This window comes from Hemiscyllium ocellatum, chromosome 25 (genome assembly GCF_020745735.1).
Source record: "Hemiscyllium ocellatum isolate sHemOce1 chromosome 25, sHemOce1.pat.X.cur, whole genome shotgun sequence".
NCBI classification, from domain to species: domain Eukaryota; kingdom Metazoa; phylum Chordata; class Chondrichthyes; order Orectolobiformes; family Hemiscylliidae; genus Hemiscyllium; species Hemiscyllium ocellatum.
The window spans coordinates 34,390,295-34,894,524 of record NC_083425.1 but is presented as its reverse complement, the minus strand read 5'-3'; the positions used below and the strand labels follow the sequence as shown (position 1 = coordinate 34,894,524).

At 40.8% G+C, this 504,230-nt stretch overlaps 1 protein-coding gene across 1 annotated transcript; it reads right to left on the bottom strand.

Moving 5' to 3' along the window:
* Positions 1–34,828: 34,828 nt before the first annotated feature.
* On the bottom strand, positions 34,829–473,326 carry usp43a (ubiquitin specific peptidase 43a). The gene is made up of 16 exons (XM_060844205.1): positions 472,409–473,326; positions 465,452–465,589; positions 357,484–357,584; positions 261,806–261,898; positions 194,131–194,266; positions 185,898–186,045; positions 107,698–107,845; positions 80,960–81,071; positions 69,860–69,963; positions 53,939–54,016; positions 52,109–52,238; positions 50,655–50,774; positions 49,214–49,442; positions 39,994–40,152; positions 38,718–38,876; positions 34,829–36,258 (listed from the first exon to the last, which is right to left on the bottom strand). The coding sequence occupies exons 1-16, from the start codon at positions 473,048–473,050 to the stop codon at positions 35,006–35,008; spliced, it is 3,750 nt and encodes a 1,249-aa protein (XP_060700188.1). The 5' UTR covers positions 473,051–473,326; the 3' UTR covers positions 34,829–35,005.
* Between the last annotated feature and the right edge of the window lie 30,904 nt (positions 473,327–504,230).

Genomic DNA, 504,230 nt, shown 5'->3' with positions numbered 1-504,230 from the left:
TGTGCTTGAAAAAATTTCATTACATTTTGAATGTACCTCAACATTATATTCAAAACAAGTTCACAACGAGTTTTTGCTAAACCAAGGCTTAAAAAAGGCACCTTTAGGAACTTCCAAATCTGGTGGCAACAAAGATGGTCCAACAAAAGGGTCCTCACCCAGGCTCACATACCTAGCATCAAGATGCTAATCACTCATAATCAAAACCACTGGCCAGGAGATTTCTGTGACCTCCACTAGGTACCTGAAACAACTTCTCCAATTAGAGCTTGGTGTAGCAGGAGGCTCCCAGAAGGACAGTAGCAATGCTGTAAAATCTTCCCTCAAGAGGTAAACCATCCCTACAGAATTATAAGAGTGCCTGTCTTGTGACTGACCAAAATAGAGGAGACTGATTTGGACAGGTAGTGGATATATCGAGAGATTTCAATGGGGATCTGCAGAGATGGTGTTGACTCATTGGAGAAAGTGCACAAACCTCCACACAAGGCAGTCACCCGACACTTTGAACACGAGCTAACCTGTACCGGTTGCAGATTGTGCATTGCATTTATCAGCCACCTCAGAGGCCATCGAACTGAAGTAGAAGCAAGACATTCTTGATCCTGAGGATCTGTTTGAAAAGAGGCTTATTAAGCTCTAAAAAAGGATACTCTAAGTAGGAATTTTGTTGTAGTACTTTGTAAGTTAATTCTAATAAATGGCACAAAGAATCCACAACAATGTGTCTTCCTGGGTTATGTTGCACATCTTACTCCACAAATTATAAATCAGTTAATGTATCCAACTGTTCGATAGTAAATTATCTCCTTTATCTATAATAATGATAATAATATACTCAAAACACAATTACTAACTCACACTACTGGAAATATGATTGTGCACAAACTATATGTGAATACAAAAATCTTCCAAGTACTGTCTAACAGCAGTGTTGACACATAGAAAAGAAAACTCAGAGAGAGTGTGGAGGGGAAACTGAGTGCAAGGTCAACATGCATCAGCAACTGCAGGGAATCAGCTTGAGTTCAGAGTGAAGCTGAAGGCAATCAATCAGTGGCTCATTGGTTAGCGCTGTTGCCTCACAGCGCCAGGGACCCAGGTTCAATTTCAGCCTTGGGCAACTGTCTGTGTGGAGTTTGTACATTCTCCCTGTGTCCGCGTGGGTTTCCTCCCACAGTCCAAAGATTAGGTGAATTGGCCATGCTAAATTGCCCATAGTGTTAGGTGTATTAGTCAGGGGTAAATGTAGGGTAGAGGGGTGGGTTGCTGTTCAGAGGGTTGGTGTGGATTTGTTGCGCCAAATGGCTTGCTTCCACACAATAGGTAATCTTAAAATAAAGATCAGTGTTACAGACCAACACACTTTCAGAGGTTACATCATTTGATAACTTTGAGGGGAGCGAAAATTAATCTGAGAGATTCCAACAATAGAATTTAAGGCTGCAAGAGATTATTATTAGTGGGTCCCTGACAGTAGGCCAAACTGGAAAGCGTAAAGGACAGGGATGTAAACATCAGGGCAAGGGTTTAAACAAAAATAAAATATGGGCACAAGGGGTTTCATGAGTAGCTTGGAAGCTTTGTTGTTAAAATCAAAGGCAAGCCTTACAGTTGTTTATGGTAGGTGTTAGAGAGTATTTGAGTAAAGGGAGGCATGGCAGGTCACCTCAGTCCTGTCAAATGAACATTCTGTTACATGTGGGAACTCCAGGATGCTTCTCATATCCAAGACACCAGTCATTGAGGAAGAGTCATCAGCTGGAGGAGCTCCATCTCTGGGTTTCAGAGCTTCCGAAACATCTGGCCATCCTGGCAGTATATCCACAAGGATGAGAGCTACATGGATATTCGTTTCATTAGGTGGACACACCCACAGGGTGAGAGTGTGTAGGCTGGGTGGGAATGCATGACTGCCAAAGATAAAGAGGACTTTATCTTTATTCAGTTTTAAACGAAGGTGATGGTCTCCTTGGACATGTGGTTAAACCCAAGTGAAGCTGAAAGGTCAACCTGTATAGAAACTATTGAAGAGTTATAGCACAGGAAGTGACCATTCAGCCTATCATGTCTATGCCATTTGAATAAACTAGCTGTCAATTATCATGGCTCTTACCAGCACTTGGTCTGTCACTTTGCATGTAACAGCACTGCAGGTACAGATCCAAGTTCCTTTTAAATGAGTTGAGAGTTCCTGTCCTAATTACTGATCTGGGCACTCTCTGGATTAAAAAAAACTGCACAGAGAGGGGAGGGAAAAGACAAGAGTTAGAAAAAATAATACAGATAGAGGTTTCAATAGAGGCACAGGCAGGAATGTATCTGGCCACAGATATGAATCCAATATGGCATTTTCTCTCCTTAGTGCTAAAGTCAAGGAAAACACTTCTAGGGAGGGAAGTACAAACAACCAGAGGTAATGGCCCATGTTGGCACCAACGATGCAGATAGGAAGCAAAATAAAATGCTGCTGGCAAACCTTTGATGAGAGCTAGCAAAGATAGTGATCTTCATGGCAATCATCTCCAGGTTACTGCCAGCACCATGCCCTTGTGAACAAAGCAGATAGTTTGGAGACATATGCAGGAGGGAGAGCTTTACATTTTGAGTGCAATGGAACGAATGTTGGTGGAGGGTGCACCTACAGATGCTGACAGGTTACACCTCAGTAGAACTGGTATTAAAATCTTTGTGGGAGGTTTGGTAGTACTGTTCGCTGAATGTTCAAATCAGGAGAATGGGAAGCTGGTGGTAAATTCAGAAGACAGAGAAACAAAGCTAAACCTGGAAGACAGAAAACAAATGTATGCTTAAATACATATGTAAATGCAAGGAGTCTAGTGAACAAGGTGGATTAGTTGAGTAACAGACAGACACTTGGATTAAATATTTATTCCTGAAACATGGATTATTAAAGAGTAGGATTGGATGATCAACATTCTTGGATACAGATATGTCAGCAGAACTAAAGGGGGTGATTAAAAAAACTGAGGGTCACAATACTTGCTAAAACAAAATTACAGTCATGAGGTTGAGCATATACTAGGAAAATCATGATATGAGGCCATTTAAATTGACTGGAGAGTAGTAAAAGGGCAGTCATGTTGCTCACAGTTTAATACAGGTGTCCAATGATCAAAAGGAGTTAGAACAATAAATAGGCGAATGAATTTTGAGAAGATTCGTAGCTCAGTTTGAGGTATTATTGTGAACAGGGATATAGAGCGAACAGCCAAATACTGATTTGAAGTTCCCCATTAGCTGTTCGCTTTATATTCCTGTTCACAATAATACCCTTACTGGCATAAAATTCACTAAAGAGGAGGAAAACAGCAACAAACTGCCATGCCTAGATGTCCCAGTGCAGTGAACAGTCAATGGGGAACTTCAAACCAGCGTCTACAAAAAAACAACACATACTGACCAAACACAGAGTAACCTCGATTATCCGAATATCAATTATCTGAATATTGGATTGTCTGAAGGAGATCTTGAGGCCCCAATCGAAATATTACATCAAAGATGTGTTTCCAACAATGATCTCATCTTTTGTTTGCACTGATTAAGCAGACACCATCTCCAAATGACTGACTGCTCACCCTCTCTCTCTCTCCCCACACTTTTCCTGGAGTTACATAGTGGGGTGTGTGTCTGTGTGTGTGTGTGTGTGTGTGTTTGTCTATGTGTGTCTGTGTCTTGTTGGCTGGGTGTCCTGGAGATACGGCGGATGTGGATGGGGTGTGGGGAAGGACTGGTTTTGGATGGAAGTGGGGGGAGGGGGGGAGGGGAGCCGGCAGGGGGGAACGGTGTTGGACAGGGGTGGGGGTAGGGGTGGGCGCCAGGGGGCTGTGTTGGATGTGGGTGGAGAGGCGGGTGGAGGGGCGCTATGTTCGTCAGGGTTGGAGGGGGCGGGGGCTTGTGTGCAATGTGCTGCTGCCTCGTCTCCTGAACGGAGAGCAGACTTTAAAAACTCCAAGCTCCAGAGGAAAGGCATTTAATTGATTAACCGAATAATCAATTATCCAAACGAAATAGTGTCTGCCTATCTCGTTTGGATAATTGAGGTTCCTCTGCACTGAACTATAGTAGTAATCATCCTAACACCCCAAATGAAGCTGCATTAGAACATTATTTCAATGAGCCACCACACACTGCTGTACAGAGTAACTACGCAGAGCAGAGGTGAATCATCTATACAGTGTATTCAAGAAGAACGAGTACCCAATAAGCACAGTTGCTGATTTCTCACACAAACACAAGCAAGCAGACAAAACAGGTCCAGATACCCTAGCCACTCTCCCCTACATCAAAGACATCTTGGAAATGACTGCCAGACTACTCAGACCTCTTGGCATCATGGTAGCCCACAAAGCCCACCAACACACTAAAACAGCAGCTAATGAACTTGAAGGACACTATACAGACAACAAGCAAAATTAATTTACAAACCACCTTGCAAGAACTGTAACAAACACTACATTAGACAAATAGGCAGAAAACTAGCTACCAGGAAACATGAATATCAACTAGCCACAAAAAGACATGACCTACTCTCACTAGTATGAGAAAGGACACCATTTTGACTGAGACAATGCATCCATCCTAGGACAAGCCAAACAGAGACGTGCACGAGAATTCCTAGAAGCATGGCATTCCAACCGGAACTCTATCAACAAACACATTGACTTGGATCCCATTTACCACCCCCTGAGAAAAAGAACAGAAAATGACATCACCACATGGAATGACATCACCAATCTAAGGAAACTTAAACACATAAATAGAAAGTGGGCCATGCCATCAGTACTTTACCCGGAGGTTCACTGATGATGTTACTTGGTATGGTGACAAAACGTCTGAAAATGAACCTTCCAGCTCAGCGAGCAAACCTACATCCAGTAAGTAGGCCAATTTCTGAGAAGTCCAAAATCATTGGGGCAATAATAGTTGGGAATTTCAATATCAAAGCAAGGTTAAAGGCCACTGAATTCTTTCAGGAGAATGTTTTTAGAATGTACATAACAGGTTCCACAAGAGAAAAGACAAGTTTGGATTTAGATTTTGTGGCTGAAGTTGGACAGGTAGAGAGGCTATCAGTGGGAAAGCTTTTTGGTGGCATTTATCATAATCCACTTACATTTAATGTTGGTAAGGAAATCCAGAGTAAGAGTTTTCAACTGGGGAAACATCACTCTTACAAAGATATACTAAGATATGATTTTGCCAAAGTGGACTAGAGTCATAGAGACTTGACAGCATGTAAACAGGTCCTTCAGCCCATCATATCCAGACTAGTCATCAAATATCTATCTATTCTAATCCCATTTTTCATCACTTGGCTCAAAGTCTTGTGTGCTATGCCAGTTTACATGCTCATTCTAATAGATTTTAAATGTCTTTCAGGCAGTGAATTCTGGTATCCACAACCTTCTGGATAATTATTTCTGCTCTTTAAAATTGCGCTCCTAGTTATTGACCACTCTATGAAAGGGAAAGGCTTCTCTCTGACTATGCTGCCTATGTCCCTCAGAACTTGGTACACCTTAATCAGATCCCACTCTCAGCCTTCTCTACTCTAAGGAAAATGATGCTAGCCCATCTTGACTAAAAACAAAAATTCCAGATGCTGGAAATCTGAAACAAAAACAGAATTAGCTGCAGAAACTCAGTATGTTTGGTTGCATCTGCACAGAGAACGTTGTCAAGAAGGGTCACTGGAACAAAATGTTGACTCTGCTTTCTCTTCACAAATACTGCCTGTTCTGCTGAGTTTCCAGCTATTTCTGTTTTGTCCCAGCCTATCTAGTCTGTCTTTGTAGTTATATAGATCCTACTCAGGCATCATCTTGGTGAATCTCTTTTGCTCCCTGTCTGCTGCAATTACATCTTTCCTATAGTGTGGTGACCAGAACAGTACACAGTACACCAACAATAGCCTAACTAAAGTTATATACAGGTCCATCATGATGTCTTTGCTCTTGTATTCAATGTCTTGACAAATAAAGACAGGGAGAATGAGGGGAGATCAAATAAGGTATTTGAGATGATAAAAGGTATGGCTAAAATAGACGTGGAGCTGATGCTTCCTCTTGTGGGGCATTCTAGGTTGGGAGGTCATAGTCTTAGGGTAAGGAGTAGGAAATTGAAAACAGAGTTGAGGAGAAACTATTTCTCTGAAAGGGTTGTGAATCTATGAAATTCACTAACCCAAAGTGTGGTGGATGCTGGGACAGTGAGTAAAATTTAAGAAGTTAGACAGATTTTTAATTGGCGATGGGTTGAAAGGATAAGGAGAGAAGGCAGGAAAATGTGCATGAGGGGCATATCAGCCATGATTAAATAGCAGAGCAGACTCAATGGGCAGAATGGCCTAACTCTGCTCCTATATCTTGTCTTATGAATACCATGTACATTTTTACCCACCTTATCTGTGTGTCCTGCTACCTTCAAAGATCTGTGGACAGGTTAACATAGGTCTCTCTGATCCTTTGAACTACCTAGGGTCCTACCATTCAACTTGTACTTCCTTGCATTGTTAATCCTCCCAAAATACATGACCACACACATTTTTCAGGGTTAAATCCCATTTCCAGGTTAAATTCCCTGGTTCTGATCAGAACATTTAGAAACTAGAAACAGCCAGGTTCAACAACTGAATAAGTAGATGTCCTTGTTATTGCAGACCTTCGATCTCAGAGACGATTAACAGAAACAGAAGGGAGAAGAGAGAAAACAGCAGATACAAGCAGCAGGGATGAGATTGTTGTGTGCTAGCCATCAGGCAGAATACTGATGGCAACTGATCCTCTGGTCAAAGAGAGGGAACAGCAGAGATTTTTTAACTCAAAGATTTATCTCAGTGTTGCTCGGAGAAGGGATTGTTGGGGTGAACTGTGTTGCTGTCGCATTGGTAAATGGAGGAAAACAATTTTTAACAGAAACAAGATGTCATGACTCAGCAAATTGGGAGAATTGAATCTGTTGGAATTTGGGAATTACCTCAAACTATTTCCTGAAAAGGTTACAATTCCATGGAAAGTGTGCAGTAAAGTGTGGATCAACGTTAAGACACCGATGACGGTAATCCATTCTGGAAATTATTAGTTGCCCACTGTGTAATGCTTGGTAAATAATGTTTTTAGTTTGCTTTTTAAAGTAGAACTCTTAAAAACTTGGAAACTTGTCCTGCAATTGTTTTAAGCCAGTTACTAGAAATTCAAATATCTTTCTATAAGCCTGGTTTCTGTGCGGATCATAACAAAAGACAAAGCTGATAACCAACATAAGAAAAAGGCCTATTAGGACATCCAAAGGAAAGTGTGTGGAGAAGGAAAAAAAAAGCATGGTTCCTAATGAATGCTATCCCTGTCTTTGTAAAGAATGGGGACAGTAAAGATATTGTAGTTAAGGAGAAATATTGGACAATATTGAATGGCATAAACTGGTGAGGGACTAAAAGATATTTGTTTTTATACACTCAGATGACCTGGACGTCACTGTCTGAAGTAATAATGTAATGCCCATCCCTCGTTCTCTTGAGAAAATTATCTGCCTTCTTAACCTGCTGCAGTCCACATGATATAAGTACACCTCAATACTGTCAGGGAAGTAGTTCCTGGATTTTGTCCCAGCGACACTGAAATGTTATATATCTACTGATTTCTTTTAACAGTGTTATGTTTCCAAGTCATTATTGAAAGTGGCTTGGAGGTGAAATTGTATTTCCATATATCTGCTGCCAAAAATTGTGGTGCTGGAAAAGCACAGCCATTCAGGCAGCACGCGAGGAGCAGGAGAATCAACATTTCGAGCATAAGCTCTTCATCAGGAAAGTATCTAGATGGAAGTAGTCTTGGGTTTGCTTTCTACGGAATGTTGGTGAATTCCTGCCATGCACCTTATAGATGAAACACACTGCTGCTACTGAACATCCGTGACCAGGGAGTGGATGCCTGTGGATGTGGTGCCAATCAAGGGAACTGCTTTGTCCTGGATGGTGTCAAGCTTCTTGAGTGTTGGTGGGGCTGCTCACATCCACACAAATGAGGACTTTTGCATCACATTCCTGATTTGTGGTCTGGCTTTGCGAGTCACGAGACAATTACATGCTGCAAGGTTTCTAGCCCCAGCCCACTGTATTAATATGACTAGTCCAGTTGAGTTTCTGGTCAATGCCAACTCCCAGGATGTTGATAGTGGGGGGATTCAGTGATAGGTACACCATTGAATGTCAAAAAGTGATGGTTAGATTCTTTTTTATTGGAATTGGTCATTGCATGGTACTTGTGTGGCCAGTGTTATTGGTCTCTTGTCAGTCCAAAGCTGAACATCATCCATTTGTTTCTGTATTTGAACATGGACTGCTTCAGTATCTAAGGACTTATAAATGGTCCTGAATATTGATGATTGCACAATGAGCATTTCACTTTTGACGTCATGATGATGTCATTGCTGAAGAAGCTGAAGATGGTTGAGCCTAGGACATTACCTGAGGAACTTCGGCAGAGGTATACTGGAGCTGAACTGATTGACACAAACAATCACAACCATCTTTCTTCATGTTACGTGGTGTGGGGTGGGCGAGGAGGGGGCGGAGTTCCTCACTTTTTCTCCTTTCTTTATGCTGCATATGACTCTAAACATCAGAGATGATTTCCGTTGATTCCAGTTTTGTTAGGGCTCCTTAGTACCACACTCAACCAAATATGGTCTTGTTGTCAATGGCAATCACTCTCTTTTCTTCTGTCGGACCACCTGAATAGGATTTGCTGTATTCAGTGCCTTCAGCAAATTCTCGATATCAGAAGGAGTAAATTGACTTGGCATCTGAGGTACCGGGGACCTCTGGAGGAGGACAAGATGGATCATCCATTCAGCACTTCTGGCTGAAAATTCTTGCAAATGCTTCAGCCTTATCCCTTACACTGATGTGCTACATTCCTCAACATTAAGTATGGGTCCTCCTTCTCCAAGTTGTTTAATTGCCCACTACCATGCATGGATAGGATAGGATAACAGGGCTTATATCTGAACTGTTGGTTGTGGAATCCCTTAGCTTCACATATTATTTGCCACTTCTACTGTTTGGCACACATATAGTCCTGTGGTATAACATTTTTTCAAAGCATTCATTTCACCAGATCTATATGGAATGTATCCCAGCCATTTAGGATAAGCAAAGGAGGCTCTGATCATTTTACAATCTTGTTTGCATAATATACTAAAGAACTAATTTGCCTTGCCTAAGCAAGCATAATTACAGGCCAGTCAGACTAACGTTAGTGATGGACAAATTATTGGAAAAGTACAGAGGGGTAATATTAGTCACCATTTACCAAGAACAATCAAAATAATTGGTTCAGGGAAAGCTGGGTCTAACTTGGTTTAATTTTTTTTAAGAGTTAACAAGGTGTGTCAATGAGAATGAGCATTTGATGCAATTTGTGCGGACCAAGGTCCGAGATCGTCAGACTGGCCTGAAAAGTAAAAGCTCATGGGATCCAAGAGAAAGTGGTAAGTTAGACCCAAAAAATTTCAAACTACTAAAGAAATGTACAATAGATGATTTTGTGACTGGAAGTTTATTTCCTATGGAATTCTGTGGAGCTCAACTCTACATAGTTTGTTTTTTGGGGTTTGAGTCAATGATTTAGAGTTAAATGTAGGTGGCACTTTTAAACCACTTGCAGATTGGCCAAAAGTGACAGTCAGAGAGAAAGCTGGAGACTGTACCCGGTTTTGAGTGGTTTGTCAGGTAGTCAGAAACAAGTAATGGGAGATAATCTGAGAAAGTAAGACATCATGCATTTTGATTGGGCAAAATATGCAAGGAAGTATTTCGGAGGGCAGGCCCATAGATCCTTGAGGAAGCAGGAGAGGTAGATAAGATGCCGAAGAAGGCATATGGAATACTTCCCTTTTTTAGCCAAGGTATTGAATTGAAGTGTCAGGTGTGGGCAAAGATGGCTGTAGACGAGCTACAGGTGCAAGGTTTTCTCACAATTGTACAAGGCAATGGTGAGACCAAATCTGGGGTGCTGTGTATAATTTGGGTCTCCAAATTTAAGAAAGGATATAATTGTATTAGAAGCAATGCAAAAAAGGTTCACTCAACCAATTCCTGGAATGATGGGCTGCATTTCCTTTATGTTTACCTGCTGTTGCACACATCTTGGACTTCAGTACATGGCAATGACTTCAGGAACTGGAAGTTAATACAATCACACTCCAATCCACAATTATAGGTCTAGTATTATCTGCCTTTGCTAATTTGTTTGTGGTTTAGGTAATAACCCAGAGATTATTAAAGATGATCTCCTACTTTTCAATTTAGCCCCTAACTGCTCCGACACCTTCAGCATAGTTTTTTCCTTAATCCTAACTTTGCTATTGAGTTCTACGTGGACAATGGCCATTGCATCGATTGTCTCCCATCGCAAATTTCTCTCCAGTGCAGAGATAATGTCCCAACCCTAACACTGGTTTCTGGATTAGTGGTGCTGGAAAAGCACAGCAGTTCAGACAGCATCCGAGGAGCAGTAAAATCGACGTTCAGGCAAAAGCCCTTCATCAGGAATACAGGCAAAATGCCTGAAGGGTGGAGAGATAAATGAGAGGAGGGTGGGGATGGGGAGATAGTAGCACAGAGTACAATAGGTGAGTGGGGGAGAAGATGAAGGTGATAGGTCAGGGAGGAGGGTGGAGTGGATAGCTGGAAAAGAAGATAGGCAGGTAGGATGAGTCATGGGGACAGTGCTGAGCTGGAAGTTTGGAACTGGGGTGAGGTGGGGAAAGGGGGCATTAGGAAACTGTTGAAGTCCACATTGATGCCCTGGGGTTGAAGTGTTCCGAGGTGAAAGATGAGGTGTTCTTCCTCCATGTGTCGGGTGGTGATGGAGCGGCGGTGAAGGAGGCCCAGGACCTCCATGTCCTCGGTGGAGTGGGAGGGGGAATTCAAATGTTGGGCCACAGGTGGTGTGGTTGATTGGTGCGGGTGTCCCGGAGATGTTCCCTAAAGCGCTCTGCTAGGAGGCGTCCAGTCTCCCAATGTAGAGGAGACCGCATCGAGAGCAAAGGATACAATAAATGATATTGGTGGATGTGCAGGTAAAACCTTGATGGCTATGGAAGGATCCTTTAGGGCCTTGGATGGAGGTGAGGGAGGAGGTGTGGGCGCAGGTTTTGCAATTCCTGCGGTTGCAGGGGGAGGTGCCAGGATGGGAGGATGGGTTGTAGGGAGGCGTGGACCTGACCAGGTAGTCACGGAAGGAACGGTCTTTGCGGAAGGCGGAAAGGGGTGGGGAGGGAAATATATCCCTGGTGGTGGGATCCGTTTGGAGGTGGCGGAAATGTCAGTGGATGATTTGGTTTATGCGAAGGTTTGTAGGGTGGAAGGTGAGCACCAGGGGCATTCTGTCGTTGTTACAGTTGGAGGAGTGGGGTCTGAGGGCAGAGGTGCGGGATGTGGGCGAGATGCATTGAAGGGCATCTTTAACCATGTGGGAAGGAGGCCATCTGGTATGTTCTGTGGTGGAACTGGTCCTCCTGGGAGCAGATACGGCGGAGGAATTGGGAATACGGGATGGCATTTTTGCAGGAGGTAGGGTGGGAAGAGGTGTAATCCAGGTAGCTGTGGGAGTCGGTGAGTTTGTAAAAAATGTCGGTGTCAAGTCAGTCGTCATTTACCAACCCTAACATTGGTCAAGCAACACAGACCACTGGACACTGCTCTTTGCTACAGAGAACAGTGACTGCACTATCCACTACATTCCTATTAAATCCTCCAGCATCTGTGGCTGCCTTTACCATGGGGCCAAGGTCAATTTGCTCAGCACTGAAGGATGGGCCAAATGGCCTCATTCTGTACAATTCTGTAATCTTAACTAAATGCATTTTTATCAAATATATAATGGATATCATTTTTTACTGTGTTTGAGATAAGCTTATTCCTACTATGATTCATACAATTTATTGTTAGCTACATAGGCGGCACGGTGACACAGCAGTTAGCACTGCTGCCTCACAGCGCCAGAGATCCGGGTTCAATTCCCGCCTCAGGCGATTGACAGTGTGGAGTTTGCATGTTCTCCCCGTGAATGCGTGGGTTTCCTCTGGGTTCTCCGCTTTCCTCCCACAGTCCAAAAATGTGCAGGTTAGTTGAATTGGCCATGTTAAATTGCCCATAGTGTTAGGTAAAGGGGTAAATTTAGGGGCATGGGTGGGTTGGGTTGAGCTTCGGCAGGTCAGTGTGGACTTGTTGGGCCAAAAGGCCTGTTTGCACACTGTAAGTAATCTTATCAGTATCTGGCATTGGCTACAAATGGTAGGTATCAATTGGCAAATGAATGGCTGCTGAAAAGCACAAGTACCAGTCTCACGTTTTGAGCTGCCAAATTGTTTAGCACAAGTGTAATGTTTCATAATACCCAGAAATTGACAATTTTACCACATGGGTTCAACCTTACTGTGCTGCTACCACTGTGGCAAACTATTTACATATTTATCTACTCAGGATAATAATAAAAATACTCATGAAAAAGGGAGTCACACTAATTAAATTTCTCTCAATCACTCCATTTCATATTAATTGTAAAGTTATGCTTTAGATTAATAATATTAAAGTGTGTTATGCTTCCTTTAGCCTTCATTTCTGACCACAAGCCTTCACTGTTCTGAAGCAAAACTGGCAACTTATCTGATTGTAGGAAGCCATGATATCCCCATTTCACAATTACACTGTTGTTAATAAATATTCATTGTTTATTTACTTTCTTAGGATGAACTGCAGCTCTTTACATGTTCATCTTATATGACATCCAAAGGAAAACTTGTCACAAAATTGTCTCTATGCCTTGGACCCTAGTACCTCCAAATTGGTCGAGATGTCAAATTAGCACCATATTGGTCGATATGCAGTGTACTATCAAAGTTATTTCTCTCTGTTTCAGAGGCGTTTTTGATTTTGAAGTTGTGAGAAACAAAATAACCATTCATGAAATCCACTTTCTGAATTGTTTTTCATTTCTGAAACTACTTATAAAGGAGAAAGAAATGTTCAGTATGTGTAGAAATGTATAACGATTGATGAGAAAAACGATTGCTAGTTTTTAAAGCACTTTCAGAACCCAGATATTTTCTGTGGCAGTGTATCCTGGAATAACCAATAAATGGAAGAGAACTTTCTTTCACAAAGTCTTTTGCTCAGAAATTAATACACACATGTTTCACCCATTCATGTGTATCATATAATTTGAATTAATATGAATATTTGTAAGCAGTTATTTTGGGAAAATGCACATTCCTGACCCTTTAGCATCTGGAAGGACTGGGTAGGCTGGGGAGAAGTCAGTTCCCTGAATGAAGCAGGTTGGTAGAAACAGGAATAGTGAGAATTGATGTCAAAAAAAAACAGGAAACCGCGTGAAACCAGATAAGTCTTTGTAACTGATCAATGCATTTCTGAAACTGCTGCTAACCATTTGAAAACTGCAATAAACACTTTTACCACATGAAATATGCTGAGGTTAAAAACTAATGTACAGAGTTCATTGGACTGTTTGTGTCAATACACAACTGGAAGCTTTTATGGATGCTGCAGAACGTTTATATGAAATCAGCTTATATTTAGTATAATTTGTTTATTCGTATTTTTTTTAATTTTTGAGTGCAAACAAATTCAATGAAATATTTCAGTCCACGTGACACTCACTGATCATGCAATCTTTCGAGGTACGGAAGCAGCAGGCTGAGAAAGTATTGTTTGCAATATATTGAACTGCTGTTGCTTGGCAGAAGAGAGGAGATGGGTGTTCAGTGCTCCAGCTCTTCAGAGTGATGCTCTTTTTTAAAATTGAAAAAGGAAATGTTAGGTTCCTGAACTCAATATCACCAGAGGAAACTGCTTTGTTCTAGGTGATGTTGTGTTTCTTGAGTGTTGTTGGAGCTGCACTCATCCAGGTAATTGGAGGGTGCTCCATCATTCTGCTGACTTGTGCCTTGTAGATGCTGGGAGTCAGAAGGAATATTACTCGCTTCTGAATTTTCACCCTCTACCCTGCTCTTGCAGCCACTGAATTGATATGACTGTTCTGTTTATATGTTCAATTCTGAAAAAGACTTGAAACATTAACTCTGTTTCTCTCTCCACGGATGCTGCCAGAGTTGTTGAGTTTCTCCAACATTTTCTGTTTTTATTTGTATGGCTGGCCCGGTTCAATATCTCATCCTTCATTAAATGATTAACTTCAGTTCTTTTGACTGAAAAAATCCTGGATCTTCAAACCAAGATACATAGCGCCTTGTGAATAGTTCCCTGTCATGTTACTTGTTGTTTATCCTTTCAGGACAGCAAAACCTTAATACAAAAGCAGTTGAGAATTGGGAGCTCAAAAACTAATTGAAACGTTTGAGATTGATATAAATGGAATTAATTGCGGAATTTTAATCAGTATGTTTGCCAATTAATCACTTGAATTACGTAATGCAAATATAGTGTAAGAAACGGGATCATCTGACCCAAGGGGCAGCACTGCATTTGCTGGAGGTCTGAAATAAAAATAGAAAGCGCAGGAGAAACTCAGCAGGTCTGGCAGATGTTGTAATATTTACCCTTTTACATAGTCTCTCTCACACCAACATATCTGTACTAGGCCTGCTGCAGTATTCCTGTAAAGCTCAACACACAGTCTGGAGGAACAGCACTTCATTTTTCACCGAAATACATCTTAGCCTTCAGGACTGAACATTAAGTGTACTGGCTTTGGAGCATGAGCACTGCCTTCCATTTTGGTTACAACCCCTTCTTCCCCTCCCCCAGTCACTTTTGTTAAGCAAAGCTGACCTATTTTCTACTGTTCGAACCTAACATTAACCCCATTACTTTGCATATATATAAAACTTTGCTACTACCTGAAGTTAACATATTTAAATCTACCATCACCATGACAGATCAGCACAGTTCAAGGAATATATAGCTGTTTAATCAAAAACTATTGGAATCATTACACTGGATAGCAGGAGAGATACTGTGCGGCTTCTGGCACAGAGGCATGAAAGTCCTGCCTCAGGACTCGAGTACCATTGTAACATAGCTAGAGAGGTTGATTGCAAGTTCTTCTGATACACCAAAGGCAACTGGTAAGAGTGGGAATGTTGCCAGGCAGGAGGCTGCAACAACATCCCTTTCTTAAAAGATTTCGAGTGTGGGTCCTCACTGTAAACAAGTTCATCATCCTTCGAAAAGACCATGACGTCGTTATGGCAAACCTTGGCTTGGGCAGGTATGAGAGACTTGCAAAGGAGAAACGTAATGAATGATTAATGAAGTGTAGGTTGTGGGAAACCTGAGCACCCTCTGATTTTCACATGAGCAGAGTTGTCAAATTAGCCTCAGATTCTATTGCTGGGAGTAGTCTGTTTCTATGGTTTTTACAAATTGTCGATGAAGTACAAACTGAAAAGCTGATTGGTGGGTGCTGGCCACATTAGGTGGCTCTATTTTAGTGAACAATATGTGGCATAATGGCAGTGTCTCTACCACATGGCCAGAAGGTCCAGGTTCAAGTCTCACTTATCACAGAGGTTGTTCATAACATGTCCCAGCATGTTGTTATAAAAATGAAACTTAGATTTTGCAAGAATTTGATCCTGAATTACTGAAGTAGCAACAAGCAAGTAAGGTTATAGCCATGGGCACACATATGGGCCCCAGCTATGCCTGTCTCTTTGTTGGCTAAGTAGAACAGTTGATCTTCCGTAATTACACTGGCACCACTCCCCATATGTTCCTCTGCTACATTGATGACTGCATTGGCGCAACCTCGTGCTCCCACGAGGAGGTTGAGCAATTCATCAACTTCACCAACACATTCCACCCTGACCTTAAATTTACCTGGACCATTTCTGACACCTCCCTCCCCTTCCTGGACCTCTCCATCTCCATTAATGATGACGACTTGACACTGACATTTTTTACAAACCCACCAACTCCCACAGCTACCTGGATTACACCTCTTCCCACCCTACCTCTTGCAAAAATGTCATCCCATATTCCCAATTCCTCTCTCTCCGCCATATCTGCTCCCAGGAGGACCAGTTCCACCACAGAACACACCAGATGGCCTCTTTCTTTAGAGACCGCAATTTCCCTTCCCACGTGGTTAAAAATGCCCTCCAATGCATCTCGTCCACATCCCGCACCTCCGCCCTCAGACCCCACCCCTCTAACCATAACAAGGACAGAACACCCCTGGTGCTCACTTTCCACCCTACAAACTTACGCATAAACCAAATCATTCACTGACATTTCCGCCACCTCCAAAAAGACCCCACCACCAGGGATATATTTCCCTCCCCACCCGTTTCCGCCTTCCGCAAAGACCGTTCCCTCCGTGACTACCTGGTCAGGTCCACGCCCCCCTACAACTCACCCTCCCATCCTGGCACTTTCCCCTGCCACCGCAGGAACTGTAAAACCTGCGCCCACACCTCCTCCCTCACCTCTATCCAAGGTCCTAGAGGAGCCTTCCACATCCATCAAAATTTTACCTGCACATCCACTAATATCATTTATTGTATCCGTTGCTCCCGATGCGGTCTGCTCTACATTGGGGAGACTGGGCGCCTCCTAGCAGAGCGCTTTAGGGAACATCTCCGGGACACCTGCACCAATCAACCACACCGCCCCGTGGCCCAACATTTCCATTCCCCCTCCCATTCTGCCGAGGACATAGAGGTCCTGGGCTTCCTTCACCCCTGCTCCCTCACCACCAGACGCCTGTAGGAAGAACGCCTCATCTTCCGCCTCGGAACACTTCAACCCCAGGACATCAATGTGGACTTCAACAGTTTCCTCATTTCCCCTTCCCCCACCTCATCCTAGTTCCAAACTTCCAGCTCAGCACATTCCCCATGACTTGTCCAGACTTGTCCTATCTGCCTATTTCCTTTTCCACCTATCCACTCCACCCCCTCCTCCCTGACCTACCACCTTCATCCCCTCCCCCACTCACCCATTGTACTCTATGCTACTTTCTCCCCACCCACACCCTCCTCTAGTTTATCTCTGCACGCTTCAGGCTCACTGCCTTTATTCCTGATGAAGGGCTTTTGCCCGAAACGTCGATTTCGCTGCTCCTTGAATGCTGCCTGAACTGCTGTGCTCTTCCAGCACCACTAATCCAGAAGTAAGGTTATATGTTGCTTTATAGCTTATTGCATTTCCAAAATGGCAGGATATGAATCAGGAAAATTACAAACAGTAATGAAATATTTCACTGAAATACTGTGATAATATTTGGATTTTAACCAGTTAACATTTATAGCAATTTTGATCATTTGTCAACATGAACTATTAGCACAAGTGTGCCATCTAGTGGGTCATCACAATATTTATTAGATTACATGAAATTTAATGCTACCAAAGTAAACAGAATTAACAATAGTGGCTTGCAAAATTTTCAAGCTGGATTTTTCTTTAAACATGATATGTGGAATCTGTCTGTGTTAACAATAAAATGTGCTCCTAACTGTAATGTTACTTATACAGTGACAATAAAATGTTTATCATACAAGACCACACAAGTATATGCTAACTGAATTTTGCTGCACAGGACAATCATATCACTGTCAGGCTTGGTGGGATGCTTCTTTCTTGTACTCAGAACTTGCTTGAAATCATTATAGCAATTTAAGTAAACGAAGTAGCAAGGAAAGAAAAAACAGAATTTAAGAAACTCATCATACAAAGAATTGTTGATGTAAATGTTAAAGAAGGAAACAGATCAAAATGGAAACATCTTTTCAAAGTGATCTAAAACAATATGCATCCACCCTGACCGAGAAAGACAAACTTTCGATTAATATTGATAGGCACGAGGACCATGAACTACATTCCTTACTTGCTGAATACTCGCCTCCAATAGATTCCCAGGTCTTTTAGGGATTCTTGGCCCTAACTCTCAAAGTAAGTATTGCCTCAGGTCTGTTCAGTTTAAGGGATTAAGATGGCTCCATCATTTTCCCAAATATCCCATAGGTTGAAGGTGGAAGATGTCTAAATATGCATGTTTTCTGCTAGAATATTTACAATTAAGCACAAAATTAGCCGAGTACATAAAAGGGAATTAAATTATCTGCCATGCTTAGTGTATTGTTATAGTATATTTTCTTAAAGTTCAGATGGGATACTGTAAGGTAATAATACATTGGTCAACTCACTGAAGTAGTGAACATGAAAGTTCACTATCGTGTGGAACTATCACAATCTGATTCTATAAATTGAAGACCTACATCTTGTATTAGATGCTGAAGGCAAGAGGGAGTGTTCTAATGCAGAGACTCAATCCCCTCAATAAACAAAGGGCAGAAACTAGCAGCTCCATCCAAGAGCATAGATCAATAACATTGAAAATGTACAACATCAGAAATAGGAGACCATTTGGTCCTTCAAACCCACTCTGCCATTCAGTAAGATTACAGTTGACCTTTTTGTATTTTGAGTTCCATATTCCTATTTAATCTGGTAGCCATTTGTGTCTTGCCTTAAAAATATATAATGACCTCATCTCCACCACATTCTGAGGCAGACAGCTCAAGTTGCACAACAGGGAAAAACAACTGTTCTCATCTCTGTCCTAAAACGAAGAGCTTAGTTTTAAAACAGTGCACTGAGTTCTGGATCGACCTGCACATCCACCTTATCAAGACCATTCTGGACCTTAAATGCTTCAGTCAAGTCACTCCTTTGACTTCTCAACTCCACTGGAAATAAGCCGAGTCTGGGAAGCTAGGAGAGCATTTGAAGATGCTCCACTGCATGAAAAATAGCAAGATGAAGTATGGATAGACAAAACCTGCCAGATGTGTAACAAACATTTCTGCTAAACTAATTTATCACCAGTTTTATCCAACCACTCCAACACCCTCAATATGATAGGTCCTTGAATACTGTTGTAGAACAGGGGGACTTACAGGTTCGGGTGCATAATTCTTTGACGTTCACATTACATATAGACAGGATGATTAAAAAGGCATTTTGCACATTTGCCTTCATTGCTCAGTCCTTTGAGTATAGAAGCTGGGAGGTCACGTTGAAGGTGGACAGGACATTGGTGAGGTCTCTTCTGGAATACTGTGACCAGTTTTGGTCACCCAGTTAGAGGAAGGATATTATTAAGCTGGAGAGGATTCAGAAGAGATTTACCAGGATGTTGCTGGATTTGGAAGGTTTAAGTTATAAAGAAAGGCTAGATAGACTGGGACTTTTTTCACTGGAGTGTAGGAAGTTGACTTTATAGAGGTTTATAAAATCATGAAGGGTACAGATAGAGCTAATGGTGGGTGTCTTTTCCTTATGATGAGGGATTTCAAGACTAGGGGGCATATTTTTAGAGTGAGAGAAGAGAGAATTGAGGGCAAATATTTTACATGAGGGACAAATATTTACACAGATGTGGTTCACATGTGGAATGAACTTCCAGAGGAAGTGGTAGATGCATGCACATTTATAACGTTTAGAAAACATTTGGATAAGTAGATGAATAGGAAAGATTTGGAGGGATATGGGCCAGGAGCAGGCAGGTGGGGCTAGTTTGGTTTGGATTCTGTTCGGTTAGACTGAAGGGTCTGTTTCCATGCTATGATTCTATTCAAAAGTGAAGGCAATTTATATCTAGATTAGCACACATGCTACTGGAATCACTCAATACATTATATCTGCTCATTCAACATATCTTGATCTGCTTTTACCAGAGAACACCAAGTGTTCAGGGGCCAGGGCATCAATAATATAACCTGCATCTTGTTTGATAAAGTCATCAGAGGATAAGAGCGAGCTCCTGGATTGAGCAGTTATTTCAACTGATATAAAGATATTCTGCGGTGCCTCAAAACATATGCCTCAGTTGTTGACACACAACATGTCTGAATGTGTAGCAGGACCCAAGGGAAAAACAAGTTAACCATAACCCTAACCACAGAACTGAGTCATCACAACATAAAGCAAGCATCAGCTCAGACAAATAGCTCCTGAAGCTTGGACGTTGATTATACAAAAAAGGAAGTGTTTCATGAGTTTCGTGTCAATGGTGTAAAATGAGTCGAGAGGTTGCAGAAATCAAGCGAGCTGTTACTGAATACAAGCCTCCTCAATTCACAAGCAAGACGTAATTTCTGTCATACCAACCCACCCTCTCCCACTCCTCTCTGAGGAAAAACAGAGGAAGAAGGATCACAATTTGTGGGCGGCACGGTGGCACAGTGGTTAGCACTGCTGTCTCACAGCGCCTGAGACCCGGGTTCAATTCTCCCCGTGTCTGCGTGGGTTTCCTCCGGGTGCTTTGGTTTCCTCCCACAGTCCAAAGGTGTGCAGGCTAGGTGAATTGGCCATGCTAAAATTGCCCATAGTGTTAGGTAAATGGGTAAATGTAGGGGAATGGGTCTGGGTGGGTTGCGCTTCGGAGGGTCGGTGTGGACTTGTTGGGCCGAAGGGCCTGTTTCCACACTGTAAGTAATCTTAAAAAGAAAGGAGGAAACATTGGCCAGAAATCTTGATTTAGCTAAAACCCTTGGTTGGAAACTGCAACTGTATATAACCTGCCTTTGGCTGGAATAAGGTGTATGTTCCAGGAGCATCCAGAACAACTGGGGAATCCTAGAACTGGGAATCATTTCCGTCCTGATTCTATCAGCCCATTTTACCTGTGACCAGTTGTGATTCATCAGGAATAGTTAATCTGTGTAGTGGGGACTGATAGGCTAAAATGGCAATTCTCCTGTGTTGTTTTAGATGCTGTACATTATTTTTGACACTGTGTTGTGCTGACTATCAATGGATCGTTCCAGATCAAGGTGCCTGGCAGGTTTTCAGTGATGGAACATCTGTTTTTAAGTTGCTACAATCCAAATTTCGCTGTTTGGAAATGAACAATTCCTAAAGTGAAAGTCCTTTCACTGTGCACGCTTATTGTTTGTTCCACTTCTTTCTTTTGATACACAAAAACCAAGATACATAGATGATGCCTGCACACATCGAAATGTATGCGAATTCAGAACCAGGCAGGAATATGGCTGAAACAATGGCTCTAACATCAGTGCTCACTTTGTATAAAACATCGGCATCACCCGATGCCATTTCCAACCCTGAAGCCTCTCAGCCCATTTTTTACATGGCCTCTAGCCTATTGACAAAGCAACAAGCCAGCAATCTACTCAACTGTTGGACAGCAGTGATTGTTACTGAAGCTTGTGAATATGGACAAATCAGTTCAAGACTAAATAAATGTAAAGAAGTTGGAAGTTAACCAGATTGCATCAGAGAGAGAGCCCAGAGAGACAGCCAATTGAGACAGTCCAGAGAGAGAGAGCCCAATGAGAGAGCCTAGAGAAAGAGCCCAGTGAGAGTGCTTAGAGACAGAGTCCAGTGAGACAGCCTAGAGAGAGAGCCGAGAGAGAGAGCCTAGAGAGAGAGTCCAGTGAGAGAGCCTAGAGAGAGAGCTCGGTGGCAGCTGGGGAATTGAGCCAACAGTAGCCTGGGAAGCAAGCTGGAGATAGACTGGGAGCAGACAGGGCAGAGCCCAGGACATGAGGCTAGTGGAAGTCTTGAGATTGAATCGGGGGAGGCAGGGAATAGAGCCTGACCACCCAGGGACATAGGCTGGAGAGATCTTGGGACAACAGAGAGGGAGGATAGGAAGGAAAGCAGAAGGCCAGGCAAGCAATGGCCATCCAAAAGCTCAACATATCCTATGCTTGCTTTGAACAGGAAGTGGTCAGTGAAACAATGTCACCTATCCTAACAGCCTCGGATATACATGTTCCCTTAGTCACCACTGCAGACATCAGGCTGGCTGTCTTGAGAGTGAACCCACAGAAAATGACTACCATGCACTCAGCTGTGGGAGTATTTGCTGACATCTTTAATTTCTCCTTACAATGATCTGAAGTTCCCACCTGCTTCAAGAAGATCTCCATCATCCTGGCGCCAAAGAGAAATCATGAAGCATGCCTCAATGACTATTGTCTAGCTCTGACATTGGTAATTGTGAACTGCTTTGAGAGTTTAGTCATAGCTCACATCAACTCCTGCCTCCTAATTGCCTTGATCCTTTGCAATGTACCTATCAGAGCAACAGGTACATAGCAGATGCCATCTCCCTGGTCCTACCCTCATCCCTGGAACATCTGGATAACAAGGATACTTATGTCAGGCTGCTGCTTGTTGTCTTCAGTTCTGCCTTCAAACCCATAATTCCAGACAAATTAATCTCTAAACTCTGAGACCTAGAGCTTGGCTCCCCCTTCTGCAACTGGATCATTGACATCCTGACCCATAGACTGCAATCAGCAGGAATAGGTAACAACACCACCACCGCCATAATCCTCAAAACAGTGTCCTGCGAGGCTGTGTACCCAGCCCTTTACTATATTCTTTGTACACACCCGACTGTGTGGCAAAATTCCATCCCAACTCTATTTACAAGTTTGTAGTTGACACCAACATTGTGGGTTGGATCTCAAACAATGACAAAACAGGATACAGGAAAGAGATTGAATGCTTGGAGGCACAGTGTAAAGACAAGAGTCTCTCCTTCAACATCAGCAAAATGAAGAAGCTGGTCATTGACCTCAGCAAGCAGTGCGAGGGCATGAAAGCACAACAACCACAACAGGTTTAGGAAATTTGGCATGTTCACAAGGACACTTACCCATTTTTATAAATGCACTATAGAAAGCATCCTTTCTCAATGCATCACAGTGTGCTATGGTAACTGCTCTTCCCAAGACCATAAGAAACTAAAGAGAGTTGTGAACACAGCCCAATCCATTACACAAACCAGCCTTCCATCCATTATCTCCATCTGTACTTCCGTCTGCCTCAGGAAAGCAACCAACATAATCAAAGACACCTCGCATCCTGATTATTCTCTCTTCCACCCTTTTCTGTCAGGCAGAAGGTATAAAAATTTGAATACTATGAACAGATTCAAGAATAGCTTCTACCCTGCTGTTATCAGACCTCTGAATGGACCTCTCAAATGTTGATACTGAGATCGGTCTCTGCACGTTCTCTGTGGCTGTAAAACTATATTGTGTTCTCTGTACTGCTACCCTGATGTGCTTTGTATGGTATGATCCGCCTGTAAAGCATGCAAAACAACACTTTTCACTGTATCTCAGTACATGTGACAACAATAAATCAATCAATCAAGTTCGGCTAGTGTCTTCCAAGGTGAAGACTAATGCAAAGTATCTATTCAATTCCTCTGCCATTTCTTTGTTCCCCATTACTACTTCTCCTACCTCATTTTCCAATGGTCCAATGTCCACATTTACATCTTTCTAACCTTTTATACATCCTAAAATAAAACTTGTGCAGTCCCAGTAGTTTAACCTCATACTTCATCTTCCCTCTTCCATTATGATTTGTTTTTTAGTTATCCTCTGTTGGTTTTAAAGGCTTCCCAATCCTCTGGTTTCCCACTAATCTTCAACACGTTGTATGTTTTTTAAACTTTTATGCTGGTCTTGACTTCCTTTGTCAGTCACGGTTGCCTCATCCTCCCTTTAATATGTTTCTTCTTCCTTGAGATGAATTTCTGCTGTGCCTTCCAAATTACTCCCAGAAATTCCTGTTATTACTGCTCCACCATCTTCGCTGTTAGGCTCCCCTTCCAATCAACTTTGGCCAGCTCCTCCCTCATGTCTTTGTAGTTACCTTTCCTCCATTGTAATACCATTACATTGGATTCCAGCTTCTCCCTCTCAAACTGTAGGGTGAATTCTATCATATTATGGTCACTGCCCCTTGGGGTTCCTTCACCTTAAGCTCCCAATTAAATCTACCTCATTACACATCACCAAATCCAGAATTTTCCTAGTGGGAGTTGAAAAATGAGGTGCTGGAAAAGCACAGCAGATCAGACAGCATCTGAATAGGAGGAGAATTGATGTTCTTAGTGGGGTCTATCACAAGCTATTGGGAAAAAAAATCCCATTGACATTCCATGAACTGCTTTTTTTGGGATCCAGCAGCAACTTATTTTCTCAGTGCACCAAAATATCTTTTCTATCTCCAGATTTATTTTCTGTCCCACATCATGATTACTGTTAGGTGACCTGTACATGACTCCACCAGGGAGTTTTCTGGTTCCTCAACTCTACCCATACAGATTCTACACCCTCTGAATCTGTCACTTCTTGCTATTAGTTTAATTTTATTTCTTCCAAATAAAAGAACTCTTCACCCTCTGCCTGTACTTTGTTAGGACGTGTATCCTTGGATATTTAGTTCCCAGTCCTGATCCCCTTGAAACCACATCTCTATGATGCCTACAACATTGTACCTGCCGGTTTCAATCTATGTACAGCTGATTTACCTTGTCTCATATACTGTGTGTATTTTAAGTACAACACCCTCTGTCCTGTGTTGACTGCTGCCCTTCTCATTCATTGTCTCCTCATCCTGCTGTGCCTGAGGTTAGATTACTGAGCCTTTCCACACTCTCCATTGTATTATTTGTTCTGGAAATATTAATAACCTCTGCTGAGCCCTCACCTCCCTTTAATTTCTATAATTAGCCATGCACTGAACCAACTCCCCAGTCCCTCCTATTATTTAGTTTAAAACCCTATCCACAGCCCTAGTTATGTGATTCACGAGGACTCTGGTCCCAGTGTGATTCAGGCAGGGCCTATGCCATAGAACAGCTCCCCCTTCCCAGTACTACTACCAGTAGGCCATGAATCTGAACCCACTTCTCCCACACCAATCTTTAAGTCATGTATTTACCTTTTTAATCATGTCGACCCTGTACCAGTTAGCACGTGGTTTAGGTAGTAATCCAGAAATCATTACCCTTTTGTTTCTGCTTTTTAATTTAGCCCTTAGCTGCTCATATTCCCTCAGTAGAACTTATTTCCACCTATAACATTGGTATATACATGGACCACAACAACTGGAACTTTCCCTCCCCTCTTCAAGTTCCTCTGCAGCCTGGATGAGATATCCTGAACTCAGGGACTAGGCCGACAAGGTAGCCTTCCAGACTCTCGATCCTGGCCACAGAGAACAGTGTCTTTTCCCTTGACTGTATTATCCCCAATTACAACTACATTTCTTTTTCCTCCTGCCTCTTGACTGGATCTGTGTACCATAGCAAGATCTCACTCTTTCTTCTGAACTGGGCCCCTTATTCTGGGCTTCAGTTGATCCTCTCATCATAGGAATCTGCCTGATTCCAGGGATCAATTTAATGAACCTTCACTCCATTGCAAACGTATCCTTTCATAAATGTGGAGACCATAACTTGCACACACATTGCTCGAATGTGATCACACCAAAACTCTGTAGAAATGGAACACAACATCTTTATTCCTGTAGTCCAATTCATTTACAAGAAAGTCCAACATGCCATTTGCCTTCCTAATTGTCTGTTATATCATCATGATGACTTTCTACATTCCTTGATTGTGCACACCCAATTTTCTTTTATCATCAATACTTAAATTTTCATACCTTTTAAAAACTGTTTGGTATCACTGTAGGAATAGGTGAAGAATTCTGCTTATCTTGTCTGCAAGAATATCAGGGAGATCTTAATGCACTGATCAACAACTGGCGAGTGAAGTACAACAGAATTTTCTTTTTGAAATACCTAACCTGGCCATAATAGTGATATGTTCCTTGGTTCACCCACGGCTTGTGTCTCTTGCACAGGGACAGGCTCAGCCTCTTCGAGCTGACGAGATGAGGAGCATCATGAGGCCAATCAAACTCTTCCAAAAGCTGAAACACTTTTTTTAGTCACTGGGGGGACATGGACATTGCTGGATGGCCAGCATTTATCACTTGTATCTAGTTGCCCTTGAGAAGTGGTGCTGTGTTGTCTTCTTGAACTGCTCCAGCCCATCTGTTCTGAGTTGACCCACAATGCCATTAGAGAGAGAATTCCAGGATTTTGACCTGGTGACATTGAAGGAATGGTGATATGTTTCTAAGTCAGGTTGTTGAGTGGCTTGGAGGGGAACATACAGGTGGTGGTGTTCCAATATATCTGCTGCCCATCTCCTTCTAGATGGAAGCGGTCGTTGGTTTGAAAGATGCTCGAAGGATCTTTAGTGAATTTCTGCAGTGCATCTTATAGATATCTGCTGCTACAGAGTGTCAGTGATGGAGGGAGTGGCTATTTGTGAATGTAATGCTAATCAAGCGGCTTGCTTTGTCCTTGATGGTGTCAAGCTTCATGAGTGTTGTTGGAGCTGTACTCATCCAGGTAAATGGGGAGTATTCCATCACATTCCTGACTTGTGCCTTGTAGGCAGAAAATCATCCTATCTTCTTGGTATGAAGCACCAGTTGTTGGAAAAGCTGTGATAAATCTTGACAAAATGTCATTAAATCTTGGAATGAAAATTCATATTTCTGAAGGGACTGAGGTGATTATTCACAAAATAGAACACAGCCACCATCTTGGTCTGAAGTGTCTTTTCTCATTTGTAGGAGACTTAGTTATAATCAAACCTGCCAAATCAATAAGGACCTGTTTTGATTCTTCAAGATGCAAATAAATTCATTAAGAACTTAACTGACGTAGGTAAATGTTGCAACTGAATGATTTCCAAGTAGAAGTAATTTCCTCCAAAACCCTGGATTTGGATGTCAATGGTTGAAGACATACAATGTCAAGGCATTCTAAGGTGTTAGACAACACAGTAACAGTTGTTCCTAAGCTGAGTAGAAAGTTTGGCATCATAAATCTTGAATTTTAAGGTTAATGATGAAGACTTCAGCCCCAGATCATCAATATCTGTTGAAAGATCTTTTATTTCCATTTGAACAAAAAAGCAGGTCCTTTCCATGTGTTCATCTGCTTCTGTTTGTTGGATTCTCATCATTAGGGATTGATCTATTTGATTTACCTTTAAGAAATTATGTCGAACTGCAGAAATACCAAAAATGACCATTTATTTCAAAGGGCAAGAATAGAAGGCCCCCTGGTGGACGTCTCATTGCCTATACTGTCAGTTCTGATTTAATACCATAGTTCTGTTCCTGTGCGATCCCTGTTATAATAGAATCACCTTTAAGCAGCACCATTTAAACCAATGGGACTGGATTCGTATTATAGCCAATACAGGTAAGGAAAAATCATGTTCTACAAATAATGGTCTAAATTATTAAACTGTATTATAGACAAATCGCTTTGAACTAACAAGCGTTAAAGCTGATCTGACTATATTGCCACTTTGGATGACAATATCAGCATTTCATAATAATGCTTCCTTCCATTTCATCAACTGTGACAGCTTCTTGTTGGCTCAGGCACTGATTGGCTCAATCTGAGCTTCAGGATTGTCCAAATCACATACTCGTTTCATGCTACTCGGTTTGAGCAGTCCCATACACAGGGCTACGTGCTCTAATGTTAGGTATCCCTCAACTATAAAAATATCAGTTTTTGTCATCAAGGTCCTTACTTCTGGTATGTCTTCAACATAGAGTTTTTAGGAAGCCTTCTCAGGAATTTTCCCTCGTGGTTTTTCACTTAAAACACCGTCTACTCTGGACTGGTGTGTCCGCTGGTCTACTGTGCTTTAGTATGGATTCATTTACACAGATAAGCTCAGACTTGCTCCCCAGCATCACCAGTACTTCCTGCAATTCCCCTGCCCCTGGTCTCCAGCCTTAGCTGCCACTCTTCTCTGTGCTGTTCCAATTTCAGGCTGCTTCCCTCCCAAATTTCCTAATGACAGGAGCCCTATTCCAGCAAATGAGAGAGAGACAGAGAGAGTGTGGGGGTGGGGGGGGGGGGGGGGGGGGGGGGGGGGTTGGAGGAGGAGGTGGAGAGAGAGAGAGAGAGAGAGAGAGAAAGAGAGCGCATTAGCCAGTGACTGGAGGTGCAGCTCCTCACAGACCATGTCAGTTCCATTTATTATTAGATTACTTACAGTGTGGAAACAGGCCTTTCGGCCCACCAAGCCCAAGCCGACCCGCCACCCACCCAGACCCATTCCCTTACATTTACCCCTTAACCTAACACTACAGGCAATTTAGCATGGCCAATTCACCTAACCTGCACATTTTTGGACTGTGGGAGGAAACCGGAGCACCCAGAGGAAACCCACGCAGACACGGGGAGAATGTGCAAACTCCACACAGTCAGTCACCTGAGGCGGAAATTGAACCCAGGTCTCTGGCGCAATTTTTCTCCGACTGGTCACCATTGCTCCTGAATCTGACTGCAGCTCTTGTAAGTTAAGAGCCCTGATTTGACAGAACTGAGTCAGGTTAAAGAAAACATTGTTCAATAAGAGAACATGTTCAGTTCGGTGGAGGAGAGGAGGAGTGAATGAAAACTTTTTGGTTCCCCATTGAAGGAAGAGGTGAGCAGCACTTATACCATTCTGGGGTTCGGGAAGAGAGGGGACGTGATTGGAGATGTAGAGAGATTGGAGAATGCCCATAATGTAAAGGAGGCAGTTATGATCAGACAGTGAAAATGATTGAAATTACTCATTCTCTAATGCTCATTATGATGTTTCTCAATACGATGACAATCAAAATTGAATATTCAGACAGAACAGGCTCAAGGATCATTGTGACTATTAAATCTCAGACTAGCAGATATGCTATGTACACAGGAGCATAGTGTCTGATCATTTGAAAATTCAGTTTGAGGTAAGTCAATGTGAACATACTAAAGTTCTGTTGGATAACAAGACCAAATTTGTTTCTAGTGGATATAGACTTTGAAATTAGAATTTACTTTGTGGTTATCTTCATTGTATCTGAAGCCTATACCTAAATGTAATAGGTCATATCTGATCTGATGTCAGGGTATGCAGCCATCGGGCAGAATCACGCATGTTGTAGTTTTAAACATTGCTGTCTTGATGGATGTGTGAGCAGTTAATGATACAGTAAAGACAAATAGGCTTCTGGCACAATGGGACCAATAGTGTTTTTAAAAAAAAATCATTCATACCATGTTGGTGCCCAGCAAGCAATTAAGAATGAATTATATTTCTGAGAGTCTGGAATCATAAGTAAGCCAGACCAGTTTGGTGAACTGAGATTGACAGTGATTATGTGGCTGCCACTAGGCTAGCTTTTAACTCTAGATCTTTTTTTCATTGAATTCAAATTTGTCCATCTGCTATGGATGGGATTTAAACTCACTTCCTCAGAGCCTTAGCCTGTGTTCCTGGATTATGTGTCAAGTGACATTAGCCCAACACCACTTCCTCTTTGTTTCTTGTTAACAGAGAGATGTAAGGGTTGAGAAATGAAGGAATGAGCTCTAGACATGTTAAATAAATGAGAAAAATATGTGGAAGTAATTTAGTCTGTACTTGCTCCTGAAAGTACTTGTGCTGCAACTAAAATTATTCCAAACTTTTAATCCAAATATAGCACTGAATACTCTCAGGTTAAGAAGAGAGCAGGTTGGTTGCTGTGCTGGATTCTTTCATTGATAGGTCTGTAATATAATGACCTTCCTGTGCTGTGGATTGCTTAATTTCAACTGAAAATCAAACTGTGACTGTCAGAACCAATCTTCATCAAATTGACTCCCAACAACATGACCACCACCATATCTTATTCGTATTTGATTATAAAACATCCAAAATTCACTAAAATTCAAGTGCCAATACAAGAAGGATATTTATAGTCGCATATAACAGTGACATCATTTCCTTTTTCTACATACGTTCCTTCCAGTTTATCTCAAACAGATGGCACAGTCTGCATGAACAGGGAGGGAAAGAGATAGAGGGGAACAGTTTGGCAACGTTTAGCTTCAGCTCCTACAGACTGGCTGTGAAATAATGAGACATACTAAGCAAGAGATTTCAAATGTGAGATCACTGCTACAAAACCAGCAACTCTTTGGTGTCGTGAATAGAGTACTCTGCCAAACATAACAACACCTTTTTCAACTTTTTCCATTCAGTTTCATTATAACTCTGAAGAACAACACTGACTCTCTTGGTTTAAACACTTGTTGGAAGCCATTTGGTGAAACATTTATTTATCTTTTATTATATTCAGCAGAATCAGTAATCTTTTTCCAGCATAGGTAGATCGAAAACATTACATTGGTCTCTTGAGGCATCTTAAATAATAACTTGCTACTATCCCAGTAACACAGTTAAGGTGAACCATTTAGATAGAGGAGAGAGCACAACAAGATTTTAGATTTAGGACGCGGTCTTTCAAGAAGCTGTGAATCAAGGTGAATGAAGCAGATCAGGATTAATGCATCAGGCAATGTCATGGATGCATGTGGAGATGCAGACTGGAACATAATCTGAAGGCTGAGGTTATATCTTGTACATTTATTGCAACAGCATTATAATATAAAAGTAGAGATGTTGCTGCAATTGTACAAGATACCAGTGAGACTGAATCTGAAGTATTGCGTACAATTTTGACTCTTTGCCTTGAGAAAGAATGTAGTTGAAGCAATTCAGAGGAACTTCATTGATTGATTCCAGGGTTTAAGGGTTTGTCTTATGAATCGAGGTTAGGCGTATACTCTCTGGAGTTTAGAAGAATGACAGGAGATCTAAATTGAGATATAAAAGAAACTAAAGGGGATTGACAGAGTAGAGCATGTTTCTTCATGCAGGGAAATCTAGAATGAGAGGTCATAGTTTTAGGATGAGGAGTAGCAGATTTAAAACAGAGATAAGGAAATATTACTTCTCTCAAAGGGTCATGAATCTGTGGAGTTTCCTACCCCAGCACGTGGGGGTGGATGTCACGATGCTGAGTAAACTTAAGGAGGAGATAGATAGATTTTAAATTTAAAATGGGCTAAAGGCTTATGGAGAGCAAGCAGGAGTCTCGAGTTGAGGCTAAGTTGACTCCGCCATAATTGTATGAAATTCACTGCCTCAGTAGGTTCTGGAGGCCAGGTCATTGAGTATATTTAAGACGGAGATAGGTTCTTGGTTGTAAAGGGAATCAAGGGTTACGGGGAGAACTTGGTAAAATGGGGCTGAGAAACTTATCAACCATGATTGAATGGCAGAGCAGACTCAATGGGCTAAATGGTCTAATTTCTGTTCCTATGTCTTATCATCTTATGGCTTGAGAAGCTGAATTGCTTTCTCTTGCATTCTTATATTCTAATGATAGATACATAGAGAACGTGCAAGCCATAGCCAGAGGTCAGATTCAGTCTGGGTATATAGAGGAAGGGTGAGGACTGGTGAAGTGTTGTCTAACAATAGTGTTGACATAGTGGATAAGGTCTAGTGGTTTCAGCTCTGGACTTTAAGGCTATGAGGAGAGTAGCCAGTCTTCGAGGAGGGCGGAGGTGACAGCTGGATGTCAAAAACAGCAAAGACCAATGGGAAGGAGGCACATTTTTAACATGAGAGGAGAGAGATTTAAAAAAGACGTGAGGTGTAAATTTTTTACACAGAGGAATGAACTTCCTGAGGAAGTGGTGGATGTGGGTACAATTACAACAATTAAAAGGCATTTGGATAGGTACATGATTAGTAAAGGTTTGGAGGGATATGAGAAGGAGCAGGCTGGTGGGACGAACATAGTTTGGGATTATGTTTGGCATGGCCTGGTTGCACTGAAGGGTTTGTTTCTGTGCTGTATCACTCTATGAGAAGGTATCACTCCAGAACAATGAGGTGGGATTTATGATCCCCATGTTTTCTGTTGGACCGATTAGGTTACATGGAACAAAAATTTCAGTATTGATGAAATACATTTGGGAATAACTGGAGACATTTGATTTATTCCATCATTTCATTGACATCTCTAAACTTTAAAAGCATTTTAACTGGACAGGAAGGTAAGCAATGACTCCATATTGAAGATCAGCTGTGATTTTTTTAAAATAAGAGTTCAGCTCATGGTAACATTCTGGTATTATTCCACAAACCTGTCAAATACAATTTCACAGCTTACCAGACTAGGATTTGACACAGCACTTCTGGTTTTGTAAACCAGTGTTACAATCACTAGACTATCGCATCTAGTTATAGTCGGTCTAACCTATGTTGAACAGGGTGCTGTTAAATCCAGAGAGTGTGTTGCAAAGCAATACATTCATAGTGCTGTAAGAGGAGCCAGGTAACTGTACTGTATGAGCTGCTTATCATGATGAAGACTGCTGTCACCGTCCTCCAGGTCTCTGAAACACAGGGCACACTTTTTCTCGTGGGGCAGAGAAAAAACATTTCTGGTCTAACCAGAAAAGTTCTCTTGTAGTTAACAAGATGTGGTTAGTTGCATGTTAGGGAATGGTTACAGACTACATTCCTATGACCAACATTGTTACCGAGACCTTGAGCAGGGCTAGGCGAGAGATATTTCTTCTTTGAGATCCTTAGTTGTTCTGCCTACAGTTTCACAGGATATCATGGTTGAGGGTGATGCTTATGGCAATCTTCAGTATTAACCTGTTCAATCCCATCACCAGCAATGACCCCTACCATGCTGCATCTGTCTGAATGGGAGAAGATGCAGAAAGTGTAAAAACTCAAAAATACCTTCCAAGATTATTTGCTGTTTTTCCATCAAATGTATCCTTGGACTGAGATTCAAGCAGTATGAACAGATGGTTGAAGTTATTTTCCACATTTGTCAAAAATTCAAAAAAGCCTTTTGGGAGTTATTGACATTAAGTATCTACAATCATATATGCAGCTTACATCAGATGTCTCTCTGATTAGATTTGATGAGAACCCATGTATTTAAAGTCAATCACCACCAATCGGGGAATTAAGATTTATCTTTAGCCTTTGCTTCACCGGAAACATTTTCCACATATCAACTCACCTTTAAAACTGAACCTCACAAAATGACTGCATAATGCTGTCAGCATCTGCAAATGGGCAAATCACCGACACAGGAAATTAGCTTGCAGCTGTAATTTTCTATTTATTAATTGAATTGGTTGGAACTTCCTGGTCTTGTGTGCCTTTTAAATACATCAATAATTAATGTTTGAGTACAATATTCAATTCGGTGGATCAGTATAATGGCAGGAAGAGTTCCAGTGTTGATGTTCTGTTTGATAATAAGTAAAATTAAAAAGTTCTAACTAATTCAGCGTACTAGATCAACTGGTTAAATGTTTCATAGATTTTGGCATTGGTATAATGCACTAAAACACTTCCTTCTGTCTTTTTATTATTTTATGTTCACTTTAACTTTATTTCTAATTAGTTTACCTTATTCAATTTTTTTCTAATAATTCGACTTTAGGTGATTTGCTGTATGTTCTATACCTTCCTTGTTCAATTATCTGTCCTGGAGGTGAAAACGGTGCTGGATATATTGGTTTCAAATGCATTTTCTTGCTCATTATTCCAGGCTTGTTAAGATTAACAGGGCTGTATCATGGACTTGAACCATTCAACATTGATCATGCTTTTACATGTCAAATCACAAAGAGCTGCTGAAGGATGCATTGTTGCTATTCATGTCACTGGCACTCTTCAATGACAAAACGTAATATAATTTTCAAAGCCAAAGAGTGTCTCCTACCATTGATGACTGGGTTCAGCAGCAAAATCTAAATGGGGCAGAAGTGGGTACTGCTAATGCTGGAGATTAGAGTCAAGATTAGAATGGTGCTGGAAAAGCACAGCACATTAGGCAGCATCCAAGGAGCAGGATTCATGATGAAGGGCTTTTGGTTGAAACAAAACGTTGATTTTACTTGCTCCTCGGATGCTGCCTGACCTGCTGTGCGTTCCAGCACCACTCTACTCTTGAGCAAAATCTAAGCAGCATTTACATCCCTTTCGAGTTAACATTGGGAATTCTGAAATCCCTGATGATTCAAATATCCCATATGGAACCAAGGAGGCAGCAGACTGAATCACCAGCTACTGAATCACCATGTAATCACTTTATTAAAGTTTAGAAAATCTGTCCTTCTTAAACTGCAAAGATCATGTCACGATGGCAGGTTATGAATTATGTGGCCCCAACTTAAACTGGAAAAAGAAATCAGGAGATAGTCTTGCTTCATGGAACTGTTGCTCATTTAGTTAGCCATGAGCTTCACCGTGGGCGGCATGGTGGCACAGTGGTTAGCACTGCCGCCTCACAGCGCCTGAGATCTGGGTTCAATTCCCGACTCAGGCGACTGACTGTGTGGAGTCTGCACGTTCTCCCCATGTCTGCGTGGGTTTCCTCCGGGTGCTCTGGTTTCCTCCCACAGTCCAAAGATGTGCGGGTCAGGTGAATTGGCCATGCTAAATTGCCCGTTGTGTTAGGTAAGGGGTAAATGTAGGGGTATGGGTGGGTTGCGGGTCGGTGTGGACTTGTTGGGCCGAAGGGCCTGTTTCCACGCTGTAAGTAATCTAATCTAATCGATTTTAGATCTAATCTAAAAAAAATGGGAAACTGGAGAGAACAAAAAAAAGCTGTCCTGAGCACTTAAGCTGGTTGGCTTCAATTTCTGAACAAAAATGCATTCTGGTATGGAATATATCCAAAAGTGTTTTTAATCATTATGAAAGTTTGTGCCATGTTTCCTTACATAAATGATCATTCAGTACAGAACAAATGTTGACAGCTGACATTTGATTTTAAGCAGCCATAAAACTGTACAATGTCTCCTGTAACTATGAACATTTTTGGTTACACCATTAAAACATGAAGACATTACAAATTCAAATTTTTGTTTTACAAAAGTATCTTTTATAACAAAGCAGTGATTAAAATTCAGTAATATGAGATGGATATAGATTTTTGAATATTTTAGGAGTTCACTCACTTTAAAATCTTATTGCATACCAATTAAAATGAGCCAATTATTTTTAAAAGAAAAAATTATGAGCTCACAAAGATAGCAAATCTATATATCTGATGTTTGTCCTTAGATATCTGTAAAATTTCAAACATTATTTACAAATATTGGCTATTCATTGAAGAATGCAAAACAGTTAACAGAAAAAATAGTGCACCTAATTATAAAACTACAATTACTTCATTGTGTCCAATCCATCTACAGTTGTAATACCTTTAAAAACTTGATTCAGGCACAGGTTTTTTCCTTCCAAGAGAGGAAGTGCTGTATTTCATCCTCTGCAATGTACCATATTTTTCTACATTTATGCTTCGAGCCTGTTGAGAGTTTGGTCCAGTCTTCTGAAGTGAACTTGATCTCTTCAAAGTCAATTCCTCCTTGATCATTATGTTGGATGAACTCTGTGATCGTCTAATCTCTTCCCCTGATATATTAATCCTGCCATTATTTAATTCCTGCCTGTTTTTGGCACAGCTTTTGGTTCTGTTCACTCCAAGTTGTTCCCTGCTCTCACTTAAAGACTCCTCTTTGTGCTTACCATTCAAAGCCCCATTGGAGAGAGATATACTTGACGGCATATTGACATTTTTAGCAGCCCAAGATTTCTCCAATTCACTTTGCCTTTTAGAGTCCTTCTTCAAAAAATTTGTCCTCAGAAATGCAAACTTTCTTTCATTGACTTTTGTTTCTTCTGCTTTGCTACCTTTATCTGCTTCTCGAAGATTTGGTGATGACATTGGTTCAAGATCACTGCTCCTCAAGGAGAGTGACTTTTCAAGCTTTTTGCTACCATGGTGTCCTTTCTTTCTCTTCAAAGTGTCACTTAGAGCCAAGCTGCTCATTGAGCCAATACTCAGTCCACCAGTATTAGTACATGTTCTGTCATCTCTTTGATGTATGGGTTCTTCTGCTTTTATGAGTACAACTTCTGATTTGTCCGTTGCTGTTTTAGATGATTTTCTCTGAAAAGTACCTCCGCTTCCTCTTTGCTTTCCATTTTTCTTCAATGTATTTGACTTTTCGTCTACAGAATTCTCTTTATGATGGGTAGTACGGAGACTGTTTAAAGAATCATACATTCTCTCAACACTTGCATCCCCAATCCTGTTTCCCGTAAAAGCCATGCTTTGGTTTCCAGTTGAACCTTTCCCTGTCTGTTTTTTACAGTCAGCATGGCAATCTGAATTTGACTGCTTTGATTTATCTGTTGGTGGCAGAGAGTCAGGGTCTGTGCTGCCTGTCATTATTGGTACAATGGACTCTTTTGTGCACTTGGGTCTACGACCAGACTCCAAATATTCAACCAGTGCACCAGGGATTGATTGTGGTCTGTCTTTAGCACCCAGCGACCAACGTAATGCTGCATTTTTTCCAGCTGTCTCTTTAGGTACAGATGAAGCAGATGACCCTTTCATACTAATACTTCGTCCTTGAATACCACGCACAAATGGTCGTATTTCAAAGCCACCTAGGAAAATGAACAGAAATTCAGTTACAGAATATTATGCAGCATTTTTAATAACATTCTTTCTTCAATTGAGTGCCATTAAAATCTAATAGGTTAATCTACTATTTATCTACTAATACAAAATGGTATGGAGCCATGGTCCACAAGGTCTATAGGCATCTCTCTTCATTCGAGACAGAGACAATTGATTGTGCACAGCTCATGAGAAGCAGCTCTGCAAGTATGGGGTAAGGTGAGAATGCAGAACTCCATGAACAAGCACTTCTGATATAGAGATCGAACCCATGCTGTTGGCATTGTTCTGCATCATCTAGTCAATGAATTGTTATGTTTGATCAAAACTGAATTTTTGATTTGCATTTTTGAAGCAAACAAAGCTTTGAAAAGATTTAATAGGCACAACCTTGCTTAGTTTCAGTATGCATTGCAGTTTAACTGTTTCAAATTTAGCCCATCAAAAATGTTTCCAACTACTTGAGCCAACCAACTTAAATTCTGGGTTTGGATCCCACCACGTCAGATGGTGTATGTTGAATTTAAAAAATCTGGAATTAAAGGTCTAATGATAACCATGACTCCTTTGTCAAGTGTTGGAAAAATCCATCTGGTTCACTAATATCCTTTAGGGAAAGATATGCTGTCTTTATCTGATCTGGCCTACATGTGTCTCCAGACCCACAGCAATGTGGTTGCCTCTTAACTGACCTCTGGGATGGGTAATAAATACTGGCCTAGCCAGTGACACCCACAAGCTGTGAATGAATAAAAAAACCCAAGCACACCTCCTATGGCTAAGTGAAAATCACAGTCTCAAGGAGGAAAACAGTGACCTCTGAGGCACTGATCTCCAATAACATTGGTTCAGGAATTCACGTCTTTAAAACCGCCATATTACTGAGTTATTAACTCAGTTATTAACTCAGTTACAGCAAATGGCAATGGCAAATCTTCCCCCAGATTCTGTTAACATATAGGGGAAAGGAAATGCAGAAAACCTTATTTGTATTATCCTAGATCACATAATGTTTGCACTTCTTTTTTGTGTTTTCCCATTTTTATCTCGCATAGCTATTGTCAAACCTCTGACCATATGCTTCAGTCATTTGTACTTTAAACAGAATGAGCAGTCGCATCAACTTAGATATCCACAGGGTTAAAAAGTATGCCATGCACTGACTTACAGGAGGTGGAGGATTGTTGGAGGTGGTGACAGGTGCTGGAGGTACTGCTGTCCTTATTAGTAGGCTGAAGGAGATAATTTGTCTTCCAAGGACGAGGAAGTTCCACCTCAGAGGTCTGCCAGCTCTAGAGAAGTTAACAGCTGTCTAGCATTTCAGGATAAAAGTGTGTGGCATTGGATCAGTACCTGATGGACCTGTGTTTAGGGGTCTTGCTGGGTATCAAGTGAAGAAGGTGGAGGCTGGGGTTTGCAAGGATAATGTGAAGGGGCCTTTTGGGTGAATTAAAACCTTGGGGAACCATCAATAGCTCTGTTAAGGAAGGGCCAGTAGGACAATGGCCTGCACAGTGAAACCTGCTGGCTGGGTCACTGGATCAAGCCTGCTGCTGGTTAAATCCTGGCAGCAGTGGAGTGAAGTCTTTAAGTGAAAACTAATTGCCCATTTAAGGGTCTTAACTGGCCCAATGTCAGGCAAGCCACTGACCCAGATACCCCTGCCTGTGGTGTCACTGCAATGGAGGCATGCACAGACAGGTAAGCACAGAGTATGCTGCTGTTGAACGAAATAAGCCCCCCTCCCCCTACCTTTACAATGGCCAGTGAGGGAGGGAAAAATCTAACCACTGGGTCATAATCAACCTTCAATGGCAACTTGGTGCCCTTGTTATATGAAACGATTAAATAATCTAGCAATAGGACTTTTGCTCAATTCGTTTGGTCAAAACTGTATTGGGATTTGCATCTTTTGAGGTGATCAGAACTTTGAAGAAATTCCACAAGCACAATCTCACTTTACACAGTTTGAGGCAAAATTGCAGTTTAATTTTGCATTTAGTGCATCAAAAGTTCTCAGTGATAGAAAAGAGGCGGTGTTGCCATAAGTGTCATTTGAAAGCAGATTTAAATGTTCATAATAAAAATTCACTGTGTGTTATAATTCAGACCCAATGCAATGACGGTTCTTGTGGTACAAGCTCTGAACCAGGAGGGTTAGCTTCAAGTCTTACTTGATCTGGAGATATGTATTAACAGGCTGATTAGAAAACATCGAGACACAATGCAGTATTGTAAAGCTTTGCTAGGGACTAAACAAAACAGATCAGCAAATAAACAGGTGTGGAAACCAGACATTCAGCAGCTGTGTTCCTCCCTGTACACAGTGGCTTTCAGATCATTTCAAATTAACCAGAACCTATTTCTCATGGTGTTAATCAGGTCTAAATACATAAACTCTTAAGAAACTAGTTATGCTCAAAAGTTTTTTTAAAATAACCTGTACCATTTTTATCCTTTATTGGATTATCTGGGAAGACGGGAGAGTCAGGAGACGAAGGGAGGGATGTACAGTTAGTGGATGCACGGGATACCAAGCTCCCTCGTTTACTATCTCCGGTGAGCCGGTTAAGCCAATGATCAGAGACAGACGAGCTTGTGGATCCTGCAACAAAAAAAAACAAAGAAACCCATAAAATGCACACTTTATTGGATTATAATCGACTGTTACAGTCTTACAGTATTTCACATCTGCTGCCATACAAGATCACTGAGGGGATCACAAAAGCCAGTGCTCATGTTGTCTGAACTGAACAATTAACTCAGTTGCAGGCCATCATCAGGTACCAAGTGCATTTTTATTAGTGTTTTCTTTCCTTAAACTCCATGGGACACTTTTGTTGAAATTTATTTTTTAAAAAATTAGTTGTTGCGGCTGTGAGAAATTAAACTTTTTATATGTATCATCAAACTTTTCACTTGGTTTTCTGACATGACCTCCCGGTTCCAGTAGTACCAACTTGGATAAAGGCCAAGGCTGAAGTCCCATTCAGTTTCTATTTGCATGACTGATTTTTTTAAAAAATGTTAAATCTACCAGAATATTATTCATGTTACATTCAAAGGTGTACTGAACAAGCCACTCTCATCAGGTAACACATCATCAGAAAGCTGCAACAAACTCTACAGCCCCAGGGAGGAGGGAGAAGTGGGCAAGAGGTTAAAGGATTCAGTCAGATCAGAGGCCCAAACATCCATAGGGTCTTAATGGCAGACGCCTGTTTAAATAAAATGTTGCAGGTCTTCACACAACAGCTGGCCAAATTGACACAATTTCTAGCAGGCAGGAGCAGGAACATGAGGCAGGAAGCCACATCAGGGGAGTTAGTGGGGATTGTTGCTGGCATTTTGTGGGGTTTCAGAGCCAGGGCCTTTAACTGTCCTTCTCTGCTTCCCTCCTGGTACCCATGACTACGTGTGGATTAAAAATTCAACTTAGCTTTGAATATATTCAATGACCCCGTCTCTATTGCTTTTTGAATGACTCTCAGAGAAGAAAATGTCTTCCTCAACTGTGTCTTATATTGGACATCCCTTGTTTTGAAACCACACTCCCTAGATTTCAATTCTGCTTTAAGAGGAAGCATCCTATCAGCATCTACCCTGTCAAGTCTGCTCAACCTTTGTACGGTCACCTTATTGAAATATGTAGGACCTATAAGGCTGACAAGTGAATCACACACTATTATGGCAACGAACTGCAGCTGCTACGTTCCACATACCTGCCACGGAACTGTTGGCTGACCAAGGGGGAATGGTGTTCCTTTTTTGGTAAAAGAGTATGTAGGCGCCACGAGTACAAACCTCTTCTTCTGGAATCAGCTCTGCATTACTGTCATCATAATCATACCACTGCCCATCCACCGAGTTTCTGCAGTACGCTGATAAAACAAAAAGTAAAATCAATCAACCAGAATAAAAGAGCTGCAGTTTTCAGCACTTCTCCATTAACTTCCACAAGTACACTATAGACTCATTGATACAACCCATTCATTCAAAACTAGTTGACTTCTATGAGCCATATCTTGAAAGTAAAGGCATTTACGTCTGAGACCCTGTTACGTTGATAGAAGAATGACACAGGTTGGGCTTAAGGACATAAATATTTAGCATATTTCATAAAATAACATTAAATCTTTTGTAGCAGCTATGCAAATATATCTTTTAGAATGCATTTGGAGTGCTTGCTATTTCCTAATGTATGAAACAAAATAATGTCCTCTTGGGAGGAGGGGTACCACTCTTAAGGTCACCTGAACCCATCCTGTTTTCTGAGTCAATTCCAAACTTGTGGGATTGATTCCAGCTTGGACCTTTTGTTTTAAAACTACAGTCATGGGATGTAGGTGTCACAACCCATCCATATTTGCCCTCTGGAAGGAGGTGGAAAGCCACCAATAAGTGACTGACTAGGCTATTTCAGAGCTCAGTTGAGAGTCAAGCCCATTGATGTAGTTTCAAAGTCCAATCCAGCTAAGGTAGAAAATATAGTACTTCATGGACATTAGTGAATCATTTGAACTTTTATAACAATACAGTAAAAATAGCTCTGTCACTTTTTAAAATCATGGCAGGTCTGATGGTGGCCTCAACTGTCCTGTCTACTCACTATATTCTTCCACATCCTTGATAGTCAAGAATTTAAGCAGACAGAATGAATCTTTACCCTAGGTACAGTACTCAGCCTTAAACCTATTCAATGGTCCGGCCTCCACCATTCTCTAGAGAATAGAATTCCACAGATTAAACATCTTATAAGAGAAAAGCATTCTTGTAACCTCATTGTAATGGATAGAAGACCCTTATTTTTAAACTGTGTATCCTCTAGTCTCTTCTAGTCTCTAGTCTCTTTCACCAAGGGGTATTGTTCTGGCAGCAATCTCTCTGTTATGGCCCATCAATATGTTTTAATAAGATCAACTCTCAGTCTTCGTAACGTGCAAAGGGTAAAGATTTATTCTGTCTGCTTGCTATTTGTGAGTCTGCCCTTCATTCCAGGAACTGATTGAGTGAAATTTCTCTGAACTGATTCTAATGTAATTACACTCTTTCTTAAATAAGGAGACCAAAAATGTATACAGATGTGGTCACATCATGATTTGCTCCTGAGCTGAAAGGCTTTTCTTAAGAAAGGGTGAATATGAGTGGCCTTAATCCGTTGGAAGTTACAAGGATGAGATTTTGTCTGATTGAAATAAACAAGATCCCGAAGAGACTGGGTAGGGCAGATATCAGAAGGACTGTTTCTTTTGTGGGAAAAACTAAAATTACAGGACACAGTTCAAGAAGAGGCCTCCTTTTTTCGAGAGAGGAGGAGAATGTTTCTTCTTTCAGCATATTGTCACTCCATGAAATTCTCTTTTCTTGAAGAGAGTGAAAGCTGGGTGTTAAATTTATTCAAGGTTGATTAGGTAGATTTTTGATAGACAGGGAGGCAAGGATGACACGGTGCAGACAGAAGTGGAAAGTGTGCTGAAACCACACACTGATCAGCTGATATTTTACTGAACAGTGGAACAGCCTTGAAAGGCCAACTGACCTGCTCCTTATTCTATTTTCATCAATATCCTGTCCAACTGTATCAACTTTTTTTTTACTGTATTTCCCTTGCAAATAATAAAATTCCATTTGCTTTCCTAATCAGGTGCTGCAGCTGCAAACTAATTTCTTGTGCTTCAGTACCAGAGAATCTAGAACTATCCTGCTCTGGACCACAGAGTTCAGTATTTTGTCTCCATTTAGACAAAACACTGCTTACCTGTTCTTCTGTCAAAGTGGGCAAGTTTACATTTAGCTACATTTTACTCCATCTGCCTCTTCTGGCCCACTCACTTGATGTATTTATATCTCTTTGATCTATTTATATCTCTTTGCATCTCCTTATGTCCCCTTCACAAAGTACTCTCCTATCTCTCTTGTGTCAATAGCAAATTTACAAACTGAATAGCCATGCCTTCATCCGGTCATTAATCCAGATTATAATTAACTGATTTTTTTTCACCCCACTGGTTATATCTTAGAGTCACGGAATCATCCAGCACAAACACAGAGCCTTCCATCCAACTCGTCCACACTGACCATGTTTCCCAGACTAAACTAGTCCCAACTGCCTGTGTTTGGCCCATATCCATCTAAGCTTTTCCTGTTCATGCACCTGTCCAAATATCTTTTAAATTTTGTAATTATAGCTGCAACTACCGCTTCCTCTGGCAGTTCATTCCACATCCGAACCACCCTCTGTGTGAGAAAAGGTGCCCCCAGTCTCTTTAAATCTTTCTCCTCTCACCTTAAAAATACACCCTCTAATTTTGAACTCCTCTACTCTAGGGAAAAGAACTTTGCTCCTCTTCTTATCTATGCCCTCATGATTTTATAAACATCTATAAAGGTTACCGTTCAACCTTCTGCCTCCAGCCTATTCAGCCTCTCCTTATAGCTCAAACCCACCTGTCCTGGTAACTTCCTTGTAAATCTTTTCTGAAGTCCTTCCAATTTAATAATATCCTTCCTATAGCAGGGCAACCAGTATTGTACACCGTACCCTAAAAGTAGTATCATTAACATCGTACAACCCCAATATATGTCCCAACTCCTTTACTCAAAGATCTGAGCAATGAAGGCAAGCGTGCTAAATGCTGTCTTCATCACCTTGTCTCCCTGTGATGCAACTTTCAACGAACCACGCATCTGAACTTCTCAATCTCTTGACTGCACTACTCAGGGTCTTAATATTGACTGTATAAGTCCTGCTCTTGTTTGTTTTACTAAAGTATAATACATTCTAAATTCGACACTCTGCCACTCATTAGCTCATTGGCCCAATTGATCAAGATCCCTTTGTAGTCTTAAATGACCTTCTTCACTGTCCACTGTACCACCAATTTTGGTTGCCAATTCAAAACGAACCATTTATGCTTACACTGTTAGATAATCAATCATTCCTACTAAGGCCTCTCTAATAATAGATTTCAGCATGTTACTTATGACAGCTGAACTGCCTGTAATTTCCTGCTTTTGTCCCTCTCCTTTCTAAAATACACAATTTACTTTGGCTATTTTCCAAGCTGATAGGACCATTCCAGAATCTAATCTCAGTAATTTTAGAAATTTGTAACCAACCCTTTATCTATTTCAGCAGCCACTTCTTTTAAGATCTGAGCATGGAGTTCATCTTGACTCGGGAACTTGTCAGCCGTTATTTCTAATAATTTTCTCAGTGCCTATTCTCTGATGATTGTAATTTTGTAAGTTCCTCCCTTCCTTTCACCTCTTGATCTACAATTATTTCTGGGATGTACTGCTCACCTTTTTTTACGTTATTCTGTAACAGGATGAGGACATCGCTGGCTAGGCAGCATTTATTGCCTACCCCTAATTGCCCAGAGGGCAGTTGAGAGTCAACCACACTGTTGTGGGTCTGGAGTCACATGTAGGCCAGACCAGGTAAGGATGGCAGACTTCCTTCCTTAAAGGACGTTAGTGAACCAGTTGGGTTTTTACAACAATTGGCAGTGGATTTACATTAGTCATTAGATTCTTAATTCCAGATATTTATTGAATTCAAATTCCACCATCTGCTATGGTGGGTTTTGAAGCCAGGACCCCAGAACATTGCCTAGGTCCCTGGATTAACAGTCCAGTGATAATACTGGTAGGCCTCGTCTCCCCTGATTGGCACTCTACCACCTCATTCACTTATTTGTCCCCACCCTAACCACTTGCCTGGCATCCTACCTGGTCAGCCATATGCAAACCTATTCCATCACCCATCTACTCCATATCCATTTAGACACTAACTTCGCTAAGTAGTTGACAGAAGTGGTTTGGACATCTAAACATGGAGGTACATCCCTAACAGCAGTCTAGATGTACCTACTGCAGCAGTTCAAGGAGGCAGTTCATCATCACCTTCTCAAGGGCAAGTAGTAATGGTCAATAAATGTTGGTACTGCCAGCAATACCCACATTCTGCCAAAATGGCCCTGGAAATACAGACTGGTTATACATTCTCTTTCTGCTGAGGACATTGAGTCCAGGCATAGTACAAGTGCAGGTGTGGTTTCATATCCAAAATGTGAAGATTCTCATATTGGTAAATTCAGTCAGTGCGGGAATTGAACCCATACATTGCTCTGCATTATAAACAACCCATCCAACTAATTGAACCCACAAGGAAAGAAGTTATTATTAATTGTGTTATTTGTTTCTCCTGTGTATGAGTCAAAAATCACATCACCACTGTACCCAACTAATGATTGTTCCCTGATTGTTAACTGCTACAAAATGCAGTTAAAACAATCCAGTTGAGAGCTAATGAAAACAAGCAAATACAATGCCGCAATGTGTTATGCAGATTTAAAAAAACATTTATGAAGAGGTGTGGTTCATTGGGGTGTAGGTTGAGTAGGGCAACAAGTAAACAACAGGATCTGGTAATTTCCTGTTTCTATTATAACCCTAACAATAGTTCAACATGATTTTGCGAAGTTTTAATATTTTACGAAAAGTTCAAGCACCTTCAATTTTGTGCTTTGATTGATTTTCATTTAATATTTCAATTTGGTTGTGATCATGTTTAGGGTGCTTAAGTAACAGATTATGCTACCATATACTATACACTCAAATCATCTGACTTAGCTGAAGTAAAAAGGGATCCAGACATCATCTTGTAAAAAAACCCATACTTAAATGGAAAATCGGATATATAACAATGCTGCTTTTCAGCCTTGTATGTGTATTGTGAATTCCTCATGTTCAATTTTCTCTATATTTATCATATTTTGGACAAAATGATTCTGTGCTGTGACTTGATGAACACAACACGTCAATAACTGGATTTCTGATTCACCCATCGCATACCACCTTAAATGGGATTCTCCAGGTGCAAGAGGGGGCAAGCGTTATTACCTGACACTGATGCTAGTTCAGAGTCCAGAGATACAAGGTCAGTGCCTATCACACATCACTGTACAGACTAATTCCCTAATTCACGTCCAGTGACATTTCTACAACGTCATTAATGTACAATCACAACTGTTCTCATTCTCCTGTGAACAACTGGTAAAAGGAAAAGGAGCGGAACTAATTGAAACTGCCTGTCGTTTCACTGTTTTGAGCTAAATAAATCAGAGAAATCAAACAACCACTTTGAAAAAAAAATCTACTTTACATGGAAAGCAAAATAGTACAAACGTTTATTTTAATAACTTCACATGAATCATAGAATCCCTATAGTGTGGAAGCAGACCATTCGGCCCATCAAGTTCATAACGTCCCCTCTGAAGAACATCGCACCTAGACCTATCTGCCTACAAACCTGTATTTCCAATGTCTAATCCAACTTGCCTACACATCCCTGGATACTATGGACCTAACCTGTGCATCTTTGGACTGTGTGGGGGAAATTGGAGTACACAGAGGAAACCCGTGCAGGCACAGGGAGAATATGCAAACCCCACACAGATAGTTGCCCAAGAGTGGAATCAAACCCAGGCCTCTGGTGCAGTAAGGCAGCAGTGTTAATCACTGAGCCACAATGCTACCAAGCAAAGTTAAAACAGGGGAGGACAAACAGATTATAGAACCAGAAATGCAAACTTCAATAAGTAATATGTGCAACATTTTTGTATTAATTGAGGACATTTTAACATATAATAAATCTAAATAATCTGAAAACAAAAAAGCATTTTCTTAGAAGGAGGGGGTAACTCTGTCAAATTTTGTGAAACAACAGGTCAATTTATTGATCACTCCATTCAAAAGAAAGAGGTCCTAACATAAAATGATCAGTTGGAAACCATAATGATGAAATTTGATCTGTAATGGAGCAGATATTAAAAACATTTTGTGAAGATTTATCTTGTAAAGGGGTAGCCTTTAGCTGAAATATTATACCTCCTTCAGTATTTAAGGCACTATTTTTAACGGATGAATAGAATAAGTAAAGATATGTTTCATGTGTATGCTGATAAATTACATTGTTGCAAGCTCATTTTGCGACTTTGCTTTCCTTACAATTTAGTCAGCAATTCCCATTAAAATTTCCTATAACCTATTTTTCTAATCAACCGTTCAGAGATGTTAATACAAATCATGCTGCAGGTGGGTCTTGAACCCAGCCTCACGGTCTAGGGGCATGGATGCTACCACTACACCACAGGAGACCTTTTTACAGACTTGGGATCTTTTCGTTGTGATCAGCCCAACACTATCAGCAACAATATACTGTAAACGGAAGAGCCTTGGGAAGAGTGGATGAGCAGAGAGATCTGGGAGTTCAGGTCCATTGTACCCTGAAGGTGGCAGCACAGGTGAATAGAGTAGTCAAGAAGGCATATGGTTTGCTTGCCTTCATCGGACGGGGTATTGAGTATTAGAGCTGGCAGGTCAAGTTAAAATTGTACAAGACATTGGTTCGGCCGCATTTAGAATACCGTGTACAGTTCTGGTTGCCACATTACCAAAAGGATGTGGATGCTTTGGAGAGGGTGCAGAGAAGGTTTATGAGGATGTTGCCTGGTATGGAAGGTGCTAGCTATGAAGACAGGTTGAGTAGGTTAGGATTGCTTTCATTAGAAAAAAGGAGATTGAGGGGGGACCTGAGTGAGGTCTACAAAATCATGAAGGGTATAGACAGGGTAGTTTGAGATAAGCTTTTTCCCAGTGTGAGGGATTCAATAACAAGAGGTTATGTGTTCAAAGTGAGAGGTGAAAAATTTAAGGGGGATAGACAATGCAAGTACTTTACACAGAGGGTGGTAGGTGCCTGGAACGCGTTTCCAGCAGAGTAGTAGAGGCAGGCACAGTAGATTCATTTAAAGTGCATCTGGACAGATGCATGAGTAGGTGGGGAATAGAGGGTTACAGATGCTTAGGAATTGGGTGATAGGTTTAGACAGTGGATTTGGATCGGCTCAGGCTTGGAGGGCCAAAGGGTCTGTTCCTGGGTTGTAAATTTTCTTTGTTCTTTATCAATATCAAACCAACAAAACATACAAAAAATATTATTTTGTATTAACATGACCTGTATTCCATCAGCTAAAAGACAAAAACCATTTTACTGTTGCATTTTACTGTTTTAGTTACACTCATAAAAATATTTTACCGAACATTTCATTTGTGTTTAGAGTACAATATATTGTGGAAAAGTAATAGAAATTGTAAACAGTACATTCACACAATAATAAATAAATTGCTTGTTCAAAGTACTTCACAGTGTAAACATATTTTAATCAGTGGACCAGAAAATGTAAATAAAACTTTGAAGCTTGAACTAATTTATTAGTTACTTTTTTGTACACAGTTTGGCAATAATAAAAAAATGAGGGAAAAGAACTGGGTTAGACCTTGAAAAATCCAATAAGATTTAGGTCCCTTCTCATTGGTTCCATTTCATAAGACAGCTCGACACTGTTCTGTCAATAATATCAAGTTGCAGAATGTACCCTCTTAAAAAAAAAGAACACCACACTGGTCACAAACCCCTTTTTCAATCCTAATGGATTTCTGGATTACTGCCCAGAACTTTTCATATCATTCCCAGATGTTCAGGTTCCCACACTGCTCACAATCCCCTTCCACTGAGAGCCAGTACTCTCCAATTCCAGAGTTATCCTAGTGACGCTGAAGCTACTCTTTCGAATATCTGCAATCCCTTGATCCATCTGATGAAGGGCTGTGGCCCGAAACGTCGAATTTCCTGTTCCTTGGATGCTGCCTGACCTGCTGTGCTTTAACCAACAACACATTTTCACCATCTGTGAATCAACCCCTGTGCTCCTTGTATCTCCCTCCAGTGTGGTGGGAACTTGAGAATCATGGCCTTCCTACTGGATTATGTGATCCCATTCCATTTACTGGTAGCTCCCAGGCTCTTTCTGCAGTGTTCTACAGTTCGAGGACTGCTTCAAATACAGATTAACGAGTGCTTCGGTTAATCCTTCTCAGCCTAATGCTGCTTTCTCACAAACTTTCTGACAAATCATGAGCAATATTATTCGGGGAGTTGACAGCGTGTAATTAATTGCTGGCTATTCTGCAGAAACTATGGTCCATGGATTGAAAATGCATTTACTATCAAATTGTGAATTGATGCAGTACAGTTACTTAATTAATTATTAATTACTTTATCGACTCACTGTTGCCAATCTGTGCAGACATTATAAGGAAATTGTATTTTGGGATCAGAGTTTTACTGCTGCAATTATTGCTCCAATACACCGGTAATTACAGTCAAACTCAATGGCTATTTTAATAGAAATTATAGCATGACCAATTAAATGTAACACAATCAGTTGTGGTTTCAAGTATTATCAGTGTCGACATGATAATAAAACATTGGGGGACACCAGAAGTGCAAACAATTCTAAGAAATCAAATGTCTATATAGTGAAGACTTCTTGTAATGACTGCTCACTATAAAACTAGTGATTATACTTAAGATGTGTTCTTTTTGTTTAGAATGCATATTGAGGACAGTTATAATGTGGGCTATTCTGAATGATATAAATGTTAATTGCAAAATAATGAGCTTTTCTGCAAATTCGAATGAAGTGTGGCACAGGACAAAGTTATATAGAAGGTGGAATGTACCCATTGTTGTTGGGCATTATCAATGGGTCTTCTGTAGAGATGTTGCAGTGAATTAAATGATATTCTGACTTGCAAGTATAGAAGTGAATGCAGAAGCTTAGTCCTCTCCAGGTCACAAAATGTTACTGCTGATTAACTGAGGCTAAGGCAATTCAGAATTGACAAGTCAGGAGAGCTGAACATTGAAATACACTTGCATATTTCAGAAACTAGCCGAGTACACAAGATTTTGAGATTGTTCTGAATTACTAACATGATATGGAAAGATAAACAATCAGATTACATGCTTTACAGGTGTGTAAATGGAATAATATTGACTGTCATAAGTGTACAGAGGGGTTGCTGGCCTACCTGTATAGTGACCTCCTTGCATGCTCCCGTGGTGATTGCACACGGCATACAAATCATACAAGTAGTTTTCATGATTACTTCCTGAAGGAAAACGTGGTCTCCGCCATGGTGACCAGTGGGATAAAAAATTCTTGGTGTTCTGAGTTCTTTTTGCTACATGAGGTGTCATATCGAGGCCACTTAGTGGGAATTTTACCAGAGTAGAGAGCTTAGTTCTTCTCTCTCCCATCTGAAAATTTAATTGTCACACATTAACTTTCAATGGCTTCTGTAATGTGCTAAAATCCCTAAAAATGAAAAATTAGGTATTAGCATAATTTTGTATGCAGGTTACTGATTTTCATCATCCTTTCAGTGCTTACAATTCACAGAGTGAAAGGAAAAGAGTCTATTCACATGAGGCTGACCAATTAAATCTCTTGCAAAGTGAACAGAATTACAAGTGTCGGCAACTCTACAAACAATAATTGCATTACTAGCTCCTCAACCCTTTAAATGTCAGTACAGGGTGTGTAATTAATTGTACTTTCTCTGTGTGTGTGAAATGCTTATGACACCAAAGAAAAACACCTCTGACCAATTCCATCAAGAGTATTAACAATGACCTGTTTAACATTCATTCACAGATGTGGACACTGCTGGCTAGGGAAACATTAATTCCCTCTCTCTCGTTGCCCTTGTGAATGCCTTCTTGGATCTCATTCAGTCCACATGGTATAGGTACACCCACGGCCCTGTTAGGAAACACGTTCTCTCCTAATCCAAAAAAATAAGTACTTACAGAGAATTCAAGTCGATACCTTGATGTTTGATCTTTACTTCAGTTCTGTAAAACCGTAATACATAGCAGCAGAGCAGGCCAGTCTTCCATCAAGTTTACTTCGCAATTTAATAAGACGATTGCTGGACTATGATCCTCAACTTCACTTTCCTACCTTTTTCCCATATATCTCAATTCCCCAACTGATTAGTTGTCATTAAATTTAAACCCATTAAATGTCCAATGCAAAGACAAAATTGTTATTATAAACAAAACTGTTTGAAGTGTGACTGTGTGTAAATGTTTGTAACTAGTTTAAATGAAATGAATGGTAGTTTTGCTAAAACAACAAAAGAACTTCATAATACTGTAAGATACATCGCTACAATCACAAAACAAAGTTTTAACTCAATACAGGGAAATGTAATTGATAGGACAAGGCCCTAGCTATGCACTGAAGTAGGCTGAATTAGGAATATTGTTGCAGTATTTTTTGATGTATTGTTTATAGCTCACTATTCCTAAAAATGAAACTGTATGAAATAGCCTATCTATAAATATAACCACACAATAACAAACACTTTATGCAGTTGCCAAAGAGAGTCAGTTTATACCAAACTATTCTCAAAGGAGCAAAAATTGTTAAATAAATTAATTATGCAGAATTTCATGCTGAAATACCTGTCGGAATCGCTTTAGATGAATTATAAGAATGTCAGGCAGCGTCCATAGATTAAGCTTGACCATCCCCTGCTGAAGATTTTTACAATGAGGGCATCGCCATGCATCATCTGGGGCTAACTGTAGAGAAACAAATGTATCACATTGACCTTCAAAGTTCTTGTCAGGCTGAAGGTATAACTTTCAACTGAAAATAAAATTTCATGTTAATTTAGATCCCTATTCACACTAATTGAGTGCACAGACATAATGTTGTCTGGCACCACAAGTTTATAATCAATAATTTATTATCAACAATTTGCTACTTATCAAATGCGTACAATATGAACATACAAACACATGAGCATGTGAACAAGCAACAAGCGTAGGTCATTTGCTCCTTTGAGCTTGCTCTGTCATTCAGTAAGATCATGGCTGATCTGAATTTAATCTCAACTTTACACTCCTCCATATCCCTGACAATTTTTAATCTGCTTGGTAATCAAGAATCTATTGACCTCTGCCATATTTATAGCTTCTGCACCCATTGCCCTTTGAGGAAGGGAATTCCAAAGTCTAACAACCCTTCAAGAAAAAAAGATGTGTCCTCACCTCAGTTTTAAATAGGTGCCTCTTGTTTTTCAACTCTGACCCCCACCTATAGATTCTCCCACAAGAGGAAATATCCTTTCAAAATCAACCTGTTCAAGTTTCCTCAGGATCTTTGATGGCTCAGTTAAGCCACCTTTAACTCTTCTGAACTCTAAAGGATATAGGCTTGGCTTGACTTGCCTTTCACCATGAGACAATTCACTCATTCCAACTGCCTCCAATACATTAACATGCTTCCATAAGTATGATGATCAGTACAGTACACAGTGCTCTAGATATAGTCTCATAAATGCCCTGTATAACTGAGGCATTAGCTCCACACTCTTGCATTCAATTTCCCTCACAATAAAGAAAGTCTGATTATTTGCTGGCCCTGCATACTTCTGAGATTTATGTGCGAGGAGATGCAGAGAGATCTGCATCTCAGAGTTCTGCAACCTCTCACCATTTCAATAAATGGCTTCTTTTTTATTCCTTCTGTCGAAGTGGACCATTTCCCATCTTCCCAAATTGTACTCTATTTGTCAGGTCTTAACCTATCCACATCTCTTTGTAAGCTCTGATGTCCTTTTCACAACTCACTTTTCTATCTATCTTTGTATCATCAGCAAACATAGCTACTATACCTTCAATCCCTTCATCCAATTATTTAATATAAACTGGAGAGAGGAGAGGACCCAGCAACGATACCTGTGGCACAGCACTTATGATACAGCTCCTGTGAAACGCCTCGAGCTACTTACTCTGTTAAATGTGCTAATTGCCACTACTGATCATTTTAAAAGATGCAGCTGAATTCTGTCTCTCACCAGTAATGGATGTACTGCCCTGTATTTGTTGGACAGTACAACTGTCCTCTTTACCTGTTCCTCCTTGGTGTATAGTTCAAAGCACTCGGCCAATGTACAGCTGTGTGCCTGCTGATGTGCCTGTTGTTGAATGCGAACACTCTCTCCATCCTGGACAACTTCTTCCTGAATATTTCCAAACAAGCTGTAAAGCAAAGACATACACTATTGCAGTTACACATTTTATTGAAGCCTTATTGATCTGGCAAATGGTGCATCAGAATACACTGCTTTGGAAAACCATTACAATTCAGCCACTTAATCCTAAACAATACTGGTAATTGTTGACGTAATCAACATCATTATCTTCCTGGTCAGTTTATGTCATATTAACCAACTTCTCTGTGAAATATTTAAAATAGAATTACATGGTTACCATCTCTCTTCTGAGCTTGTATTTGTGGTCATAATCGACAACTTAAACCTTTATAATTTTGAGAACTCCAAAATGGGCTCCTGACCTGCATTATCTGAGGTGAGAATGTACTGGCCGAGTTTGACTTCCATTTCAGGTGAGATGCCCAATCTCTATGTGAGCATATTGCTTATGCACTTTTGTAATCGTAGATCAATAGAAGTTGATTTGATTTGACAAAGTGCCTCTCAACTTATTCACTGATTAGATTAGATTCCCCAAAGCAATTTAGCAGGGCCAATTCACCTGACCTGCACATCTTTGGTGCTGTGGGAGGAAAGCGGAGCACCCAGAGGAAATCCACACAATGTGCAAACTCCACGCAGACAGTCACGCGAGGAGGGGATTGAACCTGGGACCTTGGTGCTATGCGGCAGCAGTTCTAACCACTGAGCCACCATGCTGCCCATGTTTTTTTACTGTCTTTACACTTATGTTTTTATCTGATGTGGGATATTACAGGTAATGAATTGAATCAATGCCATTTCACATTGTCCCACGGATGAAGAAATAATGTGGAAAATGTGAACTTGCCCCATGTTAGGCAAGAAGCAGTTCAGAGAAGCTTTACTAATCTAATGCCTGAAATGGATAGGTTGTCTTGTAAAGAAAGATTAGGCTTATATCCATGGTAATAAACATTCCTGAGAAGTGCAGACAGGATGGACGTTTCTCTTCAGAGTTTAAAACTAAAGTCACTGTTTAAAAATAAGATGTTGCTGTTTAAGACAGAATTTACAAGGACTGTTGCCTCACAAAGGTTTGAAAGTATTTGTATCTCCATTTCTCAAAAGGCAATGAAAATACAATCTTGACTATTCTTAAGATAAAGTTAGATACATTATTGATAAGCAAGGATGTGAAAGGTTTTTGGGAGTTGGTGAGAATGTGAAATAATCAGATCAGCCATGACCTTAATAGGGCTTGAGGGCTGAACGGCCTAATTCTGCTCCTAATTCACATATTTGCTTGTTCATCTTAGTCTTTCATTGATCTGACTACAAACTGGGTATGAGGCTGAGAGATCTGGTCCAGAATACAAGAGAGTTTCATCTTACCCTGTTGAGTCTTGTAACAGAGCAATCTGCATGGTGGGAGATGAGGCTTTTTGAAGAGTTTGCTGACATTTGAGGTAAGTGGATAGCTGTGTGAGAGACCTGAGTATAGTTGAGGCTACTAGTTTGGAACTCTGTAATTCTGAATTCTATTATGTGTAAGGAACTTGACCATCATACTTGAATCTTCAATGCCAGTTTGTTCACTGATGTTTCCATTCTCTCATATTTTCTCACTTATAAGATCCATCAGAAAACTCACTTTCGACATAAGCCACAACGCTCATTTTACATTTGAACATAATTCCACAACATATTCTTACTAATGAAAGCCGAAAACTGATTCAGTTCAGGTTCCTACATATATTGACTCACCTATCTTTTGTCTTTTGATCCCATTCCAGGACAAGTTTTATATGTGGGGGCCCACCTAGGCCACAGGAACGCAATGCCCTAAAAATAACAACTGCATGTTAGAACAATTCAACTCAACTTTTATACATGGCACTTACATTGAGGATGAACTTTCTTCACACACCTACTTAATTCAAACTTAGGAGGGAGCAGCAAATGAAAGTTGTCACATCATCAGTGCTGAAAAGTAATCTGTCAAAAGGTATTGTCCTCTGTGATTACATTGAAAGAGTGATACTTGTTTAACATTTGAGATAGCAGCCTTACTTTGGACATCTACTGAATCCTGATTGAGACTTACTAAGGCTGCCTCCCCGCAAGACAGTAACTGTCTATTCAATTGACATTGTTTGAGTGCTGGCTTGCTTTAGAACCTTGTAAACCTACTCATTACTGGTCCTGTCTAAATGATACAGTCCAAGAAACAAAAATTGATTTAATCTAAAAAAATTATGGATTTTAATTATGTGCACATTATAGTGCTGTTACATTCCTGCAGCACTGCTGTGACATCGTCTTGCACCAACTTAATGAAGTAAAACTGTCAATCCAATTTTTGTACTTTATCTGATTCTGGAATGAGGGTGGGAGAATGTTTGCTCCAAATTCGGTGCTGACACAACAATAATATTAAGCAGCTTTACTTCACCAATATAAACTGCAATTAAAAATGAACAGTGCTCTTAATGTGAAAGAAACATCCCTGAGCACTGCAGAGGCAGAATTACTAGAGATTGAGGATTAGGTGAAGGATTGGACTAGTGACCAAAAGAAAAATCAGGAACAGATTTTGAGGTCTCCGAAGGCAGGATGAGAAGTGCGGGACTAAGACATTAATGTAGAGTGTTGTAGATGTTATCTACTCAGGCAATCTCTTAGGAACGCCAGTGATTTGATTCCAATCCATTTTGATGGGCTCTGAGATCATTGATAAGTCCAATGCAGACTTTGCCATTTGTGGGCAGCTGGTATTGAAGGTTTGGGCAAAAAAAGCATTTGAGGTTTGTGTGGTCTCTCTAATGCATAATTCATTTTTAAAAAGTAACCTCATTTTTTTCTAGGAATCATTTTCTTTATTGCTTTGGTATTTCCTGCAAATGAATGAATGGCTTATGAAAGTTGGCACTGTTGGTGAGGGTACGTAACAGTGTTTTTAGAACTATTGTGTACAACTACGAGAATGTGTTAAACAAAAAAAAAAGGATATTATAGAAGTATATAAGATCATGAGAGGCATAGATAGGGTGAATGCACTCAGTCTTTTTCCCAAGGTTGGGGAGTCAAGGACTAGAGGGCATCAGTTTAAGGTTAGAAGGGAAAGAATAACTGGGAACCTGATGGAGCAACTATTTTACACAGAGGGTAGTACGCCTATGGAATGAGCTGCCAGCAGAAGTGGTTGAGGCTGATACACGAACAACATTTAACAGGCGTTTGGATCAAAATTGGGATAGGAAAGGTTTAGAAGGATATGGGCCAAGTGCAGGGAAAAGGCATTAGTGTTGTTGGACATTTTGGTCGGAATGGACCAATTTGGGCCAAAGGGCCTTTCTTCGTGCTGAAGCACTCTATAACTCTGGATGTTGGAACTCAGAAACAAAAACATAAATTGCTGAGGCAACTAAGCAGGTCTGGCACTATCAGTGGAGAAAAAGACTCTTCTGTGTTTTGAAGAAGGGTCGCTGGACTTGAAATGTCAACTTTGCTTAAAACAGATGCTGACAGACCTGCTGAGTTGTCCCAGCAATTTCAACTTGTGTTTAAGAGAATGTGTTATTTGCTTACATAACAAAATGTTAAAACCCGGGGTTTTGGCTTTAAAGGGCAGACATTTCCTTAGCCTACAGGACAATGATTACACAGAAACACAGAACCTTGCAGCAGAAGTAGGCCATTCAGTCCCTTTCAATGGCCAATCCTGTATCTAAGTACCATATTCCAACTTTCGTCCTATACAGGTATCCCCCGTTTTTCAAATGTTCGCTTTATGCCACTTCACTTTTATAAAAGCCTTACACAAGTACCTGTTTTCGTGATTCCAAAGCGGACTTTTGTTTTTCCCATATAAACCATATATAAATGGTGTCTTTGCTTTACACCATTTTTGGCTTACGAAAGGTTTCCTGGGAATGCTCTACTTTCGGATAGCGGGGGACACTTGAACCCCCAACTTCCCATCTTTTTTGCACCAGCTTGACTCAAAACATTCTGATGGCTCACCACCTTCTGAAGGACTATTAGGTTTCGGTAGTGAATTCTGACCTTGCCAGAGAGATACCATACCCCACGAACAAATAAAAATACAATAAGACATGGCAGTGATAAGTATTACAGCAGAACTAAGAGCAGATCGTGTTGGTGGGAAAATAGGAGTGACATTTGAAGCTCAGCATTAAGGTTACGCAACAATAACGAACAAGCAAACACAAACCCGGGTAGTCAAAGCAAGAATGTGACTACTGATTGCCTACACATTTGGAATTCAAACAGAATTTAATGTGCAAATGCTTTTTACAACCTGTTTAATTCAATGTTTATTAAAATCATAAAATCCCTACAGTTTGGAAGCAGGCCATTCAGCCCATCAAGTCCACGCTGAATCTCCGAACAGCGTCTCATCCATCCCTCCCCACCCCCACCCTATTCAATTCCTGTGACACTGCATTTCCCATGGCTAACCCACCTAGCCTGCACACACTGGGCAATTTAGCATGGCCAATGTGTCTAACCTGCACATATTTGGATTGTGGGAGGAAACCGGTGCACCCAGGGAAAACCCACGCAGACATGGGGCGAATGTGCAAACTCCACACAGACAGTCGCCCGAGGATGGAATCAAACCCAGGTCCCTGGCACTCTGAGGCAGCAGTGCTAACCACTGAGCCACCGTGCTGCCCGCCTTAGACACAGGTGCATTCATTATCCTGGGAACATTCACAGGATGACAGTCAGAAACTCAATGACCTTCTGTGTGGTGAGGTAGCCAAAGCTAGATGACCAGTAAACCCTCCCAAGCTCTGCTTCGATGATGCTTGTGAGATGTGACATGAAGGCCCTAAACATAGTGTATTGCACTTGGCAATTACGAATGGATACACAGGAAAGTGGCAACATTTCCTGGGGCCCGCCATGCATCACCATGTTGACCAGTGGCTATAGCATTTTGGCAAAGGATGCCAACACCAAAAACAGCGACCGATATTGATACTTGGTAACTCTGTGTGCAACACTTTTGACAGAAGCTGTCTCTCAAGAATTGGATCTTTTCAGCTATCAGGAAAGGTGTGTCGCATTATGCCTCACCAGTTTAGTGCAGAACAACAACTTCTGGGGAGTGCTTACAGCTGCAATTGTACAGGAAGTGGTGGAAAGTAGGTTGTTCAAGATTTGTTTAAAAAACATCTAACCTTAGAAGTAACTATGGCATGGGTAAGGATGAATTAAACTGGTTTGAATTTCACTGCGCCCTTCCTGGAAGCCATTTCAACCATCTTAAATGGTTCTTTGGAAACTTTGAATTCTACATGTAAACAATATGCTCTTTGAAAGTAATAATGACTACATGGTTGCCTTCAGCAGATAAAAGTCTGATCAACATCTATAGTCAGAACTGAGTACATTATAAATATACTGTGTATTTTGATGCACTGTAAATTGAAATTTCAAGCTGAGATGTAACATATACATGGAGAATTAAGACACTTCAAAGTCAAAGTGTCTAAAATGAACATTAAATACTTTGAACAATGACTTCATAAAGGATGAAAATAAATACCTGCACTAATCTCAACCACTATCATTTAGAGGGTGGTGGGGAGAACAATAAGGAAATCTAAATGGCCAAGTTGAATTTTACTGAGTTTCATCGATTCAGGGTAACTACATTTGTGTTTACATTTAATTAAGTTGTTAAGTCTAAGACAACTTAGACTTTACATGCTGTGTTACAGCAGTGAGATCAATCATAATGACATCACCAGAGTGGCTGTGTCCAGCCAGCAGCATAAGGTTGGCAATATAAAAGTGCTTCAGGGAAGGCTGACAAATCTACTCTGCTATCTGTCCCTCTGTTAAATTGAGTGTACAGCTCTTTCCGTTTGTGAATTTTTAGTTCATAGATTGTTATCTTTTCAGATGACTGTGATTTTTGGTTTGCTCCCTGACTGATTTCTCAAATGTCTGCCATTTGATAATAACTCTGGGGAGTCGTTAATTCATGCAGCAAACGATTTAAACTCTCCACCTCAAGCATTATTAAAAATGGACAGTAAATAAAATACAAGTTGGAAATAAATCAGATAATCCTCAAAATCAGACACAGCGATTGTGATACATGAACGCAGGGACACTGTTGAAAATCCAGGCACGAGTCTGTTTTTTCTGATTATTGATTTGCTCTCTACATCAGCAGAAGAGCCAATATTGGCTCACCATCACCTTCTCAAGGGCAATTAATGATGGGTAACAAAGCCTGGCCCAGTCAGCAACACCCACACCCCATGACCAAATAAATGACAAAATATGTAGTGACTTCCCATCATGATTTAAAGCTAGACTGCACACCTAAATGGGAGGTGCATTCTGGTTATAACTGGTGCTGAGAATCATGCCAGAAGTGAATATGTCCTGGGAAACTGCAAGGAATGGTACAACATGAGACAGAGCAGGTTTTCAGTCTGTGTGCTGGAGGTGCTGATGGAGGAAAACAAGAGAAATGCACCGTTGCAAGCATTACACTCAAGTCAAGTTGGCAAACACTGTCAACTATTCAACCAAGATATGCGCATCAACCAAACACAATGTACCACAATGACACATTCCTGTGCCCTTGCTGAACAGACACAGGTAGGAGCTATCTGTAAGGGGCAGTTGTATCTGCATGTTTGAACACTCCTAGTATGAGACTGAAATCAGTGACAATATTCACATCTCCAATATGGTTCTATACAACTGCAAGCTAATTTGTTAAATACAAGAGAGGCTTATCCAATTTTGATAATGTTCTCATCTAATGCTTAAATATACACATTATTAAAACTCACTGGAACCTGATTAGGATCAGGAATAGAAGCCAAACCTCCCTTTCTAATTTTAGAAACTTGCATCTATCTCATCAAAGATTAGCTGACTCTCTGGAAAACAACCTGTGATCTTCCTGATCTATACAGTTAGTGATTCTCTCAATAAAATTGTTGAACTGTCAATGAGTTACAAATTTAATTAGTCATGCTTAGAATAATTGTATCCATGATTGACAGACGTGCTTTATACCAAGCGTCTTAAGCTGGGACTGTGGTATGCACTTCTGTCTTTCCATTGTGTAAATATTTAACATAAGGTATAAGGTCCCAAAATGTATCACATGCAATCAATTGGCTAAATAAAATTTAAAGATTATTAGAAATCTATAAATCCTCCAATAACTTATAAATCCTTCTCTGATTGTACAAGAGTGCGTCAAGATTTTTATTGATTATTGATTGACACTTTACACTGCCCTTTGCCATATGTAATACTCTGTGCAATTCTGTGCGTAGATTAATTTTGTTTTGTTTCTTAAATTTGTTGTTAAGATGGTTACATAACTGGCTTTCTGCCAATAGGTGGAGCTGAAGCAACTTATAAAGAAACTTAGTGGTTCAAAACTCAGTATGATATGTCACATTAAAACTCATTGAGCATGGAGAGTGACTACAAAATACCTGCCACAAATTGAGGTTCTACCTAACATCATCCATCTCAGCATACAGCTCATTCACACAAATCAAAGTTGCCATTTTTATTATGATAGAAATTTAGGAATGATCCATTATATGTCATAGGATGCATTAAGTCTGATTGGATAGAGAGGTGATCCTAAATGTTGTTTATTTTAAACGGCCATATATAATACACATTATAAAAGGGGCAAGAATAGATTTAAAACATGACAATACCTATGTTATTAAAATGGTGCCAAATGAAAATTCTTCAATTTATAAGGCACACAAACTCCAGACCTCCTAAACAGATACTGTACTTATAAAATTCATTCATTATAGTAATACAATAAACACAGTGTGTAATTTGCAGACATCAAGGCCCATAAACAGCCATGTGATAACGATGAGATCATTTACTCTGCTGATGTTGGTCGAGTGACACATCTTGACTGGGATCCCCTGACTTTTCTATATATACTGCCTGGGGATATTTTACGTCCACCTGAGAAAAAAGCTTGAACCAGCATTAATGAATCATCTGAAAGACGGCACATCTGACAGTAAAGCACTCCCTCTTCTTCACTAGACTGCCAGCCCAGATTTGTTGCTCAAATCTCTGAAAATATATAATAATCAAATAATAAACCATAATATTTAATTACAATAAAATTAGTTTGAGGAAGCATGGTTAATTGAAGGCTCTTTGTGAATACAAGTAGTTCTTATTATTCCTATAAACTGCACCATGGCAGTTTTTCTAGCTTTTAAAACTATGTAACCTACAGTAGTTGCCATATTATAGTCAAAGTCATTTTACCACAGGACTGCACATTCTGGCTATTAACATCTATTAACTGCTTAAACTAATTTGTAATTTTGTTTGATGCTTTGTTCCTCAGAAACTGAGATTTCTGCTTCATAGGATAATGGTTTTGAAAGGGTAAATGCTGAAAATTGCAACAAACTCCTCTCAATCTGATGATGCCACAACGAATGGCATGGGGAAAAACAGAATAGTTCTGGATTTCAAAGGACACAGACCATTGAGATCTCCTCCAATCTCAGTAACAATGTCCAATTTACTAATGTAACTTGTACCTAATTGCTTTCATGCAAGAAAATAGCATTTTCTCATCAGCCTATCGGTAGCTTTTCGCTCCTACTTCAAATCAAGTTGATGCTGCAGACCGATTCAGAGGAGGGGGCTAGCGGCAGCTATTTACCCAAACACATCTCAACAGTGGTTGATATTGCATGCTCAAGTGACCATTTTTAACATCCCAAAATTAGGTTTTAAACAAAATGAAGAATGAATTGTTTCACAATAAGTCATTATCCGTTTCTTTTAATAGTTTAATGGCCATATTCTCCCAAAAACTAGGGATTGCATTTAGTAAATTAGCTCAGTGCAATAACTCACAGTGGAAATGATGACATTTTCCTTTACCTAACATTTGGATTGTAAAACTTCCTCATGGGAAATGCAAATAATTTCCTGATATATTAGTACCCTTTATTATTACCTTTTGTTAGCCTTTTTTACTTTGTGCTCTATTAACTTGAAAAAGTTATTTTAAATGCAGGATGGGAAAGACAGCTAGGAAGATCAGATAGCTAGAGAGAGAAGGAGACAGAAGCAAACAGACAGGGCTGAGAGACAGAGAGAGATCTAATAAAGAGAGTGGAACAAATTTTAATACTCACTGACAGATGAATAATTTGGAGTCAAAGGTCATCCATATTTACAACCAGGGGAAAAAAGTCTTACATTTTTAAAAAAAGTCAGTTGAATTTTAAAACAAATTATTTTTATCTATTAGCTGGCAAAGATCAATAGTAATTAAATATCCCTTAAATAGTATTTTTTAACATCTGAGGCAAAGGAGCAAAGCAAAGCATAAATGAAACAAATAATGTGCAAGGCAGACAGATGGGTTTTCATTGTAATCGATTCCTTTTAAAACAGGTAAATTTTGACAGAAAGTGGAATCTCTGAGAATAGCAGATCTGAATGAAAAGAGAAGAACGATGGTTGGAACACCATCAACTGAGGGTAAGCAGGAATAGAAATAGGTCATTCATTCTCTTTAACCTGTTCCACAATTGAATTAGAGTGTTGCTTATCTGTATCTTAATTCCCTTTACCGGTCTTGGTTCCATTCCTTAATACCTTTGTATAATAAAAAGGCCATCAATCTTAGTTTTGACATTCTGAATTGGCTGAGCTTCAACAGTTTTTTGGGGAGACAGCTCCAAATTTCCTTTAGACCTGAGAGGTCATATGATGTCGGAGCAGAAGTCAGCCATTGCACATCAAGCCTGCTCCACCATTGAATAAAATCATGGCTGATCCAATAACTGCCAATTCCACATACTCAATTCTTCCCCATATCCCTTACTGATTAAACATAGGGCTATTTCAGTATTGAATATGCTTAACAATGGAGCCTGTTCAGCCCTCTATGGTAAACAATGCCAGGGACTCACGACCCTATGAGAGAAGAAACTCCCCCTCATCCGTGTTTTAAATAGGCCATATCTTTCTGAGATTATGCTGCCTGGTGTTAGATACTTACACAAACGCAAAACAACCCCTTTGCATCTGCCCTATCTGAACTCCTAACAATCCAACCTGTTTCAAAAAGGTTGCCCTTCATTCAAGTAAGTCCAGTGTTGGGCTCCCAACACTGATCCTTGTGGCACTGCACTCGTTATATTTACCATTCTGAAAATGAACACCTTGAGACCAAAAGAAATAGTAACAGAAGGAAGGTGTTTGACCTCTCAAGTCTGCTCCACCATTCAATAGGCTCACAGATGATCTGATGTCCACTTTCCTGTCCTTTCCCCTACTGATCAAGAGGAGAAAGTTGTCCCAGAGGTGTTCTCTGAAGCGTTCCGCAAGTAGACGGCCTTGTCCCAGAGGTGTTCTCTGAAGCGTTCCGCTTGACCAACCAACCCAACCACCCCGTGGCTCAACACTTTAACTCCCCCTCCCACTCCATCAAGGACATGCAGGTCCTTGGACTCCTCCATCGCCAGAACATAACAACACGACGGTTGGAGGAAGAGCGCCTCATCTTCCGCCTGGGAACCCTCCAACTACAAGGGATGAACTCAGATTTCTCCAGTTTCCTCATTTCCCCTCCCCCCACCTTGTCTCAGTCAATTCCCTCAAACTCAGCACCGCCCTCCTAACCTGCAATCTTCTTTCTGACCTCTCCGCCCCCACCCCACTCCAGCCTATCACCCTCACCTTGACCTCCTTCCACCTATCACATCTCCATCACCCCTCCCCCAAGTCCCTCCTCCCTACCTTTTATCTTAGCCTGCTGGATACACTTTCCTCATTCCTGATGAAGGGCTTATGCCAAAAATGTCGAATTTCCTGTTCCTTGGATGCTGCCTGACCTGCTGCGCTTTTCCAGCAACACATTCTCACCTATTGATCAAGAGTCTATCTATTACAGCTTTAAATATACACAAGGACTCTGCCTCCACAGCTCTCTGTGGCAAAGAGTTCCAAAGACTCTGAGAGGGAAAATTTCTCCTCATCTCAGTCTTAAATTGGGGCTCCTTAATTCTGAGACTATGCACTCTGGTGCTAGTCTCTTCTATAAGGAGAAACATCCTTTTACCTGTCAAGCCTCTTAAGAATCCAATGTCTCAATGACATCACCCCTCATTCTTCCAAATTCCAACGAGTCCCAGCCTTAATCATTGTTCGCAAAACAATACTCCCATACCAAGAATGATCCTAGTAAACCTTCTCTGAACTGCCTCCAACAAAATAATATTTTCCCTTAAATAAGGGGATCAAAATGGAGGGTGGCATAGTGGCTCAGTGGTCAGCACTGCTGCCTCACTGACAGAGAACCGGGTTTGATTCCACCCTCGGACAACTGTCAATGTGGTGTTTGCACATTCTCTCTAAGTCTGCATGGATTTCATTCAGTTGCTCTGGTTCCTTCCATAATCCAAAGATTTGCAGGTTAAGTGGATTGGCCATAGTAAGTTACCCATAATGCCCAGGGATGTGTAGGTTAGGTGGATTAGTCATGGGAAATGCAGGGTTACAGGGATTCAGTGAGGGTGTGGGCCTGGACGGGATTTCTTTGCAAATCAGTGTAAACTCGATGGACCAAATGGCCTGCTTCCACATTGTATGGATTCTACGATTCTATAAAACTGCTGACAGCACTCCAGATGTGGTCTCACCAGCACCTTGTCCAGTTGCAGTAAGTTGTATCTATTCTTATAGTTTATCCAAGTTTTCATTGTGTATTAGTTAATCAATCCTCTAATCCATACTAATATACCAGACCCCAACACCATGGGGTCTTATTGAGTAACCTAAAATGCAGTATATTATCAAATATCTTATGAAAATCCAAATATATTTCATCCACTGAGTCATAGAGTGACACAGAATGGAAGCAGACCCTTTGGTCCAACCGGTCCAAGCTAGCCATTATCCGAAACAAAACGAGTACCATTTACCTACGCTTGGCCCATATCCCTCCAAACATTTCTTAGTCTTGTACTTATCCAAATGTATTTTCAACATTGTAACTGTACCTGCATCCGTCACTTCCTCTAAAGTTCATTCCACACATGTACCACTTTGTGTAAAACAATTGCCCCATGTCTTTTTTTAAAATCTTTCTCCTCTCACCTTAAAAATATGCCCCCTGGTCTTGAAATCCCCTACCCTGTACTTCTCATGGTTTTATAAATCTTGATAAGGTCATCCCTCAACCTCCTATGTTCCAGTGAAAAAAGTCTCAGCCTATCCAGCCTCTTCTTATAACTCAAACACTCCATTCCTGGCAACATCCTGGTAAATTTCTTCTGACCAGCTTAATAATATCCTTCCTAAAACAGGGCAACCAGAACTGCCCACAGTACTCCAGAAGACGTCTCACTAATGTCCTGTACATAGGATCCCCTTTATCTATCTGATTTGTTACCTCCGTAAAGAATTCTAATAAATCTGTCAAGCCCGATTTCCCCTCATGTCTCTGCTTGACTCTATCTTGTATTTTGAAATTCTCTGCTATTACATCCTTCACAATAGGCTATACCACTTTCCCAATAAATGGCGTTAAGCCAACTGGTCTAATGTTACCCTTTTTTAATCTCCTTATTTGAATAAGGGTACTTCATTGGCTGTTTTCCAATCCTTTGAGACTTTTACAGGATCAAAAGACATTGGAAGGTTAGTACCAATGTCTCCACAATCTCTATAGCTATTTCTTTTAATAAATTAGGATGAAATCCATCAGTTCCAGGGGACTTTTGATCTTTAGCCCTATTAGTTTCTCTTGTACTATTTTTGTCTAATAATAGTTATTGTTTTTATTTCCTCTCCACCTTTTGCAGCTTGAGTATTTAATAATTTTGGGATGCTATTAGTGTCTTCTACTGTGAAGACTGATGCAAAGCATTTATCAAACCCTCTGTCACTTGCTGCTTCCACATGAATATTTCTCTTGTCTCATTCTCTGAAGAGCCTTCATTCACTTTGGCCTTTCTCTTCCATTTTCTATATTTAAAGAGGCTCTTGCTTGTCTCTGCATTACCTTTTAGTTTACCTTCAAAGTTTATTTTCTCCATTTTTTTAGTGATCTTTTGTTGGTTTTTAAAACTTTCTCAATCCTCTGGCTTATCACTAATCTTTGCCAAGTTATATGCTTTACCTTTCAATTTGATGCCTTTGTGTCAAGAAATGCTTCATGATATTATCCCAGAACATTGCTTGATTTTTGAAAGTTATGCCCCCTTTTGGATTCATCCACCAGAGAAAATAGATTTGCTCTATCTCCTCCCATCAAATCCTCTAAATACCGTAAAAACATTAATTAGAGCTTCATTTATTCTTTTCTACTCAAAGGCTGTTTGACCTCTCTTTATAATTTAACTCTTTACTGCTGGCACAAATCAATGCTATCGACCCTGTTCACGGTCATTATAGCCTACACTGGTAAGGACAATGGGTAGAATATATAACAAACAAGAGATTTGCCATCATCTCATTTATGCTTCCTTCGATATTGATGCATTTTGACTTACCAATTAAACCAAATGAGCTCCACAGGTTTTGCAGCCTGAAGCAGAAACAATAAATCCAACAGCAGTCCACAAAGCCCAGGAAAAGTAGGTCCCTCGTGGACCAATCATGATTGGGTCATTGAAAACTTCAAGCACAGCAAGCTACAGAAATATGCGTCAACAGGTGCATTCTAGTAATACAAAATTACTATCAAATATGAAGTTCATATGCGTGGGCAATGAGTTGTATAATCCATTTTCTGATCCAAGTCAACTAGATTACAATGAATTATGCTTTTGCATTCTAAAAAATTTGTTTTCAAAGGAGCAGCACTTCGAAAGCTAGTGCTTCCAATTAAACCTGTTGGACTATAACCTGGTGTTGTGTGATTTTTAACTCTGCTTTCAAAAAGTATTTGCTTCACATTAGGGATTATTGGAAAAAACATTGTTTCCAAACATGGCTGTATGATTATTGAAAACAAAAATTACAATGGTACATCAGTATGGGGTTATGGAGTATCTGAAGGGCTGTTCATTTAACTTGCACAAAAGCAGAAATTCTTGTCCTGTTCTAATTTCAATGAAATATTAGTTGTAAGGAAAAAGCATTAAACATCAGGATACAGAAAGCTGGAAGCTTTCTTCATGGCAAAATGGTTAAGAAAATAATTTTCATTCTCTGGTCCTCTCATTCAGGAACTAGAGACTGACTACAGATAAACTGACAAATCAATTTTCCAGACTTCTACTGTAAGTTACATTTAAATAATAATTGAAAATGCAGCATTTGCAAGTTTGCCAATGCAGTATGGGTATCACAATTAGTGCAACAGAAAATTATTTGAAACGTATTATTGGACATTGTGCAAGGCTCCAAACTCTTGACTATAGGTGGACAATGTGACTGGGTCAAATTACCTCAAGCCGATGCTCTCAGTGAAATACATATTGAGTGCTGAAGATAAACTTCAAGCATGTGTGCAGTGAGTTGAAATAAGGAATGAATTAGTTGTCAGATTTGATAAAGCATGATGATTATGACAGCAATGACAAGACAACACCTTGCTCAACTGAAGCTTATGTTCAGCTTTATTGAAATGTCTTGCAATTTTCTCTATCCTGCAGAGAACATTATTAGATCCGCTGGCAGTAGAAATAGGGGCATGGAGTCCGGTTGTTCAAGACTTGGAAAACTGAAAGCTAGTGGTAAAACAGACTGGGAACCAACACACGAGAACCTTACATTAGTTCTGAATGTGACAATAGCTTTCGATACTTATGAAAGCCAGGTAACACCGACATGACGAGACCAGGTGATAGAAGGAGCTGAATGGTGCTCTAAATACAGCAAGAGAAATTGGAAACAAGTCAGTGATTGAATCAAAGGTTAATTAGATTTTTAATGATAAAATACCTTAATGGAGGTCCTGGCACCACTATAAACAATAAGCTTTTAAGCTAATGCTATTTTACTATATATTAGATTAGATTATTAGATTAGATTAGACTTACAGTATGGAAACAGGCCCTTCGGCCCAACAAGTCCACACCGACCCGCCGAAGCGCAACCCACCCATACCCCTACATTTACCCCTTACCTAACACTACGGGCAATTTAGCATGGCCAATTCACCTGACCCGCACATCTTTGGACTGTGGGAGGAAACCGGAGCATAGTCCATTTAGACATGTTTTCTTTGCTGCAGTGTTTGAAGTTATCCTATAGGGTCTTGCCAATGCAGCCAGTGTTGATGTGGCAAATTCAACTGTGATTTTTTTCTTTCGAAACATTATCCAGAGATCAACAGTAAAATTACCAAATCGTTAGAATTTCCCATTTTCACCAAGACTGAAATCAGCCACATGATGGGGTCTAGGATAGGCCAGGGGTATGATTTAGAGGACAAAAGCCACTTCCAAAACAGATATCACAACAAATTACTTTAACTGCTCTCCCAATCCAAGGAATATTTTGTTTTAATCTAGCATTTCTCCAGCATGGTTTAGACTTGCTGATTTCCACAATAATTTGGATTTCCCCATGCTGCCCATCATGAATTTATTCTTAAAGCACAGGCAAGTTTTATATCTTCATATATAATTCCAATTTTTGAAATAAATATTTAGTACAAACTCTAGATGAAATATAACCCCACTGAGAATAGTAAACAGAAAAAAAAACAGACTTCTTGAGCTGGATTTTAGACTATAAGACACAAGAGCAGAATTAGGTCATTTGGTCCATTGAGTCTACTCCACCATTTGATCATAGCTGAATGTTTCTCAACCACATTCCTATGCCTTCTCCCTGTAACCTTTGAATCTCTTATCAACCATGAACCTACCTCTGCCTTAAAGACACTCAATGACCTGGCCTCCATAGCCTTCTGTAGCAATGACTTCCATTTTCATTTCCCAAGGGAGATGCTTTCCAAAATGCTTAGGTTTGCTGTAATAATAATGATCCCGGTCTTCCTGGCTCCACACTACTTTTGTGCAGCCATTTTTAAGAGGCACACTCCTAGACACAAACTGATTCTCCAACAATAGGAAATCTTCATAAATCTGAATATATATGTACACGAGGCATGTACCTGGTGGGGTAGAGTGCTTCTTCCAAGCTCCAGTCAGTACAAACCTCTTCACTAACTTGGCTCCTTGGTAAACATATAGTTTCTTTGTGCAAATGCTGACAGTGTGAAGGGTGAGGATTGACAAGGCCACAAGCCTGCTCAACAAGCAAGGTAGCCATACTGACTGATACCAGCAAAACTGACCAGGGTAGCCAATCAGGGCTGAAGTCAAAAGGGGATCAACTCAAAAAACCACACACTTGTCCCATGCATGTCGCTGGTGAAAAGCTAAACATTTGCACCTTATTGCTTGCGTAAGAGACAGCAATACTGTGGTGGGAGTTGCATTTCATTGGTAGCTGCAACCAAGTGACAGACACTGATTTGCACATGAGACACCCAATGGACATGTATGGCACCCTACCTTGTCTGTAGTGTCAATTTACAATGCTAATGCTCAGTCATGGCAGCATTAAACATTGAATTGACAGTTGTAAGCCAATCAGTAATGTAACCTTCAATAATTTGATTTTTCCTGTCTGGCAAGTTCCAATTTCTGTATAACACTGCTAACAATGCAATCCATGCTATGAGTCTTTTCTTATGTTACTGAGGCAGTTTTATATTGTCATACTGACACAACAAATGGTGAAAATGGACTCCAAAGATGTATAGAACAGTATCCTTTGCTCCCTAATAAGGCAAAGAACTTACATTGCTTAACTCTAAACAATAAAGATCACAAAGTTCCATATTTAATTCGTGGTCGTGTTGGATTCATTTCACTGAAACTCATGTGCTAATTTGGGCAAATACAACTGGATTCAAAACGGGAATTCAGATTCCTGACTAGCATCCAAAATATGCTCATGGTAATGTAGGTTGATAACAATGGTGAGGGATTAGAATAGCTTTCTGACATGAAAATGGATTGCTGGAAGAAAGTATCAAAGGACTGTCTTCAACACAGGAAAGGATAAAGCCAACACTGATGCCATACAGGTATTTAAATTCCCCCAGCACCACTGTGACTCAACAGTGAAGGTAACAGAATTCTGGGGCCAAACAGATCCATTCATTTAACTGTTAATCCTTATTGAGGGGATTTACCAGAATCCCAAAGATAAATGAAAGTAGCTTATATGAAATGAATGATATGTATTATCATAATATTTCAGATATTTGTAGTCCAAATTCAAAAGTGCGAGAAATAATATAATCCTACATTGCAAAATCTTTGAACAAACTAAACTGCCTCTGCTGCATTTGACCTAGATTGTATTAATTAAAATGCAATGTTATAATTCTCTGTCATAGTGCAGTATGTGATGCTGCATAATGATATGTATAATGAATCTGGTAAATTTTATGAAAGAAATGAGGCAGCAAATGTAACAAAAAATTAAAACGAAGAACACATGAGGCAGATTTAGAGTTAAAGAACAACCTCAAGCTACATAAACCTATTTCAAGGAATGTTTCTTTGGGAAATTGGACATTAACTTGGTTTGACAGAAGCAGTGTGAAGAAGTGTGACAAACATCAATTCTCACCTGTCGATTGCTGGCTGGCAGAGTGGTCTAATGTCTTGAGGAGAGAGGTAACAGTTGGTTGTCAGTCCTCCAACCACACGGATTCGGAACAGATGCCCAAAATTCTGCGTCAAAAAAGATTTAGACAGTGACTCCCCTTAATCATGTCCATCTTGACTTCTTAACTACTTCACATGTCAGAAAACATGTTGAAATATTTGTGAAATATTAGCCCACATGTGCAGTTGTAATGACAGCCAAACTGACAATGTTTCCTGCCATTACCCTGTAACATTGTCAGTGGCTTCTGTTGTCTGCACGTGTACAATTAAATTCAAATCCAGAAGTCATTATCAGTGATTCACTGCTCCTGCACTGCGTGTGAAGTGCACAGAAATTACAAACTTTAGAGTTCATAATGTTCCCTTTCTACTTCATTAAAAGTTGAAAACTCTCAAAAATATTGTGCACTGATGTTGAGATATAACTGCAGTTTTAGAGGTGTACCAAGTTATAACTACTTCCGAACAATATATCTTGAAACCCAGGTTCAATTCCACACTCGGGTGACTGTCTGGAGTTTTCACTTTCTCCCCATGTCTGCGTGGAATTCCACAGGGTGCTCCAGTTTCCTACTTTAGTCCAGAGATGTGCAGGTTAGGTGGATTGGCCATATTAACTTGCCCTTAGGGATCAGGCTTGTGCAGGCAAGATTGGTTAGTCATGGGAAATGCAGGGTTACAGGGATAAGGTGCAATGTGTGGGATCTTCCACGGAGGATTGATGCAGACCCGATGGGCTGAATGATCTCTATCTGCACTGTAGAGATTCTACAAAATGTAATTTTGTAGTTCTGTAATGCCAAAAGTTTCCATTAAGAATAAAAATACCTTAGTGTACAGTATGTAGCATAACTTTTAGCTTAATTTTTCTCAAATTTCAGCTTCTAATGTGTACATCCCAACCTTTATTTTGCCTTTTTGTGAAATTAAAACTTGTAGAATAATCGGTAAATTGTACTTCCTGCTTTGCTGTCTATGTCTTGTCACTGGTGTGTAAACTGGCAAAGATCTGGGGTGAAGTTATACGTGGACAACATCAGCAGAAGTGCAATTCTACAACAACATCCAAGAAATATATTGGAATATATATACTGCTACAAGATTTACCAAGACAGTGACCATCATCACATCACTGTCAATGTTTAAAATACCTCCAGAATCACATATGTCTGTGGCAAAACCTGCTATAAAAAAGAACAGTTCCACCTCGATGATGGGTGGACTGTACTGTACCAATTTATGTAATTTGGGAACTGTTTCTCTAGAGGCTGGGATTGCTTCTTAATTTGATGAAAACTTCAATGTTAAATTAAGTGTACAACTGCAGAATCTTTTCCTGTTGTACATTCTGGATTGCACTACTAAAACTTTGACATATAATGCTAAAGCAATGATATGATTCCTGAGGTTTGGCTGGACTTTTTAACAAGTAATTATAAGTTACTTAACCTAGACGGCCGTGCAACGATGAAACACTTTGCGTAAAGGATCAGAGATGTTTATACTAACAGAATGTTGAGCTCTCTTTCTTCAATGAACTCGTGAGACAGATAGGGGATGGTTAAAAAGAAATTGATCCCTGTTCAGTAATGCTTGCCAGAAAAATATGTGGATATGTGGTAAGAACAGGATCAAGTCACGTTGTGATCATGCTGATGGCAATTCTTCAAGTTAATACATGAAGAAAGGTCAGCTGGAAAAGTTGCCAATGTAATCCAGCCTCACATTGAGCCAACATTCTTAGGAAAGAATATTAGAAAAGATAAATGTAAGATGCAAAAGGAATGGGAGATAGCTCTCAAACATCGCTTTTCAAAATGCCAAGGAAATTTCAAACCCAATAGCAGCAAAAATGTGCAAGATAATCTTTGACAGATTTTGACTTTTCTTCACAGACTGCAAGTTCCATAGTGCATTCCATTACCTGCCACTCAAATCATCCTCATATAAAACCTGTCAAAATGATTTCACTCATTGAGCACGGTGATATTTTATTTGTTCATAGCAATATCAATTCTAGTTGTAGGTATCAATCTAAATTCTTTCTAACTTCAATCTTCCTCTGATTAATTATATAGTCAGAGATTGTGCAATCTAAAGAAATGAACTGGCAGTTATGTTATCAGCAATGTTCGATTGCTTTTACTATCAGTTCCTCTAAATCCTATATTGTCTGTCAACTTCTGGAAGTAATGAAATGTCTCCAGATTTTAATTAACCTTTGTTTGAATATTTCTGCAGTAAAGGAATGGAATACCTGAGGAGAATATGTTGGATATTTTATATCTTTCATGATCAGAACCAATGTTCCCAATAAGGTGGATTCCTACACGGCCTGGAAGGTTCCACAAAGCATTGTTTCGATATAAGTAAAATGCAGCTGCATAATAAAAGTTTATTAAAAACCTGCTAAAAAACGACAATATGCAATGCACACAACAAGAACACTTTTCAGAGAATACAGATCAAAATGTGAGCAGTCCTACTCAGACCAGATTCTCCATCACCTTTTTGAAAAGGCTTATGACAGTATTAGCGTAGGTTCCCGCTCTTGTCCTGAATTGGAAAATTTCATCAACCTTGATTCAAATTTCACTCTACATGTATTCACATGGTCACCTCCAAGTCTTCCCTTTATATAAGAACAGAAGAAAATGGAGAAACACAGTCTGGCAGCATCTGGGAAGAAGAACAAAGTGAATGTTTTGAGTCTGATATGACCCCAGGTTCTGAAGAGAAGTCATACTGGACATCAAAACATTCACTCTGTTTCTCTCACCACAGATGCTGCCAGACCTGCTGAGTTTCCAAAGTACTTTCTGTTTTTATTCCAGATTTCCAGGAACCACAGTATTTTGCTTTGATTTCGGTCACCCCTTCCTTTCCCGAGTTCTCGGGACCTAGTTGGGGGGCATTGGCTATCAAACAAATTTCACTATAAACCCACAAAACTCTCAGTTGTCTGCTTAATATTCTGCTGTCTGTAAGTACACTATTCATTCTTTTAAGTTTCAACTTGGATGATAGAATGTCTGCACAGGTGTTTGCAATATGCATTTCTTTAACCTTAATTGCCCCCACACCACCCATGAGGTTGCCAGGATCTTGACTGTGTACATTTTACTTCATATACTTCTGTTCCCAAACCTTCCCCTCCCTCCCAGTGGAACCACAGGCTTCTCCTTGTCCTCACCTTCCACTGAACCAGTCCCTGTATTCAATGATCAATCCTCCAGTATTTCCACAACCTCCAAGGGTATCTTCTCCCTTTTCAAAATTCTGAAGGGACCACTACTTTCATAATATCCTGGTCCACTCATCATTCACCCCAACACCACTCCTTTCCATGGAAGTGCTAGGGTTGCAACAATTGTCTTTTAAGCTCCTCTTTTCTGATCTTTCAAGGCCTTAAAGTCTTCTCCCACACAAAGCAGTGACTTATTTTAATACTACTGTATCCAGCTGCTGATGACACCGTCTCCTCTACTTCGGGTTTGTAGACTGGTAGTTGGAGGTTGTAGAATGAGTGACTACATTGTGGAATACCTCCACTTAGTTTGTAAACACAAACTCAGCTTTCAGTCACTTGTCATTTTAATTCACCCCTTGCTTGGACTCTGTTCCAATGAAGCTTATCACAAGGTCAAGGAATAGCAGCTTGCCTCTCAGCTCAGCACTTTATAGGCCCCAGACTCAGCACTGCGTTCAACAATTTTAGATTAAAACTACTCCCACTAATTAATTTCTTTTTTTTTGAAAATCAGTCTACCTTTCCTCTCTTGCTTACCTCATTTCCCTTTTGCTTTTCAATGGAACCTATTCAGGGTCATACCATTTCTCATACCTACGAGAGATACATCTTTTGTTTCTTTACTGGTCCCATTACCATTAACTTTGGACTTGCACCATGATATCTTTTGCTATCTAGTGTTGTCAGTTCTCCAAACTTTCTCTTTTTTTCTCTTCTTTCCCACCCTCCCTCCTTTTGTTTGTTCAAAATCTATTACGTTTCTAACGTTCCCAGTTCTGATGAGAAAGGTCACAGAGCTAAAATATTAACTCCATTTTCTTTCTCTCTGCTGATGCTGCCCAAACCTGCAGAGTATTTCCAGCATTCTCTGCTTCATTTCTCATTTGGGTATTGAGTCATGTGCTGCAAATTGCCAGAATATCATCTTTGCTTCAGATACGCTGTCCTTTATTAAACACAAGGCTACCTTTTTGTACTAGAGTAGTTCTGTGATGACATGTTGATCAGGAACTAGCAGTATGATTTCCTCATGAAATGGAAATAAAGGGAATGATTTGCAGTCAGCAGTAAAGCAAGGACACTTGATGTTTAGTATGAAGTTAAGGCTCCTGAAGAGATCTTGAGAATGTCACCTTTCGTGCTGTGCAGTGACACAGGAACAGATGCAGCATTCACACGTGGGGAATATAGATGTCACCAGGTTGTCGATTATTGTTCAGGATTGCCAACCCCACTCCCTGTCCCCAGCTACAACACGTGAAATAACTACAGTAAAATGCCATATTAACAGCACTCCACAGATGGAACATTTCTTTTCCTTAGGTCTAGTTCTGTAATGCATCAAATGTTGTTATGGAGATTACCCTTGGAAAACGTCTTGCCCCTGATTGGAGAAGGTGTACCTTGTTAAGTTAAAAATCACACAACACCAAGTTGTAGTCCAACAGGTTTATTTGGAAGCAGTAGCTTTCGGAGCGCTCCTTGTTCATCAGGTAGTTGTGGAGCAGGATCGTAAGACACGGAATCTATAGCAAAGGATTTTGAAAAAAATATCATTCATGGGATGAGGATATTATGGGCATTTATTGCCCATCCCTAACGGCCCCAGAGGGCAGTTAAGAGTCAACCACATTGCTCTAGGAATGAAGTCAGGCCAGACCAGGTAAGGATATCCTTCCCTGAAGAACATTAGTGAACCAGGAGGGTTTTTCCAAATATCAACAATGGATTCATGGCCATCGTTAGACTCTTAATTCTAGATTTTTTTTATTCCACCATCTGCTATGGCAGGATTTGAACCTAGGTCCCCCAGAACATGACCTGGGTCTGTAGATTAACAGTCCAGCAATAATACCACTCAGCCATCGCCTCCACTATTACAGGATCATGCAACTATAATGAAATATTGAACAGACCTAGATTGTTAGGTTTCGGTTCATTATAAACTGGTTCATATTCATGAACCAAACCTGTAACCCATTCTAAAAGATGAAAGACTTGACACCAATCTAGGTCTGTTCAATATATAATTTCAGTTCCATGACACTGTAATCCTTTGCTATAATTTCTGTGCCTTATGGTCCTCCTCCACAACTACCTGATGAAGGAGCAGCACTTTGAAAGCTACTGCTTCCAAATAAACCTGTTATACTACAACTGGATGTGTGATTTTTAACTTTGGTCCACCCTACTCCAGCATTGGCTCCTCCACACCATGGCTACCTTATTAAGGTTTTCGAACAGCAATGTGGAAGCCAAAAAGTTGAAATTCTTGTTTATTTTGTGGTTTACTGGGAGAGTTGGGGCATCCATGACATTAGCTTGTGTAGGAGTCTTGAGGGCCACACCATAACTTCAGGACTTTTACATTTATTCGCACATTCCCAATATTGTGATAATGCAGTCAGCTTCAGCGGAGTCATGATGATCATACTCACGGTTCACTATCAACACAGTTATCTCCTCAGACCCACAAGGAAAAATCCACGTCAAACACAGCCCTACAGGTTTTGCTGCTAACTCTTGATGTGTGTGCATTATTGGAAATAACATCTTATTTCCCATCCTTTGCTGGCCTTCACGAGGTGTTGGTGAACTTGGCTGGACTGGACTGCTGTTCCCAAATTAGCATGGAGGTGGGTGTTTCATTTAACAATTCTGATTTGCAATGCTGCTGTCTCACACCCCCAGGGACCAGGGTTCGATTCAAGCCTTGGGCAACTGTGTGGAGTTCGCACATTCTCCTCACATCTGCATGGGTTTCTCCGGATGCTCCTGTTTCCTCCCAAAATCCAAAGATGTGCAGGTTGGGTGGATTGGCCATACTAAATTGGCCCCTAGTGTCCAGAGATGTGCAGGACAGGTGACTGAGCTCTGGGAGATATGGGGATAGCTTGGCAGGTGGTGGGTCTGGTAGGAATGCTCTTTGGAGAGTCAGTGCCAATGTGCTGAATGGCCTCTGTCTGCACTATAGGAATTATATAATATTTTGCTCATTTAACATACAGTACAGGCCTCCTTCTGTGCCAATACACTAATTTGCAATGGAGAACAAGTGCTTCATATAAGACTAACAGAATTGCTTGTGCTGTCAGGAATGCTGTAAGGAAGTTCAATAATTGACATATGTGGCAGAAAAAAAATCCTGCAGCAAACAATTCTTAAGCCGTAAGTCACTTTAGCGAAGCAAGGTTCGAAAACATTGCTTCTTTAGTAAGCACAGTAGACACGTTCAAACTCACTGGCATTAATAAGCTTATTTGCAAGCAAAATTCTGATTTCTCTCCTGCAACATGTAACCGCACAAATTGTCACTGCAAGCAGCAGTCTTCTGCTCTTGGTCTGCTCCCTGAAGTGTTTATAACATACTCACACTTCCTAAATGGTTTTATTGTCAAAAATAATTCATTTCACTTTTGCTGCCACTTGCAAGATAGCATTTTCCCCGTGAAGGTGGTTGCCACTAGTATAAAGGTGTATATTTAGAAACATAGAAAATAGGGGCATGTAGGACATTTGACCCTTCAAGACTGCTCCACTATTCAACATGATCATGGCTGATTATCCAATTCAGTATCCTATTCCTGCTTTCTCCCCATACCCTGTGATCCCTTCTTTCAGTAGGCAGAGCGTACTGTGTACTTTGTTAGAAACATCATGTACATTTTCAACTGCACATCTTTAGAACAGTGAATATATTCATTTTAAATCTATTGAGGTTCCCCTAACCATTACAATAGTTTGTACTTGGAAGGCATATTAACAGCTTGAAGAAAAAAATTAAAATTTAAGAATAGGATACGTAGGTCCATAGGAATGGTAAAAGATAGAACAGATGAAAATATATAGAGAAAAAAAGAACAGAGGAAATATGTAGGGAATATGTGTAAAGAATCTGCAAAAATTGTTAAGAAGAGTGAAATTTTGCATAAATACGTCAATAACAGAATTGTTTATTATAAGGACCTCTGAGGAAAGGATAATCACATAGTCAAGGGTCAACAGAAATGATGGAAATATTTGACAAGTACTTACTTCCATGTTTACAAATGAGAAAGATACATGGAAGCAGAAAACAGATGTTATTTGAATAAACTCATGATTTCTTATAAATAGTAAACCTTTCTGATGATTACCTTTAAGTTAAGCTCCATTAAAGAAACATCCAAGTAGTTGAAAAGAAATGGCAGGGTTCCTGGAAATGTACCTTGTATTTCAAGTATCAAGTGAGAACAGCCTGGAATGTTGAGTTCCCACACATACCAACGTTTTAGCCAGATGTGGAATCTTCCAGGCCTGATTGAAATGGACATTGACAAATCCATTAGGAACATGTGGTGAGATCCGGAGATTCTCACTGTCAAGAAAAACAGCCTAATTCTCCAACCACATTTTGAAATCACTAATCTCACTAATGAGCAGAGGGAGGCATGCTTGCACTATTCGCATGCACTGGTATGCCGTTACAACTGAATCTTGACTCATTGATGCACAGTTTCCCAATCTCCCAACCACTGGATAGAAATAGGATGGTGACAATTCCTGATCTGGAGGTCAGTGAGCAGGTACCTGGCAACTCCTGCTCACTACATTCTTCTCTGATCGTCACTCTTGGGCACCAGTCACCAGGGCACGTTCCACTGCCCACGAGTGTCCACACTCCATTCCATTAACACTGGCATCAGACATGTACGAGTCTCACTACACCATCATGGAACATCTCAAATCCATTTACAATACTAATCTGTGCTTCAGTGCTTTGGACTGCACCAGCATTCATCATTGGAACACCACTACCAGAACACTTTGTGTAGAGACAGGTACCCATCTCATGCATTCAACCAGGGGTCTAGCTCAGTGCTTTCTTGGTACTTACTCACTTTGTGACTAATTGGATGTTCACAGCATCTCTGCCGTGCCTTGTATTTTTGTTCTTTGCCATCTCAGCAAGAGTTTAAAGGCTCACAGTCCGCCTGCCTTGCCTGCCTTGCCTTGAAGCGCTGAAGCAAAGCCAAGCAGCTTTTAATGGTTGTCCATCAGGAGAGTGCACATGTCACTGTAGGCCACAGTGCAATGTAAATTTCACATTATCCCACACACAGCTTGCTTGTTTGGCACCATATTCACAAATATCCACTCACTCCATCACTGATGCTCAGTAGCAGCCGTCTATAGAATTCATCAAGGTTCCTTAGTCAACACCTTCCATACCTACCACCACTTCCATCTAGAAGGACAAGAGTAGCAGATGCATGGGAACACCACCTCCTGTAAGTTTCTCTCCAAGTCATTCACCATCCTGACTTGAAAACATATCGCCATTCCTTTACTGTCACTGCATTAAAATCCTGGAATTCCTTCCCGAACAGCATTATGGATCTACCTGCACCAAATGATTGCAGCAGTTCAAGAAGACAGCCAATTAACACTTTCCCAAGGATAACTGGGGATGCATAATAAATGCCAGTGACATCCACATCCCATGGAGGAGTTAAAATAAAAAATCTTTAATCAGGGCCAGACAATAGGCTTCCAAAGGTAAGGGTCTGATGTCTGAATCAATTTGAGGGGTGATCTTGCAACACAATCAAACAGAGTCTGCCATAATATCCTAGTACATGATGGTCATGACAACTGGAGTAGCCAAAGAGGGGGTGTGATTCCCTCTGAAGAAGTAGGAGAGCAGCAGCAGTCTTCCTAGGAGGAGGTTGAGGACATTGAACAAGAAGAACATGACCTTCTGCACAGTTGAGTACTGAAGCATCAGACACAACAAGCCAGACAGGACTTACATTGACACTTGTTTCCAACAGACAGGAGCTGGGTGTAGCAATCACTGCAGTAAATCTGTTGGTACTCAAAACGCACATGACCCCTGTTTATTACCAGAAGTAAATACAGCTTTATATTTTATTTGTCTTTCCTGTTGCTGAGTAAAAGTGAGCATTTTCAACTCTTTGAAGGCTTTCCAGTATCTGAGTGTCCTACAATGAATAGTGAGTGTTAAGCTACACTGGGCATTGGGAAAAGAGTTGACAGGGTTCTGGGATGGGATGTTGAAAGGGATGGGTAACCTGTTTAGCTTGGTCTTCAATTGCAGTATGTATGTGCAATGAAGAACCAGCCGTGTCTTGGCAAAGAATAAATAAACACTCTACTTTCAAGCCAAGTGCTACCAACAGCACTACACTGTCCAAGTAAAAATGTGATTAAGAGTTGGACAGTCTATGGATGTACTGATGCACAAAAACATTACTATTTGCAGCAGCATAAGCACAAAGATTATGGTATTCTTTCCACACAGTCGCTGGAATAAAACATTTATATCAGTGATAATGAAGCAATGACCAAGTATGCTCTTGTATCCCGAGAGATTCTCACAGATATTGATTGCTTTTCTCTTTGGCAGACTGGGATGAATCCAAATTATCTTCAAAAATCCAAAGTGGGTTGAACTGCCTTTACTTCAGACAACAGCAGAGCACTCATCCCATCCTAATGCAAGTTGTAATAAATATGCTTATAGAACATTCAAATCTGAATATTTTAAACCATGTTCATTCTAAAATGGTAAGCACTAATTTGACAAGTAATCTCTGGGAAATCTCAATGTCTTTTCTTGGTATCAATAATATTACTGTCATTAGACTTATCACGCGATGCAAAATAAAACCATTGCTAGGTACGATGTCCTTTCTTGGACATATAACATGGCTGTCCATATCCATTTGTGGAACTACTGGTTGAAGTGAGGTACAAGTCGACAGTACTATTAAGCAGTTAAAACAATATAGAGTGGGAAGGATAACCTTGAATTCTTTCTGAGTGTCATCTAAACCCAAAGAGTGTGCAACAGCCCTTGTCTACTTATATCTGTTATTTTACACAGAAAATGCTCAGTGTGACTTAAAGGTTGATTCAAATCTAAGCCAGGAAATAACTTGAGGCATAATTTAATGAGCTAGGTTTGTAAGTAGTGCAGATCTAATTCACTGGTGGTTTCTTTTTCCATAATCAGAATTTGTGTTTCATTTTTGTTCATTTCACATGTTGATGAACTCTAAGTTTTTTTTAATTTATCAAAACAAGGCAATATCTTTTTGCAGGGACTTCCAATCACACGGCATGGCTACCCCCACACTCTCTCTCTGAGGTACAAAAGTGCTGATGTGGTCATGTAGGGTTTGAGAAGTGACATGCATTTGCCCATGTGTACACTACAAAATACTGAGTGTTATTAAATACCAATGTACACTTTAATTATAGAAATTCTAACACCATATGTCAGAGATGGATGCTGGAGCAAGGTAACAATTAAGAAAGAACAACAGTAGACAACATTAGGCTGAGGAAGATGAATCACACATCACTGTATGCACATCTGTATTGTATAATGTCAACAGAGAGCTTGTTTCAGAAATAATGTGCCTCATGGAAATAACTGACAACTCAATCCAGGTTTGGTGTGTGTGAAGCTATTTTTATGCCTTCTAAAATGAACTAACTAGAAGTTACTTAGAAGTGTTGTGGAGTTTAGTAAATATGGGAAGGTCACCAAAAGAGTGTTCAGATCTTTATATGAGATGGACATTGTAGCAAATATAATTGATGACATGAATTATATAACATTATGTAAAGGGGCTGTACAGCTACAATATCAAGGAAATTACAATGTTTCTGTTATATTACTTGAATGAAATACCACCAGTTTAGTCTGGACTTCTGTCACATCTTTCATTTTTCTTCAATTTTACTGATAAACCATTTCAGAATCTCAAAGTTAGCCAATTTCCTTTATATTCTACTGACCTGTGAGTGGGTCTCATTTCTCATCAGACAGCACATTTTGTTTAGGATGCAAAGCTGCAGCTGATCCCAGGTCAACGATCGATCTTCCCTTACCAAAAATGGTGGACCAAACCTAAGAAGATCAACATAACACCATTTAGTTAAAATGCTGGCTGACCAATAACTATTGATTGGGCTTATAGTTCCATCAAGCTAAAAATGATTTTCGACTCGATTAAAACAGGAATATTTCTGCAATGGGTTTTAAGAGAGATTTTTATTCCCACAGTAAAACACAATTAAATTAGTTATTGGTGAATTTGTCCATGGGTGCTAATCCACACGCCAGTAAGTTCTTCAGTTAGATTAAGTTAAATAGAATGCATTTTCAATTGAATACCACAACATAAATGACTGAACTATTTTTACAGTTTGTAAGTTTTGAGGAAGCATTGTTAATTGAAGGAAGCATTAAAATTCTATACAAATCACTGGAAGTCAATCAATAATTTCAATAGTGTGACTTTATCACAACTGAGCAAGTTTTACTTATAAAGGGAAATACCTTCAGGTAATTTTATGCTTCGCTACACATCTTTAAATCACAAATTGGAGTTTTGGATCTCAACAAGGCATTCAAATAAACAACGCTATAGGATTGAATTTAATAAATTTCTGGTCTTTCATTTCTGGATAGTCATAGAGTCCCTTTAAAAGGTAAAGTACTTCCCAAAAGAGATCAAGACACAAAGCAGTAATGGAAGAGTAAGGAGGGGTGTAAACATTTGAGCATAAAATTGATTTCATCAAGGTTTTAAAAGACAGAGTAAATAGATGAGAACTGGAAACATTTAAACTGAGGACCTTAAGCTATATTCTTGATGATGTAGGGAACAAGTGTAAAAGGTAAAGCATGGAAAAAATAAATAGAACACTGGAAATAAAATGGACCTGGAGTAAACAAAAACATGGTTGTGCCTGTGCTGGGGTAAAGCTAGATGTCACAGAGGTGGAAGTATGCATTCTCGGTGTTGAATCAGGTATGAGGCTTTACACTCAACTCAGGAATGAATAGAAGACTAGGTTGTGAACTACCTGGGTCAACAAAGCAAGAGGTTGCAGAAGGGACAGAACAAGGGGCAAAAAGGTCTAAATTTGAATAACTTAAATCTTGATCATGTTTTATTGGAATAAACTTTGGCACATTCACAATTTGATGTCAAGCAAGCAACTTGAAAACACAGAACTGGATATCTGTATAGTAGAGCTGGGTGTTTTCAGTTTATCAACAAAAGACAGAATCCACACTTTAGTGCATTGGTTAATTTAAAATATTATTTACTTATAGTTAGTGCTAAAACCTTCCTTGATTCTGGGGTGAATTACCACATCATGATAAGATCACTTCGTGGAAACAGTGATGAATATCATAAGCACTGTATCAAACATTGTGACATTAGTGACAGTGATGGTGCTTGGAAAGTTATTAATTCATAACACCACAGCTGGAAAGACACATATTCAAAGCAACGTGCAATCCAACTAGCATCTGTCTATTCATACAAATGTTAACATTAGTGCAGTTTCAAAGCAGTCCGAAATGTTAAAGGCTTTCACTCAGAACAGTTAATTTCCCAATGCCATAACTACACGTGACTACTTCTTTTATATACTCCGGTTAACCAGACTGAGTCCCAACTTCGAAGCCACAATGTCCCTCCAACAGACAGACTTCATACAGGCAGCAACTGCCCTGAGCATATCCTTACATTGATCTCACACATTGAAGTCACTTTTCAGAAAGGCTGAAAGACATGAAATTACCTTTGTTGCTGAAACTCTTCAAGGCCATTTTCTACAATACCCTACAATAAATTAATTTTGAGATAAACAGTCAACTGCTCCATGAACACCTTGGAGGTCAAACCAACCACCTACATATTATAAACAATGGGCTCCCACAGGATCAGCCCTAAAATGGCTCTCTTCAACATGTAAACATGCGATCATGCTCCCTCAAAGTCATGACTTGTCACATATGCTAACGATTTGGCCCAGGCTTTTGCGGCTAAAGAACTTTTTGTAATATCTTGACAATGTCATGACATTGAGAAAAGCTCATTTAAGATCTAGGTTCTTTGGAAACCAACTTCAGAATATGAGGACTTTAAACATACACTGTCAAGACAGCTGTTTTAAGCCTTCCATCTGAAGGGAAGAGCTTCAAAGTCCAGCTCTCTAGCTAACACCCACCCATAATCCAATACCAAAATACCTTGGCATCACTCTTGACTACATGTTGACCATACCACCAGAACACCGGAGCCAAAATTAGGATTGAGTGAATCTCAAAAGGAGGTTGATGGGTACCATCTTGAGTAGCACAGGCAACATGCATGCAAGTCGACCCAGCAGTAGAGTACTATGGCTCAGGAGCCACTGCATAAACATGGGAGATATTCACGTCCAGGAGATCATGAGGGTTATTTCTACGATGCTGATGCCAGCACAATTCAAGTGGCTTCCTTTACTTGCACATGTTGAATCTCCTAATGTCCACAGGCAAAGCACCCTCCTCAAAGATACTACTGCCTAACAACAACTGAAGCACTCAGTCATTGACATCTCAAAAAGACCCACATGCAATTATCTGAAATCACATGATCCCCAATGCAACACACTTCACACCCTAAAAACTGACAACAGCCCAGCTCTCGATGGTGTAGCTGACTGCAGACATCACCAAATGCACCCTAATAACTGACCTGAGAGGTGAAACTCATGGTTTCAAACTTTCATGGAAAATCTGGACAAACATTGGATGATGCCATAAACATATGGGCAATTGTTCTACAAGTAGAACAGGAAGAACTGCTCAAATACTGACTATGGTCATTCAAGAAACTGATCTTTTTCTCTGAATAAATCTGGTGGGATCACAACCATTTATACTGTCAGCTGAAATGAAATGTTAATCTTAACACCAAACCATAACTGTTTCCCCAACCATACAATTAAGAATGTAGCAGCATTTCTTAGAGCACTTGACAGGAATATCATGAAATAAAATTTGATATTAAGCCATACAGGTAGATAGTAGGACACTCATTCAAATCATTCTCTCCAACACACAAGAGTCTAACTATTTCTACTGATGTTCAACATATTACCATCACTAAACTCTCCATTATCAACCTCCTGGAAGTTACTATGCAACAGAAACTTAACTGGAACAGTCACATGTGGCGATGAGAGTAGGTCAGAAGCTGGAAATTATATGGTAACTCACCTCCAGCTTCCCCTCACCACATGTAGCATTTACATTAAAAAAAATCAGAACATGATGGATTACATCATATTTGTCAAGAAGAGGGTAGCTACAACAGACAAAATCATACCATTCAGGACCATGCAACCAGCTTCGACCACAGCCCATCCACCACCTTCATCACAGTTATAGCTTCCCTCCGTTATTGGCTCACAGCGTATAACAGTAACTTGCCAATGTTCTTTGCTATTATCTCCGAAAAACATAACTTCTACTAGCTAGAGTAACAAGGGCAGCAAATTCATGGGAACATCATCTGGTTCCTGTCTAAGTCATAAGCCACACTGACTGGAACTATATTGGTAGTCCTTCATTGGGTCAAAAGCTGGAACTTCATTCCTAACTTTACTGTACATGTACCTACACTGCATCGGCTGCAGCAGTTCAAGAAGGTAGCTCACCATCATCTTAACTTCAGCAAATAAATGCCAGTAATGCTCAAGAAAGAATGCAAACAGCTTCAGTCACAAGCAACATGGAAATCAAAACTGGTCAGCAATGCCATTCGAACTATGACAGATGCTGCAATCTAAACTGACACACTGTGATGGGTTTCATTAATTCCAAATTACAAACATAGAGAAAAAAACGCCAACTTGAAGAACTGGTTGCACGTTAATATGAACATTTCACCTTTCCTGGTAATTCACAGCCAAACAATAACTGTCATGATAGAATCAAACATATACCATGAGCAAACTTCCTACTCTTTTTGTTTGTTTGATGCCTGTCTTAACACCAGTGTTTTGTACATGCACAAAGAACAAAAACATAAATGGGTAATCCTGCAGAGGTGGAAATGGAAGTTTTATGGATGGATATGTGGATTAGAACTTCATTGCTGATTCAGGTATGATACCAAGGTTGTGAACAGTCTTATGCATTTTGATTTAGTTGTCAGCGAGAAGGCTAGAGTCAGCAGGAGGGAGTTCTGGAGGAGCTACTGAGACACTGGCTCGTTATGATCTCCAAGGAGACCAGTAATGTTTTTAGCTGATATTTTAGATTATGAAACTCAGTTATTTATTAAAAGAATGGAAGCCACAAGATCCACTTTTTAGACATAAGAATTTCAGAACACAAAAATCAAAGAACATGATAATAATTACATAATGAACTATAACTAGGTAATAATAACACTGTACATTAAACAGTCAATAATAAGATAGTAAAAATAGTTTGAATTGAAATATTGAAACCAGATGAAATATCCTAATTTCACTTTCCTTTTATGCTCATTAGACATCCAGTCCAAAACTCTCAAGTCTGATACTGACTAAAAATTGGGAGATTAACCCAATGGTCTGAAGAGTGCATGAAAAATTTGGCTGATATTTCTTCAACCTTCCATTTGCTTCTGGCAAGATAGTCTACTCCAATCCTTCCTAACATCCTAAGGTCATACATTTCCCATTGAACATTGCTATCTCTGGCATCTTAGACATGAATGTTCTGAGTCAGAATTCTCCTGGTTTAATTATTCCTTAACAGTGGAGTTTGTATCTAAAATGCTCTCTCCTGAGCTTGGCTATGCCGGAAATTCAACTCACTGTCAGTCAAATCCTTCAGCTAACAACTGTTTTAATTATTTTAGCTAATACAATGAATTTTAACTGAATCCTGCTGGAAGATGTTTCGAGATTAGAGTGGTGCTGGGAAAGCAGAGCAGGTCAGGCAGCATCCGAGGAGCAGGAAAATTGACGTTTCGGGCAAAAGCCCTTCATCAGGAAATGTTGATTTTCCTGCACCTCGGATGCTGCCTGACCTGCTGTGCTTTTCCAGCACTACTCTAATTTAGACTCTGATTTCCAGAATCTGCAGTCCTCACTTTTGCCTGGAAGATGTTTCTGTCAGTCCAGGTGGTTATAAACTTTAAAAGGTACAAAATTTTAAAACGGAGGAACACTCTCAGAACTTACATATCTTTATCATTAATTTGTTAGCCTCTTTCTTTTCTTATTGTTTTTCTCTCAGGCAACTTGGCCTCATCATCCTTTCTATTTTTTAAAACAGAAATCAGATCCCGAATCTTAAAGGGACCATCGCCCCACCTAAATTAGTCAGCCAATTTGCACACAGCAAAGTCCTATAAGCATAAATAAAATAAATAAGAAGATAATCTATGTGCAGTTATGTCAATTCCAAGAGAAATGTTGGCCAGAGCACAGATAGAACTTTCCTATGCATCCTAAAATACTGCTCAGTGACCTTTAACATGCATTTGAGTAGGCATTAGCTGTCTCAGCTTAAAATTTAATATTTATCAAAAAAAGTCAGAAATTATGGAGCACTGACAATAGACAATAGACAATAGGTGCAGGAGTAGGCCATTCTGCCCTTCGAGCCTGCACCACCATTCATTATGATCATGGCTGATCATCCTTAATCAGTATCCTGTTCCTGCCTTATCTCCATAATCCTTGATTCTACTATCTTTGAGAGCGCTATCCAACTCTTTCTTAAACGAATCCAGAGACTGGGCCTCCACTGCCTTCTGGGGCAGAGCATTCCACACAGCCACCACTCTCTGGGTGAAGAAGTTTCTCCTCATCTCTGTCCTAAATGGCCTATCCCTTATTTTTAAGCTGTGTCCACTGGTTCGGGACTCACCCATCAGCGGAAACATGTTTCCTGCCTCCAGAGTGTCCAATCCTTTAATAATCTTATACGTCTCAATCAGATCCCCTCTCAGTCTTCTAAACTCAAGGGTATACAAGCCCAGTCGCTCCAATCTTTCAACATAAGATGGTCCTGCTATTCCAGGAATTGACCTCGTGAACCTATGCTGCACTCCCTCAATCACCAGAATGTCTTTTCTCAAATTTGGAGACCAGAACTGCACTCAATATTCCAGGTGCGGTCTCACCAGGGCCCTGTACAGCTGCAGAAGAACCTCTTTGCTTCTATACTCAATCCCTCTTGTTATGAAGGCCAGTATGCTATTAGCTTTCTTCATTACCTGCAGTACCTGCATGCTTGCCTTCACTGACTGGTGTACAAGAACACCCAGATTTCTTTGTACTGCTCCTTTACCTAACTTGACTCCATTTAGGTAGTAATCTGCCTTCCTGTTCTTGCCACCAAAGTAGATAACCATACATTTATCCACATTAAACTGCATCTGCCATGCATCTGTCCACTCACCTAACCTGTCCAGGTCACCCTGTAATCTCCTAACATCCTCCTCACATTTCACCCTGCCACCCAGCTTTGTATCATCAGCAAATTTGCTAATGTTACTATTAATACCATCTTCTATATCATTAGTATATATTGTAAAAAGCTGCGGTCCCAGCACTGATCCCTGCGGTACCCCACTGGTCACCGCCTGCACATTTCCTCCATCCAACAAAAGCATACAGGCCATCAAAGGCTTCAGTTTTCCCAATCCTCAATCATGGATTAAAGTTCAACCAAGTAGTCCCACCTGCCTGCTCCTGGCCCGCATCCTTCTAAACCTTTCCTATTTATGTACTTACCCAAACACCTTTTAAATGTTGTAATTATACCTACACCCATCACTTCCTCAGGAAGTTCATTCCACAGATGAACCACCCTCTGTGTAAAAATATTGCCCCTCATGTCTTTTTAAAGAATCTCTCTCCTCTCACCTTAAAAATGTGCACCCTAGTCATGAAATCCCTCATCCTAGGGAAAGGTACTATTAACTCTATCTACACCCCTCATTATTTACAACAATAAATCAAACTCAAACTCAAAGTGTTGCTGAGCAGTTCTATAACTCATGAAGACAAATTGCAACAAAAACTCAAAAGAACATAAAACTTTGAAATGAGTATGAGGTCTTCCAGTTGCTTAACTGAATCCATTCAGACTGGCACTTCATCTTTTAGAGGTACTCTTCGAATATTCATTATGCTCTTCTTTTTCTTATTAAAAGGATTGTTTAGAAGAAATTAATCCTGAAGTTCTGAAATGATTTTGTACAGTAAGGTAAATTTAGATTCTGAGGAAAGGTTAAGTATATGCAGCTGGCCAAAGCACTTAATGATTTCTACATTGTCATTTTTTTTATATTTTATTTTTTCACAGGCAGCATTTAGTGCCTATCCTTGGTTGCCCTTGAAAGGAGTGATTTGTTAGATGCCATTTCAGAGTCAACCACATTGCTGTGGTTCTGAAGTCACATGTAAGAATGGAAGATTTTCACCCCTAAACAACATTAGTGAACCAGATGGGTTTTAATAATAATTGATGATAGTTTTCAAGATTATCATAACTGAGGCTAACTGTTCCAGCTTTATTAATTGAATTTAAGTTCCACAAATTGTCATGCGGGGGTTGAACCCTTGTGCTCACAGCTTTAGTCCTAGGTCTTTGGATTACTAATCTCATGACATTATCAGGCATCACTATCTTCCCAAGCTGAATGATATGTGTACTCAAATTGTGCTGAAATGTAATGAATTGTTTATTAGCTGTGTTACTGAAATTGTAAGTAAGAGTTGACGACATGCACACAGCAATAACATCCTGCTTCCCAAAGCAGAAGCTGGCATTTAAAACAATGACATTGCCCCAATGCTCTCATCATTTTCAAATTTGACACACCACGCATTGGCTGTTTAAACAAATCTTATCTCTTAGATGCCGTTGGAAAAAGCACAAGAAAATGTACACTCACAAACTGCAATTCTGATTCTTGAAGGCTGCAGTGAGTTACCAATTTTATGAACTATTTATTGGGTATCCAACACCCCTGTTGCTTTTGGTTTGATATATTGATACTGTCAAAAAACTCTTAATTGACTTCATGCCAACTTCCCACATTTAATGTTTTCAATTTATAGTTTAATGCTGATTTCATTAAAGTTGGTACTCAAAAATGTATTAAACAGAGGGTGACTGATCATAAAGAAGAACTGTTAGCCAAAGTTCTTCCACATCCTGTGAGCTAAATTTAAAGCTCATCGAATTGAAGGCAGCTGACCTGATTAGAAGTTAGACTGAGCAGCAGAAGACAGACAGCAAGGATAATTGGCAGGAATTCTCGTTGGCAGGATGTTACTGGTGACCTGTGTCGGTACCTCAACGATGCAATGTACTTATTAACAATGTACATGACAGGATAGAAAGTTGTGTATCCAAGTTTACTGGTGAAACAAAGGTAGGCCGCATAGAAGGCAGTACAAAAGAAGGATAAGATTACAGTGAGATACTGATAGATCAAACAAATGATAAAAATCTGTATCAAGATGATTCAATATCTGCAAGTGAGATGGCACTCACTTTGGATTGAAACAAGATAGAACAGAGTCATTTCTAACTGATGGAAGGCTAGAAGTACAGAGCTGCAAAGTTACTTAGCAGTCCGTGTGTATACAATATTAAAACTTTATGGACAGTACAAAACAAAATCAAAATGGCTAATAGAATGCTGGCTTTTTCATCTGGAGGTGGTGAAAAGTCATGCTGCAGCTATACAGATGATTAGTTAGGTCAGACCTGGAGCACATTGTTCTAGGCACACCTTAGGAATGATATATTGGTTCTGGAGAGAGTGCAGCATGGATTTACAATAATGGCTCTAAGGACATAAACTCCAAGGTGCAAGTGATGAAGAAAAAATTCACATACTGGTGTTGTATTCTCTGGAATTTAGAAGATGATAGATAGATGATGTAAAAAAGCGAACTAAGTCTGGGATGAAATAAATTATTTTTGAAAGTTGGTGAATGCATGATTGGGAGATATGGCTTACAAAATTATAGTTAGGTTTTATAGTGATGAGGTTAGCAAGCACTTTAACACACTCTGGGTGGCAAATGTTTGGAGTTCTGTTCCAGCAACAGCAATTGATAATGGGTAAGTTTTATTTCAAAATCACTAAGTCCTAATGCAAATTAGCTAGACACAAGAAACAACTACATGTTGTACAAAAAAAAACAATTGCACATGTGTACTGATTTTGCACCATGGTCTTTTGTCACAGTTTCTCCTACTGGTGCTATTTACTGATGTACAGCCATGCTAGTACTGGTTTGTATCTGTATGTAGTTACATTATCAGACACCAGTAAATGCTGAACACTCTCTCTGGCAAAGTCCTTGTGCTGTTCCAAGCCATCACCCATTCTCTCCCCACACAAAGTCGCATACTACTCCAATCTCCAGCCATGTGAACTATGGTCTTTTGGGTTCCAACATGCTTCCCCATCTTTTGCTGGTTACACTGACACAATGAGTAACTCATACACACCACAGAGTAGTTACTACACCGAAAGAGACTGTTCAGTCTATTGTAACTGCACCAGCCAAAAGAAAAATAAACAAACTGCCCATTCTAATCTTAGCTTCCAGCACTCAGTTTATATCCTTTCAGTTTATAGCACTCCAGGTGCAGATTGGGGACCTTTTAAACTAGCTGAGCATCTCTGTCTCCACTCCCAAACTAGGTAGTGAACTTCAGACACCTCTACCCTCCAGATGAAAATCATTTTCGTTATGTCCAGTGTAATCATTTGACCAAATGCTTTAACTCTGTGACCTCTCTTACTGATGTCTCCATGAGGGAAGCAGGCCCCTTATAATTTTGAACACCTCAATTAGGTAATCCACCCATTATGTCAGGGTGCTGAACACATGCTCATGAATCCTGAGTGGTGAGTCTCTATTCCTGAGTTGGAAGCACTGATTTGACAGAATTTCTGACTTTACAATCCTGATTTGGGAGAAAGTATCCCAGATGATCTGATTTCTGTTCTGTGGAAGGAGAGTTGGAAGAAATCATAGTCCTTCCTTTTGGGGCTATAAATCCCCAATTTCCTGAAATGGAAATTGCAGAGTCATTCCAACACATGCCTACCCCTCCCCACACCCACCATCCACCACCCTTTACTCATAAACCCTCCATACAAACTCACACAATAACCAGCAAATGCACACCACAGTAGCTGTGCTAAGATGGAATAAAATAAAGATTTAAGTATCTCTTTCACATCATTTAATAAAAGCCCTCAAATTGATAAAAACACATTCAATGTACTTAACATTAATCCCATATAATAACAAACATTTGTGCCCACAAAGACAGCTATCCCTGTTACAACCCCTCTACACCGTCAATCAAACTATGAACTTACTGGACTCTAACTGCGAAAAATTACAGCCACCAAGCATTAATCATATAATGATTATGTCAACAAACATCTATTGAAATTACAACCTGTGTTAGTTTTCAGCTGCAGGCTGGCTTTATTTTCTTAAATTTCAAAGATAGTTTGACAGTTCTAAAGACCTGATCCAATTTTTACACACAACCATAAGCTCCTCTTGCTGAAAGTGGTATTGTACCTCTCCCAAATTTGGGCATACACTATCTGCCCAAAGAACTCTAGTAGAGTTAGACATTCTCTGTTAAATTTCAAGTTTCCAACACCTGAGTGGCCAAAATGGCTTCTGCTTGAAGGAAGCTGCACTTTTAAATGTGTTCTGCCTCCATGAATTTCAGCTTGTGTGTGAAATACCTTCAATTCCTGTTACCACCTCTGACAAAAACATAGGTGCTGGCTTTGGGTGGACTTCCAAATTCTGCTACTAGAGGTTTCTCATTTCATGAAAAATCAATCTTGAATCTTTCACATCAATGAACTAACATTGTATCTCATGACAGCATGGTGGTTTTGATACATTTCACACCACATTTAATTTCTATAGAATTCTATGTAGTGACATGGATAAAATAGACACGTGAACATGCTTACAGTTTGGGAAATTCAGTAGCTCACATGCTAAGTTCCTTTCTTTAATCCTTCCCTTATAAGCCTGCAGATATAATAGTCAGTATGCATACTCAGGGCTGTGATTTCTGTTTTAGTGTTTATTATGCTGGACAGACATAGTGTGCATGACACTATCAGCATCATTAGAGAGTGGCCTCTCACAGAGTCAAACAGCAGAGAAACAAATCCTTCAGTCCAACTAGTCCATGCCAACCAAAATCCCAAACTAAACTAGTCGCACCTGCCAATGCTTAGCCCATATCCCTCCAAACCTTTCTTATTCATGTACTTATCCAAATGCCTTTTAAATGTTAAACTGTACTCATCCACCACTACACTCCAGTGAAAAACGTCCCAGCCTATCAGATTCTCCTTATAACTCAAACCCTCCATTTCCAGCAACATTCTGGTAAGTCTCTTCTGAACTCCCTCCAGCTTATTAATATCTTCCAATAACTCAGTAACCAGAACTGGACACTGTATGCCAGAAGAGGCCTCACCAACATTCTGTACAAACTCAACAAAATGTCCCAACTTCGATGCTCAAAGATCTGGCCAATGAAGACAAACATGCTAAATGCCTTCTTAACTGCCCTGTCTACATGTGAATGCAAACGTCAAATAATTATATATCTGAACCACGAGGTCTCTCTGTTCTATGACTCTACCTAGGGCCTTACTGTTCACTGCCTCTCTTGCTCACAAAACCTCATGCTCACCAATCTTGCAGCTCAACACCTCTCCCACTTGTCAACTTTCTCCTATTTGCTGACCCTTCTATTCATTAAGCCACCTGTTCATTAACCCTAACAATTCCTGACGCTCTCTCTCTCTCACCTTCTCCTTCCAACTCACCCCTTCCTTCCCCAACCTTACCACTCATTGATCTTCTCGGTCCCTTCCTCCTTTGTGTCACTCCCCTTAGTGGGCGGCATGGTGGTACAGTGGTTAGCACTGCTGCCTCACAGCAGTGCCTGAGACCCGGGTTCAATTCCCGACTCAGGCGACTGACTGTGTGGAGTTTGCACGTTCTCCCCGTGTCTGCGTGGGTTTCCTCCGGGTGCTCCGGTTTCCTCCCACAGTCCAAAGATGTGCAGGTCAGGTGAATTGGCCATGCTAAATTGCCCGTGGTGTTAGGTAAGGGGTATATGTAGGGCTATGGGTGGGTTGCGCTTTGGCGGGTCGGTGTGGACTTGTTGGGCCAAAGGGCCTGTTTCCACACCGTAAGTAATCTAATCAAAGCGCTTTGCTTCTGAGAGAGAAGGGGCATGTGAGGGGGTCCATGAAGGAGAAGGTGAGGAGGGAGAGTTGTCAAGGGTTGCAGTCAATAAGGGGAAAGGCAAGTAGAAATTTTAATTTTGATATCATTTAATTACATACATAGCAATTTAGGAATGTAAAAGTATTTCAGTTTTGAGTATAATATTTTAACTTTAACCAGCAAAGTCCTACAAAACCTAACTGCTGCAATGGGAAAATCTGATTCCCTCCATGCTGAGTCATTTAAATCTGATTTCTTTTTAGGAACATAACCATAACATTAATCAAGGAATTACTGCTATGTTCAGCATTATTATCAGAGTTAGGACTGAGGAATCATAGAATCCCTACAATGTGGAAGCAGGCTTTTCAAGCATTGAGACCACATAGACCCTCCGAAGAGCAGAGGTAAAAACAATGACTGCAGATGCTGGAAACCAGATTCTGGATTAGTGGTGCTGGAAGAGCACAGCAGTTCAGGCAGCATCCAACAAGCAGCGAAATTGACGTTTCGGGCAAAAGCCCTTCCCAACCGCCATGTTATCACTATAATCCTGCATTTCCCATGGCCAAACCACCTAATCTACACACCTTTGGACTACAGGAGGGAACTGAAGCACCTGCAGGGAACCTATGTAGACATGGGAAGAATGTGTAAACTCCACAGAGCCAGTCACCCGAGGCTGGGATTAAACCTGGGTCTCTAGTGTTGTAAGACAGCATTGCTAACCACTGAGCTACTGTGCCACCCCACATTAAAAGTTAAAAGAAATAACTATTTGCATTTTAATATGCTTTGTTGAACTACAGAAGTCATCCTTTAAAATTGGAAGAACACGTGAGCTGTATTAAGGCACTAACTCTACCTCAAATAACTTGGGCTTATAAAAAATCGAGTCCAGGGCTTGATTTTATTTTAAGAACCCTCATAGCTATTCTATGGATGCTGAGAAAAATCTAACATTAAGAGAGTTAATAAATAAATAGCGTTTTTCATTTTGTATTAGTGGAGGGAGACACAATATTTTTTTTAATCTGCAATTTAACATAATCTGCTGTACTGATTCCTGCTATTGTTCAACTGTTATTATTAACAAAATGTTGTTACTGGTTTAAGCTACTGGGTTAATGGGTATTCTTCTGAAGTCAAGGGAAAGAACAAAGGGTTTGTGTCAACACAGAGTTAATTCCAAAAACAAGTTTTATTGTTTGATATTTGGCAATAGTACAGCATCAGACATTGTGCTCAGAGGACGCATTAATGAAAATGCTTTTTGCTGCTGAGTGCAAGACAAATATTTAGATGAAGCTAAACATTATAACGCAAAGCTCTGCACACAAATGGTAGTACAGTTTCTTGGCAAGAAAATCTGCTTTCTTAAAATGTCAGTCAATTTATTATCTTATGCAAACGTTTTGCACAGATTCTCAACAGGAGGAATTGCTCCCCCAACCCTTGCATTGACATGCACTATAATAATTGCCTTAATCATTGCTAAATTTTTTGATTTACATGTGCAAAAAAATTACATTTTCAAAAGATGCAATACCAATTGTTCATTAAGATGCTCAAAATGATGAAGATTTAATTCCCCAAGTATTTTAATTTTTCAAAATAAAGGTTGGAGCAATTATTAATTCATCCACTGATCTGAAAACCAGAGATTTTTCCCTAGTGGTATAGTTTTATTATTATTAAGCAGGAGGTTGGGGGGAAACAGATAATGCAATAAAAATAGCCATATCCTACTGCTAATGACCATCTTTGTGTGACAGCTCTGAAAGTATCATTTAGCAAATGAATAACAAAAAAAGTCTCATTGCAAACGTACTGCAATGTAACACAGTTACATTGAGCAACCTCGCAGCATTCCTTGTATGCTTCCAGTCTTGAATAAACATGTGTAGCTGACAGTTAGATTAAAGCAATTTGGTATATCTCAGGAGAATGTTCCACAGCTACGATAGTGTGAAATGTTGTCTAATTATGCAAACTCTAAACTTTGGGAGCCAGTATCATGCTCTGATTGACTGTGCTGGAACAACAGTTGTTACATGCCTTCCAGTAAGAAAAGCATCTGTTGTATAAAGGTCTTATAATTTATTATTGTACTTTATATACAATTACAATTGTATTGCTATTATAGCTTGGGTCTTGGGAACTTAGCACCTTGTATATTATGAGGTGAAATGTGCGACAGTAGATGTCCCAAGACTATAAATTGCAATAGGAAACCAATAGCTAAGTTTATATTGCTTTATAATTCTTCGCAGTCTACGAACAGGAAATTGTTGCACATTGACAAGAACAAGGCATGACATGCATGAAGAACACATTCAACTCCCCAAATACATCCACTTTAAGTTGGTGGAAACATTGTCATTACAATTTAAAGTAGTTGGCACTTCTAACCATAGTTTCAGGATTTTTCCAAATATTATTCCATTTACAATTAGTCTTCCAATTTGCACCTATTTATTAGCATATTTAATGTTATCAGAGGCAGGATGAGTTGATTCAAGCACACTTCAGACATCTCAAACATAATGATAATGCTTTGTAGTCGTGGCATCAGCAAACAGAGAGTAACATTTGCAATCCCAGTGTGAAGGAAAGCACTCAAAAACAAGCACAAGTTGTAACTCACAAGTACTGTCAGCACTGTTCATTCCCTGGCCTCTCTCAAATTAGCTGATGTCAGCCAGAAAGACAGAATGAAGAATACAAAAAAGTGACATTTCCCTTGGGGCGTGCAGGATGAATTCATTTAGGATTCCTGATCACAACTGCTATCCGATAATCCTCCTTGGGAAGCGTTCTCTGCGTGAACAGCAGAAGATAGCTCTTATGTCTGACACTCCACACAGAGAACATTCGGCCTTGCATAGGAAAAGGTTTTTCAGTGAGACATTTAAGAAACAGGGAACTTGCTAGTTCTACGGGAGCGACAGGCAAACATGAGTAATTCTTTGAAGAGGAGGAATATGAAAAGAGGACACTTACTCTAGTGTCCACTAAATAAATGCTGGCCTTAAAAATTAGTCGAAGCAGAAAATAATGTCATCAGTTATTTTTCTTTGGCATACTTCCGTAGATTAGACCAACAATGATGTATGAATATCATTCCCAAAGACAGGTGATACACTATGAACTAAACCATTGGGTGATAAAGTATTCCGGTTCCTGTGCAAACAACAAGCAATACAAATTCAACAGGCCAAGTGCAGATCTGACAACACAACAAATTATCCCAGTGACTATTTCTTATGCTAAAATATTATTCCAAAATTTTTAAAAAATTATACTATGCTAAGGTACTCAGGTTACTTTGTTTGTTTCACACGGTATGCTATGAATAAAAGCTATAACCTCCATTCCTGATCAATCACAGTTTGTCACAATTCCCAGCACTGATCATCTTGGTTTAGTGGCAAAACAAACATTGAGCAGCTCACCAAATAAAGGGAAAGAAATGAAGTCACTAGTATTGACATTAAGCTCCACTGGGATGTTGCTAAAAGAACACAAGAAACAGGTACAGGACTAAGGTCTGTCTCTGTGCTGTATAACTCTATGTCTGTATAATGACATGGGCCCTTGAAGCACAATCATGGCTAATCCTCACTTTCCCACTCACTCTCCATACACCACAATTTCCCGAGATCAAAACTCTGCTTGTTTCACTCTTAAATATACTCAACAATGGACCATCCATAACTTTTGGGTTAGAGAGTTCCAAAGATTTATAAATCTTCACATGTAGAAATTTCTCATTTCAATCCTAAATAGGTGACAACTTATTCTGAGACTGTTCCTCCAGATTGCCCAACCAAATGAAATAATTTCTTAGTGCCTGTTCAGTCAAGCCCCTGCAGAATCCTAAATGCTTCAGTGAGATCACCTCTCATTATCCCAACCCTCAGGAAGTATAGGCCCAATTTATTCAGCCTGGCTTGATGGGATAACATTCTTATCCCAGTAACTAAGTGATCTTTGTTGCACTGTTGCTTAAAAAAATGTTGGAAATATGAAGCCTAAACTACACTAAATACTAGTGTACCTAGTACTCAGTACTTCAGGTGCAGTGTTATCATAATCTTCCATAATAGCGGCAAAACTTTTATTCTTGTACTCTAATCCCTTTGAAATAGATGTCGACATGCCACTTATCTTCTTAATTGTTTGCTGAACGTGTATTTCAAGGACGTGGATATACCAATAAGCTCAACTGGCTAGACAGCTAGCATATGGATGAGCTGGATAACAGAATGTGATTTGATCCCCATTCAGGAATATGTGTACATGGAGCTTACATCTTTAACTGTAGCCCTCTACCTGGCATCCTCCATGGTAATACCTTACCAAACAATATGCAGTATGAATTGTTGTTCATTAAAATGTGATATTTTCATCTTGCATGTCTCTTTATACCAAATGTCATTTCATGGGACCTCTACATTTTCAAATTCATGGAATCATCAAATCCCTACAGTGTGAAAACAGGCCATTGGCCTAACAAGTCCACACCCACCCTTCGAAGAGTAACCCATACAGACCCATTCCCCTACCCCACATTTCCCCTGACTAATGTACATAACCTACACATCCCTGGACACTATGGGTAATTGTTTTTTAGCATGGACAATTTCACCTAACCTGCACACCTTTGGACTGTGGGAGGAAACCAGAGTACCCGGAGGAAACCCATGCAGGCACGGGGAGAATGTGCAAACTCCACACAGACAGTCGCCCTAGCACTGTGGGTCAGCAGTGTTAACTACTGAGTCACTGAGCCACCCCAAATTGCCCAACTGCAATAAAAACAGACAAGTCCCTTGGTGTATTATATAGAATGATAAGATAACACAAGATAAAGTAAGATAAAATAAGACACAGGAGCAGAATTAGGTCATTCAGTCCCATACAGTATGTTCAATCATGGCTAAAATGTTTCTCAACCCCTTTATCCTGCTTTCTCTCTGTAATCCCTTCCTGATCAAGAGCTTGTTTTAGATTAGATCAGATTACTTACAGTGTGGAAACAGGCCCTTCGGCCCAACAAGTCCACACCGACCCACTGAAGCGCAACCCACCCATACCCCTTACCTAACACTATGGGCAATTTAGCATGGCCAATTCACCTGACCCGCACATCTTTGGACTGTGGGAGGAAACCGGAGCACCCGGAGGAAACCCACGCAGACACGGGGAGAACGTGCAAACTCCACACAGTCAGTCGCCTGAGGCGGGAATTGAACCCAAGTCCCTGGCGCTGTGAGGCAGCAGTGCTAACCACTGTGCCACCGTGCCGCTGATCTATCGCTGTCTTAAATACATTCAATAACTTGACCTCCATTGTGCCACAATGCGTTCCACAGATTCATCAACCTCTGGCTGAAGAAATTGCTCCTCATCTCTGTTCTAAGGGTTGTCCTTTCACTGAGGCTGTGCCTTCGGTCTTAGTATCTCTTACTAGCGGAAACATCTTCTCCACATTCACTGTATCCAGACCTCACAGTGTTCTGTAAGTTTCAATGAGATCTCTCCTCAATCCTTCTAAACTCAATCAAGTACAAACCCAATGTCCTCAGTCGCTTCTCATATGACACGCACTTCATTCCTGCATCATTCTTGTAAAACCCCTGTGGACCCTCTCCAGCACCAGCGCATCCTAAGATATAGGGCCCAATATTGCTCACAATATTCCAAATGTGGTCTGACCAAAGCCTTAAGCAGCTTCAGCAGTACATCTCTGCTCTTTTTTTCTCGCCCTCTTGAAATGAATGCCAACTGAACCTCATGTTAACTTTAAGAAAACCTGAACCAGGGCACCCAAGTGCCCTTGTCCTTCAAATTTCCAAAGTCATCCCTATTTAGAAATAGACTATGCCACTATCTTCTTACCAAAGTGCATAACCTCACATATTCCCATTTGTGTTCCATTTCCACTTATTTGCATACTCTCCTGGCCTGTCCAAATCCTTCTAGAGCCTCTCCGCTTCCTCAACACTAACTGCCCCTCCACCTATCTTTGCATTGTCTGCAAACTTAGCAAAAAGCCTCAGTTCCTTTGTTCAGATTGTTAATGAACAGTTGTGGTCTCAGCACTGACCCCTGTGGAACTCCACTAGTTACCAACTGCCATCCTGGAGAAGGCCCCTGTATCTTCACTCTCTGCCTTCTGCTAGTCAGCCAATCTTCTACCCATGCCAGTACCTTGCTCTAACACCATAGGTTCATCTTATTTAGCAGTCTCCTCTGTGGCAACTTTCAAAGGCCTTTTGGAAATCCAAATGGATCATGTCCACTGGCTCTCCTTTGTCAAACTTGCTCATTACTTCATCAAAGAATTCTGACAGATTTGTAAGGCATGACCTCTCCTTGATGAACTGTGCTGACTTCATCCTATTTGACCATGTACAATCTCACCCTTAATAATGGACTCTAAAATTGTAACAACAGCCGAGGTCAGGCTAATCGGCCTATAATTTCCTGCATCTGCAGGCCTCCCTCCATCCTTGACCTGGAGTGTTACATTAACCATTTTCCAGTCCTCTGGGACTCTCTTTGACTCTAATTATTCATGGAAAATCACCATCAATGGCTTCACAATTTCCTCAGCGATCTCCTTTAGATGGTATTACAAGTTTATCAAACTTATAATAAAATCAGTACCATCAGTGCCAGTGGCATACACATTTTTATCAATCTGCTTCCAAATATGAAATTAAAGAAAGGAAGCATGTAACTGGACAATGGCTCAAATGGGTAGGCTCAATGAACACCTGATATTGGACATCAGTCTTCATTAAAAGGAAACTAAAAAAAAATGTAGGTGCATACTGGTGTCCACAAAGCATTTCCTTGAACTTGCAGTGGATTTCCAGGTACATTCTGGGCTGGGACATGATTGAGTTAAAGGGGAAATGACAGGGAAGGACAGATCTCAAGGTGGGAGCAATCCATCAGCAGAAGGCCCGGTGGAGATGACAATGGCCTTTGCAACCGCAACAGACCAAGAAACAGAAGATGTCTGAATGAAACTTCCAGAGTTCAGCTGGTGCACAGCCTATATTTCTGCCAATTCTTCTTAAAATCATTTGTAAAAACGCAAATCTGGGAAATGTACTCTATATTATGCCAAAAACAGCAATATTAAATCTGCTCAAGTGAAATGCTAAGTCACCTATATTAGTAAATTACAATTGCTCAACATTGCTCACATATCCTCCTAAGCTGTGCTTATGATGAAATTAAGGTATTTAAGGTTCTGCATACTTCGTAAATAAAACTCCAGATTCTTTTTTCTAAAAGGTATAAAATTTAATGGCCAAAATTGAGAAAGAAAAGAGAATGAGAGCGAACAATCACTTGGTTCTGTCATCAATCTGAAATGAGATTAAAAAAAAACAAAATTTATTCATTGGCATTAAAATAAAAATTGCTATAAACTTCCTTTGTTATAATAAAATGTCATTTCTGACATTTGTTTTCATCTCAACTTTCAAAGCTAATGCATATAAAATGACCTAGCATTATCTTAAGAGACTTTCTGTGCCTCGGTTCCTAATGCAACAAACTACTTTTGCTTCCCTGCAGCAAAACATTTGTCATAGACTTCCTCAAACGACCACAGAAAGCAGCCTCTCAGTTCCGCCAACATAATGTTACTCAACAAGCAATGGTAAATCACACATTCACTGGGGGAATGACAATAATGAGGTGATAAAGTTCCCTTCACATACACTGGTATACATGGAATCGTAAAATGGTTACAGCACAGAAAGCAGCCAATAGGCCCATCGTTTTCGTGCCAGCTCTCTGCAAGACCAATTCACCTAGACTCACTTCCTTGCTTTCTCCCTGTAGGTCAGCTACTTTTCCCCATATCATTTTGAATGCTTCGATTTAATCTGTCTCCAGCACACCCTCATATATTCCAGCTATTTTGTGTGAAAAGGAGAACTTTCAAGGTCATAATATTATTAAATGCAACATTCCACTCAGACACATATCACACCAGACCAAACACCAGTTTTCAATGTAACCTCTCCTTCAGTGAAAGGTAAAATATTAAAATCCTTCAAGAAAACGGGTTCAAATTCTTGTGGCTGAAGTGTAGCTCTTCTAATAGCTGGCGTTTAATTTAAAATATCTCTTGTGAGCACTTGCATGTGAAAGCAGAATCTATATATGGCCAGACAAATGAAAGAGGAAAGAATTTCAACTCACAATTTGTTATATTCTAAACACCAATGATTTTTCACGGTTACGACTGGACTACACCCCTGGAAAGGCTATAATATGATGTGATTTATTTAGGGACAAGATGATAGATCAGCTGACGACAATATTTCTAACAGGAAATGCCCAGGGTAACAGCACAATACAATTACAAAATACATCACTGTGGACTGAACAGCACAGGGGAATGGCAAGGTCTTGACTGAATGCAGAGTTCAAATATCTATTTCATTTGTTTCAAAATGGTACAATTAGCTGGAAGAACTGCTTAAAGCAGATATTGAGCAACATCTTAAGCACACGGCAGACTCACTTCCCCAGGACTATCAGGCAAATGTCATTTCTCGCCTGTCATGACCAGTAATTAAGGATGTACAGCCACATCTAATGACATGCCACATTTTTCATGAAGCTTGCACAGTGACTATATTGAAATTGGCATGGTATAAATCAGGCAGGGTGCCATTTTATGCAGTTGCACATGAAAACAGTGATTTTTTAAATTTCTGTTTTTTTTAAGAAATAGCTTTGCTCACTTTAGACAGAAATCCCACCAATGTCACTGGATTATTGTCCAGCTAACAGCCAGCTCAGTTACTTTGATCTGATGCTGTCATTGTATCAATGCAGTATCACATCATTAAATGGGTTAAGGATCAATGACAGGCATTTAAGGAAATAGTTCATGATGCACAACAAACATATATTCCATTGAAGGAGGAGAATTCCAGGAATGGGATAAACTAATTATGGTTAATCAAGGAAGTTAGGGATAGTATCCAACTACAAGAAAATAGGAAGGGTCCAATATGGCAAAGATTAGTGGTAAACCAGAAAGCAAAATAAAACCAAAACAATTTAAGAGGGAAAAATAAACTGCGAGGGGTAACTAACAAGTAATACAACAATGCACAGTAAGAGCTTCTTTAAACTTGCAAAAAGTAAAGATGAGGCCAATATGAACATGGGTCCCTTATGCAGTGAGACTGGAGAGATAACAATGGGGAACCAAGAAATGGCAAAGGAGATGAATAAATACTTTCTGCCTGTCTTCGTGATAATATCATTCCAAGATTACTCAACAATCAAGGAATCAGGAAATGATTGGAAATAAACCCAATAACTGTCACCAGAGAAAAAGATATAGGGAAAATAATTGGGCTAAAGGTTGATGGTCCCCTGGCTCTAATGACTTATGACCTAGGATTTTAAAATAAGTAGCTCCAGAGAAAGTGGATGCACCGTAGTAATCTTCCAAGAATCTTTAGATTCAGGTGAAGTGTCAGTGGGTTGGAAAACTGCCAGTTATTAAAAAAAACTGAGAGAAGAAAGGCCAGTTAATTTAGTGACATCCATTGGGAAATTCCAACATTTATTATAAAGGATCTAGTAGCAGAGCATTTAGAAATACAGAATATGAACAAGCAAAGTCAGGATGGCTTTATGAAGGGGAAGTCAGGCTTGATATATTTATTACCGATTTTTAAGGAGGAAACATCCAGGATAATCAAAAGATTTAATACATTTGGTTTTCTAAAAGACATTCACTAAGGTACTGCACATTGGCTACTTAATAAGATAGTAACCCATGGGCAGTATATTAGCATGGTCAGAGAATTGGATAACGAATGGAACCTAATGCTTTGGGTAAAAGATGGTATTCTCAGGGTAGCAACCTGTAACTAGTGAAGTGTCCCATAGATCAGTGCCAGGACCATAATTATTTTCAATATATTATGGGTAGGAATATGGGTAAGGGCAAGATCACCACTCACATTGAGAAGACCCTCCATTGTGTTGTGTGCCACTAACACTATGCTAAATGGGACAGAATTCAAACAGATCTAGCAACTCAAGACTAAGCACCCATGAAGTGGAGTGGGCCATTAATAGCAGCAGAATTGTACTTCAACACAATCTGTATTGGGCCGACATATCCCCCACTCAACTGTTCCCATCAAACTCAGGATTCAGGCCTGTTTCAATGGAGAGTGCAGGAGGGCATGCCAGGAGCACATGAGGCATACCTAAAAATGAGATATCAGCTGATGAAGCTTTCATACAGGATGACTTACATGCCAAACAACATAAGCAGCAAGTGATAGAGTTAACTGAACCCACAACCAATGAATTAGATTTAAGCTCTGTAGTCGATGGAGGAGTCCAAGAACCTGCATGTCCTCGGTGGAGTGGGAGGCACCACCAGGGATATATTTCCCTCCCCTCCCCTATCAGCGTTCCGAAAAGACCACTCCCTCCGTGACTCCCTCGTCAGGTCCGCACCCTCCACCTACCCAACCTCCACTCCCAGCACCTTTCCCTGCAACTGCAAGAAATGCAAAACTTGCGCCCACACCTTCCCCCTTACTTCTCTCCAAGATCCCAAGGGATCCTTCCATATCCACCACAAATTCATCTGCACCTCCACACACATCATTTACTGCATCCACTGCACCCGAGGTGGCCTCCTCTATATTGGGGAGACAGGCCGCCTACATGCGGAACACTTCAGAGAACATCCTCTGGGATACCCGGACCAACCAACCCAACCACCCCGTGGCTCAACACTTCAACTCCCCCTCCCACTCCACCAAGGACTTGCAGGTCCTTGGACTCCTCCATCACCAGACCATAGCAACACGACGGCTGGAGGAAGAGCACCTCATCTTCCGCCTGGGAACCCTCCAACCACAAGGGATGAACTCAGATTTCTCCAGTTTTCTCATTTCCCCTCCCACCACCTTGTCTCAGTCCCAACCCTCAAACTCAGCACCACCTTCCTAAACTGCAATCTTCTTCCTGACCTCTCCGCCCCCACCCCACTCCGGCCTATCACCCCCACCTTTACCACCTTCCACCTATCGCATTTCCAACACCCCTCCCCCAAGTCCCTCCTCCATACCTTTTATCTTAGCCTGCTTAGCACACCTTCCTCATTCCTGAAGAAAGGCTCATGCCCGAAACGTCGATTCTCCTGCTCCTTGGATGCTGCCTGACCTGCTGCGCTTTTCCAGCAACACATTTTCAGCCCCATCAGTCTACTCTTGATTATCAGTAAAGTGATGGAAACTGTCACTAACAGTGCTATCAAGCAGCACCTACTCAGCAATAACCTGTTCAATGATGCCCAGTCTAGGTTCCGCCAAACCCACTCAACTCCTGATCCCATGATAGCCTTGGTTCAAACATGGATGGAAGAGCTGAATTCCTGAGGTGAGGTGAGAGCTGACAGCCCTTAACATCAAGGTTGCATTCAGCTTAGAGTGGCAACAAGGAGCCTGAGCAAAACTGGAATCAATGAATATCAAGGCAAACTCTCTGCTGGTTGGAGTCATTGCTGGCACATAGGAAAATGGTTGTGGTTGTTGGAGGTCAATCACCTCAGTTCCAGGACATCGCTACAGGAGCTCCTCAGGGTAGTGTCCTAGGCCAAAACATCTTCAGCTGCTTCATCCATGACTTTCCTTCCATCATAAGGTCAGAAGTGGGATGTTTGCCAATGATTCCACAATGTTCAGCACCATTTTTGACTCCTCAGATGCTGAAGCAGTCTATGTTCAGATATGATAAGACCTGGACAATACCCGAACAATACTCAGGCTTGGGCTCACAAGTGACAAGTAACTTCCATGCTACACAAATTCCAGGCAATGACCATCTCCAAAAGAGATAATCTAACCACTGTCCATTGATATTCAATTGTGTGACCATCACTGAATCACCCACTATCAACATCTTCTGGTCACTATTGGTCAGAAACTCAATTGGACATGCTACAGTAGCCTCAAGATGAGGCCAAAGTCAAGGTATCCTGTAGCAAGAAAATCACTTTCTGACTTCCTATAGCCTGTCCACCAACTACAAGGCATATGTCAGGAATGTGATGGGATTCTCCACACGTGCCTGGACGGGTGCAGCTCCAACAAGGCTCAAGAAGCTTGACACCAGCCTGGACAAAGCAGTCTACAAACATCCGCACCCTCCATTACTAATGCTCAGTAGCAGCAGTGTGTACTATCTACAAGATGCACTGCAGGAATTCACTGAAGATCCTTAGACAGCACCTTCCAAACCTACGACCACTTCCATCTCGAAGGGCAAGAGTAGCATGGGAACATCACCTCCTGCAAGTTCCCCTTTAAGCCATTCACCATCCTTATTGGAAGTATACTGCCATTCGGTCAAAATCCTGCAATGCCTTGTGGCATTGTGGGTCAGCCTACAGCACATGGACTGTGTTGGTCCAAGAAGGCAGTTCAGCACCTCCTTCTCAAGGGCAACTATGATAGAAGTGAATCATAGCCAAGTTAATGGATAAACCAAATGGCAAGTGGTAAGGATGGCACAAAGAATGTACAAAGGTATATAGATGGGTTAAGTGAATGGGCAAAGACTTGATGGATGGAATTTGATGTGGGAACGTGTGAGGATATGCATTTTGGCAGGAAGAATTGAAAAGCTGAATATTATTTAAATAGGGAAAGACTGCAAAAAACTGCAGAGTGGAGGGATTTGGGGGTCCTTACGGGTCAATCATTAAAAAGCTAGCATCCAAGTTCAGTGGATAAAAGGGAACACAGATGCATTGCTGGCCTTCATTTCAAACAGAATGGAGTATAAAAGCAGGGGAGTCTTGCTGAAATGGGACCACACCAGGAATACTGCAAACTGTTTTTATCCCCTTAGCTAAGTAAAGATATACTGGTATAGAAGACAGTCCACAGAAGGCCTTCTAGGCTGATTCCAGATAGGGAGTGATTTTCTTATGAAGAGTTTAAATAGTTTGGGTTTGTAGTTTAAAAGGGTAGGAGACCTTACTGAAATGAATAACATTACTGGGGGGTATAACAGGTTAGATGCAAAGAGGATTTTTCCCTCTGTGTAAACATCATGGGTAACAATGTCAGAATAAAGGGGTAATCCAAAAGGATGCAGAGGAATTACATCTCTCAGAGGGTAGTCAATCTTTGAAATTCTTTAGCTCAGAGAGATTTTGAGACTGGGCCATTAGGTGTAACCAAGGCTGGGAGAGACAGGTTTTTCATCAATAAGAGAATCAAAGCTTACAGGGAAAAGGCAATAAGGTGGAGTTGAGGATTATCAGATAGCGTTTGAATGGCACAGCAAACTCGACGGCCCAAATGGTCTACTTCTCTTCCTGCATCTTATTTTCTAACAAAGATGTATCTTTATCACATTAGCATAAATATTTACTTAATTTTCCTCATTTTTCAAATGTGAAAAGCAAAACAATCCAAGGATTTTTATAATTATCTGGCATATTAAATATGTGAGTGTTTTGACTCTGATTTTCTCTTCATTATCAGCACTCAAATGAAACCTGTTGGCAATGCACTTGCATTTTTCTAATGAGTGACCTACTGAATGCAAAACGCAGCCAGTGGTGCCAGACCTGAGATTCCAGCCTCAGGGCCCGCAGCTTCTTTGGAATTTGTGACCTATACATTTGCACCAGCCAACTGTCCTACGCCAGATGCTTTGAACACAGGGTTAAAAATGGATGGAACTAATGAAAAATCATCAGTGCCTACTGACCGGATAGCACTGTGTGTAGGTGTAACTGTGTGCACATTCATCAAAGATGAAAGAGCATCTCACCTCCATCTCTGTCAGTAGATGGTTGTGAAGACAAAATATTGCATTGATTGTGCTGCCTGTAGTAGTGAAGCTGCATTTAATCACCTCATTATCTCTCCTTAATTTCCCCACATCTTCAGGAATGCTTTTCTATTAAAACAATTCTAAACTCAACTTTTCTCAGTTCATATCAAAAATAGTAATCTCGGATGACAGTGTTTTGTTGATTTCTTTGTCTAAAGATTGATGTGACTATAAGAACCCTATTTTCTTTGAAGATTTCTGAAACTTCACCAATGGAGATTAAGTCTGTTTACTCTGAACTTCATGAAGATTGACAGCCAGCTCAATGAACAGATAAAACTTGCAAATCGCTTGCAGTGTAGTATGTAGTATTCCAAGGAATCATTCAGAACTCAGATGATGCATAGGTTTGGCTGCTGAGAAGGTGAAATGCCTGTTGTTGTTAGTATTAGCAAAACTGTAGATAAAAACATTAAAATTATTAAACTCCACTTTGTAATTATGAACTCTTTTTGTCTGAAACTAGCAAGGGCAATAATTTAATTCCCAAAGTCATATGGTACCTGACAGCTTGCTGCCCTGTTCCTGCTGAGTTACAGATGAGAAGAAGGACTTTGCCAGTTGCACCATGTTGTATGAACTCGACTGGAGTTGCTTCAAAGCCTTCAGAAGCTGCCTTGTAAGAAGGTGTAGTCATACTCTGGTAACGCCCTGTTTTGCAACAAGACAAACAGTTCAAATTATTAGTGTCAAGGTCAGATTTTGCTTTACTTACCAAAACCTGAAAATGAAATAACATTGCCAAGATCAATTTTAGCAGCATCAACTTTGCTTTGTCTGCTTTAAAATATTACACACTTTCGAAAAGAATCTAGTCTTTTTTTGATCACAACAAAATATGGAGAAGGAAGTTAGTCCATATTAATCGATCAGCAAGAAAGTTGTAACAGTGTTAAAATTGAATAGGTTCTTCTTGTTATTTTGTGCAAAGTGTAATCCATATATTAACAAAATTCCCGATATCAACCTTATAACATACATTGTTACCAGTTTGAACCTCTATGCTCTTCATCATCTCCCACATTTTAAATTAGAATATCCAAAATTGAACTTTCCTCCACCAGTTACGATCATTATGTGATTTTACTATTTACATTTTCCAACTTGATTGATGGGGGTGGGGGAAGGAGTTGGATACAAAATGGTGTCTATTTCCAAAAGTTGGTGAAGGGAAAACCATAGAGATCATAGTCTAAGATCAAATTAATTGGCATTTGGCAAAACAATGGCAAACAAATGATTTGTCAGAAATTCAGTAAGTTTGACTGACTAGATTTGAAAATGGAAAGGTCTAACAAGGGTAGTGTGGTTGACGTATAGGTGGACTTTCAAAAGGTGTTTGACAAGGAACCTCGTGAATAGATTCATTCTCAAAATTGAAGCCCATGACATGAAATGGTCAGTGCAGCATGAATACCAAACTTATTATTGGGCAGAAAGCAGAATATAGGGTGAATGGTTTCTCATCAGGTCTGCGGAAGCAATACAGTGATGTCCCTCTGGGTTCTCAGTTTCAGGATGAAAGGTCTTTTGAAATATATGAATAATATGGATGTGGGATCAAAGGGCATATTTTGAAAGTCCATACACTAAATCTGTAAATGTGGTAAACAATGAAGAGAACAGTTATCGAGTTCAGGAAGACAACAGGCTGGTGAAACACAATGATGGGGGTAATTTAAAGCACATAAATATAACACAATACATTTTGGCAGAAGAATGAGAAAGACATTATTATCTAAATGAAACAATGGGAAAGTAACTGCAAAAACAGACACAAAAACAAATTGCTAGAGAAACTCAGCAGATCAGGCAGCATCTGTAGACAGAAAGTAGAATTGATGTTATGGGTCCAGTGACCTTTTTGCTTCAGATTTGTCAGCTGCAGTTCTTCGGATTTTTTTGCAAGAACAGACAGACCTGGGGTATACGTACACAAATGTTTGAGGATAGCAAGACAATTTGAGAAGGCTGTTAGAACAGCAGGTAGAATCCTCGTCAGTTATTCATACAAAAAGTTACGAAATAAAATAATCGATTACATCTCAGTTGGGTGTTCATTTCTGGGTGCCATATGTTTGCAAGGATTCCAAAGCTTTGGAGAAGATGAAAAATGGTACAAGGGATGATGGGCTTTGGATATATGGGAAGCCTGGACTGGTGGCTTAATCTAAAGCATAGGAGGAAAAGTGGCGGTTTGACAGAGGAGTTGAAAATCACCAATGGTTTTGAGTATAAATAAGAATCTTATGAAGAGGCAAATAAGGATTACAGCCTCAAAGAGTTAGTGAAAAAAGGACTGAAAACATGAGTTTTTTGTGATCTGGAATGTGCTGGCTGAAAGGGTGGTGGAAATAGATTCAATAACAACATTCAATGGAGTATTTGATAAATACTGGAGTAGGATAGTAGAATCAATTGGATACCTTGACTAAAAGGTTATCTCAGTCTTTTCCTGCTCTAAAAGATTCTTTATTTCTACACCTATTGTACAAGTCTGTCCATTTTTTCTTCCATCTTATCCACTTGGCACTTCTGACTGATTGCAACATTCTGTTGCACTGGTGTGCTGGGTTCATTGTGGGATTGCCTCGTCCTGCTTCAGCTGTTTGGCAAGTAAGCAGTCCTGTCTTGATGTTTCATCAGGTTAATATCTCATCTTCTAGGTGCATCTCCTGCATACTTCATTGAACCAGGGCTGATCTCCTGCTTGAGTGGGGCAATATACCTGTCTAGATCACAGATTGTGGTTGATTACAATTCTGCAGCTTTTGATGAGCTACAGTTTTGAGTTGCTAGATATTTTCAAAGTCTATCCCACTTCACTTGGTGCCAAATAACACAATAGAGGGTATCCTTAATGTGAAGATGGAACTTTGTCTCCACAATGACTATGTTCTGGCAACTTTCACTGATTGTGTCTTGTACAATGCATCAATGATGTCTAGATTGGTGAGGACAAAGTCAAATAGGTTTTTCCCTGTTGTTGGTTCCCTCTCTAGCTGCCACAGTCCCAGCCTAGCAGCTATATCCTTCAGAACATGGCTAGCGTGGTCAGTAATGCTATTGAGCCTCTCCTGGTGATGGACACTGAAATCTCTACACTGAGAACATTCTGTGCCTTTGCTTCTTTCAAATGATGTTAAACATGGAGGATGACTGATTCATTATCGAGGATGGGACAGTGGATAATAATCAGCAAGAGGGTTCCTCGTTTGGAGTCAAAGTTCAATAATGCCATGGCAACTCCCATCAGTGAGTCTGTGCTGCCCTTGCAGGCTGGTATTAGTGGTGTCTGGCACCTCTTCATAAGGTATAGTTTGACGGGCATGTTTATATAAAACTATTGCTCGCTAAGTTCTCTCAATTTTGACAAAAGATCCTAGATGTTTGTAAGGAGGACTTTGTAAAGTTGACAGGACTGGGTTTAACCATTGTCTTTTGCAGCACCTTGATTGATACTGTGTTGTCTGTCCAGTTTCATTCCTTATCCACAATAGCCTCAATGAAAGAGGAAGGCTGTCTTCATGACTTTGTGCCATGAACTTAATGCCGAAGGAGATTTGACTGAGATGAGATCCCCCATGACTGCAGAGTGTGCCACAGGAAACTATTAAACTCCATTCAATGAAAGCAAGCACCTACAACATTTGTACTTTACAATAATGCTCGAGAACTTGTAGACATTATAATTGAAATTAGATGTGATTCATAGCACAATCCAATGCTGGCTGCCTGCCAAATAAAGAATTTAACTAAATGTTTGTTGTTAAATGGCTTAAGGTAGAATTTATTTTATCAAGTGCTGTTACTGTATATGTTTTAAAAGTGATCTCAAGTCTTCTGATTCTTTACTGAATTAACTTTCATCAAGTAGTAAGAAGGTACTACCCTGAAATCCAGATCCAGGCTACTGGGGGCTGTGTGCCACTCAAACCTCATACTTTGAATGGCCCGATTTCCTTATTGATCATACCATGTAACTGGCACCATTCAGTCAGAAAACAAATAGAATTGTTAATTGGTTAGAGCAAAGAATAACAAGAAGGGAGACCCGGGTTCAATTCCCGCCTCAGGCGACGGACTGTGTGGAGTTTGCACATTCTCCCTGTGTGTGCCTGGGTTTCCTCCAGGTGCTCTGTTTTCCTCCCACAGTCCAAAGATGTGCAGTTTAGGTGAATTGGCCATGCTAAATTGCCCATTGTGTTCAGAGGTGTGTAGGGGTAAATGTAGAGTAATAGGGTAGGGGAATGGGTCTGAGGGGTTACTCTCTGGAGGGTTGGTGTGGATCAAATGGTCTATTTCTACACTGTAGGGATTCTATGACAGAGCTAATTCCCTTTACGAAAGCCATAACCGAACCTACCTCCATGACCCTTTCTCCCAACTATTGCACCATAAGTTTATTACACCAAATTGCTGGACTAACAAATAAAGAGCAGCCACATTCCTTTCTTATTAATCAATACCAAGAGCTCTGAATTAACATTAAAAAAGCAGATATTTTTGAATAAGTGGTTTTAAACTTGTACAGGAATTTGATTTTCTTCCTGCACTCATGATAACAAAAAGTTCTTTGTTGGTCAGATGTCCTGGAACTAGGAATGGGGGCCAGAGGTCAGGTCATTGTTGCTTCCTGACCCCTGTCCCTATCACCATTGATCTGGAAAGTGCACAACTGAAAGTCTCAATATCCAGTCATTTAATTCTCTTTCCTTGAGCAAAGTGTGGATGCTTTGTGACACATCCAAAAGTTTTGAGAAGATGTTCATGCTCAAGGTTCATGCCATAGAATCTGTTCCATAAGCTTGGTCCAGTCAGGTCAGTACCAGAAACCTGGTAATCCTTCATCCAGGAAGGGAAAGCAATTCAACAAGTTTCTTATTACCAACTGTTTGTAAGCAGGAACTGTGGATGACAGTAACATGTTGGATGAGGACAACGTAGATGTGAATACCCCATAATAGAACAGTTTTGGTGGACTCACTCAGTGATTCTGGCTAGTGCAAAATGTGCAACAGAAAACAGCCCTCCCGGTTTTATACTTGTTTCCATTGATAATTCACCACCACATGTTTTTAACTGTTGCATAAAGTTAAAACTATTAGTTCAACAAAATAATAATTGGGAAAGGAAAGCCTCAGACAGTTGTCTACAATAGTGACATACAAATAAGGAGAGGTTGTAAACATTGAAGAATATTGATGGGTATGGTTCGCAGCAGGCAGTATATTTATAAATTACCTACCAGACTAATGTGACACTTACTTTAAATCAGTCAGTACACTATATTGTGAAAAGATTAAAAATAAAAGATGACATCTCATTATTGAGAAACAAATTAAATAAATGGCTAAGAAGAGAAATTTCTCAAATTTATTAGTAGCAGTTTTGCATAGAATGCAAAATACTAATTTCACAATTGTAAATTAGAATGCTAAGTATCAGCTGTATTTATCTTTTACAATATATCATTGAACTTTTATCATATTTAGATAGAATGAAAAATGTGATTACTTTCCAATCACGAAGCCATCACATCACATTCTGAATATAGTTACCCACTGTTCAGCGCACTGCGCTCTGCTAAATTGTAATACCAAAAGTAGTTGTGTCCTGATCTTCCTCTCTATTGTGCAGACTTGTCTACGCATGCACTAAGTATGTGATCATAAATTATTTTATTTCAGCCAACATTCAGCAATTGAAGGTTATGAAGATCGATTTAACCTGTAAGTAATTTGAGCTTTCAGTTATGCAAGATATTAACTTCATCTTTCAAGGAGTAATAGGATGTACTTTGCATAACAACAACTCATATTTATATAGCACCTTTGATCTAATAAAATATCCCAAGGCATTTCATAGCTGCATTATAAAAGGCAACAGATGGAAACATCATACTGTCACATCACATATTTCAGTTTAAAATTATGAATTAAACTTATTACAGGAAATAGGTTTGCAAGAAATAAAAGTAATGCAAGAGAGAAATACTGAGCTTCGACATCCACTTTATTTCCTATTTGTAATAACAAAGCATTTGCAACCTTGGACTCCTTTTTACTGAGTCTTAGAACTGACTGCTTTGATGGTCTTATTACACTGGCGCACATCTTACAGAAATGCAATTATACTACATCAACTAGACATTCAGAGTTGCTGCCTCAGGATGCACTCCACTTTCTTTGAAATGGTTGTTTGAAAGAAGTCCTCCAGTACTTTCCAGCAGAATCATCGAATGGTTAAAGCAAAGCAAGAGGCTATTCAGCTCTGGCCATACCAACTCCACACCGAACTGATTATACTCCCATTCCTTTCTGTAGCCATGCAAATTTTGTCTCTTCTGGCAATAAGTCAATACTTTTTTTGAAACAGGCTTCAGTCCACTTCCACCATACCCTCAGGCAAAGTATGTCAAGTTCTAATCTCTAATCTTCTCTTGCTGTTGGTTCTTGATCGATTCAACTTGTCCAATACTTCTGGATCATTCCACCAATGGAAACAATTTCCTCAACCACACTGTCCTCTACCCACACTATCCTTTGGCTACATGATATTGAGCATCTCTATCAAACCTCATCTCATCTCTGCCAACTCTTCTCTAAGGAAACAAGTCCAAGCTTCCAAAATTTATTCATGTTACTGCAACCCCTCACCCCGAAACCATTCTCATAATATTTTTTCTGCATCCTTTCTAATGTATTCACATCTTTCCTAATTTAGAACATAGAACATAGAAAAATACAGCGCAGTACAGGCCCTCAGCCCTCGATGTTGCGCCAATCCAAGCCCACCTAACCTACACTGGCCCACTATCCTCCATATGCCTATCCAATGCCCATAAAGAGGGAGAGTCCACCACTGTTACTGGTAGGGCATTCCATGAACTCACGACTCACTGAGTAAAGAATCTACCCCTAACATCTGTCCTATACCTACCACCCCTTAATTTAAAGCTATGCCCCCTCGTAATATCTGACTCCATTTGTGATGTCCTGAATTGGAAATAATATTTCAATTAAGGCCAAGAAGTTTTTTGCTTTTGTATTCAATGCCTCTACCTACGAAGCCTTGATCCCATCTGTCATTTTAACCACTTACTCACTGCTACACTGTGAATTTCAATAAGCTTTGCAATTTACTCCCAAGTTCACTCTGACCCTGCACCCCTTTTAGAATTGCATGTTTTACTTTATATTGCCTCTCCTTTTTCTTCTGACTAATTGTATCACTTTTCTGTAGTCATTTAAGCTAAAACAAAATAATTATCTAAATGGAAGAAAAAAGATGCAGTTCTGAAGAAGGATCACTGGATGCAAAGTCTGCTTTATCTCCACAGATGTTTCCAGATCTGCTCAAGTTCTCCAGCAATTACTGGGTGTTTTGTTTTTCTCATATTGGTTTTGCTCTGTAGATTTTTCACCTGTCCTCCAAACTTTCTACATTAAGTCTGGTTCTTGCTTGTATTGTCAATCTGACCTCTGTCATATGTACCCCACTCCTGCTCCATCTTATTCATTGTCTCTTTCAACTACGAGTTTTGGCTTTTTCATCTTACATCTTGCCTTTGTGAGTATTGTTACTCTGGATTGTTTCTTGTACATTTTCATAAACAACATGAATCTTATTCTACTATGGTTATTATTCCCTAAATATTCCCCTCATTCCAGCAATGTCATGATTCCTTTCCAGGTCTGGAATATATTGTTCAGAAAAGCCCTCTGTCGGCATTTTAGGAACATTACTTCCTCTCTGTCCTTTACACTATTACTATCCTTGTCTATATCTGGATAATCAAAGCTTCATATTTTAAGTACTTGGTCATTATTAAATTATCTTGTGACTTCCTTGAAAATTTCTTCCTTTGCATCTATCTCACTGATTAGTCATGCATAGATTGCAGCCAGTACAGCAATGATTACCCCACTATCAGCATGAACCAAATAACCTTTGTCCCCAACTCTGCAGGACATCTTTTTCTTTTTAAATCAATACTGCCGCCCCTTCACTTTTCTTTCCTTTCCTGAACACTCCTCTCTCAGGAATGTTTCGTACCCTACCTGCCCTTTGTTGAGCAAGGACTCCGATATGATCACATTATCACATTCCCTGATATCTGGATCTGCAGCAAGCAGACGCAACTACTTGTGTTCTACACCAACAAGTTCCCACCAACCACACCACCCCCCTCCCTCCCAATCAAGCTACTTAAGAGTCATAGAGGCACACAGCATGGAAACAGACCCTTTGGTCCAACCAGTCCAAGCTGAATAAAATCCCAAGCTAAAATACTTCCCCCGACTGTGCTTCGTCCATATCCCTCGAAACATTTCCCATTCACGTGCTTATCTAAATATCTTTTAATCATTGTAACCATAGCCGCATCTATCACTTCCACTGGAACTTCATTCCACACATGAACCATTTTCTGTGTAAAATAATTGCCCCACATGTCTTTTTAAAAATCTTTCTCCTTCCCCCAGTCTTGAAATCCCCCACCCAAGGGAAAAGATACATGTCAATCACCTTATCTATACCCCTCATGATTTTATAAATGTCTATAAGGCCACCTCTCAACCTCCTAAATTCTCTTGGAAAAGATCTTAGCCTTTTTGGATTCTCCTCATAACTCCAACCCTCAACCCTTCTAAACCCTCTCCAGCTTAATAATATCCTTCCTACAACAGCGTGACCAGAACTGCCCGCAGTACTCCAGAACAGGTCTCAGTAACATCCTATACAACCTCAACATAATGTCCCTTCTCCTCTGTTCAAAGGTCTGAGTAATGGAGGCATGCTTGCTAAATGCCTTCTTAACCAAGCTTATCTATATGTGATGCAAACATCAAAGAATTATGAAGCTGAACCCCTAGCCCTCTCTGTTCTACAACATTGTTTAATTATATATGTCTTGTCTTTGTTTGTTTTATCAAAATGTAATAATCTTACATTTATCAAATTAAAACTCCATTTACCACTCTTCAGCCCTGACCCAACTGATCAAGATTTCTTTGTAACCATTGATAACCGTCCTCCCCGCGCACTATACTACTAATCTTGCCACCATCACTTCTCTGACCAGATCAGACCTCCTTCAGACTATCCACCAGAACCAATCCAATTAGTGGCTGACTGCCTGACTACATCACCCACCTCCTCAACTTTAACTCTTTTTCTGGACTGACCATATCCCAACTAGACCTAACTATTCCCCCATACAACTGTCCTTCCTTTGTATCCACTCACCTTCCTAGCTACCTTAACCATTCAGTCACTCACCCACACTCCCGTTTACTCCATCAAACACTAGACCTTTACTTACTAGACTATGCAGCTAGTATCATAATCAGGAGCATGTCCTCTCTTGTCCCACCTCTCCTCAACTCTGATGAAATTCCCTGGAGTGATGATGTGCTGCACATTCATTTGACAGTGGGATTAGAAGAGTACACAGTGTTATTGTACATTGTGGCAATGTACACAACATTGGAGATGCTCTAAAGATTTAGGCCAGTATTTCTATCATTTAATTTATGGAAACAGTCCCACCATCATCTAGCCAGGATCACGAAACCAGTCTGATGAAAAGTTTTCTGAAATTTCTAATATGTTGTTAAAGGTTCCCTAAGGTTGTTTCAACCAACAAGTTCAATTTCTTCTCAAACTAAGTTTTTCCACATTAAAGCTTTACATTGTGAATGTACTTAACAGATGACTGTGAACTGATTTGGTTTTATCTATAGGTAACACATAGGTTTACTGACAAACGTCAGAAAGACACATCCCCTTGAAATAACAATCATTTCTCAGCCAGAAGGAAATATTGCTTAAAGCTCCATCTCCAAATAAAGGCAACATACAATGCTTCAGGGACAATTTACAGAATGCAGTTTGGAACACACACCACTGTCTAACTATAAATGTATTTGGTTGAAACAAATTACCAAAACATTAAATGAATTGTTGAATGGAGCCAATGTTTATAACACAGAGCTCAGCGAAAGCTCTGTCATGTCTGTCTTTTCTTAAACTGAGTACTCACTCTTTGGTGAGTATTGATGATCATCCAGATCGATGTGAAGCTGATCAGGTGAGTGTTCCCACTGTCCCAGCCAATACTTACCCCATCAGCAAACAACACCGAAAGCATATTATTCGGTCAGGTCATTTGTTTCTGTTTGTAGAGCCTTGCTCCACACAAACTGACAAGCGCAGTTCCCTATTTCCTGGAAGCCAATGGAAAAGGCAAGGTTGGACATGAAATGAGTTGCTGATTTTGATAAATTCCACACTAATGGTATTGAAAAGTGTTGCAGACAAGCATAGAAGATAGGAATGCTACACACAAGATATAGAGAGAGCATGTGTGAGATGAGAAAAGGCAGTTGCATAGAAACCATGAGAAAGTGGGAATTAAACAAGAGGCAATCACATAAAAACAAACATTTTTATTTATTTTTTGCATGAGTGAAGGCACCTATGATCAAATTATATTACTGAAGAATTGTGCATTAAGTGACAGACCTGATGCTTATATTGGCTTTCTGTGCTACTTAAGTCAGTCAACTCTATCACTACCATTAAACAGTACAGAAATATTTTCACAAAACTTAATCACTGAATTAAAAATGTTTACCTAACGAATTGTTCAGACTTTCTGTAACATATTTTAAAATGTTGGATCGCATTTTTAATAAGTCGAGAGTATGGGTGCTGGAAAAGCACAGCAGGTCAGGCAGTATCTACGGAGCAGGAGAGTCGAGGTTTCAGGCATAAGCCCTTCATCGGGATTCCTGATGAAGGGCTTATGTCCGAAACCTCGATTTTCCTGCTCCTCAGATGCTGCCTCACCTGCTGTGCTTTTCCAGCACCACACTCTTGACTCTGATCTCTAGCATCTGCAGTCCTTACATTCTCCTCACAATTTTATAACCATGACCTGGACAGGATAAGTATACAGTTAAATGTACAATATGAAATTACAGTGCATCATCATTCCTTGCTTGCAACCAGGGGTTTTCACAATGGATGTGGACATCTACAAGGCAGCAACATGAATTCAGGTAGAGTAGTGTTGGGATGAACCCAGTGAGATGTGCTCTATCAAAAGGTATTTTGGCGACTAAAGCATCTTGTGATCATGAAAGGCACAATTTCAGTGCAAGTAATCTCTTACTAATTGATAGACTTAAAATCAAATTAAAACAAACTAACAGTTTTGTTTGCTGCATTAATTTGCAACAAGTGGCTTGCCATCAATCATGTGAACTCCCGTGGGTGTGTTGCACTGAAAAGAAAATTGCAAAGTGCAGATGAGCTTCAAATAAGACAACATGTTATAGAATTTCAGGAAGTAAATATCTAATGCCATTGTTGGCAGTTATTTGTGGTCTCCAGCTGACTCTCAACCATGCCTTGCTGGTAAGGTTGCTTCAAGAACAATTTTGGTGTTTTTTTCTTGCTGCTATGTTGGCAAGCTCAGAAAGTAAATGGCTCCAAAACTGGATTAAAACTGGGAAATGATTCTTCTGAAAGTGCAATTGGGAAAAAAAAATTGAAAAATGGAGAAATCAGATGACTCTGTGATGTGAGCATATTCCCTGACTTTTACATTCCTGTCTGATGACATTCCTAATGTTGTTAAAATTAATTTGCCATTCCAAGAGAAATCAAATTGATGATCTACAACTCCAGTTGAGAAAATTCCTACGCAAGCTTATTTTCATTCAAGGAATCAAACTGAAAGAGATCAATATAGATAATGAAGTCAGCAACTGTTCATTAAACAAAATGCAAGGTAACTCACTGATTAATGGACTAAAAGATGAATGGTATGAGACTTCAAACCTGCTGAGAAGGTTATGCAGTGCAGCTTGCTGGAAGGTCCCTTGCAAAAGGTCCCTTTAAAGGACAAAACCTCATCAAACTTAACCAACCTACAACATGAAAATGAGCAAGTATTTATGGACAAGCTCTTAGCAATTGTTGACCAACTTACTTCCATGATAGAGCAGCTGAAATGGCACAGGGAGGATGAAATCACTTCACAAAGTCACTAGATAAAAATAATTCAGCAACTGACATTACAGCACAGGTAAGAATTTCAGAAATGAACACATTGTCGTATTTATTTTTGAAATGGCTTGCCATGGAATCTAACAATACTGATATGGGACATCTGCTTAACAATGTGACTCAGGCAAAATCAAAAAGACTGAAATTGTTGCAAATCAATTATTTTGTTGAATATTGGTTAGAATAAGATAAGGAAGTATTCCATCTTAGAGGAAATGAAAAATACAAGTGATATATAAACTAAGTTGGAATTATAACAGGGAAGGTCTTATATAAAACATGGCTTTCAGATTGCAAAGCATCAGCCCAACAAGACGGAATTTATATCTGGGACAACAGAGTCAAAAAGAAATCACCAGTGGAAATGGGACACTATAACCTCATTGTAAAAACAGAAATTCCAGTTCTTCACCCAGGAGTTTACATTCTGCTGATTTCACAGCTGCCTGGGGCAGGTAGGAATTTCCATCAAAGAAAAACATTTCAGAGAAGGGTGGCAGAAGAAGAGAGCAAGTTAATGTTCAGCTCAGCAGTGAAAATTGGGGATTGGGTCTAGGTTCTCACAATTTCAACATCGATACACAGGTGGCAGAGACTTAAAAAATATCATTATGGATTGTTCAGTGAGGTAATTGCCAACACTACTTCTACTGACCCAGGTTTCCTGCTTGGGCAGTAAAATGCATGCATAGTGGCCTGGGTGCTTGCCAAACTCATACTCATTACTTAGCCTTCACTTGATCAGAAATACTGAATAATGGTCAGAAGAAGTTGTTATTGGTGACACACTTATGATGGAGGAACTGGCTGGGGCACTGTTGGCTCCAATTGTCAGACAGTAAGATGTAAGGAAAATAAGTAAAAATAATAAGAGGGATGAATCCAAACTTACAGCAAGAACACTTGAAAAAAGACAACACTCAAAAACTCAAGTCACTGCAAACAAAAGGGCCATTGGTAATATTTAATTTGCAGAAACTGACTGAACTTTGCTTCCTAATAATCCAAAGAATCTTGAAAAATCTAACACAGACAGACTGAGTGTCTTTATCAATATACTCAGCAAGAGACAGATAACAAAGCTGGCATTCCATGCATCAGGCATATGTCTCTAGTTAATTGTTTTGTCTCAAACTGTAAATAATACCAACTAATAAAATCATATGAATATTTCTCTATATTCACTGGAAATGGTCATCCAAAGGAATTTTTGTTAGAGCAAAAACCTGGATCATCTGTATATTCCCCATTGAAACAAATACATTTGTTAAAGAACTATTCATGCACCAGTGTATAACACTGTTACATTACGGAAGATTTGGGAGGGATTTGAGGTAATAATATCACAGCTGTGATTTGTGTGATAGCTTGAGGAAGCACACATTGAGCAGTAACAAGTTGTTGGCAGCAATAAAGAGAGTGGCAGCACTGCACAGCATGAAACATTTCAGGAAATAAGTTTAATTAAGGAGGTTGGATGACTGAAAATGACACAAAAGTAGCAACGACCACAGAGAAGCAGTCATTTTCTTCACGGTTTAGCAGCTCGGAAGGTATAAAACAGTGGGCAGGATTTTCCTGTTTTGTGTTTACATGTAAGGGGTGAGGTTGTGAGCTGGCCACGAATACACTGTTCCCAATGCAGAGATAACTGATCACTCGTCCACCAGCTCAATGAAACCTCATCACTGGCCTCGAGATAAAAGCTGCCATTGAATCAGAGGCTGGTAACTGCTGGGTCCCAAATTGTGGTGGAGTCAAGGTCACTTTCAGAGAGTACATGTTTGCCCCAATGTCCCAAGGCTGTCCCAGGTTGAAGAAATTCACAACTGCCCACCAAGTGAACAGGCAGATGGCTTCCTAGCCAACAAACTAGCGTCTCTCTCACCCACTGAGATAATCTGGAATTTGTGCAGAGTTTGAAGGATGGGCAATGGTTGATGGCGGACTATCAGATTTTACTATCTTTAACCTTCTGAAAGTGACTGTAACTTAAGGGTGTCAGACTTGGGCAGATTAGCAAGCAAATCCCAAAGTTGTGGTCCGTCACTCTGGGCTCAGACAAATCCTCCCCCTTACTCCCCAAATCAAAACCTGAATTCAACACATGCCCATCACCCCTGCCAGCTCTCAACAATCCTTTCCCTATCCCAAAACCCACTATTCCCCTCAATCCCAACACTCATCCTCACACACTTCCAACCCCAACATTCACTCTTCCACAGCACCTTCCAGCAATCACTGCCAGCAGCGAAAAAATCAACTCTCTCATTCCCATACGACTGTTTGAAACACTTTATAAAGCTTTACTTTACTCAACCTGTTGCAACCAAATCTGTACTGGTGACGTGATTAACAGAATTCAATGAACAACAGAACAAAAGTCAAAACAAAAGTTGGAAAAAAAATCATTTTATGCAATCATGGAGTGTCATAAACTGATTAACTGTTAATTTTAAATGCTTTTTAATCAAAAGTTTTAGAATGTAGATATACCAATCTTTAGTTAGCTCCATGTAAAAAAAATTATACCACTGCTTTATCTTGTCTGATATCCCTGTGGTGAAGGGTCAGGAGAAAATGTTGCAGTTTGTTGCAATATCACTGCACATTAAGAGAGGTGAAAGAATGTAATTGCTCAGCCAGATTTAGCTTGAGATCAGTGGCCATTGCTTCACCATTGACTGCAAACTCCAGGTAAATGCATTGAGTTGTTTTGAGATAGACACCAACAACTCATGCACCAAAACTGCTGTACTGAAGGACAAATTGCTATGTTTTGGGAGTTCAAACTCTTTTCCTCTGAGCAGCATCGGAGACCATGAATGAAACCACAAAAGAAAATCAAGAGTGAATTCCGTTCTGTCTCTGTAAAACCTCAGTATCTTTAACATGAACACGATGGCAGATTGTTATGTACTTCCAAAGCCAGTGCCTTAGAATTCAAGTTGAAAGTGACATTTTTATCAATTTGAAATCTATCTTAATAGTGCCAAAGGGAACGTTCTCTGGAGAGGTCAACACTATACTTGTAAATGAAGTAAGATTCTGCTTCCAAGTGTTCAACTGCTTACTCAATCTTGTCTTTGCAACAGATTCAGGCAGTGCGAATGGTGCCCCCAACTCCAGAAAGGCTCAGATGCATTCAATTAAAATTTTATCAAAGTTTACATAGGTGGTGGGCAGTAAAGGTGATTCATTAACTCACCTTGTTGTCTCTCATGTTTAAATTTTCCATTTTTAGATTTGTAGTGAACAGCTTTCAACTGCAAAGTACAAGGTTGTTAACAGTAGAGGAAAGACTTAGGCTCCAACTGCACCAGACAATGAGGACTGACTAGGTCCTCCCAGAGACTGATACATATATCACATAGATATCTCAGAAGACAGAACGATACAAAAGCTTTGTATTAAACTTTTCAGGCCTACTGCTTTATATAGAAAAGTCCAGTTATCCAGATGTCCAGCTGCAGGCCCCTGCTGTTTAGTTTATACATGAATGTTCATTTGTCGCTAACACTGCTGAAATCTGCAGAAAATTTTCAATATAAAAGCAATGACATGGAAATTCCAGATAGAAAGTGGCAATGTTCATCAAGAAGCACATCTCAGCTTTCAGTTAGACAGAAATGTCAAACAAAATATTGGTTCTATCCAACTGAATCCCCCTCTCTACTTAGTTCATGACGTTAGAAAGGAATGGTTTTGAACTTTATCTTTAATAAAAAATAGGTACAATTACTGTTACTAGTACACACATAATGTCATCTTGCCTAAAATCCATTTTTCCTTAAAAACGTGAGAGAAGCCCCTTTCAGGATAATGTTAATTCTTCAGCATTCCACCCCACCATGACCATGTCTATTTGCTACTTTACCTGCCTATGCTGCTAAAGGCACTGAGAAATGGTAATCCGTGTCTTAGCAGTGCAGCCAGAACACAGAAGAACAGAATCGTTTTCAGAACATAGTTTGTAGCATTTTGGGAATTAGACAGCTGCTTGAAAGAAAACTACTTCAACATACATGGAATAAGAAAGAAAGTGTGATTGGATTAGGTAGCCTGATCCTGTGCTGCAGTATTCTGCGATTCTTTTAGTTGAACATGAGGGCGGTTAGGGAAATGGACTACATGTACTGAGCTCTCGGCCTCTAAAACGGGGAGTAGTACTGCATTCTCCATTCAATTATATTAAACATCTACTGGTTTACTGAGATGGATGCACATTAAGGAACATATTAAAATGTGGAACAGAACAAACTGCAGAAAAAGGAGTAATTGGGAGTTTTATCTATTCTAGGGGAAAATGATTGGAATGGTTATCCAAAATGTTAAAAGACAGGTATCCACACAGCATAACGATTACCAAAAAAACCGAGAAGAACTAAGGATGCTGTAAATTAGAAACAAAAACAGAAAAGCTCAGCAGGTGTGGCAGCATCTGTGGAGAAAAATCAAAGTTAATGTTTTGGTTTGAGTAACCCTTCCTCAGAACCCTATTGAAATTTGGTGCTGAGTATTTATCAATATAGATAGTAATAACTCTGCAATTATTTAATTGGTGATTTATTTCATATGGTTCCATGTGAATTCTGATATAGAAGAACGTGAGGGAGAACTCAGCAGCACTGATGACAAGAACTTTAACAAAATAATGCAAGGATAGTTAAAACTTACATTTCAAAGTAAACTGATGAGAATAGGTGAAGTGCAAAATACAGAGAATGAAATGCACAGGATTATGGAAGAATTAACACTTTAAACGTAAATAAAAAAGGTAAAACTTAGAGAGATTGATTTTCATATTCAGAATTAAATGATATCAATATCACTGGAACAGGAATGTATTAATGGCTTCAACTTCATGGATCCGCCAATTTGCATTCTTATTGACACATTTGTGTTGCTGAATGGAGTGGAAAATTAGCTTTGACAATATCCTGGCTACAGCACTGAAGACCTGTACAGCAAATTTAACCATGATCCTAACAAAACTGCTTCAATGCAGTGAATTGGCCATGCTAAATTGCCCGTAGTGTTAGGTAAAGGGGTAAATGTAGGGGAATGGGCGGGTCGGTGTGGATTTGTTGGGCCGAAGGGCCTATTTCCACACTGTAAGTAACCTAATCTAATCTAATCTTATCTAAATGACACTAGTATCTACCTGACAATGTGAAAAGCTGAATAAAAACTGAAAGGGCTTTAATGCTGTGAATCAGAGATAAAAATAGAAATTGCTGGAAAAGCTCAGCAGGTCAATGGAGAGAAATCAGAATGAATATTTCAGGTCAAGTGACCCTTCCTCAGAACCTTTTACATCGCAGAAATACCTATGACCCTGGGTGGATTCAAAGCACGAAAGGATGAAACTTGAGTTATAATCCATGTGGGGTGAGTCTGAGTCAGAGGCAGTCACTGAGGAATGCGGAAATGAGCTTTTGCAAATACCTGGTCAAACGTCAGAAGTGACAGTGAAATTAATGTTGGTGGATAAGAAAGAAAGATTGGAACTGAAATCCTATCGGAGAGTGGAGGAGAATGTCTTTAAGGTGGGCATGCCTGGAAGAGATATGGCAGTGAGTTAAACACTAAATAAAAACCAAAAGAACTGCAGATGCTGTATATGAAAAATAAAAATTGCTGGAAAAGCTCAGCAGGTCTGGCAGTACCTTGGACAGAAAACAGAGTTAATGTTTTGGGTTGCATGACCCTTCCTCAGAACATTTTGCATTTTGAAAACCGTGCTGGTATGCAGAGGATAAATGGGCAATTACAACTCTAGCTGCCTATTCCAAATTTTCAAGGTGACGGTAATCATCTACAGGGCAACCGATATTCACCAATAACTTGTCCACCAGTGCACAGTTTGGTTCCACCAGAAGCACTCAGCACCAACACTCATCACAGCTTTGATGTAAATAAGGGAGAAGAACTGGATATCAGCGAAGAGGTAGTTAGATTGGATGTCAAGGATAGCACCAAAAATTAAACTGAGGTCAGGGGGAAAATCTTCCAATTGCTGGCGTTGTACCTGGCATACACAAGTGCAATTGCCATTATCAGAAATTCAACAATTGCAGAATCTTTCTATGAAGGATAGGCAGGTTAGTATCTTAGCTCAACCATTTTTATCCATTGCACTGATGACTTTCTTACTAAAATAAGATCAGGGATTTTACTGCTTATTGACAATTTTACAGCAGTCAGCTCCGTTCACAAGCTCTGCAATAATAATGGAGCACATACCAGACAAAAACAAGACTTGTGCAGCATCCAGGTCTGGAATGACAAATAGTAGGTAATATCTGCACCAGGTACTGACCAGCTCTGACCGGGTAAAACCCCAACTGTGTCCTCCCTGCCCTTGACTGGCATCACTGGTACATGCAACAACTTAAGGTCATCACTGACTGGGAGCTTAAATAGATCAGTCATTTCAACATAATGTTCAGACAAACACAGCAGAGGATTGACATCAAATGTCACAAAGGCAACTTAGAATCTAAGTGCCAGGAGGGAAAAAAAAAGTGAAGCAAAGTAGTGCATTGTGAGCTACATATTTTCTTGTTTAATGCTCTGCTCAGTAATGAATAACTGAAGATCCCCATAATTGTTACGGGATTGATTGCAAAGTGGTATAAACCTAGTTGAATACTGCTATGTTTATGTATTGTGCTTCAGTACGCTGAAGTGAAAGTCAGTATGATCTTGTGCTTTTTGATGATGATCACACCCTCACACAAGTCCTTGTCTCCTGGAAAGGCACTAGGCAGACATAGTGGTGAAAACATTGGTATGTGTCTGTGCAGTAAACATCAGAGCGAGGGAATATAAGACCAGTTGAGCAATTCATACTGAATGCCAGCACACTCTGCAAAGCAACATAATGGCAATGATGGAAGAAATCCTTAGCCTAAGACCATAATATACACTCTAACGAATATTGATGTTGCTTAACCCCATATCTCCAGACCTAGATATCATAAAGTCCACAGGCACTTCTCTGCAACAACAATTTATATATCTCTATAGCACCTGTAGTATAGTAAGATGTTCCAAGGAACCAAGGTGACATTAGGATGCTGCACAACTCAAATTAAATTTCACATTTTAGCTTATTTCATATAATTTCTAACTGTACTCATTTCAACAAAAAAAAACTACAGGCTTTATGAGATTGATGTATTAGAGGTGTTTTCGTTGTTAACAATGAAACACAACTCACAGATATTTATAAAATAAAAGTCAAGTCGCCACAGTCTTACCAGTGGCACAGTGGTTAGCACTGCTGCCTTACAAGTGCCAGAGACCCAGGTTCAATTCCTGACTCAGGCTACTGACTGTGTGGAGTTTGCACATTCTCCCTGTGTCTGCGTGGGTTTCCTCCGGGTGCTCCGGTTTCCTCCCACAGTCCAAAGATGTGTAGGCCAGGTGAATTGGCCATGCTAAATTGCCCGTAGTGTTAGGTAAAGGGGTAAATGTAGGGGAATGGGTGGGTTGCACTTCGGTGGGTCGGTATGGACTTGTTGGGCCGAAGGGCCTGTTTCCACACTGTAAGTAATCTAATCATAGGGCTGCTCTCTCATTAGGGAGAGACAACTGGTGATGGTTGAACCTGAAGGTCACCACATCTCAGGCAAGGGGAGACGCTGAGAAGGAGGGTCCTTCATGCTAACCTCAGTAAGTGTAGGAAATTAATGCATGCTATTGGCATCACTGTGCATTGCAAACCAGCCAACTGAACTAACCAACTCCTATTTGATAAAATTTTTTGTACTCAAGACTTTCAATATAAAGTGACATCTGCCCTTTCCCCACATCTTAACAGTAACAGACAGCCATAAATCAACCAAGTGTGGATTATGTGATAAGCAGGCTACCTTTCATAATCTCACTGATGTCTTATTCCATGCTGGAAGAAAACATCTTGATTTATTTGCAGATAGAATCAACAGGGTACCATCAGATCTCACGCACAACCTCCACTCTTTACAGACTAGATGTGAGGACTTCATTGCACAACATTTCCCAGAATATTGCTAAATTTATCATAAATGTATCTTTGATTGATGAGCCGTAAAAGGGGAACAGCCTTTAATTAAATAAGAGAGGAGAGTATTTTACTTATCTATACATCGCCTATGGCAGCATTCAACTAAACAGTCAACATTCTCGTGACTTAGTTCTGAAGAAGCGTCACATTTGACTCAAAACATTTAATTCTGTTTCTCTCTCCTTTGATGCTGCCAGACCTATTGAGTTCCTACAGCATTTTGTGTTTTTATTTAATATAGTTGTGATTGACTTAGTATACAGGCCAGGAGGTCCAAGGCTCAATCCTGCCTGCATTCAGCTAGAAATTTCAGCAAGACAGTAGCATGTTGTGGCAACTGACCTTATTTGGCTATGGTCAAGAATAAGAAAATAATCAAGTTGACTTCATACCTAGCAATAAATGTGTGTACATTGGCCAAGAACAGAGTGGGCAATGAGGATTCCTGAAGTCAAATTGCATGAAGGGCAATCACAAGAAGCAAGGCTATTTTCCCAATTTTAAAGATTGTGCAGGATTCTTCACCCTAGTAGAGAGTCAACATCCAGCATGGAGGGGAGGGAATTGTCAGGAAGAACAGTACAACCTTTCATTATACTCAATCAATTCATCAGTTGATTTTTGTCAATCATTAACATGTTTCCTATTTTCCGCAACATTATTTTAAAATAATGGATATGCTTTCCACTCCATCCTACAGCTTATGGAACTCAAGTTTGGAACTAACTAATCCCAATTGATCCCTTGATCCCTCCAATTCATCCCAAAATACTTCCCTACATCATAACAATGTCTATAAAAGGACTTAATTGGCTGTAAAGTATTTTGGGACACCTAAGACTCATGAAAACCACTACATAAATGCAGTTCCTTCTTGCTTTTCAATGGGCTGTTGCCCCCAAGTCCAGATTTTCCAAAATAATTACAAAAAACACAAAAAGAAAATCCAGAATTCTTCTAGCTCCTTAAGGAATAATGAAAGGCTAGAGAATAAAAATAATTACTATCAATTACAAAAAAACATTTAAATGACAGTCCAAAAACTCAACATGTTCAGCAAAACAGCTTTTGTACAAAATTTGAACTCAGAATGCCTGCTGGCAGCATCAGATCTAACTCCAATCTCAATCACCATCCTAAAAATCACCATTTGAAAAGTTGAAGTAGTTTATAACACCGATAGAACCAATTGCACCACTGATATTGATTCAACAGAAATCAAATAGGGTGGGCAAGATTTACTTTAGAATTTAAGTCCGAACTGAAACATGATAATTCAATTTATCTAGTCACAAATCACGATTTGATGGATCATGACAGAATTAATTCTCACAAAATGGAAGGACCATTGCCAAATTGGAATGGAGAATGACAGGTACCATGAATGACCATCGCTGTGTTTCTGGTCTTATGTGTTTGAGTGAAAGGACAAGCATAACAGTTGTAATATGAAAGGACAAAATAATAACATAACTAATGAATAATATGAGATGTCTACCAATAACTCATGATGCTCACTTTTTTTTTACCAACAGCCTATTGCATCTGACTTGATGCTCACACTGGATGGCACATAGTCCTTAAAAGATATTCAAAAATTTTCCAGATGAAACTGGACAAACAGACATCCATGCCCGGTTCTTCAAGTCAGAACCCATCCAACACTTCTTCCTGCTGGAAACAGATCCTCATCTAGTCAGTGATACCTTATAAACAAGTATTGCAAAAGTTATTGAAAAATAAACTTAAAATAGTCAAGGTGCAAGAACCATTTCAAACTCTTAGGAGATACAAGGTAACATCACTCACTGAGAAAATGTAAACATTTATTTGCATTTTGTGACTGTACTACCTTGGAAGTTGAAGGTCTCTGAATTGGGACAGTGGGTACTCCGGGCAGAAAGACAGAAACTGGACAGTGAAGACTCAGGTCTGTTAGAGAGACTGCCAATAGGGATGAGAAACAGGGATGCTGGCAACTTCAGGAACTGTCATTTTCTGTAGGGTCAGGAACAGCTGACTGCAACTGATATAACAACAACTTCATTTTAATGGTGCTTTCTTTCTGCCATCTCTCCGAGGATAAGGGCAACATACATATGGGAACACCATCAACTGCAAGTTCCTCTTCAATTTACACATCATCCTGATTTGGAAATACATTGATGAGCCACCTTCTCAAAAGCAATTTGGTAAAGCAACAAATGCAAGTCTTGCTAATGACGCCTAAATCCTTGGATTAATGTTAAGATTAGATTACATTACTTACAGTGTGGAAACAGGACCTTTGGCCCAACAAGTTTACACTGACCAGCAACCCACCCAGAACCATTCCCCTACATTTATCGCTTCACCTAACAGTACAGGCAATTTAGCATGGCCAATTCACCTAGCCTGCACATTGTTGGAGGAAACCGGAGCACCCGGAAAAAACCCACACAGACGCAGGGAGAATGTGCAAACTCCATATAGAGAGTCGCCTGAGGTGGGAATTGAACCCAGGTCTCTGGCGCTGTGAGACAGCAGTGCTAACCACTGTGCCACCATGCCACCCTTTTTTTTTGTTTTTTTTAACAGGGTTGTCTCTACTCCCCTTCTTGAACAGGGGAACCACATTTGCAGTCTTCTGGCACTAGTTAATTGAACCCAATAGAATAGGGTTTTAACTGCGATTCTTGAAAGGACAGGACAGGTTCTGTGTCTACAATACAGAGTAAAGAATAGTGCAAGTCCAGAGAAGGTACATAATAAGGGCAAAACAAATTGACTTTTCATTCAATTATAAATGCTTATGATTCTAAAATGATGTGTCTTACAATTGTGTACTCCACAATCATCTGATGAAGGAGCAGCGCTCCGGAAGCTAGTGCTCCCAATTAATCATGTTGGACTATAACCTGGTGTTGTATGATTTTTAACCATGATTCTGAAAGGCCGCTTGAAGGATGGATGGTTTGACCATAGATTAGTCAAAGTGTTTCTGAGTTTCCTGTGAAAAAGGCAACTTAATGATAGCCAGGAGAGGGCATCCTTTAACAAGCCACAGGACAAAGTTAAGATTGGAAAGTTTAACCCATCTAACAACATGTGAACAATAAAAATGCAGAATTTCTGGACGTACAGGAAGCTAAAAATAATATACATCTAAGCATTACTTTTAAGTTAAGTTTAAGAACAAAGCCCAAATTCAGAGAAAGGTGTGATCTAAACCTGGTTTCTATATGCTTTGATAATGGCAGTACAGATGTAGCTGAAAAAGATTCAGTAACTCAAGATCATATACAAAACAGGAGGACACTTGTAGACATTAAGTGGCTGGAAAATCAAAAGACCTTCATTCAAAGAGGAGTTCTGAAGCAATTACAAAAAATATTTAATAAAAACTAAACAGAAAAAACTTAAACTGGTGAACAGGAATGGAAAAATCAATAGTGGGATTTGCTGAAAATAATCTGAATAGCATCACATCGAATCACTTTAAGTCAATGGTTTAAACATTCTCAAAGCAAGAAACCCATACATGTTATAAATAACTTATGAGCAATAGAAAGCCTCATTGAAAATTCCAATCCATAGCAATTTTCAAAATCCAACTTCTGGGTTATGTTCCAATTCCAGGAGCTTAGGTCCAAAACATATATTAACCATTTCCTATAATATTAACCATTCCTATAATATTAACTATTTCCTATAATATTAACATTTCTATAATAATGACTATTTCCTATAATATTGACCATTCCTATAATATTGATCTCTGTAATGTTTATTTACACTTTAGCAATATGCTTAAGTACATGTTAACTCAAATATTAACTCTGATGTGCTTAAATCTTAACACATCAATCTATGTCCTGGTATATATAAAGGAAATGGTCCTACTTTATGAAGGACAACTTCAAAATCACAAATCACAGAGCAGAAATCATTTGCATCTTCCTAAATTAGTTAAGTTTGAATAAATAGTCTTCCTGTGCAAGAAAAACGCACTGTTACAGAATTTATTGGAGTAAGTTTATATATCATGTAAATGTCATGTATTGTGCTATTCTTCTTTCAAACACATTTAATAAAACATATGAATCTATGGGAGACGGTGAGCCAGACAGACAATTAATAGGAGGATTTAGCTGGCATTATGTAATGCTAAATGGAATTTAGTGATCATGCTGGTTGGCTCATTCATTGGTTGGACAGCTGAAGTCATTTCAGGAAGCACTGATTTGCTTAGGTCCAAAACAGGCAGCAACTGTCTGGTCAGCATCAGGAGGGTTCGTGGGGGAATTGCAAGGGAATCAATGAAGATCCCCCCGCTGAGGGAGTAGCATTCTTGCCTCCACAGGGTTTCTGAAAGAAAGACGACCCGCACCAGGCCCACAAGCATGCCCACAAGAGTGTACCAGATGCCTTGCCTGGTCTCAATTTCAAGGCTGCAGGAGTGCAGAGTGGGTGAAAGTCCAATATTTCACAATGTGCAGGCTATGGCAAGAAGGGGGAAGGGGTTTTCTCTATGGCCTCATTACGACATCAGAAACCCCCACCCCTCCCCCAACAACAATGTCTCTCCCCACACAGGTGCATCATACCTTCACCTCTCCAAGATCCCACGTCTACTTTCATATCTCCCCTACTTCCCATGAAACCATCAGTACTGACCTGGGACTTTGAATCTGAGGACTGTTTGCAGACCACTGTTGTTACTAATGCTGCTCAGCTTACAGTGCTCAGGTATAAAAGTCCATCTCTAGCCAATTCAGTTTCCTGGAGCAGTAAAGAGCTATAGGGTAGTGGGTATTGTGGGATAAGAAGAAATAAGAGGAGTAGGCCATTCAGCCCCTCCAGCCTACTCTACCATTCTAGACTATGGCTGATCTTCAACTTCAACATCGTATTCCTGTATTGCATCCATGTGCTTGATACCGCAGTATCAAGAAATCTATCAAGCTCTGCTTTGATCATTCTCAATGACTGAATTCCCTCTCCCTCTGTGGTAGGGGAGACAAAAGATGCCCCACTTCACCTTCATCTCAGTCCTAAAGGGCACATCTGAGATTGTGGTTGCTGGTTCTAGCTCCTGTACCCCGCAAATTCCTTTGATTGGGAAATCTCATGATCTGTAAACTCCTGCCTGCGTGAATTTAATTGACATAAGTTTATCTCCATAATATCCTGTTATAAACTGACTCAGGGCATAATCAACATACACATCCAATAGAGATTATATGGAATATGTATGCAAGGTGTTGAACATGAACACAATTTTCTTTTGAACAGTAGGTCAGTATACTGAATCACATGACATGAATCGAAGGCAATTTGCTCCACAGAAAACTTTAAAAACTGAACCACTGCAACTCATGTGGTGTCGGTATACCCACAGTAATTTCAGAATTTTGACCCAATAGCAATGAAAGTGCAGGCAGCAATGTAAATCCACATTTTAAATTGTGATGCAAGAATGCCTTACATATAAAGGAACTGAGTTCTGCACTGTACATTTATTTTAATATATGTGCAAGTGCTGGCATAGATATGACAATGAGGTGTTATCCCTGAGAAGATAAAAGATAGCATAAACATGGAAGACTGTAACTTGTAGGTTCCCCTCCATCCATCCTGACCTGGATCTACATTGCTGCCTGCACCTTCATTGTTACGGAGTCAAAATTCTGAAATTTTGCCCCACTGTTGTGGGTATACCAACATCACATGGGCTGCAGTGGTTCAAGAAGGCAGCTCACCATCACCTTTTCAAAGTAAATTAGAGATTTTCAATAAATGTACACCTTGCCAGCAAAACTCCAGTCCCATAAATTATGAAACAAAAAGAAAGCTTTGCAGCAAACAGCGCACCTGTCATACAACAGATATTCCCCTCCAAAAATCACATCTTGTGACAGATGCAGAACGATCTTAAAATAAAGAAAGTCTATTTATTTTCCTACAACCTGAAGCTTATTGTTCAAACCTCCAAATTCCCTGACTCAAACAAACAACTTAACCCCGTGTAAACCTGTTAACAATGTGATTTTGTGCCTTTAAAGGTGCACAGTTGCAATGAAGTTAATTTTCTCTCATATCCAGACAGAAAGGTTATGTAGCCAAAATCTGGCATTCTATACCATTTTACTCTCAGAAAAGACCTAGACATAAAGAATGTTAAAAGTTATTTTTAAGCATAATTCACCTGCACTTGGGGTTCATTTCCCAAGTTAATTGTGGTTTGTTAGTCAGCCAAACAATGGACATATTATTCAGAAGAACACTACACCTGGGCATTGGAAACTCTTTGTGACAGTTCTGTTATGAGCAAGGCTTTTAAAAAGCAGGACAGAGATACCAAATCATGTTGTGTAACAGACAGCAATAAAGGAACCAAACTGCTATCCTGTGGTAGGGACAAGAAATAGAGAGATTAGGTTAGGATAGATAGATTGCCATGCTAAGTTGCCCATAATGTCCAGAGTTGTGCAGGCTAGGTCAATAACCCTGGCAAATGCAGGGTTACGGGGATAGGGCAAAGGGGTGGGTCTGGGTGGGATGCTCTTCAGAGGGTTGGTACAGACTTGATGAGTGAATAACCTGCTTTGCACTGTAGGGATGCTGTGAGTTCTTTGATTCAACATTGCTGCTTTCAATTAAGTTTGAGATCTCGTCAGAATGTGTGTTCTTGACTGTTCTAATAGTACGTGAAAAGAGATTGAGATTGAGGTCTGTAAGAGTCACTTGATACATTGTTAAAATATGCTTCACAATCAGGCATTGTGCTCTTGAGGAGACGCAGCTGCGTCTTAGCTGCGAAATAATTCATTATGGATTACACTGTTTACCAAGCCTGTCCTTATAATAGTGCAAAAGGTGGATTTCAATTTGAACCAAACTTCATTCCAGTGATTTTTTTTTAACCAATCTCAGGAACATGATGAGGGTACATGCCGCTGACCCAGAACACAAGGCAAAAACTTAGTGTTCACTGTTGTGTTTGTAAATATTAGTGCCAGTCCACATCCTTAGGAAGTGATGGTAAAAATAATAAAAGGGTTGCTTGCTCGCAGTGAATCACAAACAGAAGTGGTATTCTCCCAGTTGACTACTCCTTGCCGTATTTGCCACCTCCACCAATATGGTACTAGTAATGGTTGTTTGAGGTACATTGCCACTAATTCTCCTTTGGCGTTGCATTGGTCTTATCCTCTGTCTTCAAAATTAGGCACTATTCTGAGAATAAAAGGATGGTTCAACACATGTTAGTTGTAAGTACAACTACATTTGGTCATGTGTAATTACCAGGACCTTATGGAGCTGATACAGATACTTCTGATCCTGATGAAAGCCACATTACAATTCTTTGTCTCTATTCAAAGACTATGTGAGACATCGGAAGAATGGGTGATCGTTCAGAACCTTATCCAGTAGCAGATATCTGAAGCAAATTGTAACAAATCTCTCGCAAATGACTTCTCAATAATGTGAAACTGATAATGCAGAAGCTAATTTAAGCTGGTGAGGAAAACAAAAAAGAGCAGGCAATGGTGTGCTAAGCTGTAGCTGCAGCCCCAGTGCATGACAGCATTATTGGTTGAATATCAAAGATCATTTCCAACCTGCAGGCAATCACTTTAATATTAACAGAAATGCTTAGCTCTGGCTTCTTTATCACTATCTCATTAGTGAACGTTACTGGTAGTGAAAACATCATTGGAAAGTATTGCTGCTGGATATTACATGTAAGATGTACTCTCCTAAAGATGCTATTTTTCAAACAATGTTTGGGTCTTGTGACCATTTTCATCTCTTCTAAATGTTAGCAAAATATCCTTTGGCTTTTAGAGAATGAAGAATGCTGCTAATGTTTAATCTCCTGATAACCTGCAAAAAAAAAATGGAAATTCAAAGGGAGGAAATACTTATCATACAGAAATGCTGGAATGCTTGTATCCAAGTTGATCCTTTCTTCCCACTTTAATATTTCAAACTTAATTGGCAGAATTTTAATAATTTTAAAATATGCCTGAATCTGGCAAGAACTGCTTCAATCTAATTATTATTTATAAGCAAAACAAAGCCTGGTTTTCATCCCTAATTTCATTTCTCTTTCTTTGTAACTTTTAATGTACCTTCAAACATATGATCTGCCTCTCTTCCATGATGGTTTCCCTTTAAACGCTCACTTCGAAACCAAAATGATCACATGTTGTTTTACTGAATACCAACAGAAATAATGATGCGCTTTATTTTAAATTGTTTAGATTACTTAGTGTGGAAACAGGCCCTTTGGCCCAACAAGTCCACACCGACCCACCGAAGCGCAACCCACCCAGACCCATTCCCCTAGATTTACCCCTTCACCTAACACTACGGGCAATTTAGCATGGCCAATTTACCTAACCTGCACATTTTTGGATTGTGGGAGGAAACCGGAGCACCTGAAGGAAACCCACGCAGACACGGGGAGAATGTGCAAACTCCACACGTGTGTCATATTGACTACAAGACTGTTTTAGATCATGTCAGTTTAACTCTGTACTACCTGGATCTTCTGACAGGGCATGAGCATTGCAAGCACCTGTGAAACTCTAGGAGAGGTATGTAGCAGATTTCTGTTGGCCTAACGTTTTTGAAAGAAACAAAATTCTCCCTCAGTTGAAGTAGATTGACCTGGAAGATTTTAGGCTTGATATTCAATGTATGCTGAGTTATCTGGCCTCAGCGGAGGCAGAAGCGAGTCGGCAAAATCCTTTCGTTCAAAGGTTAAGGAGGACAATCATTCATGATTCCTACCTCAAAGCATCTTCCCACCGATGAAGGAATGTGTATCTATTTACCAAATATGGTCGGGTTCAAGTTCAGCAGCATCCTCCTCAGTATTTGAATAGCCTGAAGCCATCCATCAGGTTTAAGGAGAAGAGGAATCAGCCCCTTTTCAAAGTGATCATGATCTTCAGGAGGAGGAGGAGTTATAGTCATTGTGTCATAGAGATGTACAGCATAGAAACAGAGCCTTCGGTCCAATCCGTCCATGCTGACCAGATATCCCAACACAATCTAGTTCCACCTGCCAGCACCTGGCCCATATCCCTCCAAACCCTTCCTATTCATATACCCATCCAAATGCCTTTTAAATGTTGCAATTGCACTAGCCTCCACCACTTTCTCCGGCAGCTCATTCCATACACGTACCACCCTCTGCGTGAAACAATTGCCTCTTAGGTCTCTTTTATATCTTTCCCTTCTCACCCTAAACCTATGCCCTCTTGTTCTGGACTCCCCTACTACAGGAAAAAGACTGTCTATTTATCCTATTCATGCCTCTCATGATTTTATAGACCTCTATAAGGTCATCCCTTAACCTCTGACGCTCCAGGGAAAATAGCCCCAGCCTGTTCAGCCTCTCCCTATAGCTTACATCCTCCAACTCTAGCAACATCCATGTAAATCTTTTCTGAAGCCAGGAGAGAGGATGGGTGAAAAGTTGTGAAACACAGTTTAAAAGGCCAAAGTGTTAAAAATACCAGAAGCAATTATGAAACAATCTTGAAGTGTGAATGAATACAAAAGCTCTTTGTTTCATTTTATGAGAGAGGATTAGGCAATTGTAATCAGGAAATCAGCATCGGAACGGTGAGTGGATAATGTGCTGGTAAAAAGTAGGCTGCTTTTTGAACTGTGAAATAGATTAAATTAGCAGCACAATGAAATCCTGAATATCTTCCAGATCAGCAACAGTACTTGGCTTTTGGTCATCACTGAGTTACTTTAAAAATTTGTATTTAATTAACACTCCAACAATGGGAAAAAGAAATCTACAATTATTCTTCAAGATCTTGGATAGCATTGCCAGGAAGCTCTGATAGTCATAGAAATGTACAGGGAACTTATTGAGCATAAAAATGTAATATAGCATTGAATGATAATGGATTGCCTTTTATGCAATTGCCCAATTGATTGCACTTTTTAGAAAGGCAGAGGCTGCAACAAAATCTGTGTAGACTACCAACTACCTCAGTAAAAGGATGTATTGACGCTGGAGCAGGCTCAGAGGAGGTTCACAAGAATAATCCCAGGAATGAAAAGCTTAACATATGGGGAACATTTGAGGAGTCTGGGACTATACTCAATGGAGTTTTGAAGGATGAATGGGGATATTGAGAATACTGAATAGCCTGGACAGAGTGGATATTGGGAAGATATTTCCATTGGCAGGAGAGACGAGGGCCTGAGGGCACAGCCTTAGAGTAAAGGGAAGATTCTTTAGAATGGAGATAAGGAGAAACCTCTTTAGCTAGAGAATGGGGAATCTGTGGAATTCACGGCCACAGAAGGATGTGGAGACCAGGTCACTGAGTATATTTAAGATTGGGAGATGCCGGTGTTGGACTGGGGTGTACAAAGTTAAAAATCACGCAACACCAGGTTATAGTCCAACAGGTTTAATGGGAAGCACACTAACTTTCGGAGCGACGCTCCTTCATCAGGTGACTATCACCTGATGAAGGAGCGTCGCTCCGAAAGCTAGTGTGCTTCCAATTAAACCTGTTGGACTATAACCTGGTGTTGTGTGATTTTTAACTGAGTATATTTAAGATTGAGATAGATACGTTCTTGATTGCCAAGGGGATCAAAGGCTATGGGGAGAAAGTGGGAGAATGGGGTTGAAAAACCTATTAACTATAACTGAATGACAGAGCAGACTCGAAGAGCTGAATGGCCTAATTTCTGCTCCTATGGTCTAATGGCATTGCAAATATACCATTCATGTCACAAGTGAGCTTTTGACCATCGTCAGTGACAGCACTGTGAGAGAAGCCACACCAACAATCACCTCATGGATGTCTGAACCATTTGTTTGGCCATATAAAATTTGTTTGAGTACTTAATTGCCTTTCTGCAAATACCAGAAGTGAGACATTCCCATTCGTCTTTTATTTCCTTCCTGACTGACATGCATCATAAAGCCTGGGGCTCATGGTAAACTGTGCCTTGGCCTCACTTCCTGAAAGGGAGTGAGCTCCAGATTCGAACTGGGTGGCCTGGCAGAGCTGTGGAAAACCCAGCTGATTCCAAAATTAAATCATTCCTTAGATAAGCTTGGGAGAGTAGGGGCCAGCATAAAGGAAGTGAGCTTAGAGCAATACGCAGATCCAGGAAATGCTTCACTTCAGTGCATCCGGATTCTGGAATGGGTGCATAAAATGACAGACAAGAAATGAGCGTGCGTACTTAAAATACCTAACATAATTTCAGATGGTAACTGTAGACTATTGGAAGTCAATCACTTTTACTTTTACGTATGCTGCACTGGCAGGAGAGTTAGCAGGTTGGAGAATTGGAACTCCATTCGTTTTTAGACTTGAAGAACCATGAATTTTCAAATTCCTCCACAATCAGCCTTAAACTGATTGCAATCAAAATACCAATGAAGCTCTCACATGATTGAAACAATTTATCTTTAAGTAAGTCCCGTGAGTAAATACCATTATCTTGTCTTTGCGGAGCTATCAAAACACAGTGCTCTCCTTTAATGGCCAATTAACTGTGTGAATATAATCAACACTTGTTTTAAGAGGTAACACCCAACTGTGTTCCACCAGTTTCTACTGCTGCTAGTTGCACTGCAAAGTAGGAATGGGGTGATAATTTCTATGATTATACTAGTATCTGTAAATACCTGATCTTTTCCAATCAGAGTCAGGCCTGGCTAGTATTTGGCTGGGATACTGTCGGGGAATGACAAGTGCAGTTGGCTCTTTCTGCTACCGGTGCTCACAGACTGACACCTTGACTTCTGCTCGTCAATCATTCACACCATTTCAAGAGCCTTCATATCTCCTGTGTGATTAAAGCTCCAGTGAACTAAACACAGGAAGGCAGTTTGCCAAGTTTACATTGTGCCGAAGACCCCAGCAGACCCAGAGAATGCAGCATTCAAAACACACAGCGCTTTGCCACAATGGGAACAATTTATTAAGGGAAGGTAAAAATACCTTAGGTTCGACATTATTATTTTATGACTGGAACAACTATGTTGCAGACACTGCACAATTTAGTGACATACAATGAGGCAAGAAAACACCTGATCAATCAGCGTTTGGTTCCCCACTCCCCCCACCCCAACCACCACCACTCAGTTTATTAATAAAGAGTCTGAAAAATGTTAAGCTATATTTTCAAAGGCTTGCTGAGTATTTTCAGTGATATACAAGATTTTCTGAACAGGGAATTTAAATAGGGCTGTTTAAATTCTTCCTGGCATACAAATAAACCCATGTCATTGTGATCTTCCAGCCCTATCAGGGGTATAGACCTTTCGCTCAGTTACCTCTTTTTCTGACAGAGAGGTGAGAAGAGAAGTGAAATTATCTCATAAAGCAGCACAGGGCCACCAGCAGCGAAATTAATAGTTTGGTGGTACTGAATATTTGTGACTTCCCACAGCTCAAGCTCAGAAAACCTGAAATTTGGCTCTGTACTGCATGTAAATGTTGACAGCTAGAATAATAATTCACACTCCCAGATCAAACAGTTACTTCTCTTCCTCTGCTGGGTCTGTGGGGAGGGAGGATCCATTTTATTATAACAGTTGCCATATAAAATGAGCAAACTCCATTGGAAGTCTAGTAACCTCATCAGCCAGCACAGTGAATTTGCAGTAACAGAATCTAGAAACAAAATTCAGCACACAAAATCAAAATGCCAGAAACCGATGACCTGAACGCATGTTACATCTCTACATGCCCTGTAGCTGTCCATTTGAGATCTAAAATCCACATACACAACTCAATCACAACCTTTAAAATCCAAAACAATAACAATCAATATCACCTCCAGTTCTAGTGCAAATCGATACTGCGTTGTTCTTCGCATAAGAAATTCTGGCAGTATTAGATTCTTAATCACTTGCAAATGATCCTTTGGTAATACTGGCTGTTGTACTGGAGGTTAGTCTCTGAAGGATAAATGTTGAGGAACAGACAAAATGACATGGATGCATGGGAGATGTGGGTGGGAGATCAACTCTGGATCTCGAATGCAATAGTCCTACCATCAATGTCGTCTTCATAAGCTCAGTAACAATGTCCATCATTCTAATGGAAGTTGTACCTGATTGCTATCATGCAATAAATAATGCTTAAGACAAGTTAGAATACCAAATACTTGTCTATAACCACACTAGACAATTTAGAATTCAGAAAGGATCAATGATGTCAACCAATCTCCCTGATGGATGTTATACTATAGAACATAGAATAGTACAGCACAGTACAGGCCCTTCAGCCCTCAAAGTTGTGCTGACCTTTTATCCTACTCTAAGATCAGACTAGCCCACATACCCTTCATTGTACTATCTTCCATGTACCTATCCAAGATTCGCTTAGATGTCTCTAATGTATCTGAATCTACTACCACTGCTGGCAGTACAGTCCACACACCCACCACAGAACTTACCTCTGACATCTCCCTATACCTTCCACCAATCACCTTAAAATTATGACCCCCATGATAGCCATTTCCGCCATGGGAAAAAGTCTCTGGCTGTCCTCAATCTATGCCTCTCAACATCTTGTACACCTCTATCAAGTCACCTCTCATCCTTCTTCACTCCAATGAGAAAAGCCCTGGCTCCCTCAATGTTTCTTCCTAAGACATATTCTCCAGTCCAGGTAGCATCATGTTAAATCTCCTCTGCACCCTCTCTAAAACTTCCACATTCTTCGTGTAATCAGGCAACCAGAACTGAACACAATATTCCAAGTGTGGTCTTAACAGGGCTCTATAGAGCTGCAGCATAACCTTGCGGCTCTTAAACTCAATCCCTGCTCATGAAAGCCAACACACCATTCACCTTCTTAATAACCCTATCAACTTAGTTGGCAACTTTGAGGGATCTATGAACATGGACCCCAAGACCTTCTGTTCTTCCACATGGCCAAGAATCCTGCCCTTAACCCTGTATTCTGCATTCAAATACAACCTTCCAAAGTGAATCACTTCAGACTTTCCAGGTTGAATTCCATCTGCCACTTATCAGCCCAGTTCTGCATCCTGTCAATGTCCTGTTGCAATATACAACAGCCCTTCACACTATCTACAACTCCACCAACCATCATGCCATCAGTGAGCTTGCTAATCCACCTTCCACTTCCTCATCCAAGTTATTTATAAAAATCACAAAGAGCAGAGCTCCCAGAACAGATCCCTGTGGAACACCATGGTCACCAAGCTCTAGGCTGATTACTTCCCATCTACCACCACCTTCTGTCTTCTATGGACCAGCCAATTCTGTCTCCAGACAGTCAGATTTCCCTGTATCCCATCCCTCCTTACTTTCTGAATGAGCCTACCATGAGGAACCTTATCAAAAGTCTTGATAAAATCCATGTACACCAAATCCACTGCTCTACTTTCATCAATGTGTTTTGTCACATCCTCAAAGAATTCAATAAGGCATTTGAGGCATGACCTGTCCCTCACAAAGCCATGCTGAATATCTCTAATCAAACTATAGTTTTCCAAGTAATTATAAATCCTGTCTCTCAGAAGCCTCTTCAATATTGTATCTACCACAGATGCAAGACTGACTGGTCTGAAATTCCCAGGATTATTCCTATTCCCTTTATTGAACAAGAGAATAACATTTGCCACCCTCCAACCATCTGGCACTACTCCAGTGGACAATGAGGATGCAAAGATCATTGCCAAAGACACAGCAATCTCTTCCCTTGCTTCTTATAGTAACCTAGCGTGTATCCCATATGGCCCAGGGGATTTATCTATCCTTATGCTTTTCAAAATTTTCAGCCTATCCTCTTTCTTAACATGAACCTTTTCTAGCATATCAGCCAGTTTCACACTGTCCTCAGGTACATCAAAGTCCCTCTCAGTGAATACTGAAGCAAAGTGTTCATTAAGGACCTCCCCTACCCCTTCTGACTCCAGGGGCAAGTTCCCTCCACTATTCCTGATTGGCCCTACCCTCATTCTGGCCATCCTCTTGTTCCTCACATAAGTTAGGATGCCTTAAGGCTTTCCTTAACTCTACCCACTAAAGCTTTTCCATGCCCCCTTCTCGCTCTCCAAAGTCCATTCTTCTGTTCCTTCCTGGCTACCTTGTAACCCTCTAAAGCCCTGTCTTATCCTTGCCTCCTCAACCTTAAGTAAGCTTCCTTCTTCTTTGACTAGATGTTCCACATAACTTGTGACCCACGGTTCCTTCAACTTATCATCCCTTTCTTCCTAGTGGGACACACCTGTCCACCACTGTCCGCAAGTGCTCCCTAAATAACCTTCACATTACTATCATGCCTTTCCCTGAAAACATTTGTTCCCAATTTAGGCACCCCAGATTCTGTCTAATTGCATTGTAATTCCCCCTCCCCCCATTTAATACTTTCTCCTACCGTCCCTCTCCATGAGTATTGTAAAGGTCAGGGTGTTGTGATCATTACCACCGAAATGCTCTCCCACAGAGAGATCTGACACCTGGCAGGTTCACTGCCAAGCACCAACTCCAATATGACCTCCCCTCTAGTCAGTCTATCTACATTTCAGTCAGGAATCCTTCCTGGACACAGCTGACAAAAACTGCTCCATCCAAACTATTTGAACTAAGGTGGTTCCAATCAATATTAAGGAAGTTAAAGTCACCCATGACAACAACCCTGTTACTTCTACACATTTCCAAATTTTGTTCCCAATCTGCTCCTCTGTTTCTCTGTTGCTATGGGGGGGGGGGGTCTGTATAAAACCCCCAATAAAGTGACCACTCCTTTCCTGTTTCTGACTTTCACCCATACTGGGAGAAAGTGAGGACTGCAGATGCTGGAGACCAGAGTTGAAAAATGTGGTGCTGGAAAAACACAGCAGGCCAGGCAGCATCCGAGGAGCAGGAGAATCGACGTTTCGAGTATAAGCCCTTCTTCAGGCTTATGTCCGAAATGTCGATTCTCCTGCTCCTTGGATGCTGCCTGGCCTGGTGTGTTTTTCCAGCACCACATTTTTCAATTCCACCCATACTGACTCTGTAGACAAACCCTCCTCGATGGCCTCCCTTTTTGCAGCTGTGATACTGTCCCTGATTAGCAAAGCCATTCCCCACCTCTTTTGCCTCATCCCCATTCCTTTTGAAACATCTAAACCCTGGAACATTCAAAACCATTCCTACCCCTATGATATCCAAGTCTTCATAATGGCCACAATATCATAGCACCAAGTACTAATCCAAGCTCTCTGTTCATCACCCTTATTCCTGATACTTCTTGCAGTGAAATAGACAAACTTCAACTCATTACAGTGACTGCACCTTTGCCCTATCAAGTGCCTATCCTTCCTCACAGACTCTGCCTGCTCTATCTGGCTGTTCACTACCTACACTATCATCTAATCCGTAGCTCCAGTTCCCACCCTCCTGCCAATCTCGTTTAAACCCTTCCGAAGAGCTCTAACAAATCTCCAGCCCAGGATGTTGGTGCCCTTCCAGTTCAGGTGCAACCCGTCCTTCTTGCACAGGTCCCACCTTCTCCAGAAAGTATCCTAATGATCCACATATCTGAAGCCCTCCCTTCTACTACAGTCCTGCAGTCGCCTGTTCATCCGCACTCATTCTCTATTCCTAGCCTCACTAGCTTTTGACACCAGTAGCAATCCTGATATCACTACTCTACTTGTCCTGCCTTCCAGCTTCCAACATAATAACTCTCTATATTCTCTTTTCAGGTCCTCATCCCTTTCTACATTAAGGATCCCTCAATAGCTCAGGCAGTAAAATTGATAGCATGTGACAGCAGTGTATGTCTGTGCATTTGCACAGGAAACTTCAGCTTGTGGCACATTCAACCAAAGAGAAACTGCTCAAGGCAATACAAGGTAGTAATTAAAGAAGACCCTGAGAAAAAATTCTGAGGTAAAAGACAAGTAGCAGAATTGATATTCAACATCTCAGGCAGTATTTTCACAGCAAGGCGACTTCAGGTGATTTGCTGACGTACACACATGTATCATAGTTACATTAGGAACTTGCAGCCAGATTAAAAAAACGCATGTCAGGGTGGCTTTCTTCATAAACTTGAATTGATGCCAGGCCTGTTGAGAGTATTGGCAAATGTGCAAAATATTACATTCTTTGCCTTAAACAAAAATTGAGATACACTTAAGATTTTTATTAAATCATTTACACCCAGCTCATCCTTAATTGATTTATGTCCCAGTTGCTGTATCCTGATACAAATAGTGTTTAATATAGCTAGAACATCACCCTCAGGAAACTCTGTCCTTTAGTAACAAGAGCATGACAAAACGATAAACTGTATACTGCTGCCATCAAAACAATAGAGTTGGGGGTGTAACGCCCCAGGATTTATTTCGTCCTTCGCGCATGAGGATCATGTTAAATTATTAATAAGACTAAGTCATGGAGAAAAACTCATGGTCAAGGTAACTTATTTTATAATTTTAATAGATTCTTCAAAACACCAATCGATCCCAGATTGAACTAGGACCAAAGCAGGAACAAATACAACGTTTGTGAGAGGGTGTAGAATCACTCAGAAGTCAAACCTTCACAAATACACTTTTAATAACATGCCTTTATGTGAGGATATAACTAAATTTACTACTTTTTATCAATGGACTATATTCTGAATTAGGTGAAAATGAGGATTGTAGATGCTAGAGATTAGAATGGAGAGTGAGGTGCTGGAAAAGCACAGCAGGTCAGGTAGCATCTGAGGAGCAGGAGAGTCGATGTTTCGGACAAAAGCCCTTTATCAGAAATATCAGGTGACATCTCAGCTCAGACAATGCATTTAATGCACCTTTTAAAATATAAAACCTTGTTATCTCAAGAATGTGACTTAAAATAAGTTCTGGGATTTACATATTAATGAACCTGCAACCCATTTCAATATATCATTTCAGTTGCACAGCACTAAAGTCTTTTGCTATAAATTCTGTGCCTTACAGCCCTGCTACACAGCTACCTGATGAAGGAGCAGCGCTCTGAAAGTTAGAGCTTCCGAATAAACCTATTGGACCATAACCTGGTGTTGTGTGGTTTTTTACTTTGTCTACCCCAATTCAACACTGGCTCCTCCATATTAAAAAAAATTGGCATATTACAACAGTATGGCTAGTTTGACTGGAAGAACAGAGTATTTTTGCAGTAAAGGAAAGTCTGCTATTTCCATATAAGACCTACGGCCCATCTCGATGACCTTTATAATTTAAATGGGTATTTGACTGGGCATGAAACAAGAATGGTACAGCACTACTAATTGTGAAATTAGTTGTGTATTTAGGCCATTTCTAACTAAGTACAGACATCATCTAAACTCATGACACGTACCTGTGAGATTGATTTGAATCTTTGTTGACAAGGTGATTAGATTATGTTAAAACATTGCATGACAGAGTTCACTCATTGTTAAATTTTGGCTTCATTTAATTCACAGGAAAATGTGCAAATTATCATTACTGCGCATGGGATCTGGAGAAATCACCTCCTTGTGAAAAAAATACAATATCAAATTATCCCACTGCAGTTATCAATTAAGTGGATACAGGCACTGCCCTTTCATCAGAAATGCAAATAAAACTCTGACTTACTTGATGTGTTCTGTATGACTTTATTGGCAAACTTATTTTTTCCACTTAGCTTTATTAGTTCATGGGATGTGGATGTTATTGCCTCGGCCAGTACTTATTACCATTTGTTTAACCATCCCTAACTGCCCTTCAGAAAGCATTGGTGAGCTTGCTTTTTGAATCACTGTAGTACACCCATAGCCCCATTAGGTAGGTATGGACATCCACAATTTTGGTAATGTTGAAGGAACGGCAATATGGTGCACCACTTGGAGCAGAACTTGGAGCTGGTGCAAAGGGCAGTGTTTGCATTGTTGTCAAATTGAATAGCAGCCTTTGAACTTCTGTCATTCAGGATACATCAGCTGCTCATTTCCCATAGCAACCGTGGGAACCCTAGTTACCAAGATAAAGCAGCAGAACAGTTATCACACACGTGCTCAGAGTCTCCAACAAACTGTTAACTCTGTCCCCAGATAAATTCACAAGAAGCAGATACTCTATGCACGACTAAACTCAGCAGTCTGTGTAAAACAATGAATAAAAACTGAAAAAAAACTATGGATGCTGTAAAACAGAAACAAAAGCAGACGTTATGAACTTACAAGTTGCTGGAAAAGCGCAGCATATCTGGCAGCACTTGAGAAGAGAAATCAGAGTTAACGGTTCAGGTTTGGTGACCCTTCCTCAGGAGTGAATGTGTGCGTGTAAAATGATGAGTCTGGATACTCTAATTATTTAAACATCCTTTCTTACACACTTCACAACTATATGTGTAGACACCAATTCTGAACCAGATTTCATATTACAAGAGAAAATATAAATTTATTTTCAAGTTGTAATTAGAAAGTAAATCTGATCTAATCAGGCCTTTTTTTAAAAATTCCCCCCGTAATAAGTCTTTTATTAAACCATTGGCAAAGAATTCTGAATCAATATCTGAATGTGATTAAAATGCGATTGCTCTTCTCTTTTTACATGAACCAATTTATGACACTGTCATTGGAATAGATTAAGCTGGGAGCATGGTGGAGATTTGATTTGTTCCATCAATAGCTATCCACAAGGCCCAGGGGGTGAAACACAAACCTGGTGATACAGCTGACAGGACAGTTATATTTGATATTTAAAATAGGTTTTGATGAGGTTTAAAAAAAAATTAATTCTAGTCAGAGATTTACGCTTTGATCTGTCTCAGTGAAAGTACCTTTTAGTGTTTGGGTCATCTACTGATTTGTGGCTAAAGAGTGGCTCCTGGGCCCTCAGTGTTCTGCAATGGGGAAATAGCCTATTGTGTGTCTGATTTCACATTTCTTCCATATGCGAGAGAAAAAGGTGCTAACCACTTAAATAATCCTTCCCCAGGGTAACTGAATGGAAAAGGACAAAATAGAGGATTATACCCACACCTCAACATCCACTGAGGTGCTCTCAAAATACAGTACAGTTGTACCAACTGTGCAGAAGAATTTTGAATTTTCATTAACAGCTTCAAATGTTCAAACAAGGGTATCATAACTACTGTCCTCATCTATATTCCTTCTGTGATCTTGTAAATGCATCATCACATTTATTGAACATTTTACTGCAAAAAACGTATGTTAGCAATTCTCAGTCTGTTGTGGCACTTTTCATCAAAGTGGTTAGATTTGAGTGCAGAGAATAAAATGCCTGCAGTGAACCACTGCAGTGAAAACTCTCGTAACTGTACTGTGCTAAAAAGGTTTTAGTTAAAAGGGTTCACTACATCTGAAAAAATTTAAATGACTTATACAAGTTTAAATGTCATTTCAGGTATGACGTGCTAAGAGACCTTCATTGCTCCTTTTAGTTGTTTGACTGTTTGAAACAAAGTACAAGCAAGCACTTGACTTCAGTTCTTTCTCTTTAGTAGCAAGGTGTCTACACCTGCATGTTCACAGTGCATGCTTATTTCAAGAGAAGCAACTGAAGAGTTCAGTCAAAGATTAAGTTCTGGTTTATTCTCTGGCATCACCCCCACAATCTGCTACCCCGATATCCCTATCCTGCGATTGGTCTCCCTTAAGACTACATACTCTGCCACACTGCCAGTTGATGGATGCTCTATTCTGATCATAAGGCCTGTGTCTGGCATCCTGCAGTTCATTCACTAAAACTAGGTGAATCAAACTTAAGAATCAAGCCCAGCACCCTTATAGCAAGATTAGACTATCTGCACATTAAATAAAGAACTGGGGCAAGAATACAAGATAGTCAATGCAGAAAATTAACTGTTTTTCTAACAGCAAAGTACTGTTGATACTGGAAGTCTGAAATTAAAACAAAAAATTCCAGAATGATCTCTTTATGTTGATGGTCTCAATTGGTTCTGATAAATATTGGAACAACCAAAAGCCGTTTTTTCACGGGATGCAACCACAGTTCAGCGGCAACTGAGAGTTGACATCATTATAATGCCAGTAACTGAATTAATGTGGGTACATCTGTGTGGGGAAGGAATGTGATTTAGTATAGAATCACAGAAACTGCAGAACAAAAGAAGGCCATTAGCCCATTGTGCCTGTGCCAGAACTAGCTGCACATCGGAGATATTTTTCTTTCTGTCTCAAGTTACAAAGAAAGAGAAAAAAAATAGAAAGGGTGAGACATTATGCTGCCTTTACACTGCTGATTTCTAATTAGATAATCTCTGTCCCGATTAACACTCTGAAAAATAATTTTGATTCATATGACAACTGGAAACATAATACTGCGTTGTTTTAAACTAAAAAATGCAACACTGTGGCAAAATAGATGCTGCTAAACATTGAATATTTTAAATACAATGGTAGCTCTATCCTGGAATCTCAAAACTAATGCTTTGATTAACCCAATCACATTTTTAAAGATAAAAGCAGGAGCATAGCTGTCAGGAGAAATGTGGTGACTTGAGAATATCGGGACTTACAGAAAGTATATAGCACTAGCCTGGAGATGAATAAAATATTGACATTCACCTGCACAACCTATCTAATAACCAACTTATTTTGGATGCTGAATGTTTAAAATTATATTTGTGAGTGCAACAAAGAGAATAATATGACCAAGAAAGAAAAAAGATCCACTGCATTAGAGCAGCAGCAATTTGCAAACTTGCCTTCGCAAGTTCATACTTCCTATTCTGTAGATTGTGAAGAGACCTACAAGTGAAAGCTAGGGGACAACCCAATGAGAGAAAAACTGTAGAGGTTAGAGTCCTCATTAACTGCATGGTGGTATAGTGGTTAGCACTGCTACCTCACAGCACCAGAGACCTGGGTTCAATTCCTGCCTCAGGCAAGTGTCTGTGTGGAGTTTGTACATTCTCCCTGTCTGTGTAAGTTTCCTCCCACAGTCCAAAAATGTGCAGAGTAGGTGAATTGGCCATGCTAAATCGTTCATAGCGTTAGGGGAATGGGTTGCTGTGGACTTGTTGGGCTGAAGGGCCTCTTTCCACACTTTAAGTAATCTAATCTAAAACTTGCCTTACATATTTGATAAGGTAGATGAAGAAAAGCTATTTCCAGTAACTGCTGGTACAGGGGTGAGGGAATCTCAGAGTCCATGTTTTAGGCAAGACATGCAGGGGGTTGTAATGAAGAACATTTCTTTTAATACCATAAGTAGTAATGATTTAGAACTTGCTGCCTTTGAGGATGGTCAAAGTTAAAAATCACACAACACCAGGTTATAGACCAACAGGCTTATTTGGAAGTACTAGCTTTTGGAGTGTGTCCCTTCATCAGGTAGCTGTGGAGCAGGATCATAAGACACAGAATTTATAGCAAAATATCTCAGTATCATGCAATCAAACAATATATTGAACAAACCTACATTGCTGTTAAGTCTTTCATCTTTTAGAATGGGTTGTAGGTTTTGGTTCACTTAATATGTAAATCCAAGAAATTCTTTCCAGTCACATTCTCGAGATAATTTAATATTTTATAAAAGAAAGGTGACATCTCAGTTCAGACAATGCACTAAAGGTGTGAGGTGAGAGTCTGTCTGTATCCCAATCTTGAGTCAGGCTGGTTCTATTTCTTAAAATGTTACATGGATTGACTGCCTGAAGATTAGTGTGTTTTTTGAACAAAAAGCATACAATCTGCAGTCAGTCAATAAAAACAGTCAATCCATGCAACATTTTATAAATTCCAACTTTGGAAATAGAACCAGTCTGGCTCAAGATTGGGTTACAGACAGATTCTAACCTCACACCTTTAATGTATTGTCTGCGCTGAGATGTCACCTTTTTTTTAATAAAACCTTAAGTTATCTTGGAAATATGACTGGAAAGATGTTCTGGGATTTACAAACTAATGAATTGAAATCTGCAGCCCATTCTAAAAGACGAAAGACTTAACAGCAATCTAGATTTATTCAATATTTTGTTTCAGTTGCATGACACTGAGATTTTTTGCTATAAATTCGGTGTCTTATGATCTTGCTCCACAGCTACCTGATGAAGGATCAGTGCTCCAAAAGCTAGTACTTCCACATAAACCTGTTGGTCTTTAAGTTGGTGTTGTGTGATTGTTAACTTTGTCCATCCCAGTTCAACACCGGCACCTCCATATCATTTGAGGATGGTGGAAGCAAGGACAATCAGTGATTTCAGAAGAAAACTGATTGGGGAAATAACTTGCAGAGTTAAAGGGATAATACAGGGAAATGGGATGACTAGGATTGCTCAGCAGAGAGTCAGCAAGGATTTGATGGGCCAAATGACTTCCTGCTGTGCTGTCTTTACTCTGCCATTCCATAACTGAAGACTGAAAGTAGGTTGCTCCTGATTGTAATTTCAAAATATCCAAGCCCTCTGGACATGAAACAAGAGACAGAAGAAAAGGCCAGAAAATGCCCATTGTGTTAGTAAAAGAATCATTTTCAAGGACAAACTCCTGTAAAGAAAAATTTATGATAATCAAAGGAATAGCAAAGGAAGATAAAGCTAAATAATCATGACTATTTTGCCAATTATACAACCATTTGATTTGGGGGGAAAATAGCCTAAGTGTTAATTTGTCTTTACTTTTTTTCTTTGTTTATTCTGCCCCAGGATTTGGGTGTTGTTAGCCATGCCAGTATTTATATTCACCAACCCTAACAATCCTCAAGAAAGTGGTGGTGTGTTGCCTTCTTGAACCACCGCAGTCCATATAATATAGGTCTGCCCACAGTGCTGTTAGAGCGCGAGTTCCAGGATATTGGTCCAATGACTGTGAAGGCACAGCAATCTAGCAATATAGTTTCAAGTCAAAATGATGTATTACTTGGAGGAGAAAGTTTAGCTCGTAGTGGTTCCATGTATCTAGTGCCCTTATCATTTTAGATGGTCAAGGTCAGGCTTTAGAAATTGCTGTGAAGGGAACCATAGTGGGTTGTTGCAGTACATCTTGTGGATTGTACACATTGGGGCTACTATACATTGATGGTGGATGGAATAAACTTTCAATATGGGTGTCAATCAAAAAGGTTACTTTGAATGGTGTCAAGCTTCTCAAGTGTTGTAGGAGTTAATCTCATTCCAAAGAAGTGGAGAGTACTCTATCACACTTGTAGCTTGTGTCTTCTTCTTAATGAACAAGCTTCAGGGAATGTCTTACTTGCTGCAGGATTCCTAGTGTCTAACTTGCTGTTGTAATATTTGCATATATTGTACATATGTATTACAGTATTTACATGTCCAGGTTAGTTTCTACTTGATAGTCGCCCCATGATGTTGATAGTGGGGTATTCAGTGACAGTTATGCCATTGAATGTCAAGGTGAGAAGATTACTTATTGAAGATGATCATTTTCTGGCACTTTAATGGCACAAATATTTCCTGCCAACTCTCAATCCAAGCTTTCTTGGAATCCAGGCTTCAAGTGTTTTGCATGACATGGACTGATCTGAGGAGCTGCAAATGATGCTGAATATTTTGAAATCATTGGTGAACATCACAATTTCTGATGGTATTCTGGAAAGAAGGTGTTAAAACAGCTGAAGTGGTTGTACCTGCAGTGATGTCTTGTGGCTGTGACTGAGAGGACTGACTTCCAACAACCACAGAGTCATAGAGATGTACCGCATGGAAACTGACCCTTCGGCCCAACTTGTCCATGCCAACCAGATTTCCCAACCCAATCTAGTCCCGCCAGCCAACACCCAGCCCAAAACCCTCCAAATCCTTCCTATTCATATACCCATTCAGATGCCTTTTAAATGTAATTGTACCAGCCTCCACCATTTCTTCTGGTAGCCCATTCCATACATGTACCACCCTCTGTATAAAAAAGTTGTCCCTTAGATCTCTTTTATATCTTTCCCCTCTCACCTTAAACCTATGCCCTCTAGTTCTAGACCCCCCCCATCCCAGGGAAAAGACTGTCTATTTATCCCCTCCATGCCCTCATGATTTTCTTGCTTTGTTCTAGATAAAAACCATCCAGTGGAAATATTTCATCTAATTCTCATTGACTTTAGATTTTCTAAGGTTTCTTAATACTGGGGAAGGTATAGGTGTTGTTTTACTCAGGATTGACCTGATACCATGAATTTCAGGAAGTCCACTGGTAGTGTTGAGGGTTTCCAGGGCAATTCAATCCTGACCATATACCACGATGTTTCCACCTCTGCTGAGTACATCCTTTCATGTGGAATAGGACATACATATGGATGGTGATGATGCAGTCTGGGACATTGTACACTCTGCTGAATATCATTCAGTGATCATGAGTTGTACCAATCTATGGGAAAGCTCTTCCTATTGAAGCCCAAACAGGGTCCATAAAACTGGGTATATCTTTGTCCTTTCTGACACCAAGGTCGCTGTTGGTTGGTCCATTTTTTAACTTTGTAGCTGTTTGAGATGTTTGAATAGTTTGCTCAGTCATTTCAGAGGGTATTTAAGAGTTAATGACAATATGTGGGTCTAGAGTCACATGTAATCCAGACCAGGAAAAGACAGGAAGTTCCTTCCCTAAAATGAGACAGATGGTTTTTGATCACTTTTACTGAGACAATCTACTAATCAGAGTTCTAAATTTATTGTTAGTCCAATGTCATTACTCCTACATCAGTGCTGGCTGTGCAGGAACACCAGGAGAAAGTGAGGACTGCAGATGCTGGAGATCAGAGCAGAAAATGTGTTGCTGGAAAAGCGCAGTAGGTCAGGCAGCATCCAAGGAGCAGGAGAGTCGACATTTCGGGCATGAGCCCTTCTTCGGGAGGGCATGAGCCCTCCTTCTTCCTGAAGAAGGGCTCATGCCCGAAACTTCGACTCTCCTGCTCCTTGGATGCTGCCTGACCTACTGCGCTTTTCCAGCAACACATTTTCAGCTCTGATCTCCAGCATCTGCAGTCCTCACTTTCTCCTGGTATTCCTGCACAGCCAGCACTGTGCTGCCTGACCTGCTGCACTTTTCCAGCAATACATTTTCAGCTCTGTACAGGAATACCAGTTCACTACACTGTGTAAGCTGTTGCTTCCAGTGAAGAGGATGGGAGCAGCAACTTTAAAGAGTAGGAAACGGCAAAATTTGTTTGAGTATGGTAGAGGAAAACCACTTCTTGGTCAAACTAGCAGAGTATCTTAAAACTAACAAAATATAGTTGATTGCATGTTAGTCATGAGTTACCAGCTACATTGTTAAAATACACACTGTTATAGAGATGTTAGTAATCACTTTTGTGGGATCCTAAGCGGCTCTGCCCACAAGTACATCTCACATTACAGTTGTGGGACTTGTCGCATCCTTAGCATTAATCCTTTTAAACTCTTTGAGGCTGGATCTGTAAGCTTTGCATGGTCAGGAAGGAGAGAGCTTATCCAGAGTAAGACATGGCTCGAGTGAATAAATAGTTCAGAGACTTCAGAGGCAGCATGGGAATACAGTGCAGAGGGAGGAGGTGTTTCTTGCTTGATTTTTGCCTCACAGTTTGTACGGTTAAACCAGACAAACTGAAGCCTAGGATTGGGGGCCCAGCACAAAAGAGCAACATCACAGGAAAACTAAGTTTATTGCCTGCTAATTTGATGATTATTACAAGTAACTTTCAGACTTAAGATGAACAGGAGAAATATTTACAGACAACAAACTAAAGAAACCAGCGGGAAATTTAAAAACAAATTAAGAACTAATTAAATAAAATAAAGACGCAAGGCCAAATGATGCATTGTACCTCCATGATGTGGGAGCTGGTGGACCCCATTGTGATTAATCGTGACCAATATCGTGTGTTGGTTGCATGAGGAACTCCAACTTAGAGGTGATGAGCTGACAACGCATCAGGGAGGGAGAGAGTTACCTGGATGCAGTGTTTCAGGAGGCAGTCACACCCCTCAGATTAACTATGTCAAGTTTAGTCAGTGGTAGGGACAGGAGGGCCTGACTATGAGTGAGGCAGGTAGAGGAATCCAGGAGGGAGTGCTGGAGGAGCCTGAGCCTTTGGGTTTGTCTGACAAGTTTGAGATTCTTGATCCCGATATGGTTGAGAACAGAGGCCGCAGGGAAGATGAGCAGATTGACCACAGCACTGTGATATAGGGAGCATTTCAAACAGGGGGAGAAAAGATAAATATCGTCCTAATCAAGGATAGTATAGTCAGGGGAATATACACAGGGTCTATGTTCTGTGTCCAGGATTGGGAGTGCTGAGGGCTGTATTGCCTGCCGAGTGTCTGGGTTCAGCGTATCTCATCTAAGGAGGAACTAGGAGTGGGAAAGGAACATCCAGTTGTCGTGGTCCATGTAGCTACCAATGATATCAGTTGAAATAGGAAAGAGGCTCTGCTGTGGGAATGAGTGTGGCTAGGGGCTAAAGTAAAAGCCAGACCCAAAAAGGTAATATTCTCCAGATTACCACTTGAGCCACAAGCAAATTGGCACAAGGTCAACAAGATTAAATAGGGAAATACATGGCTCAAAGATTGGTTTTGGGAGAAATGGGTTTGAATTCATGGGACATTGGCACCAGTACTGGGGAAGGCAGGAGCTGAAGTGGGGTTTGGGTCCTAGCAAATCGTAAAACCAGGCTTGGGGATAGGGCTTGAAACTAAACAGTGGTTGGGGGGATGGGGTTCAGTCTTATCCCATATCTACTTAAAATTTAGAGAATTATGATCACTGTTTCCACTGAAACCTTGATCACCTAACCAGGCTCATTCCCCAGTAAAAGGTCTAAATATGGCCCCTTCTGTAGTTGGACTACCTATCTATTATTTCAAAAAACCCTCCAGGAAACACCTAACAAATTCTGTCCCATATAAGCCCTTGACACTAAAAGAGTCCGAATGAATAATGGAGAAATTAAAAGCATCCACTTCTGCAACCCAGTTGCTTTTCCATCCTTCCATGATCTACTTACATATCCATTCCTCTAATTCCCACTGCCCACTGGGATGCCACATAGTATAATGCCATCATGGCAATTATAACCTTTCTTTTCCTAAGTTCCACTCATATTGCCTCGATAGATGAGCCCTCTGAGACGTATTCGCTTAGTATAGCTGTAATATTCTCCTTAATTAATTCTCCTTTTACATCCTTCTCTCTCTCACCTGAAGCATCTAAACCCTGGAACACTGAGCTGTCAGTCCTGCCCTTTTCTCAGGAGAAAGTGAGTACTGCAGATGCTGGAGGTCAGAATTGAGAGTGTGGAAAAGCTCAGCAACGTTGAACTTAGACCCGATTCCCCACCCCTGATAAAAATAACCGGAAATGACATCACAGGAAATGACATCACCAACCCAAAGAATCCCAAGCATATAAATAGAAAGCAGGAATCATCAGCAATGCTTTGTCCGGAGGCTCACGGAAGTCGTCACTTAGTATGGTGACGAAATGTCTGAAAATGAACCTTGCAGCTCAGCGAGCTAACCTACATCCAGACGCACAGCAGGTCAGGCAGCCTCTGAAGAGCAGGACAATCGATGTTTCGAGCATAAGCCCTTCATCAGGAATGAGGCTTGTGGCCCAAGGGGAGCTGAGAGATAAATGGGAGAAGGGTGAAGGTAACTGGGAATGCAATAGCCAAGGCAGCCACATATTAAGTTAATGAGCACATATGTTATTACCCCATCCTCACAAACACCAGTGCATTGGCACTATTTGGAATTCAGAATAGCGGCACAGTAGCTTGGTGGTTAGCACTGTTGCCGCACAGCGCCAGTGACCCGGGTTTGATTCCCAGCTTGGGCGACTGTGTGGAGTTTGCATGTTCTCCTTGTTGTTTTGTGTGAGTTTCCTCCCACAATCCAAAGATGTGCAGGTCAGATGAATTGGTCATGCTAAATGGCCCACAGTGTTAGGTGCATTAGTCAGGGGTAAATATAGGGTGAGGAATGGGTCTGGGTGGATTACTCTTTGGGGGGGTCAATGTGGACTGAGAGTCATAGAGTCAAAAAGATGTACAGCATGGAAAAGATCCTTAGGTCCAACCCGTCCATGCCGACCAGATATCCCAACCCAATCTAGTCCCACCTGCCAGCAACCGGCCCACATCCTTCCAAACCCTTCCTATTTATATACCCATCCAAATGCCTCTTAAATGTTGCAATTGTACCAGCCTCCACCACATCCTCTGGCAGCTCATTCCATACACGTGCTACCCTCTGCATGAAAATGTTGCCCCTTAGGTCTCTTTTATATCTTTCCCCCTCACCCTCTAGTTCTGGACTCCCTGATCCCAGGGAAAAGACTTTGTCTATCTATCCTATCCATGCCCCTCATAATTTTATAAACCTGTATAAGGTCACCCCTCAGCCTCCGATGCTCCAGGGAAAACAGCCCCAGCCTGTTCAGCCTCTCCCTGTAGCTCAGATCGTCCAACCCTGACAACATCTTTGTAAATCTTTTCTGAACCCTTTCAAGTTTCACAACATCTTTCCAATAGGAAGGAGAGCAGAATTGCATGCAACATTCCAACAGTGGCCTAATCAATGTCCTGTATAGCGGCAACATGACCTCCCAACTCCTGTACTCAATACTCTGACCAATAAAGGAAAGCATACCAAACGCCTTCTTCACTATCCTATCTACCTGCGACTCCACTTTCAAGGAGCCATGAACCTGCACTCCAAGGTCTCTTTGTTCAGCAACACTCCCAAGGACCTTACCATTAAATGTAAAAGTCCTGCTAGGATTTGCTTTCCCAAAATGCAGCACCTTGCATTTATCTGAAATAAACTCCATCTGCCACTTCGCAGCCCATTGGCCCATCTGGTCAAGATCCTGTTGTAACCTGAGGTAACCCTCTTCGCTGTCCACTACACCTCCAATTTTGGTGTTATCTGCAAACTTACTAACTGTACCTCTTATGCTCACATCCAAATCATTTATGTAAATGACAAAAAGTAGAGGACCCAACACCGATCCTAGTGGCACTCCACTGGTCACAGGCCTCCAGTCTGAAAAACAAACCTCCACCACCACCCTCTGTCTTCTACCTTTGAGCCAGTTCTGTATCCAAATGGTTATTTCTCCCTGTATTCCATGAGATCTAACCTTGCTAATCAGTCTCCCATGGGGAACCTTGTCGAATGCCTTACTGAAGTCCATATAGATCACATCTACTGCTCTGCCCTCATCAATCTTCTTTGATACTTCTTCAAAAAACTCAGTCAGGTTTGTGAGACATGGTTTCCCACGCACAAAGTCATGTTGACTATCCCTAATCAGTCCTTGCCTTTCCAAATACATGTACATCCTGTCCCTCAGGATTCCCTCCAACAACTTGCCCACCACCGAGGTCAGTCTCACCAGTCTATAGTTCCTTGGCTTGTTGCCAAATGGCCTGTTTCCATACTGTAGTAAATCTAATTTAAAATGTGTGATGCTGCTGGCTTATACTGGTTTCAACTGGCACAAATGTGAGGGTGCACCCTAAAGTGAGTTTTGGTTACAGAAACAGAAATTTAGAAGGAATTGTATCACTGATTTGTAAGAACTGAAGTAGCTTTTGTCTTCTGTCTACAAACATGGCTATGGAAATGGATCACAATTCCAGGATCAGTTATGAAGACAGACTAGATAGGCTGGAGTTGTTTTCCTTGGAACAGAGGAGGTGGGGGTGGTTTGGGAGGAGGAGGGGGAAAATCTGATTGAAGTATACAAAATTATGGGAGACACAGACACAGTAAATTGTGAGATTCCTTTCCCCATGACAGATATCTCCAAGGCTAGAACGTGTAAGTTTAAATTGAGGAGTAAATGGTTTACAGTAGATCGGACATATGTTTTTATCATCCAAAGGGTCATAGAAATATGGAACACTTTTGCAAGGTTTGTGAAGGTTTGTAGCTCAGGTTGAGGTTTAGGGTGTAGGTTTGCTCGCTGAGCTATAGGTTTGATATCCAGATGTTTCATTCCCTGGCTCAGTAACATCATCAGTGGCGACCTCCAAGTGAAGCGAAGCTGTTGTCTCCTGCTTTCTATTTATATGTTTGACCTGGATGGGGTTCCTGGGGTTTGTGGTTCTCCCTGTTTGTCCTATGTAGCGTTGGTGGCAGTCCTCAGAATCCTAGTAGCACACAAACCCACCAACACTCTCAAACAAAAACTAACAAACTTAAAAGACCCTGTACAACCCATGGACAAAACCAACGTCATCTACAACATGCAAGGACTGCCACAAACACAAACACACAGGACAAACAGGAAGAAGGTTAGCCACCAGGATACACGAACACCAGCTAGCCACAAAAAGACACGACCCCCTCTCCCTCATAACCCTACACACGGATGAAAAAAAACCACCAATTCGACTGGGACAACACGTCTATCCTGGGACAGGCTAAGCAAAGACATGCCAGAGAATTCCTAGAGGCCTGGCACTCCAACCACAACTCCATAAACAAACACATAGATCTAGATACCATCTATCAACCCCTCAGAAAATGAACAGGAAATGACATCACCACAAACCCCAGGAACCACATCCAGGACGAACATATAAATAGAAAGCAGGAGACAACAGCTTCGCTTCACTTGGAGGTCGCCACTGATGATGTTACCTAGCCAGGTAATGAAATGTCTGGATATCAGACCTACAGCTCAGCAAGCAAACCTACACACTAAATATGGAACATGTTGCTTGAGAGGGTGGTGGAGGCAGGTATTTAAGAAGTGTCTGGATGAGGATTTAAAACATTAGGGCATAGTTGGCTATGGACCAAGTGCAAGTAAACAGGATTAATATCATTTGGCATTTGCTGGTTAGCAGAGACAAGGTGAGCTGAAGGGCCTGGTTCTATGCTGTATGACTCTTTGCTCCAGTTTCTAATCAAATATCGAACCTGTCTACAAATACAAAACTATGTTTATACTCTAAAATACAATGATTTTTAATTGTCAAGCCATCTTCTTTATTAAGAAAGGAACTGCCGACTAGTTAATGACTATCCACTATTCAATTATTACAGTCTGTGAATAATTGTTACCATTTGAAAATCATATTCAAATCATATTGATCATAGACTGTAAATGAATAAAATCCACAGATAGGATTTGACCCTGTCTGTGCAAATCTGCACAACTTTCCTTTGATATTGCAAGGTGTATTAACTGAAATAATCCAAAACTACACTTGCACTCTGATAAAGCTGTTAATATAAAATGCATGTACGAATGGTCTGCCCATTATCCCCAAGAGTGCATTGACGTGCAGCTAGTCCTGGATCTCAGCTAATCTTTTAATCCTTTCAAAGGCTGTTCCTGCCCATCTCTGTGATGAAGCCACTTATTCTCATTTCCCTCACCTGCTTTCAGTTCAATTTCTAACTCCTCTGCTTTTATAAATTCACTTCAGTGTTTTCATCCCATCAAGTGCAAAGCCTGCATTGGAATTTTACATATCATGTAACTTGACATCATACCATCATTCTAAATCAGCAATGGAAATGAAGTCCAGATATTTCCTCTGAATAACTCAGAGGAGAAAAATCACTGCCTTCCACACCAAGGTGATTCCTGATCAAGGTGATTTGAATCAGACAGTTGCCAAGGAAAACAACAGTGCATGAACTGTTACCAATCCGGTATCATCAAGTACATTAATTGGAGACTGAGGGAGATTTAGTTTGGATCAATTAAACTTCAACTGAATACAAATCAGCCAGTGAAAACAAAACATTACAGAGATGTGTAGAAGCAATTCAGACTACAGACTTGTGAATGTTATTCGGGTAGAATATATATCCATCTGTTCATCTGTAACATGAGAAGGTCAAGCCATCAACTGGAGTCTATAATCCTTTTTAAATTTAAATTGGGCATCAGGTTTGATTGTAAACCTGACGTTCGTGCACCTGCTGGGTTTTGAAAACTGCTTTTTTTAACCAGTCTGAAAGGTCTTTAAGTATGAACATGGGCAATCTCATCTCCTCTGTTCCCTACAAAAGCCAAATCCCACACTAGTGCAGCAATCTGTGTGTCACTAACTCAGGCTACTGCATGTAAGGGACGTAAAAGTAGCAGCTGGGTAATGAAAAGGGCACTGGCCCAGATTTTGTGAGAGCAATGAGAGCAAAATTGTGTTTGATCTTATTACTCCTAAAACTTCTGGATCTCTCACTTGTTCAACTGAATATGGAAATCTAGAAGTTATTGCCAATTACTGTGTCTGCTACCCCATAGGGCACACAGGGTGTTCAGACTCTGATAAAAACTCAGATTTTAATGAATATTAATCTCATTGTCGAACCCATTGAAGGGATCTTGTGGTGCAATGTTAGTGCTCTTACCTATGAGCCAGGGGCCTGGGTTCAAGTGCCACCTACCCTATTTAACACATGGATTAACCAGTTGACTAGAAAGATCTAAATCCCCTTGAAACAATTGTGCTAGTTAAATGAATTGCTTTAAGGACTTATTGTTGACACCACTTCTGGCTGGCCCTGAAAAACTAATCTTTTATTTATGGAATATCAAATATTTCCATAATGATAGAATATCTCAGATATTTTAAAACTCTACTTTAAGCTTATGATTTGCTGCTTCTACTTCAAGAAATTCAGCTTTATGTCATGTCCCAATCATTTATGTCACTCCGTGTCCTTCATGTCCAATCAAATCTTTCAAATGAAAGATCAATCGAACTGAGGATGCTGGAAATCAGAAACAAAAACAGGAAAAAATCTCAGCAGCTCCTGCAACATTTGTGGACAGAAAGCAGAGTTAACCTTTTGGATCCAGTGGCCCTTGTTCAGAACTGATGGCAGCCAGGAAAATGATGGTATTTAATAGAAGATGGAGTGAGGGGAAAGTAAACAATAGGTGGAAATGGAGCCCAAAGAGACAGAAACACAGATGGACAGACAAAGTAGTGGGTAACGGTCAGTCTAGGAAAATGAACAGCCGTTACTGGGGACTATTGGTAGCTGACAATGGGTTGTGTGTGATAGCAGCCCATGTGATGACAAGGCCTGATGTATGGACAACGGGATAAGGACATGCGAGAAGGTGTTCAAGCCCGAAGATTGTTGAACTCAATATTGAGTCTAGAAGTTTGCAGAGTTCCCAAGTGGAAACTGAGGTGCTGTCCTTCCAGCTTGCACTGAGCTTTGTTGGAGCACTGCAGAAAGCCTGAGACAGAGATGCTGACCAGAGAACATGATGGTGCATTAAAGTGCCAGGCAATTGAAAGGGACCTTTTTGAGGACAGAATGTCAGTGTTTTGCAAAGCAGTCATCCAGTCTGTGCTTTGTTTCCTCAAAGTAGAGGAAATCACATTGTGAGCAGCGAATACAGTAGATTACATTGAGTGAAGTGCAGTTAAAGTGCTGTTTCACCTGGAAGGTGTATTTGGGATCTTGGAAAGTGATGAAGTTTTTCAAACAATGTATTTACTTCCTGGTTTGATGACTCTGAGAATGCTCCAATATGATTGGTTCTTACCCTCTTTAATGATTAGAGATTCCCTTTTATTGGTGCCAACTTCTAACAGATGTTGGGAAAGGGCAGGGGGAAATGCACTTCATAGAGAGTGCTAGATCCTTGTGGAAACTTGCTTTCAAGGTCACTGATAAGTGGTGTTGTTTTGCTGCTGGCTGTGATATTTGGCCATTATTTTATATAATGAAGATCACTATGCACATGCAACCCCAGTACATTCTTTTTTTTTAGCTCATTCAATCACAAAATATCAATAAAAGCTCAATATAAGGGATGCAAACAATCCATATAAATTAGTTGCAGGACAGACCAACCCTTTCTATCTGGCAAAATTCAAGAACTATATTTGCATTCATAGTTAAGTATTAGCACATTGCATTAACATTGTATTTTTAAAATGGTGGTTTCCATGATGTAACGGCTAGCACATTGGACTCTGAATCCAGCAATGTGAATTCAAACCTCAATGGAATCTTATAAAGATCTTTTGACGTATGATCTTAAAGTATCCCTAATCTCTAGGCCAGATCAAGTTCGACCTGCCACAACTGGCAGGGTGTTATATCCAAATTGAAGTTGAAAAAAATACTTAAGAGCTTTCCCGATCTTTGAATGATTATTTGCTGTAAGTTCACAAGACACATAACACTTCAATGAATGTTTCGCTTTTGTAATTCAACACAACAACAACATGGAGGCACCAAAGTGACTATGAAAAGCTAAAAAAGTGGAAACTGAAATAGCAGAAAGCCAAGAAGATGGGAAGGAACCTATCTGCATAGTATTATTAATTCTGTACCTCATATAATTAAATAACACTGGAAAATTCAATCAATCAATCTCCAAAAATTGGGGCAGTAATCTGTTGAGCTGCTGAATGTTGTCACGATGTTATTCCTCAAAAATAGCCACATCCTTTTCTTATCTTCCAATGGTGGATTATGAAAGCTAAAAACAATAGCACAAAAACTCACCATGCCAGATTTTCAGAGCTAGAATGACATCTATTGACATTTTGAAATAGCAGAAAGAATCTGGATGTGGAAGTGCTGCCCCTATTTTGGCCAGTCCTATTTCGGGGATAGAGAAAAGGAAGCAAAATGAAAATCACACAGGCATGGCTGATGTTGAGGTTAGGGATAGATCTTTGATTACTCTAGGTCAAGTCGGCAGGAGGGAGGAAATGTGAGTATTCTAAAAGGCATTAAGGCGGAGAAGTCCCCGGGTCCAGATGGAATCTACCCAGGTTACTAAGGGAGGCGAGAGAGGAAATAGCTGGGACTTTAAGCGATATCTTTGCAGCATCCTTGAAAATGGGAGAGGTCCCAGAGGACTGGAGAATTGCTAATGTTGTCCCCTCGTTTAGGAAGGGTAGCAGGGACAATCCATGTAATTACAGGTCTGTGAGCCTGATGTCAGTGATAGCGAAGCTACTGGAGAAGATACTAAGGGATAGGATATATATCATTTGGAAGAAAATGGGCTATCGGTGATAGGCAGTATGGTTTTATGCAGGGAAGGTCATTCTTTACAAACCAAATAGGATTCTTTGAAGAGATGACAAAATTAATCCATGAGGGAAGGGATGTAGATGTCATATACATGGACTTTAGTAAGATGTATGATAACGTTTCCCATGGTAGGCTGATGAAGATGGTGAAGTCGCATGTGGTCCAAAGTGTACTAGCTAGATGGATAGAGAACTGGTTGACAGGAGACAGAGAGTACTAGTGGAAGGGAGCTTCTCAAAATTGAGACCTGTGAACAGTGGTGTCCCGCAGGGATTCATGCTGGGACCACTGTTGTTTGTGATATACATAAATGATTTGGAGGAAGATGTAGGTTGCTTCATTAGCAAGTTTGTAGCTGACACTAAAGTTGATGGAGTAGCAGATAGTGAAGGGGCCTGTCAGAGAATACAGCAGAATATCGATAGATTGGAGAGTTGGGCAGAGAATGGCAGATGGAGTTCAATCCAGACAAATGCAAGTGATGCATTTTGGAAGATATAATTCCAGAGCAAACTATACAGTAAATGGAAAGGTCCTGGGGAAAATTGATGTACAGAGAGATCTGGGTATTTATGTCCATTGTTCCCTGAAGGTGGCAACACAGGTCAGCAGAGTGGTCAAGAAGGCATACGGCATGCTGTCCATCATTGGATGGGGTATTGAGTACAAGAGTTGGCAGGTCATGTTACAGTTGTACAAGACTTTGGTTCAGCCACATTTGGAATACTGCGTACAGTTCAGGTTGCCACATTACCAAAAGAATATGGATGCTCTGGAGAAGGTGCAGAGGAGGTTCACTAGGATGTTGCTTGGTATGGAGGGTGCTAGCTATGAGGAGAGGTTGAGTAGATTAGGATCATTTTCATTGGAAAGAAAGCAGTTGAGAGGGGACCTGATTGAGGCCTACAAAACCATGAAAGATATCGACAGGGTGGATAGCAAGAAACTTTTTCCCTGAGTGGAGGACTCAATTACTCGAGGTAATGAGTTCAAAGTGAGTGGGGAAAAGTTTAGGGGAGATATACTAGGAAAGTTAGTCACAATGAGGGTGGTGGGTGCCTGGAATGTGTTGCCAGTGAGGTGGTAGGAGTAGTAATGATAGTATCATCTAAGATGTATCTAGACAGATACATAAATGGGCAGGGAGCAAAGGGATACAGATCCTTAGATAGAGGATATGGATTGGCGCAGGCTTGGAGGGCATGTTCTTTGAGAGAAAATGCAACTCTGCAGAGGCACGTGATCTTCATGTTCACTCTGAAGTGACTCATTTTGGCTTTTGGAAACTCTTAAACCTCAGCAAGGAAGTCATGAATTAATGAGTAGAGCAAAGTTCCTTGAAGTATGGTTACACCTGGGTGAAAATCACACGTTTTGAGGCTTTTTTTTACTGTGACAGATCTGTAAATCAGAAGTTTCCCAAAATTGATTAATTGCCTTGTTGGCTGAGGTCCGGTCCTCCATAACTACTCAACGTCCTTAATGGAATGAAACCGAAAATCTGTGAAGATTTTCAGACAACTACCGAATTCAATTTGGCTCCTACCATAATTTGGTAAACATGGACATTCAACATCCTTGAATAAACAGTTATTTGGCTGCTTTGAACCAAGCAGGTGGACAGTGCAAGTTTCTTGTCAGTTCAAGTGTAACCAAATCACACAGGCACAAGTATTAAACCTTAATTTGTGGGAAAATGACTTTAAATACATCAGATACAATCATTAATGACCAGAGTTGACACCTGAAATAAAAAATGAGGCAATTCTCATTACCATCATTTTCATTAAGTATAACTTAATAGGAATTAATTAAATGCAAATTAACATAAATTCAGCAAACATACTCTAATCTAAATGAAGTCTGACCTATTCCTTCTCCATCCACTCCAGAATGATGATAACTGGAGTTTGATAGCAGCTGGTTCAGTTTAATGCATGCATAACTAAAAGGTGAAAACTGAACAAATCAACACTGCAGGATTATAGGGATTTAGTTCCCAATAAATTTCCATGAAAAGTGCTGCCTGTGGATTGCCAGTAAAGGGCGATCTTAACTCCAGTGAGAATAGGCTGGTTTACAGTTAAAACCGGCTGTGACTTCTTCTGTGATGGTGTGCATCAACCTTACAGTCTTCTCCATCAGTTCTTTGAAGTAGCAATCCCTTCACAGCCGCGGCAGGACTCTTTTGTCAAATAAACAGATCTTGTCCAATATTATCATTAAAAGTTACTGTGATTAGCCTGCCAGGTGCAGGCAATGAGAAGTGAATCATGGACAAGCACCAAATGGTTTTTTTCAAAAACAGCCCTGACCAGGAGATTGTCAAGAATAGTTTAGACCTTCACGTCTCAATTTCCTTTCAAATCCCAACTTCGAAGATCCTCCAGAGAGCAATGTGGAGTTAAAACCACCCGAACTTCATGACGCCATGACTGGATGAGGACAGAGGGGTGCACTCACTTTTCTCTCTAACTCATAACTCTGCCCAGCTGATGCCCATTCTCAAAAGAAAAAGGGCATTGCAGAATAAAACAGACATTGAAGTCCTTTGCAATACAAGAAATTGAGAGATTAAGATACGACTTTTATACTATTTGCCTGCAGTGGTTTCATGCAAGGCTCCCATTGCAATTATGGAGAATGTGATTTCAATAGCATCCTTAGAACCATAGGGCTGCTCCCTCATTAAAGAGACAGATGACTGGTGCTGGTTTAATCCAAAAGTCACCAGACCTCAGATAAGGAGAGAGGTTGAGAAAGTGGGACCTTTACAGTAACCCCAACCACTATGGGAACTGAACCTATACCACTGGCAATATGCATCACAAACTTGATGCGAAATATGTGTTTCATATCTCTCCCATCTCCTGTGGGAGAGATATGAAACACATAGATGATCTTGCTCATTTTTAATAGGCCATATTCTCTCCCTAGTTGCTCTTTTGCCCTTAATGTACCTGAAAAATCTCTTTGGATTCTCCTTAACCTTATCTGCCAAGGCTGTCTCATATTCCTGATTTCTCTCAAGAATGCCCTTATTTCCCTTCTACTCTTCAAGAGATTCACTTGATCCCAGTTGTTTTTACCGGACATATGTTTCCTTCTTTCTTTTAAAGAAAGAGTTTCAGATTGAGTATAGGAGTTGTGAGATCATGTTGCAACTATACAGGACATTGGTTAGGTCACTTTTGGAATACTGTGTTCACCTATGGTCTCCCTGCTACAGGAAAAATGTTAGGAAACTTGAAAAGGTTCAGAAAAGATTTGTCAGGATGTTGCCAGGGTTGGAAGGTTTGAGCTATTGGAACAGGCTGAATAGGCTAGGGCTGTTTTCCCTGAAGTGTAGGAGGTTGAGAGGTGACCTTATAGAGGTTTATAAAATCACGAAGGGTATAGATAGGGTAAATAGCCAATGTCTTTTTCCTGCAGTAGGGGAGTCCAAAACTAGAGACAATGGTTTAAGGTGAGAGGGGAAAGGTTTAACAAGGGACCTAAGAGGCAACTTTTTCACAAGCATATCGAACAAACTATCAGAGGAAGTGGTGGAGGCTGGTACAATTACAACATTTAAAAGGATGGATAGATGAATAGAAATGGTTTGGAGGGATATCAGCCAAATGCTGGCAAATAGGACTAGATTAATTTAGGGTATCTAGTTGGTGTGGACAAGTTGGACCAAAGGGACTGTTTCTGTGCTGTACATCTCAATGACTCCATACTGAAACCAGGCAGCAACAAACCTCGAGACTGTTACTAAACAAAACATGGAAAATGATAGATAGTATCTCGGTCGCCAGCCAGAGGCAGCAGGAAGCCTTGGTGAGAGGAAGGCAGGTGGTGGGAACAGTCTGCATAATCAGTCTCCAAGAGAAACACTGATCATTTCCTTCAACATGGAAGGAGTTGAAGCCAAAGAAGAAAAATAACTAATTGTTCCAAATCTACAACTGTGTACTGGAGGCAGGTTATGAATATTGATGCCCTGGAGCTGTATGAAATAGTGCTGCTCCAAACAGAGGCCTGGGGCCTATAGTTTATGGTGACAGGTATCTTCTTTAAGCTATTATGAAATGGGTTTCCACTACTCCAGAAGGTTAAAGAAGAGATCTGAATAAATACTTGGAGAAAAAAATTGTACGTTGGCAACTGGAACTAACTGTATTGTTATTTTTTTAAACAACAGAATACTTCAACTGACCACTACATAAGAACATATGAACTAGGAGCAGGAGTAGGCCATCTGGTCATTCAAGCCTGCTCCACCATTCAATAAGATCATGGCTGGTCTTTTCATGGCCTCAGCTCCACTTACCAACCCTCTCTCCATAGCCCTTAATTCCTTTACTGTTCAAAAATTATTTGTCTTAGCTTTGAAAACATTTACTGAAGAAGCCTCAGCTACTGCACTGGGCATGGAATTCCACAGATTCACAACCCTCTGGGTGAAGAAGTTCCTTCTGAATTCAGTCCTAAATCTGCTCCCCCTAATTTTCAGGCTAAGCCTTCTTGTCCTAGTTTCACCCACCAGTGGAAACATTCTCTCCACTTCTATCCTATCTATTCACTTCATAATATTATTTGCTTCTAGAAGACCCCTCTCATTCTTCTAAATTCCAATGAATATAATCCCAGTCTACTCAGTCTCTACTCATACACAAAGCCCCTCAACTCCAGAATCAATCTAGTGAACTTCTTTGCAAGGTTTGTAGCTCAGGTTGAGGATTAGGGTGTAGGTTTGCTCGCTGAGCTGTAGGTTTGAGATCCAGACGTTTCATTACCTGGCTAGGTAACATCATCAGTGGTGACCTCGCAAGTGAAGCGAAGCTGTTGTCTCCTGCTTTCTATTTATATCTTTTTTTTAGTGAACCTCCTTTGCACCCTCTCTAGTGCCAGTACATTCTTTCTCAAGTAAGGAGACTAAAAACTGCATGTAGTACTCCAGGTGTGGCCTCACCAGCCCCTATTTCGCTGTAACATAACCGCCCTGCTTTTAAACTCAATCCCTTTAGCATTTTCCTTAATTATCCGTTGCACTTGCAAACCAAACTTTTGTGATTCATGCACAAGGACACCCAGCTCCCCCTGCATCGCAACGTGTTGCAAATGTTTTAACCATTCAAGTAATAGTCCTTTTTACTGTTACTCCTACCAAAATGGATGACTTCACATATATTAACATTGTGAACCATCTGCAGACCGTTGCCTACTCAAACTATCTATGTTCCTTTGCAAAGTTTCACAGTCTTCTGCAGACTTTGGTCTGCCACTCATCTTAGTGTCGTCTGCCAAATTTGACACACTACACATGATCCCCAACTGCAAATCATCTATATAAATTCTGAATAATTGCAGTCCCAACACTGATTCCTGAGGCACACAACTAGTCACTGATTGCCAGCCAGAATAGCACTCATTTATTCCCACTCTTTGCTTCCTGTTAGTTAACCAACCCTCTGTCTATGCTGATACATTGACCGTTACATCTTGCATCTTTACCCTATTCAGCAGCCTTTGGGTGTGACACCTTGTTGAATGCCTTTTGGAAATCTAGATACACCACATCCAATGGGTCCCCATTGTCCACTGTGCTCATGATTTCTTCACAGAATTCTAGTGGATTAATTAAGCATGCCTTGCCCTTCATGATCTCATGCTGCTTCTGTCCAACGGGCCAATTTTTAACTAGATGCCTTGCTGTTTCTTCCTTGATAATAGATGCAACAATTTTCCCCACTACAAAAGTTAAGCTAACTGGTCTATAATCCCCCAACTTTTGTCTACCTCCTCTTTTCAACAATAGCTTAAACAAAAACATTTGCTGTTTTCCAATCTGCTGGAAACAATGTAACAGCAACAGTGTGGGTTTAATTCCCATCACTGGCTAAGGTTACTATGAAGAACTTTCCTTCTCAACCTCTCCCCTCGCCTGAGGTATGGTGGCCCTCAGGTTAAACCACCAACAGCGATCTCTCTCTCTCATGACAGAGCAGCCCTACAGTTTGGTAAGATGATGGTGATTTGGTTACTACTCTGACAACTCTATGAGGTATATTGCAAAAACTAATTTACACCCAAATTACCTGTACAACAAATTTAAAATAATTAGCTGTCAAGGGCAGTCGGGTACCCTGTGGACATAAAGGATGCAAAGTAAATGCAAGTACCTTATTTCTTTTGTGTGTTGTAATATGCTTACATATTATTCATAAGATCAACGTGCCTTTGTTATCTGAATCAATATATTGCCTTAGATAAGACGAATACACCATGGCGGAGAAAGTGAGGTCTGCAGATGCTGGAGATCAGAGCTGAAAATGTGTTGCTGGAAAAGCGCAGCAGGCCAGGCAGCATCCAAGGAACAGGAAATTTGACGTTTCAGGCATAAGGGCATTCCTGATGAAGGGCTTATGCCCAAAATGTCGAATTTCCTGTTCCTTGGATGCTGCCTGGCCTGCTGCGCTTTTCCAGCAACACATTTTCAGAATACACCATGGTGTAAAACTAATCATTTTGGACGTCCTAGCTTTTACCTGTGCAAAAGCTGCTCTCAAACCTAGAACTTCAGCAGCCTGAAAAACTGCTGTTGGGATTTCTTGCAAAAATACTGTCACAATCTCCTCTGCTCTGACCCATACTGGACCTCTGCCAAATTTCTCCATTTCTTTTTAAAACCTGCCTTTACAGTGGGTGTTATGAACAGAACACAGACTGGAAAATCAACATAAGCACAATGTCTTGCCAAAAACCTTCCAACAGATATTTTCACACCTTTCCACAGGCTTATCTAGAATTTTATGAATGTTATTTCAAACAAAGTATAATTACACATTATTTCAAATTATTGGCAAACATTTCCTTCAGCTACTATGTGTTTGTCAGATCAGAAGACATTTCCAAGTTTTCCTCTGAACACTATCTCCTAATAAAGTTTTAGCATGTTCTTTTAATATTTTTGTATGATTTCTCTGCAATGACTGAACCCAGGAGATGTTCCTGGAATATCTGCAATGTTGCCAGCACATGGTAAGAAGAAATTTTCTTTGATGCCCCCTCCTTCATAATATAGTACCATCCATCAGCTCTGAGGCAGAGAGGAATTTCACCGTTTTGTACACTAAGACAAAGTAGACTTAAGTAGGCATCATGTGTAAGTTTTTTGAAGCCAAACACACATTTCAATATGTTGCTGATTAAAGGATTCTAAGGATATTTACTCCGTGCCTTTGCCACTGACAGATAGCAGCGCACAGCGAGTAAGAAGCTGGCACAAGTACAGAAATAGATTAAAGATAGAAATGCCTCTCTACTATTGAACAGCACTTTCACTTGGAAAAACATCCCCAAAAAGGCTATTTGATTTTCTTTGTCTTTCTTTTTCCTGAGCAAAGACTTGTTTTTAGCACAGTATTCATGCTGTACATCTCTATAACTCTATCCTAGCAGAACACAATGAAAACAGAATTTTATGGTTCAAATCTGTTTTCATGTTCAGCTTCCTTATTTGTTTGAAACTGTTCAGTGTCTTTACAAGATACTATTTACAGACAGATTAATACTCAGAAAGCATTTTGAACCCACTTAGGGATTGAGTCAATGTTCATGGTTGATCACTTAGACCAAACTTGAATCACAACATAAATCCCAATTCCTATGGCCCAATGAGTTTACAAAATAATTTAATGAGTTAAATATCACAATTTGAAAAATAGATGTTGTACACAGAAGGCATGAAAACATGAAATAATTCAAGATGGGCTATAAGTTGCAATCCGGAATCAAAATGTATGTATCTGTGAGCTTTATTTGGTCAGAATATGCAGCCAACAAATTTATCTTTTTGAAAGGACTGCTGTGTTGCTTCAATGTAAATTCTCATATTGTGCATTTGGTGTCAGTAATGACCTTGCCTGTCAGTGATGCTGCTTTTGAAATGGTTGCAGACCCTGCTGGGTAGATAGTGTTACTGCTTTGTCACCCCCACTGTGACAATATGTCAAGTTTGTACATTAAAATGTGGTATAGTAATTTAAGAGGGCAAAGCCAGTGTGTTTGATTCTTTAAGCTATGCAGGTTATTTTCACACATATTTGAGTTCTCTCTGCTCACGCCACAAATCTGAGGGCAGAATAGGTCAAGTGCACTAAAAGTCAACAGTTAGATTCTTGAAAACAGATAATTAATGGAGCAATAGCAATATACGTATTCTCATGGCCATTCCTAAATGAACAATTAGAAGACAAAGATTAAAAAGACTGAAGAAATTGTTGGTCCTGGTTTCCATCTGATAAAAAGGATATGACAGCTTTCAAGTCAGTACAGTAAAAATGATTACGCTTGATACCTGAACTGGGAGGCTACCTTTATAAAAAAAGATGAACAATCAGGCTGTGACATTTGCTCTTGAAAATAGAAAATATCGTTGAAGAGTTACCATATGGGGGTCTCTAAAATCATGTATGGGCTTGACAGGGAAAAATGTAGTGAAGAGGTTTCCATTTCAGAGAGATTTCAAAACCCAGGTCGATATAGATATGGGGTTCTCAAGAAGTCTTTTCGATTCATAACATTAAATCTGTCTTTCTCCCCATAGATGCTGACAAACTCTGCCATGTGTTTGCAGCACAACCTGTTTTTATGTCATAAATATGATAATAGGAATTCAGTTCAAAATACTTTATTCAGAGAGTTAGGAGGTGGAATCCACCACCATTTGGAACAGAAATATAACATTGGTATGTTTCTGGGAGAAAATAAAATGCCAATAGGCTAAGCAGAATAAGGGTGAGTGGAGGCTTGCATTTAGTGAAAACACAGGTATAGACCCATTTAGATTTTTAAAATTATGAAACTGCTAAGGAAAATCCAATTTCTTATTTAAATAAAGTGGACATTCCGCTGCAAGTTAGACCAGGGAAACCCAGTGGATGTGGTCTATGTAGACTTTCAAAAGGCCTTTGATAAGGTGCCACACGGGAGGTTGCTGAGAAAGGTGAGGGCCCATGGTGTTCGAGGTGAGCTGCTGGGATGGATTGAGGATTGGCTGTCTAACAGAAGGCAGAGAGTTGGGATAAAAGGTTCTTTTTTGGAATGGCAGCCGGTGATGAGCGGTGTCCCGCAGGGTTCAGTTTTGGGGCCACAGCTATTCGCATTATATATTAATGATTTGGATGGGGGGACTGGGGGCATTCTAGCGAAGTTTGCAGATGATACGAAGTTAGGTGGACAGGCAGGTAGTACTGAGGAAGTGGGGAGGCTACAGAAGGATCTAGACAGTTTGGGAGAGTGGTCCAGGAAATGGCTGATGGAATTCAACGTGAGCAAATGCGAGGTCTTGCACTTTGGCAAAAAGAATAAAAGCATAGACTACTTTCTAAATGGTGAGAAAATTCGTAAAGCCAAAGTACAAAGGGATCTGGGAGTGCTAGTCGAGGATTCGCAAAAGGTAAACATGCAGGTTGAGTCCGTGATTGAGAAAGCGAATGCAATGTTGTCACTTATCTCAAGAGGGTTGGAATATAAAAGCAGAGATGTGCTACTGAGACTTTATAAAGCTCTGGTTAGGCCCCATTTGGAGTACTGTGTCCAGTTTTGGTCCCCACACCTCAGGAAGGACATACTGGCACTGGAACGTGTCCAGCGGAGATTCACACGGATGATCCCTGGAATGGTTGGTCTAACATATGAGGAACGGCTGAGGATCCTGGGATTGTATTCATTGGAGTTTAGAAGATTAAGGGGAGACTTAATAGAGACGTACAAGATGATACATGGATTGGAAAGGGTGGACGCTAGGAAATTGTTTCCATTAGGCGAGGAGACTAGGACCCGTGGACACAGCCTTAGAATTAGAGGGGGTCAATTCAGAACAGAAATTCGGAAACATTTCTTCAGCCAGAGGGTGGTGGGCCTGTGGAATTCATTGCCACGGAGTGCAGTGGAGGCTGGGACGCTAAATGTCTTCAAGGCAGAGATTGATAGATTCTTGTTGTCTCGAGGAATTAAGGGCTACGGGGAGAACGTTGGTAAGTGGAGTTGAAATGCCCATCAGCCATGATTGAATGGCGGAGTGGACTCGATGGGCCGAATGGCCTTACTTCCACTCCTAGGTCTTATGGTCTTATGGCAAGTGTGGAGGCCTTCATTGTTTTTCCTTTAGTTTGAGTACTTGTTTTTTTTTGACTTGTGAGTTGATATGAAGAGTTGAACTTTGAAGAGCAACTTGGCTTAAAGGACACAACACCGGGTTATAATCCAACAGGTTTACTTGGAAGTACTAGTTTTCGGAGCACTGCTCCTTTATCAGGTAGTTACCTGTTTAAAGGAGACAAGAACAAAGACAGATGTTTGCTGTTGGGAACTGGCCTGGAAAATAACACAACTAACTAACTGCTCAAATGATACTGTATACAAATTGGCAATGAGCTGTTGCTATGCTCTGGACTAGGATTTAGTTGGATATTGAATTAGGCAGAGATGGGTGAGTGGTACTAAGTAGCTAACCACACAGAATGTTGATTGAAAAAGGTTTTAGCATGAGGAGGAATGACTTTTTGAAAATTTCTGGAGACTGCTGTTGTGTCTTACTCTCTCTATTTGTCTATCCAGTTGCCAAATCATTGAATGTTTTGTGATAAGATTCCCAGTCTATAATAAGCAAATATATTTCTAGGCATCTGCTGAAACTGTTTGTATTAACTTCAGTGACTTTAGAATTCAAGCAGATATACCATTCTACATGCCTGTGAACAGCCCATTGTCCAAAGATTTCATGAAGGCTTGGTATCGAATGTCATGATTCAATGTCATTGGAAACTAGTTATTGATTTGGCATATTGTAATTATTTTGTTTTCATTTTAATTTATCCCTTTGCTATGCATGTGTGAGTGAATGGTAGTCAAAGAAGATTGGGCTTTAGATTGTAAATATTGATTAGATTACCTTAGTTATCTTTGTTCTGCTTAAGTTACATTATTAACAATAAATTGTTAGTTGTAGTTTAAGTTATAAGCTATGGTGTCCAAGATCTGTGGTTCATGAAGTTCAGTTAGGAACAATTAAGCAATTTTGAGGATCAATGAATGTCTTAATTTCCCTGTGTTGAGAATTTAGTGATAGGAGGTTGATTTGGCTTGGCTTGCTATTCTTGTATCATCACATAAGACCTTAACTCACTGTCATGTTATACAATCTCAATACAATGTTAAGGTTCTACCATCTTTGCAATTTAGATTTCTTTCTCAAATCCTCCAAGAAAGTTAATCACAGAAAACAAATTACAAGAACTCTTCCCTTATAAATTAAATTTTATCTTTGTACAAGCACAGTACGGTGGCTGAGTGGTCAGCACTGCTATGTTACCGCTCCAATGACCCAGGTTCAATTCCACCCTTGGACCACTGTTGGTGTGGAGTCTGCACATTCTCCCAGTGTCTGTGTGGGTTTCCTCTGGGCGCTCTGGTTTCCTTCCACAGTCCAAATATGCGCAGGTTAGGTGGATTGGCCGTGCTAAATTGCCCCATAGTGTCCAGGCTAGGTGGGATATGGAGGGTTACAGGGATTGGGTGGATTCTCTTTGTAGGGTCAGTGCGGACTCGATGGGCCAAATGGCCTGCTTCCACACTGTAGGGAATCCATGATCTATATCACTGTGAAATAGCAAAATGGAAGGAGCGCAATATATTGATGATGTAAACCTGTCCATTCTGAAACGTGCACAACAATATAATGACAAATCGAATCGTTCAGGCTAAAACTTGTTAAATACGTTTTGTACGATTTCTAGTCACACTACAAGAAACAAACATAATCAGCAATAAGCTGCTAGATTCACAATGAACTTTGAACTGCCTCAAACATTATAAAGTATCATAAACATTTACAGCCTTTTCATCATCTTTTTAAATGAGTCTTTGATGCAAGAAGCACATTGAATTGCTCCACAGGAATTGTGCTTCACCAAAGTCATGTGGAAACAAAGCGATGAAAAATGCAGAAAGCCAGTAACCAGAAAATCAGCAGGTTTCTATTACATCGTAGATCACAAAGACATCTCACACTGAGCATGTAACTGAAAACAAAAAAGGGAGCAACTTGAAAACCGTTAATGCGAGTTAGTGGAATTTAGGTTAGGGAAGTAAGATATCTGATCTCTCATGGTCAGTGATGGATCAGAGATCCAACTCAGGGCAGTTTTATCATGGACACATGTTCCCTATTCAGAGAAAAATATGCTTGCATTGCTACATGGTTCATAGTCAGTATATACTTGTTCCTTTTCATCATCTTGCTGAATGGAACAGTGTATTACTTCTATTGTCTAGAAATATTGCATTCTACCCTTGAAACTTGAGCAAGACATGATCTGAATTTCAGTTGGTGATGCCAAAAAGGCCCAGTGACCAGCTTCTCAGAGTATGGCAGCTCAGGCACTACCTCATTATAATACTTTAAAAACTTTGCATCACATGTTTGGATAACTAACTTTTGAACAAATTTGTGTATCTGAACAAACATTACTGGTTAGGTACAATTATAAACAAGAAGCACTAGACAGAGAGAGTGTGCAAATCAAGTCTTCAAATGAAGCGTTTGTATTCTCTAGAAACTACATACTTCACAGGTCTATCAAACAAAGCTGTCCATCAAAGAGGGGATATTTCAAAACCCTTTCATTTTCTGAGTTACCAAACTAGAACTCCAATCATTAATTTAGTTCAGGAAAGGATTAAAAGAATTAGATTCATAGTATTGGAGCACAGTGCCAGTATTTGAAAAATCAAAATGTCAAATTGAAACAGACAAAATAACATTTCTTATCTCCTGAGAGGTATACTCAAAATTATTTGCTTTTAAAAAGCAATACCAGCAAATTTTCTTCACTGAGTTGCTGAGTATACAGTGAAGCCTGCTTCAGATCAATTACAATTTGTCAGAGGTATTCATTTTAAATTGGGTTGCTCTCAGTCTATTTGATAATACAATGGAAGCTATTAGGGTTCTCCAATGTCAATTTTGCCATTGGAAAGCTAACTTGATCAGATACCATCCAATAATTTTAATTTAAAACAATATAACGATAGTCTGTAAATGTTTTGTCTACGTGATCCAATTATTTTTTTGGTTCACACTCAATCAAAACACATGTAAAATGACAGTGGGAGTTGACTCTCTGCCTCGTGAGCTGGCCTGGCTATTCAGTATGATCATGGACACTCTCCTATCTCAATGCCACTTTCCAACCTTTCTCTTTATGCCCTGGCACTGAGAGATGGAAAGTAAGAACATTTCAGCCTAAAATATATTTACATGAGAGCATGTGAAGCTCTAAGTCCACTAGGGTATAAAATTCCACAGTGAAAACATTTCACCTCATCTCAGTTTTTAATAATTGAACTCTTGTGCTAAGACTGTGCCCGCATCACCAAGATCCCTCAGTGAGGGGCTATAAGCTTCCAATCACAGCAGTAATTGGTATTATAATGTCTTATAGGCACGATGTTAAGTTTCCTTTAAGAACATGTTCATCATTATACAATCATAGTATATAATCTCAGGGATACTCCATCTTAACCCTGAGCACTTGATGCATGTCTGCAAGTGTAATGTTTACATATAACAGCTAATTGAATGGAGCATCTGTTGGATTTTTCAAAACCATGATGTTTCTTATGTGAAATAATGTAAGTATTGCCACATTAGGTAAAATACCATGCTGAAGACGAACCCATATCACGGTGGCAATTGTATTATTATAATCCCAGCTGATGGACAAGTCATATCTCAGAGTGACATCCGACTTGACAGACACAAGTTATATTTCGGTCATTTGTTTACTTAGTTGGTCAATTACTGAACATATTTATATGAGGTTGGCAATGTAGTTTCAACAAAAGAACATACATTCATAGTCGAAGAAAATAAAACAAAGCAAGATACACAAATAAATATTATATATATAAACTTGGAAAGAATTTATCACAAACAGCAACAGAATTAGCAGTTTACCCAGCAATATGCTCTATGACACAACCCAGTGAAGTATCAGTCATATTTTCACACTTTAATTTCTTAAACAACTGCCGACATTGTAAATATTTTCTTTTCGCAACTTTCCGTAAATTCACCAGATGTCAGAGATATGCAATCACAGTTAACTCACTGACTTTGCTCACTGAACTCGAAAGAAACATTCCGAAGCTTTTAACAGTTACTTTGTATACTTTTAGTCTACAATACAGTACATCTGTAGGTATGGATTTTTTTTTTCTGAATTGAATCTGCTTCTGACCCTGCCACCTTTGTTTCTGGGTCATATAAGCTCAACTTAATAAGCATTGCAGTAATGATCTCATTAGGTAGTTTGTTTAGTCATTTAGCTTAAGCCACATGGTTTCTTAAAAATGCTGTTTTCAACCATTGCTAAAGAAAACCATCACTCTTAAAAAACTGAAATCTAAAACAAACCATTTTCCTTTCGAACTTAAGTTCCCAAACTTCATCACAGCATCACTTTAAATGGTATTTCTTTACCTTCTCCCTATAGCATTGTGAGCACACAATACAGTGGGTCGACAAAATTGATGTTAGATCTCAGTTCCGTCTTTGTAGAACCTAATAACTGAGCCGAAGAACTTTCCAGTGCACTCAGGCAATCTTTATTTTATTTTTCAGGGACAAATTTTGCTTCAAAAATACTTCTTTACAAAACTTGGTTATTAATACTGCTGAAAATGTATCTGTCGCTAAAATATTTTTCACCATTCTTCACCTGAGAGTAATCTGATCTTGAGTTACCGAAAAATACCTTTTTAAAAAAGCATACAGTATAATTTGCAAGCTGTATTACAATATTCATTTTATTTACCTTTGAAATTTACTATGAAAGTAAAAGCTTTCAAAACATGTCTAGTATAGTCTTGCGCTTTAAACAAATCAGTGTAATTTTTGAACCCTTCTTAAAGGCCTGAAAACAAAGATAATTGATGGAATTTGAATTCCTTATTGCGAACACTTAGCTAAGAACATAAGCCTTCAGAAAATCAGGCTGATAAAATAAAAGTGATTAGAATTTTAAATATCAGCTCTCAAAATATGTTCTTTTATATTTAAATTCTGAACTCCTGGTGTGCTGTTTTGTCCCACAATGGAGTTTTGCTAGTACTTCACAGCCACATATTTTTTTCTTTGAACTATGCCTCTGAGTGAAATAAACAAGAGTATTTCAAGTTTGAAAGTAGTACATAGATTCATCGATCATCTACAAAGGCTTTATTGATTTGGCACAACAGTTACTCTATTCACTCTCTTCCATCAACCTGTAATTCTACAAAATTCTAAGGGTAGGACTTTCTAAAAGTGCTCAATACACAGTTACCATTTTTATCAGAAACGACATCAAATGAGATTTGCATATTGTCTAGAACTTAGAGGATCACTGAATAGTTACAGCATAGAAGTGGTTTAATGTCTAGACTGAATGTAATACGTCTGTTGAGGCTACACTATTACATTTAATATGCTACCTGTCTGCCAATTCCACCAATCTGTTTTTGTCCATTTGAAGTTTTATATTATTATGCTCACAGCGCACAATACTTTCAACACAAGAACACAAGAAGTGAGGGGACAGTAGGTCATCCAGCCCTTTGGGCCTGTTCCACTATCCAGTAGGTCATGGCTGATCTAATGCTGCCATTGATCCACTTTTCCACTTGTACTCCATAACCCTTGAGTCCTTTGTGGATCTGTTTTACCCAGCCTTGAATATTTTAATGAACCACATACCATAGAGTCATAGACATGTACAACATGGAAACAGATCCTTGGGTCCAACCCGTCCATGCCAACCAGATATCCAAACTCAATCTAGTCCCACCTGCCAGCACCTGGTCCATATCCCTCCAAACTCTTCCTATTCATATACCCATCCAAATGCCTCTTAAATGTTCCAATTGTACCAGCCTCCACCACATCCTCTGGCAGCTCATTCCATACACACACCACCCTCTGCGAGAAAAATCTTTCCCCTCTCACCCTAAACCTATGCCCTCTAGTTCTGGACTCCCAATCCCAGGGAAAAGATTTTGTCCATTTATCCTATCCATGCCCCTCATAATTTTGTAAACCTCTATAAGGTCACCCCTCAGCCTCTGTTGCTCCAGGGAAAACAGCCCCAGCCTGTTCAGCCTCTCCCCGTAGCTCAGATCCTCCAACCCTGGCAACATCCTTGTAAATCTTTTCTGAACCCTTTCAAGTTTCACAACATCTTTCCAATAGGAAGGAGACCAGAATTGCACACAATATTCCAACAGTGGCCTAACCAATGTCCTGTACAGCCGCAACATGACCTCCCAACTCCTGCATTCAATACTCTGTCCAATAAAGGAAAGCATATCAAACGCCTTCTTCACTATCCTATCTATCTGCAACTCCACATTTAAGGAGCTATGAACCTGCACTCCAAGGTCTCTTTGTTCAGCAGGACCTTACCATTAAGTGTATAAGTCCTGTTTAGATTTGCTTTCCCAAAATGCAGCACTTCACATTTATCTAAATTAAACTCCATCTGCCTCTTCTCAGCCCATTGGCCCATCTGGTCAAGATCCTGTTGTAATCTGAGGCAGCCTTCTTCACTGTCCACTACATCTCTAATTTTGGTGTCATCTGCAAACTTGCTAACTGTACTTCTTATGCTCACATCCAAATTATTTATGTAAATGACAAAAAGTAGAGGGCCCAGCACCGATCCTTGTGGCACTCCACTGGTCACAGGCCTCCACTCTGAAAAACAACCCTCCGCCACCACCCTCTGTCTTCTACCTTTGAGCCAGTTCTGTATCTAAATGGCTTGTTCTCCCTGTATTCTGAGAAATCTAACCTTGCTAATCAGTCTCCCATGGGGACCCCTGTCGAACGCCTTACTGAAGTCCATATAGATCAGATCTATCACTCTGCCCTCATCAATCCTCTTTGTTACTTCTTCAAATATCTCAAATCAAGTTTGTGAGACATGATTTTCCACACACAAAGCCGTGTTGACTATTGCTAACCACTCCTTGCCTTTCCAAATACATGTACATCCTGTCCCTCAGGATTTCCTCCAACAACTTGCCCATCACTGAGGTCAGGCTCACCGGTCTATAGTTCCCTGGCTTGTCTTTACTGCCCTTCTTAAACAGTGGCACCACGTTAGCCAACCTCCAGTCTTCCGGCACCTCACCTGTGTCCATCGATGATTCAAACATCTCAGCAAGAGGCCCAGCAATCACTTCTCTAGCTTCCCACAGAGTACAAGGGTACACCTGATTGTATCCTGGGGATTTATCCACCTTTATGCGTTTCAAGACATCCAGCACTTCCTCCTCTGTAATATGGACATTTTGCAAGATGTCACCATCTATTTCACTACTTTCTATATCTTCCATATCCTTTTCCACTGCTCACTGGGAGATGAAAGTCATAATATGAAGTGAAGAAAGTCTTAAATGAGATATCCCACATTTTGAAACTGTGGCCTTCTGGTTCTAGGTTCTGGTTCTAGAAACATGTATTCAACATCTACTCTCTCAAACTACTCCAATTGTTACAGGTTTCTATTAGATCACATATCTTTCTTCTGATCCAATCTGTACAGGCAAAACATGCTTAACCTTTCCTCACAAGACATCTCCATAATCCAAGCAAACAACCCAATGTATCTCCTCCGAACTGTTTGCAGTGCAGTAATGATCCTCCAGGCTAAGGTAATCAAGGATGGACATGGCATTCTCGGTGTGATTCACTAATGTCCTGTGCAGCTGTAGCAAGTATTCCATACTGTTACACTCCATTCTCTTGCAGTCAAGGCCAACCATTTCATTTGCGTTCTTAATTACTTACAGTGATGGCATGGGACATTTTATGCTTTATGTACTGAGATACTCAGCTCCCTCTGTACTGCAGATTTTTGAATTCTCTATCCATTCACCTATTTGGCTTTTCTATTCTTTGTCAGTGAACAAGCTCATATTTTTCCATATTATTGTCCAATCAATTAACAGTTGTATCCTCCACCTCACATCTGCCATAAGCACCCTTTCTTCTTCATCTTAATTTTCATGTTTTCTGTCTTTCAGAAGCTCCGCATTTTTTAAATGATCTTTCCCATTGTGAAAATGTACTTTGACAGATACTAAACTCTCCTTTAAACGTAACCCATTTTTAAGCTTCAACCTTTCTGCTAAACTCTGATTTGAATTCACGAGGATCAGAACGAGCCTTATCCCATCCTTGCTCACTTGCTTCTGCATGGCACTGGTGAAGTAAGCAATGCTTGGGCTCATGTCCCTGCAGCTTGTTCACTCAGTTTGTTTTTGCTTTCTTTCCTTCTTTTCTCTTTCTCTTACTGACCTTTGAGGGAGAGGAAAGTGGCTTTGTTAGGGTTTGGAGCCTGGTGGCAGCCGATGAGCCCAGAGAAGGACTCTGGCGGATAGCGGCAAGGCGGCTAGTAAGACCAGACTGGGACACAGCAGCGGTGTCGAGGAGGTGGCTAGTAGAGAGACAAGCACTGGCATCAGCTGCTAGCCCAGCAGAGGGGGACGCCAGCAAGGTAGGCCCCCAGCAGCAAAAGCTTGAGGAACGGTGACTTTGTCATTAGTTGGGGTGGTGGCAGTAGAAGGGTTATGGACTCTCTTCAAACTATACCACTTTAAAAATTATTCCTGTACTATACAAATTGGCGCCAGAAAGCTTTTCACTGTATTTTACTGTAAAATACGCATGACAATAAAATAATCTTTCATCAAAATTACCATCATTCATTTATCGTCCATGATGGCCCCAGCAGTAAGATTTGTGAGAAAGTTTATTCCAGTCTCACGTGTTCTGTACCACTGCATCATTCCTTTTTCAAATTAGGATTCACTCAAGATTAACCCGACGTATTCTGAATCAAGGTGCTTTGGCCAAATGAGCTTAAACAAATTATGTTGCTAATTCATCAATGAGAATATTATTGCAGGCAAAGGTAGGCCTTTCTCATGTCTGAAACATTTAAGATCAGAAAAAGAGCAGTTCATTCAGCGTGTTCAGAATGCTCTACTTACGATCTGTATCTCAATGGCACTTCATATTTTGCCCACGTTCCATGATGATTTACGTAGTTAAACATTAAACAGGTTGAAATATAAATTTAAACACAAGAACACATATCAATAAGAAACATTTCCAAATTCTTCTATTGAGAAAACAATCTCAGTTTCAAATGAATCCTTGATATTGGCCTTACTGGATCCCAATCTTCAACAACAAATCTGAACCGAAGGAAATATGCCCTTGAAAAATTACTTGAGTCTAAAAGTCATGGTTGGATATCAATGGATGAACATATAACGTGTTATTTTGAGATTCTCAAGCCAGGTATTTTGTTGAAGACATTAAGCCATCACAAATAAAAACACACATGTAAAATCAGTAGGCAGTAGAATATCATATGAGCACAATGCAGGAGGTTTTCAGACATTCCATTTGTTGAGAACAGAAGAGTAGAACTCCAAAAACAGACCAACAACTGCCCCACTCTTGCAGATGGAATAAATGTCCCTATCTTCTCCAGAGTTTCCCACAGGGTGCCTAATGATATCCATATACTTTTATTTTTAATTCATTCATAGGAGGTGGGAGTTGCAGGCTGAGAGAGCATTTATTGCCCATCTTTAGTTGCTTTTGAGAAAGTGGAGGTGAGCTGCTTTCTTGAACCACTGCAGTCCATTTGCCCACATGCAGATCCCAATTAGTTTTCTATCCATTCCGGGCAGCACCAGCAGTTCTGTGCATACATTGTTCAGTATTGGCTGAGTGGGAAACTTGTGGATCCTGGAGGAAACAGTGTCCCTGTACCATCCATAAAAACAGAGCAGTTACCTCAGGGAACCAAAGCAGGAGAAAGTGCTTCAATGTTTGCTTCAGCTCTGACAGAACTGGGAAACAATGAGATGTCTACCTTATTTTTGACAACCTCAAGTTTTTTTTTCCCACGCCTGTGTGAGGAATGTAGAATCAACATTATCAGTTTGCTTCTTGATAAAAAGAGACATGAAGTCTTGGACTCACCAGGACTCCAACAGTGCTAGATCAAAAGCATCATGTCTGCTTTTAGCAATGTCTGAATTCTGTACTGCCAATTCATTATTTATCTAAATGCTTCATGATTTTAAAGAAAGAAAATTCTAATAGCTGAAGGGCTAATAAGAGGAGTTGTGATGTAGTGGTTATGTCACTGGACTAGACATCCAGAACCCAGGATAATAGGATCATGGTTTCAAATCACAACATGGCTGATGGTGAAATGTGAAATTACAAGCTCGGCTAATGGTGACCAAGTAATCACTGTTGTAAATACCCACATTGTTCACTTAATGTCATTCAGGGAAGAAAACAGGTCACCCTACTTGTGACGCCAGGCCCACAGCAATATGTTGACATTTGACTACTCTCTGAGCAATTACGATAGGCAGTAAATGCTGGCGCAGCCAGTGATGCTCACCTCCCATGAGCAAAGACAGAAAAGCAGCTCATTTAAAATGATTCATTCATTCCAGGAGCGAAAAGAGTAAGAACATTTTTATGCAACGTGCACTTAACACTTCAAAGGGTGGTGGATACAGATTCAATAATAACTTTCAAGAGGGAAATCGACAAGTACTGAAGGAGGAATAAATTGAATGGATATAGGAAAACTGCATGAGAGTGAAACAAACTCTTCAAAGATTGCTCTTTCATGGGTTGAATGGCCTTCTTCCGTACTGAACAATTCTTCGAAAAAGTTGAAGTTCCTTTTTTGCCAGGAAACTAGAAACAACTTTTAATGAAAAGCAGGAGAGCATAAGAATGAGAGCAAGAGAAGATCATCTGGTCTGCTGGGCCTGGTCTGCCACTAAATAGGAATTTGAACAATTGTGAACTTCCAACTCCACTTTCCTGCTGGCTCTTCTTATCCCCCATTTCTCTGACAGAGCAATATACTGTCTGTCCCAGCTTTAAATGTTTTCACCAAAGGAGTTTCCACAACCATCTTGGCTGTTAATTCCAAAGATTCAGAACATTCTAAATGATTTCATTCCTGCCCTTTCAAGTCCTAAATGACCAGCCCTTTATCCTGGGGCTGTGCCCTCTTGTTTTAGATTCCCCGACCAAATCACATGGCTCCCAATTGCTACCCGAAAGTCTATTTATATCATTACCCAGAAGACCATTCCAGACTTCATCCTTCTGACTGCATGACCCTAAATACTCACCAATAAACACTGAATGAAGTGGAATCTCAAATGCAAATAACATGCCATTAATGAACTTTGAATGTAGACACCGTTGCAATGTGGAACATTGTTTTACCCAACTGATGAAGAATTGGAAACGTTTAAACAGAGTGACTGGTAAATTGCAGAACCAGCAGGCATCAATGCTGCAAGTGCACACACTGAATTACAAATAAAGCCTTGAAGTTAATGCCAGTTCTTTTCAGTATGCAGCACAGAGATATGAATGCAAAACACAACAAATTGACAAAAGTGGTAATTTAACATGCAAATACTAATGAGAAATCCCACAATTTTCTCACACATCCCAGGGTTGAGGGAGGCTTTATTCGGAAATTTGGCTGAATCACATCTGGGTTAAGCTACAACTAAACACATTTATTAATAAAATGGCCTAAAAGAGAACATGAAGACCTGAAAATATTACAACTGGTATTTGTACCAAGGAGGTCAACATAGCAATGTACCACATAGAATGGGTCTCTTCAGTGGATTCACTTAAACCAATCATGTGCATTATCCACTTAATGCCCATTTGCAACAAGCATTTGGGTGCAAAGATCAATGGCTTATTGAGGCTAAGAGTATATAAAGTGCCAGCTCTGGACCTGGGCTTTATAGGTAAAAACAATGACTGCAGATGCTAGAAACCAGATTTTGGATTAGTGGTGCTGGAAGACCCCACAGTTCAGGCAGCATCTGGATGCTGCCTGAACTGCTGTGCTCTTCCAGCACCACTAATCCAAATCCTGGGCTTTATAGTCAACTGTTCTGAACACTTGATGCCAATTCATGCTGATGCCAGTGCAGTCACTGGCAACACAGCACAGTAGTAATAGAAAATAGCAATCTTGCACTGAGTAAAGATCAACTTGACCCAAACTACTGTGTGCATGCAGATTATGAAACAGCACGGGACTGATACGCCACTTAAAACATGCATTCCTTCTAACTTTCTTACCCAGAAGACAATGGTGGTCATGTATATGGAAATTTGTGGAAGTGGGAAAAGTTTTATTGGTGTGTCATATTTCAAGTGCAAGTTTGGCCAAACAGAATGGAGCATGTTAAACATTCAAGAGGCGGATTTTTGATTAACCACAGCACTGCCAAATTTTGTTTTCACTCTGATGAGCAAAACAGGTAAAAAGGTCAACCTAAATAAACTGTTGGTTAAATCCTTAGTCATTTTTTTATTTCATAATGTGTGTGAGAGAATATGCCCTATTTTTACCATGACATACTAAACATAAATAAAATAGAACCTAGAAGAGCATCCTGTGTTCAGTAAATCTGATTACAGCACACACCTGACTGTCGAGTTGTACCACCACAGTTGCCTCGAACAAATGGAGCCTGAAACGCATAAACACAGTCACCTTCACCAATTACATTCAAGTCTTCCTCATCAGAGAAGGAACGTTCAAATCCATTTGTGTAAAGCTCCGTCAAAATGATCTAGAAAGATAATAAAGATAATTCAATATGGTTTGAGGAGCATGTTTTAAAGCAGTAAATGTCTTCCTTGAATTTGTTGGGGAAAGGTAGCATCATTTATAATGCACTAGTTTCTGAACATTTGGCGTCAATGATTATGTTCTGATTGGTCACCTCGAGTGCGAGAGTGGCAAGTTAATAAAGAAATGGCAAATGCAATGAATAAGTAGTTTTCTTCTGTCTTCACAATAGAGGATATGAGAATAATTACAGTTCTGCCTATAATTTAAGAGGTTAAAAAGAAGAGGAGGCATTTGGTGAAATTATAATCACTAAGAAAGCAGTACTGAGCTAACTAATGAAGTTACAGGCTGATAAATCTCTGGGTCCTGACAGACCTACTCCGAGGGTTTAAGATGCATCCGTGTTAATTTCACTACATTTGTTAGATTCTAGAAAGATTCCATTGAACTGAAAAGTTACAAATATTACCTCTCTATTCAAGGAGGGAGGGAGACAGCATACCAGAAACTATAGGCTAGTTAGCATGACACCTGTTATGGCCCTAGAATTGACCATTGAGATTATTGAGATTAGAACTGGACACTTGGAAAAACTCAAGGTAATTGGGAGGAATCAGCATGGTTTTTTTTAAAGGAAAATCACGTTTAAATAATATTTTTTGGAATTCTTTGAAGCAGCAACGTACTCTGTGAATAAATGCTGAAGTACTAGGCAGCCCACAAGCCATTTGTCAGGGTTCCACAAAAAGGTTAATTTGCAAAGTGAAAGCTCAAGGTACACATGGTAACTTGCCAGCATGGATAGATGATTAGCTGGCTGGCTGGCAGGAAACAGAGAGGATATATAAATGAATATTTTTCAGATTGGCAGAATGTGGAAAGTAGGAACCCATTTGGGTCTGTGCCGATTCCTTAACCTTTTACAAATTATATCAATAACCTAGGACAGCATGGTAGCTCAGTGATTAGCATTGTTGCTTTACCATGCCAGGCACCTCAGCTCGATTCCACCCTTGGACAACCGCCTGTGTGGAATTTGCACTTTCTCCCTGTGCCTCTGTGGGTTTCCTTCCACAGCCCAAAGACCATAAATCATAGGAGCAGAAATGTGGCTACACATCCCATAGAGTCTGCTCTGCCATTCAATCACAGCTGATAAGGTTCTTGTCCCCATTCTCCCGCTTTCTCCTTGAAACCCTTGATACTCAAGAACCTATTTATCTCAGTCTTAAATACGCTCAATGATTTGGCCTCCAAAGCCTTCTGTGGCAATGAATTCCATAGACTCACCACTCTCTGGCTGAAGAAGTTTCTCCTTACATCTGTTCTAAAATGTCTTCCCTTTACTTGATAGCTATACCCTCAGGTCCTAGCCTCTCCTACCAATAGAAACATCTTTGCGACATCCACTCTGTCCAGGCCATTCAATATTCTGTAAGTTTCAATTAGATCCCCTCTCAGCCTTCTAAACTCCATTATGTATAGACCCAGAGATCTCAAACGTTCCTCATGTGCTAACCTTTTCATTCCTGGGACTATTCTCGTGAAGCTCCTCTGAACATACTCCAGGACCAGTATATCCTCTCTGAGATACAGAACCAAAGATTGTGCTCAATACTCCAAATGTGAGCCTCAGAAGTACATCCCTGCTTTTATAGTCAAGTCCTCTCAAAATAAATGCCATTATTGCATTTGTCTTCCTAACTAATGACTCAACCTGCAAGTTTAGATTAGATTAGATTCCCTACAGTGTGGAAACAGGCCCATCGGCCCATCAAATCCACACCGACCCTCCAAAGAGCACCCCATCCAGACCCATTCCCCTACATTTACCCCTGACTAATGCACCTAACACTACGGGCAATTTAGAATGGCCAATTCACCTAACCTGCACATCTTTGGACTGTGGGAGGAAACCAGAGCACCCTGAGGAAACCCACGCAGATACAGGGAGAATGTGCAAACTCCACATCGACAGGGCCTGGTGCTATGAGGCAGCAGTGCTAACCACTGAGCCACCGTACTGCCCCTCAAGAGAATCCTGGACCAGAATGCACAAGTCTCTTTGCACTTCAGACTTCTGAATTTTCTGCCCATTTAGAAAATAGTCCATGCCTCTATTCTTCCTCCCAAGGTGCATGACCTCACACCTTCCCCATATTGTACTCCATCTGCCACTTCTTTGTCCACTCTCCTAACCTGTCCAAATACTTCTGCAGCCACCTCACCTCCTCAATGCTACCTGTCCCTCTAACTATCTGTTTATTAACTGTAAACTTAGCCAGAGTGCCCTCAGTTCCCTCATTTAGATCGTCAATGTATAAAATGAAAAGTTGTGGTCCCAACATTGAACCTTGCAGAACACTACTGGTCACCGGCTGCTGTCCTGAGAAAAGTCCTTTTATCCCCACTCTGCTTCCTGCCAGACAGCCAAGCTTCTATCCATGCTAGCACCTTGCTTCTAACACCATGGGCCCTTATCTTACTCAGTAGTCTCCTGTGCAGCACCTTGTCAAAGACCTTCTTGAAGTCCAGGTAGATAACATCCATTGGCTCTTCTTGGTCAAACCTGCTCATTACTTCCTCAAAGAATTCTAGCAGATTTGTCAGGCATGCCCTCCCCTTGATGAAACCAAGCTGACTTTACACTTCCAAGTCAGAAATCCCATCCTTCACAATGGATTCCAGGAACTTACCTACAACTAAAATTAGACTAATTGATCTGTAATTTTCTGTCTTTTGACTCACTCCCTTTTAAAAAAGGGGTGTCACATTATTGATTTTTAAGTCCTCTGGGACTCTGCTTGACTCTAGCAAATTCCTAAAGATCACTAATGCCTCCACTATCTCTTCTACTATCTCCCTTAGCACTCTGGGGTGTAGTCCATCTGGTCCAGGTGATTTATCCACCTTCAGGCCATTTAGTTTTTCCAACACCTTCTCCTTGGTGATGGGCACCATAGTCCACTTCTGCCTCTCTTTTGCCCTTTATATATCTAAAGAAACTCTTACAGCTTCCTTTATATTACTGGCTAGCTTATCCTCATATTTAATCCTCTCCCTCTTTATCTCTATCTTTGTTGTCCTTTGTTGTTCTTTGTAAGTTGCCCAATCCTCTGCTTTCCCACTGTCCTTCGCCACATTATATGCGTTCTCTTTTGCTTTCATGCTGTCCCTGACTTCCCTAGTCAGCCATGGTTCGCTCAATATCCCTGTACCATTGTCTTTTTCCTGAGGATGAATCTCTGCTGTGTCTCCTGAATTACTCCCAGAAACTCCTGCCATTGCTGTTCCACTGTCTTTCCTGCTAGGCTCCTCTGCCAGTCAATTCTACTCAGCTCCTTCCTCATGCCTCTCCAGTTGCTTTTATTCAGCTGTAATACCGTTACCTCTGATTCTATCTTCTCCCTCTCAAACGGCAGAGGGTTCCTTCACCTTAAGCTCCCTTATCAAGTTTGCCTCATTGCACAACGCTAAATCCAGTAGTGCCTGTTCCCTAGTGGACTCCACCATAAGCTCCTCCAAAAAGCCATCTCTTGACATTCCACAAACTCCTTTCCTTGCAACTCACTACCAATCTGATTTTCCCAGTCCACCCACATATTGAAATCCCCCACGATCACCATAACCTTTTGACTTTCCTACATATCTTTTCTATCTCATGGTGCCCAGCTCCTGACTACTGTTTGGAGGTCTGTACATAACTCCAACTGTGTTTCTTTTACCTTTGCAGTCACTCAATTCTACCCACATACAAATATGTGCAGATTAGGTAGATTGATCATGCTAAATTGCCCATAGTGTCTAAGGGTGTGCAGGCTTAAACATGGGAAATGCAGGGCTTCATGGATAGGGTGGGGGAGATGGGCGTCAGGATCAGATGCGGTTCGGAAGGTCGTTATGGACTTGATGGATTCTATATCTTAGTTGAAAAGTGTGGTGCTGGAAAAGAACAGCAGGTCTGGCAGAATCTGAGGAGCAGGAGAGTCAATGTTTCAGGCATAAGTCCTTCTTCAAGAATGGGGTGGGTGGGGCTGAGAGATAAATAGGAGGGTGGGGGTGGGGCTGAGGGGGTGAAGGCAGCTGGGAAGGTGGTAGGTAGATATAGGTTGCGATTGATGGTGATAGGTAGGAAGGGAGAGTGGAACAGATGGGTGGGAAGCAAGATGGACAGGTAGCACAGTTCAAGAAGATGGTGCCAAGTTGGAGTGTTGGATCTGGGATGAGGTGGGGGGAGGGAAGATGAGAACGCTGGTGAAATCGACATTGATGCTGTGTGGTTGGAGGGTCCCAAGGCAGTAAGTTCAAATATGAGGCACATGATTGCTAACTTTGGAAACAACACAAAAATAAATAGGAAACTATGTTATGAAGATGTCATAATAAGGATGCAGACCCAAGTAGATAGTTTAAGCGAGTTTGCAAAAATCTGACAAGTGGAGTATAATCTGGGAAAAAGTAAAATTGCTCACTTTGGAGGAACGAACAAATAAAGAGTATTGTATAAAGAGTGAATGACTAAAGAATTCTGAGGTGCAGAGAAATCTAGATCTCTAGTTTATGAGTCATGAAAAGTTAGTATGTGGGTACAAGTGATTTAAAAAAGCCAACGGAATGTTATCCATTATTATGAGAATACAGTAATTCAATATAAAAGTAGGGATGTAGTATTTCAATCATTAGAGTCTGAGCATTGGCGAGACCACATCCCAAATACTGTATATAGTTTTGATTTCCTTACTGAAGGAAGAAATATAAATGCATTGGAGCTGGTTGAGAGGAGTTTTATTGATGCAGAGAAAGAGATTATTTTCTGAGGAAAGAATGGACAGACTGGGTGAGATTTCACTCGAGGTTTGAAGAATGAGGGGTTCCTTGATGGAAGTGTGCAAGCTTCTTAATTGTCTTGATAAGGTAGACAGGGAAGGGATCAACTCTTCTCTTCTCAAGAACAAATGAAACACTTTGGTATTCCAAGAACTAAGAGCTCAAACCACATATTCTCATTAAATAAATCCAAATCTGTGCCAACCTTCTCTTTGGCAGAGAGTGGAGGAATTTAAGTTAAGCCTTAGATTGATTGCCTTCATTAGTCAGAACATTGAGTACAGGAGTTAGGATGAGGTGTTACAACTGTACAGGACACTGGTAGGGCCACATTTAGAGTACTGCATACATTTGTGGTCACCCTGCTAGAGGAAGAATTATTTAACTGGAAAGGGTGCAAAAAAGATTGGCAAGGATGTTACTGAGATTGGAGTGTTTGAGTTATAAGGAAAGGTTAGAATGTTTCTCCCCTGGAACATACAAGGCTGAGGGGTGACCTTACAGGGGTTTATAAAATCATGAGGGGCAAGGCAAGGATAAGGTGAATAGCCAAAGTCTTTTCACCAGGGTAAATGAGTCCAAAACTAGAGGGCATAGGTTTAAGGTGAAGGGTAGGGAAAAGATTTAAAAGGGACCTGACGGGTATTAGAGTGATTTGGGCCAAATGCAGGCAAATGGAAGTAGTTCAGTTAAGGAAACATGGTAGGCATGGACGAGGTAGGCCGAAGGGCCTATTACCATGCTGCATACCTCTATGACTCTATGCTTACTCTTGTCGATGAGTCCAGAACTGGGACTACTTTAAAATTACAGGTCACCCTTTTAGGACAGACACAAAGGTTCTGCAACTTTGGAACTCTCTGCCAACGTCTCTCTGAGCTCCTTACGTGCACAGTCACTCCAATGCTCTGCACAGCATGCTGGTGACAGTATGGACTCCCGGTTCTGGAGTCACTGCCTCTCACGGGCCTTGAAGGCCCATGCAGCTGCTAAGAAAATCAGAGGGAATGCTGCTGTCTGACTCAGAAAACAGTGAAGGTGGGAATTACTGAATACTTTTCAGGTAGGGGTTCAAGGCTGAAGATTCTTGTTTGGCAAAAGAATCAAATGTTAATAATGGATAGACGTGAATGTGGAATTTGGAGCACACACGATCTTATAGCAGAACAGGTTTCAAGGGCTGAGTGGCCAACTTCTGTTCATATTTCATATGTACATATGTATGTAGGGGCCCTTCAGCAGATATTAATATCATTTGACATTACCATAGTTGTATTCCTTCTCATTCATGAGCAGAGATTATGTCCAATGTTAATTCCCCCATATTCCATAAATACTTCTCTAATATGGCAATCAGGACCAATAGGAGATGTATGGTTTTTGAACCGCAGAATATGAAGAGTTAAGTGCTTTTTTTAAACAATGATTATCAAACCATGACACCTTGCTTTCAGTCATTCATTCTGATTATCTGTATCACTGCAACAGAAAACTCAGTTGCACAAAACAGAACAGCAAATCTGATACACAACTCTTCATCCTTCCCACTCAGACTGATAAACAATGAGATCTAGCCAGTAATTTATCTACTTCTCTATTCCATTCTTTCATATCTCAGATATTCTTCCTTTCTCTTTCAATGACACCCATTTATACTTCAAGAAATTTTCCCATAGCCCTTGTTACCAGTTGTCCCTCAGTAAAACATCGCTGTTCAGGGAATTTTATTGGGTTATTATTGGAATGCTCTTAAAAAATTTGGCTATCCTGATATCAAACTGCTGTGTCACATATAGATTTAAAAAAACAGCATAACAATGTAATGGAAGCAGAGAAAACTCTTCAAATGCTGTAAAAACAACAGGACATCATAAAAGATGGCAGCATTGTGGAAAGGGAGTATTAGCAGCACCATTTAAGATGCCCCTGTTTTATAACATTCCACATTGTTAGCTGTGCCTTAAACTGCCTGGGATTTCAAGTCTGGAATTTCCTTCTAATCTTTTATGTCTCTCTCTCATCCTCTACAATACTCTTTAAAATTTATTTCTTCGATCAAGCTTTTGGACACTTTTCTTAAAATCTCCTTATGCAGCCCTCAGACAATTCTCTTTTGTGATCAGCATTCCAGAGTTTTGCCTTGAATACCTTATACTGTTAATGCTGCTGTATAAATGCAAGTCGTGGCAAAAACTCAAAAACTAGCAACAAACATGCTTTCTTTGCATTTTTTGTTAATTCCCCACTAGTAAAATGTTGCAAGAAATCAGCAATTTTGTTATTAACATCACCCCCTACTCATCAACAGTCTGCCTGAACCACGAAGGTTCAGGTTCAGTTCCAGCAGGCCCAGTTTTAGACCTTAATACAAACATTGATGTGAAAATGGAATATCGGAGGAAAGTAAGTCCTACTGGCATCACGTTGCCATTTGAACCTCAGCAAACTGGAAATCAATGAGGACAGAAATTCAGAAGTGACAGAATACTTTTTACTTGTCTGGGTGAGGGCAGCTGCAACAACAGGCAAGAGGCTTTTCACCACCTAAGACAATGCAGTTCACTTGATCCATACCTCACCCACACCAGGCTAAATGTTCACACTCTGCACCAGCATTATACCAAGTCTGCAGTGCATACTGCAGGTTGCACCACAGCAACTTGCTGAACTTTCTTTGGCACAATCTCCTTAACCCATAATCTCCAACGTCCAGCAGTCAGCCATCAACGCGAGAAGTTATCACTGCTGGAGTTCCTTAGCTCCAAGCTTCTTCTTGATTGCTAGGACGTCCATCATTTGCAGCCAAGTGGAGTAGTAATTTACTCCCAAGCCATTCAATAGCAATCCAGCAATACTTTTTTTCCTATTGATATTTTGTCCTTCATTGTAAGGGTTTCCAGCTCCTCTGTTCATCAATTTTTCACAATGACATGGCTGAACCAGGAGCAGTGAAGTGTAACTGGGCTTTGTTCCCACAGCTCAGTGACAACAGTGCAGCTGAATGTGCCACCCCGATTCCAACTTTTTTCTTTCAATACGGCAAGACAATTGCAATAACATCACAGCTATAATCTGAGATGATCTGTAGTTGGCTTATGTGTGAAAGTAAGATTTAATTATCTGATGTAGTAATTGAGATTCTGCTTGTGAAATTCTATTCACGGAGGTATATTAAAATAGATTAATGCAGCATAATAAAAGGATTAACATAATTAAGGCAATAATTCACTACATCATGCTCAGATTTTATTTGTACCTGATCTGGTGTTATGTTCCCTTCATCGGCCACCATTTTTCGAAGTATAGCAACATTTCCAAGAAGTGGGACTGCCAGGCCTATTCTCAAGTACTTTTGATGCTTAGACTGGAAAACCAAGGTTACACTCAAGGCCCTAGAAATAAACAGAAATAATACATGAGGTAAACTAATTGTCAGCATAAACCAGAGTAAAGTAGTGTTTAATTGGGAGTTGTAAGATGAATTTGATGGGTTTGGCTTTCACTTCACCCAGTAGTATCACATTACATGCAAGAGATTGATGAGACAAAAGTTTTAATTCAGTCCCTTTCAGACTGAATATTTTGCAATTTCTCAATACCTGACAGCCCTTTGTTTTTCTTTGATCAGCATTAATGGAATCTTAAATTCTCTCAAGTTAAAAGATAATCCTACTGTTTATCAACATTCCCCAGCCCTTTCCGATCAACAGCCATTCTCCAAACTTTTTTCCCCTCCTATGTTGCTCACAGCATTAGCGAGGAGATCAACTGCAATGCAGAATGTTTCTCAAACTGAGGTTCAAAGTTTTGTAAAAATAGCAGCACCATGTCAATTTACATCAGATGTCTAGTAACTGTCACCATCTATAATTGCAGAACACAGAAGTTCTACACTGTCTTAACAAGAAAAACTAATGCAAAGCACATAAAAATATTTTAAACTGAGCCATTAACACAAGAATACCACGTGGAAGATATGAAAATGTAAGTGCAAATAATATTGCCAGCAAGACATTCTGACAAGTCCACTGTTTGAGGAGAAAACAGAGTTGACCATCAGAGGTCAGAGATAGCTAGAATGTATTCATGTGTAACACAAAATAGTCAAGAAAAGAGAATGCACTTCTTGAAAAGCGGAAGTATTATATCAAAGAACGCACCATTGAATCACTCAAAACATCTACATACGACAAGTAGGCTTGAAGGAGAGGCATTCCAGGATATAGGCACATGAACACAAAAGCCATCGCTTCAGGTTGACAAGAATGTGAAGAAAATTGTGGGAAGCCCACATAAAACAATTAATAATACCATAGTTATGCGAGTAGGCAGTTCTGAGTTCTATACCACAGGAATTATATTGAGGTGATAAAGGGGTTACATCATAGCTTTTCCACAAAATACGAGTGGTGCTTTGAAAATTGGATATTTAGAAGAGTAGATTGTTGGCTTATATACATTATCGTTCAAAATTAGGAAAAATAATGAGACACAGAAGATAGAATCATTAGCTGCAGTCTGTTGCCAGTATTTGAAGAATGAAAGCCTCAGATTCCAAGATTAAAGACAAAAAAAAGGTTTAGAACTGAGAAGAGAAGAAACATCTTTATTCAGAGAGAATTGTAAAAATGTGGAGTTCACTTCTAGGGCAATTGTTGAGGCAGAAGTTATGTCAACATTCTCTGTAAAATTAGATAATGAGCTTTATGGGATTGAAGGGATATAGGAACAGAATGGATGGCATCAACTGTTCACTCACATGCAAGATAAGCACCAACGGCTGAATTTTATCAGGGTTTTAGAGAGTTGTCTCTTGTAATTCTCCACAGTTCACCTCATTATGGATGTACCAGGGTTCTATGGTGCCTCTCTCATCCTATCCTGCATTCACTAATGGTGGAAGTACTCACAACTGCCGAGTCTGTCCAGAGTTTCTACCGTCAGCATGTGGTTAATATCACTGCCAGCCTCGGACAGCCCTTCACAATACAACTAATGACAGGGAGATGAAAAAGAACTGCTTCTGAATGCAAATGCATGGCACAAACAGATTCTCATTGGAAATATAAAATCTCACAATGTTAATCTATTGCTACTTTACACCCTGCTACCCTCCCCCCACCCCCTCACCATCTGATCAACTATGATTGTAACTATGAAGCTATAGGTGCTACCTTCCTTAGACCCATACTATGTCCAAACTGATGCAAGGAAAATAACCTCATGCCTATTAGAGCATAACATCTTCTCATTGCTCAGGATTGGCCATGTTCCATCCTCTTAAGACAATGCCAACTGATGAATAACCAGTCCTCTGACTGCACTTTGTGAAGCTCTCGACTGTATTACCAGTAATCCTCTAACAGTGTGCACTGGACCATGGGGCTGACAGTGGCTCACTCCTCAGACTGTAATGATATGGAACCATTAGTCTGACCACCCTAGCTGTCCAACGAACCATGAACATGTCAGCATGGAAAAAGGTCATTTGGCCCAACAAGTCCACACCGACCCTTTAAAGAGTAACTCACCCAGACCCATTCCCCTACCCTGTTACTCTACATTTTCCCTGACAAATGCACCTAACCTACATATCCCTGAATACTAAAGGCAATTTACCATGGCTAATTCCCTTAACGTGCACATCTTTGGACTGTGGGCGGAAACTCACGCAGACACGAAGAGAATGTGAAAGCACCACACAAATAGTCGCCCAAGGCTAGAATCAAACCTGGGTCTCTTGTGCTGTGAGGCAGCAGTGCTAACCAGTGAGCCACCATGCTAAAAGGCAAGGCACGATGGAAATAAAGAGAGTTCTGAATGAGGGGGCAAAGCAGATGTATTGTAAGCATTCAAGTAGGTGAAAAGTCAATGAGCACTCAGGGAGCAAGCTAAGAACCCTGGGATGCAACCTTGTCCAAACTATGAGATGGGAGTCCGTCCTTGCCCACAAAGTGACAATGCAACATGCTGGTGCTCTCAAAAGTATCGATGTAGAATGCTAAGAGTTGAAGAGGTGCCACAATGCTGTGGTGAGGCTGGTCACTGTCCAATGCCAACCTCTGTGGAGGAAGGGTGCAGGTGATTGAGTGCCTCCTGCAATGTTGTGCAATGCTCGTCAAGCTGGAGGCACAAAGGAGTAACAGCAAGCTGGAGATCTTAGGGAGTCACTCTGCCGTTCATGTCAGCAATTACTGCCATCTAGTTTCTCTCCACTGCTCGGAAGAGTAGCAAACTGCATATAAATGAAGCAAGAACAGGTAATGCTGAGATGCAAATTGGCCCCCCACTGTTCCTTCATGATATTTTCATGTGGCCATTCAAAACTAGGTTGTAAACTCAAATGTTTTGTCTCAACGTCGAGAATATAATTTTCCCAATCTCACCATATTTTCCCATTGCCCATATTGTTCATGGGGACTAAGAAAATTCCACCCCAAATAACTAAAAGACTTGTTTCCAGGAGACCTTTTCATTTAACTATCACCGATTGATAACCAGGGTATTTAATGTAGGGTTACTGAAAGCTGCAAGTAAACATTGCTGTTGTTATACATTATGCATTTTTGATTTGAAGGCAAAGGAAACCTTTTTTTGTCAGAGAACAACAAATCAAGCCTCTGCTTATATCCTCACCAGTAGTTAGCTACATACTATTTCACACTCTGTTGTCAAGCTTGATGTTAAATGATTTAGAAACCTGCAATGAAAATAAAACTTCCAGCAACATTTGATGTTTCCTGTTCGATGGGGTGGTGCACGGGCAGAGCTTCTTCTCCTCCCAAGATCAGCATTAAGTCCATACCAGCCTGGACTGAGGTCGCCACTTGGGTCACTGCAGTCTCAGCCTTATGGAGGAATGCTCAACACTGTAGCAGCAAGGTCAGTGACTTGCTCCATTCCATAACGCCATAAGGTATTGGCAAGGAATTAGGCCATTTGATCCATCTAATTTGCCCTACCATTCGATCACGGTTGATATGTTTCCCAGTCTGATTCTGCAGCCTGCTCCCTGTACCCCTTGACCCACTAACCAACAAACTATCTCGGTCTGTCCTAAATACATTCCACCAGTGTAAGCGTCACCATCTTCTCTCTGATACCTACATTCACTATATATCCACCCACACCAAGGCGTGTTCCATCTCTTTCATTAACGCCAGCAACATCTCCCCTCACTTGCTCTCACTCACCTCAAACCCTGGGCACTGAGGGAACTGGATCAATTCCATAAACAGGATCCCAAGCTTGGCTCTTAAATACAAATAGACTTCTGAGTGTGCACCTACATTTACAATGAAGTGTCAGCTGTGCAACCCAAGTGACCTGAGAAATTATTCTTCCCACCAGTTGCACAGTAAATGGCAACTCCCAACTGGCAATGCTGCTTTTGATGTCCAGCTAGACTTTAATAATGGTGGCAACACTGCTAGGAGGCCTTGCCAATGGTAGGTACTTCTGCTTCTGATGAGAGGGCAGATGGAATGAGTGCAGCATTCTAGAGGCAAGATGCATCGTTAATGAGGGGAGTTTCAGGGAAAACTTGCTCAAGCTCACAGAGAGAAGCACTTCATGAAACACAACAAAACTGACACTTGGTCAATTTCAGATAAAATTCAGCCTGAGTCGACAGAGTATTTGGTCCATAACCATATTGGTTACTTACTTCTGCAATTGAAGTGCTGTAACTTTATAACCACACTATGAGAATTTCTGCTTCCACCAACATTTCAGGCAATGTGTCCTAGACCCCCACCACCCCTGATTAAAAATAAATTCACATTTTGATTATCCTGTTCCTTTAAATCTAAGCTGGTAAATTGGTGATGCCATGATTATAAAACGCCTCATTTAACTTGAATTGAATCTGGGTCCTGCAGTTCAGAGTTTAAGACACACACAAGATTTAACTGTACTACTAATGGCTGCATCATTAAAAAAAAATTCATCAGTCAGACATTAAGGTAATTCAAGTTTACAAACAGGATTGAGTAATGAACCAATTGATTGGATTCTTCTATTGCCAATCATAAGACTGTTTCCCATGTCCACAAGAGCAATCAAAGACTGAGTACTCAGAGATTTAAAGTAATTGACTAATATGGGACCCCATGTTTGAGAGACAGATGGGTTTAAATGATAGATGGGATCAATATGTTCATCCATAACTTAATTGTAAATTCCTCATTAATCATGTTGGGCAACTGAAGATGCCAAATAGATTTTCCTAATTAAATATTTTCTGCCAAATTTACTGCAATGTTTCTGACCTCATATCCTTCCTGTTAAATTTTCATGGACTGTACACAATTAAAATAATGTTTTGTCCAGCTAAATTGTGCTGGTAAACGAGGTGGAAATGTGTCGTGCTCCATTTTCTTGAGCTAGTCTCCATACTGTGTCAGTAGCATGTGACTCAAACAAGAAACCCAAAGCTGACCTGCAACCAGGCTGTTGCTTTCCAAATGTGTGAGCTGCTGATGGAGGTGCCCCAAGCACCTGTTGGGATGCACCCTTTTGAGAAGCACAAATATCTGGAATATGCTTTCTTCAGGAAACCAACGTCAAAACTCTCAAACTGGACTGGAATGGGAAACATGGACAAAGGAGTTGGAAAATAGAGAATGGGGGGTGGACTAAAGCTGGGGAAACAAGTGCACACTCCTACCTCTCCTGGCTCCACTGAAAGATTTTCATCAAAATCTGCATTAGAAAATAAACTGGTTTCAGTTGGTGAACACAGGAACAAAGGTAGAAACGGAGCAGATCAGAAACCTTCCCTGCTCCTTGGTGTCCAATATGTTTGGGTCCTAAATTAAGTGTGAGTGCTCACATTTCGAGAAGAACTAAGGCCTTCCATGGGTGGCTACCAGCAATGCAGAAAAATCAGACAAATTAATTTCAAGTCTGAAATGCTTCACACAGCCGTCATGCATAAGGTAAATTGGAGTCTTGTTGTACCTGTTCCACTCTCAGAAAATAGACAAAAGATCCAATTCCTGTCCATATCTGTCTGCCTTTAACTTCAGTACATGAAGAAGCAATTGGTTTTATACAATACATTGAGAACTCTGAACATAAGACTGTGAGCAGAAGAGTTCGTATTGAAAATTCAATTTCCCAAATATAAAAACAACGGGGAGGGGGAAAATCAAAGGGGGAAGAAGAACATTTTATTTTAATTTTTACACATTAACAATCAATGGAGGTCAGAGAATTTAAGACACAGCATTAAATGCTGTCCTTAAATTGTTCAATCAGCAAAAGTCTGAAAACAATGGATTAAATAAAGAAAAGGTGAACTCAGTATAAACCACTTAAAAAATTGTTTAGCATTTTGTAAGTGCTGCTGCTGCTGTATAATCTCCAAGTGCAATGCCTCACTAAAAGATCATAATGTGTGGAAGACATGGGAAACATTCACCTGGATCAAGAATTCAATAAGAGAGAGAAACAGGACTGGTACACTGGAATTCGACAAGAAGGTAATATATATCTATTTACTTCTCTTCCAGCAATATCTGCAAACAAGAAAAAGCTCATCCATTCTGTCTGTCCAAGCAACAAGTGGAACAGATGAGAATCTGAATTGCATCTAAACACCACATTCAGCAACACAAGTCAAGTAACACCGAGCCAAATGAAACCACTTTAATTGCAAACGCAGTAGATTGCACTGTCGAATCAATCCATCTCACCCATTTGTTTTCCTAAAACTGCGGAAAACTGAGAAAAATGGTTTGTTTTATCGTCCAGCACAACGTCTGAAGTTTGTCCGAGTACAGAACGGGGTCAATGATGGACTCCAGCCTGAAACATGATCTATCCTTAATTGTTCGTCATGAAAAAGGGGAATGCAATAGAAAATGATGCAAGCGTAACCTCTTATACCCTACAATACAACTATCAATTTGTACGTGTACATGGAAAACTCCTTAAGGACATACTCTTACAGGGCCATGAACAACATGGATTATGGAGAGGTTTGTGATGGAATCATGTGACGAGTTTGTCGAGGACTATTTCCACAGCAGGAGCAACTCGCTGCATCTTTTATGCATTTGCCGAGCAGTGGATGAGTTTCTCACTGTGAGTTGTCTTTTAAAAGGGGATTACAGCTTGTTAAATACCACAACACGCCTCATCATATCCACTTCCTTATTTTGCCAAGCACTTGAGACATTGAGAATTCTCGACACAGGGGCAGATTGTGTTTGCTGCCTCTTCCAAAGGATTCTATGTCAGACACCAGGTCCCAACGTTTTGGGGCATGCTCTGTGGGTGCCAGCCATGCTCTCCCCATAACCACAGGCATGGACCCAGTACCAGCCTCCAAGAACCCTCATAGCACATCTCCAATCCATTCACTGTACAATTCGACACATCAAAAATAAAGCTCAGGCTGAATCAGCAACGATCATTATCATGCTGCAGCAAGAACACTGAGCAGTTAGGGGCACACACTCAGCTCATGACTGGACAAGGCTGCAGCTTCAGGCTATTTGCTTGCTCTCCTAGCACACACTGCTCTGAGCCAACCTGGATGCCCACAGCATCCCTGCCTTGCCTTGCCTTTTTGCACTTTGCCCTCAGCCCCAAGTACGAGGCTCTCAGGACTGCAGAATTACTTTGCCAGTTCGCACAGACACAAAGCCAAGATCTTGTCAGCATTCCTCAGTGAATGAAGGGAAATTGCTTTCACTCAGTAAGCCAAGGGCAGCCTCCAGTATCAGACCAGGGTTTAAACCCCATCAGATAACCATGCAAGGTAGTCAGAGTCAGGATGCTGGCTACACAAGGGTCAAGAGCTGAATGTGCAGCAGCTCAACAACTGTCACAATTCTTTCTGCCCTACTGAGTCTAGCTTTGTCCCAGAATGAGAGAGGTGCTAGCCCCTCCTTGTTTGTAAGGAGGACTTTGCAGGGTCGATAGAGCTATTTCTGCCATTGTCTTTTCCTGTGCCTAGGTGAATGCCAGATGATCCGTCCAGTTTCATTTCTTTGAGACTTTGTAGCAATTGGTGCAACTAAATGGCTGGCTAAGCCATATCAGAGGGCAACTGAGAGTCAACCACAATGATGTTGATCTGGAGTTACATGTAGGCCAGACCAGGTGAAGATAGCAGATTTCCTTCTCTGAAGAACATTAATGAACCAGATGGGTTTTTCCAGTAATTATCAATGATTTCATGGTCATCAGCAGATTCTTAATACTAGATTTTTTTATTGAATTCAAATTTCACCATCTGCTGTGGCAGGATTTGAACTTGGGTGTCCAGAACATTATCCGGATCTCTGGATTAATAGCCTAGCAATAATACCACTGGGCCATCGCCTTCCCGAGTGGAGCACCAAACCTCCCTCATCTTCCATGTCCAGGGCAAATGTCATGAAATGTACAGACCTACTCCAGATTGACAATGCCTGTAGTTTAAAGATGGCGCTGGTGCAGTGATGCCAGTTATTTCCAGGATATCCTGGTCATGGCAAGCTAAGATGAGGCTTGAATCAGACCAGAGGAATCCCACAGAGCCTGGGTAGATAGTAATGAGGTGAGTTTTAAAAGGACACGGCCAGAAAGCCTCATGGTGAGTAGGTTTCCAAAAAACTCAATGCAACTGGCACATATCCAGCTCTAAGTCTCCACGCCTCAACTTTTTAAATTTCTTACTTTCATTTTTGATACAGAAGTAGCAAGGTCTGTTATGTCAGGAGGAGAAATCCCTTTGTCGAATCCCCTCATACAAAACTAGTGTGAAAAACTGATAAAGTATTGCAAGAACAGTTTCCAATGCTAGGTGAAGTTAGCATTAGAGTGGAATACCAGGAACCATTGTATTACTTGCTATTGGGAGGTGAGTACAATGTGCCCAGGTTTGAAGAGATTGGTTTAAGTAAATGAGATGAAACTGGGCTTATTTCGTTACAATAGTGACGAAGAGAGTGCGTATGAAATTGAGGAAGTGTGAAGAGAGCAAGGAAGATCAAATGATAAAAAGGCCAATATCAAGATAAAGGACAGCGAACTATCAACATTTTTAAAAACTAGATCAATACCTTTATGTACACCTTGATGAACAAGTAAAAAGTATTATACAGAACACAAAAATAGGGACAATTAAGAAGCCACATCCATTTTGTGCCACGCCCAATTTGATAGTTCACTGTTCAGATTTGGAGTTTGTCAGCAAAAGGTAAATAAAGGTTGATTGAGGATAGTACCTACCCATTGGCCATCAGTGAGGACTTCTTTGCTAAAATAGCCAAAGAAAATGTGTTCAATAAGATGGATGTATCAAATCATAATTGGTTATCAAAAGTAGATAAAGATATTGAAGAATTGAGGAAAAGTTGACAAGTGTCTTTCAGGTTGAGAAATGATCCAACATCCCTTTCATTTCATTGTCAAATACAAAACCCCATGGTGACAAATATATGGTTATTGTTTGAAGTAGAAGGGAAGTGTACTGATATTGACAGCAGATAGATAAATGTTGGGCCTATGCTAAGTGCCAGAACTATGGAGAGTTTGGAATGGGAAATACAATTTAAGAGTTTTGAGAAGTGTTGGTGTCAGGTACTGATGCACAGTTCGTGTCTGAAGAGTTCAAAGTATTTCTGAGAAAGAATGAAGTTAAATACACACTAATACTCATCCTAATCCTGTGACGCAACAGCAAATGGTGCTGCAGATAAAACTGAACAGATTGTGAAGAGGTCTTTGCAGACATATTTGCTGATAACAAGATGGGCAGTAATTTACATGTTTCCAACGAACTAGTGTCTACTACATTTTACTTTAATTTTAGCAAAAAGAGCAATGCCTATACTGAAATGTTAATTCTGCTTTCTCTCCACAGATACTGTCAGCCCTTCTGATTTTTTACAACAATTTCTGTTTTTGTTGCCCAGATTTGTAGTCTGTGAGGCTTAAATGGGAAGGTACAGGATGGTATCAGAGATTTTAGGTAGACTAATTTCCTCAGGTTGTAGTACCAGTACATCACAACTGGTAGTTTGTATGAGGAATGAACTGCCTAGGGAAGTGGTAGGTGCAGGTAGTTACAACATTTAAAAGATGTTGGAAAGGTACATGAATAACAAACTTTTGGAGGGATATGGGCCAAATGCAGGCAAGTGGGACTAGTTTAGTTTGGGAAACCTGGTCAACATGGACGAGTTGGACTGAAGGGTCTGCTTCTGTACTGTTTGACTCTATGACTCTATGACATTGTGGGCGGTACAGAAATCTTTCCTTGAACTGAGCAGGCTAGTTGGGAAACATCGACTTTACAAAGCAATTTGACTTAATGTGATAACCCATCACTGATTACATTCTCACACCTTATTAATATATCTCCACTAACCACAGACTATATCTTAGGTCTTCACCCTGAGAAAAGTCCATCTGAATATTCACTATTAAAAAAGTGTATTATTTGTTTGAAAATACAAAATGCAATAATTCAACTTGCATAATCTTTGAATATTGTGCTATTCTAAAAGAAGAGAACCACTGAAAGTATAACATGACATATAATGGTTGGCGCCTAGTGGCACATTACTGTCTCCTTTAAAGTTATTTGCTCCAAAGTGCTCTCTTCATTTGCCACTGTGAATGAATAGGGAGAGAAAGTAAAATCAGAATAGGCTTTAAAGTGTAGATAATGATATTCCCATGGTCCTGCCGCCCTTCCTCGAGGTAATGGAGCCTATGGATTAGCTGTCTTTTAAATTTATCCTAATCCATTCCGGCTTCCATCCCAAAATGCTGAGAACATTTTCTCCGAATAACTTTGTTTATCTCTCTATTCAGCTGTCTGCCCAATCAAAATATTTTAGCCATTTGCCTCTGAGGGTTATAAAAGAAAGCTTGCAATTTACAAAGCACATTATCATATCTTTCAGAGGAACATCCCAAAGCATTTAATGTGGAATGAGTTTCTTTGAAATGTATTAACGTCTGCAATGTAGGTGCTCACAAACTTTCTTCAGTGATTTTCTGGTTGTGACTTTCTTTGAAAATGTTTCTACCTTTCCTCTCATTGATCTTTCCCACTTGCCCTGAAGTGCAGCATTCTTCTTCAAAGCAGTCTGCAATAGCTCAATAGCTAAGTTTTTTTCTTTTCTGTGTAACTAGCTTCAAACCCATTTCGAATGAATGGCTACAAACCGAACTTTGGGATTCGATCCATGTAACTCACAAAACAAAGTTCCCACTTGAGTGAAGAAAATGCCTTATGACTGCATACGGGAAGTATAGCTTAAAAAGAACTGACCAAGGTTTCTAGATGCAGAAACCTATGGGCCGATTTTACGGAGTCACAGAGACTCTGGGAACTTTAAAAATTGGCAGATGTTACACCCCCATTTCCAACAATTGCAATTTTCACCAGTAGAGCAGGAATGAGGGTGAGACATGTGGGAAACCTGAACTCTTCAGAACTATTTTAACTCAGTGATGAGTTTGAACCAATCCAATTTTCACTTAAGTAGGGGTATTTACTCCAGCCTGTCACTACTGTAAGGGTTGCACATTTTCAGAGAGTTCATAAATGCTCTTGAAAGGGGAATAAAGACTGTATAACCACTAAATTTCACAAATCTTCTCAAAACTTGCTGACCACTAATGTGTTAAATTATTTAATTGGCAAGCCCTTTAGAAACTGAAAACGAAAACTGCTTTACGCAGTAAAACTGTTTCTGTGAAAGTTGAAAAGACTGAGTAAAACTGTTCCAGACCTAACCCTAGAACATAGAACATAGAACAATACAACGCAGAACAGGCTCTTCGGCTCTCAATGTTGCGCCAACCTGTGAACTATTCTCAGCTCATCCCCATACACTATCCCAAAATCATCCATGTGCTTACCTAAGGATTGTCTAAATCTCCCTAATGTGTCTGAGCTGACTACATTAGCAGGGAGAGCATTCCACGCCCTTACCACTCTGCGTAAAGAACCTGCCTCTGACATCTATCTTAAATCTATCACCCCTCAATTTGTAGCTATGCCCTCTCATACAAGCTGACACTATCATCCTAGGAAAAAGTCTTTCACTGTCTACTCTATCCAATCCTCTGATCATCTTGTATGTCTCTATCAAATCTCTCCTTAGCCTTCTTCTTTCCAATGAGAACAGATTTAAGTCTCTCAGCCATTCCTCATAAGATCTTCTCTCCAGACCAGGCAACATCCTGGTAAATCTCCTCTGCACCATTTCCAATGTTTCCACATCCTTCTTGTAATGGGGCAACCAGAACTGTACACAATATTCTGAGTGTGGCCGCACCAGCGTTTTGTATAGTTGCAGCATGATATCGCGGTTCCGGAACTCAACCCTTCTACCAATGAAACCTAACACACCGTATGCCTTCTTAACAGCACTATTAACCTGGATGGCAACTTTCAAGGATCCAAGATCCCTCTGCACATCCACACTATCAAGAGTCTTTCCATTGACCCAGTACTCTGCCTTCCTGTTATTCTTCCCAAAGTGCATCACCTCACATTTGGCTGCATGGAACTCCATTTTCCACCTCTCAGCCCAATTCTGCAGTTTATCCAAGTCCCCCTACAATCTGTAACATTCTTCCAATCTGTCCACTACTCCACCGACTTTAGTGTCATCTGCAAATTTACTAATCCATCCACCTATGCCTGCGTCTAAGTCATTTATCAAAATGACAAACAGCCATGGTCCCAAAACAGACCATCGTAGCACACCACTAGTAACTGGAATCCAGACTGAATATTTTCCATCAACCACCACTCGCTGGTTTCTTTCAGAAAGCCAGTTTCTAATCCACTCCAAGTGTTCCAGTGTTTTCAACAGCTGTATGCACGGTCAATTTGACCAAAACTTTTTCTACTGTGGTAGATTTGGTAGGAAAGAATATGCCAAATACCAGCACTTAAAGTATAAGTGTGGGCTAGGGTTGCAAGGATTATGGATAATTAGGAATTAGTAAAAGACTAATTGCCCTGAAAGATTGTAGTGAAGATCTTAAAGTTCTGAAGGACAGATGGACAATGGCTGTGATCAAGAGTCAGGCTGTTGGTAGCAGAGTGTGAATTTTTAGATTAGACTTACAGTGTGGAAACAGGCCCTTCGTCCCAACAAGTCCACACCGACCCGCCGAAGCGCAACCCACCCATACCCCTACATTTACCCCTTACCTAACACTACGGGCAATTTAGCTTGGCCAATTCACCTGACCCGCACATCTTTGGACTGTGGGAGGAAACCGGAGCACCCGGAGAAAACCCACGCAGACACGGGGAGAACGTGCAAACTCCACACAGTCAGTCGCCTGAGTCGGGAATTGAACCCGGGTCTACAGGCGCTGTGAGGCAGCAGTGCTAACCACTGTGCCACCGTGCTGCCCACAATTTGTAGATTAAGAAGTATGCGTCAGAATGTTTTGGACTGTAAAAGAGGTGAAACTCAAAGCATCAGTAAAGGAGACTTTGCTGAGGTTGAAGTGCAGTTGAAGCAAGTGAGGAGACAAATGGTATTTCCCAGGGCCAAGAAAGTCATCTTCATGGTTGGTGGAATGTGAAAATTTAAAAAAAAAGAAACTTCATATGGAAGTCGGAAATTAGCACTTTATAAATATTGAATGTATAAATTTTGAACATTTTTGCACACAAATAATTGTTAGAGATTCCACGAAGTGAATTCAGATGCATCTTATTTCTGTTCCAAAGGTTATGACTGAGAACACACGACTTGAAAACGCAGCAGAATCAATTTCCAAAAGAACTTTCAAATCACATTTGGATGTTTTTGAAGTGAAATAATTTGCATGGCTCAGACAAATAAGCTGAGGCATGAGACAAAATTGAACAGCTTTCACAGAATCAGGAGAGGCACAAAAGGCTGAATGGTTCCCTACTGTGTTGTAAGATTCAGTGATTCTATCTGATCACACCGCAAGTTCTGCTGAAGCTTTTGGCGTTTTGAACACCTCATGAATGCAACACTATAATAATCACAAGGCAAAGTTCATCGTAAAGCTGCTGTCCAGCTCCCACTGTTTTCAATCAGGCAACACAGTTGTATTTCTGATAGAGTAGCCATTGTAGTACAGCCTTGCTATTTTCTCCAGATGTTCAGGTTTTGGCTTAATTTGGGTTGTTAGTGTAGAACAATGAAGCGAATTGTGAATAAGCACAATATACAACTTAGATGTTGAGAAACTACACGCGAGAATGTCGATCAGATTCAAAGCCAATATACAGACATGTACCAAAATTAGAAGATTCAAATTCAAATCCAAGGCGTAACAATAATGAATGGAGCTGTTCAGTGTAAACTTTGAATCATTGTATTAAATAGGAATGCAGACAGCAGATCAATGGGTGGACTACATGTCTCATTTGAAGCTATTCAGCAGATTTCATTCTCCCAGGCTCTGGGCAGATATATCATTCAAGTCAGTCAATGGCTGGGTATTTTCAACACAGTGCTTGCAGTTATAGCTTTCAGCTTGACAACTTCAGGGTTCCTGATGGAACCTGCAATGAGCCAATCTGTTTGATCATGTTACAAGCTATATCGAAAGATTCAAATTCTGCAGTCTCAGAAGAGCTGTATTGATGGTATGTGGGGGGTGGGGGTTAAGGACATTGGGATGAAGACAGTTTCAGGTGTAAGGAGCTGATCTTTCTAAATCTATCAGGTTGCAACACCTGGAACACGCCTCACTATAACAGCCTCAGCTGTGCACTATCAGAAATGTTTCATGTCCTAGCTTCCTTGGTGCCAAGACAGGTAATATGTTCATCATTATTACAAACACCACATTTTTGGGGATTTGCAGTATCATCAAATGCTTACTTCAGACAAATTCTGCATGCTTTGCAGATGAAGCAGCAGCAAGTTTCTCTGATTTAATACAACAAAATAGGCACATCTCCTAATGATGGCTGGATCAAAGTGAAGGCTGAAATCCATAAGGGCTGCATTTGTCAACCTGATGTTGAGGCTTTACTGTTTGGTAATATTGAAAAAAGCAGCATCTTTAATTTGACCTCTGCTTAAATCGACATTCAAGTAGAAGAGACAATGTTGCCATTTCAGTTAAACATTCAATAATTCAGTCTTTAATTAACAACAGCCTGCTAAACATTTCAAAGTAAAAATCTATTGCCTCGCGCTTTATCAGGCTTTGACCACTGTTACTATTTTCATTACATAGATCACTACTTTCCTTATACTGTGTTACTTCATTTTTGCTCTGAATGTGACGGCAACAGATGCAAAGAAACAAATTGAGACAGAAGAGAGGAAAATTGATTTCTAAGCAGGCAGCCATGAGGTGGGGTGCTGGTGCTGCACAACCTCAAAAAACTCTCACCACACCAGATTATAATCCAACAGGTTTTTTTTGAAAACTGGTGGATTATAACCTAGTGTTGTGTGACTTTTAACTCTAAACAGGTAGAAGGAGCTGTGTTCATCAAAAAACTTGTATGTCAATTTAAGCAGAGTCAGATTAAAGAAAATGCTTCCTTTGCTACTGCCACACATTAAAGCTTCAAGACCAAGTTGAGAAATATAACTTTTCAATATTTCAATGATCACTTCCATCCAACCATCATGAGGAAATTTAACTTATTTCTGCCGTATTCAATTGGAGAAACTTACAATGCAGAAGGAAATTATTTGGCCCATCGTGTTTGTTTGCTCTTCAAAATTGCAGTCATCCTCAGTCCCACACTCCGCTTATCTATAAATCTTGAACTATCTCATCCTTAACTGGCTCCTCAACTCCCTTTTAATATTAATTGCAGAATCAATTTCTCCAACCTTTTTGGGTAGAACATTCCAGGTTCCAACAAACCTGAAAGAAATAATTCTTCTTTCTCCTCTAGATCTTATCCCAATTATTTTAAGTTCTGAACTCTGGTTGTTGCCTCACTCCCATGAGGTAAAAGGTATTTTTCTCCTCTATCCACAGAATAAAAATCTCTCATCATCGTGAAAATCTCCACAAGTTTACATTTCAACTTTCACTGCTCACAGGGAATGGTCCTAATATTTTCAACCCTTCTTTATAAAAAAGCACCATCTCAATTTGAGGGGACATAACCCGGTATAAGCTCTCCTCATAATTTGAGGCAAGGTATCATTCTGTTAAATCCATTCTGAACCCCCTTCCAAGGCCAGCAAGTCTTTAATAAGGTGTGATGCCCAGAACTGAACATAGTTTTACAGGGATGGTCAAACTTGATTGAGTTGCAGTAGGATGTTGACCAGCACTCCTGACATGGGCTGATACATTAAGAATAGCTATTTGCTCAAGGAACTGGAAAGCAAATTGTCCAACAAAAAAAACAATGCCCTATGAAGCAGAAAATCAGGCATGAGTAAAAAAGGTGAGAAAATGACGTAAATGAAAACATTTGCCCAGAATGCAGACACGGACCAGATGCTTTTCTCCTACCCATCAATTTTACAGCTGGGAAATTTTTGTCTCAGTTTCTGATGGGTTCAATTGAAGACTTGAACAATAGAAAATGTGTTCCAGCCTAATTCTGTCATTCCATGCACACACACAAATCTTGAGGAACTGCAGCCCACAATACAGATTAGATTGCTCGCTGACACCCTTTATTACAAGCGCAGCCGGTCAGGCAGCATCCAAGGAGCAGGTGAGTCCATGTTTCGGGCATGAGCCCTTCTTCAGGAGGGCTCACGCCCGAAACACCAATTCTCCTGCTCCTTGGATGCTGCCTGACCTGCTGTGCTTTTCCAGCAACACATTTTCAGCTCTGATCTCCAGCATCTGCAGTCCTCACTTTACCCTTTATTACAAAGCAAGGTTTAACCAAAGAGTCTGTAGAGGAATGGGACTGGTTGCGCTTCAGCGGGTCGGTGTGGACTTGTTGGGCCGAAGGGCCTGTTTCCACACTGTAAGTAATCTAATCGTCTAATCTAAACATGCATGGATGCACTGATATGAAAACTCGTATATACAGACACTGACAAAACCTAAAAACTGAAAGGGCATGATGTTATGTACTTTTTAAAAGAACTCTCTGAACCTCCAACAAGAGAGAAAAGTCAATTGGTGTGAACTTCTACATCTTGCACTGCTACATCTGGAATCCTGCAAGGAGCATGCTGCCTCCTGGTGAAATCATCCAAAACACCAACAACTCCGAGCTTCTGCTCATTTCCACACAGATTTATGAGCAAACAGCTTACTCTAGTTTATTATCAAGATATGGAATATAAGAACAGGGAGGCTATAGTAAAACTGATTACAGATTTGGTCACAAAATGCTAAAATGCTGGATACTGGCCCAGATTTTCCAACAATCCGATACCCTGTTGTGAAGTGTGGATATGGGCAACCTGCAGAATTTCCATTGTCGCAGATTCTGAAGGAAATATCCAGAAGATTGAAGAATCTGCTGAACCTTTCTAAACTAACCATTTAAATCAGAGAATTCCGAGACTTTCATTATGTAAATAGTTATTCAGGAAAATTTAAGCTATTAAAAACCCAGGCTAACTCTTGGGTAATGACTCAGCTGACACCCAATTGACCTCACTCAACTGCAATGGATCCTGCCACTGACCCCTTCCATTATCCCAGACCTGGACCTGACACCCTCAGGAGCTGAGTGCAATACCAGCCTCACCCCACAGCATGTCTGAGTCCTCCTCTGCTGATGCCCAAGGGCCCAAAAACAACTCTGCTCCAATGTCAGACCACACGTTCCCTCTTTCTCATCAGCTCTCTCCCCCAATCCTGATACCTCCTGGCTGTGCTGACCTAGACTAAACATTCCATTACCTATGTAGCCACCTTGCCACCCTGCACCCTATCCATGTGGCACCCTACTGCCTAGCAAGCTACTCAGTTGTATCCATGGCTACAAAGTCGCAACAAAGAAATGGAACTCGATAGACCACCAAGTAACAAAATAGGCACCAAAAATGACAATGGCAGAAACAGCCCTGTTGACATTGTAAAGTCATGCTCACTAACATTTGGGGTCCAGTCCTAAAACTGGGACAGCTGTCTCGAACATAAGTCAGTCATGGGATCATTCCTGACACACCATATCCTAGACATCATCGTCATCGTCACCATCACCATCACATCCCATCAGCAGGACATGCCAAGCACAGTGGTATATGGCCCTGGAAGTCCTCAGCATTGACTCTGGACCCCATGAAATCTGAAGGCTTCACATTAAACCTGGGTAAGAAAGCCTCTTGCTGATTACCACATACCATTCGCCCTCGGCTGATGAATCAGTACTCCTCCATGTTGAAAAACACTTGGAAGAGGCACTTTGGATGGCAAGAGTGAAAAACCCACTCTGGGTGAAGGAATACAATGTCCACCACTAAAAATGGCTTGGCAGCTGAATTATTGATCAAGCTGGTCGGGTTCTAAAGAGACAGAGCTGCTAGACTAGGTCTGCAGGTTGTGAGGGAACCAACAATAGATGGAAAAACTTGACCTCATTTTTACCAATCTGCTAGCTGCAGATGCACGTCTATTAAAGGATCAGTAAGACTGACTATCATACAGTCCTTGTGGAGACCAAGTCTCACCCTCACATTGTGAATACCCTCCACTGTATGATGTGGCCCTATCACCATGATAAATGGGACAGACTTGATATAGATCTGGGCATTCATGAGGCGCTATGGGCCATCAGCAGCAGAATTGTACTCCAACACAATCAGAAACCTCATGGCCCAACGTGTCCCATACTCAACCATTACCATCAAGCGAGGGGATCAACCCTGCTTCAATAGAGAGTGCAGGAGGGCTTGCCAGTAGCTGCACCAAGCATACCTAAAAATGAGGCATCAAACTTATGAAGGTACCAAACAGGATGATTTATGTGCTAAACAGCATAAGCAGCAAGAGATAGATAGAGTTAAGCAATCCCACAATCAATGGATCAGATCTAAGCTCTGCAGTCTTGTTACATCCAGTGGTGAATTATCCAGTCATGGACAATTAACAACTTACTGGAGGAGGCGGCTTCACAAATATATCTATCCTCAATAATGAAAGAGCCCAACTCATCAGTGCAAAAGATAAGGCTGAAGGATTCTTCAGCCAGAAGTGTCAAATGGATGCTCCATCTTAGCTTCCTCCAGTGGTCCCAGAATTACAGATACCAGTCTTCAGCCAATTTGATTCACTTCACATGATATCAAACAATGGTTGGAGGTACTGGATATTGCAAAGGCTATGGGCCCTGACAACAGTCTGGCAACAGTACTATAGAGTTGTGCTCCAGAACCTGCCGCTCCTCTAGCCAAGCTCTTCCGGTACTGTTACAACACTGGCATTTACCGACAATGTGGAAAATTGCCCAGATATGTCCTCTACTCAAAAAGCAAGACAAATCCAACCTGGCCAATCACCATTCCATCAGTATGCTCTCAATCATCAGGAAAATGATGGAAGGGTCATCAACAGTGCTATCAAATAGCAACTGCTCAGCAATAATCTGCTCAGTGACACCCAGTTTGGGTTCTGCCAGGGCCAGTCAGCTCCTGACCTCATTACAGCCACAGTTCAAACATAGACAAAAGAGCTGAATTCCAGAGTGAAGTGAAAGTGACAGTCCTTGACATCAATGCCTCATTCGACCAAGTGTGGCATCAAGGAGCCTGAACAAAACTGGAATCAATGGGGTAATCTCTATATTGGAGAGAATCATATCTGGCACACAGGAAGATGTTGTGGCTATTGGAGGTCAGTCATCTCAGCTCTAGGATATCACTGCACGAGTTCCTCAGGATAGTGTCCTTGGCCCAACCATCTTCAGCTACTTCATGAATGACCTTCCTTCCATCATAAGGTCAGAAGTCGGGATGTTCGCTGATGACTGCACAATGTTCAGCACCATTCATGACTCCTCAGATACTGAAGTAGTCCATGTTCAAATGCAACTAGATTTGGACAAGATTTTGGGCTGACAAGTGATATTTGCACCACACAAATGTCAGGCAATGACAATCTCCAGTAAGAGACAATTTAACGACCAGCCTTTGATATTCAATGGTGTTACCATCACTGAATATCCTGTGGGTTACCATTGACAAGTAACTCAATTGGGCTCACCATATAAACACAATTGCTCTGAGGGCAGGTCAGAGGTTAGGAATATTGCGGCAAGTAACACACCACTTAACTCTCCAAAGCCTGTCCACCATCTAAAAGACATGAGCCAGGAGTGAGATGGAATACTCCCCACTTGCCTGGATCAGTGCATCTCTAATAATACTCAAAAAGCATGACACCAACCAGGACAAAGCAGCCTATTTAATTAGTATCACATCCACAGCATCCACTCCCTCTACCACCAACACTCAGTAGCAGCAGTGTGTACGATCTACAAGATGCACTGCAAATATTTACCAAAGGTCCTCAGACAGTACCTTCCAAACCCACAACCATTTCCATCTAGAGTGTTAAAGACAGCAGATAAAAAGAAAATCACTATCTACAAGTAACTCCCCCCCCCCCCCCCCCCCAAAGCCGCTCACCATCCTGACTTGAAATTATATTGCTGTTCCTTCAATGTCGTTGGGTTAAAATCCTGGAATTCCCTCCATAATGACATTGTGGGTCAACCATGGCATGCGTACTATAGCAGATGAAGAAGGTAGCTCACCACCATCTTCTCAAGGGTAAATAGGAGTGAGCAATAAATACTAACTAGTCAGTGGTGCACAGGTTGCATGAATGAATGAAAAAAAACCCTGCTCAGACACCTATGTTCACATTAATCTATCAGTGGAAACCTATAACTATAAGGACCAAGCAGTGAATTGAAACCTCACTGAGATCTGAACAACAACTTGCTTTTATATAGTGGATTTCAGGTAATAAACAAAAATGCCCAAAGGTAGTTCACAGGCACATTATCAAATAAAACTTGATACTAGGTCACAAAATAAGATGTGGCTTGTTCAAGGGGATTGCTTGTAAGGCATTGCTTAAAGGAGGAACAAAAGGTAAATAGCAGTGAACTTGAGAGTTTGGAGCTTCAGCAGCTGAACACTCAGCTGCAAACAGTTGAACTAAACTCAATCATATAGAAGAAACCAGAAGTAGAAAAGTATAGACTTCCCAGAGCATTGTAGGTCCAGGTGACTTTAAAGATATCGGAAAGGGAGAGGTCCTGGAGGGATACTCACACTAGGTACAAATAGTTCAGTCTAAATGAAATGGAATTCAGTCAATTGCTTTGCCTTGAGTACATTCTTAGTAACAAACAATCTTTGGAAATAACTGACTGGCCTGTTTCTTTAGCTACAGCAATTACTTGAATGAATTTTCAGTTTAAATTCATTTAATTCAGTAATTAGGAGGCCCCTCTGGCTATGTTCCAGTCAACACTCAATTACAATCGACAATGCTGCTTGATTGTGGCAATACATTGGTAGAGTTTACCTTTGGGCTTACGTGAATTGCATGGGGGCACTTCATATTATTAAAGGCGCCAAAGAAATGCAAGTTTTGCTTTGCAAATGGGTTTGTGCAGAAATTCCTCCCCTGCAAAACCGGTATAGTGCATTTTGAGAACTTTCTCACAATTGTGCGCCAAGCAGAGACACCAAACTTATAGCAAGTTCTTCAAATACATGACTGTTTCTCATTTTACCTTCCCTCTGTCTCTTGTAATCCTTCCAAACTGAGTCAACTATGAATCAGCTAGAAAATCACATGCAACTCGAACCAAGTTTTCAGTGTGCTTACTTCAACAAACTATTTGGTTTCTCCTTAAATTTTACACCAAAAGCCATTTCCTTCATTTATGGAGTGATCGAGGCATAAAGTTGTACAGCCCAGAAACAGACACTTCAGTCCAACTCGACCATGATCCGAAACTAATCTTGTCCCATTTGCCAACATTTAGTCCATATCCTTCTCAACTGTTCCTATTCTTGTACCCAAAAAGATACCTTTTAAATGTTGTAATTATACCAGCCTCCCCCACTTCCTCTGGTAGCTCATTCCATACATGCACTACCCTCTACGTGAAAATGTTGCCTCTTATGTCCCTTTTATATCTTTTCCCTCGCACCTTAAGCCTCTGCCCTCTTGTTTTGGACTTTGCTAACCTGGGGAAAAGACCTTGTATATTTACCCTATCCATGCCTCATAATCTTATAAACCTCAGCCTCCAATGCACCAGGGAAAATAGCCCCAACCTCTTCAGCCTCTTACTTTAGCTGAAATCCACCAACCCTCGACAACATTTTTGTTAATCTTTTCTGAATCCTTTCAAGTTTAACAACATCTTTCCTATAGCAGGGAGACCAGAAATGAATGCAGTATTCCAAAAGTGGCCTAACCAATGCTTTCAAATTCCAAATTCAACAGTAATCCGTTGGTTAACACCACACCGACATCCAAAAGTGTAACAACCAAGATCGATCCGAGATGAAACTGACTGGATAATTTCTCATAATGGCTTTTTCCAGCTGAAATATTTATATTAAATTGCACTGAATATTCTTGTGCTTGAGTGCCAGGAAGACAAACAAGATCTTACAACTGCCATGCTTGAAAAGACAATGAAAGAAAGCTGCCCAACTTCCATGGAAATATAGATTTTTTTTCCCCTCCAACTGTGAAATTGAAACTTTAATTGGCTTGCTTAAACTTTTCCTAAAAAGATAATCCATTTGGAATCACATCTTGCAACTCCTTTGTCCATAACCAAAATGAACAAAGGACACTGTTTCTTTCCGAATGTTGTGACAAATGTTCCGGCTGCTGCCAACGAAAACGAAAAGGAGGGAGAGGGGGTGAGGGGAGGTGTGAAGAGATTGAGAATTGTTGGACTTGCTTCTACTGGGCAGCTGCAGCACCCAGGAAAACAAGGAAAGCCGAAGGAAGTCAGGGCATGCAGTCAAGGGAAGAGGGGGAATGTTCAGAGGAGATGTGAGGTGCAAGTTTTTTTACACAAAGAATGAAAGTGACCTGGAACGAGCTGCCAAGGGTAGTGGCAGAGGCAGATAATAGTGGGGCTTTTAGATAAGCACATGAATTAGCAAGGAATGGAGGGATATGGACCATAAGCAGGCAAAAGGGAATAGTTTAACTTGGTGTCACGTTTGACACAATTCATTGGGCTGAAGGACCTGTTCCTGCACTGTACTGTCCTATGTTCTAGATTCTGGTGGCCATCCTTTAATTGGCAGATCTTTGCTCTCCCGGGAATCAAAGGTCCTGAGGAGCAGACACAAAAGTTCAAGCTTTTGTCAGCAATGACCACAGTGAATGCAGGAATAGTCTTGTGGTCTTGTCCTGCTCCTAGTTCTTACATTTGCTCCTCAACATGGGACATTGCACCAGGAGGCTCCACTTCCTACCAATGCCTTCACATAGTCCAAGAAAGCCTTTTCTTCATCAACTTTTCTCCCTCCAGCTTTGGAGACTGGCAAACAATTAACATAAAGCCCACTGGTTGCCACCGTCATCTCAACTCACAGACCTGTTACAGTGCATAAGGAGACCTTTCGGCCCATCATGCCTGCACCAGTTCATTGCCTGCTGCCAGTCTCCAGGCCTTTCCCCATACCCCTAAACACCATTATTATCACAATGCCCTCTTGGGTTTTTGGACGCTAATGATGATTTTCCCCTACCTCACTTCCTTAAGCAATCTATTGTATCCCATTCTCCTAGATTTTTCCATTTCTGTTACATCTGTACTGATGATATCAGCTTCCCCATGAGCACATTCAACATGTCTTCCTTTCAGCTCAATTCAGCATTCCTCTCCAGTGTGGTTGACAGGGCCCTCAACCATGTCTGTTCCATTTCTCACATGTCTGCTCTCACCCTATGACCTGTCTCCTTACAGCATAATTGCATTTCCCTTGACCTCGTCTTCCACTTTTCACACCCTTCAACCTCCACACTCAAAATTACTGCCCATCACTTCCATCTAAACCATGTTACCCCCAACAAACACATCTTCCACCGCACTCCCATTTCAGCTTTCCAAATACCCCTCCTTTCCAATGTCCCTCTCTGACAAAACCTTAGTGCCTTCTTCAATCACCTCCACACAAACTCAGAAAACATGCCAATTGTCCTTTCACATCTTCCCTTTGCACTGTCCAAGGTCCCAAACACTCTTTCAAGGTGAAACAATGACTTACTTGTACTTCTTCAATTTAGTATTCTGTATTAATTGCACAAAATGCAGTCTCCTTTATCAGGGAAACCATATGCAAACTGGGTGGCTGCTTTGTGAATACCTTCATTGAATCTGTGAGAGTGACCTTGAGCTTCCTTTAGCCTGCCATTTGAATCCTTCAAACCATCAGACTGTCTTCTGCTCCCTCCACTGTTCCAATAAACTTCAACATAAACTCACACACCATCACTGCATCTTTCAATAAGCATGTCACAGCTTTCTTGCCTCAATGTCAAGTTCTCCAACTTCAGATTATAACCAGTGTTCCCATTTTTCTTTTCTAAATAGCAGATCTTGGTAATGGTTCTTTGCTCACTATTCACACCTCCTATCTTTTGATTTCCACCAGTCTCATAACCTTCGTTATTTAATGTCCTTTCACCATTCATAAACCTTCATTTTCATCATCTCTATCTGCATCCCATACCACCCCCACATTCTTTGAGTCTTCATACTTGTTTGGAACCTGATACATTGATTCCTTTTTTCAGTTCTGATTGAGGTGGTATGGGTAAGGTGCCAGGTAAGTGGGTTAGTAACTGGGTTGGGTGCCAGTTGGTGTGGGGATAGGATGCAAGGTGGCATGGGAGAACGTAAGTGTTTAGGGTATGTCAGGGTAGGCTAAAGAATTAGGGGCTGGTGTGGGTGCTGGTTGGGAACATAGGTATCAGGTCTTGTGGGGGGGGATATTGCTCCAGCTCTGGGTGGAGGCGATCAGGTTGAGGGTTGGGCTTCAGCTCAAGTCCAGCCTGATGGGCAGAGAGAAATGGACAGTTGGATCCAATGGCAGGAGTTGTGTGTGGGCACTGTGGTAGAGGATCAGGGTGGTATCAGGTCACAGGGTGGTGATCTCAGGTCCTGGGAGGGGCAGGCAGGTGGGGGTATTGACTATCAGGGTCTGAGGACACACAGGGTCGGGGAGTTATGAATGAGGTAAGTATGGGATCAGTTGAATAATTCACTCTGTATTTAATAGCTAAACTTTTCCTGAGTAACCAATTTACTAAATTTCATTGGATGTGTCCAAACTCTTCAATATTTATGAAGTCTCCCTGAAGGTTCTAGGAGTAGAGGAATTGCCCAACAGAAAATTCAATTTTCTGGGAGATACCTTTGGTGTGTGTGCTCCAGTGAGGATTCTACAGGCTCTCCATGAGCAATCCCTATCTACACTGGAACAGTGACTGTCTGGCCAGTAGAAAATCTGTCCCTTGGGTTTTTTTTTCTCTCACTCTCTCCAGGTCCTGCCCGACTTGCTGAGTACTTTTTATTGAGATGTTACTTTTCATGTTTAGTTTTACACTCCAATCCATAATTAGAGCTGCTTTAAATCCATTAGCTGAGGGCCAATGCATAATCCAGTTGGCCATCCTGCAAAGTCCCAGTTCAAATCCTGGGTTGTGTTAAGTTCGCTGAAGTGAGACGCATGACTGTTGGGTCCAAATGCAGAGAAAGCAAGGCAGCCAGGTGTTTTGCTCAGGATTTAGTGACCAAATCTAGAACCTACAAGTTTCGACTTGGTTCTCAGCTGCCAAAACCTTTAGCAACTAAAGTGAGCCTAGGATCTATACAATTATAGCAAGAAGCAGCATGAAACCACTCAGGCGAAGTAGAAAGAGAGAAAATTGTCTGGGGAAAGACAAACATTCATGGTACAGGATATTGATCATGACTGGATATTTTCTGAACATTCTTTCAATTTGAAAAGGGGAGGATTGAAAGTAGTTTCAAGACAACTGATTTTCTTTCAAATCCCTTCGAAAATTCAATACCTTTGTATTAAATCTCGCTGCCTTTCTTTTAAGAAAAACACATCAGATGATTCGTCTTTATATCAAACTCACCCACTGTCAATTGAGAGGATGCTGATTTAGCAAAGGATTTATTTCTAATACTGATACGTTTTCATCAGGGAATAGAACTCATAGGGAATGGGAAGGGGAAGGGGCAAAACACTTGACAAACATCTCCACTGGACAACATGAGGATAATTTCAGCTGGGTCCTGAAAGTTCTGACAGGCTTTGCTGGAAAATTATGTCTGGTACCCATTAAAGGAGATAAAACATCTCAGTCTGTTCAGAATAATTTAATGAGACATGCACCGTTGTATTATAGGAGAATTTCAAGATTAATGAATATGGATTGGTAGATACAAGGTGATAATTTAAATAATCAGCAAACCTTCAGCAGTTTTGTTGCCCTGGTTTATAGCCAGGACGAGTAAATGGTTTCTCCTGAATGTAGCAGATATCTGATCAGTAGCGTTCAGGATTAATGGCCTGAAAATTGGATCTCATCCAAGTAGAAAATGCAAAAGCTAAGGAACATTCAAAAGCTCAGAAGGGGGCACTCAATGGTTCTATACAATTACAACATTTAAAAGGCATCTGATGGGTACATGAATAGGAAAGGCTAAGAGGGATATGAGCCAAATGCTGGAAAATGGGACTAGATTAATTTAGGATATCTGGTCTGCATGGAAGGGTTGGACTGCAGGGTCTGTTTCCGTGGTGTACACTCAATGACTCTGTGAGGTCATGTGCCCATTGTATGTCTATGCAGGGGTAGAATCATAAGGCAGTACATACACTTCATGAGACCAGTGAAAGGATCAGGCAAATGTATCCATCATCCTCTTTGGGTTATTAGCACTGGGCACCAATTGTGACCTGAAAAGGAACCTACATCATCTCTCTGAAAAATATAAAAACCTGCCATATTTATTTACAATTCCATCCCAATTTATAGCCAAGTTTCCATTAATACCATTAAATCTATATCCTCCCATCACTTAATTTCTTCTTACTCCCTCAGTTTCTTTCCCACACTCTACAAACAAAACAGTACATCATTATTGGTTTGTTTATTTTTCACGTTACTCTTGTTTTGTCCAGAGTGACACCATTCATTCCCTGATTGTAGCATTTTCCCTGCTTGTAGCATAATGCATTAAACCAATTTCTAGTCGAAAAACAGTTGTCTTTGATCAACAGTTCAGGGTTTTGCTTCATTACATTTTTGTAATTTATGATATAAAGAAGTCAAGTTAAATTTATATTGCAATGAAAAGCAAAATACTGCAGATTGGTCTGAAGTGAGGACAGAAAATTCTGGAAACCCTGAGTTTGGCAGTCTACATCCATAGAGTGTAAAACAGTTTTTTGTCAATAAAAATTCACTTATAAAAAGTAAAATGTTGACTGTTGCACATCTGGCAATGCCGAGTCTGACAATCAGTATTTTAAAGAAACAGATTTTCATTTATACAGTGCCTCAAAGCAGTTTACAGCCAATTCAATACTTTCAAAGTGCAGCTGCCATTGTAGGAAATGCAGTAGCCAATTTGTGCAAAGCAACTTCCCACAATCAACACTGGGATCATGAACCAGATCTTCTGTTGTTGTGATATTGATTGAAACTGGTCAGAAAAAGAGAGATCCTATAAAGTGGCCAAGAGCAGTGGGAAATCAGAAGATTGAGAAGGCTACAAAAACAAACAGAGGATAACAAAGAGAGAAATAAGGAAGGAGTAGATCAAATATGAAGGTAGGCTAGCCAGTAATATTAGAAATGATAGTAAAAGTTTCTTTCAATACATAAGAAACAAACGACAGGCAAAAGTAGACATTGGGCCACTTCAAACTGATGCTGGAAGCCTAGTGATGGGAGATAAGGAAATGGCAGGAGAACTTAACAAGTACTTTGCATCAGTCTTCACAGTGGAAGACATGAGTAATATCCCAACAATTAAAGGGAGTCAGGGGGCTGAGTTGTGTATGGTTGCCATTACAAAAGAGAAAGTGCTAGAAAAGCTAAAAGGTCTTAAAATTGATAAATCTCCTGGCCCTGATGGGATACACCCTTGAGTTCTGAGAGAGGTGGCTGAGGAAATAGCGGAGGCATTGGTTGAAATCTTTCAAAAGTCACTGGAGTCAGGGAAAGTCCCAGATGATTGGAAGATCGCTGTTGTAACCCCCTTGTTCAAGAAAGGATCAAGACAAAAGATGGAAAGTTATAGGCCAATTAGCCTAACCTCGGTTGTTGGTAAAATTTTAGAATCCATCATTAAGGATGAGGTTTCTAAATTCTTGGAAGAGCAGAGTCTGATTAGAACAAGTCAACATGGATTTAGTAAGGGGAGGTCGTGTCTGGCAAACCTGTTGGAATTCTTTGAAGAGGTGACAAGTAGGTTAGACCAGGGAAACCCAGTGGATGTTGTCTATCTAGACATCCAAAAGGCCTTTGATAAGGTGCCACACGGGAGGCTGCTGAGCAAGGTGAGGGCCCATGGTGTTCGAGGTGAGCTACTGGTACGGATTGAGGATTGGCTGTCTGACAGAAGGCAGAGAGTTGGGATAAAAGGTTCTTTTTCAGAATGGCAGCCGGTGACAAGCGGTGTCCTGCAGGGTTCAGTGTTGGGGCCGCAGCTGTTCACATTATATATTAATGATCTGGATGAAAGAACTGGGGGCATTCTAGCGAAGTTTGCTGATGATACGAAGTTAGGTGGACAGGCAGGTAGTACTGAGGCTGCAGAAGGACCTAGACAGTTTGGGAGAGTGGTCCAGGAAATGGCTGATGGAATTCAAGGTGAGAAAATGCGAGGTATTGCACTTTGGCAAAAAGAGTAAAAGCATAGACTACTTTCTAAATGGTGAGAAAATTCGTAAAGCCAAAGTACAAAGGGATCTGGGAGTAATAGTCGAGGATTCTCTAAAGGTAAACATGCGCGTTGAGTCCGTGATTAAGAAAGCGAATGCAATGTTGTCACTTACCTCAAGAGGGTTGGAATATAAAAGCACCGTTGTGCTACTGAGACTTTATAAAGCTCTGGTTAGGCCCCATTTGGAGTATTGTGTCCAGTTTTGGTCCCCACACCTCAGGAAGGACATACTGGCACAGGAACGTGTCCAGCGGAGATTCACACGGATGATCCCTGGAATGGTTGGTCTAACATATGAGGAACGGCTGAGGATCCTGGGATTGTACTCATTGGAGTTTAGAAGATTGAGGGGAGACTTAATAGCAACTGACAAGATAATACATGGCTTGGAAAGGGTGGACGCTAGGAAATTGTTTCCGTTAGGCGAGGAGACTAGGACCCGTGGACACAGCCGTGGAATTAGAGGGGGTCAATTCAGAACAGAAATGCGGAGACATTTCTTCAGCCAGAGAGTGGTGGGCCTGTGGAATTCATTGCCACAGAGTGCAGTGGAGGCCGGGACGCTAAATGTCTTCAAGGCAGAAATTGATAGATTCTTGATGTCCCGAGGAATTAAGGGCTACGGGGAGAATGCTGGTAAATGGAGTTGAAATGCCCATCAGCCATGATTGAATGGCGGAGTGGATTCGATGGGCCAAATGGCCTTACTTCCACTCCTATGTCTTATGGTCTTAAATATTGAGGATAAATCGCTTGCATGTTTTGTTTCCAAGACAATGCCACAGCTCCCTCAAAATCCGATTATATTTACTTTCAACTTTTTCCCAATTTATAGCCAAGTTTCTTTTTGAGTCATCGAGTCATACAGCATGGAAACAGACCCTTCAGTCCAATGAGTCAGTCCCAACCAGACATCCCAATCTAATCTAATCCCATTTGCCAGCATTAGCCCATATCCCTCCAAACCCTTCCTATTCATATACCCATCCAGATGCTTTTTAAATACTCATTGTAACCTACTCCACCACTTCCTCTGACAGCTCATTCCAGCCACACAGCACCCTCTGAATGAAAATGTTACCCCTCAAGTCCTTTTTAAATCTTTCTCCTCTTACCTTAAATCTATGCCCTCTTGATTTGGACTCCCCCACTCTAGGAAAAACATCTTGGCTATTCATCCTATCCATGGCCCTCATGATTTTATAAACCTCTATTAGGTTACCCCTCAGCCACTGACGCTCCAGGAAAAATAGCCCCAGCCTATTAGGCCTCTCCCTATAACTCAAACCCTCCATCCTTGTAAATCTCTTCTGCACCCTCTCAAGTTTAATAACATACTTCTTGTAGAAGGTTGACCCAGAATTGTACACAATATTTTAAAAGTAGCCTCACCAATGTCCATTAAACCTGTATCATCCCATCATATAATTTCTTCAAATTCCCTCAGTTTCTTTGGCACACTCTACAAACATCACATTACATCCCTGCTGATAGGTCAAAAATGGGCTCGACTTTAAGCTTCACCTGAAAGAAGGGATCATGTTTTGAACATGATCATTCAGCAGAACAGTCCCAGGCAGGCATAAGGAGACCCTTATGTCGGACAAAACCTACCTCAATGACACATTCCAGCTACAACCTTCAACAATTTGATAATTGCAATAAATGAAGCTCTGTTCAACAATATGCTCTCATAAAATTGCAAAGCAACTGCAAAGCTTCACATTTCACCTGGTAAGTCTGTAATGTTTTGGAGATTTCTACAATTCAGTCAATAAAATCCAAATTCATAATTGAATTAGAAATTATTAGCCCTTTGAAGAGGTGCTTAAGAATTCTTCACAGAAAATAATACACAGAAGACTGGTGTTGCCAAAAAGCAAGTAAGTAATGGAGTCTGACTGTCAGGAACCAATAAATACTATGGGATTATATTAAAGGCAGACTATTCCCACATCTTTTAACTCAATGATTCCCCAGTATCTTTTCTTTCACATAACCGCATACAAAAATGAGAACATTTGTACAGGCCACAAAATAACTAAGCTGATGCAACAGCCTCCACAATAGTTAAAGAGAAAAAAAAAATTGCATTATAAATGAATCATTGGTGTAGTTAAACTTTTCCTTGTTTGTGCAGAGCATATAGTTCATTATTTTTACTTAGTAATGAAAGAAGGTGAACCTAACTTTCTTCTATTCAGCACACCAAATATCCTGCACATAAGCAAAAACATGAAGTTGAAGAATAGGGACAGTTTTCTTTGGAATAATGAATGATGAAAACATGGCTAAAACTTTATGGTCCTGTTGATAGATGTGCAGGCAGGGTGTGGGACAGGTGGATGGTTTCATGGCAGGCATGCTTTTGCCTTGATACCCACTCTAAACTCCAATTGAGGCCCTTAACTAGCCAACGACTGGCAGCACAGGGACCATTTCTTACCTGGCCTTAACGTTAAAGTTGGCAGGAGGAATTCAGGGGAAGACAGGCCTCAGGCAGGGAGGGAGGGACCCTTCCCCCCAAGCGCCCTCCTTGAGTATACAGACTCCCACTCCCCTTTCTTTACTCTATCTGTTTTGAAACCTCTGCTCCCCACCATCCTGTGAGAAACAACACACTTACCTGGTCCTAGATTTCAATACTTTGAATCTGCCAACAACTTGCAGTACCAGTTCTGGCCATTGGTGCTAGTGGAACCACTGAGACTAAACAGCTGCCACCAATCATGCTGGCTTTTCTTGGAGCACTTGCTTCCTATTGTGCCACTGTGATTGTTGAACACCTCATTGTGTATGTCTTTTTTCAATCAATCCACTCAGAGAAAGTGTTACACAATCTGGGGCAGGTGGGACTTGACCCTTGGTCTCCTGGCCCAGAGGTGGGTCAGAACTACTGAGCTAAGGCAGCTTCTTTCATGTTATCAGGCACACTCATGAGTGTGTGTATGGGTGTAGATATTTTCTGACCAACTTGTTCTGACGGGTTATTGCACGCCTCTGGAGCAGGTAAAATTTGAACCTGGTTCTCTTGGGTCAGAGGTAGAGACACTGCCACTGTACCACAAGAGCCCCTCATCTCATTGTAGAAAACTAACCATCCAAACAAATCTTGTCTATAGACACAAATAAATCGATGAACAACTCAGATGTTAATCACAACTAAATATGATAGCTGTGTTATTCGTCGTATTGGTTTTAAGTTAACAAAAAAAGGAACAAAGTGATCGCTGAGAACTTATTAATGTATGGAAAAGCAGTTTTGAATGTTTCTATAATCCTGTTTTAATGGAAAGAAAGACAATAATCTGTATCAGAGCATTACACAAAGAACAATAAAAATGAATAATAATGTTGTGATTGAAATACAGGGTAGGGATTCAGAGGGACAAAAGAGAAATTTGAGGGTGTGGGGTTTGGGGTCTGGGGGTGGGGGCAGAGGTAGGGTTGTAGGGAATGTTCTTGATATTGGTTTTGACCTCATTAAAGCTGCTTGATTCAATGGAAGTCACTTCAACTGTTGTTCAGTCTGAAGGGCATTAGATTTATAACCTACCAGTCAATCCTCATCATAGAAAAATGCACAATTCTGACACAATTGCAGTGAGTGTCTATACTGGAAATAAACTTGGTAAGCAGTTACTATCATTTTCCCATTAAAAACTATGTTCTAAATTAATTGACCTCTTACTGTATTAGACCAATATATACCTCAGCTATGGTTTCTTCATTTCACATTTAATTTACAACACTGCAAAACTGTTTCTGTGCACTGTTTCTATCTGTGCTCCCAAAATATAGAAGCACAGTCTAAAATTATACATCCCATTCATTAAATACCAACATTGCTCTGGTTCCCTTGATGCATTTATTTCAGACTTTAAGTACTGCATTCATAATGTGGATAAGTTGACATACATAAATTCATTAACAATGAATTTAGTAAGTAAATACTTCTGTGAAAAGTGAAATAGCTGATAAAGCTGCAAACATAGCAAAATAAATCATTCCCACAAGTTGAATGAGTGACAGAGACTCAAATTTGGACACTTATATACAGCGATATATTCTGTCCTTCAAGCTGTTTCACCTTTTAATTAAAATGTCACCTTGACTCTCTGTTTTGAAAAATATTAATTGACCCACTGTCCAGAGTCCTTCTGTAGCAAAGAAATCCAGATTTTTATTAAGCTTCATTAAAAAAATCATTTATTTTGCTCTAAAATGGCTGAGCTTTAATTTGAAGATAATATACCTCTTTCTCTGAGTTCCAAATACCAAAGGAAATCTTCTTTCCCTGTACCCATCATATCACTTTGTCATCTTAAAAATATCAATAACTTCACTTTTCAAACTTTTAAATACAAGGAAAGATAAAAGCAAACTTTGGCAACCCATCCTCTGAACAAAATCCTTCAAGCCTGGTATCACTCTGATGCATTTCCAGTATTTTATGTATGGTGTAAGGCTCCAAAAGGGTTAATGCAGAGGACAGTACAAAGCAAAACCCACTCTGATTTGTCATATGCACTTGGATAGGAGAATAGCTCTGTATCTCTAAGGAGGTAGACCTATTAAGGTTTCTGTGACTGTCTCAATAATGATGGACGTAATTGACAGCTGCTTGCGATTATGCAATAACCTAAATCTTGTTTGAAATCACACCCTGCTCTTGACTGGACAAAAATAAAGTGCTGGATAAACTCAGCAGATCTGACAGTATGCGAACATTGTGTAGAAGGGTCACTGGACCAGGACCATTAACTCCTGCTTTCTCTCTACAGATGCTGCAAAGACCTGCTGAGTTTTCCCAGCAATTTCCATTTTTGTTGCAGTCCTAATAGGTGTGGGGGTTGATAAAGGAATTGGAAGGTGGTGTTCAGGTTCCAAAAGTCCTGAATTGAAAAATTATTGAATCCTGAAGATTGCAGGGTCTCCAAGCAGAAAATGGGATGCAACATTACTGTGCAAGCAATGCAATGAGGTCATTGACATCAGCAACTCCGTGAGTAACCTTGAAACCCCTGGCAGACAAAGGGAAAACTTTTAAAAACACGGCACAGTTATGGGCTGAGAAAGCTAAAACTATTCAAAGTACTTACCTGTCAGAGCGAGGATTGACATCATAGCAGGAGGTTATCATTAGCAGAAGGAAATCAGGGCAACAGAAGTAATTTAAAAAGGAGGTTGCAATACAGGAAATATCATGAAATGTCATTTGAATGAGATTAAGGGAATTTAGAAACCTAAGTACATTTTAATGGAATAAGACAGTAAGGATATCATCAGGGCCACAGAGGGAACTGGTGATCCATTATTTTAACTGTTGTAAATGCGGGAGGACGTCATTAAGGTTGCCAACAATGGGATTTAGAATCATAGAGTCACAGAGATGTACAGCACGGAAACAGACCCAACACATCCATGCCAACCAGATATTCTAACCTAATCTAGTCCTATTTGTCAGCACTTGGCTCACATCCCTCTAAACCCTTCCTATTCATATACCTATCCAGATGCCTTTTAAATGATGTAATTATACCAGCCTCCAGCCTCCACCACTTCCTCTGGCAGCTCACTGGAAAAATCCATAACATGACAGCCATTATTATTAACAACACCATAGGAAGTGTGAACTGTCCAGGGAAGTCTGTTAACAGATCAATTCTTCTTTTGGTGATGGGAAGAGCAGGATTTATCCAGTAAAGCTACTAAAATCAAGGTCAGGGATAATTTGTTAGGCCACTAAAGACAAAAATAATCCACTTTACTCACAGGAAGGCTGTAGAAAGCAGGAATCCTCCATTCTCCAAGAGAAGCGTTGCTCCCAAAGTGGTTAGAAGGTACAGGAAGAGGTATTTAATTAGCTATTGAGTAGGTTAGTCATGGCACGGATCAATTGGGATAACCATGCACTTCCTCTATTGTACTATGAAAAATGCCAATCTATTCAACAACTGACTTGGAACCCCAATATGAGCACTCAACAGCTCCTGCCTAAAAATGGAATCAGGTGGGAAAATTGGTCCCTTCAGTGATGAAATGGATGCCCAACCCTGGTCAGGGGATGTCTCCCTGGTTAGAAACTATTTCTAAAATGCTGTGATATTCACGAGTAACAATAGTTGAATTTCTCTCAAGCAGAATCCTTATTACCCAAATAGTCAAGGTGGCAGAAATTCCACAACACAACTGAGAGCACACAGCTTTAACTTCAGGCTGTGCCATCTGGATTTCCACAAATGATGATAAAGTGTCATCCTTTGCTACTTCTTTAAACCACAATCCATTTGGATTAGTTCAGCAATTCATTCTAGCAAACTTAAATTGTACAGGTGCGAACACATTTCCAAAATGCCTGTAGGCGATAGCTCATTTTATTTAAATGGAATAAGCAGTGAACAAAACGAATTATAAGAACACTTTATACTTGAATGATGACCTCTATGATTGAGTGGGAAGTGTCTGAGGAAATTGGAAACCTTTGCATAGATCAAGTGTACGCTGTTATGATTCTGATTTCAAAAACAAAAGCGACTCTTGTTTGAAAAAAAGCCATTGAACTCAATGTGCAGTATTGTGTTCAGAAAGGATTAAGTAGCAATTCTTGTTCTATCCAACTGAAATTTCTTGAGAAAGCAAAGCTTGAACCTGCTCTGCCTGAGACAAGTAGCAGCACTCTTATTTTCATCAAAGTATGGATCAAAGTACCTCATTTTTCAAAATTGCTTTCTTTAATGACCAATGAAGTTAGCTTGAAAGAACCAGCTTGCTCTTCTGCTCATTAACAGATCCATTGTGCATGTGTGCTGGGAGCTAGAAAATCACATCTCTCACAATTACTTGAAAAACAGCATCATCAGTGTACACAGTCACCAATTACTTTGATGCATGTACATTTATATATATCAAAGACAGTGGTTCACTCACAGCTGGTGTAGACTATGTAATGGCCACAGCTTTTCCATTTGCTTTTGACTAAGCTGTGACAAATCATCTAATAGTGCAGTACTCTTAAAAGATTTTACATTTCCATTGATCCCATTCATTTTGGAGTCACAGAGGTTTACAGCACAGAATAAAACTGTTCAGTTCATCAATCTGCAAAGATCAAAAACAACCACCTAACTATTCTCATCCTGTTTTCCAGCATTTGCTCACAATGTTGTATGTCTTGGTGTAATCTAAATAATTCTTCAATGTTATGAGGGTTCCTATCTTTGCCACCCTTACAGTCAGTGAGTTCCAGATTCCAGTTCCTTTTTGTTTTGGCTCATGTTGTGCCTTACTCTGTGGGCTAGCAGCTCTCAGCATGATTTCCCAACACTCCAGGGAAGGCCCACCCACCTGAAAGCACACTGGCAGACATCAGATTCTGGTAGTTGGCATAACTACTAGGAGTTTCTAACAAACAGAACTATGTATGATTCCTAACAGCTAAATATACATCTCTGGAGAGCATGACAAACATGTTCAATTACCTTTTCAGTCCAAAAACACTGAAATGCATTGGAAAGTTGGGAAAATTAAAACCATCAGCAGTGAAACCTCTGAGCTCTTCATGTGGAATGTTACTGACTCATACAAGTAACAAAACCTTAGGGAGCATTAACTAATCTCATCAGGTGATTTATTAGTTTATTTAGAAATATCAGAATGAAGTACTATCCCTAAGAGTCTACTTACTTCTGGTTCAATTTGGAGATTAAAAAATCTTGTGTGGACAATACTGCCAGGGAACTCACTGTCTTTCTTGCTGCAGACACAAACAGGTGCAATGGTTGCATTCTTGTGCAACCCTATGTTATAGAAACATTACAACTTAGAAAGAGTGCTTAAAGTGTTAGTGATATAATCGCATTACAGCCAACACACGTGTTAAAGATTTACACTTTAGAAACAGTTTCCCCAATTCATCAATTATGTTACAGCGAATTCACATTAGCGAAATGTGTGTTATAGGCAAATGACCTGGATATTTCAGAGTCTACGAACTGATGGAGAAGGGTGCCCACATCCATCTCTATTTTAATCCAGCTCTAATTATGCTTCTATCTAGTTACCCAGAGGTAGGGAAACAGGATTATTTAGAATGCAGTAAGGATATAATATCAGGAGTACATTCAGGAGATCTGCATGATAGCAGAGACAGCGTCATCAAGGATAAGCCATATTAATAAACAGCTAGTTATAGGTTATAGAATCTTCAAAATTCACAATGTTTTCAGATGAAGCGATATGAGAAAACTCTGCAATTTACAGGTTCCTGATAAAACCCCAAGTCTTACTGGTGCACAATAAATCAGCAATTTTCCTGATACAGGAATACTGGGTTCTGATCCTTGGCTGCACTAAGGCCATGATTCTCTTTTGTAATGCTACCAAACTCTGAAGGGATTGTAGCATGTAAATACGGAAGTAGATAACTCTACCAGCACCTCAGTATCCTGGCTGAAGTTGCTCTCCTATCCCCGCACTTGCTGACATGCCCAACTACTACTATTACTTTGACTGTTTCATGCAAAGTGAGGCAGGTTGTAGGGACGAGGAGCTTTGGAGTTCGATTGAAACATAGAAACTAGGAGCAGGAGTAGGCTATTCAGTCCTTGAATTCTTTTCCACCATTCAATATGTTATGGCTGTTCCTCTACCTCAATGCCAAATTTCTGCTTTGTCCCTGCAATAAAGTGACACCTTTAATATCTAAACATGTATCCATTTCTGTCTTGAACATATTCAATGACTTGGCCTCCACAGCCCTCTGCAGCAAATATTTCCACAGATTTGCTACCCTCTAAGCGAAGATATTTTTCCTCATCTTAGTCCTAAATGCCTCCCTACATGCTGAGACTGCAACCCTTTATACTAGACTCCCAGATCGGGAAAACATTGTCCTTGTAAGAATTCTGTCCAACACTGTTAGAATTTTATACATTTCCTTGAAAGAAGTCAAAGTTATACTCTCTTTAAGAGCATCAAATTAAACTCTTCAGTCCCTAATAAATCTTGTCCACAGAACACATTCGTGCTTCATGGAATTCTCTTACCAGCTATCACAACAAAGCACACTCTCTCACCTAGCATGCATTCATAACATGTACCCATTAGAGTCTGACAATGCAACACATATAGATAATGAACTGACAGAACAGATAACTCAACTTTGGTCTGCAGAATTGATGGCCCAAATTCCATTCAGACACACCACTGAGGATATATTCTGCTACATTCTCACAAGTGACCAAAATAATTTAGCACTAAATTAATGATTAAGCATCTCATATGCTCCAAGCATTAACAAATACACAGTGCCAAGCTATCTACTCCCAAAAGAATCAGATGCAAACCTTGAGACCTGAATACCTGACATGTAGGTGGAATCCCTACTTAGAGATTTAAGATTTTTCTTTGTACTCCCAAAGTATTGAGGCATTTTTGCTGTGAGTTGTCCATCTGCCTATTCATGTAAACATTAAAAATAAAGCACACTGGCATAATATTCCTGAGATGTAATGTATATACAGGCTGATTCAAAGTTGTGTTAAATTGACCTAGGCAGTGCTTGAATTCAGTAGCCAAATAATAAAACACAATGGCAATATCATCTATCATTTAAATCCATCAGAGATCACATATATTTCCCAAAGCATATAGAGAACTGCAAAATATCAAAAATCAGAAGAGCAAAGTCAGATAGATTTATTTTCTGACAAAGAAGATTGGTCACGTCATATTTTCCAAATTCTCCAAAAATTCTCATGCCCCAGATTTCTTTCATTTCAGCTCTTATTTTTTATTCTAACTACTGTATTCTAAAATGGCGCTGGAGAACGGTGACTCTGCACACTCTTCACTGTACACTCCTGTACTTGGGTGCACCTGACAATAAAATCTGATCTAATTTGTATTTCATTTTAAGTCCTTGGTTGTGCAATGTCAGGCTTTGAAAGCCTTGGACTATAAAGTGACTGGGATTGAGAGTTGATAATAATTCAGTTTGGGGGAAATGGGCTCTGGGACTTTTTGAACAATTAGACAGAATATCTTCTAAAATATTTAACAGAACTAAGAAGTAATCTGGAGAGAAGGAGACTCATTGATATCGAATATTTTTCCCGTACAATCAGGAAGAAAAAGCAAGACTGGACTTTAGAGATTGGATTGAGCGTGAACAGAAAGGAAGAGATATTTGAACTTTATTTGTTTTAGAACACCTAAAACAAGTCACAACCTGATGAAATGAGACTGTGCACTTATTGTTTGTTTTCTGAGCATCTGAATAAGCAAGATTGATTGCCAGTCATTACCAATTAGCATGTTGTTAAAAGAATACTTACACCTTCAATTACAATACAATTTACTGCAGCAAGTTCAGTGAGGAATTAACATAACAATACAATAACTTAATGGAAACCATTCAGAGATTAAAAGTCAGATATAGTTTTTTTGTGAAACTAATGATGGAACAGAACAAATCAACCAGTAACTTGTAATAATTTACTAGTTACAGGTTCTCTCTTTTTCACCACAAATACATATTGATTTGCACATTAACAACGGTGTGATGTAATTCACAAATCCTGGGCCACCACTTCTTTTCCTTTTTAGATTAACTGTACATGACAATTAGGGTCGTTAAAGGCATTAACATTGCAATTAGGTGAGAACTACCACAAATACCAAAATAAAAGTAGCTTTATCAGTTACCAAAGGTTTGTACAGCTAACTCTTCAAAAATATTAGCAAAACATTGAACCTGATTAAATTCAAACCTAGATTTGTTTTATTCAGTTCACATAATTTTAGGAACATATCTACTGGAAAGGGTGTACAATAAAAGAGAAATCAAAGGTATGAGGAGAAAGGTGACAAATAGTTAGAGAAACAATGGGGAACCATTACATTAGCAAGAAACAGAAAACAAAATAATAAAGCAGTGCTGGGTCCACTGCTATTCATCATTTATACAAATAAATTGGATGTGAACACAGTAGGTATAGTTCGTAAGTTTGCAGATGACACCACATTGGGTGTAGTGGACAGTGAAGAAGGTTACCTCAGAGTACAACAGGATCTTGATCAGATGGACCAATGGGCCAAGGAGTGGTAGATGGAGTTTAGATTAGATTACTTACAGTGTGGAAACAGGCCCTTCGGCCCAACAAGTCCACACCGACCCGCCGAAGCGCAACCCACCCATACCCCCACATATACCCCTTAACTAACACTACGGGCAATTTAGCATGGCCAATTCACCTGACCCGCACATCTTTGGAATGTGGGAGGAAACCGGAGCACCCGGAGGAAACCCACGCAGACACGGGGAGAATGTGCAAACTCCACACAGTCAGTCGCCTGAGTCGGGAATTGAACCCGGGTCTCGGGCGCTGTGAGGCAGCAGTGCTAACCACTGTGCCAGCGTGCCGCCCAGTTTAATTTGGATAGAAATGAGGTGCTGCATTTTGGAAAGTCAAATCAGAACAGGAATTACACACTTAATGGTAAGGTTCTGGGGAGTGTTGGTGAACAAGAGGACCTTGGAATGCAGGTTCATAGTTCCTTGAAAGTGGAGTCACACGTAGATAGGATAGTAAAGAAGGTGTTTTGTATGCTTTCATTTATTGGGCAGAGCATTGAGTACAGGAGTTGGGAGGCCATGTTGCAGCTGAACAAGACATTGGTTCGGCCACATTTGGAATAGTGTCTGCAATTCTAGTCTCACTCCTATCAGAATGTTGTGAAACTTAAAAGGATTCAGAAAAGATTTACAAGGATGTTCTGAGAGTTGGAGGATTTGAGCTATAGGGAGAGGTTGAATAGGCTGGAGCTGTTTTCCCTGGAGTGTTGGAAGCTGAGAAGGACCCTGTAGAGATTTATAAAATTATGAGGGGTGGATAAGGTAAATTGACAAGGTCATTTCCCTCGGGTGGGGTAGTCCAGAACTAGTAGGCAAAGGTTTAGGGTGAGAGGGGAAAAATTTAAAAAGGACCGGAGGGGCAACTTTTTCACACAGAAAGTGGTGCGTGTATGGAATGAGCTGCCAAAGGAAGTGGTGGAGGCTGATACGATTACAACATTTAAAAGGCATTGGTATAGTTATATGAATAGGAAGGGTTTGGAGGGATATGGGCCTAGTGCTGGCAAATAGGACTAGATTAGGTTAGGATATCTGGTCAGTATGGATAAGTTGGATTGAAGAGTCTGTTTCTGCTGTGTACGTCTCTATCGACAAGGTTCCCCAAGGGAAACTGGTTAGCAAAGTTAGATCTCATGGAATACAGGGAGAAATAGCCATTTGGATACAGAATTGGCTCAAAGGTAGAAGACAGAGGATGGTGGTGGAGGAGGGTTGTTTTTCAGACTGGAGGCCTGTGACCAGTGGAGTGCCACAAGGATCGGTGCTGGGTCCTCTACTTTTCATCATTTAAACAAATTATTTGGATGTGGGTACAAGAGGTATAGTTAGTAAGTTTGCGGATGACACCAAAATTGGAAATGTAGTGGACAGTGAAGAAAATTACCTCAGATTACAACAGGATCTTGATCAGATGGGTCAATGGGCTGAGAAGTGGCAGATGGAGTTTAATTCAGATAAATGCAAGGTGCTGCATTTTGGGAAAGCAAATCTTAGCAGGCCTCATATACTTAATGGTAAGGTCCTGGGGAGTATCGTTGAACAAAGAGACCTTAGAGTGCAGGTTCATAGCTCCTTGAAAATGGAGTCGCAAGTAGATAGGATAGTGAAGAAGGCATTTGGTATGCTTTCCTTTATCGGTCAGAGTATTGAGTACAGGCATTGGGAGATCATGTTGCAGTTGTACAGGATATTGTTTAGGTCACTGTTGGAATATTGTGTGCAGTTCTGGTCTCCTTCTAATGGAAAGATGTTGTGAAACTTGAAAGGGTTGAGAAAAGATTTACAAGGATGTTGCCAGGGTTGGAGGATTTGATCTATAGGGAAAGGTTGAATAGACTTGGGGATGTTTTCCCTGGAGCATCAGAGGCTGAGGGGTGACCTTATAGAGGTTTACAAAATTATGAGTGGCATGGATAGGGTAAAAAGACAAAGTCCTTTCCCTGGGGTCGGGGAGAATCCAGAACTAGAGGGCATAGGTTTAGGGTGAGAGGGGAAAGATATAAAAGAGACCTAAAGGACAACTTTTTCATTTAGAGGGCGTATATGTATGGAATGAGCTGCCACAGGAAGTGGTGGAGGCTGGTGCAATCGCAACATTTAAGAGGCATTTGGATGAGTATATGAATAGGAAGGGTTTGGAGGGATATGGGCTAGGTGCTGGCAGGTGTGGGAAAGGACATCTGGTTGGCATTGACGGGTTGGACCGAAGGATCTGTTTCCATGCTGTACATCTCTATGACTCTATAACTATATTTTTTCTTCTACATGTACATATATTTAGGAACTTTCAACAATTTATTCACAGTATGAGGGACACCAGTGACAATTACCTATTGCTTTTTGTCCTTGAGAAGCTGGGGGTGAGCTGACTTATTGAACCACTGCATTTCTGGTGTTTAGTGACCAGCGATAGTGAAGGAATGATGAGATAGTTCCAAGTCAGGATGGTATGTGGTTTGGAGAAGAACTTGCAGGTGATGATGTTCCCATTTATTTACTGCTCTTGTCTTTATAAGTGGTAAAGCCTGAAAGTTCAGAAGGTGCTGTCTAAGGATCCTTACTATGTTGTTGCAGTGCTCCTTGTAGATGTAGGCTGCCACTATGGTGAAGGGACTGAATGTTGAAGGTGTGAGATGGAATTCCAATCAATCAGTTTGCTTTGTAATGGATTGTGTTGAGCTTCTGAGTGTTGTTGGAACTGCATGCATCAAGGATAGTCAATAAGTTGGCTGGTAGGTGTAAGGGAAAGGAGTGGTGGATATATTTAGACATTCAGTTGGCGTAGATGTATGGGAAGCATGGAGGATGGCTAGACATGGATTTGTATGGGTGGAGCACAGAGAGTTTGTGGGGTGAAAAGGAATGAAAATGGAATGAAGCATGAGGCCTGAAATAATGTTTTTCATCTCTATCAAACTGGAGGTACTTCATCCCTTTGGTTTTGGTCCCAGGACATCTTCAATGTTGGCATCGCACACTTTGGAATATTGTGAAATTTGAATTCCATTTAAATCCAAAAGGACAATTGGGCCACCTCTTGCGAGATTGGGACAACTGATGGTGAGTTTAACTGGAGGGTCACCATGCCTCAAGCAAAGGGAGTTATTGAGAAAGCACAACCTTCATTATTAAAAATCACACAACACCAGGTTATAGTCTAACAGGTTTATTTGGAAGCACTAGCTTTCTGAGCGCTGCTCCTTCATTCTCCACAACCACCCGAAAGCTAGTGCTTCCAAATAAACCTGTTGGACAATGACCTGGAGTTATGTGATTTTTCACTTTGTACACCCCAGTACAACACTGGCGTCTCCAAATCATAACCTTCATTATAACCTCAGCAACTATAGGAATTGAACCTCTGCTTTTGGCATCAGTCCACATCACAAACCTGCCATCCAGCCAACCCGAAGTAAGCAAAATTAACATCTCATTCCTCATGCGCTTTAGGGAAGGAAGTCTTTAGGGAAGTGATCTGGTCTAACATCCACATCATGGTGCTTTACTTTTAAGTAAGCCCTGCCTAGAATGGCTGATGAAGGAACAATGCTCCGAAAGCTAGTGCTTCCAATTAAACCTGTTGGACTATAACCTGGTGTTGTGTGATTTTTAACTGCCTAGAGAAGCAATCAGTCCCTGGGAAGAAATGCCAGTTTTGCCAGTAAGGCCTACATCCCATATAAGAACATAGGACAAAAAGTAGGAACATTCCAACTTTATGTTTTGACCAAACTGCCCTCCTAGAGAGAAGATCTCAAAAGCAGAAAGCAGACCCTGAGAAAAGTCAAGGCAATCCAGTCTGTCATGTATTTTTTAAAATGAAGCATCAACCCCATAGTTGGAAATTAGAGTTGGGAGGATTTGATTTTGTTCAGATTAGAGTGGTGCTGGAAAAGCACAGCAGGTCAGGCAGCATCCGAGGAGCAGGAAAATCGACATTTCAGGCAAAAGCCCTTAATCAGGAATGTCCCGAATGACCACTTCTGCCCTGTATTTGATTTTGTGTCCAGTACTCTACCCTATAGTGCAGCATGTCAAGGCACAATAACCTTTCAACTCTTACCATTCAATTGAAACATCAACCAGTCCAGCAACCCAAATTTAAACTGTTTGCTCTAAATTTGCATTACATATTTCAACTCATCATTTACAGTTGTAGTGGTTCAAAAATCTAATTTCTGAAGCTTTCTTGGAGCATTCCTTTGAACCAATTATACCCACTCTGACTTTTAAAATTTCCTGACAAGAAATTTAAGATGCATCACAAGATTCAGATGCATTTAGACTAAAAATATATATCATTTTGTGCTCAATCAGCATGGCTTTTCTTCTATTCACTCATATTCTGAGACTCAAACCATTTCCGAGTGCAAAATCTGTCAAGAGTGAGTGCAATTAAATGTACAAGTTTGACATTTTCGGCTTCATTTTGACTCTATCAATCTAAATATTGCCAAAAAAAGAGCTTAGTCTTGCATAAAAATGCATTGTTATTTGATGCAACATTTGACATATACATATCGGAACGACATAAGACATGGAGCAGTTAAACAGATCAAACACAGAACATTACTGCAGTGCATCTGCACATCGATTTTCCTCCTAGATTTCAGGAACGTTTCTCTGTCAGTAAATTGCCAGAGGAATGTTCCTTTCTATTGAAAGTCTACCTGACAGAAAGCCATTAAAGTGACCTTTACAACAAGGAAAACAACTTATAAATGGTAGATTTTTGCTTCATTTGTCCCATTTGAAGGGGAGCATTTTTGAAAGGGAAATGGCTTTCAATCTAAAAAGCTTTAACTCTATATTTTATAGCTTCCACAATGTGGTTCTTCATCTCCATCAGTTGCCATAAAATCTATTTTTCAAATGATTGACAATCTTTTCTGTGAATGGATGTGTAGTACTGGCAAGGCTAAATCCCATTTGAGTAACTTGCTTGGAGTTACCAATGGAGTTGGCACCTGTTTGCTCAGATCTCACATGTTGGAAATCCTACTGAGGATATAAAATGTAGGCCCCAACACATAACCAGGAACAATATGGGACTCCATTGTCTCCTGCATATAGACTGCAGGTTTTATCAGAATATAGTTTTTCAGCAACACCAAATGTCCCATCTTCTGAAAGGCAGAGTGATTAATCATTTTTCTACATTTCAGATGAGAAAAATGGTGGGGAATGGCAATTTAAGAAGAATTCTTACCCTGTAGTAGCAATATTCAACACTTATGACGCAAGGGGTCAGACAGAACTCCCATAACCAATGAATGAACTACTCCTAACCACACTGCTTTCATGACAAGCAGAACTGTAAGATGCTAGTTCCAATACAGTAATTAAATGCTCTCATGACCATGTCTGTATTTTTTTGTTAAAAATCACACAACACCAGGTTATATTCCAACAGGTTTATTTGGAAGTACAAGCTTTCAGAGTGCTGCTCCTTCATCAGGTAGCTAGTGGGGCATGATCATAGGACACAGAAGTTATAGTAAAAGATCAAACTGTTATACAGTAGATGTGAAGTATTGAACAAACCTTGACTGCTGTTAAGCCTTTAATCACTTAAAATGGGGATTACCATTATACGTGGGGACACTACCCATCAAATGCGCAGCATGTTCTCAAGTGATTCGGCTAATATTGTCTATCTCATATGCTGCTGACAAGGATGCTCTGAGGCATGATATATTGGCAAGACCAAGCAGACACTACAACAACAGATGAATGGACACCACGCAATAATTGTCAGATAGGGATGTTCCCTCCCAGAGGGACGACATGTCAGCAGTCAAGGACATTCAGCCTCGGATCTTTGGGTGACCATCCTCCATGGCTGAATTTGGGATATGCAACAATGCAGAGTCGCTGAGCAGAGGCTGATAGCTAAGTTTGCTATCCATGACGATGACCTTGGTTTCATGTCACACTACAGGTGACCCCACTACACTATACACTCAGAAGCGCACATACACACATGCTCTTAAAAATGATCACTGTCCCTCTCTCAAATACATGCCCTCTGTTGTTGTGGTTCTGTTCGCAGAGCTGGGAATTTGTGTTGGAATGAAGTTCAACCGGAAACGGCAGATACAAATGCGGAGGAAACATCACAGAAGCGCTTCACAGGAGGTTCCCAAGCACTGAGGATATCACCTAGACAGGGGGTGAAACGTCTGCAACACAAATTCCCAGCTCGGCGAACAGAACCACAACAACAACGAGCACCCGAGCTACAAATGTTCTCTCAAACTTTGAACATGCTTTCTCTCAAATGCACACACACACACACACACACACTCTCTCTCTCTCTCTCTCACAAGTTTATAAGGTGAATTTGCATTTGCAGATACATTCTATTTTGTTCAAAAAGCTCACAATCTGTCAGCATGTCCCTGTGACATTTTATAAATTCCCACTTTCAAAATAGAACCGGTCTGACTCAAGGTTGAAATACAAACAGACTTTAACCTCACACCTTTAATGCATCATCTGAGCTGAAATGTCTTTTCTTTTTTTTTCTGGACCTTTTCTTTTATAAAACCTAAGTTATCTTGAGAAAGTGACTGAAAGAAGTTCTGGGTTTTACATATTAATCACACAAAACCTGCAATTGCATTCTGAGTGATTAAAGACTTAACAGCAATCTACGTTTGTTCAATACTACACATCATTTGTATGATACTTTGATCTTTTACTATAAATTCTGTGTCCTATGATCCTGTCCCACTAGCTACCTGAAGGAGTTGCGCTCCAAAAGCGTATTCTGCTGTATCAAAACCTGGTTTTTTGATTAGATTGCCTACAGTGTGGAAACAGGCCCTTTGGCCCAACCAGTCCTCACCAACCCTCCGAAGAGTAACCCACCCAGACCCATTTCCCCCTGGTTAAAGCACCTAGCACTATGGGCAATTTAGCTTAGCCAATTCACCTGACCTGCACATCTTTGGGCTGTGGGAGGAAACCGGAGGAAACCCACGCGGATACGGGGAGAACGTGCAAACTCCAGACAGACAGTTGTCCGAGGCTGGAACTGAACCTGGGACCCTGATGCTGTGAGGCAGCAGTCTGTCCAAACAGTCCAACACTGAATCCCCTACATCATGTCTTTTCTTGAAAATAGTTCTGAATTATTTCAAACATTAAAGAATTTGATCTTAATAGGAATTCCCAAAGGTGAAGTTTAATTTGGAGCTTGTTTCTTGGACAAGTAGAACTGTGGAGTAAATTCCCATCAATCAGCACCTGCAGAGGGCATTCACCAAGTTTAATCTTGGACTTCATTCCAACGGCGCCAGTTGGTACCCTGTCCAATTGGAGCAGAAGGAGGATGCAAAGATGCTACCTATGAACCAGATAAGAGGCAGGGAGGATGTCACAGGACAGTTGGGCATAGAAAGTAGTGATGCAGGGTATGGGGTGGTTGAAGGTAGTGGTGTTTAATGGGAAATCTACAACTATCCTTCTAGAGCCTGTTCCTTACTGACAAAGAAAACCAGAATATCCAGACACTAAAGTTGAATGTCAGGACGAACCACAAACATCAGATCTTTCCTTCACAAAAGGTGTATTTACATTACAAGATCAGCATTTTAAAAAAGTTGACTTTCTTTGCATCAGACCTAAAGGTAATAGCACAAATAAAATCTGTATCTGCTGGGACATGACATGACACCAGAGCACAGTGAAGTGGAACTCCCTGGAGAAATTAGTCCCATTTGACTACAATTCACAGTCAGTTCTATCCTTCTTCCAACAATTCCACTCATTACTTTCAATATGAGCATGGCAAAGCTGCTTCACTCTGCACATTATGGTGAAAATGTACTGGACAATTCCTCACTTTAACAAGAAAACCCTCACTCACTGAAAGTGAAATTCTGCAATAGACTCTTAAGAGTTATCAGATATAAGTACCTAATAAATAGGAAAACCTTACAAATACTTCAACACTGACTATTAATAGCTGAAAATGTGTTGCTGGAAAAGCACAGCAGGTCAGGCAGCATCCAAGGAGCAGGAGAATCGACATTTCGGGCATGAGCCCTTCTAACTGACTATTAATACCCTACACATATTGAAAATGTAACTGCTGTACCTGCCCCAAACAAAAATCAAACCCCAAAAAAACTTGTGATTTCTGCTTTCTTAATCTTGGTTAACTGGTGCTGTCTATGGCCTGATCTGGTGTGATCTAGTGCCCATCTGATCCAGTCTGCTGCTACAGCATCCTTTCCACTTGGTTTTACAGTCTCTATAATCTCTTCCACTTTACGCTTTCTGAAGTTTCTATCTCTTCTGCCTGGCTGGTAACATTGGAAGTTCGCTAATGATGGCCCAAGGAATGTATTGCCCTTTTCATGTCCTCTTAACATCAGCTCCTCTGGAACTTATGTCAGTCTGATGGGTGTGCTTTGTTCCATTCCTTGAGCTGTCACAGGCTGAACTTCTTGAAAAATTTGTAAAGAGTACGCATTAAACAGGTGAGAGACAGCCACAACAGGATAGGTGAGAAAAGGTTACTCCCTCAATGGTCAAAATCCATTAACATGAGACATTGGTTTGCTTCGATTTTTTTATCTTATAGTCCTGACTCGAAGGAGAAAAACCTGTGTTTCTTACCACAGATAAAAAGTAACTTACTGGTTCAGTGGTTTAGACTGGACAACTGCAGTCAGCAGTACAGACCATACACTGCATTATCTTAGCAGTTTCACACTGAACTGTTATTTAAGTGTAGTTATGCTGAGGTATTTGTTGAAAATACCTCGGGGGTTATGTTTGTTCAAGAGACCAAGTTTGCTCATATTTAATTTATACTTTGCAATAAGTAGTCAGGGTTTTTGACTGCCCCAGTATTGTTTGTTGTCAAAATGAAGGAATTTGCTCTACCAACGCCATTTGCAAAACTTTTGAGAATCATTATTTGATACATACAACCTTCCCAAACCCCAGTTTCTCTGCATAATTCATACACTTACATTCCAATATCAACTTTGAGGCGTATTAGACAGAGCAACCATTACTCCAGGATTGTTGTACCTAGAATTTTCTGGCTTGTCATGGCCTCTTCAGAAACTCTGACAACACAGATCTCCACAACAAGCAGTTACTATGAGGGCTAAGCAACTTTGATGTCTTTATTGCCAAGACAACGCAGAATGTCTTTCCACAAAAACACAATTAGGAGTAAAACATCAGATACACAAGGAAAGGAAAAAGAAATAATGGATGAATAAAAGGTCAGCAGATCCATATTAGATTAGAGTGTGCAGGGCTAGGTTCTTCCAAGGAACCTTAAAAAAAACTACAATTGCACCATTTGGTCATGTTATAATAACTGTTTGTGTTTCTGACGAGAGTTGCCAACCACATTTGTTAGTGTCTTAAAGCAGACACCTTCGATATATTTATTTTAAATTAATGAAATAACAAATCTCTTGATGGTTGGGTTGAGCTGAGTAATGCATTAGCTAAATTGAGCAAATGGGAAAGGTGCCCAGTTTAAATTCTCAGTCGGTGCTGACAGGCCATATTCCACTGGAACGACATTAACACGACTACAATTAGCTTTGTATCTTCACATCTCTGGACAATGCTACTTCTCCTGTCTGCTGTTCCACAATTTTCTTTGGTAAATATGTACTTGAGGATGTCAGGTGGAAACAAGATTGGGCTCTGCTCCGATACTCACTATTGTTGAGTATATACTTGCTGCAGGAGAGACCAATGTTAAGCACCAAGCTTATACCAGAGGCTAGTGTCAGTAAACTGGTTGGGGTCATCCTTTAGGGTATGCTGTGCTTATTGGCAGCATTCAAGGTTAGAACCTTCTCCTCCTGGCTTCTCAAACTCTACTCCCCATCAGTCACCTCCACAATTGCAGTCTGTTGCACTCCCATGGCAACTCCTTGGAGTCATACAGCACAGAAACAGACCCTTCATTCCAACCAATCCATGCTGACCAAGTTCCCCAAACCCAGACTAGTCCTATCTGCATGCATTTGACCCATATCCCTCTAATCCTTTCCTATTTAAGTACCTGTTCAAATGTCTTTTAAATGTTGTAACTGTGACTGCCTCTATCACGACCTCTGGCAGTTCATTCCACATAGGAATCACCCTCTGTGTGAAAAAGTTACCCCAGAAGTCCCTTGTAAATCTTCCCCTACCCTGGGGAAAAGACCTTTCCCTTAGCCATGCCTCTCATAGTTTTATAAATCTCTACAAGGTCACCCCTCAACTTCCAAAGGTTAGTGAAAATAAGTCCTGGCCGAGCTAGCCTCTTCCTACAACATAAGGTCTCTATTTCAGTATATCTTTTCTGAACCCTCACGAATTTAAAATATCCTTCTCTAGCAGGACGACCAGAATAGTACTCTAAATGTGGCCCCACTATCCTGTACAAACTGCAACGTGACATCCCAACTCTTCTCCTCAATGGTCTGTGCAATGAAGGCAAACATGCTAAATGTCGTCTTCATTACCTTGTCCACCTGTGACGCAACTTTCAAAGAACTATGTACCTGATCCCCTAGGTCTCTCTGTTAAAAACAGTATCCAGGGCTCTATTTCTAAGTGTATAAGGTTTGCCCTTGTTCATCTTACCAAAATGTGAAACCGCGCGTTTGTCTAAAATGAACACCACCTGCCACTCCTTAGCCTATTGGGCCAATCGATCAAGATCCCTTTATAATCTTAAGACACCCTTCATCACTCTCCATTATATCACCAATTTTGGTGGCATCAGCAAATTTACTGACCATGCTTCTTAAATTCCCATCCAAATTGTTTATATAAATGACAAACAACAGAGGACCCAGCACTGCTCCCTGTGGAACATTAGTGGTTACAGGCCTTCAGTCTGAACAACAGCCCTCCACCACCATATGGTATTTTAAATGTCTACTGTCCTCGGGCGCACCCCTGCATATTTTTGATTAGTGTCTTCTCTAATCTGAGTGCCTTTGGAACATGGCACATTATTATAGGGAGGGATTTCAATTGTCTTTTGGATCAGAAAGTGGGCAGAATGCCTCGTGGGCTCCTAACTATTTCTCTGCAGGCCAAGCAGGTGCCTAACTTACGTGAAGAGTTGGGGCTGGTGGATATTTGGAGATATCTTCACCCTACCGGCACAGTCTTCACCTTTTTTTCAAACCCACATAAATGTCACATGAGGACTGCTCTCTTTCTGGATCCCTTGGCCCTTCTGAATTCGATTATGGGTTGTAAATTTGGGAATATAGCTAGCTCTGATCACGCAGCGGTATATTTGGAGGTTAAGGCCAAGAGTGAAGGGCTAGGTTTGCAACACTGATGTCTGGATCCTTTTCTCTTTAAGAATTCCAAATTTGTGGGAATACTTTTTGAAAGAGTTACAGGAATTCTTGACTAGGCACGACTAGTAGTCCATCTATACTATGGGGGACAGCTAAGGCCTTTGCTAGGGGATTAGCTATTTCCTACTTGGCTACCTGGAAATGACAAAAGGAGGAACAGCAGTGTCTACTTGAGGTGTGGTTGAAAGCCATAGAGACGGCACATTGTGTGTGGCCATCGGGGACTAAGCTACAGCGTATCACGGCTCCCCGGGCTGCCTTGAAGTCAGTACTTACACAAACCATAAAGAAATAGCTTGCTTTTGCTAGATAAAGGCTGCTCAAGTATGGGAATAGGCCAGGAAAGTATTTAGCATGCCTGACTAGGAAAAAGTGTGCTCCCCAATCCATTACTGCAATCAGGGTCCTTACATACAATGCTAAAGGGATTAGTCAAGCTTTTCGGAGTTTTTACTCTGAATTGTATCAGACTGAAAGTTGCAAGGACAGGAGGGTTAAAAAAAAGAGACCTTTTTAAGAACCTGGACTACCCAGGGTAACGTTGGAGCAGGCCTCTCTCCTCAATGCCCCCTTGACAGTTCAGGAAATCCAGGAGGCAGCTGAGCAACTTCAGAGTGGGAAAGCGCCTGGCCCTGATGGTCTTTCGGATGAGTTTTAGAAGGGGTTTATAGGGATTCTGTCAGGGCCGATGTTGGAGATGTACAATCACTACCATATGTATGAATGCCTACCACCATCTTTAAGAGAAGCTAATATTTTCTTAATTCTTAAGAAGGGGAAGGTTCCTGAGGATTGTGCCTCATACAGGCCCATCTCTCTATTAAATTCAGGTTTCAAGATTCTGTCTAAGATCTTGGCGTTGAGATTGGAAAAGGACCATATTGTTAAAAAGGACCAGACAGGTTTTATAAGGGGCCGTAGGTCATTTAATAATATTAGAAGATTGCAGAATATGGTCCAAGCTTGTCAGCAACGATCGACTCAGGGGTTGGTATTTCCTTAGATGCAGAGAAGCATTTGACTGGGTGGAATGGCCATATCTTTTTTATGTCTTAGAGCAGTTTGGATTGGGTGGAGTCTTTGCTAGGTGGGTGGAGGTTTTATATCACCACCCTCTGGGCGCGGTCATCACCAACGGGGTGAAGTCTGAGAATTCTAGGATTGGTTGTTTACGTTGTTTACGTTGTTGTTTACATTGATGGTAGAGCCGCTGGCAGAAGCCATTTGTTAGAACGTCCACATAACTACTCCGGAAGTGGGATCGAGGGCACAGTAGATTACATTGTATGCAGATGATGTCTTTCTGTTTTTATCAAACCTGATGACCTCTGTACCCCATTTGTATCAATTCATTTGGGGTTATTTCAGGATATAAGATCAACTTTGCAAAATCGGAGGCTATGCCTTTGGGGAACCTCAAGGAAGTGCCAGAGGTTGAAGGTGGCCCTAGGTTCCCTTTTAAGTGGTCATGGGCAGGGTTCGAGGCCTTTTTATTACCCCCAGATTTGATTGGTTATTTCAGACTAACTTTGCTCACTTGTTCGACAATATTAGGCGGGATGTCCAGGGATGGGAGGCTCTTTCAATTTCATGGCTGGGCAGAATATCTCTCATTAAGATGAAGATTCTTCCTTGTTTGCTTTATTCCAAGCGTATGCTCCCTTTAATGTTTCCCAGGTCAACGCTGCGGAAGCTTATGGGGTGGTTTGTTTCCTTTGTCTGGCATCATGGGTGGCCATTCATCAAACTTGCTAAATTACAGTTGCCTCGAGGATGGGGAGGAGTTTATTTCCCAGACATCAGGAGGTATCAACTGAGTTCCCTGCGGCCCTTTGTCTGCAATTGAAAAGGTAACAATCCGGGCTCAATATGGCTGAATATCGAGGTCTCCCAGGCAAAGTGCCCTCTCAGTAACCTGTTGTTCATGGATAAGGTGAGGATAGTTATGGATCACTGCCAAACCCTACTGTCATTAGTACGGTTAAATCATAGAGGACAATGTGTCAGAGTCAGGGTTGCTTAGCCAAGACTTCGCTACTTACGCCTATAGTTGGCATGCCAGGGTTCTGACCAGGGGGTGATGGACTCAGGGTTCAAATAATGGCCTGCAAGAGGAGTTTCTAGTTTGGGAGACTTGTTTGAGGGGGAGGTTATAATGTCTTTTGAGCAACTGAGCCGCAAATACTGGTTGTCCAGCAGTGATCTCTTCTGTTTCTTCAGGTGAGGGATTTCATCCAGAAGAAGACTACACTTCTCACTAAGCCCTATAAGCCCGATACAGAGAGGTTGTTGCTATGTTTCACAAGCACCTTTTTGGGTTAGTGCCCTCTATCGCCTGCTGGGTGGCAGGGCCTGGCAGGATATTAATGGTTATGTGAGGTCTGGGAGCAAGAGATCTGAGTGGAACTCTCTTCTGAAACATGGAAGAACATTTGGGAGAATACTCGAAAGATCTCAATCTGTAATAGGACATGCACTACGCAGTTAAAAGTTCTGCACAGGGCTCTGGCACCAAACCGTCTGGTGAAGTTTAATAAAAGGGGTATCTTCAATGTGCCCCAAATGTAAAATAAGTGTAGGTACTCTTACCCATTGCTTCTGGACATGCCACAGGCTCCGTGTTTATTGGAGCACTGTGCTGGGAGAGATAGGGAGGGTATTGAGGACTGAAGTCAAAGTATACCCGATATCTCTCCTCTTAAGTCTACCGAATTTACCATCTTTAGACAGGCATGGGAAGAAATTATTTAATATTCTTGCACACTGTGCACAGAAGAATATTCTGATGAATTGGATGTCTGAGAACCCGCCGGGCTTGCTGGGATGGCAGAAATAAATTATGGAGCACATTCCCGTGGGCTTTTTTATTTACAAACTTCATTTTTATTAGACAATAAAGAGCCCTATTTGAGTTACTTGGACATAGATTTGTCGGCTATCTTAATTAGGGCATTTGTTTAACCAGGATGGTTAAGTTTGTTGAGGCCTGGGCCCTGGAGGGGGACTCCTGAGTTAACACGGGTATATATACAACCCTCCTGTTCCTTTGTTTGGGAGCTTTGCGCAGAGCATAGCTATTTTAAATAAATGAAAAGTAAAAGATTAGCAAGGACAGATGCTGCTCCATTACGGCTGGAGACAGGACAGTTTATAATGGCGATTAGGGAAATATTGGAAAAATGAAACAATTACTTGGTGTCTGTCTTCCCAGAGAAAGTTATAGAAGATATCTCAGAAATGCTAGAGAGCTGAGGAACTTTTGAAAATGAGGAATTTGAAGAAATTAGTACTATTAAGAAGGTAGCTCTCCAAAAACCTCACTTGATTGAAGCTGATAACGGCCTTGAATCAGCTGCATCTAGAGTGTTGAAAGAGAGAGTGTGGATGCTTTGTGTTTATCCTGCAAAGTTTTATTGATTCTGGAAAGATTTCTGATGACTGGAAAGTGGCAAATGTGTTTTTTGTATTTTCTTTTGCTTTACTTTCTTTTTCTTTGATCTATTAGTCATCTACTTATTTATTTGTGTTGTTTTGCACAGTGTTAGGTTTTGTTTTGCATTATAGGGTAGGTTAGTAGTTAGTAGACAGTCGTATTGTAATTTGTGTTTTTTTTTCTCTTTCTTATATTGGTATTTGATATTGGTTGTACTTTAGTAACTTTATATTTTTGTAAAGTCAAATTTTTTTTTGCTAATAAATATATTTACAAAAAACAAAGAATGCCACCTCATCTCTTCTATTCTTCAGGAGATTCACTTGATCCCAGTTACTTATACCCAACATATGTTGCCTTCTTTTTCTTGCCTTGAGCCTCAATATCTTTATTCATCCATTATTCCCTACTTCTACCATCCTTGCCCTTCAGTCTAACAGGAACATAGTGCTTCTGAACCCTCATTATCTCACTTTTGAAAGCCTCCCACTTGCCAGAAGTCCTGTTACTTGCGAACAGTCTGCTCCAATCTCTTTCATTATTAGACAACCAAAAGTGTCTAATCCTCCAGTCTCACCAAGGCTCTATGTAACTGTAGCAAGACATCTTCACTTCTGTACTCAAATTCCTGGAAATGACAGCTAACATATCATTTTTGTTCCTAATTGCTTGCTGTACCTGTATGCTAGCTTTTAGTGACTCGAGAACAAGGACAGGGCCTGATCCACTAGGACAGTATCATTTCCAATCATTCAGCAATTTAGAATACTCTGTCATTCTGTTATTTTCTGTCATATTGATATCTGACCCATTCATTTGGTCTGTCCTTGGAGACTCCTTGCATTCTCCCCGCAACCTAAATTCCCATTTAGTTTTATGGCATCACAGAATTTAGGTATATTACAACTGGTCCCTAAATCCAAAACATTTATCTAGTTTATGGCCACAGAACTGATCCTTGCAGTATCCCACTGGTCACAGCTTGCCATCCTGCTCTCTGTTTTCTACTGGTAACCAATATCCAGAACAATATATTCCCCCACATCCTGTCTGCTCTGACTAACTTCCTGTGTGGGAATTTATCAAAAGCTTTCCAAAAATCCAAATACACCACACCCACTGGTTCTCCTTCATCTATGTTACAAGTAACATTCTCAAAGAAAATCTGCAAATTTGTCAAAACATCATAAATTGATCTAAATTCTGCTTAATCTCACCATTACTTCCCAGTATCTAGCTATCACACTCTTTATAACACTTTCAAATCAGGAATATGGAAAATAGCAGCTGTAAAATACTAGTCTGTGTGTTCCTTTTTCTCTCTCTGCCTTCCTTCTTAAATTTTCAATTACATTTGCCACTTTCCAGTCATCAGAAATCTTTCCAGAATCAATAAAACTTTGCAGGATAAACATAAAGCATCCACACTCTCTCTTTCAACACTCTAGATGCAGCTAATTCAGGGCCGTTATCAGCTTCAGTCAAGTTAGGTTTTTGGAGAGCTACCTTCTTATTAGTACTAATTTCTTGAAATTCCTCATTTTCAAAAGTCTCTCAGCTCCCTAGCATTTCTGAGATATCTTCTATAACTTTCTCTGGGAAGACAGACACCAAGTAATTGTTTCATTTTTCCAATATTTCCCTAATCGCCATTATAAACTGTCCTGTCTCCAGCTGTAATGGAGCAGCATCTGTCCTTGTTAATCTTTTACTTTTCATTTATTTAAAATAGCTGTTTGAGACTACTGTTATGTTGTCAAAAGCTTGTATCCCGATTCTCTTTTCTCTTTCTCTATCAGTTTATTGGCAATCCATTGCGTGAACCTAAATTGTTCCCAGTCCTCAGACTTACTACTTTTTCTGTCAACTTTTTCAATGCAATCATTGGTTTGTCGATAAAAAGTTGGGTGAATGCAATGGTATAACTGTGCAATGGGAATAGGAAAGGCGCAAGGCAGGAGGATTACTCCTTAGATGAATATTAACAACACTAACTAATTGGGGCAAATATTCTGTTTCATTATTGCAATACCAAGGTAATTTAATGCAAAATTACTGTACAATTACTGCAACAATGTGTACTCCTGCACATGCTCGCTACAAATTACATCACTTGTTTTAACAATTTGAAACCACTGTATGATGCTTCTTTGTAAAACTAAATTTCCACATGGAAAACTTTAAAAGTATGGAGAACTTATCCATTAATTGTTTAAATGTTGCCAGTTTCTTTGGGCTGGACTTTACTCTTGCTGCCTGGTCTGGGATGGGCATGTCTCCTCCTAGCTGGTTTGCTCCTGCTCAATTGTTTGGGTATGGCCCTTTAATTTGTATGAGGCACAATTTCAGTCCCCAGGAAAGAGCTGCCAGTAGTGCTGGTCACTCCTGCTGTTACTGTAGTAGGCCATGGAGATGATGCACAATGACAGACCTGGAACACTCTAGGGCCAGGCTGATGGGGCCCAGTGAAGAAGAATGGAGTTCATGTGAACAAGTCTTGGCAATGGGGGTTGCGGTACACATGGGGAAGCAAAATTGTGTGCAAGAGCCTCCAGTTGGCATCAGGGACCTGGCAAAAGGCATATGTGGTAGAGTTGCTCAATGAAGGGCATCATTTGGGCTAAAGGTGGTTGAGCACCTCACATCTCATGGTGGGTCAGTGGTTAGCACTGCAGCCTCACAGCACAGGTTCGATTCCTGTCTGAGTGGAGTTTGCATGTTCACCCTGTGTCTTTGTGGGTTTCCTCCCACAATCCAAAGATGTGCAGGTCAGGTGAATTGACCATGCTAAATTGCCCGTAGTGTTAGATGCATTAGTTACAGGGAAATGGGTCATAGTGGGTTACTCTTTGGAGGGTCAGTGTGGACTTGTTGGGCCAAAGGGCCTGTTTCCACACTGTAGGGAATCTAACTTAATCTCCCCAATCACTTAAAATCATAGCAAAGGTGGCCCTGAACATGCTAGCAACTGGCACACACTCCAATCTAGAGCCCATTTGCCTGTTTTCCATTCTGCAGGTTTCCTGTAAATTCTGGTTCAACTGGTTATGTCTTGAAAACAACAAGACAATTCTCAAATTATCTTCATTTTTCATAGAAAGCTGCAGTATCTTCAAAAGCTCAACAAGTTTAGGACAGACTTCTTTATAAAAATTTTTGCATTGTAATGCCAATCGCAATTTTGAATTATAAACAAACTGAGACTTGCAAAATCCACTTAAAACAGATAAAATTACACTCGAGGAATTGCAAATCAAAGCAGAACAACCACTAATCAGTGCAGAAACCTTCGCAGCTGCACTGCCAATCAAGCACGGCAGATCTTCTAAAATCTGACAATGTAACTGCTGGCCAAGTAAATCATAAATATATGGAGTTTCTGTAATTACATTCTAAAACAAAACTGAGCCAACTGGTTTCTGTGAAGCTGAAAATTTAACTGTGAGCATGTGCTCTCTCTGCACCAGTGGATTGTTTCAGTGTTTGTGGTTTTAAATTCCACTTCACAGTGAGGGAGACAAAGGAACTAGGCCAGAAAATTAACAGCAGCCATTTTACACAATCAGTCATCCATAGCCTAACATTTCAAGTTAAGTACTGAGATGTTTAATAAGCAGATTCATTACTGTCTGCAGGTGATACTGTGTAAGCGTGGGAAAAATACTTTTTTGGGGGCTTTGTGGCCAGTGGTATGCAAGTCAACATGCTCTGAACATCAATTCTTTTTTTATAAACTGGAATTACAGGTATTCAGAACAAGGAACATCCTTGTTTTAAATACCAGGAGATAAGGAAGCTAAAAACAAATTGTGCAAGTTTTACATAAGATTACTCGGTGCAAATATCCGAGTTTGGCTTATTTGTAAAGAGAAAACATTTGGCCTCAGAGGTTATGAACAAACCATACTATTTAAAGAACAATTGACCCTGGGTTTGCTTACATTGCCAACAGACAGATTAATCTTTATCAGTACCGGACTGACAATGAAAGACTCTGACTCAGTGAGGCAAACAAGAACTCGTGTGGCAGGCCGGTCATAAAAACCAGAAGAGAGTTTCTACCTGAAAGGGGTCCCTGCTAAGTGTCTTCACACCATAAAGTAAAACTGTTTCAGTCACCAACTATCAAAATGGATATTTCCATTAAAAGAATGTTCACAGCCTTGACATGTTAAAATTTAACCAGCCAGGACATTCCAGTGTGAAAAACAATGTGGTAAATCAAATGAAGGGGTTCTGTAGACAGGACTGAATGATGGACTGCCAGCATATCTCCTGATAACATTGCTTTTGCATTCCAAACAGTTGAAGCACATCTATCGTGGAGAGCACAAATTGGATAGCTTTCATCTCATCAGCGTTCCACTGTGGTTGTGGAATTATCTTTTCCTCTTCTACACTGTTTCATTGCTCTCTTCATTCCATTCTTGACCTTTGCAAAGAGGGGAGGTAGCATTCCAATGTACCTAGGTGAGCTGCAACCATCATTAATTTGCCTTTCCTCACTTTCTAAACCATTGGGTTACATTCCGGCCTTTAGAGGCCAGGCTGATAGAGATTCAGCAATGCTCTTCCACACCCTGCCCCATGAAAAATGGAACAGCTTACTACACATTTCTCAAATGTTAACAAGATGTCCTGGAATATCACTTATTCATTCATTAGTACCGATGTGCGATGGATACCATCGCAAGCAATGCACCCCATAAAGGAGCATGCAAGTAGACAGCCTGAGAGATAATGTTTATAAAATTTAAAGAGTGATCTGAGCAAAACAGAATATGACAATTTTTGTGGCAGCATTGGGGGGCAAGTTCTGTGTGGCTGATCTTGATGCCAGGGTTAACTTCTGCCATCTTTCATGTTCTTTACAAACACCATGGTGAGTTTCTCACTCGGCAGCAGTAAGCTGCTGATTGGTGGAGAATATATCTCGTTAAAAGCCCCATAGATGGCTGAACTTACCTCATTAATATTCAGCTTTCTATCTGACCCAATGTACCGAACAAATTAGCTGTCACGAAAACTTCACAATGGAACCAGAATGGGTACCTGGAGACTTCAGCTCATTGCTTGCTCTAACATGTTGGACACTGGGTACAAACAGGAATGCTCCATGGCACAGATCAAATACATCCCACATCCACAGACATCCAATTTGTGCCAGTTTTTAAGAATCCTCATGGTACATCACCGAACTACTACAGGAGCCAGAGAGTCATACAGCACAGAAACAGACCCTTCACCCAATTTGTCCATGCCAACCAGTTTCCTACACTGAACTAGTCCCATTTGCTTGTATTTGGCCCATATCCCTGGAAACATTTCCTTTACGCACTTTGGGGCACTGTACCTCAGTAATATGTTCCTTAACTGGGAAAAAAACCCCACAATATTTAAATTGCAAAGTTCTCCAAAAACGTATATTCAATATGCTTTCTATATTTTAAGCTATTCAATCCCATCACACATGTAGAATTATAGCGAGGTTTATCCGTTGTGAAACTGACAGCATGTTGAGTGAAGAAAAGGATGATGACAATTTGCTTTCAATCTGTTTCACATGAGACCTGACATTTGTTGTGAAGGGTTGAGGGAAGGCAGTGGTGCTCAGCAAATCGAAAATAAATGGGAAAGTAGCCAAAGTCACAATCACTCAGGTATATCTTGATATTACTCAAAAAGGAATTGTAGGCTGCATGGCCATGGTGACAGAACACTGCAACTGGTGGCATGATAAAAAAAAGAACTGAAGCCCCAATTTAAACATCTCTGCCCAACTGTTAGAAAACAATGCTGATGAAATATTTGTTGCTCCCCTTTCTGTGCAGTCAAAATATCAGCAGAAAATACAATATGAATCTTTAATTAACATGCTAATATAATACTGTTTGAGAAATTCAATTAACTTACATTATCATTTATTTCAACAAGGCCAGCTACAACCAATTTTGCAAAACAGAAGGCAGTTTGGGCCAAGCACTTCCCCTATTTGAATTATTTGCAATGATTACTCGTAATGAAAATTTACATCACAGCACACACAAAATCTTCATTCTAACTACAAGCCCAATTTGCATACACAATTCCATTGTATTTGTGCAATTTCCTGCAGGAAGGTTTAAACTTTTATCAATTCTTTTTTCTAATTATATTGACCCCTGAAAACCCATATTTTAATTCAGTCCAGACTGCCACTATAATCTTCTAAAAACCCTATTCTTTGCATTAAAACAAAGCCCACAGAACGTGTTTGAGAGGTCAAGATTCGTCACTTTTTCCTATTTTCCCAGTGATTGCATTCATTTCATTATCGTAGTTAATTACTTCACATTTAGAACTAATTATTGTCAGTCACAGACGCAAATTAATTTTGCCCTTTTGCGCAGCTCTCAAGAAAGGCCAGTTCTCCCACAAGCTGGTTGCATCTTATTCTATACTCAATTCAAGTTGAGCTCTTTCTTCTCCCAGTCTCTGTTAGACTGTTTTTGAATGAGCTCAATTTTTCTGCAGAACGTTTGGAATGAGTTGGAGACAGAATATTCTGACAGTTACAATTTAAAGCAAAGAAAAATTATTATTGACCTTCAGTACTGTCCTTTATATTTATTTCTTGTAAATTATATCCCACATACAGAGAATCAATGCATTAAAAATTGGTGAATCATAGGATTCTGTGAATGCTTTGCTTGCTGCAGCCTCACTGGAGTGACAATACTTTGCTCTGTTCCAGAGCTGAGTAATAGCTGGAGCTTGACATTCCTCTCCACTCCACAGTTAGCTTCATCTAAAAGTTTTCGACTGAAACAGTACAACAAATGAATTATTTTGGAACCAATAAAGTGTATTTACTCCAAGTCAAAGAAATGCATTCAGGAAGTAAGGCAGATACTACAGGAGGAATATTTTAAGTAAGGCAAAGGGAAGACCAGAGGGCATATTGATTATGAGCAATTTAACCAATTTTCTCATTCATTTATACTGCACATACAATGGAAATGGACACATTCATATGGGGGTGATGGTAGTGCTGTGATAATGTCACTGGACTGGTCAACTGCAGGAATCTGACTAACGTTCATGCATTCAAATCCCACCATAGCATCTGGTGGAGGTTAAAATCAAATAACAGTTTAGATTACTTACAGTGTGGAAACAGGCCCTTCGGCCCAACAAGTCCACACCGACCCGCCGAAGCGCAACCCACCCATACCCCTACATTTACCCCTTACCTAACACTACGGGCAATTTAGCATGGCCAATTCACCTGACCCGCACATCTTTGGACTGTGGGAGGAAACTGGAGCACCCAGAGGAAACCCACGCAGACACGGGGAGAACGTGCAAACTCCACACAGTCAGTCGCCTGAGTCGGGAATTGAACCCGGGTCTCAGGCGCTGTGAGGCAGCAGTGCTAACCACTGTGCCACCATGCCACCCACAAGTTCTTGACTTGAAAACTAGTTTTGGTAACAATGAAACAACCAGGAATCAATTGTCATGAGAACTTCTTATTGTCTTTTAGGAAAGAATATCTGACTTGGCCTGACACACGTGATTCTGGCCCACTACAACGTGGCTGTGTCCTTAGTGTCCTCTAAAACAGTCTGTGCTTAGACGGTCAACAAGTGTTGGACTTTCCAGCAATAGCCACATCACAGATAAGAATAAAAAATTGAATTGACTAATTTAGTGGCTTGATCTGGAATCCAGCAGGGAAATCAAATGTATCAAACTGCCTTAATCTGAATAGCATAAACATTCAGATTAAAAATTGTTTCCTTCCTTTTTGAGGCATTGTGCATAATATAGCATTCAGCCGAGTGCCCTTGTATCGCTGACTGGTTGCTCATTTAGCCAGGAACCTTGTTGCATTTGAGGCTAGCATATGTGGCAACTAGCCTCCTGTCCTTGAAGACAGTCTGGCCTCTTACAGCTCAGCTGCAATCATTACAGAAAGCTGCTCCTGAAGGCCTGAAGTCAGACACGCTGCTAGTGGAAGCTAAAAATGTAAAACACCAGAGAGAGAGTTCCTCAGATACTAAACTCCTAAAGGACCACCCTCCAAAGTAGGTCACCAGAGAGCTCAATTCCCAGATTGGAGCCCTGAAAACCTAGCAGGAATGCTATAGAAGCTTAATGGCTCAAGATGAGTGAATGTACCTTCAAAAGAAATCTCATAACCACCATACCATTAAGTTCTCATACTCCTGAATTGCACATTACTATCAACAATTTCTGGCAGTCAAGATTCAGACATAATATTCTCCATCACATATCCAGCAATGATGCAAGATTCATACCCATCATTGATCTTCAACCTTTCAACAATGACAGGTACATCAACAAAACATTTAATCACTCACATTCTTTCCTCTCTCTGGTAGGACAAGGATTTATCCATTTCAAACACAATAAACCCCTTAACTGTTCCCCTCTCAGCAAATTAATTTCTTCTATTACTTCACATCCCTTGTCCCTGACTGCAGTGTCTGTACATTCCCTCTCTTTGATGAAGCCAACACAAAATATGAATTAGTAATTAGAGAGACGTATTCCACTTCCACACAGGTCCCTTAGCACCATTCTTCCTTATGTTATTGCTCTTTATGCACAGCTATCCATCATTTAGCTAAATGGAAACCATTCCCCCACTTAGAAACTGCATAAATGAAGTGTTGATTACATTCCTCACTTGCAAGTTTTACATTAAAAACCTATTAGTTGACTTGAAACTTACTGGCCCCAAAGTGGAAAAGGACATGGAAGTTATAGAATGTAGGGAAATAGATGGTGACATCTTGAAAAATCTCCATATTACAGAGGAGGAAGTGCTGGATGTCTTGACATGCACAAAAGTGGATAAATCCCCAGGACCTGATCAGGTGTACCCTAGAACTCTGTGGGAAGATAGGGAAGTGATTGCTGGGCCTCTTGCTGAGATATCTGTATCATTCATAGTCATAGGTAAGGTGTCGGAAGACTGGAGGTTGGTTAACATGGTGTCACTGTTTAAGAAAGGTGGGAAGGACAAGCAAGGGAACTGTAAACCAGTGAGCCTGACGTTGGCTGTGGGCAAGTTGTTGGAGGGAATCCTGAAAGGCAGAAAGTAAGGTAATTGGAAAGGCAAGATCTGATTATGGGTGGTCAATATGGCTTTGTGCATGGGAAATCATGTCTCACAAACTTGATTAAGTTTTATGAAGATGTAACAAAGAGGATTGATGAGGGCAGAATGGTGGATGTGATCTAAATGAATTTCAGTAAGGCATTTGACAAGGTTTCCCATGGGAGACTGATTAGAAAGGTTAGATCTTATGGAATACAGGGAGAACTAGCTATTTGGATACAGAACTGGCTCAAAGGTAGAAGACAGAGGGTGGTGGTGAAGGGTTGTTTTTCAGACTGGAGGCCTGTGACCAGTGGAGTGCCACAAGGATCGGTGCTGGGTCCACTACTTTTCATCAGTTATATAAATGATTTGGATGTGAGCAAAAGAGGTATAGTTAATTGCAAATAACACCAAAATTGGAAGTGTAGTGGACAGTGAAGAAGGTTATCTTAGATTAAATCTTGACCAGATGGGCCAATGGGTTGATAAGTGGCAGGTGGAGTTTAATTTAGATAAATGTGAGGTGCTGCATTTTGGGAAAGCAAATCCTAGCAGGACTTATACACTTAATGGTCAGGTTCTAGGGAGTGTTCCTGAACAAAAAGACCTTGGAGTGCAGGTTCATAACTCCTTGAAAGTGGAGCTGCAGGTAGATAGGATAGGGAAGAAGGCATTTTATATGCTTTCAAAGGAAAGAGAATTGAGTACAGGAGATGGGAAGTCATATTGCGGCTGTACAGGACACTGGTTTGGCCACTGTTGGAATATTGCGTGCAAGTTTGGTCTCCTTCCTATCTGAAAGATGTTGTGAAATGTGAAAGGGTTCAGAAAAGATTTGCAAGGATGTTGCCAGTGTTGGAGGATTTGAGTTATAGGGAGAGGTTGACTAGGCTGCTTTCTCTGGAGCGTCAGAGACTGAGGGGTGACCTTATAGAGGTTTACAAAATCATGAGCTGCATGAATTGGATAAATAGACGAAGTCTTTTCCCTGAGGTGGGGGAGTCTAGAACTAGAGTGCATAGATTTAGGATGAAAGGGGAAAGATATAAAAGAGATGTAAGGGGTAACATGTTCACACAGAGGGTGGTACGTGTACGGAATGAGCTGCCAGAGTAAGTGGTGGAGGCTGGTACAATTACAACATTTAAGAGGCATTTGGATGGGTATATGAATAGGAAGGATTTGGAGGGATATGAGCCGGGTATTGGCAGATAGGACTAGATTGGGTTGGGATATCTGGTCGGCATAGATGAATTGGACGGAAGGGTCTATTTCCATGCTGTCCATCTCTACGACTCTAAAATCCTCTAACTAACACTTACTCTTAAGTTATAACTTTATAACTTTCTTCATAACTTTCTACCTTTTACTGCTAAGATTCCATGTGCCACCTCCTCTGAGCCCTGCTCACCACTTCCCTTGAACTCTCTGCTTAACACTAGCCAACCCTCTCCCAAACCTTCGCTGACAGAGTCAGAGGAAATAGGCTGACAGAAGAGGGAAAAGCAGTGAAAGAAGTGGTTGGGATGGGAGAGAACTGAGCAGAGATTCAAGAAAGGCACTGCAGCAGCAGTCTGTTGTTTTAATTAAGGCTCAAATGCACAAGAACTGTACCAAAAGACTATTGATGGCAGCACTCATCAAGAAACACCCCCAAATTACAAACTGTGCAGAAAGGAAAATGCACTATTGGAATGTTTTTCGATTGAGTGATAATTGTTTTTTTTAAAACAAATGTTGGTGTTACTTGCTTATACTTTCCAAATATCCTTTATAACTTTGTCCCACTCTGTTCCACACTCCTTTGGGGATTCTGCAGTTTTGAGTTCTCACATCTGAGAGGAGCAGATAGCAATGTGGCTGACTGGGTGGTTTGCCTATTGATGACACCCTGTTACCATAGCAACGGTCCCTGTCATCCCCAGCCAGCTCGATGGCCTTTTCCTCAAATTGGGTAAGGAGCCTGATAGTCAGCTCTGCTTGTTTATTGGTTTTGGCCCTCTTTGCTCAGTTGTGAGCCAATGTTTCCTGAAATGTAACAAAGAGAAGGACTGATTTTGATGGAAATAGGTGCAGGGACAGTTTGTGAGCATGCATTACCATGCAAAGTTGTGAGAGGTCCCCAGTGAGTAAGAAGCGCATTGGGCGAGAAGGGTTAGCAGTTTGAGAGGGTGAGGTGGGTGGGAGCCTTTGAGTGCACATTACACTTGCAATGCTGAGGCCTGTCGGCTTTGAGACTGTGCAGCAGGGTGAGTGATAGCTCTGTGAGCGTGAAATGGCAGAGAGAACATCATGCCACCCACTCTGGCAGAGTGTAGGAGATCACTGATGGATTTCTCTGCCCTGCTTTCCAGTCCTTCGGTGTTTGCCCATCACTCCGACCCTATGCTAGGATCTCAACCCAAGCTGGAAGGGTCGGATAAGAAGACCTTTGCTGGGTGACCTCATCTTGCAGCATGAAGAGGGCTGATTTAGGGATCCAGGGAGATGGTTCAGGCTCTCAGGAGGCATCGTTGCATTTCTGGTGGTAGTCACCCCAGGCTGAGGGTAAGTTCCTGGCTTGCAGCATCTGAAGTTGTGCTTAGCTGGCCTTTAAACATGACACCACAAACTAAAACTCCAGAAGATCCTGCCAGTGCCAAGAAATTCCAGCTCACCCACCACCCGATTCACCGATGTGTGCACAGTATCTGGATTGCATAGACAATGATCAGCTCAATGCCATCCAAAGCCACAGTCTAATGTCAAACTGGGGATAATCTCAGCCAACGTCTCCCTTTTCTGACTTCTTCAATATTGTCTGATAGTTTTGTGCTTCTTAAACCTGAACTAGGAACCCAACAAAACAAAAGACATCAAGAATTGACTGAATCTATGTTTTATTCAAGCAGCGCTCTCGGCAAGTAACCACTCTAATATGAATGAAGCAGCATTACTGCTTTTGAACCTAATCATAAAGAGCTATTTTTCAGTTTGATCTCTCGAGGCGAAAAGTCCACCAGCAGAAAATATAAATGCTACCATTTTCAGGAAAGGTCAGTATTTTTTTCCAAAGACACATCAGCTAAGCCCACCAGTATATGTTAGCAGTCCAGCTTTCTGAACAAAGGCTGATACCGGTCTATGTCAGTGGCCAGGACTCTTGACTATGGATCAGAAAATTTGAAGTTTAGAATAATTGAAAACCGTTGTGGGGCATGAGCGTAATATCTAAGTTCGCGGTACTGAGGGAGCCTCCATATGACTGGGGCATGTGCCATATTGTGTGATGAAACCACAACAAACAGATTTAATCACAGTTAGAAACCCCATCTGCATTATGCTAAAAAGAAACTAAAAGGAGACTGCCCGCTCCCCCCCCACCCCACCCCGACTATTCCTGTGGAAAGTCCCTATGGCATTTTTATTGAAGAGCAGGAAGTTCTTCCAATGTCCTGTACAACATTCCTCAAATAATACCATCAAAACAGATTCATTAGCCATTCATATCAATTCTACAGTAGGCTGTTGCTGTGTATAAGTGACTTGGTGAGTAAATGAAGCACCATGAGACATTCAAGGGATGTGAATGACATTATATTTGCAAATGGTTTCCTTTCTAGCTATCAAGGAAAATCTAGCAGCAGAGATAAAATTGTAAATCATAGCCTGCAAATAACTGCACATAAATAATAGTGTGTAATTGCAATGTTTGTTAGCTGGTCCATACTATGTGATGATCCTGCACAATAAATGAGGTAGAAGTTGCACAGTATTAGTAGTCCCATTGCATTAGAAGCACTCCTAGTAATAGCAATTGCAACCTTTTGCATAGCAAACAGAAGTGTTAATAACTTGCCAACAATAATCAACATGGAATGCTTACACAGATTGCTAATAAATGAATGACAGGTCAATATGAACAATATAATAGGCGAATACTGAATATTAAATATACAGAATTATATAGGCTTTGCAAATCTGCATCACTTGTTACACAACTACTCATCAGAATGAAGAAACTGTTTTTCAACAATGTCCAGTAATCATACCTGGTCTGGCGGAGGGGGATTGGCAAGGAGATACAAAGGAAGGGATCAAATGTGTTGCTTTGCTTAAGGCAGTGAGGACAAGTTAAAGATGACCTGATGAAGAGAAACACAGATAGTTAATTAAGACTCAAATGCTCAAGTTGTGTACAACACAAAAAACATAGACAATACAAACCACATATCACTCCCAACAAATATACTCGCAGAATGATAAAAGGATAATCAACTATAAAGATGAACAAATCTAACACTAATGCCTAATTTTCTGCAGTAGCAACAATGTCATCACTTGGTCAGACCATTTCTAGTGATACTTCAAACAAAATCAACAGAAGCAACTGTGTTTCCTGGGAGTCACTTACAAAATTCATATCAAACTCGCAAATGTCAAACTATTGGATTTCCTCTCACTCTCAGTTTGTTTTCCAGCAGCCTTATTTGAATAATTGCCCCCTAGTTCCTCCCCTTCGTCACAGTCATTCTCCAAGTATGGCCCATCTTCAACTTTGCTCAAGAACAAGAAGACTTGGACACAAATGACACCAGAGTTTAGTCATTCATTACAAGGTCTGGTCAAATCACATCAAACACTGTCCGGTTTCATCCCTCACAGCAAAAACTGTCAATGGGTTAGGATCTTCCTGAAGTGCCAAGATAATACCCCACCTACTTTTCTTCAGGATTATGCTCACAAACACCTTTATCTGGTAATTTGATAGGATTTACTTAACTGTATTCGCAAAATGGAGGTGTTTTCAAGACAGGAAAATATTAGTGTGAATTAAACCATGAACTGTGGGAAAACCTTGGTGCTCAAAAGCCCAAAAAAACAGGGAAATAAATGAGTGACTTGGTACCTGTGCCTCATTTTTTAGAAGTGAATATATAGTATTGATTGGAAACAGCAGTGGGAGGGGAAAGAATAGAAGGTGTAGGGAGTGGGATTGAAAGGACAGTTCTTTCAAATGGCCAGAGCTGAAATAGAATCTGATACAAAGAAGAAATTGGGATCAGCAATATAACTATATGAGATGATTGAAAGCAAATGGATAAACTATCTTTACACGGTTAAAGATCACACAACACCAGGTTATAGTCCAACAGGTTTATTTGGAAGTACTAACCTTAGGAAGTACTAGCTAGCTACCTGATGAAGGAGCAGTGCTCCAAGAGCGTGTACTTCCAAATAAACTTGTTGGACTATAACCTGGTGCTGCTTGATATTTAGCTTTGTCCACCTCAGTCCAACACCAACACTTCCACATTATATCTTCACATAGATTGTTCAGATTAAGCTTGCTTGACAATTCAGAATATGCAACATTTAGGTTCTCTTGTTGGTGACTTGAGTAGAAGACTTAGGCCTTTTTTGTTTATTATGTGTAGAAACAATTGCTAAAATCAGTAACAGCATCCCCTGCATTTGGTCTAATATTCCTACTCTATGGCTCTGCCAATTTTTGGTTCTCCTTTCTGAAATGCTTTGGCATTTATGAAAGGCTTCACATGAATGTAAACTACCTTTAGGTGAATTGTCGAAATGTTTCAATCTGCTACATATAAGCACATAAAGATGTTCGTTGATGACTAGTATTCTGTCCTCCCATTAGGGAAGATTGTCAGCTACTAGGCAACACACCCTAATTCCATCGAATCACAGAATCAGTGCAGAAAGAGGTCATTTGGCCCATCAAGTCCTCACCAACCCTCCAAAGACCATCCCACCCAGACCCAGACCCTCACTCTACCCCATACCCCTGCATTTACCATAGCTAACCCATCTAGGTAAAAAAAATGACTGCTGATGCTGGAAACCAGAGTCTAGATTAGAGTGGTGCTGAAAAAGCACAGTCGTTCAGGCAGCGTCCGAGGAGCAGTAAAATCGACATTTCGGGGCAAAAGTCCTTCATCAGGAATTCCCGATGAAGGGCTTTTGCCCCGAAATGTCGATTTTACTGCTCCCCATAGCTAACCCATCTAGCCTGCACATCCCTGGATACTACAGGGTAATTTAGAATGGCAAATCCACATAACCCTTCTTACTGTTGTTCACATTTTTACTCATTTGATTATGGTTTTTCGTTTCATTTTGTTTGCAGCAACCTAAAAGTTTCTGTGATTCCGAATGAGCCCCTGAATTTCCAGGAATTCTAAACTTAGCAATTGGCTGATTTTTCATCCTAACTAGTATTCCACAGGTTGGCAGGTCTGGATCTGACACTTTGGAGACTAGTTGACCTTATAACCTTTAGCTGTAAGGGACGCAGTGACATTATAATTTACATTAAGAGTTGTTACAACTAATGACACATGTCTCTTAGGAGGTAATTCTGGATTGAGTTGTTCAGGAATTATGATTCATATGAAGTAGTTTATATAATCTTTAATGGCACAATGTTGTTTTGTTGTAATATTCTGAAAAGCCACTGCAGAAAATAGGAAGTAATTACAGTCCCCATACAGAAGCATTTCTCTTCAGAATATGAAATCCATTGTTACAACAGGCAATAATAAAACATACTATCACAGCTTCCATAACACAGTCAAACAGAGCTTCAATGACAGAGTCATTGTGAGCATACATCATTGTTGAAAATAAAAACAACTGGCAAATTCACTTTAGTCAGAGCTACATTATTTAGTTTTAAAATGAGGAAATAATGGGGGTGTAATGTGTAAAGAGGAACAATCTTAATGAGCCAAACAGCTGGTGCTTGTTCAGCATTACAGCATAAAAAGGGGAGGCAGAAAGCAGGAAGCTATAGGTCAGTCAGCTTAACATCTATCGTCGAGAAAATTTTAGAAGCTATTATTTAAGATGCGAGAAGGTAGATATTTCAGTAACTTGGGTAAGTTTGAGGTAATCAAGTAAAAGGGAAATCATATTTTACTAATTTATTGGCGTTTCTTCAAGAAATAACACGTGCTGTAGATAAAGGTGAATCAGTAGATGTGTTGTACTTAGATTTCCAGAGAGTACTTGCTAAGGTGCCACATTAAAGGTTACTGCAGAAAATAAAAGCTCATGGTGTCAGAGATAATATATTAGGTTTGACAGAAGATTGGCCTACTAGCACAAGCAAAGAGTAGGTATAAGAGGGTTCTTATTAGACTGGCTAGATATCACAAACAATGTGCCAGAGGGATCAGTGCTATGGGCCAAAAGAATGACAGCTAAATTTACTGATGACAACATAGGTAGGAAAGTGGGTTGTGAAGAGGACAATAAGGAGCTTACAAAGGGATATAAATAGGTTATGTGAGTGAGCAAAAATCTGGCAAATGGAGTATAATGAGGGAAAGTGTGAAACTGTCCATTGTGGCAGAAAGAATAAAAAAGCATATTACCTAAATGGTGAGAGGGTGCAGAGCTCTGAGATGCAGAGACACTTGGGTATCCCTGTACATGAATCACAAAAGATTAATGTGCAAGGAGAATGAAATGCAAGAGTACAGAAGTGATGCTCAAGTTATACAAACTACCTTTGGAGTTGTGTGCAGCACTGATCACCATATTTACAGAAGGATGTTAATATGTTGGAAGCATTACAGAGAATGTTTACTATATTAATACCTAGAATGAGTGGACTGTCTTCAGAGGAGAGGCTGGACAGGCTAGGCCTGTGCTCTGTGGAGTTTAAAAGAGTCAGAGTTGGCTTAACTGAAAGATTGAGGGGCATGGATATGATGGACAGAAAGCAACTGTTTCCCTATGGTTGAAGGTTCAAAAGCAGTGGGGCATAATTTTAAGGTGGAAGACAGGAAATTTATGGAGGATTTGAGGAAAACTGTTTTCACCCCAAGGATGTTGGCAAGCTGGAATAAACAGTATGAAAACATAATTGAGGTGGGAAACTTAACAACCTTTAAAACGTACTTGATGAACACTTGAAATGCCACAACACTTGTGGCTATGGGGCAAGGGTTGAAAAGTGAGACTAATGAAGACTTAGAATAGTTTTGTCGGTGTCAAAAGGGCCTCTTCTGTCTTGTATGATTCTATGATATAAGATCCTGAGGGGACTTGACTGGGTAAATGTAGAAAGGATACTGCCTCGTGTTGGAGAAAATAGAATGAAGGGTCATGGTTTAAAAATAAGTGGTTGCAGACTGAAGATAGTGATGAGGAAACACTTTTCTTTCACAAAATTAAGTCTTTGGAATTTCCTTCTTCAAAAGATAGTGAATGGAAAATGTTTAAATATTTTTAAGGCAAAATAGATAGATCCTTGGTTCATAAGGTAATGAACAGTTATTGGATTGTGCAGGAATGTAGAGTTGAGGTTTAAATCAGATCAGCCATGACCTTTAGAATTTTTTTTTAGAATCCATTCGGTGTGAGAACTGGCCATTCAGCCCAACAAGTCCGTACCAACCCAGACCCATCCACCTTCCTTATCGTCCTGCAATTCCATGGCTAACTCACCTAACATACACCTTCCTGAACACAATGGGTAATTTAGCATAGTCAATCCAACTAACTTGCACATGTTTAGACTATGGGAGGAAACAAGAGCACCTGGCAGAAACGGGGAGAATGTACAAACTCCATACAGACAGTCTCCCAATGTTCAAATCAAACCTGGGCCCCCGGTACTGTGAGACAGCAATGCTAACCATTGAGCCACTGTGCTTATTGAGTAGTGAAGCAAGCTCAAAGGATCAAGTAGCCTATTTTCAATCCTTGTGTGTATATTCATCTTGTGTCATAAGCATTTTGATATGCTGCACCAGTAATCCATTTAAAAGTTAAAGTACTTCAGGATATCATGCAACAACTGACTTGTGCTAACTTTATCATCAGTGGGTTTAGATCTGCAGGTCACCTGCACATGATGACAATGCAATTGAAAGGAAACAAAGACTTGTGTTGATGCAGATATTTTCAAGGTAACTGAAAGGTGCTGCTATGAATCACGCCAGACCCCCTCAAAGCATTTGAAGGAAGTAGCCCAGACCCTAACTTTGCTAGTAGTTTTAAGCAGATGCAACTGGTCAAACTGCTTAGTATTAAACAAAACAGAACTTATTTACAAGATTACCGAATGAAACACAAACAAAAGAGAACAGAATAGAATAACTTAACCTATCCAAAAATACACCAGGTTACCACAACTTAATGATCCTGTTCCAAATACTTGCAACAATCTCCACAAACACCCCTTGGCATGAAAGGTAAAATCAAACAAAGGGTCTTACAGAAGACAGAGAGAGAGAGAGAGATGACAAAGAGGTTCAAATGGACCATCTTCTTCACTGGAGCTGTTTCTTGGACCAACAGCCTCAAAACTGACTGCCTGCTTTCAGTGATCAGCCAGACTGCAAAAACCAAACCAAACCGGATTAAAGCTGAGTCAAGATAACTGGCCACTTCCCTTCCATTGTGCAAGTGTTTTTTTAAAACGTGAAAGCCTTTTTCCTGAGGCAGTATCTCTTAGCAATAGTCAAACTGGCCCTAAAATCCTTCAAACCTAGACTATTCAGAATCGTTGCCTTTACTGCCTCTCTGAAAAAAAACAGGACAGTATAACCTTGTTAAAGGAGTAGCATCATTACAATATAATGTAAGAATACATACCACTGACCAACAAAGACCTGAAGGATCATGTTTTTGTTCACTTCTGAGCAAACAGGTAAAGTTTTTATCATCACTCACAAAATTTGATGGCATGATTTCTTTTGTGAAACAATCTGAATTGCAAGCGAAGAATTAAAAATGACATTAGCCTGGGTCTGAAGGTTGTGTAATATGTTTTTATGTTAAATTCAAATTACTTAAATTGCAAGGTTAGAAACTGTTCCATTATGAGACATTGCGTAGATATACATTTGGAAAGGGTTTGAACAGCAGAAATTCATTAGAGAGCACATAATAACAGAAAATTGCATTGCAGAAAGCAATTTCACTGCAATAAGCTTTAATTTCTGTTTTTGAAATCACCACTACAAAAACATAATTAATTACAAACATTCAATTTAAAATCTATTTTAAGGTTACTCAGCACAAATTCAACTGATATTTTAAACTGCAAAGATGTTTAGTCGAAAAATATTAATGACTTCATACTCAAATGAGAATAATTCAGGTACATCTAAACATATTATTTGTTGATGTCAGATTGTGATATCTGTCAAGTAATGTATCCCTTTGTATAATTACAAAGTTCATGAAGTTGCAAGTCCTGACTGCACAGCTGCAGATGTCCCACTCACAATTACTGATGTTGGATCGGTTCACTGACCAAGTCTTCTCAACCTTTATTCACACAACTTCCAATCGTGCTTTTAGCTGCTGGAGGACCTATATTAGGAAAAATTGTGCTCAATATAATTTCCAAAGAAGTGTCAGATGCCAATTCAGGGCTCTGGGCTAATAGCTTATATATGTCCAGTCAGAATGGCTCTGCTGAAGATCACGGCAGATATAAATTGGATTATTGTTTCACTGTTGACCTTCTCCCATTAAATAATTCTGAGTCAGTCATGTACAAAACAACTGCTTTAGGTTCACATAGCAATAAAAGGATGGCACTGAGAACACACTAATCATAAGCTCTGTAGCACCTGTCCTGTCTGATTGTCTTGAACTGTTTTTACATAAAGTGAGCCCTATTGACTGACAATGAGAAGTTTCCTGCAGTCAACAGCACCCTAACTGCACCATTCTACTGGTCTTTTACACTTTCTAGAACTGTTGTTTCTGGAGGCCTACTGTTGGTATTTCCGTTATTTTAACCCAGTTTCAGTAAACTGCCAATGGAAACCTGCAATCTGCCATGAATTTGGATATTTTGCATGATGTGGCAATGCTCTCCTGTGACAAAGAAATGGGCCATTGATATTTTGGTATTGAAGAATCTAATAGAGATTTATTACAGCTAACTATTACATACAAACACATTTCTCTGCCACATAAGTGTCTGGACTATTATTAAGCTAATATGTTATCAGAGAAAAGCATGACTCCAGTAGACTGTCATGCTTCAAGTGTTCCAAGGTAAAATAGAGTATCAGACCATGACACACTATGATACAGTGGTGATATCATGAGCATGTCTCTTAAGAATCAGAGCCGGAACATAACAACCTTCTTTCTCCAAAGATAAAACTTTTCCCCAACAGATATACATGGCTGTACATGGGCAGATGTTGCCAACTCGGATGATTATACAAACAGGTCAAATGGTTTTTCAAGACTAACAGTTCAGACTTCAATATAATTCTTTCAGATTTGACATCTTATTCTGGTGATCATTTACTCGTGCATTTTGTTTGACATTGTCTTGTTGATTTCTGTCAAGCAATATCATTGCACAATCATCATTTGAGTAATCTTTTCTCACTCTCTCGGTGCATGCCTGTTGTACTGCATATTGGCACCTGCTCACTTCTGTTCTCTCGCAATGTAGCACTAGGATCAGCATTCCCTCTCATTTTCTTCCCTGAGGTCACAGCAATGATTTCTGGAGCAACGATCAGCATGGTGATGTAAATTGCCACATGCGGACCCTTGGAGCAGTTGTATTTCTAACTCTCACTCTAACAGAATTAATAGTTATATTCATTCTTGCCGTGCTTTTTTATTGTGTATCCCTTTTGTTCTCCATCTTGGAAGAAGAATATACTCCAACTTGGAACATATAAACAATAGGTTACTGAGTAATACTGACTACTTATCTTCTGAGCACAAGCTTGGCATGGTAATCCTTTCTTGTTGGTATTGCACATTAATGCAGCAACTCAATCCAAAGATTTTGCTTTGTTGCTCAACAGTTAATGATTGCTCAAGTCGTACTCAGTACCACACATTCTGCTTGACTTGTTGAGCCTGAATAGTGGGGTGACAATAGGATACGGGTCACACCTCACTCAGTATACATCTTGAAATGGATTTCCACAGTGGTCCACTGTCTGATCCAGAGTGTCAAACAAATTGAATATAGCACTCACCATGTCGATGACAGATGCCCTTATGAAATAAAAGCAAAACACATTCTTAAAGCAAGTGGCAAAACCTGGTCAAACACCTAAACTAATCCAGATTCAGACTGCATTCTGTTCAGTCCATGCCCTGGCACACTTGCATTCCCAAAAAAGACAAGTTTTCTGCAGAGATGATTTCTTTTTAAAAAATGCTCTAGGCCAAGGGTCTGGAAGCAAAGGATAAAGCTGGATGTTTTCTCACATCTGCTGAATGCTCTATGTACTGGCCAGGGAGGTTCTATCCATCCCTTGGGTGATAATAGTAATGGACTGTATCCATGGACCAATCTAGTGAACCTTTACTAAACGGCCGTCAATGTTTATATCCTTCCTTATGTACAAAGGCCAACCTACAGGTGTGGTCTCACCAAAGCATTATACAATTGTAGGCAGCCTACTTTTTTCTTGATTTCAAATTATACTTGTAATCAAGGTCAAGAGGCCAGTTGTCTTCCAAACTGTTTGCTGTACCTGCAATGTTGGGTTTAGTTGAGCTACACATGTTAAGCTATAAATCTTCTCAGAACTCATTGGGGTTTTTGTGTTTTTTGTAAATATTGTTGCTGATTTGTAAATGCACACTAGGTACATCAAACTCTAGCAGCACAGGGACGTTCTACCTCTACAAAACGATTTTTACTTTCACATGCCTTTGTGTGAAACTCTCAGATCAATTCACACGTTTGCAAACATTTTGATTCCTTGGAAGCTCAGGGTGACCTTACTGAGGTTTATAAAATCAGGAGTATAGATAAAGTGAATAGCAAAGTTTTTCCCCCCTAGAGTTAAAAATTAGATGGCATATTTTTAAGATGAGAGAAGAAAGATTTAAAAGGGACCGGAGGAGCAACATTTTCACCCAGAAGATGGTATGTATGTCGAATAAACCGCTAGAAAAAGTGGTAGGTACAGGTACAGTTACATTTAAGAGACACTTGGACAGGTACATGAATAGGAAAGGTTTAGAGGGACATGGGCCAAATGCAGGCAAGTGGGGCTGGTTTAGTTTGGGAAATTTGGTCATGTGGATGAGTTGGACCGAAGGATCTGTTTCCATGGTGTATAAATTTAAGACTCTTTTAAAAAAAATGCTTTAAGTGCACACACACTTATATTGTGAGCCCAAATATTTCTTAGTGCATTCTCAATAGTAAGTAATGAATATTAATAAATTCTTGAAGTAACAGTTAATATAGAAGTGTGGGGTGCCTTTATATTGTATTATTTCTGGATGACTCCCTTGTTTTAAAGTATGTGCTGCACCTTTAGAAACGTTGCTCAATAGACTGGTTTTTGTTTATTTTTATTTTCTGTAATCTTGGTTAGTCTCTCTTGCCCATGTCTACTGTTCCTAATCTATCTTCCCCAAGGAATTCATTGCCTACTTCATTTTTCTGAAAGTGATTCTGACAGTATTGATCAACACATTTCTCCACAGAATGACAACACAATAAGCTGAAGAGGACACTAAATTAATACCATCAAGTTTGAGGAAGGTTTATCATTGGCAATGGAGGGATCCCCAGGAAACAATGATACAGTCACTCTGAGGACCGAAAATGCTTCTTAGATAATTGAATAATGTCAGACCTTGAAGATTTAAGCTACAAACTTTATAAGAATCCAAAATGATAATCAGCTACTTCTCCCACATTTATTAGATCATTCTGGCAAGAAGTAGACTCTGCTGTTGAAAGCCAATTAACTCGGTAAACCACAATATTATCAGTATTCAAAAGATACTCAACAGACAGTAGTACAATCAGCATTGCATGGACACACCTTACAAATAAGAACTTAGAAGTATTAAATAAATCAGCCTTATGTAAAAACACTGTCCAAATATTGCTTCTGATCAATTTGCCTGGCTGCCTTGCTGTTCATATTACCCAATGCACACCGAAACCAACTTCTTTATTTACAATCGTGAAACAGCATTGACAAGGATCAGAGACATCTTAGGCGGAGTCAATCAGTACCTCTGACAAATAATGCAATGAGCTGAAAATGTGTTGCTAGGTCAGGCAGCAGCCAAGGAGCAGGAGAGTTGACATTTCGGGCATGAGCCCTTCTTCAAGAATGAGAAAAGTTCTGGTCGTGAGGCCAGTTCTTTCCTCATTCCTGAAGAAGGGCTCATGCCTGAAACGTCGACACTCCTGCTCCTTGGATGCTGCCTGAGCTGCTGCGCTTTTCCAGCAACACGTTTTCAGCTCTGATCTCCAGCATCTGCAGTCCTCACTTTCTCCTAAATAATGCAATGAGGCAAGAGGGTGCAAGCTAAAATGACTGGAGAGAGAAAAAAAATTAAGCTGATTTTTTTTTGACACTCATACTGATCCATTTAAAAATACTTCTGCAAATTCACTGCCGCTGAGCTTCCCACAGAGCCTGATAGGAAGCCAACATGAAGGGAACTGAAAGTAAAGGAAACACTTTGTATCAAGTACTTCTATCAGGTGTCGACATTGTTCTACTGCCACAGACAATAAATTGTGTTGTTCAGCCTATACCTCCACATAAGTATTATGGCCAATCATTCTCCTGGAACTGATGGCTGCGCTGCCCACCCCTTGGCACACAATCTTGAGAAGGCTGTTCATACAGATGTTGCCCGCATACACTACACATTTCTGAATATGTCCTGCCATGATGCCACTGTGGCTTTCCTGATCATGTGACCATTAAATGGCAAACTTGTGCCTTGCAAGGCAACAGGTCACTCATTAAAGCTGAAGCATTTAGCTGTAGGAGGAGCTCAGCAGTAACATTCCTAAAAGGCACTGACAATTCAACTTGCAGGCAAATTCTTCAATGCCCTTGACAGTGATGGAAGACTGTCTGGATGTAAGCCATAATAGCCAGCACCTCAAGTCCCATACCCATTAGTATTTGAGGGTATGTTCCAATCCCTCTGCAGCAGAAACTATTTTCAACACACCTTCCAGTCAGCTGGGAATCAAATTGTCCATCTGTGATTCACTTGCCCCCAGAGACTCACTAAGCGCTGATCCCTACCCTGTCAGTATTGAAAGCAGTGTCAATGTCTGAGCTGGAGATTGCGAATGGCAGATCACAGGACCTCTTACTTGGTATTATCCTGCTATTCACTCTTCTCCTGGGGATACTGTGACTGAGCAGGTGGTAACTCTTGAGGATACGGAGGTAGAAAGTCAGAAGGCGAAGGGTGGGGTTTGAGAGTGGATGTCAGAAGGAATGCACGAGGTCCGTGGCAATTCCATCAGTAGATTCCTCACAATCTGGAAAGCAGGCTGAGTATGCCAGGAGTCAAGAAGAGGCACTCGGCAGGGACAAACCCTCACCCTCCCTATTCTCAAGGACCCCAGATACCACAGGCTGTCTCGCAACTGGCCTCACAATCAGAACTATCACCTTCTCTATCAGAATCAGGAGATGGAGGCCTCCTTGCCATACCCAGTCTCTGCTCTGCCCTCCCTACAAATGCCATTACATCCTCCAAGAGATGAAATGATGTCAATAATTAGGTAGCGCTACTTTCGGGTGCTATGCTTTCCAAGGTTGAATAGCTGGAGTCATGCAAGGGCAGAAAGAGGTGGATGTGAGGATGGCAGTATTGAAAGGTGTAAGAGCATAAGGCAGATTATCCCAATGTTATGGGAGAGTTGTTTAATGCCAGACACAAGTACTGAATGAGTGAGGATGGTGTGATGAGAAACCGCAGGTTGGTGGAAGTGTGGATTGGGAGTGCATGTGATAATCAGTGACCTTGGTCACGCATGTGACATCATTAAACTATTGAAGAACTGCTGCCTGGGTACAGGCAATGAAAACTGACCATTCTGGTATCTCCTCCCAATCCCTCCCAAAGGCTATCCTCGAGGGTATCCTGTCAAATCTACAATGGCATCTCTTTTCAGCACTAACGCCACCAGTGCTGCATTGGTAATCCCTCTTGACTGGAGCTTCAAGTTCCTTATTTAGAATTACAGCAATATTATTCAGCAGCAGCCTCCAAAACTCAGCACAGCTTCCCTTGAGAACTGCTTTTAAGAAAGTTCTCTGATCTCTGTCTTACTGCCACTGGCATATGTTTTTCAACTCTTTATTTGAAACAAAGTCAGCCAGCAATATGGCCAAAACTTGACCCTTTATGATAGTCAGGAAATTGGGTGGTAGCACAGTGCTAAGCGTCTGGGTGAACAAACTTCTAATAAAGCATAAATGTCTGTGACCCAAAAAATCTGTTTAAATTCCTGGCATTGTAGCTATCTGTTGGCTTGTACCACTGACACCTGTGGCATTTTCACCTGTGTTCCAAAAGTGGTATTCCTCCTTGACTGATTCTCCCTCAGCAAGACCATCATTAACTCAGTTGAGTAATCAATCCTTAAAGTCAAATCTCAGTACTTGCAGTACAGGCTGGCACCAGAACAAATCAAGGACTCCTTCATGGGAGCGTTCAGCACAGAAACAGACTGACCCATTTGGTCTGCAGAGATATTTATCCATCAAGCTCGCAACAGTGCCCAGGTTATGGACTAGTCTTATCCTGCCATGCCTTTATTCATTCAGCAAACAATACAACCTACTCCTGAAATGTCAAAAGGGCTCAGGTTTCAGTCTCCAATTCACTGCTCTGCGTTCAAAAAAATTCTTGCACTCTTGGAATATAAAATACTTGTGTCAGAGTTGATGTTTTTATGCCCTGTCCATAGAACATTTGGTGATTTCGTGAACCTTTGCCTGTCACCTCTTGCTTAGCACAGTTACAACACAACCCAGATTTAGATTCCCATATCTGCAGGTCATTTTTCTTTCTGCATAACTTGACCAGCTCGACCTAGGTATCCAGATGCCAAGGTAAACAGTGAATCATCCTTCTCTCCCTTTCTAATGCAATCAATAGTCACCAGCTTTTCCTCAGTGGTAAGACTGTTTTTTTTCTGGGAAAGATGTAATGCAAATGTAGTTTAATAACAGTAGAATGAATGCCCCTATCATGTTAGTTTATTTAAATTTAATGTTACTGATCAATAGCTGACATACACTCCATAGAATAGCAAAAGAATGTGTGAATCCCCAACATGCTTAAAGCACATCAATTGCAGCCCTCTATTTTTTCACTGAGATTGATCAATAAAGCACTGCATGACAGACACTGCAGAGAACAGCAGATTTACCCAGTCATTGAAATGCTCGATTTAATCTTAATGCAGTTTAATCATTAATCAATTGCAGTCTTCATTCATTCACTGGATTTCATTAATTGAAATTGAAATTTGGGCATGTGGCAGCTAGATTGTCAGCCGATTTTATTTCCCCTATACAGTTTAATACCAATCCTTTTTACTGCCACTAAATTAGCTCCCAGGCTGTGTCCTGGGATTCTCATGGTGTTTAATTATTGTTTGCAGCTCAGTCTGCCTCTTCATTTATGTTCCATTCATTAACATATCTTCCACTCAAACAGGTTTAATAAGGTGCAAATTGCTTTGTTGAGCCCTTCAACTGCTCAACTCCCAAGGAAAATCTTGCTGACCATTTTAAAGTTCAAAGGTAGTGGAAATTTGGGAACAATGCTACAAATAATGTTGCACTCTGGATAGCACTGTGACTGCTGTATTGCAGGAGAAATTGAGAAATTGTATGGGAATCACACTTATACATGCAAGTACAAATGCTGAAGAAATTCAGCAGGTCTGATCACGTCTGTGGACAGAAAGCATAGTTAACATTTTGAGTACAGCGACCCTTCTTCAGAGTTTCTCCAGTAATTCCAGTTTTTGGTTTAGATTTCCGGTGTTTGCAGGTTTTTTTTGTTTTATTTATTACAGTCCAAATGTCACTGAAATCGCAAAAGATAATTTGGGGGTCCGAAAACAAAAAATGCTGGAAATCACAGCAGGTCAGGCAGCATCCATGGACAGAAAGCAAGCTAACATTTCAAATCTAGATGATATTTCATTGTTGAGCTCAATGATGAAGAGTCATCTAGACTCAAAACATTGGCTTGCTCTTTCTCCATGGATGCTGCTTGATCTGATTTGATTTCTGGCATTTTTTGTTTTCAGTACAGATTCTGGCATCTGCAGTAATTTGCCCCTTCAGTTTAGGGATCTGTGGACTACCTTATGCTGGTATTTACATCAATCAGCTCACCCAATTTTTCCCATTGAGGAAATTCTGTTTGACACAAAACACACTTATGAATATCAAGAAATATGCATTATGGAAAGACAATTTAGATATGCGTTTCCTGTTTCTCACGTGACAGTTTTAACCTTTCACTGCAATACCTGGCACTGACTGAACAGGAATTCAGTTGTCACAATGTACTCTAGCATATGTACAGTTTCTCATTGACACAGCTGTTATGTGTCTGCACCCAAACACCCTTCTCAGCAGCAACAGAAAACAAGCAAACAGGAGGGGCAAGAGTGGCAAGTGGGAAAGTACAGTTTGTGAGAATGACAATTGTGCTGTATGTTCTTTGTCCTCTCTGATCAGAGGAGGCAGTGACACTACATACTCTGCAACCAAACGCACAGGGAGTGTGCTCTCTACATTATCGGCAAATAGAGTCATAGAGATGTACAGCATGGAAACAGACCCTTCAGTCCAACTCGTCCATGCCAACCAGATATCCCAACCCAAACTAGTCCCACCTGCCAGCACCTGGCCCATATGCTTCCAAATCCTTCCTATTCATATACCCATCCAAATGCCTCTTAAATTTTCCAGTCTCCACCACATCCCCTGGCAGCTCATTCCATACACGTACCACCCTCTGTGTGAAAAGGTTGCCTCTTAGGTCTCTTTTACATCTTTCCCCTCTCACCCTAAACCTATGCCCTCTAGTTCTTGACTCCCCAACCCCAGGGAAAAGACTTTGTCTATTTATCCTACACATGCCCCTCATAATTTTGTAAACCTCTATAAGGTCACCCCTCAGCCTCCAACACTCCAGGGAAAACAGCCTGGATTCCCACCTTTATCCAACAGAAAATGGGTGATTTCAATGTCAAACAGACATAGAGAAATACAAAAATGGAAAATAAATTAGATTTAAGAGAGATATCAAAGGGAAAGTAAAAATAAAAGTATATTTGAAATGAAACATTTTTTAAAATTTCAAAACCTGAAGGCAGGAGTCTCTTCATTTGTTTTATTTTCAATGTCAATGAAGTTGATTGAAAGTAATTACTGTTAAGTAATTAATAATTATCACATTGTTAAAGAGGCATTAAATTTGAAATGGCAAGACCTAACTTTCTGTGGTGAATGTAGTTTGCATCAACTGCATACACATAGAAATTTCATGTCATTCAATGCATTTCAATTGACAGGCAGAGAGTGCAATTCTATTTTCATGAAGCTGACAACATAACAGAGACAACAACTTCTCAATATGCAAATTTAACTGTGCATCCAGTATTTGTTTGACATTATTATTGTTACAAAGTCAAAAGATTGCATGCTCACTTTAAGACAGAAAGTGGTTTCTGAATTTTAAAATAAACTTAAAGCACGGCCACAACTGTCAGAATACAGAACAGGTAAGCGACAGGTTGTTCCAAAATAAGTAGACATAGCCACTGGTTGTTTAATGAATACCTGAGTTTTGGTTGCTGTTAGGACAACAAATCAAATTTAACCAATTAATTTAAAACATGCCCAGGATACTAAAACCCAGTTGAGTTTGAATTTACTGTATTGACAACATTAGACCAATGAGAGGGAATAATGTTGGGGATATAAAAACGCAGGCATTTTGAAAACTGGTCAGAACGACTGCAGTAGAGCCAAAGAGCAAATGCTATTTGAAGAAATAAACATTGTGCTCTCAAAGAAATTTCAGAAGGCACTGTCTATCAAAAGGTACCCTTCCTGTAAAAGCAGTAAAATGTAGGAAGATGATCCAGGTAGAAGACAGCAGAATCACATGACTGGAAGGAAGACCAGAAGGAAAACAGCATAAGAGGCTGTCTGGACGTTGAGAAATTAAGTTAGTGTAATGTTTAATAATTGTGTTATTGGAACAGCATATTAATAGAATTGTGCTCAGCTAAGGGGTAGTGGGTAGGGGAAAGCGTGTTCAGTTTGTTAATAGTTTTGGTTAGTGTTCCCTGCTAGGATTAAATAAATAAGTTGTTACATTTTATTTATACAGGGAAACTCAGGGGACTTCTTTCATTCACACATTTTTAACAGATTAAGGGGTGAGGCAAGCTTTTCTAGGTGTTTGTTTTTAATTAGCAAAGGGATTTGTCCTCTGTGTTGTAACACTATACTGCCCATGTATAAATAATAGTTACACCATCAGTTGGAACTTGCCATGAGCAGCAAAGAAAGGGCACTTACTGCTGACCTCAGAGCTAAGGACCTCCATAGAAGAGACTTCCTTCATGCTAATGTAAATTTGGTGCTAAGTCCAGGCAAACAGCAGCAGAGATATTAGCAAGTACGGTAAGTCTTAAATCACAGTGAGGATCATTTCTGGGACCATTCTTGTGAACCTCCTCAGAACCTGCTTCAGTGCCAATACATCCTTCCTGAGGTATGGGGCCTGAAACTGCATCAAATGTGGTCTGACCAGAGCCTCACAGAACCCCAGAAGTACATCCCTGCTTTTATATTCAAGTACTCTCAAAATAAATGCCATCATTGCATTTGCCTTCCTAACCATTGACTCAACTTGCAAGTTTACCTTGACAGAATCCTGGCCTAGAACTCCCAAGTCTTTTTGCACTTCAAACTTCCTAATTTTCTCCCCATTTAGAAAGTAGTCCATCCCTCCATTCCTCCTACCAAGGTACATGATCTCACACTTTCCCATTTCATATTCCATCTGCCACTTCTTTGCCCACTCACCTAACCTGTCCAAATCCATCTGCAGCCTCTCTGCCTCCTCAATGCTACCTGTGCCTCTAACTATCTTGGCACTGTCTGCAAACTTAGCCAGAGTGCCCTCAGTTCCTTCAGTGTTGTGGTCCCAGTACCGAGCCTTGCAGAACACCATTGGTCTCCAGCTGCCATCCTGAGAAGGCCACTTTTATCCCCATTCTCTGCTTCCTGCCAGACAGCCAAGCTTCTATCCATGCTAGCATCTCGCCTCTAACACAATTGACCCTTATCTTACTCAACAGCCTCTTGTGCGACATCTCATCAAAGGAGTTCTTGATGTCCAGGTAGATAACATCCATTGGCTTTCCTTGGTCTAACCTGCTCATTACTTCCTCAAAGAATTCTAGCAGATTTAAGAGGCATGACCTCCCTTTGATGAAACCATGCTGACTTTGCCTTATTTTACTATACACTTCAAAGCATTCAAAGACATCATCCTTCACAATGAATTCCAGGATTTCACTCAAAACCGAGGTTAGGCTAATTGGTCTATAATTTTCTGTGTTTTGCTTTACTCCCTTTTTAAACAGAGGTGTCATGTTTGCGATATACCTGTACTCTGGGACCCTGCTTGACACTAGCGATTCCTAAAAGCTCACCACTAATGCCTCCAATATCTCTTCAGCTATCTCCCTTAGAACTCTGGGGTATAGTCCATCTGGTCCAGGTGATTTATCCAACTTCAGGCCATTCAGTTTTTCTAGCACCTTCTCCTTGATGATGGCCACCATACTCAGCCCTGCCACTCACTCTCTTGAATTTTTGGGAAATTCCTCATGTCTTCCACTGTGAAGACCGATGTGAAGTAATCATTCAGTTCCTCAATAATTTCCTTGTTCCCTGCTACTATCTCTCCAGCATAATTTTCCAGCTGCCCAATATCCCCTTGTGCCTCTCTTTTGCCCATTATATATCTAAAGAAACTCTTACAGCCTTCCATTATATTACTGACCAGTTTATCCTCATATTTAATCTTCTCCCTCCTTATTGCTATTTTTGTTGCCCTTGCTGTTCTTTGTAAGTTTCCCAATCCCCTGGTTTCCTACTGCCCTTCACCACATTATATGCTTTTTCCTTTGCTTTTATGCTATCCCTGACTTCTCTGGACAGCCATGGTTGTTTCATCCTCCCTGTACCATTGTCTTTTTCATCGGGATAATTCTCTGCTGTGTCTCCTGAGTTACTTCCAGAAACTCCTGCCATTGCTGTTCCACTGTCTTTCCTTCTAGCCTCCTTTGCCAGTCAAATCTACCCAGCTCCTCCCTCATGCCTCTATAGTTGCCTTTATTCAGCCATAATACCGTTACCTCCGACTCTATTTTCTCTCTCTCAAATTGCAGAGTAAATTCAATCATATTATGATCACTGCCTCCTGAGATTCCCTTCACCTTAAGTCCCCTTATCAAGTCTGCCTCATTGCACAACATTAAATAGAGTATTGCCTGTTCCCTAGTGGATTCCACAACAAGCTGCTCCAAAAAGCCATCTCTTGACATTTCACAAATTCCTTTTCTTGCAATCCACGATCAATCTGATTTTCCCAGTCCACCCACATATTGAAATCCCCCACGATCACTGCAACTTTACCTGACCAGATGGAATTTGCACTGTGGTCAGCTGTGGGGAGGATTCATCTTAGAGCACAGGCACATTTGAAATAGAAATTTAAGATGAAATTTTGTCAGAGATCTGGCATTCCAGTAATATAAAGTCAGCATTTTAAGGCCAGGGCACTGTTGAAAAGGCGGAAAAATGGAAACTTTTATCGATTTACTGACTTCTTCAGGATTGCACTCAGGGCTTCCCAAAAGCACACCCAGTGCAGACACAGAGAATAACTGACAGAATTTTCACATTATTCTGACACGTATAGCTCCTAAATTTGTAGGCAATTTCACTGAAGTAATGATTGTGAGCACTAAAGTTTCATCAAGTTGACCACTACGAGATCTGCAGCTGTTTCATACAACGTGGAATGCACAGACTTTTCTTGAAACCTACATTATTAATGGTACATCTATGTCATCTAGACCCTTAAGTGGGACCGAAGAGGAGTTATAAAGCAAGTATCTCAGCACATCCCGTATGGCCCTCCACACCATTTATCTGCCTTTGATGTTTTATAGTCCCTCATCGATGACCACACCAATCCCCATTGTTGGATTTTTGCTGTTAAGACTCACAAAGTGGTACAGGTTGTTTAACAGATTGACATCCTTATGTTCAATTAGACAGCAAAAGATTGCAGAAATTTACAAGGGTTTTACTGTAAGTCTATACTGAAGTATAAACACCCTGCTTTCTCCTTTTAGGCACTCTTTCCCTATCCAGAAACCAACACTACAGTGGAGAAAGACCCAGCTCTTTTCTTCTATATTTTAGATACCCACTTCCAATTTTCATAATCATGGAGATGTATAGCACAGAAACAGACTTCAGTTCAACTCCTCCATGCCGATATTTTAATTTAATCTAGTCCCATTATCCCTCCAAACCCTTTCCATTCATACAACAATTCAAATGACTTTTAAATGTTTTAATTGTACTAACCTCCACCACTTCCTTTGGCAGCTCATTTCATACACGCACCACCCTTTGTGTGAAAAAGTTGTCCCTTTTATCCCTTTTATATTTTTCCCCTCTCACCCTAAACCTATGCCCTCACGTTCTGGACTCACCCACTCCAAGAGAAAAAAACTTGTCTATTTATCCTATCCATGCCCATCATGATTTTATAAACCTCTATGAGGTCACCCTCTAGCTCTCAAGGGAAATCAGCCCCAGTCTATTCAGCCTCCAACCCTGGCAACATCCTCATAAATCTTTTCTGAACCCTTTCAGGTTCTACCACATCCTTCCTATAGGAGGAGACCAGAATTGCACACAATATTTCAAAGTGGCCTAACCAATATCCTGTACAGCCACAACATAATCTCCTAATTCCTATACTCAATGCTCTGACCGATAAAGTAAAGCATACTATACACCTTCTTCACTAACCTATCTACCTGAGACTTCACCTTCAAGAAACTATGAACGTGCCCTCCAAGGTCTTTTTGTTCAGCAAATCCTCAGAATCAAGTGTATGAGTCCTGCCCTGATTTGCTTTTCCAAAATGCAGAACCTTGTTTTTCTACATTAAACTCCATCTGGCACTCCTCAGCTCATTGGCCCATCTCATGATCCTGTTGTACTTTGAGGTATCTTTCTTCACTGTCCACTACACCTCCAATTTTGGTATCATTTGCAAACTTACTAACTATACCTCCTATGTCCACATCCAATTCATTTATATAAATGACAAAAAGTAGAGGGCCCAGCACCGATCCTTGTGGCACATCACTGGTCACAGGTTTCCAGTCTGAAAAACAACCCTCCACCACCTGTCTTCCACCTTCAAGCCAGTTCTATATCCAGATGGCTAGTTCTCCCTGTATTCCATGATATCTAACCTTGCTAACCAATCTATCATAAGGAACCTTATGAAAAGCCTTACTGAAGTACATCTAGATCATATCCGTCACTCTGCCCTCATCAATCCTCTTCGTCAGTTCTTCAAAAATCTTAATTACCAAATTATAAACAATACCCACTGGGAAACTGCTACAAGAACAAACAAACAAAGTGGAGAAAACAGGGAGGAACAAAATGGTGAGGGAGGGAGACATACTTCAGACTAGGCTAGGCAGTACTCACTTCTCTCTGCTTTGACAGCATAAGTGCATACGGTGTGTACTATCTCCCAGGATATTTGGGCACATTGTAGCTGCAGGAGAGAGGCAGGCAGTCAGGAATTACAGCTCCCTCCATTGCCCGCTATGCAACACGAGACAACCAGCTCTTTTTTTGATTCACTGTCAATGTAAGTCACCCATGAAACAAACAATTCACAATACTGCCCAAGACAGGCAGGGCAACAATAAACAAAAGTGAGGGAAGGGTAGGGATCAAATTAGATTAGAGTTGGAGGAGGAAATAGTGCAAAGCAGTCCCTCTCTCTGAACAATGTGGGTGGACACTGTGTGCTCCCTTAGCGTATCTGGGCAGGCAGTTGGAATCATAAAATCTCTATATGGTGTGGAAACAGGCCATTCAGCCCATATTGATCCTTCAAAGGATATCCCACCCAGACCCACACTACCCCCCTAACTGTGGCTAATCCATCTATCTGCGCATCCCTGGACAATTTATTACAGCCAATCCACTTAACCTGCACAACCTTGGACTGTAGGAGGTAACTCAGGCAGACACAGGGAGAATGAGTAAACTCCACACAGATAGTCACCCAAGGCCAGGTTTGAACCCAGGTCCCTGAAACTGTGAGGAAGGACTGTTAACCACTCTGCCACTGTGACACCCATTGGGAACTATGACCCCTCACTGCCTGGACGTGCTGATGTAAACTTTAGCCAAGCTCAGCAGCAAAGCTACAAGGAGGTGCTCCGAACTGTTGGTTCCTGTCCAGGTCAGGAGCCCAAACGGGGTAATACAAGATGGAGGATTGGAAAAATTTCTGGCTGTAACAGCTGCTTCTTTTTTTGAGGTATTTTAGGTGCTGAAGGTGATTCCCTCGAATTCCAGGAGGAGTAATTACTGTTTTATATGCTGTTGCATTGTTTTGGAATTTTGAAAAAAAACACAAAACAACAGCCAGTTTAAAAAGGAGAGGAATATACAAAGGAAGCATATGGTGAAGTCAGAGCAGGGGAGAGAGAGAGAGAGAGAGAGAGAGAGAAAAAAAATTGACAGGGCAGTGAACCTGCACAGTTACTGCCTTTGCTGTTTGAGATAGAAGGGTTTGGAGGGTCAGATGCTGGCAGGTGGGACTAGATTGAGTTGGGATACCTGGTCGGATACATGGATGAGTTGGATTGAAGGGTCTTCTTCTGTACATCTCTATGACTCTATGAGTAATGTGGGGCTGGGGTGCAAGCAAAAGAATGACGAAAGGTTTCTGAGATAATTAGACAGCAGGTGCAATCCCCCACAACCAACATGCGCACAGTCCATGGACACCACATCACTGCAAGATAAACAACTGGTAATCAGCTCATTTTTTGAAAAATAAATTCAACCTGCACAGGCATGTCTAGAGTAGATAGGATTTGAACCCAGGTATAGAGGTAGGGACACTACCACTGCACCACAAAGGCCACCTGGTCAGAGTGGCTTTAACTGGAGTCAATAATAATTGAGGAGAAGACTGTGCATTGATCTAAATCAGATCCAGTACAAAGGGAGATGGATGTGGTTGTTAGGAGTCAGTTATTGCTGCTCTGGGATATCTCTGCAACAGGTGCTCAGGGGAGGCCTTTTTGAAAACAGATCTGTTCAGCGAGGTCATTATATACCACTGGAGCAGGTAAGACCTGAATGCAGGTTTTCTGGTTCACAGATTGGGGTATACGCCATGCCACAAGATCCCTATGAAAAATTAATTTTGAGTTTGTATTAACATTTCTGAACAGTAAATTCAAAGTCCACTGAGCATCATCTGCTCTCAACCAACTTTGAAACTGTTCTGGTTGACCATTAAAGGGGTCTGCCCATCTAACACTGATACAAGAGACATAGGACAGCTGTACTTATGAGTTGATATATAGTTTTTCTCTTAATTGTTTAAACAATTAATGGACATCATGGTGGCTCAGTTAGCACTGCCACCACACAATGCCAGTGTCCTGAGTTCAATTCTCATCTTGGGTGACTGTGGGGAGTTGACACGTGTTCTCCCTGTCTGTGTGAGTTTCCTCCAGGTATTCTGGTTTCCCCCTACATGCAGAGGGTGGTGAATGTATGGAATGAGCTGCCAGAGAAAGTGGTGGAGGCTGGTGCATTTACAGCATCTGGATAGGTATATGAATAGGAAGGGTTTGGGGGATATGGGCCAGGTGCTGGCAGGTAGGACTAGATTGGTTGGGATATCTGGTCGGCATGGATGAGCTGGACCGAAGGGTCTGTACATCTCTATGGCTCTAATTCAAAGAAGTGCAGTTAAAGTGGCTTGGCCATAAAAACATAACTCGGAGGAGTAGGCCATCTGGCCCTTTGAGCCTTCTCTGCCATTCAATTTGATCTTAGGTGATCTTTTCATGGCCTCAGCTCCACTTATCTGCCTCTCTCCATAACCCTTAATTCCTTTACTATTCAAAAAAGTATCTATCTTAGCTTTAAAAACATTTATTGAGGAAGACTCATCTACTTCACTGGGTAGGGAATTCCATTGATTCACAACCCTCTGGATGAAGAAATTCGTACTCATTTCAGTCTTAAATGAGTCCAACTCATCCATGCCGACCAGATATCCCAACCAATCTAGTCCTACCTGCCAGCACCTGGCCCATATCCCCCCAAACCCTTCCTATTCATATACCCATCCAGATGCTGATTCCATGGACTGACTGGCATCTACCTGCACTGTAGACATCTATGATTCATAACCACTCTAAATGTACAGAATAGGTTCAGCAACCTCACATAATCTCTACATTAAAATCCATAACATTGGCTTTAACAACATTGACTGATTCCACTAAGACAATGTGAGGACTGCAGATGCTGGAGATCAAAAAGTGTTGCGGTGGAAGAGCAGAGAAGGTTGGGCAGCATCCGAGGAACATTCCCGATGAAGGCCTTATGCGCGAAATGTTGACTCTCCTGCTCCTCAGATGCTACCTGACCTGCTGCGCTTTTCCAACGCCACATTTTTCGACTCTGATTCCACTAAGTAAAAGTGAGGATTCCTTTCGACAAGAGTCGTACTTTGACTTTAAAAAAAATTTTACAACTTAAATTTGCCGTGCAATTGATGTATTTGCAGAATCACAGAAACAATGACCACATTATTGCCAATTCCTCATTATCTTTAGGTATAATGTAAATCCAAAGATTGGGAAATAGTGGAGACCGTTTAGCAGTGACATCAGTATATTCTGCGGACTAAGTTAGTCCAACAGAACTCATCATTTTTAAATGGAAATCAGGCATCAAAATCACATAAACACAATTCAATGTATAAATCCAGTGACTGTAATATGCCTTCTTGGTATTAGATTGATCAGTGAACAGCATGGAATTGTTATACAAAGCTCATGGATACAGAGAAAACCTGCCAGAGAAAAATTAGTGTGTTTTCATGAGAATTTCCAATCTAAATAGCCTTTTCCAAGTGCAGCAAGTATCACCTATTGCCAAACAATCTCTCGAGCACTGAAAATTAATTTTGAAGTATGGAATCATATTTCTTTAAATCTTAATTAGTGATGAGTGTTTTAATCTATTAAGTAAGAATTTATTTCCTGAACAGAATTTCTGCACCTAACCTGATATTGACTTCTCAATTTCAATGGAAATTCTGTTATGTTCTGAAACTTACCTTTTTTAGAGTCACCAACTATTTTTCAATCCAATTACTTCAGGAGGTAAACAGTGTTTGCCCTGTGCATTGAGGTGTCAAACGCCTTAGTGCCACATTTCCCCAACAGTTGGTTGACAAAACCATCCAATGAAAAAGTCCATTAAAAAGCCTATGGCTAAATGCAAATTGAACTAATATTGGTCCCATTCATTCACAACAAACCCCAAAACCAAGCCCACTTGCTGTCAAAATTCAACCTTGCCATTATTCAGCTGAAAACGAGCCTGCATGTATCTGGCCTGTCTATTAAAGGACCAAAGGTCTTATTGCTGTAAATTATGATATCCTGAGTTCAAGCTGAGGTTAATTGCTATCAAACACATTGAGGATGCTACGAGGGGATTTTGTATTATTTGCAAAGTTCTCTGAAATCAGCAGGAAATCAGTATTCATTTCTAACACATATATATACACGTAATTGAGTGCCACAGATGTACCTATTGTAACAAGTTTAACAATGCACGCATTTTTCTTATTTTAAACCAAAAGGCATTGAAAGCAGAATTTTATTCATAACATTGTTTTACAATTTAATGTACATTTTGTGCTCAGTTAGTTTTTTTTTGTCAAAGATACTACCATTTCAAAGCCTGAAATATGTAGCATCAACAAGTCTATTCTTCATATCAGTTAAATATAAAAGGGCGCCCGCATAAAACAGAATTAAGGAAACATTCTTTTTTCTTGGAGTCTTTCAATCTCCTTCCTCACAAAGTGCTGGATGCAGAAACTTTAAATATATTTAAGGCAGAGGAAGATAGATTCCTGATTACCCAGAGGATGAAAAATCATCAGGGATATGCGGGAATGTAGAGCTGAGGCTAAAATCAGATCAACTATCATCTCACTGAGTGCTGGAGCAGACTCAAAGGGGCGAGAGGCCTGCTGTTGTTTCTTGTTTGAAAAATGTTCAGAGGCTGTCCGAGGTTAAGAGGCTGTCCGAGGTAAACCCACCATCTTCAAATTGCAATAATGTAATTCATGTTCGGACTATTTCTTATCAGCAGTATGTTGGCTGTCTTTTAAATTATAATTTACAGACAGAAAAGCTGATTTTAGTGCCACTTTCATACCTCTTCATCAAAGACCACAGCAGATGATGTGAAAGTAGCACCAAATATGTAGATAATTGGGATGCCTTCTGGGGAAGGTGGGACCTGTAGAAGAAGGATGGGTTGCATCTGAACTAGAAGGGGACCAATGTTCTGGGTGGAAGGTTTGCTCAAGTAGTTCACGAGAGCTTAAACTAGTATGGCTGGGGGGGTGGGAACCTGAGCTGTACACTGGAGGTCAGAGTTGATGCAGATGAGGCAATAGCAAGAGGTAGACCAGCTAGTGGGAAAGATTTTCCTGGGAAGGAACCAAGGGATCAGTTAAAGTGTGTTTGCTTTAATGCAAGGAGTATCAGGAATAAAAGTGATGAACTTAGAGCATGGATCAGCACCTGGTGCTATGATGTTGTGGCCATAACAGAGACATGGGTTTCTCAGGGGCAGGAATGGTTGCTGGATGTTCCAGGGTTTAGAGCATTTAAAAAGAATAGAGAGGGGGGAAAAAGAGGAGGGGGGTATAGCACTACTAATCGGAGAGGGTATCACAGCTACAGAAGGTTCCATTGTCAAGGAAGATCTGCCTACCGAGTCAGTATGGGTGGAAATTAGGAACAGCAAGGGAGCAGTCACTCCATTAGGGGTTTACTACAGGCCCCCCAATAGCAACAACAAGACTGAAGAAAGCATCGGTCGGCAGATTTAGGAAAAGTGTGGACGTAGTAGGGTTGTTGTAGTGGGTGACTTTAACTTTCCCAGTATTGATTGGAACCTCCTTCGAGCAAAAGATTTGAATGGAGCTGTTTTTGTAAGGCGTGTTCAGGAGGGTTTCCTAACTCAGTACTTTGACAGGCCGACGAGAGGAGAGGCCATTCTAGACTTGGCGCTCGGAAACGAGCCGGGGCAGGTATCAGATCTTGTGGTGTGAGAGCATTTTGGTGATAGTGACCACAACTGCCTCACATTCTACATAGCTATGGAGAAGGAGAGGGTTAGGCAAAATGGGAGGATATTTAATTGGGCAAGAGGAAACTATGATGTGAGTAGACATGAGTTAGGAAGCATGGACTGGGAGCAATTGTTCCATGATAAAGGCACTATAGACATGTGGAGACTGTTCAAGGAACAGTTGTTGCGAGTGATGAATAAATATGTCCCTCTGAGACAGGCAAGAAGTGGTAAGATAAAGGAACCTTGGATGACGAGAGTGGTGGACCTTCTCGTCAAAAGGAAGAAACTAGCTTACATAAGGTGGAGGAAACTAGGGTCAAGCTCAGTACTAGAGGATTACAGGCAGGCGAGGAAGGAGCTCAAAAATGGTCTGAGGAGAGCCAGGAGGGGGCACAAGAAAGGCTTGGCAGAACGGATTAGGAAGAACACAAAGGCATTTTACACTTATGTGAGGAATAAGAGAATGGTCAAAGAAAGAGTAGGGCCGATCAGGGATAGCATAGGGAACTTGTGTGTGGAGTCTGAGGTGGTAGGGGAAGCCCTAAATGAGTTTTTTGCTTCTGCCTTTACAAAAGAAATGAACTTTGTAGTGAATGAAACCTTTGAAAAGCAGGTGTGCATGCTGGAATGGATAGAGATAGAGGAAGCTGATGTGCTGAAAATTTTGTCAAACATTAAGATTGACAAGTCGTCAGGCCCGGACCAGATTTGTCCTCGGCTGCTTTGGGAAACGAGAAATGCAATTGCTTCGCCACTTGCGAAGATCTTTGCATCCTCGCTCTCCACTGGAGTTGTACCTGAGGACTGGAGAGAGGCAAATGTAATTCCTCTCTTCAAGAAAGGAAATAGGGAAATCCCCGGCAATTACAGACCAGTAAGTCTCATGTCTGTCGTCTACAAGGTGTTAGAAAGGATACTGAGGGATAGGATTTATGACCATCTGGAAGAGCATGGTTTGATTAAATGCAGTCAACACGGCTTTGTGAGGGGCAGGTCGTGCCTCACAAACTTTATCGAGTGCTTTGAGGATGTGACTAGAAAGGTTGTTGAGGGTCGAGCTGTGGATGTAGTTTATATGGACTTCAGCAAGGCATTTGATAAGGTTCCTCATGGTAGGCTCATTCAGAAGGTCAGGAGGAATGGGATACAAGGGAACTTAGCTGTCTGGATACAAAATTGGCTGGCCAACCGAAGACAGCGAGTGGTAGTAGAAGGAAAATATTCTGCCTGGAAGTCTGTTGTGAGTGCTGTTCCTCAGGGCTCTCTCCTTGGACCTCTACTGTTGTAATTTTTATTAATGACTTGGATGAGGGGATTGAAGGATAGGTCAGCAAGTTTGCAGACAACACAAAGGTTGGATGTGTCGTTGACAGTATAGAGGGCTGTTGTAGGCTACAGCAGGACATTGACAGGATGCAGAGATGGGCTGAGAGGTGGCAGATGGATAAATGCTTTGTGATGCATTTTGGAAGGTCGACTTTGAAAGCTGAGTACAGGATTAAGGATAGGATTCTTGGCAGTGTGGAGGAACAAAGGGATCTTGGTGTGCAGATACATAGATCCCTTAAAGTGGCTACCCAAGTGAACACGGTTGTTAAGAAAGCAACAACCGTTGGTTGTTGGTGTTTTGGCTTTCATTAACAGGGGGATTGAGTTTAAGAGTCGTGAGATCTTGTTGCAGCTCTATAACACTTTGGTTAGACCACTCTTGGAATACTGAGTCCAGTTCTGGTCGCCCTATTATAGGAAAGATGTGAATGCTTTGGAGAGGGTTCAGAGGAGGTTTACCAGGATGCTGCCTTGACTTATGTTATGAAGAGAGGTTGACTGAGCTCGGACTTTTTGCATTGGAAAAAAGGAGGAGGAGAGGGACCTAATTGAGGTATACAAGATAATGAGAGGCATAGATAGAATTGATAGCCAGAGACTATTTCCCAGGGCAGAAATGGCTAACACGAGGGGTCATAGTTTTAAGCTGGTTGGAGGAAGGTATAGAGGGGATATCAGAGGTGGGTTCTTTACACAGAGAATTGTGAGAGCATGGAATGCGTTGCCAGCAGCAGTTGTGGAGGCAAGGTCATTGGGGACATTTAAGAGACCGCTGGACATGCATATGGTCTCAGAAATTTGAGGGTGCATACATGAGGATCAGTGGTCGGTACAACATCTGGGATGAAGGGCCTGTTCTGTGCTGTACTGTTCTATGTTCTATGTTCTAAATCAACTTTTCTCTCTGTAAATTATAATGCAATTCATATGAGTTGGACCTTGACACGATATTCTTTTATCATAGCTGGTCTATTTGAAGATCTTGAAAGAATACATACACTTACTCCTTAATGAAAACAATTATATTTGAATTAGGGAAGCAAAAGGTCTGTCAAGGTACACAGGCAAATAAACAAGTTACATTAGGGTTCTCCTTTACTTTATATTGAATATGAACTCATTTTAAAACAATAAGTACAACAGCAATTTAACAGAAAACATTCTATTTTTGTCAGAGAAAAACAGATTTGTTATAATTCACTAAATCTGTTATGGGTTTATAATATACCAGCATAATAAATACAGTGCCCTGGCTTCAGCACATCCCTAACCCTATTACAGTTACTATACAATAAATAGGTATTCAGACAAAATACCAAATTGGGACTAAAGCTTGTCAATTGTGTGGGTTTTTCGACATTATTTCCAATTGATAGCTTTTACCTAAAAAAAATTATTACCACATCTTCACTTCATCATTCAAATATATTTTTAAAGTCTTTTAAAAAGTCTTATGATAGTAAATACCGAATCTTCCACACTTCAAAAAAAAAGAAATCTGAAAGGCAAATCAAACCTCAGGCTTTATCCATTGTTACTCGACGTGTAACATTGTGCATTCTCAGTGCATGTTATAAATGAAAAAGTAAACATAAACCAATTCAGCTGTCTTGATGTTTTCAAAAATAGATTAATTCTCCATCAAGTCTACAGTTTCTCATGTCTAAAATTCCAGATTAAACAGCAATATAGTATTATAATCAATAACCTTGGTTAAGAGACAAAAGTATTGGCCTGGCTTGACCTTTTCAGATCACTGCCCAATCACCTCAGTCCACTGAAAGCACTTTGTCCACTGAAAGCACCTCAACAGGGTAGCACAGTGTTAATCAAGACCCACTCCCAGTATATCCATAAAAGGTATAGATTTTATGAAAGTATGCAAAATTCTCCAATTTACCTGCCTTTTCAGAAAGTAAGGATCAGGATTTTGTACTTAACAAGATTTAACTAATTTATTACAAATAGATAGGTTTTTAGTTACAGATGAACAACTATAAACGGTTGACATCTAACTCTACCAAACAAAACTCCACGCCTATAAACACCCTCACTCTCACACACCCTCACCCAAAACTTGACAGATTGAATATATGTGGGAAAATATAGATTATGCACATTGACAGGAAGAATAGAAGAGCTGGATGTTATTTGAATGGGGAAAGCTTGCAGGAAGCTACAACTAAGATGGACCTGGGAGTCCCCTTAAATGAATCTCAAAAAGCTAACATCCACGTTCTGGCAGTGATGAGAGAGAATGGAGTACAAAAAAAGAGAGGTCTTGCTAAAACTACATAAGACACTGGTCAGATCACATCTGGAATACAATGAATTTTTGGTCTACTTACTTAAGGAATGATATACTGACATTGGAGGCTCTCCAGAAAAGGTTCAATTGATAGCTTCTTGGCATGGAGGGAGTTCATGAAGAGGCATTGAGTAGGTTGGACGTGTACTCAGAGTCTTGGTCATCTCGTCATACAGCACAGAAACAGACCCTTTGGTTTAACTCATCCACCCCAACCAGACATCTCAATCTGACCTAGTCCCATTTGCCAGCATTTGGTCCAAATCCCTCTAAACTCTTCCTATTCATATACCCATCCAGATGCCTGTTAAATGCTGTAATTGTACCCACTTCAACCAGTTCCTCTGGCAGTTCATTCCATACACGCACAATCTTCTGCATTAAAAAGTTACCCCATAGCTCCTTTTTAAATCTTTCCCTTCTCATCTTAAACCTATACCCTCTAGGTTTGGACTCCCCTACCCTAAGAAAAAAGACTTTGGCTATTCATCCTACCCATGCCCACCATGATTTTATTAATCTCTGTAGGGTGACCCCTCAGCCTCTGATGCTCCAGGGAAAAATAGCCCCCAGCCTATTCAGCCTCTCCCTGTAACTCAAACCCTCCAGTTTCAGCAACATCCTTGTAAATCTTTTCTGCACCCTCTCAAGCTTAACAACCTTCTTCCTACAGAAGGACGAACAGACTTGTATGCAATATTCCAAAGTGGCCTCACCAGTATCTGGTACAAACACAACCTGACATCCCAACTCCTACACACAATGTTCTGATCAATAAAGACAGGTGCGTCAAATTTGTTTTTCACCACCCTATATTCCTGTGATTCCATTTTCAAGGAATTATGCACCTGCACCCCTAGGTCTCTTTTGTTCCGCAAAACTTCCCATGACTCTGATATGAACTGTATTGGAGTTTAGAAGAACGAGAAAGGGGATCATTGAAACAGAAGATTCTTAGGGTGCTTCACAGGGTAGATAGGGAGACATTGTTTCCCCTTTTGGGAAAGTCTCACAATAGGTGACATTATCTCAAAGTGAGGGGGCACCCAGTTAAGACTGAGATGAGGAGGATCATTTTTCCTCAGAAGATAGTGAATCTATGGTAGTCTTTACTGCAGAAGGTTGTTGAGGCTAAGAAGACACTATATTCAATGCTGTGTAGACAAATTTTTAATTGGTGAGGAATTAAGGGTAATGGTGAAAAGGCAGGGAAGTGGAGTTGTGGTTTATCAAATCATACACTGAGTAATGGAGCAGACTCCATGAAACTGAATGGTTTACTTCTCCTCCTGAATCTTATGGTTTATGGTCATCACTCCACGGACCAATCAGCTACATGTTGCTGGCCAAATCTTATTTTGTCCACATCCTGGTGTCAGTTAGCTTGCAACTAAACTGAGCCCAGAGGGACAACAAACACTAGTGTGGACAGTGCTTACAGGAAGTGCTGATTACTTGTTCTTAAAAAGTGCTGCAAACCCATCCATTATCATTGCTTTTTAAAACAGTCCTTTGCCTATTTCTGTCAAAATTACATAGAGATAAAAAAAAGGTGTTTACTTGTGCATCCATTGTGTGAACTTTGAAAATTAGTAAAGAGCCAGAAATAATGTTAGGAAACACTTTTTTAAAAATGAGGTTTGTGGCCAGAATCCATAATGCATTGCTCAACGGAGTCATGGAGACGCTGAATTGGTAGCTCTCGAAGGTGAACAGACTAAACACTTGAAAAGTAAGTTGCAGGAAGATTGAGAAGAAGTCTGGGATGGAGACTAATTAGGTTCCTCTTCAAAGTAAATGGTACAGGTTCAGAAGGCCAAATGGTCTTCCCTTCAACACTATAGTTCTATGATAGAGTCAAAGTGGAACCATCACAAGCTCCTGGTTAAACAGCCTACCAACACGCATCGGTAAGGTATATACAGGTATATGAAACAAGGTGTTGGAGACTGGCATCTTAACAACCATACCTTATTAAAAGGCCCAAATCTATAGCAGAGAACAAAGCAAGGAAATTAATTTGTAGGGAAATAATGCTGCAACTGACAATATATTCCCGAGAAGCTACAAATGTAATGTGTGCAGCAAGTAAAGCCTCCCCTTGACAAAGACGTGTAGATAACAGAGCTGTAACATTGAGGGATTATCTCATTTTTCATCCAGGTCAAAAAGGTTTAGTAAATCTGCCAAAACAGAAGTGTTAAAGTAAACGTCTAAAAATAAATCTCTGTGTGGAGGGGTTTATTTAATCACAACTTCTTCTAAAGTGGATACCAGGGGAAAGCATAGTTTATCTGCAGCCATTTGTCATTGTGGTGTTTTATACATTAACCAAAGGACAATTTTATTTTGGAATTTGTTGATGGCTGTGGGTCCACAGATATTTTTGATGTGTATGTATTAAAATTTTCATCAGAGCTCCAGTTCATTATCCTGCCTGACAGTCTGCTATAGTATTGTGTGAGTGCTGTAATGTTGAGTCATGTCCTTTGGCCAAAATGTTAAGTAGAGATACGTAGCTGAACATTACAAATCCCACAACCTTTCTTCAAAAATAGTACTCCTCAGATGTCCTGTACAGCATTGCTCTCTTAACAACCACCACAACACAAAGATGAATGATCTTTCACCTGGGTGTTCACAGATAAAGTGATTCTGGGGTGTGTGAACAACACAGAAGCCCTCCAATATGTAATCTTTCATTTCTTCTGAAATACATAAACAGCATAATCATCCACACCACTGTTTTCACTCTTACTGAATTATTTGGTAAGGAAATATCTTTGTGTTTGAAATATAACATACATTCCAATTAATGGAAATCCCCAGCTTTCTTTAAAACTAACAATATGGCTTTGATTTAAAATTTGTCCACAACGCAGTGAATTAAATAACATGGAGCTGATAATATTCTGGAAACTATCTTCCTGCTAAGGAGTATTAAAAAAAGGAATTGTACCAAATTCCTGGTGTGATACAATCGTCTCATTTCCCAAGTTCAGTTAATAACCATTCATTGTGCTGCACACCATGAGGCTGCTGCAGGCCTACTTTTGTCTGAACCTACAGAGCTGCTGTAATATCAATGGAAGCGTGGAGGAGAATCTCTATGCACTGCTGGGATTCAGCTACATTACCAATTAAATGGTTTGAAGGAAACTCCTAACTTACTACCTCTTGCCTTCCCCATCCAACACAATGATGCAAGGGTAAAACCTGCATTTGTAGTTCGCCTTTCACAATTACCTGTACAGGATTTCTCAAAGAACATTACAGCCAATGAAGACTGGAGTCATTTTCGTAATGCGGGAAACACGACAGTCAATATTGCAGCAACGCATTCCCATTAATGGCAAGATAATAATCTGATTTGGTTGGTACTGTGTATAAAGGCAAAGTGCCCCCTCTTCAAAACAGTACTGCAGGACCTTTTTCATTCCACCGAAGAGGAAAAGTGATTTTACATCTCATCAGAAAGGTGCCACCTCTGACAGTGAAATAGACACTCAGTACTTAGCAAGAGTGCCAGCTTTTACTACTACTCTCAAACCCTGGAGAAAGACTTGAATGTATAGACTTCTGACTCAGAGATTAAACATCTACCAACTGAACAATTAACATCCTCCCGTACTGGTTCCCAGCAGTGTTACAAGGCTTGGTTTACGCCTCAAAGGAATGAACTACTGGATGGAGTATTTTAGTCTTTGGAAGTTGTTGACCTTCAATTATTAAACTTTACTAACTCCTTATACTTTAGAATGTAGAAGTCGTACTGAATGCAGACTAAAGCTTATAAATGATTGTTAAGTATTCTTATCTTTCAGTATGTTCAATGAAAGTATTAAGTAAAAATTTGCTTAATATTTTTTAACCATCGGCCCAGACCAATTTACGTGCATTATATTGTACCTGTCCTTGAACTTTTGAACAATTCATCATATAATCCTGAGCTAGTAATTTCACTGAAGTGTGCTTAAATACTTCACATACTTGTATAAAAGTAAATCACATGTAAAAATTTAACAAACAAGAGTTGAAACAGAATTACAAAGTGAAACCCTCTGATTTGCTTGCCTTAGTACAGGAACAATTTGAAGAAATGCCTGCTGATGCAGACAACTACTCAGCTCGTTGACAGGTTTATGTGGTACAAACCAATCCTTAGAGGCTGAATGTATCACTGTGGTCAAAATAAGTCAGAGACACAATTTAAAACATACCAGGATGATTGATTATATTGTTGAACCATTAAACTATTGCTGAGTTCTCCAAAATACCTCTGGAGTAAGAATGAATGAATATTCACCTGAACAGGTTTTATTCTATCTGATTAAGCATCAAGTTATCCATACAGTTATGCTGTAAGGCAGAGGCGAGGGATGAGTTGTATTATCTCAAAGATAACAATCGAGAAACAGACTACGTTCTGGGCCTGGTTTTGAATGCTGCCGTGGCAGATGGCACCTATAAAAATTGGCAATTAAAGGGACGAGACGTCTGCAAACCAATTTCCCGGCTGGGTGAACATACCCACAACAACTGCAACTGACACTAAACTACAAATCTTTAAACAAACCTTGATTTGGTAATTAAGAGCCAATGATGACCATGAAGCTGTTGTTGATCATCAGAAAACCCATCTGGTTCACTAATGTCTCACAGAGGATGAAACTGCTGTCCTTACCTGATCTGACCTACATTTGAGTCCAGTCTCTCAGCAATGGGGTTGACTCTCAAATGCCCTCTGAAATAGACCCTACTCAACCCTAAGAATCTTTACAAAGTTTCAAAAACAAAATGAAACTGGACAGACAATTTGACATCAACCTAATCAGCAAAAACAAAACAGCATAAAACAGCCCTGTTGAACATATCTTACTAACATCCGGGGCTCGTGCCAAAATTGGGAGAGCTGTCTCACAGACTAGGCAGTGAGCACCTGATGTTGACTGTAATGTATGATTCCATGCGTTTCTCTATATTCCAGACACCATCATCACTATCACCATCACTGGATATGTCCTGTCCCACTGGCAGATCAGGGCCAGCAGAAATGGCTGCACAGTGGTATATAGTTGAGAGGAGTTGCCTTTGGTGTCCTCAACATTGACTTTGGACCCCATGAAGTCTCATGGTACAAGGTTAAACAGGGGCAAGGAAACCTTCTGCTGATTATCACACTGTCCTCCCTCAGCTGCGGAATCAGTACTCCAGTACTCCAAGCAAGACTTGGAAGAAGCACTGAGGGTGGCAATGACGCAGAATGCATTCTGGTTCTTCATCACCAGCAAGAGTGCATTGGCAGCAGTACTACTGATCAAGCTGGTCAGGTCCTAAAGGACATAGCTGCTAGATGGGTCTGCGGCAGGTGGTGAGAGAATCAACAAGAGAGAAAAATATACATGACCTCATCCTCTCCAATCAGCTGACTGCAAGTGCATCTGATAGTACCAGTAAGGGTGATCACTGCACAGTCCTTGTGGTGAAGAAATCCGGTTTTCACAATGAGAATACTCTCCATTGCTTTGTGTGGCACTATCACCGTGCTAAATGGGACAGACTTCAAACAGATCTAGTAACTCAAGAGTGGGTGTCCATGAGGTGCTGTGACCCACCAACAGCAGTAGAATTGTATTCCAATACGATCTGTAAGTTCATGGCCCAGTACATTCCCCACTCGATCATACCAAGCGAGGGGTCCAACCCTGGTTCAATGAAGAGTTCAGGAGGGCATGCCAGGAGCAGCACCAGACATACCTGAAGATAAGGTGTCAACCTCGGGAAGCTGCCAAACAGATCGACTTATGTGCTAAACAGCATAAGCAGCAAGTGATAGACAAAGCTAAGCAATCTCACAACCAATGGATCAGATCTGAGCTCTGTAATCCTGCCACACCCAGTCATGAGCTGTGGTGAACAATCAAACAACGCGTTGGTGGTGAAGACTGCACAAATATCCCCATCCTCAATGATGGAAGAGCCCTGGACATCAGTGCACGAGATCAGGCTGAAACATTTGCAGCAATTTTCAGCCAGAAGTGACAAGTGGATGATCCATCTCAGCCACCTCCAGTGGTCTCCAGCATCACAGAACCGGTCTTCAGTCGATTTGATTTACTTGAAGTTGAAAGCACTGGATAGTGCAAGGTTCTGGACCCTGACAACATCCCGGCAATAGTACTGAGGATGTATGTTCCTGAACTTGCTACCACCTAAGCCAACTTCTCCTAATACAGTTACAACACTGGCATCTACCCAAGGATGTGGAAAAGTGCCAGGCATACCCTATGCAGAAAAAGCAGTACAAATCCAACCTGACTAATTGCTGTCCCAACCATCTACTCATGATCATCAGTAAAGTGATGAAAGGTGTCAGCAGCACCTCCTCAGTGACGCCCAGTTTGGATTTCGCCAGGGCCACTCACCTCCTGATCTCATTTAAGGCTCGGCTCAAACATGGACAAAAGAGTGGAAGTCCAGAGGTAAGGTGACATCAAGGCAGCATTCAACTGAGTGTGACATTGAGCAAAACTGGAAGCAATGGGAACAAAAACCAGAAACAGAATAGGATGGGATATGCTCTGGAGGGTCAGTGCAAACACAATGGGCTGAATGGCCTCTTTCTGCACTGTAGGGATTCTATGATTTGGATGGACAAGGGCAGCAGCTATACTGGAACACCTGCAAGCTGCTCACCATCCTGACTTGGAAATATTTTGTTGTTCCTTCACCGTTGTCCGATTTTAAACTCCTGAAATTCCTTCCCAGCAGCATGGTGGGTCTACCTATGACACTGCAGCAGTTCAAGACAGCAGCTCACCCCAACCTTTTCAAAGCGACGGGACAGAACTACCGGGACAGCCACATTGCAGGAGTAAAAAAAATGATTAAATGAATGAATTTTTAGTGTATTACAAACTGACTGGTGTGTCCAAGACTTAGCTTGCAACCAAAAGTCAAATTTACTTCTTCAGCTTTAACTTCAGAAATATTCCAGTTGATGTTCAACTATAAGACCATGAGTGATGGGTGCAGAAGTAGGCCATGTGGCTCATTGAGTCTGTTCTATTGTTCCATGAAACTGTGGCTGATCTGAATTTTGGGCACCATTTGAAAATTATAAGTCCTTGTGATGCAGCAGCTTTTTGCTGACTCATTCAAGACATATCAAATGTCTTCTTGATTTTATTGGTGCAGGTATTGTGTTGTGTCATGTGGATGTATCCTACACTCAATGCAAGTATTGTCTATTCTGTCATACAATGTCAACTATTGCTCTGTTTTATTGTGCCCTTTCAACCTTTCTCCCCAACACCAAACCACATCCTCCCCCCAAACAAAATCTTGCTCATCCCTTCTTTTCCAGACTCTGCTCATTGACAACATGATGCTACTTGCTGCTCAACTGTCCTTAACTTCTACCAAAAGTTATTCAGAAACATTCTTTCCCATTAGGCAGGAGTTACAGAAGGCAGAACACATGCACCAGCAGGTTCAGGACAGCTTCTTCCTGGCTATTATTAGACTACTGAATGGACCCTCTAGCCTCAAGTACTGCTAATCTTCCTAACGTTGATCTCTTCCATATGCTCTGTTGCATGTTACCTATTTGCCTCCTTCTAAATCTTTGTTCTGTACGTCTTTGCTTACTATGATCTGCCTGTATGCTTGTAACCAAAAGTTTTCACTGTACTTCGGTGCATGTGACAATAAATAAATGCCCTTGGTACAACTTAAAGAAAAGGGATTAGTACTTGATTCTTCATTGAGAAAATACAGTGGAAGGACTCACTAAAACCTTTCTTGTTCATCGTACTTTACATTAATTAATATTTGCTACCTCCATTTGTAAAGCACTTTGCATGAATTTTGTTGTTGCATCCACTAGGTCAACAAACTCAGCTGCCCCCTCGCGCTTGTAACATTTAAAACACTATCGATGGCAAAACTGTAACAGGTGGAAGTCCATCAGCTGCGATCAGACAATTAGGAGGACACCTGTCGGGAAAGATGGATTGTCACAGTCAGATGAAAGTCAGGAAAAGTTGAAAATATAATTACAAGAGAAAGTGAATTGTACCAGCCCACACCATTATCATGGACCACCTAAATTTAAAGGTCAGATGTTTGGAGTTGTTACAGATTTCGGAGGCATCACTGGCCTTGTTGAGGCACACACCAATGAACACTGAGCTTAAGTCATGAATGGCGACTTCACCAGCTTTCAATTTACTTCTTGAAAATTTATCAAAGTACATTTAGTTTCACAATTATGGTGGAAAGTGGCAGCCAAACATTTTGATTTGAAATTAGGCTGTGGAATAACAATATATTAACACATTTGGCTGCAACTGTATTCTTTAGTAGCAATATTTCAATTTGAAGACTTTTCATGTAACAAACAGGAAGCAACATCCAATGAACACCATTTCAATAGGAAATTTATACTCTAAATACAGAAAGGATTCCCTATTTAGCTTTTCTTAATATTAAAAGTCTCCCTATATTATCCAGTCCTTTAGTGACACTTCATTCTCCAGTCTCCTGCCCAAACAAACTTTCAGTTGAGGAATGAATTGGAGATCATTCTCTCTCGTCAAAGCTAAGCAAATCTTCTGTTTTTTTTCAATCCAAGCGGGAGTTCACACCCACCTTCTGTAACAGCTGATTGCTGCCTCTACGTCATTAACCCACCTCTCGCAGGCGGATGTAGTCTGGGAGTTTTAGTGATGTAGGAAAACCTGCAACATAATCTATGATGGCTTCCTATACACTCTTCACCGATTAATCACATCGCCATAGCAACATGAATCACATGGATCTTGGATCCAGGTGGAAACGCTGATTATCTATCCTCAAGACCCCCAACTTTGAGGGCCCTTGTGGTGCACTGGTACTGTCCCTACTTCTAGAACAGTGGGTGCAGGTTTAAGTCCCATCTACTGAAGAGGTATATTGTAATATCTTCAAACAAGTAGATTAAAAAGTTGGGCAGGCCCCGTTATTTTATTCTGTCTTGAAATTAAATAGTTTAACAAACATTGGTTTACAAAACCCAACAACTTCCAAAACTAGACATCTAAATGGAATCACAGAGGGATCACTTTACAACTGCCTTCCAGCCAGCTCCAATTTTGGGATAAATGTCATGCATTCCAAAGTCAACTGAGAAATAGCACATTGTGTGAACAAGCTGTGGTTCATGTTCCATTTCATAGGCATAAGCACACAATCTATATCAGTACTTTAGTGCAGTTCTGTGGAAGTCTCACATTCTGCCTTTGATGTGATGATGATCACATTCATCAGTTGGGCACTTTGTAGAATTGGGTGGGCACATTGGTGACTGCTAAGGCCAATTGCTCCAGAAGCTTCTGCTGCTAATAGGAGAGGATAGCGTGGTTGATTCACTTTGGGATAAATTGGGCTGGCTCGAGATGACCTCTCCTTTCATTTTCTCTCTGCTTCTTATACACATTGTCTTTTGCAAGAAGCTGCATTTGATTTTGTTAGATGCAATGGTCCTTGACTAACTTCTCTCAGGACCTACAGTTGATATTAATATTTAGAAGGGAAGCCTTCAGACTATCTTTGTGGTGTTGCATTGGAATTGCACGACAGTGCATCCCAGACCCAAGTTCACCACGGAAGAGTTATTTTTGTTAGACATTCTGGATGCATGACCAGGTTGGCAAACCAGCTCAGGTGAGCACCTCAGTATCTGTTATTTTATCCTGCCAGCTGATCTTCATAAGCTTCAAAACACGGTTAACATGAAAGTAGTTGAGTTTCTAAGCATGACTCCAGTCCACAGAATGGACAATTTCACTTTCGGTGTTGAAGGTTGACTTACTCTGCTTCAGTCCCAAACTGATGATCAAAGTCTGCTGAAGGCTATTTTTGTATGTGTTTTGTCATCAATGCAGACATCTCAAGAGAATGTGCTACTAAAAGAAGTGGACTTCTGATACCTTCTCAACAAGGCCTGTAACCATGGGCTTGACTGAAGGTTTGAGCAGTGTGGTGCATTACTTCAATTATCTCCACGCCAATCGTAACGTGTCAGAGAACAGGTCCACACTACATTGCACATCCAGCTTTGAATCAGCTGCTACTGCAAAGTCATGACTAGAAAGGAAATTGTTAAGGATGTCTTAGAGACCTTGTTCTTTGCCTGGAATAATTTTAAATTGAACAGATTTATTTTAACAGTGATATCTGATTTTGATTCAGGGATCACTAATTGAAGATATTAGAAACAATGATAGAGAAAGATATGGTGAATAGGATTGGCACTCGCACATAGCTCTGTTTAACTCCATCAGTGACTCTGATCAAGTCAGTAGACTCGCCATTAATCAGGCTTTATGCAAGTGTGGAGTCACGGAACAGTCAAACCTTGGTGACGAATTTCCCTGGGATCCAAATTTCTTCATTTCTTCCAAAAACCCTCAGAGATGACCCTGGTCAGATCAACAAATGTGGTGTTGGGGTCCTTGGTCTGTTTGTCATTATCTTCCTTGGTATTGAAGTGACCCCCAACAGATCACATGGTGTCTCATCGAAATTTGGACCAAATATGCACCAGAAAAACTGAGCAGTCCTACTTAAGAGTACAGGAAAGGACAAGAAAGAAGGAAAGGCAAAAGAAAGAAACTGAGGAAGCAGGAGGTATGAAATATTAATTTGTCAGAAATATTAAATATTAATACAAAATGTAATGTCAGAAATATCTATGGAGAGAGAAAAACATTACCATTTTAGGTCCGTGATCTGTCATTTGAACAATGAATATAGACATAACGTGTTTTAAGCAAACACTGAAGCAAGAAAAAAAGTGAAGTTACGTTGGGAGGAAAGGAAGAATGGTAAAGGAAGTTCTGTGATGGGGCTGAAGGCAGTAGTTACTAAATGAAAATAGCATTGTGGTGCAATGTAAATGCAGCTGATAATACTGCACATGTAACGGGATGAAGCACATGCCTAGAGGTAAATGCAACTGCAGAACCAATACCAATTGCTACTGTCTAGAAAAATGAAAACAGTAGTTTTGATCTGAAATTCGCAAAATGATTGGGGAAAATATCTAAAAAGAAGCCAAATAATGATTTTTTTTGTCTGCGTTTCTCAGTAAATTGGTTGCGCATCTGTTTCAAGGTGGGGAACATTGCAAAGCCAAAGTTGTGTACTTTTTGCTGCGAAGGAGAAAGTCTTAATTTCTGAACAGACAATGCTACCAATTAACTGAATAAGCAGAAAAACAGCAAACGTTATCATTTTTTGTGAGCAATATCATATTTGCCTAGTTAGAAATTCAAACTCAGCCTTTAATTTATGTCTACCACTTCAATTTTGTTTGAATAAGGATCATTTTATGTTTTGTCCAATTCAATTATTACCAAGTAATCCCAACGTGCAAGCTGCAGCAAGGTCACATGTTTATCCAAATAGTTTGGATAATGGCAGGAGGACTTCATATTCACTCATATCAGGAGAATTAGCCAAAGGGCACATAAAAAAAATCAAGGTTTTTCAACTACATGACAGCTATAATTCAAATAGAAGGTAAATACGAGCTCATTCAAAACCTTAATGACTCTATACTATGTTGCACTTATCACTGTTCATCCACTGTTCCTGGACTTGCTGACTTCCTTTGGCGTTTTATCCTTGATTTTATAATAATCCCATCCTTGATTTTATAGATTTTATAATAATCTATAGTTCTCATCCCCTGATCACTTACTATTCCCCTTCTTTATTACCATTGACACTTGGCCCTTGAAGAATTCATGTTCTAAAGCTTTTGAATTCCTTCTCTAAATTACCCAACCACAGTCTCCTGGAAGAGATTCCCTAAAGTTTATGTCTTGTCCATTCAAGAAACATACACCTCATGACAACAGGGAAAAAAAAATTTTTATATATCAGGTGCTAAGGAGCTGGAACACAATGCCTGCAAATGTGGCTTGGGCAGATTCAATCGTGGCTTTCAAGGTGTTGGACAAGTAACAGAAGAGCATAAGTTTAGAGGGCTATAGGGAATAAAGAAGGAATTGGACAAGTAGAGTTGCTCCTGCAGACAGCCAATACAGACACAATGGGCTAAATAGCCTCATTCTGTTCTTTATCAATTCTAATATCATTTGGTTTGGTGTCAGCTTTTGTCTGATTGTACTCCTGTGATGCACCTTGTAACATTTTATAACTCTGAAGATATTATATAATTGCAATTTGCTGCTGCAAACATCCTTAGGCTATTTACACAAAGTAGCATCCTTAACCATTGCCAGGAGCAGAAAAAGGCCAAACTACAGCAGTACCGCAAACCAAAAGAGTAATAGAGCAGGAGCTGTTATCATTGTGAACATAGAAAACAACTTAAAATATCAAAACATCAAAAGCTAACTTTTAAAAAGAACTGGAACATGACATTCCTAGGCTATGAACAAAATATTTAACAATGCAGTAGGTATGTAGAAAAGGCACAGGGAGTAATCCCAGTATGAAGACATTGAAAATTTTGCACTGAACTCATTCAGAGATTAATTAACCACAGATCTGCAGAAGCATGCAAACTGAATATATTCAATACAAAGGAACAGTTTGCAAGAGTGAAGGACCTTTTGTATTGATTTTATTTCAATAAAAAACAAATTTGTATTCCAGGAGCTTAGTGCCCATGAGCTGTCCTGGTATAAATGCTGTAAAATCTAACATCTGTAGACCAGCAACAGACTTGTAAGGTTACTTTTGTCTCTAAGCCTATCTACCTGTCAATAAAACACTGGATTAACAATGGAAAACATGGGAGCTTCTTAAGTGATTTTGGGGCTCCAGTATTACAAATTATAAAGATTAATAAATTTGACTTTTACTTGCAGTTTAATTATGGGTTGGCTGTCTCATTTTCAGATTTGATTTTGTCCTGAGTTTAGATTTTTAAAGAAAAAAATCAAGAAACTTAACTCTGGAATTCACAGGAACAAATATACATTATTTGCCTGAGAACAACTCAGCATAAAACATAGATTAACTGAAAAAGGCCATGGACTAAACTGTCACCTCACTGGCAAGTTGGGAATTTGGCAAAGACGGATAGTTCAGTGCAAGATTTAAACAGTCAATCAACTATAAGGCAAGTAAGAGGGACATCGATGTTATAGGCAAGACACTGTCACTGTCTTACACAGTGAGACTACGTCATGGGGTACTCAGTCATTCATTCAAGTCCCTTCTATTCTACTCCCTCCCATTTCAATTCCAATGTGCTAAAGCATCCCACTGCAAATGGACAACTTACAAATCTTGCCCATGGAAATAAGAATTCCAGCGGTAGCAGGTCTGCTTATTTTTTGGGAAGGCGGTGTGTGTGGATAGGTATCCCAGGAAAAATGGAAATTCTGGTTAAATGCTGGGCAGGAGGAGTTCATCATCACTGTGTAGGGAAAAAAAAAGCACAGGAACAGAGGATGGTCAAGGCTGTTGTGGGCTCAATAGTTATTGGAACACTAAATCTCAAAAACTAACAGCATTTTGCACAGTTTGCCTGAAATACTCAAACTTGATTTAATTATACCATCAAAGACTTACGATGAAGCAAATGGACTCATGAGGATATGGCAAAAATTGAGTTAGGTCAGTGGATGGTCCAGTAACTCTTGGCTTTAACATAGTAGCAATGCTCGCTACCTTGTAATTATTATTTATTACCTCTGTTTGATATTGTAGGTATATGTTTTATGGCAGATCATATAACGTGAAAAATGCATCATCCACTATTCCTGGTGTTTGGATTCTTGATAAATTACCGATTTCCTCTGTACCCCATTCAACTGCAATAGTCCCAAACTCCACAATCCCCCTTTAAATCTCTCCACTTCTTTTTCCTTCTTCAGGTCTAACATAACTTGGGTCACCAGTCCAAAAAGAAATTCCCATGACTCCAAATTAAAGTCTTCTGAAAATCCACTTGAAACAACTTGGGACATTGTAGGACCTGAAAGGAGGTGTTAAATACAAGTTACTGCAGAATGCCTTGCTAAACTTGGCATCTTACAAATGAGAACGAAATCTGTATGTAAATAGCCATGACAAATTAATTTTATATGGATAATGTGATTAGTTTGTACACTCCAACAACATAGGGATGTCTCCAATGGCATTGCTCAAAATAAGTCAAAAGATCGAAGGTGAACAATTAAATGGGAACTTAAATGTTGTATTTAATTAAACCACGGTATTCTGCTAATTAAAACTGTGCTTGCTAGCACTCTAAAAGTAATTCCAAGCTATTAAAATGAAAATGTCACTTAATGTACTCCCTAAGTCTGTCCCACCAGCCGAATAGCAATTCCATTAATTGCTGTGATTACTAATTATAAAGTCTCTGACTCATTGGACATTCTCCAACCATTTTGGTCCGAATCAAAAAGACATCTTTTAAACCAGATCCAAACAGCAGCAAGCACTACGCAAGGCTTACACATAACAACTCTGCCAAACGTCCTTCCCAACATACGGAAAAACTTTGAGTATAACTCGGACACAAAGATGGTCAAACACATAGCACCAATCGTAATCTGTTGAAGCTGAAGGATTTGCAAAAAGAAAAGCAAAACTAAGGCAAAATTCCTACAATTACAACAACTAAACATATCTAGGTCAATAACCTCTGACCTGAGGAGACGCATTAATCTGCATGTACTCCAGCAGGCAGACTGCTGTTGCATATCTGGGACTTTTGTGTCATCACTGGACTGACTCACTTTTTTATATACTTGGAGCCAAAAATGACACGTGAGGAGACACACATAATGTGTCAAATAGCTCCTCTTGCCCCACAGCTAGCTGAATTGTAAGGACTCATCATTCAATTTTTGGTTTAAAACGCTGACTGAACAATTTTTCTCTTTCTACCTTCCTCTACAACTGCTCACCTTTACCAGCTGTCCCATCTCTACCTTGCTGGAAATGGATCCAAAATCACATAATTCACATGGAGTGGCAGGTAGCCACAGAGCAAACCAATAACCAATAAATTAATTTCCTGAACAATCTGCAATGATTTCAAGATGTAACATTGTTGGTGGACAATTTTGTTCCGCATTGTTTTCTTTTGCAAAACAGGAAAACCCATTGGTGTCCACAACATTTAAGGATGACTTCATTTTGCTTGCAGTGTGGTTGGCTTGGTGACATAAATAAAATCCTGCTATATTGATCAGTTTGAGAGACAGCCGCTGTAACCTTCCTATGTATTGGATATTTCCAGCAGTATGTTAATTTGGGTCATTCATGGTTTCTCAAATTGCTGGAGGATTCTTCAATCTGACCATTTTGTATAAGCCAGGATTGCACTTCATGAGCGTGGCTTAAACAGAGTTTGACATTTTCCAATTCCTTTTTATGACAGAAACCTTAACTTGGGCTTTCAAGTGAAAGCTGCTTTTTGAATGGTTTGGTTAAGGAGGTGGAGTTGATATTAAAGCTTTTCTAGAAATTGGTTTCGATGTACACCTTATTTTGAGGATATATACCAATAGATATCAATGATAAAAATTTAGATTTAACATACTATAATTTGTTCTTCAGCAATTACCTGTGGGAGAAACAACTAAACATTTTGTATACCTACTGTCCATCAATAAATAACAGGCTGAATTAGATTTATAAGAATGCAGATGAGTCAGCAGACATCTTTTAGATTTGTTTCTCATTCCGGTGTATTAAATATTAATACTGCAGAGAATCAAGTCCATCAAGAGGTTGCCACTGCACCAAATGCATTGCATTATATCTTCCCTTGAGTGCCCAACCAGATTTGAGAATTAAACATTTAATCTTTCTGTTATTAACGAGGCACATTACTTGATCATTTTGCCGAGCATGCAATGTCACTCACAATTCTCTCTGAACTGCAAGGTCCATGCTATCTGTGCTTATCTCAAGTTCAAGTTTTTCAAGTGGGGTCTCCAAACACCACACCACTATTTAGGAAAAGGTTAAACAGCTAGTTGGAATAAGGACTAATGTAATAGGATATCAAGGTAGTCATAGAGTCAGCGAGATGTACAACACAGAAACAGACCCATCGGTTCAACTTGTCCATGCCGACCAGATATCTTGACCTGGTCTAGTCCCATTTGCCAGTACTTGGCCCATATCCCTCTAAACCCTTCCTAATCATGTGGGATTCAGGACAATATTGCTTGTGGGGAGAATAAACATCGATATGGATTGGTTGGGCCAAACCGTTTCTCTCGTCAGCTCAAATGTTTAAATGTATAATGTCTATGTCATTTTTGAATTGTGCGTTGGATTGACAATTCCTGGATCTTCAGTGATCATCTGTGTGAATGGAGTTGGTCTTGGAAAGGAGAATCTACTTGTGGTGCTCCTCTTGGAAGTGTACTTGGATGTGGGAAACCCAAATAATTTTTTTCCCCAGTTTCATACAATGTGGATTCGTTCTTGTGTAAATACTTATTCCCCACTGGAATGAAACTTCAACATTAATGTTCTTCAGGGAAGGAAATAGGTGCATAGATTTCTATCACCTTCACCTGCTCCGATCTAGATATAACTCCAGACACTCAGCAATGTGATTGACTCTCAACTGCCCTCTGAAATGGCCTGGGAAGTCATTCACTTCAAGAGCAGCTAGGGAAGGGCAGTGAATACTGGCCAACCAGCAACACCCATCTCAGTGAATTTTAAAATAAAATTCCAGGCAACCAAAACCAGATTCTTCCTGTTGAAAAATCCTTGACTCGCCACCTGTGTACAAAGCACTACTGTCAACAGTGGTTCAGAATAAATCTTTTATTTTTTGTCGCTTTTGTGTGAAGATTCTCAAAGGGGGAGAGGGACCAGCAGGAGGTCATTGTACACATTCGAACCAATGACATAGGAAGGGAAATAGAAGAGATTCCGAAAGGAGAATACAGAGATTTAGGCAGGTATTTAAAAAGGAGGTCCTCAAGAGGAATAATATCTGGATTACTCCCGGTGCAACGAGCCAGTGAGGGCAGGAATAGGAGGATAGAGCAGATTAATGTGTGGCTGAGGAGCTGGTGTATGGGGAAGGATTCACATTTTTGGATCATTGGAATCTCTTCTGGGGTAAAAGTAACCGGTAAAAGAAGGACGGATTGCACCTAAATTGGAAGGGGACAAACATACTGGCAGGGAAATTCGCTAGAGCAGCTCAGCAGGATTTAAACTATTAAGGGGGGGTGGGGAGAGGTGGGGTGGCGGAGGTGGGACCCAGGGAGATAGCGAGGAATGAGATCAATCTGACACTGGTACAGTTGAGAAAAGAAGCGAGTCAAACAGTCAAGGCAGGCAGGAACGAAGCAGAGAACAAGGTAGGACTGATGAATTAAACTGCATTTATTTCAATTCAAGGGGCCTAACAGGGAAGGCAGATGAACTCAGGGCATGGTTAGGGACATGGACTGGGATATCAGAGTAATTACAGAAACATAGCTCGGGGATGGACAGGACTGGCAGCTTAATGTTCCAGATACAAATGTTACAGGAAGAACAGAAAAGAAGGCAAGTGAGGAGGGGGAGTGGTGTTTTTGATAAGGGATAACATTACAGCTGTACTGAGAGAGGATATTCCTGCAAATACATCCAGGGAAGTTATTTGGGTGGAACTGAAAAATAAGTAAAGGGATGGCCACCTTATTGGGATTGTATTACAGACCCCCTAATAGTCAGAGGGAAATTGAGGAACAGACTTGAAAGGAGCCCTCAGTTATCTGTAGGAATAATAGGGGGGTTATTAGATTAGATTCCCTACAGGCCCTTTGGCCCAACAAGTTCATACCAGCCCTTCAAAGAGTAACCCACCTAGACCCATTCCCCTACCCGATATTTACCGCTGACTAATGCACCTATCACTATAGTCAATTTATAGACTCATAGACATAGAGATGACTCTATATATCTCAAGGGAAGATATACATACGTCTGTACATTGAGATGTACAGCACAGAAACAGATGGTTCAGTCCAACTCGTCCACGCTGTCCAGATATCCCAACCCAATCTAATCCCACCTGCCAGCACCCAGCCCGCATGGCCAATTCACCTGATCTGCATATTTTTGGATTGTGGGAAGAAAGCAGAGCACCGAATGAAAACCCGCACAGATACAGGGAGAATGTGCAAACTCCACACAGTCACCCGAGGTGGGAATTGAATCCAGGTCCCTGGTGCTGTGAGGCAGCAGTGCTAATCACTGAGCCACCATGCCACCCCTTTTGGGAGTATTGTGCAATTCTGGTCTCCCTCCTATCAGAAGGATGTTGTGAAACTTGAAAGGCTTCAGAAAAGATTTACAAGTATGTTGTCAGGGTTGGAGGATTTGAGCTACAGGGAGAGACTGAATAGGCTGGGGCTGTTTTCTATGGAGCGTCGGAGGCTGAGGGGTGACCTTATAGAGATTTATAAAATTATGAGGAGCATGGATAGGATAACAGACAAGGTCTTTTCCCTGGAGTGGGTGAGTCCAGAACTAGAGGGCATAGGTTTAGGGTGATAGGGGAAAAGATTATAAGGGACTTAAGGGGCAACCTTTTCATGCAGAAGGTGGTACATGTATGGAATGAGAAAGTGGTGGAGGCTGGTACAATAACAATATTTACAAGGCATTTGGATGGGTATATGAATAGGAAGGGTTTGGAGGGATATGGGCCGGGTGCCGGCAGGTGGGACTAAATTGAGTTGGGATATCTGGTCGGCATGGACGGGTTGGACCGAAGGGTCTGTTTCCATCCTGTACATCTCTATGGCTCTATGACTATTCTCACACCATCTTTCATGGAAAGGTGGTTTCAAATAATAACGTTAGCACTGGTGAGACACTTCACACTGATGTTTGCATTTAAAATCTAACACTAGAGTCACTGTTGACACAACAGAATGGGGTAAGATGGAGAGCGGCTTTACCCTACTTTGACAAGATACATAATTGGGGAGTTATATACACCTCTTGGTCAGATTGGGCCTTACCATTTAATGTGGGTCACGAATGTAAGTCAAATAACATCAAGCCTTCAGGCATGGGTGCATCAAAGTTGGTGTTGATTTATTTAATACTCTTCATGATTTTTGCCATTTAAGAACAGAAGCTTGCCAGTCTTGTTTCATTAGTGTTCTGCTTTATGTTACATGACATTTACATTCAATGGCATTTTATTACAGTTTCTCCCAAGTGCTTGTTGGAGCAATGTAAGATGATTTGAAATTCAAAACGCCAAAAAAAAGGAAAATAAAAAGCATCTTAAAAATGCTGTCCAGCTTCGCTAATGCTCTTCAATAAGGATAAACAATGGCACGTTCTCACAATCTTAAAATTCACAAACATACACAGCAAACTACAAACATGCATTATTTCAAAACAGATTCCCTTGGACTTTAAACGCTGATACCTGCAAAAGTAATTGCAGGATTTTAAAAAGTTATTGACACAGCAACAAGTCACTGGGAGAGGACGTCAAACCGTGCCAAAATACACCTGAGTGAGAAATTCCAAATCACAACAAAGAGATGAGCCCAAATTCAAAATAAATAAATGTACCAAATATAGTGAATTACATTTATTTGCAGAAGAATTTAACAGCCTGCTTCATCAATTAAAATGTGAATTTAAATTTATCCAAATGCAATGCCAGCAAAAAGCTTTCAAAGTAACAAAAGCCCAAAGAAAAGTCATTCAATAAGAATTTTGAAAAGGAATGGATGGTTGTTACTTCACATCACTCTCACATATTAAGAGTAATCTGAAAGTCGACTGACACCTATTAAAAAGTGCACTGTCAAATATTTCATGTATCAGTGAAAATGCAACTGTTTGCACTGACATAGATTTGACAAATAGATAGTAAAATAATTCTTTTGAGTGTGGAATAAATAGGAATTAATCAGAAAAAGCCAATGTGGATTTCATGGGCAAGTCACGTCCAAACAATCTCACAGATATTTTTTGAGGTGGTAGAAAATGTGGTGTCAATAAGGGTTGTCTGTGGATGCTACATACGTAGACAAACAGAAGGTATTAAATACAGTTCCGTATGAGAGACTGGTAACAAAATAAAAGAGTGCACAAAATTGGATATACTCTATTAGCTTGGAAGGGGAATTGGTTGGGAAGCAGAAAGAATATAAAGTAGTGTGATATTTAAATAAAGACAGATTGCAGAAGTCTGTGGTACAGAAGGATCTGCGTATCCTGGCACGTGATTAAAAAATGTTCGTATTCAGGCACAGCAACTGATTTGAAAGGCAAATGGGGAGATGCAAGATGGCAGTGATCCAGTCGGTCAGCCCTGCTGTGCTCTGCACCAGAACCCAGGCTAAATGATGCATTTACCCGCCCTTTCTTTACTTTGTGGTAAAAATTGGTACTTCTAGATCCCCAGAATTGCTGTGTGTCAGTTTAATTGATTAAGGCAGATGACCAAGGGAAAAGAACAGTGAGGATTGCAACTGGCAGGGCACTCCCCTGCAGCAGACACGCCCGAGACCACAGAGTCAGATTCCACAAACATCCCAGGGGACTTACCCGTGGAGCAGAGCCTGGACTCAGAGTTTTCTTGGAGTTTCACTCAGAGAAGATCGATTCAGTGATGGAGGAGACCCGGACCAGGCTGGAACCAATCTCGGCCATGCTGAGAGTCATGACCAGGAGATTCAGCGTCGCGGGCAGCACATCGTGGAGGCGGAGCAATGGACCACAGCATCCAAAACTGCGGCGGAATCCTCAGAGGGTTGGGTCCAGGCCCTGGAACGGCAGGTATGGGCCTTAGAAGAGCAAGTCGATGACCTCGAAAATCGAGGCTGTCAGCAGAACATCTGCCTAGTTGGGCTACCAGAGCGGGAGGAAGGTGGCCAGATAGTCAGCTTCTTGGAGTAATGGCTCTCGCATTTTTTGAGGCTGGAAGTCGCGGCAGGCCGGGTACGGGTCGAGTGGGTCCACCGGTTTGCAGTGTGCAGGCCTGATCAGACCAGCGCCCCTGCCCAGCCATAGTGCGGCTCCAGCCCTCCAGAGATAAGCAAATGGTGTTGGTAGCTTCCAGAGCACTGGGGAAGGATTTGCAGGCTCTGATAAACAAGGGATCAAGAATTATGTTTGTCCAAGACTTTTCTGTAGCTGTGATCCACAAGTGGAAGGCCTTGGATGAGGTAAAAAGGAGACTGAGGGACTTGAATATTCAGTACTCTAAGATATCCAGCATTATTACCTTTCAGCCACGAAGGATCCCCGTTTAATTCTGACTCATTGGATAAGGCAAAGGACTTCCTGGACACCTTAAAATGGACTAGCTGGCTGAAATAATATGGACAATCATGTTCACTTTGTTTTCTCTGTGGTTTACCTGGTTTTGTTCTTTTAATATGTGAGGAGTCCCCTTTCTTCTCATTCTCTCTCCCCTTCAACTATCCCTTGTTTATATGTCATTCCCTTTTCAATTCTGTCTCTTGGTATGAGACGACAGGGGTGTTTACCAGGATTGCTCAAGGTCAATGTACAGATGGGACGGGCTGAGCGCCCGCTTTTAATTTTCTTGGTGTAAGATGCATGTAACTTTTTTTTAAACTCTGTTTTGCCTGGGTTTGGGGTGCAGCTTCAGCTAGAAGGAGCCATGGAGGGGTTAGTGGGTAGTGTGCGTGCCCCCTGTAGGCAAGGGGGAAAATCTCCTCTTATTTGTTTTCTATGTTGGTCCATTGGAGAAGTAGTTGTGAGAAGTTTTGATTTGATTGTTTTTGTAGGTTTATTCTCAAGTTTATACAAACTGTTTACTGTTTTCATTCAGCACACTATGAGCAAAGTTCTTCCTCCTGGGGAGCCACGGGCTGTTTCGGATGGCTATGGCTATGGCTAATAGACCGTTTAGATGGGGCACCTGGAACGTTATGGGGAGTCCTTCACCAATCAAGAGAAAAAAAGATACTTTCAAACCTTAGAAAAGAAAGGGTTGATGTAGCCTTGCTGCAAGAAACACATCCAACCGATAAGGAGCACTTAAAGTTACAGCAGGGAGAAGTCGGTTGGGTGTTTTTCTCATCCTTTAATTCTAAAAGTCGAGGAGTTGCTATACTCATCCAGAAGAACCTCCCATTTCAGCTGTTAGACCAAATTAAAGACAAATATGGGCAGTTTATGAACTTTAAACTTTTAATATATGGAGCGGAATATGGGATTTTGAATATATATTGCCCCTCAAATCTTTAACAGATGCGCTTTCCAGATTGATGGCCCTTGGGGCACATCATATGATTATAGGGGAAGACTTAAATTGTCTTATGGACCCAGAGGTAGACAGGATGTCTAGGGGTCTCATGGGTACATCCCCACAATACTGGCAGACCTGAACAGGGAGCTGGGGTTGGTGGATGCGTGGAGATGTCTTCACCCTGAGGGGAGAGACTTCAACTTTATTTCTAATCCACATAAGTGTTACACTAGGATTGACATGTTTTTTGCTCCATCTGCCTTTTTGAATTTAGAGCTCTCATGTAGAATTGGAAACATAACCATTCCTAATCATGTGGCAGGTTCAGGTCAGTGGTGATGGGACAGGCTCGTGGCATTGGTGCATGGATCCTTTTCTCATGAAGAATTGCAAGTTTACTGAATATTTTTCGAGGGCATTTAAAATGTTTTGGGGCATTAATTCAGGTACGGCCAGTAATCCATCGGTGCTCTGGGAGACTGCCAAGGCCTATGCATGGTGTTTGATTATTTCTGATTCAGCGACCCAGAGACAGCAGAGGGGAGAGCAGCAGCCAATGTCTGAGGCCTGGCTGAAGGCAGCTGAGACAGCATATTTTGACAGACCGTCTGTAACCAAGTTGCAGTGGATTACAGCCCTTTGCGCTCACCCAGACAGCAAAAAGGGAGATCTTATTTGCAAAACAGAGGCTATTCGAGTCTGGTGATAAGCCGGGTAGATATCTGTGTATCTGGCCATAAAGAAGAGTGCCCCCCCAACTATCACATCCATTAGAGTGTGCTGGTACTCTCACTTGCAATTCCAAAAAGATTAATGCAGTACTCAGGAAGTTTTACTCAGGGTTGTGAGGACAGATTGGCGAAGATGGAGTCCTTCCTTAAGACCTTGAACCTCCCAGGTGTTAGTTCAGAGCAGCGTCCTTTTTGAATGCCCCTCTGACAATCCATGGGACACAGGAGATGGTGAGGCAACTCCAAAGCGGTAAAGCGCCTGGCCCAGATGGATTTCGCTGTGAATCTTATAAGAAGTTTGTAAACATGCTGTCCGGGCCAATGTTGGATTGTATAATTATTCATACAGTCAGGACAGCCTCCCATCCTCTCTGAGAGAAGCAAATATTTCCATTATTCTCAAGAGAAGGAAAGTCCAGGAGGATTGTACTTTGTACAGGCTCATATCACTACTAAACACGGATTTTAAAATTTTGTCAAAAATGCTGGTGTTGAAGTTGGAGAAGATCTTGCCCTCTATTGCAAAGGAGGACCAGACAGATTTTATTAGGGGTCGCAGATCCTCTAATAATATTAGGAGAGTGCTAAATATGATTCAGGTGTGCCAGCAAGGTTCGATTCCAGGCTTGGTAGTCTCCCTGGATGTAGAGAAAGCGTTTGACTGGGTGGACTGGCCGTACCTTTTCTATGTCCTGGAAAGGTTTGGTCTTGGAGGAGTCTTTGCCAGGTAGGCAGCAGTGTTATGTAGTGACCCTAAAGCAGCGGTTCTCACTAATGGTATTAGGTCTGACAATTTTAGTATCAGTAGGAGCAGCCAACAAGGCAGCCCCTTTCATTGTTGCTATTTATTTTGGTGATTGAGCCATTGGCAGAGGCTATTCGGAGGGACCCCAATATAACTCTCCTCGAGGTCGGATCAGGAAGGATTCTTTCGTGGGGTATAAAATCAATTTTATGAAGTTAGAGGCCATGCCTGTGGGGGGAGGGTCTTGTTAGCGTATCCGATCTTGGGGATGGAAGTCGTTTCCCTTTCAGATGTTCACAGAGTGGGTGCTTGTATTTCGGCATTTTTATCACCCCACCCTTCAGTCAATTATATAAAGCTAACTTTGTGCAGTTGTTATAGAAGATAAGACAGGGCTTTCGGCGCTGGGAGGATCTTCCAATATCCTGGTTGGGTATAATAGCTCTGGTCAAAATGAATATTCTTCCTCGTTTGTTATATCCCATGCGAATGCCCCCTTTGATGCTGCTGAGGCAAATGCTACAGAGGTTTAACAGTTGGCTTGGATCTTTCATCTGGCATCAGAGACTGCCTCTTATTAAGCTTGCTAAATTGCAGCTCCTGCAGGGGACGCAGAATGTGGAATTTCCAGATTTTAAGAAATATCAATTAAGTTTCCCATTATCCTATGTTGCTGGCTGGGCTTGCCAGGACCCCAGGTCAATTTGCCTGGATGTTGAGGCTTCCCAGGCAAACTGCCCCCTCATTAACTTGGTGTTCATGGACAAGATAAGAACTGCAGAAATCCAGTTGTCCTTTACACGGTTAAAGCATGGAGAATGATGTAACAAAGTGAGAATTCGTCTTACAATTCACGAAAAACTTCCCCTTTCACTCCCATAGTAGGAATGCCAGGATTCCGGTCGGGATCAATGGATTCTGGCTTTAGGCTCTGAGAATCTAGAGCAGTTTCCTGTTTGGGAGATTTATTTGAAGGGGAGGCCATGATGTCTTTCGAGCACTTGAGCCAGAAATATGAACAATCTAGGAGGGACCTGTTTCGTTATTTTCATATTCAGGACTTTATACAGAAAAAGACTACATTAATGGTTAGTCCCTATAAATCTGATGTGGAAATGAGAATACTTTGGTCCACAGTTACTCTCTTGGTCAGCACCCTCTATCATTTATTAGGAGGTAGTGTCTCAAAGCACGTTGATCAGTTGTGCGGGATCTGGACTCAGGAATTGGGGGTGGAGATCTCGTCAGAGGCATGGGAGGATATTTAGGAGAACATAAGGAAGATTTCCATTTGCAACACGACACAGGCTATGCAACTGACATTACTCCACAGGGCTTATTTGGCACTGGAGCAGCTTGTGAAATTTAAGACAGGAGCACCCCCAATGTGCCCAGAATGTCAAACAGATGTTGGCATTCTTACCCATTGCTTGTGGCCATGTCACAAGCTTCATAGGTATTGGGATGCCATAGTGAGTGTTTTGGAAGGGGTCTTGGGAATTGAGGTCAAGGTACATCCGGTGTCCCTCCTCTTGGGTTTGCCGAATCTCCCCTTTTTGGACGCGCATGAGAAGAACCTGTTTAATATTCTTTCATTCTGTGCGAGGAAGAACATTCCGATGAGCTGAGTGTTGGAGAATCCCCCGGGACTCTCGGGGTGGCATAGGTTAGTTATGGAGCACATCCCTCTGGATTTCCTTACCAGTATAGTACACCAGAAAACGGAACTCCTTTAAAGGACGCAGACTTGTCGGCTATATTGGTCAGGGCCTTTGTGTAGCCATGAGGGCAGTGTCTGGCAGCCGGAGGCCCCGGGAGAAAGAATTCCGAATAAACATGGGTTTTCCTACTGATGCTCCCAGTGATGGGGAGCTTTGGTGGGACTGCGCTGAGTGTTGTAACCTAATTCAATTTGCTTTGTTCAATTCAATTTAATTTAGATTTGTTTTTGTTTAATTTACTTATTGAATTGTAGTTTGTGTAGAGACTTTTTATGTTTATTCTTCTTTTTCTGTTAAATGGTTTGTGGAGTAGAGTAGTAGCTTGTTTGCTGTTATTGTTGTTATAAGATTGTTATACTATTTTGTAGTAATTTTATTATTTTGATAAAAATTCAAAATCTTTTTCTCAATAAAAATATGTACAAAAAAAAAGCAAATAGAATGTTGGGCAGAATTTAACATTCCCCTGCAGTGGGTGTGAGAATGAGGATGGGTCTGTAAAATAACTCAGTGCTCCACAGGATTAGAGGTCTGCTAATATTGTACCATTATTTGGGTTGAGTGCGAGGGATAGGCTAAATAATTGTAATTGGGTCAGTCTCGCCACAGTTGTAGAAGTTACTAGAATCAACATTGTTACTTGGAAAGGCAAGGATTTATCAGAAATGGTCAGCATGGTTTTGTTAAGGGATGATCGTGTCACACTAACTTAATTGAATTTTTTGAAGTTGTAATAAGAGGGATTGATGAGGATTAGTAAGTGGATGTTGTCTACACAGGCTTTAGTTAGGCACTTGATGTGGTCCCACAAAGCAGCTGGTCAGAAAAATTAAAGCCCACGGGATACAAGGGAAAGCAATGAATTGGATCCAAATTCACTCAGTGACAGGAAACAAAGGGTAATGGTTGGCAGATATTTCTGTGAACAGAAAGCAGTTTCTAGTGCTTTCCCACAGGACTTGGTATTTCATCTTTTGCTATTTGCTATATACATATATGTGTGATTTAGATTTAAATGCGGAAGGCATGAATGAGAAAGTTGCAGATGGCACAAAACTTGACCTGAGAAAGTTGACAGAGAATAGAATGGCTGCCCATTCCAGGATGGCATCAATAGTTTGTTTGAGTGAACTGAAAATGGCAAATTGGAGCAGTGTGAGATCATGCTTTTGCAGTGGGCAAACAAAGCAAGGGATACACAATAAACAGCAGGATATTGAGAGGGATAAAGAAAATGAAAGACCTGAGAATGTATGGCCACAGGTTCCTGAGGGAGCAGAACTGGTCGATAAAAGTAGGAATATGGGAGTTATTCAATTCACACAGAGATTAAGGGGTTTTGTTCTGTGCTTTGACGTTTCTATGATTTATCGTCTTCTCTCGGTCCACCCGTCAACCTCGAGTTTTAGGCAACGTGACAGTGGGAAAGGTGAGGCCTTGGTCAATTGGTCTGCTGTTATCTCAACTGAGGCCCTTAAGTGGTCGATTAATGCCATTTCCAAACCAGATTGATGGACAACTTTCTCCCTCAACTGTTTTATTTCCATTTTGAGACAATGCTGGTCCTCCCACAATGTGAGCTTGACATTGAAGTTTGGGCCAACTTTGCACTAGATCGAACTTGACTGTGGGTGGGAACTTCTGATCCCAAGAAACTATCACAATAAAATCTGTCCTCACTCCCTAAATAATCATTTATTTTTCAGCAAAAATGTCATTTCTGTTCAAATTAGCTTTGCGAAACACTGAATGATGACGAAACAGTGGAAGACCCTCTCTAGTTTATCTAGCTTGTCCCAGATCATTGTGATGCTCTTTGCACCACGTCATTATTGCCTAATCACCATAGGAACTCTGTGGGCAAGTCAAACCCTTGGATAAGTTCAGGGCAACAAACTGTTTAGCCCCCAGTTTGATCCCTGAGCTAAACCTCCAATCAGAGGTAACAGCAAAGGAGGATCATTGTCGAGAGTCATAGTTTAAATCCATGCTGCAGACATGGACATGTGAACTATGAAACAAGGAAGTGTTCTTGTAAAAAACAGAGGGGTAACTCATTCAGTATAGCAGTGGTCAAGGATGCTTCTTCAATATTTTCTCTTGCTCAAGATTCCACACCCCTCCAAAACCTGGCAAGAAAACAAGCTTTGAAGTAACAATCAATCCAAGGCCATTGGGGCTGTAGTTCTACCACATTGTTAGTCTTTGGAAACGCAGCACTGAGAGAAAGCTCAGGCTTGGATTGCTGCTAGAAGCATTGAAGAAATTCTGTGGCAAGAGTGTATCTACCAAGGCAAAGAACTTTACATCCCCACAACCGACAGTTTTATATTTAGAACGTGCATGTGGCTACATCTATTCTTCTCTTGTGGAAGATAGTTTCAAATGTCAATTCATAAAAGTGCTCAAAAGAGAGCCACTAAAGCTCACTTAAAGTTTCCTGCCCATTTTACAAACGTATTATTAAGGCTTTTTAAAACTGAGGCTATTTTGTTTTATTTTAAAATTCCATGACTTGAATACCTTTTAATCTATGAGAATGCTTAAGCATTTGTAAATTTGCTTTTGCATTTGACTGGAGTTATACAAGTCATGTTTAAAACCGTCCTGCTCTCAAACTGTTTACTTTTAGTCATGTCATCTTCATTCAACTGTCAGCAATCTTACTTCTAAGTTAGGGATTATCTATCTAGGACTTTGAAACTAACACTCACGTGCAATGCTGAGGGAATGAGGTCAGGTTGATGATACAGTATTTCAAATTAACAATGAAAAACGTATTCAAACTGTCACAACTCACTGGATTAGTGAACCGGAAATCAATCCCTATTCCTGGAGTCATTATAACAATTAAATATTTTAAAATAAGAACACAAAATTCGCCTATTTAACTGTATGGTTAAAAGGCACACCAACTGCTAAAAGAAAGGTGAACTGGTTTTCTTCAGGCTTTAAATGGGTTTTGACTGCAGAGAACAGAGAAACAACCACTGTGCAGATGGTGATAAAATCACTTCTCTCTATCTTGTTCCCAGCTACAAGCTGAACATTTATTTGTTATTGAGAGGCAAAAAGCTATACCATCAATAACGAGTCACTAGTCTATATATCAACTTCTAGTTGCCATCCAGTTGCATCTGTACACGGAATCCCTCAGCTCCGGTTCACATACAACCACTTCAATTACTGCTTGTTTAAATAACAGTTTACGCATGTCAGGTTACTTGCTTTTCAAAACATGTAGCACTGGTTTTAAACAAATTCTTTCGCATTTCTGTCCAAGATTTTAAAATTAAATAAAGACTTTTTTTAAACAAAACCGAGTTCAATAAGACAACAGAGCTATTCAGGCAGATCACAGAGGTTTTTGTTTAGATTTTATACCAAACATTTTTCACTGAACAAAATGCAACCACATTCCAATACTACTGGCAGAATCTTACAGTGCAAAAAACAGGCTTGTAAATTCACCTGCATCTTCTAACACTACAGTCATCAGCAAGTCAAAATAATTTAATTGATTGCAAAATGCTTCAAGATATCCTAAGGTACAACAAAAAAAATGTCTTTATTGTATTCTGCACATAAAATTAATTTTATACAAGCAGCATTTTGGACGGCTAAGAGAAGTGATAAGGCACTACATGAATGTAAATTTCTGCTATCGTGTATTGAGGATTTAGATCAGGATAGGATACTCAGCACTATTTTAACACAGAAGTGGCAATGTAAATAGTGGTTTAGATATCACCTAATCAAGTGCTAAATCCGTAATGCTTCGTGTTGCAGGGATGTCAATTAGCCTGAGCTTAGGTGACACTGTTGTTAAATGAAATTCACCAAATGGACTTTTGCAATAAAAATATTAAAATGAAGCATTCACTCCATTGTGTTGGAGAGAACAGTGTACAATGCAACATGCAATTCTGTTGATTAATCAGTCATCACAAGAGCTTTGAATGAAAGGATAAATTTGTTCTAAGTCACCACATGGGTATTAACATGAGTCATTAAGGCACACTATTCACTAGGCATTTTCAAGTATGTCAAAAGGGACATTTTTTCTCTCCATTATGTGCACTGAAATTTTGTAACTGTTCTTTTTGAACAATTTAATTGTTTTTGTTTCATATGAAGTGTAAGGCTACCTACTCCATCAGCACCTCTTAATATGCCACTCATGCACTGGATTGCAGTGAAGGGACAATTTTGCTGAGGGGGAAAAAGAACCAAACAGGTGGGTCAGCTCCAGGTTAATATTATTTTACACAACAGTTTAACCATGTTAACATAACACTCAAAAAATCTGGTGTAAACCTTGGTTCATTGGTCACTCCCTATTGTCTTCTCAAGCACAATGACAATAAATCAACATTTGGAATACATTTGGCAAAGTAACATTATTCCCCTTATGGTGAAAGACCCAAGGGATATCTTGAAAGGGAGCTAAATTGAAACAGGATATTCACAACATTTACGGAACCTTGTTATCATTTGCAGAGTGTAATAATGTTGTAATGGGTCATGCATCAATAAATATTCACAGCACACTATTTATATTCTGATTGTCACTTGCTTTACATAAAGGATAAAAGGTTCTTTATCCTCAACTATTACATCATGTCTTGAACTAAACTAGTTAATTCATAAGTTAGAGCCATTTTATTTCATTTACTTGGCCGGTTCCCTTGTAGCTTGTAATGCTTTTCCTTGGAAGTCTTATGATTTTTTAGGCTCTGTTATGAGATGTGGGTGTCACTGGCTAGGCCAGCATTTATTGTCCATTTCCAATTCCTCATACGGCAATTAAGAGCCAAGCACATTGCTGTGGGTCTGGAGTCACATGCAGGCCAAACCAGAGAATGATGGCAGATTTCCTTCCCTGAAGGTTATTACCAAACCAGGTGGGTTTTTAGAATGTTTGACAGCGGTTACATGATCACCATAAGGCTTTTTCATATTTCAGATTTTAATTGAATTCACATTTCATCATTTGCTATGATGAGACTCGAACCTACATCTTGAGAAGATTAGCTAGGGGTTCTGGACTACTAGATTAGAGTGGTGCTGGAAAAGCACAGCAGTTTCGGCAGCATTCGGAGAGCTGGAAAATCGAGGTTTCAGGCAAAAGCCCTTCATCAGCTTTTGCCAAAACGTCGATTTTCCTGCTCCTCGGATGCTGCCTAACCTGTTGTGTTTTTCCAGCACCATTCTAATCTAGACTCTGATCTCCAGCATCTGCAGTCCTCACTTTCGCCATTCTGGACTAATAGTCTAGTGCTATTAGTATCCTGCCATCTGAACATTTCTGTGGCTGTGATAAGGAAACAGCAAGGAAGCTTAAGCTGGAGCACACTGCCATCACTGCCACTCTTAATAGCTTTCTGAGGTCAGTTTTAGCAGAGGGTTCAGTGAAGAAGATGCAGGACACAAAAGCAAATTTGTAGTTAATTAGAGAGCAATAAGTCATTATTATTAACTGAAGAAATCTAGAGCTTTCAATGAAGCAATGCTTTCACTATATTAAAATCATCGGTCTCATCAATGTCTAGGCTCTCAAGCAAGCTTCATAATGCATTTTTGACTGAGAACCAAGATATCCATTAGTCTGTTGAAATAGTTGAGCCCCTGAAAACAATGCTTGATTGACAGCTGTGGGTCACTGATCTCCTGTCAGTTGCATAATTCTTATATACGCAAGGTCAAGAAGTTTTTTGATGAAGGGCTTTTACTGCTCCTCGGATGCTGCCTGAACTGCTGTGCTCTTCCAGCACCACTAATCCACAAGAGGTTTCAAGTGCTTGCAGTTTCAGTTTTTGATACTTTAAAAGAGTATGGCTCTTTTATCAGTTTCTAAAGTGATGAATAATTACTTACAGTGTGGAAACAGGTCCTTCGGCCCAACAAATCCACACTGACCCGTTGAAGCACGGCCCAACCAGACCCGTTCCCCTACATTTACCCCTTCACCAACACTACGAGCAATTTAGCATGGCCAATTCACCTAACCTGCACATCTTTGTGACTGTGGGAGGAAACTGGAGCACCCGGAGGAAACCCACGCAGACACGGAGAGAATGTGCAAACTCCACACAGTCAGTCGCCTGAGGCGGGAATTGAACCCAGGTCTCTGGCGCTGTGAGGCAGCAGTGCTAATCAATGTGCCACCGTGCCACCCATTTATTTAATGCTTTCTTTACACGTGCCATTGTTACAACAAGTCTCAATGTTACTACAGGGAGGAGAAAATGAGGATTGCAGATGCTGCAGGTCAGAGTTCAGAGTGTAGTGCTGTTGAAGCATAGCAGGTCAGGCAGTATCCAAGGAACAGGAGAATCGATGTTTCAGGCATAAACCATTCATCCTGATGAAGGGCTTATGCCCGAAACGTAGATTCTCCTGCTCCTTGGATGCTGCCTGGCCTGCTACGCTTTTCCAGCACAACAATCTTGACTCAATGTTACTACACAGTGTACATTGGATAAATGGGAATGGAAATAGCATAATTTGGCAACAGAGGTGAGTGGAGGGACATAACAGCATTGGATCATAGGAGGTCCAAGGAGAATTGTCAGACTAGCTTGTCTATCTGCAACTGTTTCTAAGAATTGTAGGAATACCCACAATTTTGATACAGATTTAGTACAGATGTTGTCAGAACATCTTTCAATTGCTCAGTACCTTGCGCTGAGTGGCTTAAGCTTTTTTTCATCAAACTGTAAACTACTATGCGATTAGAGATTTAAAAAGTGCACACTGAGAAGGTGGTTTGACAAGCACTGAAAAAAAAAAGAATTTCATATAGAGACTTTATCAGAGAGCTACATGTCAAATGTGCAGTTAGGTCTTGTCCATTTGAGACTTTGTGGTCTACTTGGTTAAATTGATGCTCAAAAACATTAAGCCTTGCACTATTTTGACATTCCCATCAATTGCCAGAAGGAAGAAAGGAGTGTGTGTCACTTGTTACTGTGATTTGAAGTCATCATTGACCCCAGTAAGGAATTAAATTTTGAAATGTTAACAGAGTGGAAGGGGAAGCTGGTATTGGACAGAATCAGAACAGGGAACATGAAAAAATAGACAGCAACTTGTTGCTTTTTCCTGTTTTTGTTAGCTTAAAAATGCTACCTGCAATACACTTATTTTGCATTTTCCAACTGCCCAGCACCTTTTCGCTAATAGTAAAGCATCATTTTGTTCCATATTCTGTTGTAGAAATCACTGTATTCATTTTATTCACATAATAGCTTGTATTGTCACAAGTAATTATACAAAATAAGGAACTTAGCTATATTAATATGCATCAATAATTCTAGCAATTTTAGAACTGGGTTACAGCTTTTGACACAGAAAAAAACATAATCATGCCGATATTCTTATTCAGTGTTCTTTGCAGAAATGTTTGGAAAAGTTCAACCTGTCCCTTAACACCAGTTTCTAAACACATACAACTCCAAAGGTTTTAATATGGTCACCATCTTCTGTTTCTGTATGTAAAATGTTAATATTTCCAGATTAATTAGAACACCTTCAAAGCAGGAAGGCGTGTAATGGAAAATTAATTGTTCTTCAACTGAAAAGTCAACTAACCTAAAATCTTCCAGTCCAAATGTAAGATTTTAAGAGAGAAACCATTTTAATTAGAAAACATTAGCAGGATTTTCAGACTTATCCAACTTATGGACTACAGAAAGATTAAAGAGCAGTTACTAAATGAACTCTAGTGTGCCTTCAACTGCTCTGTATCGCACACGACTGTGGGACATGCAACTGCTTTGTGAGCACTCAGCCTAAACCTCAAAGCAATTGTAAAGAGTCTAAAAAAGACAAGGCAATGCTATCAAGAATGAAGCAACAGTGATAGGATGTCAATGGCCCTGTCGGCACTCACGCTTCCAGCCACTTTGGTGATCATTCAGAAGAGGAGCAGCAGGTTGGGTGGGGATGGGGAGGGAGGTGAGGAGAAAAACAAGCACAGCAGAAACTTCGATGTCCAGGCCTGGCCTCCTGACTTTGAGAAGAACGTAGGAAAGAGGAGCATGAGTAGGCCATTCAGCGCCTCAAACATGCCCTCTCTTTCAATGTGTCATGGCTGATCTGCCTCAGGCCTCAAAGAATGTCCCTTTATTCTGTAACTATACCCCTTAGTGTGAGATTCGCCAACTAATGGAAACATCTTCAAGCTACCTCAGAATTTTACATGTTTCAATAAGATCCCTCATTCTTCTTAAGTCTAAGGAATAAAGGCTTAGCCTATCCAACCAGTCTTGCCAAGTCATCAGAGGAACCATCCCAGGGAATCTCTTTTGCATTGCCTCCAATATATGCACTGTCCATCCTTTGTTAAATACTGGTGAAGAAAACTGGATATAGCCTTCCAGCTGCAGCCTTACCAATGCTCTGTACAGTTATAACAAGATTTTGCCATTTTTAAATTCCAACTCCACCAAGCAATAAAGGTCAAAATGCATGACCTCACACTTTCCTAAATTAAACTCCATCTGCCAAGTTTTTGCCCACTCAGTCAATGTATCTATAACCCCCTTGCAGATTCTTCATGTCCTCCCACCTATTTTTGCATCATTAGCATATTTTGCACATTTTGATACATTACACTTGTCTCTATGCCCAAGTCATTAGTATAGATAGTAAATAATTGAGGTCCAAGGTCTCATCCTTGTAACACTCCATTAGTCACATCTTTTCAATTTGAGTCCTAACTCTGTGATCTGAGTATTAACCGATCCTCAACCCATGCCACATTACCAATACAGAGAGCTCCTAATTTGTGCAGTAAGCTTTTGCATCTCACCTTATCAAATGATCCCTTGGAAGTCCAAATATAGAGCTGAAAATGTGTTGCTGGTTAAAGTACAGCAGGTCAGGCAGCATCCAAGGAACAGGAAATTCGACGTTTCAGGCCAGAGCCCTTCTTTTTACTCGAAGTCCAAATATATTACATATACCTCGCCGCTTTTGCCACTCTGTTCTTCCCTCAAAAAATTAGCAAATTTCTTAAACATGGTTTTCCTTTCTGTTCTGAAGGAGGGCCACTGGACTTGAAACATTAACTCTCGACTTAATGTTGGAAAATGCTCAAATAGTCTTGTCCCACCCTATTTTGTACATTTCCAAATGACAATATATAACTGAGGGCACCAATCAGAAGACCTCAGCAACAATCTGTATTTATGCAGTACCTTTAATGTAGAAACAAAAAGTCCCCAATTCATCTTCCTGTGAACCACACAAGGAGATTAGGAGACATGAACAAAGGTAGGCTTTAAGGATGATCTGACAAGGAGAACGAGAACTAGGGAGTATTAGGGAGGGAGTTTCAGAACTTGTGGCCTCAGTAAGTGCAGGCACTGCCTCTACTAGAGGAGTACTAAAATCAGGGATGTGAAAAACCAGAATCAGAGAAGTGGCGATATCATGGAGACTTATCTGGAGAGAGGAGGTTGGAGACTAGTAATGATGAGCCCATGTGAAGATCAGAGAGCAGAGATAAGAATTATTATGTTGAGACACAACCCAAGTCTCTATCTGTTGCTATATTCAATTCTTATTCAATCTTCTCCATCACTACAACATAACCAAATATTCAAGATCAAATATAAGGGTATATTTTTCCTTGGAAATTATTTTCAATTTTAGTCTCTGTATTACTTTTTCCAGGAAAACTGAAGCAACCCGAATTTCAAACAGTTCAAAGACTTGTAAACTTTCTGAACTCTACACTCTCCCTAATATAGCGCTGGTTGCTAAAATCAAACTGACGTAGCCAAAAGAATTATACATCAGCTACAGCAGCTGCTTTTGATCATTAACCATTTGCTCCATTTGAGAAGTTAATATAGTCAGAGGACATCAAGAGAAATCCCAAAGAAGACTGTAATATTTCTATATTTTTGGGTGTAAATTCTGTATCTGTTACAAACGGACAAACTTTCTGGGCTTGAAAATGGCTGAGGCAGATCACAAAATTGTATTTCCCGAAAGCTTTAGAACCCCAGGATTGCCTACACATTCCAGCTAAAGCTGAAAAAGGGACTTGGAGATGACCTGTCCCTGCCAGCTCTGGAAAATGGAAAACATCCAGACCGGTTATGCTAAAATGGACATTAATGTGCATCACTTTGCAATGAAAATTCGATAAAGCTACACTATAAGCTCAACATCCTTCTAATTAACCCACCAATATGGGCCATCAGCACCTGAAATGCCTGCCCTTGTCACATGACTAAATCCTGAGTTTGTTAATAGCTTAAGTATACAATTCTGGGATTGTACATCCATTTTTGTCAGATGTCCAGAAGGAAAGCAGGATCCATGCCAAGTTAGAAAATTGCTTTGGACTCTATATTGTCTAAAGTTTGTTGGCTGGAAAAACTGCTGCCAATTTGCAAGACCTCCAGGATTTTGTAACTCACATGAATTGAACTTTTTTTAATATCTGGATTTACCAAAAACTCCATTTATAACCTCTCTCTTCTCCTGCACTGTCTTTCCAACCTACTGCATGCTTGTGCAGGTGGATGTAGTAGAGAAGCAATTCCCTTGCAATTGGAATGTGTTGTTAATAACCCTATCTTTGATTTCACCTTGGGAGCAATGTTTTATGGCTTTATTTTAAAATTTGGAATCCAAAAGCCAGGATTTGGGGAGTGTCCTTTGACACTCAGTAAGAAAAGTAAAGAAGGAAAGGACTAAATTAAACAATACCTCACACTTAAGAACAAATAAACAATGACAATTTAAATTCACCCATATTCATGCTTTGCCCATGATGGAGTGCGTACGTACAGAAAAAAACAGAAAGAAAATATGGTAGAAACTCAGCCAGTCTGACAGCACATGTGTAGAGAGAACGATAGTTAATATTTTGAGTACAATAGGACTTCTTTAGATCACAAGATGAGTCATATCACACTGAAACATTAACTCTGTTTCTCTCTCCATAGATGCTATCAGACCTATTGAGTTTCTTCAATACCTTCTGAATTTATTTCAGATCTCCAGTATCCAGAGTACTTTGCTTTCATTGATTGCATGCATAGAGATGTTGCTTGATGAAAATGTTTAGCCAAAACAAATTCAGTCACATGATTCATTGACATTGCTAAGCTCACACACAATGAGTAGTTACCATGGGATACGCCAAAGAACTGTGAATGACAATGGAACCATGAATCAGAATGAGTCAGAACCGACGCAAAGTGAGGAAAATTATTCCTTTCTCCTCTTGTAGCAATACCAAATAAATAACTAGCACACAGTGAAATGAGAGCAATAACTACAGAGCAAAATAGAAGTCAATCAAGTGCAACAATCTACTTATAAGTCTATTGCTTACTCTAAGTAATGGAAGTCTTTAGACATCTAAGTCTCAGAGAATTCTTCCAGATCATAATACAGCAGCTAATCGGTCTTAATCAGCATCAATATACATGGACCATGCTTCAATGAGAGTCTGCAGGATTTCTGTATTCTCTGTTACAGCAAGATATGAGAATTGTCAATGCATCCTATGAAAGTGAGAGCATTTAAATGTGCCAAATATTCAATTGTCTACATTTCCCAAATACTAATTATGGACATCAGCAGATCGACTTACCACTAGCTTCACAACGATGCCTGTCCCTACCTCATACACAGTTGAAAATGTGTTGCTGGTTAAAGCACAGCAGGTCAGGCAGCATCCAAGGAACAGGAAATTTGACGTTTCGGGCATAAGCCCTTCATCAGGAATGAGGAGAGTGTGCCAAGCAGGCTAAGATAAAAGGTAGGGAGGACGGATTTGGGGGAGGGGCGATGGAGATGTGATAGGTGGAAGGAGGTCAAGGTGAGGGTGATAGGCTGGAGTGGGGTGGGGGCGGAGAGGTTAGGAAGAAGATTGCAGGTTGGGAGGGCGGTGCTGAGTTGAGGGAACCGACTGAGACAAGGTGGGGGGAGGGGAAATGAGGAAACTGGAGAAATCTGAGTTCATCCCTTGTGGTTGGAGGGTTCCCAGGCGGAAGATGAGGCGCTCCTCCTCCAGCCGTCGTGTTGTTATGTTCTGCCGCTGGAGGAGTCCAAGGACCTGCATGTCCTCGGTGGAGTGGGAGGGGGAGTTAAAGTGTTGAGCCACGGGGTGGTTGGGTTGGTTGGTCCGGGCGTCCCTGAGGTGTTCTCTGAAGCGTTCCGCAAGTAAGCGGCCCGTCTCCCCAATGTAGAGGAGGCCACATCGGGTGCAGCGGATGCAATAGATGATGTGTGTGGAGGTACAGGTGAACTTGTGGCAGATATGGAAGGATCCCTTGGGGCCTTGGAGGGAAGCGAGGGAGGAGGTGTGGGCGCAAGTTTTACATTTCCTGCAGTTGCAGGGGAAGGTGCCGGGAGTGGAGGTTGGGTTGGTGGGGGGTGTGGACCTGACGAGGGAGTCACGAAGGGAGTGGTATTTGCGGAACGCTGATAGGGGAGGGGAGGGAAATATATCCCTGGTGGTGGGGTCTGTTTGGAGGTGGCGGAAATGATGGCGGATGATACGTTGTATACGGAGGTTGGTGGGGTGGTAGGTGAGAACCAGTGGGGTTCTGTCTTGGTGGCGGTTGGAGGAGTGGGGCTCAAGGGCGGAGGAGCGGGAAGTGGAGGAGATGCGGTGGAGGGCATCGTCGATCACGTTTGGGGGGAATCTGCGGTCCTTGAAGAAGGAGGCCATCTGGGCTGTGCGGTGTTGGAACTGGTCCTCCTGGGAGCAGATGCGGCGGAGACGAAGGAATTGGGAATATGGGATGGAGTTTTTACAGGGAGCAGGGTGGGAGGAGGTGTAGTCCAGATAGCTGTGGGAGTCAGTCGGTTTATAGTTGATGTCTGTGTTGAGTCGGTCGCCTGAGATAGAAATGGAAAGGTCTAGGAAGGGGAGGGAGGAGTCTGAGACAGTCCAGGTGAATTTGAGGTCGGGATGGAAGGTGTTAGTAAAGTTGATGAACTGTTCAACCTCCTCGTGGGAGCACGAGGCAGCGCCGATACAGTCATCGATGTAGCGGTGTACATCATACACAGCCAAGCTGCTGTTGAAATCTTCCGGTACTGTCAATGACCAAGGGTAGTTGAAAATGTGTTGCTGGTTAAAGCACAGCAGGTTAGGCAGCATCCAAGGAATAGGAAATTCGACGTTTCGGGCATAAGCCCTTCATCAGACTCCCATTTCCAACCATTGTAAAACTTCACCACCTCCAAGATCCAATGTCCATAAGCTATCCTGCACCAAGTCCTGCTAATTTAACACTTCCATCTTTGCTAAAACCCTCCAATCCTTCAAATTCAAAATTGTCATCCTCTTATTTAAATCCCCTCAAAGCCTTACTTTTCTATGTGGCACAGGATGGAATAAGTATGATAGCAAAAAAAAAGCTGAAATCAGAAGATGTAAAATCCATGTGGGTGGAGGTAAATAGTAAAAAGGGAAAGAGAACTCTGGTAGGAGTAGTTAATAGGCTCCCAAACAACAACTATCTGGTGGGACAGAGAATAAATCAGGAGATAATGAGGGTATGTTACTAAGGCAGCATATTAAACATGAATGACTTCAATTCTGATGCAGATTGGAAAAATCAAATTGGCAGAGATAGCTAGGAGGAAGAAATCTTAGTGTATTTGGGACAGTTTCCTGGAACAATGTGTCATGGATTCAACCAGGGATCAAGTTACTTCGGATCAAGTGGTATGCAATGAAGCAGATTTAATCAATGATGACAGAGTTTTCTGATAAAGGGTTCCTGACCTGTATTTGTTCAATTCCTCTGATTGGAAACAGCGATCATAACATGGGAGAATTTAGCATTCAATGTGAGACGGAGGAACTTGGATGAGAAACACTGTGCTGAGTTTAAATAAGAGTAATTACAAAAGAATGAGGGCAGAGCTGTTTGGAGTGGAGTGGGAAAGGAGCTGAGCAGCAACGACATTTGAGTAACAATGGTAAATGTTGAACAAAATATTTCATGGCTCACAGCAAAGAAATATCCCAGCGAGAAAGAAGAATTCTAGGAAGGCAATAAGCCAACCATGATTAATGAGGGTAGTTGAGGAACATCTCAGCAAAAAAAAAACATACCATTTGGCAAAGATTAACAATAAGCAGAGGATTGGAAAAGTTTAACAAAAGATCAACGACAAAAGGGAGATGCTAAATATCAAGAGAGGCAGCAAGAGCTTCTTTAAAAATATAAAAAGGAAAACAGAGGCCAAATTGAACATAAGCATTTTAGAGAATGAGGCTGGGGAACTATTAATGGGCTACCAGAAAATGGCAGAGGAGTTGAATGAACACAGGTCAGGAATCCTTTATCCGAATATGACAAGACCATCTGGTTTTCAGAGAAAGGATATTTTTATTTTTGGGTCCACTGTAGTTTGTTCTGGTCCGTTGACGTAATCCGAATTGACGTAAAAGCGAAGTTTTTTCCAATGGATCCAAACAGACTTAGACACACTGAGTTCGGTATTTAGATCATTTTGGTTTTTGGATAAACAGATAGTAGATACCTCACTTGTACACTGCATCAATTTTCAAAGTGGAAGACACTGATATCATTCCAAATCAAGGGCCAAAAGGAGGGAAACAGATGTCACAAGACAAAAAGTGCTCGGGGACATTGATGGGATCAACGATTGAAAAATCCCCTGGACTTGATCGGATGCATCCTAGGATGTTAAAGGAAGTAACTGAAGAGATAGTCAATGTACTGGTAATAATCTGCCAAGAATAATCAGTCTGGAGATTTCCCAGTGAGTAGGAAACAGTCAATGTAACAACTTTATTTTGAAAAGGGAAGAAGACAAAGACCGGGTATGATAAGCAGTGAGCACAACAGATGGACTTATACACTTAATGGTAAGGGATTCTGGATTAGTGGTGCTGGAAGAGCACAGCAGTTCAGGCAGCATCCGAGGAGCAGTAAAATCACTTAATGGTAAGGTCTAGGGAGTGTTGCTGAACAAAGAGACCTTGGAGTGCAGGTTCCTATCTCCTTCAAAGTAGAGTTGCACGTAGATAAGATAGTAAAGAAGGTATTTGGTATTCTATCCTTTATTGGTCAGAGCATTGAGTACAGGAGTTGGAAGGTCATGTTGCGGCTGTAAGGATGTTGGTCAGGCCACTGTTGGAATATTGCATGCAATTCTGGTCTCCTTCCTATTGGAAGGATGTTGTGAAACTTGAAAGGATTCAGAAAAGATTTACAAGGATGTTGCAATGGTTGGAGGATTTGTGCTATATGGAGAGGCTGAATAGGCTGATGCTGTTTTCCCTGGAGTGTCGGAGGCTGAGGGGTGACCTTATAAAGGTTTATAAAATCATGAGGGGCATGGAAAGCATAAATAGACAGAATCTTTTCCCTGGGGTGGGGGAGTCCAGAACTCGGGGCAATAGGCTTAAGGTGAGAGAGGAAAGATATAAAAAGGACCTAAGGGGCAACCTTTCCATGCAGAGGGTGGCATGTGTATGGAATGAGTTGCCAGAGGAAATGGTGGAGGATAATACAATTGCAACATTTAAAAGGCATTTGAATGGGTATATGAATAGAAAGGGTTTGGAGGAATATGGACCAAGTGCTGGCAAATGGGACTAGATTAGGTTGGGATATCTTGTCAGCATGGACGAGTTGGACTGAAGGGTCTGTTTCCATGCGGTACATCTCTATGATTCTACCTGTTGTTGACTAAATGTTCGAGTCTGTTACAAAGGATACACTTAGAAAGACAGAGTATGATGAAGCAGAATCAGAATGGACTCACAAAGGTAAAATTATGCCTGACAAGTTTATGAGATTCATGAAGGAGATAAAAACAAGCAGGACAGATAAAGGGGAAGCAGTGGATATCATATTTGGATTTTGAGAAGGCATTTGATAAGATGTCACTTCTTAGGCTACTTTATGGGCGGCACAATGGCTTAGCAGTGAGCACTGCTGCCTCACAGCGCCAGAGACCCAGGTTCGATTCCAGCCTCATACGACTGTCTGTGTGGAGTTTGCACATTCTCCGTGTCTCCTCTGGGTGCTCCAGTTTCCTGCCACAGTCCAAAGATGTGCAGGTTAGGTGAATTGGCCATGCTAAATTGTCTATAGTGTTCAGGGTGTGTAGGTTAGGGGAAATTTAGACTAATAGGGTAGGGGAATGGGTCTGGGTAGGTTACTCTTCAGAGGGTCAGTGTGGACTTGTTGGGCCAAATGGCCCGTTTCCACACTGTAGGGATTCTATGATTAGTAAGGGCTCATGGTATTGCAGGTAGTATACTAACACAGACAGAGAATAGGCTAACTACAGATGACAGGATTTGGAGATGTCGGTGTTGGACTGAGGTGTACAAAGTTAAAAATCACACAACACCAGGTTATAGTCCAACAGGTTTAATTGGAAGCACACTAGTTTTCGGAGCGACGCTCCTTCAGCAGGTGATTGTGGAGGGCTCGATCGTAACACAGAATTTATAGCAAAAAATTTGCAGTGTGATGTAACTGAAATTGTACATTGAAAAATTGATTGTCTGTTAAGCCTTTCATCTGTTAGAATACAGTGATAGTTTCACTTCTTTCATGTGTAAATCACAAACCCTTTTTTTATAAAGTTGCATTCTCAGGTTAGCTGTTAACAATGGTGATAGCTAGACAATATGTTGAAGATGTTAGCCCCCTGTGTTCTCTGTCTATGACCTGATGTTTAGATTGATTCTAATCTAAAAAGTGAGATAACAGAGTTTTACATAAATTCATGCAGTTTTTGAGCTCAGAGTTCTACATGAATGTATGCAGTTTTTCAGCAAAGTGCAATGTAACTCTGCAAGTACAAATTCACCACACAAAATATATGTGTGCATGTGGGTCTTTGTCTGTCTGGGGTGGGAAAGTGCGTGTGTGTGTGTGTGTGTGTGTGTGTAGTGCAATGGTGATCACATGTAATGTGACATGAACCCAAGTGTGCTTCCAATTAAACCTGTTGGACTATAACCTGGTGTTGTGTGATTTTTAACTTTGTACAGATGACAGAGCTGGGATAAGGGGGCATATCCGGGATGGCAATTCATAACTAGTGGTGTGTCAAAGGAATCACAATTATTTAAAATCTATATTAATGACTTGGATGAGATAAGGGAATGTAGTCCAGCCAAGTTTGCAGATGACACAAAAATTGGTGGGAAGTAAGTGGCGAGAACAATACAAGGAGACCATAGAGGGATATAGACAGGTTAAGTAACTGGAGAGAAATTGGGTAGATGGAAGAAAATGGGGAATATTGTGAAGTTATGCAATTCGGCAAGAATAGAAAAGCTGAATAATATTAATATTGAGAAAGACTGCAGAGAAGTTGCAGAACAGAGGGATTTAGAAGTCTTTGTGCATGAATCACAAAAAGCTAGCATACAAGTTTGAGGGTTATAGAGAATGCAAATGAAATGCTGGCCTTTATTTCAAAGGGAATGGAATATAAGCAGAGTGAGGATTTGATAAAACTATACAAGGCCCTTGTCAGACTATAGCTGGAATACTCTGAACAGTTTTGGGCCCCTTACCTGAGGAAAGCATTGGAGATTATCCAGGGAAGGTTCACGATGTTAATACCAGGTACACTGCCTTATAAGGAGACGTTGTATAAACTGGGCCAGTAAGGCTGCATCATTAAGTATATTCAAGACCGCGATGGACAGATTTTTTAATCAGGAAGGGATTCAAGGGTTACAGGGCGAATGCAGTAAAGTGGAGTTGAGGGTTGTCAGATCAGCCATGATCAAACCAGAAGCACACTCAATGACCTGAATGGACTCTTTCTGCTCCTACATTATATGGTCTAATTATGGTCATCCCTAACCCTGTTTTATTCTTGCTTCAATCCTATGGCCCACCTCACTTGAAACTTCTGCTATTATGACTCTTTCCTCTCATTCATTGCTCCATTCCTTTTCCCACAATCACTGATGGTCCCACGCCCCCACTTCCAGAAACCCTCATCCATCCTCTCATTTTTGAAAATCCTCAAGACTGACCTCTTTGATTACCCCTTAGTTCCACATTTATTTTTCTGCTTTGTTTCTGTGATGAGTTTGGTAAGATTTTACTTAACAGAAATGGCACAGTGGAAACGCAAATTATTACTCCCATTATATTATAGAAAACCTTCCAGTTTTGTTTGCACAGTTCTTGCCTCCTGCCCACTGTAGCTTTTCTTTCTCACAAGGCAAACCTGAATTACTTGTTTTACAATTCCACTGGCTTGTCTGAATCCCAAAGTGTGCACTTTAGAAGCTCAACAAACAGCAGCAACATGTTCAGGAAATGACTCAGCTCCCATCAATTATTTTCAGTGGCACTGTTTTAACTTTGCACAGAACAATTAGTTTTACCAGAGTTTCTGCACTTTGTGTTGAACTAACTACACAGAACCATTTCCCTGAACATAGGTTTCTGTTGAAGCAGTGCCCTGTCCCAATATGTTGCAGAACTGAATACAAGGTGAATATTTACTTTCACACTGAGATTCTAATCTCAGCCTGTCAATATCCAATAGTAGAAAGAGGAAGAGAATGAGGGATGACTAATTTGTTGCCATTTCAACCCCTCCCTGGTAGTGAATTAACAGACTACCTAATTCTAATTTTGAACACGGAATAAGCTACAAAGCATCTTTAGATGAGTTCAGGGAGCAAATAAAACTTAAAACTACATGTAACCAAATGTAAAATAACTGAATTTAAAACTGTTAACAATGTACCTGATTCACAATCTTTAACAGAAGTAGCAGACTTAGAATGTGATTCCAAAGCTGCAAAATATTATAAAAATAAAATGCTAAAATCACATAATAACAGAATTTGAGTAATTCAGTCACTAAAACATGACTAAGGTTCCAAGTCGATAATTAATTGTGCATAAGAAATGTGAAGATCTCCTCGAGGAGCAACTAAGTGCACTTTTATATGTCATTTGAAAAATATTTTATCAAACGAAGCATATTTAGATTTCGGAGTTTTAATTTGGATGAAGTTGAATTCTCTTTTGAGCATACCTTAAACTGTGATATTAAAAGTTACAATGTGGAGGTCATTAAAAGCTGTATTGGTTCCTAGAGCAACTGCACATGCACATTTGTTCTCAAGTCAGCCAAACAATGCAATCATTGTTACGCCCAGCAAAAAGAGTACACAGTGTTTATTTAAAGTAAACTTGACTCCTACAGTTCTGCTTTTATAATTACCCATCTACACAATTACCTCAGTCCAAATAAATCAACAGCAGTTACTTCAGATATAAATACTGCACCTGAAATACCCACCAGGGAAACAACTTGCGCAATGTATGTGCTTTGCGTCAATACAAAGAACAGTTCTTGCTGGGGGATGGGATATCTTGAGTTTAGACCGTAATTTGTTCAATGCAGCAAGAAAATGTTTAAACAGCACCTTTAATGATCTTAACATATCACAAAGCCATGCACAGCAATAAAGTGGACTGAAAGCAAACTTAAGCTTCCTCTAAATTGCGAGATTGCACAGCCGTTACAAGTTTCTTTGCATGCCAAATGGCATGCCAATGCATCGACTTCTGGTTTTGGAAGTTGCTGCTGTCCATGGACCATGGAAGTCGATGCACTGAAAAAAAATTTGAGGGAGCATTGGTTTGACAGCTGGATTTCACAAACTGTAATAATTAGGCAAATAAATCTAGTTTACTCACCATGTGGTCTGTTCTACATTGAGGTGGAGGTACCAGTGTTGGACTGGGGTGGACAAAGTTAAAACTCACACAGCACCAGGTTAGTCTAACAGGCTTATTTGGAAGTACAAGTTGTCAGAGCGCAGTTCTGTTGTCAGGTAGCTAGCGGGACAGCATTATAGGATACAGAATTTATAGTAAAATATCAAAGTGTCATAAAAATGATGTGATGTATTGAACAAACCTAGATTGCTGTTAATTCTTTAATCACTGAACGGGGTTGCAGGTTTTGATTCATTAATATGTAAATAACAGAACTTCTTTCAAGTCACATTCCTGACATAACTTACAGTTTTATAAAAACAGGTGACATTTCAGCTCAGACAGTGGATTAAAGATTGGAGGTTAGAGCCTGTCTGTATTCCAACCTTGAGTCAGACTGGTATTGTTTCCAAAGTAGGAATTTATAAAATGTCACATGGACTGATTGCGTACAGATGGTGTGTCTTTTGAAAAAATAGAATGTGTCTGTAAATACAAATCTGCAAATGCAAATTCACTCCATAGACTTATATGTGAGTGTGTGTGTGTGTGTGTGTGTGTGTGTGTGTGTGTGTGGTGGGGGGGGGGGGGGGGTCTGATGATGGGTGAGTGGATGTGTGTATCTGAGAGAGAGAGAGAGATAGTATGTATGAGAGGGGGTCTCCGTGAGTGTGTGAGTGTAATCATGTGTGTGTGATGGTATGTGAACCCAAGGTCCCGTTTGAGGCCATCCTCATGGGTATTGAACTCATTATTAGCCTATGCTCAGCAACTTTGTGTTGTTGCATACCCTGAAGTCTGCCTTGGAGGATGGTCATCTAAAGATCCAAGGCCAAATGTCCCTGATCTCTGAAGTGTTCCCCGACTGGGAAGGAACATTCTTGTTTGGCGATTTTTGTGCGGTGTCCATTCATCCATTGTCATAGTGTCTGCTTGTGTCATCAATGTACCATGCCATCCTTACTGGCAGCATTTAAGATAGACAATTTTGGCTGAGTCACAGGAGTACCTATCACATATGTATGAGTGGTGTCCCCACGTGTCATGGTAGTATCTGATACGTCTTGGAATAGTTGCCCCAATAGGGCTTTATGGTGTTGTCCTGAAGGCTGGGCAGTTTGCTGCGAACAATGGTCTGTTTAAGGTTTGGCAATTGTTTAAAGGCAAGAAGTGGAGGTGTAGGGAAGATTTTGGCCACGTGCTCATCCACACTGATAATGTGTTGCAGGTTGCAAAGAAAATGGCGTTATTTCTCAGCTCCCGAGAAATACTGGACAATAGAGGGTGACCTTTCGATTGTATTCCAATATCTGTCCCTGAGGAGGTCATTACGGTTTCTCGCTGTGGCACGTCGGAACTGGTGATCGATGAGGTGGGCATCATATCCTGTTCTTTTGAGGGTCCTTTAGCACCTTCAGGTGTTCGTTAGGTTCCTCCTCATCTGAACAGATCCTGGGTATGTATAGGGTTTATCAGGAAATGTGTCAATCCCAGATTCATCAGCCGCACTCAAAAGGTAGAGCAAAATGTCACCCGATCACAACGCAACGCCATCCATGCTCTCAAAACCAATCGCAACATTGTTATTAAACCAGCAGACAAAGGAGGAGCCATCGTCATTCAGAATAGAACAGATTACTGTAAGGAAGTGTACCGACAACTGAACAATCAGGAACACAACAAGCAGCTATCAACTGATCCAACCAAAGAACACACCCGTGAACTAAACACATTGATTGAGACTTTTGATCCAGGCCTTCGAAGTACCTTGTATACTCTCACCCCATGTACTTCTCACATAGGGGAATTCTACTGCCTACTGCAGATACACAAAACCAACACACCTGGATTTCCCATCGTTTCAGGCGATGGGACCTGATGTGGGAATCTCTCTGGCTAAATAGAGTGCATCTTGTAACACATTGTACAGGGGACCTACAGCTTCTGTTGAGACACTGCAGATTTCTTACAGAAACTGAGCACCCATGGACCAGTCGAACTCTCATGTTCTGTCCATAAAAATGACCTTGAGCTTCCAGTTGCCTGCCACTTCACCTCACCACCATGTTTCCTAGCCAACAGTTCTGTCTCAGGATTGCTGCAGTATGGTGAGGCTCAGCGTGAGTTTGAAGAACAGTATCACAACTTCTGCTTGGGAACCCTACAGCATTTAGGACTCAACATCAAGTTCAATACTTTAGGTCCCAAACACTTCCTTCCATGTCCTTTATCTTCCCACACACCCAAGCCCTTTTATGTCATGGATACTTTCAGAACAGCTAACCCTTTTCACTCTCCCCATTATCAGCGTTTTATTTTCCCATTGTTTACTATCAACAATCCCTTCATCTGCCTTTCTTTCTCACTCTTTTTCTGGGCTCCAAGTCCACTTCCCACCTTGAGCCCCCACCCTGTCATCAGCATAAATATCACCTTTTCCCAACTGCTTTTTGTTCTGAAGAGTCATAGTATTTAAAAAAAGTTAACTCTGCATTCTCTGCACAGATACTGCCAGACCTGTAGAGTTTCTCCAGCAACTTAAGTTCTACTTTCGATGATGTTGACAAAAAATTAGGAGAACTCATATGCTCTTTGGCCTTTTCTGCACCTACATGAGCTGGCAGTAGGAGTTTCAAAACAGCACTAATATGTCAGTTAGTATTATATGGTCAAATTTCTGGAGTTAGCTTTCAATCTACAATCATATAGCTCAGAGAAGCTTGCTACCCATGAGCCAAAATTGAAACCTTATATTCCTTTTGGCCATAACTTCACCAAATCTTTGATCAAGCCACATTTTTCCTGTCAAATAAAATTAATCAACAGACCAAATTTCATTTGCTAAATTAAGCTTTTAACAAGAAATGGTGCATTTACTTATGCACTGAACAGTGAACTGAGTTGGAGAACAAGGGCACTGTAATACTCTCAGCTTGTTGCTGTGATGCCTTCATATCTAGATTCCCTTTGGGACTGTCCACTTCATGAACCCATCCTTATCTGTCTTCCTTGGCTTGCAACTTCTCAAGAGAAGCAAGAATCAATCACCGAAGGTTCCAGTGCATCTATGACCTTCATGAACAAAGTGCATTCAGTTTGGCAATGACATTTCCTGAGATTTTTACCTCTGCACAGTACAATGCATGATTTATGCTATCCGCTCTAAACTGAATAATAATCTGTAAACACAGAAGAGTACTGCTTTATTTCCAATACTGAGAGTGTATCAGTTGTATGTGAATGATCCTGCTTTGTGTTTCCTAAGTGATCCTGCTCAAATAATTAAACTAATTTTCACTTCACACATAACTGGTAAAACACAGATAAATTCACAAAGCCAGTACTCAAAAGCACTCTAGCACAGTAACAGAGCTACTGTGTTGTACCCCTATTACTCCAACCCATGCGTTTTCCTTATGGGAAAGAACAATATATATTTATACTTTGGATTTGCTGCTGCACCGAAGTTTTTCATTAATAATGCTGAATAACACTCAATGAAAGAAAAATATTCTATCTAATTCCTAACCAGCAATTTTCCCCCCAAAGGAGGAAAGAAATCTCTCTCTCTTTGACCTGCCTAGAATTCCTTTGTGGTTCAGTGTTGAATTTTTTTAATAATACATTTCTGACGTACTTTGAAATGTTTTACTATCCTAACAATGTCATGTTCATGCAAGCCATGTTAATTTTAAATGGGAAAGAGTTGTAACCAGGCATATTCACAACAGAGACCACAGTGACAAAAACCTAGCACCTCAACTCCAATTACATTGGGTTCTCAGCTGCCACTCCAAATACACCAAATACTCAAACACCTCACGTCCCACCGTCACACTACAATTGCTCCAACTCGAACTATGCCAGGTACCCATGCCCCCAAATCCAATTACATAAATTATTTAGATTCCCCAGCTCTAATCAAGTTGACAGTATCCAGCCATAATGCATACCAGCTATGATCTTTCCTGTTGATCTGATAGATGCGCTGAGCAGATCAGCATGAAGAAACAAGGTGACTGAAACAAAGTACAGGACCATACCTCCTGTACAAAATTGCATCATATAGGGTGACGCAATGTCCTCAAGCTAGTTTCTGAACAAGTCTGACAAAATGATTCAGAGACCAAATAAAGCCAGGCATTAAAATAAAAGAAGTCACGTTGCCTTCAATTTCCTTTTATACAATCTCCATGAATTCCAAAAGTATCAATTGCTTTGGATGTAGGCCCATTGATTTCATGCAAAAATACACAGAAATGCAGGAAACTGATGTAAGGCAAGTATATTTTATTTAATCTGAATACTTCAAAATTATTTTCAACATAAACATTGCAAGGACAGCAAATATCTGGTGTTGGTTTTACACTTTTGAGATGTATTAAACAAGTTTGTCTCCATTACCAACTGGGTGTTCTCTAACCATTTCCTTCAAAAGGTGCTTGTCTGATTGATAGTTTCACATAGACATAACAGCTTAGCTTTAAAGAGCACATCTTCTTAGCTCAAGAGATTTTTTCTGGCTTGCGTCCAACTGAACTTCATAACCTCTTGACACACTGTACCTTTTCAGTCCACAATAAGAGCATCATCAATCACCAACAGAAGGATGTTTTTTAAAAAGGAGGGAGTGGCGATTTTCCTTTGTAGCTGATGGTCTGATAATAACATTACATAAATACATGGCTTCAAAACATGCAATTTGATGACTACAATGAGGCTCAGGTAATAATCTGACATTTTTCTTTCAAAAGGAATTCTACTGGACCAATCACCCACCCTTCCTTCCTAATCAGCTTAGACATGAAAAGCAAATGAGCTCATCCCAGTAAATTGCAATCAGGCTGACATGATAAATGTGTCAAGATCACATTTCTAGCATTTTACTGAACTTTGCAATGTTCTGGTCAACAACTTAATGAATACATCACTCATTTTGGTCCTGATAGGTAATTTATATCAAATCTTCAATTATCAAAAATGTAATTTTAGGAAGTTAGGAGATAAGAGTCATCAAGTACAACTCTTCTCATATTAAGTGAGCGAAGATCAAAAAGGCCTACGCCCAACCTCATGCATCCAAATCCCAAAGCAATTTATTTTAGAAGCACTTGTTTGATTACAGTGTTGGGAGCATGTCAGGAGAATGTATTAGTCCAGTCTGAAATTCCAAATCAGCAAACCGTACAATTTGGGCAAATTTCTGTCAACAGTATGCACCCCACCTATAAACAACTCAGCACCCAGTCAAGCATCTGAAAAAGATGATAACAAATATTAGGAATTTAATCAGCAATCCTTTTATTAGTGTTGCTCAAACAGTTTATTTTTCTGTTTCTCTCAGAAGTGAGGGAAATCCAAATCTAGGCAGCATGGGTTTAAGGTAAGAGGAGAAACATTTTAAAGGGACTTCAGGGGCAACTTTTTCACACAGAGAGTGGTGCGTGTATGGAATGAACTGCCAGAGGAATTGGTGGAGGATGATACAATTCCAACTTTTAAAAGGCATCTAGATATATATTAATACAAAGGGTTTAGAGTGATGTGGGCCAAATGGTAGGAATTGGGACTATATTAATTTAGGATATCTGGTCAGTGTGGATGAGTTGGACCAAAGGGTCTGTTTCCATATTGTACATCTTTTAAAGTAGATTAGATTATTTACAGTGTGGAAACAGGCCCTTCAGCCCAACAAGTCCACACCGACCCTCTGAAGAGCAACCCACCCAGAGCCATTCCTCTACACCTAACACTACAGGCAATTTAGCATGGCCAGTTTACCTAACCTGCACATCTTTGGACCATGGGAGGAAACCAGAGCAAACCCATGCAGACATGGGGAGAATGTGCAAACAGACAGTTGACTGAGGCAGGAATTGAACCTGGGTCTCTGGCGTTGTGAGGCTGCAGTGATATCCACTGTGCCACCGTGTCACCCAGATCACTACGATTCTAAGTAGACTGCCAATGTTATGTATGTATTAGAGTGGTATTGAGAGCTGAGAGTGTAACGATGAATTTTCCTTAAATACTGGATAAGATATTGTTCACATAAGCAGACTTTCCAAAAGTGGACCAAACTGACACTAAATAAGACTCCAATTTATTAACCTCTGAATTTTACAGTATTGATAACACAGGACTGATATGATGAGACCAGCTTAAAAGCATCTGTCCACTTACCATCACAAGAACAAAAATGACTATTAGTCTGTGAACTCAAATTGAAATAATATCTTTCTCTGTATCTTGTCCTACTTCTGGAATATCATTCTCTTTGTGGTCACTTTTGGGTTTGATCAACATTTGTGCCTGTGTATGTATTTACAAAATATTCAGTGCCACCACAAAAGATTCACAAAAAGTTTTTTAACACTCAGTGCAAAGTAACTTCCTGAATAATTGAACATGACTAATGGACTGCTATTATTTGGTCTCTAAATAGAATTGCCTGTCTTGCATCATAAAATTATTTATCAGTTTACACTCAGCACGAAAACCCTTTTAGGTAAAACTTTTGTAAAAATATTGCCCAAGCCCTTTCCAAAAATAAGTGACGAAAGAATCTTGGAAGGTGACAGCAAATTTTCAAAATAATTCCACCTCTTGTTGCAACTTGCTTCATATATTAACTTAAAAATCACACAATACCAGATTATAGTCCAATTGGTTTATTTGGAAGCACTAGCGTTCGGAGCGCTGCTCCTTCATCAGGTAGCTTCGAGAGGTAGTACTTCCAAATAAACCTGTTGGACGATGACCTCGTGTTGTGTGATTTTTAAACTGCCCGCCCCAGTCCAATAATGGTTCCTCCACATCATCTATTAACTAACTTTGTTAAATTGTCATCTGATTTTGTACATTAAACTTTCCTTCCCCACCATTCCAGGGACTCAACATTTTTTTTTCCAAATCATTGAACAAAATAATGTGCTTATCATCTTGAAATTGCTTCCGCCACATCCCAATGTTTCAGGTTCTCCAATCAGGGGAATCAACCTTGAGCTCCCTTGGAATCTTGTCTGCTTCAATAGGATCACTTTGTATTCTTCCTAACTCAAGGGAATATGGACACACTGTGGACTTGGTGTCGGATCATGGACAATGATCTTAGCCCAAGAATCAATCTAGTGAACCTTCTCCCTACCATGTCCAAAGCAAGTATATGCTTCCTTTCCATTTGGAACCCAAAACCACACAAAGTACTCCAGGTGTGGTCTGACCATATGGTAGCAAAATTCTCTAATTCTTGCACTGCAAATCCCTTGCAATAAAATTCAAAGTGCCACTTTTGCCTCTCTAATTGATAGTTGTAACTGCAAATATTCTAATATTTTGTGTTCCTTGGAAGAAGCCATGATGTCTCGATGAACACTAAGATTTTGAAGACTCATGTCTTTAAAAATTTTTCTGCATCTCCATTCTTAGTTAGAGTGAATAATCTCACATTCGCCACATTACTCTCCATCTTTGTGTTTCAGTGTGGCTGTGTTGAGACTGATTTTAAAAGTGTTCCATTAGGTCGTTGGCAGCAAGGTGACTGGGAAGGGAACACTGATTAACATCATCCATGTGTTACCATTCAGGATTGGAGTAGAAACCTTTTGTGGCCTGAAGGCTATAGAAACTGAGTAGTTGCATGGTCTATCTTACGGTTGCAATCAATAAAGTACTGGGTTCTGCAAAACTTTATGTTGTTGCGTGTTTTCTAGCATGAAATGGGGGCAGCTGCCCTCCTCGATAAATAATGAATTAAGTGACCTGCTGCCAATTGACTGACATTGCTGAAGCCCCTACAGCAGCTTGAAATGAGTGAGCGGCATTAGGTTTGGGATCAAAGTGATCCTGCTTCCATCAATCACGAGCGCAGGTTGCCTCAATGTCAGACTGAAGAAACAAGACAACTCTGTCACTTGGTTGCCATGAAGTGAAGGCTAGAAAAGGCCATCATTGCTGAGGTTTTCATGTAGGTTTAACTATATCTGGAGACATGCAAGTAGACATGCTATCTTCATTAATTTCTTCCTCTTTCAAATGACACAAGAGTACTGATCCTTGGAATTTCCATTTCAGATTTTTAACAATCCCAATGATGCTTTTCTCTATCAAAAATCAAAGATACAAACTACAAATAATCTAAACATTGCAAATTCTCTTGTCTCTCTTGACCCCTGTTAAGACCAAACCTTTTAAAAATCTGTGAATTTTTCATTTGCTGTCTCAAAGGACTGCATGACAAGATTTCATGCTGTTAGATTTTTACTAAAATCAACATCAATTAAACATCATATTGACAGTAATTAATATTAGACTATAGAAAAATTATTCCGTATTAACTTCACACAACCAAAATTCCAATGATATGCTTGTACAATACACAATGTGACATATTCTTCCAGACTCTAAAACATTCCTGTTCATCATACCCCATTGGGTGAATCTGCCAGTATCTTTTCAATCAAAGTACCCTTCATTCATTCTTCTGTGTACACTCAGATAGACTTCCAGCAGCAAAGTATCCTCCGGTGGCACTTTGGTCTTTAACATTCCACAAGCCTTGTTTCTTTGAACAGGGATTCTGTACTCACCAGCACTATACAGTACTTGGTGATAATCCCAAAACAGTTCTCATCTTCTGCCTGTCTTTGCAGTACCAGTGTCTGATCATCGTTACCAAACATCAGACACTTTGTGTCTGAACTTTTACCTCTTTTCAGTGGATTTTGAGTTGAGCTTTTGTTTCATTACAAACAGGCCACTTGGGTCACTTTTGCATTATGATTGACTGATTTATTGTCATGTGCACTCAAGTACAGAGAAAGGCTTTGTTTGCGAGCAGTACAGTTCACATTCACAGTTCCTTTGATTATTGTATGTGTACCAATATCAAGGTGATATGCACTACTAGGAGAAACAAAATAATGTGCGTGCAGTTTTTAAAAGTTACCAAAGGCATGGAGGAGCAAGAATAAAGAACACCATCCGTAGCCATTAACATGGCAATATTTCTGCTGCTGAAAATGTGTTGCTGGAAAAGCGCAGCAGGTCAGGCAGCATCCAAAGAGCAGGAGAATCGACGTTTCGGGCATGAGCCCTTCTTCAGGAATGAGGAAAGTGTGTCCAGCAGGCTAAGATAAAAGGTAGGGAGGAGGGACCAGGGGGAGGGGCGTTGGAAATGCGATAGGTGGAAGGAGGTCAAGGTGAGGGTGATAGGCCGGAGTGGGGTGGGGGCGGAGAGGTCAGGAAGAAGATTGCAGGTTAGGAAGGCAGTGCTGAGTTCGAGGGATTTGACTGAGACAAGGTAGGGGGAGGGGAAATGAGGGAACTGGAGAATTCTAAGTTCATCCCTTATGGTTGGTGGGTTCCTAGGCGGAAGATAAGGTGCCCACCAACCACAAGGGATGAACCTAGATTTCTCCAGTTTCCTCATTTCCCCTCCCCCCACCTTGTCTCAGTCAAATTCCTTGAACTCAGCACCGCCTTCCTAACCTGCAATCTTCTTCCTGACCTCTCCGCCCCCACCCCACTCCGGCCTATCATCCTCACCTTGACCTCCTTCCACCTATCGCATTTCCAACACCCCTCCCCTAGTCCCTCCTCCCTACCTTTTATCTTGGCCTGCTGGACACACTTTCCTCATTCCTGAAGAAGGGCTCATGCCCGAAACGTCGATTCTCCTGCTCTTTGGATGCTGCCTGACCTGCTGCGCTTTTCCAGCAACACATTTTCAGCTCTGATCTCCAGCATCTGCAGTCCTCACTTTCTCCTCGAATATTTTTGCTGCATATGGATCTTCGAAGTCTGCAAAGTGGCAGGAAAAATTAGAGGCAAATAGCCCACCACTGAACCAGAAGGTCAGAGTGCAGGATATGACTTTGCTCCTTACACCTTTACCTTGGACCAGCAAAAACTGGGCGCTCAGGATAATGCCAGAGTCCTGTGACTTCATAAGTATCCATCCCCAACTCTCTTACCATGCATACACCAGTGAGCTGTGGAAAGGAAGTAATTGGTAGTATGCTGAGAAGAATAATTGGTTAGGTACCCCTCTTCAAACTGCATTGCCTTGAATTAAAAGAGGCATAATTAACACATAAAAATGCAGTTCATTTCCTTCAAAACTGAGTATTATCAACAGAGAATAGGCTGATCCTTATCAACAATTTAATATGAGCTAACTGAATATATACTCTCAGGTATAAAAGAAAGACTCATATTTATGTAAAGGTTTTCATGCCCACCAAACGTATCAAAATGACAGGCACTAATTAAGTAACTTTGAAGCTTGATCACTGTTGGTGAGCAATTTATGCACAAGCAGCTCCCACAAATAACGATGTGATAATTTTTAAAAGATGTTTTTGTGATGTTAATTACAAGGGGGATAAATATTGGCCAGGAGACCAGAGAAAACTCCCCTGCTCTTCTTTGGCAAAGTGCGTTGGTATGTTGTATATCCACCCAAGAGACCAATGATACTTAGATTTTATGTTTCAACTCAAATGTGAAGCTTGAACCCATCACTTTCTGACAATGAGGTAAGATTGGCAACTGACCAATCCATACTTTGGGAAATAGTATCTGATCTGGAACAGCAACCCAGGCCAAATATAAACGGTCAACCAGAAGATGAAGAATGGGCAGGATGGGCAGAGAACTGATGACGACAGCCACACCTGATTTCTTGGTTTCAAAGCTGACTGCTCTACTTTGGCTGCAGCAACCAGTTTGCCCTCCAAAAATCAAAGACAGGGGATCTTGGCAGATATTAATCAGAAGCCAAGACTTCTTTTTAAAAATACAAATGCTGTATGAGCACAGAATTTTTCTATTCTTTGACATTCATTAATATTAACAAGTGCTAAAGCTAATACCAAAGGAATCCAAATTCTTTGAGGATTTACAGAGCCCATGATTTCAGATGATTTAAATTAACCCACATTCCTGAAATGACAGGACCACTGAAGCATTTAGGTTAATAATTACATAACCGGCATCAATTTAGTTCCATACCATCAGGTTTGGCATTGCTTTCCCATTACCCTCCAATGAAGTCATTAGAACATCGTTTTATAGGGTCCAAGTGGACAAAACCAAGCACGATCGAAACTCAGTTTCCATTTCCAAACCTCCAGGAGGGTGGCATGGTGGCTCAGTGGTTAGCAATGTTGCCTCACAGCACCAGGGACCCAGGTTCAATTCCAGCCTTTGGAATTTGTACACTCTCCCCGTGTCTGCATGGGTTTCCTCCCACAATCCAAATTTGAGCAGGTCAGGTGAATTGGCCATGCCAAATTGCCCATAATGTTAGGTGCATTAGTCAGAGGGGAAAATGGGTCTGGGTGGGTTACTCTTTGGAGGGTTGGCGTGGACTAGTTCGGCCAAAGGCCCTGTTTCCAAACTATAGGGAACCTAATCTAATCAAAAACGTGTCAAGATTCCTTCTTTACACAACATCTTAGCCCAAACCGTAAAGTTATAAGTAACCAACAGATTCATCTTGACTTATGGTCCCTCAGACAACTGGTCTCCCACATTTCCTGACATGGTGATAATTCATGCATGAAAGTAGACAACGAATGTGAAGAGGACAGCTAATCATTGAGGACAGGATCATAGCTGAACCCAATTCTGACCATGCAGATAATATCAAGCAGGAAAGATTGAACAAATTTGACATTTATCCTCAAGGGAAGTGAAAGCAGAGGAGTGATCTGATGACGGTTTTGAAGATTATGAAAAGGTTCAATGCAGAATCTATGTTTCACTTGCAAGTGAGACCAGAACAAAGGATTACAATGTATGATATAGTTACTAATAATTCATCTCGGGCAAGCTGAAGAATTTTTCACCCAGAAAATAATTTTCATAAGGAGTAACACGTGTGTATCCTTGAGTATGCACGTGCAGTGAGCTTGGGCATGCTTTTCTGTCTGTACATCTTGTGCATGTACTTTTGTGAATGCACGTATTTCCTTCTGTGTCTGTACATGTAAACATACAAACATAAAAATAATACACAAACATACTTCACAGCAGGGTTGTTTAATAGCCATCAGGAATGGAACAACTGGGTGACTGGTAAATGGCAGAGACTGGTAAATGGCTGTGACTGGAATATGGTTTCACTATCATCTAGCAGCCAGTTTCCATTGGCCGTGGAAGGTTTGTCACCTTGGAAAGAAGCCCAGAGATGAATGGCCAGAGCATGGATTAGCAATATGCAAATCATGATGCGAGGGTGTGGATAAAAGTCAGACTGTGATTTTGAATTACACGTAGACACAGCATGCTCTACACACACCATCTATTTGTAGAGGGTTAGGAGCACCACTAGGGCCCTTACAAAGGATCGTTATGAGCATGTAGAAAACAGCTGCAATGATTCTATTTTATTTTCATGGGGCCAAAAGAAGAATGAACAAGTAGTTCCCACTAGAGGAGAGGAAAAGACAAAACTGTTATTTAAAAAAAGAGACTATACAAGCCAATTAAAAACATTTACATGTGTCTATTAAACTGGATAGAGGGAACTTAAAAACAGAGAGGATTCTGGTTAATCCAAGATGGAGTACGGGAAACATTTGTAGCTGTAACAGCTGCTCCTTTTTTGAGGTATTGGAGGTGATTTCCTCGAATTCCAGGAGCAGAAATTACTGTTTTTTTTAGATTACTTACAGTGTGGAAACAGGCCCTTCGGCCCAACAAGTCCACACCGACCCGCCGAAGCGCAATCCACCCATACTCCTACATTTACCCCTTACCTAACACTACGGGCAATTTAGCATGGCCAATTCACCTGAGCCGCACATCTTTGGACTGTGGGAGGAAACCGAAGCACCCGGAGGAAACCCACGCAGACACGGGGAGAACATGCAAACTCCACACAGTCAGTCGCCTGAGTCGGGAATTGAACCCGGGTCTCCAGGCGCTGTGAGGCAGCAGTGCTAACCACTGTGCCACCGTGCCGCCCGCTGTTGCATCATTTTGGAACTTTGGAGAAAAAAAATTGAAAAAATAGCACTTTTACAAGGGAGAAAGACAGATAAAGGCAGCGAGCACATGGTCTGTAAGGGAGAGAGAGAGAAAGAAACCCACTGACCCAGTGACAGTGCTAACTGACACAGCTATGAATCTGCGCAGTTACTGTCTTTGCTGTTTGGATTCATGTATTGCTGGACATCAGAGTGCGTCTATGAATAATTCACAACAGCAAAATTCACAACTGATCTTGGAGGAACCTGTTTGGGAGAGGTCACAGCACAGAATCCGCTAAGTCAATAGTTTTAAATATAGCCTTGCTATAAATCTACATTAGTAAAAAGAGTGGGCTCTTTCTTGATCATATGTTTTTATTGGGATTGGACTCTTGATTAAATTTTAAAGATATAAACGTAAGTATTAAGCTAGCATGGAGCAGTATTTTGTAGATCAATAAGACGGTGTTATTTTCTGGGTCTGTAGATTGGAAGGAGCAAAATGGCCTTTAGTAGAGTGATGTGCTCTTCTTGTCGGATGTGGGAGTTTCAAGAGAGTTTACGGGTTACGAGGATCATATCTGCAATAAATGCTATTGGGGCCCTGTGATCAGTGGAGTGCCACAATGATTGGTGCTGGGTTCACTCTTTTTCATCATTTGTAGAAATGATTTGGGAATGAACATAGGAGGTATAGTTAGTAAGTTTGCTGATGACACCAAAATTAGACATGTCGTGGACAGCGAAGAAGGTTACTTCAGAGTTCAACAGGATCTTGCCCAGATGGGCCAATGGGCTGAGAAGTGGCAGATGGAGTTTAATTCAGATAAATGTGCGGTGCTGCATTTTGGAAAGCAAATCTTAGCACGACTTATACACTTAATGGTAAGGTCCTTGGGAGTGTTGCTGAACAAAGACACCTGAGAGCACAGGTTCATAGCTCCTTGAAAGTAGAGTTGCAGATAGATAGGATAGTGAAGAAGGCGTTTGGTATGCTTTTCTTTATTGGTCGGTGCACTGAATATAGGAGTTGGAAGGTCATGTTGCGGCTGTACAGAACATTGGGTAGGCCACTGTTGGAATATTGTGTGCAATTCAGATCTCCTTCCTATCAGAAAGATGTTGTGAAACTTGCAAAGGTTCAAAAAAGATTTACAAGGTTGTTGCCAGGGTTGGAGGATTTGAGCTATAGGGAGAGGCTGAATAGGCTTGGGGCTGTTTTCCTTGGAGTGTCGAAGGCTAAGGGATGACATTATAAAGATTTATAAAATCATGAGGGGCATGGAGAGGATAAATAAACAAAGTCTTTTCCCTGGGATGGAGTGTCCAGATTTAGGGTGAGAGGGGAAAGATATTAAAGGGAGCTAAGGGGCAACTTTTTCACGCAGAGAGTGGTGCATGTATGGAATGAGCTGCCAAAGGAAGTGGTGGAGGCTGGTACAATTACAGCATTTAAAAGGCAAGTGGATGGGTATTTGAATGGGAAAGGTTTGGAGGGATATGGACCAAGTGCTGGCAAATGGGACTAGATTGGGTTGGAATATCTGTTCGGCATGGATGGGTTGGACCAAAGGGTCTGTTTCCATGCTGTACATCACTATGACTATATTGTGTATTGACAGGTCTATCAATTTCACAGTACCCTTGGAGCAATAAAATGTCCCAAGGCCCCACACGAGGGGGAGGGGTTTGACTTGGTTTGGTGATAATTAACTCATTTTAAGTTTTGAATTCATTTCTCATTCTGTTGGAATTCGGAGTAAGCATAAGTAAACCAGCAGATTCATTAAGAAACCACTGCAAAGACTTATTTCCATTGATGTTGCAGTATCCCATAATAGGTGCACTTTTGAAGATGACACACTTTCAGATTAGCCAGGCACAGTAAACTGGTCATCGTCATGGGGGCTTACATAAACTGAGTGCATAAACAAAGTCATAACCTTTAATATTCAATTAACCTTACAGAAAGAATCAAACCGAAAAGAAGGTTATCTTAAACAAACAAGCTTGCACTTCATCAGGTTAATGTTGGGAAGTTTGCCTGTGAGAAGAAACAACACTCCTTCGCTATTTCATTCCCAGTCCCAACTTTCAATTCATTTCTATCGTTGATTACATCAATTAAACAATCTTCAAAGAAAATGGTTTCCATAGACCACAAACAATTAGTTAATTGTCCACAGAGCGTTTTAGTATTTCTGTTTTCCCTTGCCCTCCCCACCCACCCTTCTTTAACCTCCCATCTCAGGAGAGTGAGAAGCATGGGTAACAAAGTGTCAAGGACACCAAAACAGGTGAGAAAAAACAGATGAGGACAATAAATCACTAAGTAGTAAAACCACAATGACTGTAGCCTGTTACTTATCCACTGCCTTTTTTTTAGGTTAAAAAAGACTGTCATAAAGGTGTTGTGCAATTGTCATGATTTGGAGACATGTCTTCTTTTTTAGTTGCTTTTATGCAGTTTTGCAGCAGTGAGTTCTTCATTTGGCTTATAGACTCTCCCCGTTCTCAACAGTGTTTTGTCTTCTCTGTTTACCTTACTGAAAGCAGCTATAGCAACACTCAAGATACTCAACAGCATACAGGAGAAAGCAGTCTGCTTGATCAGCAGCCGTCTACCCTTGGTGCATAGTGGTAGCAGTGTAGTTAAGATGCATTGCAAAACTCACCAATGCTCTTTTGACTGTGCCCTTCAAACCCAGCAGCCTTAGCCATCGAGAAAGATAAAGAGCGCGAATGTATGAGATTATCACCGCCTACAAGTTCCCCTACAAGCCATGCACAACCCGGACAAACAAATACATTGCCGTTCTTTTACTGTCACTGGGTCAGAATCCTTCAATCCCCTTCCAAACAGCACCCTTGTGTTCCTATTCCCCATGGATTGCACAGTTCCAGAGGCAGCTTCCTACCTCTTTCACCAGGGCCAATAAGGACAGGCAACAAATGCTACCCTTGCCAGCAATGCCAATATCCCATGAAAGAAATCAAAGAAGGGTCTCTAGGGGTCTGCAAGAGTTTGTGTGGTTCACCCTGGTTATCAGGTCTCTGTCTATTCATCATTAGATCTCTGAATTCATCTACTTCATTTACCCTACACAATTAAATATTTTCTTTAATTTTCTTTTTCTTTCGGGATCCTGACGGTCCTTTTCAGGCTACTTCCGAAAATCTTGGAGCTGTTTCAGTGCGTGCAGAATAGCTTGTCAATAACATCACACCAGTTGCTATAAAATGCTGGAAGGCTTCCTAAACATCAAACAGCTTGCTGGAACGTCATCCCAAAACTACTAAAAGTGCAGCAAAAATTTCCTGGGACTGACCACTAAAGATGAGAGAAGCTGACACACTTTGGTAGATAAAGGATTAAGGGATGTGGTGGTAAGACAACTTGGTGGAGTGATCTGTTCAAAGCTAGTATCTTTGGGATAATGAATTTTGAATGCTGCATAGTTTTTAAACAAAAATCTCTTTTAGTACATTTAACAATTAGCTGATAACCTGGAACATTAATTTGTGCAAATTGAAATAATTAAATTGGAAATGTGAAATTTAGCTCATCACATCCCAAAGTCTTGTACATATAATCAGAATTTGGAGATGCCGGTGTTGGACTGGGGTGTACAAAGTTAAAAACTACATATAATCAGAGTATATTAATCCCTCTGGAGGACTGAAAGAAAAGTGGTGTAGATAGAATGAAGATTCCAGGCACCATTTTTGTGCCTGTAAAGTTCAATCAGAATGCTTGCATCTACTGGACACAAAACATATTCTTTTGTTTGTCTTGAATTCTCTTAACGTCAAAGCAAACCAGTCATCAACGTGTCAAATGTAGGGAAGAGTTTATTCATGTCCTTTTGTGTAATGGCTGCCTTGAAGCAGATTACAGCCCAATCAAAAGGTGAATTGCTCAGTCAGGTCTTTTAAGGTGGGGAAGTGGGACCCAGGGAGATAGTGACGAAAGAGATCAATCTGAGACTGGTATAGTTGGGAAGAGGAGCAGGTCAGATAGTCAGGACAGGCAGGGACAAATCAGAGAACAAGGTAGGACGGATAAATTAAACTGCATTTGTTTCAATGCAAGAGGCCTAACAGGGAAGGCAGATGAACTCAGGGCATGGTTAGGAACATGGAACTGGGATATCATAGCGATGACAGAAACGTGGCTCAGGGATGGGCAGGATTGGCAGCTTAATGTTCCAGGATACAAATGCTACAGGAAGGATAGAAAAGGAGGCAAAAGAGGAGGAGAGTGGTATTTTTGATAAGGGATAACATTACAACTGTACTTAGGGAGAATATTCCCAGAAATACATCCAGGGAAGTTATTTGGGTGGAACTGAGAAATAAACGGATGATCACCTTATTGGGATTGTATTATAGATCCCCTAAGAGTCAGTGGGAAATTGAGAAACAAATTTGTAAGGCGATGTCAGTTATCTGTAAGAATAATAGGGATTTTAACTTTCCAAACATAGACTGGGACTGCCATAGTTGTTAAGTGTGTACAAGAAAATTTTCTGATTCGGTATGTGGATGTACCTACTAGGAAGGTGCAAACCCCGGCCTATCTTGGGAAATAAGGCAGGACAGGTGACTGAGGTGTCAGTGGGCGAGTACTTTGGGGCCAGCAATTATAATTCTATTAGTTTTAAAATAGTAATGGAAAAAGATACACCAGATCTAAAAGTTGAATTTCTAAATTGGAGGACGGCTAATTTTGACGGTATTAGGCAAGAACATTCAAAAGCTAATCAGGAGCACATGTTCGCAGGTGGAGGAATGGCTGGAAAATGGGAAGCCTTCAGAAATGAGATAACGAGAGTCCAGAGACAGTATATTCCTGTTAAGGTCAAAGGAAAGCTGGTAAGTATAGGGAATGCTGGATGACTGGAGAAATTGAGGGTTTGGTTAAGAAAAAGAAGGAAGCATATGTCAGGTAGAGACAAGATAGATTGAGTGAATCCTTAGAATATAAAGGCTATAGGAGTATATGTAAAAAGGAAATCAGGAGGGCAAAAAGGGGACATGAGATAGCTTTGGCAAACAGGGTCAAGGAGAATTCAAAAGGTTTTTACAAATACATTAAGGACAAAAGGGTAACTAGGGAGAGGATAGGGCCTCTCAAAGATCAGCAAGGCAGCCATTGTGTGGAGCCCCAGGAGAGGAGGGAGATACTAAATGAGTATTTTGCTTCAGTGTTTAACGTGGAGATATGAATAGGAAGGATTTGGAGGGATATGAGCCAGGTGCTGACAAGTGGGAGTAGATTAGGTTTGAATATCTGGTCAGCATGGAGGAGTTGGACTGAAGGGTCTGTTTCTGTCCTGTACATCTCCATGACTCTATGACTCGATATCAGAGGGATTGCTTGGTAGTAATTGGCACTATTCGCCAAGAGTACTTAGAATGATTGGGATCAGACTAATCTTTGTGAGTTTAGTTTGTGACTGAACCATAAATACAACTACATGACATTCAACCATGGGCTGTGGTATATTTTTGTGAACCACCAGTTTCATAGTTCAATTACACACCTACCTCTCAAATAAAGATAATGAATCATTTGTGCACTCTATTAGCTGTTAGGATGATTCCAATGGTCAATTAGAGTATTACATATAGGTAAAAATCTTTAGTTCTTTAATATTGAAAGGATTAGTTTTATATAATTCTAAATAAATTCAGGAGTCTAATTTGAAATGAACCATGCTTTCAGAACATAGACACATTTTCAAAGGAACTAAAGCATTCAATTATTGAATTTGTCATTGTGTTGAAGTAATACTTTATCCACTGTGAGCTCAGTTTTATGAGCTAGATTGTGCAATTGCTGGCACAAAGACCCTCAAATCACTTGAGTACAATGAAGGCAGAGAAAACAACTGGAGGAGAAATGTTGCAGGTGGATTGTACATCCTTTACTTTCAAATGGTAGCCTTTATTGAAACAGGTATCAGGAAATAGAACAATGCAATGGCTCTTCTGGGTTCTCCAATTCATTGTCCATTTTCTCTCTTTGCACATCACGACACAAGGAGTACTTGCAGAGGAAATTATTCCTATGCCTTTTAGATTAACCTCAGGCAGTATAATAACCAGGATCATGTTATTAAAACTCGAAGGAAACACACTTTGAAAGGGAAGATCTTTCTCGTGCAGACAGGTTTTCAGCTTCTCACACAAAACAACTCAAGGAGAGGGACAGGGAAGTGAGAATTTTTCACAATGGGCTTTTGAAAATTTTAGCTCACAGGAAACTCCTCAAATGTGTGAAATCATTCAGGCATTGATTAAACAACAACTTCCATTTATATGTAATATTAAAACACCCCACGGCACATTACAGGAGTGTAATCAGACACCATCATTAATATAATACCAAGCCTCATTTTCTACATCCATTTTGCTCCAATAAGTGTATTAAAGCATAAAGCAAGTTTAATGTTTCTGTCACATAAATCCACCATTTCCTCTCACAGAAAACCTTCCATTTTGCTGGCGGATTTAATTATCCTAACTTTCTGAAGGAATGCTTAACAGGGAGCATCAGTCAACCAAAACTAAGCCAGCACATCTATTAAGTAATAAAGTACTGTTGCCTCACTTCTTCCTCCCTTTAAAAGCTGCTCCCAAAAATAATGTTGATCTACAGGTTTCCACATTACCTCTGATTTAGCAACAAGATTAACAGGAACAACGACGGGGTAAACTATTTTACTTTTAAAACTTGATGTCAAAATAGATGCGTCACACTTATAAATTCGTGTTAACCCACAACAATCTGAAATAAAAGAATGAAATGGGTATCGTAAGCTGTACATTGTGATCTGGGCTGCAAGGGACGGGAGATGATTGGGAAATTTCTGCATTTCCTGGTGTATTCCTGACTGCTTTGTATGGTAAAGCATCTTGCTCATATCCTCAAATAAACTCAAAGGGCACATTTTCATCTCCTTATTTTGTTCTGCTGACTGAGGAACTTTCTTTGCTACTCGCATTAACAATTTAGCTGACATTCACCAAAGCACAGTTTCCTCGTCCCTTTCCCTAAACAATCTGAACATGCATTGTCCCTCAGCAAGTAGCTGCTAAGCTGAATTGGCACTAAAAAGAGAAGCAATGTTCAAAGCACCAGCCCAACCTATTGAATAAAATCACAGTCACACTAAGACATGTCTGGAAACATCCCCAATTAGCCACACCAGTAACATCATGAATGGAGAGTGCACCACAGCAACTCCATAATTAAACTGCAAGAGCAGTAACTTCAAACCAAACTAAACATTGTTGTTCAGATACAAGATCCTGGGAAATCTCTGTAACTGGCTAGAGCTGTCCCCATTATACAGAGTTCTGTAGCTCCACATAGTATATCAGACCTTTAAGTATTAAGAGCATTAGACTCCGATCAATGACAGCAATGCAGTAGCTTAGCAGACAGAAAAAATGCCATGTCACTTTCCAAACTCCCAGTGACAAGTAATTTATTATTTGTGGTGGGAGTTTAATGTAGAAATCCTCAAAATGATTCTTTTCACTTTTCCTGTGTGGCTGACGTTCAAATTAGTGCGATCATTGAATCATAGATACCTGTATTGTGCTTGAAAAAGTTCTTGAACAAAACTCTGAATTCCAACTTGCTGTGAGCTTTGCTGGCTTCCTGCAGAAGTTTCACCCCCGACATTGGAAGGCTGAGAAAAGAAATGAACATCATTAATGACAAGCATTAAAAATATATTCATTCATGTTAAAAGATCATTGAGGGATTTGACTCATCAAGAGAATATCGAATTTTGGTCTTTGCCTTACAGCGTAAGACCTTTCTGATTTGGCTTGAAATAAACAACAGTTGAGAAACCAAAATTGTGATCACACATTGTCCAGCAGAACATCATTCCCTTGAAATCAAACAATTGAGTTACTTTTGCACTTGGTCAACGGACACTCCAAATATTTACTCGTAAATTTTACAGTGAGAGTGGTTCGGGCGTTGAGTGGATTTTGAGATGGAGTCAAGCTTCTAAAAGGAAACTGTGAATACTCACCAGAAGATAAAAGGTTACAGGTGGCAAACTGGGAGGTGAGCCAAGGTCCTGTGGCTGAGCCATCCCAAACATGGTGGGCCAAATGGCCTCTTTCTGTTCCGAAACCATTTGTTACTCAATAAGTCCAATATACTCCAGGACCTTGTCTTCCTGGTGGCTTTCAACTGACCAAAGATGTCTCACCATTCCCAATACCTCATTATAAATGGTTGGAAGGAGAGGGGGGGATTGGAGAGTTAAAACATTAGGACTGGAAGTCCAAGGAATAAAAGAACAAAAATAAAGGTAGGCAAATAGAAAGTAAATTCTCAGAGAATGTACATCTGCACAATGAGGGCCATACTCTGGTTTCTAGCAAAGTAGATTCCCAGGGCTAGTCCTCGTACAGATGAACTCTGCAAATGGAGCTGTCTACTGCCAAACGTGGGAGTGAAAATTACTTGCAACATTAAAGGGATTCTACTCCTTTATACAATAAGTAGCATTTTCAAAGTGTTGTATGTGATATAAATTGCGACTAAAACCTGTTAGAAAATTAAATGTTGAGGCAGAAACGTTGATCTAGAAGGGAAAGAATCGTTTGCCATCCAGATGCATGAGGTCAGCAGTGAGCCAGTGTAAATGCTGCAGGAGGTGATTCCCCAGGCATCCTGCCTCATGCAAACCTCCCACAGAGTAGTAAAATAGCAGGAAAAAGGTTTATGGTGTAACTGGCTCCAAGCAGATGGCCCAGATCTAAAATGGTTGCTGTTGACATCTGACTGGTGCAGGTTAATTGCCAGAGCTGACAAGATCATGGTGGATTACGGCACTCTCACAGGTGACTATTTTCCACACTGCATCAAATCAACCCTCAAACATTCCAGTTGGGAAGACTTTCAAAACTAATCTTCATTTCTACTTTGAGATTAGTTTTGCAAACTAACAGAAACTTATAACTCATGGAGTTTCTATGAATATGTATGTCATAATTCCTCTTTAAACTTCTATTTTGCAATCCTGAAAGAACTTCAAATGTTATCAATTTTCAGTGAATTCACGGCCAATATTTAGCTTCAATTGGTCTCACATAAATATAGATTTACAGAGAATGAAAAATAAATCTTCAAGAAATGGCAATATCTCAGATGCCCCTAAGAGTGAATGAACTTGCATTTATACAACAACTTATCACTGCCTGAAGGTGTCCCAAAGCACTTTATGTTCAATGATTTTCCTTTTGAAGTGCAGATATTGTTATGAAATAAAAGAGCTATATCAGAAATATATTAAAAACAGAATAATTTTAAAAAGGCCTGGGAACCTCAAAGAGCATCATCATTAATGAAGCTTCCAATATGCATGAAATAACTCTAGAGAGGTTGGTAGCCCATCAAGTTACCCTTTGTTTACACATGCATCGTACTTGACACTGGTCTGGCTTCCTCAGAGCCAGCTCTCAGAGTGAACAGAATCTCTGACACTCCTGTTTATATCTGTCAGCCAGGGCTCTCTGATTGGACCAGATTAACAGCCCCAATCAAGGAACTCATTTCTGTGAGGTTCATCTAGCTGACCTTCTTATAATCACTAAAATACCTAGACCCATTTCTAATGCATGAATGGAGCAGTGAGCTCAATCCTGGCCTAGTGTAGATAAGAAAATCAGGTACGCTTTCTTTTCAGTGCAATATATAAATGAAAAGAAGACTTATTTTTGATAAGACATTTTCAGGGTTAAAATAAATGGCTACATCAAAGCAACACAATGCAAAAATGGGACAGATGCACTAGTGCAGTTCCTGTATCTCCTCTTATTCTCTCTTTAAAATTGGTATTATGGACTGGGAATCTTACAATTATCCCCATAAAAGATTCACTTTTAAAAACATCTAAATGAACTATTGCAATTCTTTGATCAAGTAATTGAAAAGGTCACATGTTTGATATGTATTTGAACTTTCACAAAGCATTTGACATTTTTTTAAGCAAATGCAAAACCCAGAACCAAGCAATGACCTCACTGGCTGGGATTAAGGTGATCCATCCACCACCAATATTATGGAGGGGACATTCCTCAGCAATGTGCCATATTGTGTAGATTTCACTCCAATCACCATTCATGGATTTAACCAGTCTGTGGGTTTCATCAGGCTTTTTTGACAAAGCATTACCTGCTGAGGGCAACATGATGGCTCAGTAGTTGGCAATGCTGCCTCATGGCGCCAGGGACCTGGGTTTGATTCCAGCTTCAAGCGACTGTCCGTGTGGAACTTGAACATTCTCCCCGTGTCTGTGTGGGTTTCCTCCTGGTGCTCCAGTTTCCTCCCACAGTCTAAAGTTGTGCAGGTTGGGTGCATTGCCCATGCTAACCTACCCTGTAGTGTCCAGGGATGTGTAGGCTAGATGGATTAGCCAAGGGAAATTCAGGGTTACATGGATAGAGTAGGGGACTGGGTCTGTATGGGATACTGTTCAGAGGGCTGGTGTGGACTCGATGGGCCGAATGGCCTGCTTCCACACTGTAGGATTCTGATTCTGATTCTGATTCTAATAGACTTGTCAATGAATTCATGGCCAATATTTAGCTTCAATTGGTCTCACATTGATTAAACAGTTATGACTGAAATATAAGCTTGGCTAAGGGAGACTAAACAATGAACACTGGTGAAAAACTACTTTTGAGCCTCAAGAGGGGCAACAGGGATCAGTATTAAAAAGACCATTGTTCTGCTTGATGGACATAAAAGATCTCCATTTGTGTGAATGGGACATATTTGCTCATAGGTGATACAAATTATGGAAATGCCAGAAACAATGAGGAGAGTAATAACAGACAGATAACTGATTTTAGGAAGATATAGACAGCTGAAATGGTATACACACTTAGTGAAAGTTTAATACAGCAAGGTGACAAGGGACACATTGTGGCAAAAAAAGAGTGCTGACATGAACTGAATGATTCAATTTTAAAAGGGAGTGCAGGAACAGACAAACATTAGTGTCTGCAGACATATCTTCAAAGATAACAAAAACTTTTGACCATGAGGCACAAGGGCTAAAATTGGCCATTAGGCCAATGGATTTTGCTCTGCCATTCAGTCATGGCTGATCTAAGACTTGGATCCAAGTGACAACTCCACTTTCCTGCCATTACCTTATAACCCTCCATTCCCTTGCTGATTAAAAATCTGTCCATCTCAGCCTTGAATATACTTAATGACCAAGTCTCTACAGCTCTTTGTGAAAGGATTCCATAGGCTGACTACCCTCAGAGAAAAAGTGTTCACCTTGTCTTGTGTTTTAAAGAGGTGATCTCTTATTCGGATTACACTCTCCCAAAAGGGAAACAACCCCTCAACATCTACCATGACAAGCTCTCATTAAGAATTTTCTGTTTTAATAATGCCTTCGGAATCCAATGAGACCAAGCCCAGACTACTCAAGCTTTCTTCATAAGACCATCCCTCCACACTAACTATTCAATCTAGACACCATTCAATGGTTGCCTCCAGTGTCAGTATATCTTTTCTCAGCTAAGGAGGCTCAATCAGATTACAACATTCCAGGTGTAGTCTGACTAGTGCCTTGTATAATTTTAACAAGATCTCTTTCATACTTCCTTTGAAATAAAGCCATTAACTATTAACTGGACTTGACAATAAGCTTTTTGTGAATCGTACATTAGAACCCTCAAATCCCTCTGGGCTACAATGTTATACAGTCTCCCCGTAAATAAATAACATGCAGGTCTCCTATTCTTTTTGCCAAAGTGCAGGAACTTGAACTTCTCCACATCTTATTCCAAGTTTTTGCTCATTCCTTTAACCTGCCTGTATTCTTTCTGCAGTTTATTTCTGTCATCCTCCCTCAGTTGCCTGTCCATCCATTTTTGTATTATCCACAAATTTGTGAGCAGAACATTAACTTTCTTCATCCAATTCATTAATATATATTATAAGCAACTGTGGCCCCAGCAATGATTCCTGTGACACTCTGTTAGTTACAGGTTACCATCTTGAAAATGCCCCTTTATCCCAAGTTTGTCTTTTACAAGTCAGCCAATCTTTTATTCATGACCATGTACTGACTCCAACACCATGGGCTCTGGCTAAGTAGCTTAATGTGTGGAACCTAATCAAAGACTTCTGAAAATCCAAACATAGTACATCCACTGCTTCCCCATTATCTATCCTGCTTGTTACCTCCTCAAAAGAATTTAATAAATTTGACAGGCATGATCTTCCCTTCATGAAGCCATGTTGACTTTGCTTGGTCATATTCTGTATTTCTAAATGTTCTGCTATTGCGTCCTGTGAAATAGATTGTAACATTTTTCAATAACAGATGTTAAGCTAACTTAATTTTGACAGTTATCAAGTACTCAAGGGCAGAAGGTGGCAGAGAAGGCAAATCACAGCAAAAGGATTCAAATATAGCAGCAGGCTTGGCTTGTTGCAATTCGATGGGGACTTGTTGACACCACACCTGAAGTACTGTGTGCAGTTTTGGACTCCCTGAGGAAGAATGTCCTGGCTATGGGAGGAATACAAAAAAAGATTTACCAGACTGATTCATAGGATGACAGAATGGACGTACGAAGAAAAACTGGATTGGTTAGAATAATATTCAAAGAGTTTAGAAGAATGCTGGGGGGGGATATATAACAGAAAAGACAGGGTGAATGCAGGAAGAATGCTCATGATGACTGGGAGTCCAGAACCAGGGTCACAGTCGATAGGATATGTGTTAGACCATTTAGCAGTGAGATGACAAGAAATGTCTTCACCAAGAGACTGGAGGGCCTGGAATTCTTTGCTAGAGGAGAGGGTGAGGCCAAAATATTGAATGTTTTCAAGAGAGAGTTAGATATAGTTTTGAGAGTTAAATTGTTCAAAAGTATGGAGAGAAATTGGGAACAAGGTGCAGAGTTGAACGATCAACCATGTTCATACTAAATAGCAGATCAGGCTAGGAGTGAAAGGCCTCCTCCTGTTCTTATCCTCTACATTTCTATGAATCAGACTGGGAAAGATGATGTTGTTCCCCTTACAGCAGAGATGATGACTAGGAGCAATTTTAATGGAGGTGTTGAAGATCATGAAGAATTCTGGCCAAGTAAATAAGGAGAAGCTGTTCGCAATGACAAGAGTTTAGGTGATTGGCACAGGATCCAGCGGAAACATTTTTTTTGGAACACTGAGTGGCTGTGAGTTGGAATACACTACCTAAGGGGATGGTAGAAGCAGATTAATTAATAACATTCAAAAGAAAACTGGATAAGTATTGGAAGGGTAAAAAAAAACAAAGGGACAAGCCAGGGAGTAAGGCTAATTAGGTGGCTCTTCCAAAGAGTTGATTTAGACCAAGTGCTCTCCTCCTGTGCTGCATGACTCTGTGACACTACATTTCCATCATCTTCATTAAAACTGTACTGGCCACTTGCCGAGGACAAATCAATGGTGCACACGACGGTTATGAAATCCAAGAACTGCAGCACTTGCACAGTGATGGATTTTTATTTTTAAGTCGTTCATATTGTTTGTACGAGTTTATTTATTCAGAATGAGTACGGTCTCCATTGGGAAACACTATATTTAGAAGACAAGACACTGTTCATGTTGACCTTTGTGACTACTGAACAGTCACTGTAAAAATGAGAAACATACCAGATCGAGAGCACAAGAGAAACTTGACACTCTGTAAAATATCAAAATCATGTGGAATTGTTCATTTGCAAAAGCGCAAACATATTTTAAAAATTCAGGGACAGCATGTTGCTACTTTTGTTTCAGACAATATGTTGGCAGATTTTGTTTATTGTATTTTACTTTTCAAGAATTATTTCAAATAAAAATGTATCGTGATCAAGCAATTGAAATTGCATGACATCAACAGTCCTACACTCTGATCTAAAAGTGAAGACAAGTTATTCAGTGCTTTTGTAACGCTGTTTCCAATGTGCTGGTCCCATTCACAGAGACCACCAGTCAATGAGAATCCAATATGGTTATTCCTGGCCACTGAACTGAGTAAATTCATAAAACTTATCAATGTTGCTGCTGGTATCACAGAATCTAGAGTGAGCAACACCAGCACATTACAGATGTCCCCACTCTGTGGTTTTTCATGCACTCCAGGAGAAGCTGAAGCAAAAATGTGTGTCTAACAGGCTTTTGGAATTAGTAGAATAATAATCCACTATATCCCTTTGTGAATACTCCCAGCTAGAATTTAAACAACATTCTTTACACTTTTGATTTATGCATAAGTGTTAACTCGTCAAGCAGTGGAAAATCTAAAGGTATTTGTCTCCACAATACCACACTAAGCACTTTTCTTTTTATTTCTGTTTTGTATCCAAGATTTGTACTAAGGTATTTGTTCCGAAGATAGCGCGATTATAGGCAGCCATTGTAAAAACTTCTCATTGTACTCATGTACTGGAGTACACATGACAATAAACTATATTCTGAGGGGTATTTTATCGTATTCTAATAATTCAACTTGTGCACGATAATGAGTGTAACACGTATATGCATTTGGCTGGACCTACATTTGTTTTAGGTCTCACACTTTCCTCCATTAGTTTTGCTTACCCTCAATCTAACTAACAAAATTTTAAAAAGGCCTCATGTAAAGTATTAATTGCAAAAAGTGCCTTGTTTTGTTCCATCCATTAAAATGTGCGTTTAAATAATTGTTTGGTAGTAAAGAACTTAATTGTGTTGAAAGAAAACAGATGTGCAATTGAGGCTTTTTGACCTGCACTCATCAGAACAGACACAACTACTACTAAATTAATAGTAAATTTTGCAAAGACACATAAAATCTGAAAATTTCAATAAGACTCCAAAGCTAAAAACACCCTTGGTTTCTGATATTCTTCTGCAAATGGTTTACAGATGCTTTCCTGCTCTGGGCAGACTCTCTTCCAGCTTGCCCTAAGGCAGCTTTCAGGTTGCATTGAGTTGAATTGCCTGAGAAAACATTGAGATAAAAACACAAAGCCAAAGAATACCCTTCCCCATAGCAACCCCCCTGACATTCTGGGATGTCTCAGATAAAGATTCAAATCAACTATCCCTGATTTCCATAACATGGGAAAATGCAAAGTTGTTCACTTTGGAAGCAAGAATACATGAACAGATTATTATTTAAATGGAGAAATACTGCAGAAGACTGGACACAAAGGGACTTGGGGGTACTTGTGCACAAAACACAAAGTCCAGGACACAGATACAGTAACAATCAGGAAGGCTAATGGGATGTTGGCCCTTATTTCAAGGAGGTTGGAGTATACAAACAGGAAGTCTTACTACAACTGTCAAAAGTCCACATCTGGAGTACTCCGAACAGTTTTGGTTCCCTTATTTAAGAAAAGATATTATTTAATTGGAAGCAGAGAAGACATGGTTCACGAGGGTGATCCACAGAATAGAGGAATTATCTTATGAACAAAGGCTAAACAGGTTGTGACTCTACTCTCTAGAGTTTAGAAGAATAAAAGGTGATGTCATTGAAACATATAGGATTCTTAAGGGCCCCTGAAAGGATAAATGCTGAGAGGATACTCTCCCTCATGGGAGAATCCAGGACTAGACAGCATGATCTGGGAGCAAAGGGATGGAAATTTAAGACTGAGATGAGGAGGAATTTCTTGTCTTAGAGGGTTGAGAATCTTTGGAACTTCTTGCCAGGGAAAGCTGTGGAGGCAGAGTCCTTGTGTATATTCCAGGCTGAAATAGACAACTTCTTAAGCAGTATGGGAATCAAGGGTTATAGGGAAAAGACAGGCAAGTGGACGTGAGGAATGTAGGATTGGCTTTGATCCTGGATGTCAGAACAGACCCGAGGGGCCAAATGGTCTGCTCCAGTTCCTATTTGTTATGGACTTACAGTAATGATTTAAGTCCCGTATTGAGGAAACATAAGACATCATATTTCCAGCAAGAATCTTAAAGAGGGTCTCACCTATGAATATAAAGTTTCTCCATTTCTAACTCTGATTTCATTAAAATAAATACAGACCTTCTTAGTGCAATTCAATAAGTTCATCATTTTCTACAACCAGATGTTTTATCTCATATTTATAAATTCAATTCCCAATCTAAAGTGTTCTTTTCATTTTTATCTTTGCGTTCAATAATGAAGTTAGATATTTGTAACACTTTAAAGCGTCAAAATATCAAAACACTATGCGAGTGTTATCAAACACACAATAACACTGAGCCACATAAGGTGAAACAGTAGTTAGCACTGCTGCCTACCACGACCAGGGTTCAATTCCAGCCTTGGCGACTGTCTGTGTGGAGTTTACACATTCTCCCCGTGTCTGTACGGGTTTCCTCTGGGTGCTCTGATTTCTTCCCATAGTCCAAGATATGCAAGTGTGGTGAATTGGCCTTGCTAAATTCCCCATGGTGTTCAGGGATGTGTAGTTTTAGTTTATTAGTCAGGAGTACATGTAGAGAAATGGGTCTGGGTGGGTTACTCTTTGGAGGGTTACTCTTTGGAGGGTCGGTGTGGACTTGTTGGGCCCAATGGCCTGTTTCCACAATATAGGGATTCTCTGATGAAATGGGTGTTAAGAAGCATTTTAAAAGAAGAGAGCGTGATGTAGAATGGTGGAAAGGCTTAGACAGTATTTTTGAAATAACTGTCCAGTATCCCGTCACCAATATATCCTTTATTTACATTGGCACAGTCCACTGATTGTGGCCAGCCAGCTCAAAGTCAGTCCCTGAACTGAGAAGATTCTGAATCCCTCGTTTAATTGTTTTTTTCTCTGGCCAAGGGGAAAGAGAAAGAAATTCTCCTCCTCCAATACCAGAAACTAACAGTAGCAGTAACACACTGACAGTGGCCCAGCCAACACAAATCCCCTGTGTTTTTTCTTAATATATTAAACAATACAGTTTATAAAACAGTTAACATTAACAGCTACATACAAAGAAACAGTAATTTTACAAGAGGGAGGAGCAGCAAAGCCAGGCCCCAAATCCTAACATTCAAGCAGGTTTTAGGGAAATGAGGACAAACCTCAAATCCCACTTGAAAACCCTGTATTTTTTTACTCTACAGAAGCTGATGCCCTATCACCCAGTCACCTTTTATTTACATATGGGAGTCCTTGTCCCTGATCCAGCTCCCTCAGAGCCAGCTATCAGAGTGACCAGAACTTCTAGCATTCTTGTTCTTTTTTCACTTTGTTTTAATTTTTTAAAAAATTATTTTTCTTTCTTTTTTCTGCGGTAGTGCTTATTTTTTCCCCAGCACCCATGTTGCGTGTGTGCAGGTGTGAGACACAGTGAAAGATACAAGGTGCACGAATCTTTATTCAGTTTCCACCACCAGGAAGAAAGGAAACACCCAAGTGGCCAGTGACAAGTAGTGCCCTTCACATCGAAGGGAAATGCTGTGTAACACCCTGTTTTTTAATTTGTTTTTCTTTCTTTTTCTTTTTTTTTAAATTTTTCTCCCCCCACACTACCGCCTAACTGCGGTAGTGCTTATTTTTACCCAGCACCCATGGTTGTGTGTGCAGGTGTGAGACACAGTGAGAGAACATTCCTGATAAAGGGCTTTTGCCCGAAACATCGATTTCACTGCACTTTGGATGCTGCCTGAATTGCTGTGCTCTTCCAGCACCACTGATCCAGGGCTTCCTGATTGACCCAGGTTAACAAACCCAATCAAAGATCTCAGTCAATAATATCCATCTGGTTCCAATCACCACAATTCTAAAACCTTAGGGCCAGGCAGCTGAAGTCATGACCACCACTGATGGAACACTAAAAGTTGAAATTGCACAAGAGGTCAGCCAGAATTGGAGGTGTCCAAAGTTCCAAGAGGATTGGAAGAGGCCACAGAAACAGGAAGGAGTGAGTAATTTGAAAAACAAAATGAGAATTTTTAAATTTTTAAACATCAGATCAAACAAAATCTCTTGGAGTTGCACTATATAGAGCTGATTTCTCAGTTCTTTTTTAACCACTGAAGAGCTCATGAAAGCAGATACTGTCTGGCAAGTTAAATATTCATGCCTTCAAGGCAACAATTCTAATGTCATCAGCACCCCAGTGGTCTATTGTGACTTACAGTGAATGGAGTGGACTATATTATAAATGTCACCAGATGAATACGTGGAGTCTCTGTTATTGTTATGGAAAACATTGCATTTTCCAGCTCTTCACATTTTAAAGGTTATCTTTTCTCCAACTATTTCGGTGACAGCTTCTAATAATGAAACCCAGCATATATAAAGTTATAGTTTGATGATAAAGTCCTAAGTGAAGGAACAGTAAGAATCCACCGATTCTCTAAATCCAAGTATTAATTTCAGTTACATTAAAATGTATTGCCACTAATAATTGACTGGAAATCATTTGGTCAAGTTAAACGTGAGCAGTTAATTTTTGATGATGCCTCAAACATCGATCTTGTAAAGTCAAAATGAAAGCAAAATACTGCAGATGCTTGAAATTGGAAACAAGCTGTGAGGGGACTTAATGTTTTAAGTCTGATATGACTTCTTCAGAAATTCTGTTTCTCTCGACATTGATGCTACCAGACTTGCTTAGTTTTCCAGCACAATCAGTGCCTTGTAAAATCAAATTGCAATCCAGATTATGCATGTCAAAAGAAGAAATAAGCATTTGGTCTTCAATAGAGTTTCGACAAACATTCATCAAAACAGAACTCTCTCAGCTTCCCTGGTATACTAACTCCAAATGCATAATGTACAAAGAATGAAAGATAACAGAAGTATTCTTTGCCTCCTACCTCCTTCAATTTCATTCCTGAATACCACAAACTGTTATCCTCACCCTCCCACAAATAAATGGGCGGTTTGGAGATGTTTATTTTTTAGCATTATTTTGAGGAATCACTTTTCAAACAAAAAAGTGCAGCAGAACGATGTTTTCCATATTCTCTAATCAAGAAGTTAACAGAACAAATATATTAGATGACCATCATTCAGAAAAATTCCTAACATCTGCCTATTTCATGACACAAAGCAAGTTCAATCTGTTCAAATCTTTCCTGCACCTGACAGCTTTTCCTTCTGAACAGCAGAGCTATAAAACAATTTCCAAAAACATTAGCAGTAAAATAGTTTTCAGAGGCTTCCAATTTTTTTTTAACTCTGTATTCACAGCAATAACATACCAAAGTATTTCTGACATTCACTTACATACACACTAATCTTCTCAAACACAGCTAACTACAGAGGAACCTCAATTATCCAGCATTCGATTATCTGAATATCAGATTATCCAGCAAGATCATAATGTCCTGATGCTCAGCTAAATTACATTATCTGGCATTCAATTATCAGCATATTCGATTAACCAAAAGAAATACGCCCCGCCCGTGCCCTTCGGATAATTGAAGTTCCACTGTAATTTGTTTTTTTCTGCCTCTCAAAATGCTTTACATTTTCTGAAATGTGATATACTGGGCCGGGAACCTTTGGAGTTGAATCTAAGAATGATTCATGTTTAATCTTTCACCTTCTTGATATGCTAAACAGGTACCATAACTTCGCAATTTCACAGGGGACTGATCAGTGCTTGGTACTTAACACACAACAGATTTCATGGCTACCTGACACTGAATGTAATTGTGCACAAGACTCAACAGCAAAAGCATGGATACTTTTGTCAACCTGTATCGGGACATGAGAACCTGCTGGAAAGAAATATTATTGGTTTAAGTCATGTTGCTCCACAAAAGCCAATTTCAAAGTCACCAGAACAATTGATGCATTCTATGTCATTTCTAGAAAATGATCAGTTGCCGCACAACACCATATATGCACATCACTACTATTCCCACACATTTCACCAATATTTGTGAATTATGGGCTGACGTCTTTACTGCTATCTGCAAACTGAAAGACGTTGCATGCAAACTGAATGTAGACCATAAGGTGTGCCCAACTGCACATCAATAGTAACAAATACAATTCCATTTCAGAAAGCAGAACAAGGAGGACTTTCAGTGCATACCTGCTCTGAACATTGAGAATGTTGGGGACGTGTCTAACTCTTAGTTCTTATCCATACAAATTGTTAAGAAACCCAAGAACAAGACCTGGATAAGAATCTACATTAATATGCAATCACTAAGCAAGTCATTATCGGAAAATCATCTGACGTAAATAAATGTATTAGTGGAATTAGAGTGAAAGTGAACATAGATAATGCTTCTCCAAACTTGACCACAATGCAGGCTACCATCATGTTGAGCATGCAGAATATTGAAGCTATCTTACAGTATTCTCCTCTCATATTGGACTTTGTGAGTACAAGAGATTCAACTCTGGAGACAAGTCAACATATGACTCAACCTGCACTTCAGGGACTGAAGGCACTCTGAGCATTAGGCAGGACATTCCCATCTACAGTCACACTAAACATGAATTCGAGACACACCTTCATGCAGGACTACAATGTCTTAGAGAATGTGACCTTGATTTGAACAAAGATGGGTGTTTGCTCAATGAAAGAAGAGCTCTTTGGCCATGTGCTCAGAGATGAAGGGGTAACCCCTGATAAACAGAAAAGTGAAGTCATTACAAATGGTGTGGATTTTACAGATGTGCAGGAAATCCAGAGTTTATCATTTACTGAAGTCATTTCATTTCTAACGGAGCAACGTTATCTGCATCCACCCACCCTCACTCAGACATCACCAACTACAAGTGGACGATCACACAAATCACATAAACCAGTTGTACACCAGATCAAACACAGGTTGCCCAAAAATCTGCCTTGATGCAGAGAAAACCACCTAGTCATGGGTGCAAGTCTGGTTGGCTTAGGTGCAGTTCTTGTGCAGAACAACAAGGTAGGTAATCTATTATTGAGAGTTCAGAGTGTGGTCCTGGAAAAGCAGAGGTCAGGCACCATCCAAGGAGCAGAAGAATCAATATTTCAGGACAGCCCTTCATCAGGAATGAGGCTTGTGAGCCGAGGGGTGAAAAGATAAATGGGGTGGGGGGGGGGGAAATGAGGCTGGGGGGAAGGTAGCTGAGAGAGCGATAGGTAGATGGAGGTGGGGATAATGGTGATAGGTCAGAGAGGAGGGTGGATTGATAGGTGGGAAGCAAGATGGACAGGTAGGACAGGTCATGAGGGCGGTGCCAAGTTGGAAGGTTGAAACTGGGATAAGGTGGGGAGAGGGGAAATGAGGAAACTGTTGAAGTCCCCATTGATGCTCTGGGGTTGGAGGGCCCTGAGGTAGAAGATGAGGCGTTCAGAAATGAACTCAGAAGCTATTGATGTGGCTACCATCTGTGTGCAGTCACCAAATGAAAAGCTGCTGAAACTCCAAACCGACTAGGGTAGATGGAGAGTTGGAACACAGAGCAAGGTTGCGAACTGTTGGTGGTATTAAAACGTAACCATTGTGGAATCAAATTTTCTTCAAACCTTCCACTTTTCCCAAACAAATAAATCTTTTGCCACATGACCCCTGTTCCTAACAGACTTCGGAGCCATTCAGTTCTCAAAAGACCAGGTGCTCCTAGAAGAACAGTCTAAACATTTGGTGAAGTCTGGGTATGGAAGGTTTGAGTTATAAGAATGGGCTAGATAGACTGGTTTCACTTGAGTGTAGGAGATTAAGAGGTCACCTTACAGAGCTTTATAAAATCGTAAGGTGTATAGACGAGGTTAATGGAAGGCATCTTATCCCTAGGATGGGCGATTTCAAGACTCAGGGGCACATTTTTAAGGTGAGAGGAGAGAGATCTTAAAAAGACATGAGGGACAATTTTTTTTTACACAGAGGGTGGTTTGTGTGTGGAATGAACTTCCTGAGGTGGATGTGAGCACAGTTACAATGATTAAAAGAAACTTACATGAATGGGAAAGGTTTGAATGGATGTGGGCCAGGAGCAGGTGGGTGGGACTAGTTTAGTTTGGGATTATGTAAAACCTCCACCCTACCAACCTTCGCATAAACCAAATCATCCACCGGCATTTCCACCATCTCCAAAAGACCCCACCACCAGGGATATATTTCCCTCCCCACCCCTTTCCACCTTCCACAAAAACCGTTCCCTCCGATACTACCTGGTCAGGTCCACGCCCCCTTACAACCCACCCTCCCATCCTGGCACTTTCCCCTGCCACTGCAGGAACTACAAAACCTGCGCCCACACCTCCTCCCTCACCTCCATCCAAGGCCCTAAAGAAGCCTTCCACATCCAAAGTTTTACCTGCACATCCACTAATATCATTTGTGGGCGGCACGGTGGCACAGTGGTTAGCACTGCTGCCTCACAGCGCCTGAGACCCGGGTTCAATCCCCGACTCAGGTGACTGTGTGGAGTTTGCACGTTTGCGCGGGTCAGGTGAAAGTGTTAGGTAAGGGGTAAATGTAGGGGTATGGGTGGGTTGCGCTTCGGCGGGTCGGTGTGGACTTGTTAGGCCGAAGGGCCTGTTTCCACACTGTAAGTAATCTAATCTAATTTATTGCATCCGTTGCTCCCGATGCAGTCTCCTCTACATTGGGGAGACTGGACGCCTCCTTGCAGAGCGCTTTAGGGAACATCTCCGGGACACCCGCACCAATCAACCACACCGCCCTGTGGACCAACATTTCAACTCCCCCTCCCATTCTGCTGAGGACATGGAGGTCCTGGACCTCCTTCACCGCCCCTCCCTCACCACCAGATGCCTGGAGGAAGAACGCTTCATCTTCTGCCTCAGAACACTTCAACCCAGGGCATCAAAGTGGACTTCAACAGTTTCCTCATTTCCACTTCCCCCACCCCACCCCAGTTCCAAACTTCCAGCTCAGCACTGGTCCCCATGACTTGTCCTACCTGCCTATCTTCTTTTCCACCTATCCACTCCACCCTCCTCCCTGATCTATCACCTTCATCCCCTCCTCCACTCACCTATTGTACTCTATGCTACTTTCTCCCCAGCCCCACCCTCCTCTTGCTTATCTCTCCACACTTCAGGCTCACTGCCGTTATTTCTGATGAAGGGCTTTTGCCCGAAACGTCGATTTTGCTGCTGCCTGAACTGCTGTGCTCTTCCAGCACCACTGATCCAAAACATAATTTGGGATTATGTGCAGCATGGACTGGTTGGACCGAAGAGTCTGCTTCCATGCTGTATGATTACATAACTCTATGAAGGAACCAGCTTAATATCTTAAATCCACCTGATTAATGACACAGATGACTTCACTCTTTTTTGTGTCAGGGTGTAAGTCAGAAACCAGGGTCAGGAACAGCAGTGGAACATTGTTATGCACAATGTCAAGTGCCATTCTTTAATGCCCCCATTACGACCCAATTCCAGCAAGGAAAATCCAACCCTCTGTACCAATGTAACAGGCTCACTGTTCACAAGATTCACTGCTCTTTAATAGAAGCAATGCTTTGCAAGTGACAGTGAAACATCATTTTCTTTCTGAACAGCAGGAGGTCATGAGGAAAGCTAGGTCAAGACTTCAGTTACTTTAAGTGCTCAGAAATAAAAGAGTTACCATGCAGCTCACTGCTCCATTTTGCGACTCGTCTTCCATGAATCAAATAAATTACTTGAACAGTTTGCATCCATCTACATGGTGAAGGAAGAGGACAATTTAAATGCGCTTACAAGACACCTTAAGAATGAGACAAACTGAAAAACATGTTGGATTTAACATGAGTTGAATAAAAAGGAACTTGATCATTTCCACCCAGGATATTAAAATAAAAAAGGTGAATAAATTTCAGACATTACATAAACATACAAATCTCTCTAAATGGAAATTATGCAATTGAAAGGGAATATTACAAATATCATTATAATTAAACAGAGTGGAAGGATTTTATCAAAAATTGGCCAAGTGCTCATTTGAGGGTGTTTCAGTGTATAAATCATCCTTCTTTTTGTCAAGAAAATGCTATCCTCATACTCGAGGTAAGTGTAGTGAGTATTACTAAGGAGAAGGTGCAGGGAATGCTGAAAGGTCTGAAGTTGGATAATTCACCCGAGCCAGATGGACCACACCCCAGAGTTCTCAAGGAGAAAGCTGAGGAGATTGCACCAGCATTGGAGATGAACTGCCAGGAATCACTGGAATCAGGAGGGTCCCAGAGGGCTGGAAAGCATAGTATCCTCTTTTGAGAAGAGAGGGAGGTAGAAGACAGGAACTATAGGTCGGTTAGCTTGAGCTTGGTTGTTGGTAAGATTTTAGAGAACATTACTAAAGATGTGAATGCAGAGTACTTAGAAGTGCATGATAAAATAGGGCTGAGTCAACATGACTTTGTTAAAGGGATAAATCTGTTAGAATTCTTTGAGGAGGTAATGAGCAAGTCAGATAAAAGAGAGCCAGTGGATGTGATATATTTGGATTTCCAGAAGACCTCTGACAAGGTACCACATAGGAGGCTGCTGAATAAGATGAGCTCATGGTGTTAGGGCAGGTATTAGCATGGATAAAGGATTGGATAAGGCTGAGTGGAGAGAAGAGGGTCTTTTTCAGAATGGCAGTCAATGCCTAGTGGAGTTCCACAGGGGTCAGTGTTGGGATCACATCAATTCATGTTAGACATTAACAATCTGGGCAAAGGAAACCTGGGGTAATTATTGCCAGGTTAGTAGATGCCACAGAGATAGGAAGCAGGAAGGTAGCAGAAGGACTTGGGACAAGCTAGGAGAGTGGGCAAAGGAGTGGCAGATGGAATACAGTGGGGGAAAATATGAGGTTATGTGCTTTGATAGGAAGAATAAAGGCGTAGATTATTTTCTAAATGGGGAAAGGCTTTGAAATTTATAGTACAAAGGGACTTAGGAGCCCTACTTCTGGATTCTCTTAAGGTTAGCATGCAGGTTCAGTTCACTGTTAGGATGGCAAATGAATGTTTTCATTCATTTCAAGAGAGCTAGAATACAAGAGTAGAGATGTATTGCTAAGACTGTATAGGTGCTGGTCAGACTCCATTTAGAACATAGTGAACAGCTTTGGACCCTGTATCTAAGGAAGGATGTATTGGCATTAGAGGTGGTCCATAAGAGGTTTACAAGAATGATCCCAGGAATGAAGGGCTTGTCATATGAGGAGTGGTTATGAATTTGGTCTGTACTCAACGGAGTTTAGAAGGATTGGCGGGGTGGGGGCAAATCTGATTGAAACTTACAGGGTACCGAGACCTGAATAGAGTGGACATGGGGAAAATGTTTCCAAGAATAGGAGAGACTAGGACCTGAGGGCACAGCTTCAGAGTGAAGATACAACACTTCAGAACTGACATGAGAAGGAATTCCTTTAGCCAAAGGATGGTGAATCTGTGGAAGTCATTGCTGCAATGAGCTGTGGAGGCAAAATCACCAAGTGGATACAAAGATGGGTTAGACATGCATGCCTCCATCAGGAGATTGTGCTACAGTTCAACTAACTCCAAACTTACTTTGTGCCCATGCAGACCCAACTATCCGCTGTGTTATGTCAAACTAGGTGAATCTTCAGCATAGTTTTAACTCGTTCTTGAGCATTACCATATAGAGGGAGAAAGTGAGGACCGCAGAGGTTGGAGATCAGAATCAATAGTGTGGTGCTGGAAAAGCACAGCAGGTCAGGCAGCAAGCGAGGAGCAGGAGAATCAACGTTTCAGGCATGAGCCCTTCTTCAGGAATGATCATTCTCATTCCTGATGAAGGGCTCATGCCCAAAACGTTGATTCTCCTGCTCCTCGGATGCTGCCTGATCTGCCGTGCTTTTCCAACAGCACATTACCATATACATCAAACCCCAATGATGTAAATAATCCTGCTTCTCACCTTCTGAACCATCAAAGTTGCTACAATGTGGGTCAGAATTCCTGATCTTGTGGTAATTGTACAAGATCAAAGGTTTCAGCTCACGACAAATTTGATTCTCCTGGAGAGCAGCTATGTTAGATCGTAACTGGGGCACGTCTAAGTGAAGTCAGGTTCCAACGAGCAGAGGGAAACCAAGTAGAATATGATCTCAGTGAACTGGTGGAGGAGAGGGTAAGAGTGGAGCAAGTTAAGGAAGGGAAATAAATAACGAGAAGGGGTGAGGGAAAAGAGTGCTCACACTGACTGTGGAGAAAGGGGGCAGGGAAGGGAAGTAACGTTTGCTCAGACAGTAACTGAAAAATGGGCAATTAGAGAATCACCAGCCAAATTTAAATCTCTACCTGCCTGAGTAAGTGGAATGATTTTAATGCTACCACCCAGTGCTGCCCACAGTGACTCCACAAAGTAAAGAATGGGACTAATTTAATTGAAAACAGTTTTACATTCAAAAAATTAGTAGAATTAAGGAAACAGAACCAATCCATATTCTCAAAAGGAAGTAAGTTTTCTGCAAAGGGGAAGGGGAAGGGGAAAACACCCGCAACACAGAATGCTGGAGAAACTCCACATCTGTGGAAAGAGAAACAGTTGATATTTCAAAGCTGATTCAGCATTTTCCGAGTTTGTTTCAAATTTCCAGCATCCACAGTATTTTGCCTTTGTTCAAAAATTCCCCACAAGTTTGACACAATTTGCCAGTGGCTCCATGGATAGCAAGTAAATACAATGTAAAAAAGATGTGTATTGATACATTTTTGAAAGTAATTCTGCGAAGGGTGGAAGTTTGAGTGACGCTACGTCTCAGCTATAAGGGTCAGAAAGGTTATAAATTTTGATTTCAATGCAGAAAAGATAAAAACCGAGAGATAAGCCAAAGTGTAAATCACCCAAACAGAGATCAATGTCTGCTCGTACAGCACTGACCTTGCATTGACCTGGGATGGTGTGGGTAGGAGCAGTGGACTGTTCACACTGTCCGGTTGGAGTGAACACCAACACCCAAACTAGGACTGATTTCTACATTAGTCTCCCATTTTTCATTTCAATGTACTCCCTACATTTCTTAGCATTGATTAATAAGTTGAAGTTTAATTGGATTCCAAGTGGTATATCTCATTGTATCATATTTCTCTTTGTATTGTTTTACAATTGCAGTAACATTATTCCTAATCGTGGTTAACTGCACTTTCATCCATACATACCGTTAGTCACATTTGGAATTCTCACTGGTGTCCATTTAAAGTCAATCTCATTTTGAATTTTTACAGTTTGAGAGGTCACTGCAGAGGGCATGATTAATTATTTTATTTAATTTATCTCTTATATCCCTAACCTCATTTAACATGCTAAATTGCTGATGATAGCAATATAACAAGGCACTTTTACAAACCCACTGTATTAGGGAAACTGAATCATAAAGAGTAATGCAATCGTATGTAATGACACATTTAGTGAAAGCTCATTGACCTGCAATATTAACTGTTTCACACATGCTGCTTGACGTTGAGTATTTCAAACATTTTTATTCTAATTGAGAGTCATAGAGATGCACATCACGGAAACAGACCCTTTGATCCACCTCAAACATGCTGACCAGATATCCTAACCTCATCTGGTCCCATTTGCCAGCACCCAGCCCATATTCCACTAAACCCTTCCTATTCATATACATATCCAGATGCCTTTTAAATTTTGTAATTATCCCAACCACCACCACTTCCTTTGGCAGCTCATTCCATACACGCACCACCCTTTGCATGAAAAAGTTGCCCCTTATATCCCTTTTACACCTTTCCCCTCTCACCTTAAATCTATGCCCTATAGTTCTGGACTCCCCCAACCCAGGAAAGAAACCTTGTCTATTTACCTTGTCCAAGCCCCTCATGCTTTTATAAATCTCTATAAGGTCACCCCTCAGCCTCCAATGCTCCAGGGAAAATAGCTCCAGCCTATTCAGCCTCTCCTGACAGCTCAAATCCTCCAAACCTGGCAACATCCTCGTAAATCTTTTCTGTAACCTTTCAAGTTTTACCACATCCTTCCTATAGGAGGGAGACCAGGACTGCACACAATATTCCAAAAGTGACCTAACCAATGTCCTGTACAGCCGCAACATGACTTCCCAACTCCTATACTCAATGCTCTGACCAATAAAGGAAAGCATGCTAAACTCCTTCTTCACTAACCTATCTACCTGAGACTCTACTTTCAAAGAACAATAAACCTGCACCCCAAGGTCTCTTTGTTCAGCAACAATCCCCAGTACCTTACATTGAGTCCTGCATTGTATAAGTCCTGCACTGATTTGTCTTTCCAAAATGCAGCACCTCACATTGATCTAAATTAAACTTCATCTGCAACTCTCAGCCCATTGATCCATCTGTTCAAGGTCTCGTTGTACTTTGAGGTAACCTTCTTCGTTGACATGTACTTCTTTCTAATAAAAGGATGTTAACTAGCTCTGAAGGTCACAATCACCACCTTCAACCGTTTGGCATTGAACTAGTATAATATTTAATCATAATGAATATTCTAAGAAGCATGAAACCAAATATGAAAGACAAAAAAAACAACAAAACAACAGTTGAAAATGCCAGGCTTAGTTCCTAACTGTCTCATCTCTCAAATCCCCAAGTTGTGGGACCAATTTCCAGACTAACATTCCCTCACAGTTCTGCAGAAGTACCATTCATTAGATAAAGCTCCCATATGCCCTGTCATCCTTCTAATGAGGCTTTCAAATTTCCGAATCTACTACTTTAAAAGAACAGCAAGGGAGTGTTATCCCCAAATGTCTTTGACAATATTTATCTCTCAATCAACAGCAGTAAACAAAACAAGCTGATGATTATTTTATAACTATTTATATAGCCCTCCTGTGTACAAATTAGTTGCAGCATCTCCAGGGTGACAGCTGTGACTGTCCTTCAAAAGCACTTAATTAGCTAGCAAATGTGTTGGTATATCCTGTCATGGCAAATGATGCTATATAAATGCAAAGTTTTATTTCTCGAAATTATGCAACTGTTCTTCGCATTTACTTTACTAATTAAGTGATAAAAGTGCCGTGCACAACAGCTAGTGAATTAAGCACTTTGCCTGGACCAGACCTTTAAACGGATACTAGTGTTTCTGACAAGATATATGTTGACTACTGAGATTCTTCAGCTCACTGAAAGTCAACCCCAATAACATTAATAATCAGACTTTGCTCCCAACACTGCAGCCAAATTCAGTGACCCAAATGATGTGAAGCATGGGTCAGTATGCCTAATCTCATGGTTGTTGTCCAGGATCAAAACTCCCAGCAAATTTTGATTCTTCCGGACAGCAGCAGTATTAGGCCGAACTGGGGCTGCCATGAAGACAGTAGAATGTGATCACAGTGAATTCAGGCGACTGACTGTGTGGAGTGTGCACATTCTCCCCGTGTCTGCGTGAGTTTCCCCCCGGTGCTCCAGTTTCCTCCCACAGTCCAAAAATGTGCTGGTTAGGTGAATTGGCCATGCTAAATTGTCTGTAGTGTTAGGTGAAGGGGTAAATGTAAGGGAATAGGTCTGGGTGGGTTGCGCTTCGGCGGGTCGGTGGGGACTTTTTGGGCTGAAGCGCCTGTTACCACACTAAGTAATCTCATCTAAAAAAAACTGGTGGAGGAGAAGGGGGTTGCTGTGTTGGGGGTTTGCAATGGTGGGGGAGAATAAAGGGAGGGGGATAACTTCAACATAAACCATGACAAGTGAAGGAAGGAGAAGGATGACATTTTTTATGGTAACCTAAGATGGGCAATGGAGAGAGTGCAACTACATTTGTACTCTTCCTGCAACCACGCACCACCACCTCATCATAAAAAGCACAAATCATTACTTTTTAAAAAATTATATAAAATAACTGTATACAATTTATTATCTTTGTTGAGACAGATCCAATGCATAGACTCAATAGTCAAGAACTTCTCTACAAAAGTCAAAAGGTAAGCTCTCAAATTTGCCAGTGGAAGCATGAATATGTTTACACAAACAAGGCATGCATGTGCTATCACTCTCACTAGTATCCTTACATACAGATGAGAAAGGACACCATTTTGACGGGGACAACACATCCATCCTAGGACAAGCCAAACAGAGACATACACAAGAATTCCTAGAAGCATGGCATTCCAACCGGACATCTATCAACAAACACATCAACTTGGGCCCTATTCACCAGCTCCTGAGAAAAAGAACGGGAAATAACACCACAACACAGAAAATGACATTACCACAGGAAATGACATTACCAGGCCAAGGAAACCTAAACACATAAATAGAAAGCAGACCACTGATGATGTTACCTAGTGTGGTGACGAAACGTCTAAAAATGAAACTTCCAGCTCAGTGAGCAAACTTACATCCATAAAATACATGGTAGGTTCTTGTTGCATAATCATTAAATAGCTACTGTAATTATTGAAACTGTTGTTACAGTAAAAATAATTCATTAATGGTATGGTCTCAACTCCTAGATGAGAAAGACCATCCGAACATAAACAGACTCGATGTACTTCAGTAGATAATCCCATCTTCTGACAAAAAAATCAGGATTTAATCAGTTTGGGGGAACAGAGTAATATAATTTGATTATAGATACAGCTGCTTGGATGTTAAAAGACCTTGAAAATATACTGGAAGGATTTGAAGGGTGAGTTCTTTACTCTTTGAAGAGAATGGCTTCTGGTAAAATGGTGGAAGAAGATTCCCATCGATAGTTTCCTTCAGATGTTTTCTTTTATGATCTGTACCTGTATGGAGTTTTGTTGTGGACTTAGAAAAAGGGGTACCGGCTCCCTGGCTTTCCTGGAGTCATAGGCAGAGCTACCGCATTGCCCTGTTTTTGTCCCCTAAGTACATGGAGGTCAGTTATAATAGAGGTCACATCAATTTGGATCTAGGATCACCAGTCTTCAAAAAATGTTGTATATCGGAAAATCTTTCCACTGCCTCATTGCAGAAAGCTGCAGACATGTTGCTGCTTAATCCCACAGTCATTAACTTAATTCTGTAGAGCTCCTCGTGCAGTCAGTGTCTCACAGATTATTGTCCAGAGTTGCTGAATGAGGAAACCAGGCCAGGATTTCAGCAGCAAATTCTCTCACATTTGTTTCCAAAGACAGTCGGAAATCTACTGATCAAATGTGAGTTGTATTACAATCCCATTTACACAAATATTGATCTTTGTATGTTCTCTTCTACTTGAGGAATTACAGAAATCTGAGATTTATCTGTGGGTTCCTAGTTATTACTTTGGAATCTAACTGCCTTACAAATGTATCAAGCAGTGTTCTCTTCTTCAATTTCAGCAGAAGTGTTTAAAAATCAGTATTTGTTTCTACCTTCCCCAAAGAGCCAGCTTTTACAGATATATTGCAAGGGAGAGAGCTGAGATAAAACTATTACTGAAACCCAAAAAAAAACTTAGGCTCTCTTGTGCCCATTTACCATTGAGACCAACTTGATGGACAGGATGTGGTTGTAAAGCCAGAGAACAGGAAGAAAATACAAAGAAATTGCAGGAAGGTTCACAGAGCAAAATAGATTCTCACGCGTTTCTGTAAATACAAAGGTTGATTATATTTTTCCTGCTATTGATATAATTCTAAAGAGTTTTGAAATGTTTTATTACTTCCTGCTGCACAATATAATTAAGGTAATGAGGTAACTGTAATTACAAAGGAATTATCATCAACTGATCACTGTTGGAATTATAGCAGCTGTCATTTACAGAAAAATAAAACTTCTGATGAGCATTCCAATTCCTAACACCTTGATTGCAGCTCCTCTACACACTATTCTTCACCGAATTAACAATGAGCTAAACAAAAGAATTTAGTGTGTGCTGTTCTGTCAGTATCTGTTTCTGCTTCAAAAGGAATGCTATACTCCTACAGCAGGTTCTGGGTCAGTACCCCTTGACTTATCAGAGTGAGCGAACAACGTGTTCAGAAAGAAAAAAATCTTTCAAATGTGTCCTTTACAAGTAGAGTGTCAAGCTTACTTCCAACAATTTTTGAAGCAGAAAAACAAAGGCAATTTTACCATTCAATCCTAAATGCTCTTCCTGTCTAGTCTTTCTCGAGACCTTAGAGGACAGCTAACTTCATTTGAATGATCAATTACAAGCTTCTAAATTCAAACCTGGTCAATTGATGCTGAAAATGCACTGGACAAAGTGATTACTGCCATCTCTAAACAGTAGTTAAATATTTAGTCTATTCATTCATTCATTCATTCATTCAGTGTATTCAAACTGGAACCTCTAGTATGGCTGGATTGAGTAGGCAGCATGGTGGCACAGTGGTTAGCGCTGCTGCCTCACAGCGCCAGAGTCCCGGGTTCAATTCCCGACTCAGGCGACTGACTGTGTGGAGTTTGCACATTCTCCCTGTGTCTACGTGGGTTTCCTCCCACAGTCCAAAGATGTGCAGGTCAGGTGAATTGACCATGCTAAATTGCCCGTAGTGTTAGGTAGGGGGTAAATGTAGGGGAATGGGTGGGTTTCGGGTCGGTGTGGACTTGCTGGGCCGAAGGGCCTGTTTCCACACTGTAAGTAATCTAATCATCAGGCATCCTTGCAGCTGAATCACAAACCATTTTATTGAAGCAATTATTTAAATGATGTCCAGAATACAGAAAATAAACAAACTAACAAAGTCTTGAAAATAATGTCAACTGGAGAGCATGGAATTCCAGATTTTGAATTATTTTATATTCAAGGGGCCCTCGGAAAACTGGAATTAATGGGTGTCAAGTGGCAAACTCTCAGTTGGTTGGAGTAATTCCTGGCACATAGGAAGACAGTTGTGGTTGTTGGAGATCACTCCTTTCAGCTCCAGGACATGTCGCAGGAGTTCCTCAGGATAGTGTTCTAGGCCCAACCAGCTTCAGCTGCTTCATCAATGATCTTCCCTCCATCATAAGGTCAGAAGTGGGGATATTCATCCATGAGTGCACAATGTTCACCCCCTTCCTCTCTCCTCAGTCCCTGTTCACATGCAACAAGGTCTGGATAATATCCAGGCTTCAGATGACAAGTGACAAGTAACAGTTGCACCACACAATGACCACCTCCTCTAAGAGACAATTAATCTACTATCCCTTGACAGTCAATGGTGTTACCATCACTGAATTCCCCCACTATCAATATCTTATGGGTTGCGTTAACCAGAAACTCATTTAGACCTATCACATAAACCAAGTGGCTATAAAAGCAGGTCAGAGACAAGGAATACTGCAGTAGGTAACTCACCTCCTGACTCCCCAGTGCCTATCCAGCATCTACAAGGCACAAGTCAGGAGTGTGATGAAATACTCCCCACTTGCCTGGATTGGTACAGCTCCAACAATATTCAGGAGATGGTGAGAACTCAGATGTTGGAGAAGTCATGAGTCGATAGTGTGGCACTGGAAAAAACACAGCAGGTCAGGCAGCATCCAAGGAGCAAGAGAGTCAAGCAAGGGCAGGGCCCTTCATAAGGAAGGAGGAGGGTTCTATTCAAAATGTCTACTTTTTTTGCTCCACAGATGCTGCCTATCCTGCTGTGCTTTTTCCAGCTCCACACTTTATTGAGTCCAACAATACTCAAGAACTTGACACCATCCAGGAAAATAGAACCCACTTGACTGTCACACAAAAAAAATCCATTCCATCCAACATAGATGCTCAACAGCAGCAGTGTCTACTATCTACATGATGCATTGCAGAAATTTACCAAAGATTCTTGGATGGCACCTTCCAAACCCACAATCTCTTCCAGCGAGAAGGATAAGGGCATGAGATACATGGGAGCACATATGGTCTTCTTACAATCAGGGAAAGTAGAGTTGGTTCTAAAAGAAATTCCAAAGCATTTGACAGGAGTCTATGAGATGAACTATTCGAAAGACAAAAGGAAATTTTGATGTAACTAATGAGAATATTTTGTAATAGCTTCCCTTCAGTGATGGTACAGATAGGTAATATTTATCCCAAACGTTTCTCTATTTGAAGTATTAACTCTATTAACTACACAAGCTTAGCCAAGAGATGCAAAATGTTCACTACCTATGTTGTTGACAGACCCTCAAGTAAAAAATGAGGTCTGCAGATGCTGGAGATCACAGCTGCAAATGTGTTGCTGGTCAAATCACAGCAGGCCAGGCAGCATCTCAGGAATAGAGAATTCGACGTTTCGAGCATAAGCCCTTCATCAAATGCCTGCATCAAAGCCAGCAGATTTATTAAAGAAGTTACCCTGGGTTCAGTTGCAACACTATATCCTGATACAGAATTGCTGCTGGCATGAATGTCAATCTATTGTTCCTGTGTTAATCCAAGCATTCCAATGCGAAACAGCACCTACTCACAATTGCCAATAATATGAGCTCAAAATAGCAATCATCGACAAAGTCTTAGAAGTGTTCTCTTGTGGTTACCTCTAACCATTCAAATGTGTTGAAACAAAGCTTCAATCATCTTGAAGTTAAAATAATCGAAGGTTTAACAATGGAGTTTAAATAATAAAAGGAGTTCTGTTGTACACAGTCACCTGTTTCCTTTTGTACAACATAAAAGGGTGAATTGGTTCAGTTACTTGTTTTCACTGCAGTTCCCCAATCAGACATTTCTAAACTGTTGGAAATAGCAATAAAATCCAGGTTACCAGCATGAATTAAACATCCTGTGGATGCTGACATTGCTGTAAGAGAACTTTAACTTCAAGATGAATTCATGATTAATTCACCTTATTTTAATGATTAGAGGTAACCACTAGGGAGTGATTCTGAGTTTATAGGTTTCCACTATTTTGAGCTCACGCATATAAGCGAAATTGTGAGCAAGCATTAGTATGTTTCGGGTAGTTAATTAATATTTCTACCATTTTTAGAGAATTTGCAATTCTGTTAGCTCTGCAGCATTCAAAGCCAATTTCTTTTAAAATGGTCATTTTGATTTGATGACTGCAGCTTTCTGCACATAAATAAATAAAATGATTATAAAATCAAACCAAAGATAAAAGTAAATCAAAATTAAAAGTCAAACTATTGTACAACAAATGTGAACAATTAAGAATGTATCACAATGGATTGGAATCACATCCTCTGGTAGGATTTTGAAAACAGTGACAATGTCTTTCTGCACTTCTAATTACTGTTGTTATCACTACAAGGTTTTAAAGAATGTTATCTTTAGGATTTGCCTTTTGCTTAGTACAATGAAAGGGGTCATATAAACTATTTTAAAAGGCCCTCTGACAGCAGAGCAGTTTGATTACTAATGGTTAAATGAGACAGTGTCATTTTAATGGGAAGAAGATGCAAAGCTTTTACACTTAGAAAGAAGACCAACAACCTGTATGCTAACAAAGGTCAGACTGTGAGCCTCCAAAGTTTCAGAAAACTGTTGAGAACATTGGGTTGTAAATAGTCCCATTTAAAACTGTCCAGAGTCTTCAGCAGAGTTACTCAGCATTTTCACCTGGATGTGAGGCCCATGTGATTATTGTTGCCATGGAGTTGGGCTTCGAGAGAGGAAGGGGTTTCCTTCCATATCCCTTAAAACTCTCAGGCAGGTTAGTCTGTCAAGAGACAACAAGAGAGAAATAGAGAGTGAGAGAGAGAGAGAGAGCAAGATAGAGTGCATGAGCAAATAAGTGAGAGAGAGTACACGGAAGAGCAGCTGGAGTATAAATGTCTCTATGGTTGACTGTGCAGGGAGAGAGCTTGTAACTTGGATTGCAAAGACTAAATTATGAAGAGTTAAGATCAAGCTGGAAGATTCTTCCAGTTGTGTTACACAATCTCCAGGGGAAATCTCACATTGAAAGACAGTTCCAAGATTAAAAGCTCCCAGACTGAGAAAGGAAAGTGACAGAATTAAGCCTTTGGAAGCTAAACATTACTTTGAATGTTTTCAGGAGAACTGAAAAAAAGCAATGTAAAATATACCTTTAAAGTGGGTTTTAAAATATATCTTTAAAAAGCAATGTAAAATATACCTTTAAAATGGGTTTTTGGCTGTTCTACAGCAGAGATGGGGAACCTTTTCATGTTGGAAGGCCGCACTATGTTAGTTGTAATCTAATAAGGCCGCATCCAAGAAACTTCAATTATATATTCTTCAAAGTTATTTTGTAAAAATCTAACTACTAATTTTCTTTAACTCTCTGGTATTTTAAATACATTCATTTTAAGATTAAAATAAAAATAATAAAGGAAGAGAAAAAACATATTAATAAAAAAATAAAAGATTTGTTCTGCAAAATTTGGATTCATTCAAAAGGCCACAGACAATGACCTAGAAGGCCGCATGCAGCCTTAAGGCCACAGGTTTCCCACCCCTGCTCTACAGTAAAAAGGAGAATGTTTGAATTTAAAGCTGCAAGGCTTTGCTGCAGCTCTATAAAGCCCCGATTAGACCACATTGGAATATGATGTCCAGTTCTGGTTGTTTCATTATAGGAAAGGTGGAGGTGCCTTAGAGAGGGAGCAGAGGAGATTTGCCAGGATGCTGCCTGGATTGTAGGGCATGCCTTATGAAGAGAGGCTTTTCACACTAAAGATGAGAAGAAGGAACAGAGGTGACTTGATAAGAGATAGAGATGAGTGTGTGGTGCTGGAAAATCGCAGCAGATCAGGCAGCATCCGGAGAATCGACATTTCGGGAGTAAGCCCTTCATCAGCTCTTCATGACTAAGGATATTGCAGGTCAGGGAGAGAGTGGCCCTGAGCTGTGGCAGAGCTGACTGCAGAGAGAGTAGGTGGCGCACGGCTGCTAGTGTGGAGCAGAGCATCTGGAAAGAGAATCATTGCTGAAGGTTTCGGATTTGTAGCATGTGCTGGGTATCCTTTCAGGTCAAAACTGTGTAAGTTTGAATGTAGTCCATGTGGGATTAGTTGGTTCCGTAGGCAGGCACTGAGGAAGGCTATCTGGCTGTGGTAGTGAATCTGCTTCAGGATGTGGCTGAAGAGCTTCAGGGCAGAGGAGATGACCTGGGGGGTGCAGTGAGAGAGAGACTCATTAAGATCCTTGTAGAGAGAGGTTGAGAACTTCTTCAACGTAGGCATCCTTGGAAGAGGCTTCGCAGTAAGGTTAAAATCAACCAGGAGAAAGTGAGGACTGCAGATGCTGGAGATCAGAGTCGAGAGTATGGTGCTGGAAAAGCACAGCAGGTCAGGCAGCATCCGAGGAGCAGGAGAAGCGACGTTTCGGGCATAAGCCCTTCATCAGGAATGATAGAAGTGTACAAGGTAATGACAGGCATAGATAGAGCAGATAGCCAGGGACTTTTCCCCAGTGAAGAAATGGCTGTCATGAGGGGTCATAACTTTAAGGTGATTTGAGGAAAGTATAGGGGAGATGTCAGATGTAGGTTCTTTACACAGAGAGTGGTGGGTGCATGGAATGCACCACTAGCGGTAGTAAAAGAGTCAGACATTAGAGCTATTTAAGCAACTGCTGGACAATAGGTTGGCAACACGTGGATGGCAGGTCGATCTTAGATTAAGTTAAATGCTTGGCACAACATCATGAGCCGAAGAGTCTGTACTATGCTGTACTATTCTATGCTCTGTTTTGTGGATTAAAGTATAATTTTTCTATAAGTATAGTGTTGAGCTGATAGTACATATAGCCTTTTGTTACACCAAAAGTCTTAAAACTTGAAATCTTGCATCATCCTTTCAGTTAGAATTTCTATTTCAAAGCTACTGGTCTCGAGAGGTGTCTTGTTCAAGTCAACTAGTCGTTGAAATAAGCACAGATTATTCCAATCTCAAATGGAAAGGTAAAAGAATGTTGGTCTCACTTTCTTTGACAAAGACGAAAATTGAAGAGGAGAATCTAATTCTAGTTGCAAGATGATAGATAAAGGAATTGGTCAAATTGTGGTCTTGGTCATGTCAGGGAAGAGCTGTTCCTAATGCAATGACAATAATTTTTTTTAGATTAGATTACTTACAGTGTGGAAACAGGCCCTTCGGCCCAACAAGTCCACACCGACCCGCAACCCACTCATACCCCTAACACTACGGGCAATTTAGCATGGCCAATTCACCTAACCTGCACATCTTTGGACTGTGGGAGGAAACTGGAGCACCCGGCAGAAACCCATACAGACACGGGGAGAATGTGCAAACTCCACACAGTCAGTCGCCTGAGGCAGGAATTGAACCTAGGTCTCTGGTGCTATGAGGCAGCAGTGCTAACCACTGTACCACCGTGCCAACCAGGTTCAAACAATAATGTTGGCAAACAATTCCGGAAAGTGTGACAGCTACACATATGTGTGCCTATACAAGTCTTTAAAATATCCTTCTCCATAGTTTACTCAAAATGCTCACACATGTTCATGTGTGTACCGTCACATTGTTGAATTAAATGTCACAAAGGTTGCTGGGAGGGGCTGTTTTTGTGAATGCCGTGTGCAACGTTGAACACAGTCCCCTTCTGTTCTGAGCAAGGTTGAATTACCCAATAACTTGAAATTGGCAACATAAGTAAGGCAGAGGAGGAATCTAATACAAATTTTATTTTCATTTACTGCATGATTTTAATTGAACAACCGTAAATTGGCAGTAAATTGGAGTGGCAAAATGCATATGAATCAGTACTCTACTGAACAATTGGGTAATGTTGTGTATAAATTACATTACCAATGTAATGCCAGCAGGGCCACACCAGTTGTTCACAACAGGCAGCGTACAGATCATACACAAACTGTCCGCCATGCAAAATTGGAAACAAAACATCTATATATATTGTTAGATCTGGTTTTGCAATTGGACAGCACTTCCTGAACAATCTTGTGTTTACCAATAACTATTGTGGCAATCAGTAGTTGTTGGTATAACTACTAGCTGTTGTAACATGGTTTACTCATGCTTGCTAGAAATAAGATACTTTCATATGCAGTGATCATCTTCTGCATTGCAAAATACATACATTTGAAACATTTTAGAAATTATTGAGAAGCGTGGGGAACCTATAGTGCCCCGCCACTATAGTTGTTCTCTCAAGGGCAATGCCTCAACCTTTCAGTTATCTTTTCGATTAATCAAACCAGCCCTTCTGGCTGTAGAATCATCCTAAAAGATTTACAAGGATGTTGCCAGGGTTGGAGGATCTGAGCCACAGGGAGAGGCTGAACAGGCTGGGGCTGTTTTCCCTGGAGCGTTGGAGACTGACCGGTGACCTTATAGAGGTTTACAAAATTATGAGGGGATTGGATAGGATAAATAGACAAAGTCTGGGTAGGGGAGTCCAGAACTAGAGGGCATAGGTTTAGGGTGAGAGGGGAAAGATATAAAAGAGACCTAAGAGGCAACTTTTTCATGCAGAGGGTGGTATGTGTATGGAATGAGCTGCTAGAGAATGTGGTGGAGGCTGGTACAATTGCAAAATTTAAGAAGCATTTGGATGGGTATATGAATAGGAAGGGTTTGGAGGAATATGGGCAGGGTGCTGGCAGGTGGGACGAGATTGGATTGGAATATTTGGACAGGATGGACAGGTTGGACTGAAGGGTCTGTTTCTATGCTGTACATCTCTATGACTCTATGAGTTACAATTAGTAATCTGCAGCACTGCTTCACTGGATCATGAATATAACAGTCTACTCAAAAGCATACCACCCAAATGCGTTGGCACCCATTGAGGAGGGGTTGATTTGAGGGCTTGGGCATAGTTATAGGATACTCATGTTACCAAGTGTTTTCTTCATGGGAAAGTGGATAGAGCCAGACAAACAATAACATGCCCAAAGATGTATTTCAAGCAGGCCTGACACATGGCATGAGGCCTTTAATTTTCACCCAGGAGAAACAAGTTGCTGAGAGAGCAAACTAGCAGCATCACTAAGGGATGGCATATGTCTATGCTTCAGAATGAAATTCGTACATTAGATTAGATTAGATTAGACTTACAGTGTGGAAACAGGCCCTTCGGCCCAACAAGTCCACACCGACCCGCCGAAGCGAAACCCACCCATACCCCTACATTACTCCTTACCTAACACTACGGGCAATTTAGCATGGCCAATTCACCTGACCCGCACATCTTTGGACTGTGGGAGGAAACCGGAGCACCCGGAGGAAACCCACGCAGACACGGGGAGAACGTGCAAACTCCACACAGTCAGTCGCCTGAGTCGGGAATTGAACCCGGGTCTTCAGGCGCTGTGAGGCAGCAGTGCTAACCACTGTGCCACCGTGCCGCCCACAAATCAACCCATTGAATTGACAGTTGATGTGGTTCAAAAAGATTCCAATTGTTTTAATTCTCAAAACTTCCTTTATGCAAGAGACAGAAAAAGAATAGGTATTACAACAATTTCCATTTAAGTTTTCCACCATCATTTAACATTGCATTTAAATGAACAGTGTTGGGCATCATTCTGTTTAGAAGCATTACAGATTCTCTAACTTCTTTCCCTGTTCAGATGACATTGTGAAAAAGTACCAAACTGAAAATCCCACCAAACTTGCTCATGGATGACTGTTTGTGTGAGGCCAACAGCAGTGTGGCCCAGAGCATGGCAGATCTGAACTCCAGCTGCAGTATTTCCTCGTTACAGATTGCTGACTTTTGGCATTACTTTTCCAGGGAATTGCGGTGCATTGTATTATACTTATTCCTCTTTTATGCTGTTTTACTGTCACTGTAGTTCTAAAGAGGGGCTATTAAACAAAACCTACACAATCTATCAGAAGTTCAGACATTCTACAACACATAATAGCCATCAGCAGCTATGTATTTCAACTTAATGGTCCATTTTTCTTCTTCACAATATTAGGTGAGGTTTTAAGAGGCTGGTCTGATAAATGTACAAATCAGCATAATTCTCTGAAGCTGACTGTAAGAAGGTTTAATTGATGTCAGTGTGATCAGTTTCAGACTTGGATCAAATACCTCATATAAAGTTTAACATTTAGCAAAAGGCCCGGCAACTGGATAATTAATTGGAAGAAAATGCTTTGCTTAAATGATAGACATTTTAAGTCTCTTCCTTTAGTTGTAAAGCTGAAGCGTCCTTTTAGACAGAAGCCCTCTTACTCAGATGCTCAGGAGCAGTAAGTAATTTACTTCACGTATTAAAAAGTCACATTTTGATGTTGCAGATGGACACTGGACGTGAAGCACATTCACCATCATTGCATGTGTAACACGATTGAGTAAAGTTAATACCCAATAGAAATACTTCATTAACAACTCAACAATGCAAGAGAACAATATGCTTTAGCTTCTGGAAACCCACTCTATTGGATTTGCTCACATCTGATCAACCCTTCTGTGAGATTATGACTGATCTGGAACCCAGGTCCATTTACCTACACTGGCTCCATTTCCCCAAATACCAATTCTCTCAACCTTGGATGTAAAGTTGAGCATCAAGTACTCTTCACAGAAGCAAATTCCAAACTGCTACTACCTCTTCAGTGGAATCTTTGCTTTTTGTCCAGTGTCTCATTCAATTGGTGAATAGGTGGAGACACAATTGCATTTTCTGTTCAGAGTAAGGCTGCCTGCATCTTCCTCCAAAGAGGCAGCTTGGAGGTCAACTGCAGACCATGCTCCAAAATCCTGCAGACTGAGAGCTGTCAGCCAATCAGAGGGTAGGATTCAGCAGTGCCTTGAAAGGACAGCAGCATCATGGTGTCAGGCAAATGCTTTTGGGAAGATGGAGAATGGGGAAAGAGGGTGTTTTAACATGGAAATCACAAGTGGTGGTGGTTGTTGGGGGTGGTGGTGGTGGTGGGGGGAGGGGGGGAGCAGTAGCCAAGATGGCTTTCAGTAGTCAAGCCCTTGCCACTTCCTCAATGAGAAGCAAATTAGTTAAGGTTAAACGAGCTCTCATCCACCGACAGCTTGTCTCTGCTGAGTTATATTGATATTTTTAACCAACTTGTTTTTGACACCTCTGGAGCAGGTGGGAACGTGAACCCAGCTCTGGCTCAGAGGGACAGACATTACCATAGTGACACAAGAACCCTAAAGAAAGGACATGTGGCAAGAATGGAAGAAACAGGTTGCCATGCACTGGTTAGGACTTAAACCCAAGCCTGCCTGGTGACAGCCAAGAATTCTAAACACTGAATGACCAACACTGCCAGTTAGCCTGCTTGGTGTTGAGATAGCTGAATCCCAAGGCAGGAATAGGTTGTTAAGGTGGTCATTAATTGATTACTTAAGCACCTCTGTCAGTAGTCAGAGTGGGAAGTTAAACATGAGGCTTCCCACTCAGAATTGAATTTGGAAGGTAACAGGTTCTCTTACACCACCTTCAGATCTATCACCTCCAAGACCAGAAGATTCCACCCTGTGTGTCGGAGTATTTCTCACTTCCCCACAGGAATCTCTGGTTCTAGGTTTGAGGCTTTTTGTCTAGTTTTTCATTTCCCAACCATCGGAAATAATTTCTGTCCATCAACCTGATAGTTTTCCCTTGAAAAGTACGTTAAAATATATAGTTAGCTCAGATGTTGGCTCAAAATGTACGAGAGTTAATCAGAAGCCATTTCACACCCTGCTCAAACATACATTTCCATGATTGGTAAAGATGATCTGATCAAGTGTAGCAGGCTACTGATTAACAGGCACCTTTTCTACACTAGCATAGAGTCATCGAGATACACAGCATCACGGGATCAAATCCTTCAGTCCAACTTGTCCATGCCGGCCAGATATCCTAAATTAAACTAGTCCTATTTGCCAGCATTTGGCCCAAAACCCTCTAGACCCTTCCTATTCATAAACCCATCCAGATGACTTTTAAATATTGTAATTGTACCAGCCTCCATCTGGCAGCTCATTCCATACATGCACCATCCACTGCATGGAAAAGTTGCTCCTTAGATTCCTTTTCAATCTTTCCCCTCCCTTAAAGCTATGCCCTTTGATTTTGGACTCTCCCACCTCAGGGGAAAGACCTTGACCTGATCCATGCCCCTTAGGATTTTATAAACCTCTATAAGGTCACCCCTCAGCCTCTGACACTCCAGGGAAAACAGCCCCAGCCTAATCAGCCTCTCCCTATACCTCAAAATTTCCAACCCTGGTAACATCTTTGTAAATCCCTTCTGAACCCATTGAAATTTCACAACATCCTCCCTATAGCAAGGAGACAAGAACTGCAATGCAATATTCCAAAAGTGGTCTAACCAATGTCCTGTACAGCCACGACATGACCTCCCAACTCCCACACTCATTGCACTGACCAATAAAGGCAAGCATACCAAACACCATCTTCACTATCCTGCCTACCTATGACTCCACTTTCAAGGAACTATGAACCTGCACTCCAGGGTCTCTTTGTTCAGCAACACTCCCCAGGATCTTACCATTAAGTGCATAAGTCCTGCCCTGATTTGCCTTTTCAAAATGCAGCACCTTACATTTATCTAAATCAAAATCCATCTGCCACTCCTTAGCCAATTGGCCCATCTGATCAACCTTCTTTGCTATCCACTAATTTTGGTGTCATCTGCCAACTTACTAACTGTACTTCTTATGCTCGCATCCAAATCATTTATGTAAATGACAAAAACAAAAAAGTAGAGGACCCAGCACCGATCCTTGTGGCACTCCACTAGGCACAGGCCTCCAGTCTGTAAAACAACCCTCCACCACCACCCTCTGTCTTCTACCTTTGAGCCAGGTTTGTATCCAAATAGCTAGTTCTCCCTGTATTCCAAGAGATCTAACCTTGCTAATCAGTCTCCCATGAGGAACCTTGTCGAACGCTTTACTGAAGTCCATATAGATCACATCTACTGCTCTTCCCTCATCAATCTTCTTTGTTACTTCTTCAAAAAACTCAGTCAAGTTTGTGAGACATGATTTCCCACGCACAAAGCCATGTTGACTATCCCGAATTAGTCCCTGCCTTTCCAAATACATGTACATCCTGTCCCTCAGGATTCCCTCCAACAACTTGCCCACCACCGAGGTCAGGCTCACCGGTCTATAGTTCCTGACTTGTCTTTACTGCCCTTCTCAAACAGTGGCACCAAGTTAGCCAACCTCCAGTCTTCCGGCACCTCACCTGTGACTATCGATGATACAACTATCTCAGCAAGAGGCCCAGCAATCACTTCTCTAGCTTCCTACAGAGTTCTCAGGTACATCTGATCAGGTCCTGGGGATTTATCCACCTTTGTCCGTTTCAAGACATCCAGCACTTCCTCCTCTGTAATCTGGACATCTTGCAAGATGTCACCATCTATTTCCCTACAGTCTATATCTTCCATATCCTGTTCCACAGTAAATACTGATACAAAATATTCATTTAGTACCTCCCCCATTTTCTGTGGCTCCACACAAAGGCTGCCTTGCTGATCTTTGAGGGGCCCTATTCTCTCCCTGGTTACCTTTTTGTCCTTAATATATTTGTAAAAACCCTTTGGATTCTCCTTAATTTTATTTGCCAATGCTATCTCATGTCCCCTTTTTGCCCTCCTGATATCCCTCTTAAGTATACTCTTACTTCCTTTATACTCTTCTAAGGATTCACTTGATCTATTCTGTCTATACCTGACATATGCTTCCTTTGTCCTCTTAACCAAATCCTTAATTTCTTGAGTCATCCAGCATTCCCTATACCTACCAGCCTTTCCTTTCACCCTGACAGGAACATATTTTCTCTAGATTCTTGTTATCGCATTTCTGAAGGCTTCCCATTTTCCAGCCGTCCCTTTACCTGCGAACATCTGACTCCAATCAGCTTTCAAAAGTTCTTGCCTAATACCGTCAAAATTGGCCTTTCTCCAATTTAGAATTTCAACTTTTAGATCTGGTCTATCCTTTTCCATCACTATTTTAGAACTAATAGAATTATGGTCACTGGCCCCAAAGTGCTCCCCCACTAACACCTCAGTCACCCACTAGAAGGCCAGGTTTTGTATCTTCTCTAGTAGGTACATCCACATGCTGAATCAGAAAATTTTCTTGTACACACTTAACAAATTCCTCTCCATTCAAGCCCTTACCACTAAGCAGTCCCAGTCTATGCCTGGAAAGTTAAAATCCCCTGTCATAACCATCTTTTTATTCTTACTGTTGTGGTTGTGTTCGCCGAGCTGGGAATTTATGTTGCAGACGTTTCGTCTCCTGTCTAGGTGACATCCTCAGTGCTTGGGAGCCTCCTGTGAAGCGCTTCTGTGATCTTTCCTCCGGCATTTGTAGTGGTTTGAATCTGCCGCTTCCGGTTGTCAGTTCCAGCTGTCTGGTATATTGGGTCCAGATCGATGTGCTTATTGATTGAATCTGTGGATGAGTGCCATACCTCTAGGAATTCCCTGGCTGTTCTCTGTTTGGCTTTGGTTGTTAATTTCAAAAACCACCAATCAGGAATGGACCCGAACCATAGAACAGGCCTTCACCATAGGACAGAACAGACCACACACCGCAAAAAAACGGCATTAAAAGAAAAAATGGCCAAACTAACACACAACAGAGAGGACACCACAACACACACCTGGGTTAGAAACCTCTCCCACAGACAGCTCACAGACACGGAAAGAACAATACTGGCCAAGGGACTCAATTACAACCACAGGGATGCCAAGACAGCAGAATTCCTAGCAACACTAGAATGCATACTCAGGAACAATGGACTGACAGAAGAGACACAACAAACAGTGAGACAAAGTATCATACCTCTGATAACAAGGAAAAGACAAACACATAACCTCAACACCAAGGAGAGAGAAGCACTGAAATCACTAAGAAACATAATCATACTACCAGCAGACAAAAGCAGAATGACGGTTATCCTAGATAAAGCAGACCACATCCAAAAAGCGCAACAACTACTTACAGATACAAACCAAAACAGGGAGTTTGACCCCACCCCACAGCTCACCAATAGGATAAACAACACACTGAGGAACCTACAAAAAAAACGGACAGATAACCAGGTTTGACCTACAAAGAATGAAACCTGAAAGATTCTATGGACTACCTGAAGTGCACAAACCAGACATCCCACTCAGACCCATAATATAACTACCAGGGACACCATCACACAAACTGGCTAAAGAACTACAGCAGAAACTGAAACAACTGATCAGCGGATCCAGACACTCTATACAGTCAACACAGGAATTCTTGGACATCATCAGAAATATACACATAGACAAGGAAGAAACCATGGTCTCATTCGATGTAACGGCACTGTTCACCTCTATTGACAAAACCCTAGCCAGAGAAACAATAGCCAACCTGCTGGACATACAGAACGGACTACAGGACAGTGAATCTATCAACAAAGACGGCATACTCAAACTACTGGACCTGTGCCTCACAACACACTTCACATTCAACAACCAAATATATGAACAAATCAACAGCACACCCATGGGCTCACACATCTCTGGACTCATAGCAGAAGCGGTAATGCAAAGGTTAGAACAGTCTTACTGCAAATTCAACCCAAACTCTGGGTCAGATATGTAGCTGATACCTTTGTAATCATTAAAAACACAGAAATAGAGAACACACACAGGATCATCAATGCCACACTCACAGGAATCCGATTCTCTAGAGAGGAAGAAAAGGACAACCAACTCCCATTCCTAGACGTGATGGTACAGAGAACACTGAACGGAGAATTCACCACAAAGGTATACAGGAAAGTCACACACACAGACCAAGTCCTGAATTACGAAAGCAACCACCCTAACACACACAAAAGAAGTTGCATCAAGACACTATTCAAAAGGGCCACAACACGCTGCAGTTCACCAGAACTGTAAAAAGAGGAAGAAGAACACCTATACAATGTATTCGCCAAAAACGGATACCCGTGCAACTTCATCAACAGATGCCTAAGGGAAAGACAACGGAACGAGGACATGCTGCAACACAAAGGACTAGCCACACTACCGTACATCAAGAGCATTTCTGAACTGACAGCCAGACTACTGCGACCACTAGGACTTATAACAGCACACAAACCAACAGTCACTCTCAGACAACAACTCACCAGAACAAAGGACCCGATACCCAGCATAAGCAAAACCAATGTATTGTACAAAAATCCCATGCAAGGAAGGCACAAAACACTACATAGGACAAACAGGAAGACAGCTAACAACCCGCATCCATGAACACAAACTAGCCACGAAACGACATGATCAGCTATCCTGAGTAGCCACACACGCAGATGACAAGCAACATGAATTTGACTGGGACAACACTACTATTGTAGGACAAGCCAAACAGAGAACAGCCAGGGAATTCCTAGAGGCATGGCACTCATCCACAGATTCAATCAATAAGCACATCGACCTGGACCCAATATACCGACCACTGCAACGGACAGCTGGAACTGACAACCGGAAGCGGCAGATTCAAACCACTACAAATGGCGGAGGAAAGATCACAGAAGTGCTTCATAGGAGGCTCCCAAGCACTGAGGATGTCACCGAGACAGGGGACGAAACGTCTGCAACACAAATTCCCAGCTCGGCGAACAGAACCACTACAAAGAGCACCCGAGCTACAAATCTTTTCACAAACTTTGAACTATTATTCTTACAGATAACTGAGATCTCCTTACAAATTTGTTTCTCAATTTCCCACTGACTATTGGGCGGTCTGTAGTACAATCCCAATAAAGTGATCATGCCTCTGTTATTTCTCAGTTCCACCCAAATAACTTTCCTGGACGTATTTGCAGGAATATCCTCTCTAAGTATAGCCATAATGCTATCCCTTATTAAAAATGACACTCCCCCTCCTCTTTTGCCTCCCTTTCTACCCTTCCTGTAACATTTGTATCCTGGAACATTAAGCTGCCAGTCCTGCCCATCCCTGAGCCATGTTTCTGTAATTACTATGACATCCCAGTCCCATGTTCCTAACCATGTCCTGAATTCATCTGAGGTTAGGTCTCTTGCGTTGAATAAATGCAAGCAGCTCTACTGCCAATATATTAGTCCCTCCCAATTCAGGTGCAATCCGTCCTTCTTGTACAGGTCACTTCTACCCCAGAAGAGATTCCAAAGATTCAAAAATATGAATCCATCGCCCCTACACCAGCCCCTTAGCCATGTATTCATCTGCTCTAACCTCCTATTCCTACTCTCACTCGCTCATAGCACGGGGAGTAGTCCAGATATTACTACCCTCTAAGAGCTTCTTTTTCAATTTCTGACTAACTTCCTACATTGTCTTCTCAGAATCTCATCCTTTTCTCTTCCTCTGACATTAGTTCCAATGTGTACAATAACCTCTTGCTGGTCCCTTTACAGTTTGAGGATGTTTTCACCCTCTCTGGAATAGCCAAAATAAATTTCTGTGCCATTTTTTCCATTTTCATAAGAAAGGTGACCAAAATCTTGGAATCTGTTCAACAAATAAAATTTGTGCCAAGGAAACATTCCCTTGTCACATCCTTGGTTCCTTTCCTGTTGATTAGCAGTGACCAACTGAGGTCAAACTAAGGTGAGTGAAAAGAATTAGAATCTTTAATGAAGGGTTTCCAGTTCCATCCGTTATCGTGCACTTGTTCCAATCATTAATGTAAATCAATATCGCTTAGATTTCTACAAGCTCAACACTTGGCTAGCGGGGGGGTTGCATTGTTGAGTGTTCAAACCTGTATCGAAACTTCTTGGGTTTTTTTTGTTATAAATTGGACCACTCCTTCTCAATGTGCTTTGATGGAACACTGAAACAATAGCTGTCTTTTCATAGTTAGTCAATTCTGCAATTCAGGCAGTGAAATCTACACTTCTGCTTTGAAAAGTTCAGCTGGACAATACAGTCAACAGTAGCACAGTTGTTGGTAGACAAATAACAAATAACTAATGCTTCAAAAATGGATCTTCTTATCCAGTTCTGTTTGACTAACAAGATCTATCCAACCTCAAACATGTCAAAGTAGTGGCCCAAGTCACTGTGACACACAAGGTTTTCAAACATTAGTGCAGGTCAGGACATCCTCACTTTAAATCAATTCTGAAGAACTGTAGTCTTGATCTTGTGAGGATAGCTTATAGGGCACACACAAGAACTGTAGAACCAGTCTGAAGTTGAGGTAAAATGTCAGATCCCATCTTAGAAATTCTATAAAGGAACAAAAGAAAGGAAAAGCAACTCCAGAAAGTGCAAGGGTTTTCTCTATGTGCTCGGAGATACTCTTCAGTTCTAGTTAGTTTCAAAGAATAAGTAAAGTGAGACTAGACATAATTAAAGCTTTTGTCCCCCCCCAAAGCCTGTAGGAAGCATCGAGTTCAATCCATATTCATTAGATTCCAATAACTGACTGAACAGTGAACCTATTGCAACCAAAAATCACATAATAAATCACATCACAATTTCTTAAATGTCATAATCACAAATTACACAAAGGTACTTTAAAAACTACTGTTTTCCACTTACTGCAAAAGGTACAAAATGAATTTTGTAACAAAGAAACACGACAACAAGTCACTGTCAGAACGGATTGTTAGGTAGGTGAGCCATCACTTCATATTTCTTGGAAGTTGCTTGTCACATTATTGGATGGTGAAGTGTTTCACCATATTTTCAACACTACTGCAGTTTAATAATTTGTTAAAGCACAGAATTATCGAAGAACTGAGGGGATAACACTTCCACGGCATCATTTTCAGCGTGATCTTGCCAATCAGCACGACAAGGCATCAAATCAATGGAATAGCAAAAGAGAGAAACGTCTATTAGCGAGTGTTGGTAAAAGATTGATTTTTGTTCTGTAGGAATGTATACAGTGCTGTGCCCCTTGTGGCAATGCCTATACCATTTCTTTTCTTGAAATACATTAAAGATGTAGGTGTACAGGGCACCATTTCAAAATGTTCAGATCACATAAAACGTAGAAACATTGTATATTATGGACATACAAGACTCTGAGAGAATATAGGCTGTTGTAAGGGGTAGAGGTGTAGGCAATGAAATGTTAAGTGGTATATTTTGGCAAAAAGAACAAGGCGACACAATATATAATAACAGTGGCAATTCTAAAGCAGATAGAGAGAGAGAGAAAGAGAGAGAGAGAGAGAGAGACACTTGGGCCCAGACATTCACTGAGCTGGGATGGCCTGCAGGTGAGTAGGAACTGTGGGCCAACCTATTCTGGATCACCCCTCCATTCTGGAACCCCCACTGGCTGCAGTGATGCACGTTTATTAAAAAACAGCTTTGGCCTCTACAAGAGTTTTGTGATACGTCTGGCTCTCCTCTTTACATTGGGGACTTGCGAGCATGAATGCCGAGGCAATCTTAAACAACAAAAAGGCTGGACCTAACCTTTACTGAATAGTGGCCCTAGGGTGGAATAGGATTTAGCGGCAGTGGCCTGCAATGGAATATCAGACTGATGGACAAGGCCAAGGACAATGTATGAGTTGCACGTAGTTCTTGTGGTCAGGACTGGAAAGAAAACTGGTGAACAAATTCCTTGAAATTCAGGTTTGTGTGTACTGCAGAGATCAGGTCTCATATACATTCATCAGATCAGCCTCATGCCTGTGTTGGTGCGTGTGCGTCTGTGTTGGCGTGTGCGTGTCTGTGTTGGCGTGTGCGTGTCTGTGTCAGTGTGTGTGTCTGTGTCACTGTGTGCGTGGCTGTGTCAGCGTGTGTTTCTGTGTCACTGTGTGTCTGTGTCACTGTGTGTGTGTGTCTGTGTCACTGTTTGTGTGTGTGTCTGTGTCAGCATGTGTGTGTGTGTTTGTATCACTGTGTGTGTGCCTGTGTCAACGTGTGTGCCTGTGTCAGTCTGTGTCACTGTGTGTGTGTCGGGATGCGTGTGAGTCTATGTCATTCTGTGTATCTGTGTCAGCGTGTGTGTCTGTGTTGGCATGTGTGTGTCTGTGTCAGCGTGTGTCTGTGTTGGCATGTGTGTGTGTGTGTGTGTGTCAGCGTGTGTGTCTGTGTCGGCATGTGTGTGTGTGTGTCTGTGTCAGTGTCTGAGTGTGTCAGTGTCAGCATGTGTGTCTGTGTCAGCATGTGTCTGTGTCGGCGTGTGTGTGTGTCAGCGTGTGGGTCTGTGTCGGCATGTGTGTGTGTGTCATCGTGTGTGTCTGTGTCAGTGTCTGAGTGTGCCTGTGTCAGCGTGTGTGTGTGTGTGTGTGTGTCTGTGTCAGTGTCTGAGTGTGCCTGTGTCAGCGTGTGTGTTTGTGTCACTGTGTGTGTCTGTGTCAGCATGTGTCTGTGTCGGCATGTGTGTGTCAGTGTGTGTGTCTGTGTCAGTGTCTGAATGTACCTGTGTCAGCGTGTGTGTCTGTGTCAGCATGTGTGTGTGTGTGTCTGTGTCAGTGTCTGAGTGTGCCTGTGTCAGCGTGTGTGTCTGTGTCACTGTGTGTGTCTGTGTCAGCGTGTGTCCGTGTTGATGCGTGTGTGTGTGTGTGTGTGTGTGTGTCAGCGTGTGAGTCTGTGTCAGTGTCTGTGTCTGTGTCACTGTGTGTGTCTGTGTCAGCGTGTGTCTGTGTCGGTGTCTGTATATGTCTGTGTTGGCGTGGTGCCTGTGTCAGCGTGTGTCTGTGTCAGCCTGTGTGTGTGTCAACATGTGTGTCTGTGTGTCAGCATGTGTGTCTGTGTCAGCATGTGTGTCTGTGTCAGCATGTGTGTGTGTGTCAGCGTGTGTGTCTGTGTCAGTGTCTGAGTGTGTCTGTGTCACTGTGTGTGTCTGTGTCAGCATGTGTGTGTGTGTGTGTCAGCATGTGTGTGTGTGTCAGTGTCTGAGTATGTCTGTGTCAGCGGGTGTGTCTGTGTCAGCGTGTGTGTCTGTGTCAGTGTCTGAGTTTGTCTGTGTCAGCGTGTGTGTCTGTGTCACTGTGTATGTCTGTGTCGGCGTGTGTCTGTGTCAGCATGTGTGTCTGTGTGTCAGCGTGTGTGTCTGTGTGTCGGCGTGTGTGTGTGTGTGTCTGTGTCAGTGTCTGAGTGTGCCTGTGTCAGCGTGTGTGTCTGTGTCACTGTGTGCATCTGTGTCAGCGTGTGTCTGTGTCGACACGTGTGTGTGTGTGTGTGTCAGCGTGTGTGTCTGTGTCAGTGTCTGTGTCGGCGTGGTGCCTGTGTCAGCGTGTGTCTGTGTCAGCATGTGTGTGTGTGTGTCAGCATGTGTGTCTGTGTCAGCATGTGTGTCTGTGTGTCAGCGTGTGTGTCTGTGTCGGCATGTGTGTGTGCGTGTCAGCATGTGTGTCTGTGTCAGTGTCTGAGTGTGTCTGTGTCACTGTGTGTGTCTGTGTCAGTGTGTGTGTCTGTGTCAGTGTGTGTGTGTCTGTGTCAGCGTGTGTCTCTGTCGGTGTCTGTGTCTGTGTCAGCGTGTGTCTGTGTCGGTGTCTGTGTATGTCTGTGTCAGCGTGTGTGCCTGTGTCGGCATGTGTCGGCATGTGTGTGTGAGTGTGTGTGTGTGTGTGTGTGAGAGTGTGCGTGTGTGTGTGTGTGTGTGCGCGTGCGCGTCGGCGTGTGTGTGTCTGTCGGTGTGCACGTATCTGTGTCGGTGCGCACGTGTCTGTGTCGATGTGTATGTGACTGTGTCGGTGTGTGTGTGACTGTGTTGATGTGTGTGTGTGTCTGTGTCAGTGTGTATCTGTGTCAGTGTGCACGTGTCTGTGTTGGTGTGCATGTGTCCGTGTTGGTTTGTGGTTGTCTGTGTCAGCGTGTGTGTGTCTGTGTCGGTGTGCGTGTGTCTGTGTCGGTGTGCATGTGTCTGTGTCGGTGTGCATGTGTCTGTGTCGGTGTGCATATGTATGTGTTGGTGTGCATGTGTCTGTGTCGGTGTCAGTATGTATGTGTCTGTGTTGGCGTGTGTGTCTGCGTCGATGTGCGTGTGTCTGTATTGGTGTGCATGTGTCTGTGTCGGTGCACATGTGTCTGTGTCAGTGTGTGTGTGTGTGTGTGCGCGCGTGTGTGTATCTGCGTCAGTATGTATGTGCCTGTGTCAGCATATCTGGATCTCCCGTGTGTCTGTGTCAGTGTGCATGTGTCTGTGTCAGCGTGTGTGTGTCAATGTCAGTGTATGTGTGGCTGTGTCGGTGTGCATGTGTCTGTGTCAGTGTGCGTGTGTCTGTGTCAGTGTGCGCGTGTCTGTGTCAGTGTGTGCGTGTCTGCATCACTGTACGTGTGTGTGCCTGTGTTAGTGTGTGTGTGTGCCTGTGTCAGCGTGTGCGTGTCTGTGTCAGCGTGTGCGTGTCTGTGTCAGCATATGTGTGTCTGTGTTAGCGTATGCGTGTCTGTGTTAGCGTATGCGTGTCTATGTCAGCGTGCGCGTGTCTGTGTCAGTGTGAGCGTATCTGTGTCAGTGTGAGCATGTCTGTGTCAGTGTGAGCATGTCTGTGTCAGTGTGAGCATGTCTGTGTCAGTGTGCGTGTGTGTGCCTGTGTTAGTGTGTGTGCGCCTGTGTCAGCGTGTGCGTTTCTGTGTTAGCGTATGCGTGTCTGTGTTAGCGTATGTGTGTCTGTGTCAGTGTGTGAGAGACAAAAATGAATGAAGACATGATGGATTCCCAATGTTGACCACTATCCAGTAGCAGCTGATGAAAGTACACACGGATGTCAAGTGAGACCATGTTTGGGAATGAAGATTCCTCCAGTCAAACAGTTGAGCACATGAATGACAAACATAAGATAGTTGATGTATAGGATAATATCAAACCAGAATTCAGCACTTGGCAGTGACGGTTGGAGGGGGTTGTTATTGCGTACGTTGATGATGGGGCTGGGGGCGGGGCGGTTGTGGAGGTGATGTAGATATGATGGGAGCTGAAAATTACAAAGGACTGACAGATTCTCTGATGGCCACAATAGACCTCCGCTTCAGTGTTCCATCATTGATTTTCAATCAGTTAACTGCAGTTTTTTCCCCAGAACTGGTTGCTGGTAACAGAAACTGAGGCTCCCCAGCTCAATACCCTGCTCCTCTGGAGGTTTCAGACATCGGAGCAAACTAGTATAAATGAGAATAGGAATGACAAGGACAAAAAGGTAATTCATAGAATGACTTTGAAAGAGTTCAATGTCAGTGCTGTACATGGATGAACATTCAATTCAAGATGGAAAGGTCCTGACGATTTTGCTCCCCACCAGTGATTCATGTTAATATGTTATGTTAACTGCACTTATAATGAATTCTGAGTACTTTCAGTTACAGTGTCTCCAAGTATATAATCTTTCCATCTCAACAAAAGAAACAGACTGATGTTCCTTCAAACTCACTTCACCACAAATGTTTCCAAAAATACACACACATTTTCGTGTTTTCAGTGTTAGTTTTTCCTTAATATTGAATAGTGAAAGGCTGCTGGGGTTATTTATGAACGGTACACTGACAGGTCGGTGGATTTATACTTCTTGTGATAAAACAGCAATCCTCCAAACTCCTGCAAAATCATAACAAAAATGGAATTTGTTCTCATCATTCATCGTAAACCATTTGTAGGACTAATAATAATTTGATGGATTTTAGGATTCAATCCAAAAACATCAAAACAAAGTTCAAGAAGCCCACCTATGAAAAGGGAACTTTGTAGTTGCCTCCCAGCAATAGCAGCTAACGTGGTGACACTACAGGACTAATACAGGCCTAGCAGCACACACAAAACTCCTGCTCAGCAAAGACTCTGCATAGTTAAGAAACATAAACTTTATTTAAGAAACAGCATTCAAAGCAAGATTGTGTGACATTACATCACTTTCTGTAGTAATGTGGGTATTTTCTCATCAACCTGCTCAGAGATGTTGTGAAGCTCCTGTGGAGCAAGTGGGATTCGAAACCAGGCCTCCTGCCCAAAGGTGGTGATCCTTTCTACTTGCTTGGATGTGTGCAACTTGCCACCATCCAGGCCAAAGAAGCTTCCATGAATGGTACCTTAAACATTCACTTCTTCCACCACTGGCACACACTGGCACTAACACTCTTAGACAGCACATTTCAAACCCATAACCACTAAAACCTAGAAGGTCAAGGGCAGCAGATACATGAGAACACTATCACCTACAGGTTACCATCCAACTCTACACCACCTCAACTTGGAAATATATTGCTGTACCTTTCTGTCACTGGTTCAAAATCCTGGAACTTCAGTCCCCAACAATGTTTTGTGTGTACCCATTCCAAATGGGTTAAAGTGGGTCACCATCACCTTCCTAAGGGAAACCAGGGAAGTCGAGTAAATTCTGGCCAAGCCAGCAGCTTGACAGCACTCCCCCGAGGGAATTTTATGAGATGCACAACAGCAACTAGTTCATTTTTGTGCTGGCATCTCTGAAACCCATGATCTTAACCAGCTCTAAGAATGAAGGACATATGGGAACCCCACCACTTGCAAGCTCTCCTCCAAATTACTCATCATTTGGACTTGGGACGAGCTTATGTATCTTCACTGTCATTGGTATTCTCTCAGGAACAGCTAACAGTGGGTGTGTCTGCATTATTCACACTGCAGTGTTTCAAGGAAACAGCTCAGCCTCTGACGGAAAATTAGGAATGGCAATAAGTGATGGCCTGGCCAAGGTCATCCAGCCCCCAGCATTAACTGCAGCATCATAAGCAATGACCCAGAACATAATAATCAAAGCAGCCAATTTTGTGCAGTTCTGGTCAGCCTGCTGTAGGAAAGATATTACCAAATTGGAGAGAGTTCAAACAAAAAACATTTACCAGGACGTTGCCATGAGTGGAGAGTGACAGGAAGAGGCTGAGACTTCTTTCCCTGGAACAGAGAAGGCTGAGGGGTAACCTTATAGAGATTTATAAAATCATGGTGGGCATGGATAAGGTGAATAGCAACAGTAGTTTCCCAAGGTGGGGGAGTTCAAAATTAGGGGGTATAATTTTAAGGAGAGGGGAGAAAGATTTAAAAAGGACATAGCAGTAGGTTGTGTGTGGAATGAACGGCCTGAGGAAGTGGTGGATGCAGGTACAGTTACAACACATAAAAGAGGTTTGGATCCATGGGAAAGGTTTGGAGGGATATGGGCCAAATGCAGACAAGTGGGACTGGTCGAGTTTGGGAACATGGTTGGCATGGACTAGTTGGACCGAAGGGTGTGTTTCCAAGCTGTGCGACTCTATTTGCAATGGGCCTGACAGCATCATTTTAGAACAGTGATGAAAACCAGTGAGGGAAAAGTTTAAACCATATCAAATTTGTGTTGACTTCCACCAAGGGAGTTCACTGGGGTTTCAATATGCAGATCTCAAAGGGTTGAGCCTGCCCACAGAATGCCTTTAACCCACAGGTGCTTTTGAAATACATCAAATATTCCAGTCCTCAAAATATAGCAATACAAACAAGCAATGTCCTTCAAATGTCCCCAGTGTGGAGCTGTGAGTAATATATGCATAGTGCTCTGGAAAATGACAGAAATGGGAAATTCATTTCTAATTCCAGTGATTTGACCTGCTTGTTGGCCTTGTGTCTGTTAACAATTCCAAAGCTATTAACATTGATGGTGTGTAAGAATCATAGAATTCTTACAGTACAGAACCAGAACACCTGGCAGGTACCCATACAGACACAGGGAGAATGTGCAAACTCCACACGGATGGTCACCCGAGGCTGGAACCAAACCCAGATCCCTGGCGCTGTGAGGCAACAGTGCTAACCACTATAACACTATATTAACTAATATTAAACAGTTAACATGACTGTGAGAAAGACAACTGCCAACAAATAAACTAACGTGGGCATTCCTTCTGCCAATAGAAAGCAAGTGTGAAATGTATGTCCAAAAGTACAGTTTACCACTCACAGCTTCACCTAACAGAGAAAACTGTATTTTCAAATAGAAGCTCTGGGATGAGAAAAGCTCATAGCTTAGCCTTTTGTAAATTTCCCAAATGCATGAATTAGGCAAATAATTTATAGCCTCACACAGTAGATAGTCAACGACTATAAATGGCTTGAGAGAGAGGATGGCCATACCACTGCTGAAGAACACTTTAATATTAAATATTCCATGAAAATTAATTCTGTACTTCATTCTGAAATGTAGATACATGCAGGTAAAGTATTTTATGATTCAGCAATACATTCCTGGAGAGTTTGATCAGATTAAAATTCAGTAACTAACCTACTGAATATGCAGCCTGTGACCCTGTAATGTAATATTCTGATCACAATTATTCTTGCTGCACAGTGTAAATATTACCATCTGAACTGGTGCGCTGTTAAGCAAATCTTGAAATTACACAGGAACATGAGACATAAGCCGCAGTCGGCCTTTGAGTTTGCTCCATTCGTCAATAGAATAAGAGCTGATTTCATTGTGGTCTCAGCTACATTATCATGCACCCGTAACCCTTGACTCTCTTGACTATCAACCCTGAATAAGTTAATAACCCAGTGCCACTACATTCCGTGTTTGAAAATTCAACAATTTAATGACTTTCTAAAAGAGAAAAAAAATTGTATGTGCAGTTCTACATGTTGGGATGGCAAATCAGAGCAGGACTTAAGCACAACGATAATAATAGCAACATAAGAACCAGGAGCAGGAGGAGGCCGTCCAGTCCTTCGAGCCGGCTCTGTCATTCAGTGAGATCATGGCTGATCTTTTTGTGGTCTCAAATCCGCTTACCCATCCTCCCCCTTAATTCCTTTATTGTTAAAAAAAATCTATCTTAGCTTTAAAAACATTTACTGAAGTAGCGTCAACTACTTCACTGGGCAGGGAATACCATAGATACACAACCCCCTGGGTGAGAAGTTCCTTCTCAATTCAGTCCTAAATCTGCTCCCCTTAATCTTGAGACTATGCCTTCTTGTCCTAGTTTCACCTGCCAGTGAAAACATCCTCTCCACGTCTATCTTATCTACTTCCTTCATAGTTTGATAAGATCCCCCCTCATTCTTCTAAATTCCAATGAATATAATTCCAGTATACTCATTCTCTCCTCAAAAGCCAACTTCCAAAATCAACCTAGTGAACCTCCTCTGTACCCCCTCCTGTGCCAGTACATCCTTTCTCAAGTAAGGAGACCAAATCTGCACACAGTACTCCCGGTGTGGCCTCACCAGCACCTTGTACATCTGCAACATAACCTCCCCACTCTTAAACTCAATCCCTTCAGCAATGAAGGACAAAATTCCATTTGCCTTCCTAATTACCTACTGATGTAGCCAAGACCACAATGAAGTCAGCTCTTATTCCATTGACGAGTGCAGCAAACTTAAAGGCCGACTGCTGCTTATGTCTCATGTTCCTGTGTAATTTCAAGATTTGCTTAACAGTGCAACAGTTCAGATGGTAAGGACCTGGGGAGTTGCTGAACAAAGAAACCTCAGAGTGCAGATTCATAGTTCCTTGAAAGTGGAGTCGCAGGTAGACAGGGTGGTGAAGAAGGTATTTGGCACAGTTGCCTTTATTGCTCAGTGTACTAAGTTGAAGAATTGGGAGGTATTGTTGTGGCTATGCAGGGCATTGGTTAGGCCACTTTTAAAATACTACGTGCAATTCTGGTCTCACCTGCTGTACGAAAGACTTAAAGATATACAAGGATGTTGCTAGGGTTGGAGGTTTGAGCCACAGGGAGAGGCTAAATAGGCTGGAACGTCAGGGGCTGAGGGATAACCTTGTAGAGGTCGATAAAATCATGATGGGTATGGATAGGGAGTCTTTTCCCCAGGGTAGGGGAATCCAAAACTAGAGGGCATGGGTTTAGATTACTTACAGTGTGGAAACAGGCCCTTCAGCCCAACAAGTCCACACCAACCCTCCGAAGAGCAACGCACCCCCACAACATTTACCCCTTCACCTAACACAACGGGCAATTTAGCATGGCCAATTCACTGAACCTGCACATTTATCGACTGTGGGAGGAAACCCACGCAGACACTGGGGGAATGTGCAAACTCCACAGAGACAGTTGCCTGAGGAGGGAATTGAACCCAGGTCTCTGGTGCTATGAAGCAGCAGTGCTAACCACTGTGTCGCCCGAAAATGTTTAAAGTGAGTGGGGAAATATTTAAAAGAGACCTGAGGAGCAATTTTTTCACACAGACGCTTCTGCGTGCATGGAATGGATTGCCAGTGAAAGTGGTGGAGGCTGGTACAATTACAACATTTAAAAGGCATCTGGATGGATTTATGAATAGGAACGGTTTAGAGGGATATGGGCCAAATACTGGTAAATGGGACTAGTTGAGTTTAGGTTATCTGGTCGACATGGACAAGTTGGACAGATGGGTCTGTTTCCATGGTGAACCTCGCTGTATCTATCTGAAAAGGAAGATCTCTTACTCTGAGATAATGTGTCCTAGTTCTAGTTACGTCCACAAGAGCAAATGTCCTCCCCAGCATCCACGCCATCCAGTTCGCCCCATGATCTTACATGCTTCAGTAATGTCACCTCATTCTTCAACATTTCAATGGATTTAGGTTACTTGGTTATCCTTCCTCTGGCGAGACCAGAATTGCACGTAGTATTTTAAAAGTGGCCTAACCAATGCCACTTTGAAGAAACTTTCTTTGAACTGTTTCTAAAGTAATTGTACCTGCTTTTCAAACAGTGAGACCAAACCTGTACACATTAACTCTGATGTGGTCTCACCAATATCCTGCACAGCTGCTGTAAAATAGACTTCTTTAATGTTCCATTGAACCTGCGGTAAAAGTCAGATTCCATTTGCCTTCACAATCACTTTCTGTGGGAATGCTAACTTTACGTGATTCATGTACTGGAAAACTCATCCCGCAGTACCACCAAGTTCTACAATCTCTTCCCATTTGAGTAGCATACGGCTGGTCTCTTCTTCCTGCCAAATGTACAGGTTCACTATTATTCACACTATTTGCCATCTCCCAAGGTTTTCTCCTTCACTTACACACCTTTATCCCTTTGATAACTTGCCAGCCCCTCCTGACAAGCTACCTTCCTGCTTCCTCGGGTGTAAGGTAGCAACCATACGTTTGGTCCCTTTGTCGAAGAAATAGGCTGTACACAGTTGCTGACATAGCAGTGACATCTGTAGTATTTCACAATGTTACAGCTTGCCAATCCACATGAAAAGTCATTTACCACAATGCTAATGAAGGGTCACTGAACCCAAAATATTGACTCTGCCTTCTCTCCATAGTTGCTGCCAGACCTGTGAGGTTCCTCTCGCAATTTTTATTTTTATTTTAGATTTCCAGCATTCACGTTCTTGGTTTCATTTATCACTATTCTCTACTTCCTTATTAGCTGACAAATCCTTTATCCATGCGAATATGTTACCTCCTACAGCACGTGCTGTTATCTCAAGTAGCTTCCGTTGATGTAGCACTTGATCAAACGTCTTTTTGGAAATTTAAGTACATCATTACTGGCTCCTCTCTATGAATATTATTTCATCTATAAATTCTAATAGATTAGTTAAACATGATTTCTCTCTCACAAAACAAAGCTGGTTCTGCCCAATAAAATCATGATTTTCTAAGTAGCCAGCTATAACCTCCTTAATAATAGATTTTAGCACTTTCCCAAATAAACAGGTTAGACTGACTGGTCTAATGGCACCTGCTTTCTGCCTCATTCCCCTTTTTAAATCAAAGTAAAACATTTTTTTTGTTTTTTCAGGCCACTGGTACCTTTCCAGATTCTAAGGAACTTCATATGATTATAACCAAAGTGTGAGTACAAGTATATTCAACAAACAATGCGCACATTGATGGCATTTTAAACATCTGGTGTGTAAAAGAAAGACTGCTTTACTTACTCATCCATGTCCTACGGATACTATCATATTGAAACTCAAGACTTTGACACACCTGAGAATTATCTTAACATTTTTAAAGAAGTACACCAGAAAAGCTCTGTCTTTGACCTTCATAAAACTTGCATGTTAGCGGAGTAAAATGTATACAAGTCCAGTTAAGGGTGGGCACTTCTCCAGGTCTGGGTGGTACTGATTGACCAGTGAACTTTGGTCTTTTGGTTAACAAGATTGGAACACCTTGGTGCTGTCTCATGACCCGCCCTGAACTAAATGCCATCCTCAGGGTCACCACTCAATGGAAACAGAAAGTGTAATTTTTCTGATGGAACATGCTTTTCAAAAAGCAAACAGCCTGCAATTTCTGCTCAAAAGTATTGGTTTGTTCATTGCCACTGCAGAGTTTTAAAGACAAGTTGTGTTTTGTGCAATCCACTTTCTGTAAGCTTTCGAGCTGATTTTCAAAACATTATGGTGGAAGAAGGAGCTACTCATAAAACTGACCACCCCCCCAGGAAAATTAATTAGCAGTGGACAATATGCTAATGCTACTAGATTAGATTACTTACAGTGTGGAAACAGGCCCTTCAGCCCAACAAGTCCACACCGAAGTGCAACCCACCCATACTCCTACATTTACCCCTTACCTAACACTACGGGCAATTTAGCATGGCCAATTCACCTGACCCGCACATCTTTGGACTGTGGGAGGAAACCGGAGCACCCGGAGGAAACCCACGCAGACACGGGGAGAACGTGCAAACTCCACACAGTCAGTCGCCTCAAGCAGGAATTGAACCTGGGTCTCTGGCGCTGTGAGGCAACACTGCTAACCACTGTGCCACCGTGCGACCCACATACTCTTTTGTGAGCATCAGAGACATTCCAAAATTTAAAACTGCAAGCAAACTAACAGGTACATTTCAAAAAAGTTTTTTGGATTTTTGTTATTTTCGATTTTCTAAATGACTAACTACTGTGCTTCAATCCAAATAGAAAATAGTTTTGTCTATTTTTGGAAAGTAATTTTCTGTAATTTAAAATGAAATCAGGTTTTTACTGATAGTGGATTGACACTCGCTTAAAACACTTATTTACTATCATACTTCCATTTCAGCAACTACAGCAGGACCTGAAGGACTGTGGATGCTCCTCATTGCAGCATTGATGAATCCATCAGCTTTACCAACACAGCCGAGCTGATTTGTTTTGTGTGAATGAGTTTTAAGGAAATAACAACCAAAGAGAATTTTCTCACCCTTTTGCTGCTTAAAGAGTGAACCAGGGTGAGGATATCCATAACAATTTCAAAATTATTTGAGAAAAACATTCCAGTCTAAGAAACCTTGGTGAACCTTTGCAGTGAATTGTGAAGCTGATTTACGTTACTGCACCCATGTGCTGGTGGTGAAAGAATGACTGTTGGAGAGGTTCATTGCAAAGCACCCAAGTAGTACAAGTGTTACTTATCTGGCTTAGCACAAGCCTCGAAACCTGAAGAAAAACCATTGTATTTTTTTTAAAAGGATTCAATTTGCACTGGATTCAAGCAACAACGTTGTCCTAAAATGGCCAACAAAACACACTAATTAAAAATAATTATTACAGCCTTTTTAATTCATTGTCTTTGATCTTATTATTCTTTTAACTTTCTATTTAAGTGGTAGCATTTAGTATAATGGATGAATTACATGTCACAATTGCGACTATTAAAATATGAATTGGTCACAAACAATTCTAACTCAGAGCTTTATACAAAAAGAGAACTGGGTTAAAAGATTAATAAATTCATCTATTGCTGGACTATTTATACGATGTAGGCGAACGTGAGTACTGCAGATGCTGGAGATTAGGGTCAAGAGTGTGCTGCTGGAAAAGCACAGCAGCTCAGGCAGCATCCGAGGAGCAGGAAAATCAATGTTTCAGGCAAAGTGCTCATTCCTGATGAAGGGCTTTTGCCCAAAATGTCGATTTTCCTGCTCCTCAGATGCTGCCTGACCTGCTGCGCTTTTCCAGCACCACACTCTAGTCTCTATTTAGACAGTGTGCGGTATCATCTTGGAATGATGACATCTTTGCGGTTGTGAATAGAAACACATTTGGCAATTTGCAAATCTCAGGCTAAAAACAAAATTAAATTTGCTTCAAGGTGCAAAATTACATAGAAAAATACATAGGAATGCATTACTTTTACATTCAAATGACTAGAATCTGTTTACCATCTTTTGCACGATGAATAATTTGGAGATCAGAGTCCTTTTATCAGAATCCTTTAACTGAGATTATAGGGGTATTCGAATTCTAAACACTAGGTTGTTCTAGCTTATGATATGACATGGAACTAAAATGATTGAAATGCAACAACTGCCAAACTAAGCAGTGGCTGAATTATTTATTGCTGTTAGGAGGCCTCAGGTGCTACAGCTGTCAATCAAATGAGATTTCAAAAGACTTAGTGGGCGCCAGATGAACTTTTATTAAAAATACATTCAATTTCAAGGCATCAGTGACTACTGGGAGTACAATCATAAACAATTAGCTCAGTCTGCCAGCTTGCATGCTTTTGACACCTCATATAAATTCCCAGAATCCACCAATCCTGTTTTGAAAGGAATCATAACCTGATTAGTAGAATTGAAAGTGACCACACAGCTCTAAAATTCAGACAGCCGAAGTTTGTATTTTAAAATACAGAATCAATAGCTTCTCCAAAAGAATCACTGGCAAAAGTGAATAACAAAAATGCCAGAGCACAGGCCTTATTAAAATTTAATTTAATAACAGGTTTGCTCAAATTGCACAACAAAAAATTTGAAGACTCTGGATTAGTGGTGCTGGAAGAGCACAGCAGTTCAGGCAGCATCCAAAGTGCAGTAAAATCGACGTTTCGGGCAAAAGCCCTTCATCAGGAATAAAGGCAGTGAGCCTGAAATGTGGAGAGATAGCTAGAGGAGGGTGGGGGTGGGGAGAAAGTAGCATAGAGTACAATGGGTGAGTGGAGGAGGGGATAAAGGTGATAGGTCAGGGAGGAGAGGGTGGAGTGGATAGGTGGAAAAGGAGCTAGGCAGGTAGGACAAGTCTGGACCAGTCTTGGGGACAGTGCTAAGCTGGAAGTTTGGAACTAGGGTGAGGTGGGGGAAGGGGAAATGAGGAAACTGTTGAAATCCACATTGATGCCCTGGGGTTGAAGTGTTCCAAGACGGAAGATGAGGCGTTCTTCCTCCAGGCATCTGGTGGTGAGGGAGCAGTGGTGAAGGAGGCCCAGGATCTCCATGTCCTCAGCTGAGTGGGAGGGGGAGTTGAAATGTTGGGCCACAGGGCGGTGTGGTTGATGGTGAAGACCCTGAGTCTGACACATGAACCTACAGAATTCACATAGTACAAACAAGCTGAATCAGCATTTTGTTACTGTTTATAGTAGCTAATGGGAGCTGCAAACGTCACGAAGAGAAAGCAGATAAGGTGCACAAAAAAAGCACTCAAGATTATTTCACACGTCTATACCAGCATCTCAATGTCGAAAGCTTGGAAGAAACAAATCCCAATCAGTAGCGGTCTCTGATCCAGTAATACCATCAGGTTCCATTTTGGGTGTCATTCTTCTCAATTCAGTTTTATAGGTCAGACTCAGACACTGACATTTTAAACCTCTTTTGGCAATTACATTACTGTATCTGGTTCGTGTAACCCTGTAGAAGACTGTGGAACCACAAAACACTAAGCATCTATTTCCTACTGGAATGAAGACTGGATTTATGAGTGTAGAGGCTGGGAAGCAGATCACAGATTCTGACACACTGGAATCTCAGGTAAACAAGCATCAAAATAAAAGGTTTGAACCTTCTTCGAATAAGGAGCAACAGAAGTACAGGAAGGAAATAAAAAGAAACAAGGTTAATGTTTGAATGCTGCTCAGCAAATTGCGCATCTCCCTCAGGTGACAAGCCGGTACCCAGTTAATCCACTTTCCTCCTCTTCCCCTCACTCTCAATGCGATCTGAGCTGCCTATTAAGGTAAGTCACTGACCCAAAATGTGAAGGACAGTAGAAGACCTTTAACATATGCATCTCCAGGTAACATGTAACCTAAATACTCAGCCACCCTGAACACTACCATGACTTCATCAAGTTTGTAAATTCTTCACCAACAAAGTGCAAGTTGATCTGCATAACAACATTTTTGTTCCGAGTTGGGATAGGAATAAAGAGTCTCGTTTCTTGTTTGAATATTAACAAGTGGCACTCTGAGAAATTGCTGTGGTTGAGATGGCTTGAATGGAGGAAGAGAGTGAGAATGGAAGCAGCCAGACCACTGCCACTTCCCTCCGTCTCGTCCCCCTCTCCCCAGGTATAGAATGGAAGAGTTTCACCAACAGGAAGACCACACACAGTACAGCTGTCACTGTTAACTGGTTTTAAAATAATCGATCCCTTACGTGATGTAAACTATTAACTCCCTAATGATATTATTCAACAACTTCCATCTCATCGGGGTTAAATCTGTGACTCTGTTTTGGAAAAAAGGTCTCAGTATTAAAAGCCCTTCTGACAAGGAAACTATTGCCAAAACTACCCAGAAACTTGTCAGAAGTATTTGGGACCTCTGAAATTTTGCCAATATTATCTGATAATCCAAATAATAGCAAAGATTTATAATTAATCTTACGGTTGCAGCTCCTGTTGGATATCATATTATTTTGAACATTTCTTGTACTGACATTAGAGAAAGTTATTGTGATGGTGGATATCATAAAGTCAATGATTGTCAGAAAGCTGTCACTATCTTTCAATAGTAAAAAAAACTGCCCTTCAGACAGAGCTCTGAAACGAAGAGTTTCAATTTTCGAAAGATAACTGGTATTAAACTTGCTGAGATAAACTTCACCATCAAATCTTCTAGTAGATGATCAAGAGGTAGGAACAGGCAAAGAAACAATTTAGTCAACTTAATACTTCCAAAAAGGCCTACGTTTTCTAATCCCATGGCTACAGCCAACCTTTGAGTGATACCAGTTTTTGTCTCAATATATCTGTCCTGTACTTTGATCAATTTTTTGCAAGATCCATCTGAGAAGTGAAAGAAATAATAAAGCCACATCAATTCTGTTGTTCCATACATCCAAACAAAAAAAACAAAGTTGTTCCAATGTAGGTTTTCATTTGTGTTGCTGGTATGGTTTCTTGAACAAAAATTGAGAACTGTAAAAATAGACAGCGCACCTCTCAATGGTTATAAACAATGTAAGTTATCTTCCAAGACACACACTATACCCACTAAGAGCTGTATCATGGTTCCATCCTTATACAAAAGTAGGGCTGTAGCTATGTCGTGATTAGGCGAAAGTGAGGACTGCAGATGCTGGAGATCAGAGTCAAGATTAGGGTGGTGGTGGGAAAGCACAGCAGGTCAAGCAGCATCCAAGGAGCAGGAAAATTGGCGTTTCAGGCAAAAGCCCTTCATCAGGAATAAGCCATCCCTGATGAAGGGCTTTAGCATGAAACATCAATTTCCCTGCTCCTCGGATGCTGCTTGACCTACTGTGCTTTTCCAGCACCACTCTAATCTTGACTCTGTAGCTATGTCATGTTGACTGCAGCAATTTAAGATGACAGCTCATCTCAACATTTCCAGGACATTTAACAACAGGCAATAAATGTTAGCCATGCCCTTTCCCAAAGATGAAATAAATTTTATTCTGGCGGTACAGTTCTAACTATTCTGACAGATCAGTTATACCCAAAATCTTATTTCTTTTCTATATAGACACTGAATGGATCTGCCATGTATTTTCAATTCTGCTCTAGTTGCTTTATAGTTTTCCAGCATTTACCTAGCCGGTCCTGAGGAAGTGAGTCAATATTTACAAGATGCCCTCTGAGGTACACCAATATTGCAAGATGGCACTTTTAAACCAAGAAGGGTTTTAAACTACAAGTGCAGTGTGGTTTCATCTCCTTTCTTCAGATCAGTCAGGAGACAACAAGTGTTAATTAACCCGGTGAAAGCTAAAGGATCATTTCAGATAAACTCCCAATCTCGAAGTGAATAGAGGCATTTTCAATATCACCGCTTTGTTACAAATGGTACATAACTTCTACAATAAGGAAAAATTGCTTTTATTAACAATACTTTAAAATCATTTTAGTGAGATGTATAAAGGATAACTATGTTAATAAATACAAATGTTAGAAATGAGACTGAACAGATTGAGAAGGCTACGACCAGTCAACGTGACATAAATCGTTACAGGAAATCAAGAATTCAGTGCAAAGGCACTTGGGCAAATTTTAAATCTATCAAACCAGGAATTTAACCTCTGTGTCTCAACAAGAAATGCAGCCCAAACTATGTTCAATACCCAATGGAATCTTAATACTTCAGATTAGAAATTCAATTTTATAAAATTTATCTGGCAATGACTTACTCCTGATTAACGTTGAATTAAGATTCTGTATTCTATTTTGGGCAGACACTGAAAGGTCCTTTGGCCCAACGGGATTTCTAGCTAGCATAAATAATTGTTTCACTTCCTCTTTAGGAAAGACAATGTTAAAGATTGATGCATTTTGCAGACACATGCACACTCTCTCACTCAGACAATTAAAACAAAGGAGTACAGAGTTACACAGGACTGTGGGCGAAAATTGAAACTGATTGAGCTTCAGAATAACCTTAGTGGATTTTGTCTCTCCTTATTTTAACTTGAATCTGCAGTTCTCTTAACAATTTATGCCCACAATATTTTGCAGATATAGCTTTTCTGGATATAAACATCAGCTCAAATTAAAATCAGCAAGACTGGTTTAATTAATAAAACTGCCTTACAGCAATGTTTGTGACTAAAAAATATGAACCCAAACATACCAGAACCCTGTGAATGCAGCTCATCATGAACTAACTAGAGCCATCTGCTGCTTGCATTAACATCAAGTTTCTATAATCAACCTGTTGAGACATTTACAATAGAGTTCCATGGTGGGTGGCACTTGAATTGGGACTTTCTGGCCCAGAAGTAGGGACACTACCACTACACCACGAGAACTTCATAACAACAGGCCTCAACATGGGACCCCAGGAAGTCACTGGAATACTATATAGAGTTTTGTTACCTGACTCTAGTTAGGAATGTGCCCTGTCCCAGAGGCAGCAAACTTTAGTCATTAAAGAGTAGGAAACAAGTGTGGGAACAGGAAAATAATAATGGAACCTTATGGCAGAAGTGGGATCTGACAGTGTGGTCACTAGTGACAGACAGAACAGCCCTGGGCTGCAGGCAGAAGCACAAACCTGGTACATTTTTAACATAATTATATAACATAGATTCCCTCACAAATAAAAAGCAAAATTATTTACTTTTGATGTAACTTGTTATTGGATTTGATAATCTCTAATTGTTTTTTGAAGTATGCGAGCTTTGATCTCTTAATCCCCTTTAAAATACACTGTTTCCAAAGTAATGGTGAGAGATGTCAAAAATAATATCCAGGAGCATTCAATGCATTCATTTTTTTTTACAAAGCTACATATTATGAACACAGCTGCACTTGCCATTTTCCTTACACGAAACATGTGTTTTCTTTCTTCTTCAGAAATGAACAAAAATTGTTATTACTCTAGCCTCGTCTCAGTTACAAATACCTCCTGCTAATATTTTGGCATTTTTGCCTGTAAAGCTCTCATGAGCATTTCTGAAACATGGACTACTCTCCATTTGCCCACTGTAATCCCAAACTTAGATTTATATAGCCTTTACATGCTTTCTGCAGTCTATCAGGAGCAACACCTGTCAAACAAGTTTAACTGCTTCACTCCTGACAGTTTCACATTTCATTAACTACACTGTGTCACTGAATGACCCAATGAACCTGCATATATCACTGAGGTGGTTAACAGTAATGCTGCAGGATTCCAAGATTGAAAACTGTACTCAATCGAATAATCCAAAGCACGCCATCTAACAACATTGCAATGTGAACTGATTTTAATTTGATAGTTCACAATTTGATCATTCCATGACCTGGCTGTAGATTCTTAACCAAAAGGTGAAAACCTGGCTTCAATATGTCAGATGGAAGCATTTAAATGGGCCTCATCCAGTTTATACCTTGCAAAGTTTATACCTTGACTTTAAATGAACTGTTCAGGAAAGAAGCAAACAATGAGTTAGACGAGGAAGAAGAAACAAAAATGGATATAGGGCAGGGTGATCAACTTAGGCTACATCATTCATGAAACCATAACATCATAAAATGTAGATGTAGAATTAGGATAATTGGCCATCAAATCTGCTCTGCCATTTAATCATTGCTGATATCTTTCTGAACCCCATTCTCCTGTCTTCTCCCTGTAAACCTTGATCCATTTATTAATCAAGAACCTACCATTGTCTTAAATACCCTCAACGACTTGGCATCCACAGTCTTCTGTGACAAGGAGTTCCACAGATTCACCACCCTGAAGAAATTTCTTCTCATCTCAGTTCAAAAGGATCGTTCCTTCACTCAGCTGTGCCATCAGATCTGAGTCTCTCCTACTACAGAAACAGCTTCTCCATGACCACTCCATCCAGACCTCTCACTGTACTATACATTTCAATCAGATCCCCCCCCCCCCCCATCTTTCTCAACTCTATTGGGTTCAGACCCAGAATCCTCATATGACAAGACCTTCATCCCAAAATCTTTCTTCTGAACATCGTTTCGACCTCATCCAATGTCAGCACATCTTTCCTCAGATATGGAGACCAAAACTGCTCATAATATTCTAATTGCAATCTGACCAGAGCCTTATACAGCCTCAGCAGTACACAGAGTCATAGAGATGCAAAGCATGGAACAGGCCCTTCGGTCCAACTCATCCATGCCAACCAGATAACCTAACCTAATCTATCCAGCACTTGGCCCATATCCCTCTAAACCTATTCTATCCATGTATCCATTCAGATGCCTTTTAAATGTTGTAATTGTACCAGCCTCCACCACTTCTTCGGCAGATCATTCTAAACATGTAAAACCCCCTGCATGAAAAAGTTGTCCCTTACATCTCTTTGAAATATTTCCCCTCTCACCCTAAACCTATGCCCTCTAATTCTGGACTCCCCCACCCCAGGGAAAAGGCCTTGTCGATTTACCCTATGTATGCCCCTGATGATTTCATAAGCCTCTATAAAGCCATCACTCAGCCTCCAATACTGTTCAGCCCAGCCTGTTCAGCCTCTCCCTATAGCTCAAACCCTCCAACCCTGGCAATATCCTTGTAAATCTCTTCTGAACCCTTTTAAGTTTGACAACATCTTCCCGATAGGAGGGAGACAAGAATTGCACACAATATTCCAGAACATTTCTGCTCTTGTATTCTAGCTTTCTTGAAATGAATGTCAACATTGTATTTTCCTAATGGTCAAATGAACCTGCATGTTAACCTTAAGAGAATCCTGAACCAGGACTCCTGAGTCCCGTTGTGCTTCAGATTTCTGAAGCCTTTCCCCTATAGAAAATAGTCTATTTTTTTAGATTAGATTAGACTTACAGTGTGGAAACAGGCCCTTCGGCCCAACAAGTCCACACCGACCCGCCGAAGCGCAACCCACCCATACCCCTACATTTACCCCTTACCTAACACTACGGGCAATTTAGCATGGCCAATTCACCTGACCCGCACATCTTTGGACTGTGGGAGGAAACCGGAGCACCCGGAGGAAACCCACGCAGACACGGGGAGAACGTGCAAACTCCACACAGTCAGTCGCCTGAGTCGGGAATTGAACCCGGGTCTACAGGCGCTGTGAGGCAGCAGTGCTAACCACTGTGCCACCGTGCCGCCAAATTCTGCCAAAGTGCATAACCTCACAGTTTCCCACATCATATTCCATCTACCAATTCTTTGCCAACTCTCCTCGCCTATCCAAGCCCACCCGCAGCCTCCTCACTTCCTCAGCACTATGTTCCCCTACATCTACAGTTGTGTCATCTGCAAACTTAACAACAATGCCCTCACAACCCCTTTGTCCAGACTGTTAATACAACTTGAATAGTTTAGACCCTAGCTATTAGTTAATTTTCTAAAAACTTACTTTCAGGCTAAAATAGGCCAGATTTTATGAACATTAACTACTTTCTTTTCTCAGATGCTGCCAGATTCACCAAGTTTTCCCAGCAATTTCTGCTTTTGTTTCAGATTTTCCAATGCTTGAATGGAGAACTGTCTCAAATAAGCTGACCAATTGAAATGTAATATTTTGCCACAGTTTGAATGGTATTACATCGGTTTTTGGGGAAACCAAGCCATACTGAATTAGTTCCAAGTTGATGCACTCATGCAAAATTAAGAACAAATGTGGAAGGTCAGTCATAAACCCGAGCAAGTTCAAGAACTTGGAGACAATGTCCTGCTCTGGGGGTCCTTCCCTCAAAGTAATTCGCCATGGTACAGATCACATTGAAAATATTCTGCATATGACAATGACAATTTGTCAGATCATTGAGTATCAGAGTTGGGAAGTCATGTTACAACTGTACAGAACATTGGTTAGGCCACTTTTGGAATATTGCATTCAATTCATGTCTCCCTTCTATAGGAAGAATGTTATGAAACTTGAAAGGGTGCAGAAAAGATTTACGAGGACGTTGCTAGGATTGGAGGATTAAGCTAAAGGGAGAGGCTGAATAGGCTGGGGCTGTTTTCCCTGGAGCATTGGAAGCTGAGGGGTGGCTTTAGAATGGTATAGAATAGACTATCTTTTATTGTCATGTGTATTCCATTGTAGGAGTACAATGAAAAGCTTTTACAATGTCTGCCTCTTATGGTGCTACCTGAGGTACAAGTACCTCGGTATAATTCTTGGATACAACAGAGGAATACAAGTACTTACATTACTTTACAGAGTTGAAAAGTAAGTTAAAAATAGGACATTAAAGACATTACAGTAAGGTAGGAAATTTCAAACAAACATTGAAATTACTTTGCAGCAGCTCAGCGCAGGGTCTCTGCCTGGCCACCCCAGACCCCATTCCAACAGCTGTCCCCCCCTCCGCTCCAAGCCCCAGTCTGCTCCGTACTGGCACTCAGCTGCTCCAAAATAAATTCCAGGACGGCCAACCCCGCACCAGTCTCCTGGGAAGCGCTGACCACGTGCTGCTGTTTCCCCATATCTTTTTTTTTAGATTAGATTTTCTACAGTGTGGAAACAGGCCCTTCGACCCAACTAGTCCACACCGAGCCTCCAAAGAGTAACCCACCCAGACCCATTTACCCCTGACTAATGCACCTAACACTATGGGCAATTTAGTATGGGCAATTCACCTAACCTGCACATCTTTGGACTGTGGGAGGAAACCGGAGCACCTAGAGGAAACCCACGCAGACATGGGGAGAATGTGCAAACTCCACACAGACAGGGGCCTAAGGCAGGAATTGAACCTGTGTCCCTGGCGCTGTGAGACAGCAGTGCTAACCATTTAGCCGATTCCGGGGGCTGTCTCCCCACTCCCTCCGAGAGCTGTCTCCCCACTCCCTGCTCCGAGGGCTGTTTCTCCACCCCCCGCTCTAGGGGCTCTTTCCCCACCCCCTGCTCTAGGGGCTCTTTCCCCACCCCCTGCTCCGGGGGCTCTTGCCCCATCCCACGCTCCGGGGGCTGTGTCCCCTCTCCCTGCTCCGGGGGCTCTTTCCCCACTCCCTGCTCTTGGACTCAAACCCACACACTACGATAGGACTCACTGCTTGCGCTGTTCCAGGGCTTACAGAAGTTTATAAAACCTGACAGAGGTTTATAAAACCTGAGAAGTTTATAAAGTTATGAAGGGCATTTTAGGGTGAATAGCGAAGGTCTTTTTCCAGAGTCGGAGAACCCAAAACTGGAGGGCATAGGTTTATGGTGAAGGGGAAAGATAATAAGATAGTCCTAAGGGGCAATGTGTTCACACAGAGGGTGGTGCGTGTATGGAATGAGCTGCCAGAAGAAATGGTAGAGCTTGATACAATTACAACATTTAAAAGATCTGGATGGATACATGAATTGGAAGGGTTTAGACAGATATGGGCTAAATGCTGGCAATAGGGGACGCAATTAATTTAGGATACCTGCTCTGCATGATTGGGTTGGACCAAAGGGGTGTGTTTCCATGCTGTACATCTCTATGATGCATTGATATAGCACAAAACATTTCCCCACTTACTTCACAAAAAGCAAAAAAAGTGCAAACACTGAACCTGGGAGCAAAGGGAAGATTTGTCCTAACAGATCTAAACAGACTTAAGGGTTGTTGCAAAGGTAAGAATGTTATTAAATAATTATATACTGGATAGCAGTGTTATCTGAAGACAGTAGATACATGACACAAACAGGTTCTTCCAGCTGTCATTATGCTGCCTTGTATATTATCCAAACAAATCACTAAATAAAAATCAAATACACCCAAATCAATTTAGATGCAGAAGACTGACAAGCACGGTTTTACAAATACCAGGATGCTGAAGACTAACACCTCAGCTTGTAAAGGGTTAAAACATTTTTTAAATAAATGGCGCGGATATTCTAAAAACTTCAGACATTCCATTGTATGGGTGTAATAAGGATGCAACAATAAAACTCAAACTATTCAAAGCAGATTAAAATGTGTCGCTGTAAAAAGGAAATGATCAGCAATAATGAAGAGTAATTAAGTGCTCCAAATGAGCTGACTCATTCCGTTTTATTCAGTTGTCAGTCCCACAAATTCATGTTCCTGAATACAGGCTTAGAAAGGGAAATAAACACTGGTAACAGGCTGAAAAGCTACTGGAATCATTTTCCAGTTTGAATTGTACTGTATGTTTTTCTATCCATTTGCTTTGTCTCAAGGTATAATCACCTCCACCACACAACTGCCAATGCTGTCATTGTGCAGCTCAGGCACTTTCTAGTTTTGGACAACAATATAAATGCTTGGGGCTGGAGTTTATAAACCAAAGTACTCCTTACACTCCCAACAGCAAAATCAGTTGTCAGTGTAAAAAGCCAAAATTCATCTGTCCCACAGTGATGGCCTGCTGAGAATAACCCAAATTGTTTCACAACAGGATTTCCATTGGTGGCTTGGGAGGTCAGAGGGAGCTGTGACTTCTTGAGGGCCTGTGGGGTTGCCACTGATGAACGCTGGGGACTCTATCTGTAAATGCACAATGATTGGCCACTTAAAGGTATCAACAGGCCTAAGAGTGGTTAAATACCTGGCAACTCCCCACTTTCCATGAGATGCAGAATAGATTAGGTGTGGGCAGGAAGGTAGGGAAACCACCTTCTTCCCTTTATGAGCCCCCACCACCCCCCACCTTGAATATGCCAGTCCATGGAGTTGGTATGCAGACACGGGTCCTCTGTAAAACATACTGCACCAGTGCCATGGCACAGGGACAATGGACAAGTCTGATTGTCATGGTCTCATAATTCAGAGACCGAAATAATGTTTTGGGACTAGATTTAAATCCCACCATGGCAGACAGCAGAATTGAATTCAGTAATGATCTGGCAAACCACTGTTGTGAAACTAATTGCCTACCACCAAGGGCAGAGGTTACATGGGAAAATCACCATCTACAAGCTCCTGTCCAAATCATCTTGACATTGTGCGTCGCCATTCCTTCAGTATTGTTGGGTCAAATGTTAGATTTGTGGTCCCTAACAACATTGCGAGTCTACCTACACCAAGCAAACTGCAGTAATTTAAGAAGGCAGCTCCCCAACACTGTTCCTATTAAGTTCTTTAACCATCTGTGTGAACCTCTGAGGTCAGTGTGCATCAACGACTTCCAGAACCAGAAGCTGAAATGTGAATGGTGGCAGTACGCGGATTGCCCAGTGCAAAACCTCAAGGTCATCTATGCATGGGCACTAAATGCTGACCAAGTCAGCGAAACCTGTGTTCCTTGACCAAAGCCTATATTCTTGACAATCCTCCAGCAACTCCCCTCAAAAAGAAAGTTGGAGACAGAAAACTGGATCTCAAAAACCTGACTACTCATGATGGATTACCTGATGTTGGAAATAGTCTTTTAAAATTGTGATAAATTGTACAGAACTGTCATCATTTCCACATCAAGAGAATCTTAACATAATAATTATAGTCTTCAGACAATGATTAACAAGCTTCCATTAGAGCCACTTCTTTATCTTGTATTAGTTTAACATTAAGAATAAAAGGAGTATATTTCAATATACCAAAAGCACTATATGAATGCAAGCTGTTATCAATATTTCACTGTATCTGAGTTATCAGTATATAATGACCATGGTAATGATTTCCCAGTTACTGCAAAATCTGCTCATCAATTCTGGATGGCCTTGCACTAAGTATTTTGAAAGTCATCTTCACACATGACCGTCATGTAATAAACTTGGAAAGCACATGTGGCAAAACCAAAATGAAAGCCAAACCAAATAAAAATCACCATAAGATATACACTGGGAATTAATCCTCTTCAATTATCTGATTCCTGGGGTCCAATTTTTATCATTAATTTTCTCTAGATTGAACATTTAATTTCAGCAGTATTTTGTTTGCCACGATTTTACGACATTGAGTGCTGAGTGATTCAAAAAGGTATGGAAAAGATGCAAAATCAAATGAAAAAATGGAAATTCTAATTTGCTGGCCCACAGCCTCACTTGGAGAGTAGGCGAAAACAACAGAGATTTCCACAAGGGTATGGGAGAGAAAACATGGACACAGGCATCCAAGGTGGTTAATGGCAGAGGGACAACTCACCCCCGCCTAGATGAAAATCAATCACTTTAATTTCCTTCCCAAAAGTATTTTTAAACTTAAAATAGACAGGAAACTGCTCCACTGTGTTCTTCCCTTTGACCGAGTGTCAACTATAACAAGAAATGAAATTTTGAAGGAAACCAGGAATTTGAGAAAAGAAAAAGCTGTGTCCTTTAAGAAAGCGACAGGACAGTTTTGCAAAATGGTGAACAGTCTGATGCCTCACCAACACCCAAAAACAGATACTGCTAAGATCTCCCAGAGAGACCACTGATTTGTTTCTGTTAAAAGGAATCCCAACACCACCAACAGGAAGAAAGCTGTTGCAGAAGATTTCACTTTTTAAAATTTTACTGTAACAAAACACTAAATTGTCACACTTTACACACTAATTGAAAGGAGAAGGATACTGCAAAGAGGTAAATTTCACTTTAAATAGCCAACACAAAAATACACCACCAGTAATTACAAAAACTTGCAATACTTTCCACCCTAATGTGGCTCCACGACTCTGGGGTTTTCCAACTCACCTTCAGCTAGAGAGAAATCTCCACCTCCAACTCTGTTGTTTCTGTCTTTGAGTTCCAGTCATTGAAAGTTGTATTCTATCAGAGATTCCTGGATTACTTAGTAATGATATGGCGCATGTCTATCAACTCTCTCTTACATTCAGGTCACTACAGATCTAATGCCAGAGAATCCCCAGATACTTAATTTGTGAAGCCTTTTGAATGGTCTGGTGGGTTCTGACAACACAAACAACAGAAACTAGATTTGTCCAATCTACAATTGTTTATCCTCTGTGTTTTCAGCTCTCTGCTTTCTCTCAACCATATAATACACAGACATGAATTTTATTTTGAAAAATGTCTAAGTGTCAATTTCAGGAGTTTCATGGAGGGTTGCTCTCTCAGTGAGCTCTAATGAAGTATATAATTCTCTGCTATGTACCAATTATATTCATGCTGTGGGCATTAGATTTAAACCCAGCTGGGCACAAGGTCAAATGATGCCAGACTGGTCTGAAATAGCCACCTGGATGAGAGGAGAGCAGTGGCTATGATTCGCCCAGCAATGCTGCGGGACGGTTAATGAAGTTCTGGTCTCTGCAATTGCTATTGGGTGGAAAAGTAAGAGAGTTTTCTTTCCTTAAATGTTGAAAATTTCCTTTTCCTGGTTTGGCCATATTTTTCTCAACTGGCTGGTCATTGCCCGTATCCTTCAGGGCTGGAAATCTTCTGCCCACAGCTACAGTCTCTGCTCTATTCTCAGAGAACTAATTCAATACCGGGAACTGCTCAAAGATTGTCAAAGATTTCAGAGAGAGTTTGTTTACTTCCTCCATGTACTGAACTACAAAACAGAAAACAAAGCATGGTCCAACCTCACTGAAATTAGCTTCTACTTACCCTTCGGTACTTTACAATTTTCCTCATTAACCAATTGTGACACATCACTGGAGCTGGAGGGGATGTGAACACAAGCTTCCTAGCCTAAGGGTACAGACACTACCAATTGATACAAGAGCACTCTTTCAGTTCTTCATCCTCACAAGAACATCAAATGACATGAGCATTGCACGGAAACTAGCAATGTGATAATCAGGAACCAAATATCTCTCCTTCACAATACTCCCCAGTTCATCCTGGTCTTCAAAAGGACATTGCATATGCAGAAAATATTGGATTTTCCCAAAACCCGTGTGCATGATGTGTTATATCTGTGATCCAAGAGTCATTTCTTTATAAATGGCTACTGTTGTTAATCCAGAGTTGTTCTGCCCTCATAATGTGCCTTAGATTCAGTGATGGGATTCTTATCTTCAGCAGAGTATTTGCACCTGAAGTGATATTTTTGTTAGTTCCTGTACTAAGAATGAGACATGGGTAACATGGTAGTCAAGTATTCAAGAGACTTTTCTTACAGTTCCTGTCATCTACATGTATTAATACAATCACAGGCATTTACATTTCTGGGCTCAAGGTAAGCCAGTCACATATTAGATGTCATGCTGCAAGTGGACTCAGTATGATAGAGACTGAGACTTTTGTATCATTGGGTCATGTGCCATGGTAGTGATGATATAATGAGCATGTCCCTTAAAGATATTAGATTAGATTACTTACAGTGTGGAAACAGGCCCTTCAGCCAACAAGTCCACACCGACCCGCCGAAGCGCAACCCACCCATACCCGTACATTTACCCCTTACCTAACACTACGGGCAATTTAGCATGGCCAATTCACCTGACCCGCACATCTTTGTGACTGTGGGAGGAAACCGGAGCACCCGGAGAAAACCCACGCAGACACAGGGAGGACGTGCAAACTCCACACAGTCAGTCGCCTGAGGCGGGAATTGAACCCGGGTCTCTGGCGCTGTGAGGCAGCAGTGCTAACCAAGTCTCGTGGCTAGAATGTGATATATAAAATGGTTCAAAGGATTCAACACAGTAAAAGGAAAGCCCATCTCAGCATGGTGATGTAAGATGTGTTCATTGCCCATTCAAAAGCAAATGTCACATTCTGCTTATAGCATTTTGAAGAACAAAGTACTTTCAGCATGGGAACAGGTCATTCAGCCCAACAGATACACACATGACACAAGCTTCCAAATAACTAGCCTTGCAAAATATGATCTGATCAATTAAAAGCGGATATGTGCTGCACAATCTTATCTAAAAATAAGTATAGATTAGATTCCCTACAGTGTGGAAACAGGCCCTTTGGCCCAACCAGTCCACACTGACCCTCCAAAGAGCGACCCACCCAGACCAATTTCCCTTTGACTAATGCAACTAACACTATGGGCAACTTAGCATGGCCAATTCACCTGAACTGCACATCTGTGGACTGTGGGAGGAAACCGGAGCACCCGGTGGGGGACGTACAAACTCCACACAGACAGTCACCCAAGGCTGGAAATGAATGTGGGACACTGGAGCTGTGAGGCAGCAGTGCTAACCACAGAGCCATCATGCCACCCAATAACTCCTATATAATTTCCAATTACTGACCAAGCATTTCCAATACTTAGCTCACAGTACTTCATTTATAAGGAAAGTTAAATATCCCCATCTCTTTTAAAGAAGTACCCACAATCAACTTCGTAGCTAACGTCATATAAATCTGTTACCTTATAACCAAAGTCTGAGACTCTTGATAATTTAATTGAGGAAAATCACCATTTTTGAGCATATTTTTAAAACCCCTGGAAAATCAGACAAACCCAAAATAAAGTGGGTTTAATTTGTACCTGTTTTAACAAATGTCAAATTTGTTAGGACGTTGCTGAGAAATACGTCCCAGCTCCGCAAAAAATAAATATTCAGAACATGACATCCATGAAATAAATGAGAAGCATGAATCAGTGTTGAAATGCAACTCCATACTCACACTCTTATATATTCTGTTGGAGTCTGTACTTCTCAATAGGATCTACACTTGTGCAAAATAACAAATATTCGGTTTCAAGCACATTCATTGGTTTCTTTCAATCCTCCTTTAATCTCTAATTTTGTCTTCGGAACAGAGGAAGCTCAGAAGCAGACATCTTGTGTAGAATTTAATTTTGAATGCAGCAAATCTCCCACCACCTTTTTCTGGGCCTCTTTAATGAACATCATGAATTTGCACTCCAGCAATCTCATTCACTGGGGCAGAGGGTGGTGGCCAGCACTACCATTCATCTGACTGAATTCATGATGTGACCGAAACACAATCAGCCACACTCGACACAAACAGTCTGTTCATAAGCTGTCTCACACATGCCATTTCAACAGCACAACACAGAAGAAGGAAGATCTCCCACTTTACATGTGGGTATTAGACAAAGAACTCCACCAGACTACAGTCTAACCTATCCAGAGGTTATATGTGACTCTTACATAATAATTTCCATTCACTGAGGGCTCAGTAGGTTTTGCACCCTCTCCCAACACAGAGTATGAAGAGAACATCATGCAAGAGAACATCATCTTCACTCTAAAAAGATGAGGGCGGGAGAAACTCAGGTTGAAACGCCATGCATTCAACAGATAGCTCAAATGGATCACCAGCACAGTGGATGCTGAATCATGGTTGGCACTAAAGCAAACCAGAGCTGAAAATGTGTTGCTGGTTAAAGCACAGCAGGTCAGGCAGCATCCAAGGAACAGGAAATTCAACGTTTCGGGCCAGAGCCCCTCATCCTGATGAAGGGCTCTGGCCCGAAACGTCGAATTTCCTGTTCCTTGGATGCTGCCTGACCTGCTGTGCTTTAACCAGCAACACATTTTCGGCTCTGATCTCCAGCATCTGCAGTCCTCACTTTCTCCACTAAGCAAACCAGAACGAGGTATTATATTTGGATGTGATTTTGATATAACCCAAGGTATTAACAGAGTTCCTTAGTGAACCATAACAGACACAGTTTAGTAAAACCAAATCATGCAATGTTTAGTAAAATGTTTGGGGAATAAAATAGAAAAACAACTATGATTGACAGCTTCTAATAGTTATCTCCACCTGAATAACACAATTTAATTTTCTGAAAGAAATTACAGAACTCACTATTGAACTTTATCCCAATACTCCATTTGACTCCTAGTCTAGGTTATGCTTGAAAAGCTTGGAATTAGGCTCCAAAGCAGTCTTTCCAAATCTCAGACAAGTGTGTTACCTAATTCAATTCAAGCTGACAGTCAAATTCTTTTAATGATGTATTTATTGACGTATTTCTCATTATATCCATATAATTAATATGGAAAGCAGTTCAAATATCCTAATGACACGACACCTTTGGTTAGCCCAGTGAGTGTGATATTACATCAACAATTGAGCACATTGAGGTTTCAGTTAAGTTACCTGGCAACCTCACGAGGCGGTCCACGTTTAACATTGTTTCACTTTAACATTGTTTTGTCCGGATAACAGGAGCAGAAATCTCATTGAGAATTGTGAGACTTGTAACACTGCTTTACAGCTGTATGTGATTGTATATTAAAGAACACATTTGACATCGTTTTGGCGTGACCTATCCCACTTTCAGTCTTACAGCCTCTCTTGCTATTGGGGTCTTCACCAGTATTGCCCACTCACCAGGCAACAGAGAGCCCAACAGAGCCATTACAAAGCCTCACCTGGAAACATCACCCAAGAGGTTACCACCATTTCCAGGATCAACCCATGGTGGTCCATGGTGAATTGGTCTTCTTCGCTCAACACTTTAATAGCTTTAACCTATTTTATTAGTTGTTTTAAAACCTCTGTTGATAAATTAGATATTTAACATAATGTATTTCAATTGACAATGTAGAGGAATAATGCTTTTCCTCTCTGTGAAGGAAGGCCCATGGAATCTAACCTCAGTTTTAACATCGATCCATGCTTCACTACAAGTCTATTCATTGAAATTCACCAATTTCAGCTCCAACCAAAAGTGAGGACACTTTGTGCATGTACAAAAAATGTTGCCTGTGCATTCCTGCTTCTTGTTGATGTGCTTTGGCTGCCAGGAATTTCAGGAGTATTTTCATTCCCAGAACATTTTCAGTGATTCAAGCATTCACTTTCACATTCGAAATGTAAATGCACAAGGCTGTGTTCTTCAAAGATGTGTTTATGGGCGGAAACCTGTCCACACCCTCCAAACACTTGAACACAGTAAAGGGCCTTACCCAACTCACTGAGTAAAAAAACATATCGCTTGCTGAGCTGTTCCTCAAATGTACCACACAGACTTATGCTTCTCAGAGGAAACATCTGAGAACAAACTTACCAGCTCAGTGAACAAACTTACAACCTGAACCTCAACCTGAGTTACAAATCTTCTCAAAAATCACAAACTTGTGCTTCTTGTTGTCACTTGTCTCTGCAGCTTTCTTGTTTCCTCACCTCACCATCCCCCACAGGGAAACATCACAGAAATTGGCCATTTTGTCATCCTTTCATCTCCAAGCCCTTCCCTGCCCTCATTATCAATACTCAGCCCTGACTTATTCCCTACTGACAGTTGTGACCCCCCTCCTTGGAGAATGCACCAGCCTCTCCAACCACATTTCCATTGAGATTCATCTAATTGTGAACCCTTCCCTCCCTAACAAATGATTTGGAGATGCCGGTGTTGGACTAGAGTGCACAAAGTTAAAGATCACACAACACCAGGTTATAGTCCAACAGGTTTAGTTGGAAGCACACTAGCTTTCAGAGCGACGCTCCTTCATCAGGTGATTGACTATAACCTGGTGTTGAGTGATTTTTAACTTTGTAGTCCCTAACAAAGACTTTTTTAATTCTCCATTAATCCTACTCTTCTCTGACGTTTTAGTCCATTGATCATCCTAACCTTGCATGACCTGATTACTACACCTAATCTTGTCCATTTTGCAATAATATAGGTGTATACACTAGATTGGTGTGCTATGACAAACAATATACTTGCTTCAAATAACTGAAACAAAACAAAATGTTGAGATAAATTCCTTGGGCCAGAATGGGGTGAGAAAAGACAAACATTTCAAATTTTTGTCAACTCACTGGCCTCTTCAGTCCATTTTGCTTTTTTTTTGTTGCACATCAGGAAAACATTGGGTCACAAATCCCACACATAGCCCTTTGAAGGTAAGGATCACCACTGTCATCCCTAGAGAAAATTTGAACTTTCCCCCACTGCACAATGTTCCTTTGTTATCTTTGCAATCTTTAGGGAAGCCCAAGGAAAGAAAATCCCTGCTTATGAGGAGAATACATGTCTATGGAATCAGAAACATTCTCTGGGGCAAGTGTTTTGGTAACTTCAAATATCAATATTAAATTTTGTACTGTAATGTAAATGTGTTTTTCTTTTGCACTGATTCATCACAGCTCTCTGTCCTGCAAAGGGAAGTTGACCATTATATTAATACAGTTTAAGTGTTGAGATGCATTAGAACACTTCGTCAATAGGAGAAAATGCCAGAATGCATTCTAATCACGTGTTGGGGAAAAAAATCTTGTCAAGCATTGGATTGTACACCAAATATCAAAATATCACTAACTTTGAAAGAAATTGTTGAAACTCACTTCCTGCTTCCTTGACCCTATTCTAACCAAAATGTTGTTTGTTTAATCTCCCTAACTGACACTGTAAAGAGTTCCCTTTCCTTAGTGTTACAATGATGGTGGGAGGAGGGCCCAGGAAATCAAGGCCCACTCCTCTATGAATGGTACTGGAAATGTAAATACTTTCCTCATTCACCAAATATGGTCAATTTGTTTGTGTCTATTACTGGCAACTAGAACAAAATAAGTTTTCACCACCTTTTTTAATAAGCTCAAAAATAACACATTTCTCACATATTCTTCAAACAAACAGCAAACTGTTATCAACTAAAATGCAGACTGAATACCAAGCCCATAATCAGAAATACATGCATTCATTCAAAGACAGGACAACAACTTACATAATACAGCTCTGCTGAGCAATAAGTGAAAAATTAAGGATACCTGCAAGTGCAAACCAAGTATCTGAAATAAAAGGGCAGAATGCGATGACTTTCTCACAGTTCCTTTGGTTTCTTTTGGTGAATTCACGCTGTCAATTGCAGAACGATGGAAATTTTTCAGACTAGATTTTAGATTCAAGTGAGAGAAGTTTAAGAGTTCAGATATGTAGAACTCTGTCAGATATTTCTAACTACTTCACTGACAGAGAAAGAGCCTGCTGCTTTTCAACTCTCGTATGTGATCCTTAAACTGAGACAGACTGTATTAATTCCTTGCAAACTCTGCCATTGACTGCCCACTATTTCAGTGTGTGCTGAGAAAACTCCCATTACCTCAGTCCTGAGGCTGTTACTAACTGATGGCAGTATAGATATGTTAGTAATTTTTCAGGTCTGTTTGCTCAACAATTAAAGCAATAAAATGCCATCCTTATTTCTCTCTCATACTTTGTTCAACACTGTTTTCCAAAGTCACATATTTCTTTGTAAACAGCAAATAGGCTATAATTTCTTTTAACCTTTTGACTTTGGAATTCCAAGCAATCACACAATAAATGCTTTGTAACCTGATTATGTTCAAAGGTCTATTTTCCAATCCACACACATATCCATTCCAACATCAGATACTGCTGTCTCCTTAAAATTTGCTGTTATCATTCTGCTCCTCAAAAAGACCTTTAACCTTTAACCTACAAATACTACTCTATTTCTAACTTCCGTTTTCTTTCCAAAGTTTGGATCACTTATCAAATATACCCATACCATTCTCGCAATTCTATGCCCGAATCCTTGAAGTCAGGTTTGATCATAGTATGGAAATGGCATTGGAAGAAGTTACAAATGATATCCCTGTGAATGTAATAAACTATTCTTCTTGACTCCACTACTGTTTTCTTACACAAATGGCCACACCCATCCTCCTCAATGTTTATCCTCAGTCAGCCAGCTAGGTAGACCTGCCCTAGCCTGTTCCATTCCTATCACTATTTCCTGCAGGTTCCGACTCTCAACCTGTTATCCCCGGAAATCCCCACAGACCTACTCTTGGTCTCCTAATTTTCATCCCACACTACCGATCAACAATATCATCCATAAACACAACATCAAGTTCACTATGTAAATCGACATGTCCAGACTCGAGTATCTCTGGGTGTTTGACATCCATTACCAGATATATAGAAATGTTCTTGATTTAAATATTTAGAATACTGAAGCCACTGTTTTTGATCTCCAGCAAAATCAGCAATCGCTGTTGAACATCTGCAATTATGTCAACTATCTTAAGGTGAGCAAGATATTTTGCAATGTTTACTATGCTTTATCCAGATTGCACATCCAACCACATATCTGTGCCATCACCAAGTCTGTCCATTTTCATAATGTCACCTGACTCCAACACTCCGTTCATCTACTCACACAAGAATTTCTTGTCTCTAGAATGACTACTCCACTGCATTTCTTGTTGATGATAAATAAGCCAGTTGAGGAGGTTGAAACTCAGACATAACTTTTGCTTTTCAGACAGTTTGTTAACTTCCTCAGTCTTATTCCTCTCAAGTCCCACCCAATACAAGTATATAGGTACTCCCTATATACACAGATGTTCAGAAAATTACTAATCAGCAACTGTTTCTACTTAACCTGAAATAAAGACACAAACAAACTTGATGTGATTAACCAAGCATGAACAAATTACTGTCTTCTTTAAATTCAAACTTTTGACACCAATCTTACCAAACCTAATCCACAAATATTTCCACCTTCATTGATAGGGGAGCTCAACACATCAGTTCAAAAGGCTAAAGCACTTGTCACTATCTTAGCCAGAAGTGCCAGATAGATAACCCAATTCAAGCTCCACTGGCAGTCCCTGGAATCACTGATGCCAGCCTTCAGTCAATTCAATTCACTCCACGTGATATCAAGAAATAGCTTGAGGCACTGGTACTAGAATGTTTTCAGGACCCAGAGCCATTATATCAGTAGAACTGAAAACTTGTGCTCCAGACGTAGCCATGTCCCTAGCCAAGCTGTTCCATTACAGTTGCAACACTGTCATCTATCTGAACTTCTCTACAAAAAATAGGGCAAGTCTGACCCAGACAGTTACTGCCCTATGATTCTACTCTCCATCATGAGATAAGTGACAGAAGGCATAGTTGACTGTGCTATCCGACTCTAGTGACGGTTGCTAGGATCCACAGTGCCCATCATCCATCTACAGGCCCAAGTCAGGAGTCTGATGAAATATACTCCATTTTTCTGGATAAATATATACCAACAAAACTTTAAAATGCAGCACAACTCATGTCTAAGCTTGTTTTATTGGTACCACATTTAACACTTAACATTCATTGCCTCCATAATAGATGCACAGCAGGAGCACCATTTTCCATCTTCAAAATGCACTGCAGTAACTCACCAAGCTCTCTTCAACAGCACCTTTGAAACCCACATCCTCTACCACCGAGAAGGAGAAGGGCAGCAAATGCATTGGAACACCAGCATCTGCAAGTTCCCCTCCAAGATACACATTCCACTGACTTGGGAATATATCATTATCTCTGGCTGTCATTGTATTAAATTTCCAGGATTTTCTTCTTAACAACACAGTGGATGTCCCTACACACAAAGGACTGCAGTGGTTTAAGAAAGCAATTCACGATTACCTTCTCAAGGGCAATTAGGGGTGGATAATAAATATTGGCATAATAAGTGACACACATGTTCCATGAACACAAAAAAATTAACCTTAAAAAACATAAACAAATTTAACAATGTGATCAACCAAACATTAACATTTACCAGTCTTCCATCTGCCACCCCAGAGACATTTTGTCCTGATCAAATTTACTTCAAATTTCATTCATCCACTGACACTTTGAGTTTGTTGATCGTCCTGGCTCCTAATCCAACAAAGCTTCAATTTTAAACTCATCTTTGCTTACTTGCAAATTCCTCAATGGTCTGAACCCTCCCAACATTTAACACCACATGCAATCCTATCAACCTCAGGGGACTTCACATTTCTTCATTGCAGGGAGAAAGTGAAGACTGCAGTTGCTGGAGATCACAGCTGAAAAGTGCGGCGCTGGAAAAACATAGCCTCAGATGCCACACTTTTCCACTTCCTCCCGCAGGCAATCCGTGGGATCCTGGATGTGAATGATACCACAAATAGCAATCTATTTTTAGTTACTATGGCCTTGGCCTAGCATTTAGAAAAGGCCCCCTAAATCTTTTCACATCTCAATGTCTTTATCTTAAGATGATCCTAAAGCCTAATGTGATCATTTTTCCCAGTTTCTCCTTCAGTGGCTCAGTGTTAAAAAATGTTAAAATTGCTTTAAAGTACTTTGGGAGTTTTACTAAAATTAACGTGGTACAAAACAGGAAGTTGCTGTTGTAACAAAATACATTATTCAGATGATGAAACCGATTACTCCATCTATATCTCAAAATACTGCTGCAAGAGAAGCTCAGTGTATCAGAGTTCACCTCCTGCTTATGAAGATAAGCCAAATGAAATAGTTTCATAGCCTCTTCAGATCACAGAAATCCAAAAAGAAGGATAAGCTAACATCAAGAAGAATTTAGATGCATGTGAAATTTGGCTACTCTTCATTATGGATTAAAATGCATAACACAAACTGCCAATAGGAATAAAGGGCTGTGTTAATATTGATATATTTTATCTTTCAGGAGAAGGACCACAGTGCTGGGAACATCGTTAGTGAAGAACAGTTGAAAAAAATGGAAGGAAAAATAGAATGAAAGAAAAAGGCAGACAATCAAAAGGGTAGATGGAAGCAATGGAGATTTTGCAAACTCTCACAACATAAATCGTATTGTCCATACACATGCGAGGGTTTCTCCAGGAACCTGGGTCTCTGCTCCTTTCTCATGCATAAAAAAAGTTTAAAGTAGAAAGGAGAGAGTTTGTTTTAAAAAAATGCGTGACAACTTGCTCCACTAGCCACACATGAGTGGGATGTCAGTGTGAACACATCCTAGGTGTGAAAGTGTACGTAGCTTCCAATGTATTACACATTTCCAGGCCACTGCTCATGAGGCCTGCAGCAGTGATATATCAAAGCAGGTTCCTTCTCTACTCTACATGATAAACTCCTCCAGTGAATTTAAGCTTTAATCCACTTCGAAAGCACAGTGTGAGGGTTGATGGTGACAATTCTCTGCATTAACTAACTGCAATCATAAATACTTTGTGAATAGGAAAAACAGGGAGCTTCCTTCCAAATGCATGCTCCCAAATAACAGCATTCCCAGGAAATTCATAAGTGCCTTGTACAGATAAAATTCTGCACTTACATCACAATGGCAACCCTTCAACAACACTGCGCATTAGGAAGACCAGCAGCACACCTCAAAAACCACGACTTGATCATGAAATTGTTCCCACCTCTCTAACTGCCTTAATTCGGCTAGAAAAGTAGCAGAGGTGGCAGAGAAACCTGCTGCCCTTTTATCCCATTGGATAGAATTACAGGAAATGATCAAATCACCTCAACAAATACAGCATTCAGTATTTACCGGTGCATTACTTCATACTTCCCTCAACATTCAATACTTAATATTATCATTCACACTCAATGTATATTTTATCCCTTTTGCTTGCTTTGCATTTAACTGCAGAATAACCACTAGTTGTTTCCAGAATTTCACATTCCCCAGTCACATCCATCCATTATTTAAGCAGAAATATTAGCAAACATTACAAGACTATGACAGCAAAGTTGTGTGGTACATCTATTGGAATCATTTCTATTCCCTTTTACCTTTACGTAAATGTCATATTCTCAATAAGCCCACTATTTATCAAACAAAAAGCTGATTTTAGATGCAATGTAATTAGTGCAGCAGCATTCTAGACAATCCTAGAGAAACCTTAGAAACAGTATCAGTGGGCTTAACCTATACTCTTCCTACTCTAATTATTGCTTTAAATAGCAATGAACCAGGTGGCTGATACTCAGAGGAATAAAAGTGGATGTATTCCTGCTAATAACTTTCTAGATTCATGGCAGGACATCAACAGCCGTTAAAAAAATGGCACTGTTGGACTTGACCCAAGTGAATAACTCGTACGAAATATTCCCTTAAGTGCACAGAAATAGAAAAAATATCAATTGCCAAGTTTCAATTTACAGCAGTCATATTCCCTTCAAGGTGCACCTTGCACATCACTGAAAAGAATAAGCTGGAAAACCAAAATGTAATAGATACACAATGCCAGGCTAGGTTTAAAAAAGCAGTAAAGTATTGGTGAAGGGACGGTTTAGGGTTTCTATAGTCTTGCAAATTGGCAGTGAGAGGTAGTAAATTTATTTTTCAAATCTTTCCACAGCATTTTTGATTAAAACTACCAGAAGAAGCAGCCCTCAAACATCAGCTGGATTGTAACCCATTTCCTCATAGAGCATTTAGTCAGTTTTAAAAATCTGTAACTCAGCCCTACTTTTGTAAATCTGGTGACAGGAAAGGATCATAACCAGAAAATGGCCCCCATTTTCATTAGTACGTTTCTGCATAATATTAGGTCCTGGATATAATTGGACTTGAATTCCATGATGGTAGGAAGGCCAGTGCTCTCTGATATTTTCAGCATCAAGTGTATTCATAAATCTGATCAACACCCTCTAGTTTCCACGCTGCCTCTCCCTTCCCCAAAAGTAATGCGCGTACCTTCCATTCAGTCCATTTAAATCTAATTTATCACATGCTCTGTAAAGTGACTGCCACAATACCCCAATGGTGGCACTGGAAGGACCAGGTTTTGTGAATATTACAGTAATGCTCAAAAACATAATCTGACATTTCCATTTCATTTAATAATATCATTAGATTAAATTTAGGAAGATCAACGTTTCTTTAAGTTCTAATAGCAGTAACACTTCATGGAAAAGGCTCTCTAGTCCAATAATAATATAAAATCATAGAGTGATAGAATGATACAGCGCAAAGCTCTCTTTCAAATGGCTACTGAATAAGTTCCACACCCATCCTCCTTCCACAGATCTGCAATTTCCACGTCCTCACTTCAAATATTCTTCCAATGTTCTGCGAAAATTATTATGGAATAAAATTTCCACTCTGCTTTCAGACAGCACATTCCAGATCATAGTGAAGTTGCACATAAAAATCCACGGTTCTTTTCATCATTAACCTTAAACCTGTCCCCCCGGCCACTGATAACAGTTTCTTCCTATTTACTCGAGAAAAAGCTCTCATATAATTTTGAAGATCTCTATTAAATCTTCCCTTTTGCTTCTCTACTCTTATGTTTATTGATTCTCTTGTATTGGCATCTAAATCAGTGCCTGACTGAACCGAGCAGCCGGGCTATAAACAAGGGGAAAAAAACAAGCAGTTTGATCAGGGAGACAGAGTGGGGAGGAGAGGAGCAGAGTCAAGGTAAGGAGGCGTTACAAGATCAAGGAGATAATGACAAGCACACTGCAACTTGGAGGATGAAAGGCACTGACCTTGTTATTGATGTTAGGAAGCAGCGATTGTCAATCCAAGTGTGATCATACTTTCGAAAGCAGTTAGAAGTGCCAAACCTCATTTTCATTATGTCTAATACTCAGGCCAATACTCCTTGAAAACATCTAAATCAGATATTTGCCCATTTATTTCACTGTTCTTTGGAAGACCCAAGCACAAATTGACTGCCAGATTTTTTTTCCCACAAAACATCAAAGGGATTTCTTTGCTCAAAAGATGATTTCCATGATCTGGACAAAAATGAAAGCCACTGAATAAATCTAAGTCCTGTCTTTTAACATTTTATTTAGAACAAGATTATTAAACATGGAACAGAATCCAGATGGACTCTGTTTAAACCTTTCTGACCCCATCAAAATTCAATGGTGAATCCGCATCAAATTTGTTCAAACTGGACTTTAAGATCAGTTTTGTTTTAAAGAAAATAAACTATTCTTGCTCACCTCTACTTCCAGTAGTTAAACAGTACATTTCAATTCCAACTATATTTAGTTTCCATCTTAATATGGTTTCAATATAATAGCCTTCACAGAATAAAACATGAAGATGATAAATTGGTCAGTGTCAGTAGTGTGAAAATGCTCACCTACTTGTCATTTAAATGCTAGCAAAAAGGGGGGAAAAAAACAATTTCAATTTCCAATTGATGACTGTTATTATTTATGCTTTGGAAACTCACTTCTCATTCCCACTGGATAAAGCCCAACTCGACATTCCTTTTCGGTGACATTGCGGTGCCTTACACTGACAGGTGATTTGACCCGAGACGAATATCAGCACTGCTATTGATCTAAGCACTGAAATGTATTCTGAAAAATGGCATGGGTCTCTAAACTCTGATTCCTCGTGAAAGACTGGTCATCATCATGCCACCAAAAGGAATCTAATGGAACTCTCGTGCTTTTAAATACTATGAAATGAGCTTCAAAATGAGTTTCCTTATGAACCCAGTTGTTTCAAGCTGAAAGTACTTTTCAGTATTGTCCTCCAGCAATCCACTCCCTAAAATCTTTGTGACTGCCTAGTAGCTGTCTAAGTACTTGAAGGAAGGTCTATTTCACTGCAGAGTGAATTAACTTATGTAAATTTAATTAAACTTAACAACAGTTAACAAATATCGAGCTAAGCTTCATAAAGGTCAAGTTTGTGGTTTTTGTAATATCAAAGAGTAACAGTAAAGCTAAAGTCTTAGTGTTCACACAGTCTTACTGACCTTAGGGATGTCCCTCATTAGAGAGAGAGAGATGACTGGTGAGGGAAGATGTTGAAAAGGCGAGTTCTTCATGGCAACCTTAGCCAGTTTGGTTAACTTAGTTGACCAGATGGCTAGTTTGTTAATGGTAACAATCTGGTTCAATTCCTACAGTACCTGACGTTACCATGAAGCACTCTCCTTTGCAACCTGCCCCCTTGCCTGAGGTGTGGTGAGCCTCAGGTTAAGCCACCAGCATTCGTCTCTCTCTAAGACAGCAGCCCTGTAGCCCAGTCAGACTATGGTGGCTTTACTTATAAAAGGGTATTCTCTAAATCGTGCAAATGTATTGTCCTAATTCATCATAACAGAATAGATCTTCAAGATTTCATGGAAATTATTTGGACACAAGTGCCAGATATTCTCAGTGATATTTGTAGCTGTTCTGCATTTGGTGTCTGCACTGTTAATTTCTGTAATAATTTATTCTCTGCTGATATTGTACATGCATGGGTCAGTACAGCCAGAAATAAACTTTTTTCTTCATTCATGCAATGTGGGCATAACTGGGAAATCTAACAGTTATCTTCCATTCCTAGCTGCCCTGAGATTTGACCAAATCAACATCAAGCAACCACATAGGCACATTTAAATGGAAATCAGGAGACTGCTTTCTGAATTGCTCTGCCTCTGCAGAGGTTTTGTTACACTGGTATCACATTCAGAACCTCACCATGGAAACACACAAAGAGGGCAAACTTGCTATCATCCACCAAACACACCAGAGAAATTAGAGTTCATTCAGTCCAGTGTGGTGGATCTTTTAGAAGGTGAAATTCTTCCTTACTACCAAGAAACCTCTCTTATAGAGAAAATTAATATTTACATCTGTGCAATTATTGTCAGAAATTAAAAGCTAATTTAATATATTCAGTTTTGTCACTCTTCTCTGTCCCAACCCATTTTTCTGTTCCTCTCTATTTTGGTTCAATGCTTTGGCTTTAAATGAAACATCAGTGCAGATGGCTGAGCATCATCAATGATGCTCCTGTCTGGTTGGTTAAGGAGATATGCAGTTGCTCACCCTGTTCACATCGAGCCCAGAGCTCCTATCCAGAGTGCAAGAATGGTTTCCTAATCATAAGTTCCAGTGCAAAAGCTCATAAAGGGAAGTGATTGTCACAGTGATTGTACACCACATACCTCAATATCTCACAATGGCATGTCAAAACACCCTGGGGACATCCGACACTGGGTCAGACATTCACCATTCATGGTGCTGGTATAAGCATTATGATGGTTGAGACGTTATAACTACATTCCACTTCACTGCCCTGCCCTGCTGAGTTGTGCAGCACACACTATTTTTATTTCAGAACTACTTCCAGCAGATAATATGCTCAGTTATGTTGCAGGACTGGAAAAAGGAAATAATACACAGGATAAAGATTATGTTAGCACAGTAACATATGATGTGAATAGCAAAAAGCTCTTTTTTTTTCTACTACTTCATAATCAAAGAACTTTCCTTTACTCCCCACCACCCTGAGCCATTTCTCATTTCTATGGAATGAAGACAGATAATCCTATTGATCTTTTCTTTACAATGGTGCAATCAAGAAATGCAGTCAAGCAAAGTTTAAAAATGGTCAAAGTGCCAAAACTTAACCTTCTCTCCTAACAGTGATGGTTATCGATTTGTGGTCTTCATGGGAAAACAAACAAGACAGAAGACAATCCAAACCTATTGTAGGAATCCTCGAGAATTTGAAAGCATAATTTCATTTTCTCAAGGAGTCACCAAAAATCAGTGTTTTCAAACTAAAATTAGAATAAGTGAGGTTGTGATTCCAAAAACACCAGTAAGACGAGTGCTATTAATCATAAACTGAGGGCTAAATTTAATCAAAGTCAGCTACGTGTCAAATTGGAGGAGGTTCCTGGAGGTTCCATGAGCTCTGTTGAGGTATCCCACTGTCTGCTGCTCACCTCATTATGTATGCCTCATGCTCCTATGGCACTGTGCACACACTGTTGTGCCAACACCAAAAGTGTAAGTACTTGCCACTGCTTGGACTTCTGGGATTCCTGCCATTGGCACATCGTGAAAGCCCAGCTGTGCACCAGGAATAGCACCTTACAGAACACATCAGGAGAGGGAAACAGAGCGGAAGTACATTTTAAGTACATGCAGGTGGCACTTCATTGCAAATGGGAATCTCACAACGGTAAACCTATTGCCTCTTTACGTCACCACATTCACATTAGTCTGATCGGCCAGTGTAATAACTAAAGATTTGCCTTACAAGTCTTACATAGGCTGCTGTCTTGTTAGAGAGGGAGAGAGACAATTAGTGGTGGTGTTTTGAGCAGAGCATCACCACACCTCAGGCTTGGAGAGCGGTTGAGGAGGAGGATCCTTCATGGTAATCTCAGCCAGTGTGGGAATTGATTGCGCGCTGTTGGAGTCACTTTGCTCCACAAACTAGCAATCCAGCCAATTTCGCTAGCCAAAATAGTACTGCACCCGATACCAACTTGTTCACCCTCTTGACAAATCATTGCTGACAACCATGACAGGCCGCCTGGCTCTGTATCTGCACTAAAAAGCAAAGTGGATAGTACTGGGAGGCCATGAGTTCTGAAGGAAGCAGTGATGCACAAAAAGGTAAGACATGGCAAGGCAGAAACGTAGCGAACAGGTCAGTGTCAAATGAGTGAGGGCTGAGAGAGGGCTAATAGCTCTGAGATGTATGCCGTTTCAATACACAAAATGGCTGCCTAAATCTGTGTGTGCACAATAGCCTGGCAACAGGTTTACCATGAAAGGAGTTAGTATACTCTGGAGTACAGCACTGAAGTGGGGAACTGTGTTCTAAGAGGGTCTGAGATGTGGTAGTGAGGACGATGGTGGATGTCTGATGCCAACCTCCATGGATGTGGTCACTGCCCATAGAACATACCCAGAGATGTTGGGGACTACTAGACAAAATGGAGGTATGAAGGAGCAAGCAGCGAGCTGGAGTCGCCAATTACCTGCTCAGACTTTCATGTTGGGAGTTGCTGTCTTCTCATTGCTCTCCACTACCTGACAAAGCAGTAAACTGTACATAAATAATGCATGTTTAAGTAATAATGAGATATCAATGGATGCAAGTAGGCCACTCAATGCTCACTAGTGAGATTTTCAACTAGCTGTTAAAACCCCAGGTGGAAAATTGGACTTTTTTATTCCTCGCCATCAAAAACTTAAGATTCCGATTTCAACATATATCCCAAATGACTACCATTGTCCGTGTTGCTCAGGAGATGGGAACATTCTGCCCAGAGCTTTACTTATTCAGTCACCATGATAAAGGGAACCTGCCTCTGATTCTTCACAACCACAGGTCCTGAGGGTAGGACATCACATAGGGTAACTGGCCTAGGTATAAAACGATGCTTTGCCCCAGTACTTGCCAAATAGACTAACATGATGAACAATGTACTAGAACAGAACAAAAAAGGATGCAAGAGGGCTAGGAAGAGGCTCATATGGAGCATAAACTCTGGCAGACACTAACTAGCCTATTTGTCATGATTTGGAGATGCCGGTGTTGGACTGGGGTGTACAAAGTTAAAAATCACACAACACCAGGTTATAGTCCAACAGGTTGAATTGGAAGCACACTAGCTTTCGGAGCGGCGCTCCTTCCTCAGGTGATAATGGAGGGCTCAATCCCAACACAGAATTTATAGCAAGAATTTACAGTGTGATGTAACTGAAATTATGCATTGAAAAATTGATTGTCTGTTAAGCCTTTCATCTGTTAGAATACAGATTAGTGGCTGAGCAGAGGCTGATAGCTAAGTTCGATACCCATAGGGAGGGCCTCAACTGGGATCTTGGGTTCATGTCACATTACAGGTGACCACCATTGCACTACACACACACACACACACACACACACACACACACACACACACACACACACACACACACACACACACACACCCACACCCAGACAGACAGACAAAGACCCAAATGCACACATATATTTTGCGGGGCGAATTTGTACTTGCAGGGTTACATTGTACTTTGCTCAAAAACTGCATGCATTCATGTAGAACTCTGTTATCTCACTTTTTAGATTAGAATCAATCTAAACATCATAGCATAGACAGAGAACACAGAAGGCCAACACCTTCAACATATTGTCTAGCTATCACCATTGTTAACAGCTAACCTGAGAATGCAACTTTTTTTTAAAAAGGTTTTGTGATTTACACATGAAAGAAGTGAAACTATCACTGTATTCTAACAGATGAAAGGCTTAACAGACCATCAATTTTTCAATGTATAATTTCAGTTACATCACACTGTAAATTCTTGCTATAAATTCTATGTTGGGATTGAGCCCTCCATTATCACCTGATGAAGGAGCGTCATTCCGAAAGCTAGTGTGCTTCCAATTCAACCTGTTGAACTATAACCTGGTGTTGTGTGATTTTTAACTTAGCCTATTTGTGCTTTGTACTGAAAGTAGATACTTATCAAGCAAGCAAAGACCTGTGTTGTGACTGCCATGAGAGTAAAGAGCTGAGATCAGATTAGCCATTGGACACATTACACTGCAACAGTCTAAAACATAACTTGCACTATTACGCAAATGTGTCTTCACCTCCCACGTGTCATCAAAACAATTTAACCCTAGGACAATGCAGCTTTTCACTCATGATTCAAACAAACATTACACTTTTAACTTACTCAAGCAATTCATCCACACTTTTGCTCATGGGCAGGTCACTGAACATGAAAAAAAATGTCTCAACCAAATATATCTTAGATCAAATACTAAAAACTTTCCAACTATTTAGATTTGTTGAACGAGCAACAATTTAAAAATGAGTTTAAATTTAGGGGGAAAAAGTTGCCTTCTTGACATTAAAATGTACATTAAGATTTTATAGAAAGAACACACCAGGCTTAATTAGGTGTTTAAGCATTTCCTCGAATTGGACACCAGCATCATTACTCTATAACATAGCTTTTGAAAGCTGTCTGGAATTTGCTCATAATTGTGGAGGCATTTCATTGCAATAAAACTGCTATTACTCAAACATTCAGGTCAAGACCTGATTTTGCAGGACTTATTTATGGAAAATTCAACATAAGCCATTTGATCTGATGCACTTTCCATTTGGCACGGTGACCAGTTAAAAAAAAACAGACAAGACCACAAAGAAGGGAAATTTAAAAAATGAATTATGTGGTGCCAACAGGAGGTTTAAAAGAATTTTAAACATTGTTCGAAATTAAAAAGCTCCTAAATTACCCAGAATTTAGAGAGTTGATACTAAGATAAAAATATACATTTTATGAGGATTCCAAAAACAAAACAGTAATGATTCTTATGATTTATTTCTTCTTTTGCAATAATCAATCTAACTTTTAGGTAATATCCTCTACGACATACTTGCTCCGTTATGCAAATTTACTTTTTTTTTAAATGAAAAAAATTATATTTTTTGATAGTAAGTGGAAATACATATTGAAAGCATTATCATATTTATCTTAGACTAAAATGAGAACAACTTTAATTCTGCATATTGAAAAGCTTTAAAATATCAATTGTATCCCCAGCACAATCTTTACCAAATCTCAGGCTCACAGCATCAGATTACTTGATGCAGTTAAGCATGGTCTTACTTCATTTTTCTCAAAGTCAAATTTGATTATCTTAAACGGTGGTATCAATTTTCACACACAGGCAGGGCTCCAGTGGAAATGGTGATGAAAAGAAGTGCTGTTTAAAAAGAAATCACAGGAATGTTCAGCATACATTACTACAGGGTATGCTGCTAAAGTGCAATATGCCTTTTTAAAGGCACCAAGTAGATTCACTGTAATGTAAATAGGAAAATCCTCCTGTTAAAGGCCAATTGTTGCTGTAAACAATCGTTTATAAATTCCTGCTTGTAGGTCAAAGAAACAGCAGGAAATGAAGTATTTTCGACTTTTAAGATACCCTTTATTAATTGTTAGGTTAGGTTCAGTTAGGTTCTCAGTTTTCATTTAAAATGCAATACTAATGGACTAACAAATACATAGAAAATGAAACATTAATGCGACAAAGAAAATCTGATAGCTGACCTAATATTGTTTAAAAAATACAAAACAGCTTAACTCCGAAGCTGACTTCGGTGAAATTATTTGGTATAACACACTGGCTTATCACACTGTTCTTTCTGTTTGAGACCAACCACAAATTTAAAGAATGAAAAGCTGAGATTTCTTTGCCAGTTATTAGGGTTCAATGTCACGCAAGAGTGGGCAATGTGTTCTCAGTTCTAAATGGGGGTGTGGCTCAGCATACATTACAAAGATAACAGGCACTGTCTGAAGAACTGTTTGCTAGTTGGAATGTATCCAATTTCTAACACATTGTGGTTTACAACCAACAGTATAAATAATGCAAGCTGCAGATTCTTCATGTTCTGCAATGACTGATGGGCTGCAGAATTGCTTTGGTCTGATCAAGGACAGAAACCAGAATAATTCTACACCTAATGTAAAAAGACCAAACTAATGGGGAATGGCTGATGCAGTAAACTGAAAAAAAGGACACTTATTGTGTACTGGAGGTTATTTTGAGATTAAATATAAGAAATTGGTGGAATTCTCCCATTTCATTTGAGGTGTTTGGTTGAGGGAGATTCATGGTGCATGGTCCATCGTGACTTACAGCAAGTTTTCTCACAATGTCTTCTGCTCTTAAGCTCCTTCATTATACGGCTGGGTCTTCAGTGCCATTCTCAGGGAATTGTGTGGCAGGAGAACTATAAGTGCTACCGCTACCCCCCAACCCCCACCCCCACCCAGCACTATCTGGTGGTGACATCACTGGGGTTAAAGCCCAGCTGCACACCACTTGGATTTTGCAAGCGAGGGACTAGCCCTGACAGTGTGCAGCTCAAGCCTCTACATTCAGCACATAGCTGAGAGGAACAGAGAGAGCTCACTTACCCACTTCATGGACTGGACTGAACTGGAGTCGGTGTAGTGGAGGGAAAGGCAGCTCAGAAGGCCAAGCCACTGAGACCCCAGACCAGCCTGGAAACAAACTGCAACTGGGAGTGGGCAGGGGTTTAGTGTTGCGTCCCAGGTGAAGCAGGATGCCCAGCAAATAATCTCAGAGTGACAGAGGCAGCACTCACCCTAATTCTGACACTGCACATGCTCATGGGCTACAGCCTTAATTGCATGCATCCATCCAACTACATAGCCAATCACACACCTTCCCTTTGCGTCACCAGTAACTGCTCTTTTAACCGTTTCTTTCATATTCAACCCTTCTCTTTGTCTTATTGCAGGAAAACTAGCCCAGCCTCCAAACTGTGGAGTAGAAGTAAAGCAATTGGGGCTGCAGTGATATGCAACTGCATGGAAGTAATGAGGTCACTGCTTGATGGCAGGATTCTGAGGTCATTAATTAAGGTCCGGGGAGAAAATGTCACCGTTCTGATTTTGTCACCCTCTCTGTATTTTCTCATCTTTCTCACGCTATAGCAGGGAGGGGAAAAGTTCCACCCATGGTGTCTGTAGAAAGCTAAGCAAGAAGTATCTTAAATTTCAGCACATGGAACCAGGTCTGGGAATTGGGAAAAAAAAGTATTTTGTATCCAACGGTTGTAACCCTCAACAAGAAGAAAGGTGTCAAAATTTAGTGGTGCATGCCTTGAAAGAAAATTGTGCCAATTATACCACAAATAAAGTGGAAGGTGAACTCACACCAAGTCTTCATTAAACATCAAAGATACGTCCGCAAGTACAAAGTGAAGAACATTCATTGAGAACTTCCTCAGGAACACTTCAAATTGACAATTGCAATGTTGACAGACTATTAGGAGAAATCCTGTTTATCGAGTTTATCCAGGATTTCCACCAGAAGCAAACTGTGAGAACATCCAAAGAAATTCCCAGAGATTGGGACCACACATTCATCTTTAAGGAGACTTCTTGGGATGGCATCTCTCCGTTTAGGTGACAGCTTTTATTCAGTTGTGGCACTCTTGCATTTCAGTCAGAAAACTGCCAGTTCAAGACCCAGCTGAGAGGCTCAAGCACCATGCAGTGCTGCACATTCAGAGACACCACATTTTAGCTGAGATGTTAACTATTGGCCTGCCTACTGTTTGGCATAGACAGAGACAAAACAAAAAGATGCTGGAATGCATAGTAGACAAGCAGGAGGCTGGGAGAACACAGCAAGCCAGGCTTCTCCACCTCTTGATGTTGCTTGGCTTGCTGTGTTCTTCCAGCTTCCTGCTTGTCTACACTGGGCATAGACAGCGAGTGGGATGGATGGACACAGAGCAGATGAAATGTTACTGAGAAAAGTGCAAGGCGCACATTTAGGTAGAAATATCAAGGAAGCAATAATGTCTCTCAGGGATACAACACTAAAGGTTGCCTCCAAGGACAGACAGGCCAAGGGGAATTGAAGCACCAGTCTTTGAAAGTCATTGGACAAGTTAACAAAATAATCAATGAACCACGGGGGTGTAAAAATGTAATCTTTGGGAGCAGTGTAAATAAGAGAATATCACAACAGTCATCTTATATCCGTGGAGTCTGATAATTAAGTCCATTGCAGTCATTATATACATAATGGACAGTCAGCCCAATATCATCCATTATGTGCCACTTCTAATTTCTATCCTCTGGGGATCCATAACGTTATAAAATATAAAAGCCAGGAAGTTATGCTAGATGTATAAAATAAACTAATGTAGCCTGTGTTGGAGGACTTTGTCAAATTCTTGGCACCACAATTTGGGAAGCCACGAACATTTTGGAGATGATACAGAAAGGATTTATCCAGATACAGTAATGGGAATAAACTGTAGAAGCTCTTGTTCTGCTCAGAGCAGAGAAAGGCAAGTCGAGATTTGATAGTCATTCATATTCATAAATGATTTAGAAGAAAATCATTTTTTTTATTGTAAGAGCTGAAATGTTGATCACCAGAGGGCAGAGATTTACAGTGACTGACCAAAGAATTAGAGGTCACATGAGGAAAGACTGTTTGTTTATGCAGCAAATGACGAGGATTTGGAATGTACTGTTGATTCAATTGCATCTTTCAAAGGAACTGGACTGTAGGAGAAATAAATCTCAGGGATACTGGGAAACAACAATTACTGTGTTTTTCTCTTCTGGGTGGAGTACCCTGATTTGTATATGAGCCCCTGCTAAAAGCAATCATGTTCTTCATGCCCCCACTGATTCTGTAATGCTGCCTGGTTGCCATCAAATTGGATTCTATCAATAGCTCATTTTTTAGTAACCACGAACATCACAAATTCGAGCCAATCACATATTTTGGATCGATTGGCCCCAGTGATGTAAAACTCAAAGTCACGCAGACGAAAACTTAGAAGTTGCACTTGGTTTGGCCATTTCTACTTTTTGTACTTATTACTCTTAACACAATGTTTCAGAGCTGCAGCATTCCATGTCTCACTGTAAGTATCTGATTACATGTTCTGAGATATTCAGCAGGGGTGCTATCCCAGTGGAGAAATGCCCGAGTTTAATTCAATTGATGTAGCACAGGAGATATGGATTTAAAACTTCCATCACTACATGGTTACAAAGGTCAGAGCTCTTTATTAAAGCAGGATATTGCATCACAGAGGCTTCACCTTCACAAGGAGGTCAATATACTTTCATCACAAACAATGTGAGGGATCAGCAGTATCATTACTGGTATGTTTTTCTATTCTGACACTCTCCATAGCTTATTGGCTTGCTCATCTGAGATGGAACCAGTGCTCAGAGGATACCTTGTAGTGTTGCTGACCATGAGACATTACCAAAAGATGATAGCAATTGGAAGGTCATCATCAAGCCCAACAACAACACAGAAGGAAAAGCACAGCTGAAGATCTCCCAAGGTAGTAGAGGGGATTGACCTGACCACAAACCTACCAACCTTGCTGCCAGTATCTACGGCTGCCAGAAACATAATGCATGTGCTGATCAAGGCCATCACTACCAACCTGTGCCATCTCTTAGAGCAGGACATGCACTCAGAAGGATTGAGTGGCCATCTCATCCCACAGTACATCAAGGACACAGCTGCAATGTGGTTTTATGCCAGCAGATCAATCCAAGGGGCTGGGAACTATGGACCTGTACAACATCTCCCAGCTCTTGGTCCAGAAAGGCACCCAGGCAGTTACAGGTACTATCTCCTCCAAATTTCAACAGTTCACAACCTTCCCCTACAATGAGGAGAGTCAGTAACCCAGACTCATAATTCAGTTGGAAAGAGAGCATCGATAATGGAGGCCCACTATTCCACAAGACATCACAATGTGAAAAAACCCAAATAAATCACCAAGACGATGAATGGGGTGGCACACTGCTAAAGCTAAAAGAAATTCACACTGGGTCCCATCATTAACAGGAAATAATTTTATTTGTTTACAACCTTATTCTTTTATCAAGTGGCAAAAAAGGATTCCTAATTATGACTATGAATCTTAAATGTTATTGCCTTTAGACATTTAAAACCCTAAACAGACACAGTCATTCACATATGTAACAAGTACAGACAGACAATTTGACACAAATATTATGGCTGGAAAAGTACAGATGGAGAAAGCAAATTTAATGGATCAAAATCCAGATAACAAGGACAATGAATTATTTCTTAAAATTAATTCACCAGATGTGAGCATCGCCGGCTGGCAAGAATTTATTGCCCATCCCTAGTTGTCCTTCTCACAATACAAAAGTTGATCCTTGGTTCAGTAGCTGAACTGATGGACCTGAATCCTTTCCTGTATTAGAAGTTTCTCATTTTTTTTTCAAAAAACAAAGTCTTTCTTTGTTTTATTCACTCAAAGATGCATTTTGTTTTCAGGCTTCTGGATAACTCAGTGCATTGGTCACATAGGTCTGTAACAAGATGCAGGTGGACCAATGCCAAGGCTGTCATTAGGCAGCTTCTCCTTAATTCAAAGACTCCTGGTGTTCACCTCACTGCCCTATAAATGAACATAATCCTAAGTGTTAGAGTGCACACCACATAATCCCATTTGATTATCTGATATTTTAGCTCTATCACAGCGTCCAACTTCCATTTTCCTTTTTATAGACCCAAAAATTAGATTAGATTTGACTACTTACAGTGTGGAAATAGGCATTTCAGCCCAAAAATCCACACCAACCCTCTGAACAACAACCCACCCAGACCCATCTACCCCTTCGCTTAACACTACGGGCAATTTAGCATGGACAATTCACCTAACCTGCACATTTTTGGACTGTGGGAGGAAACCGGACCACCCGGAGGAAACCCATGCAGACACGGGGAGAATGTGCAAACTCCACACAGACAGTTGCCTGAGGTGGGAATTGAACCCGGATCTCTGGTGTTGTAGGCAGGAGTGCTAACCACTGTGCCACCGTGAGAGAAAAATATGTGGCAACTTATGGCATGCAGTGAGATTGTCCAATATGTTTGGCTTCTTCCTGGGAACTGTAGGGAGCTGTCACAAAGATCGATCCAATGCACCCACACTGATTTGGGAGCACCTTAACACCAACCTGCAGGTTCCTGTCTCTTTCCAACCTCCTCAGCCTATACAGCAATTACTGGCAGACAACACTTGTGACATCTTTACAAAACCAAACAATGTCAAAAAACAATACACCTGTTTCTACCAGGGCCATAGTGGAATGGAGCATAAGCCTGAAGATGACGTTTCAAAACCCAGACCACTCCAGTGGGGCCTGGTAGAGTGACTCAGAAAGGGGATGCTGCATCATCGCTGCAGGCTGTGCCCTTTACAACTCGAGCACAATCCCTGCACAATACTCATTACCTCAATGTTGTCTACATTGGACAGCAATGCCTGAGCTACAATGTTCAAGGCTCCCTAATGGCAGGTGTTGCCTGCAGTCAAGGAGCCATTTGCTTGTGAGAGATGAGGAATGTTTGTCTTTCACAACTACTTTCATGCTCGAGATGTTTGAAGAGCAGTTCATATGCCAAACAGGTGCTACAGCTACAATGAGATTAATGCACACATTTTAAGAGTGTCCACGTGCAAGTATTTACAAAGGTGCAGGATTGTTTGCAAACAAGAGGCCTGCCTGCTGTTACTGAGCCGTTCTGGCCTTTCTAACAAAGTCACTAATGGCTCAGACCATGGGCCCAGCTATGCCCACTCTCGAACAGTCCTCTGAATGCTAGAGATGTGAGGTGTTTCCTCCTCAGCCAGCTAGAGGCTCGCAGTGATGTGCTCACCATGTTGTGTGCCCAAGTCCAATGTAAACTGCATATTCACCAAGATGAGAATGTCTGAGCTGGTGGTGGGTGCATGGGGAAAGCTTTGCAATTATATCCTCTGGGGATCAGATGCCTTCCTTCAGAGAGATAGAGGTTAAACTCAGTATCTTTGATGCTGGTTTCCCTCTGGTGTGCAAGGCTACTGAGTCCCATTATTACCTGCATAAGAGAAGAGATGGCATTAATTGTGAAAAAGAGCGAACAGCTTGTTCAGGATGAGAATAAATACCACGGGCATTAATGGGACACAGAGTCTAGCACGATATAGCTCACACAGCTGATTGGCCACAGAGGACTCAGTGACATGTCTGTTCACCCTCTTCCCCAGCCAACGCCAGTATCTCTTCCTCAAACAGAATGCGTTAATTAATCCACCATGCTTCTGCCAGTCTCGGCCTCTCGGCTAGCGTAGGCAGTGACACAAGGGAGGGAGTGGGTCTGACTGAAGAGAATGGGAGAGGTAGTAGTGGCGATACAGAGGATGGAGGGGTGGGGAGGGGTCCCCCGTAAGAATAGGTAAGGCACAGGGGCAGGAAGGGCTAGTAGATTTGGAGGAGAAAGTGGGTGAATGCCACTGAGAGGATATGGCGCATGAGATTGAGAGAGTCATGGTCCGTCAGCCTTGACCAGACAATGTGCAACGGCAGAGTGAGAGTAAGTGACGGCCTGGTGAGGGAGGGAGCGGCAGCCCGGTGAGGGAGGGAGCGGCGGCCCGGTGAGTTTGAGTGGAGAACTGAAAATGGTGGCACTTACTCTTGCAAAGCACTGAGGGTTGCTAACCTTCTTCTGGTACGGCTGAGTGTTCCTTTTCATCTGGGAGACAAACCTTACTCTGGTGGCTACCTCTCTCCAGCCTGGCAACTGGTGACATGGCCTCACTTGCTGGTCTGGAAAAAAGAGCATTTCCCTTCTGACAATCAATGAGCCACCCCATCCACCTTCAGGTCCCTGCTGTTGCATGGGGACGAGAGTTGACATTTAAAGACAGCACCACCCGCATGCATGTCCCAGTGACCATTCTGAGCTCTTCTGCTGCATGATTACATGAACCAGGCAATACAAAAGCCAGTGCCATAACTAATTGAGCTGAGGAACAGACAATTGAATCAGAAATGTTCATACGTGCCAAAGATGGGATACCTGACATGAATTGCTCCAAAACAGCACTTTGGCAAATCTGGGAAAATTCAGCCTTCACTTCATCAACAACTCATCCAAGTTTGCTCCACTGTGTGTCAGTGTATTTGAATAGTCTGCATAGGGCAAGTGAAACTTACTTTACACCAGGAATGGCATGACACTAAAAAAGCTTCTGGGAAAAAGTGAGGACAGTAGATGCTGGAGATCAGAGTCAAGAGTGTGGTGCCGGAAAAGCACAGCCGGTCAGGCAACAGCTGAGGAGCAAGAGATGCGATGTTTCACGCAACAGTCCTTCATCAGAAAGGGCTGATGAAGGGCTCTTGCCCAAAGCGTTGTTTCTCCTGCTCCTCAGATGTTGCCTGACCTGCTGTGCTTTTCCAGCACCACACTCTTGACTAAAAATGTTTCTCCTAGTACTTAGGAGCTGTTAACTTAGATTCTGACTGTTTTCAATCATGAATTAGTTTGAACATCACCTTGGGACACAACGTAACACATTCATATATAATCTTGAAGTTGTGCCTTTCACGTCTGCTAGCTACTCAATTGCCAGCAGCTTCCTCACTTCTCAAGTCACCATTATACAGCTATTAATTAGACACTGAAAGAGTAATTAGTCAAGCAGCAATTACAAAACCAGTCTTGAGCCTTTCATTATCTCTACACTCAAACTCAACATGCCTACGGATCCAAATGTGCACACTGGGTAACAAATCTGCCACTGAAATAACCAATGCTGCATAGCTCAGCAAGATTATTTAAACATTTGTACTGGAAAAATCATTTACTGATTAAATACATAGACACAGCTATTGTGACAGAATGAAACCTTTGGTTTGCAGCTTTATTCATAGGAATCTGAAGCTGTGATAACATCATAAAACCCTACTTATAACTGTGAATGTTGTGTATTATATAGAAGTGACATTTTTAAAAAAGAGAAAATATCCATGATATGCATTTCAGAATGACTACGGACATTTCTACAATAGTTTCATTTGCACTTCTCTCAGAATGGTCCTTAACTTGCACTGAAACTGAGGGTGAGGGCACAAGCAAATATTAAATTACATTAAGAAAAGCAGTGTTCATCTACAAACAAAAATTTTAGGACGAAGTTTGCATTAAAAAAAAACTTCTCTCAGGAGGCACGAGCTTGTTTCTGAATGGTGACATCTATCCATTCATCAGTTCAATCACGGAATATGTGTATTGATCAAACAACTTGATGTTAAAAGAGCATTGGATAATTTTGAACATTGACATGTATAAAAAGCAATATGCTCATTCAATGGGTTACCACAGAGGTGAGCATTTTTTTTAAAATGCACTGACAATAGGCTTTCTTTACTGCAGCATTATTGTTAAATGGAGTATTTATGGAGCTTTCAGTAGTGAGCTTTGTTTCACTGGTTTACAGCACAACTCTGATGTTGCTATGTATTAAATAAGTTAGCTATACAATCAAATGCTTCTCAGCGAGCACCATTATCTAAAATTGAACCATATGGAGAAACATTACTGTTTCAGCACAAATTGGGACAATTCTTTCATAATCTTAAAATGTGGTATGCTCTCAACCAAATGTAAGATCGATTCATTTAGCTTAATTGAAGTTAACACCCATCGCATTGAAAGTGATGCATTTGTAAACAATTTTGATGATAACGCACTGATGGCCTGCATTATTTATGCAGTCTTTGTATTTCATGTGACTGAATTTTACTTTTCAAATCATTACCAAATTACATTGAGTGGATTTCAGTCCATTCCAGTATTTGATCATATGTTCAAAGCAACTCATTAACTAGTGAACGCTTACCTTAAAAGTGAGATTTCACATTATCTTTTATTATCTCCTTTTTCAGATCATTCTATTATCATTGTTCTTTCCTTTTGTGTTCTGTACCTGACATTGTTACAAACGCTGTATTGTTCAAATTCCAGTTGTCCCCTTAACTACTTATCTTTGCACTATTTTATTCAAATATTGAAAAATAGTGAATAAAATAATTGATGCTTGAATCAGTCACAATTTGGGATCAAGTATCAGTGCATCTTCATGCAAAACAAGTTACTACATCCAGTCAGACAGTACATGACATCAGGGTAGACTATAACGTGACACTGGGGTAAATCTCCATTGTAGACCAGACACAACAGTGGGCAACATGGTGGCACAGTGGTTAGCACTGCTGCCTCACAGTGCCAGAGACCTGGGTTCAATTCCCGCCTCAGGCTGTGTGGAGTTTGCACGTTCGCCCCGTGCCTGCGTGGGTTTCCTCCGGGTGTTCCTGTTTCCTCCCATAGTCCAAAGATGTGCAGGTCAGGTGAATTGGCCATGCTAAATTGCCCATAGTGTATGGGTGGGTTGCGCTTCGGCAGGTCGGTGTGGACTTGTTGGGCAAAAGGGCCTGTTTCCACACTAAGTAATCTAACACTGAAGATTTAACTCGAAGTCTTGATGGGTGAAATGATTTGGGAGTTGCCCACGAAGTTTAACTTGCAATGGACAACTCTCCTGTTCCCTGGGACCATTGGGCAAAGTTTCTGGCTCTAAGTTAGAGTTGAATATTTTGAATAGCTCAAATGTACTTGGTTTTATCATTTGTCAACAAATGTTAGACAGATTAAAGTTTAGTTTAATGCCATCATAACTAAAAGAAAAACTCTCCCAATTACGCATACTCCTTCCCAAAGCCAGATGACCCCCCCAACTACGCCCTGGCCACTTACCACATACCTCCAATAACCAAACTAACCCCCTCTGACCATCCATCTATCACCCGGTCTACTGCTTACAGCCCCACCCAACCAAGTGAGCTCCATAGCATTTATTATACAACCCACACAGAGACTGGAACTTAATGAGACTTGGTACACGGTGACTTATTTAGATAGCAGAAGAAAATCCCAGTTTCCTACATGGTGACATGTTAGCGGTCAAGCAGCCAACACCTGGCCTGATGAGAGCCAGTTCACATGCCATAAATAATTTTTAAATAGGAATTTCACTATCTCCAAAGCCTTTCCCACTTCCTCCACTGTGAAATGACACTTCTATGCATCTCAGAGAATTGCTATCTTGCTCCCCTCTCACCCAGCTGCTGCAGTATGAAGTCCATGGCCAGAGTGATATATTGTAGGTCTTCACAGAAGACCTGACTTGACATGTCAGTCAGCATAATTCTCAAAGAAGCCATGCATTCACACTTCAGAACTGTGACCAAATCCAAAGCTTGGATACATTCCTCAGCCATCCAAACCAGGTTCTACATTATCTCTCATACCTCTGCCAGATAATCCCCTGCCTGTTGCTGCATCTCCACAGGCCTATTGTACCTGAGACAAAGGTCTCATCCCCAACAGGCCTCTTATTGCCAGGAACCTTGTTAGAGTAACACCTTCCCCTCTGCTGCTGTGAAGTGGTCCCCAGTATTTGCTCTCAATTCCATACAGTCACCCTCGGAGGGCGGTGTGACTATATCTGCACTGGAGGACTACGAGGATGAGATAGCTGATGGTGCATCCTCTAGGATAGTCTTGATCTTTAATCATCAGAGATGAAGTTATCACTTTCTTCTCTGGGCTTGGGCCTCCAGTGCCTGTGATGACAACTTGAAGTGCCCCTTGTTGGGTCTCATTGTGAGAAAAAGAAAGACATTAAAAGTAGAAGCTTGTACATCTGGGAACCACAGTTTTACACATGTGTCCATGTACCAGAGAAAGGCGAAAAGCATTCTCACTCAAGTGGCTGGCTTATTCAGCCTTTTTTTAGATTAGATAAGATTACTTACAGTGTGGAAACAGGCCCTTCGGCCCAACAAGTCCACACCGACCCGCAACCCACCCATACCCTTACATATACCCCTTACCTAACACTACGGGCAATTTAGCATGGCCAATTCACCTGACCTGCACATCTTTGGACCGTGGGAGGAAACCGGAGCACCCGGAGGAAACCCACGCAGACACGGGGAGAACGTGCAAACTCCACACAGTCAGTCGCCTGAGGCAGGAATTGAACCCAGGTCCCTGGCGCTGTGAGGCAGCAGTGCTGACCACTGTGCCACCGTGCCGCCCTAACACTACGGGCAGTTAGTCTGTTGTCGATTACAACAGACTAACTGCCTGTAATCTTCATGGCTTCCTCTTCAAATGGTTTTAGAACTTTCAACACAGGCATTCTTCCTCCAGAGTACCTGTACACCTCCATCCCCCATCACGAAGGACTCAAAGCCCTCCGCTTCTTCCTTTCCCGCCGCACCAACCAGTACCCTTCCACTGACACCCTCCTTCGACTGACTGAACTGGTCCTCACCCTGAATAACTTCTCTTTTCAATCCTCCCACTTCCTCCAAACTAAAGGAGTTGCCATGGGCACCCGCATGGGCCCCAGCTATGCCTGCCTCTTCGTAGGATATGTGGAACAGTCCATCTTCCGCAACTACACTGGCACCACCCCCCACCTTTTCCTCCGCTACATCGATGACTGTATCGGCGCTGCCTCGTGCTCCCACGAGGAGGTTGAACAGTTCATCAACTTTACTAACACCTTCCATCCCGACCTCAAATTCACCTGGACTGTCTCAGACTCCTCCCTCCCCTTCCTAGACCTTTCTATTTCTATCTCGGGCGACCGACTCAACACAGACATCTATTATAAACCGACTGACTCTCACAGCTACCTGGACTACACCTCCTCCCACCCTGCCCCCTGTAAAAACGCCATCCCATATTCCCAATTCCTTCGTCTCCGCCGCATCTGCTCCCAGGAGGATCAATTCCAACACCGCACAGCCCAGATGGCCTCCTTCTTCAAGGGCCGCAGATTCCCCCCAGACGTGATCGACGATGCCCTCCACCGCATCTCCTCCACTTCCCGCTCCTCCGCCCTTGAGCCCCGCTCCTCCAACCGCCACCAAGACAGAACCCCACTGGTTCTCACCCACCACCCCACCAACCTCCGCATACAACGTATCATCCGCCGCCATTTCCGCCACCTCCAAACGGACCCCACCACCAAGGATATATTTCCCTCCCCTCCCCTCCCCTATCAGCGTTCCGCAAGGACCACTCCCTTCGTGACTCCCTCGTCAGATCCACACCCCCCCACCAACCCAACCTCCACCCCCGGCATCTTCCCCTGCAACCGCAGGAAATGTAAAACTTGCGCCCACACCTCCACACTCACTTCCCTCCAAGGCCCCAAGGGATCCTTCCATATCCGCCATAAGTTCACCTGTACCTCCACACACATCATCTATTGCATCCGCTGCACCCGATGTGGCCTCCTCTATATTGGTGAGACGGGCCGCTTACTTGCGGAACGCTTCAGAGAACACCTCCGGGCCGCCCGAACCAACCAACCCAATCACCCCGTGGCTCAACACTTTAACTCTCCCTCCCACTCCACCGAGGACATGCAGGTCCTTGGACTCCTCCACCGGCAGAACACAACTACACGACGGCTGGAGGAGGAGCGCCTCATCTTCCGCCTGGGAACCCTCCAACCACAAGGTATGAATTCAGATTTCTCCAGTTTCCTCATTTCCCCTCCCCCAACCTTGTCTCAGTCGGTTCCCTCAACTCAGCACCGCCCTCCTAACCTGCAATCCTCCTCCTGACCTCTCCGCCCCCACCCCACTCCGGCCTATCACCCTCACCTTGACCTCCTTCCACCTATCCCACCTCCATCGCCCCTCCCCCTAGTTCCTCCTCCCTACCTTTTATCTTAGCCTGCTTGGCTCTCTCTCTCTTATTCCTGATGAAGGGCTTATGCTCGAAACGTCGAATTCTCTATTCCTGAGATGCTGCCTGGCCTGCTGTGCTTTGACCAGCAACACATTTGCAGCTGCATTCTTCCTCCAGACTTGACTAAGATGGGCAATATGTTCTATCCCATTCTCTGTAATGCATCTTTGTAACCAAGAGTTCAGCATTAAATACGTACAGTAAGTTGGGTTTGAATAAAACATTAAATTTTCAACATCCCTGAGAGAAAGCATTTTCATTTTCAGAGATCAAAGCTGTGGATGGATAGTTGTCAGTTTGAATTTACTATAGTTGATAATGTCAATGCACCCACACCTGATTCACTGCAGCAATGAATCTTTAAGTTGCTACTTTATCTGCATTTATATTATCAATAAGCAAACCTTTTTTACATTTATCTCTGGAATGAAATGCTTACGTAGTGCACAATATGATTCCCTTAAAAGAAACCACTTTAAAAATACTTTCCTCCTATGCACATAAAATGTTGTGATGTGAATATTTTCTCCACATGGAAACATAAGGCTTTCTCTGTTAAGTCACTGCTATTAGAAGGTTAGGGTCAACACTTCTGTTCACAAGTATCACAGTGGCAGTGAAGTCAGGAATCAAAGAGCTTACCAGCACATGCTGAAAAATTATCATATGGTTGAGCTAGCAAGGTCATCTCCCAGTTCAGATGACATTATGGCTTTATTTTGTGCTTTTTTTTTGAAGAGATACTTTGAGCCAATAAAGTAAAGCGCTTGTGAGGCCTTGGGATTTTTCTTTTAAAACTGAAACTATAGAAGCAGCATGAATGGGTGGAGTCAGGAACCACGGTTTTAGTTTAGCTCTCTGTAATTGTTGGGTCTTTGATGCTGGTTGTGAAAGCTGTTACAACTCTCTCTCTGTTACAGCTAAAAGCTTGGATTCTTTCTCTGCTACCAGAATTGCACGTGAGACAATCTGTTTTATCAAATTTAATCTTTGTCAAGGGTATATTTATGCAATGTTACTATATTGGAACAGTTGCTGTTTAGTTAAATAATCTATTATTCTGTTCAGTTTTCCAACAGAGTTAAAGTTATATCAATTCCTCTTTCTTTTGTTTGTATTTTAATTTTGATGTTAGAATGAAGTCTGTTTTGTTTAAAGCCAAGTAATGTAACCAAATTACATCTGAAAACAGAGCACCTTACACCTGCTTTTAAGTAAGTTAAAATTTAGGGTCTAGGTTATCACCTCGATATATGTGAAGAGGGTTTGGTCTAGTCCATAACACAATCAATGTCAGACTCTTCAGGCTGTGAGGAAAGGAACTGTTAATGAAATAGTTCAATTACATTTAGATAATATTAAATTTTTGCTGTTGTTTTTGTTCTTTTCTCTTTGATAGTTTTTCAGATTTGAAAATCTGCTGCTGCGAAAATGTCTGACAGACGTTCTAATTCCTTAGTAAAGGGGTCTACCCACACAGGTGAGGCTAGCTGGAGAGTATTGGCAAGGTATTTGACAGTGATGCCCAAGCTAGATCTATTCCCTAACTGAAATTAACATCTGTGCATTTACAAGTAGCACTGCTGGTTACTAATGCAAAGCAGGAATCCTGCATAATTCTGACACTTCTCAACCAGCTGGCACAATGTTGCCACAACTTAAATTTATATAGCAGCTTTAAAGTCATAAAAGTCTCATCACGTTTCACAGAGGTGTACTCAAGCAATATTTGATTCTAAGCCACAACTACAGCAATTCTGACAGTTTAGTTAAAGTCAACAGGCTGGAATGAGCTGACTCGACACAGATGGGAAAAGAAACTTTAAATGCTCAGGTCCCTGTGGCTTAGTTAAATGTTGACTAGGATAGTGCAGGCAGTGTTTGGTATGCTTTCTTTAATTGGTCAGAGCATTGAGTATAGTAGTTGAGGTCATGTTGTGACCGTGCACATTGGTTAGGCCACCGTTGGAATAGTGTGTGTAATTCTGGTCTCCCTCCTACTTGGAAAGATGTTCTTAAACTTGAAAGGGTTCAGAAAAGATTTACAAGGATGTTGCCAGGGTTGAAGGTTTTGAGTTATAGGGAGAGGTTGAACAGGCTGGGCTGTTTTATCTGGAGCATTGGAGGCTGAGGGGTGACCTAATAAAGGTTTATAAAATCATGATGGGCATGGATAGGGCAAATAGACAAGGTCTTTTCCTTGGGGTAGGGGAGTCCAGAATTAGAAGACTTAGGTTTAGGATTAGAGGGGAAAGATTTAAATGGGACATATGGGGCAACTTTTTTATGCAAAGGGTGGTGCATGTATAGAAGGAACTGTCAGACGAAGTGGTGGAGGCTGGTACAATTATTGCTTTTAAAATGCATCTGGATGGATATATGAATGGGAATGGTTTAGAAGGATATGTGTGAAGTGCTAACAAATGAGACAAGATTAGGTTAGGGTATCTAGTTGACTTGGACAAGTTGGACCGAAGGGTCAGTTTCCATGATGTACATCTCTATGACTTTAAATGAAATAAAAATTCAGAAAAAAAATTTTAAAAGCAGAATTTTTAAATATAAAACAATAACAATAAAGTGCTTCAATTAAACATTATATCAGGTTAAAATGTAACACACTAGCTACAAAATAATGTCCAAATATTTGTTCCATATCTCGCCATTTAAATATATGCAGCAGTTTGTTCCTAGATACTCAAGAAAGTCAGATAGTTTTTATTGGGATTTAGTTCAGAAAAGAAAGTGGGGCTACTTTTTAATTGTAGGATAGACTGAACATAATGCAGTTTCCCACTAAGTCACCAGATCTTAACCTCATACTTCAAACAACATTTCATTTTGGTTCTCAGAAGGTGAACTTCCATTGTTACCTTTTCTAAACAGTTCACAACCTTATATCTTTCTGTCAGCTCAAGTTTCAGTTGCCTTCATTCAAGTGTCTGAAACCTACGTTCCTCCAGATTTTCCTCAAATAGGAATCAGCCTTGGAGGCACTGTAAAACAAAGCCACAGCGCATAAACTTCTTTCTTCTATCTAGGAACCAGAATTCCTCAAAATGTGGTCTGGAGAGAATACCATATAGCTCAATCACAATTTAGTCCCACTGGGTTTTGTACAGTTCTGGCTTTTGTTCAACATTTTATTGGTTTAGGTGCTTGCTGGTTTGCATTGGGTGGATACGATGAACATCAAGTCAATAAATACTCCAAAGTCTAATTTATTATCATTTAATTCAACACCATTCATGGCATACATCTGCTTCCCATTTTCAAATCCAATATGCACATTTGCCTGTATTAAATTTCGTTCTCTACTCAATGGCTAAAGCCTCTCCACACTCATATTCCAGAAACTGAGATCTAATACTACAGACAAGTTTACAATTGTCACCTTGCAGTCAAATGTCTTTTTTTAAAAAATTCTGAAACTGACTGAAAGACAAATGCTGCTATCAAATCATGCAAAAATGCATATTGAGGTAAAGTAGGTTATTTCTCCACAGGATAAGTGAGTCAAATATATGGTTTGATAAGTCTTATTCTCAAATAATTTGAATCAAATTGTTTATAATTCTGCAAACTGTTGTCCAACCAAAGCAATTTGAAAATTATCACAGAATAATTACAACAAGAATTACTAGAATAGCAACTTATCAGGGAGTAACTGCTTGCATAGTGCAATATTTATCATTGCCAAGTGCAAACTGCATGTTTTTTAAACCTACAATAAAATTTTAAGTATAAAATTTGTACAAATGAACATGGAGCACACGTTCCCAAAGGTTGTACGGACCAAAAATTGTGGTAAAAGGTTGTTGTCAATTGGATCTGAGAAAGTGTGCTTGGGTACAGAACACATGTACACATTTCATGTATTTGACGCGAAGCAACTGCTATGTTTTGTATTTGGCTTCATAATTTTTAAAAACTGGCCACCAAAACATTCCTATTATAGAAAATATATAATCTAATCAGTGAACCAAAAAACAAGGATATGTAATTAATAACTGCAAAACTGCAAACATTAATATTTAAGGAACCAATATTGAACAAAAGCAGGACTCTAATATAATAACAATATCTTGAAATATACTAGACTGCCAGAGATGTAAATTTCTTTAGTTTTAAAAAGGAGCAATAAAAAGCTAGAAGTAAGTCTGTCGTGCAGATGGAGAAGGAGATCTCATCAATACCCACTGAATGTACCTACAGGATTCAAATACATCATAATGTCACACATGTCTAACTCAAAGATAGAGATCATGAAAAACCTCTCCAGTGGGAACTATAAATCTGTCATTTCCCGCTGTTTTCCTGTATCATGAAATACAATATCCACATTTTCTCATCCCTGACTTTGCAACATTAAGAGTAATCAGCAAAATCAACAGATAGTCAACAAATTTGCTTGAATTCTAATAAAGAAAAGAATCCCTTCAGTGTGGAAACAGGCTATTTGGCCCTTCAAGTCAACACCAACTCACCAAAATGGACCCCATTCAGACCCATTGCCCCAACCATAGCAATTTGAAAATTATCACAGAATAATTACAACAAGAATTACTAGAATAGCAACTTATCAGGAAATATTGCATTTCCCACGGCTGTACCATACATCCCTGGACACCACGGACTATTTAGCATGGCCACCCCACCTAACCTGCAAATATTTGGACTGTTAGAGGAAACTGGAGCTCCCGGCAGAATCCCACACAGACACAGGGAGAATGTACAAAGTCCACACAGACAGTAGCCCAAGGCTGGGATTGAACTTGGGTCCCTGATACTGTGAGGCAGCAGTGTAACCACTGAGCCACCATGCCACCAAACAAAGTATCATCTACGACTAGAACTTAGCCACCAATATATCCTAATAATCAAAACACAAAACTTTAGATCTCAATCGTGTATTTATATCCAATTTTCTTGGGAATGAAAGGCTTTTATTTTATGAAACATCAATACTAAAGAGCATCATCTCCTGTTTTAATCTCCATACAGAAGCCTTGAAGATTTTCACACAGAAGAGTTAACTATCTATTGAGGTAGGCTTTTCAGAGCATTATAGCATGATTACATTAACTGTGCCACTACAGTTGTTTGTGTTGTTTGGTATATATAAACTATAGTTCAACAGCTCAAATGCATGCTATAGTTGTGGAAAATTATGAATGGAATACTCAATTTCTATCTGTGACACCAGTAAAAGATTTGAATGTCTTATTTCAAGAATTTATCAAAAACTTCAAAAGAATTTTTAAATTCAGTTAAAAAGCTTCTGGTTATTGGAGTATTTCAAATGAACTATTCTTTGACATTAACAGTTCTAATCTATAGTCAACAATATTTCAGGTCACATTTATAAAATAATAGAAAGTATATTAAAAGGTAGATATGTGATACTACTATGCCAATTGTTGAGTCTAACAAGAGTCATGTGAAGAGTGAGACCATCCTTTCATACAAAACAAATGATCATTAATAGCAATATACATTTTATCAATGACAATAAATGCAATACACTAATCAGATATACAGTTTATTCGCAAGAGTTTGAATAAATTAATTGCGTTCCTAGAACAATCAAGAATCATCAAACAGTAAATTATTTGAAGTCTTGCATTGTTTAAAAATTCTTAACTGAATAAATAGATATAAATGTCGTAAAAGAATGAGAACACACATCCAGAATGCTTCATCAGAACATTTTTAGTACTAAGCTGTTTTTATTAGGAGGAATAAATAATTCAGTTAGGCTACTCTCATTCCTACAGTTGCAGTTGTCTATTGTGTCCGTCTAAGTAAGACACTGTGTAGTTTGTAAAAGGAGACCTGGGCAATCAAAGAACAAAGAAAGTTAACTCACCTTAATGGAAGATTTTAAGTTTTTGTTGGGTGAACAATTGAGGTCTTCATGCACTCTGTTCAGTAACCACAGAAGGAACTCAAGTGCATCGTGCTGAGAATTCCCACGAAACTGGGACCCATATTTTGCTACTATATTCTAAAACAAAACAAAGAAACATTTGTTTATTAAGACAAGTCATTATTGTTAAAACCTTTTGAGTTAGTCAATAGTCTAGAAATTACAAATGTAGCAAAAGCTAATAATTATCCTGGAAACACCATGACCCAGTGGAGATGAAATTGAAACAGTAAATACGAGATGTATGGAATAAGAACAGGAAGCTTTGAAAATGTAAGACTGTCAATGAAGAAGAATATTCCACATCAGTTCAGTTGCTTATTTTTAAAACCAAAAAGGATGGTAGAACATATGCACTTTGCTGAGCCCCATACAAGGGGTGGTGCTTGTTTACACTCTACTGTTGCCACTGAAAATGAAGACTTAACAGTTATAACCCCATTATTACTGTATTAAAGACATCAAGTACATTTAAACAAGTAGCTCTTTATGTTCAGTGTCTTTAGTTCAATACCTGAAATACTCATGCAAAAAGGTCATCCAACTGATTTTGGCTTTTAAAGCTGCAATAATTTAGATTACTTACAGTGTGGAAACAGGCCCTTTGACCCAACAAGTCCACACCGACCCACCGAAGCGCAACCTACCCAGACCCATTCCCCTACATTTACCCCTTCACTTAACACTATGGACAATTTAGCATGGTCAATTCACCCAACCTGCACATTTTTGGATTGTGGGAGGAAACCGGAGCACCCGGAGGAAACCCACGCAGGCACGGGGAGAATGTGCAAACTCCACGCAGAGTCGCCTGAGGCAGGAATTGAACCCGGGTACTTCATATATATCTTGTCTAGGAGGCATGGTAGCACAGTGGTTAGCACTGCTGTCTTACAACCCGAGAGACCTGGGTTCAATTCCTGCTTCAGGCAACTGTCTGTGCAGAGTTTGCATATTCTCCCTGTGTCTGTGTGGGTTTCCTCCCACTGTCCAAAAATGTGCAGGTTAGATGAATTGGCCATGCTAAATTGCCAGTAGTATTGGGGGGAATGGGTTGGTGTGGACTTGTTGGGCCAAAGGGCCTGCTTCCACAGTGTATCTAATCTAAAAGTTGACCACGCTTTTTCACTGAAGAAGGGCTCATGCCCGAAATGTCGACTCTCCTACTCCTTGGATGCTGCCTGACCTGCTGCGCTTTTCCAGCAAAACATTTTCACCTCCACTTTTTCACTGATCAAAGACCAAACTGTTCAGAGCCAAAACTATAATTCTGCAGATGTTACTGATCCAAATTCATTGTGTATGCATACAAAATGAATGAAATGTATATGGCTCACAATATTATAAAATAAATTTCCAACAATTTTAATGATTTATTTACAGTGTTGTTGGCTTTTAATTATTTCACTGTAATGGGTCTTTTCGGATTTCACTTAAGTTCAAACAAAAGAAGCGCATAAACTCCTCAAATATTATACTCATAATCGAACTCAACCCCCCTTAATTTTTGGCATAAAGACTGGCCTCAATTATTGCATTTTGAAATGAGCAAATGTAGTGACAGAAATAAAATCTGGCAGCTGCTGTAGCCAGGTGCTTTTTGATGAGTAAAATGTCACGAACATATGCATGTCTGTGCAATTGGAAGTAGTGTTATTACTGAAAATCAGTCGTTCTTAGACCTAAAATGCACTAGAATCTGCTCATCTCTTTGCAGAATTTGTTTAGCTCAAATATGTACTGGCAGTAGAATCAATGTGCAGTTCTATTAGGAATATCTCATTGTCAAATAAGATTTTAGACAAATGCCACCAATTTGCATGCTGTGATCATACAAATAAATACGGAAAATACCATGGCACTGAGCAGAGAAAAATAAAGTGCGCTAGCCAATATTTCCCTTTCACATTATCAAACAAAGTTCTATGGATAATGAAAATCTGAAATAAACAGAAAATGTAAGAAATAGTTAGGCAGATCAGGCAGCATCAGCAGCTTTTAAATAAGGAAAAGAGGGTAGATAATAACGAGAGAGTTGTAATCTAGGTTGCTGTGTAGAAGTAGTTGAATGAGAAAAGTGATGAAAGTGCATGGCAAAAGTAAATATGGAAATAAATTTCATGCTGAGTGCTCTGAGCCATTTCTGTTTTATTTAATCAATTTTTATTCATCAATAAAATATTAATTAATTGTGATGAGGATATGGATGCTTTGATGCAAAGAATCTGATTTTAACTTTGTGAGAGGGTGGAGGGAGTTGAGGGAGTTAAAATCACACCAAAAAAAATCTCCATAGAAATCATCATGCTTACAAAGTATTTGAGAATCGATTTAAGATGTTTTAATGTGATGTGCTGTGTAACTGCAGGCTAGTAAAGGCCCTTTATAAGAAAGGCAGCAGTGCTCCTTTCAAATTCTTCACTCTCATTTCATGGCCTCTTAAGTCCATCAATCCTCAATGTTAAAAGCTTTCCAAGAAGTTAGAAGCAAAAGGCAAGGTCGTGATTGTAACAAGTTCGGCCAAGTGGCCCTCACAGAATATAAGTTTCCTGACTGGAGCTATTAACTTGGCCCAATCAGGGAGCCCTGGCCAACAGAGATAAACAGCAGCATTTTTGATTTAATCCTCACTCTTTCCCCTTCATTTTTTCCCCCATGTAAGCATTACCTCTTCTGGGCTTTGCTTCTTACTGGTTCCCTGGCCATCTTTCCTGGTAGCGCAATATTGGATAAAACACCTCTGGGACACCCGCATCAACAAACCCAACCGCCCCGTAGCTGAACACTAACTCCCCCTCCCACTCCGCCAAGGACATGCAGGTCCTTGGCCTCCTCCATCGCCAGACCATGGCAACACGATGCCTGGAGGAAGAGCGCCTCATCTTCTGCCTAGGAACCTTCCAACCACAAAGGATGAATGCAAATTTTTCCAGCTTCTTCATTTCCTCTCCCCCCACCTTATCTCGGTCCCAACCCTCAGACTCAGCACCGCCTTCTTGACCTGCAATCTTCTTCCTGGCCTCTCCGCCCCCACCCCATCTCCGGCCTATTACCCTCACCTTAATCTCCTTCCACCTATCGCATTCCCAATGCCCCTGCCCCATGTCCCTCCTCCCTATCTTTTATCTTAGCCTGCTTGGCACACCTTCCTCATTCCTGAAGAAGGGCTTATGCCCAAAACGTCGATTCTCCTGCTCCTTGGATGTTGCCTGACCTGCTGTGCTTTTCCAGCAACACATTTTTCAGCTCTGATCTCCAGCATCTGCAATCCTCACTTTCTCCTAAAATTAGTTACACAAATGGCATTTTCACTGAGTCCCAGTACATACAATACCGGTACTGTTGGGAAAAATAAGCACTACTGCTGAGTTGCAGTAATGCAGGAGTAACAAAACAAAAATAGAGAATATAGAATCTTCTCAGTTCAGGGAATTGACCCTGAGCTGGCTGGCCACAGCCAGTGTACTGCAAAAAAAACCAGGAGTGCCAGAGGTTCTGCTCACTCAGAGGAAGCCAGACAAGTATCAAGTTCTGTGCACATGTTAATAAAGGGTGACTTGGTGATGGCATACAGGCCTCTGTGGAGTTATTTCAGGCACATGATACTTACAGTTGGGAGTGGCTAATCATATAAATAATTGCATATTTCAGATGAGAAAAATCAAAGCATACTTGTTGCTCTTAAAACACGAGTCAGCTTTAGATCAGGTTGAATTATTTAGTTTATAAAACAATCAAGTGGGTCTGTAAATTTTCTTGAAATTGGAAACTGCCATCCATTAATAAGAAAAGAGCAAAAAGCAAATGTCTGACAGTGAATGCAACACAAATTAACATTAATTAAGTTTCAGAAGGCTGTGTGTAATTCAACTTGGCCACAATGTGCTAGATTGCATCAATGATGCAGTTTCACACTCACTGCAAGGTAATTGTAGCCAGTCCAAGAAACAAGTTTGAAAGTATCAGTGGGGTCCATTAAGTTTCATTTTTAATGCTAACAGAAGTCAGCACTCTCCTACTATTAAAGTTTAAGCAGAAGCTGGTGAGCAGAGCTGTGAAAATTTACGCGATATCACTGCGGACAGTTGTTGCAGTGACTACTCTGAAACAAAGTACCAACAGAGTGACAACTCCATAAGGTCTATGAGAATCACAGGGAGAGGGAGAATTGACAGACTTTACTACAAGAAGCAATTATTGACCCATTTTAAGCAAATCTCGGGTCTCTATTTATTCTCAGTCACAATGTCTTTACAGTAAATGTTTGCCACAAACCATTTTGCTACTCCTTTCAACTCCCTATGTCTATCTTGCAGGTTCTCTGCATTAAAACAGGAGCAGCTCAATTCATGAAATTAAAAGCAGCAAAATTGGTTTCCTGTTCCAAACATATAGCATTGTTTTTAATGAGGCAACCTAGAAAACATAACTTCCACAATAGAAAACATAACTTCCACAAACACAGTGTCATTAATGGAAACTTGAATTTGTAAAAAGACCAGGAAGAGAATTCTACAGATTCACTGCCCTTTAAAATAAGAAAATGCTTCCTCATCACCTCTGAGCTGCTTCTAATGTTGGTACATCTTTCCTCAGATAGGGGACCAAGGATGATCACAGTATTCCAGTTGTGATCTGCCTGATGTCTTGAGTAGTTTGCGTGAAATCTCCCTATTTTTAATACTCTGTTCACTCTGAAATAAAGGCCAGCATTCCATTTGCTTTCCCTTTTACCCACTGGGTTTGGATGCTCACTTTTTGTTATTCATTTACCCAAATCATTCTGTGCTGATACTCTCTACAGTCTTTGTTGAAAATGTGTTGCTGGAAAAGTGCAGCAGGCCAGGCAGCATCCAAGGAACAAGAGATTCGACGTTTCGGCCATAAACCCTTCTTCAGAGAGAGGGACTCACTGAAATCCTTGCAGAGGGAGGAAGGCATCCTTGCAAGAGGATTCACAGTAGGTTAAAATCTTCGAGGAGAAAGTGAGGTCTGCAGATGCTGGAGATCAGAGCTGAAAATGTGTTCCAACCAACACATTCAGCTCTGATCTCCAGCATCTGCAGACCTCACTTTCTCCTTTCTACAGTCTTTCCCAATTTAAATAATATTCAGCTCTATTTCTCCTGCCAAAGTGCATAACTTCAATCGTTTCTACATTTTATTCATAAAATCAGAATCCCTACAGTGCAGATGGAGACCACTTGGCACATTGAGTCCACACTGACCCTACAAAGAGCATCCCATTCAGACCCATCCTCCCCAATCTTATTTCCTATAACCCTGCATTTCCCATAGCAAATCCACCTAACCTGCACATCCATAGACACTACAGGCAATTTAGCACGGCCAATGCACCTAACTAGCACATCTTTGGATTGTGAGAGGAAACTGGAGCACCCAGAGGAAACTCACCTGGGGGGGGGGAACTTAAAAACTTCACACAGTCACCCAAGAGTGGAATCGAACCCAGATTCCTGATGCTGTGAAGGGGCAGTGCTAATTGCTGTGCCACAGTGCCACCTATCTGCCAAGCTTTTATTTAATCAACCCCACCTTCTGATTGCCAGCAATTTCAACTCCCCTTCCCACTCCCCCAACAACATGGCCACCCTGGGCACCCTTCACCATCAAACTAAGACCACAGCAAACTGAAGGAAGAACACCTCATCCTCCACCTTGGGAGCTTACAACCTTATGACCTCAAAATAGAGTTCACCAGCTTCCAAATCTCTGCAAACCCCCCAGCCCATCCAGATCCAGCCCCCTCCATCCACCCCCTTAACCTGACTTAATCTGCTCTTCCCACCTATCTGCTCCATCCTTCCCACTGACCAATTGCAATCACCTGCTCTCGGGGAGAAAGTGTGCACTGCAGATGCTGGAGATCAGATTCCAAGATTGTGGTGCTGGAAAAGCGCAGCCGGTCAGGCAGCCTCTGAGGAGGAGAGTTGACCAAGGGCTTTTGCTCGAAATGTTGATTCACCAGCTCCTCAGAGGCTGCCTGACTGGCTGCGCTTTTCCAGCACCACACTCTGAGTCCTACCTGCATCTACCTATGGCCGTCCCAGACACCTTTCCCCCAGCCCAGCCTCTCCAGTCCTGAAGAATCCTGCCTGAAAAGTCAACTCTGCTGTTTCTTGACCTGCTGTGCTTTAATTCCAGATCCAAATTTTATCGACTGCAACTTCCTAGCATCTGTTAGTCCTCACTATGTCCACGTTAGAGGGACATGGGCCAAACGCAGATAAATGGGAGTAGTTTAGATTGGGGAAATTTGGTCGGCATGGAAGAGTTGGAACGAAGGGTCCGTTTCCGTGCTGTGTGACTCTATAACCAGTATCGAAAACACGGCCCTGATTGTTGGCGACATTTCTGAACAGCAAACAAAAGCTTGCATTTTTTAAAAAATCAACTATGATTAGCTATAGCGTCAGGACAGAAAGTAAACAGTACTCTGAAAGTTAGCCAAGTATTGCTCAGAGTTTACAATAACAGATTAAAACCTCGTTCTTGTGGCACAGCGCACCGGGAGTTCAAGTCCCACACACCTTGGGACTTGTTACCTTTGAACAGGTCGATCAGAAAAATAAGTTAAAAATTACTTTTTTTAATCTGTGGCTGACAAATCAAAACTTCCAGTAGCCAACAAGAGACACGCAGCAGGTTGAAATATATTTATAGTTTAGGAAAACTACAGGCGACACCTGATAGTTCTCCAGAATCAAATCCTCAAACTTTTTTTGTGACAATTGTTTCCGTCAAAGTTTCTGCAATTTAACCGTTTGGACATAAATTGACACAAAACATTCACTTTCTCCTGACTTGCCCCTGTGTTGGTTTACTGGGTGGGACTTGGGGAAGGAAGGAAGGGGGGGCTGGACCAGGAACTCGTACCTTGAACTGCACGGAGAGCTGCGGGGTGTACTCCAGGGTCCAGAGAGCACGGACCAGCGCTGCCAGCTGCTCGGTCACTTCTGCCTTGGAGTGGGACACCGGCTCCTTACTGCCCAGGGTGCCGTTGGCTCGGAGCTGCTTCAGCTCAGAGCGGTACTGCTCCAAGCCCAGGTACTCGGCGAAGAGCTCGGTGTTGCTCAGGCACTGCACCACGGCGTTCATGAAGCACGTATTGCCGTGGTTCTTCAAGCCCAGCACCCCGGGGGGTTTCTCCCCGGGCAGCCGCTCCCTCCCCCGGGGCAAGCTCAGGCTCTTACCCCCCGCCGCCGCCTCCTCCTCCTCCCGGTGCTCGCTGCAAGTGGCCAGGGTGACAGCCCCGTCCCTGAAGCCTCCGTCGTCCTCCTCCTCCTCCTCTTCCTCATCCGCCAGTTTCTCCCCTCCACCTCCACCTCCTCCATCTCCGTCAGGGGTCCCCTCTCCGAAAGGTGCCAAAGTGAACAAAGTTTTGAAGACCCCCCGCACGAAGCTGCCGACCGACCTGAGCGACCTCCTCCTGAACAGTTTGCCCGAGAAGGACTTCCTGCGCTTGCCCTTGTTCATCTGGCCCTTCAGGGTGGACCTGGCCGGAGCCGCGCTGGCCATTCGCTGGGGGCCTCTCCCTCAAAGGGCCATCAGCGAGAGCGGCAGCTGCTGCCTGCCTCCAGCAGCAAGTGCTTCAGCAAACCTCCGAGAATCCCATTCTGTGCGGAGATTCCCCCCTCCCTTCACTGGAGACACACGGGGTGGGAGGGGTGGGTTACTCTGCATTCACACAGCGCCTGCACCGAGAGCTGCTTCACTCTGTCTCAAACACACAGCCTCCCTCGGGCTGCAGGTCCTCCCACTCCGAACACACACACACGGTGTGCTGTCGCTATGAATGGGAGCGGGGCTGGACTGCTGGAGGTACCCTGTGTTGCTCCGCCCTCTAGCTCAGCGCCAGGCTTCTACTACTGCTCCTTTATACGGGAAATGCTGCTGGCTGCTGGTTTGAGGAGAGGGAGACAAGCCGACCATCGGCTGTCTCTCCGCATCCCCCCTCTCTCTCTGCCCTCACAATGGTGCCCAACAACATTACTTGGGAGATTTGACTGCACGGAACGCGGGAATCTGGACATTGCACTGTTCCCTCGTGTTTTTTTTCTAAACCCGTTTCTTCCTCCGTTCCTACCCCCCAAATAAACATGATTCACACTCGTAATCTTAGTGTCAATGCTTTGAAGTGCTGCGATACTCAAGGGAATGGGGAACAGGTAAAATAAATCTCCTTCAATGAGCCCGTGTTATTTTGTTGCAATGTAACTCCAGCCGCCTTGTTGTAAATGTCACCAGCAACGTTGCAGTGAAGAACTCAGATAGATTGTTTGGCTGAGTTGGACAATCGGAATTCTGCATTTATTTTTAAACTGTTCCAATTGTATCTCCCTCAGCGGTGGGGAGTCTAACTGGCGTCAGTTCAGGAGTTGTATGCAGTGGATTAGCGCCAAAGAATGCAAGCTATGCTATCTAACAGGTTCCCTGGTCATATTTGCAATAGCCCACTGCACCATGTACCACAACGTGTAGTGTACTGCCTAAAACCTCGCATTCACACTATCGTCAAATGGTTACGCTGCCTGGGTTACGCACCCAGGCGCATATGCAGTCTGTGTCGGTGGTCTAACATGCTAAAAGCAAATACTACTAGAATCATTCTCAAAACTGTTAACGAAGCCTCCCCTACACCCGAAACGTTGACTTCTCCACCTCCTGATGCTGCCTGGCTTGCTGTGTCCTTCCAGCCTCCTGCCTGTCCCCCCTGAGGCTGCCCGGCTTGCTGTGTCCTATCAGCCACCTGCCTGTCTCCCCTGAGGCTGCCCGGCTTGCTGTGTTCTTCCAGCCTCCTGCCTGTCCCCCCTGATGCTGCCCGGCTTGCTGCGTCCTTCCAGCCTCCTGCCTGTCCCCCCTGATGCTGCCTGGCTTGCTGTGTTCCCCTAGCCTCCTGCCTGTCCCCCCTGATGCTGCCTGGCTTGCTGTGTTCTTCCAGCCTCCTGCCTGTCCCTCTTGATGCTGCCTGGCTTGCTGTGTACTTCCAGCCTCCTGCCTGTCCGCCCTGATGCTGCCTGGCTTGCTGTGTACTTCCAGCCTCCTGCCTGTCCGCCCTGATGCTGCCTGGCTTGCTGTGTCCTTCCAGCCTCCTGCCTGTTTGTTTTGGATTCCAGCATCTGCAGATTTGTTTTTGTCTCGTTCCCCTAGCGTGACTGTCTATTTTCAACTGATCAGCCGACAAATTCCTCGCACAGAAGAGACAAGAAACAAAATCTTAACGTGAAAAAAAGCTGATTTCATACTTGTGTTGTGTAACCAGGGAGACGTAATTAATAATTTCAACGGTCACTCTGGGAGAGAAAAAAAAGTGTTCACAAAGCAGTTGAATTCCAAATTAAGTTTGAGCGTGTCATACCCCAGTCCTAAACAAAAATTGTAATGTCAGTGAAACTCACTTACCTGGATAGGAGGGGAAAGCCAGGTCCGGACAAAAGGTGTGCTGGTCAATAATAGCCAGAGTGAAATATTTAAATAAGTGATATAAAATGGTTAAGAAAAACATGTTCCCCTCAAAAAGAAATATTCAATGAGAATGATCTGTGACTTCCTAAAGAATGTTAACAGTGTCCTCCCATCCTCAAAGTGACACACATGGAGCCAATGGAAGCTGTTGTCAATGAGGACAGTTTCATCTGCTTCAACTTTGCTGACGGCCGAAGGGATTTGGTGGTAAACAGTGAGGTGGAGAGCCATAAACTGCAGGAGGGTGTCAACAGATGGGCAGAGCAGGGGATTCACTAGGAGAAAGTGTGGTCTGCTGATGCTGAAGATCAGAGTCAAAAAGTGTGGCGCTGGAAAAGCACAGCTGGTCAGGCAGCATCCCAGGAACAGAAGAGTTGAGTTTCGAGAATAAGATCTTTATCAGGCCTGCTCCTTGGATGCTGCCTGATCGACTATGCTTTTCCAGCGCCACACTTTTTGACCCCAAATGGAATTCAACCCAGAAAAAAAATGTGAGGCAATTCACTTGAGGAAGGCTAACAAGGAAAGGGATTATGCCATGAATGGCCAGATCCTGGAAAGTACTGCTGATCAGATGGATCTTGGTTTGCATCTCCACAGATCATAGATTCCCTAGAAACAGGCCATTTGGCCCAACAAATCCACACTGACCCTCCAAAGAGTAACCAACCCAGACCCATTCCACTACCCTATTAGTCTATATTTACCCTGACTAATGCACCTCACCGCCACATCCCTAAACACTATGGACAATTTAGCATAGCCAATTCACCTAACCTGCAAATCTTTGGACTGTAGGAGGAAACCAGAGCACTTGGAGGAAAACCATGTCGACATGGGGAGAATGTGCAAACTCCACACAGACTGGAATTGAACCCAGGTGCCTGGTGCTGTGAGGCAGCAGCGCCAGCCACTCTGCCACCCCTCAAAAGTCCTCAAGATAGCATACCAAGTAGATTAGGTAGTTAAGAAGGCATGTGAGGTACTTGCCTTTATTAGCTGATGTGTAGGATGAAAGATCCAGAAGGTAATGTTGGAACTGTATAAAATGTTGTTTGGGGTACAACTGAAATATTATAGGAAGGATGTGATAGCATTAGAAAGGATGTGGAGTGATTTCCCAGGATGCTGCCTGGGTTAGATGAGGAAAGATTGGACAGGCTAGGCTTGTGTCCTGGAAGCAGCAAAGATTGAGAGGTGACCTGACAGAGAAGTATATGATTACGAGGAGCATAGATAAGGGTGGATTGAAAGGTACAGTTCCAATCGTAGAGGTGTCAATAACAGAGTTTAAATTTCAGGTAAATGGTAGAAAGGCAAGAGGAACATTGAGAATTTTTTCACTCAAAGAGAGTGTCATACAGCAGGGAAACAGACCCTTCAGTCCAACTAATCCATGCCGGCCAGACACTCCAATCTGACCTAGCCCCATTTGCCAGCATTTAGCCTATATCCCTCTAAACCCTTCGTGTTCATATACCATCCAGATGCCTTTTAAACTGAAACTTGCCTCCACCATTTTGTCTGGCCGGTCGTCACACACACACACACACACACACACACACACACACACACACTGCATGAAAAAGTTAACGGTTCTTTTTAAATCTCTCTCTCTCACCTTAAACCTATGCCCACTAGTTTTGGACTCCTCTACACTAAGAAAAAAAGCCTTGGCTATTCATCCCATCCATACCCCTCATGATTTTATAAACGTCTCAGTGCTCCAGGGATAAAAGCCCCACCCTATTGAACCTCTCCCTAAACTTTAAACCGTCAAGTTCTGGCATTTTCCTTGTGAATCTTTTTTGGACTCTCTCAAGTTTAATAACATCTTTCCTGTGGCCACCAGAACATAGAACATAGAAAAGTACAGCACAGAACAGGCCCTTTGGCCCACGATGTTGTGCCGAGGTTTAATCCTAATGTAAAATATAATAAATTAACCTACACACCCCTCAACTCACTGCTATCCATGTACATGTCTACCAGTCACTTAAATGTCCCCAATGACTCTGTTTCCACCACAGCTGGCAACACATTCAATGCATTCACAACTCTCTGCATAAAGAACCTACATCTGACATCCCCTCAATACCTTGTTCCTAATATCATCAAACTATGACTCCTCATACTAGTCAATCCTGCCCTGGGGAAAAGTCTCTGGTTATTGACTCTACCTATTCCACTCATTATCTTGTATACCTTGATCAGGTCTCCTCTCTTCCTCTTTCACTCCAGAGAGAAAAGTCCGAGCTTATTGAACCTTTCTTCATGAGGCAAGCCCTCCAGTCCAGGCAGCATCCTGGTAAACCTTCTTTGCACCTCTCCAAAGCCTCTGTGTCTTTCCTATAGTAGGGCGACCAGAACTGGACACAATATTCCAAGTGTGGTCACACCAGGGACTTGTAGAGCTGTAGCAAAACCATACAATAGTATGCAGTATTTCAAAAGTGGCCTCACCAATGTCCACAACATGACATCCCAACTTTTATACTCAATGTTCTGACCAATAAAGGAAAGGGTGCCAAACACTTTCTTCCCCACCCTGTGTACCTGCAACTCCACTTTCAAGGATCTATCATATGCACCCTTGGGTCTCTTAGTTCAGTAATACAACCCAGGACCCTACCATTAATTGTCTACATCCTGTCCTGGTTTGCCTTATGAAAATGTAACACCTTACATTTATCTAAACTAAACTCCATCTACCACTGCTCAGCCCATTTACTCATCTGATCAAGAATCTATTGTACTCTGAGATAATCTTCTTCACTGTCCATTCTATTTTGGTTTTGGATGTAGGTTCGCTCACTGAGCTGAAAGGTTCATTTCCTGACATTTCCTTACCTTACTAGGTAACATCTTCAGTGAACCTCATGCAAAGCAATGCTGAAAATTCCTGCTTTCTATTTATATGTTTGGGTATCCTTGGGTTGGTGATGTCATTTCCTGTGGTGATGTTATTTCCTGTGGTGAAGTCACTTCCTGTTCTTTTTCTCAGGGGGTGGTAGATGGGGTCTAACTCAATGTGTTTGTTGATAGAGTTCTGGTTGGAATGCCATGCTTCTAGGAATTCTCGTGCATGTCTTTCTTTGGCTTGTCCTAGGATGGACGTATTGTCCATTTGGTGTTATCTGCAAACTTAGTAACCCTGATGCTAGGTTCACATCCATATTATTTATACAAATGACAAGAAATAGTGGACCTAACACCAATTTTTGTGGCACACCACTGGTCCAGTCTGAAAAACAACCCTCCATCACCACCCTCTGGTCTCCTACCTTCAAGTCAATTTTGTATCCAATTAGCTAGCTCCTACTGGATCCCATGTGATCTAACCTTACTAACCGGTTTACAATGAGGAACCTTGTCAAATGTTTTTCCAATATGGTGGGAGTCTAGAACTCACTGTCTGAATGAGCCAGGAACTCTCATAATATTTAAGAAGAACTTAGATGTCCACTTGTCTTGGGACATTGGCCAACAGCTAAACGATGGGTTCATGTAGTCAGATCTTTGTTGACTAGCACAGACACAATGGGCTCAAAATTCCAAATGACCTATTTCCTGTTCCTAAATTCTATGTTCATATGAAAAAAATCTCTGACCTAGGATTTCAGCATGCACAATTATCTTGTCTATCTGACAAGCTATATAATGCCATACTCTATATTAAACATCATTTGGTTTAATTATTGAACAGAAACCACCAACTGAGGTTTAAACAAAAACTGAATAGCTGCATTTCTTGAAAAATGGCTTAAAACAGCAGCTTCTCAAAAGACTGAACATTTGCATAACTAAACCCTGAATATTCAAAGCCATTAAAATTGAGTCAGACTGCCCGTCAAATACAATCAATTTTAAGAAGTGTGAATGACCCCATCCTTGACCCATTCACAAACATAAATGCTGCCCCCCTACACTTTACGTCAGCACTGATGAACAGTCATCTCGACTAGAAATGTTAGCTTGCTCTTGCTCCACGAATGCTGTCTGATTCGCTGTGATCTCCAGCAATTTTAAATTTCAGCACAATCTATCCAGCCAACATGGCTGTATTCAGCAGGGTTTCCAATACACCATTAAACACAATCATTCTGACTGAAAAGTGGACTCTTCCAGCCATAAGCTGATTATGTCCAAACTATGGAATTGTAATCTACTCGGTAGCTAGTACGTTTGACTGTCTTTTATATTTCAAGAAACTGATTTTCCTCAAGCCAGTTAAATGAAAAGGAGAAAAAAAAAAGCTTTGTGAAAGGGGCTCTCTTGCTCTCTCTCATCCATCCTGTAAGAACCAGCCCTTCATGTTGTTTAACTACCATTCGCCGTGGACAGCATCAACAATCCAAAGCTGACTCCAAGAGACCCCAAATAGAAATCACCTGTCAATATCTTTAAACTCTGTCAGGAGGACCCTTGAGCCCAGTTTGAAACCATTCAGGTCATGGATCTACCAAAGCTATATATAACTGGCAGTTTAGACTTTTAAAATTGCTTAGTTATCCTCCACTATATAGATTTTGTAGATTTGTATGAGTGCGTGAAATCAAGAAGGCACCTGAGTCAAAGCATTTTAAAATGTTTTATTAAGATCAAAAGACAATAAGTACTATTTTATGTTCTTTGAGAAAACTTAGAGCGGCTCGGTGGCACAGTGGTTAGCACTGCTGCCTCACAGCGCCAGAGACCGGGGTTCAATTTGCACCACAGGTCTGTGTGGAGCTTGCGCATTCTCTGCATGGGTTTCCTCCCACAGTCCAAAAATGTGTAGATTAGGTGAATTGGCCGTGCTAAATCACCCCTAGTGTTAGGTGAAGGGGTAAATGTAGGAGAACGGGTTTGGGTGGGTTGCTCTTCGGAGGGTCGGTGTGGACTTGTTGGGCTGAAGGGCCTGTTTCCACACTGTAAGTAATCTAATCTAAAATGAAAACCGTTTCTTGTTGCTTTTACGCAGCATTGGTAAAAGTATTCTTTTTAAGAAAATATATTTTGCAATGAGAAAAGGGGTGATGGCATTGCAGTGCTTCTCTGCTGGCTGTAACACCACTGTAACTGATAGCAGCCTAGCCTAATGTAATGACATGGATCCAAAGGTATAACTCTGTCTCAATGACTCTACCTCTCTTTTCCTTTACGGACCTCCTTAAAATCTACATCTGATAGAAGGATTTAGTCACCAGGCCTAGTATTTCTCACTTGGTATTGATGTTAATATTTGCCTATGCTTATTTTAAGCATGTTTTTCCTTATTAAAAGACGTTGACGCAAGTTGTTCTTGAGTGGTATGACAGATTTGTGTCATTCCCTACATATCTTGGACCTGCTAATAGGCAAAACCAAACTGATCAGTTGCAGCACTCTGTTTCTAAAACCTTGACACAGTTTGATGAATAGGTTTTCAGGCTCACGTACTAGTTGTAGCATTTCCTTCACAGTGGAATACATGTACTATCTCATTAAATGCTGATATGCCAGGGTCACTTTGGTGATTTCATGCAAATGCATTGGTCCACAGTGTTGATGCCAAAGGAAGATAAACAAAGGGAACAATAATGTTTCTATGTACTTGCCGTCTAATTATTCAACTGCTTGGATTGGCCAGACATATTTGCATTTTATGCTGATCAGGACAAATAGTATATTTCTGGCCCCTCACATTACAATGACTTCACTACTTTGTGCTACAATGTGTATAGGATTCCTGTCACAAGAATATTTCAGACACTTAAGTTTACACTAATTCTCAGCTCTAGTGAAAACCGGGTACTGCTACAAGACCTGCATGTTAGTCATTTATTGGCTGTTGTAGCTCATTATCTTTGGTATTGGTGTCTGTTACCCACTGATGCTCATAATAAGATATGCCAGCATACAGCTGACATTGCTTTTTAACTTTGCAGCAGCTACTGGTATCCCAGGTACGAGAATTAATGTATTAGGTATCGCGTCACATTTACAAGCATTACTGAAGTGGAAGTGTTTGGACATTTTAATGGGCTCCTGTCTTCAGTTACTCATCCAAATAGAAAATGCTTAGGAATATGGCCATCTTCCATTGTGCATTCAAAGTTAAGCTAATTGAATCACCCCTGCTTGATAACTGTCAAAATACTTGAGAGTTTTGCATTTGAGACGATAACAACATTTGTGACTTGGTCCTTCCAAGACTTGTTTACGAGATACAGCAAAGAAACAGGAATATCTTACAACTATCAAGAAAAGTAGCTTAGCTTTGATCTTCACTGTTCATGGCACATTCTTGGCAGAGATTACGGCTGGTCATAGCTTAAAAGAAGAAGCTTACAATGCAGCATAGTAATGAGTTTGAGGTTTGTGAAAACTGCAAAAGATGACACACTTTGATTAAGCCAGGAAAAATAGAATGGGATTAATCTAGCCAGGAATATGAAAAAAAAGGTCTCAGAGATTTTAGAAGTATGCATAATGGGGAAGAATGGCTAAAATAAATAAGTTTCCACTAGGTATGGAGATAAGATAAATTATCATGGGGAATGAGACAGCAGGGACAGTACAAAAGAATTGTCTTTGCCTTCAGAATAAAAAACATAACTTATATATTAGAAGCAGAAGGCAAGCAAAGGACTCATAAGAGTGAGGAAAGTAATCAATATCAGCAGAGAGAAGTTATGGCCTTTGTTGAAAGGAGACTACAGTGTACAGGAATGAGAGAATCTTGCTGCTGTTTTATGGGATTTTGGTAAGCCTACACCTAAAATATGCATTACACGAATATCTATTTGGCTTAGAGATAGCACAGAGAAGGTTCACTAGATTCGCTCCTGAAAGACAAGATTTGGCCCATGATGTAAGGTGGGTTGTGCCTTCACTCATGCAGTTGCGTACAATGAGAGGTGATATTATTGAAACTTACAAGATTCTGAGTGATTTGAAAGTGTGGTACTGAATCGTTGTTTGACATGCCTAGGGTATCTAAAGTACAAGGACGCACCCTCAGGTCATGGGGCATAATCATTTAGGAATAAGATGAGGAGGAATTTCTTAATTTGGCAGATTGTAGATTATTGAACTCTTTATTCCATCATTGAGTATATCCAAAGCTGAGACAGACAGATTTTGATAGCTCAGGGAAACAAGAGAATGGGCAGGGTAATGGAAGTGAGGCCAAAGATCAGCCCTGATTGTATTGAATGAGAAAGCAAGCTTGAGGGGCTGAATGGTCTGCTCCTGCAGCTATTTCTTACATCTCTATTCTGCAGGTTTGCACATTTGGTACAGAAACATTTTCAAAGAAATTTAACAATTGAGAACAATCAAGCAATTAAATTAATTTTGAATTTTATTGTCGTTATCTCACAGCACCAAAATGGCACAGGAGAAACAAATATACTTTGTACTAATTAATCGGTAGATACAAGGCTGTATTAAGTGGATAGAAGGGTGAGGGAATTAAAAACGCTGAAGAATTTTATTCAACTCTATCCTTCAACTCAGGCTGGGGCATCTGTTTAGATTAGATTAGATTACTTATAGTTTGGAAACAGGCCCTTCGGCCCAACAAGTCCACACCGACCTGCTGAAGCGCAACCCACCCATACCCCTAACCTAATACTTCGGGCAATTTAGCATGGCCAATTCACCCGGCCTGCACATCTTTGGACTGTGGGAGGAAACCGGAGCACCCGGAGGAAACCCACGCAGACACGGGGAGAATGTGCAAACTCCACACAGTCAGTCGCCTGAGGCGGGAATTAAACCTGGGTCTCTGGCGCTGTGAGGCAGCAATGTCGCCCATCGTGCTGCCATTGATCAGCTAATTAACGGCTGTTTCAACTTTAGCATAAAATATTCCACAGGAGAGATATTACTGTTTCAAAGAATGTGCAAAATGTGTATCTTATTTAACTTTACAATGAATACAATTTGTTTGAAATTGTAGGAATTAAAAATATTGCTATTGCACTTCAGATTCCCCAGGCATGCAAAACAACCTCTCTACCTACCACTTTCAAATCTCTCAGAATCTTGTAAATTTCAATAAGTTGACCTCTCATTGTATGTAATGATGTGAGTGAAGGCGCAATTTGCCTAACATCGTGGGTCAAACCTTTCCCTTCTACAATTGGGAAACAGCACAGCAATGAGAAAGAGATCGCTATTCTTAATATATTTGATAATATCAATTTATTTTCCACTGTTTTGTTGCTGTATGGTGAAACTCGATAAATTATTATTTGACATATCTTAAAGAAAAGACCTTTTTATTGTACGAGCTTCCAGTTCAGAAACCCAATACATTTCTCAATTTAAATTCAAATGGCTTTAATAATTGGACCTAAATTCAATTATAAGGACAAAACTCCACTGACAACACTATAATGAATACAGAAAGCTTTTACATTCCTAAGGATATAAGGAACCATGCACCTCAGCCAGAGAACAAAATTCTATTAAGACAAATATGTATCCAGCATAAACCAATTTCTAAAAGTCAATATCCCACAATCATTTTGGAATGCAGTGTTAAACAACGGTCCTACATGTGACATGCTCGGAGATAGTATTTACAGTTTATCATACATTTTTCAGTTCACTGATTCCAAATCAGTAATATGAGTTTCTGTTTTTGCTGCTTTCTTCTTTCTTCCTACAGTTTCATTTTCTGTTTGAAAACTTGTGTTTTTTTAAGCATTTCTAGCATAGGACCCATTTTCACCATAGAGCAGTACAGAACAAATAAATCAGACCAGTTCAAAATGTACAAGCACTCATTTGCAGATGTTCTCACAGACTGCAGGTAAAGTCTCTATTGTTTTAGGATGCTTTCCAAATTTAGAAAGCTATCCTGAACTTCAGAGTACAGATGAAGAACAGGATTATACTCAGCGCAATTAAAGTCGTCCAAATCTCAGTTTGTTTATCATGCTGAAGTGGTCTCTGCTTCTCTTTTTGAGGTTGATAATTACTACCCATTGAAGAAAAAAGCCTTCGGGTGTGGTAATATTACTACATTAGTTGATGCAACGAGAATAATAAATTGTCTTGTAAAATATTCTCTTTCTGACAGGAATAGATTGTTTCATGTCTGTGTGATGTTGCATGTTGGAACAGCACTGCCGAACCAGGTAAGTTCATCCTAATTTGTGTCTGCAGGTTTATAATGTCAATAGCACAGGCTGAAAGATGAGACAAAATGCATTTTCTTTTATTAGAGAGCCATTACTTCAAACTGAAGTTCAGTAGATTAAAGCAAACACTGGTTCAGTATCAGATTCCAATAATTTAATTCAGAAACATGTAAACATGCCAAGCTTTTGAGGAAAGACAAGGTATACAACCTCACCAGCCATTTATTTGCCAGCTGTCAGGAATAGATAAAGGATATTAATTGAAAGCAGAGAGGTAAATAATATAAAGTGGATTTGCCACAGGGAACAGACATACATTTTTAGTTGCATATGAAACCCAAACTTAGATTCAGGATGTATGTTTTTATCCAACCTGGAAAATTCCAGATTTAAAAGTAGTAAAATGTAGCATCACCAAATAACTTACTCTTTATTAATTGCAATAAACTAAACTGTGCTATTACACAACAATAATATCACCTCTGCTCACAGATATAAGACAAACTGTCAACTGAAAGAAGGGACCAATCAGTTTTTGCTTGATTATATGCCACCAAATTTGCCACATTGATTACACTGTAAGTTTTATGCCATCTAGCTGGTCGAAGAAACATCACAGATTGGATTTTCAAAGCAAGTCAGAAACACACTCATGGTTTCTGGGTCTTAATCCCATACCTCAGCTATGTCACTCATTCATTTTTAATTTTGGATATTGTACCTGGCACCTAATTACTGGTGCCAAATGCCTTCAGGAGACAGGAGCTGCATATCTGGCACACATGGCAAAGGCAGGTGGCAGCTATTTTAGAGACTGTGGCTATCTTACTGAAGAGAGCAGGCAGTTCCTAAAGGGCTAGCAGTGTCAAATGGGGATGAAAGGTATCATGCAGAGCAAACAACGGTCCAATTGAAATAACTCCACAGAGACCGGTATCCTGTCACCAAGTCACCTTTACCGACACATGGAGAGTCTTTGGCAGTAAGTTGTCTAATTGAACAGGATGATGGAACTCCCAACCAGGGCTTCCTGATTGGACCAGATTAACAGCCCTAACCAGGGAACACATATTCTATGGGTCCAGTTGGCTGACCTCATTACAGTCACTATATAATGTTAGCGCCGCCACAAGTAGGTGCCAGAACAATCAGTTTCAACATAAAAACAAATAAACTTTGCTTTGCCCCATGTGAATCTTGAATGTGTCAAATTTGATGGTAAACACAGGATGCATCTTCCAGACAACTCGGGCTTACTGAAATAAAGTTTTAAAATTCCCATCTTACAGGCTAATTGATGTTAATTGGAGGCAAAACGATTTCATATTCTATTTTAAACTGCCCCAGAGCAGTTTGAATCCTGAGAGGTATTTGGAGTCTTCTGACAGTGCCAAGGTTATCTGTGGTGTGACACATTGGCACAGAGATGGGGAAGGTGGGATGGCTGACCACATGTAATCATGAGGTAGCCAGCCAATTCGCTCGGTCCATCCGAGTAGCACAGCAAATCACGCATCGAGAGCTGAGCTGAAAGTCAAAACCTCCAAAACTGTTGACTCACACACCATATTTATATAGCAGCCACACAAATCTTCACTCCCTGCCAACCAGCAGCCTGAGGGTCTATTAACTCAGCTGGTTGAAGGGCTGGTTTGCATTACAGAACTGCAGCAACAGCACAGATTTAATTCCTGCACCAGCTGAGGTCACCCTGAAGGATATGCCCCTCAGCCAAAACGTTGTGACCCTCAGGTTTTTCTCACCACTGACCTCGTCCTAATGAGTGAGCAGCCAATGGGACTTTGCAACTTTCACCTTTCACTCTAATACTCTTGGTGCAGCAAAAATCTCTGGTCCTCTGCTCACTCTCTCCCTGGCTAACTTACTACACAGATATCACAGAGCAGGTAAACAGTGATCTCATGGTTCAGGAATGTCTTGTTGCAAATTCTTATCCAGACTGCCAGGGAAAAGTGGATGGTCATATTTCCCACAGATAGGAAAAGGTGGCCTTTCTTTAGGTTAAGGTGATCTGGATTTAGGCTGCAGCACATGTTAGTGACCTTGGACCCACAGAAGAACCTGGCTTCAATACAGGAAGAAGCTGAGAAGTCTGCTGTGCTTTTTGATAGTAGGTTGATAGGTACTGTGAAGTGATGCTCGTAAGGGCATTGAGCAGTGCAATTGTGTGGGCTCAGAGGGATGTATGGAGTACAGGCCTCAGCAGCAGATGGGACATGGAGACTGAATGTGTGCAAGCTAATTTGTGCTATCTCGTAGCATCTTATGGGTGTCAAATACTAACTTGAGAAGGGATAGGAGGTATCATAGACATCAATATTCATAAAGTAGTTCAATCATTGGGTGACACTCAATCATTCTGAAAACTGCGCATAATAGGCAGGAGTGCAGTAAGACTGGAGAAGGGTGCTGTCATCATCGTGGGCCTGACTGAAGATGAAAGGACATAACGTGCTGGCTCAGACAGAAACAGAGCCAGTGCTGATGGAGAGACTGGAGCTCTGCAGCCATCTACTGAAAATGCCTCTACTCTGATGTTGACAAGTGCACATACAGGAATAATGTCGGACATATTGTGGAGAATAAGGATTGAGCATTTCATCAGCTAATACATTTTGCTTCCTGCTGCAGGCCTTCACAGCAAATCAAAATGAAAAAGAATGGACAGCCTTCCCTGAGCTCCACCTCCACCCTGAACACTGTATCTGAGGATTATGACTGTCAAGGTTCGGACATGAATGTTTGTGACATTCCTATGAATGGGTGAATGTTTGAGATTAGACTTGGGATCACCATTTGCTGAGCCCAGAGTGAGGAATGATGTGACAAGCCAAGGCTCTGACATAAAGAGGATTGCTGGAGGGCAAGTCCATGCTGTGCTTCTTGCTTCTGGAACCTGGCATAAAGAGAGCTGGAGACAGCAGGGACAGAGATAATTGAGATCATGCACAATCTTGAGTGAAAGTTGAAGGAGTCCGTTCAAGTTCTGAATTCTGGCAAGGCTCTGGCATGGATGTGCTTGGCTTTCTTCATGAAGAGATTGGATCATTACAATGGAGAACCTCAACCAGCAGAACATATAGTGACTGCCAGAGATGCCCTTTGACCTTCACTTCATGGCTTTAGCCATGTGCAGCAATCACTGGGTAAAGCAGGGACAAAGCATATTGACTTCTCTCCAGCTGCCCCTGTTCCTCCATGAGTAAGAGAGGTACCTGCTCCTTGTCCATCCTTGTGTGAGTGCCAGGACCAGCAGCCTCATCTGATTTGAAACTTCTGACATTTCCACAGTTACAACTGTATCTACTTCAACATTTCTAATTTTAGTGCCAACTACTAAAGTGTTAATGCCCCCCTCCACCAGAAATATAGAACCAACTTAGTGGTCAGTGAGATGCCACGAGTGCCCTAGCACTGTCTAACTGCCTTCCCTTGTCCCTGACATAATATGAACACCTAATGGCTACTTACAGGCCTCATTCCACCATCATTGAGATTTCACAAGTAGCCGGAGCAATGATTGGCACACTTCCAGAATGGCTGGCTTTCACTCATTGATTAAAGTAATGGAGGGAACCTTCCTTAAAGGGCCCACTGTGTCCAGCCCCAACCAAGGTCCTCTGTCACCTATGCTCCCCCTCCTCACTGCCCTGACCATCCCTGGCTCCCACCACTCTTAACCTGTCACACTAGAGTCAGACAATCCAGGCCTGGTAAGACCCCTGCCCCCTTCCCCCAGTAGTGCCTAGCTCCACCTGCATGACTGCATGTGCCTGGAGAACAGATGCACCCCAGTAATGACCACTGGGAATGGCCAGCAACTCTCCAAATCAGGACTTTCTAACCAGATTAGAGGTGGGAGGGGATGTGAAAGACTCACTGAATCAGTCAGTGGTCGGATGTTATTGTCTTCTGCATGTGGGACCACTCAGCTGGATGGGCTTGCCCCTGACATTTTATTGGTGAGGAATGGACCCTAGCATTCCAAAGACTCCAGCTCTACATTCCATTCATGGCAACTGAGCATATTGCACTGGAGTGAAAACTAATGCAAAGTAGCCATTTCAAAACAATTATGCAGAACATTGTGAACTCAGAGCATAGATAAGCTGAGTCACTCTTTTGTTTAAATGAGTGTTGGCATGCCTTTGAATCATGTGTCAGTCACATCTTCTTAACAGGCTTCATATGACATCTTACACACCTCAGCAGCAAAATCATGAAAGGCTGACTCTATAAATCCTAAGATGATGTCCAATAATTAGTCACCAATATCAAAATCTTGAATAATATTGAGGACATTGTAGCACTCATTGGAATTTGCAAACCAATCAGCATGAATTATATACACGTGGACAATGACAAACAGTAATCCTAAAATAGTCCTTTTCCTTCCAATAGCAGATGCATCTTATATATCCACAGTAACGCTTTTAACATTGTCGTAAAACATGCAGCTTTCATTATTATTAACCAGAATGATTGATTTAAACTAAAACATGTTTACAATAGCAGCTTAAATACGCAGTTTAATTTATTGGCAATCATTCTAAATATCCATGACCGATTTTATTGAATCCAATGATACAAGGACATGGATCGTGAAATTATAATGTAAAGTATTATTAGAATAATATAAAATCAAATGCTTAATATGTTCATTTTCAATTTTTCTCCCTGATACTTTAGCAGACTATTTTTCTATTAACTTAAATGGCCTAACTTCTAGAAATTTAAGCAGCTATGAATGGAAACAGAAACCAGTATTTCGCCACGAATATTGCACAGCATAATTTCAAGGCCATTGGGTTGCATTTTTTAAATTCAATTTACTGAAGAAGCCTGAATGGAAATATTTCAACCAGGCTAATATACATTTCTACTGAAGTACGTCTGGTAGCAGCATGCATGCATTTGTAATTTGGGTGTGCTACTCCAAGATAAATGGAGTTCAAATTTTTTTTACAATGAAAATGCTACATAACGTGAAGTGCAAAGAAATGAAGTGACTGAAGCAGAACAAAGCTTCTTTAATTTGTGTATGACATTATGTCCTACAGTCGCTTCACAACAAATCACTTACTTACTTCCCTGACAGCTGATACCTACCTGACTCAATACTTCAGTGATAAATTAACTCATCAAAATGTAGATCATTTTAATTGAGATTCAATATATCAGTGCCACGTTCAACATTACACCGATACTCATACAAGTAGTTGTGGTTCCTCTTATACTTATCTGCTTGGAGCTTATTTTTTTCCTCATACTGATGCAATGCTCACGTCACATGTACTATAAGCTGTTAATATCCTATCAGAAAAAACATCCTGACATTAAATAATGAACCCTGGAAGTTTGGATTTCAAGGAATAAATAAAATCAAAAAGTCCAAGAATATTAAATATTGTAATGGAAGCACTCAGTAGCATTTTTCTGTTGTCTCTTGCTACTACTCTGCTTCTGGTTCTGAAGTCTGACTGCCAAACTGAAGTAGACATTTTATGTATCCGATTAAATGTAGTCTATATGCAGCATTCCTCATTCATGCTGTGTTCGTATTGAATATTATACCTCATCAATGCTGTTCATTGTGCATTGATATTATTCAGGTGTGAGAATTCTAAATTCCTATGTGTAAGCTGTCTCCTTTGAGTTATTTTAAAGCAAAAGCAGGGGATGTGCAAAAACAGTTTACTGGACAGCTATTCCTCATTGTGACAATGCATGTGAATACACATTCCTGTTAAAAGGAAACATCTGCAAGAGTATAGCCATTCTCAAAACTCTCATCCAATGATGCACAAAGGCAGGTTTTGATTTTGCCATCTCTGGGGTCAAAAATACTGAACGTACACTCTCTCTCACTTGTTACCCCTATAACCTTTTCTGCTTCCTGCAAATCTGGTTTTCTCTTTGTAGCATCTCCTGTAGGTTTGACCTAAATTATAAGCTGCTTGGTTCTAGTGTTACTCTTCAAATGACCTAGTATTCGAGCAGGGAAAGAAAGAATGTCACACTACTGAATTGCTTATTTTAGAATTTTTACAATTCTGTGCAATACAGCAAAACAATCAGAAACAAATCATTTTCATTTGAATTGTATTTTGTTTAAGAATCCCATAGCTGAAATATTTTATCAGAGTGAGTCATGAATCATCAAATTAAAAGTCAAGTACAGGCATGCGCCTTTCACTTGTTTTTAGGCTTGAAGCAGAACTATCAACAATGTAGAATGTTAGGCATAAGATTGTAATTAAAAGAAATTAGATGGATTGCTGAGCCATTTAACCATACAGAGCTGAGCGATTCTTCAGCTGAGTTACATTCAAAATAAGTCATATTTTTAAATAAATCTTCCTCTACATGGGTCATATCTTACAGTCCTGTCAGTGTCATTTTTACCTTAATGCAGATGAGGGCTTTATTGAACTATCTGCTCTCCTGCTTCCATTTCTGTCCTAAGCTAGCTGCAATGTTACAGCAAAGCCAACTGTGAACTGGAGGAGAGGTACCTCACTTTCCGCTTATGCACTTAGTAGCCTTCTGTACACAACATCGAGTTCAACAATTTGAGACCATGAGCTCTGTTCTCCACTTTGATTCTTACTCTACCCCAGTACCTTGTTTGTATGAGTTTGTTCTCAGCAGAGCTGATTTGTATTAATATGTAACATTAACACTTGCATCTCACTTCTCCTCTACTGGCACCCCTTTCACTTTTGCTCTGGGCATCTTTACCGTCTGTTCCACTTGCTCTCCTCCCCCTTTTTCAACAGCTTCAAATGTATCACTTTTCCAGTTCCTTTCAATTCTGAAAAAGGAGTGCTGCTGCATTTGAAATATTAACCCTGTTCCTCTCTTCACAGATGCAGCCAGACTTGCTGAGTGTCTCCAGCACGTTGTTTGATCTCAAAACTAAATGTTTTGTAGAAACGCCATAAAAGTTTGAAAATAAACAAAAGCAAGAACCTTGTAATTTTGTTCCAATATGAAATCCCTTCCATTCTATCAGTCACCATGAGCAAAATATGGATTAATACAATAAACGAAAGAATAATTTCCTGAAGCTGTGTATACCAAAGATGTAAGCCTCTTGCCAATGCATGAAAGAAATTTCCCAAAGATCTGTTATCAGTAACAGAGAGAAAAAATACCAATCTTCGGAGATTTTTCACCTTTGTAATTGCTTTCTTTCGACTGTTGCTATGGGCATGCCAATGCTTTGATTTACTTTATGAAGTAAATGGCATGTTACCTGTGTTAATTACAGTGCAAGTGTTTGGAAGCACAAGGCAAACAAATATGTTACCCCACTGGGAAATGCATCAAAAGGCCTGCCTTCCATTTGCTTTTCACACAGACCTTCCAGAAGATGAAGAATATGCACACTAATCATAATAGTGCTCCTGGGATCATTTGGAGAAGTTGATATGTTGTGTTTTCATTGTTACTTTATGTTCGTAAGTTTTAAAATTTTCCAATAGATGGTACCTTGTGGTGGAATTGATTTAGCTCAGTTGGCTGGCTTGTTGGTTTACAGAGCAGCGTGATGCTAACAATGTGGGTTCAATTCCCATTACTGGTTTGAGGTTACCATGAAGGACTCTCCTTCTTAACATCTTCCCTTACCTAAAGTCTGGTGACCTGTAGATTAAATCACCACCAGTTGCTTCTCTCTAATAAGAGAGTAACCCCTATAGTCTGTTAAGACGATGGTGAAAGCAACCAGTTGTAGGTTACTACCACATATGTGTGAAGGAACATAAAGTATAATGCTGATCTGCAATATGTGTTAACTCACTTGCCTTCAGCCAAACTCTTTAAATAGTAGCTGGCAAACTCTTAAAATGTTTCATTTTGCATTCAGCCAGTGCCTATAGCTGTTCTTTTCCTTGGATGTGCAATAGATGTGGACCAAGCCAGTGATACACACATCCCAGGATTGATTTTTTAAAAATCCTTGCTCAACATCCAATCCTTTGATTTTGTAAGTAGTTTATGTATATTCTGTGTGAAATTAATTTTTTTTAAAATAGCCATTGACAAGTTCTTTCTTTCTCTATTTTAAGAGAAATCCTTTTGAAGTAAATGGGATCATGGCCCCATTAAAATAGTACACAAAGGAATGTTTTAAGAACTTGTTCCTTATTGATTTACCAATATTTGGAGAACATGAATATGCAAGTAGGAGTAAGTGAAGACTGCAGATGCTGGAGACAAGAGTTGAAAAATGTGGTGCTGGAAAAACACAGCAGGCCAGGCAGCATCCGAGGAGCAGGAGAGTCGACATTTCAAGCATAAGCCCTTCTTCAGGAATGAATATGCAAGTGTAAAGCAATCTACATTTCCACAATTATAAAATGGCAGACCATGTTGGAATGTTGCAGCACTGTTCTAGCTCCCTAACCAATGAGATTTTAGCACTAGGAAAGAAGCAGAGGAAAACACTCAATGGGTTGGGGAACAAGCTAGTCAGGAAGGGGCAGAAAGGAAATATAACTAATATGCTTAAAATTGGCATCTTTTTGAGAATTTACACTGTCCCCTTTCTGTTGGCAATAGCATGAATAATGATCACATCACTGAATCACAGAATTATGACAATGCAGGAAGAAGCCATTCAGCCTGCTGGGTCTGTACCAGCTCTCTCAATGTGCAATTCCTTTACTGCCAGTCTCCTGGTTTCTCTGGTAACCCTGTACATCTTTTATGACAGCAGTCTGATTCCCTGCTGAGTACCTTGATAGAACCTGCCTCTACTTTGCTCTCAGGCAGTTGTTTGAAGCCTTAACAACCCAATGTCTGAAACAGCGTTCCTTCAATTCACTTTTGTTTGTTTAATCAATTACTTCAAATCCGTGCCCTCTCATTCTCAATCTATCCACAGATGGGAACAGTTTATCCCTGTCTACTCTGTCCAAACCCTTCCTGATTATGAATACCTCTAAACACCTCCTCATAGTGTTCTTTATTCAAAATAAAGCAGCCCTAACTCTGCATCTTTTTCAACTTCCCTTTATAACAGAAGTTATTTATCCTTGGAAGTATTCATGCGAATCTTTTCTGATTTTTCTCCTATGTGTTAGCATCTTCCTAAGGTGCAGCAACTAGAACTGGATGCAGCGTTTGGGCTGACCATGAACTGACATCCTATAGCAAGTTCAACATAACTTCACAAACATAAACAAAGGACTACAGCATCTGTGGAGTGGGAAACAGTTAACATTTCCAGCCTAAAGACTCTTCTTTGGGAGTGAAGGAGGTTGGAAAATGAAGGTTTTTATGCTGTTGACAAAGGTGAGGAGAGATGGGTGGACAGCATAGAGGTGACAGTGCTCAGAGCTGAAGGAAATTAATGGTGGTAAATGAGAGATTGAGATGAAACAGCAACTCCTGTTTTTCTCTGTATGCAGATGCTGTCAGACCTGCTAAGTTTCTCCAGCATTTTCTATTTTTATTTCAACATAATCTCCTCATATACGTTTACTTTGCCCATGTGTAATTAAGCCTGTTGATGTGTTAGAGGCAAAGTCTTTACTTTCCTACACTGGCCCTGTCACTCTTCTATCTCTCTCTCTCTGGCTCTTTAAGGCTTCACTCAAAAACGTATCTTAATATATCTTCATCATCAAAACATGGTTTCTGTCTTGCAATCATAGTATTTTTTATTCTTAATTCTTTCTTGGATTTGGGTTATCCTGGCTGTGCTGGCTAAGCCGATTCCTGGTGAAGAGCTCATGCCCAGAACATCGATTCTCCTGCTCCTTGATTGCTGCCTGACCCACTGTGCTTTTCCAGCACCACACTCTTGACTATAAGCCAATACTTGCTCACCTTTACTTGTCCTGGAGAAAGTGGCTGTGAGCTTCTTGAACCGCTACAATTCTTGGGTATGGGAACACATGAGAGCTGACAGGATGCGAATTCCAGAATTTTGAGCCAGCAACCATGAAAGAACTGAGCTGCAGGATGGTGAGTGACTTGAAGGGGAGTGTGCAAGTGTGGTAGTCCAGTGCATCAGCTGTCCTTATCCTTCTGGTGGTTGAGGCTGTGGGCTTGGAAGATGCTGTCAAAGGAGTGTTGATGAATCATGATTGTGCACTGTCACTGTTTGTCAGTAGTGAATGGAGTAAATATTGAAGATGGATAATGGAGTGATATTCAAGTGGGTTGGTTTGTCCTGGATGGTGTCAAGCTTCTTGAGTGTTGTTGGAGCTGCATCCACTGAGGCGAGTGGGGAGTATTCTATCACACACTGAATCTTGTGGTTGGCAGGAGGTGAGTTACTTACCACAAAATACCAAGCCTGTAACCTGCATTGCAGACACTGCATTGATATGGTTGGTCCAGTTCAATTTCTGATCAATGTTAGTCCTCAGACTATTGAAGTGGGGCATTCAGTGAGGGTAATGGCATTAAATTTCAAGGAAAATTGCTTAGATTCATTTGTGTTTGAGATGGCCATTGTCTGGCACTTGTGTGGCATAAATGTCATCTGTTTTCCATTATCCACACACATGATCACTGATAACTTAGGCATTGACACACATTAGTGCTTGTGCATTGGAATATAGGCTCCAAACTTCCCTGTGAAGTTAGGTCCTCTCACCTACTGCAAAGGGTACACAGTGATATGCCTATATGCTGCTTGCCAAATTTGAACTCTTGTTTTATTCCATTTTTTATACATGAAGAAGTGGTTTCACACACAATGAAACAGTTTCTTCACCCCAAAACCACCCGTTCAACTTCTCACTTTTATCCACCGCCATTAAATCATCCATATTTCCAATTAATAACCAATTTACATGCATTAAGGGCAGGTCCTGACACCCAAAGGTGAGGAAGAGGTAGAGCAGAGGGAGGGATTAATTTAAAATGAGTTGGAAAGGAAGATAAAATACTGTACACCCTGCAATGCCCATTGCTCTCTAAAGGCATCAAGAGTATTGGTAGACATAACATGCTCCCTTTCCAAGGACACCTGGGTTCAAATATAGCTGAAGAAGAGGGGAGGCAGTCAGGAACTTTGAGCCCTCCACTACTGTGGACCTGTTAATAGCCACCTTAGTCAGATCTGTGAGCAGACCCACAAGGAGGTCCTCTGACCCATGGCTAAAGAAAGACTGTAATTTGAAACTTTTAACCTTATTTAGTATTTTATACTGTGAGTAACTGTCATGTTGAATTTTTAACTTATGTCTTTATTTTTCTACATTTTATACTCGGATTTTGAACCTAGGTACCTTGTACCTAAGATGGTGTCGCGAATAGCAACTTTTACTTTATCCCTGTAACCCTGTACTTGACGATAAAACATAATTCAAATTCTATATTTTTGTAATTACGTGCTCATGAACTTTTCTGGAACAACATGCTAAGAGGCACCTGGAGATTAGCAACTCTCAATCAAAGTAATCTATACAATTTAATGTAATAGTCAACCTCCATTTATGAACAATTGGAGGTTTAGTGTCATGGATTAGTGAAACAAATATCCTTCTGTTACTTTCTTGCCTTTGGTCAAATATCAACCAAATGCTGTTATGTTCATATACTGCCAATGCATCTTTTTTTATAATGTCAAATGGAACCTGTCCAGCTACCTTTGTACAATATAATAAAACAATGTTTCAATCGTTTCAATTCTCTTTGACTTGCAAATGGACAACAAAGTTGTTTCATATGCAAAGAGAGTTGCATGCCTATATTCACTGTGATTTAATTGATATATTTTGTAATGTGGGCTATTGGAAGCAAGTACATTGCTTCTTGGGGATTGGAATTTGTCCAAGAAAAGCAAACATTCATAGTACATTAGGAAATTAGGAGGAATGTTGCATGCACCCTCAGGCCTAGAATGTGATCATTTTCAAATGAAAACATTGTCAAATTCAGTACTTATAGATCCTAGAATATGTAATTCATCTTTATTTACATTGTCAGTAAGCACACATATTGAAAATCTTGTTTTATGGTGAATTAATTGACTTTCTTTATTCTGATACCTACTCACACACTACAGCATTTAACATAATATTGAATAACCCACATTGTGATTGGTACTACTACCCTGTGGGATGTAATTTCAAATAGTTATAGCTTTTATATTTTCAGAATGAATGAGGGCCACTCTGAAAGAAAGTAGGGCAATGTGGTTTGTGACAAATATTGAGGCATCAACTAGGATAGTAAGGGGAATAGGAAGAGAGAATTTTGAAACCCAAGTAATTTCCGAGTTAAAAGTAAGTATTTGGAGAAATGCAATTGTACTTAGTGTATTGAGCGGCCACAAGAGGCCGTTCAACAGACAATTACATTAATCACACACATGCAGGTTTGTAATCATTTGCAATGATCTTATGCGAACTGCAGTAGTATCCAACTGCGTAGGGTACAAGTAAAGGATTTTGTGGTGTGAGGTAGTGTCTTCACCTCTGAGCCAGTGGCCTGGGTTCAAGTCCCACTGCTCCAGAGGTGAGTTATAACATCTCTGAACAGATTGGTTAGAAAATAGCTCCCTCAAACACAATTAAAACAAAACACACGTATTGCTCTAATATCAATGTTCCAGAAAGGAGGTGGAGAGTTTTGTTCTCAAGGATTGTATCAATTTGATAGTGAGCAATGATACAGGAGCAATAAATTGTGATGTGGAATCCATTTGAGTGGAAATAAGGAATAGCAAGGGAAAGAAGTTGCAGGTGGGAATTATGTATAGGCCTACAGTATCACTGAAGTAAAAATGGGAAATACTGGAGTTGTGTCAGAAGCTTACTACAATTGTCATGGGTGATTTTAATCTGTATATTGACTGGACAAATCACATGGGAAAAGGTAGCTTGAAAGACAAACGGATAGAATTCATCAGGGATTGTTTCTCAGAGCAGTCAGTTAGTCAACCTACTCGGGAACAGACTATATTATGTTTGGTAAACTAGAATGAGATAGGGCTAAGTAGAGATCACATATTTAAGGATCCTTTAGGGATAGCAATAACACACAGTTGAATTTCCAATTTAAGTTTGAGGGACACCAATTTGGTTCTCAAACTAGTGATCACAATATAAATAAGGGCTATTATAGAGGCAGAAAGAAAGAGTTATCTAAAGTAAATTGAATTTGAAAAATAGTCTAATCGGAAAGTCAGTAGACAGGCAGTGGCAGAGCTTTCAGCATTAATTTCATAACATTCAGCAAAAACTTATTTCAGTCCAAAAGGATGAAACAGTCATTGTTAACAAATGTGATCAAAGCAAATATCTAATCAAAAACAAAGGCATAAAAAGTGATGGGCCAGAGGATAAGGATTATTTTGGGAATTAGTTGTGGATGATTAAAAATGAATAAAAATGAAGAAAATTGATTATGAAAGTAAATTGGTGAATAATATAAAAGCAAAATGAGTAAGTACTGTCTAAAGTGAGTGTGGGACCCTTGGAGTATGTAAGTGGGGAGTTGATAATGGGAACAGGGTAATGGGAGATAATTTAAACAAATATTTTGCATCAGTCTTCACAATGAAGACATTATTAACTTCTCAAATATGTCAGATAAATAAGGAGGAAAAATATTGTACCACTCTCAATCATTAGGGACAACAGACCAATTAGGACCCGATAGGACCAGTATAGGACTTAATGGCTTACATCCAAGTGTTTTAAAGGAAGGGGTTGGACAGATAATGAGTGCATTGGATGAAATATTCCCAATCTCACTGGATTCAAGGAGGGTTTCCAGTAGATAGGGAAGGCTCTGATGTGAGGCCCTTTTTCAAGAAGGGAGGAAGACAGAAAGCAAGAAGCCATAGGCCAGTTAAGCTGATATCTGTCATTAGACAATGGTGGATTCCATTATGAAGTAAGAAACAGCAGGACATTTAGAAAAAAAAACTACCAACTAAGTCAACATAATTTTATGAAAGGAAAATTGAATATTTGCTCCGGTTCTTTGTCGAAACAATACACAGACTTGATAAAGGGGAACAGGTAGATATAGTGCATTTGGATTTCAAGAAGATATTTGATAAGTTGCCACATAAAAATTATTGCACAAGCTAAGAACTCATAGTTTTGGGGGAGCTGTATTAACATGTAATGAAGATTGGTTAGCACATGGAAGACTCCAGATTAAAGAGTCTTTTACAAGTTGGAAAAATGGGATTGCTGAAGTGTCACAAAGATCTCTCCTCAGGTCTCAATGATTTAGTTCACATATCAATAACTTGGAGGGGATAGAGCATAATGTACTCAAATTTTCTAATCATACAGAAATAGGTGAGAAGACATGTTATGATGATGATAAGACATGTTAAGGAATTCATGAGGCAATATAGATTGAGTGATTGAGCAGAAACCTGGCAGTTTGAGTTGAATGGAGGAAAATAAGAGGTCATGTAATTTTGTAGACAGAATCAAAAGACAGAGTAATACTTAAATTGATAGAAACTCCAAATAAATGCAGTGCAGAGAACTCTGAGCATTCTTGTGCATGAAGCACACATGCAAGTATAGTGATCGTACTCAGGTGGACCTTGTAGAATATGAGTTCCCTGACTGGGGCTGTTAACCTGCTCCAACCAGGGACCCCTGACTAACAGATAGGAAGAAGAGTGTCAGAGGTTCTGTTCACTCTGAGAGCTGGCTTTGAGGGAGCTGCATCAGTGTCAAGAACTCTCCACTTGTAAATAATGGGTGAATTGGTGACCAGATATTGACCTCTGTGGAGTTATTTCAGGGGGGATTGAGTATGTGGAAGTAAATGGGAAAGCAGTTAGTGCTGATGCACAAGCAGGAGAAATGATGAGGTGTCCACACTCAGTAAATAGGAAGTGCAGAGAGCAGGAAGGGTAGCTAGTTTGGGAGGATGAGGGTGGGTGAGAACTATTGAGTGGAAGGGATGTTTGTCCATGAATCTTAGTGAAGGGCATGTGCAGTGGCAGAGTTAGTGAGTGGTGCTTCTGTAAATGTTTCATTAAGATAGTAGCACCTACCTTTGTAGGGTGCACAAGACCATTGACTTCTTCCTGCAGTGCAGGAAGTCTGTGATCTTGGAAGCCTCTTCTTTTTCTGTGGGGCATGTTTTTGGTGATAACGGTTAGCACCACAGTTGTGAGGGAGAGTTCCTGGCTTGTAACATCTGAATCAGTATGCAGCTCGACTCAAGTACTGCATCAGTGGCTTGAATTGCAGAAGGTTCTAGCAGTGGTAGCAGCTCTGCCTCTCCAGCCATGTGAATCATTGAGAATGGTGCCAAAAAGCCCATTTGCAGAAGCAATGAGGTGAAGAGTAGAAGATTGCATGAGAAAAGTTGCTGTCAGTCATGGTGGATTGGGTGCCATGGATCTCACTCAACAAACTCACCTGAACTGAAAATTTCACCCAATGAACTACTTTGTGGTTAGACGTCCTGTTGAAGAGTCACTGGATTTGAAACATTAACTCTGTTCTCTTCCCATCGATGCTACCAGACCTGCTAAGTTTCTCCAGCACTTTTTGTGTCAGTTTCAGATCAGCATCCGCAGAGTTCTTTGTTTTATATTATTGTGGTTAGATGTGTTTGATATAAAAAATGATAAAGCTAACAAACATGATGCAAAGTAAGGAGGTAAACCAAACCCGACAAACCCTTCAGGGACAATGAGAGAAGAGGATCCATTTGGGTGAATTGAGGGATACACAGAAACATATTGTAAACATTATTGTGCGGCAAGGAGAAATCTGTAACAAGTATCTGGGGATGCAAAACAAAAAGCAAGATTTGTTTTCAGTACCCGCAGTTAGAATATGATAATATGTGTGATGAGAACTATAAAAGATTTACTGGAACTGAAACAGAGGCTAATGTTCTGGATGATTACTTCCTCCAAGTTTTCACAAGGGAATACACGAGTAACATTTCTTTCTCAAGCAGAGATAATCCAAGCAGAATTAATTACCGAAATAAATGAGATGGAAGTCCTTATAGACGGTTAGTCTTCAGCTGCTATGATCTTTCCTCATTGGCCATCTGTTTTCAACTTGAGAACAGTCTTGTTGCTGTTTGTTAAATTCTTTGGAGTGTGGCAGGATAACTGAAACTAAATACAGTTGAGAAAGGGTGGCCTGGCCAGTATATTGTAATGCTGCAATGAATCTTCCCTAGACTTAAACTTACTCTGTTTAATGTGCTGTATTAACATTGTAAAACTCCTCCTACCTGCATTTTTGTGCTCATTTCCACTGTACTCACAGCTGAAGGTGAATGAAAAGCACCAACTACATTGCAGAATGCTGCATATCTTCACCACTGATTATTGCAAATTACAGTTAGCTTTTATGTTATTCATAATAATCCTCTCTTACCAGTTAAATCAAGCTTGTCCATAATAAACTTGTATTTTGCTTGCAGAACTCACAGTCATCATAGAATCCTACAGTGTGAAAGCAGGCCATTTGGCCCATTGACTCCACATTAATGCTCTGAAGAGCATCCCACCGATACCCACCCCATAACCCGACATTTCTCATGGCAAACCCACCTAGTCTGCACATCCCTGGACATGATAGGAAATTTATCATGGCCAGTCCACATCCAAGGAACAGGAGAATCGACGTTTCGGGCATAAGCCCTTCTTCAGGGGCTTATGCCCGAAACGTCGATTCTCCTGTTCCTTGGATGCTGCCTGACCTGCTGCGCTTTTCCAGCAACACATTTTCAGCTCTGATCTCCAGCATCTGCAGTCCTCACTTTCTCCATGGCCAGTCCACCTAAACCACACATCTTTGGACTCTGATAAGAAACTGGAGCACCCAGAGGAACCCCACACAGACACAGAATTGCAAATTCCACACAGACAATGGCCTGAGGCTGCAATCAAACCTGGGTCCTTGGCGCTATGAAGCTGCAGTGCTAACCACTGACCCACTGTATTGCCTGAAATGATAAATGCTTCCCTTTGATTTTGCTCCTCCAAATAAAAAAAGTTAAATGAGAACTCAGAGCTCTCTTTACCCGAATTGAGAAAGCTAGCTTTCTGAGTTCCTTCCTTACTACTGACAGTGAGTTAAACTACAAGCCGTGAATTAAGACCTCACTTTCCCACTGCCCTTCCACCAACTTATGTAAATCATGGCTCTGCAGAAATGGAAATCAATTAACTATAATTCCATCATAGCAGAACAAACTCCAGTTTAGGTCACTTCACTGCTTTCTCCAATTGCCCTCTTGCTACTCCCCTTTTCTGCCTTCCCTCCTTCTCAACTTAAGATATTTTCTTAGGATCAAATTACCCTTGACCTTTTAGCCTTGATGTTGCACTTATTGTTGACTCCCTGGATGCAGTGATATAAAGACACCACAGTCTTACCAGATCATAGAGCTGTTGTTTCATTAGTGAGAGACAACTTGAGGTGGTTTAACCCGAGGGTCACCATGCCTCAGGTGAGGGGAGAGCTTGAGGAGAGGCCATCATGGTAACCTCATGGTAACCAGTGCAGGAATTGAATCCATACCTTTGGCATCATTCTGCATCACAAACAAGTCATGCAACTAAATGAACTCACCGATCACCCCCATGACATACTAAAGCCTAGCCGTTATAAAGGTCAAAGTATACAAAATGGCTGGAGATCTCCCACCAACCCCAGCTCTGCGTACCCAGTTGGTGAGGAGGAGCATAGCTGTGTCTTAGAGACCTTGTAGACTGAGTGGGTGTCCTTCCTGTTCCCAAAGCCTATGCGCAATGCATAGATAACTATGGTATTCCTGCACACTTGTAATCCCCTCTTGGTCTGGCTTCCAAACTATTTACTGAGCCCTCCAGACTGGCCCCAGTGTAGCTCCACATCCCCCTCTCCCACCCCAGGATCTGGCTTCAGCAACAATTTTGGCACATTCCTCGTGGTGGCCACTGTCCCTGGTCTCTCAGCTGGGACAGCAGAGATCCCGGTCATTTGAGTGGTCAGCAACTCTCAGTGGGTAGATTTTCTCCCAAATGGGGCTGAGGCTTTGCCCTGAACAAATTAAGGACCAGGCTCAACTGTGACATTTCAACCAAGGGGTGGGGCCACTGCCACGGCCTGAACCCCCGGACAATGGATTCATTCCTTTGACATAACATAAGGTCTCAAATCATTCACAGGAGTGAACCAGACAGAAATTTCAGCATCTTAAATAAAGTTTTGAGATTTTATCTCCTCTCAACAATCATCCATTTATATAGAGTTGTGATTGGGCCCATTACCAAGGTTTTAGTCACCCAAATCAAGGAGGTAAATTTGAAAAATCATCTAAAAGTAGGGGTACAGCTGCACAAGTGGTTTAAGGAATTCTGCAGTTTAGAACCAAGACAAATGAAGACATGACAGCCCACAATGGAGGGAAGGAAATTGTAGATCTACAAAGGTCAGACTGGAAAGGTACAGACACGCTATATGACTGTAGGGCTGGAGGTAGTTACAAAATAAGGGAAGCTGTGGAAGATATGGTGATTTGAATATTGGGGTGAGAAATTTAAAATCTTGGTACTACTGGACTGAAATAGGGCATTGGGTGGTGGGGTTGGGCAGCTAAGCTTTGGATAAGCTCAGGTTTACAAGAGCAGGAAGTGGGAGTCTGGATAGGAGAATGTTGGAATAGTTGACATTAGAGGTATCAAAGACATTGATAATGACTATAGCAGCCTATGAACTAAGACAAGGGTGAGGTCAGGCAATGTCTTGCAGAAGGCAATATTGATGATGGAGTGAGAAGCTCATCTCAGGGTTAAATAGGATACTTAGATTGAGAACGGCTTGGTTCAGTCAGACAAAGAGAGAGAGAGATTTATTGGATAAGAAATGGAGTTTCTAATGGAGCCAAGCCTTTAGTCATCCCAGTGTTTATTGAAGGAAAATTCTGTGCACCCTCAACTGGATTTTTGACAGTGTGAGAAAATTAGGTGCCATGGGAAGTTGAGCAAAGAGGTGCTGATGTAGAGATTAGGGTCAGCACCATGTGTGGCAACTGGCAAATAGCTTTCAGGTGAGGTCATTTACAATGCCTCATTTAAGTGTTGCAAGATGACAAATGAAAGGATAAACATACAAAAAAAAATGAATCGAAGAGGTGAAAATGGAAGAGGCTACAGAATTGCATCACAAAACTTCTAATTATTTTTGCTGCAACAACTAGTGGCATAAAAAGGTTCTCCTTGGAACAGATAAATCATTAGCTTAAATGGAAATAGTTTGAACAAAGGGATCTCTGATCTCGCCTTTCCGGGAAGGATATGCTCCTTTTATGAACAGTATTACCACCATTGTAATTATCTTTGCAATGCAAGCTCTTTCAGCGCAGAAACTTCAGTCTATGATTCAATATGATTATTATGCTGCAATGAATTATAGAAGCCCTTTGTCAATGCTCATTTTCATGCTTAATAGTACAAAAATGGGAAAATCCCACTGAATGAGTTTCAGATAAAATTACGAGACATTTGATATCTCTCTGTGCTAAATTCAAATAACATGTTACAAATAACTTTTACCAATTTGTAACATACCTAAAGATGAAAACTGTGGCTTTTTTGTTGTACACAATCAAAAGAAATCTATGGTTTTTGGAAGTATATTGAACATGAGCTAAGGTAGAGGACTTCTCTTTAGAATTGTTTCATTGCAGAACTTCTGACAATTTATTGAAACATATTATAATAAAGCCAGGTTATGAATCAAAAAATGGCTGTTTTCAGCCAATAAATAGGCTTTAAAAAAGATAGAAGCCACATTTTAATGACTTGAAACAGCATTTTTTAAGATGGTTAACATTTGAATGATTACCTAATGTATTACAAATCCATTCATATTGAATCAATCTGTCAATAAAAGCCTGCCAGAGATGAAGGTGTCATCTGACAGAGGAGCTATTTTCTGATTGGTTCATTAAAAAATCATCTGGCTATTCAATTGGTTGAAAAGCAAGCATTGAGTGAACTGGTCTCAGACGATTAATGCTGGTCAATGAAGAATTTAGTCATAATCTGAAAAGGTAAACCATGGACCTAGAATCCCACTGGCCATAACCATATTTGGGAACTGGTCAGCTGGAACCAACAAACTCTCCTTGTGTTTCCG

Bases quoted from the DNA above. Each gene is read 5' to 3' on its own strand.
- usp43a (XM_060844205.1), bottom strand. From the start codon at position 473,050: ATGGCCAGCGCGGCTCCGGCCAGGTCCACCCTGAAGGGCCAGATGAAC. The intron at 357,585-465,451 runs GTGAGTTAACTT...TTCTTTTCTCAG, and splicing joins ACTTAAAATCTTCCATTAAG to CCTTCCAATGTCGGGGGTGA. The intron at 69,964-80,959 runs GTCAGTAGAATA...TTTTTGACGCAG, and splicing joins GAAATGAGACCCACTCACAG to AATTTTGGGCATCTGTTCCG.